Below are 573,841 nucleotides of genomic sequence, written 5' to 3' on the forward strand. Positions count from 1 at the left end.
GGGGGCTCGCAATATTTGGGGTTGCAGGGGAGTCGGGAGTGCAGGAGGCGAAAGAGGCCGGTATTCTGGTCTTTGCGTCCCTGGTAGCCCGGCGAAGGATTCTCCTTCAGTGGAAAGATACGAGGCCCCCAAGCGTGGAATCGTGGATCAACGATATGGCGGGGTTTATTAAATTGGAGAGGGTGAAATTCACCTTAAGGAGATCGGTACAAGGGATCTTTAGGCAGTGGCAACCGTTCTTGGACTTCCTGGCAGAACGGTAGACAATGGTCAGCAGCAACCCGGGGGCGGTGGGCGGGGGGGGGGGGGTGTCTATTTTAATTTTGTCTATTTACCCTGGGGGATCTGAGGGGGTGTATATATTTGCTATGTTTGCTTTGTGTTAACTCGGGGTGTTAATTTATTATTTATGTACAGGGGGGAGGGGGGCACGGGGGGTTGTTTTACTTTGTTCTGTATTTAATTCTATTGGGTTTCTTTTTCATTCTGTTGTTGATATTTTGTGAAAATCCTAATAAAAATTATTTTAAAAAATAATTAAAAATTAGTTGCCATCTTGTGTATGGCATTCAATGTACAAACTGGTCAGTATAACCTCATGGGATATGAAAAACAAATCCACTTGCAGGATGGTACACTATGATTGTGTGCATTGTAAATGACCACTTGAAGCTTACTGGTGCAAGCTTAAGTCTTAATATCTGTCATTTCTTTTTGCACAGCATTGGGAATTTTGCCTCACTACATGGGAATGTGTACTGCAAGCCACATTTTAGCCAGCTCTTCAAATCCAAAGGTAATTACGATGAGGGATTTGGCCACAAGCCACACAAGGAGCTTTGGATGGCCAAAAATGAGAGTGACGCTGCAGAGAACAAGAGTGAAGTTGCCATGGATAAACCCGAGGCCAAAACTGAGAACACTGGAGTAGATGAACTTTCCATACTCAAGGTAGGTGTTTTGGCTGCCAGCATGGAGGCCTTGGGTACCAGTTCTTCGCCAGAAAAGGTGGAGAAATCTGTAGAAACAAGAAAATTAAAAATAGCTTGGCCTCCACCTACTGAAGCTGGTAGTAAAGGAGTCAGTTCTGCTGAAGAAAACCTTCGAGTTAACAAACCAAAATGGCCTCCAGAGGATTTCCAGCAGATGACCAAGAGAAACTCCGAATTCATTGGTACCTCTAGACTGAGACGAAGTGCATCTCTGAAAGAACGCTGTAGACCATTTACCATTGCTGCCCCTCTGACACCTGTAAGCGTAAAAGAGCCGGGGAAAAATCCGTCGCCTAAAAATACAGCGCAGAATGTGATCGGCACAGAAAAGGAAGTCAAAAGCGAAACCGATGAACTGAAGAATACAAACCAGCCAAGTCTAAAAAATGAGGACGAACAATTAATGACTACTGAGCTCAAGGGCAAAAAAGAAGATTCAGTGACTGAAGAGGTTGTAGACGTCAAATGCAGCAATGGACAGCTGCTTCTGGATGAGGATGTGGAAGAGCTTTACCTCAACAAAGAGGCCAGAGAACCCGACTTCCTTGAGTACGAGGAGCAGGAATCCAAACAAAAGCCTGTTAAGTTGCAAACTTCCGGGGACACGCTTACCTCAAATGAGCAAATTCCAGAGAATGAGAGAAAACTGGAAGATGTTGGTTTTTGGGATGGGGATGAAAATGAGGAAGTGGAGGAAAATGAAGTGGAGGAAACTGAGGAACTATCAGTTGAAGAACAAATCAAGAGAAATAGATGTTATGAAGATGAGGATTAAATACTGTGGGTGATTTACATATTTTAATTGGTGACTGGCCTTGTGGTTCATAGATGTTAGTATCAGCTCCAAACTTCCTGTTGTAAAGTGGTTTATTCTAAGTGCCTTTATTAATGTGGACTTTATTTTGAAAAGAAAAAAAGATTATATTTGGAGTAAGAAGAGAGATGATTGCTATTTGTAGATTTTTAAAAAATGCTTTAGTAACTGTGCACGCGAGTGTCTAAAATAGACTTGGAGTACACTTGAAATCCTACTCTCTCTCTTCACTGGCCATAACCAGACACCCTCCCAAAAGCTAAACTTTGTCAAGATCAAAGTACTGCCAAGCAACTGAAAGAATGGGTCTGGAAAGCAAAGTGTGTATGTGAGGGCATGGGTTTTTATCTGATGCCATTCTTGAGCATAAGCCACCACCTGGGCAGGGAAGATTGGATTTCAAACGACTGTGGCCGGTATTTTGTGGTCCCTCATTTGGCAGGATTCGGCACGGGAGGCGTGTAAAATCTGACGGACCAGCCAAAGATCCGTTGACTTCAAACAGGAAAGGGACTGGAAAATCCCAACCTTTGTAAAGAAACATCTAAAGGTTCTAACTAAACTCCATTCCACATTTGTGTTTACTTCACTCTTAATGCCTCCTTCCACATAGTCTGTCAATGTTTCTCATCAAGAAATAATGGAAGCATTTAAGAACCAGAGTGTATTCCAGTACACCTTGATTACCAACAGTGGTGCAACAGTAATGGACATCTTTTTAAGTTAAAGGTAGCTGGGCATCACCTACCTTGTTGCCATGTACTTGCCTACATATGAACCCTATAATGATGTTTATTGGAGGCTGTGCTGTATTTGGTTCTGTGAATTCTGAAAATTGAGCCCATTTGTTAATGACCTGCTGGATTGAGTACATTCAGCAGGCATGACAGGGTGGTTCCTCTATTACAATAGCTGAGCAACCATAATGATCCCGACTTCAAACACGTCCTGTAATCGGTCTGCTTTTAACAACACTTTCCAATTTTGTAGCTCCAAAGATGTTTCTAAAAATCAAAGGGAAGATTGGGTGGGCCCACTCTTCTTAGCAGCTCTGTAATCTTGTCGTTTTAAAAATGCCATGTTTGATTTTGGAATTGTGCAACTGATTCCAGAAAGATGAAAATGGAAGCATTAGAATAACACCACTTTAATAGCAACATTGTGGGCTGTAAACCTGACTTTAGCCTTCAAACATTGTAAATTCCTCAACCTGGCTTTGTTCCCCATCCTTCAATCCTGTTTTAGAATTTCTTGTGTAATGCAGTTTGCTTTTATATGTAAAATTGCTTTAACATATTGACGGCATATATGTTGGAGTCAAAATGCTGTTGAAAATATGAAGTGACTTGATTTTACTGTAGCTATTTTAGATGGAATGTGAAGAATTGGGTAATAAATTTGTGCTATGGTTTCTGGAGCAATGCAATTTTAATCTTCTGACATTCCAATATTCAAAACACTGCACAATATTGTAATGTGTTTTCTCTGTAGTGTTGGATATACCACTACAGCCTTCTGGCACCTGTTTTGGTTTAAGGTGATTTAAGTGGCGCTGGTAAAGTCAGTCTTTTTATTACACTACACTTGATATTTAAATGATGGTTCTCACTTTTACTGCAGGTAAATAGTTATTGTGGATCTGTAATGGCTCTAACATTAACCCCCCCCACCAAATGACCCCCCGTTCATTTGGAATTGAGAATGCACCAAACTTGCTTGTGTCTTTCCCCTCCCCACTTCATGGCGCTGGGGAATCTGAATACTTTTTTTGCTCGAGTGCCCAGTGTTCATCAGATGCCAAATGGATCTCCATCTATTCCAACTAATGTCTGTTGACTCCAATCTCTAAATAACACATTTTACTTTGTTTTTCTGCATTTTGACACCAGCCAGCCTCAACAGGCTGTCTGTCAGTTTGGTGTTAAATTGGGGGCTGTTTTGTATTGTGGCTCCAGGTCTTGGCCATCAGGAACTGAAACTACTGAAAACGCCTCCTGTGTAAACCTGCTGCAGCCAGAAAATGAGGTAAGATTTTCATCCCATTAATCCAGGCTGGAATCTAACCCAAATCCCAAAAATGCATGGATAAAGCTTTGGCCTGCTGCACCCCAGTTCTCTATCCATTGATTCTTGTACAAAGACACTAAGAGCAGCTTAGAAACATTAGAAGTAATCAAATGTAGAGCAGTTAATTATGTAGTAAAAAGAATTACTTGATCAATGCTGTTGAATTTCTTTTCGAGCTCTATTTTACAATTGTGTATTGTCTGTGTCGTGATTTCTGTTTAGCATGTAATTAATAATAAACTCTTCAGTATAAAGATTGTTGCACAATGTCCTTTTTATTTCCATTTTGCATCCAGTGACACTCGACTGGGAGGGTTTAACCTTAAATAGTAAGTTTGAGCAGAGCGCATTGCATACCTTCCAACATTATCCTGACAATTTACTTTGACCCCAGGATTAACAGAGCAAAAATCTCACCATCATACTTATCCCACAGGTGTCCAGTAAGATGCTCATATTAAGAAGATGCTCATCACTTCTTTGATTTGTGTACATATTTGAAGATCCAGTGTTTGGGCGCTCTAAAGATAACCATTAAGCTGCTTTTGTCGATCTTGCACCGATTCAGTTTTTTGGGGGTCTATACAAACCTTTTTAAGGGAGAAATGCTTTATTGATAGCAGGTTTGGTTTTGTGCCATGCAGGACTGTGCCCACCATTCACTACAGGGGACATGGAAGGCAGGTGCCAAACAAAGGAATTTCCAGGCTGTGAGGAAAGAGCAAGAGGGTGCAATGAATTGGATCACTCTTTCAAAGATATGGCACTGAGACATTAGGCCAAATTCCTATGCTGCATGATTTTTGACACATTTCACAGTTGTTGGGCGCGACACGGCCGGTAGATGTCGGGAGAGGCCTCCCCCGGGCTTCCCGACAGCCTTTCCGCCTCCAGGGCTGTGGGGGACTCTGATGCTGACCTAGAGATCGGGGCACCCTTTCAAAATGGTGGTCCGATCTCTGAGGAGCCAGTCTGGCCAATGGGTTCAGTTCCCCAGTGTTGGAAAAAAATATTACGTTTTGGCTCGCCTGGGGAAAAACTCCCCAGGGCCAGAAAACATGATTGCGAGTGGTTAGATGGTGGTGAGGAACTCGGTGACGAGCTGGGGAGAAACTTCCAGCCAAACCCGCCTGCAGTAGCACTTGGAAACGTGTCTGTTGGATCATGCCCATTAACTTTTGTTTGGATATGGTTGCTGGTGATCCTGTGGGACCTTGATCAGATGGCCATCTGTTGTAAATGGATGGACATCACATCCAGGTGCTCTTATCTCCCCCACCCCCAACCCCTCTTCAAAAAAATTCCCGCAGACCAGATGACCAACTTGATGTGCAATAAATCACAACATATGAACAAATCGGAGGCTGGACTATGACTAGTTTAGTGTCGAGGATTTTAGGATTTATGCAGTTGAAGTGTTTCAGATGCCTGTCTTCCAATAATGAGTACCAGATCATTATTTGTTCACTGTAGATTATTTTGTATCAGTCAGCTCAGAATAATGAGCACAACTGATGTAATGGTTTGACTTGGCTTGCTTTTTGTTGCACAAGATGTACAAATATCTTTTGGTTTCTCCCCTGTGCTTTCATTGTGGTGCCCTCCCTTTTACACTTGCACCAAATCTTGGTAGAGGGAATCCTTTATTTAAAAGAATAAACCTGTGTGTGCACTAATGCAGGTTGCTGTATATTTTAGATGTGTATTATTCAGTTGGGGCGGCACAGTGGTGCAGTGGTTCGCACTGCTGCCTCACGGCGCTGAGGTCCCAGGTTCCATCCCGGCCCTGGGTCACTGTCCGTGTGGAGTTTGCACATTCTCCCCATGTCTGTGTGGGTCTCACCCCCACAACCCAAAGATGTGCAGATTAGGTGGATTGCCCACGATAAATTGCCCCTTAATTGGAAAAAACGTTTACATTTTTTTTTCGAGTACCCAATTAATTTTTCCAATTAAGGGGCAATTTAGCGTGGCCAATCCACCTACCCTGCACAACTTTGGGTTGTGGGGGCGAAACTCACGCAAACACGGGGAGAATGTGCCAACTCCACACGGGCAGTGACCCAGAGCCAGGATCGAACCTGGGACCTCGGTGCTGAGGTAGCAGTGCTAACCACTGTGCCACCGTGCTGTCCCAAAATTATTATTTTTTAATTGGAATGTTAAAGCAGTCTGAAAATCAGACATTTTTTACCCCTTTTTTTTGTCACCCCTTGGCTTCCCATTGGTGAGGCCCTATGTTTCATGCAACAAAAAACAATCCAACCGCTGCTCTCGTTTCTGAAATTTCTATGCATCCTGCACTACCCGACATTTCCATCCCAAGTTGTGGCAGTGCTGGAAATTGTAGAGCAGGACCGTATTTGAATTGGTGTTGATACCTTTTTACAGCACACTGCATATGCTCCAAACTGGAGAGCTCCAACTGTGATCTGTTTGCAGCTCCCCTCTCCACATTCTGACCTGAGTGGTGCTCTCCTCAATGGAAAGAATGAAAATGTAATGTTTTACATAGAAGTGCACAGCATTACCATCTAATGAATCTCAAACCATTTCTGGTCCTGTGATTGCATTGCTTGGTGTAGAAGGTTTATACTGCAGTAAATAACACATACACGTGTTTGATCAGAGAACTATTATGTACCAAACCATACCACAGTTGATAATTGGGTGGTAGTGGTGGTTGGGGAGCTGTAAAATGTGTTAAACTTGTTTTGAAAGTGCCTTACCCCACCCACTCTTGTGTCTTTAAATGTAATAATTGTTCACACACTCGCTGTCTGCCACACATTCTATAAATGTCTCCCATAGTGCGATATAACATTGTAAACTAAGCTGCCCGAAAGCAGGCCACCTGCGACCATGTCCTGTGGTCTACTTCAGATCCCAGCTTCCTGCTTCTATTCTGTCTCATTTTAAATCTTTTGGATAAATAACCACGCTGTGAATTGGCCCAGAGGGGTTTTGCCAGTTCTTGTAAAATAAACTTCTTTCCCTCCCTTTGGAATGGAATGTATGGTGAATTTGTTAGCCATGTCATCAGTGTTTCTCAAAAGGTGTGTGGGAAAAATATTTTTCTCCTTTCTTATTCCTTTCCTGTATCATTCCTAAAATTTGCAAGATGCCAAGCTTGGCTCGTCTTAGATCTTCTGTAACCAGTCCAAATTAGTTACATGAGCCAAACCAAACTGAATTACTGGGTGCAGTAATTGTACTTGTCAGTGAACACAGATGAAATCAGCAAAGAGGTGCATCAATGACTTTATTTAACATTTAAAGCATGTCTGATCATCACAAGCTTAAGCATCGAGAATTACATTAACTGCTTCACCCTAAATGTCCAGTGTATCATAGTCTTAGCTAGGCTTTGCTTAATGACTGTATTGGAGAGCTATATTCAAGGCCCAAGAGTGCAGTATTGCTTTGCAGGGTTATGTTTCATATTAAATGTGTCACTGATTTTTCAGCACTTGGCAATTCCTCTGAAATAAAAACATAAATCGTATGACCCCTTCCTTTTTAAGTGTTCCTTTGAGAGCACCTTCCAAACCCATGACACCTCCAACTTGGGACAAGGACAGCAGATGCATGGGAACACCACCACTTGCAAATTCCCCTCCAAGCCACAAACCATCCTGACTTGGAAATATATGGCTGTTCCTTCACTCGCTGGGTCAAAATCCTGGCGTTTTCTCCCTAACAGCACTGTACCTACACCACATGGGACTGCAGCGGTTCAAGAAGGCAGCTCACCACCACCTTCTCGAGGGCAATTGGGGATGGGCAATAAATGCTGGCCCAGCCAGCGACACCCACATCCTGTAAGCAATTAAACGTTTTTAAATCTGGATATTGTAGGGGTATTTTGCTTTTCTGGAATGCTTTTGGTGAGTTACCACCTGTGGTAGTTGCTTTTGTTCAGCTGTTTTATCCTAGGTTAACTAATCTTGCATGTTATCTTTTTTCTATACGGTTTGCTGTCTCTGGGTTCAGAGACTTCAAGCTATTAACAAAGTTTTGATAGACTTTACAAATTTCACTTGAGGTTCATTAAATTCTTAACCATTCTTGATGTTCCAATTTGTACCCAAATCTTTTTTTGGAGAGCTACTTAGTTACTTAGAACTTTTTAACATTCTGTTTTTAGAATTCCTCCAAACACATTTGAACTTTCTGAATCTTCCAAAAGTTCTTTCTCTCCCTCTCTCTCCACTCTAAATTTAGAGATGGGGAAAAGCATGAAATGTTCGTATCAAATCGAGATTAACTCTTGTCACCTTGAGCCTGAGGTGTCTTGTCAAACTGATTTGTCAGTTGTCATGCAGTTTGATGGAGGTCGGGTGCTGCGTTTGATTCTTGGTGATCAGGGGACACGGAGTCTTTGATCCCACTACTTCCAAGGTTCTTCTGCAAATTGGTCCTTCATTTGTTACAATGCTTTTTTTGTTCATCCTCAGCAGCTTCATCCACAACCTTTGTCGTCTCATTTAGATACAGCTGGAGCGGAAATCATCTCCATTGACCTTCTGGTAACATCTGGATTGTTTGTTTTTCCTCTAACTTCAGGACGAACCATTTGTTTTTGCTGAATGAGCACAACGTCTCCTGGTATCCAAATTACAACCTGCAAGCCCATGGCAATCGACCTAGCTTAGGGAAATGTATTCTATTTGCGCTTGTATTTCTTGTTGATTTCATGGGCCTGGAGGTTTGACTAGGGTTGGTCACACTGTTGAGCTGTTGGAGGCTAAATCCTTTGGGAGAATCTTAGCATGGAATTTTGTCGGTGGCACTATTTTGTATTGATCAATAGAAAATAGCAAGCAGAAAGCGTGAATGAACTTTAGCGCCTTTTGCGTCCTCTATGTCCCAAAGTGCTTTGCAACCAATGGATTACTTTTTGAAGTGGCTGTCACTCTAATGTCGGCAAATTCAGCAGCCAATTTGTATCACAGCAAATTATGAAGTAGCCTGATAAAGCATCATTGGTGTTGATTAGAGGAAGGATGGCCAGGACCCTGGGGCAACTCCCTGCTTTTCCTCAGATTTGCATCCACCCAAGCAGGTAGATGAATGCTTGGTTTAGCATAGTATCCACAAGATGACATCTCCGGCAATGCCCTCAATACTGCTCTGAAATGTTGACCCAACATGTGTGCTTGAGTTAATAGTAGCTTAAATCCATGACCTTTGGGCATACAATTGATTGAGCCAAGCCGATTCTTGCAACAATGTAACCGATTTAAAGGTGAGATTTTGAATATTTTAACTCTAATTGTGAGAATAGCCCAAACATGACATTGGTACATAACTACATTAAACAGAGTCCCAGGTCTCCATTGAGAACTAGTCCACATTGTGCACTACGGAGAGAATACTTGAACAGAAATGCTTGTTTTCGTAAAGTGAAGATGCAATTAATTAGTGCGGAGACTCTGAACAATTGGATTGCTGTGACTTTACTTGTCGTGTTACTCAAATGATAACATGGAATGTAGGAGAGAACAAAAGATCGTAAACCACATCGCAACTCCTACCAGTTGACCAAAGCTCTTTCTATGGCACAAAGTGCTGGTTGTTGTACAGTTGCCTTTTGAAGCATAAAGCTGCGATGTTGTTTGGTGTGTTTTTAAGATGCATCCACTTCAACTGTCATTTTTATTTTTCTTTTACACAAAATGACAAATATTTATATATCCTTCCCCTCCTGGGCCAAATTAGGTTTTCTGCTCACCTGGTATAATTTAGGGTTGTCATCCCTTATTGGGCTTCTCAACATTTGCTGTTGGGACTGCAATGAGATTGCTGTCCGTAGATGGGCCCAGTGCTGTCTGATAAGACTAAAGTCGAGGGTTGAAGTGTAAACCTTACTACATGAACGGGGGTCTCTTAATAGTATGAAAATGTAACTCCTTTTTACTCTGGGTTTTGTGATATTTTACTATCGCTGTCTCAACACTTGCATTGTTTACCATGAACATGTAGATGCCAATCCTATCCAAAGCTGTTTTCTCTCTGCCCCACCCCACTCAATGATTTGAGTGACCGATTGAAATTCCTTTTCATCTGTTTTCAAGTGCCAGCTGGGAGGCCGAGTTGGACCTTGGCTCTCATTACTGAGATTTGCTCCACAGGTAGCTCACCATTTAAGGAAATGAATATCTGACAGCATTCTGGAGCTAAGTACCAAGAGTTATGGAGTGGAAATGGAAGTGGGGGCGATTGGGCTATTGTACAGCCGGAGCAGCTCTCCTGGGCAATGGAAGTGGGGGCGATTGGGCTATTGTTCAGCCGGAACAGCCCCCTTGGCTCCACACCCAACAAGTTTGGGGGGGAAAATGCACTCTTCAAGCATTCCACCACTGAAGAATGGTGCTCCGAGCCGGCCTGGTGTAGTCTCCACTCAGTCCTGTTCTATTTCAGCAGGTTGACCTAAAACAAGCATTGGGCACCTCCTCCACGTATGTAAAGGGTCCAGTGTCTGATTTCAAGTAGCTGCCAAACAATGGGTTTTGTTTTAAAGGTGCACATATGTCATTTGTGGAGTTAATTTGTAACTTGTGGCCAGAGGATCTTTGTTACATTGTCATCAGCAACTCATTTTGGAACTATTGCAATTTACCAACTTTGTGTAATGTTTTGACATGTAGCACTGCCTCAGTAAACCGTTTTTTCATGATTGCAGGTTTATGAAGGCCTTTATTGGGCACACTCCCAACAGGGAATGAAGGATAGCAATCAAAGGCCAGAACCCCATCTTAAGTCGGTTTGAAACCAGCCTGGGTTTAGCAGTGACTGGTCATTTTCTGGAAAACACCGTAAAAGTTCCATTCAACATTTATCTTTAAACACATTTAGAGCTACAGCAAGTGGATTGAATGTGTCTGCACTAACTCGGAACAAGACACATGGGCTAAATGTTCCCTCTTTTGTGCTGTGAATGTCTGGTTCTAGTGCAAATATCTTTGTGCAGATTGTCCCAAGGTGCTTCTGAGGAACGCAATCAATCAAAACCTCAATAATGAAACAAAGGCAGAGATGAGGGGGTAAGTAAATTCTTGGCCAGAGGAGGGTCTTAATTGGAAGAGAGGGATGTGGTGGCCCTATACTATGCAACTCCCAAGGCCAAGGGTACTGAGGCCTACTTTAGCATCCCACCCAGATCTGGGATTGATGCTAGGGCTGAAGTGTGCACGTTTTAATTATGGATACGAGTTTGTTTCATCTAAAAGGCTGTTTTCCACAAGGTAGCTGGAACTTTCACTGCTATATGGGTATTGTGGTGGTGTTTTACACGTCTGCAATCCTCACCTTTTGAAGTACTTAAGCGCTGGAGGAGTGCTCCAACTTGGATCCGGTCCTGAACTGATCTGCTTGTATCTAAATTTAACCATCCCTCTCTCTGCCATGGTCTGTGGTTTAGGTTTGGAGAACAGATCGATCCAGGACCGTGTAAACTTCACACTGTAACAACAGTAATACATGTGGAGGTAAGTGTTTGCAAAATGGAAGGCCAGATCCATAATCACCAAAACACAACTGCACATGTCACTGCCATAGTAAGAGCTTTTACATTAGTGCAACAAGCTGTTTGCTGGCACATTTTTACAATGTCTAAGAACAAAAATCATTTGCAAAATGGTGGCATCCTTTCGCAATTCCCCACATTCACGTCAAGGACATTTAAATAAAATATTAGTCACAATTTTTGCAGTCTTCCATGAGGATACAGTATATCCAGTACCCATGGGATGTAAACAACAGCAGCATTAATACATTGAAACCCGTATACTAATAAATCCGTACAATGTTTCATACACATCTAGTACCAAGTCCTCCTTCATGGAAAGCAGCAATACAAGGCACTTTCCTCAATCGTGCACTTAATGGTTACTGAACACAACTTGGTTTCCCTTCTATGCTTTGGAGATCCCAAAATCATGCATCTAGGGTTGCCATATCTTGCCAAAATACAGAGTTGCCATATTTTGCCAAAACAATACCAGGTATGAGTGGGATTGTGGCTTAAGTTTGAGGTGTGCTAAACTGCTGAAGAATTATCCATCACAAATATTAATGACCTCTAATTGTTTCCACATCATGACGCAGCAATATATGCAGGAATTTCTATTCCTTTTGCACCCAGGTTTCTTGATTGGTGTTATTTTAATATCAATTTGCCCAATAGGTTAATGCTGGTGTTAAAACAATGCTGATCAAAAAATCTGGACTTGCAGGTATGAAGGTTCTATTTTAATCTCTGGATACCTGGTCCAAAACTGGACAGATGGCAACCATACAGCAGAACATATTCTCCAGGTATGAAGGAACTGTCTCCCAGAATACTGGCTATTTTACAGCTGTGTTTGGAATGAAGTGTGATGCACTCCCTCTTTGCCCACTTTAAATTGAATGCCAGCAATACCTGGCATACTGTGCCACTTTCTGCTATGGCCAATTCTGTATCCCAGTTTTTGAACTTGCAAATACCATAATGTTGAGTAAATAGGACACTGCTGAGTGATCCTATATCATTTAACCTGTCCTCCCCTTGACTCTCCACAATCCTCCCTCAAAAAAAAATTGCTTTTAGATTGATGTACTACTGCTTCCACCTTCCGCACCCCTCTCCTTTTCTCTTATAAACACCTCCATCTGTTTACAGAGGAACTCTTGTATTTCTCTGCAGTGGGTCCAGTCAGCACTTTTTCTCTCTAATAAACTATACGCCCACTGATCTGACTGAAGCAGATAAACTTTGGGGTGGGGGGGGGGGGGGAATTCTGTTACTTTGGTCAAAGTGATGGTCCAAGTGTGTATTTCTAATTCGGTTCTTGTATTTGGACAGGTTGGCAGGACTCTGCAGTTCCACTTGAGCATAATCATGTATATATTGTACACTCTTTAGCATATGGATGCTGTGTTGGGAGGAATGCTAATTGTTTCAGTTTGTTAATTCCGCACAAGCCGGGAATCAATCCTGGAGCATTCTTGCTTTGTGTTTCTGGGTTACCACACTGGGCTGTTATCCTACGAGAATGTCTTTGGGGACATTCATTGACAATGGGATTGAATAAAACCCATCTGTAAGTGGTCACTATCTGGAGGCCACATACTTGACTCTTGCCGATAACTCCATACCAAGATAAAATGAGCTTTTGTTCTACTTCCAGCCTGGCTGATAGCATTGTGGGCAGTTAGACCAGTTTCAACTGGTCACTCAAGAGGGTTGTCCTGCAACTTTATGTCTGAACTACAAATTCTATAAAATACTGTGTCCCATTTGCTAGTCACATTCTACAATCCTATCCACCTTTACAGATTCTAGGTTTCATTTCATAAGAATGATTTCTTGTCTGTCTATATTGGTTTATGCCCCATATAGAATCATAGAATCTACGGCATGGAAACAGACCCTTCGGCCCAAACTGCTCCATACTTCCTGAAATTTTAGTCCACATCAATCTTTGGCCTTTTTTTTGATTGCTCACTTCTGGCACTCCAAAGAGAAGTGCCCATTTCTTGTCCCTGAACTGTGCAATGACGCTGAGCTCGAGACAGCTTACAACCTCTCAACTCTGACCTGTTCTGTAATTGGACCTGGATCCTTGCAGCAATTGTAATTGGATCCTCACACTTTGTGGTGGAGAGGGGCTGATTTAGATCTCCGTTCACAAATCCTGTATTTCAGATAATCTTCACGGTGCACAGGATGAATCACTGCATCACACTTTAAAACTGGAGCATTCTGGGTCTGATGCAGGGATCCTTTTTGATTTGCATGATTAAAGTTGTATTCAGAAAGTTATTTGTTTCCATGTAGTGAAGTCTGAGGAGACTTGGATATTTCTTACCAAGGTGTGCCTCTTCTCCAGAGGAAGTATCATGTCATTGCTAAGTGCAGAATAATAAATACTCTTAAGCATAAGCTTGTGCAAATTTAAGTCTAATTCACAGAGGTGCTATACCTCTGCTTTAGTGAACCTATTACTACTGGCACATGGGATGTGGCTGGGCTAGAGCCAGGAAACCTGTGACATCACAATCTCTATCTGCTTTACTTTGGAATGCCTCATTCATTGAATAGAAGAATTCTGGAATAGGTGCATTATTCACCTGCTTTCCAGGGTTTACGACCTAACTCTCTCTTTCCCCCCCCCCCCCCGCCCCTTTAAAAATATAGATCATATCTGCCTATTAATAATGCTTTAAACAACTGAGAAAAACCATCTGCCCCACAAACATTTCCTCCATCATACCTCCTTGACTGACCATTGAGGTGTGCTCTCAATTGGCACAGGAAAGACTCCTTTCATTCACTAAGCCAGGGATGCTGAAACACATGCTCTGAGGCAAGCAGACGTGCAATGAATTAGATTCCAACCCAAATAGTGAGAAATGCTCAGAGGTTTTCTAGATTTTTAAACAAAAAGATATTTGTTTCCCTCGCTGAGCCACTTAACAAGATCAGTAGGGTGCGCCAAGGGGGAACAAACATCATGTCCAGGCAGATCCCACACACAATAAGCCCAATGGGCTATAGAGTATTGAGGAGCCACATTTCAGATTTCAAATCCTGCCATGGTACACAATGACGAGTTTTCATATTCCTCTGTCCAGTTCACTAACCAATAAGACCGAACTACATAAACTGAGTTCATATTGTGGATTCTTTTGATGAGCCCAAACCAGGTTCGAGCACCTGTTACAAGGAAATACATTTAATATTGCAGGGAAAATCCAATAGATAAGATGTTTAAGTTGACCTGAGAACGGTCTTCTAAGCAGCCGGTTTTGTTGTAACAAGTCACTGTTGGGCTCCAACCATAGGATTTATGAGAAAGAACTCCTTCCAAACCCTGCTCACTGCTGTAGCAACTAATCTGTTAACTGGTCATCTATGTGCATGAGACTAACCATTTATAACTAAGAGCTCTTTAATCTTCCTATGTCACTGCCTCAATTTTCCCCTATTTTAATTGGTGATTAAAAGTTCCTATGACATGAGAATAGCTGAGTGTACAAAACTGTCTGATTGGGAACCCAGTGGTAATGCAGCATATATATATTTTATATCTCCCTGGAGGAAAATGTCAGCACAGTTAACACTTTTCGTATGCCAATATTTAGCAGGACTAGAAGAGATGCAAGGATGACACTAATCCTGTGAATCAAATGGCAAATTATCTAAATCAAATGAGCTGAGTGCATTCATATTTTGCGACCGTACTCTGGTTTCTTGCCTTCAAACACTGAACCTAGGCTGCAAGGGAGAGGGAGATAAAATGGCTTTTTCATCATTCTAGAATTGAATTAAGACACTTTGCTCTATTCCAGGAGGCACAAACCCATTGTACATGGTTAAGATATTGGAGCTGATTCTAGGGCAGGGTAATTTGACAATCTTTTGAAAATCCCTTGCTGAATATTGAACTCTTACTACTACAGTATTGATATGCAGAGGACTAGAAGCATGATAATTAAACAGCATGTATAAAGTGCTCTCGGGGAGGGGCAGGGGAGATTCAGGTCGTGTTGATAGAGAGGCGTCCCAGAATTCTTTGGTACCGGTTGCTGAGGAGAATCGTCATCTTATGCTGAGTTGTGCAAATCCAATGAGTTTGGTTTCATCTGGGCTGTAGCCTTCACAGCCAGAGACCTGTGAGGAGAATGAGGGGGAAAGAGTGAGCGTCCAGCTGGCATTCCTTTCAATCATTTAGTTTTACATCTTGATTGGCCAGCAGATGCCAAACTGAGGTATGGGGCTACAGAGACAGCGCCGTTACATGATTTCACACTTGCAGCTACCAGCTCAGATACTGACACCATGTAAGAGTATAGCAGAGAGGCAGGATCTGCATGGAATGACACAATGGTCATGAGTGGCTTGCAGCTAGAGCAGGGGGGGCAAGGATTGTGCAGGTGCCAGCTTACCAGATTTTGAGGGCATGGGTGTGCTCTGTGACGGAGGAGTCTGATGAGCAATTTGATGGGGGAAGCCTACAGAAGAATGTCATTGGGTATTGCCAAACAAAATGTTTGGTGCATTGGGAAGCCTGCCAGAAAGCCAATGATCAATGTCAAGGAGCATGGAGGATGCACAGAACTTTGCGCAGAAGTTGAAAACCAGCCTTTCCTGCATGGAAATAGCAGCCAACTTTGTTCAGACACTTGCAGAGCCGACAGTGATGCAGCACCCACTGATCTATGTTGCAACTAACATGGCAGTACCAGCAGTCACCCAACTTCTGGACTCCCGACTGCTTTATGCAATGTCAGCTTGCTGCCATGGAAGCTCGGACGACTGCCATAGTGGTTGCGGATCAGTGTGCAAAGGGATGGCACAGCAAACTCTCAATCTCTTCCAGTAGTGACTCCCTCCGGAAGACTGCATTCAGTCTGCCAATCTGTCAGTGTGCTTGTTGCCTGCGAGCCAGCCTGGACTGCTGCCATTGATGCCGGGATGGTGCAATCCACAGCCAGTCTTCTCGGCCCAAAGTCTCTAGAGGGCATTCTGTAAGGCCACCTGCAGTCTCCTATTAAAATCGGATTCCTTCCACCAGTCATGCTTAAAGCCACTAGAGTAGCATTGTGTTGAAACGCACTATGTTGCAACACTAGTGTGTTGGAACACACTATGCAGGAGCACTAGGACAGGTAAAGGCATGGAAGACCGACTAAGTGTGATGAGTTGACTTTTGTATGCAATATAATTTCATTTTGAAATATGGGTTTGAATGTTTATTTTGTGGTTTTTATATTTGCATTGTGGCCAAGCAGATGCTGTGATGTTCAGTGACAGAATAATAATAACTTATTGTCACTAGTAGGCTTCAATGAAGTTACTGTGAAAAGCCCCTAGTCGCCACATTCCGGTGCCTGTTCGGGGAGGCTGGTTCGGGAATTGAACCCGCGCTGCTGGCCTTGTTCTGCATTACAAGTCAGCTGTTTAGCCCACTGTACTAAACCAGCCCTAGTCGTTATGGGGTGAGAGTGTTGATGAATGGGGAATTGGCATTGACTGGTATTACATAGGGATGCCTTCTTCCCTGGAAGCCCAGGCAGAAAGCAGGTGTCTATGTTGCTTCCTCCTTTCCTCTTTGTGATCCTCCTCCTCCTCCTCCTCCTCCTCCTCCTCCTCCTCATGCTCCATAGCTGCTCACTGCACAGCTGGTGGCATGAGCTGTGCCCTCGTGAGGGTGTGCAGCAGATTCTCACAAGCCTAGACACCTGCTTTGCCAAGTAGGGCTTCTTCTCCGACATCCATCAGCCTAAACCTTGTTTCAGCGTGACAGTGGTCTGCTCCATTATTCTTTGTGTAACAGCATGACTTTGTGTATGCATACCTGTGCATGGGTTGCGTACTGGAGTCATCGGCCATGTGGTCAGTGGTCAGCCTTTGTTGCCCAGCAACCATCTTTTGGTTTACCATGGTGGTTCAAATGCAGCTGCCACAGAATACAGGCATTTTTATTGCTGCTAAGATACTGGGTGTTGGCCTGCCTGATTCTCTGTCTGTGGACACACCAGCTGGATGTTCTAGTATAGAGCAGATGTGCATGCAATCCATTGCCTCCTGCACTCTGACAAAGCCCTCGCACCCAGCAAAACCGAACACTTGCTCTGCCTGAAATGTATTTGGCTCTCAAATAGGGAACAGTGACCTCCCCCAGGATAGCAAACTACGAGATGTTGCAGTTAATCGTCATGGTCACCTTGCAGCTATTGGCAATGCAGTCTTTGCCCTGTTCTGAAGTTGTATTGTTGCTACAGTGGGTGGCAGGTTTCAATCGGGATGTCCTTACTGAAGCACAGACCTCTCCGTATGTTGTTCCTTCTCCTCTTCGAGCAGCTTGTCCTGATCTGTGTGGTCTCTGTTCATTCTCCAAGAAGCCTTGAAATCGGCAAAAACACCTTCCGCACCTGCCCTACCAGTCCCTGAAGACTTTCACAACTTGAAACGACAATAAAAAGCACCAAACACTTGCAGAATCATAGCAACAGCCAGTGGAAAATCAACCAGCAAGTAATCTGTAAGTAGCTGATGTTCCCTTTAAATAGTGTTGGTGACAGGATCCTTCCTTCTGCTGAACACGTGTTCAGCTGAGTGAGGTTGTTGCCTGGAGCATTGAACTCCAAAATGGCACTGCTGGCATTAAATCAATTGTTGTATTCTAACTGATGTCAGCTCTGCATACTTCTGGCAGCCAATATGATGCCTGATGCAACTCAGTCCGCAAGTTTTCTTGTGCACCGTGGACATTAAGACCATTTGTGAAGCCCAATTTCTCTGATATGTTTTCTGAACAGAAGTGTTTCATTACTGTTTGGGAGCATATAATTGGTGATTGAACTCCGTTCTATTCTGACTGACCGATCCAATCTCCATACCGTTTACTCTGTTCTCACGCGGCAGTTTCAGATCACTGGCTTGGCATGAATGATTGCTCATGATGATGAACTACTCGTTATACTGAAAGAAGGGCAGAGTTCAGAACCAACTTCATTCAAACCACATCATTTCAGAACTATTTTTACTTTCACTTAAACTGTAAAATCAAACCATTCCCGAAAGACTTTAAGCCGAGAACATTTTGCATTATTGGGCGTTGATGAGGCCCCAGACAGAAATTTGTACACTTAGCAAGTTGAGGTAAAATTGCTTTTAAAAAATGTAAATAAACCAGTAAAATGAGGTGGTAGAGCTGCCATTGATGGCTTGGAACATTAGAAATAGGGCAATATGGCCCTCGAGTCTGCCCTGCCAGACAATAAGAACATGGCTGGTCTTATCTCAAGTCCTCGTATCCCTTGATTCTCTTCATCCAAAAGTCTATCAACTTCTGCCTTGAATATAGTCAACAGCTGACTGATCTAGTCACCTACACCGGAAAGGACCGTGGTTTAAGAACATAAATAATAGGAGCAGGAGTAGAACATCTGGTCCCTCGAGCCTGCTCTGCTATTTGGTTAGATGATGGTTGATCAGACTGTGGCCTCAACTCTACTTCCTGTCTATTACCCGTGACTAATATATTCAATGACTCCGCCTCCACTGCTCTGTGGGGTAGAGAATTCCAAACGTTCACAACCCTCCAAAGAAGAAATTCCTCCTCATCTTCATGATCCAGGTGGCACCAGCAGTGCCAGGGCATCACCCTGCCCAAAGGGCATGCAGCTGGGGCCTCCGATCCCCTTGGAGACCTCCACGAGCGCCGTTCCGTCTGGTCCGTGTTTGTGGGGACCAGCACCAAACAGCGCTCCCTCGAGGCGGAGGGATTGAATCCCAAAGCCTCGGGTACCTTGGGAATCTGCACAAGGGTAAGGCTTACTACCTCGCTCTAATATGCAGATTTGCTAAAATGTGACCCTGCCCATTGTAGGCGGGATTCACATCACAATGTCTCACGAGATTGTGTTGGATCTCACGAGGCGTGTAAGCCGGGTATATCCCGGGAGCAGGGTCTCCCGGCTTTCCGGTGCAGTGTGGCAATAGGATTGAGTCCATGGTCCCTTCATCCAGGTCATTAATATGGATTGTAAATAGTTAAGGCCCTAGCAACGATCCATGTAGCACCCACTCCACTAACTACAGTTCACTAACCTGAAAATTACCCACTTATCCCAACTCTGTTTTCTGTTACTTAGCCAGTTCTCTCTCTATGCTCGTACATTACACCTAACACCCCAAACTCTTGTGCAGTAACTTTTTATGTGGCACCTTATTGAATGCCTTTTGGAAATCTAAATGCACTACATCTACTGGTCCCCTTTATCCACCCTGCTTGTTACATCCTTAATGGACTCTAATAAATTTGTCAAACACAATTTTCCTTTCATACTCTGCCTGATTGTATTATGATTTTCTAAATGGCCTGTTACCATTTCTTTCATGATAGATTTTAGCATTTTTAAATTTTAAGAAAATTCATTTCCAGGATGGTGGTGCCACTGGTTAGGCCAGTATTTATTGCCCATTCCTAGTTGCCCTTCAGGTGGTGATGTGTTGCCTTCTTGAACAGTTGCAGTCCCTGAGGTGTGGGTACACCCACCGTGCTGTTAGAGAGGGAATTCCAGGATGTTGCCCCAGCGACAGTGAAGGAATGGTGATATATTTCCAAGTCAGGATGGTAAGTGACTTGGAGGGGAACCTCCAGGTGGTGGGGTTCCCAGGTATCTGCTGCTCTTGTCCTTCTCGATGGCAGTGGTTGTGGGTTTGGAAGGTGCTGTCTAAGGAACCTTGGTGAGTTGCATCTTGTAGATGGTACACACGGCTGCCACTGCTCGGCGGTGGTGGAGAGTTTGAATATTTGTGGAAGGGGGAGCAATCAAGTGGGGTCCTTTGTCCTGGATTGTGTTGAGCGTCTTTTTTTTTTCTTCTTAAATTTAGATTACCCAATAAGGGGCAATTTAGCGTGGCCAATTCACCTACCCTGCACATCTTTGGGTTGTGGGGGTGAAACCCACGCAAACACGGGGACAATGTGCAAACTCCACACTGACAGTGACCCAAAGCCAGGATCGAACCTGGGACCTCGGTGCCGTGAGGCTGCAGTGCTAACCACTGCGCTGCCCTTACCATCTCCAGTTAAGTGGTAATTCAGTGTGGCCAATCCACCTACCCTGCACATCTTTGGGTTGTGGGGGTGAGACCCACGCAAACACTGGAGAATGTGCAAACCCCACACGGACAGTGACCCAGGGCCAGGATTGAACCCGGGTCCTCAGTGCCGTGGGCAGCAATGCCACCATGCCTCCCCTACCATCTCAAACACTAATCTGGAGGTTTCCATCTCAAAGTCAAGACCACTTTTCAAATCGCACATCTTTGCCATGGGCAAGCCAACCTATTCCCATCTCATCAACACCACCCCCACGGTCACTGAAACGCTTGCCCACCCCCAGGCTGGTACTCCAGTGTTCTTGTTGGCCACCCAAGTTCCACCCATTACAAATTGTAGCATCCAAAACTCCACATCCTCTCCTGGTCAAGGGGCAGCGGGGTGGCACGGGAGCTGAGTGGTTAGCACTGTTGCTTCACAGCGGCAGGGACTGGCTTTTCACAGTAACTTCATTGCAGTGTTAATGTAAGCCAACTTGCGACACTAATAAAGATTATTTTATTAAAATCTCATTCTCCCAGTTACCTGTGCTCACCAGCCATTTGGTACAGGTATTGCCCACGTTGTTCGGTGCTCTGGAGCATTTTATTTGGTTGAAGTTGATGGATAACAAAGTTGTTTCTTGGCTGCAATGTTTTCCTCAAGTATCACTGGGCTTCTTGCAGCTTGTACTGCTGGAAGTCCCCTTCCTGGTCACCTTGATGTGGACACTTTAACTTGGATGAGAGGCTGGTGACTGGCTAAAAGGGTCATTAACTGAAATGACTGAGCCATCTCAATCCAGTCCCTCAGCCAGCCTGAGGCACAAATCAAAACCGCTGCAGAGGTTAGAGCTAGCTGGTGTGGAAATAGGGAAGAAACATGAATTTGAATACGATAAGGTTGCTTTTCCAAACTTGGGGCTCCGAAACACTGTTGGGCAGAAGAGGGGGAACTTCACCATGCGATTAATTGCCGGATCTGATCTCGAATTCTTCCTGATACAAGTGGGTACTTTTTCTAACTTGTCCTCCCATGACTTATGAAGCCAGTTGTAACACGGTTACCTCATTCAACGAAGCTAACAGACCAGGAGACTGAAATCTGGAAATTATAGGCCAGTTCACCAAAAGAGCTGAATGCCAGAGGTGAGGTGAGAGTGACTGCCCTTGACATCAAGGCAGCATTTGACAGAGTGTGGCATCAAGGAGCCCTAGCTAAACCGGAGCCAATGGGAATCGGGGAAAACTCTCCGCTGGTTGGAGTCATACCCGGCACAAAGGAAGATGGTTGTGGTGGTTGGAGGTCAATCATCTCAGCTCCAGGACATCACTGCAGGAGTTCCTCAGGGTAGTGTCCTCGGCCCAGCCATCTTCAGCTGCTTCATCAATGACCTCCCTTCCATCATAAAGACAGAAGTGGGAATTGTTCGCAGATGACTGGACAATGTTCAGCACCATTCACAGATCCTCAGATAATGAACCTGTCCAAATGCAGCAAGACCTGGACAATATCCAGGCTTGGGGCTGACAAGTGGCAAGTTACATTTGCACCACACACGTGCCAGGCAATGCCCATCTCCTACAAGAGAGAATCTAACCATCACCCCTTGACATTCAATGGCATTACCATCACTGAATCCCCCACATTCAACATCTTGGGGGTTACCACTGATCAGAAACTGAACTGGACCCAGCCATATTATTACTATGGCGACCAGGGCAGGACAAAGGCTAGGAATCCTGTGGAGAGTAACTGACCTCCTGACCCCCCCAAAGCCTGTCCACCATCTATCTACAAGGCACAAGTCAGGAGTGTGATGGAATACTCTCCACTTGCCTGGATGAGTGCAGCTCCAACAACACTCAAGATGCTCAACACCTGGGGCAGCACAGTGACGCAGTGGGTTAGCACTGCTGCATCACGGCACCGTGGTCCCAGGTTCGATCCCGGCTCTGGGTCACTGTCCGTGTGGAGTTTGTACATTCTCCCCGTGTTAATTGGAAAAAACTACTCTAAATTTTATTTTATTTTTTAAATTGGGAGATGGTAGGGGAGAGGAGCGGGGGTGGAGGATAACCGTCATTGAAAGGCTAATCCTGTAGTAGTATAAAGGTTTGCATGAAAAAGGGAGGTACAGTATTGGTTTAGATACTTGAGCCATGGTTTGTAGTATAGTAGGAAATTTACCCCCCCCCCCCCCTCCCAGGATATGCTATTTAAAGTATTGCTCAGAGTAGGAATCAAGTCTGCAGTTTTTGGAATGTTAAACGGAACCAGGGCTGTGCAGTTCTTGTTCAGCAAATCGTAGCTTAGGTGCGACAGAAAATTAGTTCTCTAATTTTGAAATGATAAACCCATCAAGAGTTGGAGAGGAAACCACCTGTGAGCAGCTCTTTACGTTTTTGCGGGGGTGTTTGTTAATTGATGATCTTACCAGTCCGAATGTGAGGCTCCTGTTAGAATGGGGATCATCTACTAGTCTCTGCAAGTTGTTGGCCACTAATGAAACAACAGAAGAAAAGGTTGTGAAGTAAGAGGTCATTATATCATCCAACAGTCCTACAACTACTGAGTGAGGTCGGGTGGGACACAGCCCTCAAGGCAACACATTGAGGGGGAAATTTTCCACCATCTCCCGAAGTGAGTGTTTGTGGACAGGCTCTGACAGTGCCTGCAGCTCTCTGTAGTCAGACTTCCATGTGTTAGCAGGCTATTTGCTATGATGAGCATTGTTACCAAATCAATACCTACATGGGTATGGTCAGAGGCAGAGGATAAATCACTGGACAGCGATAAGGAGTGCGAATTCTGCCGACTTTTCTGCCCTCCAGCCCCTGCACCTGGGTCACATTCAGATTGCTCCAAGTGGGAGTCCTGTGTTTTTACTCCTGTTTTTCCACCCCCAACCCCAGCTCCCTGGTACTGAGACCAATAAAGTCCTGACTGCTGCTCTGGCTTTAATTTCATCTGAAAATTGATGGAATTGCAACTTACCAACCATCATGTCAAACTCGTCCACTAAACCCGCAGAGACGAGCTCCTGAGAAACACCCACTGCAGAGTCTACAGGGACAGATGTTTGAAATCCGTATCAAAGAATTGTATGTGTAATTAGATTAATTGTTTAATACAGATCAGGGCGACAACAGGCTGATGCTTCAATTTTAACAGACCATGAAAGTACTCCCCTTGTCCATTGTTCATTGTGGTCTAGGACATCCACAGGGGCTTAAACAAAAAGTCAACCTCCTTTTCGCTTAACTATTTGGTTACCTTTTTTAAACAATATTTTAATTGAAATTTTAATATTTTATATCAAGAACCAACACATACATCAGAAAATACAGGCAACAACAGTAATAGGAACCCTAATAACAGAAATCCATCCAGAACAATCCCCTCCCTCACTAAACAGCTCCCCCTAACAGCTAACGATGACCAGATCCTTAAAGTGCAATATAAACGGCCGCCACCTATGAAAGAATCCATCAATCAACCCATCCTCACTGTGAACTTGACCTTCTCAAGATACAAGAACTTCAGTAAATCACCCAGCCATGCTTCGACACTGGGTGGTGTCGCCTGCCTCCACTGTATCCGTCACCTGGCCAACAGTGATGCAAATGCCAACCCATCCGCTCCCAACTCTGGTTGGTCAGACACCTCAAAAACAGTGACTAATAGACAGTACTCTAATCCAATATTCAGGTGTGGTAGGACCAGCCCTGTAAACCCATACCACCATACGAAGCATCACCCCGCCGGGTTCATTTTTGACAAGGGGTGAATGTGGTAGTATGTATTGGGGGTCATGTGGGACTGGAAGCCCTAATGTCATTGGCTGACAGATCCCGGGTCCTGGTTGGCCGTTGACCTCTAGCTCCGCCCTGAAGGCGGAGTATAAGAAGCCGGAGTCCTCCCCCGCAGGCCATTCTACTATCGAGCTGCGGGGGAACAGACACGCTTAATAAAGCCTCATCGACTTCACTCTATTCGTCTCACGGAGTCTTTGTGCACTACATCAGGATTGCTGATATGGTGCGAAAAAAAGACCCCCAAAAACCCAGCAACTTAGGACAGGACCAGAACATGTGCGTATGGTGAGCAGGCCTCCTCTAGCACGGCTCACACTTATCCTCAACCCTCTCAAAAAATTGACTCATCCTGGCCCTGGTGAGGTGGGTCCTAAACACCATCAATCTCAACCTCCTGCACGATGACGTAGCATTCACCCTACAGAGGGACTCGCTCCACACCTCCTCCTCCAAAATGGGTCCGAGCTCCTTCTCGCACCTGGTCTTCACTCCGTCCACCGAAACCTGCTCTTTCCCCTCTTGATCCTTCTATATATTGCAGATGTGCTGCCCTCCTCCAACCCGCACATGAGAATCCTTTCCAGTACTGTAGACAGCGGTGCCTCCAGGAAAGTTGGAAAATCCCGCACCTGGAAATATCTGAACCTATCTGATCCCCCAGGCTCTGCTTCCTCCTTCAACTCCTCCCAACTTGCAAACCGCCCCTCCAGAAACAAATCCCTCACCCTCTCCAGCCCCTTGTCCTTCCACCCCCTGAATGTAACATACAATTTCTCTGGTTGAGATGAGAGGTTCCTATAGATTGGGGCCCACCTTGATACCACCCTCAGCTTAAAATGGTGACCGAGTTGCTGCCATATTTTCAACATAGAACATTACAACGCAGTACAGGCCCTTCGGCCCGCGATGTTGCGCCGACCTGTGAAACCGCTCTAAAGCCCATCTACACTATTCTCTTATCGCCCATATGTCTAGCCAATGACCATTTGAATACCCTTAGTGTTGGCGAGTCCACTACTGTTGCAGGCAGGGCATTCCACACCCTTACTACTCTCTGAGTAAAGAACCTACCTCTGACGTCTGTCTTATATCTATCTCCCCTCAATTTAAAGCTATGTTCCTTCGTGCTAGACCTCACCATCCGAGGAAAAAGGCTCTCACTGTCCACCCTATCCAATCCTCTGATCATCTTGTATGCCTCAATTAAGTCACCTCTTAACCTTCTTCTCTCTAACAAAAACAGCCTCAAGTCCCTCAGCCTTTCCTCATAAGATCTTCCCTCCATACCAGGCAACATTCTGGTAAATCTCCTCTGCACCCTTTCCAATGCTTCCACATCCTTCCTATAATGCGGTGACCAGAATTGCACGCAATACTCCAAATGCGGCCGCACCAGAGTTTTGTACAGCTGCAACATGACCTCATGGCTCCGAAACCCAATCCCTCTACCAATAAAAGCTAACACACCGTACGCCTTCTTAACAACCCTCTCAACCTGAGTGGCAACTTTCAGGGATCTACGTACATGGACACCGAGATCTCTCTGCTCATCCACACTGCCAAGAATCTTACCATTAGCCCAGTACTCTGTCTTCCTGTTATTCCTTCCAAAATGAATCACCTCACACTTTTCTGCATTAAACTCCATTTGCCACCTCTCAGCCCAGCGCTGCAGCTTATCTATGTCCCTCTGTAACTTGTAACATCCTTCCGCACTGTCCACAACTCCACCGACTTTAGTGTCATCTGCAAATTTACTCACCCCTCCTTCTACGCCCTCCTCCAGGTCATTTATAAAAATGACAAACAGCAGTGGCCCCAAAACAGATCCTTGTGGTACACCACTAGTAACTGGACTCCAGTCTGAACACTTCCCATCAATCACCACCCTTTGTCTTCTTCCAGCTAGCCAATTTCTGATCCAAACTGCTGAATCTCCCTGAATCCCATGCTTCTGTATTTTCTGCAGTAGCCTACCATGGGAAACCTTATCAAACGCTTTACTGAAATCCATATACACCACATCAACTGCTTTACCCTCATCCACCTGTTTGGTCACCTTCTCAAAGAACTCAATAAGGTTTGTGAGGCACGACCTACCCTTCACAAAACCGTGTTGACTATGTCTAATCAAATTATCCCTTTCCAGATGATTATACACCCTATCTCTTTTAAACCTTTCCAAGACTTTGCCCACAACAGAAGTAAGGCTCACTGGTCTATAGTTACTGGGGTTGTCTCTACTCCCCTTCTTGAACAAGGGGACAACATTTGCTATCCTCCAGTCTTCTGGCACTATTCCTGTTGAGAAAGATGACTTAAAGATCAAAGCCAAAGGCTCAGCAATCTCCTCCCTAGCTTCCCAAAGAATCCTAGGATAAATCCCATCTGGCCCAGGGGACTTATCTATTTTCACACTTTCCAGAATTGTTAACACCTCCTCCTTATGAACCTCAAGCCCTTCTAGTCTAGTAGCCTGAATCTCAGTATTCTCCTTGACAACATTGTCTTTTTCCTGTGTGAATACTGACAAAAAATATTCATTTAGCACCTCTCCTATCTCCTCGGACTCCAAGCACAACTTCCCACTACTGTCCTTGACTGGCCCTACTCTTACCCTAGTCATTTGTTTATTCCTGACATATCTATAGAAAGCTTTAGGGTTATCCTTGATCCTACCTGCCAAAGACCTCTCATGTCCCCTCCTGGCTCTTCTTAGCTCTCTCTTTTTAAGTCCTTCCTAGCTAACTTGTAACTCTCGAGCGCCCTAACTGAACCTTCATGTCTCATCTTTACATAAGCCTCCTTCTTCCTCTTGACAAGTGTTTCGACTGCCTTAGTAAACCACGGTTCCCTTGCTCGACCACTTCCTCCCTGCCTGACAGGCACATACTTATCAAGGACACGCAGTGGAGACTACCACTGGATTCACCGAATATTTTGCTGGCGAAAACGGCAGAGATGCCATCACTGGGGCCTCCAGACCCGTCACTATTTGGTTACTTGTCCCATTCCCAGTTAGGTTTCTTGAGCTATGTCCCATTTCTAACTGAGACAATGAAAGGGCAAAGCTACTGCCATTCTGTTACCAGCTACTCAACATCTAACCGATCACCTTTCATAAATATCACACTGGAACTTACCCCTCCCTGGAGTGAACTCAAATCTGATGTCGTTCAACTCCCTCCGTAAATTTCTGTGGAAACATGAAAACAGTGAATCCAAGAGATGTGTCACAATTTCTGCATTAACTTTTCCAGCTCTAAAATCTTTCTTCCTTAATGGGAGGACTTCCCTTCCGAGTTTGAAAATATTTTACTTCTTAAAAATCCACCCTTCCTTCCCCCTATCCTGCTCATTCTCCTCCTTCCAAATTCTTACCGGTGCCTGCTGACTTTAAGTGAACATTCCCCCACTACCCCCTCTGGATGGCACCGCCTCTAGGAGGGCCGGGCGGCCCCGCCTCTGGGAGGGCCGGGCAGCCGAGCCCTTCACAGTCATCATCAATCTCTCTGCGAGAGTGACTCTTGTTCTGGACTCTCTCCATGACCGCCTTGATTAACTGTTCCATTGGAAACCTTGGTAGAGCTGCTCCAATACACAGGCTACTTGTACTCATCTGAGGTGAACAGACACCAGTTCACCCATCAGCAGCACCACTTATTCCACTGAGTTGGCCTGTGTCCGTGCACACGGAACTCTCCACAAGATTTAATGAAGGTTGAATCCTCCTTGCCTTAGTCGTAGGACTAGATGTACAGAATTATCCTCGTTACTTAGATGAGATGGACTTTCCGATTGTTCCTGTCAAAAACATTAAAATGTTAAAATGAGTTAGAATATTATGCGTCTTTGTCAAATCCCAATCTTCAGAGATGTGCCCAGTTAGCTTCTGTAAGTTAGAAAAGAGATGTTTGTCTGTGATAATGTTCCATTTGGCCCACTGTGTGAGGGCACTTATCTTGTGGCACTACTCAATCCCAAAATAAAAAGAAACTACCTTGGTCAACTGCACTCTGCAAAGATGTCATCCTTGTGTTATTGCTAATCCATAGATTCACACAACATAATGTCCAATTGTCTATATATCCCCAGTCTGATCATAGTAGCTGTGATTCAGGGCAACACGGTGGCGCAGTGGGTTAGCCCTGTTGCCTCACAGCGTCGAGGTCCCAGGTTCGATTCCGGCTCTGGGTCACTGTCCGTGTGGAGTTTGCACATTCTCCCTGTGTCTGCGTGGGTTTCACCCCCACAACCCAAAGATATGCAGGGTAGGTGGATTGGCCGCGCTAAATTGCCCCTTAATTGGAAAAAAATTGAATTGGATATACTAAATAAAATTTAAAAATAAAACAAAATAGTAGCTGTGATTCTATTTCTTCAGGGGCACAAATTTATTGGCTAATAACAAGAGCATGGCATAAAATGTATTGTAAAATGTCAGGGTAGTATGAGGGTCTAGAGCTGAACCCTTATCCTCAGGGGCTGGTTTAGCACAGGGCTAAATCGCTGGCTTTGAAAGCAGACCAAGGCAGGCCAGCAGCACGGTTCAATTCCCGTAACGGCCTCCCCGAACAGGCGCCAGAATGTGGTGACTAGGGGCTTTTCACAGTAACTTCATTTGAAGCCTACTTGTGACAATAAACAATTTTCTTTTCATTTCATTTCATCAGCAGGATTGGCGGCTCAGGCATTAAACTATGGGAAGCTCTGGGCTTTCACCACTGTCATCCCAACAGATTGTCCAGCTCTTATTTGTACTTTCAGTTAGCATTAGTGAGTTTTGCCAGAGATGTATCTTGTTCTATTTGCCTCTGGCTGCTACATTAATCTAACATAATCAATAAAACTGGAGTCACTGCTCAGAAACCGAGGTACAGTTGTGTGTTATAGCAGGTCCTTCCCCCTCCTCTCACTCCCACTCCCTTCTGGGGTTCCCTTCTGGGGTTAGTTCCAAAGGCACTTGTCACCCTCCAATTTCCTGCCCTGGTGCCTATTGTCCATGCCTGAAACTTGAAGGTCCATGTTGGCAGGCTACCTGGCCATTCTCATGCTTCCAGCACCATGGCTGAAATTTCCTTCCTTGACACAAGTATTGAGAGCAATTTTAGTGGCCCATCTATGATCAATCTGACTTTGGATGTGGAACAGTGGTTAGCACTGCTGCCTCACAGTGTTGAGGACCCGGGTTCGATCCCAGCCCCGGTCACTGTCCATGTGGAGTTTGCACATTCTCCCCGTGTCTGCGTGGGTCTCCCCCCCCCCCCCCCCCCCCCCAAACCCACCAGGGTCAGTGGATTGGCCACGCTAAATCGCCCCCGAATTGGGAAAAAAAATAGAAAACGGTTTATTGCAAAGCAATTATATTTACAAAGGGGTCAGCTCTTAGTTCCATATCTGACTGACTTTATATAGAACTTAATCATGAATGTCCTCTGGTCCCCCCACCCCCTATATCTGGCTGGCAACCACCACTCCATTCGGAACACCGTGGTGGAGGTATTGTCTGAGGCTGCTACACTGCTTAATCCCTGTCGGAGAATTCGAACACCTGGCTCTCCATGTCGTATCTACAAACCTCTGTCAGTTTGCCATCTTCACCCTCGGGGTGATGTTCTAGCTTCTACCGGCATCGCATTTGGTTTGACTGTAATTTTCCTCTCCCGGGGAACCTTTCGTAAGACTGACCTCCTGGACCTTGTGTGATTGACGGGTTTTTTCATGACGTGACCCTGTGCCTAAAGTGGATGAGATACCGGCCGTGTCTGGCGGACAATTGTTCCTGAGATCCACGGGGGGAAGACTGCAACTGCAAACATAAGAGGGCTGGATTCTCTGCTTCCCGACACGGAAATCGCATTCCGCCGGCGATGGGGTGGAGAATCCGTTTTGACGCCAATATCGGGGGTAGCGCCGGTTTCTGTATTCGCCGCCCCCTAAAAATCGGCGTACTCTAGGAGTACGCTGCGCCAAGTATCCAAGGCCTTAGGCCATTGCCTGAGGCCCACCCCGCGACGCTCCGTCCCTGACCGGCCGCATTCCCAGCGGCGTGGGTTACGTGTGCTCACACCGCTCGGGAACCTCGCGTGACAGTTGCGGACTCAGTCCGGCACCGCCACAGTCAGGGGAGGGCCGATCCACAGGCAGAGGACTTTATTCGGGGCTGGGTCACTGTGGGTGGGTGGTCTGGGGCGTGTGAGTGGCCAAAGGGGGGGGCATTATTTTTGCGGTCCGGTGCGCATGCGCGGCCACGGAATTGGAAATGCTCAGGGCTGTATCGGCAGCTAGAGCTCGGTGCTCTAAGCTGCCTCCCTGCTAGCCCCCAGCAAAACGGGGAATCGGTGGCCTGGCGTAAAAGACCATCGCTTTCACGCCGGCTTGGGGACTTAGTCTCCAAAATGGAGAATCCACCCAGACTGTGTCACCTGGTACAAATTCCCTCCCACAGTCCTGAAAGATGTGCTGTTAGGTGAATTGGACATTCTGAATTCTCCCTCTGTGACCCGAACAGGCGCCGGAATGTGGCGACTAGGGGCTTATCACAGTAACTTCATTGCAGTGTTAATGTAAGTCTACTTGTGACAAATAAGATTATTATTATTAAACAGTCTGGGCAGCTTTCATCTGCCTGGGCAACCTCCTTCCTGTGGCGCACTTTCCTGCCAATATCAGGGAAAGCAAGACTAAGGCAGGTTCGAAGCCTCCGGCCTATTAGCAATTCAGCTGGTGCTACCCAGATCGCGGCATGCGGAGTGGTCCGATAGCAGAACAGGAATCTGACAGTCTTACGTCAATTGATCCCGCAGTCTGCTTTTTCAGCCCTTGTTTGAATGTCTATACCGCCTTTCTGCCAGCCCGTAGGAAGCTGGGTGATATGGGGCTGTACAGATGTGTGGCACCCCGTTCGCCTTCATGAATCCCATGAATTCCTCACTGGTGAAGTGTCACCAACACCTCTGGAATACAGTGTCTACTGAAGGACAGGCGCAATTTCTCAATGGTCGACTTTGAGGTGGTTGACAACATTCTATGGACGTCCAACCACTTGGAGTGGGCATCTATCAGAAGTAAGAACATTGAGCCTTGAAAGGGGTTGGCAAAGCCGGTGTGTAACCGCACCCACGGTCGTCCCAGCCATTCCCATGGGTGAAGGGGCGTGGCTGGCGGAGGCTCCTGACAAACGGCGCACTGCTGGGCTAACCGTTATATATTTGCATCCAGGTCCGGCCGCCAAATATAGCTGCGGGCGAGCATTTTCATTTTGGACACCCCCGGGTGCCTGTGTGCAGGTCCCTCAAGATCGGGTCTTGGCCCTTACCCAGGACAACGACGCGCATACCCCACAAAAGGATGCAGTCTTCCACGCTAAACTCGGACGTTTTTGTCGAATACCGGTAACTCATTGGGCAGTCTTCTATGTTGAGCACCCCCCCCCCCATACAAGACTATGTGTCGAACATTTGAAAGGACAGGGTCAGTTTGTGATGCTGTAAGAGGCAACGAGTCCATAAAATTGAGCGTGGCGACTGCCTCCAGGAAAGCCCAACATTGTTTCCTGGTGGAGGTGATGGGCGGAATCACTTTTGTCTTCTTTGAAAAGAGGAAGCAGACTTCCGGGTGCGGCGATGACCAGCTAAGTCGCACGTTTCGGCAGCTCCCGGTGGAAAGGACTTTTGGGCTCTTAATAGGAGCCCCAACAGCAATTTTAACGGCTAAAAACACTGTGTGATAAACCAGAAGGGAATCCCCCCTGGACACGGATGGAAAAAGGAGAGGAAAGTGGCCGGATTGCGGTGGATCCTCTAGAGCAGCGGCAAGGAAGGCAGGCACAAAGCAAGATGGCGTCGGAAGGTGGCAGTTTAACATGGGGCCCGGAGCAACAAGAGTTCCTGCGGCGTTGCGTGGAAGAACTTAAAAAGGAGATGAAGAAGGAGCTGTTGGCCCCGATATTACAGGCGATTGAAGGGCTAAAGGAGGAGCAAAAGACCCAGGAGCAGGAGCTTTGGGTCGTGAAGGCAAAGGCTGCTGAGAATGAGGACGACATACAGGGCCTGGTGGTGAAGACAGAGATGCACGAGGCACAACACAAAAGGTGTGTGGAAAGGCTGGAGGTGCTGGAGAATAATGCGAGGAGGAAGAATTTAAGGATTCTTGGTCTTCCCAAAGGTGCAGAAGGGGCGGACGTCGGGGCATATGTGAGCACGATGCTGCACTCGTTAATGGGATCGGAGGCCCCGACGGGCCCGTTGGAGGTGGAGGGAGCCTATCGAGTTATGGCGCGAAGACCGAGGGCTGGAGAAATTCCTCGAGCCATAGTGGTGAGATTTCACCGATTATAAGGACAGAGAGATGGTCCTCGGATGGGCAAAGAAAACTCGGAGCAGTAGGTGGGAGAACGCGGTGATCCGCGTATATCAAGATTGGAGTGCGGAGGTGGCGAGAAGGAGGGCAAGCTTTAATCGGGCCAAGGCGGTGCTGCACAAAAGGAAGGTTAAATTTGGAATGCTGCAGCCGGCAAGACTGTGGGTCACACATCAAGGGAAACACCACTACTTTGAAACGGCAGAAGAGGCGTGGACATTTATTGTCGAGGAGAAACTGGAATAAGCGGGCTAGAAAAAGAACGTTTGGGACAAAGTGGTGGGGCGAAGAGGGGGAAAACGGGAAGAGATGATTTCCCAAGTTGTCAATCCTGTGACCCTGTAACTTTTCTCTCTTCCCCATGTCGTGGGGGAGGGAGGATGAGGAGCTGGGGGCGCCGGCCATTGGGGGCGGGGCCAAATGGGAAGCGCAGGCTTTGTTCCCGCGCTATGGTAATCATGGCGGGAACAGGGAAGCAGGAAGGAGGGGGCCTCGCACAGTGGGAGCCGAGGTCACGCGGGGGAAGCCGAGGTCGGCCAGAGTTTGCTGACTTCTGGGAGCAACATGGGGGTGCAATTACGCTAGTGAGGGATCTAGTGGGGGGGGGGGGGTTAACTGGGTTGCTGCTGCTGGGGAGAAGGGGGAGCTGGTATGGGGTGGGGTGGTCGGGGCGGGAGGGCGCCGTTGGGGGGAGCTACGGCTACGTGGGAACCGGGTGAGGAGCTGGATTGAAAAAGGAGATGGCTAGTCGACAAGGGGGGGGGGGGGGGGGGGGTGTAGGAAGCCCCCCAACCCGGCTGATCACGTGGAATGTGAGGAGACGCATCTGAAACTGATAGACCAGGTCAGACTACGCAAAGGATGGGTGGGGCAGGTGTTTCATTCTGGGCTATACGCAAAAAACAGGGAGGTGGCTATACTAGTGGGGAAGCGGGTAATGTTTGAGGCAAAGACCATAGTGGCGGATAGTGGGGGCAGATACGTGATGGTGAGTGGCAAATTGCAAGGGGAGGCGGTGGTCTTAGTGAACGTATATGCCCCGAACTGGGATGATGGCAACTTTATGAGGCGTATGTTAGGATGTATCCCGGACCTAGAGGTGGGGAAGTTGGTAATGGGTGGAGATTTTAATACGGTGCTGGACCCGGGGCTGGACAGATCGAGGTCCAGGACTGGAAGGAGGCCGGCTGCAGCTAGGGTGCTTAAGGACTTTATGGAGCAGTTGGGAGGAGTAGACCCCTGGAGATTTAGTAGACCTAGGAGTAAGGAGTTTTTGTTTTTCTCCTATGTCCACAAAGTTTATTCATTGATAGACTTTTTTGTTTTGGGAAGGGCACTGATCCCGAAGGTGACGGGGACGGAGTACACGACTATAGCTATTTCGGATCACGCTCCACATTGGGTGGACCTGGAGATAGGGGGGGAAAAAGAACAGCGTCCACCCTGGAGAATGGACATGGGATTATTGGCAGATGAGGGGGTGTGTTTAAGGGTGAGGGGGTGTATTGAAAGGTACTTGGAACTCAATGATAATGGGGAGGTTCAGGTGGGAGTGGTCTGGGAGGCGCTGAAGGCAGTGGTTAGAGGGGAGCTGATACCTATTAGGGCACATAAAGGAAAGCAGGAAGGTAGGGAAAGGGAGCGGTTGTTGAAAGAACTTCTGAGGGTGGACAGACAATATGCGGAGGCACCGGAGAAGGGACTGTACAGGCAAAGGCTACATGTAGAATTTGACTTGTTGACTACGGGTAACGCAGAGGCACAATGGAGGAAGGCACCGGGTGTACAGTACGAATATGGGGAGAAGGCGAGCAGGTTGCTGGCCCACCAACTGAGGAAGAGGGGAGCAGCGAGGGAGATGGGGGGGGGGGTGAGAGATGAGGAGGGAGAGATGGAGCGGGGAGCGGAGAGAGTGAATGGAGTGTTCAAGGCATTTTATGAAAGATTATATGAAGCTCAGCCCCCGGATGGGAAGGAGAGAATGATGTGCTTTCTGGATCAGTTGGAATTTCCAAGGTGGAGGAGCAGGAGAGGGTGGGACTGGGAGCACAGATTGAGACGGAGGAAGTAGTGAAAGGGATTGGGAGCATGCAGGCGGGGAAGGCCCCGGGACCAGACGGATTCCCGGTGGAATTTTATAGGAAGTATATGGACTTGCTGGCCCTGCTACTGATGAGAACCTTTAATGAGGCGAGGGAAAGGGGACAGCTGCCCCCGACTATGTCAGAGGCAACGATATCGCTCCTCCTAAAGAAGGAAAAAGACCCGCTGCAATGCGGGTCCTATAGGCCTATTTCCCTCCTGAATGTGGACGCTAAGATTCTGGCCAAGGTAATGGCAACGAGGATAGAGGATTGTGCCCCGGGGGTGGTCCATGAGGACCAAACTGGGTTTGTGAAGGGGAGACAGCTGAATACAAATATACGGAGGCTGCTAGGGGTAATGATGATGCCCCCACCAGAGGGGGAAGCGGAGATAGTGGTGGCGATGGATGCCGAGAAAGCATTTGATAGAGTGGAGTGGGATTATTTGTGGGAGGTGCTGAGGAGATTTGGCTTTGGAGATGGGTATATCAGGTGGGTACAGTTGCTGTTTCGGGCCCCGATGGCGAGTGTGGTCACGAACGGACGGGGGTCTGACTATTTTCGGCTCCATAGAGGGACGAGGCAGGGATGTCCTCTGTCCCCGTTATTGTTTGCACTGGCGATTGAGCCCCTGGCCATGGCACTGAGGGGTTCCAGGAAGTGGAGGGGAGTACTTAGGGGGGGAGAAGAACACCGGGTATCTCTGTATGCGGATGATTTGTTGTTATATGTGGCGGACCCGGCAGAGGGGATGCCAGAGATAATGCGGATACTTGGGGATTTTTCAGGGTATAAATTGAACATGGGGAAAAGTGAGCTGTTTGTGGTGCATCCGGGGGAGCAGAGCAGAGAGATAGAGGATTTACCATTGAGGAAGGTAACAAGGGACTTCCGGTACCTGGGGATCCAGATAGCCAAGAATTGGGGTACATTACATAGGCTTAATTTAACACGGTTGGTGGAACAGATGGAGGAGGATTTCAAGAGATGGGACATGGTGTCCCTGTCATTGGCAGGTAGGGTGCAGGCGGTTAAAATGGTGGTTCTCCCGAGATTCCTTTTTGTGTTCCAGTGCCTCCCGGTGGTGATCACAAAGGCTTTTTTCAAAAGAATTGAGAAGAGCATTATGAGTTGTGTGGGCTGGGAAGACCCCGAGAGTGAGGAGGGGATTCTTGCAGCGTAGTAGGGACAGGGGGGGGCTGGCACTACCGAGCCTCAGCGAGTACTACTGGGCCGCCAATGTTTCAATGGTGTGTAAGTGGAGGGGAGAAGGGGAGGGAGCGGCGTGGAAGAGATTGGAGAGGGCATCCTGCAGGGGGACTAGCCTGCAAGCAATGGTGACGGCGCCGTTGCCGTTCTCACCAAAGAAATACACCACAAGCCCGGTGGTGGTGGCTACATTGAGAATTTGGGGGCAGTGGAGACGGCATAGGGGAGGGATGGGAGCTTCGGTGCGGTCCCCGATAAGAAACAATCATAGGTTCGTTCCGGGGAGAATGGATGGGGGATTTGGAGCATGGCAAAGAGCTGGGGTAGTACAATTAAGAGATCTATTTGTAGATGGGACGTTTGCGAGTCTGGGAGCGCTGACTGAGAAATATGGGCTGCCCCAAGGGAATGCATTTCGGTATATGCAATTGAGGGCTTTTGCGAGGCAACAGGTGAGGGAATTCCCGCAGCTCCCGACGCAGGAAGTGCAGGATAGAGTGATCTCAGAGACATGGGTGGGGGACGGTAAGGTGGCGGACATATACAGGGAGATGAGGGACGAGGGGGAGATCATGGTAGATGAGCTGAAAGGGAAATGGGAAGAAGAACTGGGGGAGGAGATTGAGGAGGGGCTGTGGGCTGATGCCCTACGTAGGGTAAACTCATCGTCCTCGTGTGCCAGGCTAAGCCTGATACAATTTAAGGTGCTACACAGGGCGCATATGACTGGAGCACGGCTTAGTAAATGTTTTGGGGTAGGGGATAGGTGTGTGAGATGCTCGAGAAGCCCAGCGAATCACACCCACATGTTCTGGTCATGCCCGGCACTACAGGGGTTCTGGGTGGGGGGTGGCAAAGGTGCTTTCGAAGGTGGTGGGGGTCCGGGTCGAACCAAGCTGGGGGTTGGCTATATTTGGGGTTGCAGAAGAGCCGGGAGTGCAGGAGGCGAGAGAGGCTGACGTGTTGGCCTTTGCGTCCCTCGTAGCCCGGCGCAGGATATTGTTAATGTGGAAGGAAGCCAAACCCCTGGGTGTGGAGACCTGGATAAATGACATGGCAGGGTTCATAAGGTTGGAACGGATTAAGTTCGTGTTAAGGGGTTCGGCTCAGGGGTTCACCAGGCGGTGGCAACCGTTCGTCGACTACCTCACAGAAAGATAGAGGGAATAGAAAAGAAATAGACAACAGCAGCAACCCAGGGGGGAGGGGGGGGGGTGGGGGGGAGGAATCGGACGGACTCTCAGGGATGTTATTGTATATGTATAGGTATTTGGTATATGTAATTGTATATTGGACTGTTGGATTGTATTTTTGGAGAGTATTTATTTTGGACAAGGCAGTTGCCATGTAGTTTTGTTTTTGTTTATATATTTATTTATTTGTTTAAAACTGGCCACGGTTATTTATATTGCTTTATTGTTGTGTAAAAGAAACACTACGTATTGTTATGTTTGGCCAAAAAGCTTGAATAAAATATATTTTTTAAAAAAGAAAAGAGGAAGCAGCGGCTTGTGGTCCGTGATGATTGGGAACCATCGACTGCACACGTACAGATGGAATTTCTTCACGGCGAAGACAACTGCCAAACCTTCTTGCTCAATTTGCGCATAATTGCGCTCGGCTGCGGCCAATCTCCAGGAGCCGAAAGCGATAAGATATAGGAACAGAATTGGATCATTCGGCCCATCGAGTCTGCTCCGCCATTCAATCATGGCTGACATTTTCCCATCCCCATTCTCCTGCCTTCTCCCCATAACCCCTGATCCCCTTATTGATCAAGAACCTATCTATTATAATCTTTATTATTGTCACAAGTAGGCTTACATTAACACTGCAATGAAGTTACCGTAAAAAGCCCCTCGTCTCCACAATCCAGCACCTGTTCGGGTCACTGAGGGAGAATTCAGAATGGCCAAATTTCCGGTCTCTCTCTGCCATCCTCTGCGTGCAGTGTGATAAAACGGCGGCAGTGACAGACGGTGACATGTCACACACGACGACTAGTTTGGCAGGATTGTAGTGCATTAACAAGCCTGAGGAACATAGAACATACAGTGCAGAAGGAGGCCATTCGGCCCATCGAGTCTGCACCGACCCACTTAAGTCCTCACTTCCAACCTACGCCTGTAAGCCGATAACCCCTCCTAACCTTTTTGGTCACTAAGGGACAGTTTATCATGGCCAATCCACCTAACCTGCAGATCTTTGGACTGTGGGAGGAAACTGGAGCACCCGGAGGAAACCCACACAGACACTGGGAGAACGTGCAGATTCCGCACAGACAGTGGCCCAGTGGGGAATCGCACCTGGGACCCTGGCGTTGTGAAGCAACAGTGTTAACCACTGTGCTACCGTGCTGCCCTGTGAGTCAATTGTTTTTATTTTTCACTAGTGCGAATGCTTTTTCCTGTTGCCTTCTCCACCCCATTCTGTGTTCTTTTTTAAGAGGAAGGATAGGGGGATTAACATGGTGCTGGGATGAACTTTCTGTAATAGTTCACCAATCCCATGAAGGCCACAACTCTTATTGTCAGGTGCCTGAGCTTGTTGACTTGCGAATACTTTCTCTGCGACTGGATGTAGCCCCTCACGATCCACTCAGTAACGCAGGTACACTACTTCCCTCACATGAAATACGCATTTTTCTCTCCGTAGACGAATGCCTGTCTTGGAAAAACGACGGAGAACATCGTCCAAATTACTGAAATGTTCATGTTCAGTTGCCCCTGTGACTAGCAGGTCATCCAGATGCACTGCCACTCGCAGCAATCCTCTCAGTATGTCTTCCATCACTCTCTGGAAAATTGCACAGGACGATGACACTCCACAGGGCAGTCAGGTTACCTGTACAGGCCTCTATGGGTGTTTATGGTGACACATTTACGTGAGAAAGGGTCCAACTCTAACTCCCAAGTGTGCATAGCTCATATCAAGCTTCGTAAATGAGTGTCCACCGGCCAGTTTTGCGTACAGATCCTTGATACGGGACATCGGGTAATGATCCAGCCGGGAAACCCTGTTGGCCGTCAATTTGTAATCCCCACACAGTCTGACCATCTTATCTGGTTTGAGCATTAAACCAGTCGCGAAACGCACTGGTTTAATGATCCCAAGGCCTTCGCGCTGGCTTAGATTGGCCTCAACCTTCGCTAACCAGGCATAAGGGACTAGGCGAGCCCTAAACTACTTTGGTTGTGTGTCCAGGTCTACTGAGAGTTTTGCCATGGCCCTCTTTATTTTTCCCAGTCTGGGTTGGAAAACCTCAGGGTATTTCCCTAGCACTTCATATTGGCCTCCAGATCCCACTTGGAAAACTTGTTGCCAGTCCAGGTATAGGCATTTTAAGCAATTGCGGCCTAGCAGGTTGGGGCCGTGTCACTTTACGATGATCAATGGGAGTCGCACCGACTGTTGCCAGTAAATTACTGGGGTCATTGTGGTTCCCACAATGGCTAACGGTTCGCCGGTGTACGTCGCTAATCTTGCGTCAGTGTCCGCAGATCTAACTGCTGTACCGCCACCGTTATCCTGTCGAAGGTTTGCTTTCCAGTACTGAAACGCAGCTCCCATGTCAAGTTCCATTTCTAAAGGATGCCCAATAACCTACACCCCAGGGGGCACCCAGGGTGTTGCAAAAAAATCAGCCGCAGGCACCCTTCCTCTGGCTGGTCCAGGAGGCAAGTGCAAGCACTCAGTTGGCGTCTGGGGCAGCAGGGTGCTGGCTAACTTGTGCCTTGCGCTCCCTGCAGCTCCTGCATCCACATTCTCCTCAACGTCGGGGTTCTCCCTCTACCGACCCCGGGGAGGTATCCCATCAGGACGTTCCACTCCTTGACCAATAAACGTGGCCTCTACGGTGCTCGGTCCAGGGTGGGGTTTCAGTCCTGGGAAGGGGGGCGCTCGGCAGGAGGGAAATCCCCTGGATTTCTTGCACTCCTCTCTCAGCACCTTCATGGGAAAGCAAAATTTGCACGGCCTGCTGAAGGTCTAGGGGCGGTTCGGATAGCAGTTTCCTTTGGGTGGCCATGTTATTGATGCCACAGACCAAGCGATCTCGCAGCATTTCGGAGAGAGCATTTCCGTATTCCCAAAATTCGGCTAGTTTTCATAGCCTCGTCAGAAACTCGGTTACAGACTCTCCTGGGGTCCTCGCTTGCCATGTTAAAACGGTATCTCTGCGCCATAACTGATTGTTTAAGGTTGAAGTGCAGTGCCACTAAGATTACCAATCCCTCAAAAGTCTTGGTGTTCAGAGCTGTGGGATCTGTAAGGCTCTTTATCACCCATACGTATGAGCTTCACAGTCAGTAATATCAGTCTGTTGATCCACATCGGTGATAGTGTTCACCCGGAAAATGTGACGCCTGCGTACTGTGTCCATTCCTCTATGCTCGTGTTGAACACGCCCAACCATCCAAACAAAGGCTTTTTTGTGATAGAAAAAAAATTACTCCAACCTAAGTTCAGCAGTGGAAAGGAGGTGGTTGTTCGTCCGACAGTGTAGCAGCATCGACAGTAGTCCATTTCTATCCTCGTTGCCAGTTGAGTAGACCACAGACTAGTCCAAGTCAAGTAGGTGAAAGAAAACGGTTTATTGCAATTATATTTACAACATACATCAAATCGCAGCGGGGTCAGCTCTGTCGGTTCCATTCCTGGCCGACTTTATCTCGGCTTCAATCATGAATGTCCTCGAGCTCCCCGCCCCTCAGCGGGGGAGCTCGTACTCGGCGAGACTCGTGGGGAGATTGATTGTTCCAACTCCATGGGTCTCGTGCGAGTTATAACCAAAATGTTTTGGGTTGTATGGTAGGAAGGGATGTCACTGCTCTCACATTTAGCACCTTCCCGTTGCCTTTCTATTACAAATGCACACATTTTAAAATTCACTGCATTGCCCGAAATGTAATGTTGTTTGGGACAATTAATCTATGTTGTGTAAGATTTGTGTTGTTTAAGTGTTCCTTTAATCTTGGATTTATCAAGGGCAGGCAGTTGGTGGCCAATATAAGAAAGCTGCTCAATGTGATTATGATGCCCCCGGAGAGTAGGGAGGTTTAGGTAGTTGCGGCAATGGATGTAGAGAAGGCGTTCGACCGGGTGGCGTGGGACTATTTATGGGAGGTGTTGGGGAGATTTGGGTTCGGTAGGGGGTTTATCGACTGGGTTAGGCTGTTGTACCAGGCCCCGGTGGCGAGTGTAAGGACGAATAGGACGACATCGGACTATTTTAGGCTGTACCGGGGGACAAGGCAGGGAGGTCCCCTCTCCCCACTGCTGTTTGCGTTGCCATAGAGCTAATTGCTCTGAGAGCTTCAAGGGGTTGGAAGGGGCTGGTTGGGGGGGGGAAACGTGGAACATAGGGTCTCGCTGTATGCGGACGACCTGCTCTTGTATGTAGCAGATCCAGGGGCAGGGATGAGGGAGATCGTGGTGATTCTGGGGGAATTTGGCCGGTTTTCGGGATACAAACTGAATATGACAAAGAGCGAGATGTTTGTAGTCCAGGCAAGAGGTCAGGAGGGTCGGCTGGGGGAAGTTACCGTTTAGGTTAGTGGGGGACAGTTTTAGGTATTTAGGGATACAAGTGGCGCGCGACTAGGGCCGGTTACACAAGTTGAACTTGTCCTGGTTGGTCGAGCAGATGAGGGTCGAATTCCGGAGATGGGATGCGCTACCGCTGACGCTGGCTGGGAGGGTACAGACGGTTAAGATGACGGTCCTACCGAGATTTTTATTTGTGTTCCAATGCCTCCCGATTTTCATCCCACGGTCCTTTTTTAAGAGGATTAACAGAATCATTTTGGGCTTTGTCTGGGCGGGTAAGTCCCCGCGGGTGAAGAAGGTGATGCTCGAGAGGAATCGGGGGAAGGGGGGGCTTGCCCTGCCGAACTTCAGTAATTACTACTGGGCGGCTAACATAGCCATGATAAGGAAGTGGGTGGTGGGGAAGGGATCGGTTTGGGAGCGGATGGAGGCAGCTTCATGGAGGGGCACCAGCTTGGGGGCGTTGATAACGACTGATATGCCACCAGTCCCATGGTGGTGGCGGCCCTGAGGATTTGGGGTCAGTGGAGGAGGTACGTGGGAACAGTGGTGCCTCGGTCTGGTCCCCAATATGTGACAAACACCAGTTTGCTCCGGGGAACCTGGATGGGGGGTTTCGGGTATGGCAAAGGATGGGAATTGAGAAGATGGGGGATCTGTTCCTGGAAGGGAGCTTCCCTAGCTTGAGGGTGCTGGAGAAGTTTGGGCTGGCAACAGGGAATTACTTCAGATATTTACAGGTGCGGGACTTTCTGTGCAGGCAGGTATCATCCTTCTCACTCCTGCCACTAAGCGGGATCCAGGATAGGGTAGTGTCTAGGGGATGGGTGGGAGAGGGGAGCGTCTCGGACATCTACAAAGAACTAATGGGAGCGGAGGAGACGCAGGTCGAGGAGCTGAAGCATAAGTGGGAGGAGGAACTGGGTGGAGAGATGGAGGACGGCCTATGGGCGGACGCGTTGAGCAGAGTCAACGCGACCGCTACATGCGCAAGGCTTAGCTTGATCCAATTCAAGGTGGTCCACCGGGCCCACATGACAGTGGCCCGGATGAGTAGATTCTTTGGGGTGGAGGACAGGTGTATAAAATGTGCAGGAGGACCAGCGAACCATGTCCACGTGTTCTGGGTGTGTCCAAAACTTAGGGGATATTGGCAGGGGTTTGCGGACGTCATGTCCAGAGTATTGAAAACCAGGGTGGTAATGAGTCCAGAGGTGGCAATTTTCGGGGTGTCGGAAGATCCGGGAATTCAGGAGGAGAAAGAGGAAGATGTTCTGGCCTTTGCATCCCTGGTAGCCCGGAGACGGGTACTGCTAGCTTGGAGGGACTCAAAGCCTCCGAAGTCGGAGGCCTGGTTAATTGACATGGCGAGTTTTCTCAGCCTAGAGAAGATTAAATTCGCCTTGAGAGGGTCACTGTTGGGGTTTGCCCGGAGGTGGCAACCATTCATCGACTTCTTTGCAGAGAATTAATCGACAGCAGGTGCGGGGGGAGGGGGGGGGGGGCTTGGGTAGCATAGAGTAGGTGGTTAAATTGGAGGGACGGGTGCCGGTGTTTGCACTATGATTATTGTTCTTTGTACACTATTTTGATACTGTTGCTGTTTGTAATGCCAAAAATACCTCATTAAAATTGTTTTTTTTTAAAAAAGTGTTCCTTTAATCTACACTCTCTCAACTGCACTTATTTTTTTATTAAACTATCTTGTCTGCTGTACAATAAACCTGCCATTATCGTGGGCTGAAAGTCAGAAATGAACACATTTTGAACATTTGGTAGCTGTTATTTGGTTGGTGATTTGATGTTTTAGGTTTGAACAAGGATCGCACAACAAGGGCCACAGAGGGTTTGTCTGTTACCATCGGGATGTGCCCACACCCTCGGGACGTGCCCACACAATCAACCAGCTTTGAGAGGAATTGTTTAAAACGTTTAAAATCGTTTTTTAAACTAGGCAGGAAGCGAATAGCAGTCTAGTGTTCTGACCAGATGGTATAGATTTGTATAATAAATTCAGAACCCAAAACTCGAATTGATTTTTATCCAATGTTGCCCTCCGCTGCTGATGGCATCGATTCGCTGGGGGTTGATCCAGCTTCACCCCTGACAATTGACACAAGAACAAAATGTACTCACAGTTTTAAAGGTGGTAGGTTTCTGTTCATCATATGCATCACCTGATTCATCGTCACTCCATTCCCAGCCTCCATCCTCTGTTTTGTAGAGATGACCACTTGATCCTTGGGCCCGTCTCACCTATGGTCAATCACAACACAGGTGAAAGGTCAATTGGCAACATTGGTTTTTCTGGTAAATTCTTTTTTTTGGCCGTCTTCTCCTCTCTTCAGTTGCCTCTTGCCAGGATTTCGCCCTCCATCTGTCCTGTAATTAACTAGGTAACATCCAGCGGTTGAGTAACTTGTTAACTTCACTGTGATTAGAATAACCAGTTGGTTTACTTGAGATAACGCAAACATGACGAAGGTGGAATATTTGGAATGGTCTTTGAGAAAAGAAAAGTGTCTGGGTAGGTGTTCAGCTTCATTCTAGTTGATTTAAAAAAAAAAGGAAGACTTGAGTTTATATCCTGCCTTTCGCAGCCGTAAGTGCACCAAAGTGCTTTTACAGCCATTTAAGTACTTTAAGTGTAGCCCCTGTTGTAAATAGGAAATGCAGCAGCCAAATTGCGCACAGCAAGCTCTCACACACAGCAATATGATGACCAGATAATCTTTGATGTTGATGGCAGGATAAATATTCATAAGAACTCCCCTGCTCATCTTCGAAATAGTGCCATGGGATCTTTGACGTCCAGCCGAAGTGTCAGATGTATCTGACACTTCGGTTTAATGTATCATCCAAAAGGTAGCACCTTCAACAGTGCAGCACTCCCTCAGTACTGTAAATGATATTGTGGTAAACATGCAGTGTGTCGAACAGTAATGAAAGGTGTGCATTCCTATAGTGCCCTTATATGTCACTGAGAAACAAACTCCTTTTGAAGTGCGGTCACTATTGTTATGTAAGTAATTGCAGCCAGAAACTTGCGCACAGAAAAGATCCACAGTCATGAGGTGAAGGACCAGTTAACTTGTTTTGGCAGTGGTGGTTGAAGAATAAATGTTCACCAGGAAAAACTGCCCCACTCTTCTTTGATGGGATTTTCTTCTGTCCACCTGCGCAGGCTGGTGGGACGTCGGTTTGTCTGACACGGCAGCGCTCCCTCACTACTGCACTGTAGTGTCAATTTAGGATATGTGCTCAAGTCCTGAACTCATACCCTCCGAGGCAAGAATGTGACTTTGTCAACTAAATCATACTGCCTTCTGTCTAGGCAAATTGTCGATAAAATTTGCATTGTGTCTGCTGGGCAACGTTCTCCAATGCTTTTCAAATACAGACCTTTTTGTTTGACTGGCTCACTCGCAGACTTTGGCATCGTGCCAGTAGATTGGACTGTGTTGTCAGCCTGCAATAAGACAGAAGAATTCTATTTGCGCAATGTATAGAGGGTTGAAGTGCCCATGGATTAATGCGTCCCTCTGTGTCTCTGAGCAGCCCACAATGCACATCTGTGAGTTGCCCACTGTATCCCTCTTCTCTGTTCTATGCTTTTGTGCACCTTGGCCCAATCTTTGGGGAATTGTAGTGTTGGTTAAAATCTCAAAATATTGCCCCTTTTATGAGAAGGGAACATTAGGTCTAAATAAGACCCAGTATTTAAATGAGACTGGAAGATCAACTATTTGTGTGCGCTTGCCTTTATCGTTTGTACTGACGGTTGTGCAGGAGTCTCCCATTGTTGGGGCAGGTTTTGCAGTGCAAATTGTTGCTCAATTAGACCTCAATATCTCTCCAGTGAACTGCTGCAATTTGGTCTGTCTACATTGTACGCCACTGTAACAAACACTTCACCCATTGTAAGGAATCAAGTAGTTCTTTATGCTTCTGTTCCAAACCAACCAAGTTCGTTCTGGTTCCATGACCCCATGACCTTCGGAGGCATCTGTCTTCTCAGTTAATGTCACCTCATTTGCATTTTGTTTACTCATCTGCTCACTGACTTGTCCTCAATATGAGAACTGCAACTATCACTGCCCTCATTACATTGCTCCATTGAGCCATGTTGGCAAAAACCCTTCAGCAACCGGAAACACAACTCCAATCTGTAAATCATTGCAGGGCAGTGTCTTTACCTTTGTGTCCTTTTGCCCCCCACTTAACGACTGGCCCAACAACTTCTCCATCAGATAGTCTTTATTCTGAAACAAGAAAACAAGTTCCACATGAAACGAGAGGTTCTATTGGTTAAAGCACTGGCCTCTTATGTTTGTATTTAGCTAGGGGCGGCACGGTGGCGCAGCGGTTAGCACTGCTGCCTCACGGGGCCGAGTTCCCGGGTTCGATCCCAGCTCTGGGTCACTGTCCGTGTGGAGTTTGCACATTCTCCCTCACGGCGCTGAGGACCCGGGTTCGATCCTGGCCCCAGGTCACTCTCCGTGTGGAGTTTGCACATTCTCCCCGTGTCTGCGTGGGTTTCGCCCCCACAACCCAAAGATGTGCAGGGTAGGTGGATTGGCCACACTAAATTGCCCCTTAATTGGAAAAAATAATTGGGTAATCTAAATTTTTTAAAAATGAAAAAAAATGTTTGTATTTAGCCCATGAATGGAAGCTGCAGTAGAAATCAGCACTTGTGTAGCCCCCAATATCTGTCCAGTGAACTCCGGTTAAATTGACCATAGCGCAATAGGCCAAGACGATCAAAATATCAGTCAAGGGCACTTCAAATGTTCAGGAACAGAAGGGACAATTCTTTTCCCCCTCTCCACCTGCCTACCTGACCTGCTGTGTGTTCCCACTAGTCAGTGTTTTTCTGTCAGCTAGGCCAGGTGCCAAACTGTGGAAGGAAAGAGTTTTTTGTGAAGCTTCACTCAATCGCCACATGTTGTCTGATTGGCCACCTCTCTCTTACATTTAACACTCAATCCCTTGTCTCTGTCACAATCTGTTTTGCCTTTCCTTCATTTATGAATGGTGATCCTCTCGGTTTGCTCTCTTGCTTCTATTCTCTAAGTGTAGTGTCCTCCACACTCTTTCTCCTCCCTTCCCTATGTCTTCAAAATGCTGAAAGCAAGACCCATCGCACAAACGTATTAATCAGTTGCTCATGCGTGTCTTTAGATATTTGGGTACTTGGTAGCACTGCCCTCACCTCGGAATGAACTGCCAATCCTAATCTCTTGACCGGGATGGCTTTCCATTCTAATGTCAACACATTGGGTGTAAGTTCAGCGTCACAATTGCTGGAACAACATGCCCTGTTACAGACATGTTGTTGTCTGGAGCTACAGATAGTGAAGAGACTCCAACTTTCTTCCACATGGCTCACCTGGAATCTCTCCCACTCTTACTGCAGCCAATTGGTGGATGTTAGAAGGATTTTCAGGTTGATAATCAAACTAAAGGAGGTATATATAACGGGCAACCAATCCGATGTCCCCTGCATTATACCAAGGCAAAGTTACCTCCATTTGTTTGGGCAACTAAACCTGGAGGGATATTTGTCCAGGGAGCAGGAAGGATTTAAAAAGACCTATTTGCCAGGCATGCACATTTGGATTGGGCAATTTCAAAGGTTTCTTTGCCCATTTGTTTGTTTAAGAAAAACAAAAGGAGTTCTTTGTGATAGACAAGTGGGTAAAGGTAATACATAGTTTGGTACTGAGCTGTTCTGATAAGATCCCAGGCTCTAACCTCTGCTGGAGTTGGCTTAACTCATCCAGGTTTCTTTTCAGTTTCAAAGGCAGAAGTGGCAAATGCCTGGGCCTGGGTGAAGAACAATAAATTATGCCCTCTGTCATGTAGATTCTGTACTGCTGCCATATTTCTACTGGAAAATCAGCTCCAAAGGGTTGAAAATGAAAATGAAATGAAAATCGCTTATTGTCACAAGTAGGCTTCAAATGAAGTTACTGTGAAAAGCCCCTAGTCGCCACATTCCGGCACCTGTTCGGGGAGGCTGTTACAGGAATTGAACCGTGCTGCTGGCCTGCCTCGGTCTGCTTTCAAAGCCAGCGATTTAGCCCTGTGCTAAACAGCCCCTGCAGGTTAGTTGAGTTTTAACAGCCACTTTGGGTTGGGATCGGAATACATTTCCCACATCCTCTTGAAGAGATTATCAATGAAGACTATTTCGCAGAGAAGGGCATGATAACTGGAAATTTCAATTCAGTTCTACAACCAAGTTGCTAACACAGACTTCACTGTGTAAAATAGCCTTGGTGAGTGCCACTCATAGGGCTTTTCCACCTGCCCACTCTCGCCTACCTTTGATTTCTGGAAGAATTTGTGCTTCAGGAGCTCTGCTGCCGTGGGCCTGAAAAACAGAGTTTATGGAGTGAGTTAGGATTTGTGCAGCATCTTAAAATCTGCTCTGCCTCGTCTAGACCGAATGTAATGTCATTGCCATGTGTGAGATAGCGCCCCCCCCGTACTGTCTGCTGAAGAACAGTCAATATTTAGAGATCAGTATCACACTTCTGAAGGAAAAAGATGTATTTCACAAACTCTTTTCACAGACTCCACTGATTGTGGCCGGCGCAATGGCCATTGGCTTTTTCTATTAACCACTTCCTTTTAAGCCTTTTTTTGCCATGACATTTCCTAATGGAGTAGGCCCACAGCATGCTGTCAGGCCTCTGCTGATCTATAATCACACAATACGCAGCCAGTTATATCAAATCACTGGTTGGGCAAATTCCATGGGCTGAATCCCCTGAGAAGTGCTCAGCAGCATCAACTGAAGATGGCTTTTATTGCAGCTAAATATAATCTATCCAGCAACAGTAGCATAATATTTCTGTTCATGTAGTATATGTGCTCTGTCCAAGCAGTTAATGGTCCTCAACCACCAAGTTGGCGACTGGTGATTTCCCGTTTTGTACTGGAGAGGCATGCAGGAATTCCTCACTTATCATTATTAGTTGGTTCCTGGAAAATGCAACGTTATCTGTCTGAAGCTCATCGCCCCTTCCCAAGATTTCCTGTTCAGCACCTTTCCCAAGATTTCCTGTTCCGCACTTTCCCAAGAATCAGACCCATTTCTCACAGGCTAATCATGATTCAGGGGTACGGCAATGTGAATGTAAAACAGTAGAAACATCGGGTTCTGATTGGAGAGCATTGTTAATGCGTAAAAAGCATTATGCAGGATGACATTAAGGAAGGGCTTCCTGTACTGTCAAGTTACTGCACTTTATGTGCCAGCCTATCCCACAAGGTGGTTGCTGTAGGTTTATGCCCACAGTTCCCACCTTTCCATGTCTTTCAACGGTAACTCATGCAGATTTTGCCATTCCTCCTTTCAACTCCCAGCTGGAACACATTCAAAAGTGCGACAAAAGAATGCACTCATCCTATTCTTGTCAATGTCAGTGCAATCGGCCATCATTCTACCAGTACTAATGCCACTTCACAATCAATCAACGTGAACTGTACTTCTGCCTGGGTTTAGGAATTTGGCTTTCACTTTGGCGATGATGCTGGCCTGAGCATCAAACTCGCCCAAAAGGACCAAGTGAGTGCCCAAGGTCAGTCCGAGCCAGGACTTAGACTTTCCATGTGACCAGAGCCCTGTGCTGTACGTCAACCTGAGCTACTGCCCCATCGCTCATTGGCTTTGAACCTTGGTGCACACACCTCTTTGCTGGGTCTTTTTGCAGGCACAGGGCTATCAGTTTACGGAAGGACTTGCCGTACTTCTTGACCATTTCCTTGTCCTCCACGCCTGTCTCAAGAGTAGGAGGATCATTCTGCAGCGTCACCATCAGAACCTAGTAACACATTAAAGGAGACGTGGGTCATAATGTCCAGTGGGACCGTCCTCCTACTTTAACTCGATTATCCTTTCCTGCAACTTTGTTTTATTAAATCCTGTGGTAAATAAAAATCAGCTCCAATTTGACTGCATAAAATAAACACAGTTCAGATCAAATCACACTGCAAATCAGCTTCCAACTTGGATTAAGTTAAATCAAATTCTGCACAAAAATTCTAATCGATTGGAATTTATCTAAACATGGAAAAAATAATTGAGAACACAAGCTGGTTAATTTTAGAAATAAACATTAAATTGTGTTAGGATACCATGCGAGAACCCAAACAATTTTTGAAAATTTGTACAACTGTGAGGAAATGATATTTCACCCCAGGAATGGACTTTGAACAGTAGTTATCGCTCATGTTAAAACCAACTTTAATTGAAACACAGAATTAACCACATTAACATCAAAGAAATAGCTTTACAGTTATCAGTTAAACAGTTCTTAAAACTTGAATGTACTATCTACACCTGCCACAAAATTCTTTGGTCTCTGGAATGGTTCCTAGATTGGAGGGTAGCGAATGTAACCCCGCTATTCTACAAGGGAGATCGAGAGAAACAGGGAACTATAGACCAGTGAGCCTGACGTCAGTAGTAGGGAAGTTGTTGGAGTCCATTATCAAGGATTTCAGAGCTCCGCATTTGGAGTCAGCATGGATTTACAAAAGGAAAATCATGCTAGACAAATCTACTAGAATTTTTTGAAGATGTAACTAGTAGAGTTGACCAGGGAGACCCGGTGGATGCGGCATATTTAGACTTTCAGAAGGCTTATGGCAAGGTCTCACATAGCAGATTACTATGTAAAGTTAAAGCGCATCAGATTATGGGTAGTGTCTCGAGATGAATAAAAAGCTGTTTAGCAGACCGGAAGCAAAAAGTTGGAATAAATGGGTCTTTTTCTGATTGGCCGGCAGTGACGAGTGGGGTACCGCAGGGATTTATGCCGCAGGGACCCCAACTGTTCACATTATATAATTAATGATTTGGACGAGGTAACTAAATGTAAGGGGCAGGATTCTCCACCCCGCCGGCAGCGGAATTCCCGTCCCGCCAGCCATCCAATGGGATTTCCCATTGTGGGTAGCCCCATGCCGTCGGGAAATCCACGTTGCCAGCCTAATGGAGAATCCCGACAACGGAGAATCCAGCCCATAATCTCTAAATTTGCAGACGATACAAAGTTGGGTGGGAGGGTGAGCTGTGCAGAGGGTGCAGAGATCCTTCAGCGGGATTTGGACAGATTGAGTGAGTGGGCACATGCAAGGCAGTTTCATGTGGATAAATGTGAGGTTATTCGCTTCGGTAGCAAAAGCAGGAAGGCAGATTATTATCTGAATGGGTGTAAATTGAGGGAGGTGGATACTGAGCGAGACCTTGATGTCCTCGTGCATCAGTCGCTGAAAGTAAGCGCGCAGGCAGGAAAGGCGGCAAATAGTATGTTGGCCTTCATAGCGAGAGGATTTGAGTTTAGGAACAGAGATGTTTACTGCAATTGTATCGGGCATTGGTGAGGCCACACCTGGAGTATTGTGGGCAGTTTTGGTGTCCTTATCTGAGGAAGGATGTTCTTGCTATGGAGGGAGAGCAGCGAAGGTTTACCAGGCTGATTTCTGGGATGGCGGGACTGTCATTGGAGGAGAGACTCAAGTTAGTTGGGATTATATTCATTGAAGTTTAGAAGAGGGAGAGGGGGGTCTCATAGAAACGTACAAAATTCTAACAGGATTAGACATACTGCCTGTATGTATTTTAAACCAGGGGTTTCCCATTGTGGGGCAGCCTCACGCTGTCGGGAAACCCCCGGGCTGCCGGCAAAACGGAGAATCCCGACGGTGGAGAATCCAGCCCAATATGTATCCATTTCTTATATTCATCACAGTTACAATAACGAATGCTGGAGATAATAAATGAAAGGGGTTGGAAACTATTCCATATTCCAAATATTAATTACTCCCAGATTAGGGCGCCACAGTGGTTAGCACTGCTGCCTATGGCGCTGAGGATCTGGGTTTGATCCTGGCCCTGGGTCGTTGTTTTCACATTCTCCCTATGTCTGCGTGGGTTTCGCCCCATAACCCAAAGATGTGCAGGGTAGGTGGATTGGCCACGCTAAATTACCCCTTAATTGGAATGAATAATTGGGTACTCTAAATTTATATTTTTAAATTACTCCCAGATTATCCATGTTCTCTGGAGCTCAATTCCAAGATAGCTGAGGGGTAATCTGCGAGAAGTCTTTAATACTGGGTTAGCACAATTGCTTCACAGCTCCAGGGTCCCAGGTTCGATTCCCGGCTTGGGTCACTATCTGTGTGGAGTCTGCACGTTCTCCCTGTGTCTGCGTGGGTTTCCTCCGGGTGCTCCGGTTTCCTCCCACAGTGCAAAGGTGTCCAGGTTAGGTGGATTGGCCATGATAAATTGCCCTTAGTCCAAAATTGCCTTTAGTGTTGGGTGGGGTTACTGGGTTATGGGGATAGGGTGGAGGTGTGGGCTTGGGTAGGATGCTCTTTCCAAGAGCCGGTGCAGACTCGATGGGCCGAATGGCCTCCTTCTGCACTGTAAATTCTATGAAAGGTTTCAGAGTAGACACAGGAATAGCGTTCCCTCTGATGAGGAGGAGCGTAACTGGGGATTATCAATATAAGACTATCCCTAAAAATCCAATAAGGAATTCAGGAAAAACGTCTTTACCGATAGAGTAGTGTGAATGTGGAACTTGTTACCACAGGAAGTTGTTGAAGTATTGATGCATTTAAGGGGAAGCAGAAACACTGGCAAAGACTGGCTGTGCTTAATGACCTGTTTTGTGTAATATCTCTGGTTCTGTACATATCTCCCAGCTATCCCAAATTCTGTATATAATTCACTCCCACATATTTTTGTATCCCTCCATGTAACTTACTCCCAAGTAGCCATCATTTTGCAAACTGTTACAAGTTTACTCCCACCTTCATTGGTGGATACTTGTGATATGGCGCCGTTCCAGTTGCCAATTCAATCGCTGTTATTCCAAAACTCCAGATATCTGCTTTGAAGTCATAACCTCGTACCTGCAATTAAATAAAAGCCAGGAATCGGTCTGTAACTGCCTGAAGCATAATGAAAACAAGACGCGTGCCAAGTGCTGTGCCTGCTGCTGTAGTGACATCTACTGGCATCAAGTGACTTCTGATCTACTGCAGGGTTATCTGCAGAAATCAACTGAAGCAAAATAGTACGGATGCTGGAAATTTGAAACAAAACAGAAATTGCTCGACACACCCAGCAGCTCAGACAGCCTCTGTGGCGAGAGAGAGTTAATGGATCAGGTCAATTACCTGTCAGAAACGAAAAAATGAAAACCCATTTGGGGGCTCACATGACAAAGGTGAGGGAATAGCAGCTTTTCCACAGGTTCTGGCGCAACTCTTTTTTAAAAAATCCTTCTTTTATCCTATTTACGCGGCACATGCTTGCCTAATCTGGGAGTTATTTCTCCATTGTACGTCCCGAGAAGATTTTTGGTTGAATATTGGAGAAATACGTCTGAGGAATCTTAGAAATCTTGCAATTGAAAGGGAGCAGTCGGATGCCATGAGGTTGGAGCCGTCTTCTCAATACGGCGACCTGATCCTCGAGCGGGCTTTCGGCTTTGTGCCTTCGAAGATGCTGCAAATGATAACTGTGATCATTTAAGTGACAGACGACAAGCTCGGCTTGTTGACGCAGAATATTAGTGCTCACGAGACCGAGCTGCAGAATACTAACAAAAGGCTCGTTGAAACGGCAGTGAGAATCCTGAACGTCGAAAATGTTGCTTCCTCGGCCGAAGCTCACATTCAATCCTTGGAAAACCAGCTGCATGGTATGTCAGAAATCCTGGAGGATCTGGAGAATCGAGGCCGGAGAAAGAATGTCCGAGTCGTCCGTCTGAATCACAGAATATTACAGTGTAGAAAAACCCTTCGGCCCATCGATTCTGCACCGACGCATGAAAGACCCTCACCTGCCCACCTAAACCCATTGGCCAGCACTTGGCTCATAGCGTTGAACGTGCCAAATGCTCATCCAGATACTTTTAAAAAAAAACATGAAAAAAATGTTTTTATTCCAGGTTTTTCAATAATTTTTACAAAACACTCCAAAAAGGAAAATAATACAAAGAAAACAGGGCAATATGCCAACAAAACAAAACAACTTAACCCTCTAAACGATTAACAATTTAACACCCATCTCAAAGCAAAATGGGTCACGCGCCCCTTACAAATAGAAATAAATCAACCCCCCCCCCCCCCCCCCCGGGTTGCTGCTGACCTCCACCTAACGTTCAGTTTAAGGTGCTGCACAGGGCATACATGACCGGGACGAGGATGAGCCGTTTTTTTGGGGGTGAGGATAGGTGTGTTAGGTGCTCAGGGAGCCCAGCAAATCACACCCATAATGTTCTGGGCATGCCCAGCGCTGGAGGAATTTTAGACGGGCGTAGCGAGGACGTTGTCGAGGGTGGTAGGATCCAGGGTCAAACCGGGCTGGGGGCTCGCAATATTTGGGGTGGCAGAGGAGCCGGGAGTGCAGGAGGCGAAAGAGGCCGGAATTCTGGCCTTTGCGCCCCTGGTAGCCCGGCGAAGGATCTTTCTTCAGTGGAAAGATGCGAGGCCCCCAAGCGTGGAATCCTGGATCAGTGATATGGCGGGGTTTATTAAATTGGAGGGTGAAATTCGCCTTGAGAGGGTCGGTACAAGGGTTCTTTAGGCGGTGGCAACCGTTCTTAGACTTCCTGGCAGAACGATGGACATTGGTCAATGGCAGCAGCAGCTCGGGGGGGGGGGGGTTACTTTATTTTTGTTTATGTTATTTACACTGGAGGGTCTGAGGGGGTGTATACACCTGTTGTCTTAAGTCGGGGTGTTAATGTTAATTTATTGTTTAGGTACGGGGTTTGGGGGTTGCTTTTTTAGATTGTGTTTTGTACTTAACCCTGTTGGGTTCTTTTTTCTTTCTCATTTTGTTATTGATATTTCATGAAAACCTTTAATAAAAAGTTTTTTTTTTTTAAAAGGTGTATGGTGTGTTAGCTTTTATTGGTAGTGTGATTGAGTTTCGGAGCCATGAGGTCATGTTGCAGCTGTACAAAACTCTGGTGCGGCCGCATTTGGAGTATTGCGTGCAATTCTGGTCGCTGCATTATAGGAAGGATGTGGAAGCATTGGAAAGGGTGCAGAGGAGATTTACCAGAATGTTGCCTGGTATGGAGGGAAGATCTTATGAGGGAAGGCTGAGGGACTTGAGGCTGTTTTCGTTAGAGAGAAGAAGGTTAAGAGGAGACTTAATAGAGGCATACAAGATGATCAGAGGATTGGATAGGGTGGACAGTGAGAGCCTTTTTCCTCAGATGGTGATGTCTAGCATGAGGGGACATAGCTTTAAAATTGAGAGGATATAGATATAAGACAGATGTCAGAGGTAGGTTCTTTACTCAGAGAGTAGTAAGGGCGTGGAATGCCCTGCCTGCAACAGTAGTGGACTCGCCAACACTAAGGGCATTCAAATGGTCATTGGATAGACATATGGATGATAAGGGAATAGTGTAGATGGGCTTTAGAGTGGTTTCACAGGTCAGCGCAACATCGAGGGCTGAAGGGCCTGTACTGCGCCGTAATGTTCTATGTTCTGGCGCAAGATGAGGAGGAATTGACCCTGCTCGGCATCAGCCCACAGGCCCTCATCCAGCTCCTCACCCAGCTCCTCCTCCCACTTGCCCTTCAGCTCCTCCACCGAGGCATCTTCCGCCTCCTGCAGCTCCTGGTATATCACCGAGACCTTACCCTCCCCGACCCACACGCCCGAAACCACCCTGTCCTGTATCCTCCGGGCTTTCTCACGAACGCCCAAACCTGCATATACCTAAAGGCATTTCCCGGGGGTAACCCAAATTTCTCCTCCAGCGCCCTCAGACTGGCAAAAGTCCCGTCGATGAATAAATCCCCCATCCTTTTAATTCCCGCCTGGTGCCAGCTTAGGGACGCACCATCTATCCTACCTGGAACGAACCTATGGTTGCTCATCCAGATACTTTTTAAAGGATGTCAGGCAACCCGCCTCTACCACCCTCCCAGGCCGTGCGTTCTAAACCGTCACCACCCTCTGGTTAAAAAGGTTTTTCCTGAAATCCTCCTTAAACCTCCCACCCCTCACTTTGAACTTGTGTCCCCCTCGTAACTGACACTTCAACTAAGGGGAGCAGCTGCTCCCTTAGTATGGTCTGCCAGAAGGAGTGGCGGGTAAGATCCCTGTTAAGATTTTTGAGAGTTGGCTACCACGTTTCCTTCAGCTGGATGTGGAGGCTGGGTGTTTGAAGCTGGAAAGGGCACATTGTGTCTGGCCTTTGAGGCCCAAGGACAATCAACGTCCCAGGCCCATAATCATTCACTTTCACAATTCCGGCAGAAGGTTCTGCAGGCGTGGCGGGACATGGTTCCATGAGGGAGCGAGAACATAGAACATAGAAAATACAGCACAGAACAGGCCCTTCGGCCCACGATGTTGTTCCGAACCTTTGTCCTAGATTAATCATAGATTATCATTGAATTTACAGTGCAGAAGGAGGCCATTCGGCCCCCTGAGTCTGCACCGGCTCTTGGAAAGAGCACCCCACCCAAACTCAACACCTCCACCCAACACCAAGGGCAATTTTGGACACTAAGGGCAATTTATCATGGCCAATCCACCTACCCTGCACATCTTTGGACTGTGGGAGGAAACCGGAGCACCCGGAGGAAACCCACGCAGACACGGGGAGGACGTGCAGACTCCGCACAGACAGTGACCCAAGCCGGAATCGAACCTGGGACCCTGGAGCTGTGAAGCAATTGTGCTATCCACAATGCTACCTTGCTGCCCTTAAGAACAAATAAATCTACACTATATCATTTTACCGTAATCCATGTACCTATCCAATAGCTGCTTGAAGGTCCCTAATGTTTCCGACTCAACTACTTCCACAGGCAGTGCATTCCATGCCCCACTACTCTCTGGGTAAAGAACCTACCTCTGATATCCCTCCTATATCTTCCACCTTTCACCTTAAATTTATGTCCCCTTGTAATGGTTTGTTCCACCCGGGGAAAAAGTCTCTGACTGTCTACTCTATCTATTCCCCTGATCATCTTATAAACGTCTATCAAGTCGCCCCTCATCCTTCTCCGCTCTAATGAGAAAAGGCCGAGCACCCTCAACCTTTCCTCGTAAGACCTACTCTCCATTCCAGGTAACATCCTGGTAAATCTTCTTTGCACCTTTTCCAAAGCTTCCACATCCTTCCTAAAATGAGGTGACCAGAACTGTACACAGTACTCCAAATGTGGCCTTACCAAAGTTTTGTACAGCGAGGATCTAGTTTTTCCAGAATTTCTCAGCACTGACACAGCAGAAACGTAGAGGCTGCGATAAAGTTAGGACAGCACGGCAGCGCAGTGGCTAGCACTGCTGTCTCATGGCGCCGAGGTCCCAGGTTCGATCCCGGCCCTGGATCACCGCCGTGTGGAGTTTGCACATTCCCCCCGTGTCTGCGTGGGCTTCTATATGGAGAATCTGTTTTGATAATGAATATGTATTGCCATCCAAATCATTTGCTGCAGTTTGTTACTAAAGCCTTCATGGATTTTGAGGAGCTGGCATTGACAAATTATTTTCTTTGTGGGGACTTCAATTGTCACCTAAACCGCTTGGTGGATAAGCTCCCAGTAACCAGCAACCCCCCCCCCCCCCCCACCCACCCCCATCCTTCAGGCAAGGGTGTTGTCGTCCGTGTGCGAGGAGGTGGGGTGAACACTGCATCTTTGAGATAAAGGGCAGGATTCTCTGGTCTCTGACGCCAAAATCTTGTTCGGCGATCGGCCGGAGAATCCCCGTTTGCACCAAAATCAGGGCGGTGCTGCTTTTGTGATGCTCCGCCCCCTCGAATACGTGGCACGCCGTCAGGATGTCGCCTGAGGCCCTCTCCCGATGGGCCGCGTTCCTGACTGCGTCGAACACTTGACCTACTTTTTTTGTGAACCCGGCGTGGCGGCTGTGGACTGAGTCCAGCACCGCCACAGTCGGGTAGGAGCCGTTCCGCGGGGAGGGGGAGCTTTGGCGGGGGCTGGGGGCACTGGTGGGGGGTGGTGGGCCTGGTCAAAGGGGGGCAGTTTTTGGCAGGCCAGCTCAGCGCGCGGCCAGCGCCTTATTGCACGGCGCAGCCGCTACAGGCTGCCACCGTGTGCATGCGCGGCCACGGACCAGGAAATTCTCCAGCCATATCCGCAGGTAAAGCCGGGGGCTCTACATTGCGTGCTTGCTAGCCCCCCACCAGACGGTGCGTGCCTGCTAGCCCCCCACCAGACGGAGGATTGGTGAAGCTTTTGCGCTGTTTTTTGGGGCGTAAAACGCCACTGTTTCCACGACGGCGTCAGCACTTCTCTCACAATCGGAGAATCCAGCCCAAAGAATTTACATTTTGCTCAGCTCCTCGTCAATGTCATACTAGATTTGATTATTTCTTCATGCCTCGAGCAATCCTACATTTGGTATCCTCCTGTTCTACAGGTAGCATCATGATCTATGACCATGCTCTTGTTTTCCTTGAGGCCCCCAATCTAGGTCCTGCCGTTTTGAATGTCCTTGCTTCGGGATAAATCCTTTATCCGGACATGAAGCGGGAATTTGAGGTCCTTTACTCACTTAATTTCCCTTCTGTTTTGTGAGAGACTTGTATGCGAGGGGGTGCTTATTTCTTATACAGCCAACAAAAGGTGCCAGGCTGAGGCAGAGAGGGAGTACGGTCGGTATCCCAGCCGCTTGTCGTTGCGGGAGATTAATGCGGTTCGGGTGGTGCTTGTTTTCATGCAGGTTCAGCAGGCCGAGAGGTGTTTAATGTTTGAATTGTATGAGTTTGGGAACAAGCCGAGTAAATACTTAGCTTTCTGGACGAAGAAAAGGGACAATTCTAGGACTATCCCCACTGTAGGCAATTCTAGGGGGTAACCGGTTAATTAAAACTGTGGGCATTAACAAGGCATTCAAGGATTTGTATGCTGAGCTGTACAAGACGGGCCACTTTGGAGATGTGCTGACACGTGTGGAGCGTTTGTTCTCTTCCCTCAAGCTTCCTGCAGCATCGGAAGATCAATGGTTGATCGCAAATGCTCTATCTCTAAAGGAGAAGTGGCAATGGCCATTCAGGAGCTCCAAACTGGCAAGGTTCCTCGGCCGGATGATTTGGGGGGTGAATTCAACAAGCTATTTAAAGACTTGCTGATAGATCCGTTGACTGGCATGTATAGTCATTCATTTGAGGCAGGTCTGCTACCACCGACAATTCGAGAAAGAAATATTTCCTTGATTTTGAAGGGAGGCAAGAATCCTGGGGAGTGTGCTTCCTGTTGGCAAATCTCACTTCTGAATGTTGATTTGAAATTGTTGTTATTAAGGACCATTGTTCTGAAATTATCCTATCTTTCTTTGTTCTTATGTTTGCAGAAATACTGGGTAGCACGGTGGCGCAGTGGGTTAGCCCTGCTGCCTCACGGCGCTGAGGTCCCAGGTTCGAATCCCTGGCTCTGGGTCACTGTCCGTGTGGAGTTTGCACATTCTCCCCGTGTCTGCGTGGGTTTCGCCCCCACAACCCAAAGATGTTCAGGGTAGGTGGATTGGCCACATTAAATTGCCCCTTAATTGGAAAAAATTAATTGGGTACTCTAAATTTATTTTAAAAAAATGTTTGCAGAAATACTTGTTCTGTACTGTACCAGTTTGTGTTTTGAAAGTTTGTTGTGCTATCTATAAAAATGATACAACTCTAATAAAAAATTGAGGACAATCTTTTCCCAACAAAGTTTGATTTGTAGTGCACCACTTGGCTAAAAAAGGGTCCTGTTTCACACTGAAATTAAACATATATTCAGCATTTGTCTCATCCAAAGCTTCACTGGGGAAAAAAGCCAATATATGCACCATTTCCGTTCTGTTACTACTTTGGAGATTAAAGATATTTCTCCAAGAATACAATATAACCGAACACGTTGGCCTTTTATCATATTCAGCACTGATAACTTTCTATCATACAAGTTTGTGGACTTGTGGATCTATGAATGAAATTCAAATATCCATTCCATACTTCATGATGGATCCATTCCCTGTTTTATAACAATCCTTCCCATGCTATGGACATTTCCATCCCATCTTGTATAGTTCCTCCGTTACAAGCTTTGTGACAAAATATGAATCTTGCAAGAATAACAGTAATCAGCCAGGAATATCAGTTATGTGATCCGCAAAAGGAACAGACGAGGGGGTAAAGGCTGACCACATGTATAATAAGAGAGCCTGCATCACATATTAGAGTATTTGAACAGAAGTACTTTGTATGCACATTATATTCCCTGCATAGTACTCCCAATGCTCAGTCTCACCTGACTGTTTAAATCTCAAGATGTGGGTGTCAGTAGCCAGCCCAGAATTCATTACTCACCTCTAGAGGGCGATGAAGAGCCAATGACATTACTGTGGGACTGCAGCCACACATGTCCTTTAAGTGAACCCAGTTGGGTTTATATGACAATTCAGCAGCTTCATAATCACTTTTACTGAAACCAGCCTTTTGCTTTTGTTCCAAATATTATTTTTAAGGCAAATTCTCAAACTGCCATGGTGTTAGTTGACCGTATGTTCTCTGGACGTTTAGTCCTGTAACGGGCTGTAGCTGCATGATGGTGCTGTAGCCAGTTAGAAGGCGGTGGGTTCAAGGTTCAGGCTAGAGACTTCCACACATTATTCAAGATGACACGACAAAGCAGTACTCAGTCAGAGCTGCACTGTCGGAGGTGATGTAACATTAAATTGAGACCCTGGCGGCTCTCTCAAGTTTAGATAAAAGATTCCATGGCCCGATTCAAAGAACGGCAGGGAAGATCGCCCTGTCTTAGGCCAATATTTATCCCTCAACCAACATCAGTAAAACATCAGATTATCTGATCATGTATCACACTGCTGTATGTGGGAGCACTTGTGGGAGCTGTTTGTGGGAGCCCCACATTCTGGGGCTGGTTTAGCACAGTGGGCTAAACAGCTGGCTTGTAATGCAGTACAATGCCAGCAGTGCGGGTTCAATTCCCGTACCAGCCTCCCCGAACAGGCGGCGGAATGTGGCGACTAGGGGCTTTTCACAGTAACTTCATTGAAGCCTACTTGTGACAATAAGCGATTATTATTATTGATACACAAATTATGCGTTTCCTGCATTGCAACCCTGACTACACTTTGAAAAAGGTGCTTTGGGACATCTAGCGGTCAGAAAAGGTGTTAGAAAAATATACAAATTATTTCTTTCTTTCTATATTACAATCTGGTTATCTATTAATGTTCACCAAGGCAAAAAATGTCAATGAAGGGAATGGCATGTTCTCCATTTTGGGCACCGACCGTCAGCATTGAGGACTTTCCGGTTCACCATCACCTCCAAATGCAGAATAAAGCTTCCTTTACTCTCCCCCAATAACATACCTTACATGAAATGCAGAACAGTGCCACCTACCCTACTAGAACTATTTCTTGGGATTGATATCTTTGAGTGAGGTTGACAGCAACCCCACCGAGTTCCCATATAGGATCGTTATAGCTGTCAAGAAATAAGACTTTGACTCCATCAGCATTGGAGGTGAAAGTGCACCAATTCCCACCAGTTTCAGGAAACGTGAAGCTGATTTTAATCTAACCCACCCAAACAGAAACCAGGCACATTCGGCTGGGATACCGGAGGCTTGATTTTCCTCTCCAGGCATCAGGGTTGAGGTATCTGTAAATCTTAACAGATACAGGCAGATTAGGTTCAAATCAGAGCTTCAATTTTCTAACAGTAGAAAAAATGGAAAATTAGGCCCCAGCTTTAACAAAAGGTTCACTTGAAACTGAGGGTTACCTGTTCCATCACCTCTGGGGCCATCCAGCATGGAGTTCCAACAAAGGTCTTACGCACTTTATTTCTGGTCATATCTCCACCAGCAGCTAGAAATGCACTGACGCCAAAATCTAATAAAGGAAGAAGTCAAACATTACACTGTTAAATTCCTCACATCAGTAACTTGCTCAGGACACTGGGGTACCAATTAGGACGTCAGTGGAGGTCAGCCAGAGGTCACTTTACTGCCCATTGCCTCCGATGGTGCACAGCACAAAGAGATACAGCTGGAGACTGACTACAGATTGGGAACCTCCCACTATCCACTTCACATTCCCAATAATAGAACATTACAGGCCCTTCAGCCCTGATGTTGCGCCGACCTGTGAAACCACTCTAAAGCCCATCTACACTATTCCCTTATCGTCCATATGTCTATCCAATGACCATTTGAATGCCCTTAGTGTTGGCGAGTCCACTACTGTAGCAGGTAGGGCATTCCACGCCCTTACTACTCTCTGAGTAAAGAACCTACCTCTGACATCTGTCCTATATCTATCTCCCCTCAATTTAAAGGTATGTCCCCTCGTGCTAGACATCACCATCCGAGGAAAAAGGCTCTCACTGTCCACCCTATCCAATCCTCTGATCATCTTGTATGCCTCAATTAAGTCACCTCTTAACCTTCTTCTCTCCAAAGGAAACAGCCTCAAGTCCCGCAGCCTTTCCTCATAAGATCTTCCCTCCATACCAGGCAACATTCTGGTAAATCTCCTCTGCACCCTTTCCAATGCTTCCACATCCTTCCTATAATGCGGCGACCAGAATTGCACCCAATACTCCAAATGCGGCCGCACCAGAGTTTTGTACAGCTGCAACATGACCTCATGGCTCCGAAACTCAATCCCTCTACCAATAAAAGCTACCACACCGTACGCCTTCTTAACAACCCTCTCAACCTGGGTGGCAACTTTCAGAGATCTCTCTGCTCATCCACACTACAAAGAATCTTGCCATTAGCCCAGTATTCTGTATTCCTGTAATCTTGTCCAGTTAACTGTGAAAGGGTTGATGTCAAAGTCTGCGTTTAATGAAGTAACACACTGGAGATTTATTTGATGACTGAGCACAAGCTAAGCATCATATTCTAACTTGCACCAACTCTTGTTCATCCAGCACCCCTGTGCTTACTGACGTACATTGCTTCCCACTCCCCTCACACCTTGAATTTAAAATTCTCACTGTGTTCAAATTCTCCCATGGCTTTGCCCTATCCTCTCAGTGTAACCTCCTCCTGTCCTCCAACCCTCCAGAACAATGAGAATACAGATTGGGAGAACTACGTTTTGGTGTTTTTTTAACTCCTTGGAGGGATACTTTTGGTTTTCTCGTTCGAACTGGACATGGTTTGTGGAGGTGTCAAGTTTTGAAAGGCGAATGGTCTTTCTTGTCCGTACCTTCTGGTTTGACTCTGGATAATAGCCTAGCTGTGACGGAGGCTAATTTTGACCTGATGTGATAATGGTTTGTTTTACATCTTGTTGACTGCAATGCAAAGTAAGAATGAGTAGAGATACAAAACAGACTATCGCACAATGTCAAAACCGCTCCATTGGTTTTGAGGTTGGTGCACTGTTATAACCTGCCTACTTACCATTGGCTGGGGACTAATGACAATTCCACAATCCTGTGGGAGTATGAGCTTCCCCAATGAGGGGGGTGGAGAAACCATTAGTAAACTCCAAGTATAAATAAAGCTGGCCAGTTTGGAAACAACAGGAAGGAGTGTGCAGCAAGGGAAGTATATATATATATATATATTATTGTAAATAAATGTTATTACTTTGTATCCTTAAAACTCGTGCTGGATTCATCGTGGCCCTCACAAAATGCACAAAATGCTTTAATCTCTCGATTATTACTGAGATTAAATTGTAAGGATTCTGTGATGTGTGAGGTGTTTTTACTTGTTTCGAATAAAGGGGACAATCAGCATGGAATCAATAACAACCGCCAAGAGCTGGCTGTGAATCCAGCATGACCTTTAGTTCTGCCTCACTGTTACTCATTCTGGCTGTATGTCGTAACTGGAGACTTTTCTTACTAAAAGTCGTGATTTAAACATAATCCATTTTGTTATCCATTCTGATAATCCTCTACTAGCTAATGTAATATAACTCACAGGAGAAGCAAATTAAGGGAATTAATTTGAATTACTGCACAATGATGAGATTAGTACTGCTTATATCAACCTACCTGCAATTTGTATAGATCCATCATCACCAAGTAGAATATTACCAGCTTTAACATCCCTGTAATTGGAAAACACATTCAAACAATATAAATATGAAAAGTTTGGAAGGATTATTGTCAAACGTTCAGGTCTCCTCGTGTCTCGTTTTTTCCCACGTTGTTTCAGGTCAACCCTCCAATATTTAATGTAGAATTGTAGATAATGGATTTCCTTGCATGGGAGGCCATACTGACCAATTAGCAGAACCTTTATCAAATTGTAATAGAACCATAGTGCAGAAGGAGGCCATTCAGCCCATCAAGTCTGCACCGACCCTCTGAAAGAGCATCCCACCCAGGCCCTCTCCCCTCCCCTATCCCTGTAACCCCACCTAACCTGCACTTTGGACTGTGGGAGGAAACCAGAGCACCCGGAGGAAACCCACACAGACACCGGGAGAAGGTGCAGACTCCACACAGTCACCCAAGGCCAGAATTGAACCCAGGTCCCTGGCGTTGTGAGGCAACAGTGCTAATCACTGTGCCACCATGCTGCCTTATATGCCACCATGCCACGTAATATGCTGTATCCCAAGACAACCCGAGATGGGCACAGTCAAAGAGCTGATCCCTAAGGCAGTGATTTTCAAAGTGGGGGTCACAACCCGCTGATGGGTTGCGGGATGGTGTAGAATGGATCGCCAAAAGGTCAACAAAAATTATCCCCAAAGATCGCCTCACCATTTTTTCTGTTTTCTCTCTGGGTAAATTCTTACTGCAGTACAGTGCATGACCACATGAGGCTGATATAGAAGCCGGTGCCATGGGCTTGCTTGCCTCTCGGGGCCAGTGTAAGTGGGGCAGTTTGCAGCCAGTGACCTGTAAAATTCTCTTTGGGTGGCATTTCCTGCTACTGTGTTCAGCGTCGGGATCTGTATCATGTCTTGAGTTCAGTGTGTCACTAATAAACCCCATGCGTCCTTTATCATTCTCTCCGTTAACCCGGACATACAGCCTCCTCCACCCCTACAAGCCCCGATATGTCCACTCCTTCCACTTCCCAATTGTCTCTCCACACTGGGGCTCTTGTCCACGATTCTGTTTTCCACCCCCTCTTCCCACGTACTCGTCCCCAAGCATCCGTCTCTGCCATGTGGCTACATGGACTCCATCAGTTGAATCGGTTCCTCTACCACAAGGACTTTAGCTTCTAGCTTTATCGGGACTTCAATTGTGTCCTAAAGATGACATTAGCTGGCGACTAAACTACGCTCATGTATACAGGAGCCGGTGAAATGTTGCGGGTGTATGGAATGGAATGTGCCCGCATGTTTTGCATATTGGTCAGCTGAGCTCTGCCCAGCATTGTGTTTTTTTTAGCGTGTTTTCAGTCTGTTACATTATTGCCTGGGAAACGGTACTGACAGGCGTCCAGTCACATTCTGTCTGGCCGTGGTTTAAGTTCAGCCGTTCGGACTCCTGTTTCTGAAGTTGAAGTTTTGAGTTTAATTTCCTATCTGAGGCCGTGTTAGATTTTGAGCGAGTGAACATGGCGTTGTTAAAACCGTGCAATATTGAGCCTGTTAATCTTTCCAGTGCGTGCACGCAATTCACCAAATGCTAACAATGGGTGTGAAGATATAAAATAATCAAATAATCCTGAGTTACACCCTTTAGCGAGGTGTCAGGACAGAACTGTCCTTTAAGGTGAAACAGCAGAGCAATTTACAACTTTTACATTTACTAATACAGAAGTGCCAACAATGAGTGTGACATTTTTAAAAGTAATTATGGAGGATGTTTTGTGAATGTGACGTGGATCGTGAGCCACTCTGTAAAAATGGGTCGCTGTAAAAGAAAGTATGAAAACCACTGCCCGAAGGCACCTGTGTCAGCTGTGAGGCAGTGGGTAAAACCCTTCCCTCTCCTCCGAGGTTCTGGGTTCAAGTCCTACTCCAGAGACCTCAGCACATAATCTAGGCTCTTACTCCCGGTGCAGTGCTGAGGAAGCACTGTTCTGTTGTAGGTGCTGTCCTTTGGATCGAATATTAAACCAAGATCTCAGGTGAACAGAAAAGATCTCATCGTTTTTTGTAAAGAGCAGGGGAGTTCTCCCCAATGTACGAGTCAATATTTAATCTTTCACAGCAGCACAGCGGTTAGCACTGCTGCCTCACGGCACCGAGGTCCCAGGTTAAATCCTGGCCCTGGGTCACTGTCCGTGTGGAGTTTGCACATTCTCCCCGTGCCTGCGTGGGCTTCTATATGGAGAATCTGATTCTCCCCGTGTTTGCGTGAGTCTCACCCCCACAACCCAAAGAGTGCAGGGTAGGTGGATTGGCCACGCTAAATTGCCCCCTAATTGTAAAAAAAATTAATTGGGTTCTCTAAATTTAGCAAAAAAAATATTTAATCTTTCAACCAAGATCAATATGGTCATTATCATATAGTGAGAGCTTGTTGTACACAACGTGACTGCCACCTGCCGTTTTCCTACATTACAACCAGGGGCGACTATTGAACATCTGTAAAACTTGGGATGTCCTGAGGTCAAGAAAGGCGCTACATAAATGCAAGTTTAAATTTCTTTTTCACCATAAAATACTGACCAATGCCCAGAATTGTCTGAATGAGGAAATAGATACTTTAATAAGAAGATTATCTGCAGCACCCCAATAAAGAGCTAAATGCACCATTTCCTGTTGGTATAAAATTACTGTTTTAATTCCCTCAGAAGTGACCGTGCCAGCGAATAGCCCCCTCCACACCACACACATTCAACAGGAGTTCCAGATGAAGATTTGAAAGTTTACCTGTGTATCTGTCCATTCCTGTGGAGATAATCCAAGCCCTCCAACACCTCTTTTAACACTGTTGCTATTACTGGCTCATCCAACACACCAGCCTTGTGTTCATTGTTGCTGATTGTCCTCCTGATTATGTCCAACATTGAACCTAAATAGGAGCAGGAAAGGCCAGGTCAGCATGCATCCAGACACACATCTCTCTCTCCCCCATCCCTGCATTCTTCACCCCTGGTCACCATGCATCCAGACACCAATCTCTCTCTCTCATCTCCTCCTGTGTTCCCCCTCTCTCTCTCTCCCCCATCCCTGCAATCTTCACCCCAGGTCACCATGCATTCAGACACCAATCTCTCTCTCTTTCTCGCTCTCATCTCCTCCTGCGTTCCCCCTCTCTCTCTCTCCCCCATCCCTGCATTCTTCACCCCAGGTCACCATGCATCCAGACACCAATCTCTCTCTCTTTCTCTCTGTCTCATCTCCTCCTGCATTCCCCCCCTCTCTCTCTCCCCCCCCCCCATCCCTGCATTCTTCACCCCAGGTCACCATGCATCCAGACACCAATCTCTCTCTCTCTCCCATCTCCTCCTGTGTTCCCCCTCTCTCCCCCCCAATCCCTGCAATCTCCACCCCAGGTCACCATGCATCCAGACACCAATCTCTCTCTCTCTCCCATCTCCTCCTGTGTTCCCCCTCTCTCTCTCTCCCCCATCCCTGCAATCTTCACCCCAGGTCATAGAATCATAGAATTTACAGTGCAGAAGGAGACCATTCGGCCCATCGAGTCTGCACCGGCTCCTGGAAAGTGCACCCTACCCAAGGTCAACACCTCCACCCTATCCCCATAACCCAGCAACCCCACCCAACACTAAGGGCAATTTTGGACACTAAGGGCAATTTATCATGGCCAATCCACCTAACCTGCACATCTTTGGACTGTGGGAGGAAACCGGAGCACCCGGAGGAAACCCACGCACACACGGGGAGGATGTGCAGACTCCGCACAGACAGTGACCAATCTCTCTCTCTCTCTCTCCCATCTCCTCCTGTGTTCCCCCTCTCTCTCTCTACCCCCATCCCTGCATTCTTCACCCCAGGTCACCATGCATCCAGACACCAATCTCTCTCTCTCTCTCTCTCATCTCCTCCTGTGTTCCCCCTCTCTCTCTCTCTACCCCCATCCCTGCATTCTTCACCCCTGGTCACCATGCATCCAGACACAAATCTCTCTCTCTCTCCCCCCATCTCTCTTTCTCTCTCTCTCTCTCCCACTGCTCCCCTCACCTCTCCTCTCCCCAGTTATTGGAACCAATTCATCTTTGGGTTGTGGGGGTGAGACCCACGCAGACACGGGATGAATGTACAAACTCCACACGGACAGTGACCCAGGGCCGGGATTCGAACCCGGGTCCTCAGCGGCGTGAGGCAGCAGTGCTAACCAGTGCGCCACCGTTCTGCCCTCCCTCCTCCTCTTTCTCCCGCTCCTCCCCTCCCCTCTCTCTAATCTCTCTCACTCTTAGCCCTCTTGCCCTCTCTCTCTCCAGCCTCTCTCTCTTCCCCTCCCCTCCCTCTCTTATCTCTCATTCCCCCTTCCCACCTCCTCTCTCTACCTTTCTCTCTCCATCTCTTTCTCCCTCCCCTCTCTCCCTCCCCCTCTCTCTCACCCCATCGCCCCCTCACTCTCCTCCCTCATTCTGCCTCTGCCTCTCTCCCTCCAACTCTGCCTCCCTCACACCCCCTCTCCCTCCCTCCAACTCGCATCCCTCACACACCCTCTCCCTCCCTCCAACTCTGCCACCCTCCCTCCTCTCTCTCTCTCCATCCCTTCTCACTTCCCCCTCTTTCCTTCTGTCTCTTTTTTCCATCTCTCTCCCTTCTCTTCCCCCTCTCTCTTCCCCCTCTCTCTTACCCCCTCTCTCTTCCCCTCCCACCTCTTTCCCCTCCCACCTCGCTCTCCTCTCAATCCCCCGATTCGCTTTGTGCCCAATGACCTATCTGTCCTGGTCTTGAATATATTTGACTGAACATCGACAAGACTGCGGGAGAGAATTGGAAAAGCCCTCAGAGTGAAGACATTTCTCCTCTTCTCAGTCTGGTATTCTGGGTTGTATTCTTACCTCCACTCAGCAGCTTCATCACCAACCACAGTTCATCCTTCACAACAAAGGAGGTGAAATAGGTCACAACATTGGGGTGATGGCACTGACTCATGGCTTGAATCTCTTTCTGTTTGGAGAGAAACAGAGTGGTCAGTATTTTACAGCATACACTAGCTACAGTTCAAAATGTGTATCTTAAGTCCATTAAATCGACCCAAACAAACTGGCGCGAGAGAGGCCGCCACCTTCCGTACATAGAACATTACAGCGCAGTACAGGCCCTTCGGCCTTGGTTAGGGATGACGAAGTCCCCAGCTAGGGCTGTGAGTTGTGGTTATCTGACTTATGCTGGATAGACTGTGTATGTGGGCTTTGGGGGAAGACAGCGATCCGGTACCACTATGGTTAGCACAGTTGCTTCACAGCTCCAGGGACCCAGGTTCGATTCCCAGCTTGGGTCACTGTCTGTGCGGAGTCTGCACGTTCTCCCTGTGTCTGCGTGGGTTTCCTCCGGGTGCTCCGGTTTCCTCCCACAAGTCCCGAAAGACGTGCTGTTAGGTGAATTGGACATTCTGAATTCTCCCTCTGTGACCCGAACAGGCGCCGGAATGTGGTGACGAGGGGATTGTCACAGTAACTTCATTGCAGTGTTAATGTAAGTCTACTTGTGAGAATAATAAAGATTATGAAGCCTTCATCAGATACAGAAACTGCCAATGCTAACCAATCTAGATTCACCCATCAACGAATGGCCACTTGGTCGAGGTACTGGATGGCAGTTGGTAGCTGTGGAACTATCCATAGAATCCCTGCAGTGCAGAAGGGGGCCATTCGGGCCATCGAGTCTGCACCGACCCTTCAAAAGAACACCCTACCTCGACCCACTCCCCCACCCTATCCCCGTAACTCCACCTAGACTGCACATCGTTTGGACACTAAGGGCAATTTAGCATCTTTGGACTGTGGGAGGAAACCGGAGTACCCGGTGGAAACCCACGCAGACTCCGCACAGTCACCCAAGGCCAGGATGTGTGGTGTCACATCAGCCCTGATTTATCTTATCCAGTGTTTTAGAGATAGAGAAAGGCCATGAACGCCATCAGACTTGCCGGCATATTGGTGCCAGCCATCCATCCTTTGCTTTTAGCTCTAAATTCCTTCTCTATCCTGAAATATATGCAGGTTCCTGTTGGGACTCATTTATTCTGCTCTCTTTAATGGTAAATTTAGTGCATAACATTACTTCCATTTATGAAATGCTCTATTTCATACACATCAAGGCACAATTTTTCCAACAGGGTGGCACAGTGGTTAGCACTGCTGCCTCAGCGCCAGGGACCCGGGTTCAATTTCGGCCTCGGGTGACTGTCGGCTGCACGTTCTCCCCGTGTCTGCGTGGGTTTCCTCCGGGTGCTCCGGTTTCCTCCCACAGTCCAAAGATGTGCAGGTTAGGTAGGGTCATGGGGAATAGGGTGGGAGAGTGGGCCCAGGTAGGGGGCTTGTTCAGAGGATCGGCCCGATGGGTGAATGGCCTCCTTCTGCACTGTAGGGATTCTATGGAACTCCATGCTGCAAACCAGGCCGCCTGCCAAACTGGGAAACACTGTGGCCTGCGAGCTTGTGGTGGACAAGCTCTCCCCATTGACCCTCTGACCGTCAATTGATTTGATTTTCTTGCCTCTCGCCAGCTCTGATGTTGGCCAATGACCTGCTCCGAGTTTCTGCCAATGTTCTGCTGTGCACTGGTGCAATGTCTGGGGGCATAGCTTCAATGAGCACAAAACCTTGGCAAGACAAACCCTCGCGTAAAACCGGTGCCATAACTCACCAGTAGCTCATCCATGCTGGTGTTGCATTTCTCCAGATTGATTCGCTTTATTGCCACGCGCTCCTTCTTGGGTTTGCAGAGAGCTGCTTGCACCACAGCTGTGGCCCCGCTGCCTGCAGCAGAAAGAGAAGAGAAACACAAATAGCAATTGTGGGGGAGAAACAAAAACAAAAACCATCCCAGAAGCTGCTCTTGACTTTTCAATCGAGCTTCCAGATACAACAAAGCTCCACCCAAGCCAATCTTCTGGCGGTCCTGACAGACTGTTTTCAAACTTGAGGGCTAAGTCTTATCTATTCATTTACAGTTCAGACAAAACTATGCCCAGTGAACTCTCCCTGGTCTTTGGTTTTCTAAGCATTTAACAATTGTCAAATGCAAGTTGTTGTTGTCAGTTGTAAGGTATTCAGTTCAGACCAGGTCACACCAATAAAAATGAAAGGTTGAGTCACCCTGTACATGTTCAAACACACATTCAAAATGTTTTATTATTTATTACCTGATCATACTCAAATGCAGGTTCAAACCTGCAACTACCGACGAGCATCGAGTTCTTGATTTCAGCTGTGCCACCAGGGGGAGCTGCTGAGCAGAGACCAGGTCATTTCTCAGAGGGAAAGGGGGGTTAGTGGGGAAAGATTCAACTTCAGATGCTCTTTTGCAGAAGGTCCCTCAACTTTTATTCATCGGTTAAATGACTGTCGCTATCTTAAGTAAAAATGTTGCCTTGTGGGAACTTGTTAACTCTTCCATCAGGGACACAGCTGAGGTTGAAAAAATTGAAGCCATGCTCAGGCACTCTTGAGGCTGTTGTCTTAGCACCACACTGTGATCCAAACCACCTCAAGTGATTCTTTCATCTCTATTTGACTAGTTACCTCCCCTCCCCTTGACAGCACCTCCCCTCACCCTTAAAATATCACTACAACAGTATCAGCAGCCCACCCATTCCGAACAGCGCTTCTATTCCTGCCTCTCAGTCATTTTTACTCGGTTTCACAAACAAAAGATGCTGCGTCAATTTGTTCCCTTTTGCTCAACAAAGCATTTCCACCTCTGATTCAGAAGATTGTGGGGTTCGAGCTCCAGTCCAGAGGCTAGGACCATTCTTCTGAGCGACCTGACCAATATTTATCCTTCAACCAACACTAGTACAAACAGATCTGGTCATTAACACATTGCTGTTTTCCCCCCACGTAACAATGACTATACTTCAGGAGTACGTCTCTGGCTGTGAAGCACCTTTTGACATTGTGACGATGTGAAAGGCGCTAGAGAAATGCCGATCGTTTCTATTTCTGTAAATATGATGAACCATGTATCCAAATGGATGCAGCAACTCCGCCCAGTTACTGCTGAACTGGAAACGTTCCTGTTAATTGGCTGTTAGCAGAAAGTTTACTGCAATGCTGCAAGTTTACCATCTTGCGCAGCGGTAGTAAGTGGTCATCTCAGCACAAGACAAATCGCACTTTCCCCACCAGGAGCTGTTGTTTGATCACGTGTACAGTATACCAGTGACTATGCTTCAAAAGAACTCCATTGGCTGTAGGATGTCCTGCGATCATGAAGGGTGCTATATTAATGCAAGCTTTTTTAAAATAAGGATATACAATGCTGCAGATGCTGGAAATCTGAAATAAAAACGGAAGATGCTGAAAATACTCAACAGGTCTGGCAGCGTCTGTGAAGAGAGACAGAGAGTTAACGTTTCAGGCCGATGGTCTTTCAGAAGAACTCATCCACCTTGGATTGGATTGGATTTGTTTATTGTCACGTGTACCGAGGTACGGTGAAACGTATTTTTCTGCGAGCAGCTCAACAGATCATTAAGTCAATGAAAAGAAAAGAAAAGAAAAAGAAAATACATAATAGGGCAACACAAGGTACACCTGGAATAATGCCTCTGTTTCACTGGGCGGACGCTGACAATTACTATTTAAAATGGGGCCACAAGACATGACACAAGATGAGGGTGCGGGGCTACAAATAAAAGGGGCCCAGCACACACAATAAAAAGTCAAAGGAAGCAATAAACTACCAAAGCAATGCTGAGACAGATCTTCCACTTTTACAGCAGCGGAGACTGGAAATCATTAGGATGATTGCTTTGATAGAGTGATGATGTCCATCTGTTAAGGTGGTATCCTGTTCAATAAGGCTACATTGCCAGCACTCCCCCAGTTTAAAGAGGCATATCATAGTATCATAGAATTTACAGTGCGGAAGGAGGCCATTCGACCCATCGAGTCCACACCGGCCCTTTTGGAAAGAGCACCCTATCTAAGCCCACACCCCCATCCCATCCCCGTAACACAACCCAACCTTTTTTGGTCACTAAGGTCAATTTAGCATGGCCAATCCACCTAACCTGCACATCTTTGGACTGTGGGAGGAAATCGGAGCACCCGGAGGAAACCCACGCAGACACGGGGAGAACGTGCAGACTCCGCACAGCCAGTGACCCAAGCCGGGAATCGAACCTGGGACCCTGGTGCTGTGAAGCAACTGTGCTAACCACTATGCTACCGTACCCTCTAAAGTCTTGGTCGGCAGCACTTGTTAGTCCCCAGTTCCTGCCCTTGAGAGTAAGACAAAGTTATCAAGGTCCAGAAAACCAGCAAGAAATGGCTCGAATTCTTCCTCTTTTTTTCAAATACTTACTTTTAAGATTGTTTTTTAAACTATTTTCTTTAACAAAGTGTGACGTTTTAACGTGTGACATCTTCAATATGACAGACGCATACTATCCACAATGTTTAAGGAGTACTTTCCTGAATTAATGCTCTTGTGTAAGGGGCACATATTGGAAATTTAAGTGACCGGAAAATCATACCTTGTGACGGATTTTCGACACAAGCTCCCAAAGTCAAAAAATGATTCCGTTTAAATATCCTGATCATTGTGGAATGAAAATTCTGTATTCAAATATCAAATATAAAACCTTTGAGATAAAGAAGGGTTCACCATATGGAAATTGTGTGTGAAGAACAATTTGTCAGACATCATAAGAACTCGAACTCCCACATACCACAGCCGCAACTCACAGAAAACCGACAGAATCGCCACTCACAAAACCATGACACTGCACACAAATAGAATAGATCCTTCATTTATTTCCGTTTTCTCAAAGTTTTACAACTTAAAATTAGTTAGCCATTGTTTGAACAGAAAAATACAAAGATCCCAGTGCGATACAATATTTAAACAAGTTATATACAGATAGAATCATAGAATTTGCAGTGCAGAAGGAGGCTATTTGGCCCATCGGGTTAGCACCGGCCCTTGGAGAAAACACTTCCACTGCTATCCCCGTAACACGGTAACCCCACCTAGCCGTTTGGAAGTTAAGGGCCAATCCACCTAACCTGCACATCTTTGGATTGTGGGAGGAAACCAGAGCCCCTGGAGGAAACCCACGCAGACACGGGGAGAACGTGCAAACTCCACACAGACACCAACCCAGGGCTGGGATTCAAACCCAGGTCCTCAGCGCTGCAGTCCCAGTGCTAACCACAGTTCGCCCACGGTACTCCTCTCTTAATGTATCCCAACATGTGCAACACATTTCCAGCAATAGCTTCTCCTCGCGTCCCTACTTCCAATGTAGCTGATAGTTTCAGCCTTAGGTTATTCCTTTTCCTAGTTTAGAAGTTGATGATGTCTCTTCCTCACAACCCTCAACTCCATGGCCACCTGTGTGAGATTGCTCATCAATGTCAGGTATTGGATAAGTCAGAGCTTTACCGAAATGAACATTCTGAAACCATCTTATTCAGCTCCTGGCAAAAAAGATCCATAGTCTAGCCCATTCCTCCTTCAGCTGATCATTTAGTTTGAACCAGACTGATTGCAACCATGGTGTCTTCTTCGACCATAAGCTGAACTTCAAACTGCACATTTTTCCTCAGCAAGACTCTTTAATTCTACCTCTGCAATAGTGCTGACCTTAGCTGAAACCTTCATGCAGGCTGTCATTACCTCTTCACAGTCAACTTCACTAATGCCCTGCTCATCAACCTCCCAGCTCCATATCACCAAAAACTGTGCCACCCACATCCTGTCCTGTCACTCCGCTGCTTAGCTCCCCTACTTCCATTGCGTCCCTTTGACAAATTCCTCCAAGACTTTGTCCATCATTATATCCCTAAACCTTTCTGCCTGCCCGGTGTCCAACTCTTGCATTGTTGCTCCCTCTCCATTTTTGTCCTGCACCTGATGACATCTTACTAAGTTATAAATGCTGTCCAAATCCATGCTGATGCTGATGGTTGCCCCCATTATATTCACAACCTTTCTGTGATTCTGCTATGTAGCCAGCTTCACTTTCTTCTAAGTGGGTTGCTGCAGCATATATGATAATCCAAAGTTGTGCTTCTAACACATCAGTTGGTGGTTGGAACACAAGTCATAATATCCACTGTCCACGTTCATCAACATCACAAAGTTTTAGAAAAATAACTAATTCAATATCATATGCGGCAGTTGTTTTAACACAAGAAGCTCTTCAGTAAATGCCATTTCTAAGGTCATGCATTGAGAATGCTTTAGATTCTGTTCGAGAGCTTTGTGAAGCGTAACTTGTTAGCATGTCATATGAGTGAATTGACAAGATGCTAATGAAGTCCAGAGAGAACTGGATAGAAGTCAGATGCTTACAGGGGTCGTCGGTCAGAGATTCAGAATGAACTGCTGGTTGCTTTTGAACTGAGGAATAAAGAACAGCTTGCTCCCGTTACAAAGAGTGAAGTGTTTTGTTACACATCACCACACACGGTTCTTCCATGTCTAGCTCTCCATCAGCATCGATGCCTGAAAACATCACGTTAAAGTCCAACAGGTTTGTTTCAAACACTAGCTTTCGGAGCACTGCTCCTTCCTCAGGTGAATGAAGAGGTATGTTCCAGAAACATTTATATAGACAGATTCAAAGACGCACGACAATGCTTAGAATGCGAGCATTTGCAGTTAATTAAGTGTTTACAGATCCAGAGAGAGGGGTAACCCCAGGTTAAAGACGTGTGAATTGTCTCAAGCCAGGAGAGTTGGTAGGATTTTGCAAGCCCAGGCCAGATGGTGGGGGGTGAATGTAATGCGACATGAATCCCAGGTCCCGGTTGAGGCCGCACTCATGTGTGCGGAACTTGGCTATATGTTTCTGCTCGGCGATTCTGTGTTGTCGCGCGTCCTGAAGGCCGCCTTGGAGAACGCTTACCCGGAGATCAGAGGCTGAATGCCCTTGACTGCTGAAGTGTTCCCCGACTGGAAGGGGACGCAATTCTGCAACTCATCCGCTTCATTCTGGATCACAATGTCTTCACCTTCGACAATAAGTTCTTCATCCAGACGCACGGAACAGCCATGGGGACCAAATTCGCACCCCAATACACCAACATCTTCATGCACAAGTTTGAACAAGATCTACTCACCGCACAGGACCTTCAACCGACGTTGTACACCAGATACATCGATGACATTTTTTTCCTTTGGACCCACGGCGAAGAATCACTGAAACGACTACACGATGACATTAATAAGTTCCATCCAACCATCAGACTCACCATGGACTACTCTCCAAAATCAGTTGCATTCTTGGACACACACTCATCTCCATCAAGGACGGTCACCTCAGCACTTCGCTTTACCGCAAGCCCACAGATAACTTCACGATGCTCCACTTCTCCAGCTTCCACCCTAAACACATTAAAGAAGCCATCCCCTATGGACAAGCCCTCCGTATACACAGGATCTGCTCAGATGAGGAGGAGCGTAACAGACATCTACAGACATTGAAAGATGCCCTCGTCCGAACGGGATATGGTGCTCGACTCATCGATCGACAGTTCCAACGCGCCACAGCAAAAAACCACACCGACCTCCTCAGAAGACAAACACGGGACACAACCGACAGAGTACTCTTCATCGTCCAGTACTTTCCTGGAGCGGAGAAATTACAACATCTTCTTCACAGCCTTCAACACGTCATTGATGAAGATGAACATCTTGCCAAGGTCATCCCCACCCCCCCACTACTTGCCTTCAAACAACCGCGCAACCTCAAACAAACCATTGTTTGCAGCAAGCTACCCAGCCTTCAGAACAGCGACCACGACACCACACAACCCTGCCATGGCAATCTCTACAAGACTTGCCAGATCATCGACATGGATACCACCATTACACATGAGAACACCACCCACCAGGTACGCGGTACATTCGTGCGACTCGGCCAACGTTGTCTACCTCATACGCTGCAGGAAAGGATGTCCCGAAGCGTGATACATTGGCGAGACCATGCAGACGCTGCGACAACGAATGAACGGACATCGCACGACAATCACCAGGCAGGAATGTTCCCTTCCAGTCGGGGAACACTTCAGCAGTCAAGGGCATTCAGCCTCTGATCTCCGGGTAAGCGTTCTCCAAGGCGGCCTTCAGGACGCGCGACAATGCAGAATCGCCAAGCAGAAGCTTATAGCCAAGTTCCGCACACGTGAGTGCGTCCTCAACCGGGACCTGGGATTCATGTCGCATTACATTCACCCCCCACCATCTGGCCTGCAAAATCCTACCAACTGTCCTGGCTTGAGACAATTCACACCTCTTTAACCTGAGGTTACCCCATCTCTGGATCTGTAAAGATTTAATCACCTGCTAATGCTCGCAGTCCAAGCATTGTCTGGCATCTTTGAATCTGTCTATATATATGTTTCTGGAACATACCTCTTCATTCACCTGAGGAAGGAGCAGCGCTCCGAAAGCTAGTGTTTGAAACAAACCTGTTGGACTTTAACCTGGTGTAAGACTTCTTACTGTGCTCACCCCAATCCAACGCTGGCATCTCCACATCATGAAAACATCACTGTCATGTGAGAGGAGGGGTAAGGCAATAGGAAGAACCTTCACCCATTGGCAAAATCACAGCCAAGACATTGGAGCAGTGAGAGGACACCACACCTTTTCCAGGATCCTCCACAGGGCCACCTCAGGAAACAGCCAAGTCATTGGTCTGCGCATCTGAAACACATAAAGGAATACATCAGCCACAATGCACAGTTGTCCCCTGCAACACCCTCTAACCTTGAGCACACAGGGAGTGATCCAAGAACCCGGGGCAATGACAATATTCCATGCAGTGGGAACATCAATGCCTTGCATTACACGGTGCAAGTAAGGACACCTGAGCAAGCTGACTCATCGGTCAATTTGCTCACCCTCATTAATGTACAGCCAGCGACCCTCCTTCCAGTCAGTGCTCCAGTGAGTTATGTGAAGCATTGTTGGGGGGAGGTTTGAATGTCTGTGGGCCTGATGTGCTCCCTCCTTCCTGTGCAGTATTTCTTCCAGGTCATGGACCCTGGCCAAACACTTTGGATCATTCATTTCATGTTATACATATAATAAAGTAGTGGCAACAATAGATTTACTTCAGTTATTATGTAGGAGAAATGTTAGTAATTTACCTTTTAAATGTTAACGATTTAATCAACCGTTATTTTTTTCATCACTCCTGACTCCATCGTCTGATTTCCCCCGTGTGCAGGTCCTCCATTACCATTTTTAGAAGCGCTGGAAGCATGATTGGCCCTGTATCGAGCTCTTCCAGTTCCTGGAATGTCTCAGTGCTCCGCCCACTACAGCAGCTGTCTCTCCCGTGTTGGCGGGAAGTCACAAAACAATGATTTCTTCAGCCAATGGCTCGACTGTATCATCTCAATCCGTTCGACCGTACCCGACATCCAGCTGCAGGCTTTGCTCACCTGAAGTCTCATCATTACTGGCAGTTTTGTTTTCGATTCATTCACCAGGATGTGGGTACCCCTGGTAGGGTATCATTTCTTGCCCATCCCTAATTACCCGTAACTGAGTGGCTTGCTAGACCATTTCAGAAGGTAGGTAAGAGTCAGAGTGAATCACATTGCTGTGAGTCTGGAGTCACTCACAGGCCAGACTGGGTAAGGACAGCAGATTTTGTTCCCTAAAGGTCATCATTACTGATACTAGCTTTTCAGTGCAGATTCATTAATGAACTAAGTTCCCAAGTAGTCATGGTGGGATTTGAACCCACGTCTCTGGATCTTTGTCCAGGTCTCTGGATGACTTGTCCAGTAACATTACTACTATGTTACCATTCCCTTACATGCAGGTGAGAATGCAAGTGAGGTGGTAAACCAGTTTAGTAGATAGCAGGCCTTGGTCCACAGTAAACGCCGCCTTCCTCCTGAACCTCTTCACCTGGACACAAAATGACTCCACTGGCCTGTGTAGGAAGAGAGCTCCTTAAGTCATTGACTTTGGTAAGACTGTGAAAGTCTCAGCAACGTTCAACATTAGACCTCCAGGTTTCAGCGGTCTCTTATCGTCATCCCACTGCTGCCGGAATAACCAGCTCCTTTATCTGGCAGCCCCAGAACACTCACAGTGCACACATCAGTTATCAGAATAGCCCTGGCATGCTTTCACCAGTCACAGTCAGGACAGGGTCCCTGTGTTTAACACTCCATCACACCCACCAGGACGCCTGCTGCTGTGTTGACATCACTGTGTTGTATTCTGGATTTCTCACAACAATTACCCCCCCCGCCCGCCTTACTACATCTTTCCCCACCTTCAAAACAAAGAAATAACTGATCCATGTAAAAATGGTCCAGCAGTTATCAGGGGGGATTTTAATCTACATGTCGATTGGTCAAACCAAGTCGGTCAAGGCAGCCGTGAGGAGGAGTTCAGAGAGAGTCAATCTCCCGATTAAGCCATGGTATCCGGTTGGGGAATGTATGTACTACTTTCTTTGGCATGCAGTCTTCTACACATTTGCTGATAAAGTCTGTGACTTTATCAAAAGGGTATCAAATTGAAAGAAAATGAATTCAAAATGGGAGGGTGAATTGTGACGAGGATGCAGGGATCCTACAGCATGATCTGGACAGGTTGGGCAAGTGGGCAAATCAATGGCAGATTCAGTATAATTTGGATAAGTGTGAGGTTATTCATTTTGGAAGCAAAAACAGGAAGGCAGATTACTACCCGAATGGTTGTAAATTGGGAGAGTGGAGTGTGCAGCGGGACCTGGGTGTCCTTGTGCACCATTCGCTGAAGGTAAGCATGCAGGTGCAGCAGGCGGTAAAGAAGGCTAATGGTATGTTGGCCTTCATTGCGAGAGGTTTCGAGTACAGAAGCAGGGATGTGTTGCTGCAATTGTACAGGGCCTTGGTGAGGCCACACTTGGAGTATTGTGTGCAGTTTTGGTCTCCTTCTCTGAGGAAGGATGTTCTTGCTCTCGAGGGAGTGCAGCGAAGGTTTACCAGACTGATTCCAGAGATGGCGGGACTGTCATATGAGGAGAGATTGACTAGATTGGGATTGTTCTCGCTGGAGTTCAGAAGAATGAGGGGGGATCTCATAGAGACTTATAAAATTCTAACAGGACTGGACAGGATAGATGCAGGGAAGGTGTTACCAATGTTGGGTGTGTCCAGAACCAGGGGTCACAGTCTGAGGATTTAGGGTAAACCATTTCGGACAGAGATAAGGAGACATTTCTTCACACAAAGAGTGGTGAGCCTGTGGAATTCATTACCACAGGAAGTAGTTGATGCTAAAACTTTGAATATACTCAAAAGGCAGCTGGATATAGCACTTGGGGAGAATGGGATCAAAGGCTATGGGGAGAAAGCAGGATTAGGCTATTGAGTTGGATGATCAGCCATGATGGTGATGAATGGCGGAGCAGGCTCGAAGGGCCAAAAGGCCTCCTCCTGCTCCTATCTTCCATGTATCTATGTAAATGACAAAGATTAGTGGAAAACTAGTGGATAGGGAAATCTTTAACGGTCAACAGAAAGCCACGGAAAAAGCTCTAAAGTAAGATAGATTATGAGGGTAAACTAGCACAGAATATAAAAACAGATAGCAAACGTTTCTCTAATGTATAAAACGAAAAAAAATGGCTATGGTAAACATTGGTCCTTTAGAGGATGAGAATGGGGATTTAATAATGGGCACTGATCAGGTATATTGTGGCGGTCTTCACAGTTGAAGACACAAATAACATGCCAATAATTTAAGGCAAGGAGGCTATGGCAGGTGAGGACTTAGCAACGATCATTATCACTAAGGAGGTATAGCGTTGGGTAAGTTAATGGGGCTAAAGGTAGACAGGTCTCCTGGCCCTGGTGGAATGCATGCAAAAGAGATGGCGGGGGAAATAGCAAATACGCTCATGGTAATTTACCAAAATTCGCTGGACTCTGGGGCGGTTCCGGCAGATTGGAAAACAGCAAATGTGACACCACTGTTTGGGCAGCACGGTAGCCTTGTGGGTAGCACAATTGCTTCACAGCTCCAGGGTCCCAGGTTCGATTCCGGCTTGGGTCACTGTCTGTGCGGAGTCTGCACATCCTCCCCGTGTGTGCGTGGGTTTCCTCCGGGTGCTCCGGTTTCCTCCCACAGTCCAAAGATGTGCAGGTTAGGTGGATTGGCCATGATAAATTGCCCTTAGTGTCCAAAATTGCCCTTCGTGTTGGGTGGGGTTACTGGGTAATGGGGATAGTTTGGAGGTGTTGACATTTGGTAGGGTGCTCTTTCCAAGAGCCGGTGCAGACTCGATGGGCCGAATGGCCTCCTTCTGCACTGTAAATTCTATGAAAAAAGGGGGTAGACAAGAGGCGGGTAACTATAGGCCGGTTAGCTTAACTTCTGTAGTGGGGAAAATACTTGAATCTACCATCAAGGAAGAAATAGCGAGACATCTGGACAGAAATTGGCTGCATAAGGTAAAGGTGTACGGCATTACGGGTAATGTATTAGCATGGATAGAGGATTGGTTAACTAACAGAAAGCAAAGAGTGGGGATAAATGGGTGTTTTCTGGTTGGCAATCAATGGGTAGTGGTGTGCCTCAGGGATCAGTGTTGTTACCGCAATTGTTTACAATTTATACAGACTATTTGGAGTTGGGGACCAAGTGTAATGTGTCAAAGTTCACAGATGTCACTAAGATTAGTGGTAGATCAAAGTGTGCAGAGGACACTGAAAGTCTTCAGAGGGATATATTTAAGTGAGTGGGCAAGAGTCTGGCAGTGGAGTATAATGTTGGTAAATGTGAGGTCATCCATTATGGTAGGAATAACATCAAAATGGACTATTATTTCAATGGTAAAAAATTGCAGCATGCTGCTGTGCGGAGGGACCTGGATGTACTTGTGCATGAATCGCAAAACGTTGGTTTGCAGGTAATTAGGAAGGCAAATAGAATTTTGTCCTTCATTGCTAGAAGGATGGAGTTTAATATCATTGTAGCTGTATAGGGTGCTGGTGGGGCGACACCTGGAGTACTGTGTACAGTTTTGATCGCCTTACTTGAGAAAGGATGTACTGGCACTGGAGGGGGTGCAGAGGAGATTCACTCGGTTGATTCTGGAGTTAAGATTGGCTTATGAGGAGAGACCGAGTAGACTAGGGCTATACTCATTGGAATTTAGAAGAATATGGGGGGAACTGATAGAAACATATTAAATTATGAAGGGAACAGATAAGATAGAAGCAGGGAGGTTGTTTCCACTGGCGGGTGAAACTAGAACTAGGGAGCATAGCCTCAAAATAAGGGGGAGCAGATTTAGGACTGAGTTGAGGAGAAACTGCTATCTCGTTGAATGTTTTTAAGGCAAAGATAGATAGATTTTTGAATAGTAAAGGAATTCAGGGTTACGGTGAGCGGGGGGGTTAAGTGGAGCTGAGTCCACAAAAAGATCAGCCATGATCTCATTGAATGGTGGAGCAGGCTCGAGGGGCCAGATGGCCTATTCCTGCTCCTAGTTCTTATGTTCTTATGTTCTCAACCCTGCCTTTGGTCACCTCCCTAATTCTTGGGTCACCTGCTGTGTCCATTCCCCTCTTTTGTTGAAGTCCCACTGGGAGGTTTAATTCTATGAAAGACACGATTGGGAAATGGAAAACATTTATCTGGTCGATCATGACTAACTTCCAGCCCGCTCCGCAATTCATTTTGATCATGGCTGATCATCAAGTTCAATATCCTAATCCCGCCTTCCCCCCATATCCCTTGATCTCTTTAGCCCCAGGAGCTATATAAGAACTAGGAGCAGGAGTAGGCCATCTGGCCCCTTGAGCCTGCTCCGCCATTCAATGAGATCATGGCTGATCTTTTGTGGACTCAGCTCCACTTTCCGGCCCGACCACCATAACCCTTAATTCCTTTATTCTTCAAAAAACTATCTATCTTGATCTTAAAAACATTTAATGAAGGAGCCTCAACTGCTTCACTGGGCAAGGAATTCCATAGATTCACAACCCTTTGGGTGAAGAAGTTCTAATTCCTTCTTGAAATTACACAACGTTTTGGCCTCAACTACTTTCTGTGGTAGCGAATTCCACAGATTCGCCGCTCTCTGTGTGAAGAAAATTCTCCTCACCTCAGTCCTAAAAGGTTTCGCCCTTATCCTCAAACTATGACCCCTAGTTCTGGACTCCCCCACCATCAGGAACATTCTTTCTGAATCTACCCTGTCTAATCCTGTTAGAATTTTATAAGTTTCTGTGAGATCCCCTCTCACTCTTCGAAACTCCAGTGAATATAATCCTTTAAAAATCCACCTATCCTGCACATCTTTGGGTTGTGGGGGTGAAACCCACGCAGACACGGGGTGAATGTGCAGACTCCACATGGACAGTGACCTGGGGCTGGGATCGAACCTGGGACCTCGGTGCCGTGAACAATGAATATAATCCTAACTGATTTAGTCTCTCCTCATATGACAGTCCCGCCTTCCCAGGAATCAGCCTGGTAAACCTTCGCTGCGCTCCCTCCATAACAGGAACATCCTTCCTCAGATAAGGACACCAAAACTGCACACAGTTCGGCTGGAATTCTATTGAAGCGGCTTGTTTTGTGCCATTTAAGTTCTCAATCCAATCGTACTTCACATTTGCTTTCATGTCACATTTGGAATTTTCTACTTGCAAACTTACTTCAACAAACAGCAATCAAGCTCAGGTTGACCTTGGGATTTGGTCAGCTTTTCCCTGTACCCGTTTCCTTCAAGGCTCAAGCCAGGTTAGCAGCTGAATATCACAGCCGCATTCTTGAAGGCAGACCATCTACGAGCAACACTGTAGCAGGCCGGCTATATTACATAGAACATAGAATATAGAACATACAGTGCAGTAGGAGGCCATTCGGCTCATCGAGTCTGCACCGACCCACTTAAGCCCTCACTTCCACCCTATCCCCATAACCCAATAACCTCTCCTAACCTTTTTGGTCACTAAGGGCAATTTATCACGGCCAATCCACCTAACCTGCACGTCTTTGGAGCACCCGGAGGAAACCCACGCAGACACGGCGAGAACGTGCAGATTCTGCACAGACAGTCACCCAGCGGGGACTCGAACCTGGGACCCTGGCGATGTGAAGCCACAGTGCTATCCACTTGTGCTATCGTGCTGCCCTCCACTTGTGGTACCGTGCTGCAAATATTATTCACTTTCCACACATATTATCAAAATATTTCACAATTCATCGAAAATTAAGGTTTGTACTTTGCTATCTCACAATGTAGTTCTGTATAATTGTACCAGAATAAAAGTTTTGAGACCTGTACATCACGCTTCAGGTTTCAGGCATGTGCATTTCGGTGTCACATACGTAAAAAAACCGATTAAGTTTTTTAAAAATAAATTTAGCGTACCCAATTCATTTTTCCAATTAAGGGGCAATTTAGCGCGGCCAATCCACCTACCCTGCACATCTTTGGGTTGTGGGGGTGAGACCCACGCAGACACTGGGAGAATGTGCAAACTCCACACGGACAGTGACCCAGGGCCGGGATCGAACCTGGGACCTCGGCGCTGTGAGGCAGCAGTGCTAACTCACTGTGCCACCGTGCTGCCCGATTAATTCTAAGTTATAGAGAAACTGGTAACAGTGACTTAGGGCCGTGATTGCACCCGGGTCCTCGACGCCGGGAGGCAGCAGTGCTAACCACTGCGCCACTGTGCTGCCCCAAAGAGCAATGGCATTTAACAGCATTTTGAATAGCCCAAGCATCGATGTCAGAACTTAAGAAGTCAAGAAATTCTGGAATGACACAAAGCCATTCGGCCCATCAAGTCCATTCCCTCCGATAATCTACCATGGATTCTTCCACCCCCTCAGATTTTCTCTGGAGAATATTAAGAGTTGTGCTACAGATCAGCTTTAGGACAATGGAAGATACAGACGAGGTCGAAGTATGTAGGCTCATTTTCCTGGACAGTACGCAATTACATCAAAATGGTTCCTCTTATCCATTTTAAGTCCCCTTTTCACTCACTCCCATTTACTATTTGCTGTTGCTACTTGCCTACAATTTATGTAATATTCTGAGTCATCTATATCAATATTTGATGTGCATTAATAACAGCTTTTCTCATCCTAAAAACTGTCTTGTTTCCAGCGCTTGCGTTGCTCGTGTCTTCCTTTTTCACACGGGATCAGGCCTGTTGTGCTTCTTGCATTTTCTCCAATGCATTTAAATGCCTTGCCAACCATACTAAACACAAAAGCCTGCAAATTCCTCGTGTGTAAGCTTCCAACTGTGCTTCCAGCGGAACAAGATCGGATCCGAGGAAATTCCAAGCTAATACTTCCATGGGACTAATTTGTTTTCCATGAGAGATTCTGATGCTCATGTTCTGGTATCACATTGAGCACCGGTCTGCTTTCACACTGCAAGTATTGGAATGCTATTTACTGAGGAAGTTGAGACTGTGATGTATCAGAGGACAGAAACTGTGTGTACTATTTACAATTCTTTCTTTAATTGAATATCCAAGAGGCTCCCTGCCAGCACACCAGAAGGTTCAATCTCTAGTATCAGCAGTAATATTACCCAGATTGAGATTTCAATGTTCCACTCTGTTTTTGTTTAAATATGGTGGTCACAGAGTAACAACCGCTGTACTGGAGACTAACTGCCTTTCCTCCATCTAAAAGACCCCTTTCATAAGATGAGCAGCAGTTCACAGTTATCAGACAAGGAGCGTGATTTAACAAAGTCCCATAGCGAGCGCGTTTAGCGGCATGTTTCCCGGTGCTTGCAGCGCCGAGAAACATAACGCTTTTAAACATCACTGGGGTTCGGTGGGGGGCCTCAGTGGGGACCACGCGGCCGAGGCCCCATTTTCTGTATTGAGGAACTCTGCTTGCCGGAACTCTTCAGTGTAACGAGAGATTGGGATGCCATTTTTAAATGCCGTCCCGATCTCGAGTCAGAGGGACAGAGTCACACTGGACCAAAACTGATGAGGGTCCTGGGCACACTACAAATGTGCCCAGATAGCTGAGCAAAACACACTCACTGGGACATAGAGAAAACTCAGGCTCACTATCAGAGCAAATTGAATCATGGAAGTCAAAAGTATTGAGTGTTGAAGAGTCCACCGTTGCTGAGTGTAATGCAAGAGCTACATCAATAAAGGCAGAATAAGTATGGCCACTTTCCATACTTTCGCAAATGTAAATAAGGGCCCCAAAAACTATTTGAGAGCCCCTTTGTAAAATTGGACTGCCCGTAATGCATCCTGTTGTGTTCAGGAAAATGTGGTCGGCAGGCGGCCTAATTTTCAGTCCTTTAAGGGGTTGCTGGAGGTTGTGTGGCCATCTAAAATGGCCGCCCGCAAAGGATAAAGGGAATTGTGGTCAAGCCAGGACACAGACAGTGCACAGCCCCTGTGTATTGTGCAAAGGAAAACCAGACTGAACTGAAACTTGCACCTGTTAAAGGTCAATCACCAATTTCCCCAGGACAATAGACTCAAATTAAGGAATAGCAACAGTAGCAGACTCCACCGCGTCACCTCCCCTTATTTGGAAAGGCCTACACACTTGGAACAATAACGACTAGGACCCGCCTAGCCATCAAGGTACCCACCCCTAATTGGCCATATCGATCAGAGTGACCCTATCGATCCATTGGATCCTGAGTTAACCCCGCACAAAAGGGCGCGAAAGAATGAAATGAAATGAAAATCGCTTATTGTCACAAGTAGGCTTCAAATGAACATAGAACATAGAAAAATACAGCACAGAACAGGCCCTTCGGCCCACGATGTTGTGCCGAACCTTTGTCCTAGATTGATCATAGATTATCATTGAATTTACAGTGCAGAAGGAGGCCATTCGGCCCTTTGAGTCTGCACCGGCTCTTGGAAAGAGCACCCTACCCAAACTCAACACCTCCACCCAACACCAAGGGCAATTTTGGACACTCAGGGCAATTTATCATGGCCAATCCACCTAACCTGCACATCTTTGGACTGTGGGAGGAAACTGGAGCACCCGGAGGAAACCCACACAGACACGGGGAGGATGAGCAGACTCCGCACAGACAGTGATCCAAGCCGGAATCGAACCTGGGACCCTGGAGCTGTGAAGCAATTGTGCTATCCACACCGGTGAGCCTCACGTCTGTAGTGGGTAAAGTCTTGGAGGGGATTATAAGAGACAAGATTTATAATCATCTAGATAGGAATAGTATGATCAGGGATAGTCAGCATGGCTTTGTGAAGGGTAGGTCATGCCTCACAAACCTTATTGAGTTCTTTGAGAAGGTGACTGAACAGGTAGACGAGGGTAGAGCAGTTGATGTGGTGTATATGGATTTCAGCAAAGCGTTTGATAAGGTTCCCCACGGTAGGCTATTGCAAAAATACGGAGGCTGGGGATTGAGGGTGATTTAGAGATGTGGATCAGAAATTGGCTAGCTGAAAGAAGACAGAGGGTGGTGGTTGATGGGAAATGTTCAGAATGGAGTACAGTCACAAGTGGAGTACCACAAGGATCTGTTCTGGGGCCGTTGCTGTTTGTCATTTTTATCAATGACCTAGAGGAAGGCGCAGAAGGGTGGGTGAGTAAATTTGCAGACGATACTAAAGTTGGTGGTGTTGTCGATAGTGTGGAAGGATGTAGCAGGTTACAGAGGGATATAGATAAGCTGCAGAGCTGGGCTGAGAGGTGGCAAATGGAGTTTAATGTAGAGAAGTGTGAGGTGATTCACTTTGGAAGGAATAACAGGAATGCAGAATATTTTGCTAATGGTAAAGTTCTTGAAAGTGTGGATGAGCAGAGGGATCTAGGTGTCCATGTACATAGATCCCTGAAAGTTGCCACCCAGGTTGATAGGGTTGTGAAGAAGGCCTATGGAGTGTTGGCCTTTATTGGTAGAGGGATTGAGTTCCGGAGTCGGGAGGTCATGTTGCAGCTGTACAGAACTCTGGTACGGCCGCATTTGGAGTATTGCGTACAGTTCTGGTCACCGCATTATAGGAAGGACGTGGAGGCTTTGGAGCGGGTGCAGAGGAGATTTACCAGGATGTTGCCTGGTATGGAGGGAAAATCTTATGAGGAAAGGCTGATGGACTTGAGGTTGTTTTCGTTGGAGAGAAGAAGGTTAAGAGGAGACTTAATAGAGGCATACAAAATGATCAGAGGGTTGGATAGGGTGGACAGTGAGAGCCTTCTCCCGCGGATGGATATGGCTGGCACGAGGGGACATAACTTTAAACTGAGGGGTAATAGATATAGGACAGAGGTCAGAGGTAGGTTCTTTACGCAAAGAGTAGTGAGGCTGTGGAATGCCCTACCTGCTACAGTAGTGAACTCGCCAACATTGAGGGCATTTAAAAGTTTATTGGATAAACATATGGATGATAATGGCATAGTGTAGGTTAGATGGCTTTTGTTTTGGTGCAACATCGTGGGCCGAAGGGCCTGTACTGCGCTGTATTGTTCTAAAAAAAAATGCTACCGTGCTGCCCTTAAGAACACATAAATCTACACTATATCATTTTACCGTAATCCATGTACCTATCCAATAGCTGCTTGAAGGTCCCTAATGTTTCCGACTCAACTACTTCCACAGGCAGTGCATTCCATGCCCCCACTACTCTCTGGGTAAAGAACCTACCTCTGATATATCTTCCACCTTTCACCTTAAATTTATGTCCCCTTGTAATGGTTTGTTCCACCCGGGGAAAAAGTCTCTGACTGTCTACTCTATCTATTCCCCTGATCATCTTATAAACCTCTATCAAGTCGCCCCTCATCCTTCTCCGTTCTAATGAGAAAAGGCCTAGCACCCTCAACCTTTCCTCATAAGACCTACTCTCCATTCCAGGCAACATCCTGGTAAATCTCCTTTGCACCTTTTCCAAAGCTTCCACATCCTTCCTAAAATGAGGCGACTAGAACTGTACACAGTACTCCAAATGTGGCCTTACCAAAGTTTTGTACAGCTGCATCATCACCTCACGGCTCTTAAATTCAATCCCTCTGTTAATGAACGCGAGCACACCATAGGCCTTCTTCACAGCTCTATCCACTTGAGTGGCAACTTTCAAAGATGTATGAACATAGACCCCAAGATCTCTCTGCTCCTCCACATTGCCAAGAACTCTACCGTTAACCCTGTATTCCGCATTCATATTTGTCCTTCCAAAATGGACAACCTCACACTTTTCAGGGTTAAACTCCATCTGCCACTTCTCAGCCCAGCTCTGCATCCTATCTATGTCTCTTTGCAGCTGAAAACAGCCCTCCTTACTATCCACAACTCCACCAATCTTCGTATCGTCTGCAAATTTACTGACCCACCCTTCAACTCCCTCATCCAAGTCATTAATGAAAATCACAAACAGCAGAGGACCCAGAACTGATCCCTGCGGTACGCCACTGGTAACTGGGATCCAGACTGAATATTTGCCATCCACCACCACTCTCTGACTTCTATCGGTTAGCCAGTTCGTTGGCTTTGGATAAAACTTTGGATAAAAATGAAGCCGTATACTCCCTCGGTCACCAAACTCTTACTATAGCACTCAAATGCACCAAATTCAGCACTCAGTGCAAACAAAGTCTGCGCTGTAGGGGATCACTTTTATACTGTGAATCTAGCCTCTGAAAACTGGCCTAATCCAATTAACTAATTAACAAGCTCCAGCTGCAAGTGCCTACAAGTAGAAGCTTGTTTAAAGCTGATTGAAAATTCACCTTCTTCTAAACCAAACAGCAACTTTTAAGTTAATTAACAAAATAAAAGAAAGACTAAACTTTAGATAAAAATGAAGCCTTATACTCCCTCGGTCACCAAACTCTCACTATCGCACTCAAATGCACCAAATTCAGCACTCAGTGCAAACAAAGTCTGCACTGTAGGGGATCACTTTTATACTGTGAATCTAGCCTCTGAAGTTACTGTGAAAAGCCCCTAGTCGCCACATTCCGGCGCCTGTTCGGGGAGGCTGGTACGGGAATTGAATCGTGCTGCTGACCTGCCTTGGTCTGCTTTCAAAGCCAGCGATTTAGCCCAGTGTGCTAAAGGATAAGAGGCCCTGCGCACTAGGGATAGGCCTATTTTGGGACCGGCCTGTGCCCACTCCAATCGCAGCATAACGACAGCCAAGTTCAAGACCACGATCGCTACCTGAGAGAGACAAGCCGCAGCCGAGATGAACCTGACGATTTCCAGGCGACGCACGTGAGGATTCAGATAAAGGCCTTATCTACCCGCACAGAGCCGGTCATCCAGAAGTTAAGTAAAGGTCATCTTAGTTGATAGGTGTAGTTTAATGCGTAGCCGCGTGTATCATTGCACAGAGAGATAAGTCTTGTGTTTAATAATAAACTGTCTTTCGAACTAACATACTGGTTGTGTGGTCACTTGGTCAATTCAAGAAACATACTCGTTGCTTGTGGTTTGATAATAAAGTGGCAACAGTTGACACCAAGATAAGAGGCTGGATTCTCCGCCAGCGGGATTCTCCGTTGCGCTGGCAGTGCACCCATGCCCGCGGGTTTCGCAACAGCGTGGGGTAACCACAATGGGAAATCCCATTGTTAGGTGGCGGGAACGGGGAATCCTGCTGCCGGCGAGTGTGCTCTGCCCAGGAAAACACGGCTGTCAGACCGGAGAATCCCGCCCATGTTTTTTAAAAACATGGAGCCATAAGGTTCAGGAGTTCCCTTTCCTGTGCCCTCTGCAATGCTAAAGACTGTTACCGGCTACCAGTTGCCCGAGGCCCAATAGTGGGTGGGCCTTCGGTAGACCCTGTGTGCAATTTTTTAAAGAAGTTAAGGCTCTGGGGGAACTCTTATAGTTGGAGAATTTCAGCAATTTTGAGAAGCTCTACATTGTCCTCATACTACATTTCACAGCGGCACTCCAAAAGGCAACCGACATGACAGCACGCAACACTGTCTCAGCGACGTGCGCCGATACTGCGGAGAGCTGCTGGGTCACCGACAAGAAATGGCCACTTCAGTGAGCAAGGCACTGAAGAGATACCAGGGGGTAACCACTCAAGCATGAGTCAGCACCTTCAAAAGAGAACAGCAATTGTGTACAAAGATCTCATTGACAATGTTGCAGAAACATTGCTGTAATGGAGGATAATTGTAGACTCCAGACAGACTGCTGGGACTCCCAGCAACATATAATTGTGCCTCTTCCCGATAAGGCTGAACCACAGACTCTCTAACATGCTATTTGTTTTGCTCAGTCACTGTTAGTGGTCAGTGCTTCCCAAGAAATGCCCGCCGACACCTCCCCATTCTTATTGAACTCCACATAATCCCTAATCGCAAACCGCACCTTATCACAAAAACCTCCATCCGCCAACAACCCCGAGTCAAACCTCCACCCCGGCCTCTGCTCTCGTCCCGTACTGAACCGAATATCCAGCCAGTGGGGTGCATGGTCCGAGATAACTATCCCCGCATACTCTGCCCCCTCCACCCCAACCAAAATCTCTCGACTCACTACAAAGTAATCAATCCTCGAATACACCTCATAGACGTGTGAAAAGAAGGAATACTCCTTTCCCCCTGGGTTCTGAAAGCACCATGGATCCACCATACCCATCCTCTCCATAAACCCCCCCCCCAGCTCCCTTGCCATTCGTACCCTCCCCATCGACCTGGGGCTCGATCTATCCACCCTCGGCTCCAGGACACAGTTAAAATCTCCTCCCATGATCAACTGGTACGTGGCCAAATCTGGGATTGCTGCCAGCAACCCCCTCATAAAACCCACATCATCCCAATTTGGGGCAAACTCATTTACCAACATTACCGGTGCCCCTTCCAATACCCCACTCACAATCACCTATCTCCCACCTGGATCCCTCACCTCCTTCACACTCACAAATCCCATTTTTTTGCTCATTAAAATCGCCTCACCCCTCGATTTCAAATCAAACCCCGAGTGAAAAACCTGCCCGACCCACCCCTTCCTCAACCTAATCTGGTCCTTCACACGGAGATGTGTCTCCTGCAAAAAGACAACCCCCGCTTTCAAGCTCCTGAGGTGTGCGAAAACCCACAACCTTTTAACCGGCCCATTCAGTCCCCGGACGTTCCACGTTACCAACCTTACCGGAGGCTTGAGCCTCCAATCTCCTCTACCGTCCGTCATCTTCCCCACTTAACTCCTGCCCCTTAATTCCACTCTGTACCTAGCCCATCCCAGATGGCCCCTTTCTTCACCCTTGACAATGTCATCTCTCACCCCCTGCCACGTCGCAGAACTCCCCCCCCCCCCCCACCCGCTTTTCCCCTTCCCCCTTCTTCCACCCCCCACTTCCCCTTTCCCCCCTCCCCCGATCACCCCTCTTGGCCTTCTCCCCCACCACCTCCCTTCCGTTCACCAGCATAACCTGCTAGCACGGCTGCCCCTGCCCAAAGGCACATCCTAATGACCTCCCACTACCCCCCCCCCCCCCCCCCCACTCCTCAGCTCAAAGAAAAAGGCCTCCTGCTGGCCTTACCCTCCCCCACCCAAACAAGGACTTCTCCTGAACTACAGGTAGCCTTCTCCAAAAGCAAACAAACAGATGTTAAACACAAACAGTCCCATAAAACAGGAGGGGGGATGGGAATATCCATCCCCACATAAACTTTTCACCCCTACAACTCCTTACAATCTCAACATTGAACAGAAACACCCCTCCTCCCCCCAAAAAAGCGAGAATCCCCCAATCCCTACACCCACTACAAACATGCTCCCGACCATTACATAGTGCCAGCACCCCGGTACCCAAGCATTGTCCACTCAGTTCTCCCCCAGTTCATGCTCCTTAATGAAGTCTTTGGCCGTTTCCGGGGCCTCGAAATAATACTCCCGGCCTCCGAACGTCACCCATAATTTCGCCGGATAGAGCACCCCAAACCTGATCTACCGCCGGTACAGCACCGCCTTGGCCTTGTTGAAACCTGCCCGCCGTTTTGCCAACTCGGCTCCGATGTCCTGATAAATCCAGACGTTATTTCCCTCCCAGTCGCAGCTACGCTTCTCCCTGGCCCACCGTGGAATTTTCTCTTTCTCCACAAATTTATGGAGTCACACGATCACCGCCCGCGGTGGCTCACCAGCTCTAGGCTTTTGCCTCAGAGACCTATGCGCTCGATCCACTTCAGGTGCCTTATCCAGCACCCCTTCTGCCACCAGTCCCGCCTGCATCCTCGAGACGTACCTCGTGGCACTCACACCTTCCACTCCTTCAGGCAGGCCCACTATTCGCAGGTTCTGTCTTCTCGACGCATTCTCCTGCTCCTCCACCTTTGTCCTCAGCATTTTACAACGGTCTCCTAGGAGCCCCACCTCTGCCTCCAGAGCCACCACACGATCGCTGTGGTCCGAGATCACTCCTTCGATCTCCCAAATCTGTGACCCCTGCACCGCCAAACACCTCTCCATCCTCCCCAAAGTGCTCTTCAGGGGTGCCACAGCTTCTGCAATGCCCTTTGCATGATCCTCATGCATTTCGTTCCTCTGTTTATGGAATTCCTCCTTGATAAAAGTCATCAGTTCCTGTATCTGGGGCCTTACAGCTTGCCCCTCCCCCGCCTGCATGCTGGAAGAGACTGTCTGTGAAGCACAAGACTGTTTCAACTTTCCAGCCAAACCTCTCACTGTTTTCTGCCGGGGCCGGTGATCAGAAGACATCCCATTCCAGGGGTAAACTACTCCTCTAACATTCACCTACACCTTTTCATCAAAATTCCACCCGGATCTGGGTAAAAAGAGCCCTTTTCTGTGACTTTGAACAGGAACAGCCCTTTATGTGACCAATCACTCCATGGTCACAAGCGGAAATCTCCTGCCTCTCCTTCATGAATAATTGGTTACATTTTTCACTCTTCACTTGAGATTGCTTGCAGCTCTTAGGAGCCCACTGATTTTGTGAGGATGGGCTGGCTCTTCACAGAATCGGGCAGGGAAAGTGCCCCACACCATTCCTCCACTCCCAGGCCTCTGCTCGGATCCGCAGCTGAGATAGGAAACGTAAGGTTCAAATCCGTGCTGCTTCGAGCTGGTGCAAACTCCACATGGACAGGGACCCGGGGCTGGGATGAAACCCGGGTCCTCGGCGCCATGAGGCAGCAGTGCTAACCACTGCGCCACCGTGCCGCCAATAATTCCTGAGCAAAAGACAAATTCTGTGTTAACTGCTCTCCATTGCCTCACATGACCTGTGTTAAATCACTGACCTGAGCCAATGTCACTTTCATTGGTTCCCTCCTCCATCCGCTTTAGAAGGAAAATAAGAATACTGGTCAGAACTGGTCTGGTATACCTTAAAATGGAACACCCAGTAAAAACTGGGAAATAAGGGACGCAATCTAATGGTCTCGTCACACCCGACTTGGTGACTTGATGACACAGTTACACCTAGCGAGATTCAGATGAATACATTTCAGGAAAATTGGTCAAGCTTCAAAGTTTGATTGAAATGCGATGCAATAATCATCATCTGGTTAGGAGGGTTCTTGGGTTACGGGGAAAGGGAGGGCTTAAGTGGGTCGGTGCAGACTCGATGGGCCGAATGGCCTCCTTCTACACTGTATGTTCTATGTACTAATCTGAGACATGGCCCGTGTACCCACAAGAATCCACTTGAGAATGTTTTGTTTATTAAACAGTCAAGAGTAACAAAGATTTGAAAATGAACTATGTAACGTTCCACATATCACACTGACCATTGAACAACAAGGAAACATCACAGTTCCGTATTGGTACCAATACAAAGCTTTATCAGCTCATTTTCACACAAAAAACACAAACACACGGTATCAGCCCTCACAGGTTCCCAGACCGAAATGGAGGATAAGCCTGAATATGTGTTATCATGTCCAGATCTTTGATGTAGAAATTATCTGTCCATCAAATTGTTCCATGTGTCAGTGCCGTTCTCCATCCAGGAGCCGCAGTTGTGCAGGCCCCTCCCACACGGCCCAATCTCACCAGAACCAAATCCTGGCATCCACATATTCCACTGGCACTCGAGGTTCAGTTGAACATCTTGGCTCCCAGTGTGTTTAACCCGCGGCGACGTGCCAATTACATGCAGCATTCACCACACCTGCAACAAAGGCATAAGCAATCTGCAAAAGCATTTCTTCAACGGCGCCATCAGGTGACCCATTTCGATCAATGTCACACACCAGGGGCGAAATTCTCCCCCAACGGCGCGATGTCCGCCGACTGGCGCCAAAGACGGCGCCAATCAGACGGGCATCGCGCCGGCCCAAAGGTGCGGAATGCTCCGCATCTTTGGCGGCCTAGCCCCAACATTGAGGGGCTAGGCCGACGTCGGAGGGATTTCCGCCCCGCCAGCTGGCGGAAATGGCGTTTGTTTCCCCGCCAGCTGGCGCGGAAATGCGGTGCATGCGCGGGAGCGTCAGCAACCGCTGACAGTTTCCCGGCGCATGCGCGGGAGCGTCAGCGGCCACTGAAAGTTTCCCGCGCATGCACAGTGGGGAGAGTCTCTTCCGCCTCCGCCATGGTGGAGGCCGTAGCGGAGGCGGAAGGGAAAGAGTGCCCCCACAGCACAGGCCCGCCCGTGGATCGGTGGGCCCTGATCGCGGGCCAGGCCACCGCGGGGGCACCCCCCGGGGTCAGATCGCCCCGCGCCCCCCCCCCAGGACCCCGGAGCCCGCCCACGCCGCCTGGTCCCGCCGGTAAATACCAGCTTTTTTTTTTATAAATGTTTTATTGAAATTTTTTTCCCAAACAACAATTTTCCCCCTCTTACAAAGCAAACACAACAATAACAATACAGAAATTTTAAACAATACACAAGTAACAAAACCCCTTTATCTTTGACCTAAACTAAACCCCCCCCCCTCCCCCTGGGTTGCTGCTGCTGGTCATCTGTCTTCCTTCTAACGTTCCCCTAGGTAGTCGAGAAATGGCTGCCACCGCCTGGTGAACCCTTGAGCCGATCCTCTCAGGGCAAACTTTATCTGCTCCAGTTTAATGAACCCCGCCATATCATTTACCCAGGCCTCCAGTCCGGGGGGCTTCGCCTCCTTCCACATGAGTAGGGTCCTGCGCCGGGCTACTAGGGACGCAAAGGCCACAACGTCGGCCTCTTTCGCCTCCTGCACTCCCGGCTCTTCCGCAACTCCAAATAGAGCTAACCCCCAGCCTGGTTTGACCCGGGCCTTCACCACCTGCGAAATCACTCCCGTCACTCCCTTCCAATACCCTTCCAGTGCCGGGCATGCCCAAAACATATGTGCGTGGTTTGCCGGGCTCCCGCCACACCTCCCACATTTGTCCTCCACTCCAAAGAACCTGCTCAATCTTGCTCCCGTTATGTGTGCTCTATGTAGCACCTTAAATTGAATCAGGCTAAGCCTGGCGCATGAGGAAGAGGAATTTACCCTGCTTAGGGCATCAGCCCACATACCCTCCTCTATCTCCTCCCCTAGTTCTTCTTCCCACTTTCCTTTTAGTTCGCCCACCGACTCCTCCCCCTCTTCCCTCATCTCTCGGTAAATCTCTGACACCTTGCCTTCTCCGATCCACACCCCTGAAAGCACCCTGTCCTGTATCCCCTGTGTCGGGAGCAACGGAAATTCCCTCACCTGTTGTCTAGTAAATGCCCTCACCTGCATATATCTCAAGAAATTTCCCCGGGGCAACTTATACTTTTCCTCCAATGCTCCCAAGCTCGCAAAAGTCCCATCTATAAATAAATCTCCCACCCTCCTAATTCCCAACTGGAACCAGCTCTGAAATCCTCCATCCATTCTTCCTGGGGCGAACCTATGGTTGTTCCTGATTGGGGACCCCACCAGGGCTCCCCGCACCCCTCTCTGTCGCCTCCACTGTCCCCAGATATTCAATGTTGCCGCCACCACCGGGTTCGTGGTAAACTTTTTAGGTGAGATCGGTAGCGGCGCCGTCACCAGCGCCTCTAAACTCGTCCCTTTACAGGACTTTCTCTCCAGTCTTTCCCACGCCGCTCCCTCACCCTCCATCATCCATTTACGTATCATTGCCACATTGGCGGCCCAATAGTAATCGCCCAAGTTCGGTAGTGCCAATCCTCCTCTGTCCCTACTACGCTGAAGGAACCCCCTCCTTACTCTCGGAACTTTCCCTGCCCACACGAAGCTCGTGATGCTCCTGTCTATTTTATTAAAAAAGGTCTTAGTGATGAGTATAGGGAGACATTGAAATACAAATAAGAACCTCGGGAGGACCATCATCTTAATTGCTTGCACCCTGCCCGCCAGCGATAGAGGCTGCATGTCCCACCTCTTGAAGTCCTCCTCCATTTGTTCTACCAACCGTGTCAGATTAAGTCTGTGCAAGGTTCCCCAGCTCCTAGCGATCTGAATCCCCAGGTATCGGAAGTTTCTTTCCACTTTCCTTAGAGGCAAGCCTTCTATCTCTCTACTCTGGTCTCCTGGATGTATCACAAATAATTCACTCTTCCCCATGTTTAGCCTATACCCAGAGAAATCCCCGAACCCCCTCAAAATTCGCATAACCTCTATCATCCCCCCCGCTGGGTCCGACACGTATAACAATAGGTCATCCGCATATAACGAGACTCGGTGTTCTTCTCCCCCTCTAATCACCCCTCTCCATTTCCTGGAGTCTCTCAACGCCATGGCCAGAGGTTCAATTGCCAACGCAAACAACAATGGCGACAGCGGGCATCCCTGTCTTGTTCCCCGATATAGTCGGAAATACTCCGATCTATGTCGACCTGTAACTACGCTTGCCGTTGGAGCCCCATAAAGAAGTCTAACCCAGCTAATAAACCCGTTCCCAAACCCAAACCTCCTTAACACTTCCCATAAATACTCCCACTCCACCCTATCAAATGCCTTCTCTGCGTCCATTGCCGCCACTATCTCTGCCTCCCCCTCCACTGGGGGCATCATTATCACCCCTAATAGTCGTCGCACGTTAACATTCAGTTGTCTCCCTTTTACGAACCCTGTCTGGTCTTCGTGCACCACCCCCGGGACACAGTCCTCTATCCTCGATGCCAGTACCTTTGCCAACAATTTGGCGTCCACGTTCAACAATGAAATGGGTCTATAGGACCCGCACTGCAACGGATCTTTATCCCTCTTCAAAATTAACGATATTGTCGCCTCCGACATCGTCGGGGGTAGAGTCCCCCCTTTCCTGGCCTCATTGAACGTCCTCACCATCAACGGGGCCAACAAGTCCACATATTTTCTGTAATACTCCACCGGGAACCCGTCTGGTCCTGGGGCCTTCCCTGCTTGCATGCTTCCCAGTCCCTTAATAACCTCGTCCACCCCAATCGGTGCCCCCAGGCCTACCACCCCCCGCTCCTCCACTTTCGGGAACCTCAATTGGTCCAGGAACTGCCGCATCCCCTCCTCTCCCTCTGGGGGTTGAGACCTATACAGTTCCTCATAGAAGGTCTTGAACACCTCATTTATCTTTCCTGCCCTTCGCACCGTGTCTCCCCTTTCGTCTCTAATTCCTCCTATCTCCCTCGCTGCTGCCCTCTTTCGCAATTGATGAGCCAACAGGCGACTCGCCTTTTCCCCATATTCATACCTCCTCCCCTGTGCCTTCCTCCACAGTACCTCCGCCTTTCTGGTGGTCAGAAGGTCAAATTCCGTCTGGTGTCGTCTCCTCTCCCTGTACAATTCCTCCTCCAGGGTCTCTGCAAATTCCCTATCCACCCTTAAAATCTCCCCCAGTAATCTTTCCCTTTCCTTGGCCTCTGTTTTCCTTTTGTGGGCCCCAATGGAGATCAGCTCTCCTCTGACCACCGCTTTTAGTGCTTCCCATACCACTCCCACAGGGACCTCGCCGTCGTCATTGACCTCCAGATATCTCTCAATACACCCCCGCACTCTTGCACACACTCCCTCATCCGCCATCAGTCCCACATCTAATCGCCAGAGTGTTCTCTGCTCCCTTTCCTCTCCTAATTCCAGTCCACCCAATGTGGGGCATGATCCGAAACCGCTATGGCTGAGTACTCAGCTTCTTCCACCCTAGAGATCAACGACCTTCCCAAAACAAAAAAATCTATCCGGGAGTACACTTTATGGACATGGGAGAAGAAGGAAAACTCCCTAGCCCTAGGTCTAAGAAATCGCCATGGATCCACTCCCCCCATTTGGTCCATAAACCCCTTAAGTACCTTGGCCGCTGCCGGCCTTCTTCCGGTCCTTGAGCTGGATCTATCTAGCCCCGGGTCCAGCACCGTATTAAAGTCCCCTCCTAAAATCAAGTTTCCTACCTCCAGGTCCGGTATACGCCCCAGCATCCGTCTCATAAATCCCGCATCGTCCCAGTTTGGGGCATACACGTTAACCAACACGACCTCCATTCCCTCCAGCCTGCCACTCACCATTACATATCTACCTCCGCTATCTGCTACGATGTTCTTTGCTTCAAATGCGACCTGTTTCCCCACCAAAATGGCCACCCCTCTATTCTTTGCGTCCAGTCCTGAGTGGAACACCTGTCCCACCCATCCTTTCCTTAGCCTAACTTGGTCCGTGGAGCATAACCACGTCTGCCCTTAGTCCTTTCAAATGCGCGAGCACTCTGGCCCTTTTTATCGGTCCGTTCAGGCCTCTCACGTTCCACGTGATCAGCCTCACTAGGGGGCTACCTGCCCCCCTCCCGTGTTGACTAGCCATTACCTTCTCTAGGCCAGTCCCATATCCCGCCTCCGCGCTCCCGCTCGCTCCCCCAGCGTCGCACACCATCCCCGCCCACCCACTCTTTAGCCATTTCCTTTTGGATTTCCGCAGCAGCAACCCAGTTGTCCCCCCCCTCCCCCTCCCTCCCCCCCTCCCCGCTAGATCTCTTTCTAGCATGATTGCTCCCCCCATATTACTTCCGTAAGTCAGCTGACTTCAACTGACCCCGGCTACTCCTGCTCACTCCTCGACCCCCCCCATGTGGGGAACTCCCATCCGCCTTGCGCCTGTCTTCCCGCCTTATTCTTTCTGGTGCGGGAACATCCCTTTACCTGACCCGCCTCTTGTGGCGCAGCTCCCTTTCCCCTCCCCCTCCCCTTCCCCATTCTCCAACTATGTCCCGTCTTTCCCCCCTCACCGGCGCCCACATTTCCCCAATGTCTCCCCCCTTCCCTGTTTACTTCTCAATTAACTTCCACCGTAACATTAACAATAACATTTCCTGCAGCATCAGTCCCTCAGTTCCGATCCAATTTCTCCTCTTTGATGAAGGTCCATGCTTCCTCCGCCGTCTCGAAATAATGGTGTCTCTCCTGATACGTGACCCATAGTCTTGCCGACTGCAGCATCCCGAACTTCACCTTCCTTTTATGCAACACCTCTTTGGCTCGGTTGAAGCTCGCCCTCCTTCTCGCCACCTCCGCACTCCAATCCTGGTATACCCGTACCACTGCATTCTCCCATCTGCTACTCCGCACCTTTTTAGCCCATCTCAGGACCTCTTCTCTATCCTTAAGGCGTTAAAATCGCACGATTATCGCCCTGGGTGGTTCTCCCGCTTTTGGTCTTCTCGCCGGAATCCGATTTGCCCACTCCACCTCCAAGGGGCCCGTAGGGGCCTCAGCACCCATCAGTGAGCTCAGCATCGTACTTGCGTACGCTCCACAGTCCACTCCTTCCACACCCTCAGGGAGACCCAGTATCCGAAGGTTTTTCCTTCGCGCTCCATTTTCAAGGGCTTCGATCCTTTCAGTACACTTTTTATGAAGTGCCTCGTGCGTCTGTGTCTTAACCGCCAGGCCCAGGATCTCGTCCTCAATATCTGTCACCTTCTGCTCCACCACACGGAGCTCTGTCTCCTGGGTCTTTAGTGTCTCCTTGAGCCCCTCAATTGCCTGTAGCAACGGGGTCAGCACCTCCCTCTTCAGCAGCTCCACGCACCGTCTCACAATTTCATGCTCAGGCCCCCATGTCGCCTGCGCTTTCTCCGCCGCCATCTTGTACTTCTCTCTTTCTGACCCTTTGGTCGACGATTCCTCGCGCTGCAGCCGCCGCCGCCGGTTTTTTCCTCCTTCGTTTGGGGGGGACTCCCTTCTCACACGCCCCACACCGGGTTGCGTCGTCGAAAAATTCCCCGTTGGGGCTCTTAAAAGAGCCCGAAGGTCCGTCGGAGCTGGAGCCGCCGAAGCGTGCGGCTAGCTAGGCATCACCGCAACCGGAAGTCCCTTCAGTGGCCTTGATGAGGTCTTTTCACAGTTGTTCCCTCTGCTGCTAGAATTCACTTTTGATACAGGCCCTCAGGTCAGCTTGCAGCTTTAAGCTTGCCCTTCCCCCGCCTGCATGCTGGAAGAGGCCCTGTTTATCCTGCAGTTGCAGCCAAATCTTTTACTGTTTCTGCGTGTGTCTGGCAACCAAGAGACATACCCTTCCTGGGGGACACTGTCGGGGGAATATTGCAGCCTTCTTCCCACACTGGGAAATGTCAAACAAATGCCGTGGGGGCCCTGTAAAAGAGCCCAAAAGTCCGTTCCAAGCAGGAGCTGCCGAATATGCGACCTAGCTCTGCATAGCCGCACCCGGAAGTCGGTAAATACCAGCTTTGATTTACGCCGGCGGGACAGGCAATTTCTGGACGGGACTTCGGCCCATCCGGGCCGGAGAATCCAGCGGGGGGTCCCGCCAACCGGCGCGGCCCGATTCCCGCCCCCGCATAATCTCCGGTACCGGAGACTTCGGCGGGGGCGGGATTCACGGCGGCCAACGGCCATTCTCCGACCCGGCGGGGGGTCGGAGAATGACGCCCATGGTCCCACAGCATCTTCTTGCTTCAAACCAGATTGCCTTCAGGACTCATACGTCCCCCCTGAGCCCGATGTTCCAGCACCCAGGTATCTTAGAAAAAAATTGCCCTTCTTTCCAGCGACAGAAAAGGAAGGAAACAGTAACAGCAGCCTCTGCTCTGATTCTCAGCTCTCGCTCTTTTAAAATCGCTGCGAGGACTTTCCGCTCTCACTCTTTTTAATTCACTATGCTGACTCACTGCACCTACTCTTTTTAAATCACCGCTCTGACGCTCAGCACCCGCTTTTTAAAAATCTCTGCTCTGACTCTCTGCTCTCTTAAAATCTCTGCTCTGACTCTCGGCTCTCTTTCAAAATCTCTGCTCTGACTCTCGGCTCTCTTTTAAAATCGCTGCGTGGACTCTCTGCTCTCACTCTTTTTAATTCACTTTGCTGACTCACTGCTCCAACTCTTTTTAAATCACCGCTCTGACGCTCAGCACCCGCTTTTTAAAAATCTCTGCTCTGACTCTCGGCTCTCTTTTAAAATCTCTGCTCTGACTCTCTGCTCTCTTTTAAAATCGATGCGCGGACTCTCTGCTCTCTTTTAAATCTCTGCTCTGACTCTCTGCTCTGACTCTCGGCACTCTTTTAAATCTCTGCTCTGACTCTCGGCTCTCTGTTAAAATCTCTGCTCTGACTCTCGGCCCTCTTTTAAATCTCTGCTCTGACTCTCGGCTCTCTTTTAAATCTCTGCTCTGACTCTCAGCTCTCTTTTAAAATTTCTGCTCTGACTCTCAGCTCTCTTTTAAAATCTCTGCTCTGACTCTCGGCTCTCTTTTAAAATTTCTGCTCTGACTCTCGGCTCTCTTTTAAAATCTCTGCTCTGACTTGCAGCTCTATTTTAAATCTCTGCTCTGACTCTCGGCTCTCTGTTAAAATCTCTGCTCTGACTCTCAGCTCTCTTTTAAAATCTCTGCTCTGACTCTCGGCTCTCTTTTAAATCTCTGCTCTGACTCTCGGCTCTCTTTTAAAATTTCTGCTCTGACTCTCGGCTCTCTTGTTAAATCTCTGCTCTGACTTGCAGCTCTATTTTAAATCTCTGCTCTGACTCTCGGCTCTCTGTTAAAATCTCTGCTCTGACTCTTGGCTCTCTTTTAAAATCTCTGCTCTGACTCTCGGCTCTCTTTTAAAATCTCTGCTCTGACTCTCGGCTCTCTTTTAAAATCGCTGCGCGGACTCTCTGCTCTCACTTTTTTAATTCACTATGCTGACTCACTGCACCTACTCTTTTTAAATCAATGCTCTGAAGCTCAGCACCCGCTTTTTAAAAACCTCTGCTCTGACTCTCGGCTCTCTTTTAAAATCGCTGCGCGGACTCTCTGCTCTCACTCTTTTTAATTCACTATGCTGACTCACTGCACCTACTCTTTTTAAATCTATGCTCTGACGCTCAGCACCCGCCTTTTAAAAATCTCTGCTCTGACTCTCGGCACTCTTTTCAATCTCTGCTCTGACTCTCTGCTCTCTTTTAAAATCTCTGCTCTGACTCTCGGCTCTCTTTTAAATCTCTGCTCTGACTCTCAGCTCTCTTTTAAAACCTCTGCTCTGACCCTCGGCTCTCTTTTAAAATCTCTGCTCTGACTCTCGGCTCTCTTTTAAAATCTCTGCTCTGACTCTCTGCTCTCTTTTAAAATCTCTGCTCTGACTCTCGTCCCTCTTTTAAAATCTCTGCTCTGGCTCTTGGCTCTCTTTTAAATCTCTGCTCTGACTCTCGGCTCTCTTTTAAAATTTCTGCTCTGACTCTCAGCTCTCTTTTAAAATCTCTGCTCTGACTCTCGGCTCTCTTTTAAAATTTCTGCTCTGACTCTCGGCTCTCTTTTAAAATCTCTGCTCTGACTCTCGGCTCTCTGTTAAAATCTCTGCTCTGACTCTCAGCTCTCTTTTAAAATCTCTGCTCTGACTCTCGGCTCTCTTTTAAATCTCTGCTCTGACTCTCGGCTCTCTTTTAAAATTTCTGCTCTGACTCTCGGCTCTCTTTTAAAATCTCTGCTCTGACTTGCAGCTCTATTTTAAATCTCTGCTCTGACTCTCGGCTCTCTGTTAAAATCTCTGCTCTGACTCTCAGCTCTCTTTTAAAATCTCTGCTCTGACTCTCGGCTCTCTTTTAAATCTCTGCTCTGACTCTCGGCTCTCTTTTAAATCTCTGCTCTGACTCAGCTCTCTTTTAAATCTCTGCTCTGACTCTCAACTCTCTTTTAAAATCTCTGCTCTGACTCTCGGCTCTCTTTTAAATCTCTGCTCTGACTCTTGGCTCTCTTTTAAAATCTCTGCTCTGACTCTCGGCTCTCTTTTAAAATCTCTGCTCTGACTCTCGGCTCTCTTTTAAAATCGCTGCGCGGACCCTCTGCTCTCACTTTTTTAATTCACTATGCTGACTCACTGCACCTACTCTTTTTAAATCTATGCTCTGACGCTCAGCACCCGCTTTTAAAAAACCTCTACTCTGACTCTCGGCTCTCTTTTAAAATCGCTGCGCGGACTCTCTGCTCTCACTCTTTTTAATTCACTATGCTGACTCACTGCACCTACTCTTTTTAAAGCTATGCTCTGACGCTCAGCACCCGCTTTTTAAAAATCTCTGCTCTGACTCTCGGCACTCTTTTCAATCTCTGCTCTGACTCTCTGCTCTCTTTTAAAATCTCTGCTCTGACTCTCGGCTCTCTTTTAAATCTCTGCTCTGACTCTCAGCTCTCTTTTAAAATCTCTGCTCTGACCCTCGGCTCTCTTTTAAAATCTCTGCTCTGACTCTCGGCTCTCTTTTAAAATCTCTGCTCTGACTCTCTGCTCTCTTTTAAAATCTCTGCTCTGACTCTCGGCCCACTTTTAAAATCTCTGCTCTGGCTCTCGGCTCTCTTTTAAATCTCTGCTCTGACTCTCGGCTCTCTTTTAAAATTTCTGCTCTGACTCTCGGCTCTCTTTTAAAATCTCTGCTCTGACTTGCAGCTCTATTTTAAATCTCTGCTCTGACTCTCGGCTCTCTGTTAAAATCTCTGCTCTGACTCTCAGCTCTCTTTTAAAATCTCTGCTCTGACTCTCGGCTCTCTTTTAAATCTCTGCTCTGACTCTCGGCTCTCTTTTAAATCTCTGCTCTGACTCAGCTCTCTTTTAAATCTCTGCTCTGACTCTCAACTCTCTTTTAAAATCTCTGCTCTGACTCTCGGCTCTCTTTTAAATCTCTGCTCTGACTCTTGGCTCTCTTTTAAAATCTCTGCTCTGACTCTCGGCTCTCTTTTAAAATCTCTGCTCTGACTCTCGGCTCTCACTTTTTTAATTCACTATGCTGACTCACTGCACCTACTCTTTTTAAATCTATGCTCTGACGCTCAGCACCCGCTTTTAAAAAACCTCTGCTCTGACTCTCGGCTCTCTTTTAAAATCGCTGCGCGGACTCTCTGCTCTCACTCTTTTTAATTCACTATGCTGACTCACTGCACCTACTCTTTTTAAAGCTATGCTCTGACGCTCAGCACCCGCTTTTTAAAAATCTCTGCTCTGACTCTCGGCACTCTTTTCAATCTCTGCTCTGACTCTCTGCTCTCTTTTAAAATCTCTGCTCTGACTCTCGGCTCTCTTTTAAATCTCTGCTCTGACTCTCAGCTCTCTTTTAAAATCTCTGCTCTGACCCTCGGCTCTCTTTTAAAATCTCTGCTCTGACTCTCGGCTCTCTTTTAAAATCTCTGCTCTGACTCTCTGCTCTCTTTTAAAATCTCTGCTCTGACTCTCGGCCCACTTTTAAAATCTCTGCTCTGGCTCTCGGCTCTCTTTTAAATCTCTGCTCTGACTCTCGGCTCTCTGTTAAAATCTCTGCTCTGACTCTCGGCCCTCTTTAAAATCTCTGCTCTGACTCTCGGCTCTCATTTAAATCTCTGCTCTGACTCTCGGCTCTCTTTTAAATCACAGCTCTGACTCTCAACTCTCTTTTAAAATCTCTGCTCTGACTCTCGGCTCTCTTTTAAATCTCTGCTCTGACTCTTGGCTCTCTTTTAAAATCTCTGCTCTGACTCTCGGCTCTCTTTTAAATCTCTGCTCTGACTCTCAGCTCTCTTTTAAAATCGCTGCGCGGATTCTCTGCTCTCACTCTTTTGAATTCACTATGCTGACTCATTGCTCCTACTCTTTTTAAATCTCTGCTCTGACGCTCAGCACCCGCTTTTTAAAAATCTCTGCTCTGACTCTCGGCACTCTTTTCAATCTCTGCTCTGACTCTCTGCTCTCTTTTAAAATCTCTGCTCTGACTCTCGGCTCTCTTTTAAATCTCTGCTCTGACTCTCAGCTCTCTTTTAAAATCTCTGCTCTGACCCTCGGCTCTCTTTTAAAATCTCTGCTCTGACTCTCGGCTCTCTTTTAAAATCTCTGCTCTGACTCTCTGCTCTCTTTTAAAATCTCTGCTCTGACTCTCGGCCCTCTTTTAAAATCTCTGCTCTGGCTCTCGGCTCTCTTTTAAATCTCTGCTCTGACTCTCGGCTCTCTGTTAAAATCTCTGCTCTGACTCTCGGCCCTCTTTTAAATCTCTGCTCTGACTCTCGGCTCTCTTTTAAATCTCTGCTCTGACTCTCGGCTCTCTTTTAAATCTCTGCTCTGACTCTCAACTCTCTTTTAAAATCTCTGCTCTGACTCTCGGCTCTCTTTTAAATCTCTGCTCTGACTCTTGGCTCTCTTTTAAAATCTCTGCTCTGACTCTCGGCTCTCTTTTAAATCTCTGCTCTGACTCTCAGCTCTCTTTTAAAATCGCGGCGCGGATTCTCTGCTCTCACTCTTTCGAATTCACTATGCTGGCTCATTGCTCCTACTCTTTTTAAATCTCTGCTCCGACGCTCAGCACCCGCTTTTTAAAAATCTCTGCTCTGACTCTCGGCACTCTTTTAAATCTCTGCTATGACTCTCGGCTCTCTGTTAAAATCTCTGCTCTGACTCTCGACTCTCTTTTAAAATTTCTGCTCTGACTCTCAGCTCTCTTTTAAATCTCTGCTCTGACTCTCAGCACTCTTTTAAAATCTCTGCTCTGACTCTCGGCTCTCTTTTAAATCTCTGCTCTGACTCTCGGCTCTCTTTTAAATCTCTGCTCTGACTCTCAGCACTCTTTTAAAATCTCTGCTCTGACTCTCAGCTCTCTTTTAAATCTCTGCTCTGACTCTCAGCACTCTTTTAAAATCTCTGCTCTGACTCTCGGCTCTCTTTTAAATCTCTGCTCTGACTCTCGGCTCTCTTTTAAATCTCTGCTCTGACTCTCAGCACTCTTTTAAAATCTCTGCTCTGACTCTCGGCTCTCTTTTAAATCTCTGCTCTGACTCTCGGCTCTCTTTTAAATCTCTGCTCTGACTCTCAGCACTCTTTTAAAATCTCTGCTCTGACTCTCGGCTCTCTTTTAAATCTCTGCTGTGACTCTCAGCTCTCTTTTAAATCTCTGCTCTGACTCAGCTCTCTTTTAAATCTCTGCTCTGACTCTTAACTCTCTTTTAAAATCTCTGCTCTGACTCACGGCTCTCTTTTAAATCTCTGCTCTGACTCTTGGCTCTCTTTTAAAATCTCTGCTCTGACTCTCGGCTCTCTTTTAAAATCTCTGCTCTGACTCTCGGCTCTCTTTTAAAATCGCTGCGCGGACTCTCTGCTCTCACTCTTTTTAATTCACTATGCTGACTCACTGCTCCTACTCTTTTTAAATCTCTGCTCTGACGCTCAGCACCCGCTTTTTAAAAATCTCTGCTCTGACTCTCGGCACTCTTTTAAATCTGTGCTCTGACTCTCTGCTCTCTTTTAAAATCTCTGCTCTGACTCTCGGCTCTCTTTTAAATCTCTGCTCTGACTCTCAGCTCTCTGTTAAAATCTCTGCTCTGACTCTCGGCTCTCTTTTAAAATCTCTGCTCTGACTCTCGGCTCTCTTTTAAATCTCTGCTCTGACTCAGCTCTCTTTTAAATCTCTGCTCTGACTCTCAACTCTCTTTTAAAATCTCTGCTCTGACTCTCGGCTCTCTTTTAAATCTCTGCTCTGACTCTTGGCTCTCTTTTAAAATCTCTGCTCTGACTCTCGGCTCTCTTTTAAAATCTCTGCTCTGACTCTCGGCTCTCTTTTAAAATCGCTGCGCGGACTCTCTGCTCTCACTTTTTTAATTCACTATGCTGACTCACTGCACCTACTCTTTTTAAATCTATGCTCTGACGCTCAGCACCCGCTTTTTAAAAACCTCTGCTCTGACTCTCTGCTCTCTTTTAAAATCGCTGCGCGGACTCTCTGCTCTCACTCTTTTTAATTCACTGTGCTGACTCACCGCACCTACTCTTTTTAAATCTATGCTCTGACGCTCAGCACCCGCTTTTTAAAAATCTCTGCTCTGACTCTCGGCACTCTTTTCAATCTCTGCTCTGACTCTCTGCTCTCTTTTAAAATCTCTGCTCTGACTCTCGGCTCTCTTTTAAATCTCTGCTCTGACTCTCAGCTCTCTTTTAAAATCTCTGCTCTGACCCTCGGCTCTCTTTTAAAATCTCTGCTCTGACTCTCGGCTCTCTTTTAAAATCTCTGCTCTGACTCTCTGCTCTCTTTTAAATTTCTGCTCTGACTCTCGGCTCTCTTTTAAAATCTCTGCTCTGACTTGCAGCTCTATTTTAAATCTCTGCTCTGACTCTCGGCTCTCTGTTAAAATCTCTGCTCTGACTCTCAGCTCTCTGTTAAAATCTCTGCTCTGACTCTCGGCTCTCTTTTAAAATCTCTGCTCTGACTCTCGGCTCTCTTTTAAATCTCTGCTCTGACTCTCAGCACTCTTTTAAAATCACTGCTCTGACTCTCGGCTCTCTTTTAAATCTCTGCTCTGACTCTCGGCTCTCTTTTAAATCTCTGCTCTGACTCTCAGCACTCTTTTATAATCTCTGCTCTGACTCTCGGCTCTCTTTTAAATCTCGGCTCTGACTCTCGGCTCTCTTTTAAATCTCTGCTCTGACTCTCAGCACTCTTTTAAAATCTCTGCTCTGACTCTCGGCTCTCTTTTAAATCTCTGCTGTGACTCTTGGCTCTCTTTTAAAATCTCTGCGCTGACTCTCAGCTCTCTTTTAAAATCGCTGCGCGGACTCTCTGCTCTCACTCTTTTTAATTCACTATGCTGACTCACTGCTCCTACTCTTTTTAAATCTCTGCTCTGACGCTCAGCACCCGCTTTTTAAAAATCTCTGCTCTGACTCTCGGCACTCTTTTAAATCTCTGCTCTGACTCTCTGCTCTCTATTAAAATCTCTGCTCTGACTCACGGCTCTCTTTTAAATCTCTGCTCTGACTCTCAGCTCTCTTTTAAAATCTCTGCTCTGACTCTCAGCTCTCTTTTAAAATCTCTGCTCTGACTCTCGGCTCTCTTTTAAATCTCTGCTCTGAATCTCGGCTCTCTTTTAAATCTCTGCTCTGACTCTCAGCACTCTTTTAAAATCTCTGCTCTGACTCTCGGCTCTCTTTTTAATCTCTGCTCTGACTCAGCTCTCTTTTAAATCTCTGCTCTGACTCTCTGCTCTCTTTTAAAATCTCTGCTCTGACTCACGCCTCTCTTTTAAATCTCTGCTCTGACTCTCAGCTCTCTTTTAAAATCTCTGCTCTGACTCTCGGCTCTCTTTTAAAATTTCTGCTCTGACTCTCGGCGCTCTTTTAAATCTCTGCTCTGACTCTCGGCTCTCTTTTAATTCTCTGCTCTGACTCTCAACTCTCTTTTAAAATCTCTGCTCTGACTCTCGGCTCTCTTTTAAATCTCTGCTCTGACTCTTGGCTCTCTTTTAAAATCTCTGCTCTGACTCTCAGCTCTCTTTTAAAATCGCTGCGCGGACTCTCTGCTCTCACTCTTTTTAATTCACTATGCTGACTCACTGCTCCTACTCTTTTTAAATCTCTGCTCTGACGCTCAGCACCCGCTTTTTAAAAATCTCTGCTCTGACTCTCGGCACTCTTTTAAATCACTGCTCTGACTCTCTGCTCTCTTTTAAAATCTCTGCTCTGACTCACGGCTCTCTTTTAGATCTCTGCTCTGACTCTCAGCTCTCTTTTAAAATCTCTGCTCTGACTCTCGGCTCTCTTTTAAAATCTCTGCTCTGACTCTCGGCTCTCTTTTAAATCTCTGCTCTGAATCTCGGCTCTCTTTTAAATCTCTGCTCTGACTCTCAGCACTCTTTTAAAATCTCTGCTCTGACTCTCGGCTCTCTTTTAAATCTCTGCTCTGACTCAGCTCTCTTTTAAATCTCTGCTCTGACTCTCTGCTCTCTTTTAAAATCTCTGCTCTGACTCACGGCTCTCTTTTAAATCTCTGCTCTGACTCTCAGCTCTCTTTTAAAATCTCTGTTCTGACTCTCGGCTCTCTTTTAAAATCTCTGCTCTGACTCTCGGCTCTCTTTTAAAATCTCTGCTCTGACTCTCGGCCCTCTTTTAAAATCTCTGCTCTGGCTCTCGGCTTTCTTTTAAATCTCTGCTCTGACTCTCGGCTCCCTGTTAAAATCGCTGCGCGGACTCTCTGCTCTCACTCTTTTTAATTCACTATGCTGACTCACTGCTCCTACTCTTTTTAAATCTCTGCTCTGACGCTCAGCACCCGCTTTTTAAAAATCTCTGCTCTGACTCTCAGCTCTCTTTTAAATCTCTGCTCTGACTCTCAGCTCTCTTTTAAAATCTCTGCTCTGACTCTCAGCTCTCTTTTAAAATCTCTGCTCTGACTCTCGGCTCTCTTTTAAATCTCTGCTCTGAATCTCGGCTCTCTTTTAAATCTCTGCTCTGACTCTCAGCACTCTTTTAAAATCTCTGCTCTGACTCTCGGCTCTCTTTTTAATCTCTGCTCTGACTCAGCTCTCTTTTAAATCTCTGCTCTGACTCTCTGCTCTCTTTTAAAATCTCTGCTCTGACTCACGCCTCTCTTTTAAATCTCTGCTCTGACTCTCAGCTCTCTTTTAAAATCTCTGCTCTGACTCTCGGCTCTCTTTTAAAATTTCTGCTCTGACTCTCGGCGCTCTTTTAAATCTCTGCTCTGACTCTCGGCTCTCTTTTAATTCTCTGCTCTGACTCTCAACTCTCTTTTAAAATCTCTGCTCTGACTCTCGGCTCTCTTTTAAATCTCTGCTCTGACTCTTGGCTCTCTTTTAAAATCTCTGCTCTGACTCTCAGCTCTCTTTTAAAATCGCTGCGCGGACTCTCTGCTCTCACTCTTTTTAATTCACTATGCTGACTCACTGCTCCTACTCTTTTTAAATCTCTGCTCTGACGCTCAGCACCCGCTTTTTAAAAATCTCTGCTCTGACTCTCGGCACTCTTTTAAATCACTGCTCTGACTCTCTGCTCTCTTTTAAAATCTCTGCTCTGACTCACGGCTCTCTTTTAGATCTCTGCTCTGACTCTCAGCTCTCTTTTAAAATCTCTGCTCTGACTCTCGGCTCTCTTTTAAAATCTCTGCTCTGACTCTCGGCTCTCTTTTAAATCTCTGCTCTGAATCTCGGCTCTCTTTTAAATCTCTGCTCTGACTCTCAGCACTCTTTTAAAATCTCTGCTCTGACTCTCGGCTCTCTTTTAAATCTCTGCTCTGACTCAGCTCTCTTTTAAATCTCTGCTCTGACTCTCTGCTCTCTTTTAAAATCTCTGCTCTGACTCACGGCTCTCTTTTAAATCTCTGCTCTGACTCTCAGCTCTCTTTTAAAATCTCTGTTCTGACTCTCGGCTCTCTTTTAAAATCTCTGCTCTGACTCTCGGCTCTCTTTTAAAATCTCTGCTCTGACTCTCGGCCCTCTTTTAAAATCTCTGCTCTGGCTCTCGGCTTTCTTTTAAATCTCTGCTCTGACTCTCGGCTCCCTGTTAAAATCGCTGCGCGGACTCTCTGCTCTCACTCTTTTTAATTCACTATGCTGACTCACTGCTCCTACTCTTTTTAAATCTCTGCTCTGACGCTCAGCACCCGCTTTTTAAAAATCTCTGCTCTGACTCTCAGCTCTCTTTTAAAATCTCTGCTCTGACTCTCAGCTCTCTTTTAAAATCTCTGCTCTGACTCTCGGCTCTCTTTTAAATCTCTGCTCTGAATCTCGGCTCTCTTTTAAATCTCTGCTCTGACTCTCAGCACTCTTTTAAAATCTCTGCTCTGACTCTCGGCTCTCTTTTTAATCTCTGCTCTGACTCAGCTCTCTTTTAAATCTCTGCTCTGACTCTCTGCTCTCTTTTAAAATCTCTGCTCTGACTCACGGCTCTCTTTTAAATCTCTGCTCTGACTCTCAGCTCTCTTTTAAAATCTCTGCTCTGACTCTCGGCTCTCTTTTAAAATTTCTGCTCTGACTCTCGGCGCTCTTTTAAATCTCTGCTCTGACTCTCGGCTCTCTTTTAATTCTCTGCTCTGACTCTCAACTCTCTTTTAAAATCTCTGCTCTGACTCTCGGCTCTCTTTTAAATCTCTGCTCTGACTCTTGGCTCTCTTTTAAAATCTCTGCTCTGACTCTCAGCTCTCTTTTAAAATCGCTGCGCGGACTCTCTGCTCTCACTCTTTTTAATTCACTATGCTGACTCACTGCTCCTACTCTTTTTAAATCTCTGCTCTGACGCTCAGCACCCGCTTTTTAAAAATCTCTGCTCTGACTCTCGGCACTCTTTTAAATCACTGCTCTGACTCTCTGCTCTCTTTTAAAATCTCTGCTCTGACTCACGGCTCTCTTTTAGATCTCTGCTCTGACTCTCAGCTCTCTTTTAAAATCTCTGCTCTGACTCTCGGCTCTCTTTTAAAATCTCTGCTCTGACTCTCGGCTCTCTTTTAAATCTCTGCTCTGAATCTCGGCTCTCTTTTAAATCTCTGCTCTGACTCTCAGCACTCTTTTAAAATCTCTGCTCTGACTCTCGGCTCTCTTTTAAATCTCTGCTCTGACTCAGCTCTCTTTTAAATCTCTGCTCTGACTCTCTGCTCTCTTTTAAAATCTCTGCTCTGACTCACGGCTCTCTTTTAAATCTCTGCTCTGACTCTCAGCTCTCTTTTAAAATCTCTGTTCTGACTCTCGGCTCTCTTTTAAAATCTCTGCTCTGACTCTCGGCTCTCTTTTAAAATCTCTGCTCTGACTCTCGGCCCTCTTTTAAAATCTCTGCTCTGGCTCTCGGCTTTCTTTTAAATCTCTGCTCTGACTCTCGGCTCCCTGTTAAAATCGCTGCGCGGACTCTCTGCTCTCACTCTTTTTAATTCACTATGCTGACTCACTGCTCCTACTCTTTTTAAATCTCTGCTCTGACGCTCAGCACCCGCTTTTTAAAAATCTCTGCTCTGACTCTCGGCACTCTTTTAAATCACTGCTCTGACTCTCTGCTCTCTTTTAAAATCTCTGCTCTGACTCACGGCTCTCTTTTAGATCTCTGCTCTGACTCTCAGCTCTCTTTTAAAATCTCTGCTCTGACTCTCGGCTCTCTTTTAAAATCTCTGCTCTGACTCTCGGCTCTCTTTTAAATCTCTGCTCTGAATCTCGGCTCTCTTTTAAATCTCTGCTCTGACTCTCAGCACTCTTTTAAAATCTCTGCTCTGACTCTCGGCTCTCTTTTAAATCTCTGCTCTGACTCAGCTCTCTTTTAAATCTCTGCTCTGACTCTCTGCTCTCTTTTAAAATCTCTGCTCTGACTCACGGCTCTCTTTTAAATCTCTGCTCTGACTCTCAGCTCTCTTTTAAAATCTCTGTTCTGACTCTCGGCTCTCTTTTAAAATCTCTGCTCTGACTCTCGGCTCTCTTTTAAAATCTCTGCTCTGACTCTCGGCCCTCTTTTAAAATCTCTGCTCTGGCTCTCGGCTCTCTTTTAATTCTCTGCTCTATAGACTCACAACTCTCTTTTAAAATCTCTGCTCTGACTCTCGGCTCTCTTTTAAATCTCTGCTCTGACTCTTGGCTCTCTTTTAAAATCTCTGCTCTGACTCTCAGCTCTCTTTTAAAATCGCTGCGCGGACTCTCTGCTCTCACTCTTTTTAATTCACTATGCTGACTCACTGCTCCTACTCTTTTTAAATCTCTGCTCTGACGCTCAGCACCCGCTTTTTAAAAATCTCTGCTCTGACTCTCGGCACTCTTTTAAATCACTGCTCTGACTCTCTGCTCTCTTTTAAAATCTCTGCTCTGACTCACGGCTCTCTTTTAGATCTCTGCTCTGACTCTCAGCTCTCTTTTAAAATCTCTGCTCTGACTCTCGGCTCTCTTTTAAAATCTCTGCTCTGACTCTCGGCTCTCTTTTAAATCTCTGCTCTGAATCTCGGCTCTCTTTTAAATCTCTGCTCTGACTCTCAGCACTCTTTTAAAATCTCTGCTCTGACTCTCGGCTCTCTTTTAAATCTCTGCTCTGACTCAGCTCTCTTTTAAATCTCTGCTCTGACTCTCTGCTCTCTTTTAAAATCTCTGCTCTGACTCACGGCTCTCTTTTAAATCTCTGCTCTGACTCTCAGCTCTCTTTTAAAATCTCTGTTCTGACTCTCGGCTCTCTTTTAAAATCTCTGCTCTGACTCTCGGCTCTCTTTTAAAATCTCTGCTCTGACTCTCGGCCCTCTTTTAAAATCTCTGCTCTGGCTCTCGGCTTTCTTTTAAATCTCTGCTCTGACTCTCGGCTCCCTGTTAAAATCTCTGCTCTGACTCTCGGCCCTCTTTTAAAATCTCTGCTCTGACTCTCGGCTCTCTTTTAAATCTCTGCTCTGACTCTCAGCACTCTTTTAAAATCTCTGCTCTGACTCTCGGCTCTCTTTTAAATCTCTGCTCTGACTCTCGGCTCACTTTTAAATCTCTGCTCTGACTCTCGGCTCTCTTTTAAATCTCTGCTCTGACTCTCAGCTCTCTTTTAAATCTCTGCTCTGACTCTCAGCTCCCTTTTAAATCTCTGCTCTGACTCAGCTCTCTTTTAAATCTCTGCTCTGACTCTCAACTCTCTTTTAAAATCTCTGCTCTGACTCTCGGCTCTCTTTTCAATCTCTGCTCTGACTCTTGGCTCTCTTTTAAAATCTCTGCTCTGACTCTCGGCTCTCTTTTAAAATCTCTGCTCTGACTCTCAGCTCTCACTCTTTTTATTTCACTATGCTGACTCACTGCACCTACTCTTTTTAAATCTATGCTCTGACGCTCAGCACCCGCTTTTTAAAAATCTCTGCTCTGACTCTCGGCACTCTTTTCAATCTCTGCTCTGACTCTCTGCTCTCTTTTAAAATCTCTGCTCTGACTCTCGGCTCTCTTTTAAATCCCTGCTCTGACTCTCAGCTCTCTTTTAAAACCTCTGCTCTGACCCTCGGCTCTCTTTTAAAATCTCTGCTCTGACTCTCGGCTCTCTTTTAAAATCTCTGCTCTGACTCTCTGCTCTCTTTTAAAATCTCTGCTCTGACTCTCGGCCCTCTTTTAAAATCTCTGCTCTGGCTCTCGGCTCTCTTTTAAATCTCTGCTCTGACTCTCGGCTCTCTTTTAAAATTTCTGCTCTGACTCTCAGCTCTCTTTTAAAATCTCTGCTCTGACTCTCGGCTCTCTTTTAAAATTTCTGCTGACTCTCGGCTCTCTTTTAAAATCTCTGCTCTGACTCTCGGCTGTCTGTTAAAATCTCTGCTCTGACTCTCAGCTCTCTTTTAAAATCTCTGCTCTGACTTGCAGCTCTATTTTAAATCTCTGCACTGACTCTCGGCTCTCTGTTAAAATCTCTGCTCTGACTCTCAGCTCTCTTTTAAAATCTCTGCTCTGACTCTCGGCTCTCTTTTAAATCTCTGCTCAGACTCTCGGCTCTCTTTTAAATCTCTGCTCTGACTCAGCTCTCTTTTAAATCTCTGCTCTGACTCTCAACTCTCTTTTAAAATCTCTGCTCTGACTCTCGGCTCTCTTTTAAATCTCTGCTCTGACTCTTGGCTCTCTTTTAAAATCTCTGCTCTGACTCTCGGCTCTCTTTTAAAATCTCTGCTCTGACTCTCGGCTCTCTTTTAAAATCGCTGCGCGGACTCTCTGCTCTCACTTTTTTAATTCACTATGCTGACTCACTGCACCTACTCTTTTTAAATCTATGCTCTGACGCTCAGCACCCGCTTTTTAAAAACCTCTGCTCTGACTCTCGGCTCTCTTTTAAAATCGCTGCGCGGACTCTCTGCTCTCACTCTTTTTAATTCACTATGCTGACTCACCGCACCTACTCTTTTTAAATCTATGCTCTGACGCTCAGCACCCGCTTTTTAAAAATCTCTGCTCTGACTCTCGGCACTCTTTTCAATCTCTGCTCTGACTCTCTGCTCTCTTTTAAAATCTCTGCTCTGACTCTCGGCTCTCTTTTAAATCTCTGCTCTGACTCTCAGCTCTCTTTTAAAATCTCTGCTCTGACCCTCGGCTCTCTTTTAAAATCTCTGCTCTGACTCTCGGCTCTCTTTTAAAATCTCTGCTCTGACTCTCTGCTCTCTTTTAAAATCTCTGCTCTGACTCTCGGCCCTCTTTTAAAATCTCTGCTCTGGCTCTCGGCTCTCTTTTAAATCTCTGCTCTGACTCTCGGCTCTCTGTTAAAATCTCTGCTCTGACTCTCGGCCCTCTTTTAAATCTCTGCTCTGACTCTCGGCTCTCTTTTAAATCTCTGCTCTGACTCTCGGCTCTCTTTTAAATCTCTGCTCTGACTCTCAACTCTCTTTTAAAATCTCTGCTCTGACTCTCGGCTCTCTTTTAAATCTCTGCTCTGACTCTTGGCTCTCTTTTAAAATCTCTGCTCTGACTCTCGGCTCTCTTTTAAATCTCTGCTCTGACTCTCAGCTCTCTTTTAAAATCGCGGCGCGGATTCTCTGCTCTCACTCTTTCGAATTCACTATGCTGGCTCATTGCTCCTACTCTTTTTAAATCTCTGCTCCGACGCTCAGCACCCGCTTTTTAAAAATCTCTGCTCTGACTCTCGGCACTCTTTTAAATCTCTGCTATGACTCTCGGCTCTCTGTTAAAATCTCTGCTCTGACTCTCGACTCTCTTTTAAAATTTCTGCTCTGACTCTCAGCTCTCTTTTAAATCTCTGCTCTGACTCTCAGCACTCTTTTAAAATCTCTGCTCTGACTCTCGGCTCTCTTTTAAATCTCTGCTCTGACTCTCGGCTCTCTTTTAAATCTCTGCTCTGACTCTCAGCACTCTTTTAAAATCTCTGCTCTGACTCTCAGCTCTCTTTTAAATCTCTGCTCTGACTCTCAGCACTCTTTTAAAATCTCTGCTCTGACTCTCGGCTCTCTTTTAAATCTCTGCTCTGACTCTCGGCTCTCTTTTAAATCTCTGCTCTGACTCTCAGCACTCTTTTAAAATCTCTGCTCTGACTCTCGGCTCTCTTTTAAATCTCTGCTCTGACTCTCGGCTCTCTTTTAAATCTCTGCTCTGACTCTCAGCACTCTTTTAAAATCTCTGCTCTGACTCTCGGCTCTCTTTTAAATCTCTGCTGTGACTCTCAGCTCTCTTTTAAATCTCTGCTCTGACTCAGCTCTCTTTTAAATCTCTGCTCTGACTCTTAACCCTCTTTTAAAATCTCTGCTCTGACTCACGGCTCTCTTTTAAATCTCTGCTCTGACTCTTGGCTCTCTTTTAAAATCTCTGCTCTGACTCTCGGCTCTCTTTTAAAATCTCTGCTCTGACTCTCGGCTCTCTTTTAAAATCGCTGCGCGGACTCTCTGCTCTCACTCTTTTTAATTCACTATGCTGACTCACTGCTCCTACTCTTTTTAAATCTCTGCTCTGACGCTCAGCACCCGCTTTTTAAAAATCTCTGCTCTGACTCTCGGCACTCTTTTAAATCTGTGCTCTGACTCTCTGCTCTCTTTTAAAATCTCTGCTCTGACTCTCGGCTCTCTTTTAAATCTCTGCTCTGACTCTCAGCTCTCTGTTAAAATCTCTGCTCTGACTCTCGGCTCTCTTTTAAAATCTCTGCTCTGACTCTCGGCTCTCTTTTAAATCTCTGCTCTGACTCAGCTCTCTTTTAAATCTCTGCTCTGACTCTCAACTCTCTTTTAAAATCTCTGCTCTGACTCTCGGCTCTCTTTTAAATCTCTGCTCTGACTCTTGGCTCTCTTTTAAAATCTCTGCTCTGACTCTCGGCTCTCTTTTAAAATCTCTGCTCTGACTCTCGGCTCTCTTTTAAAATCGCTGCGCGGACTCTCTGCTCTCACTTTTTTAATTCACTATGCTGACTCACTGCATCTACTCTTTTTAAATCTATGCTCTGACGCTCAGCACCCGCTTTTTAAAAACCTCTGCTCTGACTCTCTGCTCTCTTTTAAAATCGCTGCGCGGACTCTCTGCTCTCACTCTTTTTAATTCACTGTGCTGACTCACCGCACCTACTCTTTTTAAATCTATGCTCTGACGCTCAGCACCCGCTTTTTAAAAATCTCTGCTCTGACTCTCGGCACTCTTTTCAATCTCTGCTCTGACTCTCTGCTCTCTTTTAAAATCTCTGCTCTGACTCTCGGCTCTCTTTTAAATCTCTGCTCTGACTCTCAGCTCTCTTTTAAAATCTCTGCTCTGACCCTCGGCTCTCTTTTAAAATCTCTGCTCTGACTCTCGGCTCTCTTTTAAAATCTCTGCTCTGACTCTCTGCTCTCTTTTAAATTTCTGCTCTGACTCTCGGCTCTCTTTTAAAATCTCTGCTCTGACTTGCAGCTCTATTTTAAATCTCTGCTCTGACTCTCGGCTCTCTGTTAAAATCTCTGCTCTGACTCTCAGCTCTCTGTTAAAATCTCTGCTCTGACTCTCGGCTCTCTTTTAAAATCTCTGCTCTGACTCTCGGCTCTCTTTTAAATCTCTGCTCTGACTCTCAGCACTCTTTTAAAATCACTGCTCTGACTCTCGGCTCTCTTTTAAATCTCTGCTCTGACTCTCGGCTCTCTTTTAAATCTCTGCTCTGACTCTCAGCACTCTTTTATAATCTCTGCTCTGACTCTCGGCTCTCTTTTAAATCTCGGCTCTGACTCTCGGCTCTCTTTTAAATCTCTGCTCTGACTCTCAGCACTCTTTTAAAATCTCTGCTCTGACTCTCGGCTCTCTTTTAAATCTCTGCTGTGACTCTTGGCTCTCTTTTAAAATCTCTGCGCTGACTCTCAGCTCTCTTTTAAAATCGCTGCGCGGACTCTCTGCTCTCACTCTTTTTAATTCACTATGCTGACTCACTGCTCCAACTCTTTTTAAATCTCTGCTCTGACGCTCAGCACCCGCTTTTTAAAAATCTCTGCTCTGACTCTCGGCACTCTTTTAAATCTCTGCTCTGACTCTCTGCTCTCTATTAAAATCTCTGCTCTGACTCACGGCTCTCTTTTAAATCTCTGCTCTGACTCTCAGCTCTCTTTTAAAATCTCTGCTCTGACTCTCAGCTCTCTTTTAAAATCTCTGCTCTGACTCTCGGCTCTCTTTTAAATCTCTGCTCTGAATCTCGGCTCTCTTTTAAATCTCTGCTCTGACTCTCAGCACTCTTTTAAAATCTCTGCTCTGACTCTCGGCTCTCTTTTTAATCTCTGCTCTGACTCAGCTCTCTTTTAAATCTCTGCTCTGACTCTCTGCTCTCTTTTAAAATCTCTGCTCTGACTCACGCCTCTCTTTTAAATCTCTGCTCTGACTCTCAGCTCTCTTTTAAAATCTCTGCTCTGACTCTCGGCTCTCTTTTAAAATTTCTGCTCTGACTCTCGGCGCTCTTTTAAATCTCTGCTCTGACTCTCGGCTCTCTTTTAATTCTCTGCTCTGACTCTCAACTCTCTTTTAAAATCTCTGCTCTGACTCTCGGCTCTCTTTTAAATCTCTGCTCTGACTCTTGGCTCTCTTTTAAAATCTCTGCTCTGACTCTCAGCTCTCTTTTAAAATCGCTGCGCGGACTCTCTGCTCTCACTCTTTTTAATTCACTATGCTGACTCACTGCTCCTACTCTTTTTAAATCTCTGCTCTGACGCTCAGCACCCGCTTTTTAAAAATCTCTGCTCTGACTCTCGGCACTCTTTTAAATCACTGCTCTGACTCTCTGCTCTCTTTTAAAATCTCTGCTCTGACTCTCAGCTCTCTTTTAAAATCTCTGCTCTGACTCTCGGCTCTCTTTTAAAATCTCTGCTCTGACTCTCGGCTCTCTTTTAAATCTCTGCTCTGAATCTCGGCTCTCTTTTAAATCTCTGCTCTGACTCTCAGCACTCTTTTAAAATCTCTGCTCTGACTCTCGGCTCTCTTTTAAATCTCTGCTCTGACTCAGCTCTCTTTTAAATCTCTGCTCTGACTCTCTGCTCTCTTTTAAAATCTCTGCTCTGACTCACGGCTCTCTTTTAAATCTCTGCTCTGACTCTCAGCTCTCTTTTAAAATCTCTGTTCTGACTCTCGGCTCTCTTTTAAAATCTCTGCTCTGACTCTCGGCTCTCTTTTAAAATCTCTGCTCTGACTCTCGGCCCTCTTTTAAAATCTCTGCTCTGGCTCTCGGCTTTCTTTTAAATCTCTGCTCTGACTCTCGGCTCCCTGTTAAAATCGCTGCGCGGACTCTCTGCTCTCACTCTTTTTAATTCACTATGCTGACTCACTGCTCCTACTCTTTTTAAATCTCTGCTCTGACGCTCAGCACCCGCTTTTTAAAAATCTCTGCTCTGACTCTCAGCTCTCTTTTAAAATCTCTGCTCTGACTCTCAGCTCTCTTTTAAAATCTCTGCTCTGACTCTCGGCTCTCTTTTAAATCTCTGCTCTGAATCTCGGCTCTCTTTTAAATCTCTGCTCTGACTCTCAGCACTCTTTTAAAATCTCTGCTCTGACTCTCGGCTCTCTTTTTAATCTCTGCTCTGACTCAGCTCTCTTTTAAATCTCTGCTCTGACTCTCTGCTCTCTTTTAAAATCTCTGCTCTGACTCACGGCTCTCTTTTAAATCTCTGCTCTGACTCTCAGCTCTCTTTTAAAATCTCTGCTCTGACTCTCGGCTCTCTTTTAAAATTTCTGCTCTGACTCTCGGCGCTCTTTTAAATCTCTGCTCTGACTCTCGGCTCTCTTTTAATTCTCTGCTCTGACTCTCAACTCTCTTTTAAAATCTCTGCTCTGACTCTCGGCTCTCTTTTAAATCTCTGCTCTGACTCTTGGCTCTCTTTTAAAATCTCTGCTCTGACTCTCAGCTCTCTTTTAAAATCGCTGCGCGGACTCTCTGCTCTCACTCTTTTTAATTCACTATGCTGACTCACTGCTCCTACTCTTTTTAAATCTCTGCTCTGACGCTCAGCACCCGCTTTTTAAAAATCTCTGCTCTGACTCTCGGCACTCTTTTAAATCACTGCTCTGACTCTCTGCTCTCTTTTAAAATCTCTGCTCTGACTCACGGCTCTCTTTTAGATCTCTGCTCTGACTCTCAGCTCGCTTTTAAAATCTCTGCTCTGACTCTCGGCTCTCTTTTAAAATCTCTGCTCTGACTCTCGGCTCTCTTTTAAATCTCTGCTCTGAATCTCGGCTCTCTTTTAAATCTCTGCTCTGACTCTCAGCACTCTTTTAAAATCTCTGCTCTGACTCTCGGCTCTCTTTTAAATCTCTGCTCTGACTCAGCTCTCTTTTAAATCTCTGCTCTGACTCTCTGCTCTCTTTTAAAATCTCTGCTCTGACTCACGGCTCTCTTTTAAATCTCTGCTCTGACTCTCAGCTCTCTTTTAAAATCTCTGTTCTGACTCTCGGCTCTCTTTTAAAATCTCTGCTCTGACTCTCGGCTCTCTTTTAAAATCTCTGCTCTGACTCTCGGCCCTCTTTTAAAATCTCTGCTCTGGCTCTCGGCTTTCTTTTAAATCTCTGCTCTGACTCTCGGCTCCCTGTTAAAATCGCTGCGCGGACTCTCTGCTCTCACTCTTTTTAATTCACTATGCTGACTCACTGCTCCTACTCTTTTTAAATCTCTGCTCTGACGCTCAGCACCCGCTTTTTAAAAATCTCTGCTCTGACTCTCGGCACTCTTTTAAATCACTGCTCTGACTCTCTGCTCTCTTTTAAAATCTCTGCTCTGACTCACGGCTCTCTTTTAGATCTCTGCTCTGACTCTCAGCTCTCTTTTAAAATCTCTGCTCTGACTCTCGGCTCTCTTTTAAAATCTCTGCTCTGACTCTCGGCTCTCTTTTAAATCTCTGCTCTGAATCTCGGCTCTCTTTTAAATCTCTGCTCTGACTCTCAGCACTCTTTTAAAATCTCTGCTCTGACTCTCGGCTCTCTTTTAAATCTCTGCTCTGACTCAGCTCTCTTTTAAATCTCTGCTCTGACTCTCTGCTCTCTTTTAAAATCTCTGCTCTGACTCACGGCTCTCTTTTAAATCTCTGCTCTGACTCTCAGCTCTCTTTTAAAATCTCTGTTCTGACTCTCGGCTCTCTTTTAAAATCTCTGCTCTGACTCTCGGCTCTCTTTTAAAATCTCTGCTCTGACTCTCGGCCCTCTTTTAAAATCTCTGCTCTGGCTCTCGGCTCTCTTTTAATTCTCTGCTCTATAGACTCTCAACTCTCTTTTAAAATTTCTGCTCTGACTCTCGGCGCTCTTTTAAATCTCTGCTCTGACTCTCGGCTCTCTTTTAATTCTCTGCTCTGACTCTCAACTCTCTTTTAAAATCTCTGCTCTGACTCTCGGCTCTCTTTTAAATCTCTGCTCTGACTCTTGGCTCTCTTTTAAAATCTCTGCTCTGACTCTCAGCTCTCTTTTAAAATCGCTGCGCGGACTCTCTGCTCTCACTCTTTTTAATTCACTATGCTGACTCACTGCTCCTACTCTTTTTAAATCTCTGCTCTGACGCTCAGCACCCGCTTTTTAAAAATCTCTGCTCTGACTCTCGGCACTCTTTTAAATCACTGCTCTGACTCTCTGCTCTCTTTTAAAATCTCTGCTCTGACTCTCAGCTCTCTTTTAAAATCTCTGCTCTGACTCTCGGCTCTCTTTTAAAATCTCTGCTCTGACTCTCGGCTCTCTTTTAAATCTCTGCTCTGAATCTCGGCTCTCTTTTAAATCTCTGCTCTGACTCTCAGCACTCTTTTAAAATCTCTGCTCTGACTCTCGGCTCTCTTTTAAATCTCTGCTCTGACTCAGCTCTCTTTTAAATCTCTGCTCTGACTCTCTGCTCTCTTTTAAAATCTCTGCTCTGACTCACGGCTCTCTTTTAAATCTCTGCTCTGACTCTCAGCTCTCTTTTAAAATCTCTGTTCTGACTCTCGGCTCTCTTTTAAAATCTCTGCTCTGACTCTCGGCTCTCTTTTAAAATCTCTGCTCTGACTCTCGGCCCTCTTTTAAAATCTCTGCTCTGGCTCTCGGCTTTCTTTTAAATCTCTGCTCTGACTCTCGGCTCCCTGTTAAAATCGCTGCGCGGACTCTCTGCTCTCACTCTTTTTAATTCACTATGCTGACTCACTGCTCCTACTCTTTTTAAATCTCTGCTCTGACGCTCAGCACCCGCTTTTTAAAAATCTCTGCTCTGACTCTCAGCTCTCTTTTAAAATCTCTGCTCTGACTCTCAGCTCTCTTTTAAAATCTCTGCTCTGACTCTCGGCTCTCTTTTAAATCTCTGCTCTGAATCTCGGCTCTCTTTTAAATCTCTGCTCTGACTCTCAGCACTCTTTTAAAATCTCTGCTCTGACTCTCGGCTCTCTTTTTAATCTCTGCTCTGACTCAGCTCTCTTTTAAATCTCTGCTCTGACTCTCTGCTCTCTTTTAAAATCTCTGCTCTGACTCACGGCTCTCTTTTAAATCTCTGCTCTGACTCTCAGCTCTCTTTTAAAATCTCTGCTCTGACTCTCGGCTCTCTTTTAAAATTTCTGCTCTGACTCTCGGCGCTCTTTTAAATCTCTGCTCTGACTCTCGGCTCTCTTTTAAATCTCTGCTCAGACTCTCGGCTCTCTTTTAAATCTCTGCTCTGACTCAGCTCTCTTTTAAATCTCTGCTCTGACTCTCAACTCTCTTTTAAAATCTCTGCTCTGACTCTCGGCTCTCTTTTAAATCTCTGCTCTGACTCTTGGCTCTCTTTTAAAATCTCTGCTCTGACTCTCGGCTCTCTTTTAAAATCTCTGCTCTGACTCTCGGCTCTCTTTTAAAATCGCTGCGCGGACTCTCTGCTCTCACTTTTTTAATTCACTATGCTGACTCACTGCACCTACTCTTTTTAAATCTATGCTCTGACGCTCAGCACCCGCTTTTTAAAAACCTCTGCTCTGACTCTCGGCTCTCTTTTAAAATCGCTGCGCGGACTCTCTGCTCTCACTCTTTTTAATTCACTATGCTGACTCACCGCACCTACTCTTTTTAAATCTATGCTCTGACGCTCAGCACCCGCTTTTTAAAAATCTCTGCTCTGACTCTCGGCACTCTTTTCAATCTCTGCTCTGACTCTCTGCTCTCTTTTAAAATCTCTGCTCTGACTCTCGGCTCTCTTTTAAATCTCTGCTCTGACTCTCAGCTCTCTTTTAAAATCTCTGCTCTGACCCTCGGCTCTCTTTTAAAATCTCTGCTCTGACTCTCGGCTCTCTTTTAAAATCTCTGCTCTGACTCTCTGCTCTCTTTTAAAATCTCTGCTCTGACTCTCGGCCCTCTTTTAAAATCTCTGCTCTGGCTCTCGGCTCTCTTTTAAATCTCTGCTCTGACTCTCGGCTCTCTGTTAAAATCTCTGCTCTGACTCTCGGCCCTCTTTTAAATCTCTGCTCTGACTCTCGGCTCTCTTTTAAATCTCTGCTCTGACTCTCGGCTCTCTTTTAAATCTCTGCTCTGACTCTCAACTCTCTTTTAAAATCTCTGCTCTGACTCTCGGCTCTCTTTTAAATCTCTGCTCTGACTCTTGGCTCTCTTTTAAAATCTCTGCTCTGACTCTCGGCTCTCTTTTAAATCTCTGCTCTGACTCTCAGCTCTCTTTTAAAATCGCGGCGCGGATTCTCTGCTCTCACTCTTTCGAATTCACTATGCTGGCTCATTGCTCCTACTCTTTTTAAATCTCTGCTCCGACGCTCAGCACCCGCTTTTTAAAAATCTCTGCTCTGACTCTCGGCACTCTTTTAAATCTCTGCTATGACTCTCGGCTCTCTGTTAAAATCTCTGCTCTGACTCTCGACTCTCTTTTAAAATTTCTGCTCTGACTCTCAGCTCTCTTTTAAATCTCTGCTCTGACTCTCAGCACTCTTTTAAAATCTCTGCTCTGACTCTCGGCTCTCTTTTAAATCTCTGCTCTGACTCTCGGCTCTCTTTTAAATCTCTGCTCTGACTCTCAGCACTCTTTTAAAATCTCTGCTCTGACTCTCAGCTCTCTTTTAAATCTCTGCTCTGACTCTCAGCACTCTTTTAAAATCTCTGCTCTGACTCTCGGCTCTCTTTTAAATCTCTGCTCTGACTCTCGGCTCTCTTTTAAATCTCTGCTCTGACTCTCAGCACTCTTTTAAAATCTCTGCTCTGACTCTCGGCTCTCTTTTAAATCTCTGCTCTGACTCTCGGCTCTCTTTTAAATCTCTGCTCTGACTCTCAGCACTCTTTTAAAATCTCTGCTCTGACTCTCGGCTCTCTTTTAAATCTCTGCTGTGACTCTCAGCTCTCTTTTAAATCTCTGCTCTGACTCAGCTCTCTTTTAAATCTCTGCTCTGACTCTTAACCCTCTTTTAAAATCTCTGCTCTGACTCACGGCTCTCTTTTAAATCTCTGCTCTGACTCTTGGCTCTCTTTTAAAATCTCTGCTCTGACTCTCGGCTCTCTTTTAAAATCTCTGCTCTGACTCTCGGCTCTCTTTTAAAATCGCTGCGCGGACTCTCTGCTCTCACTCTTTTTAATTCACTATGCTGACTCACTGCTCCTACTCTTTTTAAATCTCTGCTCTGACGCTCAGCACCCGCTTTTTAAAAATCTCTGCTCTGACTCTCGGCACTCTTTTAAATCTGTGCTCTGACTCTCTGCTCTCTTTTAAAATCTCTGCTCTGACTCTCGGCTCTCTTTTAAATCTCTGCTCTGACTCTCAGCTCTCTGTTAAAATCTCTGCTCTGACTCTCGGCTCTCTTTTAAAATCTCTGCTCTGACTCTCGGCTCTCTTTTAAATCTCTGCTCTGACTCAGCTCTCTTTTAAATCTCTGCTCTGACTCTCAACTCTCTTTTAAAATCTCTGCTCTGACTCTCGGCTCTCTTTTAAATCTCTGCTCTGACTCTTGGCTCTCTTTTAAAATCTCTGCTCTGACTCTCGGCTCTCTTTTAAAATCTCTGCTCTGACTCTCGGCTCTCTTTTAAAATCGCTGCGCGGACTCTCTGCTCTCACTTTTTTAATTCACTATGCTGACTCACTGCATCTACTCTTTTTAAATCTATGCTCTGACGCTCAGCACCCGCTTTTTAAAAACCTCTGCTCTGACTCTCTGCTCTCTTTTAAAATCGCTGCGCGGACTCTCTGCTCTCACTCTTTTTAATTCACTGTGCTGACTCACCGCACCTACTCTTTTTAAATCTATGCTCTGACGCTCAGCACCCGCTTTTTAAAAATCTCTGCTCTGACTCTCGGCACTCTTTTCAATCTCTGCTCTGACTCTCTGCTCTCTTTTAAAATCTCTGCTCTGACTCTCGGCTCTCTTTTAAATCTCTGCTCTGACTCTCAGCTCTCTTTTAAAATCTCTGCTCTGACCCTCGGCTCTCTTTTAAAATCTCTGCTCTGACTCTCGGCTCTCTTTTAAAATCTCTGCTCTGACTCTCTGCTCTCTTTTAAATTTCTGCTCTGACTCTCGGCTCTCTTTTAAAATCTCTGCTCTGACTTGCAGCTCTATTTTAAATCTCTGCTCTGACTCTCGGCTCTCTGTTAAAATCTCTGCTCTGACTCTCAGCTCTCTGTTAAAATCTCTGCTCTGACTCTCGGCTCTCTTTTAAAATCTCTGCTCTGACTCTCGGCTCTCTTTTAAATCTCTGCTCTGACTCTCAGCACTCTTTTAAAATCACTGCTCTGACTCTCGGCTCTCTTTTAAATCTCTGCTCTGACTCTCGGCTCTCTTTTAAATCTCTGCTCTGACTCTCAGCACTCTTTTATAATCTCTGCTCTGACTCTCGGCTCTCTTTTAAATCTCGGCTCTGACTCTCGGCTCTCTTTTAAATCTCTGCTCTGACTCTCAGCACTCTTTTAAAATCTCTGCTCTGACTCTCGGCTCTCTTTTAAATCTCTGCTGTGACTCTTGGCTCTCTTTTAAAATCTCTGCGCTGACTCTCAGCTCTCTTTTAAAATCGCTGCGCGGACTCTCTGCTCTCACTCTTTTTAATTCACTATGCTGACTCACTGCTCCAACTCTTTTTAAATCTCTGCTCTGACGCTCAGCACCCGCTTTTTAAAAATCTCTGCTCTGACTCTCGGCACTCTTTTAAATCTCTGCTCTGACTCTCTGCTCTCTATTAAAATCTCTGCTCTGACTCACGGCTCTCTTTTAAATCTCTGCTCTGACTCTCAGCTCTCTTTTAAAATCTCTGCTCTGACTCTCAGCTCTCTTTTAAAATCTCTGCTCTGACTCTCGGCTCTCTTTTAAATCTCTGCTCTGAATCTCGGCTCTCTTTTAAATCTCTGCTCTGACTCTCAGCACTCTTTTAAAATCTCTGCTCTGACTCTCGGCTCTCTTTTTAATCTCTGCTCTGACTCAGCTCTCTTTTAAATCTCTGCTCTGACTCTCTGCTCTCTTTTAAAATCTCTGCTCTGACTCACGCCTCTCTTTTAAATCTCTGCTCTGACTCTCAGCTCTCTTTTAAAATCTCTGCTCTGACTCTCGGCTCTCTTTTAAAATTTCTGCTCTGACTCTCGGCGCTCTTTTAAATCTCTGCTCTGACTCTCGGCTCTCTTTTAATTCTCTGCTCTGACTCTCAACTCTCTTTTAAAATCTCTGCTCTGACTCTCGGCTCTCTTTTAAATCTCTGCTCTGACTCTTGGCTCTCTTTTAAAATCTCTGCTCTGACTCTCAGCTCTCTTTTAAAATCGCTGCGCGGACTCTCTGCTCTCACTCTTTTTAATTCACTATGCTGACTCACTGCTCCTACTCTTTTTAAATCTCTGCTCTGACGCTCAGCACCCGCTTTTTAAAAATCTCTGCTCTGACTCTCGGCACTCTTTTAAATCACTGCTCTGACTCTCTGCTCTCTTTTAAAATCTCTGCTCTGACTCTCAGCTCTCTTTTAAAATCTCTGCTCTGACTCTCGGCTCTCTTTTAAAATCTCTGCTCTGACTCTCGGCTCTCTTTTAAATCTCTGCTCTGAATCTCGGCTCTCTTTTAAATCTCTGCTCTGACTCTCAGCACTCTTTTAAAATCTCTGCTCTGACTCTCGGCTCTCTTTTAAATCTCTGCTCTGACTCAGCTCTCTTTTAAATCTCTGCTCTGACTCTCTGCTCTCTTTTAAAATCTCTGCTCTGACTCACGGCTCTCTTTTAAATCTCTGCTCTGACTCTCAGCTCTCTTTTAAAATCTCTGTTCTGACTCTCGGCTCTCTTTTAAAATCTCTGCTCTGACTCTCGGCTCTCTTTTAAAATCTCTGCTCTGACTCTCGGCCCTCTTTTAAAATCTCTGCTCTGGCTCTCGGCTTTCTTTTAAATCTCTGCTCTGACTCTCGGCTCCCTGTTAAAATCGCTGCGCGGACTCTCTGCTCTCACTCTTTTTAATTCACTATGCTGACTCACTGCTCCTACTCTTTTTAAATCTCTGCTCTGACGCTCAGCACCCGCTTTTTAAAAATCTCTGCTCTGACTCTCAGCTCTCTTTTAAAATCTCTGCTCTGACTCTCAGCTCTCTTTTAAAATCTCTGCTCTGACTCTCGGCTCTCTTTTAAATCTCTGCTCTGAATCTCGGCTCTCTTTTAAATCTCTGCTCTGACTCTCAGCACTCTTTTAAAATCTCTGCTCTGACTCTCGGCTCTCTTTTTAATCTCTGCTCTGACTCAGCTCTCTTTTAAATCTCTGCTCTGACTCTCTGCTCTCTTTTAAAATCTCTGCTCTGACTCACGGCTCTCTTTTAAATCTCTGCTCTGACTCTCAGCTCTCTTTTAAAATCTCTGCTCTGACTCTCGGCTCTCTTTTAAAATTTCTGCTCTGACTCTCGGCGCTCTTTTAAATCTCTGCTCTGACTCTCGGCTCTCTTTTAATTCTCTGCTCTGACTCTCAACTCTCTTTTAAAATCTCTGCTCTGACTCTCGGCTCTCTTTTAAATCTCTGCTCTGACTCTTGGCTCTCTTTTAAAATCTCTGCTCTGACTCTCAGCTCTCTTTTAAAATCGCTGCGCGGACTCTCTGCTCTCACTCTTTTTAATTCACTATGCTGACTCACTGCTCCTACTCTTTTTAAATCTCTGCTCTGACGCTCAGCACCCGCTTTTTAAAAATCTCTGCTCTGACTCTCGGCACTCTTTTAAATCACTGCTCTGACTCTCTGCTCTCTTTTAAAATCTCTGCTCTGACTCACGGCTCTCTTTTAGATCTCTGCTCTGACTCTCAGCTCGCTTTTAAAATCTCTGCTCTGACTCTCGGCTCTCTTTTAAAATCTCTGCTCTGACTCTCGGCTCTCTTTTAAATCTCTGCTCTGAATCTCGGCTCTCTTTTAAATCTCTGCTCTGACTCTCAGCACTCTTTTAAAATCTCTGCTCTGACTCTCGGCTCTCTTTTAAATCTCTGCTCTGACTCTCTGCTCTCTTTTAAAATCTCTGCTCTGACTCACGGCTCTCTTTTAAATCTCTGCTCTGACTCTCAGCTCTCTTTTAAAATCTCTGTTCTGACTCTCGGCTCTCTTTTAAAATCTCTGCTCTGACTCTCGGCTCTCTTTTAAAATCTCTGCTCTGACTCTCGGCCCTCTTTTAAAATCTCTGCTCTGGCTCTCGGCTTTCTTTTAAATCTCTGCTCTGACTCTCGGCTCCCTGTTAAAATCGCTGCGCGGACTCTCTGCTCTCACTCTTTTTAATTCACTATGCTGACTCACTGCTCCTACTCTTTTTAAATCTCTGCTCTGACGCTCAGCACCCGCTTTTTAAAAATCTCTGCTCTGACTCTCGGCACTCTTTTAAATCACTGCTCTGACTCTCTGCTCTCTTTTAAAATCTCTGCTCTGACTCACGGCTCTCTTTTAGATCTCTGCTCTGACTCTCAGCTCTCTTTTAAAATCTCTGCTCTGACTCTCGGCTCTCTTTTAAAATCTCTGCTCTGACTCTCGGCTCTCTTTTAAATCTCTGCTCTGAATCTCGGCTCTCTTTTAAATCTCTGCTCTGACTCTCAGCACTCTTTTAAAATCTCTGCTCTGACTCTCGGCTCTCTTTTAAATCTCTGCTCTGACTCAGCTCTCTTTTAAATCTCTGCTCTGACTCTCTGCTCTCTTTTAAAATCTCTGCTCTGACTCACGGCTCTCTTTTAAATCTCTGCTCTGACTCTCAGCTCTCTTTTAAAATCTCTGTTCTGACTCTCGGCTCTCTTTTAAAATCTCTGCTCTGACTCTCGGCTCTCTTTTAAAATCTCTGCTCTGACTCTCGGCCCTCTTTTAAAATCTCTGCTCTGGCTCTCGGCTCTCTTTTAATTCTCTGCTCTATAGACTCTCAACTCTCTTTTAAAATTTCTGCTCTGACTCTCGGCGCTCTTTTAAATCTCTGCTCTGACTCTCGGCTCTCTTTTAATTCTCTGCTCTGACTCTCAACTCTCTTTTAAAATCTCTGCTCTGACTCTCGGCTCTCTTTTAAATCTCTGCTCTGACTCTTGGCTCTCTTTTAAAATCTCTGCTCTGACTCTCAGCTCTCTTTTAAAATCGCTGCGCGGACTCTCTGCTCTCACTCTTTTTAATTCACTATGCTGACTCACTGCTCCTACTCTTTTTAAATCTCTGCTCTGACGCTCAGCACCCGCTTTTTAAAAATCTCTGCTCTGACTCTCGGCACTCTTTTAAATCACTGCTCTGACTCTCTGCTCTCTTTTAAAATCTCTGCTCTGACTCTCAGCTCTCTTTTAAAATCTCTGCTCTGACTCTCGGCTCTCTTTTAAAATCTCTGCTCTGACTCTCGGCTCTCTTTTAAATCTCTGCTCTGAATCTCGGCTCTCTTTTAAATCTCTGCTCTGACTCTCAGCACTCTTTTAAAATCTCTGCTCTGACTCTCGGCTCTCTTTTAAATCTCTGCTCTGACTCAGCTCTCTTTTAAATCTCTGCTCTGACTCTCTGCTCTCTTTTAAAATCTCTGCTCTGACTCACGGCTCTCTTTTAAATCTCTGCTCTGACTCTCAGCTCTCTTTTAAAATCTCTGTTCTGACTCTCGGCTCTCTTTTAAAATCTCTGCTCTGACTCTCGGCTCTCTTTTAAAATCTCTGCTCTGACTCTCGGCCCTCTTTTAAAATCTCTGCTCTGGCTCTCGGCTTTCTTTTAAATCTCTGCTCTGACTCTCGGCTCCCTGTTAAAATCGCTGCGCGGACTCTCTGCTCTCACTCTTTTTAATTCACTATGCTGACTCACTGCTCCTACTCTTTTTAAATCTCTGCTCTGACGCTCAGCACCCGCTTTTTAAAAATCTCTGCTCTGACTCTCAGCTCTCTTTTAAAATCTCTGCTCTGACTCTCAGCTCTCTTTTAAAATCTCTGCTCTGACTCTCGGCTCTCTTTTAAATCTCTGCTCTGAATCTCGGCTCTCTTTTAAATCTCTGCTCTGACTCTCAGCACTCTTTTAAAATCTCTGCTCTGACTCTCGGCTCTCTTTTTAATCTCTGCTCTGACTCAGCTCTCTTTTAAATCTCTGCTCTGACTCTCTGCTCTCTTTTAAAATCTCTGCTCTGACTCACGGCTCTCTTTTAAATCTCTGCTCTGACTCTCAGCTCTCTTTTAAAATCTCTGCTCTGACTCTCGGCTCTCTTTTAAAATTTCTGCTCTGACTCTCGGCGCTCTTTTAAATCTCTGCTCTGACTCTCGGCTCTCTTTTAATTCTCTGCTCTGACTCTCAACTCTCTTTTAAAATCTCTGCTCTGACTCTCGGCTCTCTTTTAAATCTCTGCTCTGACTCTTGGCTCTCTTTTAAAATCTCTGCTCTGACTCTCAGCTCTCTTTTAAAATCGCTGCGCGGACTCTCTGCTCTCACTCTTTTTAATTCACTATGCTGACTCACTGCTCCTACTCTTTTTAAATCTCTGCTCTGACGCTCAGCACCCGCTTTTTAAAAATCTCTGCTCTGACTCTCGGCACTCTTTTAAATCACTGCTCTGACTCTCTGCTCTCTTTTAAAATCTCTGCTCTGACTCACGGCTCTCTTTTAGATCTCTGCTCTGACTCTCAGCTCTCTTTTAAAATCTCTGCTCTGACTCTCGGCTCTCTTTTAAAATCTCTGCTCTGACTCTCGGCTCTCTTTTAAATCTCTGCTCTGAATCTCGGCTCTCTTTTAAATCTCTGCTCTGACTCTCAGCACTCTTTTAAAATCTCTGCTCTGACTCTCGGCTCTCTTTTAAATCTCTGCTCTGACTCAGCTCTCTTTTAAATCTCTGCTCTGACTCTCTGCTCTCTTTTAAAATCTCTGCTCTGACTCACGGCTCTCTTTTAAATCTCTGCTCTGACTCTCAGCTCTCTTTTAAAATCTCTGTTCTGACTCTCGGCTCTCTTTTAAAATCTCTGCTCTGACTCTCGGCTCTCTTTTAAAATCTCTGCTCTGACTCTCGGCCCTCTTTTAAAATCTCTGCTCTGGCTCTCGGCTTTCTTTTAAATCTCTGCTCTGACTCTCGGCTCCCTGTTAAAATCGCTGCGCGGACTCTCTGCTCTCACTCTTTTTAATTCACTATGCTGACTCACTGCTCCTACTCTTTTTAAATCTCTGCTCTGACGCTCAGCACCCGCTTTTTAAAAATCTCTGCTCTGACTCTCGGCACTCTTTTAAATCACTGCTCTGACTCTCTGCTCTCTTTTAAAATCTCTGCTCTGACTCACGGCTCTCTTTTAGATCTCTGCTCTGACTCTCAGCTCTCTTTTAAAATCTCTGCTCTGACTCTCGGCTCTCTTTTAAAATCTCTGCTCTGACTCTCGGCTCTCTTTTAAATCTCTGCTCTGAATCTCGGCTCTCTTTTAAATCTCTGCTCTGACTCTCAGCACTCTTTTAAAATCTCTGCTCTGACTCTCGGCTCTCTTTTAAATCTCTGCTCTGACTCAGCTCTCTTTTAAATCTCTGCTCTGACTCTCTGCTCTCTTTTAAAATCTCTGCTCTGACTCACGGCTCTCTTTTAAATCTCTGCTCTGACTCTCAGCTCTCTTTTAAAATCTCTGTTCTGACTCTCGGCTCTCTTTTAAAATCTCTGCTCTGACTCTCGGCTCTCTTTTAAAATCTCTGCTCTGACTCTCGGCCCTCTTTTAAAATCTCTGCTCTGGCTCTCGGCTCTCTTTTAATTCTCTGCTCTATAGACTCTCAACTCTCTTTTAAAATCTCTGCTCTGACTCTCGGCTCTCTTTTAAATCTCTGCTCTGACTCTTGGCTCTCTTTTAAAATCTCTGCTCTGACTCTCAGCTCTCTTTTAAAATCGCTGCGCGGACTCTCTGCTCTCACTCTTTTTAATTCACTATGCTGACTCACTGCTCCTACTCTTTTTAAATCTCTGCTCTGACGCTCAGCACCCGCTTTTTAAAAATCTCTGCTCTGACTCTCGGCACTCTTTTAAATCACTGCTCTGACTCTCTGCTCTCTTTTAAAATCTCTGCTCTGACTCACGGCTCTCTTTTAGATCTCTGCTCTGACTCTCAGCTCTCTTTTAAAATCTCTGCTCTGACTCTCGGCTCTCTTTTAAAATCTCTGCTCTGACTCTCGGCTCTCTTTTAAATCTCTGCTCTGAATCTCGGCTCTCTTTTAAATCTCTGCTCTGACTCTCAGCACTCTTTTAAAATCTCTGCTCTGACTCTCGGCTCTCTTTTAAATCTCTGCTCTGACTCAGCTCTCTTTTAAATCTCTGCTCTGACTCTCTGCTCTCTTTTAAAATCTCTGCTCTGACTCACGGCTCTCTTTTAAATCTCTGCTCTGACTCTCAGCTCTCTTTTAAAATCTCTGTTCTGACTCTCGGCTCTCTTTTAAAATCTCTGCTCTGACTCTCGGCTCTCTTTTAAAATCTCTGCTCTGACTCTCGGCCCTCTTTTAAAATCTCTGCTCTGGCTCTCGGCTTTCTTTTAAATCTCTGCTCTGACTCTCGGCTCCCTGTTAAAATCTCTGCTCTGACTCTCGGCCCTCTTTTAAAATCTCTGCTCTGACTCTCGGCTCTCTTTTAAATCTCTGCTCTGACTCTCAGCACTCTTTTAAAATCTCTGCTCTGACTCTCGGCTCTCTTTTAAATCTCTGCTCTGACTCTCGGCTCACTTTTAAATCTCTGCTCTGACTCTCGGCTCTCTTTTAAATCTCTGCTCTGACTCTCAGCTCCCTGTTAAAATCTCTGCTCTGACTCTTGGCTCTCTTTTAAAATCTCTGCTCTGACTCTCAGCTCTCTTTTAAAATCTCTGCACTGACTCTCGGCTCTCTTTTAAATCTCTGCTCTGACTCTCGGCTCTCTGTTAAAATCTCTGCTCTGACTCTCGACTCTCTTTTAAAATTTCTGCTCTGACTCACGGCTCTCTTTTAAATCTCTGCTCTGACTCTCAGCACTCTTTTAAAATCTCTGCTCTGACTCTCGGCTCTCTTTTAAATCTCTGCTCTGACTCTCAGCTCTCTTTTAAATCTCTGCTCTGACTCAGCTCTCTTTTAAATCTCTGCTCTGACTCTCAACTCTCTTTTAAAATCTCTGCTCTGACTCTCAGCTCTCATTTAAATCTCTGCTCTGACTCTTGGCTCTCTTTTAAAATCTCTGCTCTGACTCTCGGCTCTCTTTTAAAATCTCTGCTCTGACTCTCGGCTCTCTTTCAAAATCTCTGCTCTGACTCTCGGCTCTCTTTTAAATCTCTGCTCTGACTCTCAGCTCTCTGTTAAAATCTCTGCTCTGACTCTCGGCTCTCTTTTAAAATCTCTGCTCTGACTCTCGGCTCTCTTTTAAATCTCTGCTCTGACTCACAGCACTCTTTTAAAATCTCTGCTCTGACTCTCGGCTCTCTTTTAAATCTCTGCTCTGACTCTCGGCTCTCTTTTAAACCTCTGCTCTGACTCTCGGCTCTCTTTTAAAATCTCTGCTCTGACTCTCAGCTCTCTTTTAAAATCGCTGCGCGGACTCTCTGCTCTCACTCTTTTTATTTCACTATGCTGACTCACTGCTCCTACTCTTTTTAAATCTCTGCTCTGACGCTCAGCACCCGCTTTTTAAAAATCTCTGCTCTGACTCTCGGCACTCTTTAAAATCTCTGCTCTGACTCTCGGCTCCCTGTTAAAATCTCTGCTCTGACTCTTGGCTCTCTTTTAAAATCTCTGCTCTGACTCTCAGCTCTCTATTAAAATCTCTGGACTGACTCTCGGCTCTCTTTTAAATCTCTGCTCTGACTCTCGGCTCTCCGTTAAATTCTCTGCTCTGACTCTCGACTCTCTTTTAAAATTTCTGCTCTGACTCTCGGCTCTCTTTTAAAATCTCTGCTCTGACTTGCAGCTCTATTTTAAATCTCTGCTCTGACTCTCAACTCTCTTTTAAAATCTCTGCTCTGACTCTCGGCTCTCTTTTAAATCTCTGCTCTGACTCTTGGTCTCTTTTAAAATCTCTGCTCTGACTCTCGGCTCTCTTTTAAAATCTCTGGACTGACTCTCGGCTCTCTTTCAAAATCTCTGCTCTGACTCTTGGCTCTCTTTTAAATCTCTGCTCTGACTCTCAGCACTCTTTTAAAATCTCTGCTCTGACTCTCGGCACACTTTTAAATCTCTGCTCTGACTCTCGGCTCCCTGTTAAAATCTCTGCTCTGACTCTTGGCTCTCTTTTAAAATCTCTGCTCTGACTCTTGGCTCTCTTTTAAAATCTCTGCTCTGACTCTCAGCTCTCTTTTAAAATCTCTGGACTGACTCTCGGCTCTCTTTCAAATCTCTGCTCTGACTCTCGGCTCTCTGTTAAAATCTCTGCTCTGACTCTCGACTCTCTTTTAAAATTTCTGCTCTGACTCTCGGCTCTCTTTTAAAATCTCTGCTCTGACTTGCAGCTCTATTTTAAATCTCTGCTCTGACTCTCGGCTCTCTTTTAAATCCCTGCTCTGACTCTCAGCTCTCTTTTAAAACCTCTGCTCTGACCCTCGGCTCTCTTTTAAAATCTCTGCTCTGACTCTTGGCTCTCTTTTAAAATCTCTGCTCTGACTCTCTGCTCTCTTTTAAAATCTCTGCTCTGACTCTCGGCCCTCTTTTAAAATCTCTGCTCTGGCTCTCGGCTCTCTTTTAAATCTCTGCTCTGACTTTCGGCTCTCTTTTAAAATTTCTGCTCTGACTCTCAGCTCTCTTTTAAAATCTCTGCTCTCTCGGCTCTCTTTTAAAATTTCTGCTGACTCTCGGCTCTCTTTTAAAATCTCTGCTCTGACTCTCGGCTCTCTGTTAAAATCTCTGCTCTGACTCTCAGCTCTCTTTTAAATCTCTGCTCTGACTCTCGGCTCTCTTTTAAAATTTCTGCTCTGACTCTCGGCTCTCTTTTAAAATCTCTGCTCTGACTTGCAGCTCTATTTTAAATCTCTGCACTGACTCTCGGCTCTCTGTTAAAATCTCTGCTCTGACTCTCAGCTCTCTTTTAAAATCTCTGCTCTGACTCTCGGCTCTCTTTTAAATCTCTGCTCTGACTCTCGGCTCTCTTTTAAATCTCTGCTCTGACTCAGCTCTCTTTTAAATCTCTGCTCTGACTCTCAACTCTCTTTTAAAATCTCTGCTCTGACTCTCGGCTCTCTTTTAAATCTCTGCTCTGACTCTTGGCTCTCTTTTAAAATCTCTGCTCTGACTCTCGGCTCTCTTTTAAAATCTCTGCTCTGACTCTCGGCTCTCTTTTAAAATCGCTGCGCGGACTCTCTGCTCTCACTTTTTTAATTCACTATGCTGACTCACTGCACCTACTCTTTTTAAATCTATGCTCTGACGCTCAGCACCCGCTTTTTAAAAACCTCTGCTCTGACTCTCGGCTCTCTTTTAAAATCGCTGCGCGGACTCTCTGCTCTCACTCTTTTTAATTCACTATGCTGACTCACCGCACCTACTCTTTTTAAATCTATGCTCTGACGCTCAGCACCCGCTTTTTAAAAATCTCTGCTCTGACTCTCGGCACTCTTTTCAATCTCTGCTCTGACTCTCTGCTCTCTTTTAAAATCTCTGCTCTGACTCTCGGCTCTCTTTTAAATCTCTGCTCTGACTCTTGGTCTCTTTTAAAATCTCTGCTCTGACTCTCGGCTCTCTTTTAAAATCTCTGGACTGACTCTCGGCTCTCTTTCAAAATCTCTGCTCTGACTCTCGGCTCTCTTTTAAATCTCTGCTCTGACTCTCAGCACTCTTTTAAAATCTCTGCTCTGACTCTCGGCACACTTTTAAATCTCTGCTCTGACTCTCGGCTCCCTGTTAAAATCTCTGCTCTGACTCTTGGCTCTCTTTTAAAATCTCTGCTCTGACTCTTGGCTCTCTTTTAAAATCTCTGCTCTGACTCTCAGCTCTCTTTTAAAATCTCTGGACTGACTCTCGGCTCTCTTTCAAATCTCTGCTCTGACTCTCGGATCTCTGTTAAAATCTCTGCTCTGACTCTCGGCTCCCTGTTAAAATCTCTGCTCTGACTCTTGGCTCTCTTTTAAAATCTCTGCTCTGACTCTTGGCTCTCTTTTAAAATCTCTGCTCTGACTCTCAGCTCTCTTTTAAAATCTCTGGACTGACTCTCGGCTCTCTTTCAAATCTCTGCTCTGACTCTCGGCTCTCTGTTAAAATCTCTGCTCTGACTCTCGACTCTCTTTTAAAATTTCTGCTCTGACTCTCGGCTCTCTTTTAAAATCTCTGCACTGACTTGCAGCTCTATTTTAAATCTCTGCTCTGACTCTCGGCTCTCTTTTAAATCCCTGCTCTGACTCTCAGCTCTCTTTTAAAACCTCTGCTCTGACCCTCGGCTCTCTTTTAAAATCTCTGCTCTGACTCTTGGCTCTCTTTTAAAATCTCTGCTCTGACTCTCTGCTCTCTTTTAAAATCTCTGCTCTGACTCTCGGCCCTCTTTTAAAATCTCTGCTCTGGCTCTCGGCTCTCTTTTAAATCTCTGCTCTGACTCTCGGCTCTCTTTTAAAATCTCTGCTCTGACTTGCAGCTCTATTTTAAATCTCTGCACTGACTCTCGGCTCTCTGTTAAAATCTCTGCTCTGACTCTCAGCTCTCTTTTAAAATCTCTGCTCTGACTCTCGGCTCTCTTTTAAATCTCTGCTCTGACTCTCGGCTCTCTTTTAAATCTCTGCTCTGACTCAGCTCTCTTTTAAATCTCTGCTCTGACTCTCAACTCTCTTTTAAAATCTCTGCTCTGACTCTCGGCTCTCTTTTAAATCTCTGCTCTGACTCTTGGCTCTCTTTTAAAATCTCTGCTCTGACTCTCGGCTCTCTTTTAAAATCTCTGCTCTGACTCTCGGCTCTCTTTTAAAATCGCTGCGCGGACTCTCTGCTCTCACTTTTTTAATTCACTATGCTGACTCACTGCACCTACTCTTTTTAAATCTATGCTCTGACGCTCAGCACCCGCTTTTTAAAAACCTCTGCTCTGACTCTCGGCTCTCTTTTAAAATCGCTGCGCGGACTCTCTGCTCTCACTCTTTTTAATTCACTATGCTGACTCACCGCACCTACTCTTTTTAAATCTATGCTCTGACGCTCAGCACCCGCTTTTTAAAAATCTCTGCTCTGACTCTCGGCACTCTTTTCAATCTCTGCTCTGACTCTCTGCTCTCTTTTAAAATCTCTGCTCTGACTCTCGGCTCTCTTTTAAATCTCTGCTCTGACTCTTGGTCTCTTTTAAAATCTCTGCTCTGACTCTCGGCTCTCTTTTAAAATCTCTGGACTGACTCTCGGCTCTCTTTCAAAATCTCTGCTCTGACTCTCGGCTCTCTTTTAAATCTCTGCTCTGACTCTCAGCACTCTTTTAAAATCTCTGCTCTGACTCTCGGCACACTTTTAAATCTCTGCTCTGACTCTCGGCTCCCTGTTAAAATCTCTGCTCTGACTCTTGGCTCTCTTTTAAAATCTCTGCTCTGACTCTTGGCTCTCTTTTAAAATCTCTGCTCTGACTCTCAGCTCTCTTTTAAAATCTCTGGACTGACTCTCGGCTCTCTTTCAAATCTCTGCTCTGACTCTCGGATCTCTGTTAAAATCTCTGCTCTGACTCTCGGCTCCCTGTTAAAATCTCTGCTCTGACTCTTGGCTCTCTTTTAAAATCTCTGCTCTGACTCTTGGCTCTCTTTTAAAATCTCTGCTCTGACTCTCAGCTCTCTTTTAAAATCTCTGGACTGACTCTCGGCTCTCTTTCAAATCTCTGCTCTGACTCTCGGCTCTCTGTTAAAATCTCTGCTCTGACTCTCGACTCTCTTTTAAAATTTCTGCTCTGACTCTCGGCTCTCTTTTAAAATCTCTGCTCTGACTTGCAGCTCTATTTTAAATCTCTGCTCTGACTCTCGGCTCTCTTTTAAATCCCTGCTCTGACTCTCAGCTCTCTTTTAAAACCTCTGCTCTGACCCTCGGCTCTCTTTTAAAATCTCTGCTCTGACTCTTGGCTCTCTTTTAAAATCTCTGCTCTGACTCTCTGCTCTCTTTTAAAATCTCTGCTCTGACTCTCGGCCCTCTTTTAAAATCTCTGCTCTGGCTCTCGGCTCTCTTTTAAATCTCTGCTCTGACTCTCGGCTCTCTTTTAAAATTTCTGCTCTGACTTTCAGCTCTCTTTTAAAATCTCTGCTCTCTCGGCTCTCTTTTAAAATTTCTGCTGACTCTCGGCTCTCTTTTAAAATCTCTGCTCTGACTCTCGGCTCTCTGTTAAAATCTCTGCTCTGACTCTCAGCTCTCTTTTAAATCTCTGCTCTGACTCTCGGCTCTCTTTTAAAATTTCTGCTCTGACTCTCGGCTCTCTTTTAAAATCTCTGCTCTGACTTGCAGCTCTATTTTAAATCTCTGCACTGACTCTCGGCTCTCTGTTAAAATCTCTGCTCTGACTCTCAGCTCTCTTTTAAAATCTCTGCTCTGACTCTCGGCTCTCTTTTAAATCTCTGCTCTGACTCTCGGCTCTCTTTTAAATCTCTGCTCTGACTCTCGGCTCTCTTTTAAATCTCTGCTCTGACTCAGCTCTCTTTTAAATCTCTGCTCTGACTCTCAACTCTCTTTTAAAATCTCTGCTCTGACTCTCGGCTCTCTTTTAAATCTCTGCTCTGACTCTTGGCTCTCTTTTAAAATCTCTGCTCTGACTCTCGGCTCTCTTTTAAAATCTCTGCTCTGACTCTCGGCTCTCTTTTAAAATCGCTGCGCGGACTCTCTGCTCTCACTTTTTTAATTCACTATGCTGACTCACTGCACCTACTCTTTTTAAATCTATGCTCTGACGCTCAGCACCCGCTTTTTAAAAACCTCTGCTCTGACTCTCGGCTCTCTTTTAAAATCGCTGCGCGGACTCTCTGCTCTCACTCTTTTTAATTCACTATGCTGACTCACCGCACCTACTCTTTTTAAATCTATGCTCTGACGCTCAGCACCCGCTTTTTAAAAATCTCTGCTCTGACTCTCGGCACTCTTTTCAATCTCTGCTCTGACTCTCTGCTCTCTTTTAAAATCTCTGCTCTGACTCTCGGCTCTCTTTTAAATCTCTGCTCTGACTCTTGGTCTCTTTTAAAATCTCTGCTCTGACTCTCGGCTCTCTTTTAAAATCTCTGGACTGACTCTCGGCTCTCTTTCAAAATCTCTGCTCTGACTCTCGGCTCTCTTTTAAATCTCTGCTCTGACTCTCAGCACTCTTTTAAAATCTCTGCTCTGACTCTCGGCACACTTTTAAATCTCTGCTCTGACTCTCGGCTCCCTGTTAAAATCTCTGCTCTGACTCTTGGCTCTCTTTTAAAATCTCTGCTCTGACTCTTGGCTCTCTTTTAAAATCTCTGCTCTGACTCTCAGCTCTCTTTTAAAATCTCTGGACTGACTCTCGGCTCTCTTTCAAATCTCTGCTCTGACTCTCGGATCTCTGTTAAAATCTCTGCTCTGACTCTCGACTCTCTTTTAAAATTTCTGCTCTGACTCTCGGCTCTCTTTTAAAATCTCTGCTCTGACTTGCAGCTCTCTTTTAAAATCTCTGGACTGACTCTCGGCTCTCTTTCAAATCTCTGCTCTGACTCTCGGCTCTCTGTTAAAATCTCTGCTCTGACTCTCGACTCTCTTTTAAAATTTCTGCTCTGACTCTCGGCTCTCTTTTAAAATCTCTGCTCTGACTTGCAGCTCTATTTTAAATCTCTGCTCTGACTCTCGGCTCTCTTTTAAATCCCTGCTCTGACTCTCAGCTCTCTTTTAAAACCTCTGCTCTGACCCTCGGCTCTCTTTTAAAATCTCTGCTCTGACTCTCGGCTCTCTTTTAAAATCTCTGCTCTGACTCTCTGCTCTCTTTTAAAATCTCTGCTCTGACTCTCGGCCCTCTTTTAAAATCTCTGCTCTGGCTCTCGGCTCTCTTTTAAATCTCTGCTCTGACTCTCGGCTCTCTTTTAAAATTTCTGCTCTGACTCTCAGCTCTCTTTTAAAATCTCTGCTCTCTCGGCTCTCTTTTAAAATTTCTGCTGACTCTCGGCTCTCTTTTAAAATCTCTGCTCTGACTCTCGGCTCTCTGTTAAAATCTCTGCTCTGACTCTCAGCTCTCTTTTAAATCTCTGCTCTGACTCTCGGCTCTCTTTTAAAATTTCTGCTCTGACTCTCGGCTCTCTTTTAAAATCTCTGCTCTGACTTGCAGCTCTATTTTAAATCTCTGCACTGACTCTCGGCTCTCTGTTAAAATCTCTGCTCTGACTCTCAGCTCTCTTTTAAAATCTCTGCTCTGACTCTCGGCTCTCTTTTAAATCTCTGCCCTGACTCTCGGCTCTCTTTTAAATCTCTGCTCTGACTCAGCTCTCTTTTAAATCTCTGCTATGACTCTCGGCTCTCTGTTAAAATCTCTGCTCTGACTCTCGACTCTCTTTTAAAATCTCTGCTCTGACTCTCGGCTCTCTTTTAAAACCTCTGCTCTGACTCTCGGCTCTCTTTTAAAATCGCTGCGCGGACTCTCTGCTCTCACTTTTTTAATTCACTATGCTGACTCACCGCACCTACTCTTTTTAAATCTATGCTCTGACGCTCAGCACCCGCTTTTTAAAAATCTCTGCTCTGACTCTCGGCACTCTTTTCAATCTCTGCTCTGACTCTCTGCTCTCTTTTAAAATCTCTGCTCTGACTCTCGGCTCTCTTTTAAATCTCTGCTCTGACTCTCAGCTCTCTTTTAAAATCTCTGCTCTGACCCTCGGCTCTCTTTTAAAATCTCTGCTCTGACTCTCGGCTCTCTTTTAAAATCTCTGCTCTGACTCTCTGCTCTCTTTTAAAATCTCTGCTCTGACTCTCGGCCCTCTTTTAAAATCTCTGCTCTGGCTCTCGGCCCTCTTTTAAATCTCTGCTCTGACTCTCGGCTCTCTGTTAAAATCTCTGCTCTGACTCTCGGCTCTCTTTTAAATCTCTGCTCTGACTCTCAACTCTCTTTTAAAATCTCTGCTCTGACTCTCGGCTCTCTTTTAAATCTCTGCTCTGACTCTTGGCTCTCTTTTAAAATCTCTGCTCTGACTCTCGGCTCTCTTTTAAATCTCTGCTCTGACTCTCAGCTCTCTTTTAAAATCGCTGCGCGGATTCTCTGCTCTCACTCTTTTGAATTCACTATGCTGACTCATTGCTCCCACTCTTTTTAAATCTCTGCTCTGACGCACAGCACCCGCTTTTTAAAAATCTCTGCTCTGACTCTCGGCACTCTTTTAAATCTCTGCTATGACTCTCGGCTCTCTGTTAAAATCTCTGCTCTGACTCTCGACTCTCTTTTAAAATTTCTGCTCTGACTCTCGGCTCTCTTTTAAAATCTCTGCTCTGACTCTCGGCTCTCTTTTAAAATCACTGCGCGGACTCTCGGCTCTCTGTTAAAATCTCTGCTCTGACTCTCAGCTCTCTGTTAAAATCTCTGCTCTGACTCTCGGCTCTCTTTTAAATCTCTGCTCTGACTCTCAGCACTCTTTTAAAATCTCTGCTCTGACTCTCGGCTCTCTTTTAAATCTCTGCTCTGACTCTCGGCTCTCTTTTAAATCTCTGCTCTGACTCTCAGCACTCTTTTAAAATCTCTGCTCTGACTCTCGGCTCTCTTTTAAATCTCTGCTCTGACTCTCGGCTCTCTTTTAAATCTCTGCTCTGACTCTCAGCACTCTTTTAAAATCTCTGCTCTGACTCTCGGCTCTCTTTTAAATCTCTGTTGTGACTCTCAGCTCTCTTTTAAATCTCTGCTCTGACTCAGCTCTCTTTTAAATCTCTGCTCTGACTCTCAACTCTCTTTTAAAATCTCTGCTCTGACTCACGGCTCTCTTTTAAATCTCTGCTCTGACTCTTGGCTCTCTTTTAAAATCTCTGCTCTGACTCTCGCTCTCTTTTAAAATCTCTGCTCTGACTCTCGGCTCTCTTTTAAAATCGCTGCGCGGACTCTCTGCTCTCACTCTTTTTAATTCACTATGCTGACTCACTGCTCCTACTCTTTTTAAATCTCTGCTCTGACGCTCAGCACCCGCTTTTTAAAAATCTCTGCTCTGACTCTCGGTACTCTTTTAAATCTGTGCTCTGACTCTCTGCTCTCTTTTAAAATCTCTGCTCTGACTCTCGGCTCTCTTTTAAATCTCTGCTCTGACTCTCAGCTCTCTGTTAAAATCTCTGCTCTGACTCTCGGCTCTCTTTTAAAATCTCTGCTCTGACTCTCGGCTCTCTTTTAAATCTCTGCTCTGACTCAGGTCTCTTTTAAAACTCTGCTCTGACTCTCAACTCTCTTTTAAAATCTCTGCTCTGACTCTCGGCTCTCTTTTAAATCTCTGCTCTGACTCTTGGCTCTCTTTTAAAATCTCTGCTCTGACTCTCGGCTCTCTTTTAAAATCTCTGCTCTGACTCTCGGCTCTCTTTTAAAATCGCTGCGCGGACTCTCTGCTCTCACTTTTTTAATTCACTATGCTGACTCACTGCACCTACTCTTTTTAAATCTATGCTCTGACGCTCAGCACCCGCTTTTTAAAAACCTCTGCTCTGACTCTCTGCTCTCTTTTAAAATCGCTGCGCGGACTCTCTGCTCTCACTCTTTTTAATTCACTGTGCTGACTCACCGCACCTACTCTTTTTAAATCTATGCTCTGACGCTCAGCACCCGCTTTTTAAAAATCTCTGCTCTGACTCTCGGCACTCTTTTCAATCTCTGCTCTGACTCTCTGCTCTCTTTTAAAATCTCTGCTCTGACTCTCGGCTCTCTTTTAAATCTCTGCTCTGACTCTCAGCTCTCTTTTAAAATCTCTGCTCTGACCCTCGGCTCTCTTTTAAAATCTCTGCTCTGACTCTCGGCTCTCTTTTAAAATCTCTGCTCTGACTCTCTGCTCTCTTTTAAAATCTCTGCTCTGACTCTCGGCCCTCTTTTAAAATCTCTGCTCTGGCTCTCGGCTCTCTTTTAAATCTCTGCTCTGACTCTCGGCTCTCTGTTAAAATCTCTGCTCTGACTCTCGGCCCTCTTTTAAATCTCTGCTCTGAATCTCGGCTCTCTTTTAAATCTCTGCTCTGACTCTCGGCTCTCTTTTAAATCTCTGCTCTGACTCTCAACTCTCTTTTAAAATCTCTGCTCTGACTCTCGGCTCTCTTTTAAATCTCTGCTCTGACTCTTGGCTCTCTTTTAAAATCTCTGCTCTGACTCTCGGCTCTCTTTTAAATCTCTGCTCTGACTCTCAGCTCTCTTTTAAAATCGCTGCGCGGATTCTCATCTCTCACTCTTTTGAATTCACTATGCTGACTCATTGCTCCTACTCTTTTTAAATCTCTGCTCTGACGCTCAGCACCCGCTTTTTAAAAATCTCTGCTCTGACTCTCGGCACTCTTTTAAATCTCTGCTATGACTCTCGGCTCTCTGTTAAAATCTCTGCTCTGACTCTCGACTCTCCTTTAAAATTTCTGCTCTGACTCTCGGCTCTCTTTTAAAATCTCTGCTCTGACTTGCAGCTCTATTTTAAATCTCTGCTCTGACTCTCGGCTCTCTGTTAAAATCTCTGCTCTGACTCTCAGCTCTCTGTTAAAATCTCTGCTCTGACTCTCGGCTCTCTTTTAAAATCTCTGCTCTGACTCTCGGCTCTCTTTTAAATCTCTGCTCTGACTCTCAGCACTCTTTTAAAATCTCTGCTCTGACTCTCGGCTCTCTTTTAAATCTCTGCTCTGACTCTCGGCTCTCTTTTAAATCTCTGCTCTGACTCTCAGCACTCTTTTATAATCTCTGCTCTGACTCTCGGCTCTCTTTTAAATCTCGGCTCTGACTCTCGGCTCTCTTTTAAATCTCTGCTCTGACTCTCAGCACTCTTTTAAAATCTCTGCTCTGACTCTCGGCTCTCTTTTAAATCTCTGCTGTGACTCTTGGCTCTCTTTTAAAATCTCTGCGCTGACTCTCAGCTCTCTTTTAAAATCGCTGCGCGGACTCTCTGCTCTCACTCTTTTTAATTCACTATGCTGACTCACTGCTCCTACTCTTTTTAAATCTCTGCTCTGACGCTCAGCACCCGCTTTTTAAAAATCTCTGCTCTGACTCTCGGCACTCTTTTAAATCTCTGCTCTGACTCTTGCTCTCTATTAAAATCTCTGCTCTGACTCACGGCTCTCTTTTAAATCTCTGCTCTGACTCTCAGCTCTCTTTTAAAATCTCTGCTCTGACTCTCAGATCTCTTTTAAAATCTCTGCTCTGACTCTCGGCTCTCTTTTAAATCTCTGCTCTGAATCTCGGCTCTCTTTTAAATCTCTGCTCTGACTCTCAGCACTCTTTTAAAATCTCTGCTCTGACTCTCGGCTCTCTTTTTAATCTCTGCTCTGACTCAGCTCTCTTTTAAATCTCTGCTCTGACTCTCTGCTCTCTTTTAAAATCTCTGCTCTGACTCACGGCTCTCTTTTAAATCTCTGCTCTGACTCTCAGCTCTCTTTTAAAATCTCTGCTCTGACTCTCGGCTCTCTTTTAAAATCTCTGCTCTGACTCTCGGCGCTCTTTTAAATCTCTGCTCTGACTCTCGGCTCTCTTTTAATTCTCTGCTCTGACTCTCAACTCTCTTTTAAAATCTCTGCTCTGACTCTCGGCTCTCTTTTAAATCTCTGCTCTGACTCTTGGCTCTCTTTTAAAATCTCTGCTCTGACTCTCAGCTCTCTTTTAAAATCGCTGCGCGGACTCTCTGCTCTCACTCTTTTTAATTCACTATGCTGACTCACTGCTCCTACTCTTTTTAAATCTCTGCTCTGATGCTCAGCACCCGCTTTTTAAAAATCTCTGCTCTGACTCTCGGCACTCTTTTAAATCACTGCTCTGACTCTCTGCTCTCTTTTAAAATCTCTGCTCTGACTCACGGCTCTCTTTTAGATCTCTGCTCTGACTCTCAGCTCTCTTTTAAAATCTCTGCTCTGACTCTCGGCTCTCTTTTAAAATCTCTGCTCTGACTCTCGGCTCTCTTTTAAATCTCTGCTCTGAATCTCGGCTCTCTTTTAAATCTCTGCTCTGACTCTCAGCACTCTTTTAAAATCTCTGCTCTGACTCTCGGCTCTCTTTTAAATCTCTGCTCTGACTCAGCTCTCTTTTAAATCTCTGCTCTGACTCTCTGCTCTCTTTTAAAATCTCTGCTCTGACTCACGGCTCTCTTTTAAATCTCTGCTCTGACTCTCAGCTCTCTTTTAAAATCTCTGTTCTGACTCTCGGCTCTCTTTTAAAATCTCTGCTCTGACTCTCGGCTCTCTTTTAAAATCTCTGCTCTGACTCTCGGCCCTCTTTTAAAATCTCTGCTCTGGCTCTCGGCTTTCTTTTAAATCTCTGCTCTGACTCTCGGCTCTCTGTTAAAATCTCTGCTCTGACTCTCGACTCTCTTTTAAAATTTCTGCTCTGACTCTCGGCTCTCTTTTAAAATCTCTGCTCTGACTCTCGGCTCTCTTTTAAAATCACTGCGCGGACTCTCGGCTCTCTGTTAAAATCTCTGCTCTGACTCTCAGCTCTCTGTTAAAATCTCTGCTCTGACTCTCGGCTCTCTTTTAAATCTCTGCTCTGACTCTCAGCACTCTTTTAAAATCTCTGCTCTGACTCTCGGCTCTCTTTTAAATCTCTGCTCTGACTCTCGGCTCTCTTTTAAATCTCTGCTCTGACTCTCAGCACTCTTTTAAAATCTCTGCTCTGACTCTCGGCTCTCTTTTAAATCTCTGCTCTGACTCTCGGCTCTCTTTTAAATCTCTGCTCTGACTCTCAGCACTCTTTTAAAATCTCTGCTCTGACTCTCGGCTCTCTTTTAAATCTCTGTTGTGACTCTCAGCTCTCTTTTAAATCTCTGCTCTGACTCAGCTCTCTTTTAAATCTCTGCTCTGACTCTCAACTCTCTTTTAAAATCTCTGCTCTGACTCACGGCTCTCTTTTAAATCTCTGCTCTGACTCTTGGCTCTCTTTTAAAATCTCTGCTCTGACTCTCGCTCTCTTTTAAAATCTCTGCTCTGACTCTCGGCTCTCTTTTAAAATCGCTGCGCGGACTCTCTGCTCTCACTCTTTTTAATTCACTATGCTGACTCACTGCTCCTACTCTTTTTAAATCTCTGCTCTGACGCTCAGCACCCGCTTTTTAAAAATCTCTGCTCTGACTCTCGGTACTCTTTTAAATCTGTGCTCTGACTCTCTGCTCTCTTTTAAAATCTCTGCTCTGACTCTCGGCTCTCTTTTAAATCTCTGCTCTGACTCTCAGCTCTCTGTTAAAATCTCTGCTCTGACTCTCGGCTCTCTTTTAAAATCTCTGCTCTGACTCTCGGCTCTCTTTTAAATCTCTGCTCTGACTCAGGTCTCTTTTAAAACTCTGCTCTGACTCTCAACTCTCTTTTAAAATCTCTGCTCTGACTCTCGGCTCTCTTTTAAATCTCTGCTCTGACTCTTGGCTCTCTTTTAAAATCTCTGCTCTGACTCTCGGCTCTCTTTTAAAATCTCTGCTCTGACTCTCGGCTCTCTTTTAAAATCGCTGCGCGGACTCTCTGCTCTCACTTTTTTAATTCACTATGCTGACTCACTGCACCTACTCTTTTTAAATCTATGCTCTGACGCTCAGCACCCGCTTTTTAAAAACCTCTGCTCTGACTCTCTGCTCTCTTTTAAAATCGCTGCGCGGACTCTCTGCTCTCACTCTTTTTAATTCACTGTGCTGACTCACCGCACCTACTCTTTTTAAATCTATGCTCTGACGCTCAGCACCCGCTTTTTAAAAATCTCTGCTCTGACTCTCGGCACTCTTTTCAATCTCTGCTCTGACTCTCTGCTCTCTTTTAAAATCTCTGCTCTGACTCTCGGCTCTCTTTTAAATCTCTGCTCTGACTCTCAGCTCTCTTTTAAAATCTCTGCTCTGACCCTCGGCTCTCTTTTAAAATCTCTGCTCTGACTCTCGGCTCTCTTTTAAAATCTCTGCTCTGACTCTCTGCTCTCTTTTAAAATCTCTGCTCTGACTCTCGGCCCTCTTTTAAAATCTCTGCTCTGGCTCTCGGCTCTCTTTTAAATCTCTGCTCTGACTCTCGGCTCTCTGTTAAAATCTCTGCTCTGACTCTCGGCCCTCTTTTAAATCTCTGCTCTGAATCTCGGCTCTCTTTTAAATCTCTGCTCTGACTCTCGGCTCTCTTTTAAATCTCTGCTCTGACTCTCAACTCTCTTTTAAAATCTCTGCTCTGACTCTCGGCTCTCTTTTAAATCTCTGCTCTGACTCTTGGCTCTCTTTTAAAATCTCTGCTCTGACTCTCGGCTCTCTTTTAAATCTCTGCTCTGACTCTCAGCTCTCTTTTAAAATCGCTGCGCGGATTCTCTGCTCTCACTCTTTTGAATTCACTATGCTGACTCATTGCTCCTACTCTTTTTAAATCTCTGCTCTGACGCTCAGCACCCGCTTTTTAAAAATCTCTGCTCTGACTCTCGGCTCTCTGTTAAAATCTCTGCTCTGACTCTCGACTCTCTTTTAAAATTTCTGCTCTGACTCTCGGCTCTCTTTTAAAATCTCTGCTCTGACTCTCGGCTCTCTTTTAAAATCACTGCGCGGACTCTCGGCTCTCTGTTAAAATCTCTGCTCTGACTCTCAGCTCTCTGTTAAAATCTCTGCTCTGACTCTCGGCTCTCTTTTAAATCTCTGCTCTGACTCTCAGCACTCTTTTAAAATCTCTGCTCTGACTCTCGGCTCTCTTTTAAATCTCTGCTCTGACTCTCGGCTCTCTTTTAAATCTCTGCTCTGACTCTCAGCACTCTTTTAAAATCTCTGCTCTGACTCTCGGCTCTCTTTTAAATCTCTGCTCTGACTCTCGGCTCTCTTTTAAATCTCTGCTCTGACTCTCAGCACTCTTTTAAAATCTCTGCTCTGACTCTCGGCTCTCTTTTAAATCTCTGTTGTGACTCTCAGCTCTCTTTTAAATCTCTGCTCTGACTCAGCTCTCTTTTAAATCTCTGCTCTGACTCTCAACTCTCTTTTAAAATCTCTGCTCTGACTCACGGCTCTCTTTTAAATCTCTGCTCTGACTCTTGGCTCTCTTTTAAAATCTCTGCTCTGACTCTCGCTCTCTTTTAAAATCTCTGCTCTGACTCTCGGCTCTCTTTTAAAATCGCTGCGCGGACTCTCTGCTCTCACTCTTTTTAATTCACTATGCTGACTCACTGCTCCTACTCTTTTTAAATCTCTGCTCTGACGCTCAGCACCCGCTTTTTAAAAATCTCTGCTCTGACTCTCGGTACTCTTTTAAATCTGTGCTCTGACTCTCTGCTCTCTTTTAAAATCTCTGCTCTGACTCTCGGCTCTCTTTTAAATCTCTGCTCTGACTCTCAGCTCTCTGTTAAAATCTCTGCTCTGACTCTCGGCTCTCTTTAAAAATCTCTGCTCTGACTCTCGGCTCTCTTTTAAATCTCTGCTCTGACTCAGGTCTCTTTTAAAACTCTGCTCTGACTCTCAACTCTCTTTTAAAATCTCTGCTCTGACTCTCGGCTCTCTTTTAAATCTCTGCTCTGACTCTTGGCTCTCTTTTAAAATCTCTGCTCTGACTCTCGGCTCTCTTTTAAAATCTCTGCTCTGACTCTCGGCTCTCTTTTAAAATCGCTGCGCGGACTCTCTGCTCTCACTTTTTTAATTCACTATGCTGACTCACTGCACCTACTCTTTTTAAATCTATGCTCTGACGCTCAGCACCCGCTTTTTAAAAACCTCTGCTCTGACTCTCTGCTCTCTTTTAAAATCGCTGCGCGGACTCTCTGCTCTCACTCTTTTTAATTCACTGTGCTGACTCACCGCACCTACTCTTTTTAAATCTATGCTCTGACGCTCAGCACCCGCTTTTTAAAAATCTCTGCTCTGACTCTCGGCACTCTTTTCAATCTCTGCTCTGACTCTCTGCTCTCTTTTAAAATCTCTGCTCTGACTCTCGGCTCTCTTTTAAATCTCTGCTCTGACTCTCAGCTCTCTTTTAAAATCTCTGCTCTGACCCTCGGCTCTCTTTTAAAATCTCTGCTCTGACTCTCGGCTCTCTTTTAAAATCTCTGCTCTGACTCTCTGCTCTCTTTTAAAATCTCTGCTCTGACTCTCGGCCCTCTTTTAAAATCTCTGCTCTGGCTCTCGGCTCTCTTTTAAATCTCTGCTCTGACTCTCGGCTCTCTGTTAAAATCTCTGCTCTGACTCTCGGCCCTCTTTTAAATCTCTGCTCTGAATCTCGGCTCTCTTTTAAATCTCTGCTCTGACTCTCGGCTCTCTTTTAAATCTCTGCTCTGACTCTCAACTCTCTTTTAAAATCTCTGCTCTGACTCTCGGCTCTCTTTTAAATCTCTGCTCTGACTCTTGGCTCTCTTTTAAAATCTCTGCTCTGACTCTCGGCTCACTTTTAAATCTCTGCTCTGACTCTCAGCTCTCTTTTAAAATCGCTGCGCGGATTCTCTGCTCTCACTCTTTTGAATTCACTATGCTGACTCATTGCTCCTACTCTTTTTAAATCTCTGCTCTGACGCTCAGCACCCGCTTTTTAAAAATCTCTGCTCTGACTCTCGGCACTCTGTTAAAATCTCTGCTCTGACTCTCGACTCTCCTTTAAAATTTCTGCTCTGACTCTCGGCTCTCTTTTAAAATCTCTGCTCTGACTTGCAGCTCTATTTTAAATCTCTGCTCTGACTCTCGGCTCTCTGTTAAAATCTCTGCTCTGACTCTCAGCTCTCTGTTAAAATCTCTGCTCTGACTCTCGGCTCTCTTTTAAAATCTCTGCTCTGACTCTCGGCTCTCTTTTAAATCTCTGCTCTGACTCTCAGCACTCTTTTAAAATCTCTGCTCTGACTCTCGGCTCTCTTTTAAATCTCTGCTCTGACTCTCGGCTCTCTTTTAAATCTCTGCTCTGACTCTCAGCACTCTTTTATAATCTCTGCTCTGACTCTCGGCTCTCTTTTAAATCTCGGCTCTGACTCTCGGCTCTCTTTTAAATCTCTGCTCTGACTCTCAGCACTCTTTTAAAATCTCTGCTCTGACTCTCGGCTCTCTTTTAAATCTCTGCTGTGACTCTTGGCTCTCTTTTAAAATCTCTGCGCTGACTCTCAGCTCTCTTTTAAAATCGCTGCGCGGACTCTCTGCTCTCACTCTTTTTAATTCACTATGCTGACTCACTGCTCCTACTCTTTTTAAATCTCTGCTCTGACGCTCAGCACCCGCTTTTTAAAAATCTCTGCTCTGACTCTCGGCACTCTTTTAAATCTCTGCTCTGACTCTTGCTCTCTATTAAAATCTCTGCTCTGACTCACGGCTCTCTTTTAAATCTCTGCTCTGACTCTCAGCTCTCTTTTAAAATCTCTGCTCTGACTCTCAGCTCTCTTTTAAAATCTCTGCTCTGACTCTCGGCTCTCTTTTAAATCTCTGCTCTGAATCTCGGCTCTCTTTTAAATCTCTGCTCTGACTCTCAGCACTCTTTTAAAATCTCTGCTCTGACTCTCGGCTCTCTTTTTAATCTCTGCTCTGACTCAGCTCTCTTTTAAATCTCTGCTCTGACTCTCTGCTCTCTTTTAAAATCTCTGCTCTGACTCACGGCTCTCTTTTAAATCTCTGCTCTGACTCTCAGCTCTCTTTTAAAATCTCTGCTCTGACTCTCGGCTCTCTTTTAAAATCTCTGCTCTGACTCTCGGCGCTCTTTTAAATCTCTGCTCTGACTCTCGGCTCTCTTTTAATTCTCTGCTCTGACTCTCAACTCTCTTTTAAAATCTCTGCTCTGACTCTCGGCTCTCTTTTAAATCTCTGCTCTGACTCTTGGCTCTCTTTTAAAATCTCTGCTCTGACTCTCAGCTCTCTTTTAAAATCGCTGCGCGGACTCTCTGCTCTCACTCTTTTTAATTCACTATGCTGACTCACTGCTCCTACTCTTTTTAAATCTCTGCTCTGATGCTCAGCACCCGCTTTTTAAAAATCTCTGCTCTGACTCTCGGCACTCTTTTAAATCACTGCTCTGACTCTCTGCTCTCTTTTAAAATCTCTGCTCTGACTCACGGCTCTCTTTTAGATCTCTGCTCTGACTCTCAGCTCTCTTTTAAAATCTCTGCTCTGACTCTCGGCTCTCTTTTAAAATCTCTGCTCTGACTCTCGGCTCTCTTTTAAATCTCTGCTCTGAATCTCGGCTCTCTTTTAAATCTCTGCTCTGACTCTCAGCACTCTTTTAAAATCTCTGCTCTGACTCTCGGCTCTCTTTTAAATCTCTGCTCTGACTCAGCTCTCTTTTAAATCTCTGCTCTGACTCTCTGCTCTCTTTTAAAATCTCTGCTCTGACTCACGGCTCTCTTTTAAATCTCTGCTCTGACTCTCAGCTCTCTTTTAAAATCTCTGTTCTGACTCTCGGCTCTCTTTTAAAATCTCTGCTCTGACTCTCGGCTCTCTTTTAAAATCTCTGCTCTGACTCTCGGCCCTCTTTTAAAATCTCTGCTCTGGCTCTCGGCTTTCTTTTAAATCTCTGCTCTGACTCTCGGCTCCCTGTTAAAATCTCTGCTCTGACTCTCGGCCCTCTTTTAAAATCTCTGCTCTGACTCTCGGCTCTCTTTTAAATCTCTGCTCTGACTCTCAGCACTCTTTTAAAATCTCTGCTCTGACTCTCGGCTCTCTTTTAAATCTCTGCTCTGACTCTCGGCTCACTTTTAAATCTCTGCTCTGACTCTCGGCTCTCTTTTAAATCTCTGCTCTGACTCTCAGCTCTCTTTTAAATCTCTGCTCTGACTCTCAGCTCCCTTTTAAATCTCTGCTCTGACTCAGCTCTCTTTTAAATCTCTGCTCTGACTCTCAACTCTCTTTTAAAATCTCTGCTCTGACTCTCGGCTCTCTTTTCAATCTCTGCTCTGACTCTTGGCTCTCTTTTAAAATCTCTGCTCTGACTCTCGGCTCTCTTTTAAAATCTCTGCTCTGACTCTCAGCTCTCTTTTAAAATCGCTGCGCGGACTCTCTGCTCTCACTCTTTTTATTTCACTATGCTGACTCACTGCTCCGACTCTTTTTAAATCTCTGCTCTGACGCTCAGCACCCGCTTTTTAAAAATCTCTGCTCTGACTCTCGGCACTCTTTTAAAACTATGCTCTGACTCTCGGCTCCCTGTTAAAATCTCTGCTCTGACTCTTGGCTCTCTTTTAAAATCTCTGCTCTGACTCTCAGCTCTCTTTTAAAATCTCTGCACTGACTCTCGGCTCTCTTTTAAATCTCTGCTCTGACTCTCGTCTCTCTGTTAAAATCTCTGCTCTGACTCTCGACTCTCTTTTAAAATTTCTGCTCTGACTCACGGCTCTCTTTTAAATCTCTGCTCTGACTCTCAGCACTCTTTTAAAATCTCTGCTCTGACTCTCGGCTCTCTTTTAAATCTCTGCTCTGACTCTCAGCTCTCTTTTAAATCTCTGCTCTGACTCAGCTCTCTTTTAAATCTCTGCTCTGACTCTCAACTCTCTTTTAAAATCTCTGCTCTGACTCTCAGCTCTCATTTAAATCTCTGCTCTGACTCTTGGCTCTCTTTTAAAATCTCTGCTCTGACTCTCGGCTCTCTTTTAAAATCTCTGCTCTGACTCTCGGCTCTCTTTCAAAATCTCTGCTCTGACTCTCGGCTCTCTTTTAAATCTCTGCTCTGACTCTCAGCTCTCTGTTAAAATCTCTGCTCTGACTCTCGGCTCTCTTTTAAAATCTCTGCTCTGACTCTCGGCTCTCTTTTAAATCTCTGCTCTGACTCTCGGCTCTCTTTTAAATCTCTGCTCTGACTCTCGGCTCTCATTTAAATCTCTGCTCTGACTCTCAGCTCTCTGTTAAAATCTCTGCTCTGACTCTCGGCTCTCTTTTAAAATCTCTGCTCTGACTCGCGGCTCTCTTTTAAATCTCTGCTCTGACTCTCAGCACTCTTTTAAAATCTCTGCTCTGACTCTCGGCTCTCTTTTAAAATCTCTGCTCTGACTTGCAGCTCTATTTTAAATCTCTGCTCTGACTCTCGGCTCTCTGTTAAAATCTCTGCTCTGACTCTCAGCTCTCTTTTAAAATCTCTGCTCTGACTCTCATCAGTCTTTTAAAATCTCTGCTCTGACTCTCGGCTCTCTTTTAAATCTCTGCTCTGACTCTTGGCTCTCTTTTAAAATCTCTGCTCTGACTCTCGGCTCTCTTTTAAAATCTCTGCTCTGACTCTCGGCTCTCTTTCAAAATCTCTGCTCTGACTCTCGGCTCTCTTTTAAATCTCTGCTCTGACTCTCAGCTCTCTGTTAAAATCTCTGCTCTGACTCTCGGCTCTCTTTTAAAATCTCTGCTCTGACTCTCGGCTCTCTTTTAAATCTCTGCTCTGACTCTCGGCTCTCTTTTAAATCTCTGCTCTGACTCTCGGCTCTCATTTAAATCTCTGCTCTGACTCTCAGCTCTCTGTTAAAATCTCTGCTCTGACTCACGGCTCTCTTTTAAAATCTCTGCTCTGACTCGCGGCTCTCTTTTAAATCTCTGCTCTGACTCTCAGCACTCTTTTAAAATCTCTGCTCTGACTCTCGGCTCTCTTTTAAAATCTCTGCTCTGACTTGCAGCTCTATTTTAAATCTCTGCTCTGACTCTCGGCTCTCTGTTAAAATCTCTGCTCTGACTCTCAGCTCTCTTTTAAAATCTCTGCTCTGACTCTCATCAGTCTTTTAAAATCTCTGCTCTGACTCTCGGCTCTCTTTTAAATCTCTGCTCTGGCTCTCAGCTCTCTTTTAAATATCTGCTCTGACTCAGCTCTCTTTTAAATCTCTGCTCTGACTCTCAACTCTCTTTTAAAATCTCTGCTCTGACTCTCGGCTCTCTTTTAAATCTCTGCTCTGACTCTTGGTCTCTTTTAAAATCTCTGCTCTGACTCTCGGCTCTCTTTTAAAATCTCTGGACTGACTCTCGGCTCTCTTTCAAAATCTCTGCTCTGACTCTCGGCTCTCTTTTAAATCTCTGCTCTGACTCTCAGCACTCTTTTAAAATCTCTGCTCTGACTCTCGGCACACTTTTAAATCTCTGCTCTGACTCTCGGCTCCCTGTTAAAATCTCTGCTCTGACTCTTGGCTCTCTTTTAAAATCTCTGCTCTGACTCTTGGCTCTCTTTTAAAATCTCTGCTCTGACTCTGAGCTCTCTTTTAAAATCTCTGGACTGACTCTCGGCTCTCTTTTAAATCTCTGCTCTGACTCTCGGCTCTCTGTTAAAATCTCTGCTCTGACTCTCGACTCTCTTTTAAAATTTCTGCTCTGACTCTCGGCTCTCTTTTAAAATCTCTGCTCTGACTTGCAGCTCTATTTTAAATCTCTGCTCTGACTCTCGGCTCTCTTTTAAATCTCTGCTCTGACTCTCATCAGTCTTTTAAAATCTCTGCTCTGACTCTCGGCTCTCTTTTAAATCTCTGCTCTGACTCTCAGCTCTCTTTTAAAATCTCTGGACTGACTCTCGGCTCTCTTTTAAATCTCTGCTCTGACTCTCGGCTCTCTGTTAAAATCTCTGCTCTGACTCTCGACTCTCTTTTAAAATTTCTGCTCTGACTCTCGGCTCTCTTTTAAAATCTCTGCTCTGACTTGCAGCTCTATTTTAAATCTCTGCTCTGACTCTCGGCTCTCTTTTAAATCTCTGCTCTGACTCTCATCAGTCTTTTAAAATCTCTGCTCTGACTCTCGGCTCTCTTTTAAATCTTTGCTCTGGCTCTCAGCTCTCTTTTAAATATCTGCTCTGACTCAGCTCTCTTTTAAATCTCTGCTCTGACTCTCAACTGTCTTTTAAAATCTCTGCGCGGACTCTCTGCTCTCACTCTTTTTATTTCACTATGCTGACTCACTGCTCCTCCTCTTTTTAAATCTCTGCTCTGACGCTCAGCACCCGCTTTTTAAAAATCTCTGCTCTGACTCTCGGCACTCTTTTAAATCTCTGCTCTGACTCTCGGCTCCCTGTTAAAATCTCTGCTCTGACTCTTGGCTCTCTTTTAAAATCTCTGCTCTGACTCTCAGCTCTCTTTTAAAATCTCTGGACTGACTCTCGGCTCTCTTTTAAATCTCTGCTCTGACTCTCGGCTCTCTGTTAAAATCTCTGCTCTGACTCTCGACTCTCTTTTAAAATTTCTGCTCTGACTCTCGGCTCTCTTTTAAAATCTCTGCTCTGACTTGCAGCTCTCTTTTAAATCTCTGCTCTGACTCTTTCCTCTCTTTTCAAATCTCTGCTCTGACTCTCGGCTCTCTTTTAAATCTCTGCTCTGACTCTCAGCTCTCTTTTAAAATCGCTGCGCGGATTCTCTGCTCTCACTCTTTTGAATTCACTATGCTGACTCATTGCTCCTACTCTTTTTAAATCTCTGCTCTGACGCACAGCACCCGCTTTTTAAAAATCTCTGCTCTGACTCTCGGCACTCTTTTAAATCTCTGCTATGACTCTCGGCTCTCTGTTAAAATCTCTGCTCTGACTCTCGACTCTCTTTTAAAATTTCTGCTCTGACTCTCGGCTCTCTTTTAAAATCTCTGCTCTGACTTGCAGCTCTATTTTAAATCTCTGCTCTGACTCTCGGCTCTCTGTTAAAATCTCTGCTCTGACTCTCAGCTCTCTGTTAAAATCTCTGCTCTGACTCTCGGCTCTCTTTTAAAATCTCTGCTCTGACTCTCGGCTCTCTTTTAAATCTCTGCTCTGACTCTCAGCACTCTTTTAAAATCTCTGCTCTGACTCTCGGCTCTCTTTTAAATCTCTGCTCTGACTCTCGGCTCTCTTTTAAATCTCTGCTCTGACTCTCAGCACTCTTTTAAAATCTCTGCTCTGACTCTCGGCTCTCTTTTAAATCTCTGCTCTGACTCTCGGCTCTCTTTTAAATCTCTGCTCTGACTCTCAGCACTCTTTTAAAATCTCTGCTCTGACTCTCGGCTCTCTTTTAAATCTCTGTTGTGACTCTCAGCTCTCTTTTAAATCTCTGCTCTGACTCAGCTCTCTTTTAAATCTCTGCTCTGACTCTCAACTCTCTTTTAAAATCTCTGCTCTGACTCACGGCTCTCTTTTAAATCTCTGCTCTGACTCTTGACTCTCTTTTAAAATCTCTGCTCTGACTCTCGGCTCTCTTTTAAAATCTCTGCTCTGACTCTCGGCTCTCTTTTAAAATCGCTGCGCGGACTCTCTGCTCTCACTCTTTTTAATTCACTATGCTGACTCACTGCTCCTACACTTTTTAAATCTCTGCTCTGACGCTCAGCACCCGCTTTTTAAAAATCTCTGCTCTGACTCTCGGTACTCTTTTAAATCTGTGCTCTGACTCTCTGCTCTCTTTTAAAATCTCTGCTCTGACTCTCGGCTCTCTTTTAAATCTCTGCTCTGACTCTCAGCTCTCTGTTAAAATCTCTGCTCTGACTCTCGGCTCTCTTTTAAAATCTCTGCTCTGACTCTCGGCTCTCTTTTAAATCTCTGCTCTGACTCAGCTCTCTTTTAAAACTCTGCTCTGACTCTCAACACTCTTTTAAAATCTCTGCTCTGACTCTCGGCTCTCTTTTAAATCTCTGCTCTGACTCTTGGCTCTCTTTTAAAATCTCTGCTCTGACTCTCGGCTCTCTTTTAAAATCTCTGCTCTGACTCTCGGCTCTCTTTTAAAATCGCTGCGCGGACTCTCTGCTCTCACTTTTTTAATTCACTATGCTGACTCACTGCACCTACTCTTTTTAAATCTATGCTCTGACGCTCAGCACCCGCTTTTTAAAAACCACTGCTCTGACTCTCTGCTCTCTTTTAAAATCGCTGCGCGGACTCTCTGCTCTCACTCTTTTTAATTCACTGTGCTGACTCACCGCACCTACTCTTTTTAAATCTATGCTCTGACGCTCAGCACCCGCTTTTTAAAAATCTCTGCTCTGACTCTCGGCACTCTTTTCAATCTCTGCTCTGACTCTCTGCTCTCTTTTAAAATCTCTGCTCTGACTCTCGGCTCTCTTTTAAATCTCTGCTCTGACTCTCAGCTCTCTTTTAAAATCTCTGCTCTGACCCTCGGCTCTCTTTTAAAATCTCTGCTCTGACTCTCGGCTCTCTTTTAAAATCTCTGCTCTGACTCTCTGCTCTCTTTTAAAATCTCTGCTCTGACTCTCGGCCCTCTTTTAAAATCTCTGCTCTGACTCTCGGCTCTCTTTTAAATCTCTGCTCTGACTCTCAACTCTCTTTTAAAATCTCTGCTCTGACTCTCGGCTCTCTTTTAAATCTCTGCTCTGACTCTTGGCTCTCTTTTAAAATCTCTGCTCTGACTCTCGGCTCTCTTTTAAATCTCTGCTCTGACTCTCAGCTCTCTTTTAAAATCGCTGCGCGGATTCTCTGCTCTCACTCTTTTGAATTCACTATGCTGACTCATTGCTCCTACTCTTTTTAAATCTCTGCTCTGACGCTCAGCACCCGCTTTTTAAAAATCTCTGCTCTGACTCTCGGCACTCTTTTAAATCTCTGCTATGACTCTCGGCTCTCTGTTAAAATCTCTGCTCTGACTCTCGACTCTCCTTTAAAATTTCTGCTCTGACTCTCGGCTCTCTTTTAAAATCTCTGCTCTGACTTGCAGCTCTATTTTAAATCTCTGCTCTGACTCTCGGCTCTCTGTTAAAATCTCTGCTCTGACTCTCAGCTCTCTGTTAAAATCTCTGCTCTGACTCTCGGCTCTCTTTTAAAATCTCTGCTCTGACTCTCGGCTCTCTTTTAAATCTCTGCTCTGACTCTCAGCACTCTTTTAAAATCTCTGCTCTGACTCTCGGCTCTCTTTTAAATCTCTGCTCTGACTCTCGGCTCTCTTTTAAATCTCTGCTCTGACTCTCAGCACTCTTTTATAATCTCTGCTCTGACTCTCGGCTCTCTTTTAAATCTCGGCTCTGACTCTCGGCTCTCTTTTAAATCTCTGCTCTGACTCTCAGCACTCTTTTAAAATCTCTGCTCTGACTCTCGGCTCTCTTTTAAATCTCTGCTGTGACTCTTGGCTCTCTTTTAAAATCTCTGCGCTGACTCTCAGCTCTCTTTTAAAATCGCTGCGCGGACTCTCTGCTCTCACTCTTTTTAATTCACTATGCTGACTCACTGCTCCTACTCTTTTTAAATCTCTGCTCTGACGCTCAGCACCCGCTTTTTAAAAATCTCTGCTCTGACTCTCGGCACTCTTTTAAATCTCTGCTCTGACTCTCTGCTCTCTATTAAAATCTCTGCTCTGACTCACGGCTCTCTTTTAAATCTCTGCTCTGACTCTCAGCTCTCTTTTAAAATCTCTGCTCTGACTCTCAGCTCTCTTTTAAAATCTCTGCTCTGACTCTCGGCTCTCTTTTAAATCTCTGCTCTGAATCTCGGCTCTCTTTTAAATCTCTGCTCTGACTCTCAGCACTCTTTTAAAATCTCTGCTCTGACTCTCGGCTCTCTTTTTAATCTCTGCTCTGACTCAGCTCTCTTTTAAATCTCTGCTCTGACTCTCTGCTCTCTTTTAAAATCTCTGCTCTGACTCACGGCTCTCTTTTAAATCTCTGCTCTGACTCTCAGCTCTCTTTTAAAATCTCTGCTCTGACTCTCGGCTCTCTTTTAAAATCTCTGCTCTGACTCTCGGCGCTCTTTTAAATCTCTGCTCTGACTCTCGGCTCTCTTTTAATTCTCTGCTCTGACTCTCAACTCTCTTTTAAAATCTCTGCTCTGACTCTCGGCTCTCTTTTAAATCTCTGCTCTGACTCTTGGCTCTCTTTTAAAATCTCTGCTCTGACTCTCAGCTCTCTTTTAAAATCGCTGCGCGGACTCTCTGCTCTCACTCTTTTTAATTCACTATGCTGACTCACTGCTCCTACTCTTTTTAAATCTCTGCTCTGACGCTCAGCACCCGCTTTTTAAAAATCTCTGCTCTGACTCTCGGCACTCTTTTAAATCACTGCTCTGACTCTCTGCTCTCTTTTAAAATCTCTGCTCTGACTCACGGCTCTCTTTTAGATCTCTGCTCTGACTCTCAGCTCTCTTTTAAAATCTCTGCTCTGACTCTCGGCTCTCTTTTAAAATCTCTGCTCTGACTCTCGGCTCTCTTTTAAATCTCTGCTCTGAATCTCGGCTCTCTTTTAAATCTCTGCTCTGACTCTCAGCACTCTTTTAAAATCTCTGCTCTGACTCTCGGCTCTCTTTTAAATCTCTGCTCTGACTCAGCTCTCTTTTAAATCTCTGCTCTAACTCTCTGCTCTCTTTTAAAATCTCTGCTCTGACTCACGGCTCTCTTTTAAATCTCTGCTCTGACTCTCAGCTCTCTTTTAAAATCTCTGCTCTGACTCTCGGCTCTCTTTTAAAATCTCTGCTCTGACTCTCGGCCCTCTTTTAAAATCTCTGCTCTGGCTCTCGGCTTTCTTTTAAATCTCTGCTCTGACTCTCGGCTCCCTGTTAAAATCTCTGCTCTGACTCTCGGCCCTCTTTTAAAATCTCTGCTCTGACTCTCGGCTCTCTTTTAAATCTCTGCTCTGACTCTCAGCACTCTTTTAAAATCTCTGCTCTGACTCTCGGCTCTCTTTTAAATCTCTGCTCTGACTCTCGGCTCACTTTTAAATCTCTGCTCTGACTCTCGGCTCTCTTTTAAATCTCTGCTCTGACTCTCAGCTCTCTTTTAAATCTCTGCTCTGACTCTCAGCTCCCTTTTAAATCTCTGCTCTGACTCAGCTCTCTTTTAAATCTCTGCTCTGACTCTCAACTCTCTTTTAAAATCTCTGCTCTGACTCTCGGCTCTCTTTTCAATCTCTGCTCTGACTCTTGGCTCTCTTTTAAAATCTCTGCTCTGACTCTCGGCTCTCTTTTAAAATCTCTGCTCTGACTCTCAGCTCTCTTTTAAAATCGCTGCGCGGACTCTCTGCTCTCACTCTTTTTATTTCACTATGCTGACTCACTGCTCCTACTCTTTTTAAATCTCTGCTCTGACGCTCAGCACCCGCTTTTTAAAAATCTCTGCTCTGACTCTCGGCACTCTTTTAAAACTCTGCTCTGACTCTCGGCTCCCTGTTAAAATCTCTGCTCTGACTCTTGGCTCTCTTTTAAAATCTCTGCTCTGACTCTCAGCTCTCTTTTAAAATCTCTGCACTGACTCTCGGCTCTCTTTTAAATCTCTGCTCTGACTCTCGGCTCTCTGTTAAAATCTCTGCTCTGACTCTCGACTCTCTTTTAAAATTTCTGCTCTGACTCACGGCTCTCTTTTAAATCTCTGCTCTGACTCTCAGCACTCTTTTAAAATCTCTGCTCTGACTCTCGGCTCTCTTTTAAATCTCTGCTCTGACTCTCAGCTCTCTTTTAAATCTCTGCTCTGACTCAGCTCTCTTTTAAATCTCTGCTCTGACTCTCAACTCTCTTTTAAAATCTCTGCTCTGACTCTCAGCTCTCATTTAAATCTCTGCTCTGACTCTTGGCTCTCTTTTAAAATCTCTGCTCTGACTCTCGGCTCTCTTTTAAAATCTCTGCTCTGACTCTCGGCTCTCTTTCAAAATCTCTGCTCTGACTCTCGGCTCTCTTTTAAATCTCTGCTCTGACTCTCAGCTCTCTGTTAAAATCTCTGCTCTGACTCTCGGCTCTCTTTTAAAATCTCTGCTCTGACTCTCGGCTCTCTTTTAAATCTCTGCTCTGACTCTCGGCTCTCTTTTAAATCTCTGCTCTGACTCTCGGCTCTCATTTAAATCTCTGCTCTGACTCTCAGCTCTCTGTTAAAATCTCTGCTCTGACTCTCGGCTCTCTTTTAAAATCTCTGCTCTGACTCGCGGCTCTCTTTTAAATCTCTGCTCTGACTCTCAGCACTCTTCTAAAATCTCTGCTCTGACTCTCGGCTCTCTTTTAAATCTCTGCTCTGACTCTCGGCTCTCTTTTAAACCTCTGCTCTGACTCTCGGCTCTCTTTTAAAATCTCTGCTCTGACTCTCAGCTCTCTTTTAAAATCGCTGCGCGGACTCTCTGCTCTCACTCTTTTTATTTCACTATGCTGACTCACTGCTCCTACTCTTTTTAAATCTCTGCTCTGACGCTCAGCACCCGCTTTTTAAAAATCTCTGCTCTGACTCTCGGCACTCTTTAAAATCTCTGCTCTGACTCTCGGCTCCCTGTTAAAATCTCTGCTCTGACTCTTGGCTCTCTTTTAAAATCTCTGCTCTGACTCTCAGCTCTCTTTTAAAATCTCTGGACTGACTCTCGGCTCTCTTTTAAATCTCTGCTCTGACTCTCGGCTCTCCGTTAAATTCTCTGCTCTGACTCTCGACTCTCTTTTAAAATTTCTGCTCTGACTCTCGGCTCTCTTTTAAAATCTCTGCTCTGACTTGCAGCTCTATTTTAAATCTCTGCTCTGACTCTCGGCTCTCTGTTAAAATCTCTGCTCTGACTCTCAGCTCTCTTTTAAAATCTCTGCTCTGACTCTCATCAGTCTTTTAAAATCTCTGCTCTGACTCTCGGCTCTCTTTTAAATCTCTGCTCTGGCTCTCAGCTCTCTTTTAAATATCTGCTCTGACTCAGCTCTCTTTTAAATCTCTGCTCTGACTCTCAACTCTCTTTTAAAATCTCTGCTCTGACTCTCGGCTCTCTTTTAAATCTCTGCTCTGACTCTTGGTCTCTTTTAAAATCTCTGCTCTGACTCTCGGCTCTCTTTTAAAATCTCTGGACTGACTCTCGGCTCTCTTTCAAAATCTCTGCTCTGACTCTCGGCTCTCTTTTAAATCTCTGCTCTGACTCTCAGCACTCTTTTAAAATCTCTGCTCTGACTCTCGGCTCTCTTTTAAAATCTCTGCTCTGACTCTCGGCTCTCTGTTAAAATCTCTGCTCTGACTCTCGACTCTCTTTTAAAATTTCTGCTCTGACTCTCGGCTCTCTTTTAAAATCTCTGCTCTGACTTGCAGCTCTATTTTAAATCTCTGCTCTGACTCTCGGCTCTCTTTTAAATCTCTGCTCTGACTCTCATCAGTCTTTTAAAATCTCTGCTCTGACTCTCGGCTCTCTTTTAAATCTTTGCTCTGGCTCTCAGCTCTCTTTTAAATATCTGCTCTGACTCAGCTCTCTTTTAAATCTCTGCTCTGACTCTCAACTGTCTTTTAAAATCTCTGCTCTGACTCTCGGCTCTCTTTTAAATCTCTGCTCTGACTCTTGGTCTCTTTTAAAATCTCTGCTCTGACTCTCGGCTCTCTTTTAAAATCTCTGCTCTGACTCTCGGCTCTCTTTCAAAATCTCTGCTCTGACTCTCGGCTCTCTTTTAAATCTCTGCTCTGACTCTCAGCACTCTTTTAAAATCTCTGCTCTGACTCTCGGCACACTTTTAAATCTCTGCTCTGACTCTCGGCTCCCTGTTAAAATCTCTGCTCTGACTCTTGGCTCTCTTTTAAAATCTCTGCTCTGACTCTCAGCTCTCTTTTAAAATCTCTGCACTGACTCTCGGCTCTGTTTTAAATCTCTGCTCTGACTCTCGGCTCTCTGTTAAAATCTCTGCTCTGACTCTCGACTCTCTTTTATAATTTCTGCTCTGACTCTCGGCTCTCTTTTAAAATCTCTGCTCTGACTCTCAGCTCTCTTTTAAAATCTCTGCTCTGACTCTCGGCTCTCTTTTAAATCTCTGCTCTGACTCTTGGCTCTCTTTTAAAATCTCTGCGCTGACTCTCAGCTCTCTTTTAAAATCGCTGCGCGGACTCTCTGCTCTCACTCTTTTTAATTCACTATGCTGACTCACTGCTCCTACTCTTTTTAAATCTCTGCTCTGACGCTCAGCACCCGCTTTTTAAAAATCTCTGCTCTGACTCTCGGCACTCTTTTAAATCTCTGCTCTGACTCTCTGCTCTCTTTTAAAATCTCTGCTCTGACTCACGGCTCTCTTTTAAATCTCTGCTCTGACTCTAAGCTCTCTTTTAAAATCTCTGCTCTGACTCTCGGCTCTCTTTTAAAATCTCTGCTCTGACTCTCGGCTCTCTTTTAAATCTCTGCTCTGAATCTCGGCTCTCTTTTAAATCTCTGCTCTGACTCTCAGCACTCTTTTAAAATCTCTGCTCTGACTCTCGGCTCTCTTTTTAATCTCTGCTCTGACTCAGCTCTCTTTTAAATCTCTGCTCTGACTCTCTGCTCTCTTTTAAAATCTCTGCTCTGACTCACGGCTCTCTTTCAAATCTCTGCTCTGACTCTCAGCTCTCTTTTAAAATCTCTGCTCTGACTCTCGGCTCTCTTTTAAAATCTCTGCTCTGACTCTCGGCTCTCTTTTAAAATCTCTGCTCTGACTCTCTGCTCTCTTTTAAAATCTCTGCTCTGACTCTCGGCCCTCTTTTAAAATCTCTGCTCTGGCTCTCGGCTTTCTTTTAAATCTCTGCTCTGACTCTCGGCTCCCTGTTAAAATCTCTGCTCTGACTCTTGGCTCTCTTTTAAAATCTCTGCTCTGACTCTCAGCTCTCTTTTAAATCACTGCTCTGACTCTCGGCTCTCTGTTAAAATCTCTGCTCTGACTCTCGGCTATCTTTTAAATCTCTGCTCTGACTCTCAGCTCTCTGTTAAAATCTCTGCTCTGACTCACGGCTCTCTTTTAAAATCTCTGCTCTGACTCTCGGCTCTCTTTTAAATCTCTGCTCTGACTCTCAGCACTCTTTTAAAATCTCTGCTCTGACTCTCGGCTCTCTTTTAAATCTCTGCTCTGACTCTCGGCTCTCTTTTAAATCTCTGCTCTGACTCTCAACTCTCTTTTAAAATCTCTGCTCTGACTCTCGGCTCTCTTTTAAATCTCTGCTCTGACTCTTGGCTCTCTTTTAAAATCTCTGCTCTGACTCTCAGCTCTCTTTTAAAATCGCTGCGCGGACTCTCTGCTCTCACTCTTTTTAATTCACTATGCTGACTCACTGCTCCTACTCTTTTTAAATCTCTGCTCTGACGCTCAGCAGCCGCTTTTTAAAAATCTCTGCTCTGACTCTCGGCACTCTTTTAAATCTCTGCTCTGACTCTCTGCTCTCTTTTAAAATCTCTGCTCTGACTCACGGCTCTCTTTTAAATCTCTGCTCTGACTCTCAGCTCTCTTTTAAAATCTCTGCTCTGACTCTCGGCTCTCTTTTAAAATCTCTGCTCTGACTCTCGGCTCTCTTTTAAATCTCTGCTCTGAATCTCGGCTCTCTTTAAAATCTCTGCTCTGACTCTCAGCACTCTTTTAAAATCTCTGCTCTGACTCTCGGCTCTCTTTTAAATCTCTGCTCTGTCTCAGCTCTCTTTTAAATCTCTGCTCTGACTCTCTGCTCTCTTTTAAAATCTCTGCTCTGACTCACGGCTCTCTTTTAAATCTCTGCTCTGACTCTCAGCTCTCTTTTAAAATCTCTGCTCTGACTCTCGGCTCTCTTTTAAAATCTCTGCTCTGACTCTCTGCTCTCTTTTAAAATCTCTGTTCTGACTCTCGGCCCTCTTTTAAAATCTCTGCTCTGGCTCTCGGCTTTCTTTTAAATCTCTGCTCTGACTCTCGGCTCCCTGTTAAAATCTCTGCTCTGACTCTTGGCTCTCTTTTAAAATCTCTGCTCTGACTCTCAGCTCTCTTTTAAATCTCTGCTCTGACTCTCGGCTCTCTGTTAAAATCTCTGCTCTGACTCTCGACTCTCTTTTAAAATTTCTGCTCTGACTCTCGGCTCTCTTTTAAAATCTCTGCTCTGACTCTTGTCTCTCTTTTAAAATCTCTGCTCTGACTCTCAGCTCTCTTTTAAAATCTCTGCTCTGACTCACGGCTCTCTTTTAAATCTCTGCTCTGACTCTCAGCTCTCTTTTAAAATCTCTGCTCTGACTCTCGGCTCTCTTTTAAAATCTCTGCTCTGACTCTCGGCTCTCTTTTAAATCTCTGCTCTGAATCTCGGCTCTCTTTAAAATCTCTGCTCTGACTCTCAGCACTCTTTTAAAATCTCTGCTCTGACTCTCGGCTCTCTTTTAAATCTCTGCTCTGTCTCAGCTCTCTTTTAAATCTCTGCTCTGACTCTCTGCTCTCTTTTAAAATCTCTGCTCTGACTCACGGCTCTCTTTTAAATCTCTGCTCTGACTCTCAGCTCTCTTTTAAAATCTCTGCTCTGACTCTCGGCTCTCTTTTAAAATCTCTGCTCTGACTCTCTGCTCTCTTTTAAAATCTCTGTTCTGACTCTCGGCCCTCTTTTAAAATCTCTGCTCTGGCTCTCGGCTTTCTTTTAAATCTCTGCTCTGACTCTCGGCTCCCTGTTAAAATCTCTGCTCTGACTCTTGGCTCTCTTTTAAAATCTCTGCTCTGACTCTCAGCTCTCTTTTAAATCTCTGCTCTGACTCTCGGCTCTCTGTTAAAATCTCTGCTCTGACTCTCGACTCTCTTTTAAAATTTCTGCTCTGACTCTCGGCTCTCTTTTAAAATCTCTGCTCTGACTCTTGTCTCTCTTTTAAAATCTCTGCTCTGACTCTCAGCTCTCTTTTAAAATCTCTGCTCTGACCCTCGGCTCTCTTTTAAATCTCTGCTCTGACTCTCGGCTCTCTGTTGAAATCTCTGCTCTGACTCTCGACTCTCTTTTAAAATTTCTGCTCTGACTCTCAGCTCTCTTTTAAAATCTCTGCTCTGACTCGCAGCTCTCTTTTAAATCTCTGCTCTGACTCTCGGCTCTCTTTTAAATCTCTGCTCTGACTCTCGGCTCTCTTTTACATCTCTGCTCTGAATCGCAGCTCTCTTTTAAAATCTCTGCTCTGACTCTCTGCTCCCACTCTTATTAAATCTTTGCATTGACTCACAGCTCCTGCTCTTTTTAAATCTCTGCTTTTACTCTTGGATCCAGCTCTTTTTAAATCTCTGGGCTCTATCTTTTTAAATCTTTGCGTTGACTCTCAGCTCTCCCTATTTTTAAATCTCTGTGATGACTGTCTGATCCCACTCTTTTTAAATATTTGCATTGACTCTCCGCTCCCACTCTTTTTAAATCTCTGCTCTTTCTCTCGGCTCCCACTCTTTATAAATCTCCGCTCTGACTCATTGCTCCCGCTCTTTTTAAATCTCTTCTCTGGCTCTCAGCGCTATTTTAAAATCTCTGTGCTGACTCTCTAATCCCACTCTTTTAAAATCTTTGCGTTGACTCTCCGCTCCCTCTCTTTTTAAATCTCCACTCTTCCTCTCGGCCCCAGCTCTTTTTAAATCTTTGCTCAGACTCTCAGCTCCCGCACTTTAAAAATCACTGGGCTGACTCTCCGCTCCCGCTCTGTAAACTCCCCACTCTGACTCTCGGTTCTCACTCTTATTAAATCACTACCCTGACTCGCACCCGCTGTTGATAAATCTCTGCTCTGACCCTCGGCTCTCGCTCTTTCCAAATTCCGGTGCTGACTCTCGGCTCCCACTCTTTTCAAATCTTTGTGTTGACATTCAGCTCCCACTCTTTTTAAATCCCCACTCTGACTCTCGGCTCTCATCTTTTTAAATCTCTGCTCTGACTATCGGCTCCCGCTCATTTAAAACTTCCACTCAGATGCTCGGCTTCCGCTCTTTTTAAATCTCTGCACTGACTCTCAGATCCTGCTCTTTTTAAATCTCAGCTCTGACTCTCGTCTCCCACTCTTTTAAATTGCTTTGCTGATTCTAATCTCCCACTCTTCATAGATTATCCTAGAATTTACAGTGCAGAAGGAGGCCATTCGGCCCATCGTGTCTGCACCGGCTCTTGGAAAGAGCACCCTACCCAAGGTCAACACCTCCACCCTATCCCCATAACCCAGTAACCCCACCCAACACTAAGGGCAATTTTGGACACTAAGGGCAATTTATCATGGCCAATCCACCTAACCTGCACATCTTTGGACTGTGGGAGGAAACCGGAGCACCCGGAGGAAACCCACGCAGACACGGGAAGGATGTGCAGACTCCGCACAGACAGTGACCCAAGCTGGGAATCGAACCTGGGACCATGGAGCTGTGAAGCATTTGTGCTATCCACAATGCCACCGTGTTGCCCTTGTTAAATCTCAACACTGACACTTGGCTCCCACTCTTTTCAAATCTCTGTGCTAACTGTCAGTTTGTGCTCTTTCTAAATCTCCCGGCTGACTCTCAGCTCCCGCGGTTTTTGAACCTCTCCGCTGACTCAGTTCCCACTCTTCTAAAATTCCAGTGCTTGTAATGATATGTATATATGTAGACAAGTAAAGGGTTAATTATTATGGGCAACACGGTAGCATAGTGGTTAGCACAGTTGCTTCACAGCTCCAGGGTCCCAGGTTCTCCCCGTGTGTGCATGGGTTTCCTTCGGGTGCTCCGGTTTCCTCCCACAATCCAAAAACGTGCAGGTTAGGTGGATTGGCTGTGATAAATTGCCCTTAGTGTCCAAAAAATGTTAAGTGGGGGTTGCTGGGTTATGGGGATAGGGTAGGTACGTGGGCTTCAGTAGGGTGCTCTTTGTAGGGGCCGGTGCACACTCGATGGGCCGAATGGCCTCCTTCTGCACTGTAAAGTCTATGATTCTATGATTCCAGGCATCTGCAGCTACCAGCAGGAGTAAGCAGCAAACACAACCTGCAGCTGTGAAGTGATCTCACAACGAACAAGGCCAATTCCTTATTCGCAATAGCCTTCAGCTGTTAAGCTAGAGGCTGTTCCCAGTCAAAGGGAGTTAAAGTGACTGTCAGCCTATAACCAAGAAATGAAATGAAATGAAAATCGCTTATTGTCACAAGTAGGCTTCAAATGAATTTACTGTGAAAAGCCCCTAGTCGCCACATTCCGGCGCCTGTTCGGGGAGGCTGGTACGGGAATTAAACCATGCTGCTGGCCTGCCTGGGTCTGCTTTAAAATCCAGCTCTTTAGCCCTGTGCTAAACCAGCCACTAAACAGGGCTCCATCCTGGAAGCTTTTGGTAGGACAGACAGGCAGCTGCTGTAGTTGCCGCCATTATGGTCCACAATATTTAAAGGTGGCTTGAAGGCCTCACTGATGGCCCCTCATGCCCCCTCAGCCCAGGGGTGACACCTGACCTGGAACCCTTCAGCCTCGCAACCAAGCCCGAGCCCCTTGAAGGGGTCTCTCCCCCTACCCGAGCAATGGGGCAGCAGCTCCAGTGCCCTTGAGCTGCATGCCGGAAAATGGAAATGGCTCCTCACCTCCTCAGTTCCCCCCAGCAGCCAGTGCGCCAGTTTCATGTTTTTAAAAAGGAGTACGAAACAAACCCCGTGTGATTTCTCGCTGGGGAGTCTGTTCATTCCCGGGAGGCCGTTACATTCGACTTCAATCTCGCTGATGAAATTGAAATGAATGCAAATTAGGGTTAATGATATGCTTGCCATATTTGGACGAGGTCCAGAATTTGCCATCGTTAAAGAGCCGGTTAGATAGCATACTAATGGACAGGACAGTGGCGTAGAGGTTAGCACAGCTGCCTCATGGTGCCGAGGACCCGGGTTCGATCCCGGTCCTGGGTCACTGTCCGTGGGGGTTTGCACATTCTCCCCGTGTCTGTGTGGGTTTCACCCCCACAACCCAAAGATGTGTAGGGTAGATGGATTGGCCAGGCCCCTGAATTGGAAAAAGAAATAATTGGGTACTCTAAATTTATTGTTTTTAAATAGCATACTGATTTGCGCCAGGCGAGATTCTCAATTTTGGCCTTTCCCGCTATTTAACCGGCACATCCTGGTGCAAAGCGGTGGCTAAATTGAGCCCTTCATTGTTGACAAGTTGCTCACTGAAATATTTTCCAGTCACAAATCTAAAAATTAAAAAAAAAGCTACAAATGCTGCAAGTGATGGAATACGAGCAGAAAGTGCTGCAAATAGACAGTGGGTCACTAGGCAGCTGCAAAGTGAAAGATGGTTTAATGCTTCCCCTCAAACATGAACCTGCCTTTTATTTCTGATGCTGACCTCTTGCGGTGCATTTCAAGTGCTTTCTGTCGTTTACATTGCAATATCTAGAGATCTGTGACAACAGCAGATTTCTTTATTTTAAAATACCCTATCCCTTCCCTGGCAGCCTTTTTTCCTCTTCTCTCTTTGGGACTGGCACTGGCACAGCTAAGCTAGTCAAATGACCCAGAGTCAGCGATTCAATTGGCAGAGGTTGTGAGCACAAGGTACATAGAGTTCAGAGCGTGTTAGAAAGGACTGGATGTAAATGGTAGTTCAATCATCCCTGTGTGGTCCTGCCTGCCACAGCATCTTAGTCTTGGTGACTAAATACGTATCCCAGTGACAGAAGAATAGGTTGAGATTTTATACCCAAACAACACAAATGGACCTAATACCAAGATACAGTGCTCCTATTTTCTTGATGAAACATTTCTAAATGTTCCACTTTCCATCATTTGTTGACCCGGTTTATTTTACAGTATAATTTCTGGACAGAGGATATATTATAGATATGTGCACCAGATGTGTATTGAAGCAATGAAGATATTTCCCGAATTTCATTTTTCTGCATTGTCACTTTAGAGCATGGAGGTTTACGATACAAAGTGGCCACTGTGGTTGCCGTCAACTGTATTCAACCTATGTAAAGGACTCTTGAGGTGTTTCTGAGTCAGAAAGGATTGCTGTATAAAACACAATTTTGCACACTCTCCCTGTGTCTGCGTGGGTCCCACCCCCACAACCCAAAGATGTACAGCGTAGGTGAATTGGCCACGCTAAATTGCCCCTTAATTGGAAAACAAATGGGTACTCTAAATTTATTTTAAAAATTTGTTTTGCACTATTTCAATAATTTACCATTTCCTCTCACAAATACCATTTCTCTCCTCTGGGCCATATTCCTTCCCCTTGTTGTTTTACTGTTGTGTGTCCAGGGCATTCCTCCACTGTTTTCTGTTTTTTGGTTCTATTTCTCCTGCACTAGAAAACACTTCAAACAGGGAAATCCCTCTCTGACCAGGTCCCTGACTATACACTCCCTCTGATTCCCTGACCAGGCCTCTGACTATACGCTCCCTCTGATTCGCTCTTTGACCAGGCCTCTGACTTTACACTTCCTCTGATTCGCTCTCTGACCAGGCCTCTGACTATACGCTCCCTCTGATTCGCTCTCTGACCAGGCCTCTGACTATACGCTCCCTCTGATTCGCTCTCTGACCAGACCACTGGCTATACGCTCACTCTGATTCGCTCTTTGACCAGGCCTCTGATTATACTCTCCTTCTCATTCGCTCTCTGACTAGGCCTTGACTATACGCTCACTCTGATTCACTCTCTGACCAGGCCTCCGACTACACGCTCCCTCTGATTCGTTCTTTGACCAGGCCTCTGATTATACTCTCCCTCTCATTCGCTCTTTGACTAGGCCTTGACTATACGCTTCCTCTGACTCGCTCTCTGACCAGACCTCTGACTATATGCTCACTCTGATTCGCTCTCTGACCAGGCCTCTGACTACACGCTCCCTCTGATTCGTTCTCTGACTAGGCCTTGATTATACGCTTCCTCTGACTCGCTCTCTGACCAGGCCTCTGACTATACCCTCCCTCTGATTCACTCCCTGACCAGGCCTCTGAGTTTACGCTCCCTCTGATTCTCTGACCAGGCCTCTGATTATATGCTCCATATAATTCGCTCTCTGACCAGGCCTCTGACTATAAGCTCCCTCGGATTCGCTCTCTGACTAGGCCTTGACTATACGCTCCCTCTGATTTGTTCTCTGACCAGGCCCCTGACTATACGCTCCCTCTGATTCCCTGACCAGGCCTCTGACTATACGCTCCCTCTGATTCACTCTCTGACCAGGCCTATCACTATATGCTCCCTCGGATTCGCTCTTTGACCAGACCTCTGACTATACGCTCCCTCGGATTCGCTCTCTGACCAGACCTCTGACTATATGCTTCCCTGATTCGCTCTCTGACCAGACCTCAAATTATACGCTCCCTCTGATTCCCTGACTAGGCCTCTGATTATACGCTCCCTCTGATTCCCTGACCAGACCTCTAATTATACTCTCCCTCTGATTCCCTGACTAGGCCTCTGACTATACGCTCCCTCTGCTTCGCTCTCTGACCAGGCTTCTGACTATACGCTTCCTCTGATTCGCTCCCTGATATGCTTCCTCTGATTCGTTCTTTGACCAGGCCTCTGACTATACGCTTCCTCTGATTCGCTCCCTGATATGCTTCCTCTGAATCGCTCTCTAACCAGACCTCTGACTATACGCTCCCTCTGATTCGCTCTCTAACCAGACCTCTGATTATACGCTCCCTCTGACTAGGCCTCTGATTACACGCTCCCTCTGATTCGCTCTTTGACCAGGCCTCTGACGATACGCTTTCTCTGATTCGCTCTCTGACCAGGCCTCTGACTACACGCTCCCTCTGATTCGTCCTTTGACCAGGCCTCTGACTATACGCTTGCTCTGATTCGCTCCCTGACGTGCTTTCTCTGATTCGCTCCGTGACCAGGCCTCTGATTCTACGCTTCCTCTGATTCCCTCACCAGGCCTCTGACTATACGCTTCCTCGGATTCACTCTCTGACCAGACCTCTGATTATATGCTCCCTCGGATTCGCTCTCTTACCAGACCTCTGACTATACGCTCCCACTGATTCCCTGACCAGGCCTCTGACTATACGCTCCCTCGGATTCGCTCTCTGACCAGACCTCTGACTATACGCTCCCACTGATTCCCTGACCAGGCCTCTGACTATACGCTTCCTCTGATTCGCTCTCTGACCAGGCCTCTGACTACACGCTCCCTCTGATTCGCTCTTTGACCAGGCCTCTGATTATACTCTCCTTCTCATTCGCTCTCTGACTAGGCCTTGACTATACGCTCACTCTGATTCACTCTCTGACCAGGCCTCTGACTGTACGCTTCCTCTGATTCGCTCTCTGACCAGGCCTCTGACTATACGCTCACTCTGATTCGCTCTCTGACCAGGCCTCTGACTATACGCTCCCTCTGATTCGCTCTCTAACCAGACCTCTGATTATACGCTCCCTCTGACTCGCTCTCTGACTAGGCGTTGACTATATGCTCCCTCTGATTCGCTCTCTGACTAGGCGTTGACTATACGTTCCGTCTGACCTGACTAGGCCTCTTGACTATACGCTCCCTCTGCTTTGTTCTATGATCAGGCCTCTGACTATACGCTCCCTCTGATTCGCTCTCTGACCAGGCCTCCGACTACACGCTCACTCTGATTCGTTCTTTGACCAGACCTCTGACTATACGCTTCCTCTGATTCGCTCCCTGATATGCTTCCTCTGATTCGCTCTCTAACCAGGCCTCTGATTATACGCTCCCTCTGATTCGCTCTCTAACCAGACCTCTGATTATACGCTCCCTCTGACTCGCTCTCTGACTAGGCGTTGACTATACGCTCACTCTGATTCGCTCTTTGACCAGGCCTCTGACTTTACGCTTCCTCTGATTCGCTCTCTGACCAGGCCCCTGACTATACGCTCACTCTGATTCGCTCGCTGACCAGGCCTCTGACTACACGCTCCCTCTGATTCGTTCTCTGACCAGGCCTCTGATTATACGCTCCCTCTGACTCGCTCTCTGACTAGGCGTTGACTATACGTTCACTCTGATTCGCTCTTTGACCAGGCCTCTGACTATACGCTCACTCTGATTCGCTCTCTGACCAGGCCTCTGACTACACGCTCCCTCTGATTCGTTCTTTGACCAGGCCTCTGATTATACTCTCCCTCTCATTCGCTCTTTGACTAGGCCTTGACTATACGCTTCCTCTGATTCGCTCTCTGACCAGACCTCTGACTATATGCTCACTCTGATTCGCTCCGTGACCAGGCCTCTGACTACACGCTCCCTCTGATTCGCTCTCTGACTAGGCCTTGATTATACGCTTCCTCTGAATCGCTCTCTGACCAGGCCTCTGACTATACCCTCCCTCTGATTCACTCCCTGACCAGGCCTCTGAGTTTACGCTCCCTCTGATTCTCTGACCAGGCCTCTGATTATATCCTCCATATAATTCGCTCTCTGACCAGGCCTCTGACTATACGCTCCCTCGGATTCGCTCTCTGACTAGGCCTTGACTATATGCTCCCTCTGATTCGCTCTCTGACTAGGCGTTGACTATATGCTCCCTCTGATTTGTTCTCTGACCAGGGCCCCTGATTATACGCTCCCTCTGATTCCCTGACCAGGCCTCTGACTATACGCTCCCTCTGATTCTCTGACCAGGCCTCTGATTATATGCTCCATATAATTCGCTCTCTGACCAGGCCTCTGGCTATACGCTCCCTCGGATTCGCTCTCTGACTAGGCCTTGACTATATGCTCCCTCTGATTCGCTCTCTGACTAGGCGTTGACTATACGCTCCCTCTGATTTGTTCTCTGACCAGGCCCCTGACTATACGCTCCCTCTGATTCCCTGACCAGGCCTCTGACTATACGCTCCCTCTGATTCCCTGACCAGGCCTCTCACTATACGCTCCCTCGGATTCGCTCTCTGACCAGACCTCTGACTATATGCTCCCTCGGATTCGCTCTCTGACCAGACCTCTGACTATACGCTCCATTTGATTCCCTCAACAGGCCTCTGATTATACGCTCCCTCTGATTCCCTGACTAGGCCTCTGATGATACGCTCCCTCTGCTTCGCTCTCTGACCAGGCTTCTGACTATACGCTTCCTCTGATTCGCTCCCTGATATGCTTCCTCTGATTCGCTCTCTAACCAGACCTCTGACTATACGCTCCCTCTGATTCGCTCTCTAACCAGACCTCTGATTATACGCTCCCTCTGACTCGCTCTCTGACTAGGCGTTGACTATACGCTCACTCTGATTCGCTCTTTGACCAGGCCTCTGACTTTACGCTTCCTCTGATTCGCTCTCTGACGAGGCCCCTGACTATACGCTCACTCTGATTCGCTCTCTGACCAGGCCTCTGACTACACGCTCCCTCTCATTCGCTCTTTGACTAGGCCTTGACTATACGCTTCCTCTGATTCGCTCTCTGACCAGACCTCTGACTATATGCTCACTCTGATTCGCTCTGTGACCAGGCCTCTGACTACACGCACCCTCTGATTCGCTCTCTGACTAGGCCTTGATTATACGCTTCCTCTGAATCGCTCTCTGACCAGGCCTCTGACTATACCCTCCCTCTGATTCACTCCCTGACCAGGCCTCTGAGTTTACGCTCCCTCTGATTCTCTGACCAGGCCTCTGACTATACGCTCCCTCGGATTCGCTCTCTGACTAGGCCTTGACTATACGCTCCCTCTGATTTGTTCTCTGACCAGGCCCCTGACTATACGCTCCCTCTGATTCCCTGACCAGGCCTCTGACTATACGCTCCCTCTGATTCACTCTCTGACCAGGCCTATCACTATATGCTCCCTCGGATTCGCTCTTTGACCAGACCTCTGACTATACGCTCCCTCGGATTCGCTCTCTGACCAGACCTCTGACTATATGCTTCCCTGATTCGCTCTCTGACCAGACCTCAAATTATACGCTCCCTCTGATTCCCTGACTAGGCCTCTGATTATACGCTCCCTCTGATTCCCTGACCAGACCTCTAATTATACTCTCCCTCTGATTCCCTGACTAGGCCTCTGACTATACGCTCCCTCTGCTTCGCTCTCTGACCAGGCTTCTGACTATACGCTTCCTCTGATTCGCTCCCTGATATGCTTCCTCTGATTCGTTCTTTGACCAGGCCTCTGACTATACGCTTCCTCTGATTCGCTCCCTGATATGCTTCCTCTGAATCGCTCTCTAACCAGACCTCTGACTATACGCTCCCTCTGATTCGCTCTCTAACCAGACCTCTGATTATACGCTCCCTCTGACTAGGCCTCTGACTACACGCTCCCTCTGATTCGCTCTTTGACCAGGCCTCTGACGATACGCTTCCTCTGATTCGCTCTCTGACCAGGCCTCTGACTACACGCTCCCTCTGATTCGTCCTTTGACCAGGCCTCTGACTATACGCTTGCTCTGATTCGCTCCCTGACGTGCTTTCTCTGATTCGCTCCGTGACCAGGCCTCTGATTCTACGCTTCCTCTGATTCCCTCACCAGGCCTCTGACTATACGCTTCCTCGGATTCACTCTCTGACCAGACCTCTGATTATATGCTCCCTCGGATTCGCTCTCTTACCAGACCTCTGACTATACGCTCCCACTGATTCCCTGACCAGGCCTCTGACTATACGCTCCCTCGGATTCGCTCTCTGACCAGACCTCTGACTATACGCTCCCACTGATTCCCTGACCAGGCCTCTGACTATACGCTTCCTCTGATTCGCTCTCTGACCAGGCCTCTGACTACACGCTCCCTCTGATTCGCTCTTTGACCAGGCCTCTGATTATACTCTCCTTCTCATTCGCTCTCTGACTAGGCCTTGACTATACGCTCACTCTGATTCACTCTCTGACCAGGCCTCTGACTGTACGCTTCCTCTGATTCGCTCTCTGACCAGGCCTCTGACTATACGCTCACTCTGATTCGCTCTCTGACCAGGCCTCTGACTATACGCTCCCTCTGATTCGCTCTCTAACCAGACCTCTGATTATACGCTCCCTCTGACTCGCTCTCTGACTAGGCGTTGACTATATGCTCCCTCTGATTCGCTCTCTGACTAGGCGTTGACTATACGTTCCGTCTGACCTGACTAGGCCTCTTGACTATACGCTCCCTCTGCTTTGTTCTATGATCAGGCCTCTGACTATACGCTCCCTCTGATTCGCTCTCTGACCAGGCCTCCGACTACACGCTCACTCTGATTCGTTCTTTGACCAGACCTCTGACTATACGCTTCCTCTGATTCGCTCCCTGATATGCTTCCTCTGATTCGCTCTCTAACCAGGCCTCTGATTATACGCTCCCTCTGATTCGCTCTCTAACCAGACCTCTGATTATACGCTCCCTCTGACTCGCTCTCTGACTAGGCGTTGACTATACGCTCACTCTGATTCGCTCTTTGACCAGGCCTCTGACTTTACGCTTCCTCTGATTCGCTCTCTGACCAGGCCCCTGACTATACGCTCACTCTGATTCGCTCGCTGACCAGGCCTCTGACTACACGCTCCCTCTGATTCGTTCTCTGACCAGGCCTCTGATTATACGCTCCCTCTGACTCGCTCTCTGACTAGGCGTTGACTATACGTTCACTCTGATTCGCTCTTTGACCAGGCCTCTGACTATACGCTCACTCTGATTCGCTCTCTGACCAGGCCTCTGACTACACGCTCCCTCTGATTCGTTCTTTGACCAGGCCTCTGATTATACTCTCCCTCTCATTCGCTCTTTGACTAGGCCTTGACTATACGCTTCCTCTGATTCGCTCTCTGACCAGACCTCTGACTATATGCTCACTCTGATTCGCTCCGTGACCAGGCCTCTGACTACACGCTCCCTCTGATTCGCTCTCTGACTAGGCCTTGATTATACGCTTCCTCTGAATCGCTCTCTGACCAGGCCTCTGACTATACCCTCCCTCTGATTCACTCCCTGACCAGGCCTCTGAGTTTACGCTCCCTCTGATTCTCTGACCAGGCCTCTGATTATATCCTCCATATAATTCGCTCTCTGACCAGGCCTCTGACTATACGCTCCCTCGGATTCGCTCTCTGACTAGGCCTTGACTATATGCTCCCTCTGATTCGCTCTCTGACTAGGCGTTGACTATATGCTCCCTCTGATTTGTTCTCTGACCAGGGCCCCTGATTATACGCTCCCTCTGATTCCCTGACCAGGCCTCTGACTATACGCTCCCTCTGATTCTCTGAACAGGCCTCTGATTATATGCTCCATATAATTCGCTCTCTGACCAGGCCTCTGGCTATACGCTCCCTCGGATTCGCTCTCTGACTAGGCCTTGACTATATGCTCCCTCTGATTCGCTCTCTGACTAGGCGTTGACTATACGCTCCCTCTGATTTGTTCTCTGACCAGGCCCCTGACTATACGTTCCCTCTGATTCCCTGACCAGGCCTCTGACTATACGCTCCCTCTGATTCCCTGACCAGGCCTCTCACTATACGCTCCCTCGGATTCGCTCTCTGACCAGACCTCTGACTATATGCTCCCTCGGATTCGCTCTCTGACCAGACCTCTGACTATACGCTCCATTTGATTCCCTCAACAGGCCTCTGATTATACGCTCCCTCTGATTCCCTGACTAGGCCTCTGATGATACGCTCCCTCTGCTTCGCTCTCTGACCAGGCTTCTGACTATACGCTTCCTCTGATTCGCTCCCTGATATGCTTCCTCTGATTCGCTCTCTAACCAGACCTCTGACTATACGCTCCCTCTGATTCGCTCTCTAACCAGACCTCTGATTATACGCTCCCTCTGACTCGCTCTCTGACTAGGCGTTGACTATACGCTCACTCTGATTCGCTCTTTGACCAGGCCTCTGACTTTACGCTTCCTCTGATTCGCTCTCTGACGAGGCCCCTGACTATACGCTCACTCTGATTCGCTCTCTGACCAGGCCTCTGACTACACGCTCCCTCTGATTCGTTCTCTGACCAGGCCTCTGATTATACTCTCCCTCTCATTCGCTCTTTGACTAGGCCTTGACTATACGCTTCCTCTGATTCGCTCTCTGACCAGACCTCTGACTATATGCTCACTCTGATTCGCTCTGTGACCAGGCCTCTGACTACACGCACCCTCTGATTCGCTCTCTGACTAGGCCTTGATTATACGCTTCCTCTGAATCGCTCTCTGACCAGGCCTCTGACTATACCCTCCCTCTGATTCACTCCCTGACCAGGCCTCTGAGTTTACGCTCCCTCTGATTCTCTGACCAGGCCTCTGACTATACGCTCCCTCGGATTCGCTCTCTGACTAGGCCTTGACTATACGCTCCCTCTGATTTGTTCTCTGACCAGGCCCCTGACTATACGCTCCCTCTGATTCCCTGACCAGGCCTCTGACTATACGCTCCCTCTGATTCACTCTCTGACCAGGCCTATCACTATATGCTCCCTCGGATTCGCTCTTTGACCAGACCTCTGACTATACGCTCCCTCGGATTCGCTCTCTGACCAGACCTCTGACTATATGCTTCCCTGATTCGCTCTCTGACCAGACCTCAAATTATACGCTCCCTCTGATTCCCTGACTAGGCCTCTGATTATACGCTCCCTCTGATTCCCTGACCAGACCTCTAATTATACTCTCCCTCTGATTCCCTGACTAGGCCTCTGACTATACGCTCCCTCTGCTTCGCTCTCTGACCAGGCTTCTGACTATACGCTTCCTCTGATTCGCTCCCTGATATGCTTCCTCTGATTCGTTCTTTGACCAGGCCTCTGACTATACGCTTCCTCTGATTCGCTCCCTGATATGCTTCCTCTGAATCGCTCTCTAACCAGACCTCTGACTATACGCTCCCTCTGATTCGCTCTCTAACCAGACCTCTGATTATACGCTCCCTCTGACTAGGCCTCTGACTACACGCTCCCTCTGATTCGCTCTTTGACCAGGCCTCTGACGATACGCTTCCTCTGATTCGCTCTCTGACCAGGCCTCTGACTACACGCTCCCTCTGATTCGTCCTTTGACCAGGCCTCTGACTATACGCTTGCTCTGATTCGCTCCCTGACGTGCTTTCTCTGATTCGCTCCGTGACCAGGCCTCTGATTCTACGCTTCCTCTGATTCCCTCACCAGGCCTCTGACTATACGCTTCCTCGGATTCACTCTCTGACCAGACCTCTGATTATATGCTCCCTCGGATTCGCTCTCTTACCAGACCTCTGACTATACGCTCCCACTGATTCCCTGACCAGGCCTCTGACTATACGCTCCCTCGGATTCGCTCTCTGACCAGACCTCTGACTATACGCTCCCACTGATTCCCTGACCAGGCCTCTGACTATACGCTTCCTCTGATTCGCTCTCTGACCAGGCCTCTGACTACACGCTCCCTCTGATTCGCTCTTTGACCAGGCCTCTGATTATACTCTCCTTCTCATTCGCTCTCTGACTAGGCCTTGACTATACGCTCACTCTGATTCACTCTCTGACCAGGCCTCTGACTGTACGCTTCCTCTGATTCGCTCTCTGACCAGGCCTCTGACTATACGCTCACTCTGATTCGCTCTCTGACCAGGCCTCTGACTATACGCTCCCTCTGATTCGCTCTCTAACCAGACCTCTGATTATACGCTCCCTCTGACTCGCTCTCTGACTAGGCGTTGACTATATGCTCCCTCTGATTCGCTCTCTGACTAGGCGTTGACTATACGTTCCGTCTGACCTGACTAGGCCTCTTGACTATACGCTCCCTCTGCTTTGTTCTATGATCAGGCCTCTGACTATACGCTCCCTCTGATTCGCTCTCTGACCAGGCCTCCGACTACACGCTCACTCTGATTCGTTCTTTGACCAGACCTCTGACTATACGCTTCCTCTGATTCGCTCCCTGATATGCTTCCTCTGATTCGCTCTCTAACCAGGCCTCTGATTATACGCTCCCTCTGATTCGCTCTCTAACCAGACCTCTGATTATACGCTCCCTCTGACTCGCTCTCTGACTAGGCGTTGACTATACGCTCACTCTGATTCGCTCTTTGACCAGGCCTCTGACTTTACGCTTCCTCTGATTCGCTCTCTGACCAGGCCCCTGACTATACGCTCACTCTGATTCGCTCGCTGACCAGGCCTCTGACTACACGCTCCCTCTGATTCGTTCTCTGACCAGGCCTCTGATTATACGCTCCCTCTGACTCGCTCTCTGACTAGGCGTTGACTATACGTTCACTCTGATTCGCTCTTTGACCAGGCCTCTGACTATACGCTCACTCTGATTCGCTCTCTGACCAGGCCTCTGACTACACGCTCCCTCTGATTCGTTCTTTGACCAGGCCTCTGATTATACTCTCCCTCTCATTCGCTCTTTGACTAGGCCTTGACTATACGCTTCCTCTGATTCGCTCTCTGACCAGACCTCTGACTATATGCTCACTCTGATTCGCTCCGTGACCAGGCCTCTGACTACACGCTCCCTCTGATTCGCTCTCTGACTAGGCCTTGATTATACGCTTCCTCTGAATCGCTCTCTGACCAGGCCTCTGACTATACCCTCCCTCTGATTCACTCCCTGACCAGGCCTCTGAGTTTACGCTCCCTCTGATTCTCTGACCAGGCCTCTGATTATATCCTCCATATAATTCGCTCTCTGACCAGGCCTCTGACTATACGCTCCCTCGGATTCGCTCTCTGACTAGGCCTTGACTATATGCTCCCTCTGATTCGCTCTCTGACTAGGCGTTGACTATATGCTCCCTCTGATTTGTTCTCTGACCAGGGCCCCTGATTATACGCTCCCTCTGATTCCCTGACCAGGCCTCTGACTATACGCTCCCTCTGATTCTCTGACCAGGCCTCTGATTATATGCTCCATATAATTCGCTCTCTGACCAGACCTCTGGCTATACGCTCCCTCGGATTCGCTCTCTGACTAGGCCTTGACTATATGCTCCCTCTGATTCGCTCTCTGACTAGGCGTTGACTATACGCTCCCTCTGATTTGTTCTCTGACCAGGCCCCTGACTATACGTTCCCTCTGATTCCCTGACCAGGCCTCTGACTATACGCTCCCTCTGATTCCCTGACCAGGCCTCTCACTATACGCTCCCTCGGATTCGCTCTCTGACCAGACCTCTGACTATATGCTCCCTCGGATTCGCTCTCTGACCAGACCTCTGACTATACGCTCCATTTGATTCCCTCAACAGGCCTCTGATTATACGCTCCCTCTGATTCCCTGACTAGGCCTCTGATGATACGCTCCCTCTGCTTCGCTCTCTGACCAGGCTTCTGACTATACGCTTCCTCTGATTCGCTCCCTGATATGCTTCCTCTGATTCGCTCTCTAACCAGACCTCTGACTATACGCTCCCTCTGATTCGCTCTCTAACCAGACCTCTGATTATACGCTCCCTCTGACTCGCTCTCTGACTAGGCGTTGACTATACGCTCACTCTGATTCGCTCTTTGACCAGGCCTCTGACTTTACGCTTCCTCTGATTCGCTCTCTGACGAGGCCCCTGACTATACGCTCACTCTGATTCGCTCTCTGACCAGGCCTCTGACTACACGCTCCCTCTGATTCGTTCTCTGACCAGGCCTCTGATTATACTCTCCCTCTCATTCGCTCTTTGACTAGGCCTTGACTATACGCTTCCTCTGATTCGCTCTCTGACCAGACCTCTGACTATATGCTCACTCTGATTCGCTCTGTGACCAGGCCTCTGACTACACGCACCCTCTGATTCGCTCTCTGACTAGGCCTTGATTATACGCTTCCTCTGAATCGCTCTCTGACCAGGCCTCTGACTATACCCTCCCTCTGATTCACTCCCTGACCAGGCCTCTGAGTTTACGCTCCCTCTGATTCTCTGACCAGGCCTCTGATTATATCCTCCATATAATTCGCTCTCTGACCAGGCCTCTGACTATACGCTCCCTCGGATTCGCTCTCTGACTAGGCCTTGACTATATGCTCCGTCTGATTCGCTCTCTGACTAGGCGTTGACTATATGCTCCCTCTGATTTGTTCTCTGACCAGGCCCCTGATTATACGCTCCCTCTGATTCCCTGACCAGGCCTCTGACTATACGCTCCCTCTGATTCTCTGACCAGGCCTCTGATTATATGCTCCATATAATTCGCTCTCTGACCAGGCCTCTGACTATACGCTCCCTCGGATTCGCTCTCTGACTAGGCCTTGACTAAATGCTCCCTCTGATTCGCTCTCTGACTAGGCGTTGACTATACGCTCCCTCTGATTTGTTCTCTGACCAGGCCCCTGACTATACGCTCCCTCTGATTCCCTGACCAGGCCTCTGACTATACGCTCCCTCTGATTCCCTGACCAGGCCTCTCACTATACGCTCCCTCGGATTCGCTCTCTGACCAGACCTCTGACTATATGCTCCCTCGGATTCGCTCTCTGACCAGACCTCTGACTATACGCTCCATTTGATTCCCTCAACAGGCCTCTGATTATACGCTCCCTCTGATTCCCTGACTAGGCCTCTGATGATACGCTCCCTCTGCTTCGCTCTCTGACCAGGCTTCTGACTATACGCTTCCTCTGATTCGGTCCCTGATATGCTTCCTCTGATTCGCTCTCAAACCAGACCTCTGATTATACGCTCCCTCTGACTCGCTCTCTGACTAGGCGTTGACTATACGTTCCGTCTGACCTGACTAGGCCTCTTGACTATACGCTCCCTCTGCTTCGCTCTCTGACCAGGCCTCTGACTATACGCTCCCTCTGATTCGCTCTCTGACCAGGCCTCCGACTACACGCTCCCTCTCATTCGTTCTTTGACCAGGCCTCTGACTATACGCTTCCTCTGATTCGCTCCCTGATATGCTTCCTCTGATTCGCTCTCTAACCAGGCCTCTGATTATACGCTCCCTCTGATTCGCTCTCTAACCAGACCTCTGATTATACGCTCCCTCTGACTCGCTCTCTGACTAGGCGTTGACTACACGCTCCCTCTGATTCGCTCTTTCACCAGGCCTCTGACTATACGCTCCCTCTGATTCGCTCTCTGACCAGGGCTCTGACTATACGCTTCCTCTGATTCGCTCCCTGACCAGGCCTCTGATTAAACACTCCCTCTGAATCCCTGATCAGTCCACTGATTCTACGCTTCCTCTGATTCCCTGACCAGGCCTCTGACTATACGCTCCCTCGGATTCGCTCTCTGACCAGACCCCTGACTATACGCTCCCACTGATTCCCTGACCAGGCCTCTGACTATACGGTCCCTCGGATTCGCTCTCTGACCAGACCTCTGACTATACGCTCCATCTAATTCGCACTCTGACCAGACCTCTGACTACGCTCCATCTGATTCGTTCTCTGACCAGGCCCCTGACTATACGCCCCATCTGATTCCCTGACCAGGCCTCTGACTATACGCTCCTTCTCACTCGCTCTCTGACGAGGCCTCTGACTATACGCTCCCTCTGATTCGCTCTCTGACGAGGCCTCTGACTATACGCTCCCTCTGATTCGCTCTCTGACCAGGGCTCTGACTATACGCTCCCTCTGATTCGCTCTCTGACCAGGCCTCTGACTATACGCTCCCTCTGATTTGCTCTCTGACCAGGCCTCTGCCTATACGCTCCCTCTGATTCGCTCTCTGACCAGACCTCTGACTATACGCTCCCTCTGATTCGCTCTCTGACCAGGTCTCTGACTATACGCTCCCTCTGAATCGCTCTCTGACCAGGCCTTGACTAGATGCACCCTCTGATTCGCTCTCCGATTAGGCCGTGTTTATACGCTTCCTCTGACTCGCTCTCTGACCAGACCTCTGACTATACGCTCCCTCTGATTCTCTGACCAGGCCTCTGATTATAGCTCCTTCTAATTCACTCTCTGACCAGGCCTCTGATTATACGCTCCCTCTGATTCTCTGATCAGGCCTCTGATTATACGTTCCTTATAATTCGATCTCTGACCAGGCCTGTGACAATACGCTCCCTCGGACACGCTCTCTGACACTGGCCTCGACTATACGCTCCCTCTGATTCGCTCTCTGACTATTCGCTCCCTCTGATTCGTTCTCTGACCAGGCCCCTGACTATACACTCCCTCTGATTCCCTGACCAGGCACCTGACTATACGCTCCCTCTGATTCCCCGACCAGGCCTCTGACTATACGCTCCCTTTGATTCCCTGACCAGGCCCCTGACTATACACTCCCTCTGATTCCCTGACCAGGCCTCTGACAATACGCTCCCTCTGATTCGCTCCCTGACCAGGCCTCTGGCTATATGCTCCCTTTAATTCGCTCTCTGGCTAGGCCTGATTAAACGCTCCCTCTGATTCCCTCTTTCACCAGTCCTCTGATTATACGCTCCCTCTGATTTGCTCTCTGACTAGGCCTTGACTAGACGCTCCCTCTGATTCGCTCTCTGACTAGGCCTTGACTATACGCGACCTCTGATTCACTCTCTGACCAGGCCTCGGACTATACGCTCCCTCTGATTCGCTCTCTGACCAGGCCTCGGACTATACGCTCCCTCTGATTCACTCTCTGACCAGACCTCTGACTATACGCTCCCTCTGATTCGCGCTCTGACCAGGCCTCGGACTATAAGCTCCCTCGGATTCGCTCTCTGACCAGGGCTCTGACTATACGCTTCCTCGGATTCGCTCTCTGACCAGACCTCTGACTATACGCTCCATTTGATTCCCTGAACAGGCCTCTGATGATACGCTCCCTCTGCTTCGCTCTCTGACCAGGCTACTGACTATACGCTTCCTCTGATTCGCTCCCTGATATGCTTCCTCTGATTCGCTCTCTAACCAGACCTCTGACTATACGCTTCCTCTGATTCGCTCCCTGATATGCTTCCTCTAGTTCGCTCTCTAACCAGACCTCTGACTGTACGCTCCCTCTGATTCGCTCTCAAACCAGACCTCTGATTATACGCTCCCTCTGACTCGCTCTCTGACCAGGCCTCCGACTACACGCTCCCTCTGATTTGTTCTTTTTTTTAAATTAAATATTTTATTGAAAATTTTTGGTCAACCAACACAGTACATTGTGCATCCTTTACACAATATTATAACAACACAAATAACAATGACCTATTTTATAAACAAAAAATGAATAAATAACAAAAATGAAAACTAGCCCTAATTGGCAACTGCCTTGTCACAAGTAACACTCTCCAAAAATATAATTTAACAGTCCAATATATAATTATCTGTAGCAACGACCTATACATACTATACAGTATATGTTAACAACCCTGAGAGTCCTTCTGGTTCCTCCTCCCCCCGCCCCCCCGATCCTGGGCTGCTGCTGCTGCCTTCTTTTTCCCATTCCGTCTATCTTTCTGCGAGGTATTCGACGAACGGTTGCCACCGCCTGGTGAACCCTTGAGCCGACCCCCTTAGGACGAACTTAATCCGCTCTAGCTTTATAAACCCTGCCATGTCATTTATCCAGGTCTCCACCCCCGGGGGCTTGGCTTCTTTCCACATTAGCAATATCCTGCGCCGGGCTACTAGGGACGCAAAGGCCAAAACATCGGCCTCTCTCGCCTCCTGCACTCCCGGCTCTTGTGCAACCCCAAATATAGCCAACCCCCAGCTTGGTTCGACCCGGACTCCTACTACTTTTGAACGCACCTTTGTCACCCCCATCCAAAACCCCTGTAGTGCCGGGCATGACCAAAACATATGGGTATGATTCGCTGGGCTTCTCGAGCACCTCGCACACCTATCCTCCACCCCAAAAAATTTACTGAGCCGTGCTCCAGTCATATGTGCCCTGTGTAATACCTTAAACTGAATCAGGCTTAGCCTGGCACACGAGGACGACGAGTTTACCCTGCTTAGGGCATCTGCCCATAGCCCCTCCTCGATCTCCTCCCCCAGCTCTTCTTCCCATTTCCCTTTTAGTTCATCTACCATAGTCTCCCCTTCGTCCCTCATTTCCCTATATATATCTGACACCTTACCATCCCCCACCCATGTCTTTGAGATCACTCTGTCCTGCACCTCTTGTGTCGGGAGCTGCGGGAATTCCCTCACCTGTTGCCTCGCAAAAGCCCTCAGTTGCATATACCTGAATGCATTCCCTTGGGGCAACCCATATTTCTCGGTCAGCGCTCCCAGACTCGCGAACTTCCCATCCACAAACAGATCTTTCAGTTGCGTTATTCCTGCTCTTTGCCACGTTCCATATCCCCCATCCATTCCCCCCGGGGCAAACCTATGGTTGTTTCTTATCGGGGACCCCCCCAAGGCTCCAGTCTTTCCCCTATGCCGTCTCCACTGTCCCCAAATCTTCAGTGTAGCCACCACCACCGGGCCTGTGGTGTAGTTCCTCGGTGAGAACGGCAATGGGGCTGTCACCATAGCCTGTAGGCTAGTCCCCCTACAGGACGCCCTCTCTAATCTCTTCCACGCCGCTCCCTCCTCCTCTCCCATCCACTTACTCACCATTGAAATATTAGCGGCCCAATAATACTCACTTAGGCTCGGTAGTGCCAGCCCCCCACTATCCCTGCTACGCTGTAAGAATCCCTTCCTCACTCTCGGGGTCTTCCCGGCCCACACAAAACCCATGATGCTCTTTTCAATCCTTTTAAAAAAAGCCTTCGTGATCACCACCGGGAGGCACTGAAACACAAAGAGGAATCTCGGGAGGACCACCATCTTAACCGCCTGCACCCTCCCTGCCATTGACAGGGATACCATATCCCATCTCTTGAAATCCTCCTCCATCTGTTCCACCAACCGCGTTAAATTTAACCTATGCAATGTGCCCCAATTCTTAGCTATCTGGATCCCCAGGTAACGAAAGTCCCTTGTTACCTTCCTCAACGGTAGGTCCTCTATTTCTCTACTCTGCTCCCCTGGATGCACCACTCTGATTTGTTCTTTGACCAGGCCTCTGACTATACGCTTCCTCTGATTCGCTTCCTGATATGCTTCCTCTGATTCGCTCTCTAACCAGGCCTCTGATTATACGCTCCCTCTGATTCGCTCTCTAACCAGACCTCTGATTATACGCTCCCTCTGACTCGCTCTCTGACTAGGCCTCTGACTACACGCTCCCTCTGATTCGCTCTTTGACCAGGCCTCTGACGATACGCTTCCTCTGATTCGCTCTCTGACCAGGCCTCTGACTACACGCTCCCTCTGATTCGTCCTTTGACCAGGCCTCTGACTATACGCTTCCTCTGATTCGCTCCCTGACGTGCTTTCTCTGATTCGCTCTCTGACCAGGCCTCTGATTCTACGCTTCCTCTGATTCCCTGACCAGGCCTCTGACTATACGCTCCCTCGGATTCGCTCTCTGACCAGACCTCTGACTATACGCTCCCACTGATTCCCTGACCAGGCCTCTGACTATACGCTCCCTCGGATTCGCTCTCTGACCAGACCTCTGACTATACGCTCCCTCTGATTCGCTCTCTGACCAGGCCTCTGATTATACTCTCCTTCTCATTCGCTCTCTGACCAGGCCTCTGACTGTACGCTTCCTCTGATTCGCTCTCTGACCAGGCCTCTGATTATACTCTCCTTCTCATTCGCTCTCTGACTAGGCCTTGACTATACGCTCACTCTGATTCACTCTCTGACCAGGCCTCTGACTGTACGCTTCCTCTGATTCGCTCTCTAACCAGACCTCTGATTATATGCTCCCTCTGATTCGCTCTCTAACCAGACCTCTGATTATACGCTCCCTCTGACTCGCTCTCTGACTAGGCGTTGACTATACGCTCCCTCTGATTCGCTCTCTGACTAGGCGTTGACTATACGTTCCGTCTGACCTGACTAGGCCTCTTGACTATACGCTCCCTCTGCTTCGCTCTATGACCAGGCCTCTGACTATACGCTCCCTCTGATTCGCTCTCTGACCAGGCCTCCGACTACACGCTCTCTCTCATTCGTTCTTTGACCAGGCCTCTGACTATACGCTTCCACTGATTCGCTCCCTGATATGCTTCCTCTGATTCGCTCTCTAACCAGGCCTCTGATTATACGCTCCCTCTGATTCGCTCTCTAACCAGACCTCTGATTATACGCTCCCTCTGACTCGCTCTCTGACTAGGCGTTGACTATACGTTCACTCTGATTCGCTCTTTGACCAGGCCTCTGACTATACGCTCACTCTGATTCGCTCTCTGACCAGGCCTCTGACTACACGCTCCCTCTGATTCGTTCTTTGACCAGGCCTCTGATTATACTCTCCCTCTCATTCGCTCTTTGACTAGGCCTTGACTATACGCTTCCTCTGATTCGCTCTCTGACCAGACCTCTGACTATATGCTCACTCTGATTCGCTCTGTGACCAGGCCTCTGACTACACGCTCCCTCTGATTCGCTCTCTGACTAGGCCTTGATTATACGCTTCCTCTGAATCGCTCTCTGACCAGGCCTCTGACTATACCCTCCCTCTGATTCACTCCCTGACCAGGCCTCTGAGTTTACGCTCCCTCTGATTCTCTGACCAGGCCTCTGATTATCTGCTCCATATAATTCGCTCTCTGACCAGGCCTCTGACTATACGCTCCCTCGGATTCGCTCTCTTACTAGGCCTTGACTATATGCTCCCTCTGATTCGCTCTCTGACTAGGCGTTGACTATACGCTGCCTCTGATTTGTTCTCTGACCAGGCCCCTGACTATACGCTCCCTCTGATTCCCTGACCAGGCCTCTGACTATACGCTCCCTCTGATTCTCTGACCAGGCCTCTGACTATACGTTCCCTCTGATTCACTCTCTGACCAGGCCTCTCACTATACGCTCCCTCGGATTCGCTCTCTGACCAGACCTCTGACTATATGCTCCCTCGGATTCGCTCTCTGACCAGACCTCTGACTATACGCTCCATTTGATTCCCTGAACAGGCCTCTGATTATACGCTCCCTCTGATTCCCTGACTAGGCCTCTGATGATACGCTCCCTCTGCTTCGCTCTCTGATCAGGCTTCTGACTATACGCTTCCTCTGATTCGCTCCCTGATATGCTTCCTCTGATTCGCTCTCTAACCAGACCTCTGACTATACGCTCCCTCTGATTCGCTCTCTAACCAGACCTCTGATTATACGCTCCCTCTGACTCGCTCTCTGACAAGGCGTTGACTATACGTTCCGTCTGACCTGACTAGGCCTCTTGACTATACGCTCCCTCTGCTTCGCTCTCTGACCAGGCCTCTGACTATACGCTCCCTCTGATTCGCTCTCTGACCAGGCCTCCGACTACACGCTCCCTCTGATTCGTTCTTTGACCAGGCCTCTGACTATACGCTTCCTCTGATTCGCTCCCTGATATGCTTCCTCTGATTCGCTCTCGAACCAGGCCTCTGATTATATGCTCCCTCTGATTCGCTCTCTAACCAGACCTCTGATTATACGCTCCCTCTGACTCGCTCTCTGACTAGGCGTTGACTACACGCTCCCTCTGATTCGCTCTTTGACCAGGCCTCTGACGATACGCTTCCTCTGATTCGCTCTCTGACCAGGCCTCTGACTCTCTGGGCAGCACGGTAGCACAAGTGATTATCACTGTGGCTTCACAGCGCCAGGGTCCCAGGTTCGATTCCCCGCTGGGTCACTGTCTGTGCGGAGTTTGCACGTTCTCCCCGTGTCCGCGTGGGTTTCCTCCGGGTGCTCCGGTTTCCTCCCACAGTCCAAAGACGTGCAGGTTAGGTGGATTGGCCATGCTAAATTACCCGTAGTGTCCATAAAGGTTGGGAGGGGTTATTGGGTTGCGGGGATAAGGTGGAAGTGAGGGATTAATGTGGGTCGGTGCAGACTCGATGGGCCGAATGGCCTCCTTCTGCACTGTATGTTCTATGTAATCTATGTACACGCTCCCTCTGATTCGTTCTTTGACCAGGCCTCTGACTATACGCTTCCTCTGATTCGCTCCCTGACGTGCTTTCTCTGATTCGCTCTCTGACCAGGCCTCTGATTAAACACTCCCTCTGAATCCCTGATCAGTCCACTGATTCTACGCTTCCTCTGATTCCCTGACCAGGCCTCTGACTAGACGCTCCCTCGGATTCGCTCTCTGACCAGACCTCTGACTATACGCTCCCACTGATTCCCTGACCAGGCCTCTGACTATACGCTCCCTCGGATTCGCTCTCTGACCAGACCTCTGACTATACGCTCCCTCGGATTCGCTCTCTGACCAGACCTCTGACTATACGCTCCATCTAATTCGCTCTCTGACCAGACCTCTAACTACGCTCCATCTAATTCGCTCTCTGACGAGGCCTCTGACTATACGCTCCCTCTGATTCGCTCTCTGACCAGGGCTCTGACTATACGCTCCTTCTCATTCGCTATCTGACCAGGCCTCTGACTATACGCTCCCTCTGATTTGCTCTCTGACCAGGCCTCTGACTATACGCTCCCTCTAATTCGCTCTCTGACCAGACCTCTGACTATACGCTCCCTCTGATTCGCTCTCTGACCAGGGCTCTGACTATACGCTCCCTCCGATTCGCTCTCTGACGAGGCCTCGGACTATACGCTCCATCTGATTCCCTGACCAGGCCTCTGACTATACGCTCCCTCTGAATCGCTCTCTGACCAGGCCTTGACTAGATGCACCCTCTGATTCGCTCTCCTATTAGGCCGTGTTTATACGCTCCCTCAAATTCGCTCTTTGACCAGGCCTCTGACTATACGCTCCCTCTGATTCTCTGACCAGGCCTCTGATTATACGCTCCTTCTAATTCACTCTCTGACCAGGCCTCTGACTATACACTTCCTCTGACTCGCTCTCTGACCAGACGCTCCCTCTGATTCTCTGACCAGGCCTCTGATTATAGCTCCTTCTAATTCACTCTCTGACCAGGCCTCTGATTATACGCTCCCTCTGATTCTCTGATCAGGCCTCTGATTATACGCTCCTTATAATTCGATCTCTGACCAGGCCTGTGACAATACGCTCCCTCGGACACGCTCTCTGACTAGGCCTCGATTATACGCTCCCTCTGATTCGCTCTCTGACTAGGCCTCTGACTATTCGCTCCCTCTGATTCGTTCTCTGACCAGGCCCCTGAGTGTACACTCCCTCTGATTCCCGGAGCAGGCACCTGACTATACGCTCCCTCTGATTCCCCGACCAGGCCTCTGACTATACGCTCCCTTTGATTCCCTGACCAGGCCCCTGACTATACGCTCCCTCTGATTCCCTGACCAGGCCTCTGACAATACGCTCCCTCTGATTCGCTCCCTGACCAGGCCTCTGGCTATATGCTCCCTCTAATTCGCTCTCTGGCTAGGCCTGATTAAACGCTCCCTCTGATTCCCTCTTTGACCAGGCCTCTGATTATACGCTCCCTCTGATTTGCTCTCTGACTAGGCCTTGACTAGACGCTCCCTCTGATTCGCTCTCTGACTAGGCCTTTACTACACGCGACCTCTGATTCACTCTCTGACCAGGCCTCGGACTATACGCTCCCTCTGATTCGCTCTCTGACCAGGCCTCTGACTATACGCTCCCTCGGATTCGCTCTCTGACCAGGGCTCTGACTATACGCTCCCTCGGATTCGCTCTCTGACGAGGCCTCGGACTATACGCTCCCTCTGATTCCCTGACCAGGCCTCTGACTATACGCTCCCTCTGATTAGCTCTCTGACCAGCCCTCTGATTATATGCTCACTCTGATTCGCTCTCTGACCAGGCCTCGGACTATACGCTCCATCTGATTCCCTGACCAGGCCTCTGACTATACGCTCCCTCTGATTAGCTCTCTGACCAGCCCTCTGATTATATGCTCACACTGAATCGCTCTCTGACCAGGCCTCGGACTATACGCTCCATCTGATTCCCTGACCAGGCCTCTGACTATACGCTCCCTCTGATTAGCTCTCTGACCAGCCCTCTGATTATATGTTCACTCTGATTCGCTCTCTGACCAGGCCTTGACTAGATGCACCCTCTGATTCGCTTTCCGATTAGGCCTTGTTTATACGCTCCCTCTGATTCGCTCTGTGACCAGGCCTCTGACTATATGCTCCCTCTGATTCGCTCTCTGACTAGGCGTTGCATATACGCTCCCTCTGACTTGCTCTCTGACCAGACCTCTGACTATACGCTCCCTCTGATTCTCTGACCAGGCCTCTGATTATACGCTCCTTCTAATTCACTCTCTGACCAGGCCTCTGATTATACGCTCCCTCTAATTCTCTGATCAGGCCTCTGATTATACGCTCCTTATAATTCGATCTCTGACCAGGCCTTTGACAATACGCTCCCTCGGATACGCTCTCTGACTAGGCCTCGACTATACGCTCCCTCTGATTTGCTCTCTGACGAGGCGTTGACTATACGCTCCCTCTAATTCGCTCTCTGACCAGGCCCCTGACTATACGCTCACTCTGATTCCTTGACCAGGCCTCTGACTATACGCTCCCTCTCATTCCCTGATCAGGCCTCTGACTATCCGCTCCCTCTGATTTGCTCACTGACAATACGCTCCCTCTGATTCGCTCTCTGACCAGGTGTCTGACTATACACTCCTAACTAATTCGCTCTCTGACCAGGCCTGATTAAATGCTTCCTCTGATTCGCTGTCTGACTAGCCCTTGACTATACGCTCCCTCTGATTCGCTACCTGACCAGGCCTCTGACTATATGCTCCCTCTAATTCGCTCTCTGACCAGGCCTCGGACTATATGCTCCCTCTGATTCGCTCTTTGACCACGCCTCGGATTATACGCTCCCTCTGATTTGCTCTCTGACTAGGCCTTGACTATACGCCATCTCTGATTCGCTCTCTGACTAGGCCTTGATTATACGCTCCCTCTGATTCGCTCTCTGACCATGCCTCTGACTATACGCTCCCTCGGATTCGCTCTCTGACCAGACCTCTGACGATACGCTCCCTCGGATTCGCTCTCTGACCAGACCTCTGATTATACGCTCCCTCTGATTCCCTGACCAGGCCTCTGACTATACGCTCCCTCTGATTCGCGCTCTGACGAGGCCTCTGATTATACGCTCCCTCTGATTCGCTCTCTGACCAGGCCTCTGACTATACGCTCCCTCTGATTCGCTCTCTGACTAGGCCTCTGACTATACGCTCCCTCTGATTCGCTCTCTGATCAGGCCACTGACTATACGCTCCCTCTGATTCGCGCTCTGACCAGGCCACTGACTATACGCTCCCTCTGATTCGCGCTCTGACTAGGCCTCTGACTATACGCTCCCTCTGATTTGCTCTCTGACCAGGGCTCTGACTATACGCTCCCTTGGATTCGCTCTCTGACCAGACCTCTGACTATACGCTCCCTCGGATTCGCTCTCTGACCAGGCCTCTGATTATACGCTCCCTCTGACTCGCTCTCTGACCAGACCTCTGACTATACGCTCCCTCTGATTCTCTGACCAGGCCTCTGATTATAGCTCCTTCTAATTCACTCTCTGACCAGGCCTCTGATTATACGCTCCCTCTGATTCTCTGATCAGGCCTCTGATTACACACTCCTTATAATTCGATCTCTGACCAGGCCTGTGACAATACGCTCCCTCGGACACGCTCTCTGACTAGGCCTCGACTATACGCTCCCTCTGATTCGCTCTCTGACTAGGCCTCTGACTATTCGCTCCCTCTGATTCGTTCTCTGACCAGGCCCCTGACTATACACTCCCTCTGATTCCCTGAACAGGCACCTGACTATACGCTCCCTCTGATTCCCCGACCAGGCCTCTGACTATACGCTCCCTTTGATTCCCTGACCAGGCCCCTGACTATACGCTCCCTCTGATTCGCTCCCTGACCAGGCCTCTGGCTATATGCTCCCTCTAATTCGCTCTCTGGCTAGGCCTGATGAAACGCTCCCTCTGATTCCCTCTTTGACCAGGCCTCTGATTATACGCTCCCTCTGATTTGCTCTCTGACTAGGCCTTGACTAGACGCTCCCTCTGATTCGCTCTCTGACTAGGCCTTGAGTATACGCGACCTCTGATTCACTCTCTGACCAGGCCTCGGACTGTACGCTCCCTCTGATTCGCTCTCTGACCAGGCCTCTGACTATACGCTCCCTCGGATTCGCTCTCTGACCAGGGCTCTGACTATACGCTCCCTCGGATTCACTCTCTGACAAGGCCTCGGACTATACGCTCCCTCTGATTCCCTGACCAGGCCTCTGACTATACGCTCCCTCTGATTAGCTCTCTGACCAGCCCTCTGATTATATGCTCACTCTGATTCGCTCTCTGACCAGGCCTCGGACTATACGCTCCATCTGATTCCCTGACCAGACCTCTGACTATACGCTCCCTCTGATTAGCTCTCTGACCAGCCCTCTGATTATATGCTCACTCTGAATCGCTCTCTGACCAGGCCTCGGACGATACGCTCCATCTGATTCCCTGACCAGGCCTCTGACGAGACGCTCCCTCTGATTAGCTCTCTGACCAGCCCTCTGATTATATGTTCACTCTGATTCGCTCTCTGACCAGGCCTTGACTCAATGCACCCTCTGATTCGCTTTCCGATTAGGCCTTGTTTATACGCTCCCTCTGATTCGCTCTGTGACCAGGCCTCTGACTATACGCTCCCTCGACTTCGCTCTCTGACCGGACCCCTGACTATACGCTCACTCTGATTCCCTGACCAGGCCTCTGACTATACGCTCCCTCTCATTCCCTGATCAGGCCTATAACTATACGCTCCCTCTGATTCCCTGACCAGGCCTCTGACTATCCGCTCCCTCTGATTTGCTCACTGACAATACGCTCCCTCTGATTCGCTCTCTGACCAAGTGTCTGACTATACGCTCCCTCTAATTCGCTCTCTGACCAGGCCTGATTAAACGCTTCCTCTGATTCGCTCTCTGACTAGCCCTTGACTATACGCTCCCTCTGATTCGCTACCTGACCAGGCCTCGGACTATATGCTCCCTCTGATTCGCTCTTTGACCAGGCCTCTGATTATACGGTCCCTCTGATTTGCTCTCTGACTAGGCCTTGACTATACGCCATCTCTGATTCGCTCTCTGACTAGGCCTTGATTATACGCTCCCTCTGATTCGCTCTCTGACCAGGCCTCTGACTATACGCTCCCTCGGATTCGCTCTCTGACCAGACCTCTGACGATACGCTCCCTCGGATTCGCTCTCTGACCAGACCTCTGATTATACGCTCCCTCTGATTCCCTGACCAGGCCACTGACTATATGCTCCCTCTGATTCGCGCTCTGACGAGGCCTCTGATTATACGCTCCCTCTGATTCGCTCTCTGACCAGGCCTCTGACTATACGCTCCCTCTGATTCGCTCTCTGACTAGGCCTCTGACTATACGCTCCCTCTGATTCGCTCTCTGACCAGGCCACTGACTATACGCTCCCTCTGATTCGCGCTCTGACCAGGCCACTGACTATACGCTCCCTCTGATTCGCGCTCTGACGAGGCCTCTGACTATACGCTCCCCCTGATTTGCTCTCTGACCAGGGCTCTGACTATACGCTCCCTCGGATTCGCTCTCTGACCAGACCTCTGACTATACGCTCCCTCGGATTCGCTCTCTGGCCAGACCTCTGATTATATGTTCACTCTGATTCGCTCTCTGACCAGGCCTTGACTAGATGCACCCTCTGATTCGCTTTCCGATTAGGCCTTGTTTATACGCTCCCTCTGATTCGCTCTGTGACCAGGCCTCTGACTATATGCTCCCTCTGATTCGCTCTCTGACTAGACGTTGAATATACGCTCCCTCTGACTCTCTCTCTGACCAGACCTCTGACTATACGCTCCCTCTGATTCTCTGACCAGGCCTCTGATTATACGCTCCTTCTAATTCACTCTTTGACCAGGCCTCTGATTCTCCGCTCCTTCTAATTCACTCTCTGACCAGGCCTCTGACTATACGCTCCCTCTGATTCTCTGACCAGGCCTCTGACTATACGCTCCCTCTGATTCTCTGACCAGGCCTCCGACTATACGCTCCCTCCGATTCTCTGACCAGGCCTCTGATTATACGCTCCTTCTAATTCACTCTCTGACCAGGCCTCTGATTATACGCTCCCTCTAATTCTCTGATCAGGCCTCTGATTATACGCTCCTTATAATTCGATCTCTGACCAGGCCTTTGACAATACGCTCCCTCAGATACGCTCTCTGACTAGGCCTCGACTATACGCTCCCTCTGATCTGCTCTCTGACGAGGCGGTGACTATACGCTCCCTCGAATTCGCTCTCTGACCAGGCCCCTGACTATACGCTCACTCTGATTCCCTGACCAGGCCTCTGACTATACGCTCCCTCTGATTCCCTGACCAGGCCTCTGACTATCCGCTCCCTCTGATTTGCTCACTGACAATACGCTCCCTCTGATTCGCTCTCTGACCAGGTGTCTGACTATACGCTCCCTCTAATTCGCTCTCTGACCAGGCCTGATTAAACGCTTCCTCTGATTCGCTCTCTGATTAGCCCTTGACTATACGCTCCCTCTGATTCGCTACCTGACCAGGCCTCTGACTATATGCTCCCTCTAATTCGCTCTCTGACCAGGCCTCGGACTATATGCTCCCTCTGATTCGCTCTTTGACCAGGCCTCTGATTATACGCTCCCTCTGATTCCCTGACCAGGCCTCTGACTATACGCTCCCTCTGATTCGCGCTCAGCCGAGGCCTCTGATTATACGCTCCCTCTGATTCGCTCTCTGACCAGGCCTCTGACTATACGCTCCCTCGGATTCGCTCTCTGACCATACCTCTGGCGATACGCTCCCTCGGATTCGCTCTCTGACCAGACCTCTGGCGATACGCTCCCTCGGATTCGCTCTCTGACCAGACCTCTGATTATACGCTACCTCTGATTCCCTGACCAGGCCTCTGACTATACGCTCCCACTGATTTGCTCTCTGACCAGGGCTCTGACTATACGCTCCCTCGGATTCGCTCTCTGACCAGACTTCTGACTATATGCTCCCTCGGATTCGCTCTCTGGCCAGACCTCTGATTATATGTTCACTCTGATTCGCTCTCTGACCAGGCCTTGACTAGATGCACCCTCTGATTCGCTTTCCGATTAGGCCTTGTTTATACGCTCCCTCTGATTCGCTCTGTGACCAGGCCTCTGACTTAATGCTCCCTCTGATTCGCTCTCTGACTAGGCGTTGAATATACGCTCCCTCTGACTCGCTCTCTGACCAGACCTCGGACTATACGCTCCCTCTGATTCTCTGACCAGGCCTCTGATTATACGCTCCTTCTAATTCACTCTTTGACCAGGCCTCTGATTATACGCTCCTTCTAATTCACTCTCTGACCAGGCCTCTGACTATACGCTCCCTCTGATTCTCTGACCAGGCCTCTGACTATACGCTTCCTCTGATTCTCTGACCAGGCCTCTGACTATACGCTCCCTCCGATTCTCTGACCAGGCCTCTGATTATACGCTCCTTCTAATTCACTCTCTGACCAGGCCTCTGATTATACGCTCCCTCTAATTCTCTGATCAGGCCTCTGATTATACGCTCCTTATAATTCGATCTCTGACCAGGCCTTTGACAATACGCTCCCTCGGATACGCTCTCTGACTAGGCCTCGACTATACGCTCCCTCTGATTTGCTCTCTGACCAGGCCCCTGACTATACGCTCACACTGATTCCCTGACCAGGCCTCTGACTATACGCTCCCTCTGATTCCCTGATCAGGCCTATAACTATACGCTCCCTCTGATTCCCTGACCAGGCCTCTGACTATCCGCTCCCTCTGATTCCCTGACCAGGCCTCTGACTATCCGCTCCCTCTGATTTGCTCACTGACAATACGCTCCCTCTGATTCGCTCTCTGACCAGGTGTCTGACTATACGCTCCCTCTAATTCGCTCTCTGACCAGGCCTGATTAAACGCTTCCTCTGATTCGCTCTCTGATTAGCCCTTGACTATACGCTCCCTCTGATTCGCTACCTGACCAGGCCTCTGACTATATGCTCCCTCAAATTCGCTCTCTGACCAGGCCTCGGACTATATGCTCCCTCTGATTCGCTCTTTGACCAGGCCTCTGATTATACGTTCCCTCTGATTTGCTCTCTGTCTAGGCCTTGACTATACGCCATCTCTGATTCGCTCTCTGACTAGGCCTTGATTATACGCTCCCTCTGATTCGCTCTCTGACCAGGCCTCTGACTATACGCTCCCTCGGATTCGCTCTCTGACCAGACCTCTGGCGATACGCTCCCTCGGATTCGCTCTCTGACCAGACCTCTGATTATACGCTCCCTCTGATTCCCTGACCAGGCCTCTGACTATAGGCTCCCTCTGATTCGCGCTCTGACGAGGCCTCTGATTATACGCTCCCTCTGATTCGCTCTCTGACCAGGCCTCTGACTATACGCTCCCTCGGATTCGCTCTCTGACCAGAACTCTGGCGATACGCTCCCTCGGATTCGCTCTCTGACCAGACCTCTGATTATACGCTCCCTCTGATTCCCTGACCAGGCCTCTGACTATACGCTCCCTCTGATTCGCGCTCTGACGAGGCCTCTGATTATACGCTCCCTCTGATTCGCTCTCTGACCAGGCCTCTGACTATACGCTCCCTCTGATTCGCTCTCTGACTAGGCCTCTGACTATACGCTCCCTCTGATTTGCTCTCTGACCAGGACACTGACTATACGCTCCCTCTGATTCGCGCTCTGACCAGGCCACTGACTATATGCTCCCTCTGATTCGCGCTCTGACGAGGCCTCTGACTATACGCTGCCCCTGATTTGCTCTCTGACCAGGGCTCTGACTATACGCTCCCTCGGATTCGCTCTCTGACCAGACCTCTGACTACACGCTCCCTCGGATTCGCTCTCTGGCCAGACCTCTGAGTATACGCTCCCTCTGATTTGCTCTCTGACCAGACCTCTGACTATACGCTCCCTCTGATTAGCTCTCTGACCAGCCCTCTGATTATATGTTCACTCTGATTCGCTCTCTGACCAGGCCTTGACTAGATGCACCCTCTGATTCGCTTTCCGATTAGGCCTTGTTTATACCCTACCTCTGATTCGCTCTGTGACCAGGCCTCTGACTATATGCTCCCTCTGATTCGCTCTCTGACTAGGCGTTGAATATCCGCTCCCTCTGACTCGCTCTCTGACCAGACCTCTGACTATACGCTCCCTCTGATTCTCTGACCAGGCCTCTGATTATACGCTCCTTCTAATTCACTCTTTGACCAGGCCTCTGATTATACGCTCCTTCTAATTCACTCTCTGACCAGGCCTCTGACTATACGCTCCCTCTGATTCTCTGACCAGGCCTCTGACTAAACGCTCCCTCTGATTCTCTGACCGGGCCTCTGACTACACGCTCCCTCTGATTCTCTGACCAGGCCTCTGATTATACGCTCCTTCTAATTCACTCTTTGACCAGGCCTCTGACTATACGCTCCCTCTGATTCTCTGACCAGGCCTCTGATTATACGCTCCTTCTAATTCACTCTCTGACCAGGCCTCTGATTATACGCTCCCTCTAATTCTCTGATCAGGCCTCTGATTATACGCTCCTTATAATTCGATCTCTGACCAGGCCTTTGACAATACGCTCCCTCGGATACGCTCTCTGACTAGGCCTCGACTATACGCTCCCTCTGATTTGCTCTCTGACGAGGCGTTGACTATACGCTCCCTCGAATTCGCTCTCTGACCAGGCCCCTGACTATACGCTCACTCTGATTCCCTGACCAGGCCTCTGACTATACGCTCCCTCTGATTCCCTGATCAGGCCTATAACTATACGCTCCCTCTGATTCCCTGACCAGGCCTCTGACTATCCGCTCCCTCTGATTCCCTGACCAGGCCTCTGACTATCCGCTCCCTCTGATTTGCTCACTGACAATACGCTCCCTCTGATTCGCTCTCTGACCAGGTGTCTGACTATACGCTCCCTCTAATTCGCTCTCTGACCAGGCCTGATTAAACGCTTCCTCTGATTCGCTCTCTGATTAGCCCTTGACTATACGCTCCCTCTGATTCGCTACCTGACCAGGCCTCTGACTATATGCTCCCTCAAATTCGCTCTCTGACCAGGCCTCGGACTATATGCTCCCTCTGATTCGCTCTTTGACCAGGCCTCTGATTATACGCTCCCTCTGATTTGCTCTCTGACTAGGCCTTGACTATACGCCATCTCTGATTCGCTCTCTGACTAGGCCTTGATTATACGCTCCCTCTGATTCGCTCTCTGACCAGGCCTCTGACTATACGCTCCCTCGGATTCGCTCTCTGACCAGACCTCTGGCGATACGCTCCCTCGGATTCGCTCTCTGACCAGACCTCTGATTATACGCTCCCTCTGATTCCCTGACCAGGCCTCTGACTATAGGCTCCCTCTGATTCGCGCTCTGACGAGGCCTCTGATTATACGCTCCCTCTGATTCGCTCTCTGACCAGGCCTCTGACTATACGCTCCCTCGGATTCGCTCTCTGACCAGAACTCTGGCGATACGCTCCCTCGGATTCGCTCCCTGACCAGACCTCTGATTATACGCTCCCTCTGATTCCCTGACCAGGCCTCTGACTATACGCTCCCTCTGATTCGCGCTCTGACGAGGCCTCTGATTATACGCTCCCTCTGACTCGCTCTCTGACCAGACGCTCCCTCTGATTCTCTGACCAGGCCTCTGATTATAGCTCCTTCTAATTCACTCTCTGACCAGGCCTCTGATTATACGCTCCCTCTGATTCTCTGATCAGGCCTCTGATTATACGCTCCTTATAATTCGATCTCTGACCAGGCCTGTGACAATACGCTCCCTCGGACACGCTCTCTGACTAGGCCTCGATTATACGCTCCCTCTGATTCGCTCTCTGACTAGGCCTCTGACTATTCGCTCCCTCTGATTCGTTCTCTGACCAGGCCCCTGAGTGTACACTCCCTCTGATTCCCGGAGCAGGCACCTGACTATACGCTCCCTCTGATTCCCCGACCAGGCCTCTGACTATACGCTCCCTTTGATTCCCTGACCAGGCCCCTGACTATACGCTCCCTCTGATTCCCTGACCAGGCCTCTGACAATACGCTCCCTCTGATTCGCTCCCTGACCAGGCCTCTGGCTATATGCTCCCTCTAATTCGCTCTCTGGCTAGGCCTGATTAAACGCTCCCTCTGATTCCCTCTTTGACCAGGCCTCTGATTATACGCTCCCTCTGATTTGCTCTCTGACTAGGCCTTGACTAGACGCTCCCTCTGATTCGCTCTCTGACTAGGCCTTTACTATACGCGACCTCTGATTCACTCTCTGACCAGGCCTCGGACTATACGCTCCCTCTGATTCGCTCTCTGACCAGGCCTCTGACTATACGCTCCCTCGGATTCGCTCTCTGACCAGGGCTCTGACTATACGCTCCCTCGGATTCGCTCTCTGACGAGGCCTCGGACTATACGCTCCCTCTGATTCCCTGACCAGGCCTCTGACTATACGCTCCCTCTGATTAGCTCTCTGACCAGCCCTCTGATTATATGCTCACTCTGATTCGCTCTCTGACCAGGCCTCGGACTATACGCTCCATCTGATTCCCTGACCAGGCCTCTGACTATACGCTCCCTCTGATTAGCTCTCTGACCAGCCCTCTGATTATATGCTCACACTGAATCGCTCTCTTACCAGGCCTCGGACTATACGCTCCATCTGATTCCCTGACCAGGCCTCTGACTATACGCTCCCTCTGATTAGCTCTCTGACCAGCCCTCTGATTATATGTTCACTCTGATTCGCTCTCTGACCAGGCCTTGACTAGATGCACCCTCTGATTCGCTTTCCGATTAGGCCTTGTTTATACGCTCCCTCTGATTCGCTCTGTGACCAGGCCTCTGACTATATGCTCCCTCTGATTCGCTCTCTGACTAGGCGTTGCATATACGCTCCCTCTGACTTGCTCTCTGACCAGACCTCTGACTATACGCTCCCTCTGATTCTCTGACCAGGCCTCTGATTATACGCTCCTTCTAATTCACTCTCTGACCAGGCCTCTGATTATACGCTCCCTCTAATTCTCTGATCAGGCCTCTGATTATACGCTCCTTATAATTCGATCTCTGACCAGGCCTTTGACAATACGCTCCCTCGGATACGCTCTCTGACTAGGCCTCGACTATACGCTCCCTCTGATTTGCTCTCTGACGAGGCGTTGACTATACGCTCCCTCTAATTCGCTCTCTGACCAGGCCCCTGACTATACGCTCACTCTGATTCCTTGACCAGGCCTCTGACTATACGCTCCCTCTCATTCCCTGATCAGGCCTCTGACTATCCGCTCCCTCTGATTTGCTCACTGACAATACGCTCCCTCTGATTCGCTCTCTGACCAGGTGTCTGACTATACACTCCTAACTAATTCGCTCTCTGACCAGGCCTGATTAAATGCTTCCTCTGATTCGCTGTTTGACTAGCCCTTGACTATACGCTCCCTCTGATTCGCTACCTGACCAGGCCTCTGACTATATGCTCCCTCTAATTCGCTCTCTGACCAGGCCTCGGACTATATGCTCCCTCTGATTCGCTCTTTGACCACGCCTCGGATTATACGCTCCCTCTGATTTGCTCTCTGACTAGGCCTTGACTATACGCCATCTCTGATTCGCTCTCTGACTAGGCCTTGATTATACGCTCCCTCTGATTCGCTCTCTGACCATGCCTCTGACTATACGCTCCCTCGGATTCGCTCTCTGACCAGACCTCTGACGATACGCTCCCTCGGATTCGCTCTCTGACCAGACCTCTGATTATACGCTCCCTCTGATTCCCTGACCAGGCCTCTGACTATCCGCTCCCTCTGATTTGCTCACTGACAATACGCTCCCTCTGATTCGCTCTCTGACCAAGTGTCTGACTATACGCTCCCTCTAATTCGCTCTCTGACCAGGCCTGATTAAACGCTTCCTCTGATTCGCTCTCTGACTAGCCCTTGACTATACGCTCCCTCTGATTCGCTACCTGACCAGGCCTCGGACTATATGCTCCCTCTGATTCGCTCTTTGACCAGGCCTCTGATTATACGGTCCCTCTGATTTGCTCTCTGACTAGGCCTTGACTATACGCCATCTCTGATTCGCTCTCTGACTAGGCCTTGATTATACGCTCCCTCTGATTCGCTCTCTGACCAGGCCTCTGACTATACGCTCCCTCGGATTCGCTCTCTGACCAGACCTCTGACGATACGCTCCCTCGGATTCGCTCTCTGACCAGACCTCTGATTATACGCTCCCTCTGATTCCCTGACCAGGCCACTGACTATATGCTCCCTCTGATTCGCGCTCTGACGAGGCCTCTGATTATACGCTCCCTCTGATTCGCTCTCTGACCAGGCCTCTGACTATACGCTCCCTCTGATTCGCTCTCTGACTAGGCCTCTGACTATACGCTCCCTCTGATTCGCTCTCTGACCAGGCCACTGACTATACGCTCCCTCTGATTCGCGCTCTGACCAGGCCACTGACTATACGCTCCCTCTGATTCGCGCTCTGACGAGGCCTCTGACTATACGCTCCCCCTGATTTGCTCTCTGACCAGGGCTCTGACTATACGCTCCCTCGGATTCGCTCTCTGACCAGACCTCTGACTATACGCTCCCTCGGATTCGCTCTCTGGCCAGACCTCTGATTATATGTTCACTCTGATTCGCTCTCTGACCAGGCCTTGACTAGATGCACCCTCTGATTCGCTTTCCGATTAGGCCTTGTTTATACGCTCCCTCTGATTCGCTCTGTGACCAGGCCTCTGACTATATGCTCCCTCTGATTCGCTCTCTGACTAGACGTTGAATATACGCTCCCTCTGACTCTCTCTCTGACCAGACCTCTGACTATACGCTCCCTCTGATTCTCTGACCAGGCCTCTGATTATACGCTCCTTCTAATTCACTCTTTGACCAGGCCTCTGATTCTCCGCTCCTTCTAATTCACTCTCTGACCAGGCCTCTGACTATACGCTCCCTCTGATTCTCTGACCAGGCCTCTGACTATACGCTCCCTCTGATTCTCTGACCAGGCCTCCGACTATACGCTCCCTCCGATTCTCTGACCAGGCCTCTGATTATACGCTCCTTCTAATTCACTCTCTGACCAGGCCTCTGATTATACGCTCCCTCTAATTCTCTGATCAGGCCTCTGATTATACGCTCCTTATAATTCGATCTCTGACCAGGCCTTTGACAATACGCTCCCTCAGATACGCTCTCTGACTAGGCCTCGACTATACGCTCCCTCTGATCTGCTCTCTGACGAGGCGGTGACTATACGCTCCCTCGAATTCGCTCTCTGACCAGGCCCCTGACTATACGCTCACTCTGATTCCCTGACCAGGCCTCTGACTATACGCTCCCTCTGATTCCCTGACCAGGCCTCTGACTATCCGCTCCCTCTGATTTGCTCACTGACAATACGCTCCCTCTGATTCGCTCTCTGACCAGGTGTCTGACTATACGCTCCCTCTAATTCGCTCTCTGACCAGGCCTGATTAAACGCTTCCTCTGATTCGCTCTCTGATTAGCCCTTGACTATACGCTCCCTCTGATTCGCTACCTGACCAGGCCTCTGACTATATGCTCCCTCTAATTCGCTCTCTGACCAGGCCTCGGACTATATGCTCCCTCTGATTCGCTCTTTGACCAGGCCTCTGATTATACGCTCCCTCTGATTCCCTGACCAGGCCTCTGACTATACGCTCCCTCTGATTCGCGCTCAGCCGAGGCCTCTGATTATACGCTCCCTCTGATTCGCTCTCTGACCAGGCCTCTGACTATACGCTCCCTCGGATTCGCTCTCTGACCATACCTCTGGCGATACGCTCCCTCGGATTCGCTCTCTGACCAGACCTCTGGCGATACGCTCCCTCGGATTCGCTCTCTGACCAGACCTCTGATTATACGCTACCTCTGATTCCCTGACCAGGCCTCTGACTATACGCTCCCACTGATTTGCTCTCTGACCAGGGCTCTGACTATACGCTCCCTCGGATTCGCTCTCTGACCAGACTTCTGACTATATGCTCCCTCGGATTCGCTCTCTGGCCAGACCTCTGATTATATGTTCACTCTGATTCGCTCTCTGACCAGGCCTTGACTAGATGCACCCTCTGATTCGCTTTCCGATTAGGCCTTGTTTATACGCTCCCTCTGATTCGCTCTGTGACCAGGCCTCTGACTTAATGCTCCCTCTGATTCGCTCTCTGACTAGGCGTTGAATATACGCTCCCTCTGACTCGCTCTCTGACCAGACCTCGGACTATACGCTCCCTCTGATTCTCTGACCAGGCCTCTGATTATACGCTCCTTCTAATTCACTCTTTGACCAGGCCTCTGATTATACGCTCCTTCTAATTCACTCTCTGACCAGGCCTCTGACTATACGCTCCCTCTGATTCTCTGACCAGGCCTCTGACTATACGCTTCCTCTGATTCTCTGACCAGGCCTCTGACTATACGCTCCCTCCGATTCTCTGACCAGGCCTCTGATTATACGCTCCTTCTAATTCACTCTCTGACCAGGCCTCTGATTATACGCTCCCTCTAATTCTCTGATCAGGCCTCTGATTATACGCTCCTTATAATTCGATCTCTGACCAGGCCTTTGACAATACGCTCCCTCGGATACGCTCTCTGACTAGGCCTCGACTATACGCTCCCTCTGATTTGCTCTCTGACCAGGCCCCTGACTATACGCTCACACTGATTCCCTGACCAGGCCTCTGACTATACGCTCCCTCTGATTCCCTGATCAGGCCTATAACTATACGCTCCCTCTGATTCCCTGACCAGGCCTCTGACTATCCGCTCCCTCTGATTCCCTGACCAGGCCTCTGACTATCCGCTCCCTCTGATTTGCTCACTGACAATACGCTCCCTCTGATTCGCTCTCTGACCAGGTGTCTGACTATACGCTCCCTCTAATTCGCTCTCTGACCAGGCCTGATTAAACGCTTCCTCTGATTCGCTCTCTGATTAGCCCTTGACTATACGCTCCCTCTGATTCGCTACCTGACCAGGCCTCTGACTATATGCTCCCTCAAATTCGCTCTCTGACCAGGCCTCGGACTATATGCTCCCTCTGATTCGCTCTTTGACCAGGCCTCTGATTATACGTTCCCTCTGATTTGCTCTCTGTCTAGGCCTTGACTATACGCCATCTCTGATTCGCTCTCTGACTAGGCCTTGATTATACGCTCCCTCTGATTCGCTCTCTGACCAGGCCTCTGACTATACGCTCCCTCGGATTCGCTCTCTGACCAGACCTCTGGCGATACGCTCCCTCGGATTCGCTCTCTGACCAGACCTCTGATTATACGCTCCCTCTGATTCCCTGACCAGGCCTCTGACTATAGGCTCCCTCTGATTCGCGCTCTGACGAGGCCTCTGATTATACGCTCCCTCTGATTCGCTCTCTGACCAGGCCTCTGACTATACGCTCCCTCGGATTCGCTCTCTGACCAGAACTCTGGCGATACGCTTCCTCGGATTCGCTCTCTGACCAGACCTCTGATTATACGCTCCCTCTGATTCCCTGACCAGGCCTCTGACTATACGCTCCCTCTGATTCGCGCTCTGACGAGGCCTCTGATTATACGCTCCCTCTGATTCGCTCTCTGACCAGGCCTCTGACTATACGCTCCCTCTGATTCGCTCTCTGACTAGGCCTCTGACTATACGCTCCCTCTGATTTGCTCTCTGACCAGGACACTGACTATACGCTCCCTCTGATTCGCGCTCTGACCAGGCCACTGACTATATGCTCCCTCTGATTCGCGCTCTGACGAGGCCTCTGACTATACGCTGCCCCTGATTTGCTCTCTGACCAGGGCTCTGACTATACGCTCCCTCGGATTCGCTCTCTGACCAGACCTCTGACTACACGCTCCCTCGGATTCGCTCTCTGGCCAGACCTCTGAGTATACGCTCCCTCTGATTTGCTCTCTGACCAGACCTCTGACTATACGCTCCCTCTGATTAGCTCTCTGACCAGCCCTCTGATTATATGTTCACTCTGATTCGCTCTCTGACCAGGCCTTGACTAGATGCACCCTCTGATTCGCTTTCCGATTAGGCCTTGTTTATACCCTACCTCTGATTCGCTCTGTGACCAGGCCTCTGACTATATGCTCCCTCTGATTCGCTCTCTGACTAGGCGTTGAATATCCGCTCCCTCTGACTCGCTCTCTGACCAGACCTCTGACTATACGCTCCCTCTGATTCTCTGACCAGGCCTCTGATTATACGCTCCTTCTAATTCACTCTTTGACCAGGCCTCTGATTATACGCTCCTTCTAATTCACTCTCTGACCAGGCCTCTGACTATACGCTCCCTCTGATTCTCTGACCAGGCCTCTGACTAAACGCTCCCTCTGATTCTCTGACCGGGCCTCTGACTACACGCTCCCTCTGATTCTCTGACCAGGCCTCTGATTATACGCTCCTTCTAATTCACTCTTTGACCAGGCCTCTGACTATACGCTCCCTCTGATTCTCTGACCAGGCCTCTGATTATACGCTCCTTCTAATTCACTCTCTGACCAGGCCTCTGATTATACGCTCCCTCTAATTCTCTGATCAGGCCTCTGATTATACGCTCCTTATAATTCGATCTCTGACCAGGCCTTTGACAATACGCTCCCTCGGATACGCTCTCTGACTAGGCCTCGACTATACGCTCCCTCTGATTTGCTCTCTGACGAGGCGTTGACTATACGCTCCCTCGAATTCGCTCTCTGACCAGGCCCCTGACTATACGCTCACTCTGATTCCCTGACCAGGCCTCTGACTATACGCTCCCTCTGATTCCCTGATCAGGCCTATAACTATACGCTCCCTCTGATTCCCTGACCAGGCCTCTGACTATCCGCTCCCTCTGATTCCCTGACCAGGCCTCTGACTATCCGCTCCCTCTGATTTGCTCACTGACAATACGCTCCCTCTGATTCGCTCTCTGACCAGGTGTCTGACTATACGCTCCCTCTAATTCGCTCTCTGACCAGGCCTGATTAAACGCTTCCTCTGATTCGCTCTCTGATCAGCCCTTGACTATACGCTCCCTCTGATTCGCTACCTGACCAGGCCTCTGACTATATGCTCCCTCAAATTCGCTCTCTGACCAGGCCTCGGACTATATGCTCCCTCTGATTCGCTCTTTGACCAGGCCTCTGATTATACGCTCCCTCTGATTTGCTCTCTGACTAGGCCTTGACTATACGCCATCTCTGATTCGCTCTCTGACTAGGCCTTGATTATACGCTCCCTCTGATTCGCTCTCTGACCAGGCCTCTGACTATACGCTCCCTCGGATTCGCTCTCTGACCAGACCTCTGGCGATACGCTCCCTCGGATTCGCTCTCTGACCAGACCTCTGATTATACGCTCCCTCTGATTCCCTGACCAGGCCTCTGACTATAGGCTCCCTCTGATTCGCGCTCTGACGAGGCCTCTGATTATACGCTCCCTCTGATTCGCTCTCTGACCAGGCCTCTGACTATACGCTCCCTCGGATTCGCTCTCTGACCAGAACTCTGGCGATACGCTCCCTCGGATTCGCTCCCTGACCAGACCTCTGATTATACGCTCCCTCTGATTCCCTGACCAGGCCTCTGACTATACGCTCCCTCTGATTCGCGCTCTGACGAGGCCTCTGATTATACGCTCCCTCTGATTCGCTCTCTGACCAGGCCTCTGACTATACGCTCCCTCTGATTCGCTCTCTGACTAGGCCTCTGACTATACGCTCTCTCTGATTTGCTCTCTGACCAGGCCACTGACTATACGCTCCCTCTGATTCGCGCTCTGACCAGGCCACTGACTATACGCTCCCTCTGATTCGCGCTCTGACGAGGCCTCTGACTATACGCTGCCCCTGATTTGCTCTCTGACCAGGGCTCTGACTATACGCTCCCTCGGATTCGCTCTCTGACCAGACCTCTGACTACACGCTCCCTCGGATTCGCTCTCTGGCCAGACCTCTGAGTATACGCTCCCTCTGATTTGCTCTCTGACCAGACCTCTGACTATACGCTCCCTCTGATTAGCTCTCTGACCAGCCCTCTGATTATATGTTCACTCTGATTCGCTCTCTGACCAGGCCTTGACTAGATGCACCCTCTGATTCGCTTTCCGATTAGGCCTTGTTTATACCCTACCTCTGATTCGCTCTGTGACCAGGCCTCTGACTATATGCTCCCTCTGATTCGCTCTCTGACTAGGCGTTGAATATCCGCTCCCTCTGACTCGCTCTCTGACCAGACCTCTGACTATACGCTCCCTCTAATTCGCTCTCTGACCAGACCTCTGACTATACGCTCCCTCTGATTCGCTCTCTGACCAGGGCTCTGACTATACGCTCCCTCCGATTCGCTCTCTGACGAGGCCTCGGACTATACGCTCCATCTGATTCCCTGACCAGGCCTCTGACTATACGCTCCCTCTGAATCGCTCTCTGACCAGGCCTTGACTAGATGCACCCTCTGATTCGCTCTCCTATTAGGCCGTGTTTATACGCTCCCTCAAATTCGCTCTTTGACCAGGCCTCTGACTATACGCTCCCTCTGATTCTCTGACCAGGCCTCTGATTATACGCTCCTTCTAATTCACTCTCTGACCAGGCCTCTGACTATACACTTCCTCTGACTCGCTCTCTGACCAGACGCTCCCTCTGATTCTCTGACCAGGCCTCTGATTATAGCTCCTTCTAATTCACTCTCTGACCAGGCCTCTGATTATACGCTCCCTCTGATTCTCTGATCAGGCCTCTGATTATACGCTCCTTATAATTCGATCTCTGACCAGGCCTGTGACAATACGCTCCCTCGGACACGCTCTCTGACTAGGCCTCGATTATACGCTCCCTCTGATTCGCTCTCTGACTAGGCCTCTGACTATTCGCTCCCTCTGATTCGTTCTCTGACCAGGCCCCTGAGTGTACACTCCCTCTGATTCCCGGAGCAGGCACCTGACTATACGCTCCCTCTGATTCCCCGACCAGGCCTCTGACTATACGCTCCCTTTGATTCCCTGACCAGGCCCCTGACTATACGCTCCCTCTGATTCCCTGACCAGGCCTCTGACAATACGCTCCCTCTGATTCGCTCCCTGACCAGGCCTCTGGCTATATGCTCCCTCTAATTCGCTCTCTGGCTAGGCCTGATTAAACGCTCCCTCTGATTCCCTCTTTGACCAGGCCTCTGATTATACGCTCCCTCTGATTTGCTCTCTGACTAGGCCTTGACTAGACGCTCCCTCTGATTCGCTCTCTGACTAGGCCTTTACTATACGCGACCTCTGATTCACTCTCTGACCAGGCCTCGGACTATACGCTCCCTCTGATTCGCTCTCTGACCAGGCCTCTGACTATACGCTCCCTCGGATTCGCTCTCTGACCAGGGCTCTGACTATACGCTCCCTCGGATTCGCTCTCTGACGAGGCCTCGGACTATACGCTCCCTCTGATTCCCTGACCAGGCCTCTGACTATACGCTCCCTCTGATTAGCTCTCTGACCAGCCCTCTGATTATATGCTCACTCTGATTCGCTCTCTGACCAGGCCTCGGACTATACGCTCCATCTGATTCCCTGACCAGGCCTCTGACTATACGCTCCCTCTGATTAGCTCTCTGACCAGCCCTCTGATTATATGCTCACACTGAATCGCTCTCTTACCAGGCCTCGGACTATACGCTCCATCTGATTCCCTGACCAGGCCTCTGACTATACGCTCCCTCTGATTAGCTCTCTGACCAGCCCTCTGATTATATGTTCACTCTGATTCGCTCTCTGACCAGGCCTTGACTAGATGCACCCTCTGATTCGCTTTCCGATTAGGCCTTGTTTATACGCTCCCTCTGATTCGCTCTGTGACCAGGCCTCTGACTATATGCTCCCTCTGATTCGCTCTCTGACTAGGCGTTGCATATACGCTCCCTCTGACTTGCTCTCTGACCAGACCTCTGACTATACGCTCCCTCTGATTCTCTGACCAGGCCTCTGATTATACGCTCCTTCTAATTCACTCTCTGACCAGGCCTCTGATTATACGCTCCCTCTAATTCTCTGATCAGGCCTCTGATTATACGCTCCTTATAATTCGATCTCTGACCAGGCCTTTGACAATACGCTCCCTCGGATACGCTCTCTGACTAGGCCTCGACTATACGCTCCCTCTGATTTGCTCTCTGACGAGGCGTTGACTATACGCTCCCTCTAATTCGCTCTCTGACCAGGCCCCTGACTATACGCTCACTCTGATTCCTTGACCAGGCCTCTGACTATACGCTCCCTCTCATTCCCTGATCAGGCCTCTGACTATCCGCTCCCTCTGATTTGCTCACTGACAATACGCTCCCTCTGATTCGCTCTCTGACCAGGTGTCTGACTATACACTCCTAACTAATTCGCTCTCTGACCAGGCCTGATTAAATGCTTCCTCTGATTCGCTGTTTGACTAGCCCTTGACTATACGCTCCCTCTGATTCGCTACCTGACCAGGCCTCTGACTATATGCTCCCTCTAATTCGCTCTCTGACCAGGCCTCGGACTATATGCTCCCTCTGATTCGCTCTTTGACCACGCCTCGGATTATACGCTCCCTCTGATTTGCTCTCTGACTAGGCCTTGACTATACGCCATCTCTGATTCGCTCTCTGACTAGGCCTTGATTATACGCTCCCTCTGATTCGCTCTCTGACCATGCCTCTGACTATACGCTCCCTCGGATTCGCTCTCTGACCAGACCTCTGACGATATGCTCCCTCGGATTCGCTCTCTGACCAGACCTCTGATTATACGCTCCCTCTGATTCCCTGACCAGGCCTCTGACTATACGCTCCCTCTGATTCGCGCTCTGACGAGGCCTCTGATTATACGCTCCCTCTGATTCGCTCTCTGACCAGGCCTCTGACTATACGCTCCCTCTGATTCGCTCTCTGACTAGGCCTCTGACTATACGCTCCCTCTGATTCGCTCTCTGATCAGGCCACTGACTATACGCTCCCTCTGATTCGCGCTCTGACCAGGCCACTGACTATACGCTCCCTCTGATTCGCGCTCTGACTAGGCCTCTGACTATACGCTCCCTCTGATTTGCTCTCTGACCAGGGCTCTGACTATACGCTCCCTTGGATTCGCTCTCTGACCAGACCTCTGACTATACGCTCCCTCGGATTCGCTCTCTGACCAGGCCTCTGATTATACGCTCCCTCTGACTCGCTCTCTGACCAGACCTCTGACTATACGCTCCCTCTGATTCTCTGACCAGGCCTCTGATTATAGCTCCTTCTAATTCACTCTCTGACCAGGCCTCTGATTATACGCTCCCTCTGATTCTCTGATCAGGCCTCTGATTACACACTCCTTATAATTCGATCTCTGACCAGGCCTGTGACAATACGCTCCCTCGGACACGCTCTCTGACTAGGCCTCGACTATACGCTCCCTCTGATTCGCTCTCTGACTAGGCCTCTGACTATTCGCTCCCTCTGATTCGTTCTCTGACCAGGCCCCTGACTATACACTCCCTCTGATTCCCTGAACAGGCACCTGACTATACGCTCCCTCTGATTCCCCGACCAGGCCTCTGACTATACGCTCCCTTTGATTCCCTGACCAGGCCCCTGACTATACGCTCCCTCTGATTCGCTCCCTGACCAGGCCTCTGGCTATATGCTCCCTCTAATTCGCTCTCTGGCTAGGCCTGATGAAACGCTCCCTCTGATTCCCTCTTTGACCAGGCCTCTGATTATACGCTCCCTCTGATTTGCTCTCTGACTAGGCCTTGACTAGACGCTCCCTCTGATTCGCTCTCTGACTAGGCCTTGAGTATACGCGACCTCTGATTCACTCTCTGACCAGGCCTCGGACTATACGCTCCCTCTGATTCGCTCTCTGACCAGGCCTCTGACTATACGCTCCCTCGGATTCGCTCTCTGACCAGGGGTCTGACTATACGCTCCCTCGGATTCACTCTCTGACAAGGCCTCGGACTATACGCTCCCTCTGATTCCCTGACCAGGCCTCTGACTATACGCTCCCTCTGATTAGCTCTCTGACCAGCCCTCTGATTATATGCTCACTCTGATTCGCTCTCTGACCAGGCCTCGGACTATACGCTCCATCTGATTCCCTGACAATACCTCTGACTATACGCTCCCTCTGATTAGCTCTCTGACCAGCCCTCTGATTATATGCTCACTCTGAATCGCTCTCTGACCAGGCCTCGGACGATACGCTCCATCTGATTCCCTGACCAGGCCTCTGACGAGACGCTCCCTCTGATTAGCTCTCTGACCAGCCCTCTGATTATATGTTCACTCTGATTCGCTCTCTGACCAGGCCTTGACTCGATGCACCCTCTGATTCGCTTTCCGATTAGGCCTTGTTTATACGCTCCCTCTGATTCGCTCTGTGACCAGGCCTCTGACTATACGCTCCCTCGAATTCGCTCTCTGACCGGACCCCTGACTATACGCTCACTCTGATTCCCTGACCAGGCCTCTGACTATACGCTCCCTCTCATTCCCTGATCAGGCCTATAACTATACGCTCCCTCTGATTCCCTGACCAGGCCTCTGACTATCCGCTCCCTCTGATTTGCTCACTGACAATACGCTCCCTCTGATTCGCTCTCTGACCAAGTGTCTGACTATACGCTCCCTCTAATTCGCTCTCTGACCAGGCCTGATTAAACGCTTCCTCTGATTCGCTCTCTGACTAGCCCTTGACTATACGCTCCCTCTGATTCGCTACCTGACCAGGCCTCTGATTATATGCTCCCTCTAATTCGCTCTCTGACCAGGCCTCGGACTATATGCTCCCTCTGATTCGCTCTTTGACCAGGCCTCTGATTATACGGTCCCTCTGATTTGCTCTCTGACTAGGCCTTGACTATACGCCATCTCTGATTCGCTCTCTGACTAGGCCTTGATTATACGCTCCCTCTGATTCGCTCTCTGACCAGGCCTCTGACTATACGCTCCCTCGGATTCGCTCTCTGACCAGACCTCTGACGATACGCTCCCTCGGATTCGCTCTCTGACCAGACCTCTGATTATACGCTCCCTCTGATTCCCTGACCAGGCCACTGACTATATGCTCCCTCTGATTCGCGCTCTGACGAGGCCTCTGATTATACGCTCCCTCTGATTCGCTCTCTGACCAGGCCTCTGACTATACGCTCCCTCTGATTCGCTCTCTGACTAGGCCTCTGACTATACGCTCCCTCTGATTCGCTCTCTGACCAGGCCACTGACTATACGCTCCCTCTGATTCGCGCTCTGACCAGGCCACTGACTATACGCTCCCTCTGATTCGCGCTCTGACGAGGCCTCTGACTATACGCTCCCCCTGATTTGCTCTCTGACCAGGGCTCTGACTATACGCTCCCTCGGATTCGCTCTCTGACCAGACCTCTGACTATACGCTCCCTCGGATTCGCTCTCTGGCCAGACCTCTGATTATATGTTCACTCTGATTCGCTCTCTGACCAGGCCTTGACTAGATGCACCCTCTGATTCGCTTTCCGATTAGGCCTTGTTTATACGCTCCCTCTGATTCGCTCTGTGACCAGGCCTCTGACTATATGCTCCCTCTGATTCGCTCTCTGACTAGACGTTGAATATACGCTCCCTCTGACTCTCTCTCTGACCAGACCTCTGACTATACGCTCCCTCTGATTCTCTGACCAGGCCTCTGATTATACGCTCCTTCTAATTCACTCTTTGACCAGGCCTCTGATTCTCCGCTCCTTCTAATTCACTCTCTGACCAGGCCTCTGACTATACGCTCCCTCTGATTCTCTGACCAGGCCTCTGACTATACGCTCCCTCTGATTCTCTGACCAGGCCTCCGACTATACGCTCCCTCCGATTCTCTGACCAGGCCTCTGATTATACGCTCCTTCTAATTCACTCTCTGACCAGGCCTCTGATTATACGCTCCCTCTGATTCTCTGATCAGGCCTCTGATTACACACTCCTTATAATTCGATCTCTGACCAGGCCTGTGACAATACGCTCCCTCGGACACGCTCTCTGACTAGGCCTCGACTATACGCTCCCTCTGATTCGCTCTCTGACTAGGCCTCTGACTATTCGCTCCCTCTGATTCGTTCTCTGACCAGGCCCCTGACTATACACTCCCTCTGATTCCCTGAACAGGCACCTGACTATACGCTCCCTCTGATTCCCCGACCAGGCCTCTGACTATACGCTCCCTTTGATTCCCTGACCAGGCCCCTGACTATACGCTCCCTCTGATTCGCTCCCTGACCAGGCCTCTGGCTATATGCTCCCTCTAATTCGCTCTCTGGCTAGGCCTGATGAAACGCTCCCTCTGATTCCCTCTTTGACCAGGCCTCTGATTATACGCTCCCTCTGATTTGCTCTCTGACTAGGCCTTGACTAGACGCTCCCTCTGATTCGCTCTCTGACTAGGCCTTGAGTATACGCGACCTCTGATTCACTCTCTGACCAGGCCTCGGACTATACGCTCCCTCTGATTCGCTCTCTGACCAGGCCTCTGACTATACGCTCCCTCGGATTCGCTCTCTGACCAGGGCTCTGACTATACGCTCCCTCGGATTCACTCTCTGACAAGGCCTCGGACTATACGCTCCCTCTGATTCCCTGACCAGGCCTCTGACTATACGCTCCCTCTGATTAGCTCTCTGACCAGCCCTCTGATTATATGCTCACTCTGATTCGCTCTCTGACCAGGCCTCGGACTATACGCTCCATCTGATTCCCTGACAATACCTCTGACTATACGCTCCCTCTGATTAGCTCTCTGACCAGCCCTCTGATTATATGCTCACTCTGAATCGCTCTCTGACCAGGCCTCGGACGATACGCTCCATCTGATTCCCTGACCAGGCCTCTGACGAGACGCTCCCTCTGATTAGCTCTCTGACCAGCCCTCTGATTATATGTTCACTCTGATTCGCTCTCTGACCAGGCCTTGACTCGATGCACCCTCTGATTCGCTTTCCGATTAGGCCTTGTTTATACGCTCCCTCTGATTCGCTCTGTGACCAGGCCTCTGACTATACGCTCCCTCGAATTCGCTCTCTGACCGGACCCCTGACTATACGCTCACTCTGATTCCCTGACCAGGCCTCTGACTATACGCTCCCTCTCATTCCCTGATCAGGCCTATAACTATACGCTCCCTCTGATTCCCTGACCAGGCCTCTGACTATCCGCTCCCTCTGATTTGCTCACTGACAATACGCTCCCTCTGATTCGCTCTCTGACCAAGTGTCTGACTATACGCTCCCTCTAATTCGCTCTCTGACCAGGCCTGATTAAACGCTTCCTCTGATTCGCTCTCTGACTAGCCCTTGACTATACGCTCCCTCTGATTCGCTACCTGACCAGGCCTCTGATTATATGCTCCCTCTAATTCGCTCTCTGACCAGGCCTCGGACTATATGCTCCCTCTGATTCGCTCTTTGACCAGGCCTCTGATTATACGGTCCCTCTGATTTGCTCTCTGACTAGGCCTTGACTATACGCCATCTCTGATTCGCTCTCTGACTAGGCCTTGATTATACGCTCCCTCTGATTCGCTCTCTGACCAGGCCTCTGACTATACGCTCCCTCGGATTCGCTCTCTGACCAGACCTCTGACGATACGCTCCCTCGGATTCGCTCTCTGACCAGACCTCTGATTATACGCTCCCTCTGATTCCCTGACCAGGCCACTGACTATATGCTCCCTCTGATTCGCGCTCTGACGAGGCCTCTGATTATACGCTCCCTCTGATTCGCTCTCTGACCAGGCCTCTGACTATACGCTCCCTCTGATTCGCTCTCTGACTAGGCCTCTGACTATACGCTCCCTCTGATTCGCTCTCTGACCAGGCCACTGACTATACGCTCCCTCTGATTCGCGCTCTGACCAGGCCACTGACTATACGCTCCCTCTGATTCGCGCTCTGACGAGGCCTCTGACTATACGCTCCCCCTGATTTGCTCTCTGACCAGGGCTCTGACTATACGCTCCCTCGGATTCGCTCTCTGACCAGACCTCTGACTATACGCTCCCTCGGATTCGCTCTCTGGCCAGACCTCTGATTATATGTTCACTCTGATTCGCTCTCTGACCAGGCCTTGACTAGATGCACCCTCTGATTCGCTTTCCGATTAGGCCTTGTTTATACGCTCCCTCTGATTCGCTCTGTGACCAGGCCTCTGACTATATGCTCCCTCTGATTCGCTCTCTGACTAGACGTTGAATATACGCTCCCTCTGACTCTCTCTCTGACCAGACCTCTGACTATACGCTCCCTCTGATTCTCTGACCAGGCCTCTGATTATACGCTCCTTCTAATTCACTCTTTGACCAGGCCTCTGATTCTCCGCTCCTTCTAATTCACTCTCTGACCAGGCCTCTGACTATACGCTCCCTCTGATTCTCTGACCAGGCCTCTGACTATACGCTCCCTCTGATTCTCTGACCAGGCCTCCGACTATACGCTCCCTCCGATTCTCTGACCAGGCCTCTGATTATACGCTCCTTCTAATTCACTCTCTGACCAGGCCTCTGATTATACGCTCCCTCTAATTCTCTGATCAGGCCTCTGATTATACGCTCCTTATAATTCGATCTCTGACCAGGCCTTTGACAATACGCTCCCTCAGATACGCTCTCTGACTAGGCCTCGACTATACGCTCCCTCTGATCTGCTCTCTGACGAGGCGGTGACTATACGCTCCCTCGAATTCGCTCTCTGACCAGGCCCCTGACTATACGCTCACTCTGATTCCCTGACCAGGCCTCTGACTATACGCTCCCTCTGATTCCCTGACCAGGCCTCTGACTATCCGCTCCCTCTGATTTGCTCACTGACAATACGCTCCCTCTGATTCGCTCTCTGACCAGGTGTCTGACTATACGCTCCCTCTAATTCGCTCTCTGACCAGGCCTGATTAAACGCTTCCTCTGATTCGCTCTCTGATTAGCCCTTGACTATACGCTCCCTCTGATTCGCTACCTGACCAGGCCTCTGACTATATGCTCCCTCTAATTCGCTCTCTGACCAGGCCTCGGACTATATGCTCCCTCTGATTCGCTCTTTGACCAGGCCTCTGATTATACGCTCCCTCTGATTCCCTGACCAGGCCTCTGACTATACGCTCCCTCTGATTCGCGCTCAGCCGAGGCCTCTGATTATACGCTCCCTCTGATTCGCTCTCTGACCAGGCCTCTGACTATACGCTCCCTCGGATTCGCTCTCTGACCATACCTCTGGCGATACGCTCCCTCGGATTCGCTCTCTGACCAGACCTCTGGCGATACGCTCCCTCGGATTCGCTCTCTGACCAGACCTCTGATTATACGCTACCTCTGATTCCCTGACCAGGCCTCTGACTATACGCTCCCACTGATTTGCTCTCTGACCAGGGCTCTGACTATACGCTCCCTCGGATTCGCTCTCTGACCAGACTTCTGACTATATGCTCCCTCGGATTCGCTCTCTGGCCAGACCTCTGATTATATGTTCACTCTGATTCGCTCTCTGACCAGGCCTTGACTAGATGCACCCTCTGATTCGCTTTCCGATTAGGCCTTGTTTATACGCTCCCTCTGATTCGCTCTGTGACCAGGCCTCTGACTTAATGCTCCCTCTGATTCGCTCTCTGACTAGGCGTTGAATATACGCTCCCTCTGACTCGCTCTCTGACCAGACCTCGGACTATACGCTCCCTCTGATTCTCTGACCAGGCCTCTGATTATACGCTCCTTCTAATTCACTCTTTGACCAGGCCTCTGATTATACGCTCCTTCTAATTCACTCTCTGACCAGGCCTCTGACTATACGCTCCCTCTGATTCTCTGACCAGGCCTCTGACTATACGCTTCCTCTGATTCTCTGACCAGGCCTCTGACTATACGCTCCCTCCGATTCTCTGACCAGGCCTCTGATAATACGCTCCTTCTAATTCACTCTCTGACCAGGCCTCTGATTATACGCTCCCTCTAATTCTCTGATCAGGCCTCTGATTATACGCTCCTTATAATTCGATCTCTGACCAGGCCTTTGACAATACGCTCCCTCGGATACGCTCTCTGACTAGGCCTCGACTATACGCTCCCTCTGATTTGCTCTCTGACCAGGCCCCTGACTATACGCTCACACTGATTCCCTGACCAGGCCTCTGACTATACGCTCCCTCTGATTCCCTGATCAGGCCTATAACTATACGCTCCCTCTGATTCCCTGACCAGGCCTCTGACTATCCGCTCCCTCTGATTCCCTGACCAGGCCTCTGACTATCCGCTCCCTCTGATTTGCTCACTGACAATACGCTCCCTCTGATTCGCTCTCTGACCAGGTGTCTGACTATACGCTCCCTCTAATTCGCTCTCTGACCAGGCCTGATTAAACGCTTCCTCTGATTCGCTCTCTGATTAGCCCTTGACTATACGCTCCCTCTGATTCGCTACCTGACCAGGCCTCTGACTATATGCTCCCTCAAATTCGCTCTCTGACCAGGCCTCGGACTATATGCTCCCTCTGATTCGCTCTTTGACCAGGCCTCTGATTATACGTTCCCTCTGATTTGCTCTCTGTCTAGGCCTTGACTATACGCCATCTCTGATTCGCTCTCTGACTAGGCCTTGATTATACGCTCCCTCTGATTCGCTCTCTGACCAGGCCTCTGACTATACGCTCCCTCGGATTCGCTCTCTGACCAGACCTCTGGCGATACGCTCCCTCGGATTCGCTCTCTGACCAGACCTCTGATTATACGCTCCCTCTGATTCCCTGACCAGGCCTCTGACTATAGGCTCCCTCTGATTCGCGCTCTGACGAGGCCTCTGATTATACGCTCCCTCTGATTCGCTCTCTGACCAGGCCTCTGACTATACGCTCCCTCGGATTCGCTCTCTGACCAGAACTCTGGCGATACGCTCCCTCGGATTCGCTCTCTGACCAGACCTCTGATTATACGCTCCCTCTGATTCCCTGACCAGGCCTCTGACTATACGCTCCCTCTGATTCGCGCTCTGACGAGGCCTCTGATTATACGCTCCCTCTGATTCGCTCTCTGACCAGGCCTCTGACTATACGCTCCCTCTGATTCGCTCTCTGACTAGGCCTCTGACTATACGCTCCCTCTGATTTGCTCTCTGACCAGGACACTGACTATACGCTCCCTCTGATTCGCGCTCTGACCAGGCCACTGACTATATGCTCCCTCTGATTCGCGCTCTGACGAGGCCTCTGACTATACGCTGCCCCTGATTTGCTCTCTGACCAGGGCTCTGACTATACGCTCCCTCGGATTCGCTCTCTGACCAGACCTCTGACTACACGCTCCCTCGGATTCGCTCTCTGGCCAGACCTCTGAGTATACGCTCCCTCTGATTTGCTCTCTGACCAGACCTCTGACTATACGCTCCCTCTGATTAGCTCTCTGACCAGCCCTCTGATTATATGTTCACTCTGATTCGCTCTCTGACCAGGCCTTGACTAGATGCACCCTCTGATTCGCTTTCCGATTAGGCCTTGTTTATACCCTACCTCTGATTCGCTCTGTGACCAGGCCTCTGACTATATGCTCCCTCTGATTCGCTCTCTGACTAGGCGTTGAATATCCGCTCCCTCTGACTCGCTCTCTGACCAGACCTCTGACTATACGCTCCCTCTGATTCTCTGACCAGGCCTCTGATTATACGCTCCTTCTAATTCACTCTTTGACCAGGCCTCTGATTATACGCTCCTTCTAATTCACTCTCTGACCAGGCCTCTGACTATACGCTCCCTCTGATTCTCTGACCAGGCCTCTGACTAAACGCTCCCTCTGATTCTCTGACCGGGCCTCTGACTACACGCTCCCTCTGATTCTCTGACCAGGCCTCTGATTATACGCTCCTTCTAATTCACTCTTTGACCAGGCCTCTGACTATACGCTCCCTCTGATTCTCTGACCAGGCCTCTGATTATACGCTCCTTCTAATTCACTCTCTGACCAGGCCTCTGATTATACGCTCCCTCTAATTCTCTGATCAGGCCTCTGATTATACGCTCCTTATAATTCGATCTCTGACCAGGCCTTTGACAATACGCTCCCTCGGATACGCTCTCTGACTAGGCCTCGACTATACGCTCCCTCTGATTTGCTCTCTGACGAGGCGTTGACTATAAGCTCCCTCGAATTCGCTCTCTGACCAGGCCCCTGACTATACGCTCACTCTGATTCCCTGACCAGGCCTCTGACTATACGCTCCCTCTGATTCCCTGATCAGGCCTATAACTATACGCTCCCTCTGATTCCTTGACCAGGCCTCTGACTATCCGCTCCCTCTGATTCCCTGACCAGGCCTCTGACTATCCGCTCCCTCTGATTTGCTCACTGACAATACGCTCCCTCTGATTCGCTCTCTGACCAGGTGTCTGACTATACGCTCCCTCTAATTCGCTCTCTGACCAGGCCTGATTAAACGCTTCCTCTGATTCGCTCTCTGATTAGCCCTTGACTATACGCTCCCTCTGATTCGCTACCTGACCAGGCCTCTGACTATATGCTCCCTCAAATTCGCTCTCTGACCAGGCCTCGGACTATATGCTCCCTCTGATTCGCTCTTTGACCAGGCCTCTGATTATACGCTCCCTCTGATTTGCTCTCTGACTAGGCCTTGACTATACGCCATCTCTGATTCGCTCTCTGACTAGGCCTTGATTATACGCTCCCTCTGATTCGCTCTCTGACCAGGCCTCTGACTATACGCTCCCTCGGATTCGCTCTCTGACCAGACCTCTGGCGATACGCTCCCTCGGATTCGCTCTCTGACCAGACCTCTGATTATACGCTCCCTCTGATTCCCTGACCAGGCCTCTGACTATAGGCTCCCTCTGATTCGCGCTCTGACGAGGCCTCTGATTATACGCTCCCTCTGATTCGCTCTCTGACCAGGCCTCTGACTATACGCTCCCTCGGATTCGCTCTCTGACCAGAACTCTGGCGATACGCTCCCTCGGATTCGCTCCCTGACCAGACCTCTGATTATACGCTCCCTCTGATTCCCTGACCAGGCCTCTGACTATACGCTCCCTCTGATTCGCGCTCTGACGAGGCCTCTGATTATACGCTCCCTCTGATTCGCTCTCTGACCAGGCCTCTGACTATACGCTCCCTCTGATTCGCTCTCTGACTAGGCCTCTGACTATACGCTCTCTCTGATTTGCTCTCTGACCAGGCCACTGACTATACGCTCCCTCTGATTCGCGCTCTGACCAGGCCACTGACTATACGCTCCCTCTGATTCGCGCTCTGACGAGGCCTCTGACTATACGCTGCCCCTGATTTGCTCTCTGACCAGGGCTCTGACTATACGCTCCCTCGGATTCGCTCTCTGACCAGACCTCTGACTACACGCTCCCTCGGATTCGCTCTCTGGCCAGACCTCTGAGTATACGCTCCCTCTGATTTGCTCTCTGACCAGACCTCTGACTATACGCTCCCTCTGATTAGCTCTCTGACCAGCCCTCTGATTATATGTTCACTCTGATTCGCTCTCTGACCAGGCCTTGACTAGATGCACCCTCTGATTCGCTTTCCGATTAGGCCTTGTTTATACCCTACCTCTGATTCGCTCTGTGACCAGGCCTCTGACTATATGCTCCCTCTGATTCGCTCTCTGACTAGGCGTTGAATATCCGCTCCCTCTGACTCGCTCTCTGACCAGACCTCTGACTATACGCTCCCTCTGATTCTCTGACCAGGCCTCTGATTATACGCTCCTTCTAATTCACTCTTTGACCAGGCCTCTGATTATACGCTCCTTCTAATTCACTCTCTGACCAGGCCTCTGACTATACGCTCCCTCTGATTCTCTGACCAGGCCTCTGACTAAACGCTCCCTCTGATTCTCTGACCGGGCCTCTGACTACACGCTCCCTCTGATTCTCTGACCAGGCCTCTGATTATACGCTCCTTCTAATTCACTCTTTGACCAGGCCTCTGACTATACGCTCCCTCTGATTCTCTGACCAGGCCTCTGATTATACGCTCCTTCTAATTCACTCTCTGACCAGGCCTCTGATTATACGCTCCCTCTAATTCTCTGATCAGGCCTCTGATTATACGCTCCTTATAATTCGATCTCTGACCAGGCCTTTGACAATACGCTCCCTCGGATACGCTCTCTGACTAGGCCTCGACTATACGCTCCCTCTGATTTGCTCTCTGACGAGGCGTTGACTATACGCTCCCTCGAATTCGCTCTCTGACCAGGCCCCTGACTATACGCTCACTCTGATTCCCTGACCAGGCCTCTGACTATACGCTCCCTCTGATTCCCTGATCAGGCCTATAACTATACGCTCCCTCTGATTCCTTGACCAGGCCTCTGACTATCCGCTCCCTCTGATTCCCTGACCAGGCCTCTGACTATCCGCTCCCTCTGATTTGCTCACTGACAATACGCTCCCTCTGATTCGCTCTCTGACCAGGTGTCTGACTATACGCTCCCTCTAATTCGCTCTCTGACCAGGCCTGATTAAACGCTTCCTCTGATTCGCTCTCTGATTAGCCCTTGACTATACGCTCCCTCTGATTCGCTACCTGACCAGGCCTCTGACTATATGCTCCCTCAAATTCGCTCTCTGACCAGGCCTCGGACTATATGCTCCCTCTGATTCGCTCTTTGACCAGGCCTCTGATTATACGCTCCCTCTGATTTGCTCTCTGACTAGGCCTTGACTATACGCCATCTCTGATTCGCTCTCTGACAAGGCCTTGATTATACGCTCCCTCTGATTCGCTCTCTGACCAGGCCTCTGACTATACGCTCCCTCGGATTCGCTCTCTGACCAGACCTCTGGCGATACGCTCCCTCGGATTCGCTCTCTGACCAGACCTCTGATTATACGCTCCCTCTGATTCCCTGACCAGGCCTCTGACTATAGGCTCCCTCTGATTCGCGCTCTGACGAGGCCTCTGATTATACGCTCCCTCTGATTCGCTCTCTGACCAGGCCTCTGACTATACGCTCCCTCGGATTCGCTCTCTGACCAGAACTCTGGCGATACGCTCCCTCGGATTCGCTCCCTGACCAGACCTCTGATTATACGCTCCCTCTGATTCCCTGACCAGGCCTCTGACTATACGCTCCCTCTGATTCGCGCTCTGACGAGGCCTCTGATTATACGCTCCCTCTGATTCGCTCTCTGACCAGGCCTCTGACTATACGCTCCCTCTGATTCGCTCTCTGACTAGGCCTCTGACTATACGCTCTCTCTGATTTGCTCTCTGACCAGGCCACTGACTATACGCTCCCTCTGATTCGCGCTCTGACGAGGCCTCTGACCATACGCTGCCCCTGATTTGCTCTCTGACCAGGGCTCTGACTATACGCTCCCTCGGATTCGCTCTCTGACCAGACCTCTGACTACACGCTCCCTCGGATTCGCTCTCTGGCCAGACCTCTGAGTATACGCTCCCTCTGATTTGCTCTCTGACCAGACCTCTGACTATACGCTCCCTCTGATTAGCTCTCTGACCAGCCCTCTGATTATATGTTCACTCTGATTCGCTCTCTGACCAGGCCTTGACTAGATGCACCCTCTGATTCGCTTTCCGATTAGGCCTTGTTTATACCCTACCTCTGATTCGCTCTGTGACCAGGCCTCTGACTATATGCTCCCTCTGATTCGCTCTCTGACTAGGCGTTGAATATCCGCTCCCTCTGACTCGCTCTCTGACCAGACCTCTGACTATACGCTCCCTCTGATTCTCTGACCAGGCCTCTGATTATACGCTCCTTCTAATTCACTCTTTGACCAGGCCTCTGATTATACGCTCCTTCTAATTCACTCTCTGACCAGGCCTCTGACTATACGCTCCCTCTGATTCTCTGACCAGGCCTCTGACTAAACGCTCCCTCTGATTCTCTGACCGGGCCTCTGACTACACGCTCCCTCTGATTCTCTGACCAGGCCTCTGATTATACGCTCCTTCTAATTCACTCTTTGACCAGGCCTCTGACTATACGCTCCCTCTGATTCTCTGACCAGGCCTCTGATTATACGCTCCTTCTAATTCACTCTCTGACCAGGCCTCTGATTATACGCTCCCTCTAATTCTCTGATCAGGCCTCTGATTATACGCTCCTTATAATTCGATCTCTGACCAGGCCTTTGACAATACGCTCCCTCGGATACGCTCTCTGACTAGGCCTCGACTATACGCTCCCTCTGATTTGCTCTCTGACGAGGCGTTGACTATACGCTCCCTCGAATTCGCTCTCTGACCAGGCCCCTGACTATACGCTCACTCTGATTCCCTGACCAGGCCTCTGACTATACGCTCCCTCTCATTCCCTGATCAGGCCTATAACTATACGCTCCCTCTGATTCCCTGACCAGGCCTCTGACTATCCGCTCCCTCTGATTTGCTCACTGACAATACGCTCCCTCTGATTCGCTCTCTGACCAGGTGTCTGACTATACGTTCCCTCTAATTCGCTTTCTGAACAGGCCTGATTAAACGCTTCCTCTGATTCGCTGTCTGACTAGCCCTTGACTATACGCTCCCTCTGATTCGCTACCTGACCAGGCCTCTGACTATATGCTCCCTCTAATTCGCTCTCTGACCAAGCCTCGGACTATATGCTCCCTCTGATTCGCTCTTTGACCAGGCCTCTGATTATACGCTCCCTCTGATTTGCTCTCTGACTAGGCCTTGACTATACGCCATCTCTGATTCGCTCTCTGACTAGGCCTTGATTATACGCTCCCTCTGATTCGCTCTCTGACCAGGCCTCTGACTATACGCTCCCTCGGATTCGCTCTCTGACCAGACCTCTGACGATACGCTCCCTCGGATTCGCTCTCTGACCAGACCTCTGATTATACGCTCCCTCTGATTCCCTGACCAGGCCTCTGACTATAGGCTCCCTCTGATTCGCGCTCTGACGAGGCCTCTGATTATACGCTCCCTCTGATTCGCGCTCTGACCAGGCCACTGACTATACGCTCCCTCTGATTCGCGCTCTGACCAGGCCTCTGACTATACGCTCCCTCTGATTTGCTCTCTGACCAGGGGTCTGACTATACGCTCCCTCGGATTCGCTCTCTGACCAGACCTCTGACTATACGCTCCCTCGGATTCGCTCTCTGGCCAGACCTCTGAGTATACGCTCCCTCTGATTCGCTCTCTGACCAGGGCTCTGACTATACGCTCCCTCTGATTTGCTCTCTGACCAGGGCTCTGACTATACGCTCCCTCTGATTTGCTCTCTGACCAGACCTCTGAGTATACGCTCCCTCTGATTTGCTCTCTGACCAGGGCTCTGACTATACGCTCCCTCTGAATCGCTCTCTGACCAGACCTCTGAGTATACGCTCCCTCTGATTTGCTCTCTGACCAGACCTCTGACTATACGCTCCCTCTGATTCACTCTCTGACCAGGGCTCTGACTATACACTCCCTCTGATTTGCCCTCTGACCAGGCCTCTGACTATACGCTCCCTCTGATTCGCTCTCTGACCAGGCCTCTGACAATACGCTCCCTCGGATTCGCTCTCTGACCAGGGCTCTGACTATACGCTCCCTCGGATTCGCTCTCCGACCAGGGCTCTGACTATACGCTCCCTCTGATTCGCTCTCTGACCGAGGGCTCTGACTATACGCTCCCTCGGATTCGCTCTCTGACCAGGCTCCTTCGGATTCGCTCTCTGGCCAGACCTCTGAGTATACGCTCCCTCTGATTCGCTCTCTGACCAGGGCTCTGACTATACGCTCCCTCTGATTTGCTCTCTGACCAGGGCTCGGACTATACGCTCCCTCTGATTCGCTCTCTGACCAGGCCTCTGACAATACGCTCCCTCGGATTCGCTCTCTGACCAGGGCTCTGACTATACGCTCCCTCGGATTCGCTCTCTGACCAGGCCTCTGACTATACGCTCCCTCTGATTCCCTGACCAGGCCTCTGACTATACGCTCCCTCTGATTCGCGCTCAGACGAGGCCTCTGATTATACGCTCCCTCTGAATCGCTCTCTGACCAGGCCTCTGACTATACGCTCCCTCTGATTCGCTCTCTGACCAGGCCTCTGACTATACGCTCCCTCTGATTCGCTCTCTGACTAGGCCTCTGACTATACGCTCCCTCTGATTCGCTCTCTGACCAGGCCACTGACTATACGCTCCCTCTGATTCGCGCTCTGACGAGGCCGCTGACTATACGCTCCCTCTGATTTGCTCTCTGACAAGGGCTCTGACTATACGCTCCCTCGGATTCGCTCTCTGACGAGGCCTCTGACTATACGCTCCCTCTGATTTGCTCTCTGACGAGGCCTCTGACTATACGCTCCCTCTGTTTCGCTCTCTGACCAGGGCTCTATACGCTCCCTCTGATTCGCTCTCTGACCAGGGCTCTGACTATACGCTCCCTCTGATTTGCTCTCTGACCAGACCTCTGAGTATACGCTCCCTCTGATTCGCTCTCTGACCAGACCTCTGACTATACGCTCCCTCTGATTCGCTCTCTGACCAGGGCTCTGACTATACGCTCCCTCTGATTTGCTCTCTGACCAGACCTCTGAGTATACGCTCCCTCTGATTCACTCTCTGACCAGACCTCTGACTATACGCTCCCTCTGATTCGCTCTCTGACCAGGGCTCTTGACTATACGCTCCCTCGGATTCGCTCTCTGGCCAGACCTCTGAGTATACGCTCCGTCTGATTTGCTCTCTGACCAGACCTCTGACTATACGCTCCCTCTGATTCGCTCTCTGACCAAGGCTCTATACGCTCCCTCTGATTTGCTCTCTGACCAGGCCTCTGACTAAACGCTCCCTCTGATTCGCTCTCTGACCAGGGCTCTATACGCTCCCTCTGATTCGCTCTCTGACCAGGCCTCTGACTAAACGCTCCCTCTGATTCGCTCTCTGACCAGGGCTCTGACTATACGCTCCCTCGGATTCGCTCTCTGACCAGACCTCTGACTATACGCTCCCTCTGATTCGCTCTCTGACCAGGGCTCGATACGCTCCCTCTGATTTGCTCTCTGACCAGGGCTCTGACTATACGCTCCCTCTGATTTGCTCTTTGACCAGACCTCTGACTATACGCTCCCTCTCATTCCCTGATCAGGCCTATAACTATACGCTCCCTCTGATTCCCTGACCAGGCCTCTGACTATCCGCTCCCTCTGATTTGCTCACTGACAATACGCTCCCTCTGATTCGCTCTCTGACCAGGTGTCTGACTATACGTTCCCTCTAATTCGCTTTCTGACCAGGCCTGATTAAACGCTTCCTCTGATTCGCTGTCTGACTAGCCCTTGACTATACGCTCCCTCTGATTCGCTACCTGACCAGGCCTCTGACTATATGCTCCCTCTAATTCGCTCTCTGACCAAGCCTCGGACTATATGCTCCCTCTGATTCGCTCTTTGACCAGGCCTCTGATTATACGCTCCCTCTGATTTGCTCTCTGACTAGGCCTTGACTATACGCCATCTCTGATTCGCTCTCTGACTAGGCCTTGATTATACGCTCCCTCTGATTCGCTCTCTGACCAGGCCTCTGACTATACGCTCCCTCGGATTCGCTCTCTGACCAGACCTCTGACGATACGCTCCCTCGGATTCGCTCTCTGACCAGACCTCTGATTATACGCTCCCTCTGATTCCCTGACCAGGCCTCTGACTATAGGCTCCCTCTGATTCGCGCTCTGACGAGGCCTCTGATTATACGCTCCCTCTGATTCGCGCTCTGACCAGTCCACTGACTATACGCTCCCTCTGATTCGCGCTCTGACCAGGCCTCTGACTATACGCTCCCTCTGATTTGCTCTCTGACCAGGGGTCTGACTATACGCTCCCTCGGATTCGCTCTCTGACCAGACCTCTGACTATACGCTCCCTCGGATTCGCTCTCTGGCCAGACCTCTGAGTATACGCTCCCTCTGATTCGCTCTCTGACCAGGGCTCTGACTATACGCTCTCTCTGATTTGCTCTCTGACCAGGGCTCTGACTATACGCTCCCTCTGATTTGCTCTCTGACCAGACCTCTGAGTATACGCTCCCTCTGATTTGCTCTCTGACCAGGGCTCTGACTATACGCTCCCTCTGAATCGCTCTCTGACCAGACCTCTGAGTATACGCTCCCTCTGATTTGCTCTCTGACCAGACCTCTGACTATACGCTCCCTCTGATTGACTCTCTGACCAGGGCTCTGACTATACACTCCCTCTGATTTGCCCTCTGACCAGGCCTCTGACTATACGCTCCCTCTGATTCGCTCTCTGACCAGGCCTCTGACAATACGCTCCCTCGGATTCGCTCTCTGACCAGGGCTCTGACTATACGCTCCCTCGGATTCGCTCTCTGACCAGGGCTCTGACTATACGCTCCCTCTGATTCGCTCTCTGACCGAGGGCTCTGACTATACGCTCCCTCGGATTCGCTCTCTGACCAGGCTCCCTCGGATTCGCTCTCTGACCAGACCTCTGACTATACGCTCCCTTGGATTCGCTCTCTGGCCAGACCTCTGAGTATACGCTCCCTCTGATTCGCTCTCTGACCAGGGCTCTGACTATACGCTCCCTCTGATTTGCTCTCTGACCAGGGCTCGGACTATACGCTCCCTCTGATTCGCTCTCTGACCAGGCCTCTGACAATACGCTCCCTCGGATTCGCTCTCTGACCAGGGCTCTGACTATACGCTCCCTCGGATTCGCTCTCTGACCAGGCCTCTGACTATACGCTCCCTCTGATTCCCTGACCAGGCCTCTGACTATACGCTCCCTCTGATTCGCGCTCAGACGAGGCCTCTGATTATACGCTCCCTCTGAATCGCTCTCTGACCAGGCCTCTGACTATACGCTCCCTCTGATTCGCTCTCTGACCAGGCCTCTGACTATACGCTCCCTCTGATTCGCTCTCTGACTAGGCCTCTGACTATACGCTCCCTCTGATTCGCTCTCTGACCAGGCCACTGACTATACGCTCCCTCTGATTCGCGCTCTGACGAGGCCGCTGACTATACGCTCCCTCTGATTTGCTCTCTGACAAGGGCTCTGACTATACGCTCCCTCGGATTCGCTCTCTGACGAGGCCTCTGACTATACGCTCCCTCTGATTTGCTCTCTGACGAGGCCTCTGACTATACGCTCCCTCTGATTCGATATCTGACCAGGGCTCTATACGCTCCCTCTGATTCGCTCTCTGACCAGGGCTCTGACTATACGCTCCCTCTGATTTGCTCTCTGACCAGACCTCTGAGTATACGCTCCCTCTGATTCGCTCTCTGACCAGACCTCTGACTATACGCTCCCTCTGATTCGCTCTCTGACCAGGGCTCTGACTATACGCTCCCTCTGATTTGCTCTCTGACCAGACCTCTGAGTATACGCTCCCTCTGATTCACTCTCTGACCAGACCTCTGACTATACGCTCCCTCTGATTCGCTCTCTGACCAGGGCTCTTGACTATACGCTCCCTCGGATTCGCTCTCTGGCCAGACCTCTGAGTATACGCTCCGTCTGATTTGCTCTCTGACCAGACCTCTGACTATACGCTCCCTCTGATTCGCTCTCTGACCAGGGCTCTATACGCTCCCTCTGATTTGCTCTCTGACCAGGCCTCTGACTAAACGCTCCCTCTGATTCGCTCTCTGACCAGGGCTCTATACGCTCCCTCTGATTCGCTGTCTGACCAGGCCTCTGACTAAACGCTCCCTCTGATTTGCTCTCTGACCAGGCCTCTGACTAAACGCTCCCTCTGATTCGCTCTCTGACCAGGGCTCTGACTATACGCTCCCTCGGATTCGCTCTCTGACCAGACCTCTGACTATACGCTCCCTCTGATTCGCTCTCTGACCAGGGCTCGATACGCTCCCTCTGATTTGCTCTCTGACCAGGGCTCTGACTATACGCTCCCTCTGATTTGCTCTTTGACCAGACCTCTGACTATACGCTCCCTCTGATTCGCTCTCTGACCAGGGCTCTGACTATACGCTCCCTCTGATTCGCTCTCTGACCGAGGGCTCTGACTATACGCTCCCTCGGATTCGCTCTCTGACCAGGCTCCCTCGGATTCGCTCTCTGACCAGACCTCTGACTATACGCTCCCTCGGATTCGCTCTCTGGCCAGACCTCTGAGTATACGCTCCCTCTGATTCGCTCTCTGACCAGGGCTCTGACTATACGCTCCCTCTGATTTGCTCTCTGACCAGGCCTCTGACAATACGCTCCCTCGGATTCGCTCTCTGACCAGGGCTCTGACTATACGCTCCCTCGGATTCGCTCTCTGACCAGGCCTCTGACTATACGCTCCCTCTGATTCCCTGACCAGGCCTCTGACTATACGCTCCCTCTGATTCCCTGACCAGGCCTCTGATTATACGCTCCTTCTGATTCGCTCTCTGACCAGGCCTCTGACTATACACTCCCTCTGATTCGCGCTCTGACGAGGCCTCTGATTATACGCTCCCTCTGATTCGCTCTCTGACTAGGCCTCTGACTATACGCTCCCTCTGATTCGCTCTCTGACCAGGCCTCTGACTATACGCTCCCTCTGATTCACTCTCTGACTAGGCCTCTGACTATACGCTCCCTCTGATTCGCTCTCTGACCAGGCCACTGACTATACGCTCCCTCTGATTCGCGCTCTGACGAGGCCGCTGACTATACGCTCCCTCTGATTTGCTCTCTGACAAGGGCTCTGACTATACGCTCCCTCGGATTCGCTCTCTGACGAGGCCTCTGACTATACGCTCCCTCTGATTTGCTCTCTGACGAGGCCTCTGACTATACGCTCCCTCGGATTCGCTCTCTGACCAGGGCTCTATACGCTCCCTCTGTTTTGCTCTCTGACCAGGCCTCTGACTATACGCTCCCTCTGATTCGCTCTCTGACCAGGGCTTTGACTATACGCTCCCTCTGATTTGCTCTCTGACCAGACCTCTGATTATACGCTCCCTCTGATTCGCTCTCTGACCAGGGCTCTGACTATACGCTCCCTCTGATTTGCTCTCTGACCAGACCTCTGAGTATACGCTCCCTCTGATTCGCTCTCTGACCAGACCTCTGACTATACGCTCCCTCTGATTCGCTCTCTGACCAGGGCTCTGACTATACGCTCCCTCTGATTTGCTCTCTGACCAGACCTCTGAGTATACGCTCCCTCTGATTCACTCTCTGACCAGACCTCTGACTATACGCTCCCTCTGATTCGCTCTCTGACCAGGGCTCTTGACTATACGCTCCCTCGGATTCGCTCTCTGGCCAGACCTCTGAGTATACGCTCCGTCTGATTTGCTCTCTGACCAGACCTCTGACTATACGCTCCCTCTGATTCGCTCCTGACCTGGGCTCTATACGCTCCCTCTGATTTGCTCTCTGACCAGGCCTCTGACTAAACGCTCCCTCTGATTCGCTCTCTGACCAGGGCTCTATACGCTCCCTCTGATTCGCTCTCTGACCAGGGCTCTGACTATACGCTCCCTCTGATTTGCTCTCTGACCAGACCTCTGAGTATACGCTCCCTCTGATTCGCTCTCTGACCAGACCTCTGACTATACGCTCCCGCTGATTCGCTCTCTGACCAGGGCTCTGACTATACGCTCCCTCTGATTTGCTCTCTGACCAGACCTCTGAGTATACGCTCCCTCTGATTCACTCTCTGACCAGACCTCTGACTATACGCTCCCTCTGATTCGCTCTCTGACCAGGGCTCTTGACGATACGCTCCCTCGGATTCGCTCTCTGGCCAGACCTCTGAGTATACGCTCCGTCTGATTTGCTCTCTGACCAGACCTCTGACTATATGCTCCCTCTGATTCGCTCTCTGACCAGGGCTCTATACGCTCCCTCTGATTTGCTCTCTGACCAGGCCTCTGACTAAACGCTCCCTCTGATTCGCTCTCTGACCAGGGCTCTATACGCTCCCTCTGATTCGCTCTCTGACCAGGCCTCTGACTAAACGCTCCCTCTGATTTGCTCTGTGACCAGGCCTCTGACTAAACGCTCCCTCTGATTCGCTCTCTGACCAGGGCTCTGACTATACGCTCCCTCGGATTCGCTCTCTGACCAGACCTCTGACTATACGCTCCGTCTGATTCGCTCTCTGACCAGGGCTCTATACGCTCCCTCTGATTTGCTCTCTGACCAGGGCTCTGACTATACGCTCCCTCTGATTTGCTCTTTGACCAGACCTCTGACTATACGCTCCCTCTGATTCGCTCTTTGACCAGACCTCTGACTATACGCTCCCTCTGATTCGCTCTCTGACTAGGGCTCTGACTATACGCTCCCTCTGATTCGCTCTCTGACCAGGGCTCTGACTCTCCTCCCTCTGATTTGCTCTCTGACCAGACCTCTGACCATACGCTCCCTCGGATTCTCTCTCTTTTTTAAAGAAAAAATATTTTATTGAAAATATTTGGCCATCCATCACAGTACATTGTGTATCCTTTACACAGTAATATCACAATATAAATAACAATATTTTTAACCAAGAAATAAATAATATATAAACAAAAACAAAAACAAAACTAAATGGCAACTGCCTTGTCCCAGATAAATATTCTCCAAAAATATGTTTTAACCGTCCAATATACAATTATCTATAACAACCTATACATATTATACTTATGTACTGATATATTAACATCCCTGAGAATCCCTCTGGTTCCTCCCCCCCCCCTTCCCCCTCCCCCCTCCCCCCCATCCCCCTCCCCCTCCCCCCCTCCCCCCCCCCTCCCCCCTCCCCCCCCCCTCCCCCCCCTCCCCCCTCCCCCCCCCTCCCAAGGCCAAAACATCAGCCTCTTTCGCCTCCTGCACTCCCGGCTCTTCTGCAACCCCGAATATAGCCAACCCCCAGCTTGGTTCGACCTGGACCCCCACCACCTTCGAAAGCACCTTCGTCACCCCCACCCAAAACCCCTGTAGTGCCGGACATGACCAGAACATGTGGGTGTGAGTCGCTGGGCTTCTCGAGCATCTCGCACACCTATCCTCTACTCCAAAAAAATTACTAAGCCGTGCTCCAGTCATATGTGCCCTGTGTAACACCTTAAATTGTATCAGGCTTAGCCTGGCACACGAGGACGATGAGTTTACCCTACTTAGGGCATCAGCCCACAGCCCCTCCTCAATCTCCTCCCCCAGCTCTTCTTCCCATTTCCCTTTCAGCTCATCTACCATAATCTCCCCCTCGTCCCTCATTTCCCTATATATGTCTGATACCTTACCGTCCCCCACCCATGTCTTTGAGATCACTCTGTCCTGCACCTCCTGCATCGGGAGCTGCGGGAATTCCCTCACCTGTTGCCTCGCAAAAGCCCTCAGTTGCATATACCGGAATGCATTCCCTTGGGACAACCCATATTTTTCGGCCAGCGCTCCCAGACTTGCAAACGTCCCATCTACAAACAGATCTCTCAATTGTGTTACTCCTGCTCTTTGCCATGTTCCAAATCCCCCATCCATTCTCCCCGGAGCAAACCTATGATTATTTCTTATCGGGGACCGCACCGAGGCTCCCGTCTTTCCCCTGTGCCGTCTCCATTGCCCCCAAATTTTCAGAGTAGCCACCACCACCGGGCTTGTGGTGTATTTCTTCGGTGAGAACGGCAACGGCGCCGTCACCATGGCTTGTAGGCAAGTCCCCCTACAGGACGCCTTCTCCAATCTCTTCCACGCCGCTCCCTCCTCTTCTCCCATCCACTTACATACCATTGAGATGTTGGCGGCCCAGTAGTACTCACTCAGGCTCGGTAGCGCCAGCCCCCCACTATCCCTACTACGCTGCAAAAATCCCTTCCTCACTCTCGGGGTCTTCCCGGCCCACACAAAGCTCATGATACTCTTCTCAATCCTTTTGAAAAAAGCCTTCATGAACACCACCAGGAGGCACTGAAACACAAAGAGGAATCTCGGGAGGACCACCATTTTAACCGCTTGTACCCTCCCTGCCAGTGACAGGGATACCATGTCCCATCTCTTGAAGTCCTCCTCCATCTGTTCCACCAACCGCGTTAAGTTTAACCTATTCAATGTACCCCAATTCTTGGCTATCTGGATCCCCAAGTAGCGAAAGTCCCTTGTTACCTTCCTCAGCGGTAAGTCCTCTATTTCTCTGCTCTGCTCCCCTGGATGCACCACAAACAGCTCACTTTTCCCCATGTTCAGCTTATATCCTGAAAATTCTCCAAACTCCCCAAGTATCCGCATTATCTCTGGCATCCCCTCCGCCGGGTCCGCCACATACACCAATCAATCGTCCGCGTAAAGAGATACCCGGTGTTCCTCTCCTCCCCTGAGTACTCCCCTCCACTTCCTGGAACCCCTCAATGCTATTGCCAGGGGCTCAATCGCCAGTGCAAACAATAATGGGGACAGAGGACATCCCTGCCTCGTCCCTCTATGGAGCCGAAAATACGCAGACCCCCGTCCATTCGTGACCACGCTCGCCATCGGGGCCCTATACAGCAGCTGTACCCATCTAATATACTCATCTCCAAAGCCAAATCTCCTCAACACCTCCCACAAATAATCCCACTCCACTCTATCAAATGCTTTCTCGGCATCCATCGCCACCACTATCTCCGCTTCCCCCTCTGGTGGGGGCATCATCATTACCCCTAGCAGCCTCCGTATATTCGTATTCAGCTGTCTCCCCTTCACAAACCCAGTTTGGTCCTCATGGACTACCCCCGGGACACAATCCTCTATCCTCATTGCCATTACCTTGGCCAGAATCTTAGCGTCTACATTTAGGAGGGAAATAGGTCTATAGGACCCGCATTGCAGCGGGTCTTTTTCCTTCTTTAGGAGAAGCGATATCGTTGCCTCCGACATAGTCGGGGGCAGCTGTCCCCTTTCCTTCGCCTCATTAAAGGTTCTCATCAGTATCGGGGCAAGCAAGTCCACATATTTCCTATAAAATTCGACTGGAAATCCATCCGGTCCCGGAGCCTTCCCCGCCTGCATACTCCTAATTCCTTTCACTACTTCCTCTATCTCGATCTGTGCTCCCAGTCCCACCCTCTCCTGCTCCTCCACCTTAGGAAATTCCAGCCGGTCCAGGAAGCACATCATTCTCTCCTTCCCATCCGGGGGCCGAGCTTCGTATAATCTTTTATAGAATGCCTTGAACACTCCATTCACTCTCTCCGCTCCCCGCTCTATCTCTCCTTCCTCATCCCTCACTCCCCCATTTCCCTCGCTGCTCCCCTTTTCCTCAATTGATGGGCCAGCAACCTGCTCACCTTCTCCCCATACTCATACTGTACACCCTGTGCCTTCCTCCACTGTGCTTCTGCAGTACCCGTTGTCAGCAAGTCAAATTCTACGTGTAACCTTTGCCTTTCCCTGTACAGTCCCTCCTCCGGTGCCTCCGCATATTGCCTGTCCACCCTCAGAAGTTCTTGCAGCAACCGCTCCCGTTCCCTACTCTCCTGCTTTCCTTTATGTGCCGTTATTGATATCAGCTCCCCTCTAACCACTGCCTTCAGCGCCTCCCAGACCACTCCCACCTGGACCTCCCCGTTATCATTGAGTTCCAAGTATTTTTCAATGCACCCCCTCACCCTTAGACACACCCCTTCATCTGCCATTAGTCCCATGTCCATTCTCCAGGGTGGACGCCCTTCTGTTTCCTCCCCTATCTCCAAGTCTACCCAATGTGGAGCGTGATCCGAAATGGCTATAGCCGTGTACTCCGTCCCCCTCACCTTCGGGATCAACGCCCTTCCCAAAACAAAAAAGTCTATTCGCGAATAAACTTTGTGGATATAGGAGAAAAACGAAAACTCCTTACTCCTAGGTCTGCTAAATCTCCACGGGTCTACTCCTCCCATCTGCTCCAGAAAATCTTTAAGCACCTTGGCTGCAGCCGGCCTCCTTCCAGTCCTGGATCTCGACCTGTCCAGCCCTGGCTCCAGCACCGTATTAAAATCTCCCCCCATTACCAACTTTCCCACCTCTAGGTCCGGGATGCGTCCTAGCATGCGCCTCATAAAATTGGCATCATCCCAGTTCGGGGCATATACGTTTACCAAGACCACCGCCTCCCCCTGTAATTTGCCACTCACCATCACGTATCTGCCCCCGCTATCCGCCACTATGGTCTTTGCCTCAAACATAACCCGCTTCCCCACGAGTATAGCCACCCCCCTGTTTTTCGCATCTAGCCCCGAATGAAACACCTGCCCCACCCATCCTTTGCGTAGTCTAACCTGGTCTATAAGTTTCAAGTGCGTCTCTTGTAACATAACCACGTCTGCCTTAAGTTTCTTAAGGTGTGCGAGTACTCGTGCCCTCTTTATCGGCCCGTTCAGCCCTCTCACATTCCACGTGATCAACCGGGTTGGGGGGCTTTTTACCCCCCCCCCCCCCTTGTCGATTAGCCATCCCCTTTTTCCAGCTCCTCACCCGGTTCCCACGCAGCTGTGTCCCCCCCAGGCGGCGCCCCCCCGCCCACCCCACCCCATTCCGGCTCCCCCCTCTCCCCAGCAGCAGCAACCCAGTAACTCCCACCCCCCCCCCCCCCCCCGCCCCGCTAGATCCCCCACTAGCGTAGTTACACCCCCCATGTTGCTCCCAGAAGTCAGCAAACTCTGGCCGACCTCGGGTTCCCCCCGTGACCTCGGCTCGCACCGTGCGACGCCCCCTCCTTCCTGCTTCCCTATTCCCGCCATGATTATCATAGCGCGGGAACAAAGCCCGCGCTTCTCTTTTGGCCCTGTCCCCCATGGCCAACGCCCCATCTCCTCCACCTCCCTTCCTCCCTCCACCACCACCTGTGGAAGAGAGAAAAGTTACCGCATCGCAGGATTAATAACATAAAACTCATCTTTCCCCCCCTTTTTCCCCCCTCTTCGCCCCCCATACTTGCCCCACCACTTTGTTTCAAACGTTCTTTTTTAGTAACCCGCTTATTCCAGTTTTTCTTCCACAATAAAAGTCCACGCCTCATCCGCCGTCTCAAAGTAGTGGTGCCTCCCTTGATATGTGACCCACAGTCTTGCCGGTTGTTGCATTCCAAATTTTATCTTCTTTTTGTGAAGCACCGCCTTGGCCCGGTTAAAGCTCGCCCTCCTTCTCGCCACCTCCGCACTCCAGTCTTGATATACGCGGATCACCGCGTTCTCCCACCTACTGCTCCGAGTTTTCTTTGCCCATCTAAGGACCATCTCTTTGTCCTTAAAACGGAGGAATCTCACCACTATGGCTCGGGGAATTTCTCCTGCTCTCGGTCCTCGCGCCATCACTCGGTATGCTCCCTCCACCTCCAGCGGACCCGCCGGGGCCTCCGCTCCCATTAACGAGTGCAGCATTGTGCTCACATATGCCCCGCCGTCTGCTCCTTCTGCACCTTCAGGAAGACTAAGAATCCTTAAATTATTCCTCCTCGCATTATTCTCCAGCACCTTCAGTCTTTCCACACATCGTTTATGGTGTGCCTCGTGCATCTCCGTCTTCACCACCAGGCCCTGTATATCGTCCTCGTTCTCGGCAGCCTTTGCCTTCACGACCCGAAGCTCCCGCTCCTGGGTCTTTTGCTCATCCTTTAGCCCTTCGATCGCCTGTAATATCGGGGCCAACAGCTCCTTCTTCATCTCCTTTTTAAGCTCTTCCACGCAGCGTTTCAAAAACTCGTGTTGTTCAGGGCCCCATATTAAACTGCCACCTTCCGACGCCATCTTGGTTTTTGCTTGCCTTCCTTGCCGCTGCTCTAAAGGATCCACCGCAATCCGGCCACTTTCCTCTCCTTTTTCCATCCGTCTCCAGGGGGGATTCCCTTCTGGTTTACCGCACAGTGCTTTTAGCCGTTAAAATTGCCGTTGGGGCTCTTATTAAAGCCCAAAAGTCCGTTCCGCCGGGAGCTGCCGAAACGTGCGACTTAGCTGGTCATCGCCGCGCCCGGAAGTGCTGATTCGCTCTCTGACCAGGCCTCGGACTATACGCTCCATCTGATTCCCTGACCAGGCCTCTGACTATACGCTCCATCGGATTTGCTCTCTGACCAGACCTCTGACTATACGCTCCCTCTGAATCGCTCTCTGACCAGGCCTTGACTAGATGCACCCTCTGATTCGCTCTCCGATTAGGCCTTGTTTATACGCTCCCTCCAATTCGCTCTTTGACCAGGCCTCTGACTATATGCTCCCTCTGATTCGCTCTCTGACCAGGCCTCTGACTATACGCTCCCTCTGACTCGCTCTCTGACCAGACCTCTGACTATACGCTCCCTCTGATTCTCTGACCAGGCCTCTGATTATACGCTCCTTCTAATTCACTCTCTGACCAGGCCTCTGATTATACGCTCCCTCTGATTCTCTGATCAGGCCTCTGATTAAACGCTCCTTATAATTCGATCTCTGACCAGGCCTCTGACTATACGCTCCCTCTGATTCGCTCTCTGACTAGGCGTTGAATATACGCTCCCTCTGACTCGCTCTCTGACCAGACCTCTGACTATACGCTCCCTCTGATTCTCTGACCAGGCCTCTGATTATACGCTCCTTCTAATTCACTCTCTGACCAGGCCTCTGACTATACGCTCCCTCTGACTCGCACTCTGACCAGACCTCTGACTATACGCTCCCTCTGATTCTCTGACCAGGCCTCTGATTATACGCTCCTTCTAATTCACTCTCTGACCAGGCCTCTGATTATACGCTCCTTCTAATTCACTCTCTGACCAGGCCTCTGATTATACGCTCCCTCTGATTCTCTGATCAGGCCTCTGATCATACGCTCCTTATAATTCGATCTCTGACCAGGCCTGTGACAGTACGCTCCTTCGGACACGCTCTCTGACTAGGCCTCGACTATACGCTCCCTCTGATTCGCTCTCTGACTAAGCCTCTGACTCTACGCTCCCTCTGATTCCCTGACCAGGCACCTGACTATACGCTCCCTCTGATTCCCTGACCAGGCCTCTGACTATACGCTCCCTTTGATTCCCTGACCAGGCCCCTGACTATACGCTCCCTCTGATTCCCTGACCAGGCCTCTGACAATACGCTCCCTCTGATTCGCTCCCTGACCAGGCCTCTGGCTATATGCTCCCTCTAATTCGCTCTCTGGCTAGGCCTGATTAAACGCTCCCTCTGATTCCCTCTTTGACCAGGCCTCTGATTATACGCTCCCTCTGATTTGCTCTCTGACTAGGCCTTGACTAGACGCTCCCTCTGATTCGCTCTCTGACTAGGCCTTGACTATACGCGACCTCTGATTCGCTCTCTGATGAGGCCTCGGACTATACGCTCCATCTGATTCCCTGACCAGGCCTCTGATTATACGCTCCCTCTGATTTGCTCTCTGAGTAGGCCTTGACTAGACGCTCCCTCTGATTCGCTCTCTGACTAGGCCTTGACTATACGCGACCTCTGATTCGCTCTCTGACGAGGCCTCGGACTATACGCTCCATCTGATTCCCTGACCAGACCTCTGACTATACGCTCCCTCTGATTAGCTCTCTGACCAGCCCTCTGACTATATGCTCCCTCTGATTCTCTGACCAGGCCTCTGATTATACGCTCCTTCTAATTCACTCTCTGACCAGGCCTCTGACTCGCTCTCTGACCAGACCTCTGACTATACGCTCCCTCTGATTCTCTGACCAGGCCTCTGATTATACGCTCCTTCTAATTCACTCTCTGACCAGGCCTCTGATTATACGCTCCCTCTGATTCTCTGATCAGGCCTCTGATTATACGCTCCTTATAATTCGATCTCTGACCAGGCCTGTGACAATACGCTCCCTCGGACACGCTCTCTGACTAGGCCTCGACTATACGCTCCCTCTGATTCGCTCTCTGACTAAGCCTCTGACTATACGCTCCCTCTGATTCCCTGACCAGGAACCTGACTATACGCTTCCTCTGATTCCCTGACCAGGCCTCTGACTATACGCTCCCTTTGATTCCCTGACCAGGCCCCTGACTATACGCTCCCTCTGATTCCCTGACCAGGCCTCTGACAATACGCTCCCTCTGATTCGCTCCCTGACCAGGCCTCTGCCTATATGCTCCCTCTAATTCGCTCTCTGGCTAGGCCTGATTAAACGCTCCCTCTGATTCCCTCTTTGACCAGGCCTCTGATTATACGCTCCCTCTGATTTGCTCTCTGACTAGGCCTTGACTAGACGCTCCCTCTGATTCGCTCTCTGACTAGGCCTTGACTATACGCGACCTCTGATTCGCTCTCTGACGAGGCCTCGGACTATACGCTCCATCTGATTCCCTGACCAGACCTCTGACTATACGCTCCCTCTGATTAGCTCTCTGACCAGCCCTCTGATTATATGCTCACTCTGAATCGCTCTCTGACCAGGCCTCGGACGATACGCTCCATCTGATTCCCTGACCAGGCCTCTGACTATACGCTCCCTCTGATTAGCTCTCTGACCAGCCCTCTGATTATATGTTCACTCTGAATCGCTCTCTGACCAGGCCGTGACTAGATGCACCCTCTGATTCGCTTCCCGATTAGGCCTTGTTTATACGCTCCCTCTGATTCGCTCTGTGACCAGGCCTCTGACTATATGCTCCCTCTGATTCGCTCTCTGACTAGGCGTTGAATATACGCTCACTCTGACTCGCTCTCTGACCAGACCTCTGACTATACGCTCCCTCTGATTCCCTGACCAGGCCCCTGACTATACGCTCCCTCTGATTCCTCTGACCAGGCCTCTGACTATACGCTCCCTCTGATTCTCTGACCAGGCCTCTGATTATACGCTCCTTCAAATTCACTCTCTGACCAGGCCTCTGATTATACGCTCCCTCTGATTCTCTGATCAGGCCTCTGATTATACGCTCCTTATAATTCGATCTCTGACCAGGCCTGTGACAATACGCTCCCTCGGATACGCTCTCTGACTAGGCCTCGACTATACGCTCCCTCTGATTTGCTCTCTGACGAGGCGTTGACTATATGCTCCCTCTAATTCGCTCTCTGACCAGGCCCCTGACTATATGCTCCCTCTGATTCGTTCTCTGACCAGGCCCCTGACTATACGCTCCCTCTGATTCTCTGACCAGGCCTCTGATTATACGCTCCTTCAAATTCACTCTCTGACCAGGCCTCTGATTATACGCTCCCTCTGATTCTCTGATCAGGCCTCTGATTATACGCTCCTTATAATTCGATCTCTGACCAGGCCTGTGACAATACGCTCCCTCGGATACGCTCTCTGACTAGGCCTCGACTATACGCTCCCTCTGATTTGCTCTCTGACGAGGCGTTGACTATATGCTCCCTCTAATTCGCTCTCTGACCAGGCCCCTGACTATATGCTCCCTCTGATTCGTTCCCTGACCAGGCCTCTGACTATACGGTCCCTCTGATTCCCTGATCAGGCCTATAACTATACGCTCCCTCTGATTCCCTGACCAGGCCTCTGACTATCCGCTCCCTCTGATTTGCTCACTGACAATACGCTCCCTCTAATTCGCTCTCTGACCAGGCCTGATTAAACGCTTCCTCTGATTCGCTGTCTGACTAGCCCTTGACTATACGCTCCCTCTGATTCGCTCCCTGACCAGGCCTCTGACTATATGCTCCCTCTAATTCGCTCTCTGACCAGGCCCCTGACTATATGCTCCCTCTGATTCGCTCTTTGACCAGGCCTCTGATTATACGCTCCCTCTGATTTGCTCTCTGACTAGGCCTTGACAAGACGCTCCCTCTGATTCGCTCTCTGACTAGGCCTTGACTATACGCCATCTCAGATTCGCTCTCTGACTAGGCCTTGATTATACGCTCCCTCTGATTCGCTCTCTGACCAGGCCTCTGACGATACGCTCCCTCTGATTCTCTGACCAGGCCTCTGATTATACGCTCCTTCTAATTCACTCTCTGACCAGGCCTCTGATTATACGCTCCTTCTAATTCACTCTCTGACCAGGCCTCTGATTATACGCTCCCTCTGATTCTCTGATCAGGCCTCTGATTATACGCTCCTTATAATTCGATCTCTGACCAGGCCCGTGACAATACGCTCCCTCGGACGCGCTCTCTGACTAGGCCTCGACTATACGCTCCCTCTGATTCGCTCCCTGACCAGGCCTCTGCCTATATGCTCCCTCTAATTCGCTCTCTGGCTAGGCCTGATTAAACGCTCCCTCTGATTCCCTCTTTGACCAGGCCTCTGATTATACGCTCCCTCTGATTTGCTCTCTGACTAGGCCTTGACTAGACGCTCCCTCTGATTCGCTCTCTGACTAGGCCTTGACTATACGCGACCTCTGATTCGCTCTCTGACGAGGCCTCGGACTATACGCTCCATCTGATTCCCTGACCAGACCTCTGACTATACGCTCCCTCTGATTAGCTCTCTGACCAGCCCTCTGATTATATGCTCACTCTGAATCGCTCTCTGACCAGGCCTCGGACGATACGCTCCATCTGATTCCCTGACCAGGCCTCTGATTATACGCTCCTTCTAATTCACTCTCTGACCAGGCCTCTGATTATACGCTCCTTCTAATTCACTCTCTGACCAGGCCTCTGATTATACGCTCCCTCTGATTCTCTGATCAGGCCTCTGATTATACACTCCTTATAATTCGATCTCTGACCAGGCCTGTGACAATACGCTCCCTCGGACACGCTCTCTGACTCGGCCTCGACTATACGCTCCCTCTGATTCGCTCTCTGACTAAGCCTCTGACTATACGCTCCCTCTGATTCCCTGACCAGGCACCTGACTATACGCTTCCTCTGATTCCCTGACCAGGCCTCTGACTATACGCTCCCTTTGATTCCTGACCAGGCCCCTGACTATACGCTCCCTCTGATTCCCTGACCAGGCCTCTGACAATACGCTCCCTCTGATTCGCTCCCTGACCAGGCCTCTGCCTATATGCTCCCTCTAATTCGCTCTCTGGCTAGGCCTGATTAAACGCTCCCTCTGATTCCCTCTTTGACCAGGCCTCTGATTATACGCTCCCTCTGATTTGCTCTCTGACTAGGCCTTGACTAGACGCTCCCTCTGATTCGCTCTCTGACTAGGCCTTGACTATACGCGACCTCTGATTCGCTCTCTGACGAGGCCTCGGACTATACGCTCCATCTGATTCCCTGACCAGACCTCTGACTATACGCTCCCTCTGATTAGCTCTCTGACCAGCCCTCTGATTATATGCTCAATCTGAATCGCTCTCTGACCAGGCCTCGGACGATACGCTCCATCTGATTCCCTGACCAGGCCTCTGACTATACGCTCCCTCTGATTAGCTCTCTGACCAGCCCTCTGATTATATGTTCACTCTGAATCGCTCTCTGACCAGGCCTTGACTAGATGCACCCTCTGATTCGCTTCCCGATTAGGCCTTGTTTATACGCTCCCTCTGATTCGCTCTGTGACCAGGCCTCTGACTATATGCTCCCTCTGATTCGCTCTCTGACTAGGCGTTGAATATACGCTCACTCTGACTCGCTCTCTGACTATACGCTCCCTCTGATTCCCTTACCAGGCCCCTGACTATACGCTCCCTCTGATTCCTCTGACCAGGCCTCTGACTATACGCTCCCTCTGATTCTCTGACCAGGCCTCTGATTATACGCTCCTTCAAATTCACTCTCTGACCAGGCCTCTGATTATACGCTCCCTCTGATTCTCTGATCAGGCCTCTGATTATACGCTCCTTATAATTCGATCTCTGACCAGGCCTGTGACAATACGCTCCCTCGGATACGCTCTCTGACTAGGCCTCGACTATACGCTCCCTCTGATTTGCTCTCTGACGAGGCGTTGACTATATGCTCCCTCTAATTCGCTCTCTGACCAGGCCCCTGACTATATGCTCCCTCTGATTCGTTCTCTGACCAGGCCCCTGACTATACGCTCACTCTGATTCCCTGACCAGGCCTCTGACTATACGCTCCCTCTGATTCCCTGATCAGGCCTATAACTATACGCTCCCTCTGATTCCCTGACCAGGCCTCTGACTATCCGCTCCCTCTGATTTGCTCACTGACAATACGCTCCCTCTAATTCGCTCTCTGACCAGGCCTGATTAAACGCTTCCTCTGATTCGCTGTCTGACTAGCCCTTGACTATACGCTCCCTCTGATTCGCTCCCTGACCAGGCCTCTGACTATATGCCCCCTCTAATTCGCTCTCTGACCAGGCCTCTGATTATACGCTCCCTCTGATTTGCTCTCTGACTAGGCCTTGACAAGACGCTCCCTCTGATTCGCTCTCTGACTAGGCCTTGACTATACGCCATCTCAGATTCGCTCTCTGACTAGGCCTTGATTATACGCTCCCTCTGATTCGCTCTCTGACCAGGCCTCTGACGATACGCTCCCTCGGATTCGCTCTCTGACCAGACCTCTGATTATACGCTCCCTCTGATTCGCGCTCTGACCAGGCCTCTGATTATACACTCCCTCTGATTCGCTCTCTGACCAGGCCTCTGACTATACGCTCCCTCTGATTCGCGCTCTGACGAGGCCTCTTACTATACGCTCCCTCTGATTCGCTCTCTGACCAGACCTCTGACTATACGCTCCCTCGGATTTGCTCTCTGGCCAGACCTGAGTATACGCTCCATCTGATTCCCTGACCAGGCCTCTGACTATACACTCCCTCTGATTCGCGCTCTGACGAGGCCTCTGACTATACGCTCCCTCTGATTCGCTCTCTGACCAGTCCTCTGACTATACGCTCCCTCTGATTCGCTCTCTGACCAGGCCTGTGACTATACGCTCCCTCGGATTCGCTCTCTGACCAGGGATCTGACTATACGCTCCCTCTGATTCGCTCTCTGACCAGGCCTGTGACTATACGCTCCCTCTGATTCGCTCTCTGACCAGGCCTCTGATTTAACGCTCCCTCGGATTCGCTCTCTGACCAGGGCTCTGACTATACGCTCCCTCGGATTCACTCTCTGACCAGGCCTCGGACTATACGCTCCCTCTGATTCGCTCTCTGACCAGGGCTCTGACTATACGCTCCCTCTGATTCACTCTCTGACCAGGCCTCGGACTATACGCTCCCTCGGATTCGCTCTCTGACCAGGCCTGTGACTATACGCACCCTCTGATTCGCTCTCTGACCAGGCCTGTGACTATACGCTCCCTCAGATTCGCTCTCTGACCAGGGCTCTGACTATACGCTCCCTCGGATTCGCTCTCTGACCAGGCCTCGGACTATACGCTCCATCTGATTCCCTGACCAGGCCTCTGACTATACACTCCCTCGGATTTGCTCTCTGACCAGACCTCTGACTATACACTCCCTCTGAATCGCTCTCTGACCAGGCCTTGACTAGATGCACCCTCTGATTCGCTCTCCGATTAGGCCGTGTTTATACGCTCCCTCTAATTCGCTCTTTGACCAGGCCTCTGACTATATGCTCCCTCTGATTCGCTCTCTGACCAGGCCTCTGACTATACGCTCCCTCTGACTCGCTCTCTGACCAGACCTCTGACTATACGTGACGAATGTGATATAAAATAGTTACTTTAGAGATATTAGTTACTGTAATGTAGAGATAGGCCAGTCTCATTCTGGTGAGTTCACAGACAAAGGATTTCAGACCGCATGGCAAAGCAGGAAGAGGTGTGTCCACCATAGGAGGAGAAAAGGATGCTGGTTAATAGGGGCCAGAGGAAGGCATTGGAAGTGAGCCAATCAGAATGTCTGACTAGGTCAGGAGGGGTCTTGGCTGACCTATGGGAATCGTGTATGTGAAACTTGATACCATTTGAATTGATTTGCAGAGATCCCTTTGTCTCTTTGTTCATTCGCATTCCGGGATGTAGGAGACTGGATGTGTCCTATGCTTCTGTGAAATGAAACAAGCTTGCAAGCTAAATAAAATAACTAATGCTGTACCTGCAAATCCAACTCGACTTTTATTGAGGCCAGACTGACGGGTAAAGAAATTTGGGATTTGTCAATTGGTGCCGAAACCCGGGATTTCTCAAGACGGTTCTGACCAACTGCGAAATCAGAATTAGACTGATTATGAACAGGGAGAGTGGGAAGAAGGGGCCCACAATGCATAGCTGGAAAATCACCGCGCATTGCTTTTTCCCCTCTTCTTATCGTCTGATTAGTCTGGTCACTCGCGGTTGGTACGGAAAGATCGTCTCGACGAAATCAAAGGTCAGTCTGGGGATTAGCAAATTAAACTGATGGGATATCATAATTGATAGTTCAGTTTTGGGTTAATTGTGTTGTTGATTAACTGATGGGACATCGAGAGATGGTTCAGTTCTACGAGTGTTGTTGATTAACTGATGGGACATCGGGAGATGGTTCAGTTCTACGAGTGTTGTTGATTAACTGATGGGACATCGGAAGATGGTTCAGTTCCACGAGTGTTTTAAATCTATAGTTGATTAAGCTAAAATTGTACCCTTGGACTGTGGTGGCGAAGGGCGCAGTTCTGAGGACTAGTTGAGATTGTGGGGAATGCTGCATATTGGTTGAAGCAGAAGTCTCTCAAAGGGTTAACAGCAGCAGCCAAAGTTAAAGACGACAGACTGTGCTTCTCACTCAGGCCTTGAGATAACAGCAGCAGCCTGCAGTGTAATCGGATACCTTTCCTTTGAGTCAGTGAACTCCAGCAAAGTTACGTTTTGAATTAATTAAAGGAAACCAGTGGGTTTCTCCACCTCTTTGATAAAAGTTATTATTTTCGAAAGCAATTGATTGAAATTGCCAGAATCTTAATTTTTACTTACTTGAAATAATGTTTATCTCATTTTATTTGTGAATTAATAGAAACTTAAAGAAGACCACTGACACCATTTTAAAAAGTGTAAATCTGGAGATGATAGTTGACTTTGCCAACATTTTTGTGAATGTAAGAAAAACTTGTTTAAAGAAAAATTGTTAAGATAAAGAATTAATTAAGTTGTAAATGTTATACAAGTTTGTGTTACGCAAATCGTAAATTTAGCTCTGAGTTGAGATCAGAGCTAAGCTTGCAAGTTGCAGTAATTCAATTTGAATTTTCAAACATTTTTAAGTTTAAAAAAAAAAACTGTTAGAACCTTTTCAATCGTTTTGCCAAGAAAAAAAAAAAAAAACGCGCAAGTAGAGACAGGAAAGGCGTGGGTCAAACAAAAGATGAGCTACGTAGTTGAATGGCTGGCCTTGAATTGACAGAAAATGATTAATTCAATAATTTAAAAATGTCAGTAAACGTTTTGACTGCACCTGTAGCATTGTCTGCACTAATTCCAGAACCACCAGAGTATAATAATTGATATCCAGTCACTGCTCCCCAGATTCCAATTATGCCAGTAACTCAAGCCCTTTTGGGTGATAGTGTGGGTCCTGATTTACCATCTTCACGATCAGTAGAGAAAGAGGAGCTCTGTTCCGCAAGCCTAGTTAGCTCTAGGACCAGATCTCGGACAGCAAGAGAAGGGCTTGATCCTAACCAAAAACAATTAAGCATACCACCTAAATCCCTCCAAACCAAGGGGAAACCGCAAGGTTCGAGAACAAAGGGAGCTGCAACAGATGATTTTGAAGAGAAAGAACTCCCTCTAGTGACAGGGAGGGACGTCAAAGTCTTGGAAGAACCAGAGGAAATAGCTAGAGTGCCCCCTGGTGAGATTCGGAGACAGTTGCCGATTAGGAAGATACCAAACCCACCCAAAGGGACCCTCAGCTCCTTTTTATGGCCCACCGTATGCATCAACAGCTTTACAACCGCCGCCCCCTCTGAGGGGCCATTGGTCTACTGGGAGAAGAGGACGGGGCAGATATAGAGGGAGCAATGCATGTTTTAATTGCGGCCGTGCAGATCACTGGCAACAGGAATGCCCCTTTAAAAGACAGGCAGTAGAAGGAGATTATCCGACCCAAAGGAGGGGGTACCCACCAAGGGGAGGACAGACGAGATACACTGACTTCTCCCAGGCAAACCCTTTCCCAACACAGGATTGACTAGCTAATTTAGTCATAAGGACTCTCCAATCGGACAGGGAACCTATTATCTCTCTGCAGATAGGAGATCAACATCACTCATTTGTAATCGACACTGGAGCAGCCATGTCTTCTGTGCAATCAGAACTTCGACTACCACTATCCGACCACACGCAGCAATTGTCGGGGTTCCAAAGACAGGTGTGTGAGTATCCTATTTCTGAACCTGTGACAGTCACTTACGAGAATAAGTTTGCAGATCATCAGTTTGTCGTGACTACTGGATTGGACTGTAACTTGTTGGCCCGAGATTTACTGTGTATCTTCCAGCTACATCTAGAGTGCGGAGACGAGGGGGTAACGGTTAAATCATGGAGGATGAGACAACAGTGCTATATTTCTATCACCCCCCAGTGGTGGACGTTAGACATTGAACATTCACTGCATCACGTTACCCTGGCCTATGACAGAACCGGACAAAACAGGGATTTGGAGGACAAATACCGGCCATTAATTGGGACCGAATGGCCAGTCAAGGTTACAGCCACAGTCACGGGAAAAGAAGGTACAGCCGATTTTGTTACAATATCACCACATTTATGGCCACAGTCAGCTTCGGTAAGCCCTCATATTACACGTCAGGTCCACGACCAGTACCATGCCAGGGATCTGGGGCAAATGGTAAGGAGGGCAGTGGATCATTCGGATCCAACAGAGTACGCACTTCAAGTCATGCCAGACGGCACTGCCATAAAATATTTTGAGGTCCCTGAAACAATTAACACTCGACTGCAGCATCACTGGGGACATGATGTTTTGGAATATGTCAATCCACAGGTCTGGGCGAAATACCCATCACAAGTGGGAAAGACAAATGTTACACCTATAAAGGTAATGGTTAAGGATCATGTAAAGCTACCTTCCATTCGGCAATACCCCCTGAAATCCCAAGCTGTTCCGTCTATAGACAAATTAATTCAAGAGCTGTTGCAACAGGGTATTTTGGTCCCTTGCCAATCAGAATGTAACACCCTCATACTTGCTGTGCCTAAACCAGCCAAACCAGACCAGTACCGATTAGTACAGGATTTACGTTCAATCAATGCCATCGCATAGCCGTTACATGCTCTCACCCTCCAACAGGATATTACGGTGAATAGCTCCCACTCGGTCATCGCACTACTGAGGCAACTGCAGACTCAGCATCTTACCGCAGCTCGTCAGAATAGGTATGAGGTATACCTTTTGAACAATCCACGTCTGACATTTAACCACTGTACCACTATCAATCCAGCCTGTTTTCTTAGTGGTCCCCCTGTCCATGAAGACGCACCTGGCCACGACTGTTTAGCCTTGATTCAGGAAACTACCACAATAAAGGGCGATTTGAGTGACATTTCGTCAGAACAACCTGACATGATTATGTGTGGTCAAATATCCCACCGGGGTTTAGTTAATGACTTACTGCAGGCCCTTCTTATGCCCGCACAGATTTCCGTTATTAAATGCGCTGCCCACACAAATGGTAAGACCCCAGTTGACATTGGTAATGAACAAGCAGATTGTGCAGCGCGGACAGCCGCGCAAATTCAGCAAGTGATGGTGCTTAAAATGTTAAGTCAGACTAAACGATCTACTATAAATATGTCTGCTTCTGACAAGTCAATGCCAACCATCCAAGACGTCATAAGGTTACAGGAGGACGCTCCTGAGAGTGATAAACAAATGTGGAAACGGTTAGGTTGTACATATGATTCTGTTTCCTCTTTATGGACCACGCCAGCACATCAGACTTGTATGTCTGATGTACTGGCTTTATGGGTCATCGAATGTGTACACTTTGCAACTCATTGTAGGGCTCGGGGGACTAGTGATTTGTTGCTGGACACTTGGTGGCACCCTAAAATGCAGGGGTTGACCCAGAGTATCAGTAATCGGTGTTTGATTTGTCAGCAATATAACACCGGAAAAGGTATCCCTTGTGGGATGGGGCCAACCCCGTTGCCAAGTGGTCCCTTTGAGACGCTCCAAATGGATTACATTGAGTTGGAAAGGTGTCAATGTTATAAATATGTTTTGGTCATTGTGGATGTGTTCAGCAGATGGGTTGAGGCGTATCCGACTACCGATAATAAAGCTGCTACTGTGGTTAAAGTTCTTTTTTTTTTTTTAATAAATGTTTTATTGAAATTTTTTTCCCAAACAACAATTTTTCCCCTCTTACAAAGCAAACGCAACAATAACAATACAGAAATTTTAAACAATACACAAGTAACAAAACCCCTTTATCTTTGACCTAAACTAAACCCCCCCTCCCCCCCCCCCCCCCCCCCCTCCCCCTGGGTTGCTGCTGCTGGTCATCTGTCTTCCCTCTAACGTTCCCCTAGGTAGTCGAGAAATGGCTGCCACCGCCTGGTGAACCCTTGAGCCGATCCTCTCAGGGCAAACTTTATCTGCTCCAGTTTAATGAACCCCGCCATATCATTTACCCAGGCCTCCAGTCCGGGGGGTTTCGCCTCCTTCCACATGAGTAGGATCCTGCGCCGGGCTACTAGGGACGCAAAGGCCACAACGTCGGCCTCTTTCGCCTCCTGCACTCCCGGCTCTTCCGCAACTCCAAATAGAGCTAACCCCCAGCCTGGTTTGACCCGGGCCTTCACCACCCGCGAAATCACTCCCGTCACTCCCTTCCAATACCCTTCCAGTGCCGGGCATGCCCAAAACATATGTGCGTGGTTTGCCGGGCTCCCGCCACACCTCCCACATTTGTCCTCCACTCCAAAGAACCTGCTCAATCTTGCTCCCGTTATGTGTGCTCTATGTAGCACCTTAAATTGAATCAGGCTAAGCCTGGCGCATGAGGAAGAGGAATTTACCCTGCTTAGGGCATCAGCCCACATACCCTCCTCTATCTCCTCCCCTAGTTCTTCTTCCCACTTTCCTTTTAGTTCGCCCACCGACTCCTCCCCCTCTTCCCTCATCTCTCGGTAAATCTCTGACACCTTGCCCTCTCCGACCCACACCCCTGAAAGCACCCTGTCCTGTATCCCCTGTGTCGGGAGCAATGGAAATTCCCTCACCTGTTGTCTAGTAAATGCCCTCACCTGCATATATCTCAAGAAATTTCCCCGGGGCAACTTATACTTTTCCTCCAATGCTCCCAAGCTCGCAAAAGTCCCATCTATAAATAAATCTCCCACCCTCCTAATTCCCAACTGGAACCAGCTCTGAAATCCTCCATCCATTCTTCCTGGGGCGAACCTATGGTTGTTCCTGATTGGGGACCCCACCAGGGCTCCCCGCACCCCTCTCTGTCGCCTCCACCGTCCCCAGATATTCAATGTTGCCGCCACCACCGGGTTCGTGGTAAACTTTTTAGGTGAGATCGGTAGCGGCGCCGTCACCAGCGCCTCTAAACTCGTCCCTTTACAGGACTTTCTCTCCAGTCTTTCCCACGCCGCTCCCTCACCCTCCATCATCCATTTACGTATCATTGCCACATTGGCGGCCCAATAGTAATCGCCCAAGTTCGGTAGTGCCAATCCTCCTCTGTCCCTACTACGCTGAAGGAACCCCCTCCTTACTCTCGGAACTTTCCCTGCCCACACGAAGCTCGTGATGCTCCTGTCTATTTTATTAAAAAAGGTCTTAGTGATTAGTATAGGGAAGACATTGAAATACAAATAAGAACCTCGGGAGGACCATCATCTTAATTGCTTGCACCCTGCCCGCCAGCGATAGAGGCTGCATGTCCCACCTCTTGAAGTCCTCCTCCATTTGTTCTACCAACCGTGTCAGATTAAGTCTGTGCAAGGTTCCCCAGCTCCTAGCGATCTGAATCCCCAGGTATCGGAAGTTTCTTTCCACTTTCCTTAGAGGCAAGCCTTCTATCTCTCTACTCTGGTCCCCTGGATGTATCACAAATAATTCACTCTTTCCCATGTTTAGCCTATACCCCGAGAAATCCCCGAACCCCCTCAAAATTCGCATAACCTCTATCATTCCCCCCGCTGGGTCCGACACGTATAACAATAGGTCATCCGCATATAACGAGACTCGGTGTTCTTCTCCCCCTCTAATCACCCCTCTCCATTTCCTGGAGTCTCTCAACGCCATGGCCAGAGGTTCAATTGCCAACGCGAACAACAATGGAGACAGCGGGCATCCCTGTCTTGTTCCCCTATATAGTCGGAAATACTCCGATCTATGTCGAGTGGTTAAAGTTCTGACGCGGGAAATCATTCCCCGGTACAGTAGACCAGCTCAGTTGAGTTCTGATAACGGGCCTCATTTTCTTGGACAGATTAACCTGCCTCCCTTCTCCAGTGCTATTTTACAGGTGTGGAGCATGATGGGGTGGCTACGCACCGTCTGTGTGATATTTGGCCTCACTTCGCTTGGAGTGTTATTGGCGACGGACATGGAAAAGGGGAATATTATCTATATTTGTAACCCCAACCAATCTACAAGGATACATCACCTATGCAAAGGTGATGTTCTTCGCTGCCCCCATATACGAGGACATGGTATCGACTCATGGAAGGTCGTCAAAGTTAAGGAGAATGCAGGACTCATGAAGCAATTGCACCGGTCCCGGCGATGGGAAGGGAACATTATATGGACATTGCCTTGTTTTTGGAATACATGTAAATTTGATTTTGGATGTGTTAAGATTGGTGCAATAAAGGTAACATCAGGCCGTCAGGAGAGCGTAGGAAGAGGCTATGAGAAAGAGAGAGGGACTAGAGAGAGGACGGGGCGTGTGAGAAGGGAAGTACAGCTAGAACGTAGGTTACCGGGAGATACACTTAAGTTAGTTAAAGGCCAAACTGAGGAAAACCTGGGTAGTATGAATCTCTTCTACCAGATTTACCATCGCTTGTATGGCCACGGACGGGTTGTCTGCTACCCGAACCCCGCAGCAGTGTCTAGGTTATTTTCTGTTTCACCGCTTTGGGGCACTCCCCAAACGGTGGTTCATTGTCAGCATTCCGAGCCACCGCCCGAGCAAGTCACTCTTCCTTACGATCCGGGTTCAGCACCACCGGCTATTTGCCTTCCCCTTCCTCGGGATAATTCCCATTCACAGTATGATAGGCTGCAACGGTGGAGGGCGTATATACCTAGCCACTTCACTCCCAATAGGGATTCCCGGTCGTACGAGAATTGTTTCAGCAGTGAAGGATACGGCTGTTTGCTGGTAGAGGTGGAAACGAATATAACATGTCTGTTCCCCACCTGTACGGACAGGAGGTGCCATATCACCCAGGCGTCTGGCCAATGCGTTTGTTACAACACCACTTGCATTCCATTGAACGCCGGCTTCCAGCTCCTTTGTGGCTGGGCGAATGTCTCTCATATCACTGTTGGGACTAGGGCTTTCCGCATTGCTAGGCGGCCCGAATGGGTGTTTTGAAGCTGGATAAACTGGGCTACTGGGGGATCCTTACGCAACCGATATACTGATTGTGATGCTAGCCTGCACACGGAACAAGGATACTACTTTTTATTTGATGGCGCAGCGACCAACGTTTTGTCACCCCCATTTCCCCTCCAAATTGCTATAGGGACTCTAGTCCCTACCACAGTCCCCTGCCCTTCGGCGTGGAAGCTGCATAATCAGTTAGCACGCCGGGCATTCTCGGCTGAATTTTGCGAGAACTGGAAAAAACCTCAGGTTCTCGCACCCAACCGGGGCCACTCAGCCGGGTGGGGGATTCTGAGCGTCTTGACACTGGGAGGTGTGGGGGGTTCCTTGGCGGTTAGCGATAGGAATTATTTTATTTGTGGCCTTACCATCTTGGGAAATGAAACCTTGGGAGCCCTCGGGGCAATAACCAAGGAATTGTCTCAGCTACGGTTGTTTGCAATGCAGAACCGGTATGCTCTTGACTATCTTCTGGCCCGTGAGGGTGGGGTATGCGCCATAGTGCAGGGCAAGTGTATCATGGGAGTTCAGGACTTGACCGCTAACATCACTAAATTTATGGATCACATACGGGATCACCTGGACGGAATGCAGGATCCTGGCGCTTGGGGTAACTGGGGATTTGGAGGTTGGAAGGACTGGTTGATAAATATGGTCATGTATTTAGTGGTGGCTATCGGCTGCATCTTTGTGGGCCCAGCCATCCTTAAATGTGTGATGGGTAGAATGCGGGTTACACTGGAACAGATCAACGCCACTAAAATCTTAGCTGTCAAAATCCATGAGGGTGCAGCAGATGAAGGGGGGCTACGCCAGGAATTGGAAATGCAGTGACAGATATTTTTAGATGAGGAACCGTAGCTATGGATTGGATAGTTCGGTTATCATGGAATGATAAAAGGAGGGAATGACGAATGTGATATAAAATAATTACTTTAGAGATATTAGTTACTGTAATGTAGAGATAGGCCAGTCTCATTCTGGTGAGTTCACAGACAAAGGATTTCAGACCGCATGGCAAAGCAGGAAGAGGTGTGTCCACCATAGGAGGAGAAAAGGATGCTGGGTAATAGGGGCCAGAGGAAGGCATTGGAAGTGAGCCAATCAGAATGTCTGACTAGGTCAGGAGGGGTATAGGCTGACCTATGGGAATCGTGTATGTGAAACTTGATACCATTTGAATTGATTTGCAGAGATCCCTTTGTCTCTTTGTTCATTCGCTTTCCGGGATGTAGGAGACTGGATGTGTCCTATGCTTCTGTGAAATGAAACAAGCTTGCAAGCTAAATAAAATAACTAATGCTGTACCTGCAAATCCAACTCGACTTTTATTGAGGCCAGACTGACGGGTAAAGAAATTTGGGATTTGTCATACGCTCCCTCTGATTCTCTGACCAGGCCTCTGATTATGCGCTCCTTCTAATTCACTCTCTGACCAGGCCTCTGATTATACGCTCCCTCTGATTCTCTGACCAGGCCTCTGATTATACGCTCCTTCTAATTCACTCTCTGACCAGGCCTCTGATTATACGCTCCCTCTGATTCTCTGATCAGGCCTCTGATTAAACGCTCCTTATAATTCGATCTCTGACCAGGCCTGTGACAATACGCTCCCTCGGATACGCTCTCTGACTAGGCCTCGACTATACGCTCCCTCTGATTCGCTCTCTGACTAGGCCTCTGACTATACGCTCCCTCTGATTCCCTCTCTCACGAGGCGTTGACTATTCGCTCCCTCTGATTCGTTCTCTGACCAGGCCCCTGACTATACGCTCCCTCTGATTCCCTGACCAGGCACCTGACTATACGCTCCCTCTGATTCCCTGACCAGGCCTCTGACTATACGCTCCCTCTGATTCGCTCTCTGACTAGGCGTTGAATATACACTCCCTCTGACTCGCTCTCTGACCAGACCTCTGACTATACGCTCCCTCTGATTCTCTGACCAGGCCTCTGATTATACGCTCCTTCTAATTCACTCTCTGACTATACGCTCCCTCTGACTCGCTCTCTGAACAGACCTCTGACTATACGCTCCCTCTGATTCTCTGACCAGGCCTCTGATTATACGCTCCTTCTAATTCACTCTCTGACCAGGCCTCTGATTATACGCTCCCTCTGATTCTCTGACCAGGCCTCTGATTATACGCTCCTTCTAATTCACTCTCTGACCAGGCCTCTGATTATACGCTCCCTCTGATTCTCTGATCAGGCCTCTGATTAAACGCTCCTTATAATTCGATCTCTGACCAGGCCTGTGACAATACGCTCCCTCGGATACGCTCTCTGACTAGGCCTCGACTATACGCTCCCTCTGATTCCCTCGCTGACTAGGCCTCTGACTACACGCTCCCTCTGATTCCCTCTCTGACGAGGCGTTGACTATTCGCTCCCTCTGATTCGTTCTCTGACCAGGCCCCTGACTATACGCTCCCTCTGATTCCCTGACCAGGCACCTGACTATACGCTCCCTCTGATTCCCTGACCAGGCCTCTGACTATACGCTCCCTCTGATTCCCTGACCAGGCCCCTGACTATACGCTCCCGCAGATTCCCTGACCAGGCACCTGACTATACGCTCCCTCTGATTCCCTGACCAGGCCTCTGACAATACGCTCCCTCTGATTCGCTCTCTGACCAGGCCTCTGACTATATGCTCCCTCTAATTCGCTCTCTGGCCAGGCCTGATTAAACGCTCCCTCTGATTCGCTCTTTGACCAGGCCTCTGATTATACGCTCCCTCTGATTTGCTCACTGACTAGGCCTTGACTATACGCCATCTCTGATTCGCTCTCTGACTAGGCCTTGATTATACGTTCCCTCTGACTCGCTCCCTGACCAGGCCTCGGACTATATGCTCCCTCTGATTCGCTCTTTGACCAGGCCTCTGACTATACGCTCCCTCTGATTTGCTCTCTGACTAGGCCTTGACTATACGCCATCTCTGATTCGCTCTCTGACTAGGCCTTGATTATACGCTCCCTCTGACTCGCTCTCTGACCAGGCCTCTGACTATACGCTCCCTCTGATTCCCTGACCAGGCCTCTGACTATACGCTCCCTCTGATTTGCTCTCTGACTAGGCGTTGAATATACGCTCCCTCTGATTTGTTCTCTGACCAGGCCCCTGACTACACGCTCCCTCTGATTCCCTGACCTGGCCTCTGACTGTACGCTCCCTCGGATTCGTTCTCTGACCAGGCCCCTGACTATACGCTCCCTCTGATTCCCTGACCAGGCCTCTGACTATACGCTCCCTTTGATTCCCTGAACAGACCCCTGACTAGACGCTCCCTCTGATTCGCTCACTGACTATACGCTCCCTCTGATTCGCTCTCTGACCAGGCCTCTGACTATACGCTCCCTCTGATTCCCTGACCAGGCCTCTTGACTATACGCTCCCTCTGATTCGCTCACTGACTATACGCTCCCTCTGATTCGCTCTCTGACCAGGCCTCTGACTATACGCTCCGTCTGATTCGCTCTCTGACCAGGCCTCTGATTATACGCTCCCTCTGATTCGCTCTCTGACCAGGCCTCTGATTATTCACTCCCTCTGATTCGCTCTCTGACTAGGCCTTGACTATCCGCTCCCTCTGATTCGCTCTCTGACTATACGCGCCCTCTGATTCGTTCTCTGACCAGGCCTCTGACTATACGCTCCCTCGAATTCGCTCTCTGACCAGGCCTCTGACTATACGCTCCCTCTGATTCGCTCTCTGACCAGGCCCCTGACTATACGCTCCCTCTGATTCCCTGACCATGCCCCTGACTATACGCTCCCTCTGATTCCTGACCAGGCCTCTGACTATAGGCTCCCTCTGATTCGCTCTCTGACCAGACCTCTGACTATACGCTTCCTCTGATTCGCTCTCTAATCAGATGTCTGACTATACATTCCCTCTAATTCGCTCTCTGACCAGGCCTCTGACTATACGCTCCCTCTGATTCGCTCACTGACTATACGCTCCCTCTGATTCGCTCTCTGACCAGGCCTCTGACTATACGCTCCCTCTGATTCGCTATCTGACTAGGCCTTGACTAGACGCTCCCTCTGATTCGCTCTCGGACTAGGCCTTGACTATACGCTCCCTCTGATTCGCTCTCTGACTCGGCCTTGATTATACGCTCCCTCTGAATCGCTCTCTGACCAGGCCTCTGACTATACCCTCCCTCTGATTCGCTCCCTGACCAGGCCTCTGAGTTTACGCTCCCTCTGATTCCATGACCAGGTCTCTGACTATACGCTCCCTCTGATTCCATGACCAGGTCTCTGACTATACACTATCGCTTATTCCCTGAACAGGCCTCTGACTATATGCTCCCTCTGATTCCATGACCAGGTCTCTGACTATACACTGTCGCTTATTCCCTGAACAGGCCTCTGACTATACGCTCCCTCTGATTCCCTGACCAGGCCTCTGGTTATACGCTCCCTCTTATTCCCTCTCTCACCAGACCTCTGACTCCTTTCAGGTGCACATCAAATTGGGGAAGTAATGGTTGAAAAATCACATAAAATATAGTCAGAATAAGTCGGGATAGCAGGAATTACTGTTGAATATTGATATCACAGTGGTTGAAGCGGGTAGTATTGACTCATTTTAGAGGAATCTAGACAAGTGTATGAGGGAGAAGGGAATAGAGTGTTATGATTGTACATTTTGATCAGGAAAAATGGGAGGAAACTCAACTGGAGCATAAATACTGGCATGGGCTGGTTGGAATCCGTTTTGTGCTGTATATCATATTTAATCTTATGCAAGAGGCCATTGAAAAATCACAATGGTCAAATATGTAGCGATAATAGAAGGCAGTTTAAACTTTGCAAGTTGGGGCAGCACTGTAGCATTGTGGATAGCACAATTGCTTCACAGCTCCAGGGTCCCAGGTTCGATTCTGGCTTGGGTCACTGTCTGTGCCGAATCTGCACATCCTCCCCGTGTGTGCGTGGGTTTCCTCCCACAGTCCAAAGCTGTGCAGGTTAGGTGGATTGGCCATGATAAATTGCCCTTAGTGCCCAAAATTGCCCTTAGTGTTGGGTGGGGTTACTGGGATAGGGTGGAGGTGTTGACCTTGGGTGGGGTGCTCTTTCCAAGAGCCGGTGCAGACTCGATGGGCCGAATGGCCTCCTTCTGCACTGTAAATTCTATGATAATCTATGAAGCCAGGCCCTTTTGTTTCTGTACTGGTAAACACAGCGTGGGTGTAGGGGAGGGGGAATGGGACCTCCCAATCCAGCAATGTTGTCATTCTTACATCCGATCTGCTTTTACATAAAATAAAGGGATTCCCATTTCTGTTTAAACTTTGCAAGTTGTTAAAATTCAGCTCAAATTGTTGTCCTTTCTGGTACTTTGAGAAGTCGCTGTGGTCACACTATGCTCCTTGGCGGTATTTTTCTTTTGTCCAATAGATTTTGACTCCCAAAAGTGTTAAGAAAGTGTCTCTACCAAAATTAAGTGGAAATTGGCTTATCGCTGCTATAAAGCAGTCATATCAATAAGCAGAACAAGGAGCAACATGCTCCACTATTAGGGTTGCAAATCTGTCACGTTCCTCACCAGTTAACTGCACACAGAGGTAGAAAGTTTGGGACGCTCAGCACAGGGTATTTCAGAGTCAAGTGCGAAGATTTGTTTGACACTTTATTTTTCTTTTTAAAAAAAATAAATTTAGAGCACACAATTATTTTTTTTCCAATTAAGGGGCAATTTAGTGTGGCCAATCCACCTATCCTGCACATACACACACACCAACACTCACACACACTCACCAACACGCACCCACTCACCCACCCACAGTCATCTACCCACCCACATTCACGCACACACACACTGACTGTGGATAGTCAGAGGCTTTTCCCCAGGGTAGAGGGGTCAATTACTAGGGGGCATAGGTTTAAGGTGAGAGGGGCAAGGTTTAGAGTAGATGTACGAGGCAAGTTTTTTACGCAGAGGGTAGTGGGTGCCTGGAACTCGCTACCGGAGGAGGTGGTGGAAGCAGGGACGATAGTGACATTTAAGGGGCATCTTGACAAATACATGAATAGGATGGGAATAGAGGGTTACGGACCCAGGAAGTGTAGAAGATTGTAGTTTAGTCGGGCAGCATGGTCGGCACGGGCTTGGAGGGCCAAAGAGCCTGTTCCTGTGCTGTACATTTCTTTGTTCTTTGTTGTTCACACTCACTCCTGTACACAAGAAAGAGGACAAATCCAACCCAGCCAATTACAACCCTATCAGTCTACTTTCCATCATCAGCAAAGTGATGGAAGGAATCATCAACAGTGCTATGAAGCGGCACTTACTCAGCAATAACCTGCTCACGGATGCTCAGTTTGGGTTCCGCCAGAGTCACTCAGCTCCTGACCTCATTACAGTCTTGGTTCAAACATGGACAAAAGAGCTGAATGCCAGAGGTGAGGTGAGAGTGACTGTCCTGACATCAAGGCAGCATTTCACTTGGGTGCTCTAAATTAAAAAATTTTTTTTAATGGTTTTGAACATCTCTATCAAATCTCCTCTCAGCCTTCTTCTCTCTAAGGAGAACAGTCCCGTCCTCTCCAATCTATTCTCAAACTGAAGTTTCTCATCCCTGGAACCATCCTTGTAAACCTCTTCTGCACTCTCTCCAATGCGTTCACATCCTTCCTATAGTGTGGCACCCAGAACTGTACACAATATTCCAGCTGAGGTCTAGCTGGTTTAGCACTGGGCTAAATCGCTGGCTTTGAAAGCAGACTAAGGCAGGCCAGCAGCACAGTTCAATTCCCGTACCAGCTTCCCCGAACAGGCGCCAGAATGTGGCGACTAGGGGCTTTTCACAGTAACTTCATTTGAAGCCTACTTGTGACAATAAGCGATTATCTTATCTTAACTAGTGTCTTCTACAAGTTCAGCATAACCTCCTTGTTCTTGTACTCTCTGCCCCTATTAACAAAACCCAGAATACTGTATCCTTTACTAACTCTCTCTTCACCTGTCATTCTACCTTCAATGATTTTTGCACATATACACGCAGGTCCCTCTGCTCCTGCACCCCTTTCCATATTTCACCTCTTGTCCCTCCACGTTTGTCCTACCTCAATGCTTCCAGGAGGAAAATGGGCAAACATTTTTTTTTTGTGCACAGGTCTGTACACAGCACTACGAAACATCAAAACCTTCAAGCCCATAGAATCTAGGAGCAGAAATGTTGAGTTAAATAATTTGGGGTACAGGGAATCTATAAAGTTCACTGTCATAACATGATACTGTTTAAATAAACACCAATGCTTTTTTCCTTATTATCTAACGTATTTCTTTTCAAGTCTATATATGGCCCACATATTACAGTAATGTCAAGTCTCAGTCCCCCACATACCAACATACAAAACGAGAATGTAATTCATTTTGTATTCTCTCTGAAAGACTGAGGTGATTTTTGAGTTTATGGGCTGGCAGAACAGTGAAGGGCTTATACCTCGGCCACAATCTCCCTTTCACCACCGACAAGACAATAATCAGAGAAAGAATTAAAGGGCAGGCTGGAACATTTTCTTTACACAGAGCACGTTTGGAGTGTGGAATTTTCTGCGACAAATTGTTGTTAACATGGAGTCCATAGGGAATCCGGGTTAAATTCCGACCTTGGGTCACTGTCTGTGCGGAGTCTGCACGTTCTCCCCGTGTCTGCGTGGGTTTCCTCCGGGTGCTCCGGTTTCCTCCCACAGTCCAAAGATGGTGGATTGACCATGTTAAATTGTCCCTTAGTGTCCAAAGATGTGTCGGTTAGGTGGATTGACCATGTTAAATTGTCCCTTAGTGTCCAAAGATGTGCTGGATAGGTGGATTGGCCATGTTAAATTGTCCCTTAGTGTCCAAAGATGTGCTGTTTAGGTGGATTGGCCATGTTAAATTAGGTGGATTGACCATGTTAAATTGCCCCTTAGTGTCCAAAGATGTGCAGGTTAGGTGGATTAGCCATGTTAAATTGTCCCTTAGTGTCCAAAGATGTGCAGGTTAGGTAGATTGGCCATGTTAAATTGTCCCTTAGTGTCCAAAGATGCGCAGGTTAGGTGGATTGGCCATGTTAAATTGCCCCTTAGTGTCCAAAGATGTGCAGGTTAGGTGGATTGGCCATGTTAAATTGTCCCTTAGTGTCCAAAGATGTGCAGGTTAGGTGGATTGGCCATGCTAAATTGTCCCGTAGTGTCCAAAGATGTGCAGGTTAGGTGGATTGGCCATGTTAAATTGTCCCTTGGTGTCCAAAGATGTGCAGGTTAGGTGGATTGGCCATGTTAAATTGTCCCTTAGTGTCCAAAGATGTGCAGGTTAGGTGGATTGGCCATGATAAATTGTCCCTTAGTGTCCAAAGATGTGCAGGTTAGGTGGATTGGCCATGTTAAATTGCCCCTTAGTCTCCCGGGATGTGCAGGTTAGGTGGATTGGCCATGTTAAATTGCCCCTTAGTCTCCCGGGATGTGCAGGTTAGGTTACGTGGTTATAAGGATAGGGTAGGGCAGTGTACCTGGGTAGACTGCTCTTTCAGAGGGTAGGTGCAGACACAATCGGCCGAATGACCAACTTCTGCACTGTAGAGTTTCTATGATTTATTGGGCTGAATGGCTTGTTTCTGTGCTGAGTCATTCTTATGGTAATCATTTCCTTTCCCATGGTGTAGCAGAAATCTAGAACTTATCATGTTGGAATTCTGGACATGAATCCATGCCTGAACACCACATGGCACCAATGTGCTCCAGCGCCCAACACCTCCCAGTTTGAATCTCGTGCGCCACTTGTCGGTGACAATACTCAATGTGATTTTAAAACTTGATATAGGGAGATTTGCATTCCCAGCTTTTGTTATTACTGAAACACTGCAACATGCCCGTGGCCTACTTAACAATCAAGTTACAGATCAGTAACAGCAATCCCAATCTACAACAGAAAACCCTGAAGCAAAAAGGGAAAATGGATCAATTCACTTTTGTTTTTAAGTTTTACCCCAGTATGTATATAGTAAATGACAGCCATTTTAAGTGCGCTTGTACCTCCCTGTCCCTTACTATGATGTAGTACTAAACTACACAGAGTAGGAGGGTTGGTATTGGTCTGTGCTGAATTAACTGATCTCAGTTGCAACTATAGCAATAGTCTACAATTAGCGTCAGTGCCCACGAGCTATGGGAGAAACCAGACAGATTTCCCACTCCTGATGACAATCTGATCCTGCTGGAAAGGTGGATGTTATGTCCGGACAATATTGTGCTTGGCTGTAATTCTTTTCATTGTTGAACAGCTCGCTGTAACCCCCTTCCCCTCCTAACCTTCCCAATGAAGTCGCCATGCAAATTGAGAGTACCCGGATCATTCCTTGGCCTATTTGGAGTTAGCTGGTCTCAGCTAGTGTCGCAAATGGAGCTTTCCAATTCGGATCGGTATTCCCCGGGGTGAGAGAGAGGTAAATCAGCCACTGCTCTCATTTCTGATTGGCATCCAGTGACTCCTGCTGCAAAATAAGCCTGTGTGGCTAATGAGCGAGGACAGAAACAAGCTTGATTGTACATTGGGTGTGATTCTCTCCATGGTCAAACAGCCCTTGTAGGCTCACAAATGAATAGCTGGACAAGCTACGAGAGTGCTCAGCACTCATGGAATCAAAGCCCAGCATGGATCAGCGCCTTCAAGAGAAAAGTGGAGAAAGGAAAATAAAACACAACAACTTGTATTTATATAGCACCTTTAGTAGGATAAAACATCTCAAGGTGCTTCACAGAAACGTTATAAAACAAAATAAGACAGCAAACCACATAAGGAGATATTTGGACACGTGCCCAAAGGGTTGGACAAAGAGATAAGTTTTAAAGAGCATTTTAAAGGAGGAGAGAGGGGTAGCGACGTGGAGAGGTTTAGGGAGAGAATTCCAGAGCTTAGGGGTCCCGGCAGCTGAAGGCACGGCTACCAGTGGTGGGGTGATGAAAATTGGGGATGCTCGAGAGACCAGAATTAAATGAGCACAGAGATCTCAAAGGATTCTTTCTTAAAAAAATAAATTTAGAGTACCCAATTTTTTTTTCCCCAATTAAGGGGCAATTTAGCGTGGCCAATCTACCTACCCTGCACATCTTTGGGTTGTGGGGCCTTGGGAGAAATTTGAAAGCAAGGATGAGGATTTTAAGATCAAGGTGTTGCTTAAAGAGTGAAAGTAAGTGAGCGAGCACAGGGATGATAGGTGAATGGGACTTGGTGCGAGTTAGGACACACGCAGCAGAATATTGGATGAACTCAAGTTTATGAAGGGTAGAATGGGGGGGGTGGCAGTCAGGAGTGAAGTACAATAGAACATTCAGAGTTAACAAGACATGGATGAGGGTTTCAGCAACAGAAGAGTGGAGGCAGCGGCAGAGTTGGGCAAAGTCACAGAGGTGGAAATAGACAGTCTTAGTAACGGCGTGGATATATGTTTGAAAGCTCCTCTTGGGGTCAAATATGATACCAAGGTTGCAAACAGTCTGGCTCAGCTTCAGACAGCTGCCAGGGAGAAGAATAGAGTTAGCAGCAAGGGAACAGAGTTCATGACAGGGGACAAAGACAATGGTTGCAGTCTTCCTAATATTTAATTGAAATTTAGTTCTACTTAAATAGCAAGTTGGATAAGAATTAAATGTTATCCTTGGCCCACTACAATAGGAAGCATGATCCAGCACTCTGTGAAATCATGCTGACACAATGCGCTTTGAAGACAGGGCTGTTGGGAGAATCTCCAGATAGATTTGGCTGATAGAAAAGCCGGGGGAAACCAGCTCTGAATTGCTAGCTCATTAGCTGCCATATTGACTGCGGGAATTATTTCACACAGAGTATCTGCAACATTATAAACTTTCAACAAAAACGTATAGTTAGAAGTTTACGAGTGTGTCACGACAGACATAGTTGGCAATGCAATGATGCCACCAACCAAATCACTGCTTGTTCTAACAGTTTTGAGCCTGAGACAGGAACTCAAATTCCCACGTCACCTGACTTTCTGCATTCTCTCTCCTTTTCTCAGTTCTTCTGAGCACTTGGGACTTCTGCTGGGATCCAGTTGCCCTCCGATACCTCACCCACTGGATAGTGTTTGTCAGCTGGCTCAGTCACAGGGAGCATCGTGGCCATGCCCAGTCTTGTCACCACCCAAAGGGGTCTGTCTCTACAATATCAATTGTATCTGAACACATGAGATTAGGCAAACTCAATGCAAACCAGGGTTAGAAACTGGAACCTTTTGCTGTCAAAAATACTCAGAAAATACACAATAAAATGCTACCTGAACATAGCGAAAGTGCGTCAGTACTGAGTTAAGTGTTGTTTTTTGGCAGGAAAACACAGGGAGACGTTAGATTACATGTCTACAGATGAAATCCCAGTTACAGTTTGTAACACAGGATCAGAAAAAATGTACTTGTACCACAGAAGGAAGCCATTCGGTCCATTGAATCTGTGCTGGTTGGCCCCTCAATTGGAGCTATCCACTCTAATTTAGTTTCCTTTTTCTTTCCTCATACCCTTTTGTATTCTCCCTTTTCCAATATTTAGCCAATTCCCTTTCAAATATATCTGCCACAGTAGCCACTGATGAGAGAGAACTCCATTGGCTGTCAACTTTTTCTGTGAAGTGAAATTCTATTAACTTTCCTCCTCATCCTTTAGGCGATCATTGAGAATCTGTGCCCTCCTTCTTTACTGAATCACAACAACCTCTAGCTGATTTTCTTTCGCTCTCAAAGCCTTTCAAAAGCGTTCTGCCTGAGGTAAATATGGACTGAGGACCACCTGTCTCCCCCGCCCCTTCATAATAGCAGTTTGTGATTTGTATAAACATTTAAACCACGCTTGATATGATGCCAGGCATCAGCTGACATCCCCCCCCCCAAAAAAAAACAAGGCTCAAGTGTGCGTGTTACAGGGGATTTCATTTGACATCAAGGGGCAATGTCGCAGCTCTTGCAAACATGTCAAGAGGGGGCTGACAGTCACTTTTAACATGTTTTAACTTCTTTCATTCATTACCCGGATCAGCCCAGTCAGGGAGGGGGGGGGGGGGGGGGGGGAGGGAGAGAAAAAAACAGCAACGCAGAACATCCTAAGCTGCACATCCTGACCTCAAAAACACACACTTCCAATCAGAACATTCATTTGCAGAAGGAACTGAGAAATCGGAACGAAAAGCCCTTTTAATCCCCCCCCCCCCCCCCCCCCATCAGTGTTATTACAAGCAGCGCCGGTTGATCTATTAAAAAAAGACGCAGTTCTGCCCCAGTGAATAGTGCAGCCTGGGTACATGCAGGGCTAGAAATCGCTCAGGATGAATAATGCCGCACAACAGGCTGAAATTAAACTAGGAGGGAGGGGGGAGAATGAAGGAGAGGCTTTTCTATCCTCTGCTGTCGCGGTTGTTACATTTATTTAGACGCGCCACCTTTAGTTAAAAGGATTGGGAACAGACTGACCGATGATCTCCTGGAGCTCGTAGGCATCTCTTGCATTTGGCCATTGGGACCCGGCTAGCAGCTCCTCCGCCATGACGCTGTGACTCACAATGCGGCGAGAGTGAGAACAAGGCTGGCTGCTGTAGAGAGAGAGGGAGTGCTCAGCAACTTTCCACAGACCTCACCACACACACACACACACACACACCTCGGAATACAAGAGGCACAATCCAACTGACAGCCTCATTGTCTTGCACACACATACCTTGAGAATGCAAGCGAGCCAAGCATGAGTGGTCGGGCTGTGATGGGCGATGGGGGATATATCAATTCCATGAATTTCCTGTTATTTGCACCATAGCAACACTGGTCTCAGGCGTCTGAGCTGGGTGTCTCAGTTGGCGGAAGGGGATTGAACCGTTCAGCACCTGCCCCAATTCAGGAGAAAAAAGCAAATGACTGCGGATGCTGGAATCTGAAACAACAGACGATGCTGGACAATCTCAGCAGGTCTGACAGCCTCTGGGGAGAGAGAAGGGAGCGAATGTTTCGAGTCTGGATGACTGTCAAAACTCTTTGTCCCAATTTAGGAGTTGCTCCAAGCTAGGCAGAGGATTGAGGTTCATTGGAAGAAAAATGCTCTTCTGCTGGGGCAACTGGTGCCATCCTGCTGCCTCTGTGGTAGAAATTTATCTTGGGCAGTGGTGCAAAATAGGTGGTGTTGGATCAACCACCCATTATTCTATCCTATCGCAGTCAATGGAATTAAGTATCAGGCACTGTTTAAATGGGCAGCTAATTCCACTCTGCCCATCTTACACCACCGCCCAAGGAATTTCTACCCCTAAGTCCCTCCCCTGCCCCACAACTCACCTACGTGGTCAGAATCACAGGAAGAACCCATCAAATCCTTGACTCTCAGGGTGGGGTGCCAGAGTTCTCAGGCATAAGTGGCAGATAGTCAATTCAGCCTGTGTTGTCTTCTAGCCAGTTGTTGGAGGTTGACTGGGATTTTTCAGTCAGCCTCTAGGTTCCCACAGGCAGCAGGGGACAGTACATCTGCCGGGGGCGACCTCCCATTGGCAGGCAGGGAGAGACGGGCTAGCACTCCAGGACAGCCTAAGTATGCATTCCTGCCTGGATTTGGCAGCAGCCATAGACTGCCCTATGCAGAGGCACCACCTCCCCCTTGGCCCATTCGCCTGCCTTTTCCCCAGAACCCTGCAATATTTTCCTTTGCAAGTATCCAAACAATTTCCTTTTGAAAGTGACTATTGGATCTACCTCTAACACCTTTTCAGACAGTGCATTCCAGATCACAACAACTCCTTGCATCTTATTCCTTGTCTTTCCTCTAATTATTTCATCAATTACCTTCACTCTGTGTCCTCTGGCTCGCAATCTTCCTGGCCACGGAAAGAATTTCTCCCTCTCCACCCTCTTCGACAGTATTAGGAAAAAGAAGGTTGTCAGGAGCAGTTTTGGCCTCTCGAACTCTGATAATGGTGAGATTGTAAATGAAAGTAAGGAGGTGGCAAACATTTTTTTTCTAAAATTTTAGAGCACCCAATTCATTTTTTCCAATTAAGGGGCAATTTAGCGTGGCCAATCCACCTACCCTGTACATCTTTGGGTTGTGGGGGTGAAACCCACGCAAACATGGGGAGAATGTGCAAACTCCACACGGACAGTGACCCAAAGCCGGGATCGAAGCTGAGACCTTGGCGCCGTGAGGCAGCCATGCTAACCGCTGCGCCACCGTGCTGCCTAGGAGGTGGCAAACATGTTGAATAATTACTTTGTGTTAGTAGAGGAAGAGGATAGGATAGCATCCCAAGGAAACTAATACTGACTCAGGGATAGGGACTAACCAAAATTAACATAAGCAAAATAACAGCAATGAAGAAAATAATGCGACTGAAGAGTGACATATCACCAGAAGCAGATGAATTCCATCTCAGAATTTTTTTTTTTTGAATTTCGAGTACCCAATTCTTTTTTTCCAATTAAGGGGCAATTTAACGTGGTCAATCCACCTACCCTGCACATCTTTTTGGGTTGTGGGGGTGAAACCCACGCAAACACGGGGAGAATGTGCAAACTCCACACAGACAGTGACCCAGAGCCGGGATCAAACCCGGGTCCTCGGTGCCGTGAGGCAGCAGTGCTCACCACTGCGCTGCCGTGCCGCCCATTCCATCCCAGAATTTTATAGGAAGGTTAGAAAATTGGATGCCCTAACGATTATCTTCTGAAGTTCTCTTGATTTCTGAACCGGTCTTCAGATTGGAAAATTGAGCATTGAATCCCTGCCGTGCAGGAGGAGGCCATTCGGCCCATCAAGTCTGCCCGATCCATGTCCCACCCTATCCCTGCAACCCCATAACCTAACCTTCACATGCCTGGACACTAAGGGGCAATTGATCATGGCCAATCCACCTACTCCCTACATCTTTGGACTGTGGGAGGAAACCGGAGCACCCAGAGGAAACCCACGCACACACGGGGAGAAAGTACAAACTCCACAATGACAATGACCCAAGGCCGGAATTGAACCCAGGTCCCTGGCGCTGTGAGGCAGCAGTGCTAACCACTGTGCTACCATGCCACCCCGAATGTCATTCTGCTATTTAAGGTGAGAGAGAGAGAAACCCAGGAGATATAGACCAATTAGCCTAATATCTGATGTCAGGAAATTACCACAGTCTGTAATTAAGAATAGAGTGACTGAACACCATGAAATGTTTCAGTTGATCAGGGGGAGCCAGCATAGATTTGGAAAGGATGGGTCATACCTCACAAACTGATTTAATTTTTTGAAGAGATAATTAAAGTAGTGGACAGGGGAATGTCAATAGATGTTATTTATATGGACTTCTAGAAGGCATTTGACACAGTCCTTGTAAGAGGCTGACGTTGTGTATTTGTAGGCAAATTATTGACCTAGTTAGCAGGAGAAACAGAGTAGGGACAATGAGCAGGTACTCGAACTGCCAGGTTGTGACTGGTCCTGCAGACTCAAATATTTAACATAGTTATTAACAATTAGGGTTGTAATCTCTGGAATTTAGAAATGAAAAGGTGATTTAATCGAGGTTTCCAAAATATTAAGGGGAACTGAGCGGGCAGATAGAGAGGAACTATTTCTGCTAATTGGCGAGTTCAGGAGAATTAGGACAGACTTTTCAGGACTGAAATTAGGAACGACTTCTACACACAAAGGGTAGTTAATGTTTGGAACTTTCCTTCGCAAATGGCAACAGATCCCTTCTGTTTAAATCTGAAATTGATAGATTTTTATTAGACCAAAACATTAAGGATATGGGACAAAGGTGGGTACATGAAGCTTGGTCACAGGTGAGCCATGATCTCATGGACTGGCAGAATATCCTTGAACGGTTTCATGGTCTCCTCTTGTTCCTATGCTCCTATCCCTTTACAATTTTGAACACCTCCATTAAATCTCCCCTTAATCATAATCATAGATTCCCTACAGTGCAGAAGAAGGCCATTCGGCTTGTCACGTTCACACCAACCCTTTGAATGAGCACTATTTGTCCACTCCCCCCTATCCCCGTAACCTAACCTGCACATCCCGAGACACTAAGGGGCAATTTCGCAAGGCCAATCCACCTAACCTGCACATCCCGCGACACTAAGGGGCAATTTAACATGGCCAATCCACCTAACCTGCACATCTTTGGACACTAAGGGACAATTTAACATGGCCAATCCACCTAACCTGCACATCTTTGGACACTAAGGGACAATTTAACATGGCCAATCCACCTAACCTGCACATCCCGCGACACTAAGGGGCAATTTAACATGGCCAATCCACCTAACCTGCACATCCCGCGACACTAAGGGGCAATTTAACATGGCCAATCCACCTAACCTGCACATCCCGCGACACGAAGGGGCAATTTAACATGGCCAATCCACCTAACCTGCACATCCCGCGACACTAAGGGGCAATTTTGCATGGCCAATCCACCTAACCTGTACATCTTTGAACACTAAGGGGCAATTTTGCAGAGCCAATCCACCTAACCTGCACATCTTTGGACACTAAGGGACAATTTTATCATGGCCAATCCACCTAACCTGCACATCGTTGGACTGTGGGAGGAAACCGGAGCACCCAGAGGAAACCCACGCAGACACGGGGAGAACGTGCAAACTCTGCACAGTGACCCAAGGCCGGAACTGAACCCGGATCCCTGGCACTGTGAGGCAGCAGTGCTAACCACTAATCGTATCTGCTCTCAGGAGAACAATCCAAGCTTCTCTAATTTCTCCACATAACTTTTTAAAAAAAAATTTAGTGTACCCAATTCATTTTTTCCAATTAAGGGGCAATGTATTGTGGCCAATCCACCTACCCTGCACATTTTTGGGTTGTGGGGCGAAACCCACACAAACACGGGGAGAATGTGCAAACTCCACACGGACAGTGACCCAGAGCCGGGATCGAACCTGGGACCTCGGCGCTGTGAGGCAGCAATGCTAACCACTGTGCCACCGTATGCCCTATCTCCACATAACTGACGTCGTCCATCCCTGTTCCTTTCTAGTTCACTGTCCAAGACTTTGTTCCTTACCTTCAATCAGAGGTTCTCTCATAAAGCACAAAAGAAAAGGCAGGAGGAGTGAACACAGGCTTCACTTTTCCTCAAATTCGGGCAGGCACCCTCCCAAATGTTGCGCAGAAACTTTGGGAGGGTTGTGGGCTTGGGGATGACTACCGACAGATGGAGGGGCAAGACCACAGAGAGATTTGAAAACAAGGATGAGAATTTGAAATCAAGACAGGGAGCCTGCAAGTAGAGGAATGAGAGCGGAACGGGAACCTGCTCTGAGTCCAGGCACAGGCAGCAGAGTTTTGGATGATGTCAAGGTTTACAGAGGGTAAAATGTGGAAGGCTGGCCAGGAACACGTTGAATAGTCGAATCTAGAGGTAGCAAAGGCATGATGAGGGTTTCAGCAGCAGATAAGTTGAGGTAGGGTGAAATCGAACAATGTTACAAAGCTGGAAATAGGTGTCCTTAGAGGTGCCATGAAGGCTTATTTTGATGAGTGCTGCTAGATCATCCCCAATAATGTCAAGTTGCAACCCGGCCCCCGGCCTCTGCCAGATTCCAGGTTTCCCAGAGTGGTTCCCAGTCCCACAACTCAGTAAATAGTGTTATATCCCAGATCCCTCTGGGGTGCCAGGTTCCCTTCCCTCCTGCCAACCCTCAACCCAAATTCTGCCAGAATCACTGGGCCCCAAGTGGCAGCATCCTGTCCCGTACTCTTCATTACTTTCAGTACAATAGCAGGGGTTACACTAAGGAATTTAATGTCATGCTTCATGGTCCATCCCACCCTAGTCTGGGGATACTAAGATCAATAATTGCATTAGCATCACTTTCCATGGCCCATGAGATTAATTAACTCAGTGCAGACAATGATTAGGATATGGGACCTTCTTGATTGGGGTGGTTCATTAGTACAGCATGTAATGCATTCACCCACTAAACCATCAAAGCTGCTTGCTAAAAATAGTTACTTGCAAATAATAATTGCAAAAACCCAGGATTGTTTTTTACAAATTAATAATCAAGGTAAGGGTTATGCATTCCTTTAAGAGGAAAACTTATTTGTCTAGTTTGTCACATAACCCCAAATATTATAAAGGAAATTGTCAGCTCACTTGCATATATTTCTCATTTTGCCTTTCTTTCTACTTTTTCACATACTATGGTTCTTGTTCAGAGGAGGCTTGGGATCTCTTTAGGTAGATTTCCATCTTCAATGACATCATGAATGGAAACACATGGCACTCCCATGTATAATTTTATTTCACTGTAACTTTGTGATTTCAGCAAAGAGGTTCTGCACAAATGATTTGCTTCCAGGCTTCCTTGTGACCAGGAGCTCTAAAACCATAAAAGCAAAATATGATTGTGAGGCAGCATTAGCTCGACAGATAAATGGGATGTCCAGTTGGTGTTCAGCGAACAGATTGTCCTTGTGATTCATATTGTTGTGAATCTGCCTGGAGACAGCAGTAGGGAGTATTCAAAGGGCCTCAATTGGTTTGCGTTTCTCCCGGTAACGGGTTTAGAACGGCAGTTTGGATAATAATCAAGTGTGAATAGTTTATGGAGGAGAACCAGATTATAGACAATTGGGAAGGTCCATGAGATATACATATGTTGATCATAGAATTTACAGTGCAGGTGTATAGTCAAGGAAGTCGATAGGGGCAAGCAAACCAAATACATAGAAGGCATAATCAAAGAACAACAAAGGTATAATTGCCCAGACCCTGAGAAGGAAGGGAGGCATCCAGCAATCTCAGAAAGAGGACAGGTCAGTTTCCAGCCACCAAGCCTGAAGGCCAAGTTTACAGCAAACAAGCTTCCAAGTCTTAGTAGTCTAAGGCTTGGTAAAATATCTTTGTTGGACCAGGAAAAAGACAGTTCCCAGGTTTGAGTATCACCCGTGTGGTAACTATCGATGGTTATTCAATTTGGATGTTGTTTGGGGAACAGCGGAAGTCTTACAGAGTTCAGGGCCGAGATTCTCTGAAAACGCGGCTAAGTGTTGATATCGGCGTAAACACCGGAGTCTTTCACACCGGTATCAACGGGCCTCTTGCCCAGCGATTCTGTTGCCCACAGGGGGCCAGCACAGCGCTGGAGTGTTCTGCGCTGCTCCAGCTGCCGTACGTGGCCCTGCACTGCTTGCCGCGGGTCCGCGCATGCGCGCGCCGGCCACTTGCGCGCCGGTACCGCGCAACATGGTGGAGCCACGCAGTGGGCCGGCGCAGAAGAAGATAGCCCCCCCCCCAGGATCGTGCGACCCCGCCGATCGATGGCCCCGATCGCGGGCCTGGCCGTCATTGAGGCCCCCTCCGGAGTCTGATCCCGCGCCCCCCCCCCCCCCCAGGATGACCACCGCAGCCGCGGGTCCGAGCTCCTGCCGGGTGGAACCATGTTGTTGCTCTCTTATGTTGGCTCTGAATATGGCGGTCAATATGGTCGCCTTCCTTAATCCTAATTATGTTTGCTCTAGAGTCACCAGGTATCTTTCGATACCGCCACAAGGTTCAAACCCGAATACTGATCAAAAGAGCCAATACACCAGTTAGTTAGTTCAAAGTCAATACTATTTATTTACACACACAGTAATATCTATTCCTGCACGAAATACTACAGACTAAACTATCACTACTGCTAAAGCCTATACTTAGCTTCGGGTGCCCACTGAGTCAGAGGAACAATGGCCGTTGTTCGGATCTGAGGCTGCTGGGGTCGAAGTGGTAGAGGGGAAACAGCTAAGGTCGTCTGTCTGGTAGCGAGCGTTGACCTTGGACTTACTTGCTTCTGGTGCAGCTGGTGGACGGGTCTCTCCGCTGTGAGAGCCGAGTCCAAGAGAGCGATTCTCTCTTGGGGCCTTCTTATACCCGAAGGGGCTTCGTGCGCTTTTGGGCGGGCCTTGAACTTGGCCCCAATTATTTGGACCGCATCTTGATCATCCGTATTGATCCTGACCAATAAAGGGGTGGGTGCCCTGATGGCTGGGCGTGTCCTAGGTGGCCGTTGGCCTTCTTTGTTTTCTGCTTTCGGTTTGGGGAACTGGCGCCGCGAGGTCTGGAGCCAGATCGGTTACTTAAGTATCTCCCTTTGTTCCCGGAGATGGGCCATCCATATGCTAATGGACCTACAGTTTCAGTTTTGTCTGGGAGCTACGGCTCCAATATGCAGACAGGCTCTGTACCTGCTTGCTTTCTTAACATTGTCTATTTTTCCCTGCAATCTTTGCAAATGTCCATTTTGTATTCTGGAAGAGGCCATCCCAGATGGCTACAATGTTAGAACCACACCGGAGGGAACTCGGCCGGTCGACCGCGGAGAATCGCCACGGGGGCCTCTTTCATCGGCCCCCGACTGGTGCCGCGTCGACCGCGCTCGCGCGGCTGTCAGCGATTCTCCGGTCGCCGGAAAATTGCGACCCGGCATCGGACTGCCGTCGTGGGCCGTCTCAGCGTTATCTCCGATTCTCCGAGCCGGCATGGGCTTGGAGAATCCCGGCTCAGATATCCTAGATATATTTTGTACGTTCTACATAACCAGTGAGTGTTCAGTAATTCATACATCTTAATTGCATGAGAATAGAATAATCCAGTTTGTGTATTTGTCTTTTCTTTACTGTAATAAATAGTCTTTAATAATTGTTACACAATGACTGGGCTATTTATTCTCACTGGGGTTTCACTTGTCTCATCATACCAAAACAAAACAAAACTATACACCTCCACGAACTGGTGTTCCATGTTTGGATACCCTCATGTGCTTCATGACACTATGGATTGTCCTGCTGAGACAGCCAAATCCTTTCAATGTGGCCAGGCCAGGTAGGCTAGGAAGTTTGTTGTGATTTTTTTGGTGAGATAATTGGTTAATTGGATTTTCATTGAGGCATTTTAGGGGCAATTTAGCGTGGCCAATCCACCTAGCCTGCACAGCTTTGGGTTGTGGGGGCGAAACCCACGCAAACACGGGGAGAATGTGCAAACTCCACACAGACAGTGACCCGGGGCCGGGATTGAACCCGGTCCTTGGCGCCGTGAGGCAGCGGTGCTAACCACTGCGTCACCGTGCTGCCATTTAAAAAAATAAATGCCTGTAATTTAATCTCAGGGATCGGTTTCTCACGGGGCTTTTCTCTCTCAATTTATGATGTGATCAAAGGGCCCTCAACTGAATTAATAACTGGCAAGAAAATCAATTGGAGCCCAAGCTTTGTTTGCTTGGTTGATTCACTTCCTCTTGTATAATCAACAAAAATGTAATCAATTTTATCCTTTAGTTTTTTCACTGCTTTCAGGTCCTCAGGCCATGTATTGTCCTCCCAGAAGCTCTCCCCCTTGTTTCTCCTTATGGGGCGATAGTTTAACTTGGGATCTCCAGTGATTAGGGACCTATCACGTAGGGACTCACAAGAGTGGACTGATGAAAGAATGTGGTTTCCAATGATCTCAGCTCCTTGGGAATTCCGGCATAAAAGCAAATACAGGGAAGGGAAAGATAAAGTTGGTTATCGACACGGAAAGAAGGGAAATGAAAAAAATATCTGCTGGTTTTATATTAACAGCTTGTTAACAGATTATCATAGTTTTAGGACATTACGTAAAATGTGACACACAACAGGCAGGGTACGTGCAGCCTCTAACAAAGGTAGCCCATTGTAGTGGCTGGCTGAACTACTGTTTCTTTGCAATTTGATAAAATATGAACCATTTTGTCCTTTTGTTACATCTCACTGGCCAACTACTTACCGATTCAGAACGTTCACTCTGGAAGCATACAAGGGGGAAAATGTCAGTTGTCTGTAGGAACAGCCTGATCGCGATTTGACAATACTGGATGGAACCAATTAACATAGAAACAGAATGGTTTTGTAGACCTATCTGAGTTGTTCAAGACCAGTGCTGTAGAAAGTGGTTAATAAAGGAAGGTAAAGGCAGCACGGTGGCGCAGTGGTTCGCACTGCAGCCTCATGGCGCTGAGGACCCGGGTTCGATCCCGGCTGTGGGTCACTATCCGTGTGGAGTTTGCACATTCTCCCCCTGTGTGTGTGGGTTTCGCTCCCACAACCCAAAGATGTGCAGGGTTGGTGGATCGGCCACACTAAATTGCCCCTTAATTGGAAAAATGAATTGGATACTCTAAATTTAAAAAATAAATAAATAAAGGAAGGTAAAGTCGCCATAGTCCCAGGTGACCATAGGCTGCTTTCCCCTTTGAGGGGGAGAGCTGACTGGTGGTGATTTAACCGGAGGATCACCACACCTCAGGTAAGGGGAAGGTTGAGAAGGTGGGGCCTTCATGAATAACCTCAGCCGGTACGTTACTGGCCTAGCTCTGCATCACAAATCAGCTGTCTAGCAAGTGAGCTAAAATACTGCCCACTGTAACATTATTCATGCTGTAATATGATTTTTCATTTGCCTTTAGGTTATCCAATTTATAATTGTCAACTTTGTCCTCTTCAATATGAAGATTGACAAGAACATTTGGCATCCAGTATCAAGGGTCCATAGTTCAGATAAAGCAAAGCTAACTACAAAGTGAAGCTCCCACCATTTTGCTACAATCTTCACCTTAACCTCACAAGGCTATCTCCTTTATATTAATGGGAATGGTTCTACTCTCACACCAACTATTGCAATGCATTTTTGTCAGAAATTTCCAAGCAATGGCAATTTTAGTGAGACCGATCGGTTGACTAAGGAATTGGGTGAACCCAGACGCATGTAACCATACTTGAGCATGACTCAGCACCTGCATAAGAGAAAAACTAAACCTAAACAAACATGTGGAGTGAAATCACAAGCTAAGCCTGACTCTGATGTTGTGAGACATGTACAGATGACCCCTGCTGGAAAGTGTGTGTGAGGACACAATTGAACTCGGCTGTGATTTAGCTCCTGCTCCTCACAATTGAATAGCTTCCTGAGGCTCACACATGAAGAATAACTACATGAGTGAGAGACTGGGGGAGGGGGGCTTTCCAAAATCCACAGAATTGTATCTCAGTGTGGGTCAATACCTTCAGAGGAAGGGAAAGAGGGAGCTGTCAGTTTTCTCCATTCTTCTGTAAATGCAGAGAACAGTTGATAACCTAAGGGCATCATACCACTGGAGGCCTTTCCACCCCCTCCAAAAGTACTGGGTGTGATAAACATCACCCGCTGGCACTGTCAAATCTGATGGCATGCAATAAATGCGCGGATTTTCAACATCCAATTTGTGTGTACTGTTCAGAACAGTGATTACAAAGTTTGGGAATCAATCAATGCAAGGCTTTCCCATCTTTGTTTTCCAATTAAGAGGCAATTTAGCGCGGCCAATCCACCGAACCTGCACATCTTTGGGTTGTGGGGGCGAGACCCACGCAGACACTGGGAGAATGTGCAAACTCCACACGGGCAATGACCCGGGATCGGACCCGGGTCCACAGTGCCATGAGGCTGCAGTGCTAACCACTGTGCCACCATGCTGCCCAATGCTCTTCCATCTTTGGGCAGTCTTTTTAAAAAAAAAAATTTTTTTTTAATGTTTTTATTCTCCATTTTCACATTTCCTTCAAAATTTACACCCCACCCACAGACAGTAAATGGTAACAAATACAAAATCAATCCCCTTAACAATAACAACGGTCCCATCCTCCCACCACCCCAAACAACGGCCCACCTGTCAATATATGCATCCAATAAAACAAACCCTCCCACGGTGGAAACAGAAAACAAAGGAGAAAAAGAAAAAGGAGTCCGGGATCGCCCTTGGGCACCATTAACCTATAGAGTCCCGTCCCCCCCACACCACTCAACGCCCTCCAACCTCTGAAAGAGTACCGTACATGATACCCAACAGTTGTAAACACCTCCCCCCGCCCCAACTCCTCCCGTCCACTGCCTCTTGTAAAACTCCTCCCCCCAACCTCGGTTCCTTCCCCCCCAACTTTCCACCCCGGCTAGACCACTCGGACCCTGTTCTGCCAGGCTCCGATGGCCGCAGCCCCTCCCCCCACCTCACTCCCGTTCACTGGCCGGCTTAAACCGGCCAGCGTGGAGGCCCCCGCCCGGGTCCCTTTCCCCCTTGCCCGGCCCTAGGAAAGCCCAAAGATCTCCTTTTAGCACACAAACCCCGCATATCCACCTACACCCCAAAGAGCCCTCATTTCGAGTGAAAGTCCCATTACTTCCCTTGTCCAAATTTATACAACATTGGCTCCTTTAGCCCCTACACCCGCACGCAGTGAAACAAAAAAGAAGAAAATACAGTCATGAGGTTACATCGGCACATGGCCATTTCTCAATTTCTCAGTTCTGCCACAGTCCTTCTGCCTTCGCAAACTCCTCCGCTGCTTCCGCCGTTCCAAAATAAAAGTCCTTGAGCTTGTCCTCAGCTTCGCTGGATATACAATGCCGCACTGCACCTTGCTAATGTACAGTGCGCTCTTCACCCGGATGAAGGCAGCCCGCCTCCTCGCCAGCTCCACCGTAAAGTCCTGGTATACACGGATACCAGCTCCAGCCCACTGCACCACCCGCTTCTGCTTGGCCCAGCACAGGATCTTCTCCTTCACACTGTACCTCCGGAAGCACAGAGTCACTACCCTTGGCGGCTCACTCGCCTTTGGTACAGGCCTCCACGACCGGTGAGCCCGATCCAGCTCATATCGGGAGGGATCCCCCCCCTCCCCCAATAGTTTCGCCAGCATCGCGGCAAAATACTCAGTCGGCCTCGTTCCTTCAACTCCTTTGGGCAGCCCCACAATCCTCAAATTCTGTCGCCTGGATCTGTTTTCCAGGTCTTCCATTTTCCTCGCAGATCCTTGTTAATCTCCATCACCTTCCGCATCTCCTTCCCCATCGAGGTAAGTTGATCACCGTGCTGCAATAACGTCTCCTCCACTTTCTTCAGCGCCTCCCCTTGCTCCCGCACCTCCGCTACTGCGCTCGCCACCTCCGTCATCACCGGGGAAATCGCCTCCTCCACCAACACACTCAAAACCTCCCTCATCTCCTTCCTTATTGTCTCCATGTATTTTGTAAACTGCCTTTCGAATTCTGCAGCCATCACCTTAGTTATTTCTTCAGTCGTAAGCAATGCGGCCTTCCCTGGTGCTCCAGCCTCCATTTTCCTTGGTGACCCCGTGGTGACCTTTCCACTCCCCGACGGACCTTCAGCTGTTTTTTCTACGGCCGTTTTTTTGCTCACCCTTGACATTTTTCTTTACTGTGCCTTCACTGTGCCTCCTCTGTGCCTTCTCCCTGCTTTTGCCGCCTCCGTGGACCCTGGGACCGGGCTTAAAGCCCCGAAAATGCCTTTCCCGAACGGGAGCCCTCCATTGTGCGGCTGCCTCCTGCCTGCCATCACCGGAAGCCCCCTCTTTGGGCAGTCTTTTGTGTTTCTCAGTTACCATCTGGAGACCTTAACAGCCACTGATCCAAATACCATATAGAGCCCTACACTGTTAGAATCATAAGAACAGCACAGACAATCTCTCCATCTTACTGACCATTAGAGGGCACTGGTCTTCTTCATACGTCAAGACACTTTCTGTTCTTGGCTTTGTAAAATAATGTGGAAGAAAATTTTGATTTGAAATCGCTATTTATATTTAATAACCAAACAATAGCTTTAATATGGTTAATTAATAACGTTAAATATTAACCAGCCAAAGTCTGCAGGTCTACAGTAATCTACATACCACATAAATCCAGCAATGTAAACAATACTTACAGGGCGGCACGGTAGCACAGTGGTTAGCACAGTTGCTTCACAGCTCCAGGTTCCCAGGTTCGATTCCCGGCTTGGGTCACTGGCTGAGTGGAGTCTGCACGTACTCCCCGTGTCTGCGTGGGTTTCCTCCGGGTGCTCAGATTTCCTCCCACAGTCTAAAAATGTGCGGGTTAGGTGGATTGGCCATGATAAATTGCCCTTAGTGTTCAAAAAAGGTAAGGTGGGGTTACGGGAATAGGGTGGAGGTGTGGGCTTAAGCAGGGTGCTCTTTCCAAGGGCCGGTGCAGACTAGATGGGCCGAATGGCCTCCTTCTGCACTGTAAATTCTATGATTCTATGATACTGCCCTCAGGATAGCAAGCAGGAAGAATAAAGCAATATAACTCTGACTGTGACATGTGTGGGGCAAGGAATTAATTATTTGGTTTATTTTTTTTTACAATCCACCCATGATCTCACTTCCTGAAGACTCACAATACTGTCTGATGCGTCACAAGAAAAATAATGAAAATAATTATTTTATCTAATGTCTCGAAATATTGGTCAAAATTCTAACCTCAAATGCCAGATTCATTATATTCATTCCAGTCTATTTTACTTGTTGAACCTGCCAACGGTATCATGGAAGAGTCTTTCATAATTCTATTTTTGGCAGATAATATTTGGGAGGGAGGGGAAATTGACAGATTAAGGAAATTCACTCCAATCTTTGAAAATGAGTGGAAACAAGAAATTTGATGCCAACACATTGCATTTTCGGCTATCAAATTGTGAACGACGTCCTCTGATAGCTCAGTATGAAGCCAAGGAGGAGATGAGCTTTGTAGGATGCTTCCCAGGTTCTATCCCCACCCTCTATGCTGTGTTAGCTTGAGTGGTTGCTCCTTAGCTCTCCTGGAAGGGATGTTTGGCAAGTTCCTGACTGTTATCCATTAAGCCCCTGCTAGCGGACTGTGTCTGTAAGCATTAGTTACTGGCAAAACTGGGCTCTGCTGTGAGCTCATCCCGTGATCCAATAGCTCCCTGAACGTTACTATCTAGGTCCACACATGAAGAATTCATGCTTGGGTGAGGTGAAGTGCCAGTACAGCTGGGACTGTATCACAGCATTAGTCAATGCCTTTGGGAGGGAAGAAAAAAAGTAATACATGTTATCCTTCTTCCTCAAAATGTAACTCTTTGTAATATTGAATACACTATAGAAAGTGTAGTTTAGGTTCTTAGCAGACTTTGCATTTCCAGGAATATCGATAAATTGATCAAGTTGTGTGTTTGTCATCTGTGACATGGCCGAAACCTTTCACCCTATTAATGTCCTGTAACAAATGGGTGTCGTCCTTTTTAGAATATTTTTCAGCATTGTGCCTGCTGTTACGGACGCTCCCTGTCACGTGATTGCCACACAGGGAAGGACTTTTCAACACAATCCTCCCTGGATTTGCATTCCAAGCTAGTTGATTTGTACTTCAACATCAAACTTCAGTTTGCTAACGGGACGAGAATATGAACCTGGAAAAATAACTTACTGGCCTACTATTAATTTATAATTATTCATCAACATATGACCCGTTGAGACTCCATAAATTTGTGGAGAAAGAGAAAATTCTACGGTGGGCCAGGGAGAAGAGTAGCTGTGGCTGGGAGGGAAATAATGTCCGGATTTATCAGGACATCGGAGCTGAGTTGGCAAAACGGCGGGCAGGTTTCAACAAGGCCAAGGCGGTGCTGTTCCGGCGGCAGATCAGGTTTGGGGTGCTCTATCCGGTGAAATTATGGGTGACGTTCGGAGGCCGGGAGTATTATTTCGAGACCCCAGAAGTGACCGAAGACTTCATTAAGGAGCATGAACTGGGGGAGAACTGAGTGGACAATGCTTGGGAACCAGGGTGCTGGCATTATGTAATGGTCGGGAGCATGTTTGTAGTGGATGTAGGGATTGGGGGACTTTTGCCTTTTTTTGTGAGGTGAGCGGGTGGTGAAGATCAAGGAGAAACGGGAAGCGGAGTTGGGAATGGAGATCAATTGGGGAGTATGGAGTGAGGCACTGCGGAGGGTAAATGGGACCTCCTCTTGTGCAAGGATGAGCCTGATACAGTTTAAGGTGGTGCACAGGGTGCATATGACTCGGGCGAGAATGAGTGGGTTCTTTCAGGGGGTAGCAGATGAGTGTGAGAGGTGTGGGTGGGGGCCAGCGAATCATGCGCACATGTTTTGGGGTTGTGAAAAATTCTGGGCAGGAGTGTTCGCGGTCTTAGCCAGGATAGTGGAGGAGGGAGTGGACCCGGACCCTTTGGTGGCGATATTTGGGGTTTCAGAGAAGCCGGAGCTCATGGAGAGGAGGAAGGCCGATGTCTTGGCCTTCGCCTGTCTGATTGCACGCCGACAAATTTTGCTGGAGGTGGAGTGGCGGTCGGCATCGCCACCGGGGGTAGCAGCATGGTTGGGTGACCTGTATGACTTCCTGCGGTTAGAGAAGATAAAGTATGAGTTAAGGGGCTCAGCAGGGGAGTTTGAGAAAAGGTGGGGGATGTTTGTGACCGTGTTTGAGAAGCTGTTTGTCGCAGGGGGGTGGTGGGGGTGAAAAAGGAGAGAAATCTGTACAAATTGTATAGTTGATTGTTGGGAAGAATGTTTCCTGGGGTGTTTATTTGCTGTAATCTACTTTGATACAAGTTGGAATAAAATGCGTTTAAAAAAAAAACATATGACCCATTGATAAATGTGTCAGATTGCCTTAGTGGGTGGCAATTTTGCCTCTGAGTCAGAAGGTTGTCGGTTCAAATCCCACACCGGAAACGTGAGCACCTAATCTAGGCTGACATTTCAGTGCAGCACTGAGGGTGTGTTGCACTGTTGGAGGCGTTATCCTTTGGATCAGGTAACTGAGGCCCTGCCTGCCAGTTCTGATGATTCAAATAAACTATTTGATAATCAGCACAGAGTTTCCTTAGTATTCTGGCCTACATTCCTCTTCCTGAAAAAGAAGTCTTGCTGTTTGAGAGATCTTTCTGTGCACTAAAATAGCTGCTGTGTCTGCCTACATATAGTCATTGTACTTTGTTACGACCCCCTGGGCTAGTGTACGGTCCCTTCCAGCCCCACTTGACCCGGAGTCGCAACACAACTGAAATTAACTATTAATTCTTAGAAAACACACAAAGTCTTTGGCTGCCCAATAACTATAGTCGCCAGGTTTGTAAATTTAAACACAATTATTTTTTATTAATAACAATTACTATAATTAAATAGGCAGCAAATACAACTGGTTAACTAATCTAATTTGTTCTTTTTTTTCAAATTTAGAAGACCCAATTCATTATTTCCAATTAAGGGACAACGTAGCGTGGCCAATCCACCTACCCTGCACATCTTTGGATTGTGGGAGCGAAACCCACGCAAACACGGGGAGAATGTGCAAACTCCACACGGACAGTGACCCAAAGCCGGGATCAAACCAGGGACCTTGGCACCGTGAGGCAGCAGTGCTAAACACTGCGCCACCGTGCTGCCCTTCTAATTCCTCCCTTAACTCGTCCCACCCTCCACACACACACAAGACAGACAAACACAGAAGAGAAAGAGGAGTGGAAAGAAAAAGAATAATACGAAGGGTAAAAGGATAAAAGTCTGTTTCAGATGGACATCTTCCAGTTAGATGCTTTTAGTCTAGGCCGTCAGTTGGGTGTTCTTGCTTTCAGTCTATTGTGGTATTCACTGTAGATTCATCAGGATCTCAAGACTTCTCTGCCGATTCAGAAATGGCAGGCAGGAAACCTTTTGTGGAGAAAGAGAGAAACTCACAGCTTCTTAGAACATAGAACAAACAGAGCAGAAGGAGGCCATTCGGCCCATCGAGTCTGCACCGACCCACTTAAGCCCTCACTTCCACCCTATCCCCGTAACACAATAACCCCTCCAAACCTTTTTGGTCACTATGGGCAATTTAGGGCAGCACGGTAGTATTGTGGATAGCACAATTGCTTCACAGCTCCAGGGTCCCAGGTTCGATTCCGGCTTGGGTCACTGTCTGTGCGGAGTCTGCACATCCTCCCCGTGTGTGCGTGGGTTTCCTCCGGGTGCTCCGGTTTCCTCCCACAGTCCAAAGATGTGCAGGTTAGGTGGATTGGCCATGCTAAAATTGCCCTTAGTGTCCAAAATTGCCCTTAGTGTTGGGTGGGGTTACTGGGTTATGGGGATAGGGTGGAGGTGTGGGGTTGGGTAGGGTGCTCTTTCCAAGAGCCGGTGCAGACTCGATGGGCTGAATGGCCTCCTTCTGCACTGTAAATTCTATGATTATCATGGCCAATCCACCTAACCTGCACATCTTTGGACTGTGGGAGGAAACCGGAGCACCCGGAGGAAACCCACACAGACACGGGGAGAGCGCGCAGGCTGCACAGACAGTGACCCAGCGGGGAATCAAACCTGGGACCCTGGCACTGTGAAGCCACAGTGCTAGCCACTTGTGCTATCGTGCTTCCCATAGCTCAGCATCCAGCGCATTCCGTTTCCTGGATCCTCTGAAAATATCCCACCTGGCAGGGCCCCAATCACTGTCTGTCACCGGGCAGAATACGGTCATTGGCCAATCTATTGGCCACCAGCCAACCAATCGAACTGAATCCCTCCAATCTCTCAGGTGCCAGCAAGTCTGAGTTCTTCTGTTCAGAATCAAAATCTTCATGGTACAGTGTACTATTTTGCAACTTTTGAGATCCTCATTTCCTCTGCTCGACTTAAAGATATATGTCCATTAAATATCCATGGATCGAGGGCAGCATGGTGGCACAGTGGTTAGCCCGCTGCCTCACGCGCCGAGGTCCCAGGTTCGATCCCGGCTCTGGGTTACTGTCCGTGTGGAGTGTGCACATTCTCCCCGTGTCTGGGTGAGTTTCACCCCCACAACCCAAAGATGTGCAGGGTAGGTGGATTGGCCATGCTAAATTGCCCCTTAATTGGAAAAAAATGAATTGGGCACTCTAAATTTATTTTAAAAATGAAAAAAAAATATCCATGGATCAAAAATGATAGCAACAAAGTAAAAGAAATAGGAAATAAGGGAGTCAACAGGAAGGGTCCGTACAACTTTGTGTAATTTACTGGGGTCTATTTTGTCCTTTGGACGATCTGAATGGTGGTGCATACTGACCGACTGACCGACCAATCCTGTGGCTGCAATCTAATTTAAATTTGGAAGGCAAGCTGCAGCATGCCAAACAGGGCTCCTGAAGCAGCAGCTCACCGGATTAAGACAGGATGCAGGGATGGCTGCCAGCTAGGTAAGTTACAGGGTGGGCAAGGGGTCGCAAACTCAGAGAATGGTGGTCTTGGGGCAGCAGCGGCCCAAATTGTTTCACCAGAGGAAGCCGTACAAGGCCTGCCAAAACAATTCAACACTTTGGCAGGCCTCTTCAGCTCCATTTCCCACGGAACTGGTTGAGTCACTATTATACCCCGATCAGTTCTGACCAACAATGACCATCGGGATTCTATTTATGTCATTGGACCCTGGTTTCCACAGTTAAAGGAACTTATCACCTGAAACTGGCAGACACTTTGGATGACTGGTTGCAGGTCGCTTTCAAAATGGAACTGGCTGCATCCCCAGTTAATAAGACGGTATGGTTACCAACTCTATCTTGAAGCCTCATTAACAGCAGGTGTGTAGCGCACAATGACTTACACAAGTCGAGAAGTGATGAAGGCTATCGAGGCTTTATTAAGCAAGACTTGTTCCCCAGCAGCTTAGTTACAGAATGCGGCTGCTGGGAGAACTCAAGCTCTTATCTGGGCGGAGCCAGAAGTTGGCAGATCCAACTAGGACCCGGGACCTGTCAGCCAATAGCCTCTCGGCTTCACAGGTACCATATTACCCCTAATACATACCACCACATTCACCCCTGGGAAAATCTGTTTAAACTGGGAGATCTCTGGACCGTAGGGCCAGTAGGATGGTCTTCCAGACCGTACCGTTCTCCCTCTCTACCTGCCCGTTCCCCCGGGGGTTGTAGCTGGTCGTCCTGCTCGAGGCAATGCCCTTGCTGAGCAGGAACTGACGCAGCTCGTCGCTCATGAAGGAGGACCCCCTGTCGCTATGGATGTACGCGGGGAAACCGAACAGTGTAAAGATGGTGCCAAGGGCTTTAATGACTGTGGCCGCTGTCATGTCGGGGCAGGGGATGGCGAAGGGGAAACGGGAGTACTTGTCCACCACGTTCAGGAAGTATGCGTTGCAGTCGGTGGAGGGGAGGGGGCCTTTGAAATCCAAACTGAGGCGTTCAAAGGGGCGGGAAGCCTTTATCAGGTGTGCTCTATCTGGCCTGAAAAAGAGCGGTTTGCACTCTGCGCAGATTTGGCAGTTCCTGGTGACTGTACGGACCTCCTCCACAGAGTAGGGGAGGTTGCGAGACTTTACGAAATGGTAGAATCGAGTGACCCCCGGGTGGCAGAGGTCCTCGTGGAGGGCTTGGAGGCGGTCTATTTGTGCGTTGGCACATGTGCCGTGGGATAGGGCATCGGACAGCTCGTTCAGCTTTCCGGGACGATACAAGATCTCATAGTTATAGGTGGAGAGCTCAATCCTCCACCTCAAGATCTTGTCATTCTTAATTTTGCCCCGCTGTGCATTATCGAACATAAAGGCTACCGACCGTTGGTTAGTGAGGAGAGTGAATCTCCTGCCGGCCAGGTAATGCCTCCAATGTCGCACAGCTTCCACTATGGCTTGGGCTTCCTTTTCCACTGAGGAGTGGCGGATTTCTGAGGCGTGGAGGGTCCGGGAGAAAAAGGCCACAGGTCTGCCCGCTTGGTTGAGGGTGGCCGCCAGAGCTACATCGGATGCGTCGCTCTCGACCTGGAAGGGGAGGGACTCGTCGATCGCGTGCATCGTGGCCTTTGCGATATCCGCTTTGATGCGGCTGAAGGCCTGGCGGGCCTCTGTCGACAGGGGAAAGGTAGTGGACTGTATTAACGGGCGGGCCTTGTCTGCGTGCTGGGGAACCCACTGGGCGTAATATGAAAAGAAGCCCAGGCAGCGTTTCAGGGCTTTGGAGCAGTGGGGGAGGGGAAATTCCATAAGGGGGCACATGCGTTCGGGGTCGGTGCCTATCACTCCATTGCGCACTACGTATCCCAGGATGGCCAGACGGTTGGTGCTAAAAACGCATTTTTCCTCGTTATATGTGAGGTTCAGGGCGTTAGCGGTCTGGAGGAATTTTTGGAGGTTGGCGTCGTGGTCCTGCTGAGCGTGGCCGCAGATGATTACGTTGTCGAGATACGGGAACGTGGCCTGCAACCATTCGGTCCATCTCCCGTTGGAAGACCGAGACTCCGTTCGTGACGCCAAATGGGACCCTTAGGAAATGGTAGAGCCGCCCGTCTGCCTCGAAGGCTGTGTACTTGCGGTCACCTGGGCGGATGGGGAGCTGGTGGTATGCGGACTTGAGGTCCACGGTGGAAAAGACCTTGTACTGTGCAATCCGATTGACCATGTCGGATATGCGGGGGAGAGGGTACGCATCTAGCTGAGTGAACCTATTGATGGTCTGACTATAGTCTACGACCATCCTTTGCTTCTCCCCGGTCTTCACGACTACCACCTGGGCTCTCCAGGGACTATTGCTGGCCTGGATTATGCCTTCCTTCAGCAACCGCTGGACTTCAGACCGGATAAACGTCCGGTCCTGGGCGCTGTACCGTCTGCTCCTGGTGGCAACGGGTTTGCAATCCGGGGTGAGGTTCGCAAACAAGGAAGGCGGTTCAACCTTGAGAGTTGCGAGGCCGCAGATAGTGAGTGGGGGTATTGGGCCGCCGAATTGGAATGTTAGGCTCTGGAGGTTACACTGGAAATCTAATCCCAGTAATGTGGGTGCGCAGAGTTGCGGAAGGACGTAGAGCCTATAGTTCTTAAACTCCCTCCCTTGCACCGTTAGGTTCGCGATGCAGAACCCTTTGATCTCTACTGAACGGGATCCTGCAGCTAGGGAAATCTTTTGAGTGCTTGGATGAATGGACAGAAAACAGCGTCTTACCGTATCTGGGTGAATAAAACTTTCCGTGCTCCCGGAGTCGATCAAGCATGGCGTTTCGTATCCGTTAACCAGCACCGTTGTTGTCGTTGTTTGGAGCGTCCGGGGCCGCGATTGGTCCAGGGTCACCGAAGCCAGTCGTGGTAGTAGTGTCGCGGCGTCTTCTTCGGACCCCGTGGAGCCGTCACTGCTGGGGTCCTTTGTTGTCAGTCAAGATGGCGGCTTCCATGAATCGCACGCGGTCGGGGGTCGACAAAATGGCCACCCCCATGAATCGCACGCGGTCGGGGGTGGACAAAATGGCCACCCCCATAAATCGCACGTGGCCGGGGGGTCACAAGATGGCGGCGCCCATCCTCCCCTCGTAGTGTCCGGGACCCAAAATGGCGGCGCCCGCGGATCGCGCATGGATCGTTTGGGGGGGGGGGGGGGGGGTTGGGGTGGGGGGTTTGGAATCTGCTGTCCTCGTTCTTCACCGGGGATTGCGGCGACCCCCCGGGACCGGCACACTGCCGCGTAATGGCCCTTTTTGCCGCAGCTTTTACAAATAGCTGCGCGGGCCGGGCAGCGCTGCCGGGGGTGTTTCGCCTGCCCGTAAAAGTAGCAGCGTGCCCCACCGGGATGGTCTGACGTTCTAGCCGCGCAGGCTTGCGGGGGGGTGGGCGGTGCCGGGGAGTCGGTCGCAACGGGGGTCCATGGAGCCCAAGGGGCTGCCGCGCGGTCGGGGCCGTAGGCGCGGGCGTTTTGAGAGGCCACATCAAGGGAGGCTGCAAGGGCCCATGCCTCTGAGAGTCCTAGTGACTCTCTTTCTAAAAGTCTCTGACGAGTTTGGGGAGAAGTCATACCTGCCACGAATCCTTCTCTGATTAGCAGGTCCGTGTGCTCGATCGCGCTCATCGACGGGCAGTTGCAGTTTCGTCCCAAAATCAGCAGCGCGCTGTAGAATTCGTTGAGCTTTCTCCGGGAATTTGCCGTCTCGTCGCGAGTTGGTGGCGTGCGTAGACCTGGTTTACGGGCCGAATTTAGACACCTTTCAGCAACGCGAGCACCGTCGGGAAATCCTCCGCATCTTCGATAAGCGTGTAGACCTCCGGGTTCACCTTGGAATGCAGGACCTGCATTTTCTGCTCTTCCGTGGTCCGGCCGGGGGCCGTCGAAGGTAGCCTTCGAAGCATGCTAACCAGTGTTTAAACACGGCCGCCGAGTTTGCTGTATGGGGGCTGATCCGCAGGCACTCCGGGGCGATCCGGAGCTCCATAGTCTTTTAAGCTTGCTTAATAAATTGTAGCGCACAATGACTTACACAAGTCGAGAAGTGATGAAGTCTATCGAGGCTTTATTAAGCAAGACTTGTTCCCCAGCAGCTTAGTTACAGAATGCGGCTGCTGGGAGAACTCGAGCTCTTATACTCCGCCTTCAGGGCGGAGCCAGAAGTTGGCAGATCCAACCAGGACCCGGGACCTGTCAGCCAATAGCCTCTCGGCTTCACAGGTACCATATTACCCCTAATACATACCACCACAAGGTGGACACAGTGTAATTCAACCTCATTGTCTGTGAAATGTTTTGAGAAGTTTCAAAGAGATGCAATGACATTTTTATGGAAGATTTATTTTCTTATACATAATGGCAGTTGACAGTGAATGTACTGTGATACAAACTCTGGATTCTAATGACTACTTATGACAGCATCAGAACTCCTGAACATGTGACAGACAGTTTCTTTTTTTTAAATAATATTTTATTAAGGCATTTAAAATGTTTTATAACAGTAACAAAAACAATGACATCAACATGGTAAAATAAACATTTTCCCCCCCCAGCCCAATCTTCACACACCTCAACCATACAACAACAATCCCCCCCTCCCTGGAATACTGCATCTGCTGACATTTTTAATTTTCCCCGGGAAAGTCGACGAACGGCTGCCACCTCCGGGTGAACCCTAACATTGATCCTCTTAAGGCAAACTTTATTTTCTCAAGACTGAGAAACCTAGCCATGTCACTAACCCAGGTCTCCACACTGGGGGCTTCGAGTCCCTCTTACCTCGCAAAACTTGCTCATCCTAGCCACTGTCATGTGTGCCCGGTGGACTACCTTAAATTGTATCAGGCTAAGCCTGGCGCACGATGAGGAGGTATTAACCTTGCTTAGGGCATCCGCCCATAGACCTGCCTCTATCTCTCCTCCTAGCTCGTCCTCCCACTTGCCCTTAAGCTCCTCCACCGGAGTTTCCTTCGCCTCCGAAAGCTCCTGGTAAATATCCGATACCTTCCCCTCTCCCACCCAGGTACTGGAGACTACTCTATCCTGTATCCCCCGTGGTGGCAGCAGCGGAAAGGGCGGCACCTGTTTTCTCGGGAAGTTGCGCACCTGCAAATACCTAAAACCACTCCCTGCTGGCAATTTAAATTTATCCTCCAAAGCTTTCAAACTGGGAAAGCTCCCATCTATAATTAGAGCCCCCATCCTCCTAATTCCTACCCTCTGCCAACTCCGGAACCCGCCATCTAGCCTACCCGGTACAAACCTGTGGTTATTATAAATCGAGGTCCAAATCGATGCTCCCTCCACTCTCTTATATCTCCTCCACTGCCCCCAGATCCTCAGCCGCCACTACCACCGGACTTGTGGAGTATCGGGCCCGTGAGAATGGCAGAGGTGCTGTTACCAATGCTCCCAGACTGGTGTCTTTGCATGACGCCGCTTCCATCCGCTCCCACACCGACCCCTCTCCCACTACCCACTTCCTAATCATGGCACTATTAGCCGCCCAGTAGTAATTGCAGAAGTTCGGCAGCGCCAACCCACCCTCCCCCCGACTGCGCTCCAGCAACACTTTCTTCACTCGCGGGGTTTTACCCGCCCACACAAAGCCTGAAATAATCTTGTTCACCCGCTTGAAAAAGGCCTTAGGGATGAAGATGGGGAGGCACTGAAAGACGAACAGAAATCTGGGGAGGACCGTCATTTTCACAGTCTGTACCCTCCCTGCCAGTGATAGCGGGAGCATGTCCCATCTCTTAACGTCCCCTTCCGTTTGTTCTACCAACCGGGATAGGTTTAACTTGTGTAGTATCTCCCATTCCCGGGCCACCTGGATTCCTAGATACCGAAAGCTCTTCCCTACCATTCTAAGCGGCAGCTCTCCCAGTCTCTTCTCCTGTCCTTTTGCCTGGATCGCAAACATCTCACTTTTCCCCATGTTCAATCTATACCCCAAAATATTGCCAAATTCCCCCAAGATTCGCATTACGTCCCCCATCCCCTCCAACGGGTCTGAAATGTACAAGAGCAGGTCATCTGCGTAAAGCAAGGCCCGGTGCTCCCCCCCCCCCCCCCCCAAACCAGCCCTTTCCAGTTCCTCAAGGCTCTTAACGCCATAGCTAATGGCTCTATGGCCAGAGCAAACAGTAACGGGGAGAGGGGGCACCCTTGCCTCATCCCTTGGTGTAGTTCAAAATATCCCGACCTCGGCTGGTTCGTACGCACACTCGCGACTGGTGCCTGATAGAGCAACCGCACCCAGTCAATAAAGCCCTCACCAAACCCAAACCTTCCCAGCGCCTCCCACAGGTAGTTCCACTCCACCCGATCAAAAGTCTTCTCCGCATCCATCGCGACCACCACCTCCGCCTCCTCTCCTTCTGAGGGCATCATAATAACATTTAGAAGCCTTCGAACATTGGCCTTGAGCTGCCTGCCCTTTACAAATCTCGTCTGGTCTTCCCCATCACCCCCGGAACACAGTCCTCTATCTTTGTGGCCAGTATCTTAGCCAGCAGTTTGGCATCCACATTCAGTAGAGAAATCGGCCTGTATGACCCGGATCCTTCTCCCGTTTCAGGATCAATGAAATCGAGGCCTGCGACATTGTTGGGGGGAGGACTCCCTTCTCTCTTGCTTCATTAAATGTCCTCACCAGCAGTGGGCTCAATATCTCTGAAAACATCTTGTAGAATTCCACCGGGTAGCCGTCAGGCCCCGGGGCCTTGCCCGACTGCATGCCCTCAAGCCCCTTGATTATTTCCTCAATCTCAATTGGGGCTGCCCACCAGGTCCTCCTCCACCCTCGGGAACCTCAACTGATCCAGAAATTGCCTCATCCCCTCCACCCCAGACGGGGGCTCCGACTCATATAATTTACTATAAAAGTCCTTAAACACCTCGTTCACCCCCGCTGGGTCCAGGACAGTATTACCGTCTCTGCTCTTTACTTTACCTATCTCCCTGGCCGCCTCTCTTTTCCTGAGATGGTGCACCAACATTCTGCTTGCCTTTTCCCCGTACTTATAGATCGCCCCCCTTGCCTTCCTCAACTATTCCACTGCTTTCCCTGTGGTCAACAGCCCAAACTCCTCCTGTAACCTCCGCCGCTCCCTCAGTAGCCTCCGAGTATCTCCTGTCCACCTGGAGTATCTCCTCCACTAATCTATCCTTCTCAGCCCGTTCCACCTTTTCTCTGTGGGCCCGTATCGAGATTAATTCCCCTCTGACTACTGCCTTCAAATCTTCCCAGACCGTCGCTGCAGAGACCTCCCCCGTATCATTTGTTTCCAGGTAGTTCTGGATGGACTTGTTAACCCACCCACAGACCGCCTCGTCCGCTAGCAACCCCACATCCAGTCTCCACAGTGGGCGTTGCCCTCTCTCCACACTAACCCGTAGATCCACCCAGTGCGGGGCATGATCCGACACTGCGATTGCTGAGTACTCAGTGTCCACCACCTTCGGTATTAGCGCCCTGCTCAGAACAAAAAAGTCTATGCGAGAGTATACCTTGTGAAAAAAAGGAAACCTCCTTCGCCCTTGGCCGTGCAAACCTCCTTGGGTCTACTCCCCCCATCTGTTCCATAAAACCCTTCAATTCCTTTGCCGCAGCCGGCCTCCTCCCTGTCCTGGATTTTGACCGGTCCAATTCCGATCAATGACTGTGTTGAAGTCCCCTCCCATGATCAGGTTGTGACTCTATGTCTGGGATCTTACCTAACACCCGCCTCATAAATTCCATGTCGTCCCAATTCGGAGCATATATGTTCACAAGTACCACTCGCACCCCCTCTAGCTTCCCACTCACCATTATGTACCTACCCCCCTTGTCTGACACGATTCTCCCTGCCTCGAATGCCACTCATTTGCTGATCAAGATCGCTACCCCCTGGTCTTTGAGTCCACTCCCGAGTGGAACACTTGGCTAACCCACCCCTTTCTCAATCTGATCTGGTCTGTAACCTTTAGGTGTGTCTCTTGTAGCATTGCCATGTCCGCCTCCAGTTCCCTCAAATGCGCGAACACGCGAGCCCTCTTGAACGGCTCATTCAGTCCCCTCGCGTTCCATGTGATCAGCCTGGATGGGGGGTTTCCAACCACCCCACCCTGCCGACGAGCCATCATCCTTTTTAGGCCAGCCTCGAGCTCGTGCCCTCCGCTTCCTCGAGTCCCCACTCGGGCTGTCGCCGTTCCTGACCTCCCATTTGTCCCCCAGTAACAGTTCCTCCCTTGTCAGCAAAGCAGCTCCCCCCCTCCCTCCCCCCCCTAGCAACAACACTAAAAACCCAATCCCCCAAGTCAAGCTCCAGCTCAACACCTGTCCACCCCCCACTGCGCTTCCGAGAGTCTGCTGACTCGATAGCTCCCGCCCCTGGCACCAAGCAGTCTGTCTCCCTATTGTACTCTCCTCTCTCCCCTCACATGAATAAACATTTTAAAAGCATCACATTCCCCAGTCAACAAACAACAGAAAAAAAAACAGTGAAGAAACAATCACTTGCGAAAAATAGTCACCCAAAAAGCAGAACTAAATTCAAAGCCCATCCCCACCTCTAACAAGGTCCCTACAAGACAGATCAACCGTTAACCATCCACACAGCCCGTTATTTCACATAGAGCTACTTAAATGTATACAATCCAGCACCACAAATCGCTGCCACAGTACTTCTCCAAGGCCTAAGTGTCTTTTCATTCGCCTCCAGCTTCATTTCTTTAATAAAGGTCCATCCTTCGTCTGGCGTTTCAAAGTCCAAGTCCCGTTCCTCATGTGTGACCCACAGACGGGCTGGGTACAGCATCCCGAACTTCACCCCCTTCTTAAAGAGGGTCGTTTTTGCCCGATTGAACCCAGCTCACCTCTTGGCCAAATCCGCTCCCAGGTCCTGATGAATGCGCAACTCACAGTTCTCCCACTTGCTGCTCCGTTCTTTCTTCGCCCACCGCAAAACGTGTTCCTTGTCCATGAAACGGTGAAAACGTACCACCATGGCCCTCGGCTGTTCGTTCGCTCTGGGCTTCCTCGCGAGGGCTCTGTTCGCTCTGTCCAATTCCAGAGGCCGAGGGAACGCCCCACCCCCCATCAACATCTCCAACATGTCCATCACATAGGCCCTCGCATCCGATCCCTCACTGCCTTCAGGGAGGCCAACAATTCTGAGAATCTGCCTCCTGGACCTATTCTCCAGGTCCTCCAACTTCTCCTTCATTCTTTTCTGGCAGTTGTTCATCATCCCCACCTTGCTTTCCAGCACGGTTATATACTCCTTGTGCTCAAACAACTTTTGTTCGACCTCCTGGATTGCTCTCCCATGGGTTTCCTGATTCTGAACCACTTGATCAATCAAAGCCTTAATCGGGTCCAGCGTGTCCTTCTTCAGCTTGGCGAAGCAATCTTCGAAAAACTTCACCAGCTGCTCCGTCGACCACTGTGCCGTCTCCCCGCGGCCCTTGCTCTCCGCCATGCTGTCCCGTGTTACCAGCTCTGCTCGCGTCTTCCTTATAGAACTTTGTCTTCTCACACGGCCACTTCTGGTCCAATTCTCCATACACCGGAGGGGGATTTTTCCTTACTGTCTCACTCTTCACTGCTTTATCCCATAAAATCTGAGAAAAAACACTGGGGAAAAAGGTCCAAAAGTCCGTTACAGGCGGGAGCTATCAAATGTGCGACCTACTCCTCCATGGCCGCCACCGGAAGTCGTGTGACAGACAGTTTCAACTCTCCACGTACAATATACAAAGTGCTTTACGTCTCTGCATTTTCTGAAGTTCCATCTCTGTGAATTAAATTTCCAGACATGATCGGGTTTGATTGTGGACCCTTTTCATCATTTGTTGTCCCAGTACACATGTGGAAAGTGGTCATTTGGTGCTGTGCTGGAGGGGTACTAATGCTCCCCGAATTGCCACTGCTTCAGTGTTGCTTTTGTTCTGTGAATCTACCCCTCAGTAGAAATATGAACACAGAGCATAGAAATGTAAATGGGTAAATCAGCAGAACCAGACACACTTTTGCCCTACTATTTTTCTTTCATGGTGTTATGAATCTCCCATTAAGGGCGGCACAGTGGTTCGCACTGCTGCCTCACGCCGCCAGGACCGGGGTTCGATCTCGGCCCTGGGTGACTGTCTGTGTGGTGTTTGTACATTCTCCCCATGTCTGCATGGGTCTCACCCCCACAACCCGAAGATGTGCCACGCTAAATTGCCCATGCTAAATTGCCCCTTAATTGGAAAAAAAGAATTGGGTTCTCTAAATTTGTAATTAAAAAAAGGATCTCCACAGTATTTCTCATAAGAAGTCTGGGTAAGGAGGGTGGGGTGCAGTTAGCTCTATTTGCTAGTGAGAGATTCAGAATAATGCCAGAAGCACAGGGTTTGGGCCCCATTCCAGTTGAGGTAGTCTTGGGGCATGTGCGGCACGGTAGCACAGTAGTTAGCACTGTCGCTTCACAGCGCTCCCAGGTTCGATTCCCAGCTTGGGTCACTGTCTGTGTGGAGTCTGCACGTTCTCCCCGTGTCTGCGTGGGTTTCCTCCGGGTGCTCCGGTTTCCTCCCACAAGTCTCGAAAGACGTGCTTGTTCGGTGAATTGGACATTCTGAATTCTCCCTCAGTGTACCCGAACAGGCGCCGGAGTGTGGCGACTAGAGGATTTTCACAGTAACTTCATTGCAGTGTTAATGTAAGCCTACTTGGACACTAATAAAGATTATTATTATTATACCTCCTCACCATAATTTGGCGACCCTGGAGTTATTGAGGACCTACCTGGCGAAGGAGTCTGGATAAAGTTTAATTGTTTTCTGCAAGCTACCAACTAAAAGGCATTTACAACTAACTGCTCTTCTATGCGAATATGAATACACAGTTTTGACTAGAATATGCAGTTCTATTTGGGCATTACCATATTTAATTAAATTTGTTCCTTAATGACTGTGATTGTTTCAGTAACCCTTTCAATGACAGCTAATCAAGTTATAGATTTTTATTTTTGGAACATGGTTAATCTGTCATTTCCAACAGACAATATGACTGAGCTCTTTGTGTTAGCTAACAATTGTTTGAAGCCCCAAAGCTCATCTGCAGGCTAGAAATAGTTCATATGGATCATTGGGAGGCTGGGACATTGTTTGTAATAGCAGCCTGTGATGGATATCAGAAATGGTCATATTTTATATTTTTTTGCAGTAATGTTATTAAAACCAGGGTTACTATGCATACAGACAGTATGACTGCTAGTGCTGTGATTAAGGTGTTGTAAAAGTGAAGTAATCATTGATTTGCAAGTGAAGTGTTCTGCTAATAGATCTTGAGAACAATTTCTTTGTTTACAGATAGCTAGTTAATGGAATATTGTTTAGGTTTGAAGAACCCCTGGAGTGTATCTAATTTATGAGAGGTATTGTGTTTGGCCCTGGCTAAACAAGTCAAGGGACATCCTGCAAGAATAGACAAAACAATGCCTTATGCTTTGGGTATGGATGATGTAACTACTGGGAGGAGCCAGATCGATCTGGAAAGTCAGTAGGTCCTAGAACTCTAATCTGAACAGAGGTGTTTCAATTTGGTCTCTCTTTCTTTGTTGCTAATGTCGTTAATTTTGTGATTAAAGTTTGTTTTAACATAAAAAGATACCTATTGGTCAATGTCATCACTCTTGTGGTGCAGTAATATTTCCTCACAGTTTTACAAATTGAAAATAGTTGGGTCCTCCTTCGGGATTCCAACAAGTCCTACCGGGAATGCCTGCTTTCAGTCTTGCGCTGACCTGATAATATGCAATTTACTTTAGTCAGGCAAAGAGATTGCCTTTGTATCTTTCAAATCTATCTTCATCCACAGTTTTGTAGCCATAAGCTGTCTCCATCTGGGGATAAATATGGTAAGACTTCATTAGTTCAATTTACACAGTTCCATCACATGTAGAGATTATTGTGCTGATGCAAGGCACTGAGTGTAATGTTGATGCTTATTTAACAAACACTCAATTTGGGGTCCACGAAAAAGTGAGAATGAATCGTCAATCCGGACTTATTTACCATTCGGTATAATTTTATTAATGTTTGATAAATAATAATTAACAGTTTTAACATGAGCTTCATAGTCTGTCAGCATGGTGTTTTCCACCAGTTCAGAAAAAACTGAGCACAACACGGACAAACAATATTTCTGGTGTCTGCCTAAATGGTAGAAAGGCTCATTGTGCATCTTAGAGGTACACTTTCTCATATACTTTGCACATAACTTCAATTTTTAGTTCATAAATATGGGCTTGCCCATGGAAGTTGACATTTGCAGTAACCCCAAATAAATCATATTAAGAAATAGGTCTACTTCACAAGTGCAGCATGGTAGCACAGTGGTTCGCACAGTTGCTTCACAGCTCCAGGGTCCCAGGTTCCCGGCTTGGGTCTCTGTCTGTGCGGAGTCTGCATGTTCTTCCCTTGTCTGCGTGGGTTTCCTCCGGGTGCCCCGATTTCCTCCCACAGTCCAAAGATGTGCAGGTTAGGTGGATTGGCTATGCTAAATTGCCCTTAGTTTGGGTGGGGTCACGGGGATAGGGTGGAGGTGTCGGGATAGAGTGGAGGTGTGGGCTTAGGTAGGGTGCTCTTTCCAAGGGACAGTACAGACTCGATGGGCCAAATGGCCTCCTTCTGCACTGTAAATTCTATGATTCTACAACGTACACGCATTATGTGAAATTAATATTTTGTTCCTGTCCGTTTAATTAAAACCAAATTTGAACAAGAATCATTCAGAAAACATTGACTAAGTTAGTCAGCTGTCGATAGAAAATAGCACATTGAAGGTTTTAACAGCAAATAGGTTGAGGCAGGGGTGAAGACAGTTGATGTTATGTAGCTGTAAGTAGGTGATCCTTCTGTTGGTGAGGATTAGGGGGTCAAAAGTTGAGCTCAGGGTCAAGTAGGGTGCCAAGGTTGGGAACAGTCTGGTTTAACTTGAGACAGTAGCCAGGGAGGAAAATGGAATTGTTGGCTATGGAATGGAGTTTTGACAAGAACAAAAGCAATCGCTTAAGTCTTCCCAATATTCAGATTGGATGACAGACCAGCAGTCTGACAGCACAAAGACAGTGAAGTGTTTGAAAGAAATAGTAGAATGGATGAATTCAATGTCGTCAGCGTGCATCTGGAATCTGAACTTGTGTCTTTGAATGATGTTATCAATGGTTATCATGTAGATGATAAATAGGATGAGGCCAAGGATAGATCCTTCAGGGACAACAGAGATAATTGTGCAAGATGAGACAGATGTCATTGAATGTGATTCTCTGGCTACAACTAGACAAATGAGAGTGAAAACCAGATGAAGATAATCCTACTTGATAACAGAAGCATTGGAGGAAGATAGTGTTGTGAACCATGTCAAAGGCAGATCATGAAGAATGTGAAGGGATAGGTTACTACGGTCACAGTCACAGAGCATGATTTTAACTTTGACTAGGGCCGCTTTAATATTGTGGTGGGGTAGAAACCTGAATGGAGAACTTCAAACATGGTGTTCCATGAATTTGAAGAGGAAAAGGAGGTTGGAATTAATACTTTGAATTAGCTGGTCTTTTGTTTATTGTGGGGCATTGTAGAAGTTCTTTCACTTCTTAAAAATACATTTAGAGTACCCAATTCTTTCTTTTTTCCAATTAAGGGACAATTTAGCGTGGCCAATCCACCTACCCTGCACATCTTTGGGTTGTGGGGGTGAGACCCAGGCAGACAAGGGGAGGTAGAAGTTCTTTCACAAGTGTGGAAGACCCTGTAAGTCACAGGTATTACATACAGTATCTCATAGATACAGAAGCTTTGTGAATTGTCAATGGTGCACTGCTTAATTTGGTACAAAAACAGAAAATACTGGACAATCTCAGCAAGTCTGACAGCATCTGCGGAGAGAGCGGGGAGCTAACGTTTCGAGTCTGGACGGCTCTTTGGCAAATCTTTGACGTATAATCTTTGTCAAAGCTTCAACAAAGAAGCTTTGTCAGACCTGCTGAGATTGTTCAGCATTTTCTGTTTGTTTCAGATTTCAGCAGCCGCAGTAATTTGCTTTCATCTTTGTGTGTAATTTGGTACATGGTAAGATTACAGGCTTTGGCAGAGATAAAACATATCGTCACTCTTTTCAGAAACTTCACAGTTGCCCATCTCAAAAATAACTCCGTAACTTCCAACATCCCATTCCAGAGACCAGCTCATACCTTTGAATACATTGTACAATGTGGCTTGCCATGTTTTTTTTTATAAATGATGTGGCGAAGCCGGCATTGGACTGGGGTTGGCACAGTAAGAAGTCTTACAACACCAGGTTAAAGTCCAACAGGTTTGTTTCTAATCCCTAGCTTTCGGAGCGCAGCTCCTTCCTCAGTTTCACCTGAGGAAGGAGCTGCGCTCTGAAAGCTAGTGATTTGAAACAAACCTGTTGGACTTAAACCTGGTGTTGTAAGATGTCTTACTTTTTAAATAAATTTAGAGTACCCAATTTTTTTTTCCAATTAAGGGGCAATTTAGCGTGGCCAATCCACCTACCCTGCACATCTTTGGGTTGTGGGGGTGAGACTCACGCAGACACGGGGAGAATCCACACGGACAGTGATCCCGGCCCCGGGTCATTGGCGACGTGAGGCAGCACTGCTAACCACTGCGCCACCGTGCCGCCCCTGCTTGCCATGTTAAAGATGAACTGAATTGGTGGTTTCTTTGAACGAGTTAATGGGGTTGTGCAGGCTTGAATAATGTATTGAACAGACACCATTGTCATGGCAGCATCAAGAACGCTTTTCACTCGACGATTTATTGATGACTGATGTTTTAAGTATTGCTGTAACTGTTAAGAGGTGTCTCAATACCTTCTTTAGAGTGTATAGTGTACAGGGATGCAAGCCTGCTTCATTTCCAGCTCCTCTGGGCACTTTGGATGACGTTATAAAAAAAGGGCAGAGCCCTATCTGGGTGACGTCAGCCACTGGTTATTAGGCAGTACAGCACCGCCCCGCCTGAGAGAAACGGAGCGCGAGAAGGAAGAGGCTTCAAGTCGCTTCACCCACTCAAACATGGCCGGCTTCTCAGCCTGGTTCTGGAACGAGAGATTTTGGCTCCCTCACAACGTCACTTGGGCAGACCTGAAGAACACGGACGACACCAACTACCCGCAAGCCGGCGACTTGCTCTTCGCCTTCCCGCTCGCGTTCGGCATCTTCCTCGTCCGCCTGGCGTTCGAGAGGTAGGATGGGGGAAGGGGAGATGGCGCCCTCACTGACTGACAGGGACGCTTTGGTCAATCGCACGTTGCTGGAACCCTCCGGTCCCCGCCCCCTTTGTGGGGCGGGCGAGCCGTTGATTGGCTTGTCGGGTTCATCGGTTGTCAGGCGCGCGTTGTCTTCGCGCTTCCCATTTGTCCCCTGGCGCTGTCAATCATTAAAGGGGCCTGTCAGCGAGGGGTCTCCACAACACAGTCTTCAAGCAGGATTCCTTTCAATACTTTGCAGCCAAATGAGTTTTCTTTCAGTAAATGTTTATCCAACAGGCAATTGGGCTGCAATGTCAACTTTTATTTGTTGACAAATAATGAATGGATCAATTGACATATTTTGGAACAGTGTGGCACCTGTTTGCAAATCTGTATTTTGGGGCCATCGCCCTCATGCCCAATGTTCAACTACTGGTTGATGCAAGAGAATGGCCTGGAGTGATGTCACCTCTAATCTCTCTGAATAAAGTTAAGGACTCGCTGGGCAATTATTGACTGGGAGTCATTGTCTTTGTGGTCTGCAGGACAGGATGTTAGTAGGCAGTACAATAATTCTCAGCAAGTGCCTATTGGATTGAAGGTGTGAGGATCATGACAGGTCTGTGATACCTTTGCTGTCATCTGGTACCCACTTGCATCTAAATATACAGAGTCAGATTACACATGGAAGTATAGATAACAGAGTGCCCCCCCCCCCCCCCCCCCCCGTTATTGCCATTATATTCAACTGCTTCCTTGGTGGCTCAGTGGGAAAGTGAATTGCCTGTTATGTGCCCACAATTAAAATAACTTGTGTCAATATTTACTATCTAGGCAGGCACCTATATCATTGTAAGGGTTGACTCCTTCAACAGAGCAAACTGGGAGGTTAGAGAAGGTGGAGGTTTTAGCAGGGTGTGATTTGAATGTTTATGCCTATCTAGGCTCCTCTTTCCAGACTGACTTCTGTTTGCAAAGTAAACATATTCAGTCCAATTTGGTTTTAAGTGTCCTTGTTGGCTTGTGCAGTGTATTGGAGCAGCTCTCTGATCAGAGCTCTCCAGGTTTAGCACGCAAACACTGGGAGAATGTGCAAACTCCACATGGCCAGTGATCCAGAGCCAGGATCGAACCTGGGACCTTAGTGCCGCGAGGCAGCTGTGCCAACCACTGTGCCACTGTGCTGCCCTTTTCTTCATCAAATAAGGCAAGAGAGAATGACTACCAACCTGCTAGCCTTGGAAAATGCACCTTCTGTTGACAGTGGTGGCGTGACCACTGTGTAGAATGTGGATGTTGAGGGCGTGATCTGAAAAATGGCAAGCTTTAGAGCAGTAACTTCGAGGGTTACTCATGATTCAACTTTTGAAAAGTGTTTCCCCTATCTTGACAATTTCCTCTCCGCCACAAGTATTTCTTCATCCTGGGCTGTGGTTCCATGACAATGCAAGCGAACATTCTTAACAGTGAAGGCTTTGCATATGAGTCAGCGCTACTCATTCTGATTCCCACAGATGCAATTTCCAGCAATGGGTCGTTCGATTAGAATGAAAGAGAAGCCTGGCTGGGTCACACACACACACACACCCCACCCCTGTCCAGGTGTGTGGAGGGAAATTGTTTTGCCTACCATCTTGCTGACTGAGATGAATGACAACACAGACCAGTGGTTAAGCCTGGAATCTTCATGCTCGGTATCACATCAGGCACTGTTACCAACCTCGAGTGTTTCTGGTTTTGAATCTTAGTGATTTAGGATTACTGGCTGTTTCCACAGTCAGTAATAGGCCAGTGAAACTGTAACTTCTTTATCGGAAGGTTGCAAGTTGAAAAGCCTGATCTGCACTCGGAAATGAAATCTGTTCAACCAGAGTGGCTGATAAAACTCTCACTTTTTCAGGAACATGTTTTTTCTGAGAGCATTCCACAAGTGAAATATCTGCCTTTTTTGCCCAATAGCCTGTAAAGATTTTTTTTGTGTTAGCCATGTGTGGTATGTGGGATGTATGTCTCATCTGAAAGCATTCGCAAATCAAGGGAGTCCCACTACGCTTTTGTCAGCTTGCCATATAGGCAGCACGGTAGCACAGTGGCTTCACAACGCCAGGGTTCCAGGTTAGATTCCTGGCTTGGGTCACTGTCTGTGCGGAGTCTGCAGGTTCTCCCTGTGTCTGCGTGGGTTTCCTCCGGGTGCTCCAGTTTCCTCCCACAGTCCTGAAAGACGTGCTGTTCGGTAATTTGGACATTCTGAATTCTCCCTCTGTACCCGAACAGGTGCCGGAATGTGGCGACGAGGGGATTTTCACAGTAACTTAATTGCACTGTTAATGTAAGCCTACTTGTGACAATAAAGATTATTATTATTATTAACTTTTGAGCCCCTCCCCCATCCTTTTTATTTCATCCTGTCAGTGTTTGACTTAATTTGTGTATTGATTTAACACTAAACACAATTGAGCAGGTTATAATATCCCCTTGCTCCTGCTGCCTATGTTGCAAAGTTCACAGTGCAAAAAGTCAATCTAGATTTCCTGCCGGGTCTCTTTCCATTTGGCTGAAACTGTTGTTATCGGCTCTCTGTTTTATTTTGTGCAACCATGGAGGTTGCTTCTATACTTCATTTCGAAATAGCCAGTTGGTATGGATTGTGTAAAGCTCTCCGCTGGCCTTTCATGCATCTACTCGATGACCTGGATGAGAAATCTCTGGTCGTTGGGGTTCAATTTTCCTGCTGGCAGTGCACCCCCATGGGGCGTTTTCAATGGGAATTCCATTGACCAGCGTCGGGAAGATAGAATAGTGCTGCCGGGAAGCATTCAGCTGGGGCACCGGAGAATGTAGCCACCCGAGTGACCACTAACCAAACTCCTACACTTGGGTGGACAGGTAACCTCCATTTCTGGCTCATTGGAGACTGGAATAGTTTTGAGTTCTGGACTTCTCTCCAGTTTGAAATGAGTCATGCGTTTGCTTTGGAAATAATTCTGAATTGCCCGTTTCACCAAACGCCCAAATTAAATGTCTCAATTTCTTTCCCCTCCCTTACAAATTGGTCTTGGTTTCAATCTACCTATTAGCTTTTCCCAGGTAATCGTGTGGTTTTGATTGGAGTGTGTATAATCTTCATTATAGTCACAAGTAGGCTTACATTAACACTGCAATGAAGTTACTGTGAAAATCCCCTAGTCGCCACATTCCGGCGCCTGTTCGGGTCACAGAGGGAGAATTCAGAATGTCCAATTCACCGAACAGCACGTCTTTCAGGACTTGTGGGAGGAAACCGGAGCACCCGGAGGAAACCCACGCAGACACGGGGAGAACGTGCAGACTCCGCACAGACAGTGACCCAAGCCGGGAATCGAACCTGGGACCCTGGAGCTGTGAACAAACAGTGCGAACCACTGTGCTACACGTGTACTGGTTTAGCACACTGGGCTAAATCGCTGGCTTTTAAAGCAGACCAAGGCAGGCCAGCAGCACGGTTCAATTCCTGTACCGGCCTCCCGAACAGGCGCTGGAATGTGGCGACTAGGGGCTTTTCACAGTAACTTCATTGAAGCCTACTTGTGACAATAAGCGATTTTCATTTCATACATGTATGTGGGGCAGGCTGGATGGACTGGACAGCTTTTGACCTGTTCATCATTCCTTGCAAACCGAACCAGTACAAAATGGAGAACAAGAGGCAATCTTTTTTCTTGATTATGTAATCGGATAAACAGAAATGGAAATATTCAATCTGTTTTTTTTAAAAATTGTAAGCCGCGACTGTAAGGGAGGGGGGGGGGGGGGGGGGGGGGAGATGAGACAACATGCTCTGAAAGGTTAAATCTGTTTCTCTCTCCACAGATGCTGACTGACGTGTTGAGTATTTCTCTGTTATTACCAGAGAAACAAATAATTGTGCCCACCTTCTTCCTTTTAAATGATGTATGAGCTGTGCATGCATCGTAAACAAGATATGAGCAGTAATAAATGTGCCATATTGTCACCATAAAAGGCGAGAGTAACAATCCAATAGCCTTGTGATTATAGCACGATAACAAGAGTGCTTTATACTATCGAAAAAGGAGATAAAAGAATGTAACATTAAAGTCCTTTAACTGTAACTGGCAGTACAGCAGGGCTGGGTTATCGTTTTCATATCTTGAAGAACTGCAAGTACAGAGGTCAACCAAGCTCAAACACTACTGTGTTGAACAAGTAAATATTTAGCAATCTATGAGTGTTAACCGATTACCCTGTATTGGAGTATACTTTAGTGATAGGGAATAAGGGTTGGAACCGTGTTGAGCTACACCACCATGTAGGTGTTGGGACTTTTCCCTCGCCCTTTAGGACGCATGTAGACTTGAGTTGAGGTAAATGTGTCAATAATGGTAGGAAACCCCCATCCAACTTTAGCCTAAATATTTTAAGGGGTAGTGGAACCAATTGTTGTCCTTTTGACGGCACAGATACAGGCTGGACAGGATCTCAGTCACCTACATCCAGGGTTTATAGATGCCTAGAATGTTGCTGAAAAACCAAACCAATTACAATGTGGATCCAATGAGTGTAGTGATAAGTTCCATTTTCTAGCATTTTCATCCCGGACTTTGGACATAAGTTCATCAACTGATCCTACTTTACCACATCTGTATGAATAACACTGTCTCGTTAAATATCAAGAATTACAATAGGTTGTTGGTGTTATGACACCCTGGGCAATGCACAGTCAATTCCAGCCCCACCGGTCCCGGAGTCCCAACACAAAGTGAATTAATCAATAATTTGTATAAGAATTCCCCAAATCTTTGGCCCTTGGCTGCCCAATAATTTACCAGATCTGTAAGCTGAAACTGTTTATTTATAACAGAAGTAAAGATGGAATATGTAATAATTACAAAGGAATAACGGCAAACTAACCTACTGTCCCACCCTCTACCCACGCACAAGACCGACTACACGGAGCGGTGGAAGGTAAAAGAAAGATAAAAGTCCTTGCTTTTGATGTTGAATTCTTTGCAGCAGGCCATCCTCCAGCAGGCTGATTCATCAAAGCCACCGGTGTACAGTTGATGATGGTCTTCTTGCAGAGACATTCGTTCAGTACTCACAGGCATTACGATTTTTTCCGTAAGAGACACTTGGTCTTTATTAAGCTGGGCCTTCAACTCCAGGTTCACCTTTGAGTCTCCGTCTCTCTTAAGACTCTTAATCTCGCATCTGTTATAACCCTGTATGGGACTCAACCAGTGGGGATGATTGTTCCTTCGTGCTGATTGGGATATGAGTTAACCAGCACTAGTATAACAGGTTAGCTGCTGTAGCAGTTGACTGAAAGGAGTGAGGACCCTGAGATGTGTAACAGGGTCCTGTGGAAATACTGCTGTTATACTGAATAAACGTCTTTCTTATTTCACTACGACACGAAGACAGGGCCTTGGTGGTCCATGCCAACCAAAAAGCCCATCTAAGCTAACCCCATTTGCTTGCATTTGGCCCACATCCCACTAAACCATTCTCGTCCATGTATCTGTCCAAATGCCTTTTAAATGTTGTCAATGTCCCTGCCTCAGCCACTTCCTCCGGCAGCTCATTCCACATATGCACCACCCTCTGTGTATTTAAAAAAAAAAAAGAAGTTGCTCCTCCGGTTCCAATTAATTCTTTCCCCTCTTAACTTAAACCTATGCCCTCTAGTTCTCGAACTCTTATCAACTCTTTGGACTCCCCATTGCTGTTTACTTCAGATCAAACCCAGCATCCAGCCCAAGTTTTAATCTCAATCCTTTGCCCTGTCAATAAAATGACATCCATTCAGCCTTACTGGAGAGAGAAGAGTACCCTCATTGGAGTTTTAAAGACCGAAAGCGAAAACTAACCCAGCCTTACTGGGGAAAGAGAAACATTCATCACAACCAATTGCCCGGCATTTCGAGCCAGCTCATTGGCCGCCAGCCAAGTCAGTCAACCAAGTCAGTCAACCTGAATCATCACTGATTTCTTTTGCTTGAATTCAAGGCAAAGGCCCATTAATCACCCATGGATCAAAATTGTAATAGCAAAATATAAAAGAAAGGGTATGAACCAAATTTAAACAGGAGGATCCGTACATTGGACAGGAGGATCCGTACATTGGACAGGAGGATCCGTACATTGGGAGAAGTTAAAAATCATTTAAATCATTATCTGTACTTCAACATATTTGCAGTATCTCTGGATTGGCTGGATTGCTTGGCAAGGTTAGATTCATAGTATGCATTTACATTCAATGTCTCATGTATATTTGGGGTGGTTAATATGTAGTTTATCCTGTCCACGTGGCCAGATGTATAGCATGCAAGTCACAGTTTGCAAATGTTCTTAGTTTGTTGCCTTCTCACCCCATCTATCAAACTCTTTGTGTTTTACCCGTACATGTTCTATGTTGCTTTCAATCTCTCCCTTCTCCGGAACCTGACTTTTTTAGAAATCGGGAACGTGCTCCTTGCAAGCCTGCTTCAGCCGGATGACATGATTCCTGACTTCTACTTTTAACCAATGGCCTAGTTTCTGGGAGGCAAATACAGAGATAACAACACATTGTTCTTCTCAGCAGACAGAGAACAGAGGGTGGCTGTTCACGGGCTGTCTGGCAGAGGACATGCAACTTGATGGAAGACTCATTTTAGGGCTGGAGGATTGAGACAGAAAAGATTGGCATAAAGGATGCCTGAGGGTCAATTGACAAATGGCAACTTGATAGTCGGGGGACAGTGAATATATCCTTAGTCAGGGGGTGGCTACGATCCTTGGTCGGGGGTGGCAATGAATATATCCTCAGTCAGGGGGTGGCAGTGATCCTCGGTCAGGGGGTGGCAATGAATATATCCTTGTATATATCCTTGGTCAGGGGAACAGTGAATATATCCTCAGTCACGGGGTGGCAGTGAATATATCCTCGGTCAGGGGGTGGCAGCGAATATATCCTCAGTCAGGGGGTGGCAGTGATCCTCGGTCAGGGGGTGGCAATGAATATATCCTTGTATATATCCTTGGTCAGGGGAACAGTGAATATATCCTCAGTCACGGGGTGGCTGTGAATATATCCTCAGTCAGGGGGTGGCAGTGAATATATCCTCGGTCAGGGGGTGGCAGCGAATATATCCTCAGTCAGGGGGTGGCAGTGAATATATCCTCAGTCAGGGGGTGGCAGTGAATATATCCTCGGTCAGGGGGTGGCAGCGAATATATCCTCAGTCAGGGGGTGGCAGTGAATATATCCTCGGTCAGGGGGTGGCAGTGAATATATCCTCGGTCAGGGGGTGGCAGTGAATATATCCTTGTATTTATCCTTGGTCAGGGGAACAGTGAATATATCCTCGGTCAGGGGGTGGCAGTGAATATATCCTCGGTCAGGGGGTGGCAGCGAATATATCCTCGGTCAGGGGGTGGCAGTGAATATATCCTCGGTCAGGGGGTGGCAGTGAATATATCCTCGGTCAGGGGGTGGCAGTGAATATATCCTCGGTCAGGGGGTGGCAGTGAATATATCCTCGGTCACGGGGTGGCAGTGAATATATCCTCGGTCAGGGGGTGGCAGTGAATATATCCTCGGTCACAGGGTGGCAGTGAATATAATCCTCGGTCACGGGGTGGCAGTGAATATATCCTCGGTCACGGGGTGGCAGTGAATATATCCTCGGTCAGGGGGTGGCAGTGAATATATCCTCGGTCAGGGGGTGGCAGCGATCCTCGGTCAGTGGGTGGCAGTGAATATATCCTCGGTCAGGGGGTGGCAGTGTATTTATCCTCGGTCAGGGGGTGGCAGTGAATATATCCTCGGTCAGGGGGTGGCAGTGAATATATCCTCGGTCAGGGGGTGGCAGTGAATATATCCTCGGTCAGGGGGTGGCAGTGAATATATCCTCGGTCAGGGGGTGGCAGTGAATATATCCTCGGTCAGGGGGTGGCAGTGAATATATCCTCGGTCAGGGGGTGGCAGTGAATATATCCTCGGTCAGGGGGTGGCAGTGAATATATCCTCGGTCAGGGGGTGGCAGTGAATATATCCTCGGTCAGGGGGTGGCAGTGAATATATCCTCGGTCAGGGGGTGGCAGTGAATATATCCTCGGTCACTGGGTGGCAGTGAATATATCCTCGGTCAGGGGGTGGCAGTGAACATATCCTCGGTCAGGGGGTGGCAGTGAATATATCCTCGGTCACGGGGTGGCAGTGAATATATCCTCGGTCAGGGGGTGGCAGTGAATATATCCTCGGTCACTGGGTGGCAGTGAATATATCCTCGGTCAGGGGGTGGCAGCGAATATATCCTCGGTCAGGGGGTGACAGCGATCCTCGGTCAGGGGGTGACAGCGATCCTCGGTCAGGGGGTGGCAGTGAATATATCCTCGGTCAGGGGGTGGCTGTGAATATATCCTCGGTCAGGGGGTGGCAGTGAATATGAATATATCCTCAGTCAGGGGGTGGCAGTGAATATATCCTCGGTCAGGGGGTGGCAGCGAATATATCCTCAGTCAGGGGGTGGCAGTGAATATATCCTCGGTCAGGGGGTGGCAGCGAATATATCCTCAGTCAGGGGGTGGCAGTGAATATATCCTCGGTCAGGGGGTGGCAGTGAATATATCCTCGGTCAGGGGGTGGCAGTGAATATATCCTTGTATTTATCCTTGGTCAGGGGAACAGTGAATATATCCTCGGTCAGGGGGTGGCAGTGAATATATCCTCGGTCAGGGGGTGGCAGTGAATATATCCTCGGTCAGGGGGTGGCAGTGAATATATCCTCGGTCAGGGGGTGGCAGTGAATATATCCTCGGTCACGGGGTGGCAGTGAATATATCCTCGGTCAGGGGGTGGCAGTGAATATATCCTCGGTCACAGGGTGGCAGTGAATATAATCCTCGGTCAGGGGGTGGCAGCGAATATATCCTCTGTCAGGGGGTGGCAGTGAATATATCCTCGGTCAGTGGGTGGCAGTGAATATAATCCTCGGTCAGGGGGTGGCAGCGAATATATCCTCGGTCAGGGGGTGACAGCGATCCTCGGTCAGGGGGTGGCAGTGAATATATCCTCGGTCAGGGGGTGGCAGTGAATATATCCTCGGTCAGGGGGTGGCAGTGAATATATCCTCGGTCAGGGGGTGGCAGTGAATATATCCTCGGTCAGGGGGTGGCAGTGAATATATCCTCGGTCAGGGGGTGGCAGTGAATATATCCTCGGTCAGGGGGTGGCAGTGAATATATCCTCGGTCACAGGGTGGCAGTGAATATAATCCTCGGTCAGGGGGTGGCAGCGAATATATCCTCGGTCAGGGGGTGGCAGTGAATATATCCTCGGTCAGTGGGTGGCAGTGAATATAATCCTCGGTCAGGGGGTGGCAGCGAATATATCCTCGGTCAGGGGGTGACAGTGAATATATCCTCGGTCAGGGGGTGGCAGTGAATATATCCTCGGTCAGGGGGTGGCAGTGAATATATCCTCGGTCAGGGGGTGGCAGTGAATATATCCTCGGTCAGGGGGTGGCAGTGAATATATCCTCGGTCAGGGGGTGGCAGTGAATATATCCTCGGTCACTGGGTGGCAGTGAATATATCCTCGGTCAGGGGGTGGCAGTGAATATATCCTCGGTCAGGGGGTGGCAGTGAATATATCCTCGGTCACGGGGTGGCAGTGAATATATCCTCGGTCAGGGGGTGGCAGTGAATATATCCTCGGTCACTGGGTGGCAGTGAATATATCCTCGGTCAGGGGGTGGCAGCGAATATATCCTCGGTCAGGGGGTGACAGCGATCCTCGGTCAGGGGGTGACAGCGATCCTCGGTCAGGGGGTGGCAGTGAATATATCCTCGGTCAGGGGGTGGCAGTGAATATATCCTCGGTCAGGGGGTGGCAGTGAATATATCCTCGGTCAGGGGGTGGCAGTGAATATATCCTCGGTCAGGGGGTGGCAGTGAATATATCCTCAGTCAGGGGAACAGTGAATATATCCTCGGTCACGGGGCGGCAGTGAATATATCCTCGGTCACTGGGTGGCAGTGAATATATCCTCGGTCAGGGGGTGGCAGCGATCCTTGGTCAGGGGGTGGCAGTGATCCTCGGTCAGGGGGTGGCAGCGATCCTCGGTCAGGGGGTGGCAACGACCCTCGGTCAGGGGGTGGCAGTGAATATATCCTCAGTCGGAGGTGGCAGTGAATATATCCTCGGTCAGGGGAACAGTGAATATATCCTCGGTCAGGGGGTGGCAGTGAATATATCCTCGGTCAGGGGGTGGCAGTGAATATATCCTCGGTCACGGGGTGGCAGTGAATATATCCTCGGTCACGGGGTGGCAGTGAATATATCCTCGGTCACGGGGTGGCAGTGAATATATCCTCGGTCACGGGGTGGCAGTGAATATATCCTCGGTCAGGGGGTGGCAGTGAATATATCCTCGGTCACGGGGTGGCAGTGAATATATCCTCGGTCACGGGGTGGCAGTGAATATATCCTCGGTCACGGGGTGGCAGTGAATATATCCTCGGTCACTGGGTGGCAGTGAATATATCCTCGGTCACGGGGTGGCAGTGAATATATCCTCGGTCACGGGGTGGCAGTGAATATATCCTCGGTCACGGGGTGGCAGTGAATATATCCTCGGTCACGGGGTGGCAGTGAATATATCCTCGGTCAGGGGGTGGCAGTGAATATATCCTCGGTCAGGGGGTGGCAGTGAATATATCCTCGGTCAGGGGGTGGCAGTGAATATATCCTCGGTCAGGGGGTGGCAGTGAATATATTCTCGGTCAGGGGGTGGCAGTGAATATATCCTCGGTCAGGGGGTGGCAGTGAATATATCCTCGGTCAGGGGGTGGCAGTGAATATATCCTCGGTAAGGGGGTGGCAGTGAATATATCCTCGGTCAGGGGGTGGCAGTGAATATATCCTCGGTCAGGGGTGGCAGTGAATATATCCTCGGTCAGGGGGTGGCAGTGAATATATCTTCGGTCACGGGGTCGCAGTGAATATATCTTCGGTCACGGGGTGGCAGTGAATATATCCTCGGTCAGGTGGTGGCAGTGAATATATCCTCGGTCACGGGGTGGCAGTGAATATATCCTAGGTCACGGGGTGGCAGTGAATATATCCTTGGTCACGGGGTGGCAGCGATCCTTGGTCAGGGGGTGGCAGCGATCCTTGGTCAGGGGGTGGCAGCGATCCTTGGTCAGGGGGTGGCAGTGATCCTCGGTCAGGGGGTGGCAGTGATCCTCGGTCAGGGGGTGGCAGCGATCCTCGGTCAGGGGGTGGCAATGACCCTCGGTCAGGGGGTGGCAGTGAATATATCCTCAGTCGGGGGTGGCAGTGAATATATCCTCGGTCAGGGGAACAGTGAATATATCCTCGGTCAGGGGGTGGCAGTGAATATATCCTCGGTCAGGGGGTGGCAGTGAATATATCCTCGGTCAGGGGGTGGCAGTGAATAGATCCTCGGTCAGGGGGTGGCAGTGATCCTCGGTCAGGGGGTGGCAGTGATCCTCGGTCAGGGGGTGGCAGTGATCCTCGGTCAGGGGGTGGCAGTGATCCTCGGTCAGGGGGTGGCAGTGAATATATCCTCAGTCAGGGGGTGGCAGTGAATATATCCTCGGTCAGGGGGTGGCAGTGAATATATCCTCGGTCAGGAGAACAGTGAATATATCCTCGGTCAGGGGGTGGCAGTGAATATATCCTCGGTCAGGGGGTGGCAGTGAATATATCCTCGGTCAGGGGGTGGCAGTGAATATATCCTCGGTCACGGGGTGGCAGTGAATATATCCTCGGTCACGGGGTGGCAGTGAATATATCCTCGGTCAGGGGATGGCAGTGAATATATCCTCGGTCAGGGGGTGGCAGCGATCCTCGGTCAGTGGGTGGCAGCGATCCTCGGTCAGTGGGTGGCAGTGAATATATCCTCGGTCAGGGGGTGGCAGTGTATTTATCCTCGGCCAGGGGGTGGCAGTGAATATGTCCTCGGTCAGGGGGTGGCAGTGAATATATCCTCGGTCAGGGGGTGGCAGTGAATATATCCTCGGTCAGGGGGTGGCAGTGAATATATCCTCGGTCAGGGGGTGGCAGTGAATATATCCTCGGTCAGGGGGTGGCAGTGAATATATCCTCGGTCAGGGGGTGGCAGTGAATATATCCTCGGTCAGGGGGTGGCAGTGAATATATCCTCGGTCAGGGGGTGGCAGTGAATATATCCTCGGTCAGGGGGTGGCAGTGAATATATCCTCGGTCAGGGGGTGGCAGTGAATATATCCTCGGTCAGGGGGTGGCAGTGAATATATCCTCGGTCAGGGGGTGGCAGTGAATATATCCTCGGTCAAAGGGTGGCAGCGATCCTTGGTCAGGGGAACAGTGAATATATCCTTGGTCAGGGGAACAGTGAATATATCCTCGGTCAGGGGAACAGTGAATATATCCTCGGTCAGGGGAACAGTGAATATATCCTCGGTCAGGGGGTGGCAGTGAATATATCCTCGGTCAGGGGGTGGCAGTGAATATATCCTCGGTCAGGGGGTGGCAGTGAATATATCCTCGGTCAGGGGGTGGCAGTGAATATATCCTCGGTCAGGGGGTGGCAGTGAATATATCCTCGGTCAGGGGGTGGCAGTGAATATATCCTCGGTCAGGGGGTGGCAGTGAATATATCCTCGGTCAGGGGGTGGCAGTGAATATATCCTCGGTCAGGGGGTGGCAGTGAATATATCCTCGGTCAGGGGGTGGCAGTGAATATATCCTCGGTCAGGGGGTGGCAGTGAATATATCCTCGGTCAGGGGGTGGCAGTGAATATATCCTCGGGTCAGGGGGTGGCAGTGAATATATCCTCGGGTCAGGGGGTGGCAGTGAATATATCCTTGGTCAGGGGGTGGCAGTGAATATATCCTCGGTCAGGGGGTGGCAGTGAATATATCCTTGTATTTATCCTTGGTCAGGGGAACAGTGAATATATCCTCAGTCAGGGGGTGGCAGTGAATATATCCTCGGTCAGGGGGTGGCAGCGATCCTCGGTCAGGGGGTGGCAGTGTATATATCCTCAGTCAGGGGGTGGCAGTGAATATATCCTCGGTCAGGGGGTGGCAGCGTTCCTCGGTCAGGGGGTGGCAGTGAATATTTCCTCAGTCAGGGGGTGGCAGCGATCCTTGATCAGGGGGTGGCAGTGAATATATCCTCAGTCAGGGGGTGGCAGCAATCCTTGGTCAGGGGGTGGCAGTAAATATATCGGCGTCCCCAAACAAGCGCTGGAATGTGGCGACTAGGGGCTTTTCACAATAACTTCATTGAAGCCTACTTGTGACAATAAGTTTATTATTATTATTATTAGTCAGGGGGCGGCAGTGAATATATCCTTGACGTTTGGAGGGCAGGAGATATTTCTGCTTTCCAGGATGTCTGCAAAGATCTACAGGTGCCACATGCTGAATTTGCTCAATAAGCGCTCCCTGGAATATAATAGACTAACTAACTTGTCTTTCTCCGGTAATTCCGTCAAAAAACTGTTAGTTCAAAACTTTACCTTGCTTTGTTCTAATATATGTATAATATCTTTCTTTTTATTAAAAAAAAATTTAGATTACCCAATTATTTGTTCCAATTAAGGGGCAATTTAGTGTGGCCAATCCACCTAACCTGCGCATCTTTGGGTTGTGGGGGTGAAACCCACGCAAACACGGGGAGAATGTGCACACTCCACACGGACAGTGACCCAGAGCCGGGATCGAACCTGGGACCTCAGCGCCGTGAGGCAGCTGTGCTAACCACTAGGCCACCGTGCTGCCCACCATCTTTCTTTTTTAAAAAGGATTACTTTTGCTGCTTTGGATATTGTCTGGGGTTTTGTGTGCATGGTAACTGCAAATCAGCACATGCTTTGAATGTTGGTCTTGCTGTCGGTCATTGAAAGAAAATAAGTTTTCTTCTTACAAACAGGAGAGTTTTCTCATTGTGTGGATTACCTGCATGCAGCCACACTGATACATGGTGCGGACTATAGTTGTACTACCCTGCTGATGATTCCTTCATGCTGTTGGAAAGATGGTTTTGGACAGCCCAGCAACTTGAAGCTTCAATCTCGACCAGGCCAGGCGTCAGACTGAAAGTTTTGTTTCAAGATGTTCCGGTTTAGCAGTTTAATTTTCTTGAAGGGTTCTTTGTATCTTTGATGTTCCAATATATTTCTCCATTAATAAAAGACCAGCAAGAAGCATTTCTGATGACTTATGTATATTCTGCTTCTCTCATGCTACTGTATGTATCTATCAGTAAATATTCCAGATTTTGTCCATCGCCTCTGGTATGTGCTGTTACACCAGCAAAGCAGTCCCATCTGGAGTGGGGAAACATTAGTTAATGGTTGAGTGGGAGTGACGCTGAGCTCCATGAAGCCTTCTGCCTTCCGAGGTCCGAGGCGCCTGCTGCTGATCACCACGTCCTGCCCAGTGCTCCTTCATATTGAACACCCCCGGAGGAAATTCTCTCTCTCACTCAGTCAGCATAAAGTATGGTGACCAATCCTGGCTTATTGCAGCAGGGCACGCCGGGGGTATCATCAGGTGTACTCCGAATGAGATACAAATCTATTGCAGTGACTGCTCAGGGCTACCTGCATGCTAAACAGCAAAAGCAGCAGGCTTGAGCAGCTCTAAGCACTCCATAACAAACGGACCAGAACGCGGCTCTGTAACTCTGCCACATCCAGTTGAGAATTAGCGGTGGAGAACCAGGAAACTGATGGGAACGATGAAGCTCCCATTGTGACGAAGCCCAGCACTGGAGTGTTTATCTGTGTTCAGGCCTCGCCTTGCAGGATTTATCGCAGCAAACATCAAATCTTCAACCAATTTGCTTCATTCCATGTGATATTAAAGAAACGGTTGAGTGTATCGTATAGGGTAAAGGCTGTGGGCCCTGATGATACCCGGGCCGCCATGCTGTAATCGTGTGCTAGAGCTAGCCATGCTGCTAGTGTGCAGCTGTGGCACTGCCATTGCCCTAACCACAAGTAGAGTAAATCTAACCTGGCTAATTATTGTCCCTCCCAATGATCAGAGTAGAGACGGAAGGAGTCCTTGCCATCGCCGACTCATCAATAACTTGCTTAACTGATGCTCCGTTCAGCTTGTGCCACACCAGTGGAGTTCAACACCATCCAGAATACTGTGCTCTCCATCATGTACGTGGGCGACAGAACACACTTCCACAACTTGCCAAGGCTACTTCACCGGTTCTCTTGTGTTGTGACCTTCTTCACCAAGACTCAAAAGCAGCAACATTGTGGGCACGTCATCACCGCCACGTTGCACCCTATCCTGACTTGGACATGTATTGCTGTTTCCTTATTGTCCCTGTGGATCTGAACTGCCATCGCAAGGACTGTGGTGCTTCAAGGAGAAGACCCACCACCACCTCAGGCCATCCAGGTATGGTCAATAAATGGCCTTGTCAGTGGTGCTCACCCGGAACAGACACATACATTTTCTGAAGCTGGCATTGCCCCTTTTTGGTTGCAATGAAAATGAACCAGACTCTCCTGCAGCTGCAATTGAAAACCTAATTCAGAAAATAGCTCATTCAAAATCCTTTTAGTTGTCGTTGACCAGTCTTATGAAATGTGTGTTTCGCCGAGGCGACCTGTCATTGGCTACGAAGGGATCTTCTGATCCCATGTGACTTTTGAACCCCTCCACTTAATAATTTTACTTGCAACCCTGAGTCCTAAAAGCCAGGGGCGGGATTCTCCGGTCGCCAACGCCGAAATCGCGATCGGCCGGAGAATACCCGGCCCCAACGGAATTGGGGGCGGCGCCGCATTCGCGATGCTCCGCCCCTTGAAGTGGCATACTCGGAGAGCGCGCCATATCGACTGCCTCGGGACGTTGCCTGAGGCACCCCCCCCCCCCGACCGTCAGAGTTACCGACGCTGTCGGTCGCCAGTGGTATCATCCGTCAGGAACTCTGCGTGGTGGCTGCAGACTCAGTCCAGCACCGCCACAGTGGGGGAGGGCTGATCCACTGGCAGAGGCTGGGGGCACTGGTGGGGGGGTGGTCCGAGGCTCACTATTTGGCAGGCCGGGTCTTCGTGCGGCCGGCGCCATGTTGCACAGCGCGGCCGCTGCAGGCCGCATGCGTGGCCACGGACCTGGCAATTCTCGGGGCCGTATCGGCAGCTCGAGCCGGGTGCACTACGTTGCCGCCCTGCTAGCCCCCAGCCAAACGGAGGATTGGTGGCCGTTGCGCTGAATCTTTGGGCGCAAAACTCCACCATTCCCACGCTGACGTGAGGACATAGCCTCAGAATCTGAGAATCCAGCCCCAGGACTTTGATTTGATGTAGTCCCGTGGGATCTCTGTGCAGCACCCAAGATTCTCCATGCAAGTACAGATTTCTTCAAAGGGATTTCTTCTGAATATTTCCAAAATGATTTGAAAGCCAGCTGCATGATATTTTTTTGTGTGTCCAGTTTCACTTTTTTAAAAATTGGGGATGGACGTTAATTACTCAGCTTTGTTTCAAAAGAGTTTAAGATCCGTTAACTTTTTCGATGTTTCCTTAAAATTTGAATCATCATAGCCTTTAATTGTTCGAATTAATCTACCCATCCTCTGTGCAGATAAACTATGTCTGAACTTCTTTCAAAACAAATGAAATTTTGTGTAAATATTTTTCACCGTCACCTAATTCTGGATTGTTGTCTTGTTTACCTGAAAAGCTTTGTTTTGGATTTGAAAGGATGATCATTTTGTGTTCAAAAGATAATTGCGGGCAGCTGTTTATGATTCCAGTTGGAAAACATTGGAATAATGCACAGAGTAAGCAAGAGAAGGCAGTTTTTGTTCGAGGGAGACTGGGCTTGGTATGCTGCCTATCCAAGTAGCTGTTGTACAGACCACGCCAGAGAGGTAAAACATGCTGTTTTAAATCGTACCTTGGTGAATGCTCCACAAGTGCTGTTGCCATCTCGGTTTGACCATAGAATTGAATTGAGGAGGCCATTTCGCCCACTCCCCCACCCTATCCCCATAACCACATAACCCCACTTAACCTGCACACCTTGGGACGCTCGGGAGCAATTTTTCAAGGCCAATCCACCTAACCTGCTCATCGCTTGGACTGAAAGAGGAAACTGCCCATGCAGACACTCTGAGAACTTGCAAACTCCACCCAGACAGTCACCCGAGGCAGGAATCGAACCTGGGCTCCTGGTGTTGTGAGGCAGCTGTGCTAACTCTGTGCCACCATGCTGCCTGTACTCCAGGAGGTTTCATCATCTCACATCCTGTATTGTGTATTTTATCAAATTCAAATGCCCCATTTCTTCAGTTCTGATTTGAATATATCTTGGGAGTTTTCATTAAGCCATGAGCTATTGCTTTGGTTAGGATAGTCTACTGGGATAGCGATCTGCTTTCTGTCTGCCCAGACTCGTTCGTCAATTGAATTTGCCATGTTAACTGTCGGTATCGTATTCCATGAGCTGTTTGTTGACTGTTGGTTCTGAATTCTCGAGTGAGTTCCCCATACACAGTTCAGACTTTTTTTTTCTTTTTTAAAATAAATTTAGATCCCCAATTATTTGTCCTAGCCAGTGATGCCCGCATTCTACAAATGATTTAAAAAAAAAAAAAAAAAAAAAAAAAAAAAATTTTTTAAATCCACATTTTTAAAATATAAATTTTAAGAGTATCTAATTTTTCTTTTCCAATTAAGGGGCAATTTAGCGTGGCCAATCCACCTAACCTGCACATCTTTGGGTTGTGGGGGCGAAACCCACGCAGACACTGGGAGAATGTGCAAACTCCACACTGACAGTGACCCAGAGCCGGGATCGAACCCAGGTCCTCAGCGCTGTGAGGCAGCTGTGCTAACCACTGTGCCGCCGTGCCCCATACACAATGCAGACTGTCAAGATTTCCGAAATGTGTAGTTTGGAAACCCTTTACTCTGCCAGTTATTATGCCTGGAAGAGCCCTTTGCAGTACGCAAGAAATAGGATTCCTTTTCAAGTGGGTGGAATGGCCCATTATTCGAAGGCTCCAGTTGATTATTGACACGTGAGCATCCTTCTCTCTCCAAACCTATGCAGTTTTGTTCAGTTTGCTTCGGAGGTTGAGGAATTCCCAAGTTTGGGGCCTAGCTGGCTGAAGGCGCAGATGCCAATGGTGTGGTTGTGAGAAACACCGCTCACTTAATAATAATTTACACTTCGCCAAATTCTGAAGAAGTATTTTATTCAGTCGATCTTGCAAGAACGGGTTCCGTCTGTCAACATTAGCAGGCACACCGAACAAGCACAGCATTATTTCTTGTATACAATCTCTGAGAAACACATCCCGTCCTCTGCCTCGCCTAGCAGTTATTCCTTATTTAGACTTGTTCTGTTCACTTTAGCTTCCGCCTTGCTTCGCCTAGCAAGCAGTTATTCCTGTGAGCTCCTTGTAACATCCTTGAACAGTCAGCTAAAATGATTTAGAATGAGGCCCCCATCCCCACCTGCATCTTGTTATTGCAAGTTCTGTTCATCCCGAAGGTCAGTCACGTACACAGGTACAAAACTTTGGCACTGCAGTTTACAGTCAGTTACGTACACAGGTACAAAACTTTGGCACTGCAGTTTACACACAACTCCACTTGACATCCTATTTCCCATCAAGCACTATTATTTGTGAGCCAGAGTTATTCATGTGAAAACAACATAAAATGTTCATTTCTCATAGTGGTGAAGGGTACGTGAGGGGCTAGAATTGGAGGATTTTGTTTGTTGGCAGGTTATAGGGCGGCAGTCGGTTCTGGATTGGTTGAGAGGCGCAACAGGGTATCTGTAGCCTAATTAAACAGGGGAGGAGCTCAAGCCTGGGATGGTGCTGGAGAGTCGGAAGGCACGGTAGGAATGATGGGTACGTGGTATTTCGGAGATAGAAACGTATCCATGTTGGTGCTGATATTCCTGCTGTCCCCAACCAACCACCATCAACATATCCTTCAAAGTAAAGGGTAGGGAATGGGGACGCAAAACAATACCTGAGAGAAAGGATCAGAATAGAATAATACAAATAACAAGATTGGGAGCTGCGGTAGAGGCTTGGAGAGTAAGTCCCAGCTATTCCAGCAAAGGGTGATGGTGGATTTCTGAAGCATGAATGGGAGTCGGCAGCTACAGAAAGCAAAACGTCATTCAGCAGCATTGGAACAGAAGCAAGAGGATGGGAACCAGCACGAGCTGGTTCAGTGTAGGGTGAAAAATTCAGTTAGTAACAAAGAGAAAGTTCAGCAGAGAATAGGCTTTGTAGAAAGTAGCAGCCACAACCGAGCCCAGAAGACAGCAGAGAAATGGATATTTGTTCAAGGGGCAAGATCTCTACATTGACCTAACAATAGCAGAGTGAAGCTGGAACGAGTGCTTGGTGTTCAATAAGTTTTGGGTAACAGAAAGAAAAATGGCAAAGTCAATTTTTATTTATTTCTTGAATGCGTGTGCTCTGTGTTTCCAAAGGCAGGTGTTCAGTTCCGCTTCCTGCCATTTCTGAAATGTACATCTGCCTTTGATTGCAGTTGCTTTTCTGTTTAACTGATAATTGGTGTGGCTCTCCGGTGTAATCCCACTGATGGCTTGCCGGAGGATCTGAGCCTGCAGTCAAACGTGGATACAAAGGTAACAGCTCAAAATAGGGACACCTGCCATGTTGCAAAATTGGCTGAAATCGATGCCTTGGCACGGTCTGGAAGAACAGCTGAGGAGTTCTCTCTGATGTCCAGCCAATATTTGTCTTGAATAACATCGTTCAGAAAGCTGCTTACCTTGATGTTATTTCATTGCCGTTTCATGCTGTGTGCAAATTGGCAGCCACTTTTCCTGCATTTCAACAGTGACCACTTGGAATGTCCTGAGCTTGTCAAAGGAGATGCATAAATACTTGCTGACCATTTTGAATGTTGGCTGGGCTTTAAGTGGGTTTTTTTTGTGTGAATACTGCTAAAATGTGATTTGTTTGCAATTCAGTTATTGACTTTGAGCTTTGTTCTTGGGTTCAGAATATCTAAACCCTTCTCTTGGCCCAGAATTTGCTGGAATGGGCATCTTGCCGTGTGCCTCATTTTTCCCCCTCTCTTCCATTCAGCTCAAATATATTTAGTGCTGGAAGTTGATAATGGGGTCGCCTTAGTGAATGAATCCTTTAACCATTGATATTTAAGAATGTAGACGGAAATGGGGTGAATCCGATACCAAAGTAAAGAATGGACCAACAGAGGAGAGACAAAAGACTGGTCAATCTGACTATCTGCAGGAATGAGAGTTTTTCAGATGCTCCCATTACGGAGGGAAGGTTGAGTAACTTTGCAGGACTGTAACTTTTGCCATTTAAAAGGATCTTTGCATTGTTTGAGTACCAGCCCTAACTTTCTTTTGGCACGTTTAATTTGCTTTAACAACACGTGCAGCAATTTCTTAACTCTACTGGGAGGTTGGCAGCGAGCTGTCATTTTTACCAGGCTAACGATGGGGAGTTGTCCGGCAATGTGTCATTCAAAACTGGCAGGGGTTTCGAAGTGCTGGATAAAGCCTGGATGTTTTAGTGGAACCAGCTGTGAGAGCACCAAATGCAATGAATTACCATTGGTGTTTGGATGGTGCCTTGCTTTTTCTGGGCAATTATAATACCTGGCACTATGGCCATTGCTCTGGATTGTACAATACTTGGATGTTATTCAACCCGACTCACTCAATCGGTGTCATTTACAAGAGGATGGGGTGAAAACTTTCAAACTTTTTTTGGAACAAGTTTGCTCTGATCAAGCAGGACCTTTCTTGACATTTACCCAGAATCTGTTCGGAATATCTGAATCATTATTCCTTTTCAACAATTGAAAACCGTTGCAGAACTCGGTTTTATGCCACTCCTGCCTCTGTGGGTAACAGCAGTAGCTGGTTTGGTCTGAGTCGATCACCACCCTCCTCCTCGTACAGGATAAATAGTTGTTCCCTTTGAAATCTGGGGCGACATTCTCCGACCCCCCCGCTGGGTCGGAGAATCGCCGGGGGCTGGCGTGAATCCCGCCCCTGCTGGTTGCCGAAGCCTCCGGCACCGGAGATTCGGCGGGGGCGGGAATTGCGCCGCGTCGGTAGGCGGGCCCCCCCGCTCGATTCTCCGGCCCGGATGGGCCGAAGTCCCACCGATACATTGCCTGTCCCGCCGGCGTAAATTGAACCACCTACCTTACCGGCGGGACAAGGCGGCGTGGGCGGGCTCCGGGGTCCTGGGGGGGGCGCGGGGCGATCTGGTCTCAGGGGGAGCCCCCACGGTGGCCTGGCCCGCGATCAGGGCCCACCGATCCGCGGGCAGGCCTGTGCCGTGGGGGCACTCTTTCCCTTCCGCCTCCACCACGGTCTCCACCATGGCGGAGGCGGAAGAGACTCCCTCCACTGCGCATGCGTGGGAAACTGTCAGCGGCCGCTGACGCTCCTGCGCATGCGCCGCCCGGAGATGTCATTTCCACGCCAGCTGGCGGGGCAACAAAGGCCTTTTCCGGCAGCTGGCGGGGCGGAAATTCCTCCGGCGCCGGCCTAGCCCCTCAATGTTGGGGCTCGGCCCCCAAAGACGCAGAGCATTCCGCACCTTTGGGGCGGCGCGATGCCCGTCTGATTTGCGCCGTTTTGGGCGCCAGTCGGCGGACATCGCGCCGTTTCCGGAGAATTTCGCCCCTGGTGTTTTTGTGTCAGACCAAAAGCTTTGTTAATAATAATAATAATAATAATAATAACTGCTTATTGTCACAAGTAGGCTTCAATTAAGTTACTGTGAAAAGCCCCTAGCCCACTGTGCTAAACTAGCTCCATTTCTGTTTTCTCTACCCCCCCCCCACTTTATATTTGACTATTTTCTCCTCCCCCACCCGCCTTTCTTTTAAAGAAACCTCTCTGCTGATCAAGTTCTCATTCCTTGTTTCCAAATCCCTACGTGGCCGTGCTTTTCCCTATCTCTGTTTATCTCCTCCAACCCCAAAACCCTTTTTGAGACCTCTGTGCTCTACCAATTTTGGCTTCTTGTCATTTCCCACTATTTCAGCACACCTTGAGCCAGTTGACAAAGTAATACAGACATTTACTGTCTGAACTCGCCAGGTCTTGGCGAGGCAAGTTCGATTAAAGCAGGGGACAAGTTGGCCACAAGGGCAGGAAGGGGAGTTGTTCTGGAATAGAAGTGTCCTGGTTTGTTTGATTTGTGGATAATACTCGGTGTGAGAATATGACTCGCATATCCTTTGTACACGGAAAAGCTATGCTCTACGTAGGCTTTTTCTTGTGCAGTCATCTTCCCATCCTGCGCCGAGTTTCAGTTGGGAAGTAAATGTTGCCAGACTCTCTCTCTTGCAGAGATATTGGCTCTGCTGGCTTTATTCTATTATGGAACAGGGCGCAAGGTGCTGCTGTAAGGACCAAAGTGAGGAGGGATGCAGAGGAAAGAAGTAATCTTATTGTCTCTTTCCACTCTCTCCTCCCCACCCCTCTCAACCCTGCCATTGTCTTGAGCTTTCAAGAACACTGAATTGTTGTTCATTGTAAAGTGATCCAAAAAAGGGAAATTGGTTGATCTTTGACAGTTGGATAGAAACTAGCTTTCGGTACTTTTAACCTTTTGTGCAGGATACTTAAAACACATTCATTGATTTTTATAATAGGGTGGGAGTTTTGATCCTGCTCGTTTTGAGCGTGGGACTGGCTTGATGCAGTGATTAGCAGGCTGGCCTTTTGACCTGAGATCTTTGATCGAAGTCCAACTCGGACTAGGATAAAAGTCAGCTTATGTTTTAAGGATCCTGTATGAAGCGAGTCTGCCAAGTGAATGGGAAGTCATTTTGTGAACTTGGCAAGGTCTCCTCTCTTTCCAAACCACTTCCTATCTTGCTTGTGACTTTGTGTCTCACTTGTTGACCCTGATTGTATGAGCAAAATCCGGTCATTTTGGTTGGTTCCGTTTCGTAGAAAACAGGGAACCACTGATCTTGGGTTTTCTAAAACCGTGTGGAAATCCTGGAATTCCAAGTAAGGTTTGAACTTGGACTCCATGGCCCGGGTTTGGCAGCTTCCCTTTTTCCATATCCGAGGACTGCAGAGGTTCAAAATGGCGACTCACCGCCACCACCTTGAGGGCAATTGGGGATGGACAATCCATGCTGGCCTAGCCAGTGACTGCCACATTCCATGAATGAAAAAACAAAAGGCCCCTGGCTTTCTGTTTTATGGAATTGTGGATGCATTTGTAAAATATGATCCCCTTGGAGTAGCCAATTATTTATTTCCTAATTAAGGGGCAATTTAGTGTGGCCAATCCACCTACCCGGCACATCTTTGGGTTGTGGGGGCAAGACCCATGCAGACACTGGGAGAATGTGCAAACTCCACATGGACAGTTATCCAGGGCTGGGATCGAACCTGGGACCTCTGTGCCGTGAGGCAAATGTGCTAACCACTGTGCCACCGTGCTGCCCTCCCCTTGTCTTTTTAATGCCACCCCACCTCCCTTCCCCAAAGCTGAATTAAATATATTTTTAAATATAAATTTAGAGTACCCAATTATTTTTTTTTCCAATTAAGGGGCAAGTTAGCGTGGCCAATCCACCTAGCCTGCACATCGTTGGGTTGTGGGGGTAAAACCCACGCAGACACGGGGATTCGAACCCGGGTCCTCAGCTCTGCAGTCCCAGAGCTAACCACTGGGCCACGTGCCACCCTTCTGATTTAAATATATTAACCAGCGATAGGATTTGTGGAGGATTGTGAACCAAATTTAACTGATTCCACTTCCAAACAAACTTAGTATTCCAGTCCAACAATAAAGTATCAAAATATCCCACCTAGATACAGTACCTATCCTTAGCACCTGCAGGCTATAGAATTGTGCCAATACACAGCAAGAAAAAGCAATGGCAGAAAAAAGTAAAAGTGAGGTTTTAACTAGCCAATTTATTATTTTTCTTTCATGGTAAGGCCAGCATTTGTTGCCCATCCCTAATTGCCCTTGAATTAAGCGACCTGCCAGGTAATTTCAGAGGACATTTGAGAGTCAAGCACATTGCTGGAGCCGCATGTAGGCCAGACCAGGCAAGGACGGCAGATTCCCTTCCCTAAAGGGACATTCGTGAACCAGGTGGGTTTTTACAACAATTAATGATAGTTGGCACAGTGCCGGAGACTAAATTTAAATTCTACCAGATGCTGTGTTGGGATTTGAGCCCAGAGCATTATCCTGAGCCTCTGGGATTACTAATCCACTGACACTCCTAAACCACTCTCTAACCTTGTTGCTTCTTCCCCTCGCAGTAGTTTTCTACTCAGTGTTTGACATCTTGATCTCCCAACCTGGGTAGTGATGATGTTTGAAACGGCTGCTGCTTTAGAGCTGGCTCTGCTACCTCTTATGTATAGAACACCAATATACCATTGAACACATCAGAAAGAAGAGCTTCAGTCTAAGTAATGTTGGCCGATTTTTTTGAATCTCTTGGGGAATGTAGGCGTGGGTATTGTAAGAACGACCACTTTGGCCACCGGTTCAGGTGGACCTCAGCCATGTTACAAACCTGACGCCTCTTAAACCCAAGTGACCCTTGACATCCGTGTAATTGCCACTGTTCAGTTTTTGGAGGCCGGAACAGGGTGCAAAATACGTAACCTGGGCGGATCTCTGCTCCCCACCCCTTTTTGAGTCTTCATTGGAAGCTCAGAGTATGTATTGTTACTCGGGGAGCGGTCAGTTTTTCTACCTCCCAGAGCCTGTACATTCTTGTCTTGCACTTTGCTCCAATGGGAACATTGTAAGTTTGTGCAATGAGGATGGAATGTTGTCTATTGACCAACTGCTGCAAGTTATGCTTTGTGTTCCCAAAGCTGTTGTACAATCGCTGGAAATTTGAGGCAATTGTGCTTGTTTTTTGGGCAGCTATTCGATTGTTCCAGGCTGTTGGGTGGCAGAAGGTGGCAAGAATGGAGAATCTGAGCTTTTCACCCTTTTGTTCTCCAGGAGTGGGAAGGTAAAATGAAAGGGTGGGTTTTAAAGTACTAGAGGTGAATAAACCTTTTTAATTTTTTTATTTTAAAATAAATATATTTTATTCAAAATTTTTGGCCAACCATAACAGTACATTGTGTATCTTTTACACAGTAATATAACAATATAAATAACAATGGCCAGTTTTTTTAAACAAGAATTAAATAATATATAAACAACATCAAAATTAAAAAACAAAACTGAATGGCAACTGCCTTGTCCCAAATAAATACTCTCCAAAAATACAATTCAGCAGTCCAGTATACAATTACCTATAACAACAACCTATACATATTATACTTATACACTAACATCCCTGAGAGTCCTTCTGGTTCCTCCTTCTCTTCCCCCCCCCCCCCCCACCCCCACCCTGGGTTGCTGCTGCTGTCTTCTTCTTTTCCATTCCCTCTATCTTTCTGTGAATAAACCTTTTAATAACCCACTGGCTTCCAAGCATGACAATGGGGCCCTTGTTCTGAACTTTCTGGCATTCAGTGGGAGAGCAAATTAATGATTAAAGACACTAGGACTAAATTGCTGATAAACTTCTTGGCCTGGAATCAATCGTTAAATGTGCGATATTTGGATACTATACACAAAAGCCTGCTTTTCTTCCAGCCTGATCCTCCAACTTATTTTTTCCTTCTCTGCCTACCAAATATCGGGCACCACACAAGGTCCAGATATTTTCAATTACAATTGTAATTCATTGACCAGGCACCCTTGGTTGTGTTATGAACCCTGTTGATATTAACTGCGAGAGTATCCCAAAACCCAGGAGGGTAACTTGGAACGCCAATTCATGGTGGTGTATATTTTCAATTCGTTATACTGGGAAAAATACGTGAACCAGGGACGAATAGTCCAGTCGTTCTATGAACAATAAAGAATATTTATTGACTTAAAAGAAAAAAAACACACTACAAGAGGACTAGAATATACTACATTAATATACACACACACGCAGTATAGGAAATTACCCCATTGTTACAACTGCCGACGTTTCCTGAACTCGGAGACGCCCCTTTATTCCCAAACCACATCCAATATCAGATAACTGAGCTAAATCCAGCAAATACTTACCACGTGCAAATGTGGCCAGGTTTCAACAAAGGTGAAATCTGCTCGGTTGGAGTTTTGATCTGAACCAGCTCCCTGTTCAGTAATAAATCTGCCTTCGGGACACTGCTTCTACAGCTGGGTGTTGCTGATGGTCGTTGTCGTTCTCTCTCTCTCTCTCTCTCTCTCTCTCCCCTTTTCCCCAGTCATTGTGCTAGGGATATACCATTTTTTCCCCTTTTGATGTTATCTGTTAGCTTCTGGCAGCTGTTGAGAAAAAAGTGTTCTGTACCTTTTATTTTCCTTGAACACACTTTTTTTTAAATTATAAATTTAGAGTACCCAATTCATTTTTCCCAATTAAGGGGCAATTTAGCGTGGCCAATCCACCTAACCTGCACATCTTTGGGTTGTGGGGGCGAAACCCATGCAAACACGGGGAGAATGTGCAAACTCCACACGGACAGTGACCCAGAGCCGGGATCGAACCTGGGACCGCGGCGCCGTGAGGCTGCAGTGCTAACCACTGCGCCACCGTGCTGCCCTTTGAACACACTGTCTGTATCACCACACCAAGTGCCACCTGCAACTCCTTTTGCATATCAGTGTCAATTATTGGATACTTAACATCAATTTGAGATGTAATTTGACATGTAATTGGAATGTCTCTTAACCCATTCCTAACATTATCCACCCTGTGAAATCACCTTTTTTAGCATATATGTGCCAATTTCCTTATGTCTGTGCTTTGAAGTTACCTTTTCTCTATACCCTTCCATTGTTTTCCTCTACTCACCTAGGTAAACACTTGCTTTTCTCACTGATATGCTAATTTGCATCTCGACATCGCCCTGTTTTCATTTTTTAAATTCTAATTTCATTTTTTAATCTTAATTTTCCCCAATTCCTAACCGTTGAGAGAGCCCACGCTTGCTCTGTAAACTGCAGTTTGTCAATCTGAGAGTTTAAAGTGACTCCATTCTGGACAAAATCCATGCTGTTAAAATGTTGTAGCTTTTATCATTCATCCTGAATTTCTATCTCTTTGTGAGCTGTTTGATGTGAAAGCAGTGTGGATGAAAGCAATGGGCTTTATTTGCTTCATTCAGACTCTGTAATAGGAGGTTCTCTTGTACTGTTCCTGGTTAGAATGCAGCCACTTTCATGTTTGAATTCCTATCCTTTTGAAAGGTAGGCCTCCGTCCTTGTGCTCAGACCTCTGTATGATTGTTCATCTTTTGAATGACATTTTCGGTGCCCTAAAGAGCACTGTTGCCATGGTGAGGGGTCTTTCAAGAGCGTTGCTCTATTTCAATGCAAAGTGAGTGTGAATGATGTGCCTAGCACAGGGCTAAATCGCTGGCTTTTAAAGCAGACTAAGGCAGGCCAGCAGCACGGTTCAATTCCCGTACCAGCCTCCCCGAACAGGCGCCGGAATGTGGCGACTAGGGGCTTTTCACAGTAACTTCATTTGAAGCCTACGTGTGACAATAAGCGATTTTCATGATGTTGCGTCAGATGTTGGTTCAGTTGAGTTTTTTACCCCCCTTCTGTAGTGAAATAAACCCTTCCTGATTTTGGCATTGATTTATTATGTAAGTTCTACTAAATTGCTCAGTCACTGAAGTTTAGAATTGGACCATGAAAACCGAGGGGATTCTGGTGTGGTTCCCATCCATGCCGAATTAGCTGATCTCCACGTGGATGGTATTTGCAGTGCGTCCATTGGCTTTGTGGCGGAGATTGTTTTAATTGGGGTTTAATCTCATGGAGGACCCTGTTCTAAGAAGTGACCATCCTTGCTCCTGTATTGGCGAAAAGCAATTTACCACAATACGTCCAAGTTTTGAATTGGTTTGCAATCGTCAATCTTTCGTATTTTGGAACACCACCTCCTAGCCACACACCATCCTGACTTGGAAATATATCGCCGTTCCTTCACTGTCGCTGGGTCAAAAATCAAGGAATGCCCTTCCTAACAGCACTGTGGGTGTACCTACACCGCACGGACCGCGGCGGGTTCAAGATGGTGACTCGCCCACCGCCTCTTGTTGGAGAATCTAGAACGCACGGTCACCCAAATTGGTGCAATTCTTTTCTCTCCGAGGGTAGTGAGTCTCTTGAACTCTCCCTTCCTGAAAAGGTGATGGAAGCAGAGTCTCTGAATATTTTTAAGGCAGAGGTGGGTATGTTCTTGATGAGCAAGGGAGTGATAGGTTATTGAGGGTCGGTGGGTGGCAGATTAGAGGTTACAATCAAGGGGCCGAATGGCCTACAGCACCTCCTTGTTCGTGGGGGTGGATGGCACATGATGTCCTCGCCAGTGATGCCCGCATTCTATGAATGAAATTTAAAAAAAAAAAAACACCTTGAAAATCAACATTTTGTAAATATAAATTTAGAGTATCCAGTTTTTCCAAGGGACAATTTAGCGCGTGGCTAATTCACCTACCCTGCACATCCTTTTGGGTTGTGGGGCTGAGACCCACGCAGACGTGGGGGCGAACGTGCACCAGAACAGTGGCCCGGGATCGAACCCGGGTCCTCGCCGGTGTGAAACAGCAGTGCTAACCACTGTGCCACCCTTCAGAATTCAAACATAACCTGAAGGAATAGGCCATACAGTCCCTAGTGTCTGCTCTGCTGATTTTCTACCTCAACGTGCCTTCCCACCTTTTGTAAGGGCCACGAATAATCCAGCACGAGTTTTAAGGATACAAAGTAATAACATTTATTTACTATAACATATATACATAACAGTAGCAGTAACTTCCCTTGCTACATACTCCTTCCTCCTGGTTCCTGAACTGGCCAGCTTATTTATACTAGGAGTTTACTTGTGGTTTCTCCGCCCCCCCTCATTGGGGAAGCTCATACTCCCACAGGATTGTGGGATAGTCATTAGTCCCCAGCCAATGGTAAGTAGGCAGGTTATAACACCACCCTATCCCCATAGCTCTGGATTTCCTTGACATTCAAAAATTTAGCTATCTTGGTCTTGAAGGGGGAGGACAAGTGGCTAGCACTGTGGCTTCACAGCGCCAGGTTCGATTCCCCGCTGGGTCACTGTCTGTGCGGAGTCTGCACGTTCTCCCCATGTGTGCGTGGGTTTCCTCCGGGTGCTCCAGTTTCCTCCCACAGTCCAAAGATGTGCAGGTTAGGTGGATTGGCCGTGCTAAATTGTCTTTAGTGTCCAAAAAGGTTAGGAGGGGTTACTGGGTTATGAGGATAGGGTGGAAGTGAGGGCTTAAGTGGGTCGGTGCAGACTCGATGGGCCGAATGGCCTCCTTCTGCACTGTATGTTCTATGAATATACTCATGAACTGAGTATCCACAGTCCTCAGGGTAGCGAACTACAGAGATTCACCGCCTTCTGGGGTGAAGAAATGTTCCTGATCTCAGTCCCAAGTGAGTGACCCTTTATCCTGAGATTGTGACCTCCTAGTTCCAAACTCTCCAGCCAAGGCCTCCCCACATCTACCTTCTCGAGCCGCCTTAATTTTATACATCTCCAAGAGACCACTTCTTTGCAGTCTAGAGAATACAGGCATATTCTACTTGATCTCTCCTCATAGGGCAACCTTTGTTACATGGCAAGTATATTATGTAACATTTCAATGTACGTGAACAGCGGAAGCTTGTAAGCTACAATTTTGTATGAAATAGTTTGCAATAAAGTTAATTGCCCTCCAATCTGTGTGCACCACTTTCATACCTGTTTCTTTTTAACACTGAGAGAATAGGCGAATGGATTGCATATTGCATCCTGTCATGGAAATGTATTCATTTATGGGATGTGGGTGTCGCTGGCTATGCCAGCAGTTATTGCCCATGAGAAGGTGGCGCGCTGCCGCCTTGAACCGCTGCCATCCGTGTGATGTAGGTACACCCACAGTGCTGTTCGGGAAGGAGTTCCAGGATTTTCACCCAGTGACAGTGAAGGTGTGACGATATATTTCCAAGTCCGGATGGTGAGTGACTTGGAGGAGAACTTTAAGAGCACCATTTTTCCAATTAAGGGGCAATTTGGTGTGGCCAATCCACCTACCCTGCACATCTTTTGTGTTTGGGGGGGCGAAACCCACGCAGACATGGGGAGAATGTGCAAACTCCACACGGACAGTGACCCAGGGCCGGGATCGAACCCGGGGACTCGCCGCCGTGAGACAGCTGTGCTAACCACTGCGCCGCATCTGTACAATCGATTTTTAATTGAAATCTGATGTTTTAAAAGACACTGAATTCCCGCTCTCCTATTGGGGAAATTGATATTTTCTTCTGCAGCAACAAGATTGAATTCCCAGGAGCAGACAGACAGCATTAAAGGCGATGGGGAGTGAGCAGTAGATTAGGTGGCTTGTGGGGAAAAACATGGTGCAGGGCTGGTGGAACGAATGGCCTTTTTGTTTTGGAGCAAATGTGAGAGGAGGCCACAAAAAAATTAAGATGGTTCCTTTTTAATCTTTCATGGATTAGGGCATCACTGGCAGGGGTAGCTTTTTGTTTTGGTTGTCTATCTTTAATTGCGATGGTGGTGGTGAACCTCTGCCTTGAATCGCTGTAGTTCCTGTGGTGTAGGTCCACCCAGGTGCTGCCAGGGAGGGGGTTCCAGCATTTTGACCCAGCCAGAGTGACGGAACAGCGATATATTTCCAAGTCCGGCTGCTGTGTGATTTGAGGAGAGCTTGCAGGTGAGGGTGTTCCTGTGCATCTGCCGCTCTTGCCCTTCTAGGTGGTAGAGTTCGAAAGGTGCGGTCGAAGGAGCCTTGGTGAGTTTCCTTTAAAAGTGCTTTTACCTTCATGCTTGATATTTGTCCAGTTTGGAGCGAGTGATGTGCCAATGTTATTCTCCCACTTGTATCTCCGGACTAGCGACCCATCTCGTACCATGCCGTATCCTTTTATACATAGCCCCGAATGCCCTGTTGACCACAAATATTTTATTAAAGCCAGCACAATAACCTTTGGACGTTGCTTTTATGTTGGACTTATTTGGATTCCAGGGAGCTTGCATCGTTGCATTTGCTCCTTGCTCCTTCAGAGAATGGAAACACAGGAGCCAGCACACGGATATTGGGTCTATGGTGTTGCAATAAAGTTGCGGGGAAGACCAGAAATGGGTCCATAAATGTAAGATAGAGTTGCCTGGTTTCTTCGTTTATGTATTTGCCAATGGCACTGTTTTGTTTTGTTTTCCAGGTTGATCATCCCTTATCCGAAATTCCCCAAACTGAAAAATCCTGAAATCCGCTCTTTTTTTTTTTTTCAAGCGCACCGTGCATGCGCAGTTCCCAACGATCCGCGCATGCTCAGTTCTCAATGCACGGCGTACCTGCACAGTTTATTCTGAAATCCGATACACGCTCGGCCCCAAGCATTTCCGATAAGGGATTTTCAAACTATATATGCAAATCTTTTTACCAACAAAACTTCCGAGCTTCAATTGGTAAATGATAGCCTGCATTTATATAGCACCTTTTTAATGTAGTAAAACATCCCGAGGAGCTTTGCCAAACAAAATCTGACTCTTGAGCCATACAAGGCTATTTATTTGAACAGGGGAACCAAAGGTTTGGTCAAAGAAGTGGGTTTAAAAATGCCTCTTGTAGGGAGAGATCGAGAGAGGTTGAACCAACATGTAGCTGAGCCATACAGAATCTTCCAACTTTAATTCCAATTGTTTGCTGATGCCAACTAGATATAGCAGTGGAATTCCCCTCGGTAAGGGAGGGAAGAATGAGAAGGATTTGAGAGTATGCAGGTACGATTTGCAAGAAGGATTCCAGCAATGAAGGACTTAAGATGCACTGAGTGATTGGAGAAGCTGGGGATGTTCTCCTCGGGGAAGCCTGTGAGGAGATTTGATAGAGCTGTTCGTTGTATTGGTAAACATTAAAAATGAGGTATAGTTTAAGTGGGTTTAATTTAATGTTTCTATGCCTGGAAAGGTAAAACCTATAGTTAGATTCATGCCAGAGAAAGGTGTTTGTAGGTGCGGGAGTCTGCACGCTCTCCCCATGTCTGCGTGGGTTTCCTCCCACAAGTCCCGAAAGACATGCTTGTTAGGTGAATTGGACATTCTGAATTCTCCCTCCGTGTACCCGAACAGGCGCCGGAATGTGGAGACTAGGGGACTTTCTGTCATTTTAATGTAAGCCTACTTGTAACACTAATAAAGATTATTATTAGTTAAGTTCCAACTGTTTCTATTGTGCTTGGAGATGGCTATGATATGAAGAATAAATAAAAGGCACAAGCACGTGGAGGTTGCTTGGCAACTGGGGCCTTGTAAGATAGAGAATCTTTTAAGTTTTAGTTTTTGCTAAGTTTGTGGGCAGTTGGAAATGGGACCTCCCTGAGTGAACATCTCTCAATTCTGCCAGAAGAAACGGCAGCTACAAAAAGGCAGGCTTCCTAAAGTACAAGTTACAGCCCAGAAAACCAGGGAATTGGGACAGAAAGAACATTTAAGACCCCTGAAGCTAAGAGAACAGAGACCAAGGTATTGTTCAGATGAATTCAAGGAAGAGCAAACAAAGTGTTTTGAGTTAAAGAGACAATTGCAGTAACTAGATTTTAAATGGGACACCAGACTTCAGAAGTAGATGAAACATTTGATGTAATTTTAATACAGTCTGGGAATCTAGAGTTAAAGCAATTGTGAGCAGTTTGCACAGCAGCCTAAGACCAAGAAATCCTAAAAAGGTTGATGTACACTGTATTCGCTGTTAGAAGTGGAGCTGAAGCTTTGTTTGAAGATGTCATTTGGAAACCTTGTCTGGATTTCAGAATGTAAACCACTGAGCGAAAGCATTATGAGGAGCGAAGATTTTAAAGTGTGATTTTTGGGATTGGAGTTTTGAAACACTTGTATAATTATCAGCTGGAGAAATCCACAGATACTAACTTGGGTTCTGAAGGGAGTGCATGTATTTGACCACAGTCATCTTGTGTGCTTAAAAGGGACTTTTCTGTCAATGAGACCATTGTAGTTTACGATGTACTTTGTAATCCATGTTAATCTTTAAATCTGTGTATTTGTTAGGCTGAAGGGGGCGAGTAAAGGAATATTAATGCAACTTTCATGTTTAATAAATGTTTTTTCCCCTTGTTAAAACTAATTGGCGGTCCTGTGATGCTGTTCCTCCACGTTTTAATAAAAATATAAAAGGTTACGGTCTTTTGAACCACGGTTCCATTCTGGGATCTTCCCGACCAGTTATAACATCAACTGGGATCGTAACACTCGACGGAGTAGATTGGGGAAAATTGCATCCATTGGTGGAAGGCTCGAGAGCCAAGGGATGCGGGTGTACATAGAACATACAGTGCAGAAGGAGGCCATTCGGCCCATCGAGTCTGCACTGACCCACTTAAGGTGATTGATAAAAGAAGCAATGGCAACATGAGAAAATGGCTAGCATCTGGAATGTGCTGGTTTGGAGTGTGATAGAGGCAAATTCAATCAAGTGTTTCAAAAGGGCAAGCACCTGTACAGGGAAATTTGAGGGGTATGTGGGGGTGACGGGCACCAACTGAATTGCTTTTACAGAGAACCAGCACAGACGATGGGCTGAACGGCTGCCTTTCTGTGCTGTAACTGCTGGATGATTTGTGCCACTCAGCCTGCTTTTAAACCTGGAAACCGTTTATGAATTGGCAAGGGCGATACTGCACCTTGGAGTTTTAAACCATGTCCACCAATTCAAATAGCTTGGAGTGAAACTGAAGTGTGTTCTTTTTTTGAACAGGTTTATTGCCAAACCATGTGCCCTGAGCCTTCGAATTCAAGCAAATGGACCTCGCAGAGCACAGCCCAACGCCATTCTAGAAAAAGTCTTTACATCAATTACTAAGGTGCGTGCTGTCATCCTAGCACTTTGCTTGCTGGTTTTTGTTATTCTACAGAAAGTACTGTCTCCCCAACATCCTTTCTTTGTACCACACCCCAATTCCCAGAGTGCGGGGGTAGAGTAGTGATCAGTGCAAGTGGACTGTTCAGGGGTGACGTAAATGATGATACTTCGGTCACCGTTTCTTGCTGTCTTCCCAAATATTGTTCACCTCTCTTTTCTCTCCCCCCCCCCCCCCCCCCCCCCACTGTATTTTCTGAAGTCTTTTTGTCCACATAAAGTTCTTGTGTCAAGTATTGTCGTCATGTTACGCTTATTTTGTTCATTCTTTGCTGGCTGGGCCAGCATTTATTGCTAATCCTCTTGAAGGTGACGCTGAGCTGCCTTCTTGAACCACTGCACAGAATTGCCAACTAGGATGGCAGCACGGTGGCACAATGGTTAGCACTGCAGCCTCACGGCGCCGCGGTCCCAGGTTCGATCCCGGCTCTGGGTCACTGTCCGTGTGGAGTTTGCACATTCTCCCCGTGTTTGCATGGGTTTCGCCCCCACAACCCAAAGATGTGCAGGTTAGGTGGATTGGCCACGCTAAATTGCCCCTTAATTGGAAAAAATGAATTGGGTACTCTAAATTAAAAGAAGAAAGCGTTGCTAACTAGCAAGGATTTTCCGTACTTTATACGGAAAATCCGTTCGAATACGGAAGTACGCTTTCTCTCATTGCAATACGGAAAAGCCGCCTCCCGAAACGCGTTATTTGGTTTCCTTGACAACAGGGCCCCGTGCAGAGGCCCCGCCCCCTCTTCTCCGCCCCGCACACTAACAGTGCCTGCAGAGACCCACGTGCACTGTTAATGAGCGGGGCGGGGGCCCTGTCGCCAAGGAAACCAATACGCACCTCGATGTCTCGTGTGCCACTGTCACTGTCAGGTGAACCTGACGTTTGCGTGGTCTCGGAGGCATCGAGGTGTCTGGATTTTATTGGGATAAAAAATTCACGTCGAGGAAGGGTGGACTACAGTAAGTAGACTCAACACTAGCTCTTTTAAAAAAAAATTTATAATGCCCAATTAATTTTTCCAATTAAGGGGCAATTTAGCGTGGCCAATCCATCTACCAGGCACATCTTTAGGTTGCGCAGACACTGGGAGAATGTGCAAACTCCACACGGACAGTGACCCGGGGCTGGGATTGAACCTGGGTCCTCGGCACTGTAGGCAGCAGTGCTAACCACTGCACCACCCTGCCGCCCCCTCAACACCAGCTCTGTCACTGATCTCTGTAGAACACTGCTATGTATTTGAAGAAAAGAAAGTGCTGGAAGTGCTCTGGTCCGGCAGCATCAATAGTTGAGAAACCGAGTTAACATATCAACAATTGTCATTGATCTGAAATTTTAACTCTACTTCCCTCTTTCTATGTTGATGGAGTGCAGCCGATAATACATTGTACATTATTAAGTTTCAGCAGGATTCTGTTCATAAATCTTTGTTTTACTTGTGGAAACTGCGCTTTTTGCTGAGAGCATGAAAGAAGAAGCTGACTGATCATGCATCTATTTAACCATACCTTCTGCTTTCTACTTTGTGTGGCCATTCTTTTCTTTCTTGACTATCATAAGCCCGAATTTGAACCTCAAATCTGTTAGGGCTACCTCATGAAAATATTTTTTGAAAGAAAGCAGTGCACTGGATTCCTTTTATCGATATGCAGTTTCTCGTAAGAATTCAATTAAGTTAATCAAAAGTTAGGCGCCGAAGACCGGGGTTCGATCCCGGACCCGGGTTCGATCCCGGCCCCGGGTCACTGTCCGTGTGGAGTTTGCACATTCTCCCCGTGTCTGCATGGGTCGCACCCCACAACCCAAAGATGTGCAGGGTAGGTGGACTGGCCACGCTAAATTGCCCCTTAATTGGAAAAAATAATTGGGTACTGTAAATTTATTTTTAAAAAAATTAATCAAGCGTTCAGGTCAATTTTGAGCTTCATGTAAAAAGGCGAGTGTTTTGTTCACAGTTTTCATTCTTCAATTTACTGAATGTTTGAAACTTAATTTGAAAACACCCACTCATGATGATGTACATGTATGAAGCATTGGATTTGCTTTGTCCATTTGTGTTTTAGATGTGTGCAATAAAGGTGTCTGGTAAAGCTACACTTCAGATTGGTGGGCATTTTTCCTTTGGAAATGGAAAATCTGGATTTTACTGCCAAAATACTGATTTTTGGTATCTGGAATGCTGATTTCTGTTGGGAATGATTGGTAGCTCTGTCTGCAGTCCATGAGGTGTAGGTACACCCACAGTGCTGTTAGGAAGTTCCAGGGTTTTGATCCAGCGATTATAATTCCCAGTCAGGATGGTGAGTGCCTAGCCTTGTGTGTGTATCTGTTGCCCTTGTCCTTCTAGATGGTAGCAGTTGTGGATTTGGCATGTTTCGATCTGCTTTGATTCAAAAAGCACTCCTAAAGCAGCGACAAGTCCCATCTGAACAAATATCAGTGAGGACGTAGCATCTTTAAAATGTCACTATTTCCAATTGGCTTCTTCTGACCTTGATAGGGATTCGCTGTTCAAAATTTCTTAGTAACATGATCAGTCGTTAATGGAGCTGAGCCTTTTCTCAAAGGAAAAATGAGGAGATTTGATGAGATATCCAAAATCGGGAGGAATCGTGAAAGTTTGGCATTTATTGCGAAAGGAATAGGGTCCAGAAGTAGCAAAAATCTATATTATTGAGAGCATTTCCAGATGTTGCACGAAACACAGTCCCCACAATGCAGAAAAAGCAACAACCCCAAACCCTGCCCCCATTCCTTTAAAGAAGGCCATGAACAGCCACCATCTTGAAAAGAACCCCTCCGCTGATCATAGAATCCCTACAGTGCAGAAGGAGGCCATTCGGCCCATCCAGCCTACACCGATTCACTCCACCCTATTACCTGTAAACTAACCTGCACATCCCTGAACACTAAAGGGGCAATTTAGCATGTCCAATCCACCTAACTTCACATCTTTGGTCTGTGTGAGGAAACCCACGCAGACACTGGGAGAAAGTACAAATTCCACACACAACACCCAAGGCTGGAATTGAACTCTGGTCCCTAAAACAGTCTGGGCTCGATCCTCCGGCCACGTTGTGCCGGAAAAGCACAGTGCAGCGTGGCCGATGAAAGCCGGGAGACCCCGGTCCCAGGATCTACCCGGCTCGCAAAGCCCAAAATGACCTCCACCAATCTCCTGCCTCTCCAACCGTTCCTCTTTATCCCTATGTGCCCGTGTTGCCTACCAAGCCCACACATTTTCGATCACGAACCGCAGTACCCCAACACTCGGAGGTGAAAAAGGTACAAAACTCTAGAGTGGGTAGTAAAAATAAAACCAATCAACCCCACATGAAAACAATTTCCCTGAGTCCAACACCTCATGTCCGTTATGCAGATGAACCCAACCAAATCCAATGTCCTCAAATGTCCCCCCCCCCCATGCATGACCCGCAGACAAGCTGGGTACAGCATCCCAAACCGCAACTTGTTCCTGCAGAGGGCCACCTTGACCCTGTTGAACAGCAGTTGTGTACCTGCAGTACATGGTGCTCTGTTATGGTAAACGTGCAGTACAGCGACTTTGTGTTATCTACAATCATAGAAGGTTCGCTTCCCGGCTCGGGTCACTGTGCGGAGTCTGCACGTTCTCCCCGTGTCTGCGTGGGTTTCCTCTGGGTGCTCCGGTTTCCTCCCACAAGTCCTGAAAGACGTGCTGTTAGGTGAATTGGACATTCTGAATTCTCCCTCTGTGACCCGAACAGGTGCCGGAATGTGGCGACTAGGGGATTTTCACAGTAACTTCATTGCAGTGTTAATGTAAGTCTACTTGTGACAATAAAGATTATTATTATTAGAACAAAAGAGTGCAGGAGGAGGCTGTTCAGCCCTTCATGTCTGTGCTGAAAGTGTTTTTTTAAGTAAAGGTGTGGCGTTGTTAATTTTAAAAGGTTTAATAATTCTTAAAATTGCAATCATTCCAGCAATGAATGGAATGAAAGAACTTGTGTTGATAGGGTTTGTGTTGATCTGGCCCTTGCATGTCCTTATGCTGTCATGATCAGTGGTTTCGCATTCAGTGGATGGCTGAGGTGCATTCACTGTTTTTTTGGAGGCAAATGCAGCAGCCAAATTAGCGCTCCGTGAATGACTGTTTGGTCTTCTGTGCGGTGTTAATTTTGAGGGATAATTCGAGCAAGGATACCGGCAAAAGCACTCTGCTACTCTTCAGATGGTGCAATCTGATCTGCGACCCACTCAAGCAGGCTGATTCATGCCTCCGTCTGAAATCTTATCTAAAGAGCGGCACGTCAGACTTCCGGGTGCGGCGATGACCAGCTAAGTCGCACATTTCGGCAGATCCCGGTGGAACGGACTTTTGGGCTCTTAATAGGAGCCCCATCGGCAATTTTAATGGCAAATAACACTGTGCGGTAATCCAGAAGGGAATCCCCCCCGGACACGGATGGAAAAAAGAGAGGAAAGTAGCCGGATTGCGGTGGATCCTCTAGAGCAGCGGCAAGGAAGGCAGGCACAAAGCAAGATGGCGTCGGAAGAAGGCAGTTTAATATGGGGCCCTGACCAACAAGAGTTCCTGCGGCGTTGCGTAGATGAACTCAAAAAGGAGATGAGGAAGGAGCTGTTGGCCCCGATATTACAAGCGATTGAGGAGCAAAAGACCCAGGAACAGGAGCTTTGGGTCGTGAAGGCAAAGGCTGCTGAGAATGAGGACGACATACAGGGCCTGGTGGTGAAAACGGAGATCCACGAGGCACAACACAAAAGATGTGTGGAAAGGCTGGAGGTGCTGGAGAACAATGCGAGGAGGAAGAACTTAAGGATTCTTGGTCTTCCCGAAGGTGCAGAGGGGGCGGACGTCGGGGCATATGTGAGCACAATGCTGCATTAGTTAATGGGATCGGAGGCCCCGACGGGTCCGCTGGAGGTGGAGGGAGCCTATCGAGTTATGGCGCGAAGACCGAGGGCTGGAGAAATTCCTCGAGCCATAGTGGTGAGATTTCACCGATATAAGGACAGAGAGATGGTCCTCAGATGGGCAAAGAAAACTCGGAGCAGTAGGTGGGAGAACGCGGTGATCCGCGTATATCAAGATTGGAGTGCGGAGGTGGCGAGAAGGAGGGCAAGCTTTAATCGGGCCAAGGCGGTGCTGCACAAAAGGAAGGTTAAATTTGGAACGCTGCAGCCGGCAAGACTGTGGGTCACACATCAAGGGAAACACCACTACTTTGAAACGGCAGAAGAGGCGTGGACATTTATTGTCGAGGAGAAACTGGAATAAGCGGGCTAGAAAAAGAACGTTTGGGACAAAGTGGTGGGGCGAAGAGGGGGAAAACGGGAAGAGATGATTTCCCAAGTTGTCAATCCTGTGATCCTGTAACTTTTCTCTCTTCCCCATGGCGTGGGGGAGGGAGGATGAGGAGCTGGGGGCGCCGGCCATTGGGGGCGGGGCCAAATGGGAAGCGCAGGCTTTGTTCCCGCGCTATGGTAATCATGGCGGGAACAGGGAAGCAGGAAGGAGGGGGCCTCGCACAGTGGGAGCCGAGGTCACGGGGGGGAAGCCGAGGTCGGCCAGAGTTTGCTGACTTCTGGGAGCAACATGGGGGGGTGCAATTATGCGAGTGAGGGATCTAGTGGGGGGGGGGGGGGGTTAACTGGGTTGCTGCTGCTGGGGAGAAGGGGGAGCTGGTATGGGGTGGGGTGGTCGGGGCGGGAGGGCGCCGTTGGGGGGAGATACGGCTACGTGGGAACCGGGTGAGGAGCTGGATTGAAAAAGGAGATGGCTAGTCGACAAGGGGGGGAGGGTAAAGAGCCCCCCAACCCGGCTGATCACGTGGAATGTGAGAGGGCTGAACTGGCCGATAAAGAGGGCACGGGTACTCGCACACCTAAAGAAACTTCAGGCAGATGGGGTTATGCTGCAGGAGACGCATCTGAAACTGATAGACCAGGTCAGACTACGCAAAGGATGGGTGGGGCAGGTGTTTCATTCTGGGCTAGACGCAAAAAACGGGGGTGGCTATACTAGTGGGGAAGCGGGTAATGTTTGAGGCAAAGACCATAGTGGGGGCAGATACGTGATGGTGAGTGGTAAATTGCAAGGGGAGGCAGTGGTCTTAGTGAACGTATATGCCCCGAACTGGGATGATGGCAACTTTATGAGGCGTATGTTAGGACGTATCCCGGACCTAGAGGTGGGGAAGTTGGTAATGGGTGGAGATTTTAATACGGTGCTGGACCCAGGGCTGGACAGATCGAGGTCCAGGACCGGAAGGAGGCCGGCTGCAGCTAGGGTGCTTAAGGATTTTATGGTACAGATGGGAGGAGTAGATCCCTGGAGATTTAGTAAACCTAGGAGTAAGGAGTTTTCGTTTTTCTCCTATGTACATAAAGTATTTTCACGAATAGATTTTTTTGTTTTGGGAAGGGCACTGATCCCAAAGGTGACTGGGACGGAGTACACGGCTATAGCCATCTCGGATCATGCTCCACACTGGGTGGACCTGGAGATAAGGGAAGAAAAACAACAGCTTCCACCCTGGAGAATGGACTTGGGATTATTGGCAGATGAGGGGGTGTGTTTAAGGGTGAGGGGGTGTATTGAAAGGTACTTGGAAATTAATGATAATGGGGAGGTACAGTTGGGAGTTGTCTGGGAGGCACTGAAGGCAGTGGTTAGTGGGGAGCTGATATCTATTAGGGCACATAAAGGAAAGCAGGAGGGTAGGGAAAGGGAGCGGTTGTTGAAAGAACTGCTGAGGGTGGACAGACAATACGCGGAGGCACCGGAGGAGGGACTATACAGGGAAAGGCAAAGGCTACATATAGAGTTGGACTTGTTGACTACGGGTAAGGCAGAGGCACAATGGAGGAAGGCACAGGGTGTACAGTACGAATATGGGGAGAAGGCGAGTAGGTTGTTGGCCCACCAACTGAGGAAAAGGGGAGCAGCGAGGGAGATAGGGGGGGTGAGAGATGAGGAGGGAGAGATGGAGCGGGGAGCGGAGAGAGTGAATGGAGTGTTCAAGGCATTTTATGAAAGATTATATGAAGCGCAGCCCCCGGACGGGAAGGAGAGAATGATGTGCTTTCTGGATCAGCTGGAATTCCCGAAGGTGGAGGAACAGGAGAGAGTGGGGCTGGGAGCACAGATTGAGACGGAGGAAGTAGTGAAAGGGATTGGGAGCATGCAGGCGGGGAAGGCCCCGGGACCAGATGGATTCCCAGTTGAATTCTATAGGAAATATTTGGACTTGCTGGCCCCACTACTGATGAGAACCTTTAATGAGGCGAGGGAAAGGGGCAGCTGCCCCCGACTATGTCAGAGGCAACGATATCGCTCCTCCTAAAGAAGGAAAAAGACCCGCTGCAATGCGGGTCCTATAGGCCTATTTCCCTCCTAAATGTGGACGCTAAGATTCTGGCCAAGGTAATGGCAATGAGGATAGAGGATTGTGTCCCGGGGGTGGTTCATGAGGACCAAACTGGGTTTGTGAAGGGGAGACAGCTGAATACAAATATACGGAGGCTGCTAGGGGTAATGATGATGCCCCCACCAGAGGGGGAAGCGGAGATAGTGGTGGCGATGGACGCCGAGAAAGCATTTGATAGAGTGGAGTGGGATTATTTGTGGGAGGTGTTGAGGAGATTTGGCTTTGGGGACGGGTATATCAGGTGGGTACAGTTGCTGTATAGGGCCCCGATGGCGAGCGTGGTCACGAATGGACGGGGGTCTGACTATTTTCGGCTCCATAGAGGGACGAGGCAGGGATGTCCTCTGTCCCCGTTATTGTTTGCACTGGCGATTGAGCCCCTGGCAATAGCATTGAGGGGTTCCAGGAAGTGGAGGGGAGTACTTAGGGGGAGAGAAGAACACCGGGTATCTCTATATGCGGACGATTTGTTGCTATATGTGGCGGACCCGGCGGAGGGGATGCCAGAGATAATGCGGATACTTGGGGAGTTTGGGGATTTTTCAGGGTATAAACTGAACATGGGGAAAAGTGAGTTATTTGTGGTGCACCCGGGGGAGCAGAGCAGAGAGATAGAGGATTTACCGTTGAGGAAGGTAACAAGGGACTTCCGGTACCTGGGGATCCAGATAGCCAAGAATTGGGGTACATTACATAGGCTTAATTTAACACGGTTGGTGGAACAGATGGAGGAGGATTTCAAGAGATGGGACATGGTGTCCTTGTCATTGGCAGGTAGGGTGCAGGCGGTTAAAATGGTGGTCCTCCCGCGATTCCTTTTTGTGTTCCAGTGCCTCCCGGTGGTGATCACGAAGGCTTTTTTCAAAAGAATTGAGAAGAGCATTATGAGTTTTGTGTGGGCTGGGAAGACCCCGAGAGTGAGGCGGGGATTCTTGCAGCGTAGTAGGGACAGGGGGGGGCTGGCACTACCGAGCCTAAGTGAGTACTACTGGGCCGCCAATGTTTCAATGGTGTGTAAGTGGATGGGAGAAGGGGAGGGAGCGGCGTGGAAGAGAATGGAGAGGGCGTCCTGCAAGGGGACTAGCCTGCAAGCAATGGTGACGGTGCCGTTGCCGTTCTCACCAAAGAAATACACCACAAGCCCGGTGGTGGTGGCTACATTGAGAATTTGGGGGCAGTGGAGACGGCATAGGGGAGGGACGGGAGCTTCGGTGCGGTCCCCGATAAGAAACAATCATAGGTTCGTTCCGGGGAGAATGGATGGGGGATTTGGAGCATGGCAAAGAGCTGGGGTAGTACAATTAAGAGATCTATTTGTAGATGGGACGTTTGCGAGTTTGGGAGCGCTGACGGAGAAATATGTGTTGCCCCAAGGGAATGCATTTCGGTATATGCAATTGAGGGCTTTTGTGAGGCAACAGGTGAGGGAATTCCCGCAGCTCCCGATGCAGGAAGTGCAGGATAGAGTGATCTCCGAGACATGGGTGGGGGACGGTAAGGTAGCGGACATATACAGGGAGATGAGGGACGAGGGGGAGATCATGATAGATGAGCTGAAAGGGAAATGGGAAGAAGAACTGGGGGGTGGAGATTGAGGAGGGGCTGTGGGCGGATGCCCTACGTAGGGTAAACTCATCGTCCTCGTGTGCCAGGCTAAGCCTGGTACAATTTAAGGTGCTACACAGGGCGCATATGACTGGAGCACGGCTTAGTAAATTTTTTGGGGTAGAGGATAGGTGTGCGAGATGCTCGAGAGGCCCAGCGAATCACACCCACATGTTCTGGTCATGCCCGGTACTACAGGGGTTCTGGGTGGGGGTGGCAAAGGTGCTTTCGAAGGTGGTGGGGGTCCGGGTCGAACCAAGCTGGGGGTTGGCTATATTTGGGGTTGCAGAAGAGCCGGGAGTGCAGGAGGCGAGAGAGGCTGACGTGTTGGCCTTTGCGTCCCTTGTAGCCCGGCGCAGGATATTGTTAATGTGGAAGGAAGCTAAGCCCCCGGGGGTGGAGACCTGGATAAACGATATGGCAGGGTTCATAAAGTTAGAACGGATTAAGTTCGTGTTAAGGGGTTCGGCTCAGGGGTTCACCAGGCGGTGGCAACCGTTCGTCGACTACCTCACAGAAAGATAGAGGGAATGGAAAAGAAGTAGATAACAGCAGCAACCCAGGGGGGCGGCGGTGGGGGAGGGGGGCGGTGGGGGAGGAATCGGACGGACTCTCAGGGATGTTATTGTACATGTATAGGTATTTGGTATATGTAATTGTATATTGGACTGTTGGATTGTAATTTTGGAGAGTATTTATTTTGGACAAGGCAGTTGCCATTTAGTTTTGTTTTTGTTTATATATATATATTATTTATTTATTTGTTTAAAACTGGCCACGGCTATTTCTATTGCTTTATTGTTGTGTAAAAGAAACACTACGTATTGTTATGTTTGGCCAAAAAACTCGAATAAAATATATTTTTTAAAAAAGAGCGGCACGTCAAGAAATCCAACACCCCTTCAGGACTGAGCTTCGATTATAGGTTTACGTTCTTCGTGGAGCTCGAGCCCACAATCTTAGCGTGCTGAGCTGAACTGACACCAAGAAACCATGGTTATATGAAACCCCGCAATTGGCGCTTACCTGTGAAACTTGATAATCTTCTCCGTGTAACAGCGGTAATAGTATCTGCAATGTGCTTTTGGCTATTCAAAGCAAGTCTTGAAATGCAGTGTTGAAAGCTGACCGAGATGCAGGTGTACGATACTGTTGGTTTGTCATCCATTGAGAAAGTGTTGTACCAGGAAAGGAACTTGAAAGCTGATTTCCGCCCCATGTCCCCTCGTTCCAACAAGGGCCAAAGAATTCTACTCCGACAGGCGAGTACCTACAGATTATTGCAAAGATTAAAAGAGCCCGAAATTGGACACACAAATATGAAGTGAGAGACTTCCCTCCAGCTCCGGTGACTAATCCTGTCGATTTGGTCAGGTTATTTTAAAAAGACTGTGGCGAATGCATACTTCCATTGTTGTAATGTGTGGGACTTGCTCCCTGACAGCTGGGCATTAGCCTAAATTCACATTAAATGTATGCTCTGGGGAGCATTTGCCAAAAGGCTGTTGCTAAGCTTGTAGGTGGTGGGGAATTCACAAGGTTAAACCTCAACATGGCTGAAGGTTGGGGAGCAGGTCTACTTTCTGGAGGAGTTGTGTCTTGATGGAGGGTAAGTATTCGTTGGGATATCCCAAGGATTGGTATTGACCATTCTCCTGATTTTATTTTCTCCATTTGGATTAAAAAGCATGGTGTGTACTGGCCAAATGTCAGACTGTACCAAACTGGGAAGGGGGGGGGGGGGGTTCACAGTTGAGCCTGAAGAGGCAGTGAAAGATCTCCCAAAATGAATGTCAAGTGGGCAGACCAGTGAGTCAGTGACAGGCCAAACTTGACCATTGGGAAAGGTATGTACCACATCCAATAAAACGGTGACCAGACAAGTGAGTGCAGGCCCCGGACATCAAAAGCGACACTTGGATGGTAGAGTGATGGAGAGAATGTGAAAAAGCCCAGTGTGGGACTCTGCATTTTCATGGACAGTCTGCAGATTGACTCGTCATTGAATTTTTGTTTTTTGCTTTCCTTCTCATCTGGGTTAAGATCCTGGAACTCCACCCACCCTAACACCACCCAGACTGACTGATGTCCAATAACAATCCAGGAACTCCCTCCCTAACAGCACTGTGGGTGTACCTACACCACACAGACTGACTGGTGTCCAATAACAATCCAGGAATTCCCTCTCTAACAGCACAGTGGGTGTACCTACACCACACGGACTGGCTGGTGTCCAATAACAATCCAGGAACTCCCTCTCTAACAGCACTGTGGATGTACCTACACCACACAGACTGACTGGTGTCCAATAACAATCCAGGAACTCCCTCTCTAACAGCACTGTGGGTGTACCTACACCACACGGTCTGACTGATGTCCAATAACAATCCAGGAACTCCCTCTCTAACAGCACTGTGGATGTACCTACACCACACGGTCTGACTGGTGTCCAATAACAATCCAGGAACTCCCTCTCTAACAGCACTGTGGATGTACCTACACCACACAGACTGACTGGTGTCCAATAACAATCCAGGAACTCCCTCTCTAACAGCACTGTGGGTGTACCTACACCACACGGACTGACTGGTGTCCAATAACAATCTTGGGAGCCTCTCCCTAACAGCACTGTGGATGTACCTACACCACACGGACTGACTGGTGTCCAATAACAATCCAGGAACTCCCTCTCTAACAGCACTGTGGGTGTACCTACACCACACGGACAGACTGATGTCCAATAACAATCCAGGAACTCCCTCTCTAACAGCACTGTGGATGTACCTACACCACACAGACTGACTGGTGTCCAATAACAATCCAGGAACTCCCTCTCTAACAGCACTGTGGGTGTACCTACACCACACGGACTGACTGGTGTCCAATAACAATCCAGGAACTCCCTCTCTAACAGCACTGTGGGTGTACCTACACCACACGGACTGACTGGTGTCCAATAACAATCCAGGAACTCTCTCTCTAACAGCACTGTGGGTGTACCTACACCACACGGACAGACTTGTGTCCAATAACAATCCAGGAACTCCCTCTCTAACAGCACTGTGGGTGTACCTACACCACACGGACAGACTGATGTCCAATAACAATCTTGGGAGCCTCTCCCTCACAGCACTGTGGATGTACCTACACCACACGGACTGACTGGTGTCCAATAACAATCCAGGAACTCCCTCTCTAACAGCACTGTGGGTGTACCTACACCACACGGACAGACTGATGTCCAATACCAATCCAGGAACTCTCTCTCTAACAGCACTGTGGGTGTACCTACACCACACGGTCTGACTGATGTCCAATAACAATCCAGGAACTCCCTCTCTAACAGCACTGTGGGTGTACCTACACCACACGGACTGACTGGTGTCCAATAACAATCCAGGAACTCCCTCTCTAACAGCACTGTGGGTGTACCTACACCACACGGACTGACTGGTGTCCAATAACAATCCTGGAACTCCCTCTCTAACAGCACTGTGGGTGTACCTACACCACACGGACTGGCTGGTGTCCAATAACAATCCAGGAACTCCCTCTCTAACAGCACTGTGGGTGTACCTACACCACACAGACTGACTGGTGTCCAATAACAATCCAGGAATTCCCTCTCTAACAGCACTGTGGGTGTACCTACACCACACAGACTGACTGGTGTCCAATAACAATCCAGGAATTCCCTCTCTAACAGCACTGGGTGTACCTACACCACACGGACTGGCTGGTGTCCAATAACAATCCAGGAACTCCCTCTCTAACAGCACTGTGGATGTACCTACACCACACAGTCTGACTGGTGTCCAATAACAATCCAGGAACTCCCTCTCTAACAGCACTGTGGGTGTACCTACACCACACGGTCTGACTGATGTCCAATAACAATCCAGGAACTCCCTCTCTAACAGCACTGTGGATGTACCTACACCACACAGACTGACTGGTGTCCAATAACAATCCAGGAACTCCCTCTCTAACAGCACTGTGGGTGTACCTACACCACACGGACTGACTGGTGTCCAATAACAATCCAGGAACTCCCTCTCTAACAGCACTGTGGGTATACCTACACCACACGGACTGACTGGTGTCCAATAACAATCCAGGAACTCTCTCTCTAACAGCACTGTGGGTGTACCTACACCACACGGACTGACTGGTGTCCAATAACAATCCAGGAACTCTCTCTCTAACAGCACTGTGGGTGTACCTACACCACACGGACTGACTGGTGTCCAATAACAATCCAGGAACTCTCTCTCTAACAGCACTGTGGGTGTACCTACACCACACGGACAGACTTGTGTCCAATAACACTCCACGAACTCCCTCTCTAACAGCACTGTGGGTGTACCTACACCACACGGACAGACTGATGTCCAATAACAATCTTGGGAGCCTCTCCCTAACAGCACTGTGGATGTACCTACACCACACGGACTGACTGGTGTCCAATAACAATCCAGGAACTCCCTCTCTAACAGCACTGTGGGTGTACCTACACCACACGGACAGACTGATGTCCAATACCAATCCAGGAACTCTCTCTCTAACAGCACTGTGGGTGTACCTACACCACACGGTCTGACTGATGTCCAATAACAATCCAGGAACTCCCTCTCTAACAGCACTGTGGGTGTACCTACACCACACGGACTGACTGGTGTCCAATAACAATCCTGGAACTCCCTCTCTAACAGCACTGTGGGTGTACCTACACCACACGGACTGGCTGGTGTCCAATAACAATCCAGGAACTCCCTCTCTAACAGCACTGTGGGTGTACCTACACCACACGGACTGACTGGTGTCCAATAACAATCCAGGAACTCCCTCTCTAACAGCACTGTGGGTGTACCTACACCACACGGACTGACTGGTGTCCAATAACAATCCTGGAACTCCCTCCCTAACAGCACTGTGGGTGTACGTACACCACACAGGCTGACTGGTGTCCAATAACAATCCAGGAACTCTCTCTCTAACAGCACTGTGGGTGTACCTACACCACACGGACTGGCTGGTGTCCAATAACAATCCAGGAACTCCCTCTCGAACAGCACTGTGGGTGTACCTACACCACACGGACTGACTGGTGTCCAATAACAATCCAGGAACTCCCTCTCTAACAGCACTGTGGGTGTACCTACACCACACGGACTGACTGGTGTCCAATAACAATCCAGGAACTCCCTCTCTAACAGCACTGTGGGTGTACCTACACCACACGGACTGACTGGTGTCCAATAACAATCCAGGAACTCCCTCTCTAACAGCACTGTGGGTGTACCTACACCACACGGACTGACTGGTGTCCAATAACAATCCAGGAACTCCCTCTCTAACAGCACTGTGGGTGTACCTACACCACACGGACTGACTGATGTCCAATAACAATCCAGGAACTCCCTCTCTAACAGCACTGTGGGTGTACCTACACCACACGGACTGACTGATGTCCAATAACAATCCAGGAACTCCCTCTCTAACAGCACTGTGGGTGTACCTACACCACACGGACTGACTGGTGTCCAATAACAATCCAGGAACTCCCTCTCTAACAGCACTGTGGGTGTACCTACACCACACGGACTGACTGGTGTCCAATAACAATCCAGGAACTCCCTCTCTAACAGCACTGTGGGTGTACCTACACCACACGGACTGACTGGTGTCCAATAACAATCCAGGAACTCCCTCTCGAACAGCACTGTGGGTGTACCTACACCACAGTGACTACAACGGATCACAACGTTGACTTTCCACCAACTTCTCTGGAGCAATTGGGGATGGGCAATAAATGCTGGTCTCTCCAACGATCACCTCCAATGGATGAATTAAAATAAATTGATCCCATGACCTCTGACTTGGTAGAACACTACTGACCATTGGAATAGGTGTCTGGCTGAAAGAGTTAAGCTGCCCTTTTGTACATATTTGGTGTGTTTCACCTTCACTAAAGGCTCCAGAGTCTTTTAGAGGAGGTGCACAAATGGATGGGTTGCCGATGCTATAAATGGTAAATTGTGCGGATAAAAGCGATGGTTTTAATTGCTTTGTACAAAAACCAGTAAAACTAATCTTGACTCCTATATAAACAATTGGCTTATTTACTGTAACTCTACTATATTTTCCATTTTATGAAATGGTGCTTTTATTAAGTGGCCATTGTAAATCTCTCCTTAACAGCAATCATAAATGGTAGAACTGTCAGAATGACTCATTTATGTATTGTAGATTATTCAGACGGAGCATGTCTGAGACTCTTTGGGTGACTAATCAAACCAATTATTGCGGCTGTATTATCAGCTTGGATGGGATAGCGGGAGTAAGAAATTGGAACTGAAAATTCAAATGAAATTGAAAGCTGGGGCGCAGCATTTGAAATTGTTCCAAAAAGTCCTGTTGAAAGCTTATTGTGAGTCTGCTTAAAGTTCAGAGAGTTTTCTTTGATCCATTTGATGTTTTGGCATTACAAACCCTGACCAAAGAGACTGATTTTTTTTGGGGGGGGGTTTTGCTTTCTGTCATGTAGCAATAGAAGGGAGTCCATTTGGTCCCGCATGTCTGTGGCTGTTCTCTGGTGGAGTTATCCAAAACTCCACTCCTCCAATCTCCCCGCAGCCCTCGATGGTGGCGTGAGGGAAGCGAGGAATCAGAGAGAAGCAGAGTTTGAAGAGAACGTGTTGTCGGGTTGGTTGGAGGATGGTTACAAGAGATGGGGGGGGGGGGGGGAGCAAAGCCACGCTTGGACTTCGACGCGACAATTAGAATTAAAAATGTTGAGGCTTGAGGGCTGAGCCAGTGGGCAGAAAGAAATTGTTTCTCGTGTGTGTACATAAGCACCGTTGAACACCTCGGGATGTCCCAAGCACGTCACAGCCAAATTTGAGTTGTAGTCACTGTTGTATTATCGAATGGGGCAGCACGGTAGCATGGTGGTTAGCACAATTGCTTCACAGCTCCAGGGTCCCAGGTTCGATTCCGCCTTGGGTCACTGTCTGTGCGGAGTCTGCACGTCCTCCCCGTGTGTGCGTGGGTTTCCTCCGGGTGCTCCGGTTTCCTCCCACAGTCCAAAGATGTGCAGGTTAGGTGGATTGGTCATGATAAATTGTCCTTAGTGTCTAAAATTGCCCTTCGTGTTCGGTGGGGTTACTGGGTTATGGGGATAGGGTGGAGGTGTTGACCTTGGGTAGGGTGCTCTTTCAAAAGAGCTGGTGCAGACTCGATGGGCCGAATGGCCTCCTGTACTGTAAATTCTATGAAAATGCATCAGGCGCCCTGTGCACAGCTAAGATCCCACAAACTGCAGCAAAGTGATGATCTCTGGTGACGTTACTTGAGTGATGACTGTCCTGTTGTTACAATTGTTACAATAGTGCCTTGGGATCTTTTGCATCCACCGAGTAGTTGGAGCCTTATCAGAAATGTAGCTCTGACAGTGCGACGCTCCCTCAGTCCTGCACTGAAGTGGTGGCCCAAATTATGTGTTTGAGTCCCTGCATTTGGATATCCAGACTCCTGAACTAGCTTTAGCTCTACGCGATCCAGTGCCTGGCTGCAACGTGGGGCTTTACCATAGGGAGCATTACTGTTTCCTTCACTCCTGCTGCCATCTGATGTCTCTCACACACATAGCCAGGCATTTGACTGGAAATGGGGATATTTAAATTGGTGGCTACCTTGGCAATGGGAACATGTAAATCTGTGAACATTGCTGCCGTGGCCCAGATCCTGCTGAAATCAAATGGACCTCTCCTGCTGGCTCAGGAAAATATCTCCTGTGCCATTTGTAACTTTCTCTTTCTGCCATTACCATGGTTGTGGCCTCATTTTGCACGTTTCCTTCCACATCAGCTTATTGTGCTTGCTCAGAAACGTGGCCTGGATTTTACGGTTTATCTTTAGACCTCCTATGGATGATCCCTGGAATGAAGAGGGTGTCATATGAGTCGCGGTTGAGGACTCTGGGGCTGGAGTTTAGAAGGATGAGGAGGGATCTTATTGAAACTTAACAGGATACTGCGAGGCCTGGATAGAGTGGACGTGGAGAGGATGTTTCCACTTGTAGAAAAAACTAGAACCAGAGGACACCATCTCAGACTAAAGGGACGATCCTTTAAAACAGATGAGGCGGAATTTCTTCAGCCAGAGGGTGGTGAATCTGTGGAACTCTTCGCCGCAGAAGGCTGTGGAGGCCAAATCACTGAGTGTCTTTAAGACAGAGATAGATAGGTTCTTGATTAAAAAGGGGATCAGGGGTTACGGGGAGAAGGCAGGAGAATGGGGATGAGAAAATATCAGCCATGATTGAATGGTGGAGCAGATTTGATGGGCCGAATGGCCTAATCCTGCTCCTATGTCTTGTGGTCTGACGAATGGGTGTCTACGGTTGACTTTTAAGCTTGCGTCATGTCCACAATGACGGGAGTTTTTAAAATTTGAATGTAATCTGCCAGTCTCACTTGGCAACTGCTTCCTTTCACAAATGTAACTCTCAATGCGCTCTCGTTCTTGGTTATTCCGCAATGAATCCAGAATCTGATTAATTTTGGAATAGTCTGTAGGACTGGGATCTTGTGGACAACATTGGTTTATTCCCAGTCAAATGTATTGGGCTGGATTCTCCCGCCCTGCCGCCGCAAGAACGCCAAGGGCGCGATGCGGACAGTGGAGAAGTCCATTGACCTCTGGCGGGATTCTCTGGTCGCCGGGCGGAAATGGCCAGAGAATCTCTGTTTGTAATCACACCAGTCCTCTTTTTGTTAGGGTTGAATTCCCCCATTGTCCCCAAACATGCCTTGCAGTGTCATTATTTTCAATTACATTTAATGCTGACTCATTGTGTACCTTAATATGGATCGAATAGAATCTCTAGTGCAGAAGGAGGCCATTCAGCCCATCGAGTCTGCACCGCCCCTCCGAAAGAGTACCCTACCTAGGCCCACACTGTAGCTCCATGCATTGATCATGGCCAATCCACCTAACTTGCACATCTTTGGACTGTGGGAGGAATCCAAAGCACCCGGAGGAAACTCACGCAGACACGGAGAGAACGTGCAAACATCACGCGGTCACCTGAGGCTGGAATCGAACCCGGGTCCCTGGCGCTGTGAGGCAGCAGTGCTAACCACTATGCCATCGTGCAGACACAGCAATCTTCCTGATTGCTCAAACCTCCTCAAAAGCAACGTTCAAAGTTATAACAGCCCCTAATTTCTCAAATGTGTAAATCCCAGCCTCCTCTGATGTGGATTTGCACCAGGCAGTCACTGTTGAACTGTTGCTTGTCTTGCAATATACTACACATCCATTATGGGAATGAGGTAATATTGAAGAATCATTCTTCCTGTTGGCAACAACTCTTGGTCCATCTCGATGCATGCCAGCCAAATGTGCTCTCCTTTTTAATAACTATAGTAAAGAAACATTTAACCAAGTGATCTTAATACGATTAACCTCGGTATGGGTTTGAAAAGTAGAAGCATATCGCAGTTACTTAGATGCTGGATTTTGGCACCGCTAACTGGAATGGGATGAGACATAATGGACAACATCCTGAGTCAAAACTATTATTGGGCACATCTGCAGTAGGAGGTGTTCGGAAGAGAATGTAGCTCAATATAGGTCCAATATATACCCTTATGGGACAAGAACGTACCAAGGAAAATAGCTATGGTTCACAGAAGGGATGAAAGCGAACAAGAATGCAATGGAAAAGCGTGCAGAAGTGAAAAGAACTGTACAAATGAAGAACAACAATGGAAGACAAAAAGATGGGGCTGCAGAACAGCAATGGCAACAAGTGGAAAAACATTTTCACACAGTTTGCTGAATTAATGATATTTCCTGTTAATTTCCAAAATGAGTAATATGTAACAAATGTGGTGAAATATTACAGTAAAATGTACTCCTGTATCCCTTTGACCGCCTTAGTTCCCCTTTTATTTCCTTACTCTGGGAGGGTGGCTAGGTCTGTGTGGCAATCTATGTAAACAGAGGGCGACAGTGGTATTGTCACTAGACTCTCAATCCAGAGGCCCAGGCTCATGCTCTGGGGGCATGGTTTCAAATCCCACCTCAGCAGCTAGTGGAATTTAAAATCGATGAATATAAAGCTAGTCTCGGTAATGGTGCCTATGGAACTGGCATCGATTGTGGTAAAAATCTATCTGGTACACTAATGCCCTTTAGCGAAGGTATCTGGCCTACACTCCAGACCCACAGCAATGACTCTTTATTGCCTTCTAAAATGGCTGAGCAAGATGCTCTGTTCAAGGGCAATTAGGGATAGGCAACAAATCCTGGCCCCTGTGAAAGAATAAACAAAAACCGTTTCTCTCAGTCTTTTTGGGTAACAATGCAGAGTATTTTTCTTCTATTTACTGACCTTTCCATGAAGTGTGTGGCTGCGGTGGTGATGGTCAGTATAGGCTAGTAATCTGTAGTCTTAAGTTTGAACCCTACATCATAAGTAACTTTAGCTGTATTTGAACGTTTAATAAACTCGGTACATTTTAAAGATGAAAGATAGAGGTGCTTGGGGAAAGAACCACCACCCACATTTGTCCGCCTTGACTTCTGTCACTCCATCCTCCAACCATCGACATGCCACATCCCATGGTTTTAAACTGGCAGTTTTTGCTGGAGTTGTTTCTGGAAACCATAAATACAAGTTAATAACGGATTCTCTTTCCTTCTCAGTCTCCTGATGAGAAAAGACTTGAAGGCCTGTCAAAGCAACTCGACTGGGAGGTTCGCAAAATTCAGCGTTGGTTTCGACATCGAAGGAACCAAGATAAACCCAGCACCCTCACCAAATTCTGTGAGAGCATGTACGCCTATTTTTTTAAAAAGAAATGTTATGCCTCCAATTGTGCCTGGTTAATGGTGTAATCACGTTAGAACTGCAGCATCAGTTCCTGGATGGGCAACTGTGTGTCTCTAAAAAATGGTCAACGTCTTGGGCCATTGCAAAGCACAAACTTTGTACAAACTCCTTTATTCCCTCCCTTCTCTCCAAAATTAATGAGGTTGAAAATATTTGTACCAGTTGTCACTTCTATTGGGAATGAAAAATCTGGACCATTTGTTCATCCTGATTTCCTTGCCCATGTCCACCTGGGGAAGTCTAAATTGTAGTTTTTGTAAAAGGAAAACAATTAATTGACTTATATGGTGTTTTCCTCCCAGATATTCCTTCCTTTTAATAGCCAGGTTGTTTCTAAGATACTTTTTAAAAAATATATATTTTATTGAAAATGTTTTCCAAACAACAATTTTTCCCCTCTTACAAAACAAACGTAACAATACAGAAATGTTTAACAATACACAAATTACAAAACCCCATTATCTTTTGACCTTAACTAAACTAACCCCCCCCCCCCCCCCCCCCCCCCTCCCTCCCCCTTCCCCCTGGGTTGCTGCTGCTGGTCATCTGTCTTCCCTCTAACGTTCCCCATGGTAGTCGAGAAATGGCTGCCACCGCCTGGTGAACCCTTGAGCCGATCCTCTCAGGGCAAACTTTATCTGCTCCAATTTAATGAACCCCGCCATATCATTTACCCAGGCCTCCAGTCCGGGGGGTTTCGCCTCCTTCCACATGAGTAGGATCCTGCGCCGGGCTACTAGGGACGCAAAGGCCACAACGTCGGCCTCTTTCGCCTCCTGCACTCCCGGCTCATCCGCAACTCCAAATAGAGCTAACCCCCAGCCTGGTTTGACCCGGGCCTTCACCACCTTCGAAATCACTCCCGTCACTCCCCTCCAATACCCTTCCAGTGCCGGGCACGCCCAAAACATATGTGCGTGGTTTGCCGGGCTCCCGCCACACCTCCCACATTTGTCCTCCACTCCAAAGAACCTGCTCAATCTTGCCCCCGTTATGTGTGCTCTATGTAGCACCTTAAATTGAATCAGGCTAAGCCTGGCGCATGAGGAAGAGGAATTTACCCTGCTTAGGGCATCAGCCCACATACCCTCCTCTATCTCCTCCCCTAGTTCTTCTTCCCACTTTCCTTTTAGTTCACCCACCGATTCCTCCCCCTCTTCCCTCATCTCTCGGTAAATCTCTGACACCTTGCCCTCTTCGACCCACACCCCTGAAAGCACCCTGTCCTGTATCCCCTGTGTCGGGAGCCGCGGAAACCTCACCTGTTGTCTAGTAAACGCCCTCACCTGCATATATCTCAAGAAATTTCCCCGGGGCAACTTATACTTTTCCTCCAATGCTCCCAAGCTCGCAAAAGTCCCATCTATAAATAAATCTCCCACCCTCCTAATTCCCAACTGGTACCAGCTCTGAAATCCTCCATCCATTCTTCTTGGGGCGAACCTATGGTTGTTCCTGAGTGGGGACCCTCTAAGATACCTTTAAGAATAACGGATGGTGTTGGATGGCTTGTGATGCCCATGTATTTTGCATTTTTTTTTTTTTTTTTTTTTTTTTTTTTTTGTTGCTTTCTAAATAAAATAATTTTCCACTACATCTACATGTAGAAATTGTTGGGGCCACTGGTTTACGGTGACTGAATAAGTGAAAATCAATTTTCTTCATGTGGGATCCTGGGTTTGTTGTTGGAGTTTAGGAATCAATTTCCAGGTTCAGCCCCCAAGGGCCATAATGACCAAGGAACAAATGAAAATGCAGTTCCTGGTCATTGGCAGTGGTCCTGCTGGGTATTTCATTGTTTCTTTCGAACGCATCGTCAGACCAAACATGAGAAGAGGCAATGACACAAATGGCAGTGACATTGACTGTGCCAACAAGAATGGCAGCAGGGCACCGGTGCCAATGTTGGACAAGCCTAGGGCAGCGGCGGCAGAGCATGAACAGCAATGGCGGCTCAGTTTAGGGCAGCGGCAATGGCGGACGAGACTAGGGCAGCGGCGGCAGAGCATGAATGACAATAGTATTATGATCAGCTTTTACAGTTGGCTTGTTGTTTTGGGGGGAAATGAAGACTTGCCGCTCCTGCAAGACTTCTGTAACCCACCAGCGCCAAATTCAAACATCTGCATAGCACACTGCAATTTGCCTGTTTTCTTGTGAAGGAGTGGCTTTGCCCATATTTCATAGTACAAGTGACTTTTGGAGCAATTTCTCACTGACCAATATTAGTTTTGTCCCTTTAGTTTGATTTGAGAGTTTGGGTTAAAATTATTTACATACGGGCAGCACGGTGGCGCAGTGGTTAGCCCTGCGGCCTCACGGCGTCGAGGTTCCGGGTTCGACCCCGGCTCTGGGTCACTGTCCGTGTGGAGTTTGCACATTCTCCCCGTGTTTGCGTGGGTTTCGCCCCCACAACCCAAAGATGTGCAGGGTAGGTGGATTGGCCACGCTAAACTGCCCCTTAATTGGAAAAAATGAATTGGGTACTTTTAATTTAAAAAAAAAAAAATTATTTACATACAACTCCTCGGAAGCCATTCGGCCCAAAATGTTTGTTTCAGCTCTTTTTGAAAGAGCTTTCCGATTAGTCTCATTCCCCTTGTCTTTCTCTGTAGCCCTGTATATGTTTACCCATTTGAAAGGTACTATTGAATCTGCTTCCACCGACCTTTCAGGCTGGACAGTTTTAGATCATAACTTGCTGTGTTTCTTGAAAAGAAAATACTTTCATGTTGCCTCCTGGCATATGTGCCAATTACCGTTAAATCTCTGCACTCTGTTTACCCCAGTTTCTCCTGGACTTATTCTCTCAAAACCCTCCTTGATTTTTGTAACGCCTCCATTGAATCTCTTCTGCTCTCGTGCTCTCTCTCTCGCTCTCCTGGTAGCACGGTGGCGCAGTGGGTTAGCCCTGCTGCCTCACTGCGCCAAGGCCCCAGGTTCGATCCCGGCTCTCGGTCACTGTCCGTGTGGAGTTTGCACATTCTTCTGTCTGTCATTTTTCTCCAGCTTGTGTTCTCCTGACGTTGTTCAAGATGAGCGACCAACAATAGTGTATTCACTGTTTGTGTTTACTACGGTCCAATTGATCAGTATAATAAAACCTAGTAACTTTGTGTGGAAAAACTCCACGATTTATTTTTTATTATAAAAAGTGTTGACATCTGGAAGCAGATTGTCCCCAACCCGAGTAAAATCCGGTGACTTGTATCCTCCCATTGCCTGGGTAGGGAGAGGAAATGATAAAGACCCTGGGTGGGATTTTCTGGTCCTGTCCATGACTCTGCCCGCCATGGGCATGACTGGGAAATCCTGGCCTCTTGAGCTTCAGGACGGGTATGGACAAACCTGTGATTATTACCGAGCTACCGTGGCTGGCTGCAGACTGAGAAAACAAGGAAGAGGAAATGCAGCACTCTGGGGAAAGTCTTTGACTGTAATAAACAAACCAAGAAAAGTACAGCACAGGAACAGGCCCTTCAGCCCTCCAAGCCTGTGCCGACCATGCTGCCCGACTAAACTACAATCTTCTACACTTCCTGGGTCCGTATCCCTCTATTCCCATCCTATTCATGTATTTGTCAAGATGCCCCTTAAATGTCCCTATCGTCGCTGCTTCCACCACCTCCTCCGGCAGCGAGAAATGAATGTTACAGATCACAAACGGACTGATATACATACCCTCCTGTTCAGTAATTTCATATTGCTGTCCGCAAGTATAGTCTCTGGAAATGGGTATAAAATCAAAATTCTGCAGATGCTGGAGGTTTGACATTTTAAAAACTCAGCAGGTCTGGCAGCATCTGTGGAGATAGCAACAAAGTTGTGTTTCGAGTCCAATATGACCTCTCTTCAGCCCGCTCTTTCAAGGAAGAGTCATACAGACTCGATATTAACACTCCCAACAGATACTTTCACATCTGCTTCAGTATTTGCAGCACTTTCTATTTCTGTCCCTGGAAATGGTCTCTCTTGAACGTTGAGAGTCGAGCATTCCAGCTGTTCTGTAATTTTATATTGGAGTCCATTGATTTAATGAGGGCAGTGATGACATTGACATTACGTTAAGAGCCCATGGTGTTAAGGGCAAGATCCTGGCATGGATAGAGGATTGGCTGACTGGCAGAAGGCAGAAAGTGGGGATAAAGGGGTCTTTTTCAGGATGGCAGCCGGTGACTAGTGGTGTGCCTCAGGGGTCGGTGCTGGGACCACAACTTTTCACAATATACATTAATGATCTGGGAGAAGGAACTGAAGGCATTGTTGCTAAGTTTGCAGATGATACTAAGATCTGTAGAGGGGCAGGTAGCATTGAGGAAGCAGGCGGGCTGCAGAAGGACTTGGACAGACTAGGAGTGTGGGCAATGAAGTGGCAGATGGAATACAATGTGGAAAAGTGTGAGGTTATGCACTTTGGAAGGAGGAATTTAGGCATAGACTATTTTCTAAATGGGGAAATACTTCGGAAATCAGAAGCACAAAGGGACTTGGGGAGTCCTTGTTCGTGATTCTCTTAAGGTTAACGTGCAGGTTCAGTCGGCAATTAAGAAGGCAAATTTCTTAAATGTGAGCAGTTTTGGGCCCCGTATCTAAGGAAGGATGTGCTGGCCTTGGAAAGGGTCCAGAGGAGGTTTACAAGAATGATCCCTGGAATGAAGAGCTTGTCGTATGGGGAACGGTTGAGGACTCTGGGTCTGTACTCGTTGGAGTTTAGAAGGATGAGAGGGGACCTTATTGAAACGTACAAGATACTGCGAGGCCTGGATAGAGTGGACGTGGAGAGGAGGTTTCCACTTGTGGGAAAAACTAGAAGCAGAGGACACAATCTCAGACTAAAGGGACGATCCTTTAAAACAGAGATGAGAGGAATTTCTTCAGCCAGAGGGTGGTGAATCTGTGGAACTCTTTGCCGCAGAAGGCTGTGGAGGCCAAATCACTGAGTGTCTTTAAGATAGAGATAGATAGGTTCGTGGTCAATAAGGGGGTTGGGGTTATGGGGAGAAGGCAGGAGAATGGGGATAAGAAAATATCAGCCATGATTGAATGGCGGAGCAGACTCGATGGACTGAGTGGCCTAATTCTGTTTGTATGTCTTATGATCTTGTGGTCTTATGACATGGCAATTCCGACGACTTGGGGATAAAACTTTTAAAAGATTGTGGGACTCTCTCTAGTACACTGGGCGCCACAGTAGCACAAGTGGATAGCACTGAGGCTTCACAGCGCCAGGGTCCCAGGTTCGATTCCCTGCTGGGTCACTGTCTGTGCGGAGTCCGCACATTCTCCCCGTGTCTGCGTGGGTTTCCTCCGGGTGCTCCGGTTTCCTCCCACAGTCCAACGATGTGCAGGTTAGGTGGATTGGCCATGCTAAATTGCCCTTGGTGTCCAAAAAGGTTAGGAGGGGTTATTGGCTTATGGGGTTAGGGTGGGTCGGTGCAGACTCGATGGGCTGAATGGCCTCCTTCTGCACTGTATGTTCTATGTATCTACAGAGGGATCTGGGTGCTGCAGTATATCAGTCACAATGTTAGTCTGCAGGTACAGCAGATTAGGAAGGCAAATTAGTGTTTTATGGCAAGGGGAAGTAGAGATGTTTTGTGACAGTTGTACAGGGCCTTGGTGAGACCACATCTGGTTTCACTCCCCTTACTTCGGAGACAATTCCATTCGAAACAGTTTGGAGAAGGTTGACTCGACTGATTGCTGGGATGAAGTGTTTACCTTAGGAAAGGTTAGATAGGCTGGGCCTGTATCCATTGGAGTTTAGAAGATTGAGAGGTGATCTTATTGAAACATAAGATCCTGAGGGGACTTGAGATGTTGAGAGGATGTTTCCCCTTTATAGGAGAGACTAGGGGCGCGATCCATCGGCCGCATTGCACTCTCGCTCGAGCGCGTTGCGGCCAGTGGATACCGGGAGAGACCTCCCGCAGGTTTCCCAGCAGTCTTCACAGCATCGGAATCAGAAGCACACCCAAAATGAGCGGAGCGGATTTTGCCGAACCTAACCGGAATCTACCGGCCTCCCCAGGATCTACCGGCCTCAACAGCAAGGCCGCAGCCAGGCGCCATTCTGCATTTGTCCACACACACGTGGATCAGGTGGAACGGCACCCGGAGGGGGTCTCCCAGGCCATCAGAGGCCCCTGGGTGGCCAGGGATAGTGCAGGGTGGCCCCCTGGAATGCGGGCAACTGAGCACTTCCCAGCTGACACCTTGGTGCTGGCAGGAGCACTACCCAGGTGGCAGTGCAGGGGTGCCTGGGGACCAGGCTGGCACTGCCAAAGATCATTGGATGAGGGGGGCCATGCCCATGAAAGGAGAGTGGAGGTGGGGGGGATGTGGATAGCAGGAAAGTAGGGGCCTCTGGGAGGTTGGGGGGGGGGGTTGCCGGGGGATCCCCAGGGTCCCCATAGCGGGGTGTCGTGTCCACGTGTATGGGGTCGTGTCCATGTGTGTGTAGGGGGTGGCATTGCCCATGGCTGGGGGACCCACAAGCTCACGTAGAGATCAGGGCACCCTTTCAAATAGCAGCCCAATCTCTGAGCTCAGCTCCCCGGTCAGTGATGATAATTTTTTTTGATGTTTTTAAATTTAGAGTAGTCAATTATTTTTATTATTTTTGTCCAATTAAGGGGCAATTTAGTGTGGCCAATCCACCTACCCTGCACATCTTTGCGGGCGAAACCCACGCAGACATGGGGAGAATGTGCAAACTCCACACGGACAGTGACCCGGGGCCGGGATTGAACCTGGGACCTTGGCGCCGTGAGGCAGCAGTGCTAACCACCGTGCCGCCCTAAGAAAAACATTCGAAGTGTGGGCTAAACCGGTGAGAAACTCCCCAGGGCCCAAAAAAGTGACTTAAATGTCATTGAATAGCGGTGGGGAACTCACCGGCAGGAAGCTGCGTGAAAAAATCAACACAAATAAGCTTCGAAATGTTTTCCGCTGAGTTAGATTGAGAAAGGAGTCAAAGAATGCAGGGAATAGGAAGGAATTTAGAGGTTTAAAAAAAAAAAAATGTTAGAGTACCCAATTCATTTTTTCCAATTAAGGGGCAATTTGGCGTGTTCAATCCACCTACCCTGCACATCTTTGGGTTGTGGGGGTGAAACCCACGCAGACACTGGGCGAATGTGCAAACTCCACACGGACAGTAACCCAGAGCTGGGATCCAACCTGGGACCTTGGCGCCGTGAGGCCGCAGTGCTAACCACTGTGCCACCGTGCTGCCTCAGGAATGTAGAGTTGAGGCCACAGTCGAATCAGCCATGATCTGATTGGATGGCAGAGCAGACTCGAAGGCCGCAGTGACCTACCCCTGTTCCTTGTTTGTAAATGCACACTGGAAAGATCCCAGGATTCATTACCTGATCTGTGTCAGAGTAGTGGTGGAGATTCCATAATGTCCTGTCGTTGGGGCAGAGGAAAATGCAACTAGGCCGCCACTCTCATTTGTTACTGTGTGTGTGTGTGTCTGTCTGAGCGCGTATGGGATTCAGATCGAGTACATAATCCTGTCTAGTCAGATAGCTGCCTTGCCTTGCACGTGAACAATGGCCAAGACCACTGATTTATTGGGAGGCACGAAAATGGGCAGTTTGATTTCCAAAATGTCGGTGGAAATCCTAGAGATCGAAGTAACAAAAATTGGGAATGTATTTACTCAGTCACTGTAAACCAATGGCCCTGATTGTAATAGAGTGGAATTGGATTTGTGCCCCCCCCCCCCCCCACCCCCCGAGTTAAACCCCAGAGGGCAGCGGGATTTAACTTGCTCCGTCACATAAATCGGTGGTCCTTCATTGTGGCCACATGGGCAAAGTACCGGCACCCACTGAGCTCTACTGCAGTGAAGAATTCAACGCCCTCGGGCAAGAGGAAACCAATTCAGTGTTTTCTGTGGCGGTCCAAAGCTTTCTGAATGGAACCCTCCACTCGCCCAGAATCTTTTCCTTTTTAATTGACAGGTGAGCAAGGGATAACAAAACTAATCCGTGCTGTATGCAGATGGCATTTAATTTTGTTTTAATGGTCCTTGTCTAAAATCAAATCATTTCAGAGAGCTTTCTACTTGGCTTAGAAGAAGAGGGAAATATCTAAATCATGGAGTATATAACACACTGGGAACTGGGAGAACCATTTCAAACCTTCATTTGCTCCACGTTCAAATAATGCACTGTCCAAAAGAGAACTTGCTCACCTCTAGCTGCATCTCTGAGATCTTGGCCAGCTCTGAAATGCTGAAATCAGTTCTTTGGTGGTGCTTTATTTGACCGAGCTTATCCGAGACAAACCCAAAATGGGAATAGCGGTCTAACCTTTCCTGGAAAACAGTTTGTCTTATTCTTGTCTTGGGGTTCATGTCCACCGATCTCTGAAGGTTGCCACTCAAGTGGATAGAGCCGTGAAGAAGGCTTATAGTGTGTTAGCGTTTATTAACAGGGGGCTTGCGTTTAAGAGGCGCGGGATTATGCTGCAACTGTACATGACCCTGGTTAGACCACATTTGGAGTATTGTGTGCAGTTCTGGTCACCTCATTCTAGGAAGGATGTGGAAGCATTGGAAAGGGTGCAAAGGAGATTTACCAGGATGCTGCCTGGTTTGCAGGATAGGTCTTATGAGGAAAGGTTGAGGGAGCAAGGACTTTTCTCTTTGGAGCGGAGGAGGATGAGAGGCGACTTAATAGAGGTTTATAAGATGATGAGGGGGATAGATAGAGTGGACGTTCAGAGACTATTTCCTCGGGTGGATGTAGCTGTTACAAGGGGGCATAACTATAAGGTTCAGGGTGGGAGATATAGGAGGGATGTCTGAGGTAGGTTCTTTACTCGGAGAGTGGTTAGGGTGTGGAATGCTGTGATAGTGGAGTTGGACACTTTAGGAACTTTCAAGCGGTTATTGGATAGGCACATGGAGCACACCAGAATGGCGGGGAGTGGGATAGCTTGATCTTGGTTTTGGACAATGCTCGGCACAACATCGAGGGCTGAAGGGCCTGTTCTGTGCTGTCCTGTTCTATGTTCTATGTTCTTTCTCTGTCCAGAGTATGTTCCACTTCCTTAGTATTGTGTTGAGAATCCGTGAGGAGAGGGAAAAGATGATGGGACAAGATGGGAAAAGATGATGACACTAACTATGGTCCCACTCACTGTCGTTGTGAGGTAGCAGTGCTAGCCCCTGTGCACTAGGTAGCATCCATTTGCAGAATCTGGAATAGATTTGTTGCTCCTGAAATATACCAACTATTTGCATTTGGTTCTGAAAGACTCCAGTCTTCAAAAAGCTAATTTCAGTAAATGTCTAATGAGCCTCTGCAGAATCGAACTACTTGCTTTGCTGATCACCTCCCTACTTCCACAACACTGGTGTGAGACTTTGCCATTTGCACTACTCCTTAAAATTTACCATGAATGATTCGCATTGTCTGCAAATACTGGAAATGTAAACAGCAGTTCAGTCAGTATTTGAAAGAGGGAAGATGGGTGGCACGGTAGCACAGTGGTTAGCACTGTTGCTTCATAGCGCTAGGGTCCCAGGTTCGATCCCCGCTTGGGTCACTGTCTGTGCGGAGTCTGCACTTTCTCCCCGTGTCTGCGTGGGTTTCCTCCGGGTGCTCCGGTTTCCTCCCACAAGTCCCGAAAGACGTGCTTGTTGGGTGAATTGGACATTCTGCATTCTCCCTCTGTGTACCTGAACAGGCGCCGGAGTGTGGCGACTAGGGGATTTTCACAGTAACTTCATTGCAGTGACACTAATAAAGATGAAGGGATAACATCCTGGTGTATATCCCTTTTGAGGAAGGTCAATACTGAAATATTCTTGTATATTTTCTCTAGATGTTAATGAACTTGCTGAGTATCGCCAGCATTTTCTGGTTTGGAATTTTTATTCTTTAAGTTAATTTTTGTACAAACAGTGACTGGCTTCCTGGAACGAGTGTGCTCTTCTGTATTGCAAAGGACCTAAATTCTCCTCCGTAGCAAAGGGCGGAAATCCACAGGTTATGAAGATTTAAAATGAAAACCAAAAATACTTTTTTATTTTCATTTTATAGATCCGCAATATTTTGCTTTTGCTTCAGAGATTGTTAGTTCCGCTCCCTTTCAACAAAAACATTGACCTGATCAGAGGATTGAACTATCTGAAAATGACTTTTCGCTTCTTTATGGCTGACAAAAGATTGGCTGTTCTGGACTCCTTGAAATTAACTTGTCATTGAAATTGTCGAAAGCTCCAAACTGTGACACATGTCTACGTTTCATAACTCCGCTAAAAAGCTCCAAGTAGGAAAAGTTGGCAGGTGCCAAGCATTTAATGTGATCCCGAGTCATTTGTGAAGTAGGCTCTCCGTCTTATGTTGACTGTTAAAGCTGTGTTCATTGTGTATTGCCCATGTGTAATAGATACCATTTGAGTGCCACAGATTGCTGGTGTAGGGAAACTTCAAAAGAACTTGACCAAGAAGTAATTGCAGCACTATGAGCGGTGCTGGTGAGTGGCTCCTAATATTCATTAATTTGTTAATGGCAGTGGCTGTGTGACTGGTTGAAGGCTGATTTTTTTTTTAAAAAGCTCCAATAAATTCTGTAATCACAGACTTCTTGTTAAGGAAAGGCCGGCAGTATACAAAGCTGTGTGGTCGCTGTGACTGGGAGAATAAACTGTTTTCCTCTTCAATTCTTTTCCTCCGTGTTTGAGAAGCAGCTTTTTAAAAAAAAATCGGGGTGGCTTGAATAACTATTTGACCAGTTTGCTCCTCCTGTTAGTAAAGCCTGGCTTTAGTGTCTCTCAGGACAGCCCTGCCGCATTCAATGACTCATTTATTGACTGAGCTTTTAGATTTGATGGGGATAACCTCCTCCCTCCCTCCCTCCCTCCCCTGCCCACCCCCTCCCATTTTCTGATTTCAAGTGTTTTGTATTTACAGGTGGAGACTGGTATTTTATTTCTATATATTCTTCTATGGAGTGAGATTTCTATGGAAGGTAAGTGCTGTATGTGAATGTTTTGTCTGTGTATCTGCACCACCCTTCCCCATCCTTCCCACCCCACCCTGAAAAGAAAAAATCATTCTTGTCAACTCTTTCTTTGGTCAAGGTGACCGTTAGCCATTCTCTTCAGCGCAGCAGTGGTCCTCTGCAGCAGCTGATGTGGAGTAATCAAATGTGCAGTGTAAGTGTAGGTGACCATTTGTAGTTAAGTATCATTAAGGTCCTGTTACTTCCCAGTGCAAGTTGGAGCGAGTGAACCTACTGGTTTATACTTTGATGCAGAAATAGTTGGGGTGGGGTGGGGTGGGGCGAGGGGGGGGGGGGGGGGGGGTTACATACAAATTAAGGTCAAGAAAGCACTCATTTCCATACCAACTTTCATTACTGCTGCATGCCTCAAAAAGCTTAACAGCTTGACCGAATTACTCCTGGAAGTCACGGCTTGGGTCACTGTCTGTGCGGAGTCTACACATCCTCCCCGTGTGTGCGCGGGTTTCCTCCGGGTGCTCCGGCCCACCGTCCAAAGATGTGCAGGTTAGGTGGATTGGCCATGATAAATTGCCCTTCGTGTCCAAAATTGCGCTTGGTGTTGGGTGGGGTTCCTGGGTTATGGGGATAGGGTGGAGGTGTGGACCTTGTGTAGGGTGCTCTTTCCAAGAGCCGGTGCAGACTCAATGGGCCGAATGGACTGTAAATTCTATGATAAATTCTATGAAAGTGTAATCACCAGGAAAGCACAGTAGCCAATTTATGCACAGCCAGCTCCCAGTCAAGCAACTAATCGCATCATATTTTTCTCATGATACAGGTTGGGTTATAAATATAAGTCAGGGTGTCAGGAGAACTCTGCTGTTTGAACTCTGCAGGATGTCGCCTGGGAGGCCAGGCAGAACTTTGATATAGTGTCTGGAGTGTCCACTGAGACTTTTGTGTTTTGAGTCCCTGGAGTGGGGTTTGACCCGACGCCGACCTGACTGAGTAGCGGGCGCTGCCTCTGAACCAAGACTGACGCATAGTTAAACTGGGCAAGGGACCTCCGAATGGCTCTGTCGAATGAGGTGTTCGGGGCACCACTTAATGGGAATTTGTAGCGATGCTTCTGTCAAGTCTGAGTAGTACAGGTTGTGTTTTACGTTTTAAGTTCTCTATTTTGAGTATCCGTGCAAATGTTATTGGTTGTTTTGGGGTGGTGCTTTATCTTTAATTCCTCCAACTGACTTGGAACAATTATGCTTGCTGTTTTAAAACGCGTTCACAAAGGTTATTTTAGGCTATACTTCATCCCTGTCCACTATATAATGGCTAGAATCAAGTGTGTGGGAGATTGTGGGGACGAAGAAAGCCCACATTCCATAGACCAGTGTTCTTCAAACTTTTTTTCCAGGGACCCATTTTTGCCGACCTTCACGCCCCGCGCCGGCCGACCTTCACGCCCCGCGCCGGCCGACCTTCACGACCCGCGCCGGCCGACCTTCACGACCCGCGCCGGCCGACCTGCGCGACCCACCTTGTTTGCTGCTGACAAAAATGGAGACCATGCAGACGCTGCGACAACAAATGAACGGACATCGCGCAACAATCACCAGGCAGGAATGTTCCCTTCCAGTCGGGGAACACTTCAGCAGTCAAGGGCATTCAGCCTCTGATCTCCGGGTAAGCGTTCTCCAAGGCGGCCTTCAGGACCCGCGCCAACGCAGAATCGCCGAGCAGAAACTTGTAGCCAAGTTCCGCACACATGAGTACGGCCTCAACCGGGACCTGGGATTCATGTTGCATTACAGTCATCCCCCACCGTCTGGCCTGCAAAATCCTACCAACTGTCCTGGCTTGGTACAATTCACACCTCTTTAACCTGGGGTTACCCCATCTCTGGATCTGTAAAGATTTAATCACCTGCTAATGCTCGCATTCCAAGCATTGTTTGGCATCTTTGAATTTGTCTATATATGTGTTTCTGGAACAGACCTCTTCATTCACCTGAGGAAGGAGCAGCGCTCCGAAAGCTAGTGACATCGAAACAAACCTGTTGGACTTTAACCTGGTGTTGTAAGACTTCGTACTGGACAAAAATGGAGGAAATGGTTTTGGGTCCCTTTGGCCCTCGTACACACTCCCCCAATGGAACCTGTTGGATGAAGGTGAAGCCTTCCAGTGTCAGTGTCAGAAAGTATGGAGTCTCCATCTGTCCAAAGTTCTGCATTTTTTTCCGGTAAAATGTTATCAAATATTAGCCCCCCCACCCCCCGAACTTGTAATAAAAATAAAATGAATAAAATAAATGAAAAAAATAAAAATTAAATGAATAAAATGAATTTAAAAAAAAAAAAACTTGTAAAACAAAAAGCTGCGACCTTTTATTTAAAAACAAGCGGCCACACTGCGCATGCGTGCCCGATCATTGACACACATGCGCATAGTTTTGCACATGTGTGCCCGATCATCTGGCACGCATGCGCTGTGCGGCCGCATTTTATTCACATGTTCACGGCCATTTTGAAGGCCGCTTGCAGCCGGCGTTTTTAACAGCTGGCTGTTGCGCGCAGATTTGTGCGACCGGGAGCGCCGCGACGGACGGCTCCACGACCCTCCCGACACCCACCCGCGGGTTGCGCCCCTGAGTTTGACAATGCCTGCCATAGACTGTGGTGCTGAGGTTAACACCACCGTATGTACTTTCACACTCTGGTTATATTTTGTTCTCCTCCCAGCTTTTACACCATCGAGTGTCTTTGCACTGAGTGATTCTGACCAGTGGTGCAAAGCGGCTGCCAATGTAACTCTCGTGGGCTGCTGCTTCGATTGGGCTTCCTGCTTTGTGCACCCTGCCCATGACGGCTTCCGAGGATAGTCTTCCATCATTGGCCAGGCTTTCATGTCTTTGTTGAATCTGACTCTGTAATTGGCCTAACTCTGGTGTAGCTCCAGAATTCATGACCTGGCCAGGCACCGTTATACTGATGTATCAGCTTTGATTTGGGAGTGGGAGTTCTTACTTGCAACAGTGGGAGGAACGAGGCCCAACAATGCTGTCAAAAGGACAGTGAGGCTAATTGTATTTGCCGTGTTTCTCATAGAATTTACAGTGCAGAAGGAGGCCATTCGGCCCATCGAGTCTGCACCGGCTCTTGGAAAGAGCACCCTACCCAAGGTCCACACCTCCACCCTATCCCCATAACCCAGTAACCCCACCCAACACTAAGGGCAATTTTGGACACTAAGGGACAATTTATCATGGCCAATCCACCTAACCTGCACATCTTTGGACTGTGGGAGGAAACCGGAGCACCCGGAGGAAACCCACGCACACACGGGGAGGATGTGTAGACTCCGCACAGACAGTGACCCAAGCCGTGACTTCCAGGAGTAATTCTGTCAAGCTGTTAAGCTTTTTGAGGCATGCACAAATGTCCCAGCAACTTCAATTGAGGGCAGGTGCACAGAAATAAAAATGTTTCTGACAGGGATTTGCTGCTCTCTCATTAGCTTTGTGAAAATGGCATCTCGCTGTCTAGCTCAATATTCACATACATTGAATGGTGTGAAATCCCAGTTCTTAAAAACTAGCTGCAAAGGAAACTTTCCACAGAAAGTTCACTTTGAAGTCAAAGTATTCTTTAAGGGGGTGATGAGTGTCCGTTCGGGCCAGACAACCTCTCTGCCACTGAAAGTTAACCTTTTTCAGTGCGGAGTCTCATTCCTTGAGGTTTAATAGTTTTATTTTTTTAAATCAGTATTTTTGTACCTTTTGGCCTCTTTCTCTCAATCCAGTATTTTTCACCTGATTTGACATTGATTTCACGCACTCTAACTTGTACTTCAGACACTATGCTGTTGACTTCACAATCGTGCAATCTGGTTAAACACAACACAAGAATTAGAGGTAGGGGTAGACCATTTGGTCCCTCGAGCAGGCTCTGCCATTCAATAAGATTATGGCTGATTGGATTGTGGCCTCGACTCCACTGTCCTATCTGACCTCAAAAACCCTTGACTCCTAGGGGCGGTGCAGTGGTTAGCACTGCTGCCTCACGCTGCCGAGGTCCCAGGTTCGATCCCGGCCCCGGGTCACTGTCCGTGTGGAGTTTGCACATTCTCCCCGTGTCTGCGTGGGTCTCACCCCCACAACCCAAAGATGTGCAGCGTAGGTGGATTGGCCACGCTAAATTGCCCCTTAATTGGAACAAAATAATTGGGCACTCTTAAATTTATATTTAAAAAATAATTAATGATCTTCTGAGAGGGAAAAGGTTTCTCATTATTATCGGCACGGTGATTAAACAACGCTGCCTCACAGTGCCAGGAACCTGGGTTTGATTCCGGCCTTGGCGGTCTGTCTGTGCGAAGTTTGCACATTCTCCACGTGTCTGCGTGGCTTTCCTCCAGGTGCTCCACTTTCCTCCCATGTGCAGGTTAGGTGGATTGGCCATGATAAATTGCCCCTTCGTGTCCAGGGGTGTGTAGGTTGGGTTAGGTGGGGGAGTGGGCTAGGGTGGAGTTCCCTTTCAAAGGGTCGGTGCAGACTTGATGGGTCGAATGGCCTCCTTCTGCACTGTAGGGATTCTATAATTCTTATCTCCGTTCAAAAAGTAGGGGCCTCACATTTAAGACGATGTCCCCAGTTCTAGTCTCTCCCACAAGGGGAAACATCATCTCCACATGCCCCTCATGCTCTTTTGTGTTTCAATAAGATCACCTCTCGTTCTCTAAACTCCAATGGGCACAGGCTCCACCTTTTCCATAAGACAACCCCTTAATCCCAGGAATCAGTCCAGTGAACCTTTCTGAACCGCCTCCAATGCAGTTGTGTCCTTTCTTCAGCAAGGGGACCAAAACTGTGCACTATACTCCAGATGTGACCTAACTGCTGCCCTGTACAGCTGCAGCAACACTTCCTACTTTCATTCCCCTTACAATAAACATTCCAGTTGCCTTCCTAATCACTTGCTGTATCTGTGAACTAACCTTTTGTGACTCACGTCCCAGGACACCCAGACCTCTCTCGACTGCAGAGTTCTGCAGTGAGTCTCCATTCAAATAATAAACTGTTACTATGCTTTCTGCCAAAGTGGAGGTACAGTTAAGGAGGTACAGTGGTTTAACTTGTTCACTCTGAACCCAGGTTTCAATCTCCCAGTTCAAGCAACTTGTCTCTTCTGAGCAAACTGTTCATTGGATAGAATATTCAATGTGTCTAGCACAACTGCTTCACAGCTCCAGGGTCCCAGGTTCGATTCCCGGCTTGGGTCACTGTCTGTGCGGAGTCTGCACATCCTCCCCGTGTGTGCGTGGGTTTCCTCCGGGTGCTCCGGTTTCCTCCCACAGTCCAAAGATGTGCCGGTTAGGTGGATTGGCCATGATAAATTGCCCTTAGTGTCCAAAATTGCCCTTAGTGTTGGGTGGGGTTGCTGGATTGTGGGGATAGGGTGGAGGTGTTGACCTTGGGTAGGGTGCTCTTTCCAAGAGCCGGTGCAGACTCTGGGCCAAATGGCCTCCTTCTGAACTGTAAATATGAAATTCTGTAGCAAATGATTGGGGCAGAGGGAGGCAGAGAGAGTTTTTTTTTAAGGGGCAATTTAGCGCGGCCAATCCACCTAACCTGCACATCTTTGGGTTGTGGGGGTGAAACCCATGCAGACACGGGGAGAATGTGCAAACTCCACATGGACAGTGACCCAGGGCCAGGATCGAACCCGGGTCCTCGGTGCCGTGATGCAGCAGTGCTAACCACTGCGCCACCGTGCCGCCCTAACTACCTACCTTTACAACAGACCTGTTCGAGTTTGCCAAATACTGCAGCAAGGCAGCACAATTCATGTTGCAGTAAATATATCATTGACATGGGGTATCATTGTAATGAATCTTGATCTTCCCCGCCTTCAGCGTTTCAAAGTAAACTGCATTTGACAGTTTGGGTCTCAGTCTGTTTGGGGAGACTTTTCTTTCAGCATAGTGAGACGTGTGACTGCCGTCTTTACCCGGTCTGGCCTACATGTGACTCCAGACCCACAGCAATGTGGTCGGCCCTAACTCTGAAATGGCCTAGCAAGCCACTCGGTTGTACCAAACTGCTACGGAGTCTAAAAGTAGTGAAACTGGACAGACCCCCCCACCCTCGACCGAGTCACTGGAGAAAAGCATGGCACACCCAGCCCTGTTGACCCCGCAAAGCCCTTCTTTATAACATCTTGGGGGCTTGTGCCAAAGTTGGGAGAGCTGTCACTCCGATTAGTCAAGCAGCAGCCTGACCTAGTCACACGCACGGAATCCTACCATATGGGTGAAACCTTGTGTCCCCGTTAGGGACTGAGATTTCCCAGTGCTGCTGACAGCGAATGCCGTTTTTGCTGGCGTGCACTCGCAACAGCCGAGACCAGGGAATCCGGCCCATTGTCTCGGGTGCCACCATCACCATCCCTACTGACAGGACAGACCCACCAGAGGTGGGCATACAGTCGGGATGGGGTTGGGAGTCCTCAAAATGGACTCCGGACCCCATGAAGTCTGGCAATTGGTCAAACATGGGCAACTTCCTGATCACCACAGCTGGTGAATCCGCACTCCCATGTTGAACACCAATTAGGGGAAGCACTTGAGGTGGCAAGGGCACAGAATGTAATCTGGGTGGAGAACCTTAATGTCCATCGCCAAGAGTGGCTTGGTTGTATGACTACTGACTGAGCTGGCCAAGACATAAAGGACACAGCTGTTCGACTGGGGGCACGATCTATTGGCCTCGGCGCCTGACTCTGGACCCGACGAAGCCAGTAAATCCCGCGGGATTTAACAGCCTCGTCACGCCTTGCGAGATCTCGCGAGGCATCGCGATCTGGATCCTGCCCACTGAGGTCAGGACCCAGATTTGCATATTCCAAATGAGCAGTTAATCTCATTTGAATGTCTGCACCAGATCTACCCAGCGCCTGGGACCTAACGGCCTTGCCTCTGAGATCCCGAGCAGGTGCCATGTAGCACTGGTTTCCACAAACGTGGACCAGGCGTACCGGCACTTGGTGTGGGGAGAGGGCGGTGTCTTACAGGCGATCGGGGGCCCCTGGGTGTTTGGGCTCTGCAGTGGCACCCAGGCACCCTAGCAGTGCCAGGGTCACCCAAGTGCCCCCTGATACTGCCAGGGTGCCCAGGTGACATGCCCATGCCAGGGATTGGGCCCGGGGGTGTCCTGCCCTTATGAGATGGAGTGTGGGGGGCTCAATTACCCCCTTTATTGTGAGGGGGGGGTCTATAGATTTTGACCCAGCGACAATGCTCATTAGTGCAGGAAACGGGACTAAGTGCGGCCTCGGCGGGGCATTGGCCGCAGAGTCCCGTTTACCAGTGGGGTCGTTCTCTGCACTGCCAGCGCCAAGAAGCACCCGGCTAAACGCACTCTTCATGGGCTCTGGTTCATTTCCTTTAAATCGTGCCTTGGGCTCGCAGCAGAAGGTGAGGGAACCAACAAAGAAAAAAACCTACTTTTTTTTTCATCCTCACCAACCTACCTGTCGCAGATGCATCTGTCCATGACCGTATTGGCAGGAGTGACCACTGTACAGTTCTTGTGGAGACAAAGTCCTGTCTTCACATTGAGGATAATCTCCATCGTGTAGTGTGGCACTACCACCGTGCTAAATGGGATAGACTTCAAACAGATCAAGCAACTCCAAACTGAGCACCCATGAAGTGCTGTGGACCATTAGCAGCAACAGAATTGTATTCTACCACAATCTGTAACCTTGTGGCTTGGCATATCCCCCACTCTACCATTATCATCAAGCTAGTGGATCAACCCTGGTTCAATGAAAGAGTGCAGGGGAGCATACCAGGAGCAACACCGGGCATACCCAAAAATGAGGTGTCAACCTGGTGAAGCTACAACACAGGACTACTTGCATACTAAATGCCATGCGATAGACGCATCCAATCTAAGCTCTGCAGTCCTGCCGAATCTTGTTGTGAATGGTGGTGCACAATTAAACAACTCGCTGGAGGAGGTGGCTCCACAAATCCCCATCCTCGGTGGTGGGGAGCCCGGCACATCAGCGCAAAAGACCAGGCTGACGCATTTGCAACAATCTTCAACCAGAAGTGCCGAATGGATGATCCATCTCGGCCTCCCTCTTGAGGTACCCACAATCCCAGGTGCCAGTCTTCAGCCAATTTGATTCATTCCACGTGATATCAAGAAACAGCTGAAAGCACTGGATACTGCAAAGGCTCTGGGTCCTGACAATATTCCAGCAATAGCACTTGTAACGATCCTCATGTTTAAACCTTGCTTTCCCTGTTTAAACCTTGCTTTCCTTGTGTAATTTCTTTACTCTCTGCAAGAACAAACCCTAGTATAAGGTGCTATTTGGACTGGTCCAGGAACATCCCCCCCCCAAGCAATGGGTTATTTGGCCTGGTCCAGTGATGACATTTTGATGGACTTGGCCAGCAGCCAATCGGCTGGACATCCCAAGACGTGGCAAATCCTCCATGTGAATTGTCCCGGAAGGCTCCTTGCTGTGTGGCTCTGTCTGTTTGGGTTTCAGTTTGATCTGAACTCGGGAGCTGAGCAGAATTCTGTCAAATATCTCTCCCAGAAAAGGTGGAGATCTCTCTCTCTCGTATCTTAGCTGAAGCTCACTCCAGGTAAACCGAGCAGCCTGTGTTTCCTCTCTATCCAGCTGGTGAGTATTTAAAGCCTGAAGCCGAGCTGGGGGGGAACGTTCCTAATTCCCCTTCCTGTAAGGCTACCAGATCTCTCTTAAGGTCGCGTGAAAGCTATTCTGATACTCTGCTTAACTGAGACAAGCTGTTGGTCGGCCTGCTGAAGTTGACAACAGAACGGACCTGAAGTGCATCTTCGTGGTAAGGCTCAGGTCAACACAAGTTAAAGTGCCTCTCGCTAGCGAGGATCCCACAATCTGAAAATCCAGCCTGAATGTTCCAGCTAGAACATGGGCAGCACGGTAGCATAGTGGTTAGCACTGTTGCTTCACAGCTCCAGGGACCCAGGTTCGATTTCCCCGCTGGGTCACTGTCTGTGCGGAGTCTGTACGTTCTCCCCGTGTCTGCGTGCGTTTCCTCCGGGTGCTCCAAAGATGTGCTGGTTGGGTGGATTGGCCATGCTAAATTTCTCTTAGTGTCCAAAATTACCGTTGGTGTTGAATGGGGTTACTGGGTTATGGGGATAGGGTGGAGGTGTGGGCTTGGGTAAGGTGCTCTTTCCAAGAGCCGGTGCAGACTCGATGGGCCGAATGGCCTCCTGCACTGTAAATTCTATGAAATCTATGAGAAGATCCAAACTAGCTGGTGGCTTCAACATCCGCATCCCAAGAACATAGCCGACTACAAAGGCTATAACCTCAGCAGCAAAGATACTCGTCTCTCATCCCTACTTAGTCCCCCCCCCCCCATTATTTTAATCCCTCCCTTCCCCACTGTGTGTCTGTTTTGTGTGTCTGTGGGCAGAGGGTGGGACGGTGAAGGGAAGGAGCAATTAGATTAGCAGACCGTTCTATTATTGCCATTCCACGTTAATCTCTTCTCTTGTTGTATCACGGCGCCGAGGATCCGGGTTCGATCCCAGCCCTGGGTCACTGTCCGTGTGGAGTTTGCGCATTCTCCCCGTGTCTGCGTGGGCCTCACCCCCACAATGCAAAAAGATGTGCGGGTTAGGTGGATTGGCCACGCTAAATTGCCCCTTAATTAAAAGAATTGGGCACTTTAAATTTATTTTTAAAAAACCTCTTCTCTTGTTGTAAATAAACCAGTTTGTTTGTGTTTTACTTACCAATCTGTTACTGTAAGTCATTGTAGCAGTCAAGGGGCAAAAATCGCACAAACGTTGTACAAATTATTGGTTAATTCACTTGCGTTGGGACACCGGAGCCTGTGGGACTGGAATTGACCGTGCACTCGCCCAGGGTGTCATAACGCACTGAGGACTTGTGCTTCAGAACTAGCTGTGCCCGTAGCTGTCACTGGCAGCTACCTGGTAATGTTGAAAATTGCCCAGTTGTGTGCTGTCTTTATAAAAGAAAAGCAGGACAAATCCAACCCAATCATTCTGCTCTTGATCATAGTAAAGTGCTGGAAGGGGCCATCTATCAAGAGACACTTACTCAGCAATTACCTGCTCAGTGACACTGAGCTCCACCAGGGTCACTTGTGTTCAAACATGGACAAAAAAGTTGCACAAAGAAAGGTGGGTGTGGTGATTGGAGGTCAATCATCTCCGTTCCAGGACATCACTGCAGGAGTTCCTCAGAGTCGTGTGCTAGGCGCAACCATATTCAGCTGCTTCAACAATGACCTTCGCTCCGTCAAGGTCCGAAGTGGGGATGTTCACTAACGGCTGCATTGCACCATTTGCAACTCTTCAGATACTGGAGCAGTCCATGTCCAAATGCAGCAAGACCTGGACAACATTCGGGCTTGGGCTGATTAGTGAAGTGCGAGGTGCCAGACAATAACCGACCTTCTCCAACAAGAGAGAATCTAAACATCTCCCTTGACATTCAATCGCATTACCATTGCTGAATCTCCCACTATAAGCATCCTGGAAGTTACCACTGACTAGAAACTAAACTGGACCAGTCACATAAATACTGTGACTACAAACCTGTCCACCATCTACAAGGCACAAGTCAGCAGTGTGATGGAATACTCTCCACTTGCCTGGATGCGTGCAACTCTAACAACACTAGAAGCTCGACACCATCCAGGACAAAGCAGTCTACCACCCCTCCGTTACTGATGCACAGTGGCACCAGTCTCTACAAGATGCACTGCAGGAACTTGCCAAGGCTCCTTTGACAGCACCTTCCAAGCCCACAACCTCTATCACCTCTGGCAAGCACTGTAGTTGGATGGGAACATCCACCTGGAGGTTTCACTCACCATCCTAACTTGGAACGATATTGCCGTTCCTTCACTGTCGCTGGGTCAAAATCCTGGAACTCCCTCCCTAACAGCACAGTGGGTGTACCTGCACCGCAGGGACTGCAGCGGTTCAAGAAGGCAGCTCACCACCACCTTCTCGAGGACAATTAGGGGTGGGCAATAAATGCTGGTGTAGCCAGTGATGCCTTCATCCCGTGAATTAATTTAAAAGACAAGCTCTCACCAGCCTTCTGAAGCAAGTCTGGGCAGGCTGTGTTTCTCACGAGTCTGTGCACCCATGTATGTAAATCAGTTTCTCAGTATTGGTGGCTGTCATCAGTTTGCAATGCAAGACCATAAATAGCCAAATTACCTCTGAATAGTTTTGTACAAGGACACTGGCTGCAAAGAGTTTTCAACAGTCTGCCAAATATCCTTGCAGGCATCACAAACCATAATTTGTCAATTTTGAGCAGCTAGTGGTGCCGCGTGGTTGGGACTAATTTGTTTCCCCTCCTCCTACTAATTTTGTGGCTCAACTCTTGAAAGGTTATGATTCTGAACACTTTGTGCGCTGTGCATTGCAGCAAAGAAAAATGTGGTCTAAAAAATACTTCTCTCCGCCCAACCATTTTCAGCTGTTTCATCCGTGACCTTTTCCCTCTCCGGAGTGGACGCAAGATCTGGACAGCACCCAGGCGTGGACTGTTGGGTAAATTGTGCTATCCAGGCATCAGCAGATGACCACTTCCAGCATGAGGGACGCCAAGCACCGTTCACCAGAAGCTTTCACTGTCAGTCATACCAAACAGGCCGGAACTCTCGTTCATTCTGGCGGGATTTTCTGTTCCTGCTGCGGTGAATGGAGCTTTGGCCGAGTGCCAGATCCTCCGCTCTCACTAGCAGCAGCGGCAAGGCGAACTCTGACCGGAGAATCCCGGCTGCAGTGAAGAGCTCTTGGCCGTGCCGTAGATGTTGTACCTCTGAGACAAAAGCTCTATCTAGTCTTTAAAAGACTCCGCACACTTTTGCCACAGGCTTCGTGGCAACCGTCCTCCTCGCTTTGAGGGACTGCTTGAGAGAGTTTCAACGCCATGATTGCAAGAACAGTCTCCTGTCTGCACTGAAAGTCACCTTGCCTACCTGCTGGTTTTCCGCAATTTACAATACTTGAATAAGGGATCATAGAATTTACAGTGCAGAAGGAGGCCATTAACACCCTACTTAAGCCCACGCCTCCACCCTATCCCCATAAACCAGTTACCCCACCTAACCTTTTCGACACTAAGGGCAATTGATCATGGCCAATCCACCTAACTTGCACATCTTTGGACTCTGGGAGGAAACCGGAGCACCCGGAGGAAACCCACGCAGAAACAGGGAGAACGTGCAGACTTTGCACGTGATGGAATACTCACCATCTTTCCTGGATTGGCACAGCTACAACATTCTCAGCTCAATGAGAGCTAGTACTTAATCTGTAGCTCTTGCACTCTCTCCTGCATGATTGGACTGTGACTACAGCAATGGAGTGAACTTCAACCATCACCTCCCTCCCCTGCAATCTACTGAGCCAAGGACTGGAACCGGAACACCATAACATGCAGTTGCCCACAATCCTAATTTGTTCATGTATTTCCTTTTCTTTTGTTGCTGGGTTCAAATCTTGCAATTCTCTGCCAACATTTTTTTTTCTTGTGTGGAGAAAACCATTGGCACCAGGGCTGTAACAGTTCAAGAAAAATGCCCATGGCTACCATGCTATGGGGCAGCTGGGAATGGGGCACAAGTGCCAACGTCGTCCATATTCTCAAAATGTATTCTTCTGATGGATAGTGGAGACCGGGATGGCTTTTTATCAGCTAACTCCGGCACGGAGGTCGGGGCACATCTGTATGGTTGCGCTGTCTGCTGTTAGTGAACTTGCATTGACCAGAGATTGTGCCCAAGACCTTTTCCAGGTCTGTATGACATTAAAACGACAGTTATTATCCCACGCCCTACCACTTAAATGGTTTTTAAAAATAAAATGCTTTAAAATGCCCGTGTGCGAAACGTGCAGTCTGCGATTTGCGCACAAAAGAATATTTTTGATCAGTAAATCTGTTTTCAGTGGAACAGGCTGTGCGAGTATATAAAGTCAGTAAAAATCTGTACGTCTCTCTTGCAACGTTTCCAGCATAATGGGTTTTCTGCCCGGTGACTCCTGTGGAACAGGAGCTAGGCACCATGTTTGAATTTCTGAATACATGCATTTTTGCTGCTCTCTCCCTCTCCCAACTGCTGTTGATTCCTTCCTGGAGTGCGATTATGCAGGCACTCATTGACATTTTTAGCAAGTAAGCTGAACAGTGATTGAGCATCCAAGTGGGAAAGCAGAAGGGTGGCACAGTGGTTAGCACTGCTGGCTCGCAGCGCCAGAGACCAGGGTTAAATTCCGGCCTCGGGTGACTGTCTGTGTGGAGTTTGCACGTTCTCCCCGTATCGGCGTGGGTTTCCTCCCAAAGATGTGCAGGTTAGATTGATTGGCCATGCAAAATTAGTGTCCAGAAGGTTACGGGATAGGGTGGAGACGTGAGTTTAAGTAGGGTGTTCTTTCCGAGGGCCGGTGCAGACTTGATGGGCCAAATGGCCTCCTTCTGCACTGTAAATTCTATGACGAAGAGAGGGAATTACGTGCACTGCCGTAAGCAGTAGGTCAGTGAATTGTGGTTCGGTTTAGTCACCCTTTTTCACCAGCCCCAATAACCCAGGTGGCCAGGGGCCATATCTGGTGTCCCCTCTGTTGCTCCGACTAGGAAGGATGAGGGTGCGGAGGAGATTGACCAGCATGGTTCCTGGGCTGAGGGATTTTGGCTACAAGGGCGGGTTGGAGAAGTTGGGGTGGTTCTCCTTGGAGCAGCGGAGATGGGGAAAAATTATTCCCAATAGCAGATAGATAGAACAGGGACAAGGGGAGTCCGATTTACGATTTTGGACAGAGTGCAGGAGGGATGCAAGGAATGCCCACAGTGAGTGGTACTGAGCTGGGACTCTGAGCTTACGGGGGCGGTGGAAGCAGAGTCGATGATTGGTTTTTCAAAAGGACTTTGGATGGATGCTTGCGGAAAACAAACTTGTGGGGCATTGGCGGTGGGCGGCAGTGGAAATGGCGAGGGGGGGCGGCAGCGGAAATGGCGAGGGGGGGGGCGGCAGCGGAAATGGCGAGGGGGACGGTGGGGGAGGTGGGGTTGTGGTGGAGATGGGGGGATGGGCAGCAGCGATGGGTAGGGGGGGTGGTGGCGGAGATGGGACTGATTGGATTGCTGTACCATGTGCTGACATGAACTCAATAACCCGAATGGCCACTTCCTGTCTCATTATGACTGACTAATGGCCACTGATTTCACCCAGACCATCAAATAAGCTTGCAGCCTTCTGAGCTTTTTTAGTGCTGCGCCTGGGTGGTGTCTTTATCTCCAAAACCATCAAGAGAGCTACATATTTTTCGGTGTGCGGATCCCGCTGGTCCACCCTTCTCCGATCTCTGGAAAGGCAAGCGTGCGGGCCACCTGCTCCCAAATCTCCTCCAATCTTTCACCGCCGCCTGGTGGGGGAGATGCCTAATGTTGTTTGGGGACTACGATCATTTCAACTGGTTTTGCACCTCGCTCCAGTGGGAGGGAGTTTGGCTTGGATCGGGAAATGGGTGGAGATGGCAATTTATCATGCATCCTTCCCGTGCTGCTCCTTCCTCTTCCCCATGGGGAGGCTGCTGAGCACCACCACGTGGGGCAATTAACGGGCCCTGATTTCCACTGGACCTGCTGTTGCTCTTTGTCACCGTGGGCGTTAGACATGCAGAGTGTTCAGCCGCTATGCGGCTTCCTGCGCCATTTAGGCATGTTGGCATTGACTGAATTCATTGCTGTTTTGGGAGAGTTGCTTTACCTCCTTTCCATCAGGTGCTGGTTTAAAGATTTCTATAGCATGTGGGGGCTGAAAACATACAGGGGAAACACTAACCTATTGACGAGCCTGGTGCCTTTATGTGAGTCTGCGGTGTCTTCTGTTTGGTCTATACTGGCAGATATTCTGGCAGATACAGTGACGTGGAGGTGAGTAAGGGAGATCCCAAAGCCTGCTGTCAGCTACACTCCTAAAATACAACTTTGACCTATCTCTGCAGTGTTTTTAATGCAACGTACTGGCTGGTCTGCCACATTTTCCTCCAATAAGCTGGAGATCATCCGAAACTTTGCCTGTGTGTTAACACGCAGCGGGTGGCACAGTGGTTAGCACTGCTGCCTCGGTGCCAAGGACCTGGGTTCAATTCCAACCTCGGGTGACTGTCGGTGTGGAGTCTGCACGTTCTCCCCGTGTCTGCGTGGGTTTCCTCCGGGTGCTCCGGTTCCCTCCCACAGTCCAAAGATGTGCAGGTTAGGTGGATTGGCCATGTTAAAATTGCCCCTTAGTGTCGAAAAGGTTAGGTGGGATTACTGGGAATTTGCCATGTGGCATGGGAGTCCGTCATGCAGGGGAAGGAGGGCCCAATTCAGCCAATGGCATGAGCTGTGTTAATGGATCTCTGCGGGACTCTAATGGTGGCCTGCATGGTTAGGAGGGAAATGGGCCAAGATTCCTACTCCTGATTGGGCAGTCTGTTGACAGCTGCCCAATAAAGAATTAGTCAAGTTTGTGATGCCACCCGTGGTCAACCAGCCCACGGCTCAGACTATTGCAAGAGAAATGACTGGTGGTTAAGGTGTTGAAAGCCTTAGTGGCTGTGGAGCAGGACCCTAGCCTGGGAGTTGCCATCTTTTTCAGGAAAAAATTATTGGGCAGTTGGGGTGGAGGTGGTGGTGGGGGGGGGGGGGGGGGGGGGGGGGGGGGTTGGAGGTGAGGTGGTTTGGGGGGGGGGGGGGGAGGCGCAGGAAGAGCGAGGGTGGTGGTTTTGGGAGCAAGAAGCATTTTGAAGTGTTTCTATTTGACACCAGTCTGGTAAGGTCACTGCTGTACGTAACTCTGCTTCTCCTTTCTTCTAGGCTCCTTGGTTCTGGGATACACGGCATTGCTGGTACAGCTACCCCTATCAGGTGAGAGCTGAAGAACGGTGATATGATCGCTGGTTTTATTTTGGAAGTAAACAAATTCTATGTTTTGTTCAGGAGAGCTTGAGCTGTTTTTTGTTAAGAACTCCCTGTAATTTTCAGGAAATGAGTTTATAATGTTTCTGTTATATGGGGCGGGATTCTCCGGCCGTGAATCCCGCCCCCACCGTCTCCGTGCCGGCTGGCGCGGCGCCAAACGCGCCGGCCTAGCTTGAAGGTGCGGAGGTTCACGCCGCTCCTCGGCACCGGAGTGGCCCGCCCCGCCGGTTCGCGGAGAATCCCGCCCATGGTCTCAAATACATTGGGCAAACTGGGAAATATATTCTCCAATGGCTGTGCTACTTCACCACCGTGTAAAGTTGCACTATGATTCTCCTGTCCTATATTTTCCCCCTTTTTCCTGGCGGTGAATATTGTACTGACACCAAGTCACACAGGTTGGTGTTACGGGAGTGCAAAAACCGAAATGATGCCTTCTTTAAGAAAAAGAAAATGGCCACCTGATTGTCATCTCCATTTGAGTGTTTTCAAGTGAGCTGTCCTCGAGCTCTGGGGAGTCCTCTTGGTGCATTTATGCAGAGAGAGTGGACGTGGAAAGGATGTTTCCACTAGTAGGAAAAACTAGAACCAGAGGCCACCATCTCAGAATAAAGGGACGATCCTTTAAAACAGAGATGAGGAGGAATTTCTTCAGCCAGAGGGTGGTGAATCTGTGGAACTCTTTGCCGCAGAAGGCTGTGGAGGCCAAATCACTGAGTGTCTTTAAGGCAGAGATAGATCGGTTCTTGATTAATAAGGGGATCAGGGGATATGAGGAGAAAGGAGGAGAATGGGGATGAGAAAATATCAGCCATGAATGGCGGAGCAGACTCGATAGGCCGAGTGGCCTAATTCTGCTCCTATGTCTTAGGTTCCAAGTTGATGACCTTTTCATCAGAACCCTGGGATGAAAGTCTCCATTTTTTTTATTTAAAAAAAAAAAATATATAAACTAAATGGCAACTGCCAAAACAAAAATAATAACTCTCCAGAGATAAAATCAAACAATCCAATATACATAACCAAGTACAAATATCTATACAAAAACACCCCTGAGGACCTGCCCGAGCCCTCCCCCCTCCCCCCTGGGTTGCTGCTATTACCTTCCCATTTCCTTTATCGTTCTGCGAGGTAGTCAATGAACGGTTGCCACCGCCTGGTGAACCCTTGAGCCGAACCCCTTAATACGAACTTTATCCGTTCTAGTTTTATAAACCCTGCCATGTCATTTATCCAGGTCTCCACGCCCGGGGGTTTGGCTTCCTTCCACATAAGCAATATCCTTCGCCGGGCTACTAGGGACGCAAAGGCCAAGACATCAGCCTCTCTCGCCTCCTGCACTCCCGGCTCTTCTGCAACCCCAAATATAGCCAACCCCCAGCTTGGCTCGACCCGGACTCCCACCACCTTCGAAAGCACCTTCGCCACCCCCACCCAGAACCCCTGTAGTGCCGGGCATGACCAAAACATGTGGGTGTGGTTTGCTGGGCTTCTTGAGCATCTCCCACACCTATCCTCTACCCCGAAAAATTTACTGAGCCTTGCTCCGGTCATATGCGCCCTGTGCAAAACCTTGAACTGTATCAGGCTTAGGCTGGCGCACGAGGACGACGAGTTTACCCTACGTAGGGCATCAGCCCACCGCCCTTCCTCAATCTATTCCCCCAGCTCTTCTTCCCATTTCCCCTTCAGCTCATCCACCATGATCTCCCCCTCGTCCCTCATTTCCCTGTATATATCCGACACCCTACCATCCCCCACCCATGTCCCTGAGATCACTCTATCCTGAACCTCCTGCGTCGGGAGCTGCGGGAATTCCCTCACCTGTTGCCTCGCAAATGCCCTCAGTTGCATGTACCGAAATGCATTCCCTTGGCGCAACCCATATTTTTCCGTCAGCGCTCCCAGACTCGCAAACGTCCCGTCTACGAACAGATCTCTCAGTTGCACAACCCCAGCTCTCTGCCATGCTCCAAATCCCCCATCTATTCTCCCCGGGACAAACCTATGATTATTTCTTATCGGGGACCGCACCGAGGCTCCCGTCCTTCCCCTACGTCTTCTCCACTGCCCCCAAATATTTAGCGTTGCCACCACCACTGGACTTGTGGTGTATTTCTTCGGGGAGAATGGCAACGGCGCCGTCACCATTGCTTGTAGGCTGGTTCCCTTGCAGGACGCCATCTCCAATCTCTTCCACGCCGCTCCCTCCCCTTCTCCCATCCACTTACACACCATTGAGATATTGGCGGCCCAATAGTATACACTTAGGCTCGGTAGTGCCAGCCCCCCCCATCCCTGCTACGCTGCAAGAACCCCCTCCTCACTCTCGGAGTCTTCCCGTCCCACACAGAACTCATGACACTTTTCTCAATTTTCTTGAAAAAAGCCTTCGTGACCATCACCGGGAGGCACTGAAACACAAAAAGGAATCTCGGGAGGACTACCATTTTGACCGCCTGCACCCTACCCACCAGTGACAGGGGCACCATGTCCCATCTCTTAAAATCCTCCTCCATCTGTTCCACCAATCTTGTTAAATTAAGCCTATGTAAGGTTCCCCAACTCCTGGCTATCTGAATCCCTAAGTACCTGAAATCTCTTATAACTTCCTCAGCGGTAAATCACCTATTCCCCTGCTCTGCTCCCCCGGATGCACCACAAACAACTCACTCTTCCCCATATTCAATTTGTACCCCGGAAATTCCCCAAACTCCCTGAGTGTCTGCATTATCTCAGGCATCCCCTCCACTGGGTCCGCAACATACAACAATAAATCATCTGCATACAAAGATACCCGGTGTTCTTCTCCTCCCCTGAGTACTCCCCTCCACTTCCTGGAGCCCCTCAGTGCTATGGCCAGGGGCTCAATCGCCAATGCAAACAGTAACGGAGACAGGGGACACCCCTGCCTCGTCCCTCTATGAAGACGGAAGTAGTCGGACCTCTGCCTGTTCGTGATCACACTCGCCACCGGGGCCCTGTACAGCAGCTGTACCCATCCAATAAACCCTTCTCCAAAACCAAATCTCCTCAGCACCTCCCACAGATAATCCCACTCCACTCAGTCGAATGCTTTCTCGGCGTCCATCGCCACCACTATCTCCACCTCCCCCTCTGGTGGGGGCATCATCATTACCCCTAGCAACCTCCGTATGTTCGTGTTCAGCTGTCTTCCCTTAACGAACCCAGTTTGATCCTCGTGGACCACTCCCGGGACACAGTCCTCTATCCTCGTCGCCATCACCTTGGCCAGAAGCTTAGCATCTACATTTAAAAGGGAAATGGGCCTGTAGGACCCACACTGCAGCGGGTCTTTATCCTTCTTCAAAAGGAGCGATATCGTCGCCTCCGACATAGTCGGGGGCAACTGCCCCCTTTCCCTGGCCTCATTAAAGGTTCTCGTCAAAAGCGGGGCCAGTAGGTCCATATATTTCCTATAAAATTCCACCGGGAATCCGTACGGTCCCGGGGCCTTCCCCGCTTGCATGCTCCCAATCCCTTTTACCACCACCTCCATCTCAATCTGTGCTCCCAGTCCCGCCCTTTCCTGCTCCTCCACCTTCGGGAATTCCAGCTGATCCAGGAAGCACCTCATTCCCTCCTTCCCTTCCGGGGGCTGAGCCTTATATAACCTCTCATAGAATGCCTTGAACACCCCGTTCACTCTCTCCACTCCCCGTTCCATCTCTCCCTCCTCATCTCTCACCCCACCTATCTCCCTCGCTGCTCCCCTCTTCCTCAATTGGTGGGCCAGTAGCCGACTCTCCTCTCCATACTCATATTGTACACCCTGTGCCCCCCTCCACTGTGCCTCTGCCTTACACGTGGTCAGCAGGTCAAACTCCACATGTAACCTTTGTCTTTCCCTGTACAGTCCCTCCTCCGGTGCCTCTGCATATTGCCTGTCCACCCTCAAAAGTTCTTTCAACAATCGCTCCCTTTCTTTACCCTCTTGCTTCCCTTTATGTGCCCTTATGGATATCAGTTCCCCTCTGACCACCGCCTTCAACGCCTCCCAGACCACTCCCACCTGAACCCTCCCCATTGTCATTAAGCTCCAAGTACCTTTCAGTACACCCCCTCACCCTTAGACATACCCCCTCATCCGCCAATAAGCCCATATCCATTCTCCAGAGTGGGTGCTGTTCTTTTTCCTCTCCTATCTCCAGGTCTACCCAATGTGGAGCGTGCTCCGAAATGGCTATGGCCGTATATTCCGTCCCTGTCAGCTTCGGAATCAGTGCCCTTCCCAAGACAAAAAAGTCTATCCGTGAGTATACTTTGTGAACATGGGAGAAAAATGAAAACTCCTTACTCCTAGGCCCACTAAATCTCCAGGGGTCTACCCCTCCCATCTGCTCCATGAAGTCCTTGAGTACCCTGGCCGCTGCCGGCCTCCTCCCGGTCCTGGACCTCGACCGGGATCAAGCACCGTATTGAAGTCTCCCCCCATTACCAACTTTCCCGCCTCCAGGTCCGGGATACGTCCCAACATATGCCTCATAAAATTTGCATCATCCCAGTTCGGGGCATATACGTTCACCAGAACCACCGCCTCCCCTTGCAATCTGCCACTCACCATCACATATCTACCCCCACTGTCCGCCACTATTGTCTTTGCCTCAAACAGTACCCGTTTCCCCACTAAAATAGCCACCCCCCTATTCTTCGCATCTAAACCCGAATGAAACACCTGTCCCACCCATCCTTTACGTAGTCTGACCTGGTCTATCGGTTTCAGATGCGTCTCCTGCAACATAACCACATCTACCGGGCAGCACGGTAGCCTTGTGGATAGCATAGGTTCGATTCTGGCTTGGGTCACTGTCTGTGCGGAGTTTGCACATCCTCCCCGTGTGTGTGTGGGTTTCCTCCGGGTGCTCCGGTTTCCTCCCACAGTCCAAAGATGTGCGGGTTAGGTGGATTGGCCATGATAAATTGCCCTTAGTGTCCAAAATTGCCCTTAGTGTTGGGTGGGGTTACTGGGTTATGGGGATGGGATGGCGGTGTTGGCCTTGGGTAGGGTGCTCTTTCCAAGAGCCGGTGCAGACTTGATGGGCCGAATGGCCTCCTTCTGTACTGTAAATTCTATGATTCTATGCCTTTAATTTCTTTCGGTGTGCGAGTACCCGTGCCCTTTTAATCGGCCCATTCAGCCCTCTCACGTTCCACGTGATCAACCGGGTTGGGGGGCTCTTTACCCCCCCCCCCCCCCCCTTGTCGATTAGCCATCCCCTTTTTTAACCCAGCTTCTCATCCGGTTCCCACATACCCGTATGTCCCCCCGACGGTGCCCTCCCGCCTCAACCACCCCATCCCATAACAGCTCCCCCTTCTCCTTAGCAGCAGCAACCCAGTTAACCCCCCCCCTCCGCTAGATCCCCCTCTAGCGTAGTTGCCCCCCCCCATGTTGCTCCCAGAAGTCAGCAAACTCTGGCTGACCTCGGCTTCCCCCCTTGTCCTCGGCTCCCACTGTGCGAGGCCCCCTCCTTCCTGCGTCCCTGTTCCTGCCATAATTCCATAATTACCGTAGCGCGGGGACAAAGCCCGCGTTTCCCACTCGGCCCCGCCCCTAATGGCCGGCGCCCACAGTTCCTCATGCTACCCCCCCCCCCCTTCAAACATGGGGAAGAGAGAAAAGTTACAGGATCACAAAATTAACAAATTGAAAAATCATTTCCCCCCCCCCCCCCCCCCCCTGTAATCACACCACCACTTTGTCCCAAAAGCTCTTTCTCTCGCCAGACTATTCCAGCTTCTCGTCCACAATCAATGTCCACGCCTCTTCTGCCGTCTCAAAGTAGTGGTGCTTCCCTTGGTGTGTGACCCACAATCTCGCCAGTTGCAACATTCCAAATTGAACCTTCTTTTTGTGAAGCACCGCCTTAGCCCGATTAAAACGTGCCTTCCTTCTCGCCACCTCCGCACTCCAATCTTGGTATACGCGGATCACCGCGTTCTCCCACCTACAGCTCCGAGTTTTCTTCGCCCATCTGAGAACCGTCTCTCTGTCATTGTAGCGGAGAAACCTCACCACTATTAGCTCGAGGTATTTCTCCAGCCTTTGGTCTTCGCGCCAGAACTCGATAAGCTCCCTCCACTTCCAAAGGGCCCGCCGGGGCCTCCGATCCCATTAGCGAGTGAAGCATCGTGCTCACATATGTCCCGACGTCTGCCCCTTCTGCGCCTTCGGGAAGACCCAGGACTCTTAAATTCTTCCTCCTTGAGTTATTCTCCAGTGCTTCCAACCTCTCCACACACCTTTTGTGCTGTGCTTCGTGCGTTTCTGCCTTCACCACCAGGCCCTGTATTTCATCTTCGTTTTCAGCAGTCTTTGCCTTCACGACCCGAAGCTCCAGCTCTTGGGTCCTCTGCTCCTCTTTTAGTCCTTCAATCGCCTGCAATATCGGGGCCAACAGCTCCTTCTTCAGTTCTTCCACACAGCGCCGCAGGAACTCTTGCTGCTCCGGGCCCCATAACAAGCGGCCACCTTCCGACGCCATCTTGCTTTGAGCTTCCCTTCCTTGCCGCTGCTCCAGAGGATCCTCCGCAATCCGGCCGCTATCCTCTCCCTTTTCCATGCGTGTCCGGGGGGATTCCCTTCTGGTTTACCGCACAGTGTTTTTGCCGTTTAAATTGCCGTTGGGGCTCCTATTAAGAGCCCAAAAGTCCGTTCCAACGGGAGCTGCCGAAACGTGCGACTCAGCTGGTCATTGCCGCACCCGGAAGTCCGATGAAAGTCTCCATTAATTGACACTTTAAAAAAATGTTCGACAGCACAAGGAACCACCATTTTTTTGGGTGTCCTAGCGGCACGGTGGCATAGTGGTTAGCACTGCTGTCTCAAGGTGCCGAGGTCCCAGGTTCGATCCCGGCTCCGGACCACTGCCCACGTGGAGTTTGCACGTTCGCCCTGTGTCTGTGTGGGTCTCACCCCCACAGCCCAAAGATGTGCAGGCCAGGTGAATTGGTGAATCCCTGAATTGGATATATATATTATATATTTCTGAAGAGTGAGGAAGCCTGAACGAGATTCATTCAGTTGTATCATTTGAAGTTCTTGTCAGCTTACGATATTTGCGTGATTTATGCTGTACGTATACATTGATAATTAACTAGGTTTTATGTTCTTGTTGCAGAAGCTGATGTTTGACATGTATTATTATTACATAATGGAGTTGTCGTTCTACTGGTCATTGATGTTTTCACAGTTTACAGATATTAAAAGAAAGGTGAGCAGCTACAATGTGTTCCAATCGGTGATGTAATATATATATATATTTAATAACCCTATTTTGAATGGTTGCAAAACAGATAGTCACACGGTGGGCCTGAAGTGAAGAGTCTCTGCAATGAATCTCCAGCATAACACTACTTCTAAACTGAGCGGCGATTTGTATTTTTCTTTGTGATTCTTTCTTTGGGTGATCTGGCGCAGAGTGGATGACCGAATGTCCCCTCTGTGCTGTACTGTTCGATGATTCTGAAAGCCTGTTTGTTGGAAACGGGGCACAGTTAGGGGAATTGTACCGTGCACTTACCTGTGCTATAGCTACCTATTTAAATACTGTTTATATATTTTTCCGTTCCTTAACTCCAACGTCCCTGCTCTAGAACGTCTTTTTTTAAAGAATTGATAGTTTTGTGTATTTGTGCCCAGCTGTTTCAACAGAACATCCTGACAGAGTGGAACAAATCTTGTTTACCCAGCTCCGTGCTGTATAGTTAGTTATCTATAACTTGCTCATAACATCATTGATTTAACTTTGGGAAGACTTCGGTCTCTGCTTCAAAATCCATTTCCTAGTTCAGCAGGGGCTTGGGAACTTGAATTGTAGCTCCAGTATACAGGAGGTTGAGAGTAGTGAGGTCATGAGTAAGGTTTCAAAGTTGCAGGAGTGTACCGGCAGGCAGGAAGGTGGTTTAAAGTGTGTCTTCAATGCCAGGAGCATCCGGAATAAGGTGGGTGAACTTGCGGCATGGGTTGGTACCTGGGACTTCGATGTTGTGGCCATTTCGGAGACATGGATAGAGCAGGGACAGGAATGGTTGTTGAAGGTGCCGGGGTTTAGATATTTCAGTAAGCTCCGGGAAGGTGGTAAAAGAGGGGGAGGGGTGGCATTGTTAATCAAGGACAGTATTACGGTGGCATAAAGGACGTTTGATGAGGACTCATCTACTGAGGTCATATGGGCTGAGGGTAGAAACAGGAAAGGAGAGGTCACCCTGTTAGGGGTTTTCTATAGGCCTCCGAAAAGTTCCAGAGATGTAGAGGAAAGGATTGCAAAGATGATTCTGGATAGGAGCGAAAGCAACAGGGTAGTTGTTATGGGGGACTTTAACTTCCCAAATATTGACTGGAAACGCTATAGTTAGAGTACTTTAGATGGGTCAGTTTTTGTCCAATGTGTGCAGGAGGGTTTCCTGACACAGTATGTAGATAGGCCAACGAGAGGCGAGGCCATATTGGATTTGGTACTGGGTAATGAACCAGGACAGGTGTTAGATTTGGAGGTAGGTGAGCAGTTTGGTGATAGTGACCACAATCCGATTACGTTTACTTTAGTGATGGAAAGGGATAGGTATATACCGCAGGGCAAGAGTTATATTTGGGGGAAAGGCAATTATGATGCGATGAGGCAAGACTTGGGATGCATCGGATGGAGAGGAAAACTGCAGGGGATGGGCACAATGGAAATGTGGAGCTTGTTCAAGGAACAGCTACTGCGTGTCCTTGATAAGTATGTACCTGTCAGGCAGGGAGGAAGTGGTCGAGCAAGGGAACCGTGGTTTACTAAAGCAGTCAAAACACTTGTCAAGAGGAAGAATGAGGCTTATGTAAAGATGAGACATGAAGGTTCAGTTAGGGCACTCAAGAGTTACAAATTAGCTAGGAAGGACCTAAAGAGAGAGCTAAGAAGAGCCAGGAGGGGACATGAGAAGTCTTTGGCAGGTAGGATCAAGGATAACCCGAAAGTTTTCTATAGATATGTCAGGAATAAACGAATGACTAAGGTAAGAGTAGGACCAGTCAAGGACAGTAGTGGGAAGTTGTGCTTGGAGTCCGAGGAGGTAGGAGAGGTGCTAAATGAATATTTTTCATCAGCATTCACACAGGAAAAATACAATGTTGTCGAGGAGAATACTGAGATTCAGGCTACTAGACTAGAAGGGCTTGAGGTTCACAAGGAGGAGGTGTTAGCAATTCTGGAAAGTGTGAAAATAGATAAAGCCCATGGGCCGGATGGGATTTATCCTAGGATTCTCTGGGAAGCTCGGGAGGAGATTGCTGAGCCTTTGGCTTTGATCTTTAAGTCATCTTTGTCTACAGGAATAGTGCTAGAAGACTGGAGGATAGCAAATGTTGTCCCCTTGTTCAAGAAGGGGAGTAGAGACAACCCCGGTAACTATAGACCAGTGAGCCTTACTGTTGTGGGCAAAATCTTGGAAAGGTTTATAAGAGATAGGATGTATAATCATCTGGAAAGGAATAATTTGATTAGAGATAGTCAACACGGTTTTGTGAAGAGTAGGTCGTGCCTCACTAACCTTATTGAGTTCTTTGAGAAGGTGACCAAACAGGTGGATGAGGGTAAAGTAGTTGATGTGGTGTATATGGATTTCAGTAAAGCGTTTGATAAGGTTCCCCACGGTAGGCTACTGCAGAAAATACGGAGGCATGGGATTCAGGATGATTTAGCAGTTTGGATCAGAAATTGGCTAGCTGGAAGAAGACAAAGGGTGGTGGTTGATGGGAAATGTTCAGACTGGAGTCCAGTTACTAGTGGTGTACCACAAGGATCTGTTTTGGGGCCACTGCTGTTTGTCATTTTTCTAAATGACCTGGAGGAGGGCGTAGAAGGATGGGTGAGTAAATTTGCAGATGACACTAAAGTCGGTGGAGATGTGGACAGTGCGGAAGGATGTTACAAGTTACAGAGGGACATAGATAAGCTGCAGCGCTGGGCTGAGAGGTGGCAAATGGAGTTTAATGAAGAAAAGTTGTGAGGTGATTCATTTTGGAAGGAATAACAGGAAGACAGCGGGCGCGATTCTCCACTCCCACGCCGGTTGGGAGAATCGCCTGGGCCGCCAAAATATCCGGAGACGCCGGTCCGACGCCCTCCCGCGATTCTCCCAAGCGGCGGGAACGGCCCGGTCGGGTTTCGCAGGCCGGAGAATCGCCGGAGACGCCCAAAATGGCGATTCTCCGGCACCCCCGCTATTCTGAGGCCCAGATGGGCCGAGCGGCCAGGCCAAAACGGCGGGTTCCCCCCCGGCGCCGTCCACACCTGGTCGCTGCAGTCGTAGGCGGTGCGTGAACGCTGGGGGGCGGCCTGTGGGGGGGCGAGGGGGGATCCTGCACGGGGCTTCACCTGCAATGTGGGGTGGCCCACGATCGGTGTCCACCGATCATCGGGCCGTCCTCTCTGAAGGAGGACCTCCTTCCTTCCGCGGCCCCGCAAGATCCGTCCCCCATCTTCTTGCGGGGCGGATTTGGACAGGACGGCAACCACGCATGCGCGGATGACGTCCGTTATGCGGCGCCGGCCGCATCATCTATGCGGCGCCGCTTTTACGCGGGCGACAAGGCCTGGCGCGGGTCGATGACGCGCCCCCGATACTGGCCCATTGTCAGGGCCTGAATCGGTCGGGACCAGGGCCGTTCCGCGCCGTTGTGAACCTCGACGCCGCGGCCACTTCGGCGCGGGAGTGGAGAATCCCGCCCAGAGTACTGGGCTAATGGTAAGATTCTTGGCAGTGTGGATGAGCAGAGAGATCTCTGTGTCCATGTACATAGATCCCTGAAAGTTGCCACCCAGGTTGAGAGGGTTAAGAAGGCGTACGGTGCGTTAGCTTTTATTGGTAGAGGGATTGAGTTTCGGAGCCATGAGGTCATGTTGCAGCTGTATGCAGCTGTACAAAACTCTGGTGCGGCCGCATTTGGAGTATTGCGTGCAATTCTGGTCGCCGCATTATAGGAAGGATGTGGAAGCATTGGAAAGGGTGCAGAGGAGATTTACCAGAATGTTGCCTGGTCTGGAGGGAAGATCTTATGAGGAAAGGCTGAGGGACCTGAGGCTGTTTTCGTTAGAGAGAAGAAGGTTAAGAGGTGACTTAATTGAGGCATACAAGATGATCAGAGGATTGGATAGGGTGGACAGTGAGAGCCTTTTTCCTCGGATGGTGATGTCTAGCACGAGGGGACATAGCTTTAAATTGAGGGGAGATAGATATAAGACAGGTAGGTTCTTTACTCAGAGAGTAGTAAGGGCGTGGAATGCCCTGCCTGCAACAGTAGTGGACTCGCCAACACTAAGGGCATTCAAATGGTCATTGGATAGACATATGGACGATAAGGGAATAGTGTAGATGGGCTTTAGAGTGGTTTCACAGTCGGCATAACATTGAGGGCCGAAGGGCCTGTACTGTGCTGTAATGTTCTATGTTCTACTGACTTCATCCTGCTTTCTGGGAACTGTCTTGAGGCTGAACCCAATTGCTCGCAACCGGAGTGTTGAATATGACCCCAAGTTGAGCTTCTGACCACTATTTGCGCCACCCCCTAAGACCGTCTGTATTTCCACTTCCATTACCGTTCTGCCCTGCCTCGGTTCATTTGCTGCTGAAACATCTTGTTGCTGTTACCTCTCGACTTGACTGATCCAATCCACTCCTGGATAGTCTCCCGCTGTCTACTCTGCAAACTTGAGATCATCCAAATGCCTGTGTCCTTGGTTACACCAAGTCCTGTTCATCCATTATGCACACGCACACACCCTCCTGGTAAAGCAGTGGTGCTCCTTCAAACCTGTCTCTGTGACCAACCTTACGGCCGTACGTCCTGATATCACCGTGTGACTGACCCGATTTTGCTGAGTACGCTCTTCTAAAGCATCTTTTGGATGTTTTATTATGTTAAAGGCGGTTTATAAGTACAAGTTATTGACTGGCTGTGTACGATTTCTTTAGGATTGATGTGGTACAGGAAAAATTTTAAACCATACATTTTTTTTTTTTATTATTTCCTTGGGATGATAGACCACTTCAGAAGGCATTAAGAGTCAGTCGCTTTGGTGTGGGACTGGAATCACACATAGGCCAGATCAGGCAGGTTTCCTTTTTATTACAGTCTCATAGCTTTGTGGCTACTTGGTAAAACAAAAATATATACATAAATGAATTCAAATTCTCTAACTCGTGCCCTCTGGATTATTATTCCAGATGACCATTTCCTGAGGTTTGGTATGGGCGGAATGGTTTTTGGGAAGGGACTGACCGCTTGTGCTTTCAGCTGCACCTCCTGAGTGGTGCGTACCACTATTTTGTTTGCCTCTCTTGAACTATCTGTTTGGTGCAGTGCTGTAATATGGCTATGCTTTTAGCTGGTTTGTATGTATTCCATCCCTAATCCAAACTCATGTGCACACCAAGCTATACTGTGCTAAAACATCCTACTTTGCTCTAGATTTGAAAGAATCGTTTCCTAATTAATGGTTCGAGATATTGCTGCCGACTGTTTGTGCTGTTTTGATGTGAGCCATAGGTGGTATGTGCTCTTGGCAAGTGTGCTTCATTTGGTTAACCTGATCTAGCAGCGTGAAGAGACTGATGACTCTTGCGAGAGGCCTCGCGCTCGAGATGTCGCGTGCGATGTGCCGTCATGATCTAGATCTCGCCCATGCTGGGCATGATCCAGATATACATATTTGAATAAGCCATTAGGCTAGTTTAAACATGTCTGCGTTGGATTCTCCCGGAGCCTGGCAACCAACGGCCTTGCCAACGAGGTCTGGACCAGGCACCGATTAGTACTGGTCCACACAGATGTGGCCCAGGCCCAACGGCACTTGGGGGACTCCCAGGCCTTTGGAGACCCCTGGGTGGTAGGGGACAGGGCATGGTGGCACCTTGGCACTACCAGCCTGGCACTGTTGTGCTGTTGAGGGCACTGCCTGGGTGACAATGCCATAGTGCCCAGGTGGCATGGTGGCACTGCCAAGGGTTTGAGCCTGAGGAGGGGGGGGGGGGAAGAGAATGAAGGGGCCGAATAAAGGGGGGGGGGGGGAAGAGAATGAAGGGGCCGAATAAAGGGGGGGGGGGGGGTCAAAATGGCAGCCTGGTCTCGCTGGCGGGTTCAGCTCCCCAATAATGGAAACATTTCTGAAGTGAATAGAAGCAGCCAAGAACTGAAACCCGTGGCACACCGGCACCCACTTCTAATCACTGAGAATATGTCTTTCATGCCTACAGCGATTTTCCCTCTTTTTAAAAAAAGGAAAGTCAATTGCTCAATTCCACACTTTCGTAAGTGTGCTCTGGACCGGAGAGAAACTCCCCAAGAGGTTTGGTTGAATCGCGGTGTGGATCTCACCCAAACACTCCACCAAACCCTCCCAAAATGACACTTCAAAATGTTTTGGTCGAATTGCACCCTAAAAATGCAGTGTTTTTTAAAGGGAAACTGCATCACAGTAAACAAAATCTCAAAGGACACATAAACAAAACATGTAATTGAAGGGGTGGACAATGCACCCCCTTAGCAAGTATGTGTGCGTACTCTGGTCTATCAGTTTAAATTCGGAGCTAATGTAGTTTTTTCACTTTATTCTCTGGCCCAAAGCAAAATGACCTTAAACTGCTGGAAAATGTAATCCGCAGCAGTGCAGTTTAGGTTAAAACCAGCAGTGGAGTCTTCTTTGGGTTATGTAGTTAGCTAGGAGAGCTTTTTGAGGAAATTAAATAAATTCTAGGCAAGGAATGGCTTGGAATGCTGTGACTCCTACTTGCACACTCATTTTAACTTCAATCCCCAACATATTTACTCCTGGAGAACTTAATTTTGATTGAAGTTAAACTTTGAAAGCCCTTTCCTGATGGAAAATGACTCGCGTTTAACAAGTGACGTGGTGAGTCACGTATACCGACCGGGAAGGCCTTGGATTTGATCCCTAGCCTGTACTGAATTTGTTAAATCTCCACAGGGATATCTGTGCTTGACAAATCTTGCAAAAATCTTTTTGGAGGTAACAGACATGAAGCAGAATGTAGTGTCTGTGAACTTATGAAACTTACAAAAGGATACTGATGAAATGGGTTAAAAAGTAGAATTCACAGGGGCAGCACGGTGGCGCAATGGATAGCACTGGGACTGCAGCGCTGAGGACACGGGTTCGAATCCCAGCCCTGGGTCACTGTCCGTGTGGAGTTTGCACATTCTTCCCATGTCTGCGTGGGTTCCACCCCCACAACCCAAAAGATGTGCAGGGTAGGTGGACTGCCCACGCTAAATTGCCCTTTAATTGGGGGGGAAAAATAATAATTGGGTACCCAAATTTAAAAAATAAGAAAGTAGAATTCACAATGTTCATGAGTGTAATAGAGTTCCTACATTGAAGAGAAAGGCCATTTGGCCCATCGAGTCTGCACCAACCCTCTGAAAGAGCACCCTACCCAATCACCCACCCTATCCCCATAACCCCACCTAACCTACACATCATTGGACTGTGGAGCACCCAGAGGAATCCCACGCAGACACTGGGAGAAAGTGCAAACTCCACACAGACAGTCGCCCGAGGTCGGAATTGAATCCAGGACTCTGGTGCTGTGAGGCAGCAACTCTTGCACCCAAAGGCGAGAAATGTTTTTGTTTTGTTTGGAGGAGGGTTTGAGGGGAGGCAAAAAGAACTGGGAAATTTCAAAGGGCAGTTTGCCCTCCGACTGTCACTTGCACCTCCTGAGTTGTTAGAATGGGAAAGGGCCTCTTCCTGCCTACCCTATTGGTGGATTAACATGGATCGCACTCAGTCAGTCGGTTTAGTGGTTAGTAGAGACCAGCAGCTTTGGTTTGGAGTAGGGTCTTGTGACAGTCAGCTGCACGTCATATGAATTTAATATTTGATTAAATGAATTATCTTGGCTCAAAATTGGAGACCGTATGCCAGCAAAACGATCTCTGTTCTGAAATAATCCAGCGCGTAACCTCTGCTATGTTTCTAGCTTCAACCTGGTTGGTGCCAAGTATTCTACTGTCATTTAACATCAAATTAGTGCTCGTTCCTGTCAAATGAAGCTGATAAATCCAGTCTTGAATCTAAATCGTCGTGGTTATTTGTGCAGTGTGGGTCTTATGTGCGACTAGCAGATGAATTTAACCTGTAAAAACAGAAGTTCATTGATCCCAACTACGAAGTCTAATACACTAAAAGTGGAGACAACAAATTCCTTTTGTCGCAGATGCATTGTGGCTGGTTGCATTCCGATTCCTGCTGTTTCTGACCTGTTCTTATTGGAACTCCCCGTTTGTGCACACTGCTGCCATTTCATGCTGACTGATTCTGTCACCTGCAGTTGACTGAACTGCTTGCTCTTGGCATCCTTTGTGTTTCCTTTTATTGGCAGCATGTTACCATCTTTGTCTATTCACTGCTCGTAGTCATGGCTGCCTGTACTGACCTCGCTGTGTCGGAGAGCTGATGTACGAGTCCCCATTTCTACAGCGTGCTTGGCGCTTTGTCCAGCATTCTGTCCATTCCTATTGTGTCTTTGTGCTAAATTACCGTCCTCTTTTAATCATGATGATGTAAGGGCCTCTGAACTGTGAAAGGGCTCGATTTCTTAATTGTTTTCGCTGTCCAGAAGCTGAAACCAAGTATCACGAGATTGACCGTGGCAATTTGAACTTCTTCAACTGCAGCACGATCGCACTTTTTCTTTCACCATCTAAATTTCCTGAAGTTGCATACCAAGGAGCGGCGTTTTGTTTTTGTCGGCTGGTTCAGTTATTGGGCGGGAGATTTATGTATTTGTGCCTGTAACTGCTCATGTGATTTCAGTTCACAGCATTACCATCGTTTGGGAGGTGTCAAATAGGCACTTGCTCTCTGAAACATCGTCCAGGCAGCATTGCAAAGGCCTAGGGGAAGGCAGTTGTCAGTTCGCCCTCCCTCTCATTTCTCCGATTGTGAACTGTTATTATTGTAGCTTGTATAAAAACCGCAGATCCCAAAGAGGGCGAGCTGCACCAACCTCTGTAAAGTACATCTTCTATTGTAGTCATGGCGTGTGTTGGAGTTAACCTGCATTGGACACTAAACAGGGGTCACAATGTAAATGTATCCAACTCGGCCACATTGAGCATGAGGAAAAGAGCCATGGTTAGGAGGGGCAGAGAAAAATGGAAATCTAAGAGGGCTCTTGTATGAATTGAAGTGACTTGTATTGTACCAGTGTCTAACTTTGGCAGTATTGATTTGCTCTCTTTTGACTTGGAAGTTATAAAAGACATCGCCTGGCATGGAACTAAATGCAGACGGAAGCCAAAGATGTATGTCTGAATCATTTACTTGTTCCCCATTTTTATCAAGAGCTGCGGCCCTTGGCTATGAAGAAATGTTGACTGTGAAATGACATCACATCTATTATCGTGGGATTAATGGCCCCAATATTTATTGCGGGGGGGGGGGGGAATAAGCCAAGAGAGATGACTCCTAGGGGTATAGATTCACAGCTCCTTGAAGGTGGAGTCGCAGATGGACAGGGTGGTGAAGAAGGCATTCAGCAGGCTCGGTTTAATTGGTCAGAATATTGAATACAGGAGTTGGGACATCTTGTTGAAGTTGTACAACACATTGGCAAGATCACACATGGAATACCGTGTTCAGTTCTGGTCACCCTATTATAGGAAGGATATTGTTAAACTAGAAAGAGTGCAGAAGAGATTGACGAGGGTGCTATCAGGACTTGATGGTCTGAGCTATAAGGAGAGGCTGGATAGGCTGGGACATTTTTCCCTGGAGCGTAGGAGGCTTGGGGGGTGAGCTTCTGGAGGTCTATAAAATAATGAGGGGCATAGATAAGGTAGATAGTCGACATCTTTTCCCAAAGGTAGAGGAGTCTAGAACTAGAGGGCATAGGTTTAAGGTGAGAGGGGAGAGATAAAAAGAGACCAGAGGGGAAATTTCTTCACACAGAGGGTGGTGAGCATCTGGAACGAGCTGCCAGAGGCAGTGGTAGAGGCGGGTACAATTTTGTCCTTTAAAAAGCAGCTAGGCAGTTACATGGGCAGGGTGGGTATGGAGGGATATGGGACTAGCTCAGTGATAGAAACTGGGCGGCATGGACAAGCTGGGCCTGTTTCCATGCGGTAAACATCTATGACTCTTCTTGCTGTTTCCAAGCCTCTAGTTCTCTACATCATGGCCGTCCTGTTAAAATGGCACTCATTCCCAGAGTTAAGTTCATACTTTGTTTTGGAAAAAGCATTTTTAATCAACGTCCGAACAGCTTTTCATCAAAAGATTGACTAAACCCCCTGTAGTCCAATTGCACATGGGTAACATTATTGCTCATCTGAATAGAATTATTTGTTTTTAAAAAATCAACAGGCAAAATTACAAGCAAGATGGGTATGTCAGGAATAAGCGAATGACTAGGGAAAGAGTAGGACCAGTCAAGGACAGGGATGGGAAGTTGTGTGTGGAGTCTGAAGAGATAGGCGAGATACTAAATGAATATTTTTCGTCAGTATTCACTCAGGAAAAAGATAATGCTGTGGAGGAGAATGCTGAGACCCAGGCTAATAGAATAGATGGCATTGAGGTACGTAGGGAAGAGGTGTTGGCAATTCTGGACAGGCTGAAAATAGATAAGTCCCCGGGTCCTGATGGGATTTATCCTAGGATTCTCTGGGAGGCCAGGGAAGAGATTGCTGGACCTTTGGCTTTGATTTTTATGTCATCATTGGCTACAGGAATAGTGCCAGAGGACTGGAGGATAGCAAATGTGGTCCCTTTGTTCAAAAAGGGGAGCAGAGACAACCCCGGCAACTATAGACCGGTGAGCCTCACGTCTGTAGTGGGTAAAGTCTTGGAGGGGATTATAAGAGACAAGATTTATAATCATCTAGATAGGAATAATATGATCAGGGATAGTCAGCATGGCTTTGTGAAGGGTAGGTCATGCCTCACAAACCTTATCGAGTTCTTTGAGAAGGTGACTGAACAGGTAGACGAGGGTAGAGCAGTTGATGTGGTGTATATGGATTTCAGCAAAGCGTTTGATAAGGTTCCCCACGGTAGGCTATTGCAGAAAATACGGAGGCTGGGGATTGAGGGTGATTTAGAGATGTGGATCAGAAATTGGCTAGCTGGAAGAAGACAGAGGGTGGTGGTTGATGGGAAATGTTCAGAATGGAGTTCAGTTACAAGTGGAGTACCACAAGGATCTGTTCTGGGGCCGTTGCTGTTTGTCATTTTTATCAATGACCTAGAGGAAGGCGCAGAAGGGTGGGTGAGTAAATTTGCAGATGATACTAAAGTCGGTGGTGTTGTCGATAGTGTGGAAGGATGTAGCAGGTTACAGAGGGATATAGATGAGCTGCAGAGCTGGGCTGAGAGGTGGCAAATGGAGTTTAATGTAGAGAAGTGTGAGGTGATTCACTTTGGAAGGAATAACAGGAATGCGGAATATTTGGCTAATGGTAAAGTTCTTGAAAGTGTGGATGAGCAGAGGGATCTAGGTGTCCATGTACATAGATCCCTGAAAGTTGCCACCCAGGTTGATAGGGTTGTGAAGAAGGCCTATGGCGTGTTGGCCTTTATTGGTAGAGGGATTGAGTTCCGGAGTCAGGAGGTCATGTTGCAGCTGTACAGAACTCTGGTACGGCCACATTTGGAGCATTGCGTACAGTTCTGGTCACCGCATTATAGGAAGGACGTGGAGGCTTTGGAGCGGGTGCAGAGGAGATTTACCAGGATGTTGCCTGGTATGGAGGGAAAATCTTATGAGGAAAGGCTCATGATGGACTTGAGGTTGTTTTCGTTGGAGAGAAGAAGGTTAAGAGGAGACTTAATAGAGGCATACAAAATGATCAGGGGGTTGGATAGGGTGGACAGTGAGAGCCTTCTCCCGCGGATGGATATGGCTGACACGAGGGGACATAACTTTAAACTGAGGGGTAATAGATATAGGACAGAGGTCAGAGGTAGGTTCTTTACGCAAAGAGTAGTGAGGCCGTGGAATGCCCTACCTGCTACAGTAGTGAACTCGCCAACATTGAGGGTATTTAAAAGTTTATTGGATAAACATATGGATGATAATGGCATAGTGTAGGTTAGGTGGCTTTTGTTTCGGTGCAACATCGTGGGCCGAAGGGCCTGTACTGCGCTGTATCGTTCTATGTTCAAACTGGATGAGTGAATGTGTTTTGTCATCGGAATTGAAAAAGAATTGTTTGAAAGCTGAAAACGGAAGCTAGCCATACTCTAGATTCTTCTCACAGAATGGCAGAATCATTATGGCGCAGAATGTTTGGCCTATCGTGGAAGATTTGAGACAGCTAGGGGCAGTGAGAGAATGGTCATTGTTCCGTGCTGTTCGAATCCACCAGCACACATGGATGCCATTGAGACGACCGGCTCCATAAATACTGAGTTTCCACATTTTCCTGTGTTTTCTTTTGCTGTTGGCTCTGTCCATAGTCATTTTGATGGGTTGTTTTAGTTCGAGGGAGGAAGTCAGGAGCTTTAGTAAAGCGTTTTGACCCAAAATTTGACGTGGGGTTAAGTTGATACCGTTGATGGACTCTCAGTATTGGCACCATTACTGCTGCGAGGTTCAATATTTCTGACCTTGTACAGTGTAAATGTACATTTATTGAATATATACTTGCACGTGCACAACACTATGTGGGTTCTATTGTTGGAGTGAATCAAGTTGTCCTTGTACCCTATATATAGTCTGCATGGTTTACACTGGAGTAAATCTGGGACAGGCTGTACTGTGGGATGAATCTGGTTGTAGTCCCTTGTTTATTCTGTGCTATGTCTCCCTGCCGAATAAAACCAGTAAGTCAGCTGGTTCCAGATATCTGTCAGTAACCAACCCCTAGAAGGTGTGAGGAAGAGCGAATCCAGCAGCTACTGTAGATCAGTCCTATTCAAACGGCACAGTGTGTTTACCCGCGTGTCCAGTTGCTCATCGATTTGACACTCCTCTTTTTACCTTTTGCAGGATTTCCTTATTATGTTTCTCCATCACCTTGCCACAGTTGGATTAATTACATTTTCTTACGCCAACAACATGCTGCGAGTCGGGACACTCGTCATGTGCCTTCATGACGCATCTGATTTATTTTTAGAGGTGAGACTATCTGATTGCGTAGTACCCCTTCTGAGTGTTCGCGATTCTCCATATAAGTGATACTGGCTAGAAAACCACCTTGCATCAACAATATTTGGTTCCTTGGTGGCAATCTGTGAATGGTTTTAATCAGGGAGCACTGACATTTGTTGTGACCAGTTCTCTCCAGCACGGCGCAGAAAGTAAATTGCAAAGGAAGCCCCGACGGCAAGTGTGAAACTGTAAATGATTAAAGGGAGAAAAGCCCATCAGTGTGAAATCTCATTTCCTGCTTCAGATAATGGTTATAAACCACTTGACCCGAGATTGCTTGCAAGTAGTAACATGTGGCGTTTCCCACTTTTTAAAAAAAAACACCTTGGCTGTCACTTTTTTCTAATATTAATAACACGTTGAATGTAGGTGGGAGATTATGGTTGTGCATTAAACCTCCCTAAAATGAGCATCTAAAATCTGGACTGCTTGTTATCTCACACTGCAGAATCTGATTAAGGTTTCCACTCGGCTAATGGTTGATTCTGAGGCATGTTTACGAGGTGTCTGCCAGAATCAGTTCAACTTTGCGAGTATGAATAATGTATGACCCATGTTCCCCCACCACCCCAAAGATTCCAACCCCAATGATCCGCCACTTGTCTAAGGCTGCTGTGGGAATGTGGCAGGAGCAGCTCTTCCAGCGTGCGTGGCTCAGACTTCAAATTCGGTGTTGTGGGGTTGCCAATGCCAATTTAGCTGAGCCTGTTTTGAGGCAAAGTGCACTACAGCTCCTACCTAATCCTTTCTGATGGAGAAACAAGCTGCCAATCACCAAGTGCCCAATGCACAATATCGAGCATTCTCCTTTTTAAAAAATAAATTTAGAGTATGCAATTTTTTCCAATTAAGGGGCAATTTAGCGTGGCCAATCCACCTACACTGCACATCTTTGGGTTATGGGGGTGAGACCCACACAGACATGGGGAGAATGTGCAAACTCCACACGGACAGTGTCCCGGGGCCGGGATCGAATCCGGGTCCTCGGCGCCACAGGCAGCTGTGCTAACCATTGTGCCACCATGCCGCCCTATATCAAGCACTTTCAAAGCTGGTCAAGTAAAAGACAAGTTCCCTCTACTTTAAGGGTCCTTTTAAAGCTCTGTGCCCCAAGGTTGAACATGGAACAGTCCAGCACAGTACAGGCCCTTCAGCCCACAATGCTGTGCCAACCATTTACCCTAATCTAAGATCAACCTAACCTACACCCCTTCAATTTACTGCTGTCCATGTGCCTGTCCAAGAGTCGTTTAAATGTCCCTAATGACTCTGGCTCCACCACCTCTGCTGGCAGTGCATTCCACACACCCACCACTCTCTGTATAAAGAACCGACCTCTGACATCTCCCCTATACCTTCCTCCAATCACCTTAAAATTATCGCCCCCCGTGACAGACATTTCTGCCCTGGGGAAAAGTCGAATTCAATAAGAGGTTGCAATTCTTTTTAGCTGTGCCCACATGTAAGCTCGAAATAGGATGAGTATAGATGGTCTCCATTTAGCTTTTTTCATTTCATAAATGCATGAAAATTGACTATCCCACAGGATTGCTGAACTGGAGATTGAAAATTTTTCACGTGTGCTCGGACATGCTCTTCAGAGGTTGGCATGAAGATGCTTTAACGCAGAGCTGACAGACCCTTATTCATTTTTTATTTTTATTGAAGTTTTCACAAAATATCAACAACAAAATGAAAAAGGAGCCCAGTAGAATTAAATACAAAATAAAACAACTCCGTGCCCCCCTCCCCCCATACATAAATAATAAATTAACACCCCGAATTAACACGTAGCGAACATAGCAAATATATACACCCCCTCAGATCCCCCAGTGTAGGCAAACAAAAATAAAATAGACCCCCCCCCCCCCCCCCCCCCCCCCCCAAGGTTGCTGCTGCTGCTGCTGCTGACCAGTGTCTACCGTTCTGCCAGGAAGTCCAAGAATGGCTGCCACCGCCTGAAAAACCCTTGCACCGATCCCCTTAAGGCAAATTTCACCCTCTCCAATTTAATAAACCCCGCCATATCATTGATCCAGGATTCCACGCTTGGGGGCCTCGCATCTTTCCACTGAAGAAAGATCCTTCGCCGGGCTACCAGGGACGCAAAGGCCAGAATACCGGCCTCTTTCGCCTCCTGCACTCCCGGCTCCCCTGCAACCCCAAATATTGCGAGCCCCCAGCCTGGTTTGACCCTGGATCCTACCACCCTCGACACCGTCCTTGCTATGCCCTTCCAAAACTCCTCCAGCGCTGGGCATGCCCAGAACATATGGGTGTGGTTTGCTGGGCTCCCTGAGCACCTGACACACCTGTCCTCACCCCAAAAAAACTGACTCATCCTTGTCCCGGTCATGTGTGCCCTGTGCAGCACCTTAAACTGTATGAGGCTCAGCCTCGCACACGAAGAGGAAGAGTTCACCCTCCCAAGGGCATCTGCCCACGCCTCCTCCCCCAACTCCTCCTCCCACTTACCTTTCAACTCCACCACCGAGGCCTCCTCCTCCTCCTGCATCACCTGGTAAGTTGCCGCGATCTTCCCCCCCCCCCCCCCCCCCCCCGAGAGCACCCTGTCCTGTACCGTGCATGGCAGCAGCAGCGGGAATTCCACCACTTCCCGCCTGGCAAACGCCCTTACCTGTAGATACCTAAAGGTGTTCCCCGGGGGGAGCCCATACTTCTCCTCCAGCTCACCCAGGCTCGCGAACTTCCCATCCACAAACAGGCCCCCCAACCTTCTTTTTAAAAAAAAAAAAAATATTTTTATTGAAAATTTTTGGCCAACCGTCACAGTACATTGTGTATCCTTTACACAGTAATATAACAATATAAATAACAATGGCCAGTTTTATAAACAAGAAATAAATAATATATAAACAAAACCAAAACTAAATGGCAACTGCCTTGTCCCAGATAAATATTCTCCAAAAATATGTTTTAACAGTCCAATATACAATTATCTATAACAACAACCTATACATATTATACTTATATATTAACATCCCTGAGAATCCCTCTGGTCCCCCCCCCCCCCCCCCCCCCCCCCCCCCCCCCCCCCCCCCCCCGGGCTGCTGCTGCTGTCTTCGTCCACCAGCTCTACAGCAGACGACGCAACCTGGAAACCAAGATAGAGGCCATATTCTCAACTTGCGCTCAGGATGCAGCAGACCAGCTGCGGAACACCGCCAAACAGATGAGACAACAATACTATGCCACCTATATGCACACCAAGAACAGAAAGCTTGAGAAACTTGGCATCACCACCGGCAGCAACCAAGCCACCCCCGGTGTCACAGTAGAAAACAATACAGGGAAATCTATTGTCAACTTGTCAGACTACACCCTTCAACCAGACGAAATCGAAGTCCTCAGCAGAGGGCTCAATTTCTGCACCACCACCAAAATGGACCCCATCAGTCTCGCGGCAGACACTGAGGAATTCATCAGGCGAATGAGGCTCCGGGAATTCTTCCACAGACCCCAAGAGGCCAACAGCGAACCCAAGCAGACTACCAATGAACCGGAACAGCAGACCGAGAGATCTGCGGTGCAGCAACCGAAGAGGAAAGAGTCGAATTGGACCCCTCCGGAAGGCCGCTGCCTTAGACTCGACATGTATGCTCAAGCCGTCAGGAGTCGCGTCAATGCCAGATTCATCAGTCGCATTCACAAGACAGCCCCGAACGTCACCCAAGCACAACGCAATGCCATCCGCGCTCTCAAGACCAACCGCAGCATCGTCATCAAACCAGCAGACAAAGGGGGGGCTACTGTCGTACTGAACAGAACGGACTACTGCAAAGAGGTATACCGACAACTGAACAACCAAGAACACTACAGACAGTTACCCGCAGATCCGACCAAGGAACACATCCGCCAACTTAATAGACTGATCAAGACCTTGGATCCAGATCTTCAGAGCACCCTACGTGCTCTCATCCCACGCACTCCCTGCATTGGAGATCTCTACTGCCTCCTGAAAATATATAAGGCCAACACACCAGGCCGCCCTATCGTTTCAGGCAATGGGACCCTGTGTGAGAACCTCTCTGGCTACATCGAGGGCATCTTGAAACCCATCGTACAAGGTACACCCAGCTTCTGTCGCGACACGACGGACTTCCTACAGAAACTCAGCACCCATGGACCAGTTGAACTAGGAACATTCCTCGTCACAATGGACGTCTCGGCACTCTATACCAGCATCCCCCATGACGACGGCATTGCTGCAACAGCCTCAGTACTCAACACCGACAACTGCCAATCTCCAGACGCAATTCTGCAACTCATCCGCTTCATTCTGGATCACAACGTCTTCACCTTCGACAACAAGTTCTTCATCCAGACGCACGGAACAGCCATGGGGACCAAATTCACACCCCAATACGCCAACATCTTCATGCACAAGTTTGAACAGGACCTACTCACCGCACAGGACCTTCAACCGACGTTATACACCAGATACATCAATGACATTTTTTTCCTTTGGACCCACGGCGAAGAATCACTGAAACGACTACACGATGACATTAATAAGTTCCATCCAACCATCAGACTCACCATGGACTACTCTCCAAAATCAGTTGCATTCTTGGACACTCTCGTCTCCATCAAGGACGGTCACCTCAGCACTTCGCTTTACCGCAAACCCACGGATAACCTCATGGTGCTCCACTTCTCCAGCTTCCACCCTAAACACATTAAAGAAGCCATCCCCTATGGACAAGCGCTCCGTATACACAGGATCTGCTCAGACGAGGAGGAGCGTAACAGACATCTACAGACGTTGAAAGATGCCCTCGTACGAACGGGGTATGGCACTCGACTCATCGATCGACAGTTCCAACGCGCCACAGCGAAAAACCAGACCGACCTCCTCAGAAGACAAACATGGGACACAACCGACAATACCCTTCGTCGTCCAGTACTTCCCCGGAGCGGAGAAACTACGTCATCTTCTTCACAGCCTTCAACACGTCATTGATGACGATGAACATCTTGCCAAGGTCATCCCCACACCCCCACTACTTGCCTTCAAACAACCGTGCAACCTCAAACGAACCATTGTTTGCAGCAAACTACCCAGTCTTCAGAACAGTGACCACGACACCACACAACCCTGTCATGGCAATCTCTGCAAGACGTGCCAGATCATCGACATGGCTACCACTATTACACGTGAGAACGCCACCCACCAGGTACGCGGTACATACTCGTGCGACTCGGCCAACGTTGTCTACCTCATACGCTGCAGGAAAGGATGTCCCGAAGCGTGGTACATTGGCGAGACCATGCAGACGCTGCGACAACGAATGAACGGACATCGCGCAACAATCACCAGGCAGGAATGTTCCCTTCCAGTCGGGGAACACTTCAGCAGTCAAGGGCATTCAGCCTCTGATCTCCGGGTAAGCGTTCTCCAAGGCGGCCTTCAGGACCCGCGACAACGCAGAATCGCCGAGCAGAAACTTATAGCCAAGTTCCGCACACATGAGTGCGGCCTCAACCGGGACCTGGGATTCATGTCGCATTACATTCATCCCCCACCATCTGGCCTGCGAAATCCTACCAACTGTCCTGGCTTGGTACAATTCACACCTCTTTAACCTGGGGTTACCCCATCTCTGGATCTGTAAAGATTTAATCACCTGCTAATGCTCGCATTCAAAGCATTGTTTGGCATCTTTGAATTTGTCTATATATGTGTTTCTGGAACAGACCTCTTCATTCACCTGAGGAAGGAGCAGCGCTCCGAAAGCTAGTGACATCGAAACAAACCTGTTGGACTTTAACCTGGTGTTGTAAGATTTAGGAGGTGTAATGGTTCTCGCTCACTCACCCCTCGAGGTTCATGTCTCCTGAATCCTGAAAATAGCAAGATTTGTGGGAAGCGCCCGACATGTTTCTTTCAGGAGGTTTGAATTTTTCGCATCATTCATCAGGATTGTCGTGATGGTATTTAAAAACATTTTCTTCCCCTGCCCCCCACTTTTTTAAAGCATGCTGTCTTATCTTCAGCCAGAGATGTTTGAAAATGGGACATGCGAATTAGGAGCAGGAGGAGGCCATTCGGCCCCTCGAGCCTGCTTGGCTATTCAATAAGATCACGGCTGGTCTGATTGTTACCTCAACCCCACATTCCCACCTACCCCTGATAACCTTTCACCCCATTGCTTATCAAGAATCTATCCAGTGCTGTCTGAAAGTATTCCAGTTCTGCTTCCACTGCCTTTTGAGGATGAGAGCTCCAAAGATCCAGAGAAAATTTCTGTTCATCTCCGTCTTAATGAGTGACCCCTTATTTTTAAACGGTGACCCCTAGTTCTAGATTCTCCCACAAGAGGGAACATCCTCTCCACATCCACCCTGTCCACACCCCTCGGATGTTAGAGGTTTCAATCAAGTCACCTCTTACTCTTCTAAACTCCAGTGGATACAAGCCAAGCCTGTCCAACTGTTCCTCGAAGACAACCTACCCAATTCGGATATTAATCCAGTAAACCTTCTCTCAACTGCTTCATCCTTCCTCAATTAAGGAGACCAATACTGTTCACATAACTCCCTATTTTTGTTTATTGTGAGACAACTCGAATACGACAACATCCTATTAACGGATTACATGGGCGGCATGGTAGCACAGTGGTTAGCACTGCTGCTTCGCAGCTCCAGGGTCCCATGTTCGATTCCTGGCTTGGGTCACTGTGCAGAGTCTGCACGTTCTCCCCGTGTCTGTGGATTTCCTCCGGGTGCTCCGGTTTCCTCCCACAAATCCCGAAAGACGTGCTGTTACTACATAGAACATACAGTGCAGAAGAAGGCCATTCGGCCCATCGAGTCTGCACCGACCCACTTAAGCACTCACTTCCACCCTATCCCTGTAACCCAATAACCCCTCCCAACCTCTTTGGTCACTAAGGGCAATTTATCATGGCCAATCCACCTAACCTGCAAGTCTTTGGACTGTGGGAGGAAACTGGAGCACCCGGAGGAAACCCACGCAGACATGGGGAGAGCGTGCAAACTCCACACACAGTGACCCAGCGGGGAATCGAACCTGGGACCCTGACGCTGTGAAGCCACAGTGCTATCCACTTGTGCTACCGTGCTGCCCACATTAGGTGAATTGGACATTCTGAATTCTCCCTCTGTGTACCTGAACAGGCAGTATAGCCTGCAGTGCTAACCACTGCGCCACATGCTGCCCCAACTGTATTGCAGTGTTATTGTAAACCTACTTGTGACAATAAAGATTATTCTAAAATTGTTATTATTACAGCTTACCTAATTACTAATTGCTTGCTGCACATACTGGCATACTAACATACTGAATTCTGAGGGTCAATGCAGATCTACCTTAATATCTCAGGCCCCAAATTAATTTCTTGTGCACGGAGTATGACATTATCCAACGGTTGGAGAAGCTGGATTGATTTTTTATTTTGTGATGGTTTTCTGAGATGCCTTGATTTCACCTGTCTTCTCACACGAGCTCTTTTGCTGTTTCTCCTTGCAGACTGCTAAATTAGCCAATTATGCCAAGTATCAAAGACTTTGCGACTCATTATTTGTGGTATTTGGTTTTGTCTTCGTCGGCAGTAGACTTGGCCTTTACCCGTTCTGGTGAGTAAAAGCCACAAAATGCATTGGATTTCAAAATTGGACAGGGGTGGGGTGACAATGGGTGAGGTGGGGCGGTGGCCAGGGAGTAGATCTCTGAGAACTTCTGCTTTCCTACATTTGACTTGCAAGCACGGTCTGTATTTCTAATGCTAAATAGTGATTTCTTGCATTTCCAGTGTTGTTTCCCTTTCTGGGTAGCTTGGCAGAAAAGTTTGAAAAACTACTAGCTTGGTGTGAATTCCATATTTATTAACCTAGACCTTTGTTAAAAAAAAACTATATCGCATATGCAAGGGACATCATAACTGAAAAGAAATGCTTATCTTGTGAATTATTCTAGTAAAGATCTGGGGCGAAATTCTCCCCCAACGGCGGGATGTCCGCCGACTGGCGCCAAAGCCGGCGCCAATCAGACTGGCATCGCACCGGCCCAAAGGTGCGGAAGGCTCCGCATCTTTGGCGGCCTAGCCCCAACATTGAGGGGCTAGGCCGATGCCGGAGGGATTTCCGCCCCGCCAGCTGGCGGAAATGCCGTTTGTTTCCCCGCCAGCTGGCGCGGAAATGCGGCGCATGCGCGGGAGCGTCAGCGGCCGCTGTCAGTTTCCCAGCGCATGCACGGGAGCGTCAGCGGCCGCTGTCAGTTTCCCGCGCATGCGCAGTGGGGAGAGTCTCTTCCGCCTCCGCCATGGTGGAGGCCGTAGCGGAGGCGGAAGGGAAAGAGTGCCCCCACGGCACAGGCCCGCCCGCGGATCGGTGCGCCCCGATCGCGGGCCAGGCCACCGTGGGGGCACCCCCCGGAGTCAGATCACCCCGCGCCACCCCGGACCCCGGAGCCCGCCCACGCCGCCTGGTCCTGCCGGTAAATACCAGGTTTGATTTACGTCGGCGGGACAGGCAATTCCTGGGCGGGACTTCGGCCCATCCGTAGTCGTACTCGCTGACTTGTTCTACTGTCCACACTAACCCGACCGTACCCGTACTCACTGACTTGTTCTACTGTCCACACTAACCCGACCGTACCCGTACTCACTGACTTGTTCTACTGTCCACACTAACCCGACCGTACCCGTACTCACTGACTTGTTCTACTGTCCACACTAACCCGACCGTACCCGTACTCGCTGACTTGTTCTACTGTCCACACTAACCCGACCGTACCCGTACTCGCTGACTTGTTCTACTGTCCACACTAACCCGACCGTACCCGTACTCGCTGACTTGTTCTACTGTCCACACTAACCCGACCGTACCCGTACTCGCTGACTTGTTCTACTGTCCACACTAACCCGACCGTACCCGTACTCGCTGACTTGTTCTACTGTCCACACTAACCCGACCGTACCCGTACTCGCTGACTTGTTCTACTGTCCACACTAACCCGACCGTACCCGTACTCGCTGACTTGTTCTACTGTCCACACTAACCCGACCGTACCCGTACTCGCTGACTTGTTCTACTGTCCACACTAACCCGACCGTACCCGTACTCGCTGACTTGTTCTACTGTCCACACTAACCCGACCGTACCCGTACTCGCTGACTTGTTCTACTGTCCACACTAACCCGACCGTACCCGTACTCACTGACTTGTTCTACTGTCCACACTAACCCGACCGTACCCGTACTCACTGACTTGTTCTACTGTCCACACTAACCCGACCGTACCCGTACTCACTGACTTGTTCTACTGTCCACACTAACCCGACCGTACCCGTACTCACTGACTTGTTCTACTGTCCACACTAACCCGACCGTACCCGTACTCACTGACTTGTTCTACTGTCCACACTAACCCGACCGTACCCGTACTCACTGACTTGTTCTACTGTCCACACTAACCCGACCGTACCCGTACTCACTGACTTGTTCTACTGTCCACACTAACCCGACCGTACCCGTACTCACTGACTTGTTCTACTGTCCACACTAACCCGACCGTACCCGTACTCACTGACTTGTTCTACTGTCCACACTAACCCGACCGTACCCGTACTCACTGACTTGTTCTACTGTCCACACTAACCCGACCGTACCCGTACTCACTGACTTGTTCTACTGTCCACACTAACCCGACCGTACCCGTACTCACTGACTTGTTCTACTGTCCACACTAACCCGACCGTACCCGTACTCACTGACTTGTTCTACTGTCCACACTAACCCGACCGTACCCGTACTCACTGACTTGTTCTACTGTCCACACTAACCCGACCGTACCCGTACTCACTGACTTGTTCTACTGTCCACACTAACCCGACCGTACCCGTACTCACTGACTTGTTCTACTGTCCACACTAACCCGACCGTACCCGTACTCACTGACTTGTTCTACTGTCCACACTAACCCGACCGTACCCGTACTCACTGACTTGTTCTACTGTCCACACTAACCCGACCGTACCCGTACTCACCGACTTGTTCTACTGTCCACACTAACCCGACCGTACCCGTACTCACCGACTTGGTCTACTGTCCACACTAACCCGACCGTACCCGTACTCACCGACTTGTTCTACTGTCCACACTAACCCGACCGTACCCGTACTCACCGACTTGTTCTACTGTCCACACTAACCCGACCGTACCCGTACTCACCGACTTGTTCTACTGTCCACACTAACCCGACCGTACCCGTACTCACCGACTTGTTCTACTGTCCACACTAACCCGACCGTACCCGTACTCACCGACTTGTTCTACTGTCCACACTAACCCGACCGTACCCGTACTCACCGACTTGTTCTACTGTCCACACTAACCCGACCGTACCCGTACTCACCGACTTGTTCTACTGTCCACACTAACCCGACCGTACCCGTACTCACTGACTTGTTCTACTGTCCACACTAACCCGACCGTACCCGTACTCACTGACTTGTTCTACTGTCCACACTAACCCGACCGTACCCGTACTCACTGACTTGTTCTACTGTCCACACTAACCCGACCGTACCCGTACTCACTGACTTGTTCCACTGTCCACACTAACCCGACCGTACCCGTACTCACTGACTTGTTCCACTGTCCACACTAACCCGACCGTACCCGTACTCACTGACTTGTTCCACTGTCCACACTAACCCGACCGTACCCGTACTCACTGACTTGTTCCACTGTCCACACTAACCCGACCGTACCCGTACTCACTGACTTGTTCTACTGTCCACACTAACCCGACCGTACCCGTACTCACTGACTTGTTCCACTGTCCACACTAACCCGACCGTACCCGTACTCACTGACTTGTTCTACTGTCCACACTAACCCGACCGTACCCGTACTCACTGACTTGTTCCACTGTCCACACTAACCCGACCGTACCCGTACTCACTGACTTGTTCTACTGTCCACACTAACCCGACCGTACCCGTACTCACTGACTTGTTCTACTGTCCACACTAACTCGACCGTACCCGTACTCACTGACTTGTTCCACTGTCCACACTAACCCGACCGTACCCGTACTCACTGACTTGTTCCACTGTCCACACTAACTCGACCGTACCCGTACTCACTGACTTGTTCCACTGTCCACACTAACCCGACCGTACCCGTACTCACTGACTTGTTCTACTGTCCACACTAACTCGACCGTACCCGTACTCACTGACTTGTTCTACTGTCCACACTAACCCGACCGTACCCGTACTCACTGACTTGTTCTACTGTCCACACTAACCCGACCGTACCCGTACTCACTGACTTGTTCTACTGTCCACACTAACCCGACCGTACCCGTACTCACTGACTTGTTCTACTGTCCACACTAACCCGACCGTACCCGTACTCACTGACTTGTTCTACTGTCCACACTAACTCGACCGTACCCGTACTCGCTGACTTGTTCTACTGTCCACACTAACCCGACCGTACCCGTACTCGCTGACTTGTTCTACTGTCCACACTAACCCGACCGTACCCGTACTCACTGACTTGTTCTACTGTCCACACTAACCCGACCGTACCCGTACTCACTGACTTGTTCTACTGTCCACACTAACCCGACCGTACCCGTACTCGCTGACTTGTTCTACTGTCCACACTAACCCGACCGTACCCGTACTCGCTGACTTGTTCTACTGTCCACACTAACCCGACCGTACCCGTACTCACTGACTTGTTCTACTGTCCACACTAACCCGACCGTACCCGTACTCACTGACTTGTTCTACTGTCCACAATAAGTCAACGAATTGCCTATCTCTCAATCGTCCTCTAGCCCTGCAGACTGCTGCAATGTAACCAGTAGACGGCAAGCTCGATAAACCGTGAGAAATCTGTGAAAATTGACTCATATCTGGTTTAAATCTGTTTGTGACTGATTTGGAGCTTCATTCTGAATTTCACGCTGGCATATGTCCATCTATCTGCTTCGGAGCAGGGAAAGCCTTATATTGCGTAGTTCAGTAGTTCATTGGAGTGGGTGACAGAGCTCTGTTTCCACAGGCATTGTTTTGTGTCTATAAAAAGAACTTTGCATATGTTCACACCACGGCTCGAGGCGGGTGCAAGGAAGGAACTGGCCATTTGTATGTCATCCAAACAATGGCTCACTTATTGCATGCGAGTAGAACTGGAGGGCGGCCCACAGTGCCTGGACGAGTTCTGGATGCTCATGCACCAGTATAAGCCTGGCCTTTCTCCTTTGATCAAGAATAGGCTACTCTGAGATGTGTTGCTGGCTGTGCATAGATAAGGGGCACAATACACTGGACTGGAGATTTGAGCCACACCTTGCCTCTCCTCGGGCAACACGTCTCCGTGTTTTCTTCACTGCAGCACTCTGGATTTTCAGGAGCCGAGGAATAAGGCAGAGGAAGGAATGATCCTGAACCCTTTCACCACCAGTAGCCACTCAACCGCTTCGACAAAAAGTTTGATCACGACTTCCGGGTGCGGCGATGACCAACTGAGTCGCACGTTTCGGCAGCTCCCGGTGAAACGGACTTTTGGGCTCTTGATAGGAGCCCCAACGGCAATTTTGACGGCTAAAAACACTGTGCGGTAAACCAGAAGGGAATCCCCCCTGGACACGGATGAAAAAAGGAGGAGAAAGTGGCCGTATTGCAGTGGATCCTTTAGAACAGCGGCAAGGAAGGCAAGCAAAAACCAAGATGGCGTCGGAAGGTGGCAGTTTAACATGGGGCCCTGAACAACAAGAGTTCTTGAAATGCTGTGTGGAAGAGCTCAAAAAGGAAATGAAGAAAGAGCTGTTGGCCCCGATACTACAGGCGATCGAAGGGCTAAAGGAGGAACAATAGACCCAGGAGCGGGAGCTTCGGGTCGTGAAGGCAAAGGCAGCCGAGAATGAGGACGACATACAGGGCCTGGTGGTGAAGACGGAGACGCATGAGGCACATCAGAAACGATGTGTGGAAAGGTTGGAGGCACTGGAGAACAACGCAAGGAGGAACAACCTGAGGATTCTTGGTCTTCCTGAAGGTGCGGAGGGAGCGGACGTCGGGGCATATGTGAGCACGATGCTGCACTCGTTAATGGGAGCGGAGGCCCCGGCGGGTCCGTTGGAGGTGGAGGGAGCACACCGAGTGATGGCGCGAGGACCGAGAGCAGGAGAAATTCCCAGAGCCAGAGTGGTGAGATTCCTCCGTTTTAAGGATAGAGAAATGGTCCTTAGATGGGCAAAGAAAACTCGGAGCAGTAGGTGGGAGAACGCGGTGATCCGCGTATATCAAGACTGGAGTGCGGAGGTGGCGAGAAGGAGGGCGAGCTTTAACCGGGCCAAGGCGGTGCTTCATAAAAAGAAGATAAAATTTGGAATGCTGCAACCGGCAAGACTGTGGGTCACATATCGAGGGAGGCACCACTACTTTGAGACGGCGGATGAAGCGTGGACTTTTATTGTGGAAGAAAAACTGGAATGAGCGGGTTATTAAAAAGAACGTTTGAACAAAGTGGTGGGGCGAATGTGGGGGGCGAAGAGGGGGGTTAAAAAGGGGGGAAAGAGGAGTTTTATGTACTAATCCTGCGATGTGGTAACTTTTCTCTCTTCCACAGGTGGTGATGGGGGAGGAGGGGAGGTGGAGGAGATGGGGCGTTGGCCATTGGGGGCGGGGCCAAGGGAGAAGCGCGGGCTTGGTTCCCGCGCTATGATAATCATGGCGGGAATAGAGAAGCAGGAAGGAGGGGGCGTCGCACGGTGCGAGCCGAGGTCACGGGGGGAAGCCGAGGTCGGCCAGAGTTTGCTGACTTCTGGGAGCAACATGGGGGGAGTAATTACGCTAGCGGGGGATCTAGCGGGGGAGGGTGGGAGGGGGGAATTACTGGGTTGCTGCTGCTGGGGAGAGGGGGGAGCTGGGATGGGAGGGGATGGGCGGGGGGGCACCGCCTGGGGGAGATACAGCTGCGTGGGAACCGGGTGAGGAGCTGGAAAAAGGGGATGGCTAATCGACAAGGCGGGGGGGGGGGGTAGGAAGCCCCCCAACCCGGCTGATCACGTGGAACGTGAGAGGGCTGAACGGGCCGATAAAGAGGGCACGGGTACTCGCACGCCTTAAGAAACTTAAGGCAGATGTGGTTATGTTACAGGAAACGCACCTGAAACTGATAGACCAGGTTAGGCTACGCAAAGGATGGGTGGGGCAGGTGTTCCATTCGGGGCTAGATGCGAAAAACAGGGGGGTGGCTATATTAGTGGGGAAGCGGGTAATGTTCGAGGCAAAGACTACAGTGGCGGATAACGGGGGCAGATACGTGATGGTGAGTGGCAAACTACAGGGGGAGACGGTGATTTTGGTAAACGTATATGCCCCGAACTGGGATGATGCCAATTTTATGAGGCGGATGCTAGGACGCATTCCGGACCTAGAGATGGGAAAGCTGATAATGGGGGGAGATTTTAATACGGTGTTGGAACCAGGGCTGGATAGGTCGAAGTCCAGGACTGGAAGGAGGCCGGCAGCAGCCAAGGTACTTAAAGATTTTATGGAGCAGATGGGAGGTGTAGACCCGTGGAGATTTAGCAGACCTAGGAGTAAGGAGTTCTCGTTTTTCTCTTATGTCCATAAAGTCTACTCGCGAATAGACTTTTTTGTGCTGGGAAGGGCGTTGATCCCGAAGGTGAGGGGAACGGAGTATACGGCTATAGCCATTTCGGATCACGCTCCACACTGGGTAGACTTGGAGACAGGGGAGGAAACAGGAGGGCGCCCACCCTGGAGAATGGACATGGGAGTAATGGCAGATGAGGGGGTGTGTCTTAAGGGTGAGTGGGTGCATTGAAAAGTACTTGGAACTCAATGATAATGGGGAGGTCCAGGTGGGAGTGGTCTGGGAGGCGTTGAAGGCGGTGGTTAGAGGGGAGCTGATATCAATAAGGGCACATAAAGGGAAGCAGGAGAGTAAGGAACGGGAGCGGTTGCTGCAAGAACTTTTGAGGGTGGACAGACAATATGCGGAAGCACCGGAGGAGGGACTGTACAGGGAAAGGCAAAGGCTACATGTAGAATTTGACTTGCTGACTACGGGCACTGCAGAGGCACAATGGAGGAAGGCACAGGGTGTACAGTACGAATATGGGGAGAAGGCGAGCAGGTTGCTGGCACACCAATTGAGGGAAAGGGGAGCAGCGAGGGAAATAGGGGGAGTGAGGGATGAGGAAGGAGAGATGGAGCGGGGAGCGGAGAGAGTGAATGGAGTGTTCAAGACATTTTATAAAAAATTATATGAAGCTCAACCCCCGGATGGGAGGGAGAGAATGATGGGCTTCTTGGATCGGCTGGAATTTCCCAAGGTGGAAGAGCAGGAAAGGGTGGGACTGGGAGCACAGATCGAGGTAGAAGAAGTGGTGAAAGGAATTAGGAGCATGCAGGCGGGAAAGGCCCCGGGACCGGATGGATTCCCAGTCGAATTCTATAGAAAATATGTGGACTTGCTCGTCCCGGTATTGACGAGGACCTTTAATGAGGCAAAGGAAAGGGGACAACTGCCCCCGACTATGTCTGAAGCAACGATATCGCTTCTCTTAAAGAAGGAAAAGGACCCGCTACAATGCGGGTCCTATAGACCTATTTCCCTCCTAAATGTAGATGCCAAGATCCTGGCCAAGGTAATGGCAATGAGAATAGAGGAATGTGTCCTGGGGGTGGTCCACGAGGACCAAACTGGGTTTGTGAAGGGGAGACAGCTGAACACGAATATACGGAGGCTGTTAGGGGTAATGATGATGGCCCCACCAGAGGGGGAAACGGAGATAGTAGTGGCGATGGATGCCGAGAAAGCATTTGATAGAGTGGAGTGGGATTATTTGTGGGAGGTGTTGAGGAGATTTGGTTTTGGGGAGGGGTATGTTAGATGGGTGCAGCTTTTGTATAGGGCCCCGATGGCGAGCGTGGTCACGAATGGACGGGGATCTGCATATTTTCGGCTCCATAGAGGGACAAGGCAGGGATGCCCTCTGTCCCCATTATTGTTTGCACTGGCGATTGAGCCCCTGGCTCCAAGAAGTGGAGGGGAGTACTTAGAGGAGGAGAAGAGCACCGGGTATCTTTGTATGCGGACGATTTGCTACTATACGTGGCAGACCCGGCGGAGGGGATGCCAGAAATAATGCGGATACTTGGGGAGTTTGGGGATTTTTCAGGGTATAAATTGAACATGGGGAAAAGTGAGTTGTTTGTGGTGCATCCAGGGGAGCAGAGTAGAGAAATAGAGGACCTACCGTTGAGGAAGGTAACAAGGGACTTTCGTTACCTGGGGATCCAGATAGCCAAGAATTGGGGCACATTGCATAGGTTAAATTTAACGCGGTTGGTGGAACAAATGGAGGAGGATTTCAAGAGATGGGATATGGTATCCCTGTCACTGGCAGGGAGGGTGCAGGCGGTTAAGATGGTGGTCCTCCCGAGATTCCTCTTTGTGTTTCAGTGCCTCCCGGTGGTGATCACGAAGGCTTTTTAAAAAAAGGATTGAAAAGAGCATCATGGGTTTTGTGTGGGCCGGGAAGACCCCGAGAGTGAGGAAGGGATTCTTACAGCGTAGCAGGGATAGGGGGGGGCTGGCACTACCGAGCCTAAGTGAGTATTATTGGGCCGCTAATATTTCAATGGTGAGTAAGTGGATGGGAGAGGAGGAGGGAGCGGCGTGAAAGAGATTAGAGAGGGCGTCCTGTAGGGGGACTAGCCTACAGGCTATGGTGACAGCCCCATTGCCGTTCTCACCGAGGAACTACACCACAAGCCCGGTGGTGGTGGCTACACTGAAGATTTGGGGACAGTGGAGACGGCATAGGGGAAAGACTGGAGCCTTGGGGGGGTCCCCGATAAGAAACAACCATAGGTTTGCCCCGGGGGGAATGGATGGGGGATATGGAATGTGGCAAAGAGCAGGAATAACGCAACTGAAAGATCTGTTTGTGGATGGGAAGTTCGCGAGTCTGGGAGCGCTGACCGAGAAATATGGGTTGCCCCAAGGGAATGCATTCAGGTATATGCAACTGAGGGCTTTTGCGAGGCAACAGGTGAGGGAATTCCCGCATCTCCCGACACAAGAGGTGCAGGACAGAGTGATCTCAAAGACATGGGTGGGGGATGGTAAGGTGTCAGATATATATAGGGAAATGAGGGACGAAGGGGAGACTATGGTAGATGAACTAAAAGGGAAATGGGAATAAGAGCTGGGGGAGGAGATCGAGGAGGGGCTGTGGGCAGATGCCCTAAGCAGGGTAAACTCGTCGTCCTCGTGTGCCAGGCTAAGCCTGATTCAGTTTAAGGTATTACACAGGGCACATATGACTGGAGCACGGCTCAGTAAATTTTTTGGGGTGGAGGATAGGTGTGCGAGGTGCTCGAGAAGCCCAGCGAATCATACCCATATGTTTTGGTCATGCCCGGCACTACAGGGGTTTTGGATGGGGGTGACAAAGGTGCTTTCAAAAGTAGTGGGGGTCCGGGTCGAACCAAGCTGGGGGTTGGCTATATTTGGGGTTGCACAAGAGCCGGGAGTGCAGGAGGCGAGAGAGGCCGATGTTTTGGCCTTTGCGTCCCTAGTAGCCCGGCGCAGGATATTGTTAATGTGGAAAGAAGCCAAGCCCCCGGGGATGGAGACCTGGATAAATGACATGGCGGGGTTTATAAAGCTAGAGCGGATTAAGTTCGTTCCAAGGGGATCGGCTCAAGGGTTCACCAGGCGGTGGCAACCGTTCGTCGAATACCTCACAGAAAGATAGATGGAATGGAAAAAAGAAGGCAGCAGCAGCAGCCCAGGATCGTGGGGGGAGGGCGGACGGGGAACCAGAAGGACTCTCAGGGTTGTTAATATATACTGTATAATATGTATAGGTCGTTGCGACAGATAGTTATATATTGGACTGTTAAATTATATTTTTGGAGAGTGTTACTTGTGATAAGGCAGTTGCCAATTAGGGTTAGTTTTCATTTTTGTTATTTATTATTTATTCATTTTTTGTTTATAAAATAGGTCATTGTTATTTGTGTTGTTATAATATTGTGTAAAGGATGCACAATGTACTGTGTTGGTTGACCAAAAATTTTCAATAAAATATTTATTTAAAAAAAAAGTTTGATCACAGAAAATAACGATGAATCTGGATGGTTCTAGTTCCGATGGTTTAGTGGTGGGGTTTAGGTTTGGTGACGGGGTTTGGGTTTGGTGGTGGGGTTTGGGTTTGGTGGTGGGGTTTGGGTTTGGTGGTGGGGTTTGGGTTTGGTGGTGGGGTTTGGGTTTGGTGACGGGGTTTGGGTTTGGTGGTGGGGTTTGGGTTTGGTGGTGGGGTTTGGGTTTGGTGACGGGGTTTGGGTTTGGTGGTGGGGTTTGGGTTTGGTGACGGGGTTTGGGTTTGGTGGTGGGGTTTGGGTTTGGTGGTGGGGTTTGGGTTTGGTGGTGGGGTTTGGGTTTGGTGGTGGGGTTTGGGTTTGGTGGTGGGGTTTGGGTTTGGTGGTGGGGTTTGGGTTTGGTGGTGGGGTTTGGGTTTGGTGGTGGGGTTTGGGTTTGGTGGTGGGGTTTGGGTTTGGTGGTGGGGTTTGGGTTTGGTGGTGGGGTTTGGGTTTGGTGGTGGGGTTTGGGTTTGGTGGTGGGGTTTGGGTTTGGTGGTGGGGTTTGGGTTTGGTGGCGGGGTTTGGGTTTGGTGGCGGGGTTTGGGTTTGGTGGCGGGGTTTGGGTTTGGTGGCGGGGTTTGGGTTTGGTGGCGGGGTTTGGGTTTGGTGGCGGGGTTTGGGTTTGGTGGCGGGGTTTGGGTTTGGTGGCGGGGTTTGGGTTTGGTGGCGGGGTTTGGGTTTGGTGATGGTGGGGTTTGGGTTTGGTGGTGGGGTTTGGGTTTGGTGGTGGGGTTTGGGTTTGGTGGTGGGGTTTGGGTTTGGTGACGGGGTTTGGGTTTGGTGACGGGGTTTGGGTTTGGTGACGGGGTTTGGGTTTGGTGACGGGGTTTGGGTTTGGTGGTGGGGTTTGGGTTTGGTGACGGTGTTTGGGTTTGGTGGTGGGGTTTGGGTTTGGTGGTGGGGTTTGGGTTTGGTGGTGGGGTTTGGGTATGGTGGTGGTGGGGTTTGGGTTTGGTGGTGGGGTTTGGGTTTGGTGACGGGGTTTGGGTTTGGTGACGGGGTTTGGGTTTGGTGGTGGGGTTTGGGTTTGGTGGTGGGGTTTGGGTTTGGTGGTGGGGTTTGGGTTTGGTGGTGGGGTTTGGGTTTGGTGGTGGGGTTTGGGTTTGGTGGTGGGGTTTGGGTTTGGTGGTGGGGTTTGGGTTTGGTGGTGGGGTTTGGGTTTGGTGGTGGGGTTTGGGTTTGGTGGTGGGGTTTGGGTTTGGTGGTGGGGTTTGGGTTTGGTGGTGGGGTTTGGGTTTGGTGGTGGGGTTTGGGTTTGGTGGCGGGGTTTGGGTTTGGTGGCGGGGTTTGGGTTTGGTGACGGGGTTTGGGTTTGGTGACGGGGTTTGGGTTTGGTGACGGGGTTTGGGTTTGGCTGGGTTTGGGTTTGGTGACGGGGTTTGGGTTTGGTGACGGGGTTTGGGTTTGGTGACGGGGTTTGGGTTTGGTGACGGGGTTTGGGTTTGGTGACGGGGTTTGGGTTTGGTGACGGGGTTTGGGTTTGGTGACGGGGTTTGGGTTTGGTGACGGGGTTTGGGTTTGGTGACGGGGTTTGGGTTTGGTGACGGGGTTTGGGTTTGGTGGCGGGGTTTGGGTTTGGTGGCGGGGTTTGGGTTTGGTGGCGGGGTTTGGGTTTGGTGGCGGGGTTTGGGTTTGGTGACGGGGTTTGGGTTTGGTGGTGGTGGGGTTTGGGTAGGGTTTGGGTTTGGTGGAGGGGTTTGGGTTTGGTGGTGGTGGGGTTTGGGTAGGGTTTGGGTTTGGTGGAGGGGTTTGGGTTTGGTGGTGGGGTTTGGGTTGGGTTTGGTGGTGGGGTTTGGGTTTGGTGGTGGGGTTTGGGTTTGGTGGTGGGGTTTGGGTTTGGTGACGGGGTTTGGGTTTGGTGGTGGTGGGGTTTGGGTAGGGTTTGGGTTTGGTGGTGGGGTTTGGGTTTGGTGACGGGGTTTGGGTTTGGTGACGGGGTTTGGGTTTGGTGACGGGGTTTGGGTTTGGTGACGGGGTTTGGGTTTGGTGACGGGGTTTGGGTTTGGTGACGGGGTTTGGGTTTGGTGACGGGGTTTGGGTTTGGTGGCGGGGTTTGGGTTTGGTGGCGGGGTTTGGGTTTGGTGGTGGGGTTTGGGTTTGGTGACGGGGTTTGGGTTTGGTGGTGGTGGGGTTTGGGTAGGGTTTGGGTTTGGTGGAGGGGTTTGGGTTTGGTGGTGGTGGGGTTTGGGTAGGGTTTGGGTTTGGTGGAGGGGTTTGGGTTTGGTGGTGGGGTTTGGGTTGGGTTTGGTGGTGGGGTTTGGGTTTGGTGGTGGGGTTTGGGTTTGGTGGTGGGGTTTGGGTTTGGTGACGGGGTTTGGGTTTGGTGGTGGTGGGGTTTGGGTAGGGTTTGGGTTTGGTGGTGGGGTTTGGGTTTGGTGACGGGGTTTAGCTGCATTGTAATATGGAAGAACTTTTTGAATTATTCTCTGTAAATGTCTCTGACATGCAGTTTATTCGTGAAAAGATCCAACTTCTCATGTTGGAGCTGTCCTTCAAATGAAAGGAAGTGATGCTGTTGCCAGGCGTTTTGCTTTTCTATTAAAAAAAAAAAAACTTCAACCCTCAACTTTAACAACACATTGAAGATATTTGTGTCGTTCTAGTCCTAAATAGGGATAATTTCTGGTGTATCCTGAAATCCAAACAACTGGAGTGAAGTTTAACTGAGTCCGTTCTGTGGAGCTGGCCAGCTGGGAACTGTACGACATATTGGCAGTGCTGAATTCCTAGCCCAAAATGTGCTTCTCCAGCATTAAGATGAAGGTGAAAATCGCTTATTGTCACAAGTAGGCTTCAATGAAGTTACTGTGAAAAGCCCCTAGTTGCCACATTCCGGCACCTGTTCGGGGAGGCTGGTACGGGAATTGAACCGTGCTGCTGGCCTGCTTTCAAAGCCAATGATTTAGCCCAGTGTGCTAAACCATTAAAAGCAACTTGTCAGGGTCTCCTGCGAATGGTAAAACTGAGAGGCTGACACCGAGAGATCCTGGGAGTGTTGACTCTCAAAATCAAATGCTTGCAAAGATTGGAACACGAGCCTGCATTACAAACACTGCGGGAAATCTAAAATTTCAAACCGCAAGATGCTCGAAATGTTGTCGGTCAGGCAAGAGGGATTAAATTTCAGGGGATGATAGTGCAAGGAAAAAGGGTGGTAATGGGACGAGCGGAAACAAAGGATGGGTCTAGAGGAGGTGTGAATAGGGAAAGAGGAATCAACACAAACAGCTTATCGAGAATGATGGGGTGGTCTTGAAATTATTGAGCTCAGGTCCGAAAGGCTGCAAAATGTCCAATAGAACAGCGAGGTGCTGAGGGGCCATTGCAGCAGAGAGTCAAAATGACAAGCAACCAGAACGTTGCGGCGGTTGGGTGGGGGGGGGCTTTGGAATGGGAGAGGGTGAGTCAGAGTGCCACTGGGAACATGGTCCCTTTGGAATGCTGGGAGGGGAGATGCGTTTGGAGGTGGAGGAAATGGCGGATGATGATCGTTTGAATATAGAGGTGGAAAGTGTGGACGGGGAACCCTGTCTTCGCTCTGGGAGAGGAACGGGTGTGGGAAATGGGGCGGATACGGTCAAGGGCCCAGTTAAACCTTCTGCTGAGGAAAAAGGTCTTCCTTGTATGTTGGACAGTGTTTATAAAGATGAAGGTTGATTTTGGTTTCTCTTTTCATTTTCAGGATTTTAAACACAACACTGTTTGAAAGTTGGGAGATCATTGGACCATATCCAAGCTGGTGGCTCTTCAATTTGCTGTTGCTAACACTACAGGTTCTACACTGCATCTGGTCATACCTCATTATCTGCATCGCATATAAAGCTATCGTCAAGGGAAAGGTAATTTTCAAATCTTTAACAACTTACTGTGTTCTGCTGCTATGTCTAGTTGTGAATCAGTGAATGAAACTCCACCAAGAGACAGAATAAAAATGCGCTCACATTGGATTCAAGTGCAAGTATTTCTTTTAAATGTACTGGGTGTGGAGTTTTCTGCAAATCCTTTCCACCAAGAACCAAACTAGAGTAACGGTAGCCTAGTTGTAAACTGGACGTTTGAGGGTATATTGTGCTATAAAGGTCAGGAATACTGGCCTCTGTATTGTTAAAGTGAATTCATTTTCAATGGTAACTTGATTAGAGAAATCTCTCCACTCTCGGGTGATGCTAATCTGCCTTTGTGCATATCCCAGAGTCATGGATTTGGGCGAAATCCACCCTCCTGGAATCATGTGACCCAATTCTGATACTGATTTAAATGCTGGAGACTTTGGGGTTTTGGTACAAACTCCACCTTTAGAACTATGTTCTATATTAGTGTAGATGGGCTTTAGAGTGGTTTCACAGGTCGGCGCAACATCGAGGGCCGAAGGGCCTGTACTGCGCTGTAATGTTCTCTGTTCTTTAGCAGGTGCGTAATGCACTTTGCTAAGGAGCTGCGCCGTCTTCTTTTTGTCAACCCGAGGGCATACTCTCCATGTGGGGCATTCAGCTGCCCTAACAAAGGTAGAGGAATAAGATGGGGCTTGGCTGAGTTGCTTTTGTGCTTTGAGTGCTGCCGCTTCGATAGTCAAAGCTGAAGTACTGGATGGAGAAAGAACCGAACAATAGAGCTGGAAATGCTCAGCTGGTCTGGCAGCATTTGTGGAGAGAGAAGCCGTGTTAACATTCCCTTCATCACAACATCACTGCCCTGCAATGTTTTTTTAAAAATTATAAATTTAGAGTACCCAATTCATTTTTTTCCAATTCAGGGGCAATTTAGCGTGGCCAATCCACCCACCCTGCACGTCTTTGGGTTGTGGGGGCAAAACCCATGCAAACACTGGGAGAATGTGCAAACTCCACACGGACAGTGACCCAGAGCCGGGATTCGAACCTGGGACCTCGGTGCCGTGAGGCAGCAGTGCTAACCCACTGTGCTGCCCTTGCCCTGCAATGTTAACTTTCCACAGATGCTGCCAGGAACCTCCCAGTTAAGCAGGATGGGATCTCCCACTCTCTGCCTGTCTGTACCTGTGTGTGTGTGTGTGTGTCTCTCTGCCTGTGTGTGTGTGTGTGTCTCTCTCTCTCCCTGTCTGTATCTGTGTGTGTGTGTCTCTCTCTCTCCCTCTCTTTTCTCTCTGCCTGTCTGTATCTGTATGCACGCCTCTCTCCCTGTCTGTATCTGTGTGTGTGTGTCTCTCTCTCTTTTCTCTCTGCCTGTCTGTATCTGTATGCACGCCTCTCTGCCTGTGTGTGTGTGTTTGTCTCTCACTCTCTTTTCTCTCTCTCTCCCCTATCTGTATCTGTGTGCGTCTCTCTCTCTCCCTGGCTGTATTTGTGTGTGTCTCTCTCTGCCTGTGTGTGTGTCTCTCTCTCTCTGCCAGTGTGTGTGTCTCTCTCTCTCTGCCTGTCTATCTGTGTGCGTCTCTTTCTGCCTGTGTGTGTGTCTCTCTCTCTCTGCCTGTCTGTATCTGTGTGTGTGCCTCTCTCTGCCTTGGTGTGTGTGTGTCTCTCTCTCTCTGTCCGTGTGTGTCTCTCGTGCTCTCTCTCTTTCCCCTGTGTGCCTTGGCCCCTTTCTTTCCACCCCCCCCCCTCCTCCTCCTCCTAATAGGACCTTTTTTGCTTAATGACTTTCGATTACAATTTTGGGTGAATGTGGAGAATACTGTGTTTTACCAGAGTGAATATCAGTTGTGAAATGTTTTTCCAGGCCCTGGAAGGTAATGTATGGAGAGTTTTCACCATGAAATGTGGGGTGGGTGTGGATGTTGTTGAAAATGATCTTGATGATGGATGAATGAATGAGTAATGTGCCAGGTCCTGGTACAGCAGCTGCTGTTAGTGTTTGCCCTCCTCTCCTCTGCATCTGTGTCCTCCCCTCTGTGCGTCCGTGTCCTCCCCTCTGTGCATCTGTGTCCTCCTCTCCTCTGCATCAGTGTCCTCCCCTCTGTGCATCAGTGTCCTCCCCTCTGTGCGTCTGTGTCCTCCCCTCTGTGCGTCTGTGTCCTCCCCTCTGTGCGTCTGTGTCCTCCCCTCTGTGCGTCTGTGTCCTCCCCTCTGTGCGTCTGTGTCCTCCCCTCTGTGCGTCTGTGTCCTCCCCTCTGTGCGTCTGTGTCCTCCCCTCTGTGCGTCTGTGTCCTCCCCTCTGTGCGTCTGTGTCCTCCCCTCTGTGCGTCTGTGTCCTCCCCTCTGTGCGTCTGTGTCCTCCCCTCTGTGCGTCTGTGTCCTCCCCTCTGTGCGTCTGTGTCCTCCCCTCTGTGCGTCTGTGTCCTCCCCTCTGTGCGTCTGTGTCCTCCCCTCTGTGCGTCTGTGTCCTCCCCTCTGTGCGTCTGTGTCCTCCCCTCTGTGCGTCTGTGTCCTCCCCTCTGTGCGTCTGTGTCCTCCCCTCTGTGCGTCTGTGTCCTCCCCTCTGTGCGTCTGTGTCCTCCCCTCTGTGCGTCTGTGTCCTCCCCTCTGTGCGTCTGTGTCCTCCCCTCTGTGCGTCTGTGTCCTCCCCTCTGTGCGTCTGTGTCCTCCCCTCTGTGCGTCTGTGTCCTCCCCTCTGTGCGTCTGTGTCCTCCCCTCTGTGCGTCTGTGTCCTCCCCTCTGTGCGTCTGTGTCCTCCCCTCTGTGCGGCTGTGTCCTCCCCTCTGTGCGGCTGTGTCCTCCCCTCTGTGCGTCTGTGTCCTCCCCTCTGTGCGTCTGTGTCCTCCCCTCTGTGCGTCTGTGTCCTCCCCTCTGTGCGTCTGTGTCCTCCCCTCTGTGCGTCTGTGTCCTCCCCTCTGTGCGTCTGTGTCCTCCCCTCTGTGCGTCTGTGTCCTCCCCTCTGTGCGTCTGTGTCCTCCCCTCTGTGCGTCTGTGTCCTCCCCTCTGTGCGTCTGTGTCCTCCCCTCTGTGCGTCTGTGTCCGCCCCTCTGTGCGTCTGTGTCCGCCCCTCTGTGCGTCTGTGTCCTCCCCTCTGTGCGTCTGTGTCCTCCCCTCTGTGCGTCTGTGTCCTCCCCTCTGTGCGTCTGTGTCCTCCCCTCTGTGCGTCTGTGTCCTCCCCTCTGTGCGTCTGTGTCCGCCCCTCTGTGCGTCTGTGTCCGCCCCTCTGTGCGTCTGTGTCCTCCCCTCTGTGCGTCTGTGTCCTCCCCTCTGTGCGTCTGTGTCCTCCCCTCTGTGCGTCTGTGTCCTCCCCTCTGTGCGTCTGTGTCCTCCCCTCTGTGCGTCTGTGTCCTCCCCTCTGTGCGTCTGTGTCCTCCCCTCTGTGCGTCTGTGTCCTCCCCTCTGTGCGTCTGTGTCCTCCCCTCTGTGCGTCTGTGTCCTCCCCTCTGTGTGTTCTCTCCTCTGTGTGTTCTGTGTGTTCCCGCCTCTGTGCATCGGTGTGTTCTCCACTGTGTTCTCTATGCATCTACGCGTGTTCGTTCAAACAGTCAAAACTGAACAAGTTTCTTGACCAGCTTTTCTGTGGTACAAGATTTGGTTTCATTGTTTCTGTTTTTTCCCCATTGTGTTTCATACTTTCTGTCTTGTGTACGCCGGGAAGTGGAACATTTTGCTTGTAAGTGTTGCAACTGTTGGAGTCGGTCGCCCAACATTTTCCCTGATTATTTCTCAAGCACCTCTTTCTGCTTTGCATGGTATCGTAATCGGAATGCTCTACTGGGCCTTTGCTGCTTTGCATGAGTTTAACAGCCTGAAATAATAGTCCAATAACCAGTTACCAATGTACTGTGATTATTGCCAGTAAATATCATTGTGCTGCCTTAACCAGCCAGCAGGATTGACCATATGCAGACATGCCAGACCTAAGCTGTGAACAGTATTTGCATCGCACCATCCATATACTGTCAAACTCTGGCTTTAACTGCAAGGGATAGAAGAAATTGGGATTTCTCATGAACCTGCCTGGCTAATTTCACAGATTCGAGTTGTAGTTTATGCTATCAGCTGACCTCCAGTGGGGCCAAAGGCATCAAAGTTAACGCCAATGTTGCTGAAGATGAGCAAGTTAGGAGACGACCTAATTGTGGCATTTAAAATGTCAGGAAGCGACTGGCTAGATGTGATGATGATGCGTCCCACTTTTTAAAGCAAAAACAAGTGCAACAAAGTCACCAAACTTTCAAATGTGTGAAAAGTGAGTGCGAGAAAGGAGGTCATTACCCCTGAAAGACCCATCAGTTGTGATCATTTATTCTGGAAAAGGGGGTGTGGAGCTGACAGTTAAAGAAAAGGCACCGATTTGGGATTGCATCTGGCAAAAGTAGCAGCTAAATATTCTCGTCCTCTTTGTTCTACCCCTCGGTTAGGAATGTTTCCGTGTGGAGATTCCAGATATAAAGGTATAGAACTACCTTCTGGTCTGTTGAGGCAAAGGATCAAATTAAACTTTGTCTTAGTTTTAGTTCTTACAGCCACAACTGAGCAATTTGTTCCCTGGGTCTTGCCTCTTGCCCCACTGTTGTGCATGTGGTCAGCACCTTCCAAACCCACGACCTCTACCATCTAGAAGGACAAGAGCAGCAGATACCTGGGAACCCCACCACCTGGAGGTTCCCCTCCAAGTCACTCACCATCCTGACTTGGAAATATATCGGCTGTTCCTTCACTGTCGCTGGGGCAACATCCTGCAACTGCCTCCCTAACAGCACGGTGGATGTACCTACACCTCAGGGACTAAAGCGGTTCAAGAAGGCGGACCACCACCACCTTCGAGGGCAACTAGGGAGGGGCAATAAATGCTGGCCTAACCGGCGCCGCCCACATCTGTGAAAGAATTTTAAAACGTGACGAATTGCAGAAGTGATTTTTATTTCCGATGGAAAAAGTACCTCTTCCAGTGAGAGATGTGCACCGTTTCTATTTGACCTGCCCTTTCAGTTAGTGGGTGGTTTAAACGCTGTGTATAGTGCTGCCACCATCGGGTGTGATTTGGATGAATAGACCTGAGCTGGCGAGCTACTTTTAACCCTGACTGAAGAAAGTTCTAGAGAAAAGTGAAAGGTTTCAAACCTTTTAGTCGAATGGCTTTCTTTTTTGGCACTGAAATAAGTACATTGCCATGTAAATATGTTTCTCTGGCGTTTGTTATTTCTAACAAATGTAACTGGGCTGCTTTTTTCTTTAAGAACGATAAGTGTATTTATTCTGTGCTGCGCACTCTAATATGCCAATACAGATATTTACTGACCGAGGGGGGGGGGGGGGGGGGGGGGTACAGGGGGTTTGTTGGTGCCCTCTATTGGGGTGCCTATGCCAGGTATTGCACGAGGAGGTCAATAGCCCCCACCCCCCCCAATTATGTCAAAGCTTTGACAAAGAGTCATCTGGACTCGAAACGTTAGCTCTTTTCTCTCCCCACAGATGCTGCCTGACCTGCTGAGATTTTCCAGCATTTTCTCTTTGGCCCCAATTATGTGGAGCTGACTGCTGTTCACCCCCCCCCCCCCCCCCCCCCTCTCAGAGCAGAAACCTGACAAACCAGCCTTTTGGCAAATTGGTGCACTATTTTATCTGGTCTACATTAGCAGCCTTCTGCCAAATTGCCAATATTGTTAAAGTATGTTGCAAGCCGTTAAATCTAAAGCAGATTTTGAATATTTTTGCAGCCTTTATCGCCGCTCTTGAGCTCTTTTCTTGAAGAATTTTTTTTTTTTAAAGTTCCACTCCCCTGAGGAGTTGGATGTTGCACCATCGCCGTCTCTGTTTCTCGTTTAAAACAAAAGAAGATTTGCTCATTCCGTGGAGACTTTATGCAAAGCAAGACATTTTTTCGGTTGGTTTTCTGATTGCTTAACAGTTAGTAGCTGTGAATAATTTTGGTCAGTCGCCAGCAAACCAGAAGCACATGTTCTTGGAGGCAAGATGACCACGGGTATTGTTTTGAAATATCATCGGGGGCGGCCGGCCGATGGGACCATTTCCCAGAACCAGGATTTTTTTGGTCGGAGCGCTTTCTTTAATTTAAAGCAACTTCTGCGTCGTGTTATTTTGTTTTGTTTATGGTGCCACCTGCTGAGTTATTTGGGAATTGCGGTAATGATGGAACAATTACCACAGTAGGAGGTGGGTGGGTTACTGTTAGCTGATCGATTAGCTCTGGGTAATGTTTGCCTTTTCAGGAGCCCTGGTGACCTGGCAAACCCCTCAGTGCCTCATGCCATCTAAAAACAAACTGAAGATTGCATCGTAAGAGCATCAGAAATAGAAGTAGTGGCCATTCAGTCCCCTTGAATCTGCCCCGCTCTTCAATACAACCAATGACTGATCTTCGACTTGCACTTTCCCAGCGTCCCATATTTTCCTTCAGACCCCCCAAAAATCTATCCACCTTTTGTCTTCCATATATTCACCCACTGGGCCCCTGGATAGAGGATTCTGATTTGCAACCTTCTCGCTGAAGAGAATTCCTCCTCGTCTCGGTCCTGAACGGCCAATCCCTTCTCCCGAGCTCTCCACAAGGAAGGAGGAATATTCCTGGGGAATATTGTCCTGGACCCTCTAGCAACTTGAGAATTGCAGTGTGTGTGGGCGGAGACGACACCCTGGACCTTTCTGGCCTTACTGCTGTGACATGGTTGCTAGGTGACGAGCGGTATTGGCTCAGGATCATTGTTCTTGGGGGGAGGGGAGGGGAAGAGTAGAGAGTTTCACTTTGCAAAGTCTAGCAGAAGAGCATCAGTATCTCCCAGCACACAACTTTAATGAATTACTTTCAAAGGGTGTAAGCAGCCCTCAAACTATTTTTCAAAAGAGCCTTGGCATTGTATGTATGTGTTTGCTGGTCCTGTAGCTTCATCTGAAAACTATAAACCGAGGCAGTCTCGTCATGAGCTTTAATTTCTAAACTGTAATATTTTCAAACGAGTGTAATTTAATTTTTTGGATGTTCTGCCTCGTTCGATGCATTTTTTTTTATTTGAGGAGAATGGCAAGTCCCACTTCCCCCACCTTGACGGTACTTGCAAATCCGAACAGACGATTACCAGGTGAACAGAATAAAAGTTGAATCTTGGTTTATAAAGGGCCTGATGGTGAGACTGTCAGTGACGCGTGTAGTTTTGCCATTTCATAACATTGGCTTCTGACTCCAAAGTCAAGATTTCTTTCTACAATCGAGTGCAAAGGCATTTCATCCCTGACCAGAACTATTCTCCTTTGTTTTTAACCACTTCACACCTTGCATACCTAACTTTTACTAGAAATTAGAGTCTTTTACAGACTCCTAACACGAGAATTTATTTAGTGATTTGCTGGCGTGATGCTGTTATATTTTTATGAATCTATGGGTGCTGGTCTGGATAGCACCAGGTGAATGAAGATGGCTTCAAATCTCCTTTTCTCACTCCACTGAGCCCCTGATCTCCGTCACGCTGCCATTACCTGAAGCCAAGGCCCTCTCCATAGGGATGTGCTGCTGCCCTCCAACTCCAACTGTCTGACAGACCAAAACAAACTCCACTAGAGGCCTAGGCCCAGTCAATACACAGCCTGGGGAAAGCAGAATTCTGCAGAAGTCCATTGAAGGATTAATGGGAATTAAATTTGACAATTCCTTTGTTCTGAATTTTGCAACTCTCTGCATTTGGGGAATTATTTCAAGGGGGTGGAAGTTGCTCCTTATTCCCCTATTGGTTGTGCAAAGTTTTTTTTTGAATTGTGCTTTATGTTAATCCTCGAGCTTTGATATTGTGCACCATTCGCAAAGTCGAACGTCGCCCACCTTCCTCATACTGGTTGCATGAAAGTGTCTCCTCTGTTGTGGGAGTGGGAGGGGGGGGATGGACCTTGCTTCAAGCTTGGCTCAGCATGGATCCAATGTAATCAGGAACTTGCCTCGTTAGAGAATTGGTCCAGACCACAAACCCGAACCTGTGTTGTTGCTGCCGGGTAACTAATGCAACCTAACATAAGTCCTGCACGGAACGGAAAGACAGGAGTTTGATCCAAATGACCAAAAGTTGTATTTTTGTCATACGATTCTAGCTTTGAAACTGATACTGATGGATGAACAGGCAAAAATGCGGAACTACCTGATGTATGTAAATATCGTTCAAATTTTCTCTTCAATGCAGGTCTCTAAGGATGATCGGAGTGACATTGAGAGCAGCTCTGATGACGATGACTCCATGACTAACGGCACAAAGCTCCATCACTACAATCCCTCCAAAGGAGCCAACAGCACGAATGGGACCAATGGTCACCTCACCACTGGATCATGGGCAGGCGACTATTAGTCTCCATGAACTATGGAACGTGGGTTAGGCAAAAAGGCAGGATAGCTGCACGGAAAACAGCCAAGCACTGGACAGTGTTATTTTTTAATTTAATAAACTGGGTGTTGCTGTGTGGGACCTGAGGGGGAGGCTGCCTGTTCAGTCACTTACACATACAGGCATTTTTCCTTAATTCTCGTTCATTGTGCTTTAGCAATATGAGAAATTGGAACGCAGCTTTAAATGGGATTGGATGGAGCTACACTGAGGATTCTATAGACCCATCTTATTCCATTTAACAACCTGCAGTGCTTTAAATGGGTTTTGTGCAATTTGTCGAATTGCTAAAGGTGTGGTTTACATTTCGGGCCTGTTATTGTTGTGTTTCTTTGTCCTATATTTTGTAACTCGTTAAGTGCAAAACGTCAAGTCGAGCTGAGAGAGCCAGAAATCTGAAACAAAAAAAACCCAAGAGGAAAGAGGTAATCGTTTTTTTACTGATGGGACTTCAAACCTGGTCACTTCAGATGGAAAGGGTATTGTTGGGTTAGTGCTTGAATTCCCACCATCCCGGCTATGTTGGGTATTTTATAGAAAGGAATTGAGTAATCCAAAGAATCCGGAGTTATGGCCAGGGTCCAAATGGTAATTTCTGTGGGTGTCATTTCACTGTTGACCCAAATGTTGAAGCATAGCTTTGTATTAAAACCGGTGGACAACTGCGTATGTGTGTGATGAGGTATGCGTGTGAGCGATGAGCAGTGTGTGTGTGTCTGTATATATATATGTATGTATGTGTGTGTGATGAGCTGTGTATATGTGTGTCAGTGCATTGATAATTGGATGCTGAGGAAGATGAATCTCCTGTCGGCCTCTGCGTAGTATTTTGAGTGGTCAGTTCATTTTGTTTCTGTTGAATACAAAGTAATTCCACTTGTGTGGTTTGTGAAACCAAAATGCAGCGAGCACATGGCTGTTACTGGGCAGTCTACCACTGCCAAATTTCATTTGCCGTTTATTGGGAGCGCCAAATGGTCCTCTTGTTACAGCAGTCTATTGAAGGGATGATGTTGTTTTCAGGCACAATAAACAGACAATCCTCTGACCTGTTTCTGTTTAACTTTTATTGACTGGGGTGGAGGGGATTGCAAACTAATTTCTCCCTCTCCAACTAGTGATGGCTCAAGGTTATAAAGGTTTCAATGCTGTCTTGTACTAAAGTGGGGGCTATATTTTTGGACTAGTTTGGTTCTGGTGAAATTAAATCTCAATGAGTAGAACAATTTTTAAAAATTTTAATTATGCTGATTTTTTAAAAAAATTGCCTTGAAAAATAGTCCACCCAAATATCTCTGACTTTTTAGAGGTGACTTGGACAATGCTTTAACCTGACCCCGTGTGTTCCTCAAAGAAAGACTGCTCCAAGGTTGCTGCGAATGAGTATTTGTGTGCAAGCTGTTCTGATAAGTTTGTTTACAAGTTGCAGAGTTTGTCTTTTTAAACTTAAGCAAAAAAAAAATGCAGTAGTTGCAGCTATGCAACCTGTTTTCTTGAAAGGAAAAAGATTGTCTTTACTTGTGCTTTTGTGGCGATCCGAGTGGTATATATAGCCAACAGGGTCTGTGGAAATACTGGTTCAAGGGAGATTTGAAGTGTTGCTTCCCAGAGTTGAATTTCTGAGCCCAGATTTTTTTTTCTTTCGTATTTCAAATGAAGACATAAAGCAAATACACAGTACAATGTCATTTTGGTATATTTTTCTTAATTTTCTTTTGAAATTCAGAATCTGGCTCTGGAAGCCTAGAAGCAATTTTTGAATTTGATGTCCTCTTCCCACCCTCATAGTGTTAAGATTGTTTTTGTGTGAGGCTAAATTCCACCGCTGCTTCTCCCTTTCTCCCCCCCCCCCCCCCCCCCCCCAAGCTGCTGGCTTGCTGGAGTGTTGTTCCATGGGTGCCAGCAGCCCTTCAGGATGTTGCCCATGGCATCCCATTTCTTGCCAGGGCCTCTATTCTCCTCCACTTGCCCGCGCTCTACATGCAGGGGTCACTGAAATAAGGTGCCTGGAGACTGAAGCCAGTCACAGTGCCCTCTGCTGCTAACCTGGCTGATAGTTAACTCCGCACAGACCAGGGATCAAACCCCCCGGTCCGTCTTGGTTTTATGGCTCCGGTACCAAATCGCCACCATTTGGACTGTCGCCAGCAATTGAGCTCACCGGCCTTCTCGAGACCTTTCTGTTGCCAGAGAAACATTCACCTCAATGAGGGTTCAATCTTAAGCAAGTTTCCAGGTTTCTTTCACTGGTAAAGTGTTGGTCGCAATGCTCTTTACGGTAACCAGGGCATATTGTTCACTGAATATAGATGTTTGGAAGTATGATTTCAAGATTGACAGTAGCACAGCTAATGTACAGGGCCGGTAAGTCCGTGTTGAAGATGAGATAGGTTTTGGTATTTTTGTGTGAACACTTGTTCAAGAACCTCCCCTGCACTCTGCTATTGCCAGCCTGTTCTTTATATTTGAAGCACAGGATAGTGCATAGTACAATGTAGATGAATCTTCTCACCAAATATAATGTCCAACTTATTTAACCGCCAAGCCCATCATTTTGGGTCGGTTCGCGCACAGGAATGGTGTCTGAAGTCTTGGGTGCCGTAAGGGATTGTTGCCTACCTCTTGCATGCTATGCTCCCTCACACTTTTTTGGTCTACCTCCTCCTCAGTCCCATCATTGGAAATTGACAACTTTTTTTGAGTAACGGTTTGCAAGCAGTTGATGCCATTGGCTGCTGGGAGGAATGGGATACTATCCCTCGAAACACTTCACCCCAACCCACCCCCAGGCAGACTGACGCCATGGCCTGATGAAGGCAGACTGGTGGATTAAATCTCTAACCTAGTGCAATACATTCTGGCTCACTGTCTTAAAAAGAGCTGGGTAAAGGTCTGAGTCAAATTGGCAGTTTCAGTACTGATGCTTGTTGAAGGGGTGTAATTTTCCATATTGCATGGGTAATCTGAAGCCCTTAATGTTTTCTTGTGCTCCGTGTCATTTGTGTTCAGATCAATTTCAGCCGAATCACTTGCATCAACATACACAGCACTGCTAAACACTACGGGAAAAACTGGGCCTGAATTTTCTTGCCATAGAGAAAGTGCGACTTTTTGGTGCTGCTGGACGGGGATAGACTAAATTTCTGGCACACCTGCTCTGTATATTGTCTGTAAGATGATGCAATTGTGTGTCAGCTGCAAGTTCTTACCCCAAGTGGTCTGTACTCCATTTCTCACCAATACTCCCTGATCTCGAGATTTGCACTGTTTTGTTTATTAAATTTAGAGTACCCAATTCATTTTTTCCAATTAAGGGCAATTTAGCGTGGCCAATCCACCTAGCCTGCACATCTTTGGGTTGTGGGGGTGAGACCCACGCAGACACGGGGAGAATGTGCAAAATGCACATGGAGTGACCCAGAGCCAGGATCGAACCTGGGACATTGGTGCCGTGAGGCGGCAGTGCTAACCCGCTGCGCCACCGTGCTGCCCCCCAAGATTTGCACTGTTAACCACTGAGAACCCATTAACACAATGATTTGACTATTAGCTTTGAGATTATAGAACGTGTCGAGGAGTGTTTTTATTTTTAAATGATGGTTAAAACGCTGGTTGAAAGCGGAGCAGAATTTATTTTGGAACATGGTTAACACGGCAGCAATTGGTTTGTACATATGAGTTTTGCTTTATTTATACCCTATAGACTGAGGGACTTTCTTTAAAGGATGTGACCTCCGCATCCAGTTTGTGTTAATTTCTGGAATCTGAAGTCTGTATTAAGATCCTTAATGTGGAATGACCATAAAGATGCCAGTCTGGGCTCTTTGAATGACTGCACAGGAAAATTAGACTACAGAGACTTCCATGCCTTTGACCCACAAAACAATTGATTTTACAATTGGTCTAAAACGCCTTCTCATCTGACTATATTCTAGTTGACAAACTGTAGAGAATTATGGGAGATGACCTAAAAACAATGGTACCGTTGACCAGAACTTGGTCCCACTTGCATTTCTAATGAAGGCTGCACTTTAAAATGGTTTTGCCCTGAACGTTCACGTTTATAATCTGCCCTCCCCATGTAAGCTAGGTGATTTGTTCCTCCCACATGATCTTCTACCAGCCGGGTTCACCAATGTCGCAAAACTGTTCTTGACCAATTTAATCTTCAATACATGGGGTTGGAAAATAATTCACTGTAAAGTGCAGAATTTCTGTGAAATGTACAGCCTGTGATGTTGAGATTCCGACAATTTCTGCCATTTTCAGCTTTCTGGAGGCAGCAGTAATTTGGCCCGAAAGACGTGCTTGTTAGGTGAATTGGACATTCTGAATTCTCCCTCAGTGTGCCCGAACAGGTGCCGGAGTGTGGCAACTGGGAGCTTTTCACAGTAACATCATTGCAGTGTTAATATAAGCCTACTTGTGACAATAAAGAGTATTATTATTGTAGCAAACCCGCACTCTGTCTTGAATTGTGAAAAACGTGATGCTGCTAGGCCGCTTTGTGGATAGGTGGGAGTTACAAGACTAGTGTAGGACATTTGAATTCTGTAATAAAGTCTGCATTTTACATTTTAATATTTGTGTTGGCACTGGTGAAACTGACATCACCAGAAGCGAATCGTGGCAAATCCCACCCGTTGACTGAAATGATCTCCGCAGAAATGGTGCACAAGTTCCCCAAAAGCTGTTGACTGAAGGGGCAAGGTTTTATGTGAGAACAAAAAGTACTTTGTGTGAAGTAATCGATTCATATCCCTCCTTTTATTTCTTTGCAGGCAAAATAGATACCAAATTGTTTCCTCAGTGCAAAAACAGGCTTGTGAAATGCCTCGTCACTATTAAAAATGCAACCAGAGAAGATTCCAAGCATGTATTGTTGGTCTAACTCGGCTGGATACAGCTTGCATTTAATCCGAGCTGATGCTAAGCTTTTGAAGTAGATCCATTAAATACATAATGCGTCTGGCTAGGAAGCCTGTGGGAGCAGGCCTGACTTTAGGTGAGAATAACTAAACCCCTCCTCGGGGGGGGGGGGGGGAGGAGGAAAGAGAATATAGCCCAAGCATTCTTCTGAGAAGAGAATAGTCTCAAATACTTTTTTTTTTTTAAATTCCTACCCTCCAACCTGCCTATTACCACCACCTCAAACAATGTTTCCTGTCAATTCCTTTCTCTTTTTATATGTGTTTATGGAATGTTGCTGACATATACAAGGTAGGGAGGAAAGTGGTATTCCAGTACCGGTCAGTGATTCTATGATGTCAAGTGTGTGCCTCTCACTTTTTTAGTCCTTTTTCAGCTTTATGAGCCACATGTTTGAACTTTAGCCTCGTAATTCTCTGCCAACCTGCATGTTGCGTCTATTTGTGTCTGTGGCAGTTGCGTTCATAGAAATTTCCTGAAATTCAGGCACTCATTTTCTGGAAGATTTGCCAAGCTCACTGGCACGAATGATGTCAGCAAGTGTGTGTCTGTGTTGTGACCTAAGCAGATGCATCTTTGATCTTTATCACGTAACTAAGTATTATGATATTTTCAAATTGACAGTGAGACCCTGAGCTTCTCACTGCGCTGCAGACGCTACAAGTTTCCTCAGCATCCTTCAGGATGATGCCCTTGTAACTGGTATGAATTTGTGACAGAAAATATCCACTGTTCAATTTTTGGTATCCCTGGTCAACTGGCCAGGTCCTGCTGCCTGCTCATTTCTCCTATTGTGTGACTCCTCTTGTTTTTTCTTTAACTTGTTGGAGGGGGAGGTGGTTGCGGCAAGGAGAATGGACTCCTGTTATCCAAAGTAAATTTTTGGTCCAGGAATTCACTAGCCATGTTTAAATTCTGGGCATGACCTAGCACTAGTGCTAGGCCATGCTTGTGCCTACACTCTTGCCATCCAAATCATCATTCTACATCTAATTTGATTTGGGTGTCTCCGTATTAGACAGCCAGCATCTGAGTCCGTGTAATCTAATGTGTGCAGCCTGGAAAAGCTGGGATGGAGTTGGGACCAATGGATCCTCTGGAGATCACTGAAATATGATAGATAGCAGTGATTTCAAAATTGCAAACTGGATCTCATTTTAAATAAAGTGACTTGGTCTATGTAACATTGATTTAAATTGTAAGGAAACAATCTTTTGAATGGATTGGTCTCTTTAATTTTTGTAATACCATTCTGGACCAGTCATAATAAAGTGATGGAACTTGTGACAATAATAAAGATTATTATTGTTACAAGAACATTAACACTGCAATGAAGTTACAATAACTGGGCATGATCTGTCATGGTTTGTGGTTATGCTGGTTTAACAGTGAATAAATGGGCAGTGATTGGTATTTTTTTCAGTCCTAGTATCTGACCACGTTATCAACCATTTGGTGTTTGCCGTAAGGAGGCCAGAAAGTTAAAGGAAAAAATAAATTGTTCCAAAATGGAATATACTGACTTTAGTTCCGAAAAATTAATAAAGAAAAACCACTAAGACTCATAAATGATATTACTACCTGCTGTGAAACTGAGCCAGGTTCAATTACTGGTTAGTAGTGGGTTAGCCAATCTCACCATGGGGTTGGAGGGAAGGAAGGGAACACAACTGATCTGTGTCTTGAAGGAGACAGTAAACCAGTCAGTATTGCCACTTTATTGAAATTCCTGTGTGGGAGGAATGGTTTCTTGGTGGATGGTGAGAACAAATCATCAGCCTGGAGTGTTTCCATTTTGTGCGGGAGGTTCTAATTGTTGAGAGTATGTAGAATATATATTTTAGTGACAAAGTCCTATCTTGCTGTTAGATAGTTGAAGTAATTGACTATAATGGGTGTCTGAACTGATGTGGGGAGGAAAAGCCAACGAGGTTACTTTTTGTTGGATGTGGCACCAACTCTTTTCGGTTTGTTTTCATGTTGAACTGTTAATATTACTGTCAAATATTACTTTTCAGTTTTACTGTGCCTTTTTCAAACCCTGCAGAGTGGTTGCTGAGTGCTTTAGCCAGCCTATTGCTGGCGGCAGCATAGTCACCAGCGTGCCAGTGACTAGATCGGAGTGGCTTTAGGATTGGGGGAGAGGACGGCACTTTAATAACTACCAAAATAAATATTGTCTTGCATTTAAATCAATGCATCAACATTTCTGTCAATACAGACTAATGTTTGCAAGATAACAAGCTGTGGATGTGTTGGTGGAGGTTCCTCTGTTCGTTCTTGTTGATTCAATGTGGTTTTTTACTGGGTACACTGCAATAAAAGTGTCATTAAATATTTTAAATTGAATGTTTCCATTTTATTTTCTCACCATTTATTTAAGAGTGTGGATTGAAATCCCATAGAGTTTGAAAGCCAAGTTGCCAGTTGATGTGAATCAGGATACAGCCCTTTTTGAACTAGGACGGCAACTTCAATGTTCATTCATGGAATGTGGGCCAAAATCACCCATTCGCTGCAGTGGGCTTGAATGCCACCTGTAATTTCAGAATCTGGATTACTTGGCCCACCCCACCACTCAGCAGAAAATGGAATTTTGTGACTTTGAACTGTCACTCCAGCAATGTAACATTTATTTTGGGGAAAACACTAGTTTAGAAAATCTATAACCATCAGGGATTTGTCACACTGAACACATTGCATTTGACTCAATCTTCAATTGGAGGTACTCATTAGGATTTGGTTTATTTCCTGATTCGCTTTTCAGGTCCTTAAACGCCCTAAATGTTATTTTTCAGAGTAGTAGCTTCAATAAATTAACAAACGAAAATCCTCCTGCATACCAGTGCACATTGTATGTCAAATAATTGTACATTTTTTAAATAGAGATTTATACATTTAGAATCATACAGGACAGTTACTGAGGCCAAGTTCAGGTTAATATTAACCTGAATCAGAACTAAAATTGAAAATACTCTTCGGAGCTTGCATGAAGAATAGACCAGGTACCAAAGCGTGAACAATAATGAGAGCAAACCATTACAGGGGAACCACCGGTTCACCCCAGGAAGAACAGGTGGAGGGTTTTCGGGGTGGCACAGGGCAGGGATACAAAAGTTGGGGGACCTGTTTGTGGACGGGAAGTTCGCGAGCTTGGGTGTGCTGGAGAAGTACGGGCTCCCCCCAGGGAACACCTTCAGGTACTTGCAGGTAAGGGCGTTTGCCAGACGGCAGGTGGTGGAAGTTGAAAGGTAAGTGGGAGGAGGAGTTGGGAGAGGAGATCGAAGAGGGGACGTGGGCAGATGTCCTAGGGAGGGTGAACTCTTCCTCTTCGTGCGTGAGGTTCAGCCTCATACAGTTTAAGGTGCTGCACAGGGCACACATGACCGGGACAAGGATGAGCCGGTTCTTTGGGGGTGAGGACAGGTGTGTTAGGTGCTCGGGGAGCCCAGCAAATCACACCCATATGTTCTGGGCATGCCCAGCGCTGGAGGAATTTTGGAAGGGTGTAGCAAAGACGGTGTCAAGGGTGGTAGGATCCAGGGTCAGACCGGGCTCGGGGCTCGCAATATTTGGGGTGGCAGAGGAGCCGGGAGTGCAGGAGGCGAAAGAGGCCGGAATTCTGGCCTTTGCGTCCCTGGTAGCCCGGTGGACGATTCTCCTTCAGTGGAAAGAGGCGAGGCCCCCAAGCGTGGAATCCTGGATCAGCGATATGGCAGGGTTCATTAAATTGGAGAGGGTGAAATTCGCCTTGAGAGGGTCGGTACAAGGGTTCTTTAGGCGGTGGCAACCGTTCTTAGACTTTCTGGCAGAACGCTAGACATTGGTCAATGGCAGCAGCAGCTGGGGGGGGGGGGGGGGGGTGTTACTTTATTTTTGTTTATGTTATTTACACTGGAGGGTCTGAGGGGGTGTATACACCTGTTGTCTTAAGTCGGGGTGTTAATGTTAATTTATTATTTATGTACGGGGGGGGAGGGGTTTGGGGGGGGTTGCTTTTTTAGATTTTGTTTTGTACTTAACCCTGTTGGGTTCTTTTTTCTTATTGATATTTTATGAAAACCTTAAAAAAATTATTTTTTTTAAAAAGAGAGCAAACTGCACCCCCAGTAAGCCACTATTTTTAATTAAAAGGTTTAAAACAGCCTCAGTAACTGTCCTGTATGTACATGATTATTCAACACTAATAATTTCTAATGTATATCTTATGTACAATTATTATTGCACTTATTGTGCAGTTTGACATACAAACCACATTTGTTAGTGCCCATATACAAGCAAAACATCGGTGTGGAGGAGAGGCTGCAATGTTTAGCATCCTACCTGCCACCATTAAACATCGACCCTCCACCCCTCTGCCTGGTATGCACAACATTCTGCATATCCAGCCGCAACGCACCAACCACCTTGCAAACCCATGACTGCTACTACCTAGAAGAACAAGGGCAGCAGGGGTATGGAAACAGAGGACTTACTCCACCATTCAATAAGATCAGACCATTTCTGTAAAATTTGTTTCAAAACTCAGCGATTTACGAGTACCCACCAAATTATGCACCATCCTAATTTTGAACGACGATAATTGCCACTCCTTTACTCGGTCAAAATACTGTCTCAAGACCATGCAACCCACCCCCACCCACCTGGAGGTTCCCCATGTCACTCACCACCCTGACTTGGAAATATAGTGGTGGCTTCCTCACTGTCACTGGATCAAAATCGTGGGACTCCCTCCCTAACAGCACTGTGGGTGCACCTACACCACATGGGCTGCAGCGGTTCAAGGTGGCAGCTCACCACCACCTTCTCCAGGGGCAATTAGGGATGGGCAATAAATGCCAGCCTAGCCAGCGATGCCCATGTCCTGTAAGTGGATAAAAAAATTGTTTCAATTGAACGTTTATGGAAATGCTTCGCTTTCAAGTGTGAGGAATAGAGGCTGCAATTGAGTTTTCTAGTTAAAGATAAGCCAGCTCACCTGTCGAAACTTAAACATAACTATCCACATTTTAATTTTTCTACTGAATAGGTTTTAAAAATGGATTCTGGTCATTACATAAAGTTAAATATCATTCATTTTTGTCACACGGTAGAAAGAGGCTTTTGCTTCCCATGGCTAGGACAGCTTAGTCCTTTGCAATTTCATTGACTTGTTCTTCAGCCGCTGCCTTTAAGGTCTTTTGCCTCTGGAAGAAACGGTACGCACGGGCACTACACAGGTAACCACCATATACTGTGAGTAGTATCATCGATCCCGAGAACATCCTGTAGCCAAGGTCTGCAAGTCTTTTGGAGGACACCATTGTGGCAGATCTGAAACACACGCACAGCTTTAGAAACAAAGACTTGAACCTTTCTAAAATCTTTCATGATCACAGGGTGTCTCAGTGCTTTGCAGCAATGAAGTTCTATAAATGGAGGTCACTGCTTTAAAGTTGGAAACATGACAGGCAATTTGCACAGCAAACTCCCACAATGTGATGAGATAAAAGCAAATTACTGCGGTGATTAAGGCTAAGGGTGCCGACAGTGACCCTTTTGAGCCTTAATCACCCCCCCCCCATTTACATTCCTTTTGACTTCTGTCCTCGACATCTTTGTCAATCTCCAACTATCGCTGGCCCCCTATCCAGCCCCACCGCTCTCCCCAGTACAGTATAAATCTGACCCTATTTCCACTTCTCTCCACCTTTGACAGAGTGTCATCCAGACTCACAATGTTAGCTCCCTTCTCTCCCCACAGATGCTGTCAGACCTGCTGAGATTGTCCAGCATTTTCTGTGATAATGAGATAATTGTTTTTTGATGCTGATTGAGGGATGGAAGAGTTATTGAAAGGCACCAGGACTGGATGAATCCATAGAATCTCTCCAGTGCAGAAGGGGGCCATTTGGCCCATCATGTCTGCACTGGCCCTCTGAAAGAGCACCGTACCCACCCTATCCCCGTAATCCTATCTAACGTACACATCTTTGGACGCTAAGGAGCAATTTAACATGGCCAATCCACCTAACCACATCTTTAGGACTGTGGGAGAACGTGCAAACTCCAGAGTCACCCAAGGTCAGAATCGAACCTGGGTCCTTTGTGCTGTGAGGCAACTGGTCCACCAAGATGCATCCAAGGATACGGAGGGAAATTGGAGAGATATTGACCATAATTTTCCAGTCGTCCTGAGACTCCGGAATGGAGCCAGAGGACTGGAGAATTGTAAATGTTGCACCCTTGTTCAAAAGGTACAAAGATAAGCCCAGAAACTACAGGACACAACAGTTTAACCTCGGTGGTGGGGAAGCTTCTAGATACAATAATCAATAACATTAACTGTGACTTGGGCAAATTCCAGTTAAGAAAAGCCAGCAGGTTAGTCAAAGGGAGATTGTGTTTAACTAACTGGAGAGTTTTGAAGAGGTAACTGCTGTTGATGTGGTGTAAGTGGACTTCCAAAAGATAAAGTGCCCCATAACAGACTTGAGAGCAAAATTCATGGAATAAAGTGAAAGGAGGAGCAATATGGGTACAAAATTGGCTGAGTGACAGGAAACAGAGTAGTGGTTAATGGATGCTTTACAGACTGGAGGAAGGTTTGTAGCGAAGTTTCCCATGGGTCAGTGCTCGAGTGATTTCTAGACCTTACGTACAGGGCACGACTCCAGAATGTGCAAATGATATGAAATTTGAAAGTATTATGAACAGTGAGGAGGATGGTGTAGAACTCATGAAAGACAGACAAGTTGGTGGAATGAGAGACAAAAGTGGCAGATGAAATTTAATGCAGAAAAGTGTGATGTGATTCACAGGAAGGACACGAGACAATAATGGTTCAATTCTAAAAGGGGGTGCAGGTGTATGAATGCATAAGTCATTGAGGGGGGGGGGGGGGGGGGGGGCAAGATTGGTTGAAATCATGGTTAATAAACCAGTATTGTAGGCTTTGTTAATAGAGGCATAGGTACAAAAGCAAGGTTATAACCTTCATCGAATTTACAGTGCAGGAGGCCATTCAGCCCATCGAGTCAATTATGTTAAACTTGGATAAAACACTAGTTCAGCTTCAGTTGGACTTGTATCCAATTCTGAGTCTCCGGATTTAGGAAAGATGTGTCCAATTCTGAGTCTCCGGATTTAGGAAAGATGTGAAGGCATTAGAGTGCAGTAAAAATTCACGAGGATGGTTCCAAGACTGAAGAACTTCAGTTACATAGGTGCACCTTGGAGAAGGTTGGGAAGAAATTTGATTGAGGCTGTCATGAGGGATCTGGACAGAGTAGATGGAGAAACTGTTCCCATTAGTGAATGATGCCACGAGGAAATATTTTTAATGCAGTAAGTAGTTGAGATCTGGAATATGCCACCTGCGAGCGTGATCGAGGCAGGTACAATCGAGACATTCAAGAGGGAATTAGACTTATCTGAAAAGGAAGAATGGGCAGAGTTACAGGGAGACGGTGTGGAAATGGTGAATTGCTCATTTGGAGAACTGGGGTGAGATTCTCTGACCCATCACCGGGGGCTGGCGTGAATCCCGCCCCCGCCGGGTGCCGAATTCTCCGGCACTGGAGATTCGGCGGGGACGGGAATCGCGCCGCTCCGGTTGGCGCCCCCCCCCCCCCGATTCTCTGGCCCGGATGGGCCAAAGTCCCGCTGCTAAAATGCCTGTCCCGCCGGCGTAGATTAAACCACCTACCTTACCGGCGGGACAAGGCGGCGCGGGCAGACTTCGGGGTCCTGGGGGGGGGGGGGGCCGCGGGCCGATCTGGCCCCGGGGGGTGCCCCCACGGTGGCCTGGCCCGCGATCGGGGCCCACCGATCCGCGTACGGGCCTGTGCCGGGGGGCACTCTTTCCCTTCCGCCTTCGCCACGGTCTCCACCATGGCGGAGGCGGAAGAGACTCCCTCCACTGCGCATGCGCGGGAATGCCGTCAGCGGCCGCTAGCGCTCCCACGCATGCGCCGCCAGGAGATGTCATTTCCGCGCCAGCTGGCGGGGCACCAAAGGCCTTTTCCGCCAGCTGGCGGGGCGGAAATCCGTCCGGTGCGGAAATTCATCCGGTGCGGGCCTAGCCCCTTAAGGTTGGGGCTCGGCCCCCCAAGATGCGGAGCATTCCGCACCTTTGGGGCGGCGCGATGCCCGACTGATTTGCGCTGTTTTGGGTGCCGGTCGGCGGACATCGCGCCGATACCGGAGAATCTCGCCCCAGGTACGGACACGATGAGCTAAATGGCGTACTGCGCTAACAATTCTGCAATAAAAACTGCTGGGTCAACGGGGAATTGTCCTGCTCTTCCTTGAAATAGTGCCAGAGGATCCTTGACATCCAGAGATGCAGATGATGCCTTGGTTTAAAAGCTGGCACCACTAACAATGCAGAACTCCCTCAGTACTCCACTGGATGTTCAGCCTTGATTTTTCTGTTAATGTCCTGGTACATAAACCAACAGTTTTCTGACTTAGGCAACAGTGCAACAGACAGAGCCACGATTAACAGTACTGGGGAGAAAACACCAGAAGCAAACTAATCAGGGAATGGTATATTACATTTTTTCAGGTGGGTAAGAGTTGCTGGCAAATTCTTTTTTTTTCCCCATTGTCTGCTAACTAGCACTGCAATTCCAGTCCACTAAATACCACAATGTCCTCTGTAAGAAATTGTACAAATAAACCCACACTGCAATAATAGAACCCACACACACTGGCTCGGGTGCGTCTCTAAAATGTATCTCGATTTTAACTGACAAATAACAAACAAATCAAAACTATGGACAGTCCGACCTGGACATTACACATTCCCTTCCCCCAGCATCAGCTCAGTGAACCCAGGCCAGGGCTGTAACCCAGGCAGGGACTGTACCCGGGCCCAGTGTCCATAACCCGGGCCGGGGCTGTGCCCGGGCCCAGTGTCTGTAACCCAGGCAAGGGCTGGGCCCGGTGTCTGTAACCCAGGCCCGGTATCCGTAACCCAGGCAGGGGCTGTGCCCGGGCAGTGTCCATAACCCAGACAGGGGCTGTGCCCGTGCCCGGTGTCTGTAACCCAGACAGGGACTGTGCCCGGGCCCAGTGTCTGTAACCCAGGCAGGGGCTGTGCCCGGGCCCGGTGTCCGTAACCCAGGCCGGGGCTGTGCCCGGGCCCAGTGTCCGTAACCCAGGCCGGGGCTGTGCCCGGGCCCGGTGTCCGTAACCCAGGCCGGGGCTGTGCCCGGGCCCGGTGTCCGTAACCCAGGCCGGGGCTGTGCCCGGGCCCGGTGTCCGTAACCCAGGCCGGGGCTGTGCCCGGGCCCGGTGTCCGTAACCCAAGCCGGGGTTGTGCCCGGGCCCGGTGTCCGTAACCCAGGCCGGGGCTGTGCCCGGGCCCGGTGTCTGTAACCCTGGCTGAGGCTGTGCCTAGGCCCGGTGTCTGTAACCCGGGCTGGGGCTGTGCCTGGGCCCGGTGTCTGTAACCCGGGCTGGGGCTGTGCCTGGGCCCGGTGTCTGTAACCCAGGCCGGGGCTGTGCCTGGGGCCGGTGTCTGTAACCCGGGCCGGGACTGTATCCCGGGCTGGGGCTGTGCCTGGGCCCGGTGTCTGTAACCCAGGCCGGGGCTGTGCCTGGGCCCGGTGTCTGTAACCCGGGCAAGGACTGTAACCCAGGCCGGGGCTGTGCCTGGGCCCGGTGTCTGTAACCCGGGCCGGGACTGTAACCCGGGCTGGGGCTGTGCCTGGGCCCGGTGTCTGTAACCCAGGCCGGGGCTGTGCCTGGGCCCGGTGTCTGTAACCCGGGCAAGGACTGTAACCCAGGCCGGGGCTGTGCCTGGGCCTGGTGTCTGTAACCCGGGCAAGGACTGTAACCCGGGCTGGGGCTGTGCCTGGGCCCGGTGTCCGTAACCCGGGCCGGGACTGTAACCCGGGCTGGGGCTGTGCCTGGGCCCGGTGTCTGTAACCCGGGCAAGGACTGTAACCCAGGCCGGGGCTGTGCCTGGGCCCGGTGTCTGTAACCCGGGCCGGGACTGTAACCCAGGCCGGGGCTGTGCCTGGGCCCAGTGTCTGTAACCCAGGCCGGGACTGTAACCCGGGCCGGGGCTGTGCCTGGGCCCGGTGTCTGTAACCCGGGCAAGGACTGTCACCCGGGGCTGTGCCTGGGCCCGGTGTCGGTAACCCGGGCAAGGACTGTAACCCGGGGCTGTGCCTGGGCCCGGTGTCTGTAACCCGGGCAAGGACTGTAACCCGGGCTGGGGCTGTGCCTGGGCCCGGTGTCTGTAACCCGGGCAAGGACTGTAACCCGGGGTGGGGCTGTGCCTGGGCCCGGTGTCGGTCACCCGGGCCGGGACTGTAACCCGGGCCGGGGCTGTGCCTGGGCCCGGTGCCTGTAACCCAGGCAAGGACTGTAACCCGGGCTGGGGCTGTGCCTGGGCCCGGTGTCGGTCACCCGGGCCGGGACTGTAACCCGGGCCGGGGCTGTGCCTGGGCCCGGTGTCGGTCACCCGGGCAAGGACTTTAACCCGGGCCGGGGCTGTGCCTGGGCCCGGTGTCGGTCACCCGGGCCGGGACTGTAACCCGGGCCGGGGCTGTGCCTGGGCCCGGTGTCTGTAACCCGGGCAAGGACTGTAACCCGGGCCGGGGCTGTGCCTGGGCCCGGTGTCGGTCACCCGGGCAAGGACTGTAACCCGGGCCGGGGCTGTGCCTGGGCCCGGTGTCGGTCACCCGGGCAAGGACTGTAACCCGGGCCGGGGCTGTGCCTGGGCCCGGTGTCTGTAACCCGGGCAAGGACTGTAACCCGGGCCGGGGCTGTGCCTGGGCCCAGTGTCTGTAACCTGGGCAAGGACTCTAACCCGGGCCGGGGCTGTGCCTGGGCCCAGTGTCTGTAATCCGGGCCCGGTGTCTGTAACCCGGGCAAGGACTGTAACCCGGGCCGGGGCTGTGCCTGGGCCCGGTGTCTGTAACCCGGGCCCGGTGTCTGTAACCTGGGCAAGGACTGTAACCCGGGCCGGGGCTGTGCCTGGGCCCGGTGTCGCAACCCGGGCAAGGACTGTAACCCGGGCCGGGGCTGTGCCTGGGCCCGGTGTCTGTAACCCGGGCCGGGACTGTGCCTGGGCCCGGTGTCTGTAACCCGGGCAAGGACTGTAACCCGGGCCGGGGCTGTGCCTGGGCCCGGTGTCTGTAACGCGGGCCGGGGCTGTAACCCAGGCCGGGGCTGTGCCTGGGCCCGGTGTCTGTAACCGGGGCCGGGGCTGTAACCCAGGCCGGGGCTGTGCCCGGTGTCTGTAACCCAGGCCGGGGCTGTGCCCGGTGTCTGTCACCTGGGCCGGGGCTGTGCCTGGGCCCGGTGTCTGTAACCGGGGCCGTAACCCCGGCCGGGGCTGTGCCCGGTGTCTGTAACCCAGGCCGGGGCTGTGCCCGGTGTCTGTAACCCAGGCCGGGGCTGTGCCCGGTGTCTGTAACCCAGGCCGGGGCTGTGCCCGGTGTCTGTAACCCGGGCCGGGGCTGTGCCCGGTGTCTGTAACCTGGGCCGGGGCTGTGCCTGGGCCTGGTGTCTGTAACCGGGGCCGGGGCTGTAACCCAGGCCGGGGCTGTGCCCGGTGTCTGTAACCCAGGCCGGGGCTGTGCCCGGTGTCTGTAACCCAGGCCGGGGCTGTGCCCGGGCCCGGTGTCTGTAACCCAGGCCGGGGCTGTGCCCGGTGTCTGTAACCCAGGCCGGGGCTGTGCCCGGTGTCTGTAACCCAGGCCGGGGCTGTGCCCGGTGTCTGTAACCCAGGCCGGGGCTGTGCCCGGTGTCTGTAACCCAGGCCGGGGCTGTGCCCGGGCCCGGTGTCTGTAACCCAGGCCGGGGCTGTGCCCGGGCCCGGTGTCTGTAACCCAGGCCGGGGCTGTGCCCGGTGTCTGTAACCCAGGCCGGGGCTGTGCCCGGGCCCGGTGTCTGTAACCCAGGCCGGGGCTGTGCCCGGTGTCTGTAACCCAGGCCGGGGCTGTGCCCGGTGTCTGTAACCCAGGCCGGGGCTGTGCCCGGTGTCTGTAACCCAGGCCGGGGCTGTGCCCGGTGTCTGTAACCCAGGCCGGGGCTGTGCCCGGGCCCGGTGTCTGTAACCCAGGCCGGGGCTGTGTCCGGGCCCGGTGTCTGTAACCCAGGCCGGGGCTGTGCCCGGGCCCGGTGTCTGTAACCCAGGCCGGGGCTGTGCCCGGGCCCGGTGTCTGTAACCCAGGCCGGGGCTGTGTCCGGGCCCGGTGTCTGTAACCCAGGCCGGGGCTGTGTCCGGGCCCGGTGTCTGTAACCCAGGCCGGGGCTGTGTCCGGGCCCGGTGTCTGTAACCCAGGCCGGGGCTGTGCCCGGGCCCGGTGTCTGTAACCCAGGCCGGGGCTGTGCCCGGGCCCGGTGTCCGTAACCCAGGCCGGGGCTGTGCCCGGGCCCAGTGTCTGTAACCCAGGCAGGGGCTGTGCCCAGGCCCGGTGTCCGTAACCCAGGCCGGGGCTGTGCCCGGGCCCGGTGTCTGTAACCCAGGCCGGGGCTGTGTCCGGGCCCGGTGTCTGTAACCCAGGCCGGGGCTGTGCCCGGGCCCGGTGTCTGTAACCCAGGCCGGGGCTGTGCCCGGGCCCAGTGTCTGTAACCCAGGCAGGGGCTGTGCCCAGGCCCGGTGTCCGTAACCCAGGCCGGGGCTGTGCCCGGGCCCGGTGTCTGTAACCCAGGCCGGGGCTGTGTCCGGGCCCGGTGTCTGTAACCCAGGCCGGGGCTGTGCCCGGGCCCGGTGTCTGTAACCCAGGCCGGGGCTGTGTCCGGGCCCGGTGTCTGTAACCCAGGCCGGGGCTGTGCCCGGTGTCTGTAACCCAGGCCGGGGCTGTGCCCGGGCCCGGTGTCTGTAACCCAGGCCGGGGCTGTGCCCGGGCCCGGTGTCTGTAACCCAGGCCGGGGCGGTGCCCGGTGTCTGTAACCCAGGCCGGGGCTGTGCCCGGGCCCGGTGTCTGTAACCCAGGCCGGGGCGGTGCCCGGTGTCTGTAACCCAGGCCGGGGCTGTGCCCGGGCCCGGTGTCTGTAACCCGGGCCGGGGCTGTGTCCGGCGGGCGGAGACGGTCTCGCGGGGCGGGAGATCCGGGTTACAGACGAAGCCGCCAAAGCTGCTCCGCCAGCAGGGCCGTTTCTAACTGGAGCCCGTGGCCTCCGCTCAGAGCCGCATTTCCAACAAGAGGCTCGAGTCCGAGTCCCGCCGCAGGTGTCAGTGTCGCTTCCCCGGCACGAAATCAACTCGCAGCCGCTGCGCCTGGAGCGGGGCTCAAACCAGCCGGACCCCGAGGCCCCGCACTCACCCAGAACGCGTCTCCCTCCCTCCGCACCTCAATCCCCTCACCCCGTCACCGAGTCCCAGTATCCGAGCCTCCGGCGCTGCCTCGCTCCCCGGGTCCCTATCCGGGCCTCCCGTCACTCCTCCCGCTGACTCCGCCTTCAGGGGGAATCCCGCCCCATTCTGCCCAATGAAACGGGGAGAATTATTACAAATATTAGGGACGGGGAGAATTATTACAAATATTAGGGACGGGGGAGAATTATTACAAATATTAGGGACGTGGGAGAATTATTACAAATATTAGGGACGTGGGAGAATTATTATAAATATTAGGGACGGGGAGAATTATTACAAATATTAGGGACGGGGAGAATTATTACAAATATTAGGGACGGGGAGAATTATTACAAATATTAGGGACGGGGAGAATTATTACAAATATTAGGGACGTGGAGAATTATTACAAATATTAGGGACGGGGAGAATTATTACAAATATTAGGGACGGGGAGAATTATTACAAATATTAGGGACGGGGAGAAATATTACAAATATTAGGGACGGGGAGAATTATTACAAATATTAGGGACGGGGAGAATTATTACAAATATTAGGGACGGGGAGAATTATTACAAATATTAGGGACGGGGAGAATTATTACAAATATTAGGGACGGGGAGAATTATTACAAATATTAGGGACGGGGGAGAATTATTACAAATATTAGGGACGGGGAGAATTATTACAAATATTAGGGACGTGGGAGAATTATTACAAATATTAGGGACGGGGGAGAATTATTACAAATATTAGGGACGGGGGAGAATTATTACAAATATTAGGGACGGGGAGAATTATTACAAATATTAGGGATGGGGAGAATTATTACAAATATTAGGGACGGGGAGAATTATTACAAATATTAGGGACGTGGGAGAATTATTACAAATATTAGGGACGGGGGAGAATTATTACAAATATTAGGGACGGGGAGAATTATTACAAATATTAGGGACGGGGAGAATTATTACAAATATTAGGGACGGGGAGAATTATTACAAATATTAGGGACGGGGAGAATTATTACAAATATTAGGGACGTGGGAGAATTATTACAAATATTAGGGACGTGGGAGAATTATTACAAATATTAGGGACGGGGAGAATTATTACAAATATTAGGGACGGGGAGAATTATTACAAATATTAGGGACGGGGAGAATTATTACAAATATTAGGGACGGGGGAGAATTATTACAAATATTAGGGACGGGGAGAATTATTACAAATATTAGGGACGGGGAGAATTATTACAAATATTAGGGACGTGGGAGAATTATTACAAATATTAGGGACGTGGGAGAATTATTACAAATATTAGGGACGGGGGAGAATTATTACAAATATTAGGGACGGGGAGAATTATTACAAATATTAGGGACGGGGAGAATTATTACAAATATTAGGGACGGGGAGAATTATTACAAATATTAGGGACGGGGAGAATTATTACAAATATTAGGGACGTGGGAGAATTATTACAAATATTAGGGACGTGGGAGAATTATTACAAATATTAGGGACGGGGAGAATTATTACAAATATTAGGGACGGGGAGAATTATTACAAATATTAGGGACGGGGAGAATTATTACAAATATTAGGGACGGGGGAGAATTATTACAAATATTAGGGACGGGGAGAATTATTACAAATATTAGGGACGGGGAGAATTATTACAAATATTAGGGACGGGGAGAATTATTACAAATATTAGGGACGGGGAGAATTATTACAAATATTAGGGACGTGGGAGAATTATTACAAATATTAGGGACGGGGAGAATTATTACAAATATTAGGGACGGGGAGAATTATTACAAATATTAGGGACGTGGGAGAATTATTACAAATATTAGGGACGTGGGAGAATTATTACAAATATTAGGGACGGGGAGAATTATTACAAATATTAGGGACGTGGGAGAATTATTACAAATATTAGGGACGGGGAGAATTATTACAAATATTAGGGACGGGGAGAATTATTACAAATATTAGGGACGTGGGAGAATTATTACAAATATTAGGGACGGGGAGAATTATTACAAATATTAGGGACGGGGAGAATTATTACAAATATTAGGGACGTGGGAGAATTATTACAAATATTAGGGACGTGGGAGAATTATTACAAATATTAGGGACGGGGAGAATTATTACAAATATTAGGGACGGGGGAGAATTATTACAAATATTAGGGACGTGGGAGAATTATTACAAATATTAGGGACGTGGGAGAATTATTACAAATATTAGGGACGGGGGAGAATTATTACAAATATTAGGGACGGGGAGAATTATTACAAATATTAGGGACGTGGGAGAATTATTACAAATATTAGGGACGGGGAGAATTATTACAAATATTAGGGACGTGGGAGAATTATTACAAATATTAGGGACGGGGAGAATTATTACAAATATTAGGGACGTGGGAGAATTATTACAAATATTAGGGACGGGGAGAATTATTACAAATATTAGGGACGTGGGAGAATTATTACAAATATTAGGGACGTGGGAGAATTATTACAAATATTAGGGACGTGGGAGAATTATTACAAATATTAGGGACGGGGAGAATTATTACAAATATTAGGGACGTGGGAGAATTATTACAAATATTAGGGACGGGGAGAATTATTACAAATATTAGGGACGTGGGAGAATTATTACAAATATTAGGGACGTGGGAGAATTATTACAAATATTAGGGACGGGGAGAATTATTACAAATATTAGGGACGTGGGAGAATTATTACAAATATTAGGGACGGGGAGAATTATTACAAATATTAGGGACGGGGAGAATTATTACAAATATTAGGGACGTGGGAGAATTATTACAAATATTAGGGACGTGGGAGAATTATTACAAATATTAGGGACGGGGAGAATTATTACAAATATTAGGGACGTGGGAGAATTATTACAAATATTAGGGACGGGGAGAATTATTACAAATATTAGGGACGTGGGAGAATTATTACAAATATTAGGGACGGGGAGAATTATTACAAATATTAGGGACGTGGGAGAATTATTACAAATATTAGGGACGTGGGAGAATTATTACAAATATTAGGGACGGGGAGAATTATTACAAATATTAGGGACGGGGAGAATTATTACAAATATTAGGGACGTGGGAGAATTATTACAAATATTAGGGACGGGGGAGAATTATTACAAATATTAGGGACGTGGGAGAATTATTACAAATATTAGGGACGGGGAGAATTATTACAAATATTAGGGACGTGGGAGAATTATTACAAATATTAGGGACGTGGGAGAATTATTACAAATATTAGGGACGGGGAGAATTATTACAAATATTAGGGACGGGGAGAATTATTACAAATATTAGGGACGTGGGAGAATTATTACAAATATTAGGGACGGGGAGAATTATTACAAATATTAGGGACGGGGGAGAATTATTACAAATATTAGGGACGGGGAGAATTATTACAAATATTAGGGACGGGGAGAATTATTACAAATATTAGGGACGGGGAGAATTATTACAAATATTAGGGACGGGGAGAATGATTACAAATATTAGGGACGGGGAGAATTATTACAAATATTAGGGACGGGGAGAATTATTACAAATATTAGGGACGGGGAGAATTATTACAAATATTAGGGACGTGGGAGAATTATTACAAATATTAGGGACGGGGAGAATTATTACAAATATTAGGGACGGGGGAGAATTATTACAAATATTAGGGACGGGGGAGAATTATTACAAATATTAGGGACGGGGAGAATTATTACAAATATTAGGGACGTGGGAGAATTATTACAAATATTAGGGACGGGGAGAATTATTACAAATATTAGGGACGGGGAGAATTATTACAAATATTAGGGACGGGGAGAATTATTACAAATATTAGGGACGTGGGAGAATTATTACAAATATTAGGGACGGGGAGAATTATTACAAATATTAGGGACGGGGAGAATTATTACAAATATTAGGGACGGGGAGAATTATTACAATATTAGGACGGGGAGAATTATTACAAATATTAGGGGACGGGGGAGAATTATTACAAATATTAGGGACGGGAGAATTATTACAAATATTAGGGACAGGGGAGAATTATTACAAATATTAGGGACGGGGAGAATTATTACAAATATTAGGGACGGGGAGAATTATTACAAATATTAGGGACGGGGGAGAATTATTACAAATATTAGGGACGTGGGAGAATTATTACAAATATTAGGGACGGGGAGAATTATTACAAATATTAGGGACGGGGAGAATTATTACAAATATTAGGGACGGGGAGAATTATTACAATATTAGGGACGGGGAGAATTATTACAAATATTAGGGACGGGGAGAATTATTACAAATATTAGGGACGGGGAGAATTATTACAAATATTAGGGACGGGGGAGAATTATTACAAATATTAGGGACGGGGAGGAATTATTACAAATATTAGGGACGGGGAGAATTATTACAAATATTAGGGACGGGGGAGAATTATTACAAATATTAGGGACGGGGAGAATTATTACAAATATTAGGGACGGGGGAGAATTATTACAAATATTAGGGACGGGGAGAATTATTACAAATATTAGGGACGTGGGGAGAATTATTACAAATATTAGGGACGGGGAGAATTATTACAAATATTAGGGACGGGGGAGAATTATTACAAATATTAGGGACGGGGAGAATTATTACAAATATTAGGGACGGGGAGAATTATTACAAATATTAGGGACGGGGGAGAATTATTACAAATATTAGGGACGTGGGAGAATTATTACAAATATTAGGGACGGGGGAGAATTATTACAAATATTAGGGACGTGGGAGAATTATTACAAATATTAGGGACGGGGAGAATTATTACAAATATTAGGGACGGGGGAGAATTATTACAAATATTAGGGACGGGGAGAATTATTACAAATATTAGGGACGGGGAGAATTATTACAAATATTAGGGACGGGGAGAATTATTACAAATATTAGGGACGTGGGAGAATTATTACAAATATTAGGGACGGGGAGAATTATTACAAATATTAGGGACGGGGGAGAATTATACAAATATTAGGGACGTGGGAGAATTATTACAAATATTAGGGACGGGGAGAATTATTACAAATATTAGGGACGGGGGAGAATTATTACAAATATTAGGGACGGGGAGAATTATTACAAATATTAGGGGACGGGGAGAATTATTACAAATATTAGGGACGGGGAGAATTATTACAAATATTAGGGACGTGGGAGAATTATTACAAATATTAGGGACGGGGAGAATTATTACAAATATTAGGGACGGGGGAGAATTATTACAAATATTAGGGACGGGGAGAATTATTACAAATATTAGGGACGTGGGAGAATTATTACAAATATTAGGGACGGGGAGAATTATTACAAATATTAGGGACGGGGGAGAATTATTACAAATATTAGGGACGGGGAGAATTATTACAAATATTAGGGACGGGGGAGAATTATTACAAATATTAGGGACGGGGAGAATTATTACAAATATTAGGGACGTGGGAGAATTATTACAAATATTAGGGACGGGAGAATTATTACAAATATTAGGGACGGGGGAGAATTATTACAAATATTAGGGACGGGGAGAATTATTACAAATATTAGGGACGGGGAGAATTATTATAAATATTAGGGACGGGGAGAATTATTACAAATATTAGGGACGGGGAGAATTATTACAAATATTAGGGGACGGGGGAGAATTATTACAAATATTAGGGACGGGGAGAATTATTACAAATATTAGGGACGTGGGAGAATTATTACAAATATTAGGGACGGGGAGAATTATTACAAATATTTGGGACGGGGAGAATTATTACAAATATTAGGGACGGGGAGAATTATTACAAATATTAGGGACGGGGAGAATTATTACAAATATTTGGGACGTGGGAGAATTATTACAAATATTAGGGACGGGGAGAATTATTACAAATATTTGGGACGGGGAGAATTATTACAAATATTAGGGACGGGGAGAATTATTACAAATATTGGGACGGGGAGAATTATTACAAATATTTGGGACGGGGAGAATTATTACAAATATTAGGGACGGGGAGAATTATTACAAATATTAGGGACGGGGAGAATTATTACAAATATTAGGGACGTGGGAGAATTATTACAAATATTAGGGACGGGGAGAATTATTACAAATATTAGGGACGGGGAGAATTATTACAAATATTAGGGACGGGGAGAATTATTACAAATATTAGGGACGGTGAGAATTATTACAAATATTAGGGACGGGGAGAATTATTACAAATATTAGGGACGGGGAGAATTATTACAAATATTAGGGACGGGGGAGAATTATTACAAATATTAGGGACGGGGAGAATTATTACAAATATTAGGGACGGGGAGAATTATTACAAATATTAGGGACGGGGGAGAATTATTACAAATATTAGGGACGGGGGAGAATTATTACAAATATTAGGGACGGGGAGAATTATTACAAATATTAGGGACGGGGAGAATTATTACAAATATTAGGGACGGGGAGAATTATTACAAATATTAGGGACGGGGAGAATTATTACAAATATTAGGGACGGGGAGAATTATTACAAATATTAGGGACGGGGAGAATTATTACAAATATTAGGGACGGGGGAGAATTATTACAAATATTAGGGACGGGGAGAATTATTACAAATATTAGGGACGGGGAGAATTATTACAAATATTAGGGACGGGGAGAATTATTACAAATATTAGGGACGGGGAGAATTATTACAAATATTAGGGACGTGGGAGAATTATTACAAATATTAGGGACGGGGAGAATTATTACAAATATTAGGGACGGGGAGAATTATTACAAATATTAGGGACGGGGAGAATTATTACAAATATTAGGGACGGGGAGAATTATTACAAATATTAGGGACGTGGGAGAATTATTACAAATATTAGGGACGGGGAGAATTATTACAAATATTAGGGACGGGGAGAATTATTACAAATATTAGGGACGGGGGAGAATTATTACAAATATTAGGGACGGGGGAGAATTATTACAAATATTAGGGACGGGGAGAATTATTACAAATATTAGGGACGTGGGAGAATTATTACAAATATTAGGGACGGGGAGAATTATTACAAATATTAGGGACGGGGAGAATTATTACAAATATTAGGGACGTGGGAGAATTATTACAAATATTAGGGACGGGGAGAATTATTACAAATATTAGGGACGGGGAGAATTATTACAAATATTAGGGACGGGGAGAATTATTACAAATATTAGGGACGGGGAGAATTATTACAAATATTAGGGACGGGGAGAATTATTACAAATATTAGGGACGGGGGAGAATTATTACAAATATTAGGGACGGGGAGAATTATTACAAATATTAGGGACGTGGGAGAATTATTACAAATATTAGGGACGGGGAGAATTATTACAAATATTAGGGACGGGGGAGAATTATTACAAATATTAGGGACGGGGAGAATTATTACAAATATTAGGGACGGGGAGAATTATTACAAATATTAGGGACGTGGGAGAATTATTACAAATATTAGGGACGGGGAGAATTATTACAAATATTAGGGACGGGGAGAATTATTACAAATATTAGGGACGGGGAGAATTATTACAAATATTAGGGACGGGGAGAATTATTACAAATATTAGGGACGGGGGAGAATTATTACAAATATTAGGGACGGGGAGAATTATTACAAATATTAGGGACGGGGAGAATTATTACAAATATTAGGGACGGGGAGAATTATTACAAATATTAGGGACGGGGAGAATTATTACAAATATTAGGGACGGGGAGAATTATTACAAATATTAGGGACGTGGGAGAATTATTACAAATATTAGGGACGGGGAGAATTATTACAAATATTAGGGACGGGGAGAATTATTACAAATATTAGGGACGGGGAGAATTATTACAAATATTAGGGACGGGGGAGAATTATTACAAATATTAGGGACGTGGGAGAATTATTACAAATATTAGGGACGGGGAGAATTATTATAAATATTAGGGACGGGGGAGAATTATTACAAATATTAGGGACGGGGAGAATTATTACAAATATTAGGGACGGGGAGAATTATTACAAATATTAGGGACGGGGAGAATTATTACAAATATTAGGGACGTGGGAGAATTATTACAAATATTAGGGACGTGGGAGAATTATTACAAATATTAGGGACGGGGAGAATTATTACAAATATTAGGGACGGGGGAGAATTATTACAAATATTAGGGACGGGGAGAATTATTACAAATATTAGGGACGTGGGAGAATTATTACAAATATTAGGGACGGGGAGAATTATTACAAATATTAGGGACGGGGAGAATTATTACAAATATTAGGGACGGGGAGAATTATTACAAATATTAGGGACGGGGAGAATTATTACAAATATTAGGGACGGGGAGAATTATTACAAATATTAGGGACGGGGGAGAATTATTACAAATATTAGGGACGGGGAGAATTATTATAAATATTAGGGACGGGGAGAATTATTACAAATATTAGGGACGGGGAGAATTATTACAAATATTAGGGACGTGGGAGAATTATTACAAATATTAGGGACGTGGGAGAATTATTACAAATATTAGGGACGTGGGAGAATTATTACAAATATTAGGGACGGGGAGAATTATTACAAATATTAGGGACGGGGAGAATTATTACAAATATTAGGGACGGGGAGAATTATTACAAATATTAGGGACGGGGGAGAATTATTACAAATATTAGGGACGGGGAGAATTATTATAAATATTAGGGACGGGGAGAATTATTACAAATATTAGGGATGGGGGAGAATTATTATAAATATTAGGGACGGGGAGAATTATTACAAATATTAGGGACGGGGAGAATTATTACAAATATTAGGGACGTGGGAGAATTATTACAAATATTAGGGACGGGGGAGAATTATTACAAATATTAGGGACGGGGGAGAATTATTACAAATATTAGGGACGGGGAGAATTATTACAAATATTAGGGACGTGGGAGAATTATTACAAATATTAGGGACGGGGAGAATTATTACAAATATTAGGGACGGGGGAGAATTATTACAAATATTAGGGACGGGGAGAATTATTACAAATATTAGGGACGGGGAGAATTATTACAAATATTAGGGACGGGGAGAATTATTATAAATATTAGGGACGTGGGAGAATTATTACAAATATTAGGGACGTGGGAGAATTATTACAAATATTAGGGACGGGGAGAATTATTACAAATATTAGGGACGGGGAGAATTATTACAAATATTAGGGACGGGGAGAATTATTACAAATATTAGGGACGGGGGAGAATTATTACAAATATTAGGGACGGGGGAGAATTATTACAAATATTAGGGACGGGGAGAATTATTACAAATATTAGGGACGTGGGAGAATTATTACAAATATTAGGGACGGGGAGAATTATTACAAATATTAGGGACGGGGAGAATTATTACAAATATTAGGGACGGGGAGAATTATTACAAATATTAGGGACGGGGAGAATTATTACAAATATTAGGGACGGGGGAGAATTATTACAAATATTAGGGACGTGGGAGAATTATTACAAATATTAGGGACGGGGAGAATTATTACAAATATTAGGGACGGGGAGAATTATTACAAATATTAGGGACGGGGGAGAATTATTACAAATATTAGGGACGGGGAGAATTATTACAAATATTAGGGACGGGGATAATTATTACAAATATTAGGGACGTGGGAGAATTATTACAAATATTAGGGACGTGGGAGAATTATTACAAATATTAGGGACGGGGAGAATTATTACAAATATTAGGGACGGGGAGAATTATTACAAATATTAGGGACGGGGAGAATTATTACAAATATTAGGGACGGGGAGAATTATTACAAATATTAGGGACGGGGAGAATTATTACAAATATTAGGGACGTGGGAGAATTATTACAAATATTAGGGACGTGGGAGAATTATTACAAATATTAGGGACGGGGAGAATTATTACAAATATTAGGGACGGGGAGAATTATTACAAATATTAGGGACGGGGGAGAATTATTACAAATATTAGGGACGTGGGAGAATTATTACAAATATTAGGGACGGGGAGAATTATTACAAATATTCGGGACGGGGAGAATTATTACAAATATTAGGGACGGGGAGAATTATTACAAATATTAGGGACGGGGAGAATTATTACAAATATTAGGGATGGGGAGAATTATTACAAATATTAGGGACGGGGAGAATTATTACAAATATTAGGGACGTGGGAGAATTATTACAAATATTAGGGACGTGGGAGAATTATTACAAATATTAGGGACGGGGAGAATTATTACAAATATTAGGGACGGGGAGAATTATTACAAATATTAGGGACGGGGGAGAATTATTACAAATATTAGGGACGTGGGAGAATTATTACAAATATTAGGGACGGGGAGAATTATTACAAATATTAGGGACGGGGAGAATTATTACAAATATTAGGGACGTGGGAGAATTATTACAAATATTAGGGACGTGGGAGAATTATTACAAATATTAGGGACGGGGGAGAATTATTACAAATATTAGGGACGTGGGAGAATTATTACAAATATTAGGGACGTGGGAGAATTATTACAAATATTAGGGACGGGGGAGAATTATTACAAATATTAGGGACGTGGGAGAATTATTACAAATATTAGGGGCGGGGAGAATTATTACAAATATTAGGGACGTGGGAGAATTATTACAAATATTAGGGACGGGGAGAATTATTACAAATATTAGGGACGTGGGAGAATTATTACAAATATTAGGGACGTGGGAGAATTATTACAAATATTAGGGACGGGGAGAATTATTACAAATATTAGGGACGGGGAGAATTATTACAAATATTAGGGACGGGGGAGCATTATTACAAATATTAGGGACGGGGAGAATTATTACAAATATTAGGGGCGGGGAGAATTATTACAAATATTAGGGACGTGGGAGAATTATTACAAATATTAGGGACGGGGAGAATTATTACAAATATTAGGGACGTGGGAGAATTATTACAAATATTAGGGACGGGGAGAATTATTACAAATATTAGGGACGGGGGAGAATTATTACAAATATTAGGGACGGGGAGAATTATTACAAATATTAGGGACGGGGGAGAATTATTACAAATATTAGGGACGGGGGAGAATTATTACAAATATTAGGGACGTGGGAGAATTATTACAAATATTAGGGACGTGGGAGAATTATTACAAATATTAGGGACGGGGAGAATTATTACAAATATTAGGGACGTGGGAGAATTATTACAAATATTAGGGACGGGGGAGAATTATTACAAATATTAGGGACGGGGGAGAATTATTACAAATATTAGGGACGTGGGAGAATTATTACAAATATTAGGGACGTGGGAGAATTATTACAAATATTAGGGACGTGGGAGAATTATTACAAATATTAGGGACGGGGAGAATTATTACAAATATTAGGGACGTGGGAGAATCATTACAAATATTAGGGACGGGGAGAATTATTACAAATATTAGGGACGGGGGAGAATTATTACAAATATTAGGGACGTGGGAGAATTATTACAAATATTACGGACGTGGGAGAATTATTACAAATATTAGGGACATGGGAGAATTATTACAAATATTAGGGACGGGGAGAATTATTACAAATATTAGGGACGGGGAGAATTATTACAAATATTAGGGACGGGGGAGAATTATTACAAATATTAGGGACGTGGGAGAATTATTACAAATATTAGGGACGGGGAGAATTATTACAAATATTAGGGACGGGGAGAATTATTACAAATATTAGGGACGGGGAGAATTATTACAAATATTAGGGACGGGGAGAATTATTACAAATATTAGGGACGGGGAGAATTATTACAAATATTAGGGACGGGGAGAATTATTACAAATATTAGGGACGTGGGAGAATTATTACAAATATTAGGGACGGGGAGAATTATTACAAATATTAGGGACGTGGGAGAATTATTACAAATATTAGGGACGGGGAGAATTATTACAAATATTAGGGACGTGGGAGAATTATTACAAATATTAGGGACGTGGGAGAATTATTACAAATATTAGGGACGTGGGAGAATTATTACAAATATTAGGGACGGGGAGAATTATTACAAATATTAGGGACGTGGGAGAATTATTACAAATATTAGGGACGTGGGAGAATTATTACAAATATTAGGGACGTGGGAGAATTATTACAAATATTAGGGACGTGGGAGAATTATTACAAATATTAGGGACGGGGAGAATTATTACAAATATTAGGGACGGGGGAGAATTATTACAAATATTAGGGACGTGGGAGAATTATTACAAATATTAGGGACGTGGGAGAATTATTACAAATATTAGGGACGGGGAGAATTATTACAAATATTAGGGACGGGGAGAATTATTACAAATATTAGGGACGGGGAGAATTATTACAAATATTAGGGACGGGGAGAATTATTACAAATATTAGGGACGGGGAGAATTATGACAAATATTAGGGACGGGGAGAATTATTACAAATATTAGGGACGGGGAGAATTATTACAAATATTAGGGACGGGGAGAATTATTACAAATATTAGGGACGTGGGAGAATTATTACAAATATTAGGGACGGGGAGAATTATTACAAATATTAGGGACGTGGGAGAATTATTACAAATATTAGGGACGGGGAGAATTATTACAAATATTAGGGACGGGGAGAATTATTACAAATATTAGGGACGGGGAGAATTATTACAAATATTAGGGACGGGGAGAATTATTACAAATATTAGGGACGGGGAGAATTATTACAAATATTAGGGACGGGGAGAATTATTACAAATATTAGGGACGTGGGAGGATTATTACAAATATTAGGGACGGGGAGAATTATTACAAATATTAGGGACGGGGAGAATTATTACAAATATTAGGGACGTGGGAGAATTATTACAAATATTAGGGACGGGGAGAATTATTACAAATATTAGGGACGGGGAGAATTATTACAAATATTAGGGACGGGGAGAATTATTACAAATATTAGGGACGTGGGAGAATTATTACAAATATTAGGGACGGGGAGAATTATTACAAATATTAGGGACGGGGAGAATTATTACAAATATTAGGGACGGGGGAGAATTATTACAAATATTAGGGACGGGGAGAATTATTACAAATATTAGGGACGGGGAGAATTATTACAAATATTAGGGACGTGGGAGAATTATTACAAATATTAGGGACGGGGAGAATTATTACAAATATTAGGGACGGGGAGAATTATTACAAATATTAGGGACGTGGGAGAATTATTACAAATATTAGGGACGGGGAGAATTATTATAAATATTAGGGACGGGGGAGAATTATTACAAATGTTAGGGACGTGGGAGAATTATTACAAATATTAGGGACGGGGAGAATTATTACAAATATTAGGGACGTGGGAGAATTATTACAAATATTAGGGACGTGGGAGAATTATTACAAATATTAGGGACGGGGAGAATTATTACAAATATTAGGGACGTGGAGAATTATTACAAATATTAGGGACGTGGGAGAATCATTATAAATATTAGGGACGGGGAGAATCATTACAAATATTTGGGACGTGGGAGAATTATTACAAATATTAGGGACGGGGAGAATTATTACAAATATTTGGGACGTGGGAGAATTATTACAAATATTAGGGACGGGGAGAATTATTATAAATATTAGGGACGGGGGAGAATTATTACAAATATTAGGGACGTGGGTGAATTATTACAAATATTAGGGACGGGGGAGAATTATTACAAATATTAGGGACGTGGGAGAATTATTACAAATATTAGGGACGTGGGAGAATTATTACAAATATTAGGGACGGGGAGAATTATTACAAATATTAGGGACGGGGAGAATTATTACAAATATTAGGGACGGGGAGAATTATTACAAATATTAGGGACGTGGGAGAATTATTACAAATATTAGGGACGTGGGAGAATTATTACAAATATTAGGGACGGGGAGAATTATTACAAATATTAGGGACGGGGAGAATTATTACAAATATTAGGGACGGGGAGAATTATTACAAATATTAGGGACGGGGATAATCATTACAAATATTAGGGACGTGGGAGAATCATTACAAATATTAGGGACGGGGAGAATTATTACAAATATTTGGGACGGGGAGATTCATTACAAATATTAGGGACGGGGGAGAATTATTACAAATATTAAGAACGGGGAGAATTATTACAAATATTAGGGACGGGGAGAATCATTACAAATATTAGGGACGGGGAGAATCATTACAAATATTAGGGACGGGGGAGAATTTTTACAAATATTAGGGACGTGGGAGAATTATTACAAATATTAGGGACGGGGAGAATTATTACAAATATTAGGGACGGGGAGAATTATTACAAATATTTGGGACGTGGGAGAATTATTACAAATATTAGGGACGGGGAGAATTATTACAAATATTAGGGACGTGGGAGAATTATTACAAATATTAGGGACGGGGGAGAATTATTACAAATATTAGGGACGGGGAGAATTATTACAAATATTAGGGACGTGGGAGAATTATTACAAATATTAGGGACGTGGGAGAATTATTACAAATATTAGGGACGGGGAGAATCATTACAAATATTAGGGACGGGGGAGAATCATTACAAATATTAGGGACGTGGGAGAATCATTACAAATATTAGGGACGGGGAGAATTATTACAAATATTAGGGACGTGGGAGAATTATTACAAATATTAGGGACGGGGAGAATCATTACAAATATTAGGGACGGGGGAGAATCATTACAAATATTAGGGACGTGGGAGAATTATTACAAATATTTGGGACGTGGGAGAATTATTACAAATATTACGGACGGGGAGAATCATTACAAATATTAGGGACGGGGGAGAATCATTACAAATATTAGGGACGTGGGAGAATCATTACAAATATTAGGGACGGGGAGAATCATTACAAATAGTAGGGACGTGGGAGAATTATTACAAATATTAGGGACGTGGGAGAATTATTACAAATATTAGGGACGGGGAGAATCATTACAAATATTAGGGACGGGGGAGAATCATTACAAATATTAGGGACGTGGGAGAATCATTACAAATATTAGGGACGGGGAGAATCATTACAAATAGTAGGGACGGGGAGAATTATTACAAATATTAGGGACGGGGAGAATTATTACAAATATTAGGGACGGGGAGAAATATTACAAATATTAGGGACGTGGGAGAATCATTACAAATATTAGGGACGGGGAGAATTATTACAAATATTAGGGACGTGGGAGAATTATTACAAATATTAGGGACGGGGAGAATTATTATAAATATTAGGGACGGGGGAGAATTATTACAAATATTAGGGATGGGGAGAATTATTACAAATATTAGGGACGGGGGATAATTATTACAAATATTAGGGACGGGGAGAAATATTACAAATATTAGGGACGGGGAGAATTATTACAAATATTAGGGATGTGGGAGAATTATTGCAAATATTAGGGACGTGGGAGAATTATTACAAATATTAGAGACGGGGAGAATTATTACAAATATTAGGGACGGGGAAGAATTATTGCAAATATTAGGGACGTGGGAGAATTATTACAAATATTAGGGACGTGGGAGAATTATTACAAATATTAGGGACGGGGAGAATTATTACAAATATCAGGGACGGGGGAGAATTATTACAAATATTAGGGACGGGGGAGAAATATTACAAATATTAGGGACGGGGAGAATTATTACAAATATTAGGGATGTGGGAGAATCATTACAAATATTAGGGGCGGGGAGAATTATTACAAATGTTAGGGACGGGGGAGAATTATTACAAATATTAGGGACGGGGAGAATTATTACAAATATTTGGGACGGGGAGAATTATTACAAATATTAGGGACGGGGGAGAATTATTACAAATATTAGGGACGGGGAGAATTATTACAAATATTAGGGACGTGGGAGAATTATTACAAATATTAGGGACGGGGAGAATTATTACAAATATTAGGGACGTGGGAGAATTATTACAAATATTAGGGACGTGGAAGAATTATTACAAATATTAGGGATGGGGAGAATTATTACAAATATTAGGGACGTGGGAGAATTATTACAAATATTAGGGACGTGGGAGAATTATTACAAATATTAGGGACGGGGAGAAATATTACAAATATTAGGGACGTGGGCGAATTATTACAAATATTAGGGACGGGCGAGAAATATTACAAATATTAGGGAGGGGGAGAAATATTACAAATATTAGGGACGGGGAGAAATATTACAAATATTAGGGACGGGGAGAAATATTACAAATATTAGGGAGGGGGAGAAATATTACAAATATTAGGGACGGGGAGAAATATTCCGAATATTAGGGACGGGGAGAAATATTACAAATATTAGGGACAGGCGACAACAATTATAAATGTTAGGGACAGGCGAGAAATATTAGGGACGGGTGAGAAATATTACAAATATTATTGACGGGCGACAAATATTGGGGATGGGACAAATATTAAGGACAACACAAATATTACAAATATTAGGGACGGGCGAGAAATATTACAAATATTAGGGACGGGTGAGAAATATTACAAATATTAGGGACAGGCGAGAAATATTACAAATATTCGGGACAGAACAAATATAAATTCTGTGGGTATGTACAAGAACAAGTCAGAGGCTGGGAATCCTGTGGCTGGTAACTCACCTCCTGACCCCCCAAAGCCTGTCCGTCATCTACAAGGCACAAGTCAGGAGCGTAGTGGAATACTCTCCACTTGCCTGGATGAGGGCAGCTCCATCAACACTCAAGAAGCTCAACACCGGGGCAGCAGGGAGGCACAGTGGGATAGCCCTGCTGCCTCATGGCGCCGAGGTCCCAGGTTCGATCCCGGCTCTGGGTCACTGTCCGTGTGGAGTTTGCACATTCTCCCCGTGTTTGCGTGGGTTTCGCCCCCACAACCCAAATATGTGCAGGTTAGGTGGATTGGCCACGCTAAATTGCCCCTTAATGGGAAAAAATGAATTGGGTACTCTAAATTTATTAAAATAAAGCTCAACACCAACCAGGACAAAGCAGCCCGCTTGATTGGCACCCCATCCACAAACAATTCATGAACGATCTCGGTCTCAAGGCTCAGTCATATGCAAGTGCCCTTTTGTTGGAATACAGAAAATATTGATTGCTGGTTCTCCTCAAAACACCGACATACAGGGGCAGCTGTGTGTACCATTTACAAAGCGCACTGCAGGAACTCACCTTAGGCAGCACATTCCAAACCTACAACCACTGCCATCTCGAAGGTCACGGACACCTGGGAACACCACCACCTGGAAATTCCGATCTAAGTCACCATCCCGACTTGGAAATATATCTCAGTTCCTTCACTGTCACTGGGTCAAAATCCTGGAGCTCTCTCCCTACTAGCAATATGGCTGTACCTACACCACATAAACTGCAGCCGTCAAGTGGCCAAGGCATGCAAGGCTATGGGCCAAGTGCTGGAAAATGGGACAATAATAATAATCTTTATTAGTGTGACAAGTAGGCTTACATCAACACTGCAATGAAGTTACTGTGAGAATCCCCTCGTCGCCACATTCCGGCGCCTGTTCGGGTCACAGAGGGAGAATTCAGAATGTCCAATTCACCCAACAGCATGTCTTTCGGGACTTGTGGGAGGAAACCGGAGCACCCGGAGGAAACCCACGCAGACACGGGGAGAACGTGCAGACTCCGCACAGACAGTGACCTGAGCCAGGAATCGAACCTGGGACCCTGACGCTGTGAAGCAACGGTGCTAACCACTGTGCTATAGTTAGGTGGTTGTTTTTGACCGGTGCAGACGTGATGGGCAAAAGGCCTTTCTGTGCTGTCGAACTCTATGACTCTAAGAAGGCAGCTCACCACCACCTTCTAGAGGGCAATTAGGGATGGGCAAGAAATGCTGCCTAGCCAGCGACGCCCACATCCTGTAAATTAATTTGAACAAAACTCACCTCAGTGCCATCCTTCCGACTAGGATTTACTTTGAAGTACACATATCCTGTTTTCCAGAATGCAGTTGTGATCTCCAAACACAAAAAAGGGGATCTCAATGAGCTCGAGAACAATTTAGTGTGAGTCAGTGGTTTTTACACATCAACTGCTTTGCACATCCACCCAGTAATTAGACAGGAACAGGGTGGTCATCAGCAATGTATCGGACAAGTTGTGGTTTATAAAAGATGACAGAGCATACAAGGCTCAGGAACCTCAATTACAATGCTGCAATTAATTTACAAAATGTATATAGAGTTTTGATGCGACCCTCATGACAAAGCTGGAACTCTTGGATTTTATCTGTGCTGAGGTGGATTCACTGAAAATACTTCTCTCCAAATAGGAGTGAGGCAGCGCTGTCTATTGACTCGCATCCGAACCTAATGCCTTCCCCCAAATAGATTTATACCTGTGTCGGTTACAGAGGTGAATGAAGACATGATTCACAATGTTGAGCCTCAGATTCCACGTGTTGCTCTGTATAATGTGCCTTTATTGAACTCACAATATATTCTACAGTTGCACTTGCATTACAACACCCGTGACAGCATGATTCAGAGAGGTCATCTCTTTTAATAGCTTCTTTTTAGAAAGGTTGTTGGTCCTAAAAATATATAGAAACAAATGAACTTTCAGTCACAAAAAAAACTGTACATTATAAAACAGTTCTCAACGGCAAAGGTGGTCATATAAAAGGGTGTTTCCTTTATGTAAAAAGAATAAGGAATGGGTTCTTTCATATGCAGACCAGTCCAGTTTCTGCATGACTGATCCTACTGACTTAATTTCCACATTGACTCAAATTATTGTTTTTGAATATTGTTTTCTCACAGGTTTTTTTTTTCCTTTGACGTTTGGTAGTGTTTGATGATGGGATACTTGCCCTCCCTTCTCTTGCCCCTCCCACTCTGTGTTTAATAAGTGTTGTAGACATCCAGAGTTTAACTGAGGCAATAGCTGCTACTGGGTCACTGTGTAAGAAAGAGCGCGCGTGTGTGTGTGAGAGGGAGTGTAAGAGCGTGTGTGTGTGTGTGTGTAGAGGTGTATGTGTGATGTATTTCTATCCCTGAAAACACTAGTCAAGGATTGGACAGATCCCAACATTTTACGTTATGTTGACAAGTTCATCTGGGGGCCCTGACCACGACTGACATTGACAGCAAGATTCTGGAGCAGGGCGTTAATGCTTCGTGTATACTACCTGGTATTATTTATAAAATGATCAGCTTTCATCATCAGCTACATACACGTAAGGGAGTGGGAGGCAAAGAGAATGTTCCTTGTACTCTTCTTAAAATTAGAGACACTCTGGAGGGTGACTTGCGGCTGTCGATAATATCTGCTGTAAAGTGGGGCGGGGTGAGACTTTAATAAAGCTTCCACTGTTACAGAGCGTACATCTTACAACCCTTTTTCGGGTCTAACGTCTCAACTTATTTTGGCCTTTCCAGGGCTGTATCACACCAGTTCCCTCCTTGACAAATAATTCCTAAGTTCTAAAAATGGTTCGTAACCACACTTAGTTTTGGTGAATTCTGTGCTCGCACGTTGAGCGAGGATAGTTCTGAAAAATGGAATACTCTGCTGATCCCTTCTCCTCTCACCTCACAGAGAAAGAAAGGAATAATTACATCTTGGTTTCACATGTCGAAATGTGAAAGTACTGCACAGGAGTGTCAGCAACCTCTATCCACCTCTCCAAATCCACCCCAGCCCGAACCTATTTCACTGAGACACGTGGCACGATTCCAACCTCACGAAGGAACCTGCCAGGTACCAGTGAGCTGAAGGACATTTGAAGGGGCAAAAGGACCCTAAAGATGGGAGCCACTGTAGATCTCAGCTGGGATGGGGACCGTTGGCCAATGTGTGAGGATTCATCTACAAGGGTGTTACCAATATTTCCTGGGGCTTATCACCACTCCCAATGGCGCTCTGGGAAGAAGAGGTAAGCATATTGGGAGGGGAATTCTCTGGAAGCAGGAACCTCAGTTCTGTGTGTATACAGCAGGTGGAAGGAGTGAAATCCCAGTTGGGATGGTCCAGTGACGATCCATCCCACCAACAGAATATTCCACCATTATCCACGGAGACTGTGCTCGACTTCCAGTGGAAACATGGAGGGGAATCCTGGCCAATGCATCTTAACCCAGCCTCAGAGGAATACCCCACACTCCCTCAGGAGGATTTTTTCCACACGGGCTTTTGTGGCCTTTCACAGTGAGATTGCCAATTCCGTGCTGTGGACCCATGTCTGTTGGGAACTCGACTGAAGCTACGGAAACCCATTTTCCCCCCTGAATCCTGACAGCAGATACCTTCGTCTCGGTTTGCACGTTCATTCCGAGAGGTGAAAAGCTAGAGGTTGTCCAAACTGCTCTCTTCCTTTAACCAGCTCAATCCCTGCTCGAGAAACTAGCTCTCACACTGACTTGGCACCTCTTCTTTCCCAGCTGCAGTTCAGCCATGTACAAACACAAACATGATTGTTTCCCTTGTTCCCAGCTTAGAGCAGTGAAAGTTTCAATCACCATCTCTTATCACAAGTGTGTCAGACACAAGCATAATTCAGATAGAATCATAGAACTGTTCACTTCAAAAGCAGAAAGCACAATCACATCTATTTTGTAATGTGTGTCAGGCAGTGTTTAACCAGACCTGGAGCAATCTGAAAAACTGACATGAAGTTTACTGCATTTATTCTTCCTTTTCTTGATTCTATTCCCAATATCCGGTTAGTCCCACACCAGACAATAATATCATGGCTGAGACCCGGCCATGTGAACAATGCGTTCGGAATGTAGCTACAGTTTGAACTTTACTGTTAACCTGTACTGAGGAACTCCGAGGAGCACAAGTGGGACCACATGTTGTGTCTTGTTACATGCATCACATCTATGACTGTATGTATCCAAATTTCAGCGTGAGCTATGACATCCATATTCGTCCCTGGAAAAGAAATTATTGCTAAATTGCTGCAGATGACACTTTTAAATCTGTAACTACATTTCCAGGAATGGTTGAGGCTGGACCAGGATTTCAATAGGACTGTGATTATTAGGGATCACTGTCGTGTCTGCACTGGGATCTTATCACTCCAGACACCACCTCGTCCGCCCCTCTCCCCCTCCCCTTCTTGAGCATGTAGTACAGTTCTGTAGCTCAGTGCAAAATTTAAAAAGAAACATAAATAATATTATTTACTAAATGTCACAAATATAAATAGATATTAGTGAAATCTGGACATGATAGGTAACTCGGTCCTTGACAGGCACAGCTCTTTGCACTGCTTATGTCCGTTGTGTGTGATGATGTCCGTCTCATTGTTGAAATAAGCCTGGGGCGGGGAGAGAGGGTCAGGGTAAGAACACAAGAAAGATTCACAGAATGTCTGGCATGCTGTTTTTAAGATGGGTGTTTCTGTGGCGATTCAGGGGTGGAATGCTTCCTGACTGACTGACCCTGGGCAACATGAGCTCAGTCAGACTTATGTGGATGGCACAGAGCCCCTTGGTTGTCACTGTTCTGTTCATCTGGTTTGTTACCTCTCACAGCCCCGGGAGAAAGCCGAATGAAAAGCCTCGACTACACAAGCGCTGACCTGCCAAGTTCCTCAGATAGATACGTCACTGTCGTGAGTCAGCACACAATCATTAAAATGGGGAAATAAGTGACTCTCTTGGGCTGGACACACACACACACACACACACACGAGTACTTAAAACAATTTAGTGAAAGCTCTCAGGTGTCACAGTGGGAGCATAAGAATGCAGGTTTCAATCTCACTCTCCTCAAATTGGTGAACACGGAACATAATTAACCTGCGTCTTTCCCAGTTTGAAATAGCTTACCTCCACCCCTCTTGAAGTGAATGAAGTACAGTGATTGGCAGCAAAATCTAATGGTATCAAGCAGTCTATAGAGCACCTCTTGTTGTGATGTCCATTCCCTACATATTCAACCTCGGCATCTAAAAGCTAAGACTGACACATTAAGGATAGGGATATTTTTTTTTAAATACTGTGGATTCAAATCCACCATCGAGCCATTGGAAACTATTTTCTTTCCAGTCCTGAGCAGCCAACGGCCCGAGGTGGCTTTTGTCAATTCACACCAAGCTCAGGTTGTACACACAGTTCCAGCAGCGAGGGGCAATGTTACTGGGCCTCAGCTTGAACTTGTTCTGCCCCAATGTCCTGGTGACTCTCTAGCTCGAATGGTAAAACTCGGCCCATCGACTTGCAAAGAATTTCCTCATTGTGTGTCCGGCCTGTCCAACCTCGGAGTCATCCTCGTTAAAGGTCATGCAGTTATCGAATACCAAGCTAGTGTCTTCAGCAAACTCCTCACAGATCAAGTATCTGTCCCAGAGAAAAGATTTCAAAAAGTTTAGTGACTTAAAAATGAGCTTTGAGCATTCTCCACTATTCTTGTCATTCCACTCGACAACACTGCATTTTGCCGCTCAGTTGGCAAATCCACTGCCCTAGGGCAGTACATGGCCACCCGCGCACTCCGCAAAGTCCCACACTGACAACACGGGCCGGTTCACACTGACAACACGGGCCGGTTCACACTGACAACACGGGCCGGTTCACACTGACACACGGGCCGGTTCACACTGACACACGGGCCGGTTCACACTGACAACACGGGCCGGTTCACACTGACACACGGGCCGGTTCACACTGACACACGGGCCGGTTCACACTGACAACATGGGCCGGTTCACACTGACACACGGGCCGGTTCACACTGACACACGGGCCGGTTCACACTGACACACGGGCCGGTTCACACTGACACACGGGCCGGTTCACACTGACACACGGGCCGGTTCACACTGACACACGGGCCGGTTCACACTGACACACGGGCCGGTTCACACTGACACACGGGCCGGTTCACACTGACACACGGGCCGGTTCACACTGACACACGGGCCGGTTCACACTGACACACGGGCCGGTTCACACTGACACACGGGCCGGTTCACACTGACACACGGGCCGGTTCACACTGACACACGGGCCGGTTCACACGGGCCGGTTCACACTGACACACGGGCCGGTTCACACTGACACACGGGCCGGTTCACACTGACACACGGGCCGGTTCACACTGACACACGGGCCGGTTCACACTGACACACGGGCCGGTTCACACTGACACACGGGCCGGTTCACACAGACACACGGGCCGGTTCACACTGACACACGGGCCGGTTCACACTGACACACGGGCCGGTTCACACTGACACACGGGCCGGTTCACACTGACACACGGGCCGGTTCACACTGACACACGGGCCGGTTCACACTGACACACGGGCCGGTTCACACTGACACACGGGTCGGTTCACACTGACAACACGGGCCGGTTCACACTGACACACGGGCCGGTTCACACTGACACACGGGCCGGTTCACACTGACACACGGGCTGGTTCACACTGACAACACAGGTCGGTTCACACTGACACACGGGCCGGTTCACACTGACACACGGGCCGGTTCACACTGACACACGGGCCGGTTCACACTGACACACGGGCCGGTTCACACTGACACACGGGCCGGTTCACACTGACACACGGGCCGGTTCACACTGACACACGGGCCGGTTCACACGGGCCGGTTCACACTGACACACGGGCCGGTTCACACGGGCCGGTTCACACTGACACACGGGCCGGTTCACACGGGCCGGTTCACACTGACAACACGGGCCGGTTCACACTGACACACGGGCCGGTTCACACTGACACACGGGCCGGTTCACACTGACACACGGGCCGGTTCACACTGACACACGGGCCGGTTCACACTGACACACGGGCCGGTTCACACTGACACACGGGCCGGTTCACACTGACACACGGGCCGGTTCACACTGACACACGGGCCGGTTCACACTGACACACGGGCCGGTTCACACTGACACACGGGCCGGTTCACACTGACACACGGGCCGGTTCACACTGACACACGGGCCGGTTCACACTGACACACGGGCCGGTTCACACTGACAACACGGGCCGGTTCACACTGACACACGGGCCGGTTCACACTGACACACGGGCCGGTTCACACTGACACACGGGCCGGTTCACACTGACACACGGGCCGGTTCACACTGACACACGGGCCGGTTCACACTGACACACGGGCCGGTTCACACTGACACACGGGCCGGTTCACACTGACACACGGGCCGGTTCACACTGACACACGGGCCGGTTCACACTGACAACACGGGCCGGTTCACACTGACACACGGGCCGGTTCACACTGACACACGGGCCGGTTCACACTGACACACGAGCCGGTTCACACTGACACACGGGCCGGTTCACACTGACACACGGGCCGGTTCACACTGACACACGGGCCGGTTCACACTGACACACGGGCCGGTTCACACTGACACACGGGCCGGTTCACACTGACACACGGGCCGTTTTTTTTACCCCCGCTTTTCTCAGCAGGTTTGGCGATGGGAGCAGAGGGGTCAGCGCGCTCCCCACCTCCTGATCAATCCCCACCAACACAGGTGACAAGAAGCAGGTCTCTTCCTGTTAACCGCCACCCAGACCCCATTATTATTGACTCGTTGTCTCTCTAACCTTCCGCTGTGACTGAGGTGAAGATACTCACTTCCCACTGATCAGCTTCCCCCTGATGGTGGAAAAGTCCATGGGCCTCTTGATGACCTTCCTGTAGCCAGGCACCAACCGTGGGTTGACAGGATGCAGGAAGGGCCAGGCATCATCGTGGGCTTCCATCTCCATGAGGATAACTCTGTGGAGAACAATTCTCACCATTAGTCTCAAATCGTGCAGTCAGATGTCTCCCGGACTAGACGCAGAGTGTGACAATAAGAGGCAGGCATACCGCAGGCACGAATAGAGCCATATTGGCGGGGGGGGGGGGGGGGGGGGCCTGCTCGTCCATGACTTTGGTAAACTCTTCAAAAAGATCAACATCTGATATTATCACTTCAGTCCTGAACTGTGCTGAATCCGGATCACAACTGGTACCAGTTACAGCTGGTTCAGTGTGCGGGGGGCAGGGGCGTGTGTGTGTGTGTGTGTGTGTGTGTGGCAGGTGGGTCATGCTGATGATGCCTCCCACAGTTCAATAGTTTAGTGACATTTGGTCTGAGCTCGTGCAGGAAGAATGACCACGAAAGTCGGGAAATGGCTGGTGTCTAACTCAACATTCTCTAACTGATATTCAGGAACAGAAATATGGGATTAGTTCAAAGGGTTGAGAATGACACAGACAAGCTGCCTCTTACTCGCACAGCATGAGGTCACTGGATTGGTCTCTGCCTGTTAATTTCTTCCTTTTGACAGCTGGCGATCCTCCTCGCATTGGACACTTTCTTCGTCGTTTTTTCAGGTATTTTCTGGGACAGTGTGGGTGAAAATACTCAAAGTCATTGGCTTTATTTACAAAATGCCGCCTGTCTCTTCTCCGTTTACTTTGCCTCTGAGCTGCTCCACTCCTCACAGACTGGCTGCTTGCCTGGAAACAGAAACAAAGCTGGTCACAGTCTTCGCAGACCCGTTACTGTCCCCGCAGCCCCGTTACAGTGTCCCCGCAGCCCCGTTAGTGTCCGCACAGCCCCGTTACAGTGTCCGCACAGCCCCGTTACTGTCCCCGCAGCCCCGTTACAGTGTCCCCGCAGCCCCGTTACAGTGTCCCCGCAGCCCCGTTACAGTGTCCCCGCAGCCCCGTTACAGTGTCCCCGCAGCCCCGTTACAGTGTCCGCACAGCCCCGTTACAGTGTCCGCACAGCCCCGTTACTGTCCCTGCAGCCCCGTTACAGTGTCCCCGCAGCCCCGTTACAGTGTCCCCGCAGCCCCGTTACAGTGTCCCCGCAGCCCCGTTACAGTGTCCCCGCAGCCCCGTTACAGTGTCCCCGCAGCCCCGTTACAGTGTCCCCGCAGCCCCGTTACAGTGTCCCCGCAGCCCCGTTACAGTGTCCCCGCAGCCCCGTTACAGTGTCCCCGCAGCCCCGTTACAGTGTCCCCGCAGCCCCGTTACAGTGTCCGCACAGCCCCGTTACTGTCCCCGCAGCCCCGTTACAGTGTCCCCGCAGCCCCGTTACAGTGTCCCCGCAGCCCCGTTACAGTGTCCGCACAGCCCCGTTACAGTGTCCGCACAGCCCCGTTACAGTGTCCGCACAGCCCCGTTAGTGTCCGTACAGCTCCGTTACAGTGTCCGCACAGCCCCGTTACAGTGTCCCCGCAGCCCCGTTACAGTGTCCCCGCAGCCCCGTTAGTGTCCGCACAGCCCCGTTACAGTGTCCGCACAGCCCCGTTACAGTGTCCGCACAGCCCCGTTACAGTGTCCCCGCAGCCCCGTTACAGTGTCCCCGCAGCCCCGTTACAGTGTCCCCGCAGCCCCGTTAGTGTCCCCGCAGCCCCGTTACAGTGTCCCCGCAGCCCCGTTACAGTGTCCCCGCAGCCCCGTTACAGTGTCCCCGCAGCCCCGTTACAGTGTCCCCGCAGCCCCGTTACAGTGTCCCCGCAGCCCCGTTACAGTGTCCCCGCAGCCCCGTTACAGTGTCCCCGCAGCCCCGTTACAGTGTCCCCGCAGCCCCGTTACAGTGTCCCCGCAGCCCCGTTACAGTGTCCGCACAGCCCCGTTAGTGTCCGTACAGCCCCGTTACAGTGTCCGCACAGCCCCGTTACAGTGTCCCCGCAGCCCCGTTACAGTGTCCCCGCAGCCCCGTTAGTGTCCCCGCAGCCCCGTTACAGTGTCCCCGCAGCCCCGTTACAGTGTCCCCGCAGCCCCGTTACAGTGTCCCCGCAGCCCCGTTACAGTGTCCCCGCAGCCCCGTTACAGTGTCCCTGCAGCCCCGTTACAGTGTCCCCGCAGCCCCGTTACAGTGTCCCCGCAGCCCCGTTACAGTGTCCGCACAGCCCCGTTAGTGTCCGTACAGCCCCGTTACAGGAGAGTTGCCTGTTTGGGGGAGAGTTGCCTGTTTGGGGGAGAGTTGCCTGTTTGGGGGAGAGTTGCCTGTTTGGGGGAGAGTTGCCTGTTTGGGGGAGAGTTGCCTGTTTGGGGATGAGTTGCCTGTTTGGGGGAGAGTTGCCTGTTTGGGGGAGAGTTGCCTGTTTGGGGGAGAGTTGCCTGTTTGGGGGAGAGTTGCCTGTTTGGGGGAGAGTTGCCTGTTTGGGGGAGAGTTGCCTGTTTGGGGGAGAGTTGCCTGTTTGGGGGAGAGTTAGGGTTAGGGTTTGCCTGTTTGGGGGAGAGTTGCGTGTTTGGGGGGAGTTAGGGTTAGAGTTTGCCTGTTTGGGGGAGAGTTGCCTATTTGGGGGAGAGTTAGGGTTAGAGTTTGCCTGTTTGGGGGAGAGTTGCCTGTTTGGGGGAGAGTTAGGGTTAGAGTTTGCCTGTTTGGGGGAGAGTTGCCTGTTTGGGGGGAGAGTTAGGGTTAGAGTTCACCTGTTTGGGGGAGAGTTGCCTGTTTGGGGGAGAGTTAGGGTTAGAGTTCGCCTGTTTGGGGGAGAGTTGCCTGTTTCGGGGAGAGTTAGGGTTAGAGTTCACCTGTTTGGGGGAGAGTTGCCTGTTTGGGGGAGAGTTAGGGTTAGAGTTCGCCTGTTTGGGGGAGAGTTGCCTGTTTGGGGGAGAGTTAGGGTTAGAGTTCGCCTGTTTGGGGGAGAGTTAGGGTTAGAGTTTGCCTGTTTGGGGGAGAGTTGGCTGGAATACAATCGTACACGTGTAACCCTCTTCATCACTAGCCTAATAGCTCCTGTTGGAAAGTGTGCACGTGATGCTTTGGAAGAGGGCCTGGCCTTGTTCTGACTTGGAACTTGCTCAAAGGACTGGAAATGATCTGGTCCCATGGAACCAGGGAGGGGGCAGAGAGAGAAAACTAGCAGGAAATGAATGCTTGCTGGGAGGGGCAGACTGCATTCAGAGGGCGATCGATGTGTATGTGTTGGATTCGTCAGCAATAAAGGGTAACTAACTTTGTGTGTTTTTAGAAGGAATTTACTGATAGACTGTCTGACCATGAGGACCGATTCAGAATCTCGATGCTGCCTAACTAGAAGCTCCTTACCGCAGCGGTGCAGATGGGACAGAACCAGTCTCCCTCTGGGATCTCCACAATCTTGGGCTTGAGGCAGTACGTATGACATCCTTGATCACAGTTGTCACACAACAGCAAAAACTCATCTTTGTCCCCCTTTCGACAGATCTGACATGACTGTAAAATGAAGCAGGGAAGGCACAATGACTGAGTTCCACCGTTCAAATCCACTTGAGAATGCAGCCGTATACAAGTGTATTCGTGTTGGGCGGAAGCAGGGTTGAGTGCAGGTTTAATGCCCCCCCATTCAGAACCAGCCCCCCCGTATCCAAAGTCACATTTTACAATGGTGCGGTGATGGTGTGCCCCTGGAATAGTGCTCCAGCCTTCAACACAAGAAGCGTAAAACCTGACTAAATGTAGCTGCTTCTCAACCAGTGACACGTTGTGAGAATCCATTTGCTGTAGCAGCTGGTTCACGAACCTCTCAGATTCGCAACAGTGGTGACCGTATGGAGAACATGGACTTACTGCCCATGGACAGTAATGGGACCCCGGCCCTGCCACAAGTACCCAGCATGGTCAGTCTCACCATGAGAGAGACCATACGCAGGTGTGCCCCTGAAGGGCGGGGGTGGGTTCGCAAGTAAAGATCAGGGCCGAAATTCTCCGGAAACGGTGCGATGTCCGCCGACTGGCGCCCAAAACGGCGCAAATCAGACGGGCATCGCGCCGCCCCAAAGGTGCGGAATGCTCCGCATCTTTGGTGGCCGAGCCCCAACCTCGAGGGGCTAGGCCGACGCCGGAGGAATTTCCGCCCCACCAGCTGGCGGAAAAGGCCTTTGGTGCCCCGTCAGCTGGCGCGGCAATGACATCTCCGGGCGGCGCATGCGCGGGAGCGTCAGCAGCCGCTGACCGTTTCCCACGCATGCGCAGTGGGGAGAGTCTCTTCCGCCTCCGCCATGGTGGAGACCGTGGCGGAGGCGGAAGGGAAAGAGTGCCCCCACGGCACAGGCCCGCCCGGGGATCGGTGGGCCCCGATCGCGGGCCAGGCCACCGTGGGGGCACCCCCCGGGGCCAGATCGCCCCGCCCCCCCCCCCAGGACCCCGGAGCCTGCCCGCGCCGCCTTGTCCCGCCGGTAAGGTAGGTGGTTTAATTTACGCCAGCGGGACAGGCATTTTAGCGGCGGGACTTCAGCCCATCCGGGCTGGAGAATCGCGCGGGGGGGGCCCGCCAACCGGCGTGGCGCGATTCCCGCCCCCGTGGAATATCCGGTGCCGGAGACTTCGGCAACCGGCGGGGGCGGGATTCACGCCAGCCCCCGGCGATTCTCCGACCCGGCAGGGGGCCGGAGAATCTTGCCCCAGGGATTTGTTCTTGGCAGAGACCTGGAAACAGTCCAGCCGGTATGAATAAAAGGTGCAAGTTAGAGAGACAACAGACTGAGCTGAGACATCAAGACAGATGCAACAGAATGTCATTACATTGATATCATGAGCGGCATTGGCTACAAGACTGGAGTATCACACTTACCACTTTCATAATAGATTTCTCCCAGGCAATGGCCCTCTCGAGTTGTTGAATGCACATGAATACCTGAGCAGCGTTGGTGCATTTCAGTAAGGTTTCACGCCACACACTCAGTCCAGGAGAGATGTGACCTTCGTTACTGTGTGAAGACACAAAGGAAACCTCTCAGGGACGTGTTCACTCAGTGTCAGCCACAATGCTGCCATTGGCACACAGCCAACCCAGGAGATCCACAGGTGGCAGCAGGTTACTGACCTCCCCTCCAACGACATTATTATACATCCGCCACATCCCTCCAATAACAACGCTGGGCGCAAGTCAAGCTCGGAACCCCCTCTGGGACCTAAACTCCAGGGCAGAAATTCAGCAGCTTTCTTGAACTATCGAATCAACCTGCTGTTGGGGCCGGTTCGCTGGATATATTCAAGTGGGAGCTGGGCGTGGCCCTTACGGCTAAAGTGATCAAGGGGTATGGAAAGAAAGCAGGAGTGGGATACTGAATTTGCAAGATCAGCCATGATCAGATTGAATGGTGGAGCAGGCTCGAAGGGCCGAATGGCCTCCTCCTGCTCCTAGTTTCTATGTTAACCTGAGGTACTTGTTATCTTACATTTAAGAGGTGATAAACTGCCAGCCAGCCTCCTGTTCAATACAGACTGACAACACAAAGGGTCCCAAACTGCCGACATGTACTCAGGAAATCTAGACCAGAATGTAACTACATATTTGTGATGAATATTGACAGTATAAATTACCTGTACTGGTTAGCATCATTCACACCCTCTGCGAGAGCAGCACTCACTGTCACTGCGTTCTCCAGTTTCCCCGACACCAGGATGCACAGTGGTTCTTTCAGATATCGTCGCTCTACGTTTAACTCCAATGCTGCCAAGCGGGTTACAGCCAAATCCAGGGGATTGTTATTCCGCCGCATTAACTCCATCTCCTCCTCGTCTTTCACTTTCCCCTCTCCTGAGATGAGCCACTGCTGATCGAAATATACCAGGTCGTCTCGAGTGGAGTCAGTGTCAGGACTGGTCCAGCCCTGTGCAAATCAAAAGCATCGCTCAGCACTCGTGTGGAAATACAAGGTGAGTGTGTCACAGTGTCATGTGCCAGTGAGGCTAGAAATAGGAGGATAGTGCAGCTAAACACGTGGCTAATTTAGTGGTGTAGGAGGGAGGGTTTCAGATTTCTGGACCATTGGGATCTCTTCCGGGGCAGGTGGGACCTGTACAAGAAGGAAGGGTTGCATCTAAACAGGAGGGGCACCGATATCCGGCTGGGAGGTTTGCTAGATTCATTCGGGAGGATTTAAACTAATATGGCAGGGGGGTGGGAACCAGAGCGTTAGCTTAGAAGGTGTAATAACTGAAGGGGAAATAGGGAACCAAAATAATAGAACAACATCACCCTCATTCAGAGCAAAAAGGTGACAAGTGTGAGACGGGAGGTGGCCAATGCAGGATTGAGGGTGTTGGACCTAAATGCGCGCAGTACACGGAACAAGGTAAATGAGCTTGTTGCGCACATTGAAATTGGCCGGTACGATGGTGTGGGCATCACAGAAACGTGGCTGCAAGGGGATCAGGGCTGGGATCTAAATATCCAAGGATATATGTCCTATCGAAAGGACAGGCAAATGGGCAAAGGGGGCGGGGTTGCATTGTTGGTAAGGAATGAAGTTAAATCGATAGCAAGGAGCGATATAGAATCTCTGTGGGTACAGTTGAGGAATCGCGAAGGTAAAAAGACCCTGATGGGAGGTATGTACAGTCCCCCTAGCAGTAGTCCGGATGTGGGCAGAAAATAAATCGAGGGATAGAAAAGGCATGTAAAAAAGGCAATATTAAATAAATCATCAATATTGTCTGCTTCTTGAACAACGGCCGCTCTTTTCCCCTCTCACCGCCACTAAAACCTTCATTCACGCCATTAAGACCATCACACCCAATGACCTTCCCCCTCTGTCCCCCCACCTACCCTGCTCCACTCATGTAGAACACCACCGATCTCATTTGCTCCTGTACGATTCACCTCTCACACCCATCAGTGCGCACCTTCGTTATTCTCAGTACATCAACTTCAAAGCCGTAAGCCTCGTCTACAAATCTTTCACAGCCTCATTCCACCCCACCTTCTGCAACTTCTTCAAGCTCTCCCTCCCTGCTCGCACCCTCTCTGTGTGACCCTCAATCAGGGTCGATCCTTCAGCCATTTTATCCCTGTACTCTGGAACTCATCCTTTCCCAAAGCCATCCACATTGGTACATCTCTACCTCGCCTTCAGAATCTTCCTGTGACAGTGCTTTGGGCCACCTCGCCCCTCTGACTGGGGTCTGACTCGAAAGGTGCAAATTAAATGCGAGTTGTTGTTGCGTGGGGAACAGAACGTCAAAACTTGAAAAGGGAATTGAGAATTACCTAACGCTTCAATTGTCGCTCTATCCTCACGTAGCAACAAGTCTTTGACTTGGTACACTGTAGGTGTACATGGTAGGCCAGTGTCTGTCAGCATGTGATTGATCAGTGTGCCCAGGGGCACATTATATTCCCTCGGTGATACCCAGTGGCTGGAAGCATTTTCTTACCTTCGCCTGCAGACTTGCAGATATTACTCTCTGCTCCAGAGCCTCCAGGTAGCGCAGGGCTGCGAGATCGACTGAAAAGGCCCACTTCTCTGGTTTCCACTTCTCCACCATTTCCTTGGTGACGAACTGCTCCTTGTCATTGTGAAAGAGGGAATCTGAGAAAAGAGAGAAAGTCGGGGACGTAAATACAGAGTTTTAAAAAATAAATTTAGAGTAGCCAATTATTTTTTTTCCCAATTAAGGGGCAATTTAGCGTGGCCAATCCACCTGCCCTGCACATCTTTGTGTTGTGGGGGCGAAACCCACGCAGACACGGGGAGAATGTGCAAACTCCACACGGACAGTGACCCAGAGCCGGGATTCGAACCCGGGTCCTCAGTGCCGCAGTCCCAGTGCTAACCACTGCGCCACATGTCGCCCATATAAATACAGAGTTAAACAGACCTCAGGTGGAGCTGTTATTGGACTCCACAGCCGAGTGTGAGTCAGGCTCAGTTCAGAGTCTAGCTTCTGAATGCGATGCAGTAACCCCTCCCCAGTCAAATAGGCTGCCAACGTTTACTGCCCAGGCTTGCAAATGAGCAATGCCAACTGGGTGAGGCTATTGGCAGCTAGGAAGCTGGAGCCTGCAATAGTCAGCACCTTTGCAAAACGAGATATTACAGAAACTGCATGGAAGGAGCTCACAAACAAAACATCGGCTTACTGAGTACCAACATACAAAACAGCACCAACTAACATCATGCCAAGCCTCTCTGCTTTACGCGAGTACCAAGCACAACAAAACCTCGACATCGGTGCCCAGCAGCCAGAGTCCTACCTGTTTTCTCTCTCGTGCAAGCTTGACTGACATGGTCCATGTGTTTGAGGAGTTGTTTGTGTAAGGCCTTTTCCCGGACCCCCCTCGGGTGAAGTGCTTTGAGCAGGCAATTTAGCTGCTCCAGGTTTTCAATCTGCCACCAGTCTTTCTGCATCTCTACAAAGGGAAAAGAACACACAATTAGTGCACGATTCCAGTGGCAGAGCTGAGCTCCTCTGGCATTGGGAATAACATCAAAATGGTGCACTTCAATCCTAGTCCAACCATGTGCAGTTTAAGCTGTAAATAAATTCTACAGAACTGTTCGCTTTCCAAATCTAATGTATGTGACGCTTCAGGGCAGCTTTCTGTAACATCCGGCATGGCGGACAGGCACCAGGCTATCGAGTTAACGCCCTTACAACATGGTGCAAAGTCTGAACTAGTACACAGCTTAAAAAATGAATTTCTATAGGGCCTTTCACAACCTCTCAGGATGTTCCAAAGAAATACCTTTTCCAGCGACTGTTAATGCAGCAAATGCAGCAGCCAAGTTGCGCACAGGAAACTGGCACAAATTCGAGAAATGAAATGAATGAATGAAAACCGCTTATTGTCACAAGTAGGCTTCAATGAAGTTACTGTGAAAAGCCCCTCGTCGTCACATTCCGGCGCCTGTTCGGAGAGGCTGGTACGGGAATTGAACCGTGCTGCTGGCGATTTAGCCCAGTGCTAAACAGCCCCTATGACCAGAATGACCAGATCATCTGTTTTTCTGAAGTTGACTGAGGAGTAAATATTGGCCATGATTCTGGGGAGGTCTGCCCTGAAAAAGTGCCACCCGAGAGACTTGACATGGGCCTCACATTAACAACATGTCCAAAAAACAGAGCACCTCTGACAGTGCGGTGCTCCCTCAGTGCTGTCACTCTGACAGTGCGGAGCTCCCACAGTAATGTCACTCTGACAGTGCGGAGCTCCCTCAGTGCTGTCCTCTGACAGTGCGGAGCTACCTCAGTGCTGTCACTCTGACAGTGCGGCACTCGCTCAGTACTGTCACTCTGACAGTGTGGAGCTCCCTCAGTGCTGTCACTCTGACAGTACGACACTCCCTTAGTACTGACCCTCTGACAGTGCTGCTCTCCCTCAGTACTGACCCTCTGACAGTGCGGCACTCCCTCAGTACTGACCCTCTGACAGTGCGGCACTCCCTCAGTACTGACCCTCTGACAGTGCTGCTCTCCCTCAGTACTGACCCTCTGACAGTACTGCTCTCCCTCAGTACTGACCCTCTGACAGTGCTGCTCTCACTGACCCTCTGACAGTGCTGCTCTCCCTCAGTACTGACCCTCTGACAGTGCGGAGCTCCCTCAGTACTGACCCTCTGACAGTGCTGCTCTCCCTCAGTACTGACCCTCTGACAGTGCTGCTCTCCCTCAGTACTGACCCTCTGAGTGTGCGGAGCTCCCTCAGTACTGTCACTCTGAGGTGATTATCAGCATCGGAATTGCAGGCTAATCTATCTATGCTGTATCATTTTGTGTTTCTCTGCAACTAAAGGGTTTTAAAAATAAATTTAGAGTACCCAATTATTTTTTTCCAATTAAGGGGCAACATAGTGTGTCCAATCCACCTAACCTGCACATCCTTGGGTTGTGGGGGTGAGACCCACGTAAACACGGGGAGAATGTGCAAACTCCACACAGACAGTGACCCAGGGCCGGGATCGAACCTGGGACCTCGGCGTCGTGAGGAAGCAGTGCTAACCACTGCACCACCCTGACTAAAGGATTAACCTATAAACTCAAATTGTCTTGATGCCAGAATTGCATAGCCAGGCAGCAATAGAATTTTTATAAAGAACAGGACACGACAACAAAAGGTGTTCTAGACCGTTAATGTGGAGGTTCAGCAGGGAACGTCACATGCTAGTTGTGACAGTCAGCAATCAAACCACTCAACAGCTCCTCCTTTACATTGTGAGCTGAGGCTTTAGTGCGTACCATTCCAGATCCCAAACCCTCAGGCTGCTGCTCCAGTGCAGTACTGAGGGAGTGCTGCACTGTCAGAGGGTCAGTACTGAGGGAGTGCTGCACTGTCAGAGGGTCAGTACTGAGGGAGTGCTGCACTGTCAGAGGGTCAGTACTGAGGGAGTGCTGCACTGTCAGAGGGTCAGTACTGAGGGAGTGCTGCACTGTCAGAGGGTCAGTACTGAGGGAGTGCTGCACTGTCAGAGGGTCAGTACAGAGGGAGTGCTGCACTGTCAGAGGGTCAGTACTGAGGGAGTGCCGCACTGTCAGAGGGTCAGTACTGAGGGAGTGCCGCACTGTCAGAGGGTCAGTACTGAGGGAGTGCTGCACTGTCAGAGGGTCAGTACTGAGGGAGTGCCGCACTGTCAGAGGGTCAGTACTGAGGGAGTGCTGCACTGTCAGAGGGTCAGTACAGAGGGAGTGCCGCACTGTCAGAGGGTCAGTACTGAGGGAGTGCTGCACTATCAGAGGGTCAGTACTGAGGGAGTGCCGCACTGTCAGAGGGTCAGTACTGAGGGAGTGCTGCACTGTCAGAGGGTCAGTACTGAGGGAGTGCCGCACTGTCAGAGGGTCAGTACTGAGGGAGTGCTGCACTGTCAGAGGGTCAGTACAGAGGGAGTGCCGCACTGTCAGAGGGTCAGTACTGAGGGAGTGCTGCACTATCAGAGGGTCAGTACTGAGGGAGTGCCGCACTGTCAGAGGGTCAGTGCTGAGGGAGTACTGCACTGTCAGAGGGTCAGTACTGAGGGAGTGCCGCACTGGTAGAGGGTCAGTACTGAGGGAGCTCGGCACTGTCAGAGGGTCAGTACTGAGGGAGTGCCGCATTGTCAGAGGGTCAGTACTGAGGGAGTACTGCACTGTCAGAGGGTCAGTACTGAGGGAGTGCTGCACTGTCAGAGGGTCAGTACTGAGGGAGCGCTGCACTGTCAGAGGGTCAGTACTGAGGGAGTGCCGCACTGTTAGAGAGTCAGTACTGAGGGAGTGACGCACTGTCAGAGGGTCAGTACTGAGGGAGCGCTGCACTGTCAGAGGGTCAGTACTGAGGGAGTGCCGCACTGTCAGAGGGTCAGTACTGAGGGAGAGCAGCACTGTCAGAGGGTCAGTACTGAGGAAGTGCCGCACTGTCAGAGGGTCAGTACTGAGGGAGTGCCGCACTGTCAGAGGGTCAGTACTGAGGGAGTGCTGCACTGTCAGAGGGTCAGTACTGACGGAGTGCTGCACTGTCAGAGGGTCAGTACTGAGGAAGTGCCGCACTGTCAGAGGGTCAGTACTGAGGGAGTGCTGCACTGTCAGAGGGTCAGTACTGAGGGAGTGCCGCACTGTCAGAGGGTCAGTACTGAGGGAGAGCAGCACTGTCAGAGGGTCAGTACTGAGGAAGTGCCGCACTGTCAGAGGGTCAGTACTGAGGGAGCTCGGCACTGTCAGAGGGTCAGTACTGAGGGAGTGCTGCACTGTCAGAGGGGGAGTGCTGAGGGAGTGCTGCACTGTCAGAGGGTCAGTACTGAGGGAGTGCTGCACTGTCAGAGGGTCAGTACTGAGGGAGTGCCGCACTGTCAGAAGGTCAGTACTGAGGGAGTGCCGCACTGTCAGAGGGTCAGTACTGAGGGAGTGCCGTACTGTCAGAGGGTCGGTACTGAGGGAGTGCCGCACTGCCAGAGGGTCAGTACTGAGGGAGCTCGGCACTGTCAGAGGGTCAGTACTGAGGGAGCTCGGCACTGTCAGAGGGTCAGTACTGAGGGAGTGCTGCACTGTCAGAGGGTCAGTACTGAGGTTGCTGCACTGTCAGAGGGTCAGTGCTGAGGGAGTGCTGCACTGTCAGAGGGTCAGTACGGAGGTTGCTGCACTGTCAGAGGGTCAGTACTGAGGGAGTGCCACACTGTCAGAGGGTCAGTACTGAGGTTGCTGCACTGTCAGAGGGTCAGTACTGAGGGAGTGCTGCACTGTCAGAGGGTCAGTACTGGGGGAGTGCTGCACTGTCAGAGGGTCAGTACTGAGGGAGTGCCGCACTCTCAGAGGGTCAGTACTGAGGGAGCTCGGCACTGTCAGAGGGTCAGTACTGAGGGAGTGCTGCACTGTCAGAGGGTCAGTACTGAGGGAGTGCTGCACTGTCAGAGGGTCAGTACTGAGGGAGTGCTGCACTGTCAGAGAGTCAGTACTGAGGGAGCTCGGCACTGTTAGAGGGTCAGTACTGAGGGAGCTCGGCACTGTCAGAGGGTCAGTACTGAGGGAGCTCGGCACTGTCAGAGGGTCAGTACTGAGGGAGCTCGGCACTGTCAGAGGGTCAGTACTGAGGGAGTGCTGCACTGTCAGAGGGTCAGTACTGAGGGAGCTCGGCACTGTCAGAGGGTCAGTACTGAGGGAGTGCCGCACTGTCAGAGGGTCAGTACTGAGGGAGTGCTGCACTGTCAGAGGGTCAGTACTGAGGGAGTGCTGCACTGTCAGAGAGTCAGTACTGAGGGAGCTCGGCACTGTTAGAGGGTCAGTACTGAGGGAGCTCGGCACTGTCAGAGGGTCAGTACTGAGGGAGCTCGGCACTGTCAGAGGGTCAGTACTGAGGGAGCTCGGCACTGTCAGAGGGTCAGTACTGAGGGAGTGCTGCACTGTCAGAGGGTCAGTACTGAGGGAGCTCGGCACTGTCAGAGGGTCAGTACTGAGGGAGTGCCGCACTGTCAGAGGGTCAGTACTGAGGGAGTGCTGCAATGTCAGAGGGTCAGTACTGAGGGAGTGCCGCACTGTCAGAGGGTCAGTACTGAGGGAGCTCGGCACTGTCAGAGGGTCAGTACTGAGGGAGTGCCGCACTGTCAGAGGGTCAGTACTGAGGGAGCTCGGCACTGTCAGAGGGTCAGTACTGAGGGAGTGCCGCACTGTCAGAGGGTCAGTACTGAGGGAGTGCTGCACTGTCAGAGGGTCAGTACTGAGTGAGCACTGCACTGTCAGAGGGTCAGTACTGAGTGAGCGCTGCACTGTCAGAGGGTCAGTACTGAGTGAGTGCTGCACTGTCAGAGGGTCAGTACTGAGGGAGTGCTGCACTGTCAGAGGGTCAGTACTGAGGGAGTGCTGCACTGTCAGAGGGTCAGTACTGAGGGAGCTCGGCACTGTCAGAGTGTCAGTACTGAGGGAGTGCTGCAGTGTCAGAGGGTCAGTACTGAGGGAGTGCTGCACTGTCAGAGGGTCAGTACTGAGGGAGCGCCGCACTGTCAGAGTGACAGTACTGAGGGAGTGCTGCACTGTCAGAGGGTCAGTACTGAGGGAGTGCCGCACTGTCAGAGGGTCAGTACTGAGGGAGCTCGGCACTGTCAGTGGGTCAGTACTGAGGGAGTGCTGCAGTGTCAGAGGGTCAGTACTGAGGGAGCTCGGCACTGTCAGAGGGTCAGTACTGAGGGAGTGCCGCACTATCAGAGGGTCAGTACTGAGGGAGTGCTGCACTGACAGAGGGTCAGTACTGAGGGAGTGCTGCAGTGTCAGAGGGTCAGTACTGAGGGAGCGCCGCACTGTCAGAGGGTCAGTACTGAGGGAGCGCCGCACTGTCAGAGGGTCAGTACTGAGGGAAAGCTGCACTGACAGAGGGTCAGTACTGAGGGAGTGCTGCAGTGTCAGAGGGTCAGTACTGAGGGAGCGCCGCACTGTCAGAGGGTCAGTACTGAGGGAGTGCCGCACTGTCAGAGGGTCAGTACTGAGGGAGCTCGGCACTGTCAGAGGGTCAGTACTGAGGGAGTGCGGCACTGTCAGAGGGTCAGTACTGAGGGAGCTCGGCACTGTCAGAGGGTCAGTACTGAGGGAGTGCTGCACTGTCAGAGGGTCAGTACTGAGGGAGTGCTGCACTGTCAGAGGGTCAGTACTGAGGGAGTGCTGCACTGACGGAGGGTCAGTACTGAGGGAGTGCTGCAGTGTCAGAGGGTCAGTACTGAGGGAGCGCCGCACTGTCAGAGGGTCAGTACTGAGGGAGTGCCGCACTGTCAGAGGGTCAGTACTGAGGGAGCTCGGCACTGTCAGAGGGTCAGTACTGAGGGAGTGCCGCACTGTCAGAGGGTCAGTACTGAGGGAGCTCGGCACTGTAAGAGGGTCAGTACTGAGGGAGTGCTGCACTGTCAGAGGGTCAGTACTGAGGGAGTGCCGCACTGTCAGAGGGTTAGTACTGAGGGAATGCTGCACTGTCAGAGGGTCAGTACTGAGGGAGCTCCGCACTGTCAGAGGGTCAGTACTGAGGGAGCTCCGCACTGTCAGAGGGTCAGTACTGAGGGAGTGCTGCACTGTCAGAGGGTCAGTGCTGAGGGAGTGCTGCACTGTCAGAGGGTCAGTACTGAGGGAGTGCTGCACTGTCAGAGGGTCAGTACTGAGGGAGTGCCGCACTGTCAGAGGGTCAGTACTGAGGGAGTGCCGCACTGTCAGAGGGTCAGTACTGAGGGAGTGTCGCACTGTCAGAGGGTCAGTGCTGGGGGAGTGCCGCACTGTCAGAGGGTCAGTACTGAGGGAGTGCCGCACTGTCAGAGGGTCAGTACTGAGGGAGCTCCGCACTGTCAGAGGGTCAGTACTGAGGGAGTGCTGCACTGTCAGAGGGTCAGTGCTGAGGGAGTGCTGCACTGTCAGAGGGTCAGTACTGAGGGAGTGCTGCACTGTCAGAGGGTCAGTACTGAGGGAGTGCTGCACTGTCAGAGGGTCAGTACTGAGGGAGTGCCGCACTGTCAGAGGGTCAGTACTGAGGGAGTGCTGCACTGTCAGAGGGTCAGTACTGAGGGAGTGCTGCACTGTCAGAGGGTCAGTACAGAGGGAGTGCTGCACTGTCTGAGGGTCCGTACTGAGGGAATGCCGCACTGTCAGAGGGTCAGTACTGAGGGAGTGCCGCACTGTCAGAGGGTCAGTACTGAGGGAGTGCTGCACTGTCAGAGGGTCAGTACTGAGGGAGTGCTGCACTGTCAGAGGGTCAGTACTGAGGGAGTGCTGCACTGTCAGAGGGTCAGTACTGAGGGAGTGCTGCACTGTCAGAGGGTCCGTACTGAGGGAGTGCTGCACTGTCAGAGGGTCAGTACTGAGGGAGTGCCGCACTGTCAGAGGGTCAGCACTGAGGGAGCTCTGCACTGTCAGAGGGTCAGTACTGAGGGAGCTCTGCACTGTCAGAGGGTCCGTACTGAGGGAGTGCCGCACTGTCAGAGAGTCAGTACTGAGGGAGTGCCGCACTGTCAGAGGGTCAGTACTGAGGGAGTGCCGCACTGTCAGAGGGTCCGTACTGAGGGAGTGCCGCACTGTCAGTGGGTCAGTACTGAGGGAGTGCCGCACTGTCAGAGGGTCAGTACTGAGGGAGCTCTGCACTGTCAGAGGGTCAGTACTGAGGGAGTGCTGCACTGTCAGAGGGTCCGTACTGAGGGAGCTCCGCACTGTCAGAGGGTCAGTACTGAGGGAGCTCTGCACTGTCAGAGGGTCAGTACTGAGGGAGTGCTGCACTGTCAGAGGGTAAGTACTGAGGGAGTGCTGCACTGTCAGAGGGTCAGAACTGAGGGAGTGCTGCACTCTCAGAGGGTCAGTACTGAGGGAGTGCTGCACTGTCAGAGGGTCCGTACTGAGGGAATGCCGCACTGTCAGAGGGTCAGTACTGAGGGAGTGCCGCACTGTCAGAGGGTCAGTACTGAGGGAGTGCTGCACTGTCAGAGGGTCAGTACTGAGGGAGTGCTGCACTGTCAGAGGGTCCGTACTGAGGGAATGCCGCACTGTCAGAGGGTCAGTACTGAGGGAGTGCCGCACTGTCAGAGGGTCCGTACTGAGGGAGTGCTGCACTGTCAGAGGGTCAGTACTGAGGGAGCGCCGCACTGTCAGAGGGTCAGTACTGAGGGAGTGCCGCACTGTCAGAGGGTCAGCACTGAGGGAGCTCTGCACTGTCAGAGGGTCAGTACTGAGGGAGCTCTGCACTGTCAGAGGGGCCGTACTGAGGGAGTGCCGCACTGTCAGAGAGTCAGTACTGAGGGAGTGCCGCACTGTCAGAGGGTCAGTACTGAGGGAGTGCCGCACTGTCAGAGGGTCCGTACTGAGGGAGTGCCGCACTGTCAGAGGGTCAGTACTGAGGGAGTGTTGCACTGTCACAGGGTCAGTACTGAGGGAGTGCCGCACTGTCAGAGGGTCAGTACCGAGGGAGCGCCGCACTGTCAGAGGGTCAGTACTGAGGGAAAGCTGCACTGACAGAGGGTCAGTACTGAGGGAGTGCTGCAGTGTCAGAGGGTCAGTACTGAGGGAGCGCCGCACTGTCAGAGGGTCAGTACTGAGGGAGTGCCGCACTGTCAGAGGGTCAGTACTGAGGGAGCTCGGCACTGTCAGAGGGTCAGTACTGAGGGAGTGCCGCACTGTCAGAGGGTCAGTACTGAGGGAGCTCGGCACTGTCAGAGGGTCAGTACTGAGGGAGTGCTGCACTGTCAGAGGGTCAGTACTGAGGGAGTGCTGCACTGTCAGAGGGTCAGTACTGAGGGAGTGCTGCACTGACAGAGGGTCAGTACTGAGGGAGTGCTGCAGTGTCAGAGGGTCAGTACTGAGGGAGCGCCGCACTGTCAGAGGGTCAGTACTGAGGGAGTGCCGCACTGTCAGAGGGTCAGTACTGAGGGAGCTCGGCACTGTCAGAGGGTCAGTACTGAGGGAGTGCCGCACTGTCAGAGGGTCAGTACGGAGGGAGCTCGGCACTGTCAGAGGGTCAGTACTGAGGGAGTGCTGCACTGTCAGAGGGTCAGTACTGAGGGAGTGCCGCACTGTCAGAGGGTTAGTACTGAGGGAATGCTGCACTGTCAGAGGGTCAGTACTGAGGGAGCTCCGCACTGTCAGAGGGTCAGTACTGAGGGAGCTCCGCACTGTCAGAGGGTCAGTACTGAGGGAGTGCTGCACTGTCAGAGGGTCAGTGCTGAGGGAGTGCTGCACTGTCAGAGGGTCAGTACTGAGGGAGTGCTGCACTGTCAGAGGGTCAGTACTGAGGGAGTGCTGCACTGTCAGAGGGTCAGTACTGAGGGAGTGCCGCACTGTCAGAGGGTCAGTACTGAGGGAGTGTCGCACTGTCAGAGGGTCAGTGCTGGGGGAGTGCCGCACTGTCAGAGGGTCAGTACTGAGGGAGTTCCGCACTGTCAGAGGGTCAGTACTGAGGGAGCTCCGCACTGTCAGAGGGTCAGTACTGAGGGAGTGCTGCACTGTCAGAGGGTCAGTGCTGAGGGAGTGCTGCACTGTCAGAGGGTCAGTACTGAGGGAGTGCTGCACTGTCAGAGGGTCAGTACTGAGGGAGTGCTGCACTGTCAGAGGGTCAGTACTGAGGGAGTGCCGCACTGTCAGAGGGTCAGTACTGAGGGAGTGCTGCACTGTCAGAGGGTCAGTACTGAGGGAGTGCTGCACTGTCAGAGGGTCAGTACTGAGGGAGTGCTGCACTGTCAGAGGGTCCGTACTGAGGGAATGCCGCACTGTCAGAGGGTCAGTACTGAGGGAGTGCCGCACTGTCAGAGGGTCAGTACTGAGGGAGTGCTGCACTGTCAGAGGGTCAGTACTGAGGGAGTGCCGCACTGTCAGAGGGTCAGCACTGAGGGAGCTCTGCACTGTCAGAGGGTCAGTACTGAGGGAGCTCTGCACTGTGAGAGGGTCCGTACTGAGGGAGTGCCGCACTGTCAGAGAGTCAGTACTGAGGGAGTGCCGCACTGTCAGAGGGTCAGTACTGAGGGAGTGCCGCACTGTCAGAGGGTCCGTACTGAGGGAGTGCCGCACTGTCAGAGGGTCAGTACTGAGGGAGTGTTGCACTGTCAGAGGGTCAGTACTGAGGGAGTGCCGCACTGTCAGAGGGTCAGTACCGAGGGAGTGCCGCACTGTCAGAGGGTCAGTACTGAGGGAGTGCCGCACTGTCAGAGGGTCGGTACTGAGGGAGTGCCGCACTGTCAGTGGGTCAGTACTGAGGGAGTGCCGCACTGTCAGAGGGTCAGTACTGAGGGAGCTCTGCACTGTCAGAGGGTCAGTACTGAGGGAGTGCTGCACTGTCAGAGGGTCCGTACTGAGGGAGCTCCGCACTGTCAGAGGGTCAGTACTGAGGGAGCTCTGCACTGTCAGAGGGTCAGTACTGAGGGAGTGCTGCACTGTCAGAGGGTAAGTACTGAGGGAGTGCTGCACTGTCAGAGGGTCAGGACTGAGGGAGTGCTGCACTGTCAGAGGGTCAGTACTGAGGGAGTGCTGCACTGTCAGAGGGTCCGTACTGAGGGAATGCCGCACTGTCAGAGGGTCAGTACTGAGGGAGTGCTGCACTGTCAGAGGGTCAGTACTGAGGGAGTGCTGCACTGTCAGAGGGTCCGTACTGAGGGAATGCCGCACTGTCAGAGGGTCAGTACTGAGGGAGTGCCGCACTGTCAGAGGGTCCGTACTGAGGGAGTGCTGCACTGTCAGAGGGTCAGTACTGAGGGAGCGCCGCACTGTCAGAGGGTCAGTACTGAGGGAGTGCCGCACTGTCAGAGGGTCAGCACTGAGGGAGCTCTGCACTGTCAGAGGGTCAGTACTGAGGGAGCTCTGCACTGTCAGAGGGTCCGTACTGAGGGAGTGCCGCACTGTCAGAGAGTCAGTACTGAGGGAGTGCCGCACTGTCAGAGGGTCAGTACTGAGGGAGTGCCGCACTGTCAGAGGGTCCGTACTGAGGGAGTGCCGCACTGTCAGAGGGTCAGTACTGAGGGAGTGTTGCACTGTCAGAGGGTCAGTACTGAGGGAGTGCCGCACAGTCAGAGGGTCAGTACCGAGGGAGTGCCGCACTGTCAGAGGGTCAGTACTGAGGGAGTGCCGCACTGTCAGAGGGTCGGTACTGAGGGAGTGCCGCACTGTCAGAGGGTCAGTACTGAGGGAGTGCCGCACTGTCAGAGGGTCAGTACTGAGGGAGCTCTGCACTGTCAGAGGGTCAGTACTGAGGGAGTGCTGCACTGTCAGAGGGTCCGTACTGAGGGAGCTCCGCACTGTCAGAGGGTCAGTACTGAGGGAGCTCTGCACTGTCAGAGGGTCAGTACTGAGGGAGTGCTGCACTGTCAGAGGGTCAGTACTGAGGGAGCTCTGCACTGTCAGAGGGTCAGTACTGAGGGAGTGCCGCACTGTCAGATAGTCAGTACTGAGGGTGTGCTGCACTGTCAGAGGGTCAGTACTGAGGGAGTGCCGCACTGTCAGAGTGTCAGTACTGAGGGAGTGCTGCACTGTCAGAGGGTCAGTACTGAGGGAGTGCTGCACTGTCAGAGGGTCAGTACTGAGGGAGTGCTGCACTGTCAGAGGGTCAGTACTGAGGGAGCTCTGCACTGTCAGAGTGACAGTACTGAGGGAGTGCCGCACTTTCAGAAGGTCAGTACTGAGGGAGTGCTGCACTGTCAGAGGGTCAGTACTGAGGGAGTGCCGCACTGTCAGAGTGTCAGTACTGAGGGAGTGCCGCACTGTCAGAGTGTCAGTACTGAGGGAGTGCTGCGCTGTCAGAGGGTCAGTGCTGAGGGAGTGCCGCACTGTCCGAGGGTCAGTACTGAGGGAGCTCCGCACTGTCAGAGAGTCAGTACTGAGGGAGTGCCGCACTGTCAGAGTGTCAGTACTGAGGGAGTGCTGCGCTGTCAGAGGGTTAGTGCTGAGGGAGTGCCGCACTGTCAGAGGGTCAGTACTGAGGGAGCTCCGCACTGTCAGAGAGTCAGTACTGAGGGTGTGCTGCACTGTCAGAGGGTCAGTACTGAGGGAATGCCGCACTGTCAGAGTGTCAGTACTGAGGGAGTGCTGCACTGTCAGAGGGTCAGTACTGAGGGAGTGCTGCACTGTCAGAGGGTCAGTACTGAGGGAGTGCTGCGCTGTCAGAGGGTCAGTACTGAGGGAGTGCCGCACTGTCAGAGGGTCAGTACTGAGGGAGTGCTGCACTGTCAGAGGGTCAGTACTGAGGGAGTGCTGCACTGTCAGAGGGTCAGTACTGAGGGAGCTCCGCACTGTCAGAGTGACAGTACTGAGGGAGTGCCGCACTTTCAGAAGGTCAGTACTGAGGGAGTGCTGCACTGTCAGAGGGTCAGTACTGAGGGAGTGCCGCACTGTCAGAGTGACAGTACTGAGGGAGTGCCGCACTTTCAGAAGGTCAGTACTGAGGGAGCTCTGCACTGCCAGACTGGCAGTACTGAGGGAGTGCTGCACTGTCAGAGGGTCAGTACTGAGGGAGTGCCGCACTGTCAGAAGGTCAGTACTGAGGGAGCTCCGCACAGTCAGAGGGTCAGTACTGAGGGAGCTCTGCACTGTCAGAGTGACAGTACTGAGGGAGCTCCGCACTGTCAGAGTGACAGCACTGAGGGAGCACCGCACTGTCAGAGTGACAGTACTGAGGGAGTGCCGCACTGTCAGAGTGACAGCACTGAGGGAGCTCCGCACTGTCAGAGGGTCAGTACTGAGGGAGCGCCGCACTATCAGAGTGACAGCACTGAGGGAGCACCGCACTATCAGAGTGACAGCACTGAGGGAGTGCCGCCCTGTCAGAGTGACAGCACTGAGGGAGCTCCGCACTATCAGAGTGACAGTACTGAGGGAATGCTGCACTGTCAGAGGGTCAGTACTGAGGGAGTGCTGCACTGTCAGAGGGACAGTACTGAGGGAGTGCCGCACTGTCAGAGGGTCAGTACTGAGGGAGTGCCACACTGTCAGAGTGACAGTACTGAGGGTGTGCCGCACTTTCAGAAGGTCAGTACTGAGGGAGTGCTGCACTGTCAGAGGGTTAGTACTGAGGGAGTGCCGCACTGTCAGAGTGACAGTACTGAGGGAGTGCCGCACTTTCAGAAGGTCAGTACTGAAGGAGCTCTGCACTGTCAGAGGGACAGTACTGAGGGAGCTCCGCACAGTCAGAGTGGCAGTACTGAGGGAGTGCCGCACTGTCAGAGGGATTTTTTTTTTTTTTTTTCAAAAAATATACTTTATTCATAAAAATTTATCATGAGCATTACAGAATCATTTCAAATTGTCTTGACTGTACATTTTCGGCAGGGTTACATGTTGCCTTGACTTTCTTTCATTCAATTTTGATATTGTCGTACACATATCACTCTTTACATTACAATTCCTTCTGAAATATTTACAGTGGCATGTTTGTTTTATACATTGGAGTGTTGGTTGCCCCGACCGAGGGGCTTTACACTGTTACCCGCCCCTCGGTGTACATTTGCTGGAAAGACTTTACACAGTGGTCTTTCCCCATTGCGCCTTGGCGGCAGCTGCCCCAAGCTTGAGTGCGTCCCTCAGCACGTAGTCCTGGACCTTGGAATGTGCCAGTCTGCAACACTCGGTCGAGGACAATTCTTTGCACTGGAAGATCAGCAAGTTTCGGGCAGACCAAAGAGCGTCTTTTACCGAGTTGATGACCTTCCAGCAGCAGTTGATATTTGTCTCGGTGTGTGTCCCTGGAAACAGTCCGTAGAGCACAGAGTCCTGTGTCACAGATCTGTTTGGGATAAACCTTGACAAATACCACTGCATCTCTCTCCAGACCTTCTTTGCAAAGGCACATTCCACAAGGAGGTGTGTGACCGTCTCATTTCCCCCACAGCCACTCCGAGGGCAGCGTGCATTGGTGCAGAGCCTTCGGGTGTGCATGAAGAATCTGACAGGGAGGGCCCTTCTCACCACCAGCCAAGCTAGGTCTTGGTGCTTGTTTGAAAGTTCTGGTGATGAGGCGTTCTGCCAGATGACTCTGGCAGTCTGCTCAGGGAACCATCCAACGTCCTCCACTGTCTCCTTTTCCCTGAGGGCCTCGAGGACATTACGTGCTGACCACTGCTTCATTGCCTTGTGGTCAAAGGTGTTTTTCTTCAAAAACTTTTCCACGAAGGACAGGTGGTACGGTACGGTCCAACTACTTGGAGCGTTCCGCGGCAATGAGGCCAGGCCCATCCTTCGTAACACCGGGGACAGGTAGAACCTCAGTATGTAGTGACACTTGGTGTTTGCATACTGGGGGTCCACGCACAGCTTGATGCAGCTGGACACAAAGGTGGCCAACAGGATGAGGGAGGCGTTGGGTACGTTCCGCCCTCCCTTCTCCAGAGGTTTGTACATGGTGTCCCTTCGGACACGGTCCATCTTGGATCGCCAGATAAATTTGAAGATGGCCCGGGTAACTGCTGTGGCGTAGGGTCGGGTTATGGGCCAGACCTGCGCCACGTACAGTAGCACCGAGAGTACCTCACACCTGATGACCAGGGTTTTGCCCGCAATGGAGAGGGAGCGTTGCTCCCACCAGCCCAGTTTCTGTCTTACCTTTCCTATGCGCTCCTCCCAGTTTTTGGTGCACGCCCCAGCAGCTCCGAACCATATCCCCAGCACCTTCAGGTAATCTGACCTGACAGTGAAGGGGACAAAGGACCGGTCGGCCCAGTTCCCAAAGAACATGGCCTCGCTCTTGCCCCGGTTTACCTTGGCTCCAGAGGCCAGTTCAAACTGGTCGCAGGTGGTTAAGAGCCTGCGTACAGACGCAGGATCCGAGCAGAAGACGGCAACGTCGTCCATGTACAGGGAGGCCTTGACTTGCATGCCTCCACTGCCTGGGATCGTCACTCCTCTTATACCCGGATCCCTCCTGATGGACTCGGCAAAAGGTTCTATGCAGCACACAAAAAGGGCAGAGGAGAGAGGGCAGCCCTGCCTGACTCCAGATCTGATCTGGAACTTTTCTGATTCCCACCCATTGATTGAGACTGCGCTATAGATGTTTGTGTAGAGCAGTTTGATCCAATTGCAAATTCCCTCCCCAAACCCCATTTTGGAGAGCACATCCATCATGTAGGTGTGCGATATTCTGTCAAAAGCCTTCTCCTGGTCAAGGCTGATGAGGCAAGTGTCCACCCCCCTGTCCTGCACGTAGGCGATCGTATCCCTGAGTAGCGCGAGGCTATCAGAGATCTTCCTGCCGGGTACAGCACAGGTCTGGTCAGGGTGGATCACCGACTCCAGAGCAGACCTGACCCGATTGGCGATGACCTTTGCTAGAATTTTGTAGTCCACATTCAACAGTGAAATGGGTCGCCAATTTCGAATTTCTTCCCTTTCCCCCTTCTGCTTGTAGATGAGGGTGATGATGCCTTTCCTCATGGACTCTGACATGCTGCCTTCCAGAAGCATACTCTCGTACACTTCCAGCAGGTCTGGGCCCATCCAGTCCCACAGAGCCGAATACAACTCAACCGGTAAGCCGTCGCTTCCGGGAGTTTTACTCGTCTCGAAGGACTTGGCGGCCTTTGTCAGCTCGTCCAGAGTTAGTGGTTTGTCCAGGTTTTCCAGCTCGCTGTCGCCTATGACCTCCGTGATAGTCGACAGGAAGGTCTGGGAAACAGTGCTATCTGTTGGCTTCAGGTCATACAGTCCGGCATAAAAGGATTGGCTGATCCTCAGGATGTCAGACTGCGATGACTTTTCAGAGCCATCTTCTTCCTTCAGGCTGCTGATCACAGAGGTCTCTCTGTGCACCTTTTGGAAGAAGAAGCGTGAGCACTTTTCGTCCTGCTCCACGGAGCGGACTCTGGAACGGAAGATAACCTTGGAGGCCTCCGAGGTGTAGAGCGAGGCTTGCTGGCTCTTCACCTCTTGGAGATCCTCCTTGACATCCACCCCCATCGACTGCAGCTGGAGCAAATTTTGCATACTTTTCTGGAGCCTGGACATGACCCCTCGTCTCTCTCTCACCTTTTGAACGCCCTTGAGGATGAAAAACCTCTTGATATTCCCCTTGATTGCTTCCCACCAGAGATGTGGGGCCTCAAAGAGGGGTTTCACGGTTCTCCAACCTTTGTAATCCCTCCTGAGTTCCTCGATGTTCTCAGGGGTCAGCAGTTTTACATTTAGCTTCCACGTCCCCCTGCCTACCCCCTGGTCTTCCTGCAGGTGGCAGTCGGCCAGTAGGAGGCAGTGGTCAGAGAAGAACACCGGCGTTACGTCGGTGGACCTGACCGTGAAAGCTCGGGACACAAAAAAGAAGTCTATCCTGGAGCGGACGGAGTCAGTACTGAGGGAGCTCCGCACTGTCAGAGTGACAGCAGTGAGGGAGTGCTGCACTGTCAGAGTGACAGTACTGAGGGAGCTCCGCACTGTCAGAGTGACAGTACTGAGGGAGTGCTGCACTTTCAGAAGGTCAGTACTGAGGGAGCGCCGCACTGTCAGAGGGTCAGTACTGAGGGAGTGCTGCACTGTCAGAGGGTCAGTACTGAGGGAGCTCCGCACTGTCAGAGTGACAGTACTGAGGGAGTGCCGCACTGTCAGAAGGTCAGTACTGAGGGAGTGCTGCACTGTCAGAGGGTCAGTACTGAGGGAGTGCCGCACTGTCAGAGTGACAGTACTGAGGGAGTGCCGCACTGTCAGAGTGACAGTACTGAGGGAGTGCCGCACTTTCAGAAGGTCAGTACTGAGGGAGCTCTGCACTGTCAGAGTGGCAGTACTGAGGGAGTGCTGCACTGTCAGAGGGACAGTACTGAGGGAGCTCCGCACTGTCAGAGTGACAGCAGTGAGGGAGCTCCGCACTATCAGAGTGACAGTACTGAGAGAGCTCTGCACTGTCAGAGAGTCAGTACTGAGGGAGCTCCGCACTGTCAGAGTGACAGCAGTGAGGGAGTGCTGCATTGTCAGAGTGACAGTACTGAGGGAGCTCCGCACTGTCAGAGTGACAGTACTGAGGGAGTGCTGCACTTTCAGAAGGTCAGTACTGAGGGAGTGCTGCACTGTCAGAGGGTCAGTACTGAGAGAGCTCTGCACTGTCAGAGAGTCAGTACTGAGGGAGCTCCGCACTGTCAGAGTGACAGCAGTGAGGGAGTGCTGCACTGTCTGAGGGTCACTACTGAGGGAGCTCCGCACTGTCAGAGTGACAGTACTGAGGGAGTGCCGCACTGTCAGAGTGACAGCACTGAGGGAGCTCCGCACTGTCAGAGGGTCAGTACTGAGGGAGCTCTGCACTATCAGAGTGACAGCACTGAGGGAGCACCGCACTATCAGAGTGACAGCACTGAGGGAGTGCCGCCCTGTCAGAGTGACAGCACTGAGGGAGTGCCGCACTGTCAGAGTGACAGCACTGAGGGAGCTCCGCACTGTCAGAGGGTCAGTACTGAGGGAGCTCCGCACTATCAGAGTGACAGCACTGAGGGAGCACCGCACTATCAGAGTGACAGCACTGAGGGAGTGCCGCACTGTCAGAGTGACAGCATTGAGGGAGTGCCGCACTGTCAGAGTGACAGCACTGAGGGAGCACCGCACTGTCAGAGGTGCTCTGTTTTTTGGACATGTTGTTAATGTGAGGCCCATGTCAAGTCTCTCGGGTGGCACTTTTTCAGGGGAGATCTCCCCAGAATCATGGCCAATATTTACTCCTTATGGTGATAATTTGGATACTGAAGACTTCCATAGAATAAAATCCATAGAATCTCTACAGTGCAGAAGGAGGCATTTCGGCCCATCGAAAGTGTATCGACCGTCCAAAAGCGCAATATACCTCGGGCAACTTCCCCACTCTATCCCCATAACCCCACCGAACCTGCACATCGTTTGGAAACAAAGGGGTAATTGATCACGGCCAATCCACCTAACCTGCACATCTTTGGACTGTGGGAGGAAACCGGAGCACCCGGAGGAAACCCACGCAGACACGGGGAGAACGTGCAGACTCCGCACAGACAGTGACCCAAGTCCGGAATTTAACCCGGGTCCCGGGTGCTGTGAGGCAGCAGTGCTAATAAGAGTGCCGCCCCTGTATTGCTGCAGACAATTTGCTGCATTTGGGTTCCTGTTCATCGCATCGCCTCTGCAAGGGAATTACTGTTTGAGAGTCGAAAGAGAAAATCATTCTCTAAATATCCAAAACATATAACAAATAGTTGACTGGTAAATTCACCAGCAGATATGGGGCGAAATTCTCCGGAAACGGCGCGATGTCCGCCAACTGGCGCCCAAAATGGCGCCAATCAGACGGGCATCGCGCCGCCCCAAAGGTGCGGAATACTCCACATCTTTGGGGGCCGAGCCCCAACATTGAGGGGCTAGGCCGACGCCGGAGGAATTTCCGCCCCGCCAGCTGCCGGAAAAGGCCTTTGTTGCCCCGCCAGCTGGTGGAAACGGCCTTTGGTGCCCCGCCAGCTGGCGCGGAAATGACATCTCGGGACGGCGCATGCACGGGAGCGTCAGCAGCCGCTGACAGTTTCCCGCGCATGCGCAGTGGAGGGAGTCTCTTCCGCCTCCACCATGGTGGAGGCCGTGGCAGAGGCGGAAGGGAAAGAGTGCCCCCACGGCACAGGCCCGCCCGGGGATCGGTGGGCCCCGATCGCGGGCCAGGCCACCATGGGGGCACGCCCCCGGGGTCAGATCGCCCCGCGCCCCCCCCCAGGACCCCGGAGCCCGCCCACGCCGCCTTGTCCCGCCGTTCAAAAGGTGGTTTAATCCACACCGGCGGGACAGGCGTTTTAGCGGCGGGACTTCGGCCCATCCGGGCCGGAGAATCCAGCGGGGGGGGCCCGCCAACCGGCGCGATTCCCGACCCCGCCGAATATCCGGTGCCGGAGACTTCGGCAACCGGCGGGGGCGGGATTCACGCCAGCCCCCGGCGATTCTCCGACCCGGCGGGAGGTTGGAGAATGTCGCCCCTGGTGCTGAACCGTACAGGCCAAACAGGTGAAAGAGCTGCAATACCACTGCTTTCCAATAGAGAGAGCTCTCGCAACAGGTATTGGCAGTGACGGCAGAGTTAGGCTTGGTGTAAACCTATTTCTGAGAATGAAGCAAAAACATTTGAAGCAAAGCAGGTTAAAGAGATAAACCATTATCATTAATTTTGCGCACAAAATTCTGTTCTACCATCAGGGACACTGAAAAGGGAAAATGTCCATTTTTCAAACATACATTTATGTAAGGTATGCTGACAGACCACACAGGAACGCTGACAGTGAGTCAAGTTACAGAACGGAGGTGTCAGCCACAGAGTGTGAAGGAAAGTATGACAGGACCCATGTGTGTGCGTTGTGACTCAGTGGGCTGCAGTCTAACAGGCTGTGGGTTCAAGGTCTACTCTAGAGCAGGGCTGACGGAGCGCTGCATTGTCACAGGTGAGGTGCTCAACTCCTATCCGCCCTTTGAGGTAGATGGAAAAGATCCTGGCCGGAATTCAACGGCGGGAAGAGAGAATCCCGCCGTCAGCGCACGGCGTGCCGCCAGGAACCGGAAAATCCAAGCCCCTGAATCTCAACGAAGAATAAGGGAGTTTTTCCATCGAGTCTCGGGACAATATTTATCCTTCAAAATCCTCACTAAAGCAGTCTGGTCTTTATCACATTGCCGATTGTGAGTCCTTGCTGTGTGTCAATTGGCGGCAATGTTCCCTGCGTTACAACAGTGACAACACTCCATAAATACTTCATTAGCTGCAAAATACACTGGAATGTGATGAAAGAATGAAGGAAGTAGGAGGACAATGGCTGGTCCATGTCAACCTCACTTTCCCACACCATTAATCCCTTCATTCCTTTTGTATCCAAAAATCTATCGGGGTGGCTGAATTTCTTTTTTAAAAAGGACTGAGATGACGAGACATTCCTGGCGGTGAATCTTTAGAATTTCCTAACCCAGTGGACAGTAGATATTGAGTCCTTGAATATTTGCAAACAGAGAGAGCGATTTTTTTCTTTAAATTTAGAGTACCCAATTATTTTTTCCCAATTAAGGGGCAATTTATCGTGGCCAATCCACCTACCCTGCACATCTTTGGGTTGTGGGGGTGAGACCCACGCAGACACGGGGAGAATGTGCAAACTCCACACGGACAGTGACCCAGAGCCGGGATCGAACCCGGGTCCTCAGCGCCGTAGTCCCAGTGCGCCGCGTGCCGCGTGCCGCCCCTTTCATCTCAGTCCGAAACAGCCAACCCTTTATCTGGAAACTGTGACCCTTAGTTCTGGACTTGTCCAATCGGTGTTCCCCGGGCTGCGTGGAAGCTTCTTAATGTGGCCCCTGGAGCCAATGTTCAAAATGCCAGTGAGAGAGGCAAGTAAAGTTCTTTATTTTTATTTATTCAGATACCGGATGTGGGTGTCGCTGGTTAGTCCAGCATTTATTGCCCATCCCTAATTGCCCTTCAGAAGGTGGCGGTGAGCTGCCTTCTTGAACCACTGCAGTCCCGGAGGTGTAGGTACACCCAACACTGAACCCAATGTTCAAGACATTGCAAGTGGATGTTCCTCCAATCACGTGCCGTTCCATTCACTAATGGGCCTATCAGCAGAAAAGCGGGAGAGAAGCAGTCTCTGATTGATGGAGCAGTGAAGACAGTGGCAATGGTGAGGGTACGTGTACAGCCGGCTGCCAGGGTCCGGGGAGCAAGTGTGTGGCAAGGCTTCTTGGCAGTGTGGATGAGCAGAGAGATCTCGGTGTCCATGTACATAGATCCCTGAAAGTTGCAACCCAGGTTGAGAGGGTTGTTAAGAAGGCGTACGGTGTGTTAGCTTTTATTGGTAGTGTGATTGAGTTTCGGAGCCATGAGGTCATGTTGCAGCTGTACAAAACTCTGATGCGGCCGCATTTGGAGTATTGCGTGCAATTCTGGTCACCGCATTATAGGGAGGATGTGGAAGCATTGGAAAGGGTGCAGAGGAGATTTACCAGAATGTTGCCTGGTAAGGAGGGAAGATCTTATGAGGGAAGGCTGAGGGACTTGAGGCTGTTTTCGTTAGAGAGAAGAAGGATAAGAGGTGACTTAATTGAGGCATACAAGATGATCAGAGGATTGGATAGGGTGGACAGTGAGAGCCTTTTTCCTCAGATGGTGATGTCTAGCACGAGGGGACATAGCTTTAAATTGAGGGGAGATAGATATAAGACAGATGTCAGAGGTAGGTTCTTTACTCAGAGAGTAGTAAGGGCGTGGAATGCCCTGCCTGCAACAGTAGTGGACTCGCCAACACTAAGGGCATTCAAATGGTCATTGGATAGACATATGGACGATAAGGAAATAGTGTAGATGGGCTTTAGAGTGGTTTCACAGGTCGGCGCAACATCGAGGGCCGAAGGGCCTGTACTGCGCTGTTATGTTCTACGTTCTCAGGCTGGAGCAAGAGAGTGCATGTGTCTGAGCGAGAGGGAGAGAGCGTGTGTACGAGAGAGAGGGAGAGAGAGCATGTGTCTGAGAGAGAGGGAGAGAGCGTGTGTGTGAGAGAGAGGGAGAGAGAGCGTGTGAGAGAGAGGGAGAGAGTGTGAAAGGAGACGGAGAGAGTGCACGTGTGTGAGAGAGTGGGAGAGAGCGTGTGTATGAGAGAGATAGGGATAGAGAGCGTGTGTGTGAGAGAGAGCAAGAGAGTGTGTGTGTGAGAGACAGGGAGAGAGAGCGTGTGAGAGAGAGGGAGAGAGTGTGTGAGGAGACAGAGAGAGTGCACGTGTGTGAGAGAGCGGGAGAGAGTGTGTGTGTGAGAGAGGGAGAGTGTGTGTGAGGAGGGAGAGAGTGTGTGTGTGTGTGTGTGTGTGTGTGCGAGAGAGGGAGAGTGTGTGTGCGAGAGAGGGTGAGAGTGTGTGTGAGGAGGGAGAGAGTGTGTGTGAGGAGGGAGAGAGTGTGCGAGGAGGGAGAGAGTGTGTGAGGAGAGAGTGTGTGTGAGGAGGGAGAGAGTGTGTGTGAGGAGGGAGAGAGTGTGTGTGAGGAGGGAGAGAGTGTGTGAGGAGGGAGAGTGTGTGGGGAGGGAGAGAGTGTGTGTGAGGAGGGAGAGAGTGTGTGAGAGGAGGGAGAGAGTGTGTGTGAGGAGGGAGAGAGTGTGTGAGGAGGGAGAGTGTGTGAGGAGGGAGAGAGTGTGTGAGGAGAGAGTGTGTGAGAGGAGGGAGAGAGTGTGTGTGAGGAGGGAGAGAGTGTGTGTGAGGAGGGAGAGAGTGTGTGTGAGGAGGGAGAGAGTGTGTGAGGAGGGAGAGTGTGTGGGGAGGGAGAGAGTGTGTGTGAGGAGGGAGAGAGTGTGTGAGAGGAGGGAGAGAGTGTGTGTGAGGAGGGAGAGAGTGTGTGAGGAGAGAGTGTGTGAGAGGAGGGAGAGAGCGTGTGCGAGGAGGGAGAGAGTGTGTGTGAGGAGGGAGAGAGTGTGTGTGAGGAGGGAGAGAGTGTGTGTGAGGAGGGAGAGAGTGTGTGTGAGGAGGGAGAGAGTGTGTGTGAGGAGGGAGAGTGTGTGTGAGGAGGGAGTGTGTGTGAGGAGGGAGAGTGTGTGTGAGGAGGGAGAGAATGTGTGTGAGGAGGGAGAGAGTGTGTGTGAGGAGGGAGAGAGAGTGTGTGAGGAGGGAGAGAGTGTGTGAGGAGGGAGAGTGTGTGAGGAGGGAGAGAGTGTGTGTGAGGAGGGAGAGAGTGTGTGTGAGGAGGGAGAGTGTGTGTGAGGAGGGAGAGAGTGTGTGTGAGGAGGGAGAGAGTGTGTGTGAGGAGGGAGAGCGTGTGTGTGAGGAGGGAGTGTGTGTGAGGAGGGACAGAGTGTGTGTGAGGAGGGAGAGTGTGTGAGGAGGGAGAGAGTGTGTGAGGAGGGAGAGAGTGTGTGAGGAGGGAGAGAGTGTGTGTGAGGAGGGAGAGTGTGTGTGTGAGGAGGGAGAGTGTGTGTGTGAGGAGGGAGAGTGTGTGTGTGAGGAGGGAGAGTGTGTGTGTGAGGAGGGAGAGAGAGTGTGTGAGGAGGGAGAGAGAGTGTATGAGGAGGGAGGTAATGTGTGAGGAGGGAGGTAATGTGTGAGGAGTGAGAGAGCGTGTGAGGAGGGAGAGAGTGTGTGTGAGGAGGGAGAGAGTGTGTGTGAGGAGGAAGAGAGTGTGTGTGAGGAGGGAGAGAGTGTGTGAGGAGGGAGTGTGTGTGAGGAGGGAGAGTGTGTGTGAGGAGGGAGAGTGTGTGTGAGGAGGGAGAGAGTGTGTGTGAGGAGGGAGAGAGAGTGTGTGAGGAGGGAGAGTGTGTGCGAGGAGGGAGAGAGTGTGTGTGAGGAGGGAGAGAGTGTGTGTGAGGAGGGAGAGAGTGTGTGTGAGGAGGGAGAGAGTGTGTGTGAGGAGGGAGAGAGTGTGTGTGAGGAGGGAGACAGTGTGTGTGAGGAGGGAGTGTGTGAGGAGGGAGAGTGTGTGAGGAGGGAGAGAGTGTGTGAGGAGGGAGAGAGTGTGTGTGAGGAGGGAGAGTGTGTGTGTGAGGAGGGAGAGTGTGTGTGAGGAGGGAGAGTGTGTGTGCGAGGAGGGAGTGTGTGTGAGGACGGAGAGAGTGTGTGAGGACGGTGAGAGTGTGTGAGGACGGAGAGAGTGTGTGAGGACGGAGAGAGTGTGTGAGGAGGGAGAGAGTGTGTGAGGAGGGAGAGAGTGTGTGCGAGGAGCGAGTGTGTGTGTGAGAGAGAGGGAGAGAGAGCGTGTGAGAGAGAGGGAGAGAGTGTGAAAGGAGACGGAGAGAGTGCACGTGTGTGAGAGAGAAGGAGAGAGCGTGTGTATGAGAGAGATAGGGATAGAGAGTGTGTGTGTGCGAGAGAGGGAGAGTGTGTGTGTGAGAGAGGGTGCGAGTGTGTGTGAGGAGGGAGAGAGTGTGTGTGAGGAGGGAGAGTGTGTGCGAGGAGGGAGAGAGTGTGTGAGGAGGGAGAGTGTGTGTGAGGAGGGAGAGAGTGTGTGAGGAGGGAGAGTGTGTGTGTGAGGAGGGAGAGAGTGTGTGTGAGGAGGGAGAGTGTGTGAGAGGAGGGAGAGAGTGTGTGTGAGGAGGGAGAGAGTGTGTGTGAGGAGGGAGAGAGTGTGTGAGGAGGGAGAGTGTGTGAGGAGGGAGAGAGTGTGTGTGAGGGGGGAGAGAGTGTGTGTGAGGAGGGAGAGAGTGTGTGTGAGGAGGGAGAGAGTGTGTGAGGAGGGAGAGTGTGTGAGGAGGGAGAGAGTGTGTGTGAGGGGGGAGAGAGTGTGTGTGAGGAGGGAGAGGGTGTGTGAGGAGGGAGAGTGTGTGAGGAGGGAGAGTGTGTGAGGAGGGAGAGTGTGTGTGTGAGGAGGGAGAGAGTGTGTGAGGAGAGAGTGTGTGTGAGGAGGGAGAGTGTGTGTGAGAGAGGGAGAGAGTGTGTGTGTGTGTGTGTGTGCGAGAGAGGGTGAGAGTGTGTGTGAGGAAGGAGAGAGTGTGTGTGAGGAGGGAGAGTGTGTGAGGAGGGAGAGTGTGTGTGAGGAGGGAGAGAATGTGTGAGGAGGGAGGGAGTCTGTGTGAGGAGGGAGAGAGTGTGTGCGGTGGGAGAGAGTGTGCGAGGAGGGAAAGAAAGTGTGCGAGGAGGGAGAGAGTGTGTTTGAGGAGGGAGAGAGTGTATGAGGAGGGAGAGAGTGTGTGAGGAGGGAGTATGTGCGAGGAGGGAGCGAGTGTGTGAGGGGGGAGGGTGTGTGTGAGGAGGGTGAGAGTCTGTGAGGAGGGAGAGTGTGTGTGAGGAGGGAGAGAGAGTGTGTGAGAAGGGAGAGTGTGTGTGCGGAGGGAGAGAGTGTGTGTGAGGAGGGAGAGAGTGTGTGTGAGGAGGGAGTGTGTGAGGAGGGAGAGAGTGTGTGAGGAGGGAGAGAGTGTGTGTGAGGAGGGAGAGAGTGTGTGAGGAGGGAGAGTGTGCGTGAGGAGGGAGAGAGTGTGTGTGAGGAGGGAGAGAGTGTGTGTGAGGAGGGAGTGTGTGAGGAGGGAGAGAGTGTGTGCGAGGAGGGAGTGTGTGTGAGGAGGGAGAGAGTGTGTGAGGAGGGAGAGAGTGTGAAAGGAGACGGAGAGAGAGCACGTGTGTGAGAGAGAGGGAGAGAGCATGTGTATGAGAGAGATAGGGATAGAGAGCGTGTGTTTCAGAGAGAGCAAGAGAGTGTGTGTGTGAGAGAGAGGGGGAGAGAGCGTGTGAGAGAGAGGGAGAGAGTGTGTGTGAGGAGGGAGAGAGTGTGTGAGGATGGAGGGAGTGTGTGTGAGGAGGGAGAGTGTGTGAGAAGGGAGAGAGTGTGTGCGAGGAGGCAGTGTGTGTGAGGAGGGAGAGAGTGTGTGAGGAGGGAGAGAGTGTGTGCGAGGAGGGAGAGTGTGTGTGAGGAGGGAGAGTGTGTGTAAGGAGGGAGGGAGTGTGTGCGAGGAGGGAGAGAGTGTATGAGGAGGGAGGGAGTGTGTGTGAGGAGGGAGAGAGTGTGTAAGGAGGGAGGGAGTGTGAGGAGGGAGAGAGTGTTTGCGAGGAGGGAGAGAGTGTGTGTGAGGAGGGAGAGAGTGTGTGAGGAGGGAGAGAGTGTGTGTGAGGAGGGAGAGAGTGTGTGAGGAGGGAGAGAGTGTGTGTGAGGAGGGAGGGAGTGTGTGTGAGGAGGGAGAGTGTGTGTGAGGAGGGAGAGAGAGTGTGTGAGGAGGGAGAGAGTGTGTGAGGAGGGAGAGATTGTGTGTGAGCAGGGAGAGAGTGTGTGAGGAGGGAGTGTGTGAGGAGGGAGAGAGTGTGTGTGAGGAGGGAGAGAGTGTGTGAGGAGAGAGTGTGTAAGAGGAGGGAGAGAGTGTGTGTGAGAGAGGGAGAGAGTGCGTGTGTGTATGTGTGTGTGTGCGAGAGAGGGAGAGTGTGTGCGCGAGAGAGGGTGAGAGTGTGTGTGAGGAGGGAGAGAGTGTGTGTGAGGAGGGAGAGTGTGTGTGAGGAGGGAGAGAGTGTGTGTGAGGAGGGAGAGAGTGTGTGAGGAGGGAGAGTGTGTGAGGAGGGAGAGAGTGTGTGTGCGAGGAGGGAGTGTGTGTGAGGAGGGAGAGAGTGTGTGAGGAGGGAGAGAGTGTGTGCGAGGAGGGAGTGTGTGTGAGGACGGAGTGTGTGAGTAGGGAGAGAGTGTGTGCGAGGAGCGAGTGTGTGTGTGAGAGAGGGAGAGAGAGCGTGTGAGAGAGAGGGAGAGAGTGTGAAAGGAGACGGAGAGAGTGCACGTGTGTGAGAGAGAGGGAGAGAGCGTGTGTATGAGAGAGATAGGGATAGAGAGCGTGTGTGTGAGACAGAGCAAGAGAGTGTGTGTGTGAGAGAGAGGGAGAGAGAGCGTGTGTGAGGAGGGAGAGAGTGTGCGTGAGGAGGGTGAGTGTGTGTGTGAGGAGGGAGAGAGTGTTGCGAGGAGGGAGAGAGTGTGTGTGAGGAGGGAGAGAGAGTGTGAGGAGGGAGAGAGTGTGTGCGAAGAGGGAGAGAGTGTGTGTGAGGAGGGAGAGAGTGTGTGTGAGGAGGGAGAGAGTGTGTGTGAGGAGGGAGAGAGTGTGTGTGAGGAGGGAGAGAGTGTGTGTGAGGAGGGAGAGAGTGTGTGTGAGGAGGGAGAGAGTGTGTGTGAGGAGGGAGAGAGTGTGAGCGAGGAGGTGTGTGAGGAGGGAGAGAGTGTGTGCGAGGAGCGAGGGAGTGTGTGAGGACGGAGAGAGTGTGTGTGAGGAGGGGGAGTGTGTGTGAGGAGGGAGAGAGTGTGTGAGGAGGGAGAGAGTGTGTGAGGAGGGAGAGTGTGTGCGAGGAGAGAGAGAGTGTGTGCGAGGAGGGAGAGAGTGTGTGCGAGGAGGGAGAGAGAGTGTGAGGAGGGAGAGAGTGTGTGAGGAGGGAGAGAGTGTGTGTGAGGAGGGAGAGTGTGTGTGAGGAGAGAGAGAGTGTGTGTGAGGGAGAGAGTGTGTGTGAGGGAGAGAGTGTGTGTGAGGAGGGAGAGAGTGTGTGAGGAGGGAGGGAGTGTGTGTGAGGAGGGAGAGTGTGTGAGAAGGGAGAGAGTGTGTGAGAGGAGGGAGTGTGTGTGAGGAGGGAGAGAGTGTGTGAGGAGGGAGAGAGTGTGTGCGAGAAGGGAGAGTGTGCGAGGAGGGAGAGTGTGTATGAGGAGGGAGGGTGTGCGAGCGAGGAGGGAGAGAGTGTATGAGGAGGGAGGGAGTGTGTGCGAGGAGGGAGAGAGTGTGTGAGGAGGGAGAGAGTGTGTGAGGAGGGAGGGAGTGTGCGCGAGGAGGGAGAGAGTGTGCGCGAGGAGGGAGAGAGTGTGTGAGGAGGGAGTGTGAGGAGGAGGGAGAGAGTGTTTGCGAGGAGGGAGAGAGTGTGTGAGGAGGGAGGGAGAGTGTGCAAGGAGGGAGAGTGTGTATGACGAGGGAGAGAGTGTGTGCGAGGAGGGAGAGTGTGCGCGAGGAGGGAGTATGTGCGAGGAGGGAGCAAGTGTGTGAGGGGGGAGGGTGTATGTGAGGAGGGTGAGAGTCTGTGAGGAGGGAGAGTATGTGTGAGGAGGGAGAGAGAGTGTGTGAGGAGGGAGAGAGAGTGTGCGAGGAGCGAGGGAGTGTGCGAGGAGGGAGAGAGTGTGTGCGAGGAGGGAGAGAGTGGGTGTGAGGAGCGAGGTAGTGTGTGAGGAGGGAGAGAGTGTGTGAGGAGGGAGAGAGTGTGTGTGAGGAGGGAGAGAGTGTGTGTGAGGAGGGAGAGTGTGTGTGAGGAGGGAGAGTGTGTGAGAAGGGAGAGAGTGTGTGAGAGGAGGGAGTGTGTGTGAGGAGGGAGAGAGTGTGTGAGGAGGGAGAGAGTGTGTGCGAGGAGGGAGAGTGTGCGAGGAGGGAGAGTGTGTGTGAGGAGGGAGAGTGTGTATGAGGAGGGAGGGAGTGTGTGCGAGGAGGGAGAGAGTGTATGAGGAGGGAGGAAGTGTGTGCGAGGAGGGAGAGAGTGTGTGAGGAGGGAGAGAGTGTGTGAGGAGGGAGAGAGTGTGTGAGGAGGGAGGGAGTGTGTGCGAGGAGGGAGAGAGTGTGTGAGGAGGGAGGGAGTGTGTGTGAGGAGGGAGAGAGTGTGTGTGAGGAGGGAGTGTGTGAGGAGGGAGAGTGTGAGGAGGGAGAGAGTGTGTGTGAGGAGGGAGAGAGTGTGTGTGAGGAGGGAGAGAGTGTGTGAGGAGGGAGAGAGTGTGTGAGGAGGGAGAGTGTGTGTGCGAGGAGGGAGTGTGTGTGAGGAGGGAGAGAGTGTGTGAGGAGGGAGAGAGTGTGTGCGAGGAGGGAGTGTGTGTGAGGACGGAGAGAGTGTGTGAGTAGGGAGAGAGTGTGTGCGAGGAGCGAGTGTGTGTGTGAGAGAGAGGGAGAGAGAGCATGTGAGAGAGAGGGAGAGAGTGTGAAAGGAGACGGAGAGAGTGCACGTGTGTGAGAGAGAGGGAGAGAGCGTGTGTATGAGAGAGATAGGGATAGAGAGCGTGTGTGTGAGAGAGAGCAAGAGAGTGTGTGTGTGAGAGAGAGGGAGAGTGAGCGTGTGAGAGAGAGGGAGAGAGTGTGTGTGAGGAGGGAGAGAGTGTGCGTGAGGAGGGTGAGTGTGTGTGTGAGGAGGGAGAGAGCGTGTGCGAGGAGGGAGAGAGTGTGTGTGAGGAGGGAGAGAGAGTGTGAGGAGGGAGAGAGTGTGTGCGAAGAGGGAGAGAGTGTGTGTGAGGAGGGAGAGAGTGTGTGCGAAGAGGGAGAGAGTGTGTGTGAGGAGGAAGAGAGTGTGTGTGAGGAGGGAGAGAGTGTGTGTGAGGAGGGAGAGAGTGTGTGCGAGGTGTGTGAGTAGGGAGAGAGTGTGTGCGAGGAGCGAGGGAGTGTGTGAGGAGGGAGAGAGTGTGTGTGAGGAGGGGGAGTGTGTGTGAGGAGGGGGAGTGTGTGTGAGGAGGGAGAGAGTGTGTGAGGAGGGAGAGTGTGTGCGAGGAGGGAGAGAGTGTGTGCGAGGAGGGAGAGAGTGTGTGCGAGGAGGGAGAGAATGTGTGAGGAGGGAGAGAGTGTGTGTGAGGAGGGAGAGTGTGTGTGAGGAGGGAGAGAGTGTGTGTGAGGAGGGAGAGAGTGTGTGTGAGGAGGGAGAGAGTGTGTGTGAGGAGGGAGAAAGTGTGTGTGAGGAGGGAGAGTGTGTGAGAAGGGAGAGAGTGTGTGAGAGGAGGGAGAGAGTGTGTGAGAGGAGGGAGAGAGTGTGTGAGGAGGGAGAGAGTGTGTGAGGAGGGAGAGAGTGTGTGCGAGAAGGGAGAGTGTGCGAGGAGGGAGAGTGTGTATGAGGAGGGAGGGTGTGCGACGGAGGAGGGAGAGAGTGTATGAGGAGGGAGGGAGTGTGTGCGAGGAGGGAGAGAGTGTGTGAGGAGGGAGGGAGTGTGTGAGGAGGGAGAGAGTGTGTGAGGAGGGAGGGAGTGTTTGCGAGGAGGGAGAGCGTGTGTGAGGAGGGAGGGAAAGTGTGCAAGGAGGGAGAGTGTGTATGAGGAGGGAGAGAGTGTGTGCGAGGAGGGAGAGTGTGTGCGAGGAGGGAGTATGTGCGAGGAGGGAGCAAGTGTGTGAGGGGGGAGGGTGTATGTGAGGAAGGTGAGAGTCTGTGAGGAGGGAGAGTATGTGTGAGGAGGGAGAGAGAGTGTGTGAGGAGGGAGAGAGAGTGTGTGAGGAGGGAGAGTGTGTGTGAGGAGGGAGAGTGTGTGTGAGGAGGGAGGGAGTGTGTGTGAGGAGGGAGTGTGTGAGGAGGGAGAGAGTGTGTGAGGAGGGAGAGAGTGTGTGTGAGGAGGGAGAGAGTGTGTGTGAGGAGGGAGAGAGTGTGTGAGGAGGGAGAGTGTGTGTGCGAGGAGGGAGTGTGTGTGAGGAGGGAGAGAGTGTGTGAGGAGGGAGAGAGTGTGTGCGAGGAGGGAGTGTGTGTGAGGACGGAGAGAGTGTGTGAGTAGGGAGAGAGTGTGTGCGAGGAGCGAGTGTGTGTGTGAGAGAGAGGGAGAGAGAGCGTGTGAGAGAGAGGGAGAGAGTGTGAAAGGAGACGGAGAGAGTGCACGTGTGTGTGAGAGAGAGGGAGAGAGCGTGTGTATGAGAGAGATAGGGATAGAGAGCGTGTGTGTGAGAGAGAGCAAGAGAGCGTGTGTGTGAGAGAGAGGGAGAGAGAGCGTGTGAGAGAGAGGGAGAGAGTGTGTGTGAGGAGGGAGAGAGTGTGCGTGAGGAGGGTGAGTGTGTGTGTGAGGAGGGAGAGAGCGTGTGCGAGGAGGGAGAGAGTGTGTGTGAGGAGGGAGAGAGAGTGTGAGGAGGGAGAGAGTGTGTGCGAAGAGGGAGAGAGTGTGTGTGAGGAGGGAGAGAGTGTGTGCGAAGAGGGAGAGAGTGTGTGTGAGGAGGAAGAGAGTGTGTGTGAGGAGGGAGAGAGTGTGTGTGAGGAGGGAGAGAGTGTGTGCGAGGAGGTGGGTGAGTAGGGAGAGTGTGTGCGAGGAGCGAGGGAGTGTGTGAGGAGGGAGAGAGTGTGTGTGAGGAGGGGGAGTGTGTGTGAGGAGGGAGAGAGTGTGTGAGGAGGGAGAGAGTGTGCGAGGAGGGAGAGTGTGTGCGAGGAGGGAGAGAGTGTGTGCGAGGAGGGAGAGAGTGTGTGCGAGGAGGGAGAGAGTGTGTGCGAGGAGGGAGAGAGTGTGTGCGAGGAGGGAGAGAGTGTGTGAGGAGGGAGAGAGTGTGTGTGAGGAGGGAGAGTGTGTGTGAGGAGGGAGAGAGTGTGTGTGAGGAGGGAGAGAGTGTGTGAGGAGGGAGGGAGTGTGTGTGAGGAGGGAGGGAGTGTGTGAGAAGGGAGAGAGTGTGTGAGAGGAGGGAGAGAGTGTGTGAGGAGGGAGAGAGTGTGTGCGAGAAGGGAGAGTGTGCGAGGAGGGAGAGTGTGTATGAGGAGCGAGGGTGTGTGAGCGAGGAGGGAGAGAGTGTATGAGGAGGGAGGGAGTGTGTGCGAGGAGGGAGAGAGTGTGTGAGGAGGGAGAGAGTGTATGAGGAGCGAGGGTGTGCGAGCGAGGAGGGAGAGAGTGTATGAGGAGGGAGGGAGTGTGTGCGAGGAGGGAGAGAGTGTGTGAGGAGGGAGAGAGTGTGTGCGAGGAGGGAGAGAGTGTGTGAGGAGGGAGGGAGTGTGAGGAGGAGGGAGAGAGTGTGTGAGGAGGGAGAGAGTGTATGAGGAGCGAGGGTGTGCGAGCGAGGAGGGAGAGAGTGTATGAGGAGGGAGGGAGTGTGTGCGAGGAGGGAGAGAGTGTGTGAGGAGGGAGAGAGTGTGTGCGAGGAGGGAGAGAGAGTGTGAGGAGGGAGAGAGTGTGTGAGGAGGGAGAGAGTGTGTGTGAGGAGGGAGAGTGTGTGTGAGGAGAGAGAGAGTGTGTGTGAGGGAGAGTGTGTGTGTGAGGGACAGAGTGTGTGTGAGGAGGGAGAGAGTGTTTGAGGAGGGAGGGAGTGTGTGTGAGGAGGGAGAGTGTGTGAGAAGGGAGAGAGTGTGTGAGAGGAGGGAGTGTGTGTGAGGAGGGAGAGAGTGTGTGAGGAGGGAGAGAGTGTGTGCGAGAAGGGAGAGTGTGCGAGGAGGGAGAGTGTGTATGAGGAGGGAGGGTGTGCGAGCGAGGAGGGAGAGAGTGTTTGAGGAGGGAGGGAGTGTGTGAGGAGGGAGGGAGTGTGCGCGAGGAGGGAGAGAGTGTGTGAGGAGGGAGGGAGTGTGAGGAGGAGGGAGAGAGTGTTTGCGAGGAGGGAGAGAGTGTGTGAGGAGGGAGGGAGAGTGTGCAAGGAGGGAGAGTGTGTATGACGAGGGAGAGAGTGTGTGCGAGGAGGGAGAGTGTGTGCGAGGAGGGAGTATGTGCGAGGAGGGAGCAAGTGTGTGAGGGGGGAGGGTGTATGTGAGGAGGGTGAGAGTCTGTGAGGAGGGAGAGTATGTGTGAGGAGGGAGAGAGAGTGTGTGAGGAGGGAGAGAGAGTGTGCGAGGAGCGAGGGAGTGTGCGAGGAGGGAGAGAGTGTGTGCGAGGAGGGAGAGAGTGTGTGTGAGGAGCGAGGTAGTGTGTGAGGAGGGAGCGAGTGTGTGAGGAGGGAGAGAGTGTGTGTGAGGAGGGAGAGAGTGTGTGTGAGGAGGGAGAGTGTGTGTGAGGAGGGAGAGTGTGTGAGAAGGGAGAGAGTGTGTGAGAGGAGGGAGTGTGTGTGAGGAGGGAGAGAGTGTGTGAGGAGGGAGAGAGTGTGTGCGAGGAGGGAGAGAGAGTGTGCGAGGAGGGAGAGTGTGTGTGAGGAGGGAGAGTGTGTATGAGGAGGGAGGGAGTGTGTGCGAGGAGGGAGAGAGTGTATGAGGAGGGAGGGAGTGTGTGCGAGGAGGGAGAGAGTGTGTGAGGAGGGAGAGAGTGTGTGAGGAGGGAGAGAGTGTGTGAGGAGGGAGGGAGTGTGTGCGAGGAGGGAGAGAGTGTGTGAGGAGGGAGGGAGTGTGTGTGAGGAGGGAGAGAGTGTGTGTGAGGAGGGAGTGTGTGAGGAGGGAGAGAGTGTGTGAGGAGGGAGAGAGTGTGTGTGAGGAGGGAGAGAGTGTGTGTGAGGAGGGAGAGAGTGTGTGAGGAGGGAGAGAGTGTGTGAGGAGGGAGAGTGTGTGTGCGAGGAAGGAGTGTGTGTGAGGAGGGAGAGAGTGTGTGAGGAGGGAGAGAGTGTGTGCGAGGAGGGAGTGTGTGTGAGGACGGAGAGAGTGTGTGAGTAGGGAGAGAGTGTGTGCGAGGAGCGAGTGTGTGTGTGAGAGAGAGGGAGAGAGAGCATGTGAGAGAGAGGGAGAGAGTGTGAAATGAGACGGAGAGAGTGCACGTGTGTGAGAGAGAGGGAGAGAGTGTGTGTATGAGAGAGATAGGGATAGAGAGCGTGTGTGTGAGAGAGAGCAAGAGAGTGTGTGTGTGAGAGAGAGGGAGAGTGAGCGTGTGAGAGGAGGGAGAGAGTGTGTGTGAGGAGGGAGAGAGTGTGCGTGAGGAGGGTGAGTGTGTGTGTGAGGAGGGAGAGAGCGTGTGCGAGGAGGGAGAGAGTGTGTGTGAGGAGGGAGAGAGAGTGTGAGGAGGGAGAGAGTGTGCGCGAAGAGGGAGAGAGTGTGTGTGAGGAGGGAGAGAGTGTGTGCGAAGAGGGAGAGAGTGGGTGTGAGGAGGAAGAGAGTGTGTGTGAGGAGGGAGAGAGTGTGTGTGAGGAGGGAGAGAGTGTGTGCGAGGAGGTGTGTGAGTAGGGAGAGAGTGTGTGCGAGGAGCGAGGGAGTGTGTGAGGAGGGAGAGAGTGTGTGTGAGGAGGGGGAGTGTGTGTGAGGAGGGAGAGAGTGTGTGAGGAGGGAGAGAGTGTGTGAGGAGGGAGAGTGTGTGCGAGGAGGGAGAGAGTGTGTGCGAGGAGGGAGAGAGTGTGTGCGAGGAGGGAGAGAATGTGTGAGGAGGGAGAGAGTGTGTGTGAGGAGGGAGAGTGTGTGTGAGGAGGGAGAGAGTGTGTGTGAGGAGGGAGAGAGTGTGTGTGAGGAGGGAGAGAGTGTGTGTGAGGAGGGAGAGAGTGTGTGTGAGGAGGGAGAGAGTGTGTGAGGAGGGAGAGAGTGTGTGCGAGAAGGGAGAGTGTGCGAGGAGGGAGAGTGTGTATGAGGAGGGAGGGTGTGCGAGCGAGGAGGGAGAGAGTGTTTGAGGAGGGAGGGAGTGTGTGCGAGGAGGGAGAGAGTGTGTGAGGAGGGAGAGAGTGTGTGAGGAGGGAGGGAGTGTGCGCGAGGAGGGAGAGAGTGTGTGAGGAGGGAGGGAGTGTGAGGAGGAGGGAGAGAGTGTTTGCGAGGAGGGAGAGAGTGTGTGAGGAGGGAGAGAGAGTGTGCAAGGAGGGAGAGTGTGTATGACGAGGGAGAGAGTGTGTGCGAGGAGGGAGAGTGTGTGCGAGGAGGGAGTATGTGCGAGGAGGGAGCAAGTGTGTGAGGGGGGAGGGTGTATGTGAGGAGGGTGAGAGTCTGTGAGGAGGGAGAGTATGTGTGAGGAGGGAGAGAGAGTGTGTGAGGAGGGAGAGAGAGTGTGCGAGGAGCGAGGGAGTGTGCGAGGAGGGAGAGAGTGTGTGCGAGGAGGGAGAGAGTGTGTGTGAGGAGCGAGGTAGTGTGTGAGGAGGGAGAGAGTGTGTGAGGAGGGAGAGAGTGTGTGTGAGGAGGGAGAGAGTGTGTGTGAGGAGGGAGAGTGTGTGTGAGGAGGGAGAGTGTGTGAGAAGGGAGAGAGTGTGTGAGAGGAGGGAGTGTGTGTGAGGAGGGAGAGAGTGTGTGAGGAGGGAGAGAGTGTGTGCGAGGAGGGAGAGAGAGTGTGCGAGGAGGGAGAGTGTGTGTGAGGAGGGAGAGTGTGTATGAGGAGGGAGGGAGTGTGTGCGAGGAGGGAGAGAGTATGAGGAGGGAGGGAGTGTGTGCGAGGAGGGAGAGAGTGTGTGAGGAGGGAGAGAGTGTGTGAGGAGGGAGAGAGTGTGTGAGGAGGGAGGGAGTGTGTGCGAGGAGGGAGAGAGTGTGTGAGGAGGGAGGGAGTGTGTGTGAGGAGGGAGAGAGTGTGTGTGAGGAGGGAGTGTGTGAGGAGGGAGAGAGTGTGTGAGGAGGGAGAGAGTGTGTGTGAGGAGGGAGAGAGTGTGTGTGAGGAGGGAGAGAGTGTGTGAGGAGGGAGAGAGTGTGTGAGGAGGGAGAGTGTGTGTGCGAGGAGGGAGTGTGTGTGAGGAGGGAGAGAGTGTGTGAGGAGGGAGAGAGTGTGTGCGAGGAGGGAGTGTGTGTGAGGACGGAGAGAGTGTGTGAGTAGGGAGAGAGTGTGTGCGAGGAGCGAGTGTGTGTGTGAGAGAGAGGGAGAGAGAGCATGTGAGAGAGAGGGAGAGAGTGTGAAAGGAGACGGAGAGAGTGCACGTGTGTGAGAGAGAGGGAGAGAGCGTGTGTATGAGAGAGATAGGGATAGAGAGCGTGTGTGTGAGAGAGAGCAAGAGAGTGTGTGTGTGAGAGAGAGGGAGAGTGAGCGTGTGAGAGAGAGGGAGAGAGTGTCTGTGAGGAGGGAGAGAGTGTGCGTGAGGAGGGTGAGTGTGTGTGTGAGGAGGGAGAGAGCGTGTGCGAGGAGGGAGAGAGTGTGTGTGAGGAGGGAGAGAGAGTGTGAGGAGGGAGAGAGTGTGTGCTAAGAGGGAGAGAGTGTGTGTGAGGAGGGAGAGAGTGTGTGCGAAGAGGGAGAGAGTGTGTGTGAGGAGGAAGAGAGTGTGTGTGAGGAGGGAGAGAGTGTGTGTGAGGAGGGAGAGAGTGTGTGCGAGGAGGTGTGTGAGTAGGGAGAGAGTGTGTGCGAGGAGCGAGGGAGTGAGTGAGGAGGGAGAGAGTGTGTGTGAGGAGGGGGAGTGTGTGTGAGGAGGGGGAGTGTGTGTGAGGAGGGAGAGAGTGTGTGAGGAGGGAGAGTGTGTGCGAGGAGGGAGAGAGTGTGTGCGAGGAGGGAGAGAGTGTGTGCGAGGAGGGAGAGAATGTGTGAGGAGGGAGAGAGTGTGTGTGAGGAGGGAGAGTGTGTGTGAGGAGGGAGAGAGTGTGTGTGAGGAGGGAGAGAGTGTGTGTGAGGAGGGAGAGAGTGTGTGTGAGGAGGGAGAGAGTGTGTGTGAGGAGGGAGAAAGTGTGTGTGAGGAGGGAGAGTGTGTGAGAAGGGAGAGAGTGTGTGAGAGGAGGGAGAGAGTGTGTGAGAGGAGGGAGAGAGTGTGTGAGGAGGGAGAGAGTGTGTGAGGAGGGAGAGAGTGTGTGCGAGAAGGGAGAGTGTGCGAGGAGGGAGAGTGTGTATGAGGAGGGAGGGTGTGCGACGGAGGAGGGAGAGAGTGTTTGAGGAGGGAGGGAGTGTGTGCGAGGAGGGAGAGAGTGTGTGAGGAGGGAGGGAGTGTGTGAGGAGGGAGAGAGTGTGTGAGGAGGGAGGGAGTGTTTGCGAGGAGGGAGAGCGTGTGTGAGGAGGGAGGGAAAGTGTGCAAGGAGGGTGAGTGTGTATGAGGAGGGAGAGAGTGTGTGCGAGGAGGGAGAGTGTGTGCGAGGAGGGAGTATGTGCGAGGAGGGAGCAAGTGTGTGAGGGGGGAGGGTGTATGTGAGGAAGGTGAGAGTCTGTGAGGAGGGAGAGTATGTGTGAGGAGGGAGAGAGAGTGTGTGAGGAGGGAGAGAGAGTGTGTGAGGAGGGAGAGTGTGTGTGAGGAGGGAGAGTGTGTGTGAGGAGGGAGGGAGTGTGTGTGAGGAGGGAGAGAGTGTGTGTGAGGAGGGAGTGTGTGAGGAGGGAGAGAGTGTGTGCGAGGAGGGAGTGTGTGTGAGGACGGAGAGAGTGTGTGAGTAGGGAGAGAGTGTGTGCGAGGAGCGAGTGTGTGTGTGAGAGAGAGGGAGAGAGAGCGTGTGAGAGAGAGGGAGAGAGTGTGAAAGGAGACGGAGAGAGTGCACGTGTGTGTGAGAGAGAGGGAGAGAGCGTGTGTATGAGAGAGATAGGGATAGAGAGCGTGTGTGTGAGAGAGAGCAAGAGAGCGTGTGTGTGAGAGAGAGGGAGAGAGAGCGTGTGAGAGAGAGGGAGAGAGTGTGTGTGAGGAGGGAGAGAGTGTGCGTGAGGAGGGTGAGTGTGTGTGTGAGGAGGGAGAGAGCGTGTGCGAGGAGGGAGAGAGTGTGTGTGAGGAGGGAGAGAGAGTGTGAGGAGGGAGAGAGTGTGTGCGAAGAGGGAGAGAGTGTGTGTGAGGAGGGAGAGAGTGTGTGCGAAGAGGGAGAGAGTGTGTGTGAGGAGGAAGAGAGTGTGTGTGAGGAGGGAGAGAGTGTGTGTGAGGAGGGAGAGAGTGTGTGCGAGGAGGTGGGTGAGTAGGGAGAGTGTGTGCGAGGAGCGAGGGAGTGTGTGAGGAGGGAGAGAGTGTGTGTGAGGAGGGGGAGTGTGTGTGAGGAGGGAGAGAGTGTGTGAGGAGGAAGAGAGTGTGCGAGGAGGAAGAGAGTGTGCGAGGAGGGAGAGTGTGTGCGAGGAGGGAGAGAGTGTGTGCGAGGAGGGAGAGAGTGTGTGCGAGGAGGGAGAGAGTGTGTGCGAGGAGGGAGAGAGTGTGTGCGAGGAGGGAGAGAGTGTGTGAGGAGGGAGAGTGTGTGTGTGAGGAGGGAGAGAGTGTGTGAGGAGGGAGGGAGTGTGTGTGAGGAGGGAGGGAGTGTGTGAGAAGGGAGAGAGTGTGTGAGAGGAGGGAGAGAGTGTGTGAGGAGGGAGAGAGTGTGTGCGAGAAGGGAGAGTGTGCGAGGAGGGAGAGTGTGTATGAGGAGCGAGGGTGTGCGAGCGAGGAGGGAGAGAGTGTATGAGGAGGGAGGGAGTGTGTGCGAGGAGGGAGAGAGTGTGTGAGGAGGGAGAGAGTGTATGAGGAGCGAGGGTGTGCGAGCGAGGAGGGAGAGAGTGTATGAGGAGGGAGGGAGTGTGTGCGAGGAGGGAGAGAGTGTGTGAGGAGGGAGAGAGTGTGTGAGGAGGGAGGGAGTGTGCGCGAGGAGGGAGAGAGTGTGTGAGGAGGGAGGGAGTGTGAGGAGGAGGGAGAGAGTGTTTGCGAGGAGGGAGAGAGTGTGTGCGAGGAGGGAGAGAGAGTGTGAGGAGGGAGAGAGTGTGTGAGGAGGGAGAGAGTGTGTGTGAGGAGGGAGAGTGTGTGTGAGGAGAGAGAGAGTGTGTGTGAGGGAGAGTGTGTGTGTGAGGGACAGAGTGTGTGTGAGGAGGGAGAGAGTGTTTGAGGAGGGAGGGAGTGTGTGTGAGGAGGGAGAGTGTGTGAGAAGGGAGAGAGTGTGTGAGAGGAGGGAGTGTGTGTGAGGAGGGAGAGAGTGTGTGAGGAGGGAGAGAGTGTGTGCGAGAAGGGAGAGTGTGCGAGGAGGGAGAGTGTGTATGAGGAGGGAGGGTGTGCGAGCGAGGAGGGAGAGAGTGTTTGAGGAGGGAGGGAGTGTGTGCGAGGAGGGAGAGAGTGTGTGAGGAGGGAGAGAGTGTGTGAGGAGGGAGGGAGTGTGTGCGAAGAGGGAGAGAGTGTGTGTGAGGAGGGAGAGAGTGTGTGCGAAGAGGGAGAGAGTGTGTGTGAGGAGGAAGAGAGTGTGTGTGAGGAGGGAGAGAGTGTGTGTGAGGAGGGAGAGAGTGTGTGCGAGGAGGTGTGTGAGTAGGGAGAGAGTGTGTGCGAGGAGCGAGGGAGTGTGTGAGGAGGGAGAGAGTGTGTGTGAGGAGGGGGAGTGTGTGTGAGGAGGGGGAGTGTGTGTGAGGAGGGAGAGAGTGTGTGAGGAGGGAGAGTGTGTGCGAGGAGGGAGAGAGTGTGTGCGAGGAGGGAGAGAGTGTGTGCGAGGAGGGAGAGAATGTGTGAGGAGGGAGAGAGTGTGTGTGAGGAGGGAGAGTGTGTGTGAGGAGGGAGAGAGTGTGTGTGAGGAGGGAGAGAGTGTGTGTGAGGAGGGAGAGAGTGTGTGTGAGGAGGGAGAAAGTGTGTGTGAGGAGGGAGAGTGTGTGAGAAGGGAGAGAGTGTGTGAGAGGAGGGAGAGAGTGTGTGAGAGGAGGGAGAGAGTGTGTGAGGAGGGAGAGAGTGTGTGAGGAGGGAGAGAGTGTGTGCGAGAAGGGAGAGTGTGCGAGGAGGGAGAGTGTGTATGAGGAGGGAGGGTGTGCGACGGAGGAGGGAGAGAGTGTTTGAGGAGGGAAGGAGTGTGTGCGAGGAGGGAGAGAGTGTGTGAGGAGGGAGGGAGTGTGTGAGGAGGGAGAGAGTGTGTGAGGAGGGAGTGTGAGGAGGAGGGAGAGAGTGTTTGCGAGGAGGGAGAGAGTGTGTGAGGAGGGAGGGAGAGTGTGCAAGGAGGGAGAGTGTGTATGACGAGGGAGAGAGTGTGTGCGAGGAGGGAGAGTGTGCGCGAGGAGGGAGTATGTGCGAGGAGGGAGCAAGTGTGTGAGGGGGGAGGGTGTATGTGAGGAGGGTGAGAGTCTGTGAGGAGGGAGAGTATGTGTGAGGAGGGAGAGAGAGTGTGTGAGGAGGGAGAGAGAGTGTGCGAGGAGCGAGGGAGTGTGCGAGGAGGGAGAGAGTGTGTGCGAGGAGGGAGAGAGTGGGTGTGAGGAGCGAGGTAGTGTGTGAGGAGGGAGAGAGTGTGTGAGGAGGGAGAGAGTGTGTGTGAGGAGGGAGAGAGTGTGTGTGAGGAGGGAGAGTGTGTGTGAGGAGGGAGAGTGTGTGAGAAGGGAGAGAGTGTGTGAGAGGAGGGAGTGTGTGTGAGGAGGGAGAGAGTGTGTGAGGAGGGAGAGAGTGTGTGCGAGGAGGGAGAGTGTGCGAGGAGGGAGAGTGTGTGTGAGGAGGGAGAGTGTGTATGAGGAGGGAGGGAGTGTGTGCGAGGAGGGAGAGAGTGTATGAGGAGGGAGGAAGTGTGTGCGAGGAGGGAGAGAGTGTGTGAGGAGGGAGAGAGTGTGTGAGGAGGGAGAGAGTGTGTGAGGAGGGAGGGAGTGTGTGCGAGGAGGGAGAGAGTGTGTGAGGAGGGAGGGAGTGTGTGTGAGGAGGGAGAGAGTGTGTGTGAGGAGGGAGTGTGTGAGGAGGGAGAGTGTGAGGAGGGAGAGAGTGTGTGTGAGGAGGGAGAGAGTGTGTGTGAGGAGGGAGAGAGTGTGTGAGGAGGGAGAGAGTGTGTGAGGAGGGAGAGTGTGTGTGCGAGGAGGGAGTGTGTGTGAGGAGGGAGAGAGTGTGTGAGGAGGGAGAGAGTGTGTGCGAGGAGGGAGTGTGTGTGAGGACGGAGAGTGTGAGTAGGGAGAGAGTGTGTGCGAGGAGCGAGTGTGTGTGTGAGAGAGAGGGAGAGAGAGCATGTGAGAGAGAGGGAGAGAGTGTGAAAGGAGACGGAGAGAGTGCACGTGTGTGAGAGAGAGGGAGAGAGCGTGTGTATGAGAGAGATAGGGATAGAGAGCGTGTGTGTGAGAGAGAGCAAGAGAGTGTGTGTGTGAGAGAGAGGGAGAGTGAGCGTGTGAGAGAGAGGGAGAGAGTGTGTGTGAGGAGGGAGAGAGTGTGCGTGAGGAGGGTGAGTGTGTGTGTGAGGAGGGAGAGAGCGTGTGCGAGGAGGGAGAGAGTGTGTGTGAGGAGGGAGAGAGAGTGTGAGGAGGGAGAGAGTGTGTGCGAAGAGGGAGAGAGTGTGTGTGAGGAGGGAGAGAGTGTGTGCGAAGAGGGAGAGAGTGTGTGTGAGGAGGAAGAGAGTGTGTGTGAGGAGGGAGAGAGTGTGTGTGAGGAGGGAGAGAGTGTGTGCGAGGTGTGTGAGTAGGGAGAGAGTGTGTGCGAGGAGCGAGGGAGTGTGTGAGGAGGGAGAGAGTGTGTGTGAGGAGGGGGAGTGTGTGTGAGGAGGGGGAGTGTGTGTGAGGAGGGAGAGAGTGTGTGAGGAGGGAGAGTGTGTGCGAGGAGGGAGAGAGTGTGTGCGAGGAGGGAGAGAGTGTGTGCGAGGAGGGAGAGAATGTGTGAGGAGGGAGAGAGTGTGTGTGAGGAGGGAGAGTGTGTGTGAGGAGGGAGAGAGTGTGTGTGAGGAGGGAGAGAGTGTGTGTGAGGAGGGAGAGAGTGTGTGTGAGGAGGGAGAAAGTGTGTGTGAGGAGGGAGAGTGTGTGAGAAGGGAGAGAGTGTGTGAGAGGAGGGAGAGAGTGTGTGAGAGGAGGGAGAGAGTGTGTGAGGAGGGAGAGAGTGTGTGAGGAGGGAGAGAGTGTGTGCGAGAAGGGAGAGTGTGCGAGGAGGGAGAGTGTGTATGAGGAGGGAGGGTGTGCGACGGAGGAGGGAGAGAGTGTATGAGGAGGGAGGGAGTGTGTGCGAGGAGGGAGAGAGTGTGTGAGGAGGGAGGGAGTGTGTGAGGAGGGAGAGAGTGTGTGAGGAGGGAGGGAGTGTTTGCGAGGAGGGAGAGCGTGTGTGAGGAGGGAGGGAAAGTGTGCAAGGAGGGAGAGTGTGTATGAGGAGGGAGAGAGTGTGTGCGAGGAGGGAGAGTGTGTGCGAGGAGGGAGTATGTGCGAGGAGGGAGCAAGTGTGTGAGGGGGGAGGGTGTATGTGAGGAAGGTGAGAGTCTGTGAGGAGGGAGAGTATGTGTGAGGAGGGAGAGAGAGTGTGTGAGGAGGGAGAGAGAGTGTGTGAGGAGGGAGAGTGTGTGTGAGGAGGGAGAGTGTGTGTGAGGAGGGAGGGAGTGTGTGTGAGGAGGGAGAGAGTGTGTGTGAGGAGGGAGTGTGTGAGGAGGGAGAGAGTGTGTGAGGAGGGAGAGAGTGTGTGTGAGGAGGGAGAGAGTGTGTGTGAGGAGGGAGAGAGTGTGTGAGGAGGGAGAGTGTGTGTGCGAGGAGGGAGTGTGTGTGAGGAGGGAGAGAGTGTGTGAGGAGGGAGAGAGTGTGTGCGAGGAGGGAGTGTGTGTGAGGACGGAGAGAGTGTGTGAGTAGGGAGAGAGTGTGTGCGAGGAGCGAGTGTGTGTGTGAGAGAGAGGGAGAGAGAGCGTGTGAGAGAGAGGGAGAGAGTGTGAAAGGAGACGGAGAGAGTGCACGTGTGTGTGAGAGAGAGGGAGAGAGCGTGTGTATGAGAGAGATAGGGATAGAGAGCGTGTGTGTGAGAGAGAGCAAGAGAGCGTGTGTGTGAGAGAGAGGGAGAGAGAGCGTGTGAGAGAGAGGGAGAGAGTGTGTGTGAGGAGGGAGAGAGTGTGCGTGAGGAGGGTGAGTGTGTGTGTGAGGAGGGAGAGAGCGTGTGCGAGGAGGGAGAGAGTGTGTGTGAGGAGGGAGAGAGAGTGTGAGGAGGGAGAGAGTGTGTGCGAAGAGGGAGAGAGTGTGTGTGAGGAGGGAGAGAGTGTGTGCGAAGAGGGAGAGAGTGTGTGTGAGGAGGAAGAGAGTGTGTGTGAGGAGGGAGAGAGTGTGTGTGAGGAGGGAGAGAGTGTGTGCGAGGAGGTGGGTGAGTAGGGAGAGTGTGTGCGAGGAGCGAGGGAGTGTGTGAGGAGGGAGAGAGTGTGTGTGAGGAGGGGGAGTGTGTGTGAGGAGGGAGAGAGTGTGTGAGGAGGGAGAGAGTGTGCGAGGAGGGAGAGTGTGTGCGAGGAGGGAGAGAGTGTGTGCGAGGAGGGAGAGAGTGTGTGCGAGGAGGGAGAGAGTGTGTGCGAGGAGGGAGAGAGTGTGTGCGAGGAGGGAGAGAGTGTGTGAGGAGGGAGAGAGTGTGTGTGAGGAGGGAGAGTGTGTGTGAGGAGGGAGAGAGTGTGTGTGAGGAGGGAGAGAGTGTGTGAGGAGGGAGGGAGTGTGTGTGAGGAGGGAGGGAGTGTGTGAGAAGGGAGAGAGTGTGTGAGAGGAGGGAGAGAGTGTGTGAGGAGGGAGAGAGTGTGTGCGAGAAGGGAGAGTGTGCGAGGAGGGAGAGTGTGTATGAGGAGCGAGGGTGTGTGAGCGAGGAGGGAGAGAGTGTATGAGGAGGGAGGGAGTGTGTGCGAGGAGGGAGAGAGTGTGTGAGGAGGGAGAGAGTGTATGAGGAGCGAGGGTGTGCGAGCGAGGAGGGAGAGAGTGTATGAGGAGGGAGGGAGTGTGTGCGAGGAGGGAGAGAGTGTGTGAGGAGGGAGAGAGTGTGTGCGAGGAGGGAGAGAGTGTGTGAGGAGGGAGGGAGTGTGAGGAGGAGGGAGAGAGTGTTTGCGAGGAGGGAGAGAGTGTGTGCGAGGAGGGAGAGAGAGTGTGAGGAGGGAGAGAGTGTGTGAGGAGGGAGAGAGTGTGTGTGAGGAGGGAGAGTGTGTGTGAGGAGAGAGAGAGTGTGTGTGAGGGAGAGTGTGTGTGTGAGGGACAGAGTGTGTGTGAGGAGGGAGAGAGTGTTTGAGGAGGGAGGGAGTGTGTGTGAGGAGGGAGAGTGTGTGAGAAGGGAGAGAGTGTGTGAGAGGAGGGAGTGTGTGTGAGGAGGGAGAGAGTGTGTGAGGAGGGAGAGAGTGTGTGCGAGAAGGGAGAGTGTGCGAGGAGGGAGAGTGTGTATGAGGAGGGAGGGTGTGCGAGCGAGGAGGGAGAGAGTGTTTGAGGAGGGAGGGAGTGTGTGAGGAGGGAGGGAGTGTGCACGAGGAGGGAGAGAGTGTGTGAGGAGGGAGGGAGTGTGAGGAGGAGGGAGAGAGTGTTTGCGAGGAGGGAGAGAGTGTGTGAGGAGGGAGGGAGAGTGTGCAAGGAGGGAGAGTGTGTATGACGAGGGAGAGAGTGTGTGCGAGGAGGGAGAGTGTGTGCGAGGAGGGAGTATGTGCGAGGAGGGAGCAAGTGTGTGAGGGGGGAGGGTGTATGTGAGGAGGGTGAGAGTCTGTGAGGAGGGAGAGTATGTGTGAGGAGGGAGAGAGAGTGTGTGAGGAGGGAGAGAGAGTGTGCGAGGAGCGAGGGAGTGTGCGAGGAGGGAGAGAGTGTGTGCGAGGAGGGAGAGAGTGTGTGTGAGGAGCGAGGTAGTGTGTGAGGAGGGAGCGAGTGTGTGAGGAGGGAGAGAGTGTGTGTGAGGAGGGAGAGAGTGTGTGTGAGGAGGGAGAGTGTGTGTGAGGAGGGAGAGTGTGTGAGAAGGGAGAGAGTGTGTGAGAGGAGGGAGTGTGTGTGAGGAGGGAGAGAGTGTGTGAGGAGGGAGAGAGTGTGTGCGAGGAGGGAGAGAGAGTGTGCGAGGAGGGAGAGTGTGTGTGAGGAGGGAGAGTGTGTATGAGGAGGGAGGGAGTGTGTGCGAGGAGGGAGAGAGTGTATGAGGAGGGAGGGAGTGTGTGCGAGGAGGGAGAGAGTGTGTGAGGAGGGAGAGAGTGTGTGAGGAGGGAGAGAGTGTGTGAGGAGGGAGGGAGTGTGTGCGAGGAGGGAGAGAGTGTGTGAGGAGGGAGGGAGTGTGTGTGAGGAGGGAGAGAGTGTGTGTGAGGAGGGAGTGTGTGAGGAGGGAGAGAGTGTGTGAGGAGGGAGAGAGTGTGTGTGAGGAGGGAGAGAGTGTGTGTGAGGAGGGAGAGAGTGTGTGAGGAGGGAGAGAGTGTGTGAGGAGGGAGAGTGTGTGTGCGAGGAAGGAGTGTGTGTGAGGAGGGAGAGAGTGTGTGAGGAGGGAGAGAGTGTGTGCGAGGAGGGAGTGTGTGTGAGGACGGAGAGAGTGTGTGAGTAGGGAGAGAGTGTGTGCGAGGAGCGAGTGTGTGTGTGAGAGAGAGGGAGAGAGAGCATGTGAGAGAGAGGGAGAGAGTGTGAAATGAGACGGAGAGAGTGCACGTGTGTGAGAGAGAGGGAGAGAGTGTGTGTATGAGAGAGATAGGGATAGAGAGCGTGTGTGTGAGAGAGAGCAAGAGAGTGTGTGTGTGAGAGAGAGGGAGAGTGAGCGTGTGAGAGGAGGGAGAGAGTGTGTGTGAGGAGGGAGAGAGTGTGCGTGAGGAGGGTGAGTGTGTGTGTGAGGAGGGAGAGAGCGTGTGCGAGGAGGGAGAGAGTGTGTGTGAGGAGGGAAAAAGAGTGTGAGGAGGGAGAGAGTGTGCGCGAAGAGGGAGAGAGTGTGTGTGAGGAGGGAGAGAGTGTGTGCGAAGAGGGAGAGAGTGGGTGTGAGGAGGAAGAGAGTGTGTGTGAGGAGGGAGAGAGTGTGTGTGAGGAGGGAGAGAGTGTGTGCGAGGAGGTGTGTGAGTAGGGAGAGAGTGTGTGCGAGGAGCGAGGGAGTGTGTGAGGAGGGAGAGAGTGTGTGTGAGGAGGGGGAGTGTGTGTGAGGAGGGAGAGAGTGTGTGAGGAGGGAGAGAGTGTGTGAGGAGGGAGAGTGTGTGCGAGGAGGGAGAGAGTGTGTGCGAGGAGGGAGAGAGTGTGTGCGAGGAGGGAGAGAATGTGTGAGGAGGGAGAGAGTGTGTGTGAGGAGGGAGAGTGTGTGTGAGGAGGGAGAGAGTGTGTGTGAGGAGGGAGAGAGTGTGTGTGAGGAGGGAGAGAGTGTGTGTGAGGAGGGAGAGAGTGTGTGTGAGGAGGGAGAGAGTGTGTGAGGAGGGAGAGAGTGTGTGCGAGAAGGGAGAGTGTGCGAGGAGGGAGAGTGTGTATGAGGAGGGAGGGTGTGCGAGCGAGGAGGGAGAGAGTGTTTGAGGAGGGAGGGAGTGTGTGCGAGGAGGGAGAGAGTGTGTGAGGAGGGAGAGAGTGTTTGAGGAGGGAGGGTGTGTGCGCGAGGAGGGAGAGAGTGTGTGAGGAGGGAGGGAGTGTGAGGAGGAGGGAGAGAGTGTTTGCGAGGAGGGAGAGAGTGTGTGAGGAGGGAGAGAGAGTGTGCAAGGAGGGAGAGTGTGTATGACGAGGGAGAGAGTGTGTGCGAGGAGGGAGAGTGTGTGCGAGGAGGGAGTATGTGCGAGGAGGGAGCAAGTGTGTGAGGGGGGAGGGTGTATGTGAGGAGGGTGAGAGTCTGTGAGGAGGGAGAGTATGTGTGAGGAGGGAGAGAGAGTGTGTGAGGAGGGAGAGAGAGTGTGCGAGGAGCGAGGGAGTGTGCGAGGAGGGAGAGAGTGTGTGCGAGGAGGGAGAGAGTGTGTGTGAGGAGCGAGGTAGTGTGTGAGGAGGGAGAGAGTGTGTGAGGAGGGAGAGAGTGTGTGTGAGGAGGGAGAGAGTGTGTGTGAGGAGGGAGAGTGTGTGTGAGGAGGGAGAGTGTGTGAGAAGGGAGAGAGTGTGTGAGAGGAGGGAGTGTGTGTGAGGAGGGAGAGAGTGTGTGAGGAGGGAGAGAGTGTGTGCGAGGAGGGAGAGAGAGTGTGCGAGGAGGGAGAGTGTGTGTGAGGAGGGAGAGTGTGTATGAGGAGGGAGGGAGTGTGTGCGAGGAGGGAGAGAGTATGAGGAGGGAGGGAGTGTGTGCGAGGAGGGAGAGAGTGTGTGAGGAGGGAGAGAGTGTGTGAGGAGGGAGAGAGTGTGTGAGGAGGGAGGGAGTGTGTGCGAGGAGGGAGAGAGTGTGTGAGGAGGGAGGGAGTGTGTGTGAGGAGGGAGAGAGTGTGTGTGAGGAGGGAGTGTGTGAGGAGGGAGAGAGTGTGTGAGGAGGGAGAGAGTGTGTGTGAGGAGGGAGAGAGTGTGTGTGAGGAGGGAGAGAGTGTGTGAGGAGGGGGAGAGTGTGTGAGGAGGGAGAGTGTGTGTGCGAGGAGGGAGTGTGTGTGAGGAGGGAGAGAGTGTGTGAGGAGGGAGAGAGTGTGTGCGAGGAGGGAGTGTGTGTGAGGACGGAGAGAGTGTGTGAGTAGGGAGAGAGTGTGTGCGAGGAGCGAGTGTGTGTGTGAGAGAGAGGGAGAGAGAGCATGTGAGAGAGAGGGAGAGAGTGTGAAAGGAGACGGAGAGAGTGCACGTGTGTGAGAGAGAGGGAGAGAGCGTGTGTATGAGAGAGATAGGGATAGAGAGCGTGTGTGTGAGAGAGAGCAAGAGAGTGTGTGTGTGAGAGAGAGGGAGAGTGAGCGTGTGAGAGAGAGGGAGAGAGTGTCTGTGAGGAGGGAGAGAGTGTGCGTGAGGAGGGTGAGTGTGTGTGTGAGGAGGGAGAGAGCGTGTGCGAGGAGGGAGAGAGTGTGTGTGAGGAGGGAGAGAGAGTGTGAGGAGGGAGAGAGTGTGTGCGAAGAGGGAGAGAGTGTGTGTGAGGAGGGAGAGAGTGTGTGCGAAGAGGGAGAGAGTGTGTGTGAGGAGGAAGAGAGTGTGTGTGAGGAGGGAGAGAGTGTGTGTGAGGAGGGAGAGAGTGTGTGCGAGGAGGTGTGTGAGTAGGGAGAGAGTGTGTGCGAGGAGCGAGGGAGTGAGTGAGGAGGGAGAGAGTGTGTGTGAGGAGGGGGAGTGTGTGTGAGGAGGGGGAGTGTGTGTGAGGAGGGAGAGAGTGTGTGAGGAGGGAGAGTGTGTGCGAGGAGGGAGAGAGTGTGTGCGAGGAGGGAGAGAGTGTGTGCGAGGAGGGAGAGAATGTGTGAGGAGGGAGAGAGTGTGTGTGAGGAGGGAGAGTGTGTGTGAGGAGGGAGAGAGTGTGTGTGAGGAGGGAGAGAGTGTGTGTGAGGAGGGAGAGAGTGTGTGTGAGGAGGGAGAAAGTGTGTGTGAGGAGGGAGAGTGTGTGAGAAGGGAGAGAGTGTGTGAGAGGAGGGAGAGAGTGTGTGAGAGGAGGGAGAGAGTGTGTGAGGAGGGAGAGAGTGTGTGAGGAGGGAGAGAGTGTGTGCGAGAAGGGAGAGTGTGCGAGGAGGGAGAGTGTGTATGAGGAGGGAGGGTGTGCGACGGAGGAGGGAGAGAGTGTTTGAGGAGGGAGGGAGTGTGTGCGAGGAGGGAGAGAGTGTGTGAGGAGGGAGGGAGTGTGTGAGGAGGGAGAGAGTGTGTGAGGAGGGAGGGAGTGTTTGCGAGGAGGGAGAGCGTGTGTGAGGAGGGAGGGAAAGTGTGCAAGGAGGGTGAGTGTGTATGAGGAGGGAGAGAGTGTGTGCGAGGAGGGAGAGTGTGTGCGAGGAGGGAGTATGTGCGAGGAGGGAGCAAGTGTGTGAGGGGGGAGGGTGTATGTGAGGAAGGTGAGAGTTGTGAGGAGGGAGAGTATGTGTGAGGAGGGAGAGAGAGTGTGTGAGGAGGGAGAGAGAGTGTGTGAGGAGGGAGAGTGTGTGTGAGGAGGGAGAGTGTGTGTGAGGAGGGAGGGAGTGTGTGTGAGGAGGGAGAGAGTGTGTGTGAGGAGGGAGTGTGTGAGGAGGGAGAGAGTGTGTGCGAGGAGGGAGTGTGTGTGAGGACGGAGAGAGTGTGTGAGTAGGGAGAGAGTGTGTGCGAGGAGCGAGTGTGTGTGTGAGAGAGAGGGAGAGAGAGCGTGTGAGAGAGAGGGAGAGAGTGTGAAAGGAGACGGAGAGAGTGCACGTGTGTGTGAGAGAGGGAGAGAGCGTGTGTATGAGAGAGACAGGGATAGAGAGCGTGTGTGTGAGAGAGAGCAAGAGAGCGTGTGTGTGAGAGAGAGGGAGAGAGAGCGTGTGAGAGAGAGGGAGAGAGTGTGTGTGAGGAGGGAGAGAGTGTGCGTGAGGAGGGTGAGTGTGTGTGTGAGGAGGGAGAGAGCGTGTGCGAGGAGGGAGAGAGTGTGTGTGAGGAGGGAGAGAGAGTGTGAGGAGGGAGAGAGTGTGTGCGAAGAGGGAGAGAGTGTGTGTGAGGAGGGAGAGAGTGTGTGCGAAGAGGGAGAGAGTGTGTGTGAGGAGGAAGAGAGTGTGTGTGAGGAGGGAGAGAGTGTGTGTGAGGAGGGAGAGAGTGTGTGCGAGGAGGTGGGTGAGTAGGGAGAGTGTGTGCGAGGAGCGAGGGAGTGTGTGAGGAGGGAGAGAGTGTGTGTGAGGAGGGGGAGTGTGTGTGAGGAGGGAGAGAGTGTGTGAGGAGGAAGAGAGTGTGCGAGGAGGGAGAGTGTGTGCGAGGAGGGAGAGAGTGTGTGCGAGGAGGGAGAGAGTGTGTGCGAGGAGGGAGAGAGTGTGTGCGAGGAGGGAGAGAGTGTGTGCGAGGAGGGAGAGAGTGTGTGTGAGGAGGGAGAGTGTGTGTGAGGAGGGAGAGAGTGTGTGTGAGGAGGGAGAGAGTGTGTGAGGAGGGAGGGAGTGTGTGTGAGGAGGGAGGGAGTGTGTGAGAAGGGAGAGAGTGTGTGAGAGGAGGGAGAGAGTGTGTGAGGAGGGAGAGAGTGTGTGCGAGAAGGGAGAGTGTGCGAGGAGGGAGAGTGTGTATGAGGAGCGAGGGTGTGCGAGCGAGGAGGGAGAGAGTGTATGAGGAGGGAGGGAGTGTGTGCGAGGAGGGAGAGAGTGTGTGAGGAGGGAGAGAGTGTATGAGGAGCGAGGGTGTGCGAGCGAGGAGGGAGAGAGTGTATGAGGAGGGAGGGAGTGTGTGCGAGGAGGGAGAGAGTGTGTGAGGAGGGAGAGAGTGTGTGAGGAGGGAGGGAGTGTGCGCGAGGAGGGAGAGAGTGTGTGAGGAGGGAGGGAGTGTGAGGAGGAGGGAGAGAGTGTTTGCGAGGAGGGAGAGAGTGTGTGCGAGGAGGGAGAGAGAGTGTGAGGAGGGAGAGAGTGTGTGAGGAGGGAGAGAGTGTGTGTGAGGAGGGAGAGTGTGTGTGAGGAGAGAGAGAGTGTGTGTGAGGGAGAGTGTGTGTGTGAGGGACAGAGTGTGTGTGAGGAGGGAGAGAGTGTTTGAGGAGGGAGGGAGTGTGTGTGAGGAGGGAGAGTGTGTGAGAAGGGAGAGAGTGTGTGAGAGGAGGGAGTGTGTGTGAGGAGGGACAGAGTGTGTGAGGAGGGAGAGAGTGTGTGCGAGAAGGGAGAGTGTGCGAGGAGGGAGAGTGTGTATGAGGAGGGAGGGTGTGCGAGCGAGGAGGGAGAGAGTGTTTGAGGAGGGAGGGAGTGTGTGCGAGGAGGCAGAGAGTGTGTGAGGAGGGAGAGAGTGTGTGCGAAGAGGGAGAGAGTGTGTGTGAGGAGGAAGAGAGTGTGTGTGAGGAGGGAGAGAGTGCGTGTGAGGAGGGAGAGAGTGTGTGCGAGGAGGTGTGTGAGTAGGGAGAGAGTGTGTGCGAGGAGCGAGGGAGTGTGTGAGGAGGGAGAGAGTGTGTGTGAGGAGGGGGAGTGTGTGTGAGGAGGGGGAGTGTGTGTGAGGAGGGAGAGAGTGTGTGAGGAGGGAGAGTGTGTGCGAGGAGGGAGAGAGTGTGTGCGAGGAGGGAGAGAGTGTGTGCGAGGAGGGAGAGAATGTGTGAGGAGGGAGAGAGTGTGTGTGAGGAGGGAGAGTGTGTGTGAGGAGGGAGAGAGTGTGTGTGAGGAGGGAGAGAGTGTGTGTGAGGAGGGAGAGAGTGTGTGTGAGGAGGGAGAAAGTGTGTGTGAGGAGGGAGAGTGTGTGAGAAGGGAGAGAGTGTGTGAGAGGAGGGAGAGAGTGTGTGAGAGGAGGGAGAGAGTGTGTGAGGAGGGAGAGAGTGTGTGAGGAGGGAGCGAGTGTGTGCGAGAAGGGAGAGTGTGCGAGGAGGGAGAGTGTGTATGAGGAGGGAGGGTGTGCGACGGAGGAGGGAGAGAGTGTTTGAGGAGGGAAGGAGTGTGTGCGAGGAGGGAGAGAGTGTGTGAGGAGGGAGGGAGTGTGTGAGGAGGGAGAGAGTGTGTGAGGAGGGAGGGAGTGTTTGCGAGGAGGGAGAGCGTGTGTGAGGAGGGAGGGAAAGTGTGCAAGGAGGGAGAGTGTGTATGAGGAGGGAGAGAGTGTGTGCGAGGAGGGAGAGTGTGTGCGAGGAGGGAGTATGTGCGAGGAGGGAGCAAGTGTGTGAGGGGGGAGGGTGTATGTGAGGAAGGTGAGAGTCTGTGAGGAGGGAGAGTATGTGTGAGGAGGGAGAGAGAGTGTGTGAGGAGGGAGAGAGAGTGTGTGAGGAGGGAGAGTGTGTGTGAGGAGGGAGAGTGTGTGTGAGGAGGGAGGGAGTGTGTGTGAGGAGGGAGAGAGTGTGTGTGAGGAGGGAGTGTGTGAGGAGGGAGAGAGTATGTGAGGAGGGAGAGAGTGTGTGTGAGGAGGGAGAGAGTGTGTGTGAGGAGGGAGAGAGTGTGTGAGGAGGGAGAGTGTGTGTGCGAGGAGGGAGTGTGTGTGAGGAGGGAGAGAGTGTGTGAGGAGGGAGAGAGTGTGTGCGAGGAGGGAGTGTGTGTGAGGACGGAGAGAGTGTGTGAGTAGGGAGAGAGTGTGTGCGAGGAGCGAGTGTGTGTGTGAGAGAGAGGGAGAGCGTGTGAGAGAGAGGGAGAGAGTGTGAAAGGAGACGGAGAGAGTGCACGTGTGTGAGAGAGAGGGAGAGAGCGTGTGTATGAGAGAGATAGGGATAGAGAGCGTGTGTGTGAGAGAGAGCAAGAGAGTGTGTGTGTGAGAGAGAGGGAGAGAGAGCGTGTGAGAGAGAGGGAGAGAGTGTATGAGGAGGGAGGGAGTGTGTGCGAGGAGGGAGAGAGTGTGTGAGGAGGGAGAGAGTGTGTCAGGAGGGAGAGAGTGTGTGAGGAGGGAGGGAGTGTGTGCGAGGAGGGAGGGAGTGTGTGTGAGGAGGGAGAGAGTGTGTGTGAGGAGGGAGTGTGTGAGGAGGGAGAGAGTGTGTGAGGAGGGAGAGAGTGTGTGTGAGGAGGGAGAGAGTGTGTGTGAGGAGGGAGAGAGTGTGTGAGGAGGGAGAGAGTGTGTGAGGAGGGAGAGTGTGTGTGCGAGGAGGGAGTGTGTGTGAGGAGGGAGAGAGTGTGTGAGGAGGGAGAGAGTGTGTGCGAGGAGGGAGTGTGTGTGAGGACGGAGAGAGTGTGTGAGTAGGGAGAGAGTGTGTGCGAGGAGCGAGTGTGTGTGTGAGAGAGAGGGAGAGAGAGCGTGTGAGAGAGAGGGAGAGAGTGTGAAAGGAGACGGAGAGAGTGCACGTGTGTGTGAGAGAGAGGGAGAGAGCGTGTGTATGAGAGAGATAGGGATAGAGAGCGTGTGTGTGAGAGAGAGCAAGAGAGCGTGTGTGTGAGAGAGAGGGAGAGAGAGCGTGTGAGAGAGAGGGAGAGAGTGTGTGTGAGGAGGGAGAGAGTGTGCGTGAGGAGGGTGAGTGTGTGTGTGAGGAGGGAGAGAGCGTGTGCGAGGAGGGAGAGAGTGTGTGTGAGGAGGGAGAGAGAGTGTGAGGAGGGAGAGAGTGTGTGCGAAGAGGGAGAGAGTGTGTGTGAGGAGGGAGAGAGTGTGTGCGAAGAGGGAGAGAGTGTGTGTGAGGAGGAAGAGAGTGTGTGTGAGGAGGGAGAGAGTGTGTGTGAGGAGGGAGAGAGTGTGTGCGAGGAGGTGGGTGAGTAGGGAGAGTGTGTGCGAGGAGCGAGGGAGTGTGTGAGGAGGGAGAGAGTGTGTGTGAGGAGGGGGAGTGTGTGTGAGGAGGGAGAGAGTGTGTGAGGAGGGAGAGAGTGTGCGAGGAGGGAGAGTGTGTGCGAGGAGGGAGAGAGTGTGTGCGAGGAGGGAGAGAGTGTGTGCGAGGAGGGAGAGAGTGTGTGCGAGGAGGGAGAGAGTGTGTGCGAGGAGGGAGAGAGTGTGTGAGGAGGGAGAGAGTGTGTGTGAGGAGGGAGAGTGTGTGTGAGGGAGAGAGTGTGTGTGAGGAGGGAGAGAGTGTGTGAGGAGGGAGGGAGTGTGTGTGAGGAGGGAGGGAGTGTGTGAGAAGGGAGAGAGTGTGTGAGAGGAGGGAGAGAGTGTGTGAGGAGGGAGAGAGTGTGTGCGAGAAGGGAGAGTGTGCGAGGAGGGAGAGTGTGTATGAGGAGCGAGGGTGTGCGAGCGAGGAGGGAGAGAGTGTATGAGGAGGGAGGGAGTGTGTGCGAGGAGGGAGAGAGTGTGTGAGGAGGGAGAGAGTGTGTCAGGAGGGAGAGAGTGTGTGAGGAGGGAGGGAGTGTGTGCGAGGAGGGAGGAAGTGTGTGTGAGGAGGGAGAGAGTGTGTGTGAGGAGGGAGTGTGTGAGGAGGGAGAGAGTGTGTGAGGAGGGAGAGAGTGTGTGTGAGGAGGGAGAGAGTGTGTGTGAGGAGGGAGAGAGTGTGTGAGGAGGGAGAGAGTGTGTGAGGAGGGAGAGTGTGTGTGCGAGGAGGGAGTGTGTGTGAGGAGGGAGAGAGTGTGTGAGGAGGGAGAGAGTGTGTGCGAGGAGGGAGTGTGTGTGAGGACGGAGAGAGTGTGTGAGTAGGGAGAGAGTGTGTGCGAGGAGCGAGTGTGTGTGTGAGAGAGAGGGAGAGAGAGCGTGTGAGAGAGAGGGAGAGAGTGTGAAAGGAGACGGAGAGAGTGCACGTGTGTGTGAGAGAGAGGGAGAGAGCGTGTGTATGAGAGAGATAGGGATAGAGAGCGTGTGTGTGAGAGAGAGCAAGAGAGCGTGTGTGTGAGAGAGAGGGAGAGAGAGCGTGTGAGAGAGAGGGAGAGAGTGTGTGTGAGGAGGGAGAGAGTGTGCGTGAGGAGGGTGAGTGTGTGTGTGAGGAGGGAGAGAGCGTGTGCGAGGAGGGAGAGAGTGTGTGTGAGGAGGGAGAGAGAGTGTGAGGAGGGAGAGAGTGTGTGCGAAGAGGGAGAGAGTGTGTGTGAGGAGGGAGAGAGTGTGTGCGAAGAGGGAGAGAGTGTGTGAGGAGGGAGAGAGTGTGTGCGAGGAGGGAGTGTGTGTGAGGACGGAGAGAGTGTGTGAGTAGGGAGAGAGTGTGTGCGAGGAGAGAGCGTGTGTGTGAGAGAGAGGGAGAGAGAGCGTGTGAGAGAGAGGGAGAGTGAGCGTGTGAGAGGAGGGAGAGAGTGTGTGTGAGGAGGGAGAGAGTGTGCGTGAGGAGGGTGAGTGTGTGTGTGAGGAGGGAGAGAGCGTGTGCGAGGAGGGAGAGAGTGTGTGTGAGGAGGGAGAGAGAGTGTGAGGAGGGAGAGAGTGTGTGCGAAGAGGGAGAGAGTGTGTGTGAGGAGGGAGAGAGTGTGTGCGAAGAGGGAGAGAGTGGGTGTGAGGAGGAAGAGAGTGTGTGCGAGGAGGGAGGGAGTGTGTGTGAGGAGGGAGAGAGTGTGTGTGAGGAGGGAGTGTGTGAGGAGGGAGAGAGTGTGTGAGGAGGGAGAGAGTGTGTGTGAGGAGGGAGAGAGTGTGTGTGAGGAGGGAGAGAGTGTGTGAGGAGGGAGAGAGTGTGTGAGGAGGGAGAGTGTGTGTGCGAGGAGGGAGTGTGTGTGAGGAGGGAGAGAGTGTGTGAGGAGGGAGAGAGTGTGTGCGAGGAGGGAGTGTGTGTGAGGACGGAGAGAGTGTGTGAGTAGGGAGAGAGTGTGTGCGAGGAGCGAGTGTGTGTGTGAGAGAGAGGGAGAGAGAGCGTGTGAGAGAGAGGGAGAGAGTGTGAAAGGAGACGGAGAGAGTGCACGTGTGTGTGAGAGAGAGGGAGAGAGCGTGTGTATGAGAGAGATAGGGATAGAGAGCGTGTGTGTGAGAGAGAGCAAGAGAGCGTGTGTGTGAGAGAGAGGGAGAGAGAGCGTGTGAGAGAGAGGGAGAGAGTGTGTGTGAGGAGGGAGAGAGTGTGCGTGAGGAGGGTGAGTGTGTGTGTGAGGAGGGAGAGAGCGTGTGCGAGGAGGGAGAGAGTGTGTGTGAGGAGGGAGAGAGAGTGTGAGGAGGGAGAGAGTGTGTGCGAAGAGGGAGAGAGTGTGTGTGAGGAGGGAGAGAGTGTGTGCGAAGAGGGAGAGAGTGTGTGTGAGGAGGAAGAGAGTGTGTGTGAGGAGGGAGAGAGTGTGTGTGAGGAGGTGGGTGAGTAGGGAGAGTGTGTGCGAGGAGCGAGGGAGTGTGTGAGGAGGGAGAGAGTGTGTGTGAGGAGGGGGAGTGTGTGTGAGGAGGGAGAGAGTGTGTGAGGAGGGAGAGAGTGTGCGAGGAGGGAGAGTGTGTGCGAGGAGGGAGAGAGTGTGTGCGAGGAGGGAGAGAGTGTGTGCGAGGAGGGAGAGAGTGTGTGCGAGGAGGGAGAGAGTGTGTGCGAGGAGGGAGAGAGTGTGTGAGGAGGGAGAGAGTGTGTGTGAGGAGGGAGAGTGTGTGTGAGGGAGAGAGTGTGTGTGAGGAGGGAGAGAGTGTGTGAGGAGGGAGGGAGTGTGTGTGAGGAGGGAGGGAGTGTGTGAGAAGGGAGAGAGTGTGTGAGAGGAGGGAGAGAGTGTGTGAGGAGGGAGAGAGTGTGTGCGAGAAGGGAGAGTGTGCGAGGAGGGAGAGTGTGTATGAGGAGGGAGGGTGTGCGAGCGAGGAGGGAGAGAGTGTATGAGGAGGGAGGGAGTGTGTGCGAGGAGGGAGAGAGTGTGTGAGGAGGGAGAGAGTGTGTCAGGAGGGAGAGAGTGTGTGAGGAGGGAGGGAGTGTGTGCGAGGAGGGAGGGAGTGTGTGTGAGGAGGGAGAGAGTGTGTGTGAGGAGGGAGTGTGTGAGGAGGGAGAGAGTGTGTGAGGAGGGAGAGAGTGTGTGTGAGGAGGGAGAGAGTGTGTGTGAGGAGGGAGAGAGTGTGTGAGGAGGGAGAGAGTGTGTGAGGAGGGAGAGTGTGTGTGCGAGGAGGGAGTGTGTGTGAGGAGGGAGAGAGTGTGTGAGGAGGGAGAGAGTGTGTGCGAGGAGGGAGTGTGTGTGAGGACGGAGAGAGTGTGTGAGTAGGGAGAGAGTGTGTGCGAGGAGCGAGTGTGTGTGTGAGAGAGAGGGAGAGAGAGCGTGTGAGAGAGAGGGAGAGAGTGTGAAAGGAGACGGAGAGAGTGCACGTGTGTGTGAGAGAGAGGGAGAGAGCGTGTGTATGAGAGAGATAGGGATAGAGAGCGTGTGTGTGAGAGAGAGCAAGAGAGCGTGTGTGTGAGAGAGAGGGAGAGAGAGCGTGTGAGAGAGAGGGAGAGAGTGTGTGTGAGGAGGGAGAGAGTGTGCATGAGGAGGGTGAGTGTGTGTGTGAGGAGGGAGAGAGCGTGTGCGAGGAGGGAGAGAGTGTGTGTGAGGAGGGAGAGAGAGTGTGAGGAGGGAGAGAGTGTGTGCGAAGAGGGAGAGAGTGTGTGTGAGGAGGGAGAGAGTGTGCGCGAAGAGGGAGAGAGTGTGTGTGAGGAGGAAGAGAGTGTGTGTGAGGAGGGAGAGAGTGTGTGTGAGGAGGGAGAGAGTGTGTGCGAGGAGGTGGGTGAGTAGGGAGAGTGTGTGCGAGGAGCGAGGGAGTGTGTGAGGAGGGAGAGAGTGTGTGTGAGGAGGGGGAGTGTGTGTGAGGAGGGAGAGAGTGTGTGAGGAGGGAGAGAGTGTGCGAGGAGGGAGAGTGTGTGCGAGGAGGGAGAGAGTGTGTGCGAGGAGGGAGAGAATGTGTGCGAGGAGGGAGAGAGTGTGTGCGAGGAGGGAGGGAGTGTGTGCGAGGACGGAGAGAGTGTGTGAGGAGGGAGAGAGTGTGTGTGAGGAGGGAGAGTGTGTGTGAGGGAGAGAGTGTGTGTGAGGAGGGAGAGAGTGTGTGAGGAGGGAGGGAGTGTGTGTGAGGAGGGAGGGAGTGTGTGAGAAGGGAGAGAGTGTGTGAGAGGAGGGAGAGAGTGTGTGAGGAGGGAGAGAGTGTGTGCGAGAAGGGAGAGTGTGCGAGGAGGGAGAGTGTGTATGAGGAGCGAGGGTGTGCGAGCGAGGAGGGAGAGTGTGTATGAGGAGGGAGGGAGTGTGTGCGAGGAGGGAGAGAGTGTGTGAGGAGGGAGAGAGTGTATGAGGAGCGAGGGTGTGCGACCGAGGAGGGAGAGAGTGTATGAGGAGGGAGGGAGTGTGTGCGAGGAGGGAGAGAGTGTGTGCGGAGGGAGAGAGTGTGTGAGGAGAGAGGGAGTGTGCGCGAGGAGGGAGAGAGTGTGTGAGGAGGGAGAGAGTGTGAGGAGGAGGGAGAGAGTGTTTGCGAGGAGGGAGAGAGTGTGTGCGAGGAGGGAGAGAGAGTGTGAGGAGGGAGAGAGTGTGTGAGGAGGGAGAGAGTGTGTGTGAGGAGGGAGAGTGTGTGTGAGGAGAGAGAGAGTGTGTGAGAGGGAGAGTGTGTGTGTGAGGGACAGAGTGTGTGTGAGGAGGGAGAGAGTGTTTGAGGAGGGAGGGAGTGTGTGTGAGGAGGGAGAGTGTGTGAGAAGGGAGAGAGTGTGTGAGAGGAGGGAGTGTGTGTGAGGAGGGAGAGAGTGTGTGAGGAGGGAGAGAGTGTGTGCGAGAAGGGAGAGTGTGCGAGGAGGGAGAGTGTGTATGAGGAGGGAGGGTGTGCGAGCGAGGAGGGAGAGAGTGTTTGAGGAGGGAGGGAGTGTGTGCGAGGAGGGAGAGAGTGTGTGAGGAGGGAGAGAGTGTGTGAGGAGGGAGGGAGTGTGCGCGAGGAGGGAGAGAGTGTGTGAGGAGGGAGGAAGTGTGAGGAGGAGGGAGAGAGTGTTTGCGAGGAGGGAGAGAGTGTGTGAGGAGGGAGGGAGAGTGTGCAAGGAGGGAGAGTGTGTATGACGAGGGAGAGAGTGTGTGCGAGGAGGGAGAGTGTGTGCGAGGAGGGAGTATGTGCGAGGAGGGAGCAAGTGTGTGAGGGGGGAGGGTGTATGTGAGGAGGGTGAGAGTCTGTGAGGAGGGAGAGTATGTGTGAGGAGGGAGAGAGAGTGTGTGAGGAGGGAGAGAGAGTGTGCGAGGAGCGAGGGAGTGTGCGAGGAGGGAGAGAGTGTGTGCGAGGAGGGAGAGAGTGTGTGTGAGGAGCGAGGTAGTGTGTGAGGAGGGAGCGAGTGTGTGAGGAGGGAGAGAGTGTGTGTGAGGAGGGAGATAGTGTGTGTGAGGAGGGAGAGTGTGTGTGAGGAGGGAGAGTGTGTGAGAAGGGAGAGAGTGTGTGAGAGGAGGGAGTGTGTGTGAGGAGGGAGAGAGTGTGTGAGGAGGGAGAGAGTGTGTGCGAGGAGGGAGAGAGAGTGTGCGAGGAGGGAGAGTGTGTGTGAGGAGCGATAGTGTGTATGAGGAGGGAGGGAGTGTGTGCGAGGAGGGAGAGAGTGTATGAGGAGGGAGGGAGTGTGTGCGAGGAGGGAGAGAGTGTGTGAGGAGGGAGAGAGTGTGTGAGGAGGGAGAGAGTGTGTGAGGAGGGAGGGAGAGTGTGCGAGGAGGGAGAGAGTGTGTGAGGAGGGAGAGAGTGTGTGAGGAGGGAGGGAGTGTGTGTGAGGAGGGAGAGAGTGTGTGTGAGGAGGGAGTGTGTGAGGAGGGAGAGAGTGTGTGAGGAGGGAGAGAGTGTGTGTGAGGAGGGAGAGAGTGTGTGTGAGGAGGGAGAGAGTGTGTGAGGAGGGAGAGAGTGTGTGAGGAGGGAGAGTGTGTGTGCGAGGAAGGAGTGTGTGTGAGGAGGGAGAGAGTGTGTGAGGAGGGAGAGAGTGTGTGCGAGGAGGGAGTGTGTGTGAGGACGGAGAGAGTGTGTGAGTAGGGAGAGAGTGTGTGCGAGGAGCGAGTGTGTGTGTGAGAGAGAGGGAGAGAGAGCATGTGAGAGAGAGGGAGAGAGTGTGAAATGAGACGGAGAGAGTGCACGTGTGTGAGAGAGAGGGAGAGAGTGTGTGTATGAGAGAGATAGGGATAGAGAGCGTGTGTGTGAGAGAGAGCAAGAGAGTGTGTGTGTGAGAGAGAGGGAGAGTGAGCGTGTGAGAGGAGGGAGAGAGTGTGTGTGAGGAGGGAGAGAGTGTGCGTGAGGAGGGTGAGTGTGTGTGTGAGGAGGGAGAGAGCGTGTGCGAGGAGGGAGAGAGTGTGTGTGAGGAGGGAGAGAGAGTGTGAGGAGGGAGAGAGTGTGTGCGAAGAGGGAGAGAGTGTGTGTGAGGAGGGAGAGAGTGTGTGCGAAGAGGGAGAGAGTGGGTGTGAGGAGGAAGAGAGTGTGTGTGAGGAGGGAGAGAGTGTGTGTGAGGAGGGAGAGAGTGTGTGCGAGGAGGTGTGTGAGTAGGGAGAGAGTGTGTGCGAGGAGCGAGGGAGTGTGTGAGGAGGGAGAGAGTGTGTGTGAGGAGGGGGAGTGTGTGTGAGGAGGGAGAGAGTGTGTGAGGAGGGAGAGAGTGTGTGAGGAGGGAGAGTGTGTGCGAGGAGGGAGAGAGTGTGTGCGAGGAGGGAGAGAGTGTGTGCGAGGAGGGAGAGAATGTGTGAGGAGGGAGAGAGTGTGTGTGAGGAGGGAGAGTGTGTGTGAGGAGGGAGAGAGTGTGTGTGAGGAGGGAGAGAGTGTGTGTGAGGAGGGAGAGAGTGTGTGTGAGGAGGGAGAGAGTGTGTGTGAGGAGGGAGAGAGTGTGTGAGGAGGGAGAGAGTGTGTGCGAGAAGGGAGAGTGTGCGAGGAGGGAGAGTGTGTATGAGGAGGGAGGGTGTGCGAGCGAGGAGGGAGAGAGTGTTTGAGGAGGGAGGGAGTGTGCGCGAGGAGGGAGAGAGTGTGTGAGGAGGGAGGGAGTGTGAGGAGGAGGGAGAGAGTGTTTGCGAGGAGGGAGAGAGTGTGTGAGGAGGGAGGGAGAGTGTGCAAGGAGGGAGAGTGTGTATGACGAGGGAGAGAGTGTGTGCGAGGAGGGAGAGTGTGTGCGAGGAGGGAGTATGTGCGAGGAGGGAGCAAGTGTGTGAGGGGGGAGGGTGTATGTGAGGAGGGTGAGAGTCTGTGAGGAGGGAGAGTATGTGTGAGGAGGGAGAGAGAGTGTGTGAGGAGGGAGAGAGAGTGTGCGAGGAGCGAGGGAGTGTGCGAGGAGGGAGAGAGTGTGTGCGAGGAGGGAGAGAGTGTGTGTGAGGAGCGAGGTAGTGTGTGAGGAGGGAGAGAGTGTGTGAGGAGGGAGAGAGTGTGTGTGAGGAGGGAGAGAGTGTGTGTGAGGAGGGAGAGTGTGTGTGAGGAGGGAGAGTGTGTGAGAAGGGAGAGAGTGTGTGAGAGGAGGGAGTGTGTGTGAGGAGGGAGAGAGTGTGTGAGGAGGGAGAGAGTGTGTGCGAGGAGGGAGAGAGAGAGTGCGAGGAGGGAGAGTGTGTGTGAGGAGGGAGAGTGTGTATGAGGAGGGAGGGAGTGTGTGCGAGGAGGGAGAGAGTGTATGAGGAGGGAGGGAGTGTGTGCGAGGAGGGAGAGAGTGTGTGAGGAGGGAGAGAGTGTGTGAGGAGGGAGAGAGTGTGTGAGGAGGGATGGAGTGTGTGCGAGGAGGGAGAGAGTGTGTGAGGAGGGAGGGAGTGTGTGTGAGGAGGGAGAGAGTGTGTGTGAGGAGGGAGTGTGTGAGGAGGGAGAGAGTGTGTGAGGAGGGAGAGAGTGTGTGTGAGGAGGGAGAGAGTGTGTGTGAGGAGGGAGAGAGTGTGTGAGGAGGGAGAGAGTGTGTGAGGAGGGAGAGTGTGTGTGCGAGGAAGGAGTGTGTGTGAGGAGGGAGAGAGTGTGTGAGGAGGGAGAGTGTGTGTGCGAGGAAGGAGAGTGTGTGAGTAGGGAGAGAGTGTGTGCGAGGAGCGAGTGTGTGTGTGAGAGAGAGGGAGAGAGAGCATGTGAGAGAGAGGGAGAGAGTGTGAAATGAGACGGAGAGAGTGCACGTGTGTGAGAGAGAGGGAGAGAGTGTGTGTATGAGAGAGATAGGGATAGAGAGCGTGTGTGTGAGAGAGAGCAAGAGAGTGTGTGTGTGAGAGAGAGGGAGAGTGAGCGTGTGAGAGGAGGGAGAGAGTGTGTGTGAGGAGGGAGAGAGTGTGCGTGAGGAGGGTGAGTGTGTGTGTGAGGAGGGAGAGAGCGTGTGCGAGGAGGGAGAGAGTGTGTGTGAGGAGGGAGAGAGAGTGTGAGGAGGGAGAGAGTGTGTGCGAAGAGGGAGAGAGTGTGTGTGAGGAGGGAGAGAGTGTGTGCGAAGAGGGAGAGAGTGGGTGTGAGGAGGAAGAGAGTGTGTGTGAGGAGGGAGAGAGTGTGTGTGAGGAGGGAGAGAGTGTGTGCGAGGAGGTGTGTGAGTAGGGAGAGAGTGTGTGCGAGGAGCGAGGGAGTGTGTGAGGAGGGAGAGAGTGTGTGTGAGGAGGGGGAGTGTGTGTGAGGAGGGAGAGAGTGTGTGAGGAGGGAGAGAGTGTGTGAGGAGGGAGAGTGTGTGCGAGGAGGGAGAGAGTGTGTGCGAGGAGGGAGAGAGTGTGTGCGAGGAGGGAGAGAATGTGTGAGGAGGGAGAGAGTGTGTGTGAGGATGGAGAGTGTGTGTGAGGAGGGAGAGAGTGTGTGTGAGGAGGGAGAGAGTGTGTGTGAGGAGGGAGAGAGTGTGTGTGAGGAGGGAGAGAGTGTGTGTGAGGAGGGAGAGAGTGTGTGTGAGGAAGGAGAGTGTGTGAGAAGGGAGAGAGTGTGTGAGAGGAGGGAGAGAGTGTGAGAGGAGGGAGAGAGTGTGTGAGGAGGGAGAGAGTGTGTGAGGAGGGAGAGAGTGTGTGCGAGAAGGGAGTGTGTATGAGGAGGGAGGGTGTGCGACGGAGGAGGGAGAGAGTGTATGAGGAGGGAGGGAGTGTGTGCGAGGAGGGAGAGAGTGTGTGAGGAGGGAGGGAGTGTGCGCGAGGAGGGAGAGAGTGTGTGAGGAGGGAGGGAGTGTGAGGAGGAGGGAGAGAGTGTTTGCGAGGAGGGAGAGCGTGTGTGAGGAGGGAGGGAAAGTGTGCAAGGAGGGAGAGTGTGTATGAGGAGGGAGAGAGTGTGTGCGAGGAGGGAGAGTGTGTGCGAGGAGGGAGTATGTGCGAGGAGGGAGCAAGTGTGTGAGGGGGGAGGGTGTATGTGAGGAAGGTGAGAGTCTGTGAGGAGGGAGAGTATGTGTGAGGAGGGAGAGAGAGTGTGTGAGGAGGGAGAGAGAGTGTGTGAGGAGGGAGAGAGAGTGTGTGAGGAGGGAGAGTGTGTGTGAGGAGGGAGAGTGTGTGTAAGGAGGGAGGGAGTGTGTGTGAGGAGGGAGGGAGTGTGTGTGAGGAGGGAGGGAGTGTGTGTGAGGAGGGAGAGAGTGTGTGAGGAGGGAGAGAGTGTGTGAGGAGGGAGAGAGTGTGTGAGGAGGGAGAGAGTGTGTGAGGAGGGAGAGTGTGTGTGCGAGGAGGGAGTGTGTGTGAGGAGGGAGAGAGTGTGTGAGGAGGGAGAGAGTGTGTGCGAGGAGGGAGTGTGTGTGAGGACGGAGAGAGTGTGTGAGTAGGGAGAGAGTGTGTGCGAGGAGAGAGCGTGTGTGTGAGAGAGAGGGAGAGAGAGCGTGTGAGAGAGAGGGAGAGTGAGCGTGTGAGAGGAGGGAGAGAGTGTGTGTGAGGAGGGAGAGAGTGTGCGTGAGGAGGGTGAGTGTGTGTGTGAGGAGGGAGAGAGCGTGTGCGAGGAGGGAGAGAGTGTGTGTGAGGAGGGAGAGAGAGTGTGAGGAGGGAGAGAGTGTGTGCGAAGAGGGAGAGAGTGTGTGTGAGGAGGGAGAGAGTGTGTGCGAAGAGGGAGAGAGTGGGTGTGAGGAGGAAGAGAGTGTGTGTGAGGAGGGAGAGAGTGTGTGTGAGGAGGGAGAGAGTGTGTGCGAGGAGGTGTGTGAGTAGGGAGAGAGTGTGTGCGAGGAGCGAGGGAGTGTGTGAGGAGGGAGAGAGTGTGTGTGAGGAGGGGGAGTGTGCGTGAGGAGGGAGAGAGTGTGTGAGGAGGGAGAGAGTGTGTGAGGAGGGAGAGTGTGTGCGAGGAGGGAGAGAGTGTGTGCGAGGAGGGAGAGAGTGTGTGCGAGGAGGGAGAGAATGTGTGAGGAGGGAGAGAGTGTGTGTGAGGAGGGAGAGTGTGTGTGAGGAGGGAGAGAGTGTGTGTGAGGAGGGAGAGAGTGTGTGTGAGGAGGGAGAGAGTGTGTGTGAGGAGGGAGAGAGTGTGTGTGAGGAGGGAGAGAGTGTGTGTGAGGAGGGAGAGAGTGTGTGTGAGGAGGGAGAGAGTGTGTGAGGAGGCAGAGAGTGTGTGCGAGAAGGGAGAGTGTGCGAGGAGGGAGAGTGTGTATGAGGAGGGAGGGTGTGCGAGCGAGGAGGGAGAGAGTGTTTGAGGAGGGAGGGAGTGTGTGCGAGGAGGGAGAGAGTGTGTGAGGAGGGAGAGAGTGTGTGAGGAGGGAGGGAGTGTGCGCGAGGAGGGAGAGAGTGTGTGAGGAGGGAGGGAGTGTGAGGAGGAGGGAGAGAGTGTTTGCGAGGAGGGAGAGAGTGTGTGAGGAGGGAGGGAGAGTGTGCAAGGAGGGAGAGTGTGTATGACGAGGGAGAGAGTGTGTGCGAGGAGGGAGAGTGTGTGCGAGGAGGGAGTATGTGCGAGGAGGGAGCAAGTGTTTGAGGGGGGAGGGTGTATGTGAGGAGGGTGAGAGTCTGTGAGGAGGGAGAGTATGTGTGAGGAGGGAGAGAGAGTGTGTGAGGAGGGAGAGAGAGTGTGCGAGGAGCGAGGGAGTGTGCGAGGAGGGAGAGAGTGTGTGCGAGGAGGGAGAGAGTGTGTGTGAGGAGCGAGGTAGTGTGTGAGGAGGGAGAGAGTGTGTGAGGAGGGAGAGAGTGTGTGTGAGGAGGGAGAGAGTGTGTGTGAGGAGGGAGAGTGTGTGTGAGGAGGGAGAGTGTGTGAGAAGGGAGAGAGTGTGTGAGAGGAGGGAGTGTGTGTGAGGAGGGAGAGAGTGTGTGAGGAGGGAGAGAGTGTGTGCGAGGAGGGAGAGAGAGAGTGCGAGGAGGGAGAGTGTGTGTGAGGAGGGAGAGTGTGTATGAGGAGGGAGGGAGTGTGTGCGAGGAGGGAGAGAGTGTATGAGGAGGGAGGGAGTGTGTGCGAGGAGGGAGAGAGTGTGTGAGGAGGGAGAGAGTGTGTGAGGAGGGAGAGAGTGTGTGAGGAGGGAGGGAGTGTGTGCGAGGAGGGAGAGAGTGTGTGAGGAGGGAGGGAGTGTGTGTGAGGAGGGAGAGAGTGTGTGTGAGGAGGGAGTGTGTGAGGAGGGAGAGAGTGTGTGAGGAGGGAGAGAGAGTGTGAGGAGGGAGAGAGTGTGTGCGAAGAGGGAGAGAGTGTGTGTGAGGAGGGAGAGAGTGTGTGAGAGGAGGGAGAGAGTGTGAGAGGAGGGAGAGAGTGTGTGAGGAGGGAGAGAGTGTGTGAGGAGGGAGAGAGTGTGTGCGAGAAGGGAGAGTGTGTATGAGGAGGGAGGGTGTGCGACGGAGGAGGGAGAGAGTGTATGAGGAGGGAGGGAGTGTGTGCGAGGAGGGAGAGAGTGTGTGAGGAGGGAGGGAGTGTGCGCGAGGAGGGAGAGAGTGTGTGAGGAGGGAGGGAGTGTGAGGAGGAGGGAGAGAGTGTTTGCGAGGAGGGAGAGCGTGTGTGAGGAGGGAGGGAAAGTGTGCAAGGAGGGAGAGTGTGTATGAGGAGGGAGAGAGTGTGTGCGAGGAGGGAGAGTGTGTGCGAGGAGGGAGTATGTGCGAGGAGGGAGCAAGTGTGTGAGGGGGGAGGGTGTATGTGAGGAAGGTGAGAGTCTGTGAGGAGGGAGAGTATGTGTGAGGAGGGAGAGAGAGTGTGTGAGGAGGGAGAGTGTGTGTGAGGAGGGAGAGTGTGTGTGAGGAGGGAGGGAGTGTGTGTGAGGAGGGAGGGAGTGTGTGTGAGGAGGGAGGGAGTGTGTGTGAGGAGGGAGAGAGTGTGTGAGGAGGGAGGGAGTGTGTGTGAGGAGGGAGAGAGTGTGTGAGGAGGGAGAGAGTGTGTGCGAGGAGGGAGTGTGTGTGAGGACGGAGAGAGTGTGTGAGTAGGGAGAGAGTGTGTGCGAGGAGCGAGTGTGTGTGTGAGAGAGAGGGAGAGCGTGTGAGAGAGAGGGAGAGAGTGTGAAAGGAGACGGAGAGAGTGCACGTGTGTGAGAGAGAGGGAGAGAGCGTGTGTATGAGAGAGATAGGGATAGAGAGCGTGTGTGTGAGAGAGAGCAAGAGAGTGTGTGTGTGAGAGAGAGGGAGAGAGAGCGTGTGAGAGAGAGGGAGAGAGTGTATGAGGAGGGAGGGAGTGTGTGCGAGGAGGGAGAGAGTGTGTGAGGAGGGAGAGAGTGTGTCAGGTGGGAGAGAGTGTGTGAGGAGGGAGGGAGTGTGTGCGAGGAGGGAGAGAGTGTGTGAGGAGGGAGGGAGTGTGTGTGAGGAGGGAGAGAGTGTGTGTGAGGAGGGAGTGTGTGAGGAGGGAGAGAGTGTGTGAGGAGGGAGAGAGTGTGTGTGAGGAGGGAGAGAGTGTGTGTGAGGAGGGAGAGAGTGTGTGAGGAGGGAGAGAGTGTGTGAGGAGGGAGAGAGTGTGTGAGGAGGGAGAGAGTGTGTGAGGAGGGAGAGTGTGTGTGCGAGGAGGGAGTGTGTGTGAGGAGGGAGAGAGTGTGTGAGGAGGGAGAGAGTGTGTGCGAGGAGGGAGTGTGTGTGAGGACGGAGAGAGTGTGTGAGTAGGGAGAGAGTGTGTGCGAGGAGCGAGTGTGTGTGTGAGAGAGAGGGAGAGAGAGCGTGTGAGAGAGAGGGAGAGAGTGTGAAAGGAGACGGAGAGAGTGCACGTGTGTGAGAGAGAGGGAGAGAGCGTGTGTATGAGAGAGATAGGGATGGAGAGCGTGTGTGTGAGAGAGAGCAAGAGAGCGTGTGTGTGAGAGAGAGGGAGAGAGAGCGTGTGAGAGAGAGGGAGGGAGTGTGTGTGAGGAGGGAGAGAGTGTGCGTGAGGAGGGTGAGTGTGTGTGTGAGGAGGGAGAGAGCGTGTGCGAGGAGGGAGAGAGTGTGTGTGAGGAGGGAGAGTTTGAGGAGGGAGAGAGTGTGTGCGAAGAGGGAGAGAGTGTGTGTGAGGAGGGAGAGAGTGTGTGCGAAGAGGGAGAGAGTGTGTGTGAGGAGGAAGAGAGTGTGTGTGAGGAGGGAGAGAGTGTGTGTGAGGAGGGAGAGAGTGTGTGCGAGGAGGTGTGTGAGTAGGGAGAGAGTGTGTGCGAGGAGCGAGGGAGTGTGTGAGGAGGGAGAGAGTGTGTGTGAGGAGGGGGAGTGTGTGTGAGGAGGGAGAGAGTGTGTGAGGATGGAGAGAGTGTGTGAGGAGGGAGAGTGTGTGCGAGGAGGGAGAGAGTGTGTGCGAGGAGGGAGAGAGTGTGTGCGAGGAGGGAGAGAATGTGTGAGGAGGGAGAGAGTGTGTGTGAGGAGGGAGAGTGTGTGTGAGGAGGGAGAGAGTGTGTGTGAGGAGGGAGAGAGTGTGTGTGAGGAGGGAGAGAGTGTGTGTGAGGAGGGAGAGAGTGTGTGAGGAGGGAGGGAGTGTGTGTGAGGAGGGAGAGTGTGTGAGAAGGGAGAGAGTGTGTGAGAGGAGGGAGAGAGTGTGTGAGGAGGGAGAGAGTGTGTGAGGAGGGAGAGAGTGTGTGAGGAGGGAGAGAGTGTGTGCGAGAAGGGAGAGTGTGCGAGGAGGGAGAGTGTGTATGAGGAGCGAGGGTGTGCGAGCGAGGAGGGAGAGAGTGTATGAGGAGGGAGGGAGTGTGTGCGAGGAGGGAGAGAGTGTGTGAGGAGGGAGAGAGTGTGTGAGGAGGGAGGGAGTGTGCGCGAGGAGGGAGAGAGTGTGTGAGGAGGGAGGGAGTGTGAGGAGGAGGGAGAGAGTGTTTGCGAGGAGGGAGAGCTTGTGTGAGGAGGGAGGGAGAGTGTGCAAGGAGGGAGAGTGTGTATGAGGAGGGAGAGAGTGTGTGCGAGGAGGGAGAGTGTGTGCGAGGAGGGAGTATGTGCGAGGAGGGAGCAAGTGTGTGAGGGGGGAGGGTGTATGTGAGGAAGGTGAGAGTCCGTGAGGAGGGAGAGTATGTGTGAGGAGGGAGAGAGAGTGTGTGAGGAGGAAGAGAGAGTGTGTGAGGAGGGAGAGTGTGTGTGAGGAGGGAGAGTGTGTGTGAGGAGGGAGGGAGTGTGTGTGAGGAGGGAGAGAGTGTGTGTGAGGAGGGAGTGTGTGAGGAGGGAGAGAGTGTGTGAGGAGGGAGAGAATGTGTGTGAGGAGGGAGAGAGTGTGTGTGAGGAGGGAGAGAGTGTGTGAGTAGGGAGAGAGTGTGTGCGAGGAGCGAGTGTGTGTGTGAGAGAGAGGGAGAGCGTGTGAAAGAGAGGGAGAGAGTGTGAAAGGAGACGGAGAGAGTGCACGTGTGTGAGAGAGAGGGAGAGAGCGTGTGTACGAGAGAGATAGGGATAGAGAGTGTGTGTGTTAGAGAGAGCAAGAGAGTGTGTGTGTGAGAGAGAGGGAGAGAGAGCGTGTGAGAGAGAGGGAGAGAGTGTGTGTGAGGAGGGAGAGAGAGTTTCGAGGAGGGAGAGAGTGTGTGTGAGGAGGGAGAGAGAGTGTGAGGAGGGAGATAGTGTGCGAAGAGGGAGAGAGTGTGTGTGAGGAGGGAGAGAGTGTGTGTGAGGAGGGAGAGAGTGTGAGCGAGGAGGTGTGTGAGGAGGGAGAGAGTGTGTGTGAGGAGCGAGGGAGTGTGTGAGGAGCGAGGGAGTGTGTGTGAGGAGGGGGAGTGTGTGTGAGGAGGGGGAGTGTGTGTGAGGAGGGAGAGTGTGTGTGAGGAGGGAGAGTGTGTGCGAGGAGGGAGAGAGTGTGTGCGAGGAGGGAGAGAGTGTGTGCGAGGAGGGAGAGAGTGTGTGCGAGGAGGGAGAGAGTGTGTGAGGAGGGAGAGAGTGTGTGAGGGAGAGAGTGTGTGTGAGGAGGGTGAGAGTCTGTGAGGAGGGAGAGTATGTGTGAGGAGGGAGAGAGAGTGTGTGAGGAGGGAGAGAGAGTGTGTGTGAGGAGGGAGAGAGTGTGTGTGAGGAGGGAGAGAGTGTGTGTGCGGAGGGAGAGAGTGTGTGAGGAGGGAGAGAGTGTGTGTGAGGAGGGAGAGAGTGTGTGTGAGGAGGGAGTGTGTGAGGAGGGAGTGAGTGTGTGCGAGGAGGGAGTGTGTGTGAGGAGGGAGAGAGTGTGTGAGGAGGGAGAGAGTGTGTGCGAGGAGTGAGAGAGAGGGAGAGAGAGCGTGTGAGAGAGAGGGAGAGAGTGTGAAAGAAGACGGAGAGAGTGCATGTGTGTGAGAGAGAGAGGGAGAGAGCGTGTGTATGAGAGAGATAGGGATAGAGAGCGTGTGTGTGAGAGAGAGCAAGAGAGTGTGTGTGTGAGAGAGAGGGAGAGAGAGTGTGTGAGGAGACGGAGAGAGTGCACGTCTGTGAGTGAGAGGGAGAGAGTGTGTGTGAGAGAGTGGGTGAGAGTGTGTGTGAGAGAGGGAGAGAGTGCGTGTGTGTGTGTGCGAGAGAGGGAGAGTGTGTGTGCGAGAGAGGGTGAGAGTGTGTGTGAGGAGGGAGAGAGTGTGTGTAAGCAGGGAGAGTGTGTGCGAGGAGGGAGAGAGTGTGTGTGAGGAGGGAGAGTGTGTGAGGAGGGAGACTGTGTGTGAAGAGGGAGAGAGTGTGTGAGGAGGGAGAGTGTGTGAGGAGGGAGAGAGTGTGCGAGGAGGGAGTATGTGCGAGGAGGGAGCAAGTGTGTGAGGGGGGAGGGTGTATGTGAGGAGGGTGAGAGTCTGTGAGGAGGGAGAGTATGTGTGAGGAGGGAGAGAGAGTGTGTGAGGAGGGAGAGAGAGTGTGTGAGGAGGGAGAGTGTGTGTGAGGAGGGAGAGAGTGTGTGTGAGGAGGGAGAGAGTGTGTGTGAGGAGGGAGAGAGTGTGTGTGCGGAGGGAGAGAGTGTGTGAGGAGGGAGAGAGTGTGTGTGAGGAGGGAGAGAGTGTGTGTGAGGAGGGAGAGAGTGTGTGCGAGGAGGGAGTGTGTGTGAGGAGGGAGAGAGTGTGTGAGGAGGGAGAGAGTGTGTGCGAGGAGCGAGTGTGTGTGTGTGAGAGAGAGGGAGAGAGAGCGTGTGAGAGAGAGGGAGAGAGTGTGAAAGAAGACGGAGAGAGTGCACGTGTGTGAGAGAGAGGGAGAGAGCGTGTGTATGAGAGAGATAGGGATAGAGAGCGTGTGTGTGAGAGAGAGGGAGAGAGTGTGTGTGTGAGAGTGGGTGAGAGTGTGGTTGAGAGAGGGAGAGTGTGTGTGAGGAGGGAGAGAGTGCATGTGTGAGAGAGGTAGAGAGTGCGTGTGTGTGCGTGCGAGAGAGGGAGAGTGTGTGTGCGAGAGAGGGTGAGAGTGTGTGTGAGGAGGGAGAGAGTGTGTGTGAGGAGGGAGAGTGTGTGCGAGGAGGGAGAGAGAGTGTGTGAGTAGGGAGAGTGTGTGAGGAGGGAGACTGTGTGTGAAGAGGGAGAGAGTGTGTGAGGAGGGAGAGTGTGTGAGGAGGGAGAGAGTGTGCGAGGAGGGAGTATGTGCGAGGAGGGAGCAAGTGTGTGAGGGGGGAGGGTGTATGTGAGGAGGGTGAGAGTCTGTGAGGAGGGAGAGTATGTGTGAGGAGGGAGAGAGTGTGTGTGAGGAGGGAGAGTGTGTGTGAGGAGGGAGAGAGTGTGTGTGAGGGAGAGAGTGTGTGTGAGGAGGGAGAGAGTGTGTGAGGAGGGAGGGAGTGTGTGTGAGGAGGGAGAGTGTGTGAGAAGGGAGAGAGTGTGTGAGAGGAGGGAGTGTGTGTGAGGAGGGAGAGAGTGTGTGAGGAGGGAGAGAGTGTGTGCGAGAAGGGAGAGTGTGCGAGGAGGGAGAGTGTGTATGAGGAGGGAGGGTGTGCGAGCGAGGAGGGAGAGAGTGTATGAGGAGGGAGGGAGTGTGTGTGAGGAGGGAGAGAGTGTGTGAGGAGGGAGAGAGTGTGTGAGGAGGGAGGGAGTGTGCGCGAGGAGGGAGAGAGTGTGTGAGGAGGGAGGGAGTGTGAGGAGGAGGGAGAGAGTGTTTGCGAGGAGGGAGAGAGTGTTTGCGAGGAGGGAGAGAGTGTGTGAGGAGGGAGGGAGAGTGTGCATGAGGAGGGAGAGAGTGTGTGCGAGGAAGGAGAGTGTGTGCGAGGAGGGAGTATGTGCGAGGAGGGAGCAAATGTGTGAGGGGGGAGGGTGTATGTGAGGAGGGTGAGAGTCTGTGAGAAGGGAGAGTATGTGTGAGGAGGGAGAGAGAGTGTGTGAGGAGGGAGAGAGAGTGTGTGAGGAGGGAGAGTGTGTGTGAGGAGGGAGAGAGTGTGTGTGAGGAGGGAGAGAGTGTGTGTGCGGAGGGAGAGAGTGTGTGAGGAGGGAGAGAGTGTGTGTGAGGAGGGAGAGAGTGTGTGTGAGGAGGGAGTGTGTGAGGAGGGAGAGAGTGTGTGCGAGGAGGGAGTGTGTGTGAGGAGGGAGAGAGTGTGTGAGGAGGGAGAGAGTGTGTGCGAGGAGCGAGTGTGTGTGTGTGAGAGAGAGGGAGAGAGAGCGTGTGAGAGAGAGGGAGAGAGTGTGAAAGAAGACGGAGAGAGTGCACGTGTGTGAGAGAGAGGGAGAGAGCGTGTGTATGAGAGAGATAGGGATAGAGAGCGTGTGTGTGAGAGAGAACAAGAGAGTGTGTGTGTGAGAGACAGGGAGAGAGAGCGTGTGAGAGAGAGGGAGAGAGTGTGTGAGGAGACGGAGAGAGTGCACGTGTGTGAGAGAGAGGGAGAGAGTGTGTGTGTGAGAGTGGGTGAGAGTGTGTGTGAGAGAGGGAGAGTGTGTGTGAGGAGGGAGAGAGTGCATGTGTGAGAGAGGGAGAGAGTGCGTGTGTGTGTGTGCGAGAGAGGGAGAGTGTGTGTGCGAGAGAGGGTGAGAGTGTGTGTGAGGAGGGAGAGAGTGTGTGTGAGGAGGGAGAGTGTGTGCGAGGAGGGAGAGAGTGTGTGTGACGAGGGAGAGTGTGTGAGGAGGGAGACTGTGTGTGAAGAGGGAGAGGGTGTGTGAGGAGGGAGAGTGTGTGAGGAGGGAGAGAGTGTGCGAGGAGGGAGTATGTGCGAGGAGGGAGCAAGTGTATGAGGGGGGAGGGTGTATGTGAGGAGGGTGAGAGTCTGTGAGGAGGGAGAGTATGTGTGAGGAGGGAGAGAGAGTGTGTGAGGAGGGAGAGAGAGTGTGTGAGGAGGGAGAGTGTGTGTCAGGAGGGAGATAGTGTGTGTGAGGAAGGAGAGAGTGTGTGTGCGGAGGGAGAGTGTGTGTGAGGAGGGAGAGAGTGTGTGTGAGGAGGGAGAGAGTGTGTGTGAGGAGGGAGTGTGTGAGGAGGGAGAGAGTGTGTGCGAGGAGGGAGTGTGTGTGAGGAGGGAGAGAGTGTGTGAGGAGGGAGAGAGTGTGTGCGAGGAGCGAGTGTGTGTGTGAGAGAGAGGGAGAGAGAGCGTGTGAGAGAGAGGGAGAGAGTGTGAAAGAAGACGGAGAGAGTGCACGTGTGTGAGAGAGAGGGAGAGAGCGTGTGTATGAGAGAGATAGGGATAGAGAGCGTGTGTGTGAGAGAGAGCAAGAGAGTGTGTGTGTGAGAGAGAGAGCGTGTGAGAGAGAGGGAGAGAGTGTGTGAGGAGGGAGAGAGTGCACGTGTGTGAGAGAGAGGGAGAGTGTGTGTGCGAGAGAGGGTGAGAGTGTGTGTGAGGAGGGAGAGAGTGTGTGTGAGGAGGGAGAGAGTGTGTGCGAGGAGGGAGAGAGTGTGTGTGAGGAGGGAGAGTGTGTGAGGAGGGAGACTGTGTGTGAAGAGGGAGAGAGTGTGTGAGGAGGGAGAGTGTGTGAGGAGGGAGAGAGTGTGTGTGAGGAGGGAGAGAGTGTGTGTGAGGAGGGAGAGAGTGTGTGTGAGGAGGGAGAGTGTGTCTGAGGAGGGAGAGTGTGTGTGAGGAGGGAGAGAGTCTGTGTGAGGACGGAGAGAGTGTGTGTGAGGAGGGAGAGAGTGTGTGTGAGGAGGGAGAGAGTGTGTGTGAGGAGGGAGAGAGTGTGTGTGAGGAGGGAGAGTGTGTGTGTCAGGAGGCAGAGAGTGTGTGTGAGGAGGGAGAGAGTGTGTGTGAGGAGGGAAAGAGTGAGTGTAAGGAGGGAGAGAGTGTGTGTGAGGAGGGAGAAAGTTTGTGTGAGGAGGGAGAGAGTGTGTGTGAGAAGGGAGAGAGTGTGTGCGAGGAGCGAGGGAGTGTGTGAGGAGGGAGAGAGTGTGTGCGAGGAGCGAGGGAGTGTGTGAGGAGGGAGAGTGTGTGAGGAGGGAGACTGTGTGTGAAGAGGGAGAGAGTGTGTGAGGAGGGAGAGTGTGTGAGGAGAGAGAGAGTGTGCGAGGAGGGAGTATGTGCGAGGAGGGAGCAAGTGTGTGAGGGGGGAGGGTGTATGTGAGGAGGGTGAGAGTCTGTGAGGAGGGAGAGTATGTGTGAGGAGGGAGAGAGAGTGTGTGAGGAGGGAGAGAGAGTGTGTGAGGAGGGAGAGAGTGTGTGTGAGGAGGGAGAGAGTGTGTGTGAGGAGGGAGAGCGTGTGTGCGAAGAGGGAGAGAGTGTGTGCGAAGAGGGAGAGAGTGTGTGTGAGGAGGGAGAGAGTGTGTGTGAGGAGGGAGAGAGTGTGTGTGAGGAGGGAGAGAGTGTGTGCGAGGAGCGAGGGAGTGTGTGAGGAGCGAGGGAGTGTGTGATGAGGGCGAGAGTGTGTGCGAGGAGCGCGGGAGTGTGTGAGGAGGGAGAGAGTGTGTGTGAGGAGGGGGAGTGTGTGTGAGGAGGGAGAGAGTGTGTGAGGAGGGAGAGAGTGTGTGAGGAGGGAGAGAGTGTGTGAGGAGGGAGAGAGTGTGTGTGAGGAGGGGGAGTGTGTGTGAGGAGGGAGAGAGTGTGTGAGGAGGGAGAGAGTGTGTGAGGAGGGAGAGAGTGTGTGCGAGGAGGGAGGGAGTGTGTGCGAGGAGGGAGAGAGTGTGTGCGAGGAGGGAGAGAGTGTGTGTGAGGAGGGAGAGAGTGTGTGAGGAGGGAGAGAGTGTGTGTGAGGAGGGAGAGAGTGTGTGTGAGGAGGGAGAGAGTGTGTGTGAGGAGGGAGAGTGTGTGTGTGAGGAGGGAGAGAGTGTGTGTGAGGAGGGAGAGAGTGTGTGAGGAGGGAGAGTGTGTGTGCGAGGAGGGAGTGTGTGTGAGGGAGAGAGTGTGTGCGAGGAGGGAGTGTGTGTGAGGACGGAGAGAGTGTGTGAGTAGGGAGAGAGTGTGTGCGAGGAGCGAGTGTGTGTGTGAGAGAGAGGGAGAGAGAGCGTGTGAGAGAGAGGGAGAGAGTGTGAATGGAGACGGAGAGAGTGGAAATGTGTGAGAGAGAGGGAGAGAGCGTGTGTATGAGAGAGATAGGGATAGAGAGCGTGTGAGAAAGAGGGAGAGAGTGTGTGTGAGGAGGGAGAGAGTGTGTGAGGAGGGAGGGAGTGTGTGTGAGGAGGGAGAGTGTGTGAGAAGGGAGAGAGTGTGTGAGAGGAAGGAGTGTGTGTGAGGAGGGAGAGAGTGTGTGAGGAGGGAGAGAGTGTGAAAGAAGACGGAGAGAGTGCACGTGTGTGGGAGAGAGGGAGAGAGCGTGTGTATGAGAGAGATAGGGATAGAGAGCGTGTGTGTGAGAGAGAGCAAGAGAGTGTGTGTGTGAGAGAGAGGGAGAGAGAGCGTGTGAGAGAGAGGGAGAGAGTGTGTGAGGAGGGAGAGAGTGCACGTGTGTGAGAGAGAGGGAGAGTGTGTGTGCGAGAGAGGGTGAGAGTGTGTGTGAGGAGGGAGAGAGTGTGTGTGAGGAGGGAGAGAGTGTGTGCGAGGAGGGAGAGAGTGTGTGTGAGGAGGGAGAGTGTGTGAGGAGGGAGACTGTGTGTGAAGTGGGAGAGAGTGTGTGAGGAGGGAGAGTGTGTGAGGAGGGAGAGAGTGTGTGTGAGGAGGGAGAGAGTGTGTGTGAGGAGGGAGAGAGTGTGTGTGAGGAGGGAGAGTGTGTGTGAGGAGGGAGAGTGTGTGTGAGGAGGGAGAGAGTGTGTGTGAGGAGGGAGAGAGTGTGTGTGAGGAGGGAGAGAGTGTGTGTGAGGAGGGAGAGTGTGTGTGTCAGGAGGCAGAGAGTGTGTGTGAGGAGGGAGAGAGTGTGTGTGAGGAGGGAAAGAGTGAGTGTAAGGAGGGAGAGAGTGTGTGTGAGGAGGGAGAGAGTGTGTGCGAAGAGGGAGAGAGTGTGTGTGAGGAGGGAGAAAGTTTGTGTCAGGAGGGAGAGAGTGTGTGTGAGAAGGGAGAGAGTGTGTGCGAGGAGCGAGGGAGTGTGTGAGGAGGGAGAGAGTGTGTGCGAGGAGCGAGGGAGTGTGTGAGGAGGGAGAGTGTGTGAGGAGGGAGACTGTGTGTGAAGAGGGAGAGAGTGTGTGAGGAGGGAGAGTGTGTGAGGAGGGAGAGAGTGTGTGAGGAGGGAGAGAGTGTGCGAGGAGGGAGTATGTGCGAGGAGGGAGCAAGTGTGTGAGGGGGGAGGGTGTATGTGAGGAGGCTGAGAGTCTGTGAGGAGGGAGAGTATGTGTGAGGAGGGAGAGAGAGTGTGTGAGGAGGGAGAGAGAGTGTGTGAGGAGGGAGAGAGTGTGTGTGAGGAGGGAGAGAGTGTGTGTGAGGAGGGAGAGAGTGTGTGCGAAGAGGGAGAGAGTGTGTGTGAGGAGGGAGAAAGTTTGTGTGAGGAGGGAGAGAGTGTGTGTGAGGAGGGAGAGAGTGTGTGCGAGGAGCGAGGGAGTGTGTGAGGAGCGAGGGAGTGTGTGATGAGGGCGAGAGTGTGTGCGAGGAGCGCGGGAGTGTGTGAGGAGGGAGAGAGTGTGTGTGAGGAGGGGGAGTGTGTGTGAGGAGGGAGAGAGTGTGTGAGGAGGGAGAGAGTGTGTGAGGAGGGAGAGAGTGTGTGAGGAGGGAGAGAGTGTGTGTGAGGAGGGGGAGAGTGTGCGAGGAGGGAGTATGTGCGAGGAGGGAGCAAGTGTGTGAGGGGGAGGGTGTATGTGAGGAGGCTGAGAGTCTGTGAGGAGGGAGAGTATGTGTGAGGAGGGAGAGAGAGTGTGTGAGGAGGGAGAGAGAGTGTGTGAGGAGGGAGAGAGTGTGTGTGAGGAGGGAGAGAGTGTGTGCGAAGAGGGAGAGAGTGTGTGTGAGGAGGGAGAAAGTTTGTGTGAGGAGGGAGAGAGTGTGTGTGAGGAGGGAGAGAGTGTGTGCGAGGAGGGAGAGAGTGTGTGTGAGGAGGGAGAGAGTGTGTGTGAGGAGGGAGAGAGTGTGTGCGAAGAGGGAGAGAGTGTGTGTGAGGAGGGAGAAAGTTTGTGTGAGGAGGGAGAGAGTGTGTGTGAGGAGGGAGAGAGTGTGTGCGAGGAGCGAGGGAGTGTGTGAGGAGCGAGGGAGTGTGTGATGAGGGCGAGAGTGTGTGCGAGGAGCGCGGGAGTGTGTGAGGAGGGAGAGAGTGTGGGTGAGGAGGGGGAGTGTGTGTGAGGAGGGAGAGAGTGTGTGAGGAGGGAGAGAGTGTGTGAGGAGGGAGAGAGTGTGTGAGGAGGGAGAGAGTGTGTGTGAGGAGGGGGAGTGTGTGTGAGGAGGGAGAGAGTGTGTGAGGAGGGAGAGAGTGTGTGAGGAGGGAGAGAGTGTGTGCGAGGAGGGAGAGAGTGTGTGCGAGGAGGGAGAGAGTGTGTGTGAGGAGCGAGGTAGTGTGTGAGGAGGGAGAGAGTGTGTGAGGAGGGAGAGAGTGTGTGTGAGGAGGGAGAGAGTGTGTGTGAGGAGGGAGAGAGTGTGTGCGAGGAGCGAGGGAGTGTGTGAGGAGCGAGGGAGTGTGTGATGAGGGCGAGAGTGTGTGCGAGGAGCGCGGGAGTGTGTGAGGAGGGAGAGAGTGTGTGTGAGGAGGGGGAGTGTGTGTGAGGAGGGAGAGAGTGTGTGAGGAGGGAGAGAGTGTGTGAGGAGGGAGAGAGTGTGTGAGGAGGGAGAGAGTGTGTGTGAGGAGGGGGAGTGTGTGTGAGGAGGGAGAGAGTGTGTGAGGAGGGAGAGAGTGTGTGAGGAGGGAGAGAGTGTGTGCGAGGAGGGAGAGAGTGTGTGCGAGGAGGGAGAGAGTGTGTGTGAGGAGCGAGGTAGTGTGTGAGGAGGGAGAGAGTGTGTGAGGAGGGAGAGAGTGTGTGAGGAGGGAGAGAGTGTGTGTGAGGAGGGAGAGTGTGTGTGTGAGGAGGGAGAGAGTGTGTGTGAGGAGGGAGAGAGTGTGTGAGGAGGGAGAGTGTGTGTGCGAGGAGGGAGTGTGTGTGAGGAGGGAGAGAGTGTGTGCGAGGAGGGAGTGTGTGTGAGGACGGAGAGAGTGTGTGAGTAGGGAGAGAGTGTGTGCGAGGAGCGAGTGTGTGTGTGAGAGAGAGGGAGAGAGAGCGTGTGAGAGAGAGGGAGAGAGTGTGAATGGAGACGGAGAGAGTGGAAATGTGTGAGAGAGAGGGAGAGAGCGTGTGAGAGAGAGGGAGAGAGTGTGTGTGAGGAGGGAAGGTGTGCGAGCGAGGAGGGAGGGAGTGTATAAGGAGGGAGGGAGTGTGTGCGAGGAGGGAGAGAGTGTGTGAGGAGGGAGAGAGTGTGTGAGGAGGGAGGGAGTGTGAGGAGGAGGGAGAGTGTTTGCGAGGAGGGAGAGAGTGTGTGAGGAGGGAGAGAGTGTGTGAGGAGGGAGGGAGAGTGTGCAAGGAGGGAGAGAGTGTGTGAGGAGGGAGAGAGTGTGTGAGGAGGGAGGGAGTGTGCGCGAGGAGGGAGAGAGTGTGTGAGGAGGGAGGGAGTGTGAGGAGGAGGGAGAGAGTGTTTGCGAGGAGGGAGAGAGTGTGTGAGGAGGGAGGGAGAGTGTGCTAGGAGGGAGAGTGTGTATGAGGAGGGAGAGAGTGTGTGCGAGGAGGGAGAGTGTGTGCGAGGAGGGAGTATGTGCGAGGAGGGAGCAAATGTGTGAGGGGGGAGGGTGTATGTGAGGAGGGTGAGAGTCTGTGAGGAGGGAGAGTATGTGTGAGGAGGGAGAGAGAGTGTGCGAGGAGCGAGTGTGTGTGTGAGAGAGAGGGAGAGAGTGTGAATGGAGACGGAGAGAGTGCAAATGTGTGAGAGAGAGGGAGAGAGCGTGTGTATGAGAGAGATAGGGATAGAGAGCGTGTGTGTGAGAGAGAGCAAGAGAGTGTGTGTGTGAGAGAGAGGGAGAGAGAGCGTGTGAGAGAGAGGGAGAGAGTGTGTGTGAGGAGGGAGAGAGTGTGTGAGGAGGGAGGGAGTGTGTGTGAGGAGGGAGAGTGTGTGAGAAGGGAGAGAGTGTGTGAGAGGAAGGAGTGTGTGTGAGGAGGGAGAGAGTGTGTGAGGAGGGAGAGAGTGTGTGAGGAGGGAGAGAGTGTGCGAGGAGGGAGAGTGTGTATGAGGAGGGAGGGTGTGCGAGCGAGGAGGGAGAGAGTGTACGAGGAGGGAGGGAGTGTGTGCGAGGAGGGAGAGAGTGTGTGAGGAGGGAGAGAGTGTGTGAGGAGGGAGGGAGTGTGAGGAGGAGGGAGAGAGTGTTTGCGAGGAGGGAGAGAGTGTGTGAGGAGGGAGAGAGTGCGTGAGGAGGGAGGGAGAGTGTGCAAGGAGGGAGAGTGTGTATGAAGAGGGAGAGAGTGTGTGCGAGGAGGGAGAGTGTGTGCGAGGAGGGAGTATGTGCGAGGAGGGAGCAAGTGTGTGAGGGGGGAGGGTGTATGTGAGGAAGGTGAGAGTCTGTGAGGAGGGAGAGTATGTGTGAGGAGGGAGAGAGAGTGTGTGAGGAGGGAGGGAGAGTGTGTGTGAGGAGGGAGAGAGTGTGTGTGAGGAGGGAGAGAGTGTGTGTGCGGAGGGAGTGTGTGAGGAGGGAGAGAGTGTGTGCGAGGAGGGAGTGTGTGTGAGGAGGGAGAGAGTGTGTGAGGAGGGAGGGAGTGTGTGCGAGGAGCGAGTGTGTGTGTGTGAGAGAGAGGGAGAGAGAGCGTGTGAGAGAGAGGGAGAGAGTGTGAAAGAAGACGGAGAGAGTGCACGTGTGTGGGAGAGAGGGAGAGAGCGTGTGTATGAGAGAGATAGGGAGAGAGAGCGTGTGTGTGAGAGAGAGCAAGAGAGTGTGTGTGTGAGAGAGAGGGAGAGAGAGCGTGTGAGAGAGAGGGAGAGAGTGTGTGAGGAGACGGAGAGAGTGCACGTGTGTGAGAGAGGGAGAGAGTGTGTGTGTGAGAGAGGGTGAGAGTGTGTGTGAGAGAGGGAGAGTGTGTGTGAGGAGGAAGAGAGTGCATGTGTGAGAGAGGGAGAGAGTGCGTGTGTGTGTGTGCGAGAGAGGGAGAGTGTGTGTGCGAGAGAGGGTGAGAGTGTGTGTGAGGAGGGAGAGAGTGTGTGTGAGGAGGGAGACTGTGTGTGAAGAGGGAGAGAGTGTGTGAGGAGGGAGAGAGTATGTGAGGAGGGAGAGAGTGTGTGTGAGGAGGGAGAGTGTGTGAGGAGGGAGAGAGTGTGTGTGAGGAGGGAGAAAGTGTGTGTGAGGAGGGAGAGAGTGTGTGTGAGGAGGGAGAGTGTGTGTGAGGAGGGAGAGTGTGTGTGAGGAGGGAGAGTGTGTGTGAGGAGGGAGGGAGTGTGAGGAGGAGGGAGAGTGTTTGCGAGGAGGGAGAGAGTGTGTGAGGAGGGAGAGAGTGTGTGAGGAGGGAGGGAGAGTGTGCAAGGAGGGAGAGAGTGTGTGAGGAGGGAGAGAGTGTGTGAGGAGGGAGGGAGTGTGCGCGAGGAGGGAGAGAGTGTGTGAGGAGGGAGGGAGTGTGAGGAGGAGGGAGAGAGTGTTTGCGAGGAGGGAGAGAGTGTGTGAGGAGGGAGGGAGAGTGTGCAAGGAGGGAGAGTGTGTATGAGGAGGGAGAGAGTGTGTGTGAGGAGGGAGAGTGTGTGTGAGGAGGGAGAGTGTGTGTGAGGAGGGAGAGTGTGTGTGAGGAGGGAGAGTGTGTGTGAGGAGGGAGAGAGTGTGTGTGAGGACGGAGAGAGTGTGTGTGAGGAGGGAGAGAGTGTGTGTGAGGAGGGAGAGAGTGTGTGTGAGGAGGGAGAGAGTGTGTGTGAGGAGGCAGAGAGTGTGTGTGAGGAGGGAGAGAGTGTGTGAGAGGAGGGAAAGAGTGAGTGTGAGGAGGGAGAGAGTGTGTGTGAGGTGGGAGAGAGTGTGTGTGAGGAGGGAGAGAGTGTGTGCGAAGAGGGAGAGAGTGTGTGTGAGGAGGGAGTGTGTGTGAGGAGGGAGAGAGTGTGTGTGAGGAGGGAGAGTGTGTGTGCGAGGAGCGAGGGAGTGTGTGAGGAGGGAGAGAATGTGTGAGGAGGGAGGGAGTCTGTGTGAGGAGGGAGAGAATGTGTGTGAGGAGGGCGAGAGAGTGTGAGGAGGGAGAGAGTGTGTGTGAGGAGGGAGAGAATGTGTGAGGAGGGAGAGAGTGTGTGCGAAGAGGGAGAGAGTGTGTGTGAGGAGGGAGAGAGTGTGTGTGAGGAGGGAGAGAGTGTGTGTGAGGAGGGAGAGAGTGTGTGTGAGGAGGGAGAGAGTGTGTGTGAGGAGGGAGTGTGTGTGAGGAGGGAGAGAGTGTGTGTGAGGAGGAAGAGAGTGTGTGAGGAGAGAGTGTGCGTGAGGAGGGAGAGAGTGTGTGTGAGGAGGGAGAGAGTGTGTGTGAGGAGGGAGAGAGTGTGTGTGAGGAGGGAGAGAATGTGTGTGAGGAGGGAGAGAGTGTGTGAGGAGGGAGAGAGTGTGTGAGGAGGGAGAGTGTGTGAGGAGGGAGAGAGTGTGTGTGAGGAGGGAGAGTGTGTGTGAGGAGAGAGTGTGTGAGAGGAGGGAGAGAGTGTGTGTGAGAGAGGGAGAGAGTGCGTGTGTGTGTGTGCGAGAGAGGGAGAGAGGGAGAGTGTGTGTGAGGAGGGAGAGAGTGTGTGTGAGGAGGGAGAGAATGTGTGTGAGGAGGGAGAGAGTGTGTGAGGAGGGAGAGAGTGTGTGAGGAGGGAGAGAGTGTGTGAGGAGGGAGTGTGTGTGAGGAGAGAGAGAATGTGTGAGGAGGGAGGGAGTCTGTGGGAGGAGGGAGAGAGAGTGTGAGGAGGGAGAGAGTGTGTGCGAAGAGGGAGAGAGTGTGTGTGAGGAGGGAGAGAGTGTGTGCGAAGAGGGAGAGAGTGTGTGTGAGGAGGGAGAGAGTGTGTGTGAGGAAGGAGAGAGAGTGTGAGGAGGGAGAGAGTGTGTGAGGAGGGAGAGAGTGTGTGCGAAGAGGGAGAGAGTGTGTGTGAGGAGGGAGAGAGTGTGTGTGAGGAGGGAGAGAGTGTGTGAGGAGGGAGAGAGTGTGTGTGAGGAGGGAGAGAATGTGTGTGAGGAGGGAGAGAGTGTGTGAGGAGGGACAGAGTGTGTGTGAGGAGGGAGAGAGTGTGTGCGAGGAGCGAGGGAGTGTGTGAGGAGGGAGAGAGTGTGTGCGAGGAGCGAGGGTGTGTGTGAGGAGGGAGAGAGTGTGTGTGAGGAGGGAGAGAGTGTGTGAGGAGGGAGAGAGTGTGCGAGGAGGGAGAGAGTGTGTGCGAGGAGGGAGAGAGTGTGTGCGAGGAGGGAGAGAGTGTGTGCGAGGAGGGAGAGAGTGTGTGCGAGGAGGGAGAGTGTGTGAGGAGGGAGAGAGTGTGGACGAGGAGGGAGAGAGTGTGTGAGGGGGGAGGGTGTGTGTGAGGAGGGTGAGAGTCTGTGAGGAGGGAGAGTGTGTGTGAGGAGGGAGAGAGTGTGTGTGAGGAGGGAGAGAGAGTGTGTGAGAAGGGAGAGTGTGTGTGCGGAGGGAGAGAGTGTGTGTGAGGAGGGAGAGAGTGTGTGTGAGGAGGGAGTGTGTGAGGAGGGAGAGACTGTGTGAGGAGGGAGAGAGTGTGTGTGAGGAGGGAGAGAGTGTGGACGAGGAGGGAGAGAGTGTGTGAGGGGGGAGGGTGTGTGTGAGGAGGGTGAGAGTCTGTGAGGAGGGAGAGAGTGTGTGCGAGGAGCGAGTGTGTGTGTGTGAGAGAGAGGGAGAGAGAGCGTGTGAGAGAGAGGGAGAGAGTGTGTGTATGAGAGATAGGGAGAGAGAGCGTGTGTGAGAGAGAGCAAGAGAGTGTGTGTGTGAGAGAGAGGGAGAGAGAGCGTGTGAGAGAGAGGGAGAGAGTGTGTGAGGAGACGGAGAGAGTGCACGTGTGTGAGAGAGAGGGAGAGAGTGTGTGTGTGAGAGAGGGTGAGAGTGTGTGTGAGAGAGGGAGAGTGCGTGTGAGGAGGGAGAGAGTGCATGTGTGAGAGAGGAAGAGAGTGCGTGTGTGTGTGTGCGAGAGAGGGAGAGTGTGTGTGCGAGAGAGGGTGAGAGTGTGTGTGAGGAGGGAGAGAGTGATTGTGAGGAGGGAGAGAGTGTGTGAGGAGGGAGAGACTGTGTGTGAGGAGGGAGAGTGTGTGAGGAGGGAGAGTGTGTGTGAAGAGGGAGAGAGTGTGTGAGGAGGTAGAGTGTGTGAGGAGGAAGAGAGTGTGTGTGAGGAGGGAGAGAGTGTGTGTGAGGAGGGAGAGAGTGTGTGTGAGGAGGGAGAGTGTGTGTGAGGAGGGAGAGTGTGTGTGAGGAGGGAGAGTGTGTGTGAGGAGGGAGAGAGTGTGTGAATGGAGAGAGTGTGTGTGAGGATGGAGAGAGTGTGTGTGAGGAGGGAGAGAGTGTGTGTGAGGAGGGAGAGAGTGTGTGTGAGGAGGGAGAGAGTGTGTGTGAGGAGGGAGAGAGTGTGTGAGGAGGGAGAGTGTGTGAGGAGGGAGAGAGTGTGTGTGAGGAGGGAGAGTGTGTGTGAGGAGATAGTGTGTGAGAGGAGGGAGAGTGTGTGTGAGAGAGTGTGTGTGTGTGTGTGTGTGCGAGAGAGGGAGAGTGTGTGTGCGAGAGAGGGTGAGAGTGTGTGTGAGGAGGGAGAGAGTGTGTGTGAGGAGGGAGAGGGTGTGTGAGGAACAAAGAACAAAGAACAAAGAAATGTACAGCACAGGAACAGGCCCTTCGGCCCTCCAAGCCCGTGCCGACCATACTGCCCGACTAAACTACAATCTTCTACACTTCCTGGGTCCGTATCCTTCTATTCCCATCCTATTCATATATTTGTCAAGATGCCCCTTAAATGTCCCTATCGTCCCTGCTTCCACTACCTCCTCCGGTAGTGAGTTCCAGGCACCCACTACCCTCTGCGTAAAAAACTTGCCTCGTACATCTACTCTAAACCTTGCCCCTCTCACCTTAAACCTATGCCCCCTGGTAATTGACCCCTCTACCCTGGGGAAAAGCCTCTGACTATCCACTCTGTCTATGCCCCTCATAATTTTGTATACCTCTATCAGGTCGCCCCTCAACCTCCTTCGTTCCAGTGAGAACAAACCGAGTTTATTCAATCGCTCCTCATAGCTTATGCCCTCCATACCAGGCAACATTCTGGTAAATCTCTTCTGCACCCTCTCTAAAGCCTCCACATCCTTCTGGTAGTGTGGCGACCAGAATTGAACACTATACTCCAAGTGTGGCCTAACTAAGGTTCTATACAGCTGCAACATGACTTGCCAATTCTTATACTCAATGCCCCGGCCAATGAAGGCAAGCATGCCGTACGCCTTCTTGACTACCTTCTCCACCTGTGTTGCCCCTTTCAATGACCTGTGGACCTGTACTCCTAGATCTCTTTGACTTTCAATACTCTTGAGGGTTCTACCATTCACTGTATATTCCCTACCTGCATTAGCCCTTCCAAAATGCATTACCTCACATTTGTCCGGATTAAACTCCATCTGCCATCTCTCCGCCCAAGTCTCCAGACAATCTAAATCCTGCTGTATCCTCAGACAGTCCTCATCGCTATCCGCAATTCCACCAACCTTTGTGTCGTCTGCAAACTTACGAATCAGACCAGTTACATTTTCCTCCAAATCATTTATATATACTACAAAGAGCAAAGGTCCCAGCACTGATCCCTGTGGAACACCACTGGTCACAGCCCTCCAATTAGAAAAGCATCCCTCCATTGCTACCCTCTGCCTTCTATGGCCTAGCCAGTTCTGTATCCACCTTGCCAGTTCACCCCTGATCCCGTGTGACTTCACCTTTTGTACTAGTCTACCATGAGGGACCTTGTCAAAGGCCTTACTGAAGTCCATATAGACAACATCTACTGCCCTACCTGCATCAATCATCTTAGTGACCTCCTCGAAAAACTCTATCAAGTTAGTGAGACACGACCTCCCCTTCACAAAACCGTGCTGCCTCTCACTAATACGTCCATTTGCTTCCAAATGGGAGTAGATCCTGTCTCGAAGAATTCTCTCCAGTAATTTCCCTACCACTGAAGTAAGGCTCACCGGCCTGTAGTTCCCGGGATTATCCTTGCTACCCTTCTTAAACAGAGGAACAACATTGGCTATTCTCCAGTCCTCCGGGACATCCCCTGAAGACAGCGAGGATCCAAAGATTTCTGTCAAGGCCTCAGCAATTTCCTCTCCAGCCTCCTTCAGTATTCTGGGGTAGATCCCATCAGGCCCTGGGGACTTACCTACCTTAATATTTTTTAAGACACCCAACACCTCGTCTTTTTGGATGACAATGTGACCCAGGCTATCTGAGAGAGTGTGTGAGGAGGGAGAGTGTGTGAGGAGGGAGAGAGTGTGTGTGAGGAGGGAGAGTGTGTGTGAGGAGAGAGTGTGTGAGAGGAGGGAGAGAGTGTGTGTGAGAGAGGGAGAGAGTGCGTGTGTGTGTGTGCGCGAGAGGGAGAGTGTGTGTGCGAGAGAGGGTGAGAGTGTGTGCGAGGAGGGTGAGAGTGTGTGCGAGGAGGGTGAGAGTGTGTGTGAGGAGGGAGAGAGTGTGTGTGAGGAGGGAGAGTGTGTGTGAGGAGGGACAGTGTGTGAGGTGGGAGAGAGTGTGTGTGAGGAGGGCGAGGGTGAGTGTGAGGAGGGAGAGAGTGTGTGCGGAGGGAGAGAGAGTGTGTGAGGAGGGAGAGAGAGTGTGTGAGGAGGGAGAGAGTGTGTGAGGAGGGAGAGAGTGTGTGAGGAGGGAGAGAGTGTGTGTGAGGAGGGAGAGAGTGTGTGTGAGGAGGGAGAGAGTGTGTGTGAGGAGGAAGTGTGTGAGGAGGGAGAGAGTGTGTGTGAGGAGGGAGAGAGTGTGTGAGGAGGGAGAGAGTGTGTGTGAGGAGGGAGAGAGAGTGTGAGGAGGGAGAGAGTGTGTGCGAGGAGCGAGGGAGTGTGTGAGGGGGGAGAGAGTGTGTGTGAGGAGGGAGAGAGTGTCTGCGAAGAGGGAGAGAGTGTGTGTGAGGAGGGAGAGAGTGTGTGCGAGGAGCGAGGGAGTGTGTGAGGAGGGAGAGAGTGTGTGTGAGGAGGGAGAGAGTTTGTGAGGGGGGAGAGAGAGTGTGTGAGGAGGGAGAGTGTGTGTGAGGAGGGAGAGAATGTGTGAGGAGGGAGGGAGTCTGTGTGAGGAGGGAGAAAGTGTGTGAGGTGGGAGAGAGTGTGCGAGGAGGGAGAGAATGTGTGAGGAGGGATGGAGTCTGTGTGAGGAGGGAGAGAATGTGTGTGAGGAGGGCGAGAGAGTGTGAGGAGGGAGACAGTGTGTGCGAAGAGGGAGAGAGTGTGTGTGAGGAGGGAGAGAATGTGTGAGGAGGGAGAGAGTGTGTGCGAAGAGGGAGAGAGTGTGTGTGAGGAGGGAGAGAGTGTGTGTGAGGAGGGAGTGTGTGTGAGGAGGGAGAGAGTGTGTGTGAGGAGGAAGAGAGTGTGTGAGGAGAGTGTGCGTGAGGAGGGAGAGAGTGTGTGTGAGGAGGGAGAGAGTGTGTGTGAGGAGGGAGAGAATGTGTGTGAGGAGGGAGAGCATGTGTGAGGAGGGAGAGAGTGTGTGAGGAGGGAGGGAGAGTGTGCAAGGAGGGAGAGAGTGTGTGAGGAGGGAGAGAGTGTGTGAGGAGGGAGGGAGTGTGCGCGAGGAGGGAGAGAGTGTGTGAGGAGGGAGGGAGTGTGAGGAGGAGGGAGAGAGTGTTTGCGAGGAGGGAGAGAGTGTGTGAGGAGGGAGGGAGAGTGTGCAAGGAGGGAGAGTGTGTATGAGGAGGGAGAGAGTGTGTGCGAGGAGGGAGAGTGTGTGCGAGGAGGGAGTATGTGCGAGGAGGGAGCAAATGTGTGAGGGGGGAGGGTGTATGTGAGGAGGGTGAGAGTCTGTGAGGAGGGAGAGTATGTGTGAGGAGGGAGAGAGAGTGTGCGAGGAGTGAGTGTGTGTGTGAGAGAGAGGGAGAGAGTGTGAATGGAGACGGAGAGAGTGCAAATGTGTGAGAGAGAGGGAGAGAGCGTGTGTATGAGAGAGATAGGGATAGAGAGCGTGTGTGTGAGAGAGAGCAAGAGAGTGTGTGTGTGAGAGAGAGGGAGAGAGAGCGTGTGAGAGAGAGGGAGAGAGTGTGTGTGAGGAGGGTGAGAGTGTGTGAGGAGGGAGGGAGTGTGTGTGAGGAGGGAGAGTGTGTGAGAAGGGAGAGAGTGTGTGAGAGGAAGGAGTGTGTGTGAGGAGGGAGAGAGTGTGTGAGGAGGGAGAGAGTGTGTGAGGAGGGAGAGAGTGTGTGAGGAGGGAGAGAGTGTGTGCGAGAAGGGAGAGTGTGCGAGGAGGGAGAGTGTGCGAGGAGGGAGAGTGTGTATGAGGAGGGAGGGTGTGCGAGCGAGGAGGGAGAGAGTGTATGAGGAGGGAGGGAGTGTGTGCGAGGAGGGAGAGAGTGTGTGAGGAGGGAGAGAGTGTGTGAGGAGGGAGGGAGTGTGAGGAGGAGGGAGGGAGAGTGTGTATGAAGAGGGAGAGAGTGTGTGCGAGGAGGGAGAGTGTGTGCGAGGAGGGAGTATGTGCGAGGAGGGAGCAAGTGTGTGAGGGGGGAGGGTGTATGTGAGGAAGGTGAGAGTCTGTGAGGAGGGAGAGTATGTGTGAGGAGGGAGAGAGAGTGTGTGAGGAGGGAGAGAGAGTGTGTGAGGAGGGAGAGTGTGTGTGAGGAGGGAGAGAGTGTGTGTGAGGAGGGAGAGAGTGTGTGTGAGGAGGGAGAGAGTGTGTGTGCGGAGGGAGTGTGTGAGGAGGGAGAGAGTGTGTGCGAGGAGGGAGTGTGTGTGAGGAGGGAGAGAGTGTGTGAGGAGGGAGAGAGTGTGTGCGAGGAGCGAGTGTGTGTGTGTGAGAGAGAGGGAGAGAGAGCGTGTGAGAGAGAGGGAGAGAGTGTGAAAGAAGACGGAGAGAGTGCACGTGTGTGGGAGAGAGGGAGAGAGCGTGTGTATGAGAGAGATAGGGAGAGAGAGCGTGTGTGTGAGAGAGAGCAAGAGAGTGTGTGTGTGAGAGAGAGGGAGAGAGAGCGTGTGAGAGAGAGGGAGAGAGTGTGTGAGGAGACGGAGAGAGTGCACGTGTGTGAGAGAGAGGGAGAGAGTGTGTGTGTGAGAGAGGGTGAGAGTGTGTGTGAGAGAGGGAGAGTGTGTGTGAGGAGGGAGAGAGTGCATGTGTGAGAGAGGGAGAGAGTGCGTGTGTGTGTGCGAGAGAGGGAGAGTGTGTGTGCGAGAGAGGGTGTGTGAGGAGGGAGAGAGTGTGTGTGAGGAGGGAGACTGTGTGTGAAGAGGGAGAGAGTGTGTGAGGAGGGAGAGAGTATGTGAGGAGGGAGAGAGTGTGTGTGAGGAGGGAGAGTGTGTGAGGAGGGAGAGAGTGTGTGTGAGGAGGGAGAAAGTGTGTGTGAGGAGGGAGAGAGTGTGTGTGAGGAGGGAGAGTGTGTGTGAGGAGGGAGAGTGTGTGTGAGGAGGGAGAGAGTGTGTGTGAGGACGGAGAGAGTGTGTGTGAGGAGGGAGAGAGTGTGTGTGAGGAGGGAGAGAGTGTGTGTGAGGAGGGAGAGAGTGTGTGTGAGGAGGCAGAGAGTGTGTGTGAGGAGGGAGAGAGTGTGTGAGAGGAGGGAAAGAGTGAGTGTGAGGAGGGAGAGAGTGTGTGTGAGGTGGGAGAGAGTGTGTGTGAGGAGGGAGAGAGTGTGTGCGAAGAGGGAGAGAGTGTGTGTGAGGAGGGAGAAAGTTTGTGTGAGGAGGGAGAGAGTGTGTGTGAGGAGGGAGAGTGTGTGTGCGAGGAGCGAGGGAGTGTGTGAGGAGGGAGAGAATGTGTGAGGAGGGAGGGAGTCTGTGTGAGGAGGGAGAGAATGTGTGTGAGGAGGGCGAGAGAGTGTGAGGAGGGAGAGAGTGTGTGCGAAGAGGGTGAGAGTGTGTGTGAGGAGGGAGAGAATGTGTGAGGAGGGAGAGAGTGTGTGCGAAGAGGGAGAGAGTGTGTGTGAGGAGGGAGAGAGTGTGTGTGAGGAGGGAGAGAGTGTGTGTGAGGAGGGAGAGAGTGTGTGTGAGGAGGGAGAGAGTGTGTGAGGAGGGAGTGTGTGTGAGGAGGGAGAGAGTGTGTGTGAGGAGGGAGAGAGTGTGTGAGGAGAGAGTGTGCGTGAGGAGGGAGAGAGTGTGTGTGAGGAGGGAGAGAGTGTGTGTGAGGAGGGAGAGAGTGTGTGTGAGGAGGGAGAGAGTGTGTGTGAGGAGGGAGAGAATGTGTGTGAGGAGGGAGAGAGTGTGTGAGGAGGGAGAGAGTGTGTGAGGAGGGAGAGTGTGTGAGGAGGGAGAGAGTGTGTGTGAGGAGGGAGAGTGTGTGTGAGGAGAGAGTGTGTGAGAGGAGGGAGAGAGTGTGTGTGAGAGAGGGAGAGAGTGCGTGTGTGTGTGTGCGAGAGAGGGAGAGAGGGAGAGTGTGTGTGCGAGAGAGGGTGAGAGTGTGTGTGAGGAGGGAGAGAGTGTGTGTGAGGAGGGAGAGAGTGTGTGTGAGGAGGGAGAGTGTGTGTGAGGAGGGAGAGTGTGTGAGGAGGGAGAGAGTGTGTGTGAGGAGGGAGAGTGTGTGAGGAGAGAGAGAATGTGTGAGGAGGGAGGGAGTCTGTGGGAGGAGGGCGAGAATGTGTGCGAGGAGGGAGAGAGTGTGTGTGAGGAGGGAGAGAGAGTGTGAGGAGGGAGAGAGTGTGTGCGAAGAGGGAGAGAGTGTGTGTGAGGAGGGAGAGAGTGTGTGCGAAGAGGGAGAGAGTGTGTGTGAGGAGGGAGAGAGTGTGTGTGAGGAAGGAGAGAGAGTGTGAGGAGGGAGAGAGTGTGTGAGGAGGGAGAGAGTGTGTGCGAAGAGGGAGAGAGTGTGTGTGAGGAGGGAGAGAGTGTGTGTGAGGAGGGAGAGAGTGTGTGAGGAGGGAGAGAGTGTGTGTGAGGAGGGAGAGAATGTGTGTGAGGAGGGAGAGAGTGTGTGAGGAGGGACAGAGTGTGTGTGAGGAGGGAGAGAGTGTGTGCGAGGAGCGAGGGAGTGTGTGAGGAGGGAGAGAGTGTGTGCGAGGAGCGAGGGTGTGTGTGAGGAGGGAGAGAGTGTGTGTGAGGAGGGAGAGAGTGTGTGAGGAGGGAGAGAGTGTGTGAGGAGGGAGAGAGTGTGTGAGGAGGGAGAGAGTGTGTGCGAGGAGGGAGAGAGTGTGTGCGAGGAGGGAGAGAGTGTGTGCGAGGAGGGAGAGAGTGTGTGCGAGGAGGGAGAGAGTGTGTGCGAGGAGGGAGAGAGTGTGGACGAGGAGGGAGAGAGTGTGTGAGGGGGGAGGGAGTGTGTGTGAGGAGGGAGAGTGTGTGTGAGGAGGGAGGGAGTGTGTGTGAGGAGGGAGAGTGTGTGAGAAGGGAGAGAGTGTGTGAGAGGAAGGAGTGTGTGTGTGAGAGAGAGGGAGAGAGAGCGTGTGAGAGAGAGGGAGAGAGTGTGTGTGAGGAGGGAGAGAGTGTGTGAGGAGGGAGGGAGTGTGTGTGAGGAGGGAGAGTGTGTGAGAAGGGAGAGAGTGTGTGAGAGGAAGGAGTGTGTGTGAGGAGGGAGAGAGTGTGTGAGGAGGGAGAGAGTGTGTGAGGAGGGAGAGAGTGTGTGAGGAGGGAGAGAGTGTGTGCGAGAAGGGAGAGTGTGCGAGGAGGGAGAGTGTGTATGAGGAGGGAGGGTGTGCGAGCGAGGAGGGAGAGAGTGTATGAGGAGGGAGGGAGTGTGTGCGAGGAGGGAGAGAGTGTGTGAGGAGGGAGAGAGTGTGTGAGGAGGGAGGGAGTGTGAGGAGGAGGGAGGGAGAGTGTGCAAGGAGGGAGAGTGTGTATGAAGAGGGAGAGAGTGTGTGCGAGGAGGGAGAGTGTGTGCGAGGAGGGAGTATGTGCGAGGAGGGAGCAAGTGTGTGAGGGGGGAGGGTGTATGTGAGGAAGGTGAGAGTCTGTGAGGAGGGAGAGTATGTGTGAGGAGGGAGAGAGAGTGTGTGAGGAGGGAGAGAGAGTGTGTGAGGAGGGAGAGTGTGTGTGAGGAGGGAGAGAGTGTGTGTGAGGAGGGAGAGAGTGTGTGTGCGGAGGGAGTGTGTGAGGAGGGAGAGAGTGTGTGCGAGGAGGGAGTGTGTGTGAGGAGGGAGAGAGTGTGTGAGGAGGGAGAGAGTGTGTGCGAGGAGCGAGTGTGTGTGTGTGAGAGAGAGGGAGAGAGAGCGTGTGAGAGAGAGGGAGAGAGTGTGAAACAAGACGGAGAGAGTGCACGTGTGTGGGAGAGAGGGAGAGAGCGTGTGTATGAGAGAGATAGGGAGAGAGAGCGTGTGTGTGAGAGAGAGCAAGAGAGTGTGTGTGTGAGAGAGAGGGAGAGAGAGCGTGTGAGAGAGAGGGAGAGAGTGTGTGAGGAGACGGAGAGAGTGCACGTGTGTGAGAGAGAGGGAGAGAGTGTGTGTGTGAGAGAGGGTGAGAGTGTGTGTGAGAGAGGGAGAGTGTGTGTGAGGAGGGAGAGAGTGCATGTGTGAGAGAGGGAGAGAGTGCGTGTGTGTGTGCGAGAGAGGGAGAGTGTGTGTGCGAGAGAGGGTGTGTGAGGAGGGAGAGAGTGTGTGTGAGGAGGGAGACTGTGTGTGAAGAGGGAGAGAGTGTGTGAGGAGGGAGAGAGTATGTGAGGAGGGAGAGAGTGTGTGTGAGGAGGGAGAGTGTGTGAGGAGGGAGAGAGTGTGTGTGAGGAGGGAGAAAGTGTGTGTGAGGAGGGAGAGAGTGTGTGTGAGGAGGGAGAGTGTGTGTGAGGAGGGAGAGTATGTGTGAGGAGGGAGAGAGTGTGTGTGAGGACGGAGAGAGTGTGTGTGAGGAGGGAGAGAGTGTGTGTGAGGAGGGAGAGAGTGTGTGTGAGGAGGGAGAGAGTGTGTGTGAGGAGGCAGAGAGTGTGTGTGAGGAGGGAGAGAGTGTGTGAGAGGAGGGAAAGAGTGAGTGTGAGGAGGGAGAGAGTGTGTGTGAGGTGGGAGAGAGTGTGTGTGAGGAGGGAGAGAGTGTGTGCGAAGAGGGAGAGAGTGTGTGTGAGGAGGGAGAAAGTTTGTGTGAGGAGGGAGAGAGTGTGTGTGAGGAGGGAGAGTGTGTGTGCGAGGAGCGAGGGAGTGTGTGAGGAGGGAGAGAGTGTGTGAGGAGGGAGGGAGTCTGTGTGAGGAGGGAGAGAATGTGTGTGAGGAGGGCGAGAGAGTGTGAGGAGGGAGAGAGAGTGTGCGAAGAGGGTGAGAGTGTGTGTGAGGAGGGAGAGAATGTGTGAGGAGGGAGAGAGTGTGTGCGAAGAGGGAGAGAGTGTGTGTGAGGAGGGAGAGAGTGTGTGTGAGGAGGGAGAGAGTGTGTGTGAGGAGGGAGAGAGTGTGTGTGAGGAGGGAGAGAGTGTGTGAGGAGGGAGTGTGTGTGAGGAGGGAGAGAGTGTGTGTGAGGAGGGAGAGAGTGTGTGAGGAGAGAGTGTGCGTGAGGAGGGAGAGAGTGTGTGTGAGGAGGGAGAGAGTGTGTGTGAGGAGGGAGAGAGTGTGTGTGAGGAGGGAGAGAGTGTGTGTGAGGAGGGAGAGAATGTGTGTGAGGAGGGAGAGAGTGTGTGAGGAGGGAGAGAGTGTGTGAGGAGGGAGAGTGTGTGAGGAGGGAGAGAGTGTGTGTGAGGAGGGAGAGTGTGTGTGAGGAGAGAGTGTGTGAGAGGAGGGAGAGAGTGTGTGTGAGAGAGGGAGAGAGTGCGTGTGTGTGTGTGCGAGAGAGGGAGAGAGGGAGAGTGTGTGTGTGAGAGAGGGTGAGAGTGTGTGTGAGGAGGGAGAGAGTGTGTGTGAGGAGGGAGAGAGTGTGTGTGAGGAGGGAGAGTGTGTGTGAGGAGGGAGAGTGTGTGAGGAGGGAGAGAGTGTGTGTGAGGAGGGAGAGTGTGTGAGGAGAGAGAGAATGTGTGAGGAGGGAGGGAGTCTGTGGGAGGAGGGCGAGAATGTGTGCGAGGAGGGAGAGAGTGTGTGTGAGGAGGGAGAGAGAGTGTGAGGAGGGAGAGAGTGTGTGCGAAGAGGGAGAGAGTGTGTGTGAGGAGGGAGAGAGTGTGTGCGAAGAGGGAGAGAGTGTGTGTGAGGAGGGAGAGAGTGTGTGTGAGGAAGGAGAGAGAGTGTGAGGAGGGAGAGAGTGTGTGAGGAGGGAGAGAGTGTGTGCGAAGAGGGAGAGAGTGTGTGTGAGGAGGGAGAGAGTGTGTGTGAGGAGGGAGAGAGTGTGTGAGGAGGGAGAGAGTGTGTGTGAGGAGGGAGAGAATGTGTGTGAGGAGGGAGAGAGTGTGTGAGGAGGGACAGAGTGTGTGTGAGGAGGGAGAGAGTGTGTGCGAGGAGCGAGGGAGTGTGTGAGGAGGGAGAGAGTGTGTGCGAGGAGCGAGGGTGTGTGTGAGGAGGGAGAGAGTGTGTGTGAGGAGGGAGAGAGTGTGTGAGGAGGGAGAGAGTGTGTGAGGAGGGAGAGAGTGTGTGAGGAGGGAGAGTGTGTGTGCGAGGAGGGA

The 573,841-nt window shown here is 49.6% G+C and overlaps 5 protein-coding genes across 16 annotated transcripts in view; 2 read left to right on the forward strand and 3 right to left on the reverse strand.

The window, feature by feature from the left end:
- The window catches only part of lima1a (LIM domain and actin binding 1a), a 164,380-nt gene extending 160,253 nt beyond the window's left edge, over positions 1 to 4,127 (forward strand). For all 8 annotated transcript variants that reach the window (XM_072493968.1, XM_072493966.1, XM_072493970.1 and 5 more), the window contains one exon: positions 723 to 4,127. In XM_072493968.1, the coding sequence (XP_072350069.1) occupies positions 723 to 1,767 (1,045 nt within the window). In that variant the 3' untranslated portion in view covers positions 1,768 to 4,127. The remainder of the gene's footprint in view (positions 1 to 722) is intronic.
- Positions 4,128 to 14,041: 9,914 nt separating this feature from the next.
- On the reverse strand, positions 14,042 to 267,307 carry LOC140405481 (STE20/SPS1-related proline-alanine-rich protein kinase-like). Its single transcript, XM_072493974.1, has 17 exons — positions 267,203 to 267,307; positions 266,959 to 267,077; positions 70,256 to 70,368; positions 68,446 to 68,554; positions 66,338 to 66,479; positions 63,549 to 63,604; positions 61,314 to 61,423; positions 52,330 to 52,431; positions 49,195 to 49,328; positions 47,824 to 47,872; positions 45,690 to 45,755; positions 43,630 to 43,749; positions 28,029 to 28,096; positions 27,436 to 27,488; positions 23,472 to 23,540; positions 22,912 to 22,976; positions 14,042 to 15,532 (listed from the first exon to the last, which is right to left on the reverse strand). Exons 1-17 carry the CDS (start codon positions 267,271 to 267,273, stop codon positions 15,461 to 15,463), a joined length of 1,518 nt encoding a protein of 505 aa, XP_072350075.1. The 5' UTR covers positions 267,274 to 267,307; the 3' UTR covers positions 14,042 to 15,460.
- Positions 267,308 to 300,499: 33,192 nt separating this feature from the next.
- LOC140405482 (ceramide synthase 6-like) lies at positions 300,500 to 439,599 on the forward strand. Of its 2 annotated transcripts, XM_072493975.1 has the most exons (11): positions 300,500 to 300,780; positions 334,640 to 334,745; positions 354,557 to 354,687; positions 365,678 to 365,735; positions 381,632 to 381,682; positions 388,879 to 388,971; positions 401,753 to 401,881; positions 409,428 to 409,534; positions 423,787 to 423,943; positions 427,593 to 427,607; positions 432,124 to 439,599. In XM_072493975.1, the coding sequence occupies exons 1-11, from the start codon at positions 300,611 to 300,613 to the stop codon at positions 432,283 to 432,285; spliced, it is 1,179 nt and encodes a 392-aa protein (XP_072350076.1). In that variant the 5' UTR covers positions 300,500 to 300,610; the 3' UTR covers positions 432,286 to 439,599. The 2 variants fall into 2 exon arrangements, with proteins under 2 accessions (XP_072350076.1, XP_072350077.1); XM_072493976.1 differs by lacking the exon at positions 427,593 to 427,607 and having other exon boundaries at positions 300,504 to 300,780.
- A 2,634-nt stretch (positions 439,600 to 442,233) lies between these two features.
- On the reverse strand, positions 442,234 to 450,654 carry cox14 (cytochrome c oxidase assembly factor COX14). 3 transcript variants are annotated; one of them, XM_072493977.1, is made up of 2 exons: positions 450,560 to 450,654; positions 442,234 to 442,563 (listed from the first exon to the last, which is right to left on the reverse strand). In XM_072493977.1, the coding sequence occupies exon 2, from the start codon at positions 442,551 to 442,553 to the stop codon at positions 442,377 to 442,379; it is 177 nt and encodes a 58-aa protein (XP_072350078.1). In that variant the 5' UTR covers positions 442,554 to 442,563; positions 450,560 to 450,654; the 3' UTR covers positions 442,234 to 442,376. The 3 variants fall into 3 exon arrangements, with proteins under 3 accessions (XP_072350078.1, XP_072350080.1, XP_072350079.1); XM_072493979.1 differs by having other exon boundaries at positions 450,546 to 450,641; XM_072493978.1 differs by having other exon boundaries at positions 450,519 to 450,634.
- Positions 450,655 to 469,283: 18,629 nt separating this feature from the next.
- LOC140405484 (bromodomain adjacent to zinc finger domain protein 2A-like) overlaps positions 469,284 to 573,841 on the reverse strand; it is a 389,217-nt gene continuing 284,659 nt past the window's right edge. For both annotated transcript variants that reach the window (XM_072493982.1, XM_072493981.1), the window contains exons 21-28: positions 483,798 to 483,953; positions 482,978 to 483,132; positions 481,142 to 481,431; positions 480,390 to 480,525; positions 478,886 to 479,032; positions 476,111 to 476,340; positions 475,468 to 475,611; positions 469,284 to 473,172 (exon numbers count right to left, since the gene is read on the reverse strand). In XM_072493982.1, the coding sequence (XP_072350083.1) occupies positions 473,019 to 473,172; positions 475,468 to 475,611; positions 476,111 to 476,340; positions 478,886 to 479,032; positions 480,390 to 480,525; positions 481,142 to 481,431; positions 482,978 to 483,132; positions 483,798 to 483,953 (1,412 nt within the window). In that variant the 3' untranslated portion in view covers positions 469,284 to 473,018. The remainder of the gene's footprint in view (positions 473,173 to 475,467; positions 475,612 to 476,110; positions 476,341 to 478,885; positions 479,033 to 480,389; positions 480,526 to 481,141; positions 481,432 to 482,977; positions 483,133 to 483,797; positions 483,954 to 573,841) is intronic.

The sequence above is a fragment of the Scyliorhinus torazame genome, chromosome X (genome assembly GCF_047496885.1).
Source record: "Scyliorhinus torazame isolate Kashiwa2021f chromosome X, sScyTor2.1, whole genome shotgun sequence".
Taxonomy (NCBI): Eukaryota; Metazoa; Chordata; class Chondrichthyes; order Carcharhiniformes; family Scyliorhinidae; genus Scyliorhinus; species Scyliorhinus torazame.

Coding starts and splice junctions, on each gene's coding strand:
- LOC140405481 (XM_072493974.1), bottom strand. CDS start 267,273: ATGGAATTGATATATCCCCCATCGCCCATCACAGCCCGACCACTCATG. Junction 70,369..266,958: donor CGAGCTCCAGGAGATCATCG/GTCAGTCTGTTC, acceptor TTTCTGCTGCAG/GCAGCGGGGCCACAGCTGTG. Junction 49,329..52,329: donor ACAAGTATCCACCAATGAAG/GTGGGAGTAAAC, acceptor ATGTGTTACTAG/GTTCTGATGGTGACGCTGCA.
- LOC140405482 (XM_072493975.1), top strand. CDS start 300,611: ATGGCCGGCTTCTCAGCCTGGTTCTGGAACGAGAGATTTTGGCTCCCT. Junction 334,746..354,556: donor TCTTTACATCAATTACTAAG/GTGCGTGCTGTC, acceptor TTTCCTTCTCAG/TCTCCTGATGAGAAAAGACT. Junction 401,882..409,427: donor CATCTGATTTATTTTTAGAG/GTGAGACTATCT, acceptor TTCTCCTTGCAG/ACTGCTAAATTAGCCAATTA.
- cox14 (XM_072493977.1), bottom strand. CDS start 442,553: ATGGTGTCCTCCAAAAGACTTGCAGACCTTGGCTACAGGATGTTCTCG.